The sequence below is a fragment of the Martes martes genome (genome assembly GCF_963455335.1).
Source record: "Martes martes genome assembly, chromosome: 11".
NCBI classification, from domain to species: domain Eukaryota; kingdom Metazoa; phylum Chordata; class Mammalia; order Carnivora; family Mustelidae; genus Martes; species Martes martes.
This window is the reverse complement of record NC_137899.1, coordinates 2,926,022-3,380,053: the sequence shown is the minus strand read 5'-3', so window position 1 is coordinate 3,380,053 and position 454,032 is coordinate 2,926,022. Positions and strand designations below refer to the sequence as shown.

Sequence of the window (454,032 nt, the reverse complement as noted above, 5' to 3'; positions counted from 1 at the left end):
AGAGAGAGAGAAAAGAAATAGAGGGAGGAAGAGAAGAAGGGAGAGAGGGAGGAAGGGAAGGTGAGAGGAATGGATGAAAACCTAGAACAGACATCTCACCAAAAAGGATATATGGATAGGAAAAGAAGAGCCACATGTACCCAATGTTCATAGCAGCAATGGCCACAATTTCCAAACTATGGAAAGAGCCAAGAGGCTCTTTAATGGACGAATGGATAAAGAAGATGTGGTCCATATATTCAGTGGAGTATTATGCCTCCATCAGAAAGGATGAATACCCAACATTTTTAATCAACATGAAGGGGACTGGAGGATATTATGCTGAATGAAAAAAGTCAAGCAGAGAGAGTCAATTATCAGATGGTTTCACTTACTTGTGGAGCATAAGGAATAACACGGAGGACATGGGGAGATGGAGAGGAGAAGTGAATGGGGGGAAATTGGAGGGGGTGATGAACCATGAGAGACTGTGGACTCTGAGAAGCAAACTGAGGGTTTTGGAAGGGAACGGGTGGGGATTTGGGTGAGCCTGGTGGTGGGTCTTAGGGAGGACATATATTGCATGGAGCACTGGGTGTGGTGCATGAACAATGAATCTTGGAACACTGAAAAAATATAAAAGAAATAAGTTAAATGTAAGGTCTGCTCACCATCATCAGCTATTAGAGAAACGCAAACTGAAACCACCATGAGATACTTCTATCAGAATGGCTAAGATTAAAACATTCTGATGGTTTCAAGTATCATCAAGGATATGGAGTAACTGCCTCTTTCATAAAATGCTGGTGGAAATGTAAAATTGCACAACCGCCCTGCAGTACACTTTGGCAGTTTCATCAAAGTCAAGCTCACACTTAAACCGTAAAAATCTTGACCCATAGCCAACTCCAAGGTATTTGCCTTGAAGAACACTTATGTTTACATAAAAACCTGTATGTGAATATGTACTGTAGTTTTATTCGTAGTAGCTCAAACTGGAAACAACCCAAATATCCTCCAATAGGTGAAGCGTATTATTCATGCTGAACATAATACAATCAAATAAATTGTGAAACAAAATTCAGCTAAATAAATTTGAAGATCTAATTGGCTTTATCAAGCAATTCACCAATCAGGCAGATTGTCATCTAGCAAGCAGAGAGATTCTCCAAGGAGTCACACAAAGTGGAAAGCTTTTATAGAAAAACAAATGGGACTTACCTGTTATTAGCAAAGGAAAAATGGAAGTTCGCTGGAGCCAAGTGAGAGTTGAGGGTGATGATATGTTCTCGTTGGCTGAGCTGCACCATTTCCATTGGCTGGGCTTGTTTGGGGGGCCAGAGGAGAAGCTTCCTCCTGCCAGGGTGGGAGAGTAGTGATGCCTCCCTTTTGGAGAAGCAAGGTACCTCTCTTCCTCTTTGGGATACTTGAGGAGGAGTGGTAGGGTGTGACAGCATCTCCTGCTGGGCTCCTGACTCCAGTTTTAGTTGGGGTACCCTTTATCAATGTTCACGTTTCCCCCTTTTGATTAAGAGCTTTCTCTGAAACATCATTGATCAGGAGTGAGGTTTTCTGAATTCGAGATCCTCTGTCCCTCGGCTCCAAGAAGGACCTTTCCTGGGGGTCATGTCCCATGTCAGAGGGAAAGTGTATGAACCAGAAACCACTGGAGGTCACGGATGAGTAACAAGGCAAGGTAAAAGGCAGGACACTCAAGCATTTCTTACCCAGAGTCAGCACTTTTGTCAAAGTCTTAAGGAGGAGATCATCTCGAAGGGCTGAGTTAGCATCACCTTATGAAGCAGGTCCTCTCTAGGGACGATTGCATTTATCCATTTAAGTCAGGGGACTAGTCAGATTTTTAATGCATGTGAAGAGACTCCCCTAGCCTGACACAGAGTTACCCTGCATGCCTTGCAAAGACAGGTGCTGCTGGAGAAGTTTCTTAGGGGGCAAGGACAAATCTGATCTAGATAGCCACGGGAGTGTGGGGGAGATGAGAGGGCATTGTCCTCCCAAGCAAATGTCAAAGTGAGGGGAAGAAAGAAGGGAGGGTCTCACATTCAGCTGAAGTGTGAATGCACTAGACAAATCCTACAAAGTAACAGAGTCCACTAAGATCACAGTGTCCTGTAATCTTAGGTGGAAGCGGTCTATCTCTATGTCAGCTACTTCTCTTCCACATTGGTTGGATCTGGAGGCCTCTAAAACCTGCCCAGGACCAGGTGTCAAGTGGGGCCTTCTTTACCTGTGCCATGTGCACCCAAGTCTCAATATCTTTCAGTTTTGCAATGATGTCAGTGTCAGGAGCACTTGGAAGGTCCCTTTCAATGGGGTTCAAAATTGTCATCCTCTGATGACATTCCCAAGACACCCAGCCACCAGGTAGGTTCCAGACTCTAAATAACAGGATCCTTTGAACTGGGATCTGGGGAAGCTTCTTTAACCTGCTGATGACAGGCTTGAGCATAATACATTAAGGACTTAAAGTAGGTGGTTATATCGGCATGAGACAAGGGATCAGCAAAAGGTTGTATACCAAGAGACATTGGTCTTCTGGGGAATTTCTCCTGTGAAGGGAGCTTGTTTCCCAAAGGGAGTACTGCAAACAGTCAGCAAAACCAAAGGCAATAATTTAAGCCAAGAAAGTCCAGTCACTTTGGCAAGCTCAGAAATCATAAGTTTAAGGATCTCATTAGTTCTCGTGACCTTGCCTGAAGATTGAGGGTGACGGGGACAGGGATAATGCCAGGAAGTTTGCAAAGCTTCCATTAATCTTGTATGATTGCCCAGTGACCTGGGGGCCCCAAACACTGGATATTGTGGAGGGTAGCCCCCAAACAGAGAACAAGGTCTCCCATGATTTCTTTGCCACCTGGAGGTCATCTTCCTTGTGACAGGAGAAGGCTTCAACTCTTCCAGAAAACACATCTACAATAGGAAGATCTCGATAACCTATGATAAATGGTAATTAAAGGGAGCTCATCTGCAGGTCCTCAAAGTGTCCAGAAAAAGGAGGTCTGAGGGCTCTGAGGACAAATACAGTTTTCCCAGAATTAAGGACCTGACAAGTCAGACATTGCTAGTAGACTGTTTTTGCAATTTTGTAAAAGCCTCCTCACCAATGCCTATTCATCATTGGAGACATCTTAGTTGCACTATGGTGGGGAATGTAAAAACCAAAAAGTCGGGTTTGCCAGAGAGCCGGAAAGAAATAAGCGACCATCTTGGGTTTCCTAGAGTTCAATTATTCACTTAATTTACAGCCATTGTACACCACCCCCCCCCCGCCCCCGCAATTGCTCTGATTCAGCAGTGGACTGTTGCCATGTTGCAAGGACATCAGGATGGCAAAAGTCTGGCCTTGAGGGGCCGGAACCGAATGGCCTTCCTCCTCCACAGCTGCCACAGCTTTATAGATTCCCTCACTGCTGCCTTTGCGTGAAGGTCAGCTGGGGTGGTTCCCCGACGCTCAAGTTGTCTTTTTAGTGTGAGCCTCCGTTTTGATGAATGAGACTTCAGAAGGTAAGGGAATAGCAGTTAGAAGATTGTTTACTTTAGTACATTTTTGATTGGGGTCAGAGAGGATGCAAGAAAACCCCTTGTTTCCATAACCCCCAAATCATGGATGATCCCAAAGGCATGCTGGCTGTCAGATGAATGTTAATGGTTTGCCCTGATAACTGGCATGTCCTAGAAGGGCCTGAAGCTCCTCTTTTTGGGCTGTTAGCTTGCGGGAAATTTCCCTTCTGAAGTAGTTGATATTGGTTATAGCAACAGCATTACCAGCTTGGAAATTCCCCTCTGCGTTTTTACAGTATGACCCATCGACAAACAGAATTAGATCACGGTTAGTCAAAGAGGCATCTCCTAAATTGGGATACAGTTTCATGAAATGGGGCATTATTACCTCACAGTTGTGGGGCTCACCTTCCTCAGGTGGGGGTAGTAACATAGCAGGGTTGAAAACATTGCAACATTTAAGATGCAGATTTGGGGTGGGGGGAAGCAGAAGGATCTCATAGGAGGTTAGTCTGCTTTCAGAGAAATGTTGATTCAGTGTTAAGGCTTCAGGCACAGAGTAAAGTTTGTGAAGAAATATCATTTCCTAGGGTTGAATCTGCTGAGGCTTCTATCAACTCTGCAGCTGTGGCCATGGCCTTAAGGTGGTTGGGGTAGACAGGAGCAACAGAACCAGGCTGTTTGCAGGAGCAGGCAATCGGCCAATGTCCACTGCCGTGTTCCTGACTGAGTGAGCACTCCTGTTATCTCTTTCATGCACAAACAAGGTGAAAGGTTTTGAATAGTTAGATGGACCTGAAGCAGGTGGCTCTTGTAGTGCTTGTTTTACTCTTGTTTATTCATGTTTGTCTTCCCAAGAAAAGGGCTTGGTAACTGAAATTTCACTAAGTTCATAGAGGAAAATTAGGAACCCATAGTCTACCATATCCAGCCAGGTCTAGGAATCCATGAGCCTGTTGCTTAGCTGTGGGCCCAAGGAATTCTTGGATTAGCCTAATTGTTTTTAGAGATAAATGGATTCTTTCAGTGCTTAGACTGTGACTCGGCTACTGAACAATGTCTGGAAATAACTACAATTTTTCCTTCATGTCCTTCTTCAGCAAACTGTTGCAGCAAATAAACAGAATATTTTATGGATGCCTCTAGGGTAACTGAGTAGGGCAAGTGGTCATCTACACACTAGAGAGGGTTGATTTCCCAGGGAACGTGAGGTGTTTGTTCTTGGTGGAGTACTTGGGAAAAACAAGAAATGAACCCTCAAGGCATGACAATCTGGGATACTGTTGATTGTTCCAAGTCAAGCAAACAGAGATTGGCTGTTTGGGTCCATGGGGATGCTGGAGACAGCTGAACATAGGTCCCCAACAGTGACTGTGGGTTGGGAGGAACATGTGACAGAACCGTGTCCGGGTTTGGAACAACCAGAAAATGGAGAACAGCTGTCTTGTTGGTGGCTCTCAATCCTGGACAAATTGCCACCCAGCCCTGCAAGATGGCCTGTTCCAGGGGCTGTTATGGGCAGTGGTTAGCCCATGGGAGATGCAGCCTTCCACTATGGGCATGCATATTTGAAGTGACAAAGGGTGACAGTTACTTATGTCCACTTGAATTTTTGTGGGCTCTGCACTTCTCCAAATGTCAGTATTAGAGATAGCCCACAGATTTTCGGGCACTTTGATGAAATTAGGGGACATTTGTTCAACTTCTTTCTATTGTATGTCTAGAACAAATAATAAGGAACACGAAAGATCAGGTTCAGGAAATTCTATGGTGAGGTCTCCCTGTGGAAGGAAACAGATTAACTCTTTTCATTTAGAAAGGAACGCTCTGCCAAACAGATCGACTAGGGCTACATCACACAGCAAAAAGGGATGGTTCTCAGTAAAGAATCCCAGAGTTATTATACTGGTTGAGACAAAAATTTTCTGTGGACTTCATCTGATGCACCTAGTTTGGAAACCTTCACTCTGAGGGCTGTATTGTTCTATGAGGGTGTAGTTCCAAGCAGAAAACGTGGCTCCGAAATTAACTAGAGTGTGGCAAGGTTTTCCATCAATATTAATTTCAGTTTCTACTTTGCTGTTTAGGGGAATTATTGGTAAGAATTTGGCAGCAAACCCCTTGGAGCCCCTGTCACGGGAGGGACCCACATGGGGCCTGGGAGGGAGTTGCAAGGACGCTCGAAAAGAATCCGCATAGGACCTTTGAGGGCAACCTTTTTCCAGTGTCCCCGTTGAGTAGAGCTGTGACGTTGATCTTTGCACCAGCATTTCTTTGAAGACGGACCCCTCGGGGTGTGCGGCGTGGAAGGCCTGGATGTTATTTTGGATCTCTGGCCGGGAGCTGTGGGAGCTATAAAGCTATCAGCCTGGCAGACTTGTGTTTGCAGTCTTGCTCCATGATCCTTTCAAAATGCTCAGCTGTGGTCACAGATTCAATCGGGCTGTGGCCTCCCATTCTATTTTCTGCCTTTTGTCCCATCCACTAATCTCAGGAGCTAATCCATTTACAAAGAGGGCAGCTGGAGCAGGCCGGGTGACCTTATTTATTGTGTGGAACCTGAACACTGTGAAAAGAGAGCTTCCAAATGGGCTCTGAAGTCTGCCACAGGTTCATCTTTCTTTTGTTGGTATGTTCGAAGAGTAGACCAATCAGTATGAGGAAGCCTCGAGGAATGGCTTGTAAAAGGTCAGTTGCATTTATTAAGCCCTTCCAGGTCAAGGATCTTGAGGATTATTTTGGGGTTTTTGCCATTTTGTTTTCTGCACAGGTTTCCCCCACGTTCTACCAACTCGTGTCCAAGCTGATAAAGATCTGGCAGCCCAGGGTCAGAGGCCCTGATGACGACCCTGAATTCTTCGAAAACACTTCTGGGGCTCCTTCCTCGGTTTAGGAAATTCTCTATAGCTATTTTTAGACCAAAGGGCAGAGGACACCTGAGGGGCTCTTGTCCCTCCTATTGTCTTTTGTTTTGGGTACATTTTGTGCCCTTAATTTTTCATTAGCTTTTGTTAACAAGTCTTTTAATGAAGCTATTTTGGAATCTCTAAGATTTCTGTAAGCTTCTGCATGCCAATTAGAGTAGGCATCCTGTTCCGTCTGTCCAATTTAGGATCCCTTGCTCTCTAGCATAATTCTTAAGTGAGCCAACTTGTCTAATTGGAATGTTCCCCATAATGGTCATTGCAATTCTGGGTTATTTTTAGGAAAATCTTGCAATCTTGTTAAATATTGACAGCTTCAGGGAGTAGAGGTGTTAAACGTAAAATAAGCAGATGTGCCAGGGGGAGGTGCACTCAACTTCCTGGATGTAAAGGACCCCATTTCTTCTAGGAGGGCTTTGGGTTTCCTGGAGCCACCCTAATAATCTGGAGGATGGGGTAAGGACTGAACCCGCAGTGCCCAAGGAATAGAGACTGTGGACAAATTCCAAACACACTGTCAGCTAAACTGCCCCTAAACTGTTAGTAGTTCTGAGGGTAGAGCCTAGCGTCAGAGCTATGAGTTGGGATTCTGTACCCCAGGAAACATGAGCCAAAAGGCGAGGGGCTCAGCTCCATTGCCTCTGAGCAGAATCCTCCACCAACTCGAGCTGCAGCAACTACTTGGTAAAGGAAAACCAACTAGACCAGGAGCTCACACTCAAAACAGAGCAGAGTCCAATCCAGAAGAACTCAGCAGTGGACCTCAGTAACCGTGAGACAGTCAGCTCCAAGCCTTGGCAGAAACCAAACATGCATTTTTCCTCATTCCCACATGCAGGCAGAAGTTTGCTTTGATCCCACTACTGCCACCAATCTGTTAAAAGCCAAAATTCAGCTGAAAATTCAAAATTCCAATTTGGATTTAGTTGGATCTAATTGGCTTTATCAAATGGTTCTTGATTCAGGCAGTATCTCATCCAGCAAGTGGAAAGATACTTTGAGGAGTTACATAAAATAGAAGATCTTTATATACAGGAGGGTGGGGTGAGGAAGTCAATAGCAAAGGAAACGAGAGATCCTTGGAGGAAAGTTAAGAGTTCATGAGTCAGGGTCTTCTCCACTGGCTGAGCTGGGGTACTTCCCATTGGCTGGGCTTGTGGCCAGGCAACAAGGGGGTCTTCCATCCTCCTGCCCAGGTGGGAGATGCAAGGGGCCTCTCTTCCTGTATGGGACAATCCAAAAGGTGAGGCTCTTCCCACAGGCCTTCCTGACTCCAATTTTAGTTGGAGTGTCCTTTATAATTTTTACAAAAGAAAATGAGAAAATGATGAACAGTTTATATACATGCAAAACCGGACAGATCTGAAGGACACTGTAGGTATACAATTCTCAAAAGGACAAAATTATAGTCACGACAAACTGGCTAGTGGTCCCCAGGATTGGGAGGTAAGTAGAAGATGGCCGAGCTGTTTTAACACTCCCACTAATATTTATGGTGGGTGACGTAGGGGATATTTTTAGGGGTGATGGACCTGTTCTGTACCTGGACTGTGTTAGTAGTTAACATATATCAATACACATGGTTAAATTCATAGAACTATATGCCAAATTGGAGGAAAATAGTGGAACTTAAAAGTTGGAGAAATGATCTACAGTTTAGTTAATACTGTTGTAATGTCAAAGTCCTGGTTTTAATTTTTGTACTGTAGTAAAATATTAATATTAGGAGAAGCTGATTTCCCACATACTGTACTATGTTGGACATGTTTTTCTTTGAGTCTAAAAGCACTTCAAAATATAAGGAAAAACTTTTAAATTGCAGTAGCTGTTTGATGTTTAGGAAAAATCTTGATATAACAATTGAAGAAGTGAGAAATGCCTTGTAGCAATAAAAACATTCAAATAAGATTTGGAAAAAATATTTCTGTTTAGTTATTATCACCTGGCATCTATGGAAATAACTGTAATCAAAACAAACCATCACCTGTGAATTTATCTCTGTGTAACCAGTTCTGGGGTAGCGACAGTATTCAGTGTAAACTGATTATTTTTTCAAGCATTTTGTAATGAAAATCTTCAAACATACAAAGAAAATTGAGACAGTCAGACAGTGAACACTCAGACACCCAGGACCTAGATTCTATAATTAGTAATTGCATGGTTTTTCTTTAATATGATAGCTATCACAATTCACCCCCTTACCCAATTTCTAACTCATTTTAAATGTATTTCAGTGTAACTCACTCATTAGTACACTTTGCAACTGAAATATTCAACATGCATATCATTAACTAGACTTCTAATAAAATAAAACTAGTGTTTTTTATTAGTTATGGAATGTCTTTGAGGTAAACTTAGAAACAGTGGCATGCAAACACTGAAGTGTATTGTCAGTGAATTTTGACAAAACGTACTTACCATGGAGGTCCGGTCTAGATCAGGGTGAAGACTATCACCCTCTCCCCAGAGAGCGGCTATGAACATTTTGGACAATTCTGTGTGGACAGATGTTTTCATTTCTTTTTTAAAAAAAGATTTTATTTATATTTATTGGTCAGAGAGAGAGAGAGAGAGAGAGAGCGAGCACACACAAGCAGGGGGGCAGCAGCAGAGGGTGAAGCAGGTTCCTCAGTGAGCAGGGAGAACAACGTGAGACTCAATCCCGGGACCCCAAGATCATGACCTGAGCTGAAGGCAGACTTTTCACCAATGGAGCCACTCAGGCATCCCCAGTGATTTTATTTTTATAAACACTTAAAGGTAGAATTTCTGGGCCATAATGTAGGTATAAATTTAGAAGAATCTGCCAGGACTTTGAAGTAGTTTCACCACATTTGCGCCTTTACCAACATTTATGAGATTTCTAGTGATTCCTTGTTCATCCACGCACGGAGAGCTAAGGGAAACAGCTAAAATAAAAAGTACGGTATTTTCACCTTTTTATTTTATTTTATTATTCTATTTTGTTTTATTTTATTTTTTCGGTAAGAACACATGAGATTTACCCCTTTACATGTCCATGTACAGTATATTACTGTCATCGGTACCTACAACGTTGCACAGCAGATCTCCGAGTTTTTGCCTTAAATCACTGAAACTTTATGCCTCTTGATTAGTAACTCCCCGTTCCTCCTCTCCCCAGCCTCGACAATCATTGTTCCACTCTCTGATTCTACGAATGTCACCGTTTTCAATTCCTCACATTTGTTCTTCTAGGACTAGCTTGTTTCGCTCCCACTAATGTCGTCCCCGTTCATTCACATTGTCACGTTTCAGGACGTCCTTCTCTCCCTGATAGTCCTCCATGGCATGCGAGATACACATTTTCTTTCTCCATTCATCATTTTCTTCTTCCACTCCTCTGTAGGTCAATATTTTGATTGTTTCCGCATCTTGGTTCTTCTGCAGAACGCTGCACGAACATGCAGGTGTTCACCTCCTCAAGACCCTGATTTCAGTTCTTTTGGAGAAATACCCAGAAGCGGGATTCCTGGACCTCAAGATAGTTCTATGTTTAATTTTTTGAGGAACCTCCATACTTTCTTCCACAGTGTCTGCACCATTGTGTATTTCTAGCAGTGTTCAAGGGCTCCCTTTCTCCTCCTCACCCCCACTCACTTTCGAATTTTTTTTAAAGATTTTATTTATTTATTTGACAGATAGAGATCTCAAGTAGGTGGAGAGGCGGACAGAGAGAGAGAGAGAGGAGGAAGCAGGCTTCCCGCTGAGCAGAGAGCCCAATGTGGGGCTCGATCCCAGGACTCTGGGACCATGACCTGAGCCGAAGACAGAGGCTTTAACCCACTGAGCCACCCAGGTGCCCCTACTTTTGGATTTTGGATACTAGTCCTCCTGGCAGATATGAGATGATACCTCATGGTGGCTTTTGATTTGCATTTCCTTAATGATGAGTGACACTGAACATTTTTTTTCATAAATACATTGGCTGTTGGGTGTTTTCTTTGGAGAAACATTAGTTGTTCAAGGAGATAGATAATGAAATCTTATTGAGTTTAAATTTGTATTTTGCTGATAATTCATAATGGTGGGCATTTTGTATGCTTATTGGTTATTTGTACCTCTTACTTTCTGTTGTGTCAGTTCAAATATATTGCCCATTTTTATTACAGTTATTTGCTGCTCTAAGATTGAGATTTAGGACTTTGCATTTTCACATTATATATGATCAATGGTTATCTTTTCTCTTTTTAAACAGAATGAGGTGCTGTTTCTTTGAAACACTATAAGACTATCAAAAAACTGGACAACCTATCTTGTCAAGACTCTCTAGAAATCAAGCCTTTTTGGGATGTTGACAGTCTTAAAAAATAGATTGTCTGAAATTCATATTTTTTCTTTGTAGAAACTGAAGATAACAAAAACTACGACACACACACACACACACAATAACAAAGATGCAGCTCAGGAAGAAATAAAACGAACACCATGGAGCTTTCTTTTCAAACAAAATGAAAGACAGGAAACCATTTCATATGGTGTAGTGAGGAAGCAGGAATGTCACCTGGAATAAGCATTTCCAGGTTAGCAAACAGGTATGCATTGTTCCATGCTATTCACTGGGATCACCCCCATTTTATAAAAGTGCCCCTACCACTAACCTTGAGCACATATCCTTGGTTTTCCCAATAGGTATTCTCTTTGTTGGCAACAACACTGAGAATTTTCTTTAAAGAATGATCTTTGTCTCTACTTACCAGGAAAGTCTCCTGCTGGGAACCCAGGGGACTCATGAGCCTGGCTTGACCATGAATAACACTTGTCTCCCTGACCACACTGACTTGTTCTGCCGTGATTTCATCACACAACTTAGCAAATGTGCCAGTGACACACTCTATGGGTGTTTGTTGTAGTCACTGAAGCAGAAGCTCACACATTCCACTAAGATCGTAGCTATGACAGTGCAATCCTAGAGCTGATGGGGCCGCATGGAGGGAAAGCCTGATCTTAAAATGAAGCCAGCACAACAGAGAGAAGAAATACACAGTGAACACATTTCTAAGTACCTTGACCCATGTGTGCCTGAAGTCATTACCTGTGGAATTTTCAGTATTGTGATCCCGTAAATTCTGTTTTGTTTAACCTAGTTTGAGTTGGTTTTCTCTCACTTTCTGCCAACAGTACTGCCTATTCCAAACCTGTGACACCAAGACCGCTTGTTTTAGTCACAAACTTCGGTGACCCCATTCTTTCTCTTTACAGATAAAGATTTGCCTCTTGGTTTGGTCCATTGGGAGTTTGATCACAGGTAAAGGTTTGCTTGTGTTCATGATAATCTCTTTCTCCATTCATAATTTCATTTAATCTTCTCAACAGCCTTTTGAGTTATATTTGCATGTTGCAAGTGACCTAACTGAAGCTTATATATTTTCCACTGTATATAAAGTCAAAATATATGAAGCTTATATAATTTTCCACTAGAGTTACCAATTCCTCAATCCCAAAGTGGCTCTCTTTTACTTTGCTTTATACTTGTCACGGTAAAAACACACACTGGTCATAGCAAAAGCCCACAATACATTCCTCATCCTTGAACTTGATTTGTCTGCCAAGGATGTTCCCCCAGAAGCACATGAAGACACAAGAATGTGTGTGTAAGTAGCCCCAGGAAACAGATATAAAGGAACGGGGACAGGAGACAATAAAACAAAGGAAGCCCATAACCAATGCTAGCTTGGGCTGTGAGCAGCTGAAGTTCAGTGTTGTGGGGAACTCTGGGGAACACTCACTACCCAACATCCCTGAGAGTCAATGTAGCCCATGGTGGATATGTTACATCTCAAGTCCAAATTCACTCAATATCCACACTACAACTGTGGGCAGAGTTCTTTGGACAGCACAGACCCACAGGTCCTCAACAGAGAACTCATCGGCAGAGAGGATGGGGACTCATCTCCTGTTTCCAGGGTTGTATGGCTGCTCAGCGGTGTGGTATGAGGATCCACCAGTGCTCTGCAACCTTGTAGCTCCAGTCTAGCGGGTAGGTAGTCACCTACCTGTGGTCCAACCACATGGACACCATAATTCAGACCTCCTGCCTACTAAGGTGTCCCATGGCCTCTGCACAGACACTCACCTGCCTGTGCCCCAGGTGTTTCCTGCATTCTCGGTAACTGCAGATCAACTCTGCCCCCAGGAAACCAGTGAAGGCTGCCATCTGGCAGGGGCACTGGTAACTTGTCCAGTGATCTTGGCATCCCAGCTTGAGGTGGGGTCTTCTGTGGAGTTTGTCCACTTTGGGTGCTCTCCTTCCACCCTACAGTGAATTCCAACATTTCCTTATATCTTCCAGTTACCTTTTAATAACTAAACGTCAACTGTTTGAATCACAGTGTGCTTTCAGTCTCCTGATTGGACCTGGACTGACATGGGGGGGAGCAGACAGCTGGCTGAGGGGTGCTCCCAGGCTGGTGTGGGGTTCCCAGCCAGCATTCAAGGTGACTGTTTAGGCATTTTCCCTCAGGAGTCATTGCATAGAGTGGTGACTGTCATGGGTATATAGCAGGGACAGTGACAGCGGTCTGCTCCTTCCAGCTCTAAGTCTGGGTTCTCTCCATGAACAAAGGAGGTTTGGGTGTGGTTGTTTAAGGTCAGGGGTTGAGGTTGGGAGGACGAGGAAGGCAAGGCATCAGGAAAACCCCACTAACAAGTTTATTCATCACTACTTAGCTCTTCTGCCCTTGGGGCCAAATGAGGAGCATGTACACCAGGACAGCATTCCCAAGTGAGACGATGAAGTGCATCTTCTAGAACCCAGGGCTTGTTGTTCTTGAGCGCCTCTGAGGTGGAGTTGAACTGGGGAAAGCAAGCCCAGGGGGGAGGTCTGGGTTTGAACTGTGGCCCCGACACTTGTGAGCTTTGCATGGTAAACCACCTTTGCAGACATCCCTGCTCAATAATACAGAAGAGGGCATCCCAGAGCCACGATTCAGGGCCTATTAAGAGGGGATCAGCAGAGCCCAGAAAAGGGGCCTGATGAGGACAAATTGCTCTCTGCCTCCATGGTGACCCTAACTCCATAGAAGGGACTGGACGTGGACTGGAGACTGCTTGAGATCACGTACACTTGTCTGGAGCCCAGCCTACATGCACGGACAGTTCCAGTATACAGAAGGCTATCTGAGGTCTTGACTTCAGTCCCATATGAAACTGTTTTTTGTTTTTTGTTTTTGCCTGTTTTATAAATATGGACATTAGCAAACTCCTCCAGTCTGGCCATGTTATTCATAGAGTAGGTTCTGAATTGGGCAGATTATTCCAGACACTCAACATCTACATCTTAATGAGAGAATGGAAAAGCAAAGAAAACAGCCTCCTTTTCACAAAATGCTCTATTAAAGAGGGCTATTTCTATTCAGAGGCTCCATACACTAATATTAGAATGCATCGTGCACTGTTTCAAAGCTGTGTTGGTTTTCATTCAGCAAACGCTGACCACAGATGTGTTTTGTGCCACGCACTGTGTGAGGCCCTGGGATGTACAAGGGAATAAGACTCTTTGTCTGGACTGAAAATCATTTCATCTAGCCAAAGAGGTGCACAGTATGTACTGAGATCTTTCCAAATACCTAGAGAGAATGCAGAGTGTATGGGGAAAGCAGACTTCTGAACTCCATTCCTAGAGCAGAAATCGGCAGAAAAAGAAAATTTCAGGTAAGCATTTTAAAAATACAAATTTCTGTGTGAGAATTTTCTTACAATTGAACTTTTGCAATCAGAGTTGATTAGGCCATTTTGTTTACCATTGACTGAGTAAAGATCTAATTATCAAAAATGAATAAATAAAATTTAAAGAAATTAAAAATACAAATTTCTTCAACTCAACACAAAAACACAAATAACTCAGTTTAAAAAAATGGGCAGAGGGCCTGAAGAGACATTTTTCCAAAAAAGACATACAGATGGCCAACAGATACAGGAAAAGATGCTCAACTTTGCTCTTCATCAGGGACATGCAAATCCAAACCACAATGAGATACCATCTCATACCTATCAGAATGGCCAGAATCAAGAAGAAAAGAAACAACAGGTGTTTGTGAGGATGGGAAGAAAGAAGAGCCTCCTAGCCTGTGGGTAGGAATGCAAACTGGTGCAGCCACTCTGGAAAATAGTATAGAGGTTCCTCAAAAAATTAAAAAAAGAATTACTGTACTATCCAGTAATTCCACGACTGAGTATTTACCCAAGGAAAACAAAAACACTAATTTGAAAAGATATACGTCCCCCATGTTTATCGCAGCATTATTTACAATAGCCAAGATACAGAAGTAACTCAAGTGCCCATTAATGGATGAATGGATAAAGAAGATGTGGTACACACACACACACACACACACACACACACAGGAATATTACTCAGCCATGAGAAAGAAAGTGATCTTACTATTTATGACATTATGGATGGACCTACAGAATAGTATGCTAAATGAAATAAGTCAGATAGACAAAGACAAATACCATGTGATTTCAGCTACATGTGGAACCTGAAAAGCAAACAAATGGACAAACAAATGAGTAGAAACAGACCCATAAGTACAGAGAAGAAATTGGTGGGTGCCAGAGGGAAGGGGATGGAGGAATGAGCAAAACGGGTGAAGGGGGTAGTAGATACGGGCTTCCAGTTATGGAATTCATTAGTCAAGGTGATGAAAGGTCCAGCACAGGGAAAGTAGTCAGTGGTATTGTAAGAGCATTGGGTGGTGATGGATGGGAGCTATGATTGTGATGAGAACAGCATAATGTAGAGTTGTCAAATCCCTGTGCCATACTCCTGAAACTATCAGAACACTCTGTGTCAATTCTACCTCAATTTAAAAAAAAATACGATGTTCCACTACTATGCATCATGATGGTTAATTTCATGTGTCATCTTGGAGCCCATGGTTGGATGAGAAGAACATTGGAATGGGTGAATTTTGAACAAGCCTATCACCCTCCATCATGTGGGTGGGCCTCACCAATCTGTTGAAAGTCTGGCTTGAACAAAAAGACTGAGCTCTCTTGGGGCATTTGGGTGGCTCGGTGGGTTAAAGCCTCTGCCTCCGGCTCAGGTCATGATCCCAGGGTCCTGGGATTGAGCCCCGAGTCACGCTCTCTGCTCAGCCGGGAGCCTGCTTCCCCCCTCTCTTTGCCTGCCTCTCTGCCTACTTGCGATCTCTCTCTCTCTCTGTCAAATAAATAAATAAAATCTTAAAAAAAAAAAAAAAAGACTGCACTCTCTCAAGAAAGAGGGAATTCTGCCCACAGATGGCTCACACATTTTATCTGCACCATCAGCTGTCCTGGGTCTTGAGGCTGCTAGCCAAACTGTGCTCTTGGACCCACCAGCCTAATCATATTCATAATCACATGAGCCAATTCCTTATAATAGAGCTCTTTATGCTACATATGTGTATACACACACTGTCTCTCTCTATATATATTAGTTGTGTCTCCAGAGAACCCTAATGTGCAAATGTCCGTGTGTGTCTAACTGCCATTCACACGGTGGGGACCATCTAGAGTACCTAGAGTACACGGTGGCCACCTAGAGTACAGGCAGGTGATCTGTGACCTCAAGAGCGGAAGCTGATGCACAGAGGCTTTAAACTCACCCAAGCTTCCGGAAATCCAAATCGCTGGTGCCCTCAGCTCTCTGTCAAAGCCTGTTATTCAGCCAGATGTAACGGGAGCTTTTATTGCCTTTGGTCATTTTCCCGGAAATAGGAATCGTCCATTTAGTTGCAAGTGGGCAATTCCACTACTAATCAACTCGTAAATTGTGTGTTTCTGGTACAAATTGGGTGTATGACACATGTGGAAAAGCATCTTCAAAACAAGTTGAGAAAAAAGACCCGTTTTCACAATAATGCACGCAGTATGCTTCCTTTGGACGAAGCCCAAAGCCTGCTCCAACCAAACAATCTATTACTTAGAGATGCATTATGTTGCTGGTGGAAGAAAGAGAACAAAGGAAAGCAGGGGCATAATGAAGATAAGATGTGTAATCGTGACCGTGGTTCTCTCTCCGCGGGGGAGGTGGACTGATGTGAGCAGAGAAAGCAGACAGGAGCTCCAGCAGCACGGTAACCTCTTGTTTGTGTCTGTGGCTCACTTCAGTACAGTTCCCTCAAGTGTGTGTGCGCGCATGTGTGTATCTGTGTGTGTACTTGCGTGTGCATGCATACACATAATCTCCAGCCAAGTTTTGTGCATGCAAATGAAAAGAAAAAAGAATGCGGTCATCTTCCCTTATCCGCGGTTCCTCTTTCCGTGGTCTTATTTACCTGGGGTTAGCCACAGTCTGGGAACAGATGGTCCTCCTTCTGACCTACTGTCCGAAGGCGACTAGTAGCTCAACCCTATGGCACAATGCTTCCATCACACACACCCTGCATCACGTGGCCATATTATCACCACATGTCATCTCAAGAAGAAGAGTGGGTACAGTACCTTAAGATGTATTGAGACAGAGTCCACATTCACATAACCTCTTTATAGTACATTGTTAGAATTGTTCTGTTTTACTATTAGTTATTGTTGTCAATCTCTTATTGTGCCTAATTCATAAATTAAGGTTTATCGTAGGTATCTACATATAGGAAAAATCATAGTTCATATAGGGTTTGGTACCGTTTGTGGCTTCAGGCATCCCTGGGGTGTCTCAGCATATCCCCTGCAGATAAGGGGCGACCGTTGTACAGGATATGTAATGTACTTAGTGCTTCCTGGTCTAAAACAATTCTGATACAGAACAAGTCTAATGCAGAAATCCAGAAGGAAAAAAAGTAACAAATAGGTACTCCTATCTCACAGTGCATTCATACAGTGGCTGGCTGCATGCATTACTGTCATGTTTAATTTGTTAAAGGCAATTTCCAGCCTCTGTATGAAAATATAAATTACCCAAATTTAGTCCTTTGCCAACATATCATGAATAAATGGTGAGCAATGGGTAGAAAGCTGGGGGATAAAAAGGCACATTTTAAAATGCAGTTTATTCTAATGCAATACATCTTTACCAGGATGCTCTTTAATAGGAAATTTCAAATGATTAAATTTGGGATGCTCTTTTACGATCAGAAACATCGCAGCATTTGGTAAGGAAAAGATACAGCAGCCTTAGCATTGCTGCCGTCCTGCTGGACCATGTTTTTATTGACCACAAATTGTAGGGGATGTGTGCCAAAAAGCCTGGTCTGGGATTGGGGTGCTCAGGTCCTGCCTAGCAACACACCATCTCTGGATTTGGCCTAGGATACTTCCTCCATTTCCTTTACTCATGATTTTCCCCATCAGTATATAAAGGTAATAACAAATGTTTTATTATAGGAAGTTTTAAAAGTATTAGGTGTGAACATGTTTTTCAAAAATATGATGAAAGGGGAGCCTGGGTGGCTCAGTTGGTTAAGCAGCTGCCTTCAGCTCAGGACATGATCTCAGGGTCCTAGGATTGAGCCCCACGTCAGGCTCCCTGCTCAGCAAGGAGCATGCTTCTCTCTTTCCCTCTGCCTGCTTGTGCTCTCTCTCTTTCTCAGATAAATAAATAAAATCTTTTTTAAAAAATTTAAAAAACAAAAAATATGATGAAAAGAAAAAACCATGCAAATTTTAATCATAATTTAATAATGTATAATAATAATTTATAATTTAATAATAATTTAATAATTTAACCATACTTGTTATGATTGTTATGATTGTTCTAAGGCCCAATAGTTAGTGTTGGGAAGACAGATAAGGGCTGTAGTAGAAAATACCAGAGTAGATGTACTATTCTGGTTTCTATAGTAAAACAGAATGAGTAATTCATTCACATGAGTGAATTACCATGAGGAACTGGATTGGCTTATGGGGTTGCAGAGGCTGAGAAGTCTCACCTCCGCAGTCAGCAAACTAGAGACCCGACAAAGGCAATGGTAGAGTTCCAGTCCAAGTTGGAGGAAAAGGCAAGATACCCCAGATCAAACCTGGTCAGCTAGAGACTCCAACTTTTAGTCTAGTCAAGCCCTCAACTGATTAGATGAGGCCCACCACATTGGAGCAGGCGTTTGCTTTACTCAGTCTACGGATTTAAATGTTAACCTCATGGAGAAACATCCCTATAGATACATCCAGAATCACCCTGTGCCCTAGTCAAGTTGACATGTAAAGTTAACCATCACAGTACGTTAGTGCTCTGTATGCCTCACATACAGACTCACACACATGTCTTGAAGGCGATATATCTACAGAGGCAGGTCTGTCTTCCTTGACCTGTAGTAGATGCCCTATTTGTCCTCCCTCCTCAGCTCTGTCACTCTCTGCTTTTTTGCATATGGATAATGCTCAATCTTTCTAACAACCAAACTCCCAGTCAAGGCTCTGCTATGTGTTGGCCACAGAAACTCACGCAAGGCCCTGAGTCCTATTTTCTCCTGTGAAGGATGTGTCTGTGCAAAAAGGTCATTTTGAGAGCCTGGGTGGGAGGGGCTTATAAAATAAGAAGTATTTTTAAAACTATAACATAAAGCAAAAGAAATAATAATACATCATACAATAAAAATAACTAAAACCCTAGCATGTAAAAAACTGAAAGCTCTAATCCCAGCGGGTTATTTTATGGATATCGACAAACTGATTCTAAAGTTTGTAAGTGGGCAAAAGACCCAGGATGGCCAGCACAATATTGAAGAAGCAAAGCAAAGTGGGAGGACTGACACTGACTTCAAGACTTACTGTAAAGTGACAATAATGAAGACAGTGTGATATTGGGGAAAGAGTAGAGAAATAGATCAGTGGCACCGAAGGGACAGCTCAGAAATAGATGCCCCCCACCCCAGGGATACAGTTAACTGGTCTTTGAAAAAGAGGCAAAGGCAACCCCATGGAGCCAAGATGTTCTCTTCAGTAAATGGTGCAGGAACTACTGGGCGCCCAGGTGCAAACAGACGAATCTGGACATGGATCTTACAGCCTTCACAAAAAGTACTTCGAAATGGATCACAGCCCCACATGTAAAACACAAAACTCAAAAATTCCTGGGAGATAACATCACAGAAATCTGGAGAGCCTTGGGTAGAGCAATAGCTCTTTATCTACAACATCAAAGGTACAATCCACAAAAGAAAGTTAATAAGCCGGGCTTTATTAAAATTAAAAAAAAATTTCTGCCCTGGGAAAGACAATATCAAGAAAATTAGAAGGTAGTCCACAGACTAGGAGAAAATATTTGTGAAAGATATAGGTTATAAAGGAAAGTTATCCACTATACACGAAGAATTCTTATAACCGAACAACAAGAAAATGAACAGGAGGGTTTAAAAAATGGGCAAGAGACCATAACAGAAACCTCATGAAAGGAGGTATACATATGGCAAATACAGAGGTGGAAAGGTGTTTGACATCAATTGTCATGAAGGAGATGCAAATTAAAACCACAATGAGATAACACAACACCGCTGCTAGAACGGCTGAAGTCCAGAGCACTGATGACACCCAGGGCTGGTGAGGACACGGAGTCACCGGAATGCTTACTCCTTGCTGGAGGGAATGCAAAATGGCACAGCTGCTTTGGAAGACAGGTTAGTGGTTGCTTCCAAAACTGAAAATACTCTTACCACAGTATCCATTAATCAAACTCCTTGGTATTGGCCCAAAGTGTTGAAAGCTTCTGTATACAAGAATGAACACTTTATGTAAGCTTTAGTCATAATTGCCAAAACTTGGAAGCAACTAGAATGTTCTCCAATAGAACTCAGGTGGCTGAGTAAATAAACTGGTGCATCCAAACATTGGAATATCATTTAGTGTTAAAAAGAAAGAAAAAATGATCAATCCTTGAAGAGATGTGAAGGAAACTTGAGTACATATTCCTAAGTAAAAGAAGTCAGTTTAGAAATGCTATGTGCTGTATGATTTCAACTCTCTGACATTTTGGAAGACAGAAAACTATGGAGACAGTAGAAAGATCAGTGGTTGCCAGGGGTAGGGTGGGGAGAAGTAGATAGGCAGAGTGCAGAGGATCTTTAGGGCAGTGAAAGGACTGCAGTGTTGCCATGTTGGATGCATGTCATTACAGATTTGCCCAAACTCATAGAATGTACAACACAAAGAATGAACTCTAGGACAAACTATGGACTATGGGTGATCATGGTGTATCAGTGTAGGTTCAACAATCATAAAAAATGTACCACTCTCATGAGGGATGTTCACAGGGGAGGCTTGTGCATGTGTGTGGGCAAGGAGTACATGGGAAATCACTGTACCTTTTCCTCAATTTTGCTGTGACCCTTAAACTCCCCTAACAATAGGTATTAGGATGGCTTAGTCAGTTAAGTATCCAACTCCAGATTTCAACTCAGGTCATAATCTCAGGGTTGTGAGATCAAGCCTCTAGTTGGGTTTTGCACTGCGTGTGGAGCCTGCTTAAGGTTCTCTCTCTCCCTCTCCTTCTCCCTCTCTAAAAAGTAAAATAAAATGTTTTAAAAAACAAAAAATGTAAAAGTTCCATAAAAAATAACATACAAATAAAGCTTAATTCATGTTTGAAACTTTTAAAATTGATTGGCCTCCTCATGATGGGTGATCTTAACAAGTAAACATAATGAGTTTACCACAATGAGCAAAATATAGCTCATACAACACAACTAACATATTTGTCATCAAGCCAATCAATCCATTCAATGGAGTAAATTACCATTTTGCTTCGTGTCACTAATTTTCATGTTGTAGTTCTGAATTAACCCATAATCCCAAAAATACAGAGGAAAGCTTGCCTTAGAATTTCATTAGACATGGAAGAATGTATTTCTGCCTCTTAAGGAAAAGTTCCAATCCTGGACAAATTATTTAAACATTTACAATAGGTATGGTGAGGATCACAGCAAATTAGTATGCACCATGACCACTATGCCACCCCCATGCCTCACACTGAGCATACTGAGAATGCTGGGGGATAACCTTGTGACCTAAATTCTCAAACCATTTCTCTCTTCTTTCAAATTGGAAGTTTTTCTGATTAAAGATGACCTGTCAGAACTAGTGGTCTCTCCTTGTTTTCTCTGGGCACTTACCCTTCTCAGGGTACCTTAAGTCACCTTAAAGACAACTGTGGCTCCAAAGTCTGAGTGTGAATCCCTTGCTCGAGGCCTGTCAAAGTCCCTGAGGAGACATGGGTGGAAAGATTGAGGACAGAAAGATGGAGGATAGACTAATAATGGATGGAAGGATGAATGGATGGATGGAGAGCAGGATGAGAGGATGGAAGATAGAAGGATAGAGGATGAAGGATGGAATGATGATAAGATGGATGGATGGAGAGCAGATTAAGGGGATTCAAGGATAGAGAGATGGAAAGATGGAGGGTAGAGTGATGATAAGACAGATGGGTGGATGGATAAGTAGGAGGATGAGAAGATGGAAAGATGGAGGACAGAAGGACAAAGGATGGAAGGAAGGAAAGATAGAGGGTCGAATAATGAAAAGATGGTTGGATGGATGGATGGATGGATGGGTGGATGGGTGGATCTGTGGAGGGTATAAGGATGGCTGGAAGATAAAGCTATGGTTCATGAAGCTGTGGTTTTAGGGAGTCATGGTAGCTGCCATAGGCATGGTGTTGACCATTAGTAAGGGCCAACTACATACTAGATAATTGAGCTAAGCACCTTATATTCATTATCTTAAGAAATCTTCACAGGACTGCTACAAAAGAGTTTCAGTTATTTTCCCTAAACCTGAAGAAGCATAGCCCTTTGGTTATTAAGTAGGGGATCTGGAACTTGTGTCCTTATCTGTCTAGCCACAAAGTCTGTGGTCTTGACTTCACCCCTGTGCAGCCACATAGGTTGGATGGAGCCTGTTGGCTACAAGGCACTAATGATTTCTGCCTAAGGGCATACAGCTGGGCTCTCATCTCTGATCAGCCTACTATTACTGCTTCTCAAAGTGAGATTTCGTTTTCTCCCCCTACTTGCACTGCAGAATCTTTCCTCAAACAATGTTCTCACTTAATCTCTTGCTGAGGCTACTTTCCTTGGCTCTGGTTTATAAGTAGTTCACACTTATTATGAGCCAGACTCTGAGATTTGCAAGCATTAGACTCATTCCATCCTTAAACCACCCTGATTAGGTCGGTGTGATTACCACCTCCAGTTATTGGGTGAAAAAACTGAGGCTCATATGAGGCTTCTGTTCAAAGTATATGGAACTGGCAAAGGGCATATCCAGGATTTGATCCCAGGTTTTGCCTTTCCCTAGAGCTTATGCCGTTAACCCCTGTGCTTAAGAAACAGAGCAAGGCACTAGCTGAGGAGTAAATAAATGACAAAAGGGACCTCCCCACACCGCTGCCAAGGACTTTCCCGTTTGTCCCCAGCACTGTCCCATGGAGAAAAATCCATCCCATTTTTACTGTATAGGGAAGTGTCAAAATTACGAACACAAGCCGTGAAAATCATTCAGTACATTGTCTTTCTCCCCAGAGCAGCCTCACGGAGCCATCTTTGTCTCTGGTTGGAGAGCCATTTAGACGTTACCACAAGAGAAGAACATGTGGCCGAGAGAGAATAGGACATAAATGTTCAAGAAAGGTCGTAAATTCAAGACTGACATAGAAACACCAGGAGAAGAAAGGGTCAGTTTCCTCCATGGGCTCTAATGTTCCAGTGGATACTTTCTGGAAAATAGAGCCTCAGCGTGCCTGAGCGGCTCGGCCGGTTGGCTAATTTTGTGAAGATAATGGTCCAAACATATGCGTGTTCTGCCCGTATTCTCTACACAGAGTGCATGTTGAATAAAGGTTACAAAAATTTCCGAATCTTACATTTTCTTTTCTCACTGTTCCTGTGGTGTTTCTGTTGGAGAGCTGCAACGACATTGGATGATAAAGCACCAGAGGTAAAGAATAAAGCAAATAGACTTTTAATTTGCATTTTTGGAAGATCACGCAAAACACACCCAGAGTCTCTGCATCCCAAAGTCATCACTGATGGTCTGAATGTGCCAATAATTTATCACCTGCACGGCTCCACTGCAAAATCTATAAGAGAAATGGAAAATGTATTTTTCTGCTCTAGTAGCAAGAAAATCAATCTGGGGCTGCTTGACAGTTTCTGATCTTATGATTTAGGTGTCCTTAATCAGAGAAGTCTCATGAAGGGAGAGCAGAGTGCATTGGAATAATAAAGAAGAAACCCAGAGACATAGAAAAGTTACTCCTAGCGAAGAACTGCCCACCATCCTCTCTTGCAGCTCCGGCAGAGGAGGAAGAGCAGCTCCTTTATTCCCAGAGAGCCCTGGGGACCAGTCGTCACTCGGGCAGTTAGTGAATCCACTAACCACACAGAGTTTCCGTGTCCTCATCTATAAACTCTTGATATTGAACCTGACCTCGTAGGGCTCTCTGATGATGGCACAAAACCTCATGGATGGTTCAGCAGTAGAACTCATGTGCGTTTGTGAACACATCACAGCTAGTACACAGCAACAATAGTTGGTGTGTTCCTTCCGCACATCAGGACTTTTTCAGAAATGATCCCTTCCAAAGCAAACTTTTCTTTGACTTAAGAACTCATTTACGCTAACCTGGAAACTCTGGAGTCAGTCACCTGCTTTGGGGATATTTGCTTTCTTTGTCCTTTATCCTCCAGCCACTTCTCCCAACTTTCCCTAAGGGGCACAGAGTACTCAAACCATACCCATGGGAGGCAGTGGGAAATTTTGTGTCTCTAACTCTTATCATGGCCCATGAAAGTCCTTTACGGTGGGCATAGAAACCAGTCATGGTGTCGCAGACAAAACGGGGACTCAGCATCAGAAACCCTGGCTACCCCAAACACACAATTCACCCATTCACCCCATTTCTGACCTTGACAGTGTAGTACATAATTCATTGAGCTATTTTTAAAATAAGAACGAGATAACACAGTTGAGCATGCTTTCCCAACTGCATACTGTTTGTAAATAGTAAGAAATGAAATTTCCGAATCAAATTCAACAGTAAAATCACAATGCTCATTCTCGAGCAAGGGAGAGCAAGAAGGTCTCTCACTACCCTCACCCCTTGCAACATGTGGGAAAGGTCCTTACTTAAAGAAGGCATTTGCATAAACTCTCCACCCTGAGGGATGTCCATCCATTTTTGGAACTGCAATATTACTCGGGTCTTTGCCAAGAGAAATGCAAAACAAACAAGCATAGAGAAGTAGTTGTTCTATTTTATAAAAAGAAACCAAGAAATGCAAACCAGGTTCTCTTTGCCTTCAGGAACTGGGCAGAAAGCTGAAATTCATGAAAAAAGAAACTGCATGTTTCAAGGAGTGAGTTCTGGGGCAGATGCCAGAAACCCAAGCCCATCCAGAGCCACCCCCCTTTTTAAGATTTTATTTATTTATTTAACAGAAAGAGGGAAAGAGAGAGCATAAGCAGGGGGAGTGGCAGGCAGAGGGAGAAGCAGGCTTCCTGCCAAGTGGGGAGCGTGATGCGGAACTCCATCCCAGGACCGTGAGATCATAACCTAAACTGAAGGTAGATGCTTAACCCACTGAGCCACCCAGGCGCCCCTCACAGGTCCCTTAGGATGTGGGTCCAAGGGGACCAAAGCTGCCAGTCTCTGCAAGAAAAGCTAGAAACTTTGATTAATAATATTTCATGGCTGGCTCGAACTTAAACACACAAACAATATATTAAAATGTCAGTGCAGGCTTTTAAAAAATAAGATATGAGAGCGAAACCAATGCATCTGAGGGCTGTAATGAAGATCGAGCACTCGGGACTCCCGACTTGGAGCTCCACCATCCCATGGACAAGAGGACGGCAATCAGCACAGGGAAGAACGGTCAGCTAATGACATCGCCTCTGTGGGTCTAAATGTATCTACACTGAAGTTAATCACTTGGTTAATAGCTATTTCACGGTGCCATTGGTTCTCTCCAATGGGTCATTTTGTTCCAATTTTTTTAAGTATGAGTCACTCAGCTTCTTCAGTGTAAGGAGAGGGAGGCTTACCACCATCCCTTGGAATTGAGAATGGGGGTCCCTGTTTGAACAACGAAGGAGGAAGCACAAATTAATGCCTGCATCGTGTGAATCATCACGTCCCATCCACAGAGTTTAAAAGGAGCACAGTGGGAAGCGTGTTGTTTGCCACCTTCTGAACCAGGTGCTACAAGGAACATAGCTGACATTACCACAGATCTTCCCTTTCCCCTCAAAGACAGGCTAGCTGTACTTCCTACATTGTGCAGGTATCATAAGTACTGTGGTTTGGACTTGTGCTCTCCCACATGATAAAAACTGGCTACTTCCCTTGTGGTAGATATTTGGTTACTGAATACTTAATGAGCACAGTCCAAATTGAGATGCCCTGTAGTGTGAAATGGACACTGTATTTCAATGTCTCAGTATGAAGAAAGAATGCAAATTAGCTTATTAACACATTTTATATCGATTACATAATAAAATGAAAATACCTTGTGTATATTGAGTTAAAGAAAATATTAGAGTTAAATTGACCACTTACTTTTCCCCCTTTTTTAAAATTATTATGTTCAATTAGCCAACATACAGCATCTGTTCCTTTTTTTTTAAACAAGGCTACTAGACAATTTAAGATGGCGACATGGTCTCCTTACATTTATATCGGACATTTATATCGAAATGCAAAGAGATTGTGATATTGGCAATTACAGTAGCAAGTCACAATGGTAATTGTTAACTCTCCCTGAAGTTGAGTACCCACTAAGGAAACCATCAAAAAGTTTCATTCTCCATTTGGAGAGGCAGGGTCCTGAGCAGACAGATGACGATCGAGGTTCCACGTGACAATCTACGTGGGTGTGTGTACAGCAGGATGTTATAGATCAACCAAGCTCAGTAAAAGTAACACAATCAACCTACCCAATTACATTTTACTGAATTTGTTAGGACACATTTGACTGTTGTTAACAACGGCAACAACAAATCTTCATTCAATCTGGCTTACGCGATGAGGACATCCATGCTGTCTCTTGCCGTAAGAAGTCTAGAAGGGGTATGTCTGCATCCCAGTGTAGTCCTAAGGGTTCCTTGGCTCTCTGCTGTCCAGGCTGGGAGTTCACTGGCTGCTGCACCTTGGACAGCCACACCCGACCATGAAAGCGAGCCTCCAGCTCCTACCCCTGGGCCAAGTCTTGTTCCATGCCCATTCGTAAACCACTTAGGCTCCCGATGGAGTCAGAATGCCCACACTAGCCATTTCACACATAGTGGATTTAGGGAATCGAACATCATCGCCAGCATCGGAAAACTGAGAAAGTGGACCATGTAGGTGTGGTAAATGATCACTCTTTTCTACCACGACCCGGGAGCACCAAGACGGGGAGAGAGGTCGGACGGACACAAAACACTGACCCTGAGGAGGACGGATATCAGGGGAGCTTCCTGGATTTTGTCTGAGACCATGAAACTACAACTTGTGGATGATATGAAATACAAACCTCCTACACAACATCACCCCGGGGCCGCTCACTCTGGGCGGTTACCAAGGAGGTGTGTGCGTGTATGTGTGTGTGTGTGTGTGTGTGTTCACATGTATCTGGTTATGCGCATAACACACATGCTGAAAACCAGTCGTTTGTCTTAATCAGCCTTCCCTCAGGGTCCTAGAGTAAAACATACCGCTTCCTTTATATACATATATATGTATATGTATATATATAACACACATATTATGTATATATGTCATATATATATATATGAGATTTTATATTTAAAATATATTTGTATACATACCTGTATATGGACCTAATTTTGCCTTTTCTCATTTCTGGTCACTTCTGTTATTTTCATTCTGCTTAACACGCAGCTATGAAGATTTGACATTCAGCACTGACTTTTTATTCTTATGTAGGTGGTGAAGGTATACACTAGGGGTTCTATTTTTTATAACCCACAGTTAATCTTTTCTACCCAGAAATTTCTGAATTTTCAGATTAAAATGTGATAAATAAAAATTTCAACTAGGATTTTTAAAAAATAATGAAGATAGATTTTTAAAAACCAAAATGTTGTTAAACATTTTTTAAATGATAATACTTTCTATAACATCAACTACAAAAATTTTTTAGTTCATCAAAAGCCATGCATAATTAACCTCTGTCACCCAGACTGTCGGAAACAGAATCCCATCATGTTTGTTGAGAGGCCAGAATTAACCAGATGTGCCCTTCCATAAGTGGGATTTACATCAGGCATTCCCAGAGGGTGTAAATTCCCGACAGAAACGTCAGAGTTTTCTAATCAGACCTGATCTTGTCTCAATACACACACACTATTTTTTTTTAACTGGGATCCAATAAAGCCTCCAATCAGCACTAAATATGGTTAGAAAAAGGCCAACAGAATAGCGTTTAAGTGATAAACATGGAAAATCTGAAACCAGCTTGTTGAATGCAAAATAACCACCCAGATTATCTAAGTTCTCATTCATAATAGCAACTCTAACCTAAAATCCTTCAGAATAAATCTTGAGAAAGGTACATGAACTGCAATAGAACACTATAAAAATTTACAGGGGGACATAAATGATGGTTCGAATCACTGGAGAGAAAAAAAAAAAACTTATTCCTGAATGAAGGCAACAAAGCAACATTCCCAAGCCAATTTATAGATTTTAATGAAATACCAGAAAAAAAAAATCCAAAGGAAAAGCTTAGGTAATAGCGAACTGATTTTAAAATCTACCTGGAAGAGTAAATAATGACGTCATCGAAGATGTTCACATGAAGGACACCTGAAGCGGCTAATCCAGCTACATCCTTAGCCATAGGTGCACAGAGGTAACCTAGGTCAGGTCATCGTTAAACTAGTAATGAAACGTCGACTGTTCTGCACATTCGTATATTTAGCTGTGAACACGATTAACATGCGCAGCCAAGACATATCAGCAAATGAATCCAGTGGAGAACTTGTGAGAAATCAATAAATGTTAGGCTGAGATTAATTACAGCTCCTGGCTTAGACTCCGAGGGAAGCCGTCTTGCAGGGGATCCGATTAGCTTTGACTTCCCGTGGCTCTCCTATAATCAGCTATAATCATAGTGAAGTCTCAAACAGATTTATTTTAAGTATTTCCATCAAGACAATATTTAGACTATGTAGTCATTGCATGTAACTCCTGTCTCTATTACATGTTGAAACGTTGACAACTTTACACCATCTGGCCTGTCTTCCGTGCTTTCCCACGGTGGCAGTTGCTGGGTGGGCCCTCCTTGCACATCTGGTGGGTCCTGCTGAGGATGTGTCCGGGTTACACGTTACGTGAACTCTGCACACCCCTCCCTTCCTGTCTCCAGCGCCTCCCTAGCTCATCCATGACGGATGCCTGCCTTTCCAGGGTCACAGCATTTTCACCCCACTCTCATTGTGACAGTAGTAATGACCACGTCCGTGCCCAAACTCAAAGAATGTAGACTTGTTCATTCTTTGGTCATTTACTAATAGTAATTTAAAAAATCATATAAAACACAGACAATTCAGGGCGCCTGGGGGGCTCAGTCATTAAGCGTCTGCCTTCGGCTCAGGTCATGATCCCAGGGTCCTGGGATTGAGCCCCACGTGGGGCTCCCTGCTCAGCGGGAAGCCTGCTCCTCCTTCCCCCACTCCCCCTGCTTGTGTTCCCTCTCTCGCTGTGTCTCTGTCAAATAAATAAATAAAATCTTAAAAAAAAAAAAACAGACAATTCCATTAATTCTTCTAGTATCTGCGTTGATTTAAAATGCTGAAGAGTACGTGTTTTAGATGGTCTAAGTTAATTTAAAAATTGGATAAATAATTGCCTAAGAAGACACCCTATAATTAATAACCAAGAGTTTCTTCCTCTGAACAAAACGTATTAATTAACAGGTGTGATGGGGATGTGGTCCTGGGGCGCAAGGTATGTTCACGTGATCACCGATTACATCACTCTCCTGTGTTCTTCACGTATCAGCTGATTGAAGGGAAACTGTCTCTCAGCCTGTTCAACTGACAGACGGAGAGAAAGAAAGAATAATTCAAAGTCTGCTACTTGCTTCATATCCAGATAGTTGAACGAAGAAATGGAGTTCAAAAATTGACAACTGATTCTTTGTACATCAAATATTAAATATGCTTCAACAGATTCATACAGAAAGTCTGCATGCTGTAAAGTCAACCAAAAAGTTTATGATGCAGATTTCCTAAACATAAAATAAAATGCAAACACAGAATGAAAAAATACTACATCACTTGAATATTAAAGAGTTCTAGTCAATAAAAATCAAACTTCCTTTAAAAAAAAAAAATGAAAATATTTAATTAAATATTACAGTTATTTTCAACGTCCTGTGAAGTGATCATAGAAATTAATAAAACATTCCAAGAAGTAAGCGAAATTGATTTTAAAAATTGATTTAAGAAAAATTGATAGAAGACCAAAGAGTGAGATACAAATAATTCTTACAAATTTTATCTCCTAAGTATCATGCAAAAGCCTCTAATCCTCTCCATCTTCATTATTACTGCTAAATTCCAAGACATTTTCGCTTGTGAGCTCCAGGAAGGCAGGACGTCTGTCCATTATAATCATGGCGGTATCACAGATCTCTAGAAGAATGCTAGGCACGTAGCCATTTTTTTTTTTTGGTCTATTATTTGTTGAGTAAACAAATGAGTGAATTTTTAAAAATCCTCAGTGTCCTCACTGAATCCAGTTTCTTTCTCATATGACCCATTTTCATGATGTTGACCAAAATATCATTCTTTTTAAAATTTATTTACATATAATGTATTATTTGCTTGGTACAGGTCTGTGAATCACCAGGTTTACACAATTCACAGCACTCACTACAGCACATACCCTCCCCAGTGTCCATAACCCAGTCACCCCATCCCTTTCCCCTCTACCCCCCAGCAACTCTCAGTTTGTTTCCTGAGATTAAGAGTCTCTTATGGTTTGTCTCCCTCCAGATTCCATCTTGTTTCATTTTTTTTCTTCCCCCCATGAACCCCTGGCCCTTCCTCTCAAATTCTTCACATCACTGAGATCATATCATAATTGTCTTTCTCTGACTGACTTATTTCGCTCAGCATAATACCCTCTAATTCCATCCACGTCGTTGCAAATGGTAAAATTTCATTTCTTTTGTTGGCTGCATAGTATTCCATGGTGTATATGAACCACGTCTTCTTTATCCATTCATCTGTGGATGGACATCTAGGTTCTTTCCATAGTTTAGCTATTGTGGACATTGCTGCTGTAAGCATTCGGGTGCACGTGCCCCTTCGGATCACTACATTTGTCATTCTTAAAAAACAAGCAGGAGCTTGTTAGAAATGTATCATCAGCAACCCACAGTAGACCCATGGTACCAGTTTCTTGTTTCCAAAAGACCCCAAGTGCTCTCCATGCAAGGTAGAGTTTGCGTGCCCTGCTCTGGGTGACCAAGTTGTGGCTCAAGGATGGGAATAAATGCATTCTTGCTGAAATAGTGAATAGTGAACTGCAGAGTTAATTTTAAAACTTACATATAATTTACATGATTGGGAAGGGAAAAGTGGTTATCAGAATATAAAAACTTAATATAGATACAGACTTCCAGTTATAAAACAGCAAGTCACAGAGATGACAAGTACAGCCCAGGGAATACAGTCAGTGATGTAGTAATAATGTTTTGTGGTGACAGATGGTGACACGCTATGGTGGTGAGCCTCGAGTAATGTATAGAATTGTCCAATCTCTGTGTTGTACACCTGAAACTAACATAACATTGTATGTCAACTACAGTAAGAAGTGTTTTAAAAAATAACAGTAACCATCTTATTCAAAAATTTATTAGTAAAGGAGGCACCTGGATGGCTTAGTCAAGTGTCAGATCCTTGATTTTGCCTCAGGTCATGATCTCAGTGTCATGAGTTCAGGCCCTGTGTTGGAAGAAAGAAAGGAAGAAAGAAAGGAAGGAAGGAAGGAAGGAAGGAAGGGAGGAAGAAAGAAAGAAGATTGTAGAAATGTAGTAGTAAAATTTTAACAAATTAAGCAATATCTTCAGAGATAAAAAGATAGGAGGAGGAAGAAATGAAATACAATGAAATGTTGGCCTTACTTTGGGAAGTATTGTGTTACGTGACATATCTTCATTCTCACCACCGCGTAAGATGTGAAGCATCAAGTATGTTGAGAAACCGTCAGAGGGTGGATACTGGGATTTTCAAGCCAGCGGGGAGAACCGTGAAAACTTGAGCCAGACGGTATGAAACAGGAAACCCAAACAGCGAGGACGCACACAAGACAATGCGGGCGGAAACGAGCATCACCCTGCTTTGTGCTGTTTATAGGAGACAAACCTTATAAAGCAAGTGACGCAAAATGGTTACAAATTAAAAGGTGGTGGAATCCATTAAAATAAAAAGCAAAACTGAGAACAAAAAAACGTTCACGATCAGGGAAGAAAAGCAGAACAATACTCTTGTTGTACAATCCTGCAAGCTGATTTCTTCATTGTTCAAAACATTTTATTTATTTGTTTGTTTGTTTGAGAGAGAGAGAGAGAGAGAAGAAGGGGAAGAGCAGAGGGGGGACAAGCAGTCTCCACGCCGAGCACGGAGCCCGACACGGGGCTCGATCTCATGACCCTGAGATCACAACCTGAGCCAAAACCAAGAGCTGGACACTTAAATGACTGAGCCGCCCAGGTGCCCCTTACCTCCTCATTCTTACCGCCATGCTCTCCATTCCAGTCACAGCTCGCTGCCCGACTCCCCACCCCTGCACCCCTACAGGGCTGACTGTGTCTCCCACCTCCCCTCAGGCTACCTGGTGATTGTACACCTTTCTCCCGCCAACCCACTTTTCCAGCTTGTCTGTGACCCCCTCTTCAGATCTGCCATGCTCATGGACCCCGGGCTCACTCTCTGCTGAAGCCCTGGCTGTTCACCTCCCAGAGGAAACAAGCATCCCGAAGCAAAACCACACAACCGTCTACTCCCAGCCCCTCCATCTATGCCGTCTTCCTTCTCTCTGTTCAAAGCTAACTGTTCCCGATTTCCTCTCAGGCTCAAACGTACACATGCTCTCTCCACCTGCCTGTCCAGGGCATCTCCAGAAACTGTCCCCTCTACTTCCAGAATCATCCGTTTTCCAACGCTACTGGATCACTAATGACTTCCACACATTTATCTCCAGCTCGGGGTCCTCTCTGACCTCCAAAACCATGCAGCCAATGTCAAAGTCAACGTCCCACATAGGTATGTAACAGGCACCTCAGACTCCCCAGGCCCGGACTCAAGAACCTTGGCTCAGCTCATGGCCACTCCATCCACCTGGATGTCCAAGCCAGTACCTTCGTGGCCATAATGTTCTTCCCTATTTATTTATACCAAAAATATCCAGTATCAACCAATATTGTTACTTTTTAGTCCCTCCACTACTAGCATCCTGTCCCAGGCCAGTACTGCATGCTTCCTGGAATAACACACTTGTCTCAGGCTCATGTCCCTCATGCTTCCCTTGCTCACTGCCTCTGGCCCCAGCCCACACTCTGTCAGTAACATTGCAGCAGAACTCTCATTAAAGGAGATGTCACGTTATATTGAAATTCCCGGTAAAAATGCCAGCAGCTACCTGTTTCTGCCCAAGCCAGATTATTTGGTTTTATTGAGATGAATTGGACGTATAACCTTATATTGATTTCAGGTGCATGACATTCTGAGTTCATATATGTAGGTATGGTGAAATGTTCACCACACGCAGTCCAGTTACCAGCCATCACCTTGCATAATTTTTGTCTTCTGGTGAGAATTTTAAGATCTACTCTCAGCAACTTATTTTTAAAAAGCTGATTTATCTATCCAATTCTCCCAGGACCTCGGTGACCTCCCTTCCCTGCTTCTCCACCCTCTGCTCTGCTCCGGTCCCAGTGTTCCAATATGGGATGTGCCCGGCAGGCTCCCCACCCGGGCTCTCACGTTTGCCTTTCACCCAGATCTGCTCATAGCTCGTCCTCCGAATAGATAATAACTTGTATCTCCCCAGTGAGACCATACTGGCCATCTCGTTAAATGCTGCGCCCTGCTCCTGGGGGGTCTCTGTTCTCTGTCCCTGATTCGGTTGCTCTTTCTTGTTCCATCCTCTGCCTCGCCTTCAAATCAGGTATGTTGCTCATTTCTCTACTTATTAGTTACATTTCCGCCATGTAAGAACGTAAGCCCCATACAGACAGAGACTTTTGTCTCTTTTGCTCACTTCTGAAGCCACAGTATTTTCAGACAAAAGTAGAGATCTTGCCGCCAGCACACTCCCAAGACAGCCCAGCATGTCCAGACATACGCTGATCCCATGTTCCATTTCCAGGACTCTGGTGGGAAATCTGTACTTTCTGCCTTCCTGGCACATAGTTGGGTCCTATCCTTGGGTTCCGGTCCATGAGATGGGGGCCCAAGTGGTGGATATGGCCTCCTGGTCACAGCACCTGACAGATGACAACCCGTGTTCTCTTCTCCCCTATGGACACCAGCGTTCATGTCACGCGATGAGGACGGCAGGGTTGCCTAGATCCCTGGGACATTACGCAGGGAAGCCAGCCCAGGTGGGCACCATGACTGCATCAGACATGACACAAGTGACAAAGAAATTCATGATGTGATGCCCCTGATATTTACATGAGACTTACAAGGAAAGCTCCATTTAGTACAGCCTGGTGAGTGTCGCCCTCCGGGTAATCATAATCTAAAGAATATGCATAGGCAGAAGGAAAGCGATCACAGATGAATTATCTCAAAGGCTAAACTTGATAAGCAGCAAAGAAAGTAATAAATATATGGGAAAATCAGAAAAAAAAGGTATAAAATAGGGAAAAAATAATGCTGGGGAATGAAATAAATATTTACACGTTCCTAAGATATAATCAAGAGAATAACCTGTAACTGAGGTGCTTTGATTGTCTAGGAAGAGCATAGAGGTATTACCTCAAGCTATTACTGAGTATGAATATTTAATTTCTAAGGTGACCACCTAAAGAATAGTGATGAAATGTACTACTTCTGTTTCTAGAGGGGAAATGAAATGATTAAAAATAATCAATCTATAAGAAGTCAAAATACAGTTGAAGAAGAGAAAGCAAAACGATCAATTCACAAGTACAAACCAGTAAGTATCAATTATAAATGGTCAAAAGCTAGATCGATAATTTGAATAAAAATAATTGGACTAGATGCTCCAGTTAAAAGATGAAGACCCTCAGGCTAGAGTTACAATAAAACACAACAATATATGGTTTTCAGAAGATCTACCTAAAACAAGAGGACATCAAATACAATAAAATGAAACAAAAGAAGTTGAAGATACTTCTAATTATTCATCTTCCCTGGTGAAAGAAAGAGATGATTTTTGAAAAGATGATACAGCATCTCTCTCAAGCCAATCCACTTGCTATCAATCTCAACACACCCAAATAAAGGTGAAAATAACGTGAGAGGGGAAAATATGGCAGGCTGCCCAACCATATAAATTTTAATGCCAACAAAGTATGACTAGTATAAAAGTGACCACATTCTGCTGGTAACATCCAATTTGCTAGAAAAATATAACGATCATTTTTAAAACACCCTTCTAAGGATGTGATATGACAAGTGGACAGAAACGGAAGATTTTGAGGATTGGAACAAACTTGACCAAGCATCATTAAAAAAAAGATAAATTCAATAATCACAAAATGCACATTTTTTCAAACACACATAAAATACGTGATGTGGACAGAAAATGACACATTTTTCTAGTTAAAGTTTACAGAATTACATAGTATGGACTATATCGCCTCACAATGCAACTGGAAATTCATAAGAGAGAAATAACTTGAAATTCTTATATCTATTTAAAAGATTAAAACAACACTTCTAGACGGCACATAGTCAAAGAAGATATCATGATGGAAACTGTAAATTGTTGTGAATTAAAAGGTCATGAAAATAATACATTTCAAGACTCAGTTTGTACCTAAAACTCCAATTAGAAGGCAATTAATGGTTGTATGTGACTTTATTGGAAAAAAATTAAAGGAAAAAGGGAAAAAAATCTATAAATCTTTACGATAAGCATCCCTCATGAGAATGTAGGAAAACAAACACATTAAAAAAACAACAAACCACAGCTAAATAAGCAAGGAAGTTATGATTATAAATAAGAGTAGACATTAAGGAATGAGAAAACAAGCATAAAAAGATGATAAATAAAGCCAAAATCTGGTTCTTTGGAGAGAATATTAACACACTTTTAGCTGAGTGAACAGGAAAATGAAACAGAAAACAAAAATAGCCGATATAAAGAATGGAAAACAGAACATCACTCTTTGTCCTGCAGATATTAAGCAAATATTAAAAGGGTATTATGAATAATCTTGTACCAATCACCTGTAATGGAAGAAATGAAAACTAATTGATTCAAAGGGAAATGAGTAACTTGGAAATCTTCTATCAAAGAAATCGAATCAGTAATGAAACGTCCTCCCATGAAGATATTGCAGTGATGGTGTTGTTGGCAAATAGCACCAAATATTCAGGAAAGAAATAGCCCAACCTATACCAACTCTTAGCAAAGACTTTTTTTTTTTTAAGTAGATATTGTACAACAAAAATGAACTTACAAGTCATCACATTCAGAAAGATGCATATATTCCAAACAAGATACTAGCAAACTAAGTTCAGGGAGGGAAAAAAACAAACATAAATGGCCAAATTGTATTTATTCTGGAAACACAAGCTTTGGTCAACATTAGAAAATTATTTAACCTAATTGAAAAATACATAATTACCATTTTAAGACACAGAAAGCAGTTGATAATTTTGATTTCCATTCTTTTTTTAATTAATTTTTTAAGTTTTTTATAAACATATAATGTCTTTTTATCTCCAGGGTTGATTTCCATTCTTAAGATTTATTTACTTATTTGAGAGAGACAGAGAGAGAGAGCCGGGAGAGGGGCGGAGAGAGAGGGAGAGAGGATCTCAGTCAGACACTGCCCTGAGCAGGGAGCCCGACACAGGGTTCAAACCCACCACGCCGAGATCATGACCTGAGCAGAAACGAAGACTCAGATGCTCCTTTGAGCCACCCATGCACCCACCATAATAAAAATCCTTAGCCAACTAGAAATTGGGAAAGTGCCTTGTAATGTTTAAAAAAGGAAAAAAAAAAAAAAAAAGGAAAGGAAAGGAAAGAAAAAAAAGCTGGGTTTTGTGACTAGCCAGACGGCAGCACACAGACTGGTGAGGAACTTGCCTGGGCAGCTTAGGAGGGGGAGCGGGTCTCAGAAGCTCCTTTTGGGGGGGGGGGGCGTGTGTAGGGACAGGGCAGGTGACTGGGGATTGAAAAGGAGCCCTGGCAGAAGCCAGAAACTGCCGTTCGTTCCCTTGCGCACCATCGGTTTAAAAGAATTTCCAGTCTGCAAATATCAGTAGGTCTGTCGTGTCCAGCACGCTTGGGTCCCTCTCAGCTTATGGCTTTTGAGCCGTGGCACCTGGGAGGAGAGCACCAGTAAAACAGCTTTCCAGTTCGGCATCCCTGGGGCGGGTTTTGATGTCTCTGATGGGTCTTTGCTTTGATGCCTCCATACTTCATGGTGAAACTTTTGCTCCCGTGGTCTGTGACAAGACCAGGAAACCCTCTGTCATCAGTCCCAATTGCCCTATGCTCGAGTTGCTAGCGAGGAGGCCACCAAAGCCCTAGAAAGGGCAAAAGGCTTGAAAAGGAAACACGTTATTTGCAGATAGGGGATTGTAGGCTCCGAAGAGTGTATATAGGTGCCCATTTTTCAATAAATACGGTACAGACCTGTAACCGTACTTTCTCTTCCTTAAGGTTCTCTTAGTAATATGCTTTCTCCAGCTGACTTTATTGCATGAGTACAGTATATAATTAGTATGACACCCACTATTAGATCATGGGTGAGGTTTCTGGTCAATAGCAGGCTGTTTGTTAGTAGTTAAGTTTTGCGGGAAGTCAGAAGTCATGTGTGGATTTTTGACTGCGCAGGAGATCAGCGCCTGCTCAAGGGCCAACTGTATACACACATTAATACTACACCATGGTGCACAGGTGTTTCTACACACCCACGGACATACTTTGAAAAATTAAATGGCAGGAGCACCAGGAAAGATGACGTACACAAGAATAACTCTAACGAGTCCTCTAATAAAAATCATAGAAAAAACTGGAGAGCCATATTTAAAAAGACATAAGTAATTAGACAGAAACGCCACACTCATGAATTGGAGAACTGATATATAAAAATGTCAGGTTTCTCCAAGCTGGTCTGTGGATTCAGCGCCTCGCCGGTCACAGCGAGAACTCGCATGAATGAGCGGGTGGCAGGTGGGGCCAGGACACATATCAGGGACGCAGAAGTGACAGGTCCCTCCCCGGGAGCCCACGCTGGGAGCCACATGGGAAAACCAGTGACTTGCATGTCTCAGCACCCTGGTCTGGAGACTGGGGGAGAATAACAGTAGGGAACGTTCTGGGGATTAAACACATTAACATACGGGAAACACTTAGTGATAGGAAGTAGAATGAAATACGAAAGGCGATCCAAGTGGACATTGCAGGAAGCAAACAGAATCAGATTAAAAGCAACTTCTCCCCAAAGAAGCTAAAGCTGCAGAGAGGGTTCAAAATGCTTGAGTCAATCAACGCCAATCAGAGTCTTCAAGATGGGCTGGAAGGGGAGAAGCTTGTTCTTTGCAAAACGTGAATCTCAGAAGCGTGCCGTTTGATCGCCCCTTGTGTTAGGGATCTGAGTCCTAGCCTTGACTCTTTTTAGAGCAAGAAAGTATGTTCTGTACTCACAGGACCTGCACAGTCTCTGGCACATAGAAGATGCTCCATTAAGGTCATTTGAAAGAATAAGTAACAAGGCTGAGCTGACCCACCCTGGAGAGAGGAGGCAGTCTTTCTGAGGAAGCTGTCAGAGCCAGGCTTTTCCTGAGCCACCTGCTGGTCCTGGACAGAAGAGGGTCGCGCGTGAGCCAGGCAAGGAAGCCCCGCTGGGGAAGCAGAAGCCAGTAGAGACGGAGCTGTCCACAGAGGCGGGACTGTGACACTGGGACTTGGCGGAGCTCAAACACTGGTTCCCCCAGAATATCTGCCGAGTTCTGGGGGCGCTGGAGGTGGGGGTTGTGAGCAGAAACTGCTAAGTTAGAGGGTGAAATCTGTACTCCCATCCTTGTGCTGAGGAACCGTGAAGGAGATGCCCTTCATGTAGATGAGACATCTACCACTTTTCTCTAAAGAAATTCAAATAAAAACATACAGAAGTATATATGCATTTGTCTATCACGGAATTATTCTGGTATAGAAAACTTGGATATTATGTAAATGCCAAATAATGGTTACATTATGATGTATATAAAAAACTTTGCTGCTATTACAGAAAAATATGGAATATGTGAAATGTTTCAAATGAAAAGAAATGTTAAAGAGCATTCAGTGAAACTAATGATTCCATTTTCAGAAAATAAAACCAATCTTCATTTAGAATAAAAGGTAAGCTCAACTTTCAGTCCTGGAAAAACAGGAAATGAAAAGCCTCAAGATGTTTACATCCCTTACATCAAGATATTCAAAAGTAAAAATGCATAAATCAGAGAACAGAAAGATTAACATAATAAATCTAAGAGCTGGTACTTTTCTTAAAGGTATATTAACAAGTGAGCTTTTAAACACAGAATATAATCAAGGAGAAAGAGAGAGAACCCAGCTTTGGAAGCATGAGCCTGGAGGAGATTTGTAAAAGGGAATCAGACATCACCCTGTACAAGGACGTCATCCCTGTACAAGGACATCACCTTGTACAGTGCTCTGGAAATGAATTTGACAAACATTACGTCCACAGTGCAGTCAAACATTTCCAGAACTGACACCAGGAGAAGGGAAACTCTGGGAGGACAAAAACGGAGCTATGTGTACTTAAAACTTTTTATTACGTTCAGTTAGCCAGCCCGTCAGTGATCAGTACATCCTAAGTTTTTATTGCAGAGTTCAACGATCCATTAGTTGCATATGACACCCAGTATTGAAATGTTTAAAATTTTTAAGGAGCAGTTTTCAAGAGTTGTCTACCCATGTTGATTTTATAGGGGATTTTGTTATATTTTCTAAAAATGATCAACTTCCTTGCTATATAAAAAGTTTGAGACTAAAGAAAAAGGAATAATAAATGCTATTATCCTAAGAGCAATATTGAACAAAATGTTCAGGAAAAAGAGAAAAAACATTATAGGTCAATCTCACTTATGAGAATAAGTGCTAAGGTAGAAAGAAACGCACTCCCCGCCAGGATAACCCCTCATCCTTCCCAGGGCCTGTGACGGGTTCACCTTCCCGGAGCAGAGGTACTTGTGGGTGTGGTTCAGCTGGGGAATCTTGAGCTACAGAGATCATTCTGGGTCATCCAGGTGGCCCGTCATCAGGGTCCTTAGGAGGGAAGTGGGGGCCAGGACAGATGTGACGGGGTGATGGGGGACCCAGCCAGTCCTCCTGCATCTCAGGGTGTGTCCCAACTCCAGATGAGAAGCTGGGTGTCCTGCCCTTTAGGTGCAGGTTGCCAGCGGCTCCAGGAAATGGAAAATCGTAGTCATTCTGTCCTCTGTGGATGTGCAAAGTGGCTCCAGGAGTTTCCAGTGGCCCAAAACAGGTCCCGGATGTGGGCTATTCGGAAGCTGAAGGACGGTGAACAGAGCCTACAAGGGAGAGCCCAGGGGATCTGGACAGAGCATGGGTAGGTCCTCAAAGTGCCTGGGACATACGGTATGCATGATCATTTGGGGCATAACTCTGGAATGCGTTAAGAAATCTATTAATATAATCCCATAAATCAATAGGCAAAGAGAAAGAAGCACCATGATCATTTTGCTGATGCTGTAAAGGCAGGCGTTCCTTCCTGTTGAAATGTCTTAATGAAGCGTATCTCTTTCCAAACTCACAGTCAAGTTGAATGCTTCTCCTCTGCCCCCCAGTCCTGCCCGCTCATCGCCCCGCCTGCGTGGGCACACACCCTTGCAGCCGCATCTTTCCAAGAGAAGGGTGGGGTAGGGGCACCAAAGGAAATTTAAAATAATAACAGAACTTTCTTTGCTGTTCAGAATTTTTTTTAGACACCAAAATAAATGATAGAAATTATTTTAGGCAAATCTGCACTAACCAAATTGATTTATACTCCACTGATAGGCACTGCACATTACTTTTAGAACCAAAATGATTATCCGCACCCTATGAAGATAATGACTATGGGGCACTGGAAAGAACGTAGTCTATAAAGTCAGAAGACTTGGACCCAAAGCTTCTCAGCTGCCTCACGGTCGTGTGGCATCAAAGACTTTCTTTAATTCCCACTGGGTCTTTGTTTCTTCTTTGGCAAAGTTGTTGTGTACATTCATTTGTTGAACAAATGTATTATTGGGAGCCTGCCATAAAACTACCTGGTCTTTAAATAGGTGAGAATGTCCATGGACACATGAACTGTACATGAACTTGACCTCTTGCGGGTCTAACACCGTCACTGTCGTGAGACACGTTGCTCCTGACTGCCTAGTTGTTACTTTCTGTAGCGTGTCACCGACTTGATGTCCCCTTCCCAGGGTTGAACCTCTTCTAATTCCAGGTAATAAAAGCAGTATTCTGCAGCTGTGTGCAGAAAGCACCATGGTGATGGCCACTCGGGCAGCTGGGGTTCACCATGGGCACATGTGCGTGTGTGTGGGAGCGTGTGTGTCTGAGCTGAGGCTGGTACCGTTTGGAGAAGGAGCTCTCAGGAGAGATCTCTAGAACTTTGCCACACCATTAAACACAAAGAAGAAAACTCGAAAAGCACGATTTCTGTCCCTTCGCGTGGATTGTAATTTATGTTAGCAATATTTCTTTCAAAGCAGAATTGAGGAAGGACATTTCATTTTTTTGGAAACACTGGAGATAAATATCTCCAAAGGGAACTGCCCAACCCCAAGTCTTACCGTCTTAGGAGAGTCTCTATCTTCTGTTCCATGAGCACTGTTTGGGATTTGAGGGATGTCTTCCTGTGTGCCGGCGGAAGAGGGCTGACACTGGGGGGCTGGTCCTGGGGCTCGTTTTCTGTTCTCTGCTGGTCTGCAATGCTGCCAAACTTTGAAAAAACTAGAGTCTCTAATTGATTTAAAAGCAGCTACTCTAGGTCGGATATGCAATGGGAAAAACATATTTTCTTGCTGTATCTTAAAATTGTTTAACTACACAGGCCACTTGAAAAAGGGAAGATCAACACAGGCTTTTGACTGCCTGGGAAGTTACCCAAGCTCACTGTGTCTCATTCCCTGCCTCTGTAAAATGAAGATAAAGCAAGGACCTCAGGTGGACGCTGTAAGCATTAAATTAAACTAACTGGTACCCGCAAGTGCTTGGAACGATGCCAGGTCCGTAGCAAATTCCATAGATGTGTGTGGGGTTAAAAAGTGATCAGTATCCAACATAATAATAATAATAATAATACATTCTAGAACCATTAATTAGTAATTAATAATAAATTCATTAAAAAGTAATAAATATCATATTTTTTCAAGTTTTCTATTATGGAAAGCACAGGGTTTACTAGACGGAGGGGAGCACTGTCTCTGTTATCTTTCAACTCAGGGCGAGTGCCAGCGTATCCTCTCGGTGGGTCACTGCACCACGCAGCTGGGAGTGGTCTCGAATTGTGCAAGTGACAGTCAGTGCAGAACACAGCTTTGCGCTCAGAGGAGGGAGACGTCGGAACATTTCACAGACACGGATTCTCCGGGTTTCAGCAGCATTATGGGAGAAAGAAAGTGTCAGATCGAGAAGCTGAGAATTGGTTTTTGAGTCAGATCAGAGAGGAGGTGACTGAGAGGAGAATTAGAGAAATAACGTGGGACTCCTGTTTCTCGGGCGGCGGGGAGGGGGCAAGAACTGGAAAGGCTTCAAAGCCATATTCAAGTCTCTGCTCCATCCAGAGAACAGGGAGGGCCGTTTGTGTGACGATCTGCTCCATGGAGTTGTTGGTTCTGTGTCCTTTGGGTTTTTGTTTTATTCCCAGCTGACGATCCTCCATTCACTTGAAATTCCCTCTTTTTATTTTTTTTTAATTTTTATTTATTATTTTAGTTTCTTTCCAGTGTTCCAGAATTCATTGTTTATGCACCACACCCAGTGCTCCATGCAATACGTGCCCTCCTTAATATCCACCACCAGCATCACCCATACCCCTGCCCTCCTTTCCTAAACACTCAGTTTGTTTCTCAGAGTCCATAGTCTCTCATGGTTTATCTCCCCCTCTGATTTCCCCCAACTCCCTTCTCCTCTCCATCTCCCCATGTCCTCCGTGTTATTCCTTATGCTCCGCAAGTAAGTGAAACTATATGATAATTGACTCTCTGCTTGACTTATTTCACTCAGCTTAATCTCCTCCAGTCCCATCCGTGTTGATACAAAAGTTGGGTATTCATCCTTTCTTTTTTTTAAAAGATTTTATTTATTTATTTGACAGACAGAGATCACAAGTAGGCAGAGAGGCAGGCAGAGAGAGGAGGAAGCAGGCTCCCTGCTGAGCAGAGAGCCCGATGCGGGGCTTGATCCCAGGACCCTGGGATCACGACGTGAACTGAAGGCAGAGGCTTTAACCCACTGAGCCACCCAGGCGCCCCATATTCATCCTTTCTGATGGAGGCATCATACTCCATTGTATATATGGACCACATCTTCTTTATCCATTCGTCTGTTGAAGGGCATCTTGGTTTTTTCCACAGTTTGGAGACCATGGTCATTGCTGCTATGAGCACTGGGGTACAGATGGCCCTTCTTTTCACTGCATCTGTATCTTTGAGGTCAATACCCAGTAGTGCAATTGCAGGGTCCTAGTAATTTCTTAAGAAATTCCCTCTTTTTAAAGTAAAAACTATGGACTCTGAATTCTAAGTCACCAAACAGCATTTCTGTGACACTTTTAGGGACAGACGATGTTGGGACTTCAGACTTTGGGGTTCACTCACTGAGGAAGCTGTTGACCCAAGGAGATCAAAGAAAATGCTCACATTCACCCAGACATGATGGCAGAGTCATGGCCAGACACACAACCTTTCACAATATCTATTAAACCACATGACCTCCTCCACATAGGGACCCCTACCTGCCTTCCCCAGGCTTGCTTATGGATTTGGGGATGAATACATCCACCATCAATTCCGTAAAGACACCCTCTAGTCAATCTCATTTTGTTGACCTCACTCACTAATCCTGGGAAACTCTCCCAGGGTGGCATACCCCCAGGACATATTTCTTAGAGTCTGGCAATTTTATTCATCAGCCAGGAACTTAGAATAAATTTAGACCATGTGTTCACCATGTACCGGGTCTGCGCTCATCAACTCTAAGACCTAGGGGCCAGAAGCTGCCACAGGAAATAGGCAGCATGACCAGCTGATAGGACAGGGAAGACATTCAGGGGCGGCGTCTCTGCAGGATTGCTTACAGAGACAGAAGACAGGTAAATACCATACAAAGGATACCTGTGGTCAGCAGAATTCTGAAATTCTCTAGGGGTGCCCCCATGGTTCTGTGGGTTAAGTAAGCACCTGACTCTTGATTCCAGCTCAGGTCATGACTTCAGAGCCATGGGATCGAGCCCCAAGTCGAGCTCCCGGCTCAGCTCAGCGTGGAGTCGGCTTGAGATTCCCTTTTTTCCTGTCCCTCTGCCCCTCCCTACACTCCAGCACTCTCTCTCCCTCTCTCTCTTCCTCTCAAAAAAAAAAAAAAAAAATTCTTTTAATTTAAAAGAAGAAATATTTCTGAAAGTTGGCTTGGTTAGTTAACTGAAAACTTGACATAATGAGAGAGTATGTTCAATAAAGTAGAGACATCAGACATTCTGTGGGACTATCTATAGGAAGGCTCCCAATGGTCTGTGGATACCAGAATGTCAGGGTGTACGAAGCGTGAACATTGCCTATGTTCTCGGAGGGCCCGGGACATGCCCTTTCCGGAGGCATTGTGAGACCCACAGCTGAGGCTATGTTGCACCCTTCTGCCCCCTGCAATGGATGTACTGAGTAGGAGTGACAGTAGGAGAGAATTAACTGCTTCTTTTAACTTCTGCATCAGGGTGTTTTGACCTCTAAGGCCTTACTGACCTTGGAGGGACCACCCCTCCCGGAGTTAGCGAGTTCCCAGAGATAAACACTCCAGACCACGATACACCTGTCCTAATCACCCCAGAGCCAGGTACCAGACAACTAAAGACAGCCCTATGCCCCAGAGCTCACTGAATTTGTTTAAACCACCAACAGTAAGCCCGTTTACCCTGCTTCTCCTGTCCCTCCTGGCGGAAACCACAGTAAAGGCCCTTGTCCACCGTCCACCACTCGTTCTGCCTCCTGCCAGCCCCCAGCCTTTCCCGGTGCTCCCAACCATGGCATGCAAGCCTCCTCCTCTTAGGAACCGTGAGTCATAAACTGTGTTCATAACAGGGATTGCCTCCTGATCTGCTGGCCTTCCTGTAACTCAGAGACAATTTTCAGGCGTTACAGGAAAACAGAGAGGCTATCGGGATATCAAGGCTTTGACTTAAAGCTAACAGTAAAATATCAGCCTGGCAAGGCCAGGTGGCAGTATTTAGCCGCTTAGACAAGGTGGGCAGGGTTTCCGGAATAAGCAACAGGAATGAAGAAGCAGTAGACGTGGTTTGGATCACAGGGCTCTGTGCTGGTCGTCCTCTGCTCACTGGCGTCCTGATACTGAAATGCGTGGGCATCCAGTTTTACTGGACGTCTACAACTAAGTAAACAAGAAGAGCTCCGTATTTGGTAAGCAAGGAGCATCCTATCACCACAATGGAGAAAGTGTCCTTCCCAAGTCCGAGACCTCAGTCAGTTGACAAACCCGGGCTCCTTGATGCAGGTGGAGAAGAGCTGTCCCTGCGGAATGCCATAAATACAACGTATGTGTCCTTCTGTGCTTTCCTCAAGGTGACGTACAACCAGGGGCCAGGGTGACAGTGCTGGGGGCGGTGGGTGAAGAGCCATGCCGGGACTTGGGGAGGGTTTTGAGACTGTGGCTAAATGCTGATTGTGGGGTCCAGATATACCCCCATCCGTCCTTGGTGAGAATGAGGGCACGGGGGAGGGGGGTGGTCAGAAGATAGCAGACTTCTGACCCAGGACTCTCTCACAAAGGCCCAGTGCCAATGAACGTGCACACACACATACACACATGCACACACACAAATACACACACACACACAAACACATATACAGACACCTGCATATGTACATACACAGACACACACTCGCACATGCTGGTTTATTATAAGGACCTGACTTGGGCAACTGTGACATTATGAGACTGGCTATGAGGGCAAAATCCACAGGCTGAGCCATCAGATAGAGAGGATCACAAGCCCATGGCATTCCAAGGCCACAGGTGAAACTTGTCCCCAGGTAGGAGTCCTCCTTTCTCCCCAGAGAGGGTCAAATTCTATTTTTAAGGCCTTCTGAGTAGTTAAGCCAAGTCCCACTGGTATAATCTCTACCATTTGCAAACAACTGATTAGGGAGCTTCTGGGGGGCTCAAAGGGTTAAGCATCTGCCATTGGTTCAGGTCACGATCCCAGGGTATTGAGATGGACCCCCACATTGGGCTCCTTGCTCAGCGGGGAGCCTGCTTTTCCCTTTCTCTCTGCCCCTCCCTCACCTCATCTCGCATGTGTGCGCATGCTCTCTCTCTGTCTTTCTCTCTCAAATAAATAAATAAAATTTTTTAAAAAATTAACTGAGTAGGAGTTCCATCACAACTGACAAATCCTTTCACACCAGCACCTGGGTCAGTATTCGGTTGAATGCGTTGGGTGACCCAGGGCATGAACCTCAAAACAGCTACTGCTTCCCTCCATCTTCCACCTCTAAGAGGAGCACATCTCCTGTCCCCTCCCTGAGACACACCAGAAAGGCAGTTCTGGGGAACGTAGTCGAACCTGGGGAGCTGGTCACCACCCGCCATCACTGTCCAATGCTTGTGAACACAGCACTCACACACACAAAACTCCTGAAACCCCAGCTGCTCACCGACTAACATGATAGGGCTTTCCTGTGCACCACTGACGTGTGTGAACCCCTCCCCAGAAAGAGTGTAGGGTCATTGAGGGATGTCCACACTTCTCCTAGGGTGGCCTGCAGCTCACACCCTGACAAGCAAGTCAACGATGAGGAACACACGTGGTGTTGGCTGACAGAGGGCAAGAGGAGGAGGAAAACACGAACACCAAATACCAAAGTGTATCACATTCTCCTAAAATTTGTATGTCAAAATCCTGATCCCCAAGGTGACAGTATTAACAGCTGGGACCTTTAGGCAATAATTAGGTCATGACGGTGGGGCCCCCCACACAGGGATTAGTGCCCTTGTAAGAGAGGTGAGAGAGATTGGCCGCTTTCTCATTGGGGCTCCCCAACATGTAAGGACATGGCATGGTTGGCCATCTGTGAGCCACGAAGCCGGTACCACCAGACACTGGATCTCTAGGAGCTCTGACCTGGGAATTCCCATTGTCCACAACATCAGTGGTATTCTGTCGGAGTGGCCCAACCGGACTAAGACCATAGAAAAGCACATAACATGAATATACATAATAATACTTATATTATAGTAAATGTAATACTCACATTATATATAAACAGACATATTCACATTGAGATGAGGAAGAAATCTCGGTGGTCTTTTCTAGCAGATGTAGAGAAAAAGCATTCACTGGACTGGTAGCCGTAGGCCAGGTACCAGAGGCTCACTAACCGCTAGCACCACCCACCCCAACGGGAAGAGGAGCTGCCACTGGCCTCACCACCCGACCAAGTCCATCCCCGAGATCCGCCTGTCTTCAGCATGTGCCAAGTCAGCTGCCAGTGGGTGCGGCAGGAACCACCATCCCTGTCTTTTTAAATACCTTAGTGGTGGCCCTATTATCTGCAGTCCTTCTAGGAGCACAGTAGTGGTTATGGTTTCCTGGCTTTGTAGGCAGGGGCAAGAGGAAACCACTAGATGTACAAACACATAACCCAGAAAATGAGTGACATCGTTGCAGATGGTGAGGGGTGTTATGGAAACTGTAATAGTTCAGCAGAAACGATAACTCTGGGTAACGAAGCCCCTAACTATTTCTTAATTAAGCTTAATGTCTTAAAATGTTGTTTTCCAGAGTGGCTGGGTGGCTCGGTGGGTTAAGCATCCGACTCCTGATTTCCGCTCAGGTCATGATCTTGGGGCTGGGGGATTGAGCCCCGTGTCGGGCTCCACACTCAGTGGGGGGTCTGCTTGAGATTCTTTCCCCCTCCCTCCCCCTCTCACTCTGCTCCTCCCCTCCACCCCTGCTCATGCTCTCTCTCTCTCAAATAAATAAAGAAATAAAACCTTTAAAAAAATCAGGTGCTATTGTCAATCATTCCAAATAAATCGAATATAGATTTCAAAGCTACTGGGCATCTCCATGTCTTTGACCTTGAGGCCGGTTTAAACAGTCGTGCAGAGTCATTATGTCATTATCAGAGCTAATGAAAGAATAACTCCCTCATGCTCAGTCCACATTGAGATGTCCCGGTTCCGCACAGACTCCGAGGCAGAACGCAGACATCAGCATCTTCTCAATGTCGGCGGGGATCTCCGCGCACAGCCAAGGCTGAGAGGCGTGGCTCCCTCCTTACCTTTCCTGAATGAAGTTTGGGTCCAAAGATTCGACGAGATTGGATTAAACGTTTGTGGCAAGAGTAATTTTTAGGGGATGCCATGGCTTTCCTGACCTGCCGTCAGCGGGCATGCGCTATTCCGGAGGCCTCGCTGCTGGGAACTTTTGTATCTGCAGTGAAAGCTCCATTTTCTCTTGCCAAGTGAGTTATCCGGGGGTGACGGTGTGCTTTGTGCACTCTGAGAATTCTATTCACAAGCAACCTCCATGATTTAGCCACTCCCACAAATTTCTGACTTCACTATTTCTAGGGTGTTGGAAAATGGTGATTTTTTTCCCCTGATTCTATCATTCTTTCTGCATTTCTGAGTTAGAATTATTTTTTGAAGCAAAGCTTGAGCTTCCTTCATCAAAAGTTTTTAAATGATCAACATTACTATTTACAATAATATAACTAATAAAATCGTAAAGTTCTTTGCAAATTTTTTAACCCATAGATTACAATCAACTAAGAAATGCATCATCACATTACCATATTTGAATGATTAATTATAATAATTTCATTTTTGTGGTTGTATTAATATATGGGCTCATTTGTTTCTGTTGGTCTTCAGCCTCAGGGTGTGATTTTTAATTAAATTTTGTTTTTTGAACATGCAAAATATTTGTTTAATTCAGAAGTCCAAATTAAATTCAAAGATATACTCGGTGAGCCTTGCTTTCTTGCCTACATCTCCCATCCAAATCCTCCCTCCCTACACAGCATATTTTTGTATCAGTTTTTAGTTTCTTCTTTGCACATACCTCTTTTTCTTTCTGCAAATGCAAGCAAGTAGTGGATCCCAGAGATCACTCCTTAACACAGAGGTTTCCTCATTCATTTGCTTTACAGCTCACTGAAATTCAATGCATTGGCAAGTGTTCTCTGGAAGGCATTTGCAAAGTAAATATTTTTTTTCTCCCACCGAAGGACGTCTGGCTGCTATTGACCAGCGATGTCTAGCAGGGGCAGCAGGATGGATCTTGTCTAAGTCTGAGATGTTTGCCTCCTGCCTGGTTATGTGCTGGTTTCTGATGAATAGAGCACTACTGCTCCGAAGTTTCTCCCAGATTCCCTGTACGATCAAAAGACAAGGAAAAATATTAGCAGAAGCGCTAATATGCGTGCGATATTCTGAGACGAGAGTGAAAAGGGCTCCACGGTGCCTGTGGATGAAAGGCTGGTGTGAAACCGATCTCTGGGAAGAACACGGTCAGCACAGATGCCCAATCAGAGGATGAGAAAACATCGTTTATCAATGCCTTCATCTACTAATTCATCCGACGTTATTTGGAAAGTGCCAACTATGGGACAGTGTGCTCAGCACAGGGAACACACGGTGAGCTAGACAGACTTAATGCCCCCCTTCTCGGATATTACAACTGAGCGAAGGAAAAGTTGTGAAAGAGAAAAGCCATTGCAAACAGAAGGAGAACCTTGTACATGAGGAAGGTTGGGTGAAAGTGGGACATTTCATCCAATTAGGGATTCAGCACGTGGCGTTTCATGGACACTTGCTGGATGAGCAGGTCGCCCCAGGAGATGTAGGTCAGCTTGAGTATTTGGGCAGCTGGAGGGCTTGTGCAAAGGGCTTGGTCACACGTGAGAAATTACAGAAATCCAGTTGTGCGAGAGCCCCAGGGGAGCTCATCCTTCTCTCCAAAAGTGTTCTTTCTTCCCTGGTTTTTTGTTTGTTTTTTGGTTGTTTTTGTTGTTGTTGTTGTTGTCGTTTTATCCCCCTCCTAGGATCCCGGTCCCCAGCTGGAAAACAGCACCGTCTTCCCCCGTTCCTTGTCCAGACGCTCATCTACTACTTCCTCTCTGATCACTCTCCTCCCCTCCACCTCTCCGACGCTACATAATTCAGAGGTCAGTAGCCCCTCATCAAAACAACAGTTTCTGCATCTTCAAGTAAATATAATATACCTCTGTGCACTCAGTTCCATTCCTGGGATCATCCGTTGAATTCCAACAATATGATCCCAGTCGCACTGCCTTACAAAGTGGTCCCTTTGGCGCAGAGAGATAGCCCTTCACTATGTTTTCTCCTCTTGTCCTTTTTCCTGGCATCTAAACACAACCCCAGTGTGATAGACTGTGCTATTCTCCCCATGGGGCACAACTCTGGGCACTCCTCCTCGTGCCATATGACTTTGCGGTTTCTCCCCCTGAAGGACAGAAGCATGAGGGGGTGGTCACATTGTTCCAGGGCACACAAGATTTGGCCCTTGCTCAGGTCCAGGAGCGGACCTCTGAGCTCTTGGAACATCCTGCTGGGAACTCTCAGCATCTTGCTTTGACCTACTGTGAAGCCGATTTGGTCCCTACACCTTTGTCGGGTTGACCTCGCAAGACCGCCTTCCTGGGCCATCACCCCTACTCCTGGGAAAGACAGCGTGGTGCTCTGAAGAGTGGGGTTGCCCAAGCTCGAAGCATCCCCAGGCTTCGCTCCAGGGGATGGACCAACAGTCTGATGTACGTCCGCTCTGTAGAACTTCAGCCCTCTCTCCTATAGTTTGTACCTTGCTGGGAAGCAAGAAATATCTTAACCTTAGTGGAGGCAGATCAACAGGGGCAACTAGAAACAATAAAACAAAATACTGGTCATAAACATGCACTGTCTTTCCGTTTCACTAAAAACCTCTGCTCTGATCTTTTCCCTGGCTTTGCTGCTCCCTCACTGTGTAACACGGTGTGTTCTTGAATAGCATCCAAAGCCTCTCTGGTCCCAAGTACCTCATTTATAAAAACGACAAGTAATGATGAGTTAATTAAACATTGTTGTGAGTTCCAGAAGTGAACACATAATATGTACTTAGAATAATGCCTGGAACATTCTTGGAATATTGTAAGTACCCAATAAAACTAATTATAGTAATTATTATTATGTTTATATAATTACCCTTTTTTAAAAAGATTTGTTTTATTTATTTATTTATTTATTTGACCGAGAGAGGGAGGGAGAGAGAGAGGAGGAGAGAGAATGAGTGGGGGGAGGGCTAGAGGGAGAAGGGGAAGCAGACTCCCCGCTGAGCAGGGAACCTGATGTGGGGCTGGATCCCAGGACCCCAGGATCATGACCTGAGCCGAAGGCAGATGCTTAACAGACTGAGCCACTGAGGCACCCATCATATAATCACTCATCTTTCTAGGATAAGAGCCAAGTTCCTTAGGCTTCCATATATAACATCTCTCTTTTCCACAGTGCTCCTGCACTCCAGTCACAGGGCTTGGAAGACTTTAAAGAACACATTTCCAGGTATTAAAACTTCACCTGAGGCCCTAACTGATAATAAAGGATACTACTTGTTCACAAATTTTAAAGCGATTCAAAATGATCAAACTAGACCTGCACTCCACTCAGGAACAAAACGTGAGAGACAAGAGCTCCAAGCTGACTTCTAGTTAAGAGACTGTTTCTTGGTTTCTCTCTCTCTCTCTCTTTTTCCCTTTTTTCATTTGTTTTATTTCTTAACTTCCACATATGAGTGAAATCATATGGCATTTGTCTTTCTCTGACTGACTTCTTTCACTTAGTATAACACTCTCTAGCTCCATCCGTGGTGTTGCAAATAGCAAGGGTTCATTATGTTTTATGGCTGACATTAGCCAGCCATTAATATTCTATTGTGTATATAAGCCATATCTTCTTTACCCATTCACCTATCAGTGGACACTTGGGCTGCTTCCACGTCTTTGTTATTATAAATAATGTTGCAATAAACATCGGGGGGCATGACTCCTTTGAATTGCTGTTTTTGTGTTCTATGGGTAAATACCCAGTAGTGCAATTACTGGTTTGTAGGGTAGTTCTATTTTTAACTTTTTGAGGAAACTCCTTGTTGTTTTCCACAGTGGCTGCACCAGTTTGCATTCCCACCCACAGTGTCAAAATATCTGGGTGAACCCCAAAGAAAATTTGGACAAACCTGAAGAAATCTACACCAAGACACATTATACTTAATATGAAAACTAAAGACAAAGACAAAAGTTGCACGTAGCCAGAGAGAGCTGACGTATTACCTATCAGAGAACACCAGCCTGTATGACGGTAGATCGCCCAACTGAAGCCACAGAAACTGAAGGAAAGAGATGTGACATTTTTTCATATACGTGTTTTATTTTAATCCCAGGATAGTCAACACACGATTGATTAGTTTACTTTCAGGTGCACAATAACTACATCAACACTTCCCTACATCACCCAGAGCTCAACATTTTCCAGTGACACAAAAAGAACTGGAAACCATGAATGCTGTATCCAGTGGAACTATCCTTTTCAGATGAAAGAAAACAAAAAACAACAAACAAACAAACAAACAAACAAAAAAACTTGCCACCCACTGACCTATCCTGAGAGACTGGGCTAAAGGAATTTCTTTAAACAGAAAGAGAATAATTAAAAAAAAAAAAAAAAGATCTTGGAGATCTGGAAAGAAGAATGAACCAAAAGAGCAAAAACTTGGGTACTTGCAATATATTATCCTTCTTTTGAGTTTTGTAGAATAGACTGGATGATTGAAACAAAAATCACAAGATTGACTGATGCTCCCAATGAGGACTTTCACAAGGGAAGGAGTGAAAGGGACCTGTCTAGCAGTGACGCTTCCACCGTTCAGAGCAGTACAAGACTGATACCAGCAGACTGTGGTACGTCCCATGTGGAATATGTAATATTTAGAACAAGTCTAAGAAGACTATAAAAGAGACACACTCCAAAGCACTATAAATAAATCAGGATGAATAAAAAAATAATGCTCAAGGAAATTCACAGGAAGGCAGGAAAAGGGAAACAAAGATCAGAGACAAAGGGAACCAACAGACGTCAAATAATAAAATGGCTGATTTAGGTTTCACTATAGCAAGCATCAATTTAAAGGTAGATGATCCAAATACATCAGTTTAGACGGCGATTTTCAGACTGCATACACAAACTGAAACTATTGGCTATCTATAAGAGATTCCCTTCCAATTCAAGACAGAGATAGAAAGTGCAAGAATGGGAAAAGATACTCCGTACTAACATAATCCAAACAGTTGTCTTAATTGTATTTGAACTTTTTAACATTTTTAGACATTTTTAGACATTTAACATTTAGACAGACATCTAACATTTTTAACATTTTTAGAAAATATTTTATTTCTTCTAAAATACATATTTTATTTATTTATTTGACAGATAGCACAGGCAGGTGGAGGGGCAGAGGGAGAGAGAGATGCAGACTCCCCGCTGAGCAGAGAGCCCAATGCGGGACTCGATCCCAGGACCCTGGGATCATGACCTGAGCTGAAAGCAGACGTTTAACCGACTGAGCCATCCAGGCGCCCCTGAATGTTTCGACATTGGTTTCCCTCTGTGGTGTGTATAATTTGAATGTGTTCTAAAGGTTGTCTAGCACAGACTAGTGTCTGCAGTTATGGACTTGAAAATGCCAGCCCTTTGCCTTTCCTGGAGCTATTTAGAGGTGGAGAAAATTATACACTACGAACTCAACCAACTTTGTTAAGTTTAAAGGTGCTGGAAATTACGTGGAGGGCAGTCCCAGAAAACACGGAAGCTTTCTCAGGCTTCCAGGGGCGAGTTTACAAGTTTCAGTGCTGTGTGCTGCAGAAAGACATGCATGGAGATGATCAGACTTTAAAGAAGAATCCTGAGGTTTGATGGCTTCAGAAAGAAAAAATAACAATGTGAAAGAAACACGCTTTCCTCACTGATTGCATTATTTTTGATTGGGGGAAAAATGCTGACAAAATAAAGGCAGAATAGAGAAATCTCTGACCATAACTGCAGGTGTAAAAGGATGGTCGGGGCCCCTGGGTGACCTGGTTGGGTAAGCATCTGGCTTTTGATTTCAGCTCAGGTCACGATCTCAAAGCTATGACATCGAGTCCTGCCTCCGGTTCCCTGCTGGGCATGGAGCCTGCTTCAGATTCTCTTCCTCCCTGCCCCTCTCTCCTTCCCCCCACCAAGATAAATAAATAAGTCTTTAAAATAAATAAATAAAAAGCATTCTCAGGGGTGCTGGGTGGCTCAGCCAGGTAAGCGTCCAACTCTTGATTTGGGTTCCGGTTTTGATGTCAGGGTTGTGAGATCGAGCCTCTTCTCAGAGTCTGTACTGGGTGTGGAGCCTGGTTGGGATTCTCTCTATCCCTCTGCTCCTCCTCCCACTCTCTCTATAACTAACTAAAAAAATAAATACATAAATAAAAAGCATTCTTAGTAAGTGAAAAGATGAGCAAATAATAGAAAGAATATAAAAGTTTGGAACAGATTAGTAAGTTGATATAATTAATATACCTAAAACTTGTACAGAAACCATGTGCACATTGACTAAAATTTACCAAATGTCGAGTCATAAGGAAAGTCCCAGAAAATTCAGAGGTTTCAGTCTGATCACAGGGAAATTAAAATATGGTTTAAGCCAATTAACATTTTAATGATATTAATGATAAATGAGGTAAAATTATTAATAAAATATCTAAAGAAATCCCAGAAGCTTGGAATTTAACCAATATGCTACTAAATGTCCCAAGGGTCAAAGAAGAAATGGTAACAAAAGAATCTGTCTTAAACTTAATGAAAATTGAGGCTAGGGCATCAAAAATTGCAGACTGGATCTTGATCCGATGAATATATTTAAAAGAAGAAAAATGAAAATCTGAGATCTGAGGTTCCACACATGCAATGCCTGTGAAGGACGGAGCTCTGGAAACAGTGATATTTCGACTCCGTGCAGCGTGGATAGTCTTTGTCCATGACAGCGCTGGGCCAGCAGGATGTCCCTCTGGAAAAAGTCTGACCTTTGGCATTGACCTCACCAGACACACACCAGGCACTTCACACCACTTGCACACGCACCAGTCTGTTCTAGGTACACCACGGACTAAACGAGAGCATTAAGCCAATGAACTTCTAGAGAGTAATGCAGCATAGCCCCATGGCCTCGAAGGAAAGGAGGATTTCTTATACAGCTCACGAAACATAGCAGGCAGCTGATCCCCTGGACTTTGGTGGTGCCTCTTTCATCAGAAGATACTGCCGGTAGAGCAAACACGCAACCACACAGCAGAAGAAGGTGTGGAAATGCGTGTATCTCACAGAGGACTCAGATCCAAAATACACAACATAGTCCTACAAGCCAATAAGGAAAAGAGAGAGAGGCGAATAAAAATGGGGAGGGGGACAAAACCATTGAACAGAGATTTCCGGAAGTCTGTCTTAACCATATTACGCTGGGTGAGGTATCAGGGAACCAGACACATGTCAGGAGACAGAAACTTCGTTCAGCTCACAGTCCTGGGGGGGAATTCAGCATGCCACGCCACACAGAGATAGTCACGGGGCGCCGGGTTGGTCCAGGGAAAGTGTGGTTTCTATAGGAATGACAGGGCTGGGCAAGGTAAACACGTTTAGGATTAGCTAATTTGGATAATTTCAGCAGCCTCGGGGCAGAGGGGCTGCGTCTGGTGGGCCGGTGCGTGGCCCTGGGGCGAACAGGCCATGTGCATCGTGGTTTAGAGTTTGCCAGAAGAGGAGGTGCTGGGGTGTCCAGAAAGGGGACTGACCTGCGTCGAGCTGGGGACTCACAACTGGGTCTGAACAGAACTTTTTAAAATCTACGTCGAAGTGTCAGTACACAGTTATACAAGTTATCGGTGTCATTATCCATCAGGACAGGATTCCGACCACAATGTGTGTGACAGCGTCACTCAGCCGCTCTGAGGGCATCTGTAAAACCTGGCAGGATCCGGTGTGGGGAAAAATGTGAAAGACCAAAATTCCCAGGCACGGCTGGTGGGGGATAAGCTAGCACCATCTCCGTGCAGAACCGTGTAACTGTAGACTGGGCGTCAAGTGTGCGGATGGACCGTGGCCCCACAGGGCCACCCGAGGTACACGCGGCCATCCAGTGACCACGGTCATTAGCAAACACTGCAGGAATACCACTGAGAACACTGAAGCCACGCAGACGACCCCGGTGCCCATCAGCGGTTGAAGGGATAAGTGTACCCCAGTCCCTTTGCACAGTGGAAGGCCACGAGGTAAAGACAAGATAAAACTGCCCGTCAACATGGCGCATGAGAAATTTCACAGACGCAGTGCTGAGGGAGAAAGACAAAAGCAAGAAAAGAGAATCCAGACGTAAAGAAGCGTTTATCCCCTAATTCAGTTTATAGTAAATCCCAAAACAGAAAAAATCCAATTTGTAGTGATCGGTATCAAAACAGCAATGACCTTTTTAAAAACGTGTGTGCTTTAGATTACAGTGTGATGGGTAATCCAGAATGTGCCGGAGAAAGCGATCTTGTCATGACAACCCGTGGAACTGTGCCCATGCACATCATCTGGGCGCTGACGGTAGTCTGTACTTGGAGCCGGCTCCCAGTTACATGGGTGTTTCCAACTGTGCAATGGATTAAGGAGGTGTATAATTGAGATTTGCTAACTTGATCACATGTATGTTTAATGAACATTAAAAAGAGAAAGTAAGACAGTTCACTCTTGGTTCATCTGGTACAAGGAGCTGCCATAAGTCTTCCGAACGTATCAGAGGAAGAGTTATCTTGACAAAATCCAGGTTTAGCAGGAACTGCGGGATATCACTGAGGGGGAGAAGGATTAATCCACACTAAAAATGACAATTCTCCTTAACGAATACCATTTTGCAGACATTCTTTTATGTGCTTCTTGAGATAATCCTATAAGATACTTTATAACTACTCCCATAACACGTGTGGGGGACCGTAGTCTTAAATAAATAGCCTCTCCAGGCATACACAGCTGGTCAGAAATAAATGTGAATGACACACGTGCTTTATTCCAAAACCTGGGGCATTACACAACAATGTCTTCCTTCTAACAATTGCCCCACACTGAGAGAAGTTCCATCCTGTTGGAGAAAAGCTTGGAGTTCAAAGTGTAGAGCACGCTACCGGCCAAGGCATAGAGTTGGGGCTCCCAGACAAAAGGCTGCACACCTGGTTACATTTGAATTTCAGATAAACAGTGTGCCCTCAAGCAATATTTGCAGCGTATTAAGCCTATCACTTAGACATACGTCTGCTAAAATCTTTTGGTTGTTTATCTGAAGTCCAGGGGTAATTGGGCATCCTGTATTTTTACTCGCTAAGTATGGGATACTTGGTATGAGATACTTTCCCCATTGGCCATATTGGCATTATGGACTGGATAATTCTATCCTATGCATCATAGGATATGCATTATAGGATATGCATAGAGCATCCCTATTCGCTACCCAGTAGATGCCACTTGCCTCCTTCCTCCACAGTTGTGATGGCACAAAATGCCCACAAACGTTGGCAATGGCCACTTAGTTGGGGGGTGAGAGGGGCGGATTCTCCTGAAGTGGAGAACCCACGGATTAGGAAAAACCAGGATGTGGTCCACAGCCCTGACGTCACTGGTTGAAGAGCCACACCCAGACTGGGTGCTGCAGAAGCGAAGGTGATACCCAAACTCGACGTGTGGCACAGAGTCTGTTATAAAAAACACTCACAAATTCATTCGACTGCCAAGCACCACTTCCTTTTGGAGCGTACCTTCACGCATTCCCAACGTCGGCTTTTCCTCCTTTCGTCTCCAGGCTTGGTAACCTTATTCATGCAGTGGGAGACCCTTACAACGAATCTGAGTGAACTGATGACTACAGAGTTCAGTATCAATATGGTGCTCCTGGTTCCCAACGCAGGAACAATAAGAAACAGTGGGTCTCTGGGAACTGTTGCCCTCACCGGAAGTCAACAAGGGCTTTTTAGAAGATTTTATTTATTTATTTGAGAAAAAGAGAGAGAGAGCATATGAGAAGGGGGGGAGGGGCAGAGGGAGCAGATTCCCCAATGAGCAGGGAGTCCAAGGGCTTCATCCCAGGACCCTGAGATGGTGACCTGAGCCGAAGTCTTAACTCACTGAGCCACCCAGGCCCCCCTCCATCAGCAAGTTTTTTGAGCATCTGCTACATATTCTCAGTGACTTCTTACACATTACTCACACCTCCTGCATCTTGGATCACTCCGTCTTTGGCCAGAGTTTACATTCTGTAGAGTGGCTTCTCCCTGAGGCACTTCTGGAAGAAGCAGCCCCATTCTGCCCGAGAACACCGAACACCACGTTCCTCCGTGCAGCTCTCACCCTCCACATTCCTGCCAAGGAGCTCCAGACATTCACGGACCCGATCTCTTCAGGTGACTGATGGAGGAATCAATGTTTTCAGGCAGATTAATTAAATATCAGGTTTTCTGAGGCTCCCAGAGCCCCATGGTCACCTGGAACTATTTCCCAACCTGTCTAAACAAGAGAGGATTAACTTCTTTCCTCGCTCACAGCAGGCTGGAAGAGCTACAGGCGCAGACACGACACGCTTGCGGTGATAAATTGTCTCTTTGCCCCCCATTTCTCCATCACCTCCCAAGAGGCCGGATGGATCGGAACTCCGTGCCTGTGGGACAGAAGCCCTGGGAGTCACTTAGAAATTGGCTTCCAGATCTGGGAAAACCACTAACGAATTCGTCTGCCAAATGCTGGTTTATAGCAGTAGGACCATGCACAAGGCAGCCTGGCCGAGGGTTCAATTTCAATGCTGCACCCAGAGATGCTGAGAGGGGGTCCCCGTCATCAGAGAGGCCATGTCCTGGATTGTTCTGTGTCCCCCGGATCCACTTGTATCGTAGGATTGGGCTGACAGGGAACCCCCACTGGTATAGCAGGTGGCTGGAGATCACCCTGTGTGTTTGGGCTCACCTGCATGAAAACTCAGCCTGCCCCCACCTGCCGTCACCAACACTGCAGTCCGGAGGCAGAACCTCAGACCTCAGCTGGTCCTAGCCACGTTCTCAGTGGTTTCCGATTCTCAGATGTGCTGCTGGATGCTTGGCGTCTGGATCACCTGGTGGGAGAGCCCCACACCCACCCCTGAAGACTTGCCCTACAGTGTCACCTCGGGTTGTCAGGACAGTACAGCGTAAAGAGGAAGGCTTGGAAGGGATTCCCACCTGAAACCCCCCCTCCCCTGATGTTTTCTAGGCACGTGACTTTGGGCAAGTCTTTCCCACTACAAACTCCCTTTTGTTCTTGTACAATCTGGCATGATAACTGTACCTCTTAGGGGTTAATAGGGATTGAACAAGGTAACCTAACTGCCTTTTTTTGACTCTTTCCCCTTTCTAGAGCTTGCTGTCCGCTCTGCACTGGACTCTCTTCTGTTGGGTCTCTGACTGCCTGTCCTAGCTCCGTGGGGGCTGAGGGCACTGCCCGTAGCCACAGCTCCTGGCTGAAGTCTGTCTTTACAACTAAAGACCCTCACACCCAGAGGGTCAAAACAAGAGTCCACTTGAGTCTAGGAGAGTCTCAGGGTCAGAAGCCCAGCTGCTGGAAAACTAGCCCACTGGCTGGGCTCCCTTGGCCGACTGAGTCCACGACTATGACCCCCTTTCTGACGTTTCATCTGGACAAGCAGGACAACCAGGGCTCAACCGGGAAACTTAGCTGGACATGGGGGTCCAGCCCTGTGAGTGGGTTTGTCCCCCCTCACTACAACTGACTTCTCCCAGGCTTCATTTCCAAGTCCTCATCCCTGAAATAGACCCTTGTTGCAACAAGAGCCACTTTGACTAACGTTCAAGGTGCAGGGAGCATGTGCATGGAAAGATCAGCCTCTGGGGGTCCTTTGCGGGGACCCTACCTTGGAAGACAAACTTTGGGGGAACTTTTGGAGCACAGAGTGGGACTTTGGCACAGGGACTCTCTGCCATGCATGGGACCCAAGCAGGTTTCCCATCAGCAGCTGGCATGCACGCACCAGCCGTATTTGAATGGTACTTGAATGACCCAGGATAGGAGAGACACCTGCATCCACGTTCGCCGCTTACCTACCCCCTCTGAAAACAAACGCTGGTGATTTATGCACTTGGAGGTATATAAATGCACCAGGAGGCTTCAAAGCAAAGGGGTCAACTTGGAATAGGAAATAAATGACAAATGCAGGGAACAATTTTTTTTTTTTTTTTTTGCAGGGAACAATTTTAAAGAAAACCACATGAATAACGGATTTTGAAAAATTCAATAAATAGCTCCTTTCCCCTTCTAATTTTAAGAGTTGGGTTATTCATTTCCCCAAGACTCTCATTCGCCTTAGCCAGCACGTGCTGCTCAAGCCTCCATTCTTGTCATAAGTGCTATTCAGCGAACATCTGTGGGGAGCAGCTCTCTCTCTCTGCTTCCAGGCAGAGCCGTGGCCCTCGCTGAAAGGGAGCCGCCTTGCGCTGCACGATCCTCTCCGGGATCAATCTGGCTGCCGCTTTCCGACGTGGAAATCCACACGCTTTTCTGTGCAAAGCAGATGCTTTTGCCATTGAAGACTCAATGGCCCTGCGAGGTTGAGGAGAAGGTCTCAGGATGAGCCCAAACAGGAAGCTTGGCTGCCGGTTTCCGATGCTGCTGGAATCTGGCCTTTGTTTCCATGGAAAAGAACAACACAGAGAGAGAACGGCACCCAGGATCCAACGCATCAGGCTCCAGCCCAAGCTGAGGGGGAAGAAAGTTCAAAACCTCCCAGCGGGGTTTTCTGTTGATGGCAGCGTGTGGTCCAGTTTGCCTGGCTGGCTGGGGTCGGACCACTGGCAAGGGTCTGTCCAGAGGGGAGAAGCCGTGGGACAGAAGCCTGCGGGGGAACTTAACGCAGCCGACCCGACTTCACCGCAGGAGTGGGCTGCCCACTCCCTGCGATGAAACGCCACAGCTCGCTGTCGTGCACAGATCCCACCTGCTGTTTCTTCTTCATAACCGTAACACTCCTCTTCAAAAGGTAGCAGAGTGTCAGAGTGTGTCCCGGGCGGAGCTGGGTGAAAGCTCAGACTTGGTTCCTGTCCACTTTGTGGTCAGTAGGGCAGTGAGCAAAATAAAATAAGGACATCCTTGTTGAAAGGATAGGGGGACGTACCCAATTTAAATCGGGTGCTCAGAGCTCAGAAATAATGTCCTTCGTGAATAGCGATGTTTTCATTGTGTTTTTTTTTTTTTAATTGGGGGATGGTCCCATTGATCTGCAACCCATACCCAGCAATAGGTTCATTGTGTTAGACCCTCTTAAATTGTTCCTCCACTCGTTTGTTCCCCCACTGGATCCTAAACTTTTAAAGCCAGAGATATTATCTGGGCTCATGATCTCGGGGTTGTGAGATCAAGCCCCATGTAGGGCTCTGCACTCAGCAGGGAGTTTCCTTCACACACTCCCCCTGCCGCTCCCCTGCTCCCTCTTTCTCTCTCTCTCCCTCAAATAAATAAATAAATATTTTTTTAAAAATGGTAATTAGAAACGTTTCCACCGCAGCTCCCAACAGTGCGCGTGCCCACCCCAACACCACCTGTTATCTTCCCTTCATAGTGCACAGTTTTATGACACACTCATATCTCTGAAGGATGTTCGGGTTTGTTTTACTCATCTGGAGGTTTACAGAGCTTCTTTCATTCACAGAGCTGCTTGCGCGTGCACAGGAGAGCGGGTACGTGGGATGAAGACTGAGCAGAGTCTGGGATCCCGCTGGTGTGCACCGCTGCCCGCTCCCCTGTCCGGTACCGACTAGACTCCTGTGAGGCATCATCTCTGTCTCCAAAGTGACCTTTACTCTCTATGGCTGCGTTTCCTTCAATTACCTCAACAAAACCAGAACCGGAAACTGGTTTAGGAATTAGAGGAAACTTCCATTATTCAACAGAAAGAAGCTCAGTAGTTTAAAGTGAGTTTTAGAAAGTGTTTAATAACTTTGCTCTGCAGAGCTGTGTTTCTTTATGCCCCCAATCCTGTGTATGTGTGGTTTATTTTCTTGTGGGTTTAGTAATCCTCCCAGATATTTATGTATTCCATTAGCTTTATTTTTTCTAACAATACACATTTAGCGTTATTGGCCGTTCTAGAGTGTTTTCTATTCATTACTTGTTGCTGATTATTGATTATCTTGGTTATTATTTCCCTCCCCCTATTTCCTTTGAGGTTAGTTGCTGCACTTTTGCTACAGTGGAATATAGCTGCTTAGTTTCCAGCCTCTTATTTGTTGGTGGTGGTGGTAGTGGTGGATGTTCCTCTGAATCTTCCTTTAGATCTTCCCTCTGCATCCCCTAAATTTCCGTACGTAATATTCTCATTATCTCTTAGCTCTGAGTGTGTAAGTGTTCAGGTGATTTCGTTTCGATGCAGTTATTTAGAACTTTTAGAACCGTATATATCTTATGATTTCTTTATTTTTATTTTTTACACTTTTTTTTAAAGATTTTATTTATTTATTTGAGAGAAAGCATGCACAAGCAGGGGGAGTGGCAGACAGAGGAAGAAGCAGGCTCCACGCTGAGCAGAAGCTCCATCCCAGGACCCCGAGATCATGACCTGAGCTGACATCAAGAGTCAGATGCCCAGGGCATCTGGGTGGCTCCATCAGTTAAGTGTTCAACTCTTGTTTTGGGCTCAGGTCATGATCTCAGGGTCCTGAGATCAAGCCCCACATGGTCTCTGTGTTCATTTGGGGGTCTGCTTGACATCCTCTCCTTTCCTTTGTTCCACCCCCTGGTGCATACTCTCTCTCTCTCTCTCTCTCTCTCTCTGTAAAAATACATGAAAGGAAATTTTGGAGGGGAATCAAACTATAATGATTTCAAGCTTTCTGAGTGTTTGGGGGGGGGGCAGGTAGAGCAAGGACAAGATGCCAGCAGAGAGATTGAAGCCAAAGGAGCAGCTTGTGGACTGGGACACACCAGTGACACCTGAAGCTGGGAATGAGTAACGTGGCCCCGGGAGGGAAGGAAAGCGACTTGAAGACAGACCCGGGAAAGCTCTGACCTTCATCTGAGCGACGCATGGTATAATGCGGGGAGGAAGAAGCCAGATTTTGAGCTTGGGGTTCCCATCCCGATTGTTACTTCCTAATCGGCCCTCATCCATCTTTTATGACACAAGTAAAACAAAATCACTCACAGAATCCCTCCCTCTTTGTTTCAAGAGTCAGCCGCAGAGCTGAGAAATTGCACCCCCGGACCAGCACAGAAAGACCCGGGGCAGGAGGCGGTGAATCCGCTGACGTGGAAGGCAGAATCTCACGCATTTGAGAAGGGGCGACAAGAACCATGTGTTCAAAAAAAGCTGGAACCTGCATCCCACCAGCAGACACACCTTCCGGAGGCAATGGCGGATAAGGAATGGGGGACAGATAGAGGGGATGGGACACGGACCCAGAGTGGAGGGTGCCCTGTGCCGAAGAAGGACGTGCGAAACAGTGAGGGGCAGAAACGACTCACCGGGGAGGTGACTGAACTCAGAAGTGGTTTGGATAAGTCCAAGGACAGGGAGGAAAGGACGGCTGGAGACTAGCCCACCGTGATTGAGGATATGGCGGACAATCTGGGAAGGCTACGCAGATGCAGATGATAGGAAATGGAATAAACAGACAGAATGCAGGGATTCGTGGCAAAATACATTTCTCAAGAAGAATCCAAGGTCTTTGAAGGCTTTTCTCATTCCAAATGAAAAGGGGAGTCAATCAAATGAACGTAAGAGATATCTGGCCTGAGAAAATGCATGGACGTTGGAATGGGCAACAGGGATGGGAGATGGGGAGCTGGGGGGAGGGTGAACCGCACACTCCTCCCTCCCCCATCCTTGAGGAATAATACAGATGGCACCTAACTCCCGCCTCAGAGTCAGGGGCTTTGGAACACCACAGCGAATGCCACTAACCGTGGCCCAGTGCACAGTCTCTCAGCCTCGCTGGAAATGGGGCTCAGCACCCCAGAGCTTCACTGGTGACAAAACACAGGTTCAAATCAATAATCCTAAGGTAAATATTTACCAAAGCCCTGACTGCTTATATGGAAAAAAAAAAATAGTTGTTTGCCTGAAACCAAATATTTTCCCCAGCTGAATGTAACCTCTTATTTATGCATAAACACAACAGAGGGATTACTAAATAAAAATGATTATTCAGAGGGGAAAAAAAGCCCTTATTCCTGATATCTTATCCTGATTAATAAACAGAGTTGAGGATAACACCACTTTGATGATGGGGTTCACAGTCTAGTTTGCCTTATCAGCTGGCTATTTTCATTAAAATATAATCAGCAGATTCATATACATCCCGCACAAATGGAAGAATTTTAGACAAGTACACACACCAACCAAAAATCAAGTAATTAATTAATTAATTTTAAAGGATGAAGGAACAAAGGTAAGAAATTAAGTTCATCCAAGGGAAAGATTGGTTGTGAAATGTATCCCGTGGGATCTTCTACCTGTGCTAAATCCGGAGCACAGACACAGGTCGGGGATTCTCAGGAGCCAGGGAGAGGAGAGGAGTCCCCCCAAGTGAAATTCCTAGTCTCATTGCCAAGATAAAGCAGGTGCACGGGTCTTGTGGTTCCGGAAGACCGTTCCGGAAGACCGTTCCGGAAGACCGTTACAACAAATACGGCCCCAGTACCCTCATGTAATGTATCCAGTCCTGTCCCTGCAGCGTCCCGGGCTCCTAGGCTGGTCTGCAAGAAGAACCGGTCGCTTCCCACACCACACATCAGGATCGCCGAGCCTCTCGAGCTGTGGTCAGTTATTATTAGCATCCGGGCTCAGGACTTCCTCACACTTCCACCTTTCTGTCGCCAACTCCCCGCTCAGCATCTCAGTGACCAGGGGTCTCAAGGACAAGCTATAAAAAGTCCTGGCAAGAAGAGATACTACACCTCCAAGGTGTACTTCATGACAACCGCTAGGAAAAGGCAAACTGGCCATTTACTAAAGTGAAGTCTTCCCTTCATCATGCCTGTGTGACAGGTTCTCTGGGCATCGGTATGGCTCGGTCACTATGCCTGGACCACAGCTAACACCTCTACGTGGATTCAGCAGGCGGTGCATGATGTAACAGGGATAAAATAAATCACTTAAGGAGGACAGCCTTAGGGATGGATTATCTCAGTGACCACAAGATGGAAGGTAAAGTTCCTTCTCCTGCTACCATCACACTTCAAAGAATTACATGGGAAGAATCATAGGGTATCCGTCTTTTAAAGAGACCAGAATTTCTTCTAAAAATTACCAAAGAAAAGTGGTGCCTGCACTTTTTTTTTCCCCCAGTCAGTAGAATGTCTGACTCTTGGTCTCAGGTCTTGATCTCAGGATTGTGAGTTCAAGTCCCGTGCTGGGTGTGGAGGGTACTTAAAAGGAATTAGCAATGAAAAATGACGACAATATTTTCAAACCCTATGATGAATCAACACATGCTTTTTAAAAAATTCTTCTTGTATAAACCCCAGTTCTTCTGGTTAATGTCTCCTCATTTGCTTTCTTTGCAAGAGTTCTGTTAGTATCTTACAAATCTTACGAACAAAACTATTAATAGTTACCTTAGAAAGATGCCAGTTATTGGGTGGGATAATGGAACACCACATTCCTTCTGTTTCAGGCTCTGAGTGAAGCATTTGTTATGTGATCAGACTTGGAGAAAGGATTCTAGAATTCTCTCTTTCATCCCTGTACAGGAGATACAGCCCAGCAAGAGACGGAGGGACTGATGTCTTCACAGCTGGGTTCGAAGCTTTGCTCTCTTGGTCACCGTACCAGTGGACTCGGACAAATTAGTGAGCCTTTCCGACTTCTTCTCAGCTATAATAATGAAGAAAAATGACCTTCTTCTAAAGACTGTTAACAGATTGACTGTGAGGAGGCAGACACAGCTCATGCTGTTGGCCTGGGGTGTCTTACCTGTCACCGCGAGGCTCCCCATCCTGCTGGCTACCTCCCTACTTGGCCTCCCTCCTCCTCTCCCTCACACCCTTTCAGGATCACCGTCAAAGGAGCTACTTTCACTCAAATACTTGTCTCAGAATTGCTCACCTTGCCTCTGCCTTGGGGAAAGCCTGAACCAAGACGACCTGTGGAGCCCCTGACCTGGCCAAAGTGGTCCCTAGAACACCTCCCTCTCTTGCATTGCCTCGTCTCCAAGCAGCATGTCCCATCAGTATGTGGTTGATCAGATTCTTACATTTCTTTAAGTAAGTTTGCAGACTCAAGCTATGCAAATTTGAATGACTTTTCTTCTTAGGATTTGCTGGAAAAAAAAAATTCTACAGCAATTTGATAAACAATAATCACCATTGCTACTTGTCCAAATATGAGAAGGTCTCAGTTGCCCAGGCAAGTTCAACGCAGTCCCCCAAAACCAACTTCTTAAATTTTTTTTATCTGGGGAGGGAATTTCTAATCTGTGACCCCGACACAGGAACCTGCTTTAAGTCATAGCTTCTCCCCATAACCGAAAAACACTGCTCTTGGCATTCAAAACCAGTCTGGGGAAAAGAAAAGACAATTTGGGCCAGACTGGTTCTGCCACCTGTCCCACTAGCTCATGGGACACTGGATATTCAAACTGTGATAATCGGCAGTTAAATTCTGTTCAGGAAATTATATGGCCCATGCACCACGTGTCAGACCCTCTGCTAGAGAGCAGATGAGGACAACACTGTTTTTCTGGTCATTCCCAACAAAGGTATAAAGAGACCATTAAAATGCAAGGTGTCTGTGCTGTGACCAAGTGGACACAGAGCCGTGGTCGTGACTGGTGCTTTTTGGCTGTCCTGATGCAGGCTTGCACCTGCCTGACACAGTGCACTGGCCGGGACCGAGGAGGGACCCAACGCACCAGCTGTGGAATGATGGGATGCCATTTTTGCACACGCTTGGAAACTAGGAAATATTTTGAGTCTAACTGAAGACGGGTGTTCTGCGGATCACGATCAATCCAGGCTGGTTAAAGACCAACCAGTACTGTGCTAAATGCAACCATTTTTACCACTCGTCATCCCTGAGTATAAATTTTCTTTAAAAAGCTCAAAGTTAGGTGCTTTGGAGAGCTTTTTGGTCCAGGGCAATTTATAGAGATGTTGGACCAATCCATATCCTTTTTTTTTTTTTTTTTTTAATGAGCTAATGTATTGGGGTGGCATCCGGGCAAGTGATTCAAGTGTCCTTGTTATAACGTGAGTGCAGGGATGGTTCGTGGCCCACGACACAATGTGCTCACAGCACGACACCTCCCCTATTAAATTGTAATTGGGAACCTTTCAGAATTCGAAGTCAGGCGGGTATCTTTGTGGGTCTGTGTGACACCTTGAATGAGGGAGGACGCAGAGATAGGAATCGGCGGCGGCGTTTTCTTCCACACATGCACCTGCTCTTGTGATCTCCGGGGCGGCCCAAAGAACAGAGGAGTCGAAGCAGTCATTGTTTCTGGGGACAGATGTGGACATTCATCAGATGCTATTATGTTTCTAGAATGTGAAATCATGCATGATGTTTTCTTCAATAAAATCTGGTCATCTGTTCCTTTTTAATGTTTTGGAGGTTGTTCTGGGTTTTTCTCCTTGATCTACAAGCGTATGAACACACGATGCTTGAAGTTCTTTTTTTTTTTTTAATTAGTGAAAAGAAATACAAACAAGCAAAAAGCAAAATAACCAAACAGACCAAGAACTCTACAATACATATGCATGTAGCTGACTTCTGCTACCATGTAATGTCTTTTTACCTAAGAAATTTTTTGCCATGTTCCTATCTTGTTGGATTTCTGAATGATCAACAGTACCATCTCATTCGATTTTTGTCATCTATCCAGTCTCCTCAAACAAATGTATTATCAGGGGACATTAGTTCTCCTTCAACGTCATCCAGCTCTGTGCTTGCTGGTCTTCTGAAAGGCGGTAGGATGGGGGGGGGAGCTTTAGATCAGAGAACTTAATTAATTAGCTGACGACCCCAAGCGAGGTAGGTTACTGTCCAAAGCATCAGCACGTCCCCGCCTCTGCCTCCTTCTGTCCTCCTCGCCTGAAATACACCACCCAGTGCTCCTCTTACTGAAGGAACTTAAGGAAAATCACACAACACAACCAGGCTGTGTGATTTATCATCTTCTCATAAGGTCCAGAGAACCGAGAACTCCATAAACTATGAACAACATAATTTCGTTCTAGACCAGGCTTCCTTGGGAACGCAGTGATAGGCATGACGAAGTTTGTGGTCCGAGGGCACTCAAATCAAATTCCTTCCCAGGGACCAGCATGAGTCCCAGAAATTTGCTAGCCTCTCTGAAGTTCAGTATTGCTGTCATGATTTACTGCTTCTGCCTATTGTTTCAATGAATCATTAAAGGGGGAAAAAAGCACAAAATTTAAAAATGAATATTTAACACAAAATGGATGCTGAAATGTCTGCCTAAAAGTAAAGCAAAATAGCACAGAAGTTAAGGGAATGAAATTAGGAAACCCATTGCCATGTTCACATCGATGCTGTGAGCTCCCAGCTTCATGACCTTGAAACGCTTCCTCTCTGATCCTCTGTTTTCTCATGGGTAAGAGGGGCTCATTCTTCCCTGTCCAGCAGGTGTGTTATAACCTGGAAAGAATAATATGTGAACAGCACAACACAGCACACACGATGCTCATAGAAGTATTCATAAAATGCTTATGATTATGATAAAACATCGGTTTGCAGTATTTCGGAATCATTCTTGCTTCCAGAGAAAAGCTTCTCTTTTCTAATGCAGACATCCACATCTCGACTTCTGCACAGTAAGTTTTATATAGGTATTGATTTATTTTTGTCATGCCCTAGAGGAAGGAGCCGCATCCCATGGGGTTTAGGACCCTCCCCCTGCCTGCCACGCTGCCCTGCACCTGCTGTGGGGACGCTCGTGCCCTCGTTACTGGTTATATCATGTCAGACCTGCTGAGAACGCACCTGCAGGGTCTCCCCGCCTCATCGTGTAACTGAGTCCAGCCACCTTCTGGACCACTCAGGCCTGGGAGCAGAAAGAAGGTGTGCGAGGGCCCCCAAGCCAGTGAGCGTGAGTTTAGAATTCAGCAAGAGGCTACAATGTCCGCATATTCGGAGGTTTTGTCCCAACCCTGTCCCCAGCCAAATGCCCGGAGAAAAAGAAAACGATTGATCTTTATGAACAGATGGGATTCTTTAAATCGGAAAGTATGCATCCCAGCCTGACGACAGGCCCTGGTAGAGACGCCGCGGACACCACATCAAACAACCAGGCAGAACTCTGCTGATCAAAACCCAGCACAAACAAACAAAGCCCACGGTGTGCTTTCCTGCCGCCTTCACATACAAGGGGGACAAGACTGATAGAAAAATAACTTTCAGTGATCCTATTATGCAGGAGTCATCCGTTTTCTGCTGAAACTATGCAACAACAACAACAACAAAACACTTTTTTTTTATTGTGTTATGTTAGTCACCTTACGGTACATCCTTAGTTTATGATGTCATGTTCCATGATTCATTGTTTACGCACCACACCCAGTGCTCCATGCAATCCGTGCCCTCCATAATACCCACCACCTGATTCAACCATCCCCCCACCCCCCTCCCCTCCAAAACCCTCAGTATGTTTCTCAGAGTCCACAGTCTCTCATGGTTCATCTCCCCCTCCAATATTCCTTGTGCTCCACAAGTAAATGAAACCATCTGATAATTGACTCTCTCTGCTTGACTTATTTCACTCAGCATAATCTCTTCTAGTCCTGTCCATGTTGCTACAAAAGTTGGGTATTCACCCTTTCTGATGGAGGCATAATACTCCGTAGTGTATATAGACCACATCTTCCTTATCCATTCATCCGTTGAAGGGCATCTTGGTTCTTTCCACAGTTTGGCGACCGTGGCCATTGCCGCTATGAACATTGGGGTACAGATGGCCCTTCTTTTCACTACATCTGTATCTTTGGGGTAAATACCCAGCAGTGCAATTGCAGGGTCATAGGGAAGATCTATTTTTAATTTCTTGAGGAATCTCCACACTGTTTTCCAGAGTGGCTGCACCAGCTTGCATTCCCACCAACAGTGTAAGAGGGTTCCCCTTTCTCTGCATCCTTGCCAACACCTGTTGTTTCCCGACTTGTTAATCTTTGCTGTTCTAACTGGTATAAAGTGGTATCTCAGTGTGGAAAAAAAAAACCCTTCCTTAAACAGCCTGTTAATTATAGTAGAGGAAAATGTATTAAATGTCTGTGACAATTATTTCTTACTCATGAAGAGCTGATGTTCACGGGCAAAAGGGTCCCAGGCAAGCTGATACTTGGCAGTGCTCTTGCCAGATTCAGACCCCTCCAAGACCAGCGTGCCCCGCGCCCAGGCCTTCCCAGAGATGGGCATGAGACTGCTTGAATCCCAGTCCCGCCAGAAAGTCTGGCCCCCTCTGACTCCTTGAGACAACTTTTCTCCCTGAACATGTATCTTCTCTGACACATTTCCCACTCCAGTAAGTGGAGAGAGCTGATTTACGGTTACTGATCAGGAACTAAACGGTATTCAGGTTTCAACAAGGCCTTTTGACTTTTGTCTTTAAAAAAAAAAAAAAAAAAATCCCAGGAAAAGGACTAAGCCCCTGGAATGCATTTCAGTAAGAATGGTAGCGCCTTATTAATGTTGTGCATTTTTCTAACACTATTGATTATATTAGACTTTTTGCAGACACAATTTTTGTCAGGGAGGACATTATTATCTTTCAGGGAAATTTTCCTACCCAAAAGCAATGTGGAAAGTTCTATATGATGAAATTTGAATTAGCTCTTGCATTCATATGCAATGTAATTCTTAGAGCAAGTAATTATCCCTGAGATTATGAGACCCGAATGAATGCACATATACACAGAATTACTGGCTATCTGAAGACACCAATGTAAATTTTCTCTTTTGTGTGTGACAATCCCTTTGGCAAGAAAGCGAATACATCTCAAAATTATTCAAAGCAAAGGAATCTCAAAATGGTAACTCTATTAAAACTTCCACCTTAGAAATTATGTGCGGTGCATTTGCAAATCAGGATAATTAAACCTTAGATGGGTCATGTACCTGAAATTAGATGCTCTACCTGCCAGACTTCAGTAAAATTAAAAGAGGGTTAATTACTGAATCCGTAGGATGTAGATATAGAAACAGCTGTGTATAGAGACATGGACATATATTCTTTAAAAAGTATGATGACCCTTCAAGATTCATACAGGTTGCTCATCTTCTAGAGGACGTTCGTAGGGAGAGCTCACGTGAAGACAATCAGGCCTTGAAACACAAGCACTTCCAAATATGTGCACCCCGTTTGCAAATGTGTCAGCCCCTAAGATGAGCTACACAGCCAAGTTCAGAATAGAAGACTTGGACACAGTAAAATCGGAACAAATCGGGCTCATTCGTTCCTTCAGTCAAGTGGCCATGGTCAGAGCTCCAGGATGCCGCTGGATGAGGAGCTCAGGACACACACATCCCAGAGCATTCACACAGTCTTTCACACAACAGATGATTAGTACCTGTTTGTTACCTTGCAGTCGTTTGAATAAATGTCCCCTCTCGAATTTATGTTCACCTGGGACCTCAGATGTACTTGCCTTCACACTTCACAGTTGTAATTAGTTAAGATGAAGAGACACTGGATTAGCGGGCCCTAAATCAAATGGCTGATGTCCCTATAGGAATGGGAGAGGACACAAAGGTGCAGACACATGGGGGAAACGCCGTGCAACCATGAAGGCAGAGGCTGGACTGATTGTAGCTACACACCAAGGAACACTGAAGTTTTCCAGAACCCACCAGAAGCTAGAAGAGACGAGGAAGAATCCTGCCCTAGAGCCTTCAGAGAGATCACGGCATTGCTTAAACCTTCACTTTGGACATCAGTAAGGGACAGAATATCTGTTATTTTAAGCCATCTAGTTTGGGGCAACATGTTATGACAAACCTAGGAAACAAATGCACATGCATAATTTTGAAGTGTGGTCACGGGGGGTGGTTATCAAGGAAGCGTCATTTCAACAATGATTCGTGGCAGGCAAGAATGGTGGCCATGCAGATGTCTGTGAAAAGAGCTTTCAGGGAGAGAAGGCAACGAAGCAAAGTGCCCGAGGTAAGATTATGCCTAGAATAGTAGCATAGTGCAGGAAGCCTGTGTGAGCAGGTGAGCACAGAGCAGGGAAGCAGTGAGCAGGTGAGCAGGTTGGCATGGGGCACCCTAGGCAAGGAGATGCCAAGGACAGCAGATATGGCCAATTTTACCCCTTTTTATTTGTGCACTTTGCTTTCTTCTTCATGTAGTTTTAAGGTACTAATTTAGGAAGAAAATCTTGAGGAAAGGGAGGAAAGGGACCATATTAGTGTCAAAACAATCTTGACTTGAGCCACAGCTCCGCTATTTCCATGGTAACACACTGAGTATCATTTTCTTTTCCATTACAACCTCGGTAAAATGGCCACAACGACACCTCCCAGACAGTGTTGTGGGGAAGAACAGACCAGGGAAGGCATGGGAAAGGGCGGCCGTAGAGCAAGGGCATGACAAAAGAGAACTTCCATCGTGACCGTTCATGATGATCAGTGGTGTTTCCCTATGTAGACTCCTGCAGGTGGGATTTGTGTGTGATTCACCTTCACGCTTGCTTCCCTTCTGTCCTCAGCTCTTCATCGGGCACATGTCATCACAGTACAAACGTCAGTGAATTATTGAAGGAAGGAGTGATAGAGCCAGTGAATGAATGAGTGAATGAACAAATCTGTCAATGTGTCTCCTAGTGTACAGTCTGTTTAGGATGTCCTTTCTCTATGCTCTCCTAGGAGCTTCTACTCACCTCTCCGACTAGTTGTCTCTCTTCTGCACCAGAATGTGAACACCTTGAGATGTTCTTTATACTTCATTGTTAATAGTCCCACTAATTGAATTTAATCTAGTAGACAAGACAAGAAGCCTGAGCTCTGCTAGACTTACTTCAAAGCCTCATGAACTCTCCCTTCCTCAGTTCATGAGATGCTATAATACTGCTCGACAATTTCTTAAAATTGGTTAAGGTTTAAAAAGAAAAAGGAGTTGGTTTAGCACAGTACAAACTGGGAACTTCCTAAAAGCAGTCAGGTACATAATTGAAAGCTAATTGAATGTTCTAATCCATATGCATGAAAAACAATTTGCATTGCTTCATTATTTAAAAGCAGTATAAAGAGGCGGTGGTGGGAATCTACTTGAGGAGTGTTCTTCCAAGAACCTTCTTGCAAAAGGATGCTTAACTCTTTCGATCTTGGAAATATATTTTGGGAATACCTACACACTGTGTTTTGATATTGATTTCAGATTCATAAAAATTGTACTGGAGCTAGTTATATCAACATTCTGTTTCATAACAGAATTCTGATCTTAAGACTGTTTCCCCTAGACAAAGAAAAAGACTACTCAGTGCTCAAATTAAGTCTCATTTGAAGTCTCTGTGACTGCATGATTAGCATCTCCAGAACAAGTGTTAGTTCAGAAGTACGAACGGAATTCAATGGAAGGAAATAGACAGAACTGGAGAACATCACTACTCCCCCCTACCGCAATATCAGAGTCATCCATCCAGAGCAAACCCTGGCTTGGACACTTGGACATAAGTGGTTCTACTCAATTAAGAGGTAATTCCAGTATTAGTTACTTACTTCAGATAGTTTTGTTTACTCTGAGATATCCCACTGGAACTACAAAATGGGGTTTACTGTACCTCTTGGTTTGGAAAGTTCTTACTATCTGGTTTTCACTGTCCTCAGTCAGAATGGTATTTACAGAAAGACTTTTGTTTCTGATAAGTTGGAATAACCAGGAACCAGATTTGCCTTCCCACTTTAAACAACTAAAGAAATTTGGGGGGGGGGGGCGGAGAAGGAGAACATATGAACTGATGGTTTCCAACATTAGAAATCCTGAGAGAGGCAAAGCATGTGGTTAGAGTCCCTGTATCCTGCCTGAAGGAGATTCTGGGTCATGGCTACTGGAGGAGGGATGCCGGTGGAGCCCAATGACAACCTGCCACCAGGACAGGGAGTGGGAGCTCCAAGAGAACAAGATTTAGGAATTGCAGGGAGGGTTCCACAGAGAGGAGAGTGGAATGGTGCATGATCCCCATAGTCTGCAGGGAGACCCCTCGAGCAGCAGTAGAGCACTGGCCCATGTGTATACACATGTGAGAAAAATACCCAGAGCCTGGGAGAGAACCACCTGGAAGGAACAGGGGAAGCATCATCAGAGCTCGCACAAGGCTGGGATGGTTTGTGTTTCTGCTGAACAAAGCAGAAAACAATCATAATACACAGAGAATTGGGAAGGGTAAATCTATGGGACAATTTTGCTTCAATAGTGGGGAAAATACGTCCCACACTAAATGGTGTTCTGGTTCAGTTTAATAAAGCTTAAAAACACATCTCAAAAATATTACCGCACTGTTGCAAAGTAATTTAACTGAGAGAAAAGAAAGAATTGCCCAAAGCAAAAGGAGATACAAAACCCAAAACAGTAAAATCATAACATCCTCAGGGACCTAATTAAAAATTTCCAGACAGGGGAGGCCTGGGTGGCTCAGTTGGTTAAGCATCCAATTCTTGAATTTGGTTCAGGTCATGATCTCAGGGTCATGAGATCGAGCCCTACGTTGGGCTCTGCGCTCCGTCCAGAATCTGCCTGAGATACTCTCTCTCCCTCTGCCTCTGCTGCCCTCCCCCGACTCATGAACTCTCTCTCTCCCTTAAATAAATAAATAAATAAATAAATAAATAAATAAATCAAATCTTAAAAAAATAAAAATGAAAAGAAAAGAAAAATCCTGACAGGAAAAGAAGCACAAGGAGGAAAACCAACCAGCTCCGATCAGAGCATGGTGCCAATGACAGAATCATAGTGTAAGGGACCTTCGTATGCTTGTTACCACTGTATTTGATGTATTCAAGGAAGGAGAGCCCAGTGTGAGTGCAAGACACAGAAGATTAAAAAGAAAAAAAAAAGCCCCAAATTGCATTTCTAGAGTTGAAAACTACATCTAAGATGAAAAATATCTGGAGGGGAGTGACAGCAGATGTGACACAGAGAGAAACGGATTGGTGAACGTGAAGACGCAGCAAGGCAAATATCCAGAGCCAAGCCCATGCAGACTGAAAGCAGCCGAGCACCCATGAGCAGACATGGGCTCTCTGCAGAGCTTAGGTCTTTCCAGTAACATGACTGACGTCAGGGGCATCAAGATGCAAATAACTTAATCTTTCTGGTAGGAAATACACATATGTGCATAATTAACATGCTGATCAGCAAATACAGAGAGGACAGCATTTCTAGGAAGAGAGGAAAGGTTGAAAAATGGCATCCATGACATCCATGTGGGACATAATAATGTAGGAATAATCATAGTGCTTTGGACTGAATGTTTGTGTCAGAGTAAAGTATTGTGAAAGTAAAGTAAGTGGGTGTGTCACAATTCATGCATTGAAGCCCTAATCCCCAGTGTGACTGTATTTGGAGACAGGGCCATCACAGAAGTAATTAAAGTTACATGAGGCCAGAGAGTAGGGTCCTGGTCTGAAGAGATTCATGCCCTTATGAGAAGAGACACATCAAGCTCCATTCTCTCCCTCTCCCAGAGAATACCCATGAAGGAAGGGCCATGTGAGCACATAGCAAGATGGCGGCCCCTAGAAGGCAGGAGAAGAGGCCACAGGATCTCCAGCACCTGGACCTCAGACGTCCTGCTTCCAGAACTGTGAGGAATAACTGTGTCTTATGTGTTTCGTAACACACCTACATCTTCCTGCTCACGTCTGAGTTAATCTTTTCCAGTCTGAAGACAAGTTCAAGCTCCTTTTCACCCTTCCCGAAATTAAAACACCAGCACCTTCTAGGCAGACTGTCTGCCCTCAAAGCTCTCTCCCCTGGCAACCATCCCACCCACAGAGAACACTGAAGACCCTTGGAACCTTTAATCCACCCATCCACATGCAGGCCACCTTCCCCGTTTAGACACAGTATCCACCTTTCCTCGGAACTTTGGGAAGCCAAAAATGATGAAAATCGTCTTTGTTCTACAGTACCACAATCATTGATTTTATTCTACAGTAAGATCATTGCATTGCCAATCTTCTGAGTTATGGATATTCAATAAAGGTTACTTCCTTCTCTTTGAACACATGAAAATTTGAGAATATTCAGGAATTTATACAGAGGTCTACATTGATTTAATTTTAAAAATTTTTATCTTATGATAATTGCAAAATTCCATAAAAATTCCAAAAACAGTACAAATAATATTTTCCTGAGCGACTTCAGAATAACCCCTAAATATGTTCGTATATAACCCCAAGATAGCCATCACAGTCGGAGACTTACATTAATACATCAACACCACCTGAACTCCAGATCCCCCTCACATTCCACCAATTGTCCCAAAATAGAATGAACAAAGAATCCAGAGAAGAACCACACATGGCTTCAAGTAGTCACAGTTCCTCAGACTTGCCTGGTCTTTTATACTGCTGACCCTTTTGAAAGATAAAGGACAGTTATTTTGTGGAATGTCATTCCATTTGTGTTTTCCTGACATTTCCTAAGGATTAGATGCAGGTTCTTCTCATTTCACCTTACCAGGTGACGTGCGGTGTCAGTTTGTCCCTTCACTGATGACAGACATTCGCTTTGATAGCTTGACTAAGATGGTGTCAGTCAATCCTGTCCACTAGAAAGTTACTACTGTCCATTTTGTAATTGGTGCTTATTTTACTGGGAAGTACTCGGAAGCTACCAGGATCTCTCCTTCCTCATTTAACTTTTAATTTAATCATTCTTTTTTTTTTAAGATTTTGTTATTTGACAGAGAGAGCTCAGGTGGGAGGGGCAGGAGGGGTGGGAGAGAGAGAACCACAAGCAGACTCCACGCTCAGTGTGGAACCCTATATGCGGCTCAATCCCAGAACCCTGAGATCATGACCTGACCTGAAACCAAGGGTCAGATGCTTAACCAGCTGTGCCACTCAGGCGCCACTAATTTAGTCATTCTTTTGTTAGATTTCTGTCAGTATAGACTCATGTTATGTTCAGTGGATCATAATCCTCTGTCATTATGATGATGATTGCATTGCCTAATTGTCACATATTTGGCCAGAAAGAGGCCCTTGGACTGCTTATCATGTTTCTTTGTGCTTTTGCTCCTTTTTGGTGGGGGGGGGGGCGATAAAAAACATTTGTCAGGCTCATCTTGTAATTTCTGTTTCTACTCCAGGATCAGCTGTTTCTTCAACGAGCTCCAGTCACTTCCAGAGATGTTAAATGACATCTGAACACAACACCTGTGTGTCACTGACCCACAGGCTTCTTTGCTGAGCCACACTAGGGAATATAGATGCATATGTATGTATTTATATGTAGGTATTTAATCTATATTTATTTTATATATATTATACATATTTCAAAAATTACTTCATACAGATATCTCCAATTCCAACCTAATACACTAAGGTTCATTCCAATTTTTTCCCTTTCCAAATACCCAACCCTCCTTGAGAAGACCGGTTGTCCATATCCTCATGTGATTATCTACTTGATCCATCCCCCTGTATGTAACTGACTTCTTGCCATCATCACATAACCCTCTTTCCCCTCAAATGTATTGCTTGGCCTAATTGATGGTGCTTTCTTCCCCTCCCTCATCTGACCCCTCTAGGTCTCTGACGTCCTAGCCAGGCCTCTGCTTCCCATCTATCACTGTGCAGAATTCAATATTGCTCATATCCGCCTTCTGACCTTAGGTCTGAATTGTTAGGAAGAGAGGGAAGAGAGGGGAAGAGGAAGGGCTTTAATGAGGTTTCTTGTTCTCTTGAGTAGGTAAGGAGCTAAATGCCAAGTGTGCACCTGTTACTGTTGTTTTACTTCCTGCAAGGGATCAGCCACTGCACAGCAACATAAAACTGGCAATATCACAGACTGGAGGAAGGACAAAGTTTCATGGCTAGCTCAGGTCAACATGTACTTCTGAATGGGTCTCCTTATCTCAGCTAGAGATAAGCATCTGCTCAGAGAGCTCACTATCATTTGTCACACTGAGGCCATGCACCTTGGTCTACACACACAGAGGGATTGTTTGGGGGTTGGCAGTGTACACTTTGAATTGTCTTTTAATGTATTTATGATGGGAGAGTTTGCTTCTGTGCATCTTAGAAACCAGAAAATCTAGAATTCAACGTTCTCCTAATCCTTGATAGCACTTGTTCATGCAACCGAAAAAGGTCAGAATCTCACTGGCTAGTGGCTTCTCCAGCACAGCCTCTGATGAGACCAATATATCTTTCTGGGAAAATATCTGAATTTACCAAACTATTGAAAAATGCAGAGATGCTAGCAAATACTCCTGGTGCATTTAATCTTCTCTTTGTTGGAGGACCTAGTGAGTTTCCAGTACCCAGGAAAACGCTGGGTCACCACCCCCTGCTCATCTCTCTAGCATGAATACAGTTAGCAATGGTGACCTTGACATGTTTCCTCCACTACTTCTGAAATTATCCTAACCCCACCTTCTTGAAGTCTTGAAGACTCTCATCTAAACCACCAATGATATGTTTGTAATTGATAAATATTTTTATATCCTACTATAAACATAATCTTAGAAATAAAGGATTCCAGTAACTTTTTAGAAGAAAATCTATTGTTGGTGGTGGTGGTCGTGGTGGTGACATAAATATTGCCTTTGACTGTAACTCAAGCTGCCAGGCAAGTTGAAATTTCAGTCATTGCTTTTCACTTTTATAAGTCTATTTCTTCTTTAACACTGGCTTGAATGGACTTTCTCAGATTCCTCATCTGAAAGGGGAGCTAGTCTGTGGGAAGACTAAGGAAGTCTCCTCTTCCTTAGGTACTGTACTCTCCTAAGTCAGGCATCATCACGGGGTGTTATCACCCACATAGTCTCTCTCTGCTTCCCCAGTAGACTATAAGCATCTTGGGATCTGTGACTTAGTCATCCTGGTTCTGAGCATGAACCTGGCATGGGGCAAGCACCCAAACAATACCTGTTGAAAATAGAAGAAGCTTAGGTGAGTATCAGCCCAGTCACCTGCATCAGGCCGCAGCACTGCCCTCGGTGGTGTGTCGGCTTCGCTGGACTTACGTCTTCTGCTCAAGTTCCACCAGTGGGTCAGATCCAAGTGCTAGTGATATTCATGAGCTTTGACTGCATCACATTTTCATGTTAGTGGCCAGGAGAGGTGTGCCAGAAGTAACAGCCTCAACAAAATCACAATGTCCTCATGCAGCTACTAGCTGCTCTATGCCTCTCACAGCACTGTGGGTAGAACGTGGTTCTGGACTTATGCCAACCACCTTGGCATCGCGAAGAACCTCCCCCAGCTTCGGTGTGCCTTGGAACACATGCACGATCTGATCCTGCATGGGGCAAACACAGGCTTCCTTTTGCAGACACTGTTTTAAACGTAATGATGCTGTTTAAACTTCCTACACCAGCCCTTGCTCAAAACAGTCCCCTCTGAGGTGATGGAGCTGCTGATAAAGCCTCGGGCTTTGAATATCAGCAGCCCCCTCTGTCCTCCAGGCAGCCTGCCTCTCTATCTACTTAATCTCCTTTCGTGCCCCCCCTCATGGCACCCGCCACTTATCCCTTAAAACAGTCATGTGCCTACTCCTTAAATGGATACAACCTTATATGTCAATTGTATTTCATAAAACTGAAAGAAAAAATAGTCTCTTACTTACATGCAAAATATGTCTTTTTAATAAGTTACTGCTTTGAGTAAAATCAGGAAAAAAAGATTATCCCAAGATTCTTCTTAATGTCAGAATAATTTCTACTGGTTTCATATAGTAAACTGTATTTAAAAAAAAAAGAAAGTCATTTTTCTTTTCTGGACAATAGAGTCCCTGAGGGTAGGGGCTCTATCTGTGTTTCTCCCTATTCTGCTTCAAATCTCTTTCCTGTGTATCTATCTCACGGCAGGGTGAAACCAGATTTTATATCATATACCCCATTGCCTAACACAGTAGGATTCAAGAAATACTGAATTCTTCAAATGATCCTCAACACAGGCCAGGGAGATGGTGATATGAACACCATTCAGTTTCCATTTCCTGGAAAGAGAATCAGAGGCTCCGTGGACTTGGCTTTGTCAGAGTCTTGCATCCAATTTGGAGACTCCCCGGAGGTGTAAGTGAGTGGAGGCTGGCGCTCCCTGCACGTTCCGTATACACAGCCACAAGGAGGTGTTTGCCGAGGAAGACGCCTACACCGTCGCAGTTGTGTCACTGGACGTGTGGCTGAAGTACAAGCATCCATCGGTGTCAGCATCGAGGAATCACTTTTTATCATCTGGGCACTGTCTTCAAGCACATTACAATATGTAATCGCCTTCCAGAGACTCCTAGACCATAGACAGAGACCCTCTCTCCTTATTGAGGGCATGCTGTTCAGAAAAAGTTAAATACCTCATCTGAGGCAGGTCAAAGCACAGGTTAACACTTGACGAATGGTCCAAGCCAAGGCTCAGCTGATGCCGCAGCCCGTTATTAACCTCAGCGCTCTGCTGCTTCACCTGCTCCGAGGAAATCACAGAGCACGGCCAGCGGAGCACTTCCCAAGTCGTTGCAAGGACTTTCTGGCTCTTTTGCTCTTTAGACATTTTGGCTTTTGACATTGACTCTTGGAAAGAGGTAGAGCACAAGCCAAAACGCAAATGATATTGGGCTAGTGCCGCACCCCACATGAAGCCCTTCTGGGCTCCCACTGCTGGCGGAAAGCAAACAGATCACCCGGGCCTGGGGCCAAGGTCTTCAGTCTTCCCAACTCCTTCCCTGCAGACAAGCTGTCTTGGCTCAGCACGTCTCCACCCAGCCCACTCCTGGCACACGGTGCACTTCCTTCTCTCCTTGCCGTCCGACACACTTCACCCTGAATAGAGTGCCTTTTTCTGCTGTTACAGAATTTATGCAGACTAACAAATTAGAGATCACCTTTTTCAAATGTATCGAGAGGATGCATATTTGGATATTCCTCCAAAATTTCTGCCAAATTAATCCCTCTGTAAACTCAGACACTAAACATGGGCTGTGGGAGGAGGGAGTGTAGCAAACGGAGGTGGTAGGGCATTTCAGTTGTGCTTCTGTCTGGTTCCAAACTCTCGTCCCAGGGTAGGAAGTTCTCCTGGTCAGCTCTTCTCTCACAGCATGGATGCAGTTGGCAGAAGAAATTATGTGGGTGAGGGTCACCCGGGTGGCTCAGTCCATTAAGCATTCAACTCTTGATTTTGACTCAGGTCATGATCTCAGGGTGATGAGATCGAACCCCACGTCAAGCTCCATGCTGGGCATGGAGCCTGCCTGGAATTCTCTCTTTCTGTCTCCCTCTGCCCCTCCCCATCCCCTCAAATAAATAAATAAATCTTTAAAAAGAAAAGAAATTATATGGATGACCACTGTGCCCCACCATTGTGTAGGCACCTAATCATTCCTGGTGTAATCACTTCCTCTGCTGATCCAGGCTGTTAATATTTGGTAAACCAGTTTCATCTGCATTCTCCCACCATTCATTCTCCACCACCCGATTCCATCTTGGTCATTGCCCTGGAGGCTGGTCCTTGCAAACTGCACCATCTAAACACACTTGACAGCTGGCTTCTGGTTGGATTCAGCTAATGGGAAACCCTACAGAAAGCAGACAATGGGATGAGAGAGAGGTCATGGTACTTCCTTGCTTCTGTCTGCCGTAGCACCACAACTCTGAAAGCGTCTGTGCCCCACTGCCTCCCTGACCACGACTGTCCCCGTTTCTTAGACTCTGGGGATCCTGACTCACCAGTCTCACCTCTACTAAGTGTCCTTATTGAAGACCTATTTGAGCCCTATGGGATGAGTTCTCTTTTCTTTATTTGTTTGTTTGTTCACTGAGAGAGAGCATGAGTGGGGTGAGGGGCAGAGGGAGAGAATCCCAAGCAGGCTCCCTGCTGAGCGGGGAACCCTTGAGATCACAACCTAAACTGAAGTCAAGTGTTGGACACTCAACGGACTGACCTACCCAGTGCCCCATGGGATATGTTCTCTTTTCTGTAAGGAACCAAATGATACATCCAGAAACAGAAGATTATTGTAATCTGATTGTACAAACCAGAACAAAATATTCTCCAATCCACTGTATACTTCGTGGTGACTATTTCCACCATCTGAACCAAAATCATGTCCATGTAGCCTATGCTTATATTTTTCCAGAGACAAAGAAAAATCTCTAGTACATTTTTTGGTGACAGCCCCATTTCTGACTCATCTTTCAGGATTCAAATTAGCACATGGTGCTTTCACGGCTTCCAGATAGAGCTAGACCAATCTTCCATCCTTCCCTCGGGATTCCCGACATGTTAACCGGCTGCAATTACTTTTCTAATTGTTTCCAGGACTTGGAAATAGAAGGAATAGGAGGGGAAGCTGTGGGACCTGAATCTCTCCCCTTGCACAGTCCCAGATACCATTTGGCAACACTTCAATGTCAACTCATACTGTCCCCAACTTGCTTGGCCACACACCTCACACCCTCATTTCATTGGATTTGACTGCCTTTGGCTGCCTATTTCCAGCCATCTCGGTGCTGCTTCCAGTAATCGATACTTCTGCAACAAGCAGGCCAATCCCAAGCAAGTAGGCCTGGAGAGCTCCCAGCTGATGGAAACGTGCACACGTGTATCCTGATTTGGCACATTATCGAGGCCATTTACCTAAATCCTGCTCTTCCACAATCACTTGCAAACCCTCAAAGCAAGAGATTTTGTTTTACTTGTGTGTATGTCTTGGGTATCTGGCACTGTGTAGACACTCAATTAGCAAGTGTTAAATATTTATCAAAAAATCATGCAATGAAAAGTTAGTTGCAGGACCAAATCCTTCAAGAAAGAAAACACTTCTAAATAGCGTAAAAATTATCAGCTTTATGGCCGAATCCTTTTTAATTCCATCCATTATGTTCAAATACAAGCACCGAATTCTGCAGTCCCCAGTTTTCTGATCGGTCTCTTCCACTCTTCTTTCTTATGGCACAGACGATCCTTTCAGCAACCACTGGGAATTCTTGGACAAAATGGAATAACTACTATATACTTACAGTTTAAATAAAGAGCACTTAAAGCCTTCTCTGAGGCAGCTTCTGGAAAGTTCAAAACTAATGAGAAAAGCAGACAAAGAAACTCTCCCAGATGAGTTGAGGTCGCTAAACGATAGATGTTGAATGGTGCCGTGTTCTAATGTGATAATGAACGAGGAATTCTCTAAAAGTCATCGAGGACACTTGGACAAACAAGCAGCAGGACATACTCTTTAAGGAGTGCTGGACAGTAGTGAGACTCCAAAGAACTATCAGATTTCTTTGATTTATTTACTGGCAACCTTCCTATGAAACAAGGTATAATGAGAAGGAATATGGAAGGGGTGAGTGTCTGTGGCCCAGAGATCACAAAATCATTCCTCGTCTGCTGCTTCCAAAGATACATGAAAATAATAAGGAGAAGAGACTCCTGAACTTTGAAGAAGTCGCCTGGAGGATATTTCAAAGTGATCCGGGAGAAACAGAATACAGACCTGCTGTCCTGACCAGGTGACTGGAGAAACCACAAGATGGGTTTGTTAAGGAAGAAACAAGGGGTGGGATGGTGTCAGGCACGTGTTTCTCTGCATAGCACTGAGCTTTCCAAGCGGTAACTCACCGTGGAGTTTAGGGAACAGAGAAGCAGTTACGAAGAGAAAAAGCAGAGCAGAAACAGAGGCACCCTTTTTAGAAAAGTACAATTTGCTAATTCAGCAGTCAGCAGTGCCTGTGCATGTTTTGTTTCTAAACCGAACTTCACGGCCTCTCTCATGATGCCCCTGAGCAAACGACTTCTGGACGTCCCATGGTCGCTGGGGCAGCCCGACATCTTCCCATTCCATCACCAAGGCAGGTGGTCCTTCCTCCACAAGCATTTCCCTGACCTGGAAACAACACATCCTACCTCCTGGCTCTCAGAGGATACCAACTCTACTTCTTTGGTTTAAGGAAACCCTACACACCATACACACACACACACACACACACACACACACACACCCTTGAATTTAGAAGACCAGGTAGCCCACCAGGCACAAGAGCAAAGCTAATGACCCTGAGCCAGCAATCACACATGGGGCCCAGAGGGTGGCAAATCTTTAAGGCAAGGTGACACTGGGAAGGGAGCCCATGGTCTTGAGTCTAGGGTCTGGGGGCAAGCCAATGAACAGCTCTGAGAGTGGGACATGCAGAGGAGAGGTCTGAAACCATCAGTTCCATTGTGCTTCGCAGTCCCGAGTGCTGTATGACCTGCCCGAGGGAAGGGCTGTCATCAGAAAGGACACCAGAACCCAAAAGAGTCCCCACAGGGACTTCCTAGGTTCATTCGCTGAAAGGCCTGGGGGGCATTCTGGAGAATTCCCAGTGTGGGGGTGGGGCATAGATTCTCATGATGGTCTGAATGTTCGTGCCCTCTCCCAAATTCATACGTTGGAATCCTGGTGCTCAACGCGATGATGGTATTAGGACATGGGATCCCTGGGAGAACCCACATGAATAAGATGAAAACCCTTAGAAAAGAGACCTCAGAGAGCCTCTTTCTCTCTTCCACCCTGTGGGAACACAATGAAAAGTCTTTGACCCAGAGAAAGGCCCTCACCCAGCCATGCCGGCACCTGATCTGGGACTTCCAGCCTCCAGAACTGTGAGAAATAAACGTGTGTTGTTTAGAAGCCCCCAGTCCCGGGTATTTTGTAAAAATAGCCCGAAGGGACTGAGACAGTCCATCACGGCTCCTATAGCATCAGTTGCTGGAGCTGCTCTGGCCTGACCGCTGCCAAGCCCTCGTCATCGGACGCTGCATCTCCTTCTGGGCGAGGCGTGTTTCAGACACGGAGAGTAAATGGCTGAGACCAGACCCTCTGAGCCAGTAGTAAGTGTTCTGAAAACCACGGGTTTTATCCATGCTAGCTCTCGACTGCAAAGTGGGAGGACGGAGGCAGGATTCGGCTACCCCTGGGAGCTGAAATACAGACGCTTACCCAAGACAAGAGCTGCGAGGAGCAGGCATGGCCAATCCCACTGGGAAGGACCAAGGCGACAAAGGTCAGAGGCAGAATATCCTGTGGAAGAAATCCACAGCAAGAACCAAGAACCCCCAGCCCGAGGGCTTGGAGGGGGAGGGGGAGGGCATGGCTTGGATGGTGGGGGCCTTGCTGCTCCTTCCGGCTCCTCCCAGTGCACCTGCCACCAACATGCTCCCTTCCTTCACTTTGGGGTTCTTACTGTTGCCTGGTCCCCCTACCTCTCTCCTCCCTCAGTTGTCCACAGGGGCTCCTTTCCCTTCGTTCTTTTGGCAGACTTTGGCTCCTCTGGGTTTGTGTGTGTCCCCTCCCCTCCCCCTGCTTGTTCCTCGTCAGTGTTCACCAGTCGGTGGCTTGGCTCCCATGACTCCCACTCTGCCGAGGACCCGTGGGCAGAAGCAATTGTCTTCCAGGCCTGTTTCAAAGCTGCTTCTGGAATCCCTCCCAGCCAGCCCCTGCTGGCCACGCTCTCCCAGCATTAGCACCCGGGCTCGGGCAGCGGCCAAGCCACTCTGGGCTCATCCCGATTTCCAGACAAACCCCGATGGACTCCAGAGCTGTCTCTCCTACGTGCCGCTTCTATCCTCCATTCGTGACCCTCCTCCATAAATCCCATGTCCAGCGGTGACTCCACAACACCGGGGTGTCCCAGAATGTCCCAGAGACATTGTACAAAATGCACTTGTTCAGGAACCATGAAGGGAACCTCCCAAGAGAGGGTCCCACGTGATTCACTGTTGGAGTCAAGCTCAGACTCCGAAGTCTGGTCCTTCAAGATTCTACTCACCAGCCCTCCCAGCCCCAAACCTCCCCACGCCTGTGCCTGCCTGCGCTCCAACAACACTGGCACATGTCTGCTGTTCTCAGATCTTACTGGGCAGGTGCACACCTCCACCTTCTCTCTCTCTTCCTGCGCCCTCACTGGCCAAACTGGTCCATCTGGCAAACACCAATCTCCCGGAGGAGAGGAAAAAGGATTTTCTTCTGTGATGCATTCCCTGACTTCCTGCTCAAGAGCCACGTGCTCCTTCACGAGGGGCTTTCCTCGAGGGATTAACTTCTCTATGACACTTTATACTTTACCGTTCAGATACTTTTTATTATGAAGCCACAGTGAGGTTAATTTAAGCAACTAACCCCCTACTGTTGGATACCGAGATCATTTTTAACGATCTGCTCCATACATCTGATGATACATGTGTTTGCAACTAAATTTTATCATGAGTTATTAATTTTTGATTAAGTAATTTAATTTGCTCCTTGACGTACATTGGTCGTGTGCAAGAATAAGTGATGTTTCCGACTTTTTAAGCCAACCTCTTTGGACAGCCTTAACAATTTATGATTTCTCCCCAGAAGCACAGAAAAGTGTAGCCTCCTGCTTCTCGACCGCAGAGATGCCTGGAGTGTGGCCTCTTTGCAAGCGTGACACAAACACTTGGTGATAATGAGCTGTCAACCCACTTACTTAGGACAACTCGCATTTTAGCTTCAGCAGTGCCCTGTTTCCACTAGAACCTGCCATGTACAAACTGGCTGTGGTTACAGAGAGGAAAGGACCAGAAGCACCACCACGTCAACAACACACGATGATTCCAGGCTCGTGTGCGTTCCCCTCCCCTCCAGGGCGAGGCCCCAGGCCGTCTGTTGGGTTCGAAGGAAGGTGCCCAGAAACCAGTGACTGGCTTGATTCGTGCAGGCGCTGGTGGGTCCCCTCAGGCCGGTTGTCCTCTGCATAAAGTTGAGATTGTGACTCAGCGAAGTGTCCCATACCACATGCTTCCTCCTTCTCTCACATCTGCCATCCATGGGAGCCCTTCCTCCAGGAAGCCCTCCATCTCCACCATGGTGACTGCTCTATTTGGTGTCCCTTAGCCTGAAGGCTTGGCTCTAACTCTATACGGGCATCCTCCCTACCCTAACCAGCACCCCTGACACACCCAAAGCCCAGTAGACCTTTCCTCCTAGGGAGCCCGACTTCTGGAAGGCACACCCACCGGCTGCCCTCGTTCCTGGGTCAGGACTAAGGGGCGTCATGGGTCCAGGTTCTCGGAGGGACAGCCTTCCACGGGAGGGCCTGAAGCAGGCTTATTCTCATAGGGGAAAGCCCTGCCCTGCACACCTGTGAGGCACAAGGATGGGAATTTCTGAGGAGTTGTAAGATCCACGAACATTTTCAGCAAGCTCCCGTTTTTGAGAAAACAAATCGCTTTGGACCTTCTCTTTCCTCCTCACCGGTGGTTGATATCCCCTTTGTCTTCTAACTCAGCACAGGGGGAGAGAATTAAGGATTACTTTATGCTGTCACTTGCATCTGATTAGAACTCACTCTGTTCTCTTTGATTCTTTCTGGCTCTATTCACCTGTATATTTGCTTTTCCTGAGCAGAACATGGCTTCGAGAATGTACGGCTCCGGATAAAAACATAATGAAACACTAACATTCCTGGTTCCTGACTTGAATCATCAATGACGTCACCTCCTCAAAATGCCTTGGCCGCAGAGGTGGCGATCGCTAGGGAAGAGGTCCCTACCCTTAACTCAAGAAACAGTGCTGGACGGCTAGGCCCGTTCATCCTGGGAGGGTAGAAATCTCATGGATGCGGAGTCATCGGCGGAGTCCGCTAGGTCACCAGCTGCCGAAGCCATCATGGTGTGGGAGCAACGTGACCCGCTCAGGCTGGGCATCATTGCTGGGGCCTTCCTGGGCTGCCATTGACCTGCCGTTGGAGATCTGGTCCACACAGCAGAGCCTGCACTGTGCCCGCTGACTCGGATCCTAACGCAGGCGGGCGATGAGAGAACCCGCTCTGTTGCCTCCGTCCCTTAAGCCCACCACGCCCCACACGGCAGGAAACCCCATCCGCCGGCCTTGGAGAGACCTCTCACAACCTCCTCTTGATGTCTGTCTCCACTGCCAACACTGTGGTCCTCCCTGTCTCACCTGGCTGCACGCCCTCACCTTCCTACCCGGACACCTCCAGCCAACAGAATACGGTGTGCATGCCCTATGCTCTGGGACCTGGGAATGTGTCCCCTCACATGGACTTTGTGGATGGGATAGGTTGACGACCTTGAGATGGCGAGGTCGTCCTGGCTTATCCAGGCGGACTCAAGACAATCACGTGGGTCTGTACGAGGGAAAGAGGTAAGCCCCCCACGAGGAGAGCAGGTGTGCGGGAGTGATGGGCTGGGAAAGTGGAGGAAGGGGCCCTGAGCCGGGGATGCTGGTCATGTCCAGAAGATGGAGGGGATAAGGAAACAGGTTCTCCCCTGGAGCCTCCCCGGGGAGCAGACACGGTGAACAGGGTATGGCAAAAAAGTTGATTAATCAGATATCGAGACTGAAGACCTTGGGGCCGTTCTTTGGGGATCTCCTGCGGTTACCCGCACTGACCAATCTAAGACTTACAAGGAGTTCGCTCACGAGGTAAGTTTCAGCTGCGGGTTATGCAGCTGTTGTCCGCGGTCCCCTGGCAGCAGGAAGGAGAGGCGGAGAGGCACTGATGCTCTCTTTGTGGGCTGGGGGTTCTTCCCTAACTGGAAGCCTGTGCCTCCCACTCCCCTTCAGCCATTTTTTAAAAAAGATGTATTTATTTATTTTGAGAGACAGAGAGAGCATGGCGGGGGGAGGGGCAGAGGGAGAAGGAGAGACAATCTCAAGCAGACTCCCCGCTGAGTGCAGAGCCCTACGTGGGGCTTGATCCCACAGCCCTCAGATCATGACCTCAGCCAAAATCAAGGGTCGGATGGTCACCGACTGGGCCACTCAGGGCCCCTCCCCCTCAACGATTTTGTGCATCCCTCTCCCCTCTCCCCCCTCCCCCCAGCACCCATCAGATTGTTCTCTGTGTTTATGGGTCTGTTTCTGCTTTTTGTTCATGTGATTGTCGTGTTTGTTAGATCCCACATGTGAGTGAGGTCGTGTGGTGTTTGTCTCCGTCAGACTGACTTCACTTAACATAACACCGTCAAGGTCCACAGGAAATTTCTGTTCTTTTAAACCATTTCATTTGTAGTGATTTTATCACAGAAGCCCTAAGACCGAGACATATGGCCCTGACCAGCTCTAAAGCACTATTTTTTTTTTCCTGCTTCAGGGTGAGGCTTACAATGTCAGTCCTTAGGGAAACTTTCACTGACCATGATTATTAAATTATTTATTTTATTTTATATCATCATGATACATGTACTCCTTAACCGCCATCACCAGTGTCCCCCAACGCCCTCCCTACATCCCCTCTGGTGACCCTCAGTGTGTTCTTCACAGTTCAGACTCTATTGTTTGGTTTGTCTCTCTCTCCCCATGTTTTCTTCCCCTTATATTTATTTGTTTTTTTTCTTAAATTCCACATACGAGTGAAATCATACGGTATTTGTCTTTCTCTGACTGATTTCACTCAGCATCATACCCTCTAGCTCCATCCACGTCATTGGAAATGGCAAGATTTCATTCTTTTCGTGGTTGAATAATATCCCAGTGAGTGTGTATCTCACCTCTTTATCCATTCATCAGTCAGTGGACACTGGGGCTGCTTCCGTATCTTGGCTAAAGTAAACAATGTTATAACATAGGGCTGCATGCATCCCTTTGAATTAGTGTTTCTGTATTCTTTGGGTGAATACCCAAGAGTAGAATTACCAGGTCATATGGTAGTTCTATTTTTAACTTTTTGGTGAACCTCCATACTGTTTCTAAGAGGGGCTGCCCCCGTTGGCATTCCCACCAACACTGTAAGAAATTTCCCCTTCCTCCGCATCCTTGCCAAAACTTGTTTCTTGTGTTGTTGATTTTAGTCATCTGACGGGTGTGAGGTGGCATCTCATTGTGTTTTGATTTGCATTTCCCTGATGATGAGTGATGTGGAGCATCTTTTCATGTGTCTGTTGGCCATTTCGGTGTCTTCTTCAGAGAAATGTCTTCCACCCATTTTTTTTATTTTTTTAAAGATTTTATTTATTTATTGGATAGACAGAGATCACAAGTAGGCAGAGAGGCAGACAGAGAGAGAGGAAGAAGCAAGCTCCCTGCTGAGCAGAGAGCCCGAAGCGGGGCTCGATCCCAGGACACTGAGATCATGACCTGAGCCGAAGGCAGAGGCTCTAACCCACTGAGACACCCAGGCACCCCCTGCCCATTTTTTAAATTGAATTGTTTGGTATGGGGTGTTGACTTCTACAAATTCTTTTTTTTTTTTTTTACAAATTCTTTATAGATTTGGGATACCAACTTTTTTTTTTAAGATTTTATTTATTTATTTGACAGACAGAGATCACAAGTAGGCAAAGAGGCAGACAGAGAGAGAGGGGGAAGCAGGCTCCCTGCTGAGCAGAGAGCCTGGTGTGGAGCTTGATCTCAGGACCCTGAGATCATGGGATCATGACCTGAGCTGAAGGCAGAGGCTTTAACCCACTGAGCCACCCAGGCGCTCCTGGGATACTAACTTTTTATCAGATACATCATTTGCAAAGCTCTTTGCCCATTCTATAGGTTGCCTTTCAGTTTCGTTGATCGTTTCCTTCACGATGCAGAAGTTTGTTTTTTTTTTTTCTTTTAAGATTTATTTATTTTAGAGAGAGAGAGTGGGGAGAGGGGGAGAGGGAGAAAGAGAGAGAGAATCCTCAAGCAGACTCCATACAGAGTGAAGAGCCTGACTTGGGGCTCGATCTCACATCCCTGGGATCGTGACCTGAGCCAAAATCAAGAGCCAGATTCTTAACCAACTGAGCCCCCCAGGCTCCCCCGTGCGGAAGCTTGTCCCAATAGTTTGTGTTTGCTATTGTTTCCCTCGCCGCAGGAGACATATCTAGAATGAAGTTTCTACAGCCAATTATGGTTTGGGGTCTCATATTTATGTCCTTAATCCATTTCGAGTTTATTTTTGTGTGTAGTGAAAGAAAGTGGTTCAGTTTCATTCTTTCGCATGTCTGTCCAAAGACCCCCTTTTTCTACTATGTCTTTCCACTTCTGAGCGAGGTGTTCTAGTGGTATATTTCTGTACATTGGTTTGGATGGCTACTACCAGTAAAGGCCTTCTGCCCTCATTAAAGGCCTTTCCAATGCCCAAGGACAACAGGCAAGCTGCCCAGAGGCAGCCTCTGGCCTCCACTGGGAAGCAGAGGGATGCTCACACCACACTGAGAAGCACTCATTATTTCGGGTCATGGTGCTTCAATGTTCGCCCGCAGCCTAAAATGAGAACCACAGGGGGAATTGCTAATCGTGTTTCTATGTTGAAGACTGGAAGGAAGATAAGGGTGAGCTGGAAAATGGGACGGGAGACCTGCAAGCATCTGCAGGGCTCTAGAAGGATGGAGAAAAAATAAAATTGAGACCTAAGAAGAAAGATCCAGAAACAAAACTTGTCTTAGAAAGGCCCACCAGGTGCCCAGCACCGGTGTCTCTGTTCTTCCACGGTCCTAAGTTCCATGCTCTCGGAGTTTCTCCTGACATCCAGGCCCCGGTTCCCTCCACCCCAGAACGGACGCCAGCACCAGCCAGGTGATTCCAGGGTGAGAGGTGTCAGGTGGAGGGGCTCTTGTACACCACGGGGTCCCCTGAGGCCGCCAGAGCCCCGTCATTGCTCTCATCATCACCATGTGGGCCTCCGGCCATGCAGACAAGGACTGCCCTGCCCCAGCTCCCACCCTCCGAGCCTGCAGGACACCTCTCCCAGGAGGCACCCTGCCTGGTCCCAGGTCCAACCACATCTTGTGTGTCTGTGTGATAATCATCCTTAAAACGTCGGTACTGCGTGTCCGTTTTCCACAAGCACGAGACATATTATTATCATGGCTAATGGTGGCATTTTCTGTTTGTATCTGACGGACAATGCACTCCCTTTCCCAGAGATGTCAAATTCCTATTAAGATCTTTGTTACCAGACACCTGGGTGGCTCAGTCAGTTAAGTGTCTGCCTCTTGATATCGGCTCAAGTCATGATCTCAGGGTGGTCCTGGGATCGAGCCCTGAGTTGGGCTCTGTACTGGGCAAGGGTCTGCTTAAGGATCTCTCTCTGTCCTCCCTCCCTCCCCTGCTTGCTCTCTCTCTCTCTCTCTCTCTAATTCCTTTTTTAAAAAGAAGAAGAAGAAGAAAAGGGGGCAGTTGTTACCAGCTTGCTTGAAGGTGATTCAATTTAGTTAGTGTGCGGTTAATGTGTCTCAGTGATCCCATTTATGAGCTGCACACCTGGGACCTAGAACCTGGCCATTCTCTTTTCCCTGTGGACATTATGGTTACATGAGGAAGAGGGAAGGTAATTCTACATTTTTCACTTTGAATAACTTGAAGGAGGACGTCTCCAGGTCTCCTGCCTCTAAGAAGCCAGTGAGTGAGTGAGGGTTTCCCGGGACAACGCAGGGTGTTGGGGTGGCCTTGCTCACTCTAGAAGACCAAGACACTCCAGACAGGGACTCTGGTGTCCTGGACGGTTGCCGGTTCATGCACAGGTATTTACAACCAGCAGGGGCGCTTCCCGGCGGTCAGGGCAGCAGACACAGCCGAGCACCCGCGGAGCCTAACCTGAGGCTAAGGCATCGAGGGCTCGGAAAGATCGCGCAGTCATGGCTGGATTTCCCGCGGTGCCCACTAACAGGGAACATGCGGTTCTAAGGGTAATGTGGGTCCTGCCTGCATCCTCCTCCTTCTCTGTCTGTTCACTCAAATGTGTGCAAGAGCATTCATTCTGGATCCAATACCAGGCTCCAGCACTAGGACTACCACGACACGTCTGAGTCGGAAATGATTCTTTTAAAGATGCCTGGAAGCATGGGGGCCGTGCCGGGTCCCCACCTGCAGAGCGGCTGCCCAGACCCCAGCTCACCCCCTCCTCTCCTGTTGCACCTGCTTCCTCTTGTGCAGGCTGGGTGCCATCAGACCTCTGTGCCTTTCTTGGCAGCACGGGGGCCCCTGCTCAGGACATGGCTGTTGGCCACAAGCATCTTCCACGTCAGCTCTACTCTGCGTGTCCTTCTCTGCCAGCTTCGTGTCCCCACCAGACGTGGCCCTGGAGGTCTACAGCAGCCTGGTTATCGTGAGGGCAAATCAATGGCCATTACTCATTCATGGAATCCTCAGCCCCCCAACCATCCAGGGATCACGGATCTGGGGCCAGGCATACGGGAATCCAATGGAAAAAAGAAACACACCCATGCACACATACACACGTCACGTCACTGGCCTGGTGGCAACCACAATTGAGTGGGGGAGATAAGCTCGGTCAGATAATTGCTCACAGGTGACACTGTCTCTATGGTGCTTGTTGGGAAGGAGATGATGTACACAGTTGCAATGACAGTGATTGTGGAAGGAGGGACCTGGGCAGGGAGCAAAGAAGCATCCAGAAAAGACAGGGCTCAGGCTGACCCCCGGAGGGGACAAGTTAGCACAGTGGACTGACTGCTGTGTACACTCCTGCGGCAGCTGGGGATTCAGTCCAACTGTGCAAAGAAGGCTAAGGCGGTGCGAGTGACTGCGGGAGAAGTGTGTGCAGGGCAGCAAGTCGGGGCGTCCACGCCTCACTACCGATCCTCAGCAGTGAGTTTCCACCCTACCAGCCTCCGTAAATGCAGAAAGCAGGTGGCTGGCAGGCAGGGCTTGATGGGGCGTGTGGTTGGGGGGAAGTACCATAGCATGACTGCAGTCCAGTGGGATGTCCCGTAACCTTTCTCAGGATGGTGAACGACCAGGTGGGGAAGATGTCAGTCCACCCCTAAGTGGAAGCCCTTGCTGCTCTCGGCCAGGTGTTCTGGTGGCGTGAATGAGCCGTGTCCCAAGCGCAGTAGGTTGGGGGCAGAGGGAAAGCGGGCAGCGCGGGTCTGCAGGGCAGCAAAGGCAGCAGAAACTCTGGCCCATAGTCCAAGAAGAGGGGGAGTTGGGGGACGGGAGCCACTGACAGGCTATTTCCTAAAATGAGACAGACATTCAAGGGCCTCTTGAATGTTGAAGAAGACGACCCAGGGCCAAGAGAGATAAGGAAAAAAAGGACTCAGTAGGGGAAAGTCCCGAGAGAGGAACTGTGTATTTACACAGAGCAACACAGGTCCGCTTGTAACACTTCACGTATAGGATCAGATACATTTTATCAGATTGTGGAAATTCACTTGCAATGTTAATTTTAACAGATATTAGTATCCTAATATAGTTTATTTATTTCATGAAATATTTCGTCTGTATTTCAAACAATTCACATTCTTACCTTTGAACACAGTGGGTTGCATTAAGTTTCTCTTTTTTTAAAAGAGATTTCTATTTATTTATTGGACAGAGAGAGAGAGAGAGAGAGCACAAGCATGGTGGCAGGCAGAGGGAGATGCTGGTTCCCCACCGAGCAGGGAGCCCAACTCTGGGCTTGACCCCAGGACCCTGGGATCATGACCCGAGCCGAAGGCAGATGCCTAATGGACTGAGCCACCCAGGGACCCAACTTTGTCATTTTGAACCACTGTTGCAATCCTTAGATAAATCATACTGATTACAAGCCATATTCTACCCACTGCTGAGGTCCACTTACCAATGTTTCTGTATCAGTGTTTGAAGTTGCTCTATACTTGCTTTACCTTTATTCTTCGAGAACTTTTTGTGCCAAGGTTATACTGGTTTCAGAAAGTGAGATTGACAGCAATTCTTTCCTTATTTCCTAAAATAGTTGTATAACATAGAGTTTATCTCCTTTGGTATGACTCATAAAGCCATCTGGGTCTCCTGTCTTAGGGTAAATTAAAGGCAGGGTGATTACCCATGGCTACTAATTCATGTTCTCGTGTGGCTAGTGTTTTCTTGACATACCTTGATCATTAATGGTTTTCAAAAAATCTCATCTATTTCATCTGTCTTGAAATAATCTGCATAAAGTTTGCCATATTATTCTCTTATACCCCATTTCTATTGGTAGATCTGCTCCGTTCTCTTTGTTAATGGTGTATATTCATGCACTTCCTGTGGAGGTTTGCTGATTTCACTAGGCTGTTTAGAGATTTCATCCTAATCATAAAGTGAAGAAAATAGAAACTCAAGGTTTCAGTGGAAAAGATGCCACCTGAGCTGGAAATCAAGCGAGGTCTCCTGATGCCCACCAGTAGACTTCCCCTGGATGGCTGTCTTGCCCTCGTCTGAGATCCTAATTCAATTAAATTCATGCTGGGGCAAAAGAAGTCTTCTCATGACTACATTTGGGCAGAACACACCCCACTGTGCAAGTGAGGGACAAGCATGGTACCCAAGGACCCATCACCACCAGGACGTCTCATGAAGGTTGATCTGAAGTCTCCTTCCCAGTTTCTCAGGGACAAAACCACAAACCAGGTAACATACCATGACACTTGGGTAATAGGTGAAATTCACAAGACAAACCACAAGAATGAGATGTAAATGCCATACCCAACACAGTGTTCACAACATTCCCTTCTGTTTAAAAGGAAGATATGCTCCCAACTTTCCTAGATGTATCTTCTAAGCGATGAATCTTGCTCAGTTTGAGATGTAAATTTCACTCAGTGAACCCCATTTTTCTTAAAACACTCACATGTAAGGACAAATGTGATGGACTCACTGATAAGGTGGTGAAATGTTTCTTTTGCAATGACAAGGAAAAGCCAGTAAGTAAGAAAAAAAGCTTCTGACTTCTTTCAGCAATTTGAAACCCTTTCCAGCAGGGGGAAAAGTTTATCTATTAAAACTCTTACAGGAATTCCCACTGTGAGTAAGTGACAGGGCTATTTATTAAGTCCAAATGGAAAATACCCATAAGCTTCTTTCTCCCCCTTAGCTACTGCATTCTACTTGACAATACCTTTATAAATACAGATGGCATCTGACCCCTCGATCTTAACATGCTATTTTAACTCTGAAAACAGAAATCTTCAGAGCATGGACTGACCAAAGATAGTCCTCATTTGCCATTAGTTGGTTTACTCAACATGCCCCCAAATTGACTTTATTCCATTCTTATGCAAATGGCAAACCACTCGGTCTGTGTTCCTACAGTAGAGATTGCTGTCTATCGAGCCCATTTTGTTCTTACATAGAATCGGAACACTCTTTCCACATTAGGGACTCAACTAAAACTGTATGACAATGTCCTATACACCTGAGTATGTGGAGTAGACTGCCACATTTATTTATTTATTTATTTATTTATTTATTTGACAGACAGAGATCACAAGTAGGCAGAGAGGCAGGCAGAGAGAGAGGGGGAAGCAGGCTCCCCACTGAGCAGAGAGCCTGATGCGGGACTCGATCCCAGGACCCTGAGATCATGACCTGAGCCGAAGGCAGCGGCTTAACCCACTGAGCCACCCAGGCGCCCCCAGGAGACCTCTAAATGGTGTGCTTTCTTCCCCTCTTAATACAGTTTGTTTTCTGCTTTGAATATTGTGAGAGCTGGCGCTCCAGCAGCCACTTTGGCATATAAGGGGAATTCTAAAGATGGCAGAGCTGGGTTTTTGATGTCTGTGGAGCCACTGTATCAGCTTCTACCAGAATAGCAGGTAAATATCCATTGCCCATCGAGAACTATTGATTTGCTCTGATATACCCTTCGTTCACGCTTCCCCCCTGTGACGGTCCACCCAGGTGGTACCTATTCTATGAAGCTGGTTCCTGCACCCTGAGTTAAGAGGAACCACTGCATGGCCCCTGAGCAGGCAGGGCTTGTTGCCTGCAGATCCCACCTTGCCTTCCCCTCCTACCTGTACGCTTCTCAAGGACACAGACTGGGGTCCTTCCCACCCTCATGTTTACCCTACCAACTGCCTACTTATGTACACAGAATGGGCTCAAAAGTATGGATGAAAAGGATGAACATGTGTGTGCGTGTGTGCGTGTGAGGGCATTACTCGAGGATGCAAAACTGGGTGGTAAGGCCACCAGCGTACCACACCAAAATCATCACAGACCTGAACTACTCCAACACATCACAACAAAGTCAAAGACGATAACATGCCCAAACCAGTCTGAACATTTTAAATGTCTATATTGCACATTTTGGGGGGGGGGGTGGAAATTTGTGATTAAGCTCAAACATTCACGTCACACTCATGGACACCAAACAGTGACGGAGGGTGTGGAGGGGGTATATTCCGTGAAAGGGTGGGGAGAGGTCGTATTGGGCTGTTTCTCGGTTCAACATTCAACATTCACTAAACCAAGCCAACTATAACCTTAAGTCCCCCACTGTTTACTGTTCTAAAAATACACTTCTTGTTTGCTTTCTCCAGTCCTGCTTTTGCGTGAGGGCTTTCATACATCCTCTGTTTAAATATCCAGGTAAAGATAAACCCTATAATAAGGCTGCGTTCCTGGGACGGGAATAATCATGATGATCTCGGCCTTATGAAGGACTTGACTCGGAGTTCTTTCAAAAGAAAGCCGTTTGTTTAAAAGTTTCCGTTGTGTGGCCATAAGCCCAAAGGTCTTAAGACAAATGTTTAACTCCACAGGCATAAAACATCTGCATGACTTAAAAATGCAATGACATTTTCAACACTAACATAAGATTTGACCTTTCCTGTCCAGTCTTCTGGGGTATGGCGCTTTCACATACTGAGTTTCTTTTTTCTTCCCATTTATTCTTCAAAGGCTTACCTGGAAGCACAACCTCGAAGACTACAGTGGCTCAAAGGGTGGGAAAGAATCCCTACGAGCAGAACATCACAGTCGGAAGCTCAATCAAATTATAACCTTTTCAAGCTTTAAAAGATCTTGAATAGGTATATTGCTTCCCTAGCTCAGTTAAACGGGATCCCTAACGATGTCAGAAAATACACAAGTTTATTCCAAGAATCCGGTTCAATCAAAGCACGTCTCATTTATTCACCACAGTGAAAACACGTTCCTGGGTCACAGATTTTTATGGATGGATTCGACAACAATCATCACGAAGGAGTACATCTTCCATTTTGACAGTGAGACTGTTAGACCTGGGGGCAGGGTGGGGGGGATCCTAAACCTTAAACTGTAAGAAATCCTAAACTGTAAGAAATCCTAAACCCTAAACTTTAAGAAAGCATAATTCATGGGATTCACGTGGATCAAAATCATTCAGCAAAAGTCTCTGTGACTGGCTGATTCCTGACAAGTTAAAAAGGTCTCCAGTATCGAATGATATCAGGAAAGACAGATTTCGGTGAAATCCTGTGTTAGTAAAGTAGTGTGCTGGCACAGCAGCTCCCTTTGGCCACAAGCTACTATCACTCAAAAATTTAACTGGATAAGGTCAAATTTTAAAATGAAATTAACACAGCCCTCCATGGCGATTTGAGAAAAACGTTATTCAGAGAAGGTTGAGAAGTACCGCGTGGTTCAGAAATGCCGGCTAGAAACTGTTTTCAGTGGTGGTCAAAAGGACTTGACACATTTCGCTCTCAGGTGCAGAATGTGAAGTGTCTACGGCCAATGTCAAGTGCCACATCATGGTACTTTATCTCTAAAAATGCTAGCAAAGTCGTTCTGAGAATGGCAGAATCGTTAGAAAATTTTAAAGCATTTTAAAGTTAATGTTTATTTACTACATATGGTACTAATTCTGCGGGTACAATTTGAAGTAACTGGATAGTTTACATCACTGTTCTTTTTTTTTTTTTAATTATGATGTTCGTCGTCATACATCATTGGTTTTGAAACTGGAATGTGCCTCAGAATACCAGAAGGCATTAAGGAAACTGAGAAATGAAGAAAAAATAAAACACATCCACATTCTTTTTCTTTCCATCCCCGCCTATATTTAAAATCTATGAAAATCTGGCATAACTTTTATACACAATATAGAGTACCCAGTTCAACTGACTTAATTTTGCTAAAGTGTTTGCTAAAAAGCTCCGAATTCCAATTTTTTAAAGAAACATCTTTTGTGTGAAAGAAGTGGCAATTTTTATATGTCTTCCCATATAATATCCAGTATTACAAAAAAGTGTGTTTAAACCCTTGATCTCTTATCTAGTGATGAAAGAGGACAGAAACAGAAAACAGTGTGTGGTACTATTTCCTAAATAAACCAGTTAGGAAAGTTACTAGCCTTGGCTGCCTCAGTTTCCTTAAAAGTACAGTGGAATGTTTGGGAATGGCCTGCCTCTGACAGCTCCAAATGTCTCAGGTTGGACTCTGGGTTCACTGGCACCCGTGTCACGCAGGATCTGTCCCCCCCACCCCAGTTGTCAGAGGGATTAGCCACGTGGGAGGAACTTCCCAAAAGTCTACAGAAACAATCTTCCAGTTGGCGGGTTATGAGTTAACCAATAGCTTCAAAGAGGAAAGGAAGAGAGAAGGGGTCCGACCACATGGAGCCTGACTCCCAGCTCCTCCAAGGTGAGTGGGTCCTTGAGGATTAATTGGAATAAAAGACAAGGTATCATTCCTCTTAGAAACGTCCCCTTAGGTCCTTAGACAGGCAGGTGAGGGGGCTGGTAAGAGCCAGTGGGGGCAGCCGTGGTAGACGGTGAGGATTTCGGTAGCTCAGTAGCAAAATTAATAAATACCTGAAAGAAATGATGAAAATCGTTGTGAACCTGTGAGGACACCAGACCTTCTCTTCTCAACTATTATACAAAGGGACATCTCCTCCAAGTGCTGCCCGACTTTTCCAAAAAAAACCCCACAAAGCTTTCATTCATACCACCCGCTTGGAAACCTCCATAAACAAGAAAATCCTTTGAGGACGCAGCTCGATGTGGGGATGATCCCTAAGCCACCTGGAAATTGGGATGCCTTGAGCATATGGCTTAAGAATGAAGGTGGCATTTAATTCTATCTTCTGGCACTCAGTTCACTTTGCTTCCCAAAGTCAGCAATGGCTCAGCTATGGTGCGGTCCCCTTAGACATTCTGGAGGGCGGTGAGCCAAACAAAGAAGGGGAGGTTAATGGGGCATGGCTTGCCCAGTGAATGCCCAGTGTAAGTGTGGACAAATGGGAGCCCTACCAACTACGTACCTTGAGCGGACAGCAGACAGGAAACAGACCTCCTCACTGTCACTGTCTGATTCAGTAAAGCCAGTGATTAATTTAAGGAAAAGACAACCTCGAGAAGTCATCTGGCTCATTTTAAAATTGGCTGGGGGAGGCCTCAAGCCCACACCGAAATGCAGACGGCTGAAGCATTCCCAGTACCATACCTGTTCCAAAGTGGTTGGGTTGATGGAGTAGTGTTTGATATGCAGCAAGGTCTTGTTGTTCTCTAGAACGCGGAACAGGTCTGCTAAGCATTCCCATTGTTTCGGAACATGGTATTCCAACAAATTCAGGCGCTGCCCCTAAAAGCCAAAAACAAATTGTAAATCGTATCACATGATGAGCAATCAGTAAGATGGACCACACTGCACCTAAGGGATAAATAAATTATCATTTCTTCAAACCACACGTCTCCATGGCAGCGGGAGGGTGGGTCGGGTCTGAGCATCTCCGGGGCACACGTGGAGATGACAGCACAGATGGTACGTGGTCCTCCTCGTGCCTGCGTGGCTCTGTCACCCCTCGTGTACCCCCCACCCCGCCACAGCGTGGGGAAGCCCTCCCTGGGGCTAAGAAGGTGCCTCGCCCTACTGAGAAAGAAGGAGGGATTTATGGTGGAGGCGTGGCGGCACCTGACCTTCACCGGGGCTTTGAGCAGAGCTCCCTGCTGTCCTCACCGTGAGCTAGTGAGCAGCTCTTGGTAAGAGAGGAAATCTTCCGACCCTCTTTTTCACATGTGCAAGGGGACCCTGGAAGTCTGGAAGAGACCCTGAGCATGAATGCCTGGTCTCGTACAGCATGCTTCTTACCAGGGGAATTTTACTCCGTGGTTCTCGTTGGAATACACAGGTGATAGCCACTTTATAGGTGAGACCCTACGTATGATCCACTAGAATCGCACAGTTACCCAAGATCCTGCGGATAGGCGGTGCTTCTAAAACGTTAACGTGTGTAGGTGTTGCCTGGTCCCCTTCTTAAAGGCAGGTTTGGGTTCAGGAGGTTGGGGCCTGAGATCCTGTAGGTCAAAGCAGCTCCCCGGGGATGGAGACGCTGCTAGCCCAGGCATCACACTTTGCATCTAGTAGAGGATTAGGGACCCACGTGCAGGGCACTCCTTGTAAAATAATGCTGAAATCAGCAAGTCTAGGAGCGCAACCGCCAGCACGTGGAAGGCATTACCTTCTGCAATCTTCCTTCCTGAACAAAACAAGCCACGCAAGGGGGTCGTGCCCGCGGGCGGTGGGGGTACGTAACCACGGTCCACTCGGGGACACCCGACAGGGCGGTCAGACAGGCATGGCGTCCCTCACAGCGGCCAAGCGATATCCACTGGCCATGCTATTGTGTGCGGGGACCTGTGGCCTATGCTTTGCAGACAGGCCCACACAGCAGGCACTATCTCCTAACCGCGCGGAATTAAAACAGGGAAAATGACAAACGCACGCATCCAATTTCTCAGGTTGAAAACAAAGGTGGAATGCAGAATTTCAGTGCTACCTTAAACTGGATCCCTGGAAAATGGAGCTTCAAGCAGTCCGAAATCACGTTGTGCCGATGTGTTTCCTGACCGAGCCAAATCTTCACCAAATACCCATCACCAAACCTGGAAGTTAGATGAAATTAGAACACGGTCACAGCTGTTCGGACCTAAGAGGGGAAATTCTGAGTCCATGTCCCGTAGGGATACGGTAAAGGAAAGTAAGTCCTCCAAATCGATAGGAGAGTCTGGACTTTCAAAAATGCAATACTCAGACGTCAGAACTCAGTTACGCAGTTTTCTGTAACCCACCGACACAGACACGGATTTATCTTTAAACACAAAACCAGCAGATCCTGGCTTCGATCTCTGTCAGTAGAAGACGGAAACTGAATGCAAACCGAAAGCGACGCACTGAGTTCACGAAGCTGGACCTGGGCCGGGACCCACCCTGAGAAGCACGGCGGCACCCAGGTCCCTGATGGTTACGTGTGGCAGCGGAAAGGGGACGGGGGTGCATAAGTAATGAGCATCACATAAAGCAGTTCTCCCACCTGTACCCAGACGCAGCAGGTGCAGGGACAACGGGGGAAGCTGGTCTGAGGGGTGCGGCCCCCCCACTGTGGAGCTGTGGACAAACGACCACATGTGAGGTGACAGCCACACCTCAGAGCGATCTCAGGGTCACCTGCAAGAATTTAAGGGGCTTCCAAAAACTGTTATTCTACCGCCTATCCCCGGTGCCTATCTTGGTGCCGAGCACATAATAACATCTCAATAAAGACCTGTGAGAATAAAAACAAAGACACAAACACATCACGATGATAGAAGTTTGTGTCAGTTTTGCTCATTAACACATCTACCCCAAGTACCTGGAACTAACAACTATGAGTCAAATGATCCAGTGAATGAAAAGAACGGATCCCGTTCCCAGACCTCTACAAGCACCTTCATTTACTTCAACATTTCACACATGGACTGGGGAATCCACCTGGTACAGGAGGAGGCCCAAGATAACGTGACTTTGCTCGCTGACTCGAAGCACCCCGAGATCCTAGTCCGGGTTCTGACTTTCTGTTCCTGCCCCGTTTTCAAATTTCCTCCAGATGTGAGTGTGGCCTCAACCTCTCCCGTCATTCAGGGCTGATGATCTCAAATCCATTCGTGGCCGAGAGGTTGTTGATGAGGTTGATAAAATATGGATGGAAACAGGCAGAGAAGCCTCCTGGGGCTTCTCCTGAGCTACGTGGAGGAATTTCTGAGGGCGTTGTGTGCCTTGGCCACTCCTCTGCTCAACAGCAGGGCTTCCGCGCTGTGCTTCCCACCAACCTGGCCCATCCAGCCCCACCTTCACCACGGCCTCCCACGTCGGGGTGTGCTTCCATGTCTCGGGAGGTAGGGAAGGGAGGCCCCTGAGGTCTGGATGGCTGCAGGCACGTGGCTCTGCAGAGCCGTGGGTTCCGTCTGCCCGTGAAGCTATATTCTGGGGGCACAGGAGAGCACGGAACGTGTTTCTGGTCTGATGGTCACTACGTCTGACAGCATGTGTGCTGCCGACGCTGGGCCTGGCTGGCCGGCCAGGTTGGAATGCATCCCCTCCCTCCACGTACCAGATGTGGGACTCGGGAGTCACTACTGTCTGATAAGGGTGCTAGGCGACGGAATGATTTCCTTGGAACATCCCCGGGGCCACGTCTGGCACTAAGCAAGGCGGTAAACAGATACCCAGTCCAATTTGTTTTCTGCGCAGGCTTCGATCCCAATGGAAGAACCCTTTGCTTTGGCGTGAAGCAGCTCACATTTCTTCAGGAAACACAGATGAAAGCAGGTGAGCCAACGAGAATGGGGATCAGAAGCACACACGACATAACGCACGAAGGTGGGAGGGGCAGCGTGCTCGGACGACCTCACTTTCTGCGCATGGGAGGGTCCCCACGCACCATTGCACAGGGTGCAGCCCCGTGGGCATACTTCACTTATGCATTTTAAAAAAAAATTCATGCTAAATTCCAATCACTATCTAATAAAGTCTCACTATGAGCATATACATACTCATTTTAAAAAAAAAATTCTTTCAAAATGAAGTTTCATTGGCCCTAAGCGACTTCAGGTTTTGCGCTAGACAACTTGAATTATGAAGCTCTTTAAGGAAAGGAGAACACCCACAGGAAAATGTTCCTGGGAGAGGCTGGCATGTGTGTCGGGATGTCTCTGGAGTCGTCAACGAGACCCCTGGACAGAGAGTTACAAGGGCAGGTCATCTTCAGTTACTGGGAGAACCTCTGCAGGTCAGTGAATTCGTTCGTGACGCAGGAACTAATTCACGGCCGCCTTCCTTTCTCCTTTCTGCCTGTCACCTGCACGCTCCAGCCGTCATCTAAGTTCCGTCAGGGATTTCTTTGATTCGTGCTCTTTCCAGTCTAAAGCTTTCAAAGCAGCCAAAGGCCCTTCGTCTATACGTGCGGTCATCGGTCTGACGCGGCTCACCATCGTGTCCCCGCCACGCGCACAGCCGGCGATCACGGAAAGAGAAATGAATGGCGTCATCTGCCCGCGAAAGTGCCCGTAACATTCATTCGGCCGCCGTCCGGGATAGAGTTTGGTCCACATACACTGAACGTCATCCATGTAACTAGTGTTAAAGCAAGGACAAGCAGTGTGCCAGGGGGGAACACACATGCACGTGCGTTTTAAGAGCCAGACATCAGCGTGCGGGGAGCGAGGGAAGAGGGTGGGAGGCAGACGGCTGGCTGTGTGAGCACCCGACCGAGCCAGAAACGTCCGCGTCACCTCGTCAGGGTCCGAGAGGTGATCCTGTCCACAGAAGTCGTGAGCATGGGGCACACGGGTTCCGTCGTGAAGCACTGAGCCCCGATGCCCTGTTCTGTCCCCAAGGACCTCGAGGCTGCTATATCGGTCCCTCTTTTACAAAAGTGAAATGAGATAGCCTGGAGGTTGGGTGACATGCTCAAGTGACACAGCGGCCAGGGAACAGAGGACGGCACAGCCCAACCCCGGTCAGCAGAGTGCCAACACGGCACAGGGCAGGGTCCTGTGTCACGGTCCACGCACCTGCCTTCTTCCAACCTCCACCTTCTCACCAGGAGCGCTGTGTCCACGGAACATGACAGATGGCACTGCCTCTTCATACAAGGTGGAACTGGGAGACCCAAAGAGTCTGGAGACTGGTCACCGTCACGCCGCTCATTCGGGCAGAGGTGCAACACAGCAGGGTGCCTTCCTCCAAAACCATGTCCCTTCATCACGGCTGCCTTTCTTCCTTCAGCCCCAGTCAAGTTTGGTCCAGAAAACATTCTCATCCCTGCCTGCGCCGATCAGAATGGCTGCAAGGAGGGCGGGTGGAAGTGATCTCAGCAGCTGGTGCCTGAGCTGCTTCTGGGGGACAAGTGGTCCTGGCTAAGACCCTCCATGGCCTTCTGAGTTTACAACCAGGATCTCAGTGGTCGGAGACACAGCCTCACAGTAAAGAGAAGCTTGGCCCGCGCTGACACACCTCCGTCCATAACGCTCCCCTCTACGGCCAGAGTGTCACTTTCCAAACTGACTCTGCCGGGCGAAGACCCCACTGAGCTCCTAGGGGATCTGGATGCCCTTCCCTTGTGCACGCAGGGGTACAGAGCAGCCCTCTCGCCCACTGGATGTCACAGCAGAGCCCCCATTTGATGAATCACCGGTGCATTAAGTCCCTTGTTAGAATCTGATGTCCTAACAACAGGATTGCTCTCTTCTCCCAATAGCAAAAATATACTATACATTTCTATCGCTTTTTCCTTTCTTCTTGGAATAATGAAGGGGACCATGGGAGGCGTGCGGCAACAGCCACTTTGGCAAGAGGAGGAGACAAGTGGCCTCATCTCCGGCACGATAGCATTTTACCAGACAAACAAGAACCACGCAACGTTTTGTTTTCGGGGGGTGGGGGGGTAGTGTGCAGTGAGGTCACAGCTGTAAGACTGGCTCTCTCATTCGGTCTCCCGTGTGTTTTCATGATCTCTGAACACCTTCCTTCATTTCAGAAAGACGCCAGAATCTAGGTAGATAAACCATACCTTTTGTCAAGCTGACAATGGGATGAGAGATTGTCTACCTTTCTCCATCCTGACAAATAGGCATTTCTTCCTTATTTCCCTTTTCAGTTCTAAAGAGAAATTTGGACTGTACATGGAGCCATTATCCACCAAGCTGAAATCCCCACACCATGGTTTCCATGTTGAGTAATGGAAGAAGAGGTCTGCTTGAGGCAGAAGGATCTGGAAAATGTCTTCATTGTTGAAATGAGTTATTTGTGTGATTCTGATCAACAGAGTTACAGAAGTCCTCCAACAGGTAATAAAAGCAAGCGTCTCTAAGACAGCCACCAACATTATTTCAGTGAGCAGGGTGGGTCAGTTTCCAATTAGTATTTTCTTTCTGTGGTTCCAAAAGCCACATAAGCAATTGGCAAACAAACAGAGAACGGACAGAAAGGGGCTCCTGTGGTCTTATCGCTCTGCAGGGCTCTAAGCACGGCCCCATTAAATCTCCATAAGAGAACAAAGATCCTAAAATGAAAATCCTATTGGGGCGTCTGGGGGGCTCAGTCGTTAAGTGTCTGCCTTCGGCTCAGCTCATGGTCCCAGGGTCCTGGGATCAAGTCCTGAATCGGGCTCCTTACTCAGCGGGGAGCCTGCTTCTCCCTCTCCCTCTGCTGTTCCCTTTCCTTGTGCTTTCTCTCTCTCAAACAAATCGATAAAATCCTCAAAAAAAAAAAAAAAGAAAGAAAGAAAATCTTACGAAGTGGCACATTGTCCTAAAGGAAATAAAATCCAATGCTGATTATCAAAGAGAATGGAATTTCTGTGGGTCGGGTGTCCGTCCATCTGGGATGACATAAATACTGGAAGGGTAAGGGAAGTTTCTAGCAGCTAAACCGATGTCCTGCCACAACCGATGTCGTACTGTGGCCACCACTGGAGCTCTCGCTGCTCTAAGAGGCCACCCAGCTGGTGTCACAGCCACAGGCACCTGGAAAGGCAGTGGGGAAAGATGTAGCCATGTTCCTCCCGGTTTGACTCCTTGAGCTCAGCACTGGAATTAAGCAAATGCTCCAGGGAAACAACCGGGACGGTGAGTTCCTGGTTTGATGAGCGCTGCCTGGAGGGGGGCCCCGAGGCCGTGCCAGGTGAGACGGGGGGGGGGGGGGGGGGGAGGAGGACCACACCACCATTAGCACGGGGAGCCTTCACAGCCAGACCCCTGCCCCAGTGGCCCCCCGCACAGAGAGCACGGCTGAGGAGGGGATGTTTCCACTGCAGACACACCAGCAAACACACTTCTCTGTGGGGCTGTGATTGGGGGTGACAGCCCTCTGGGAATGCTTTTCTGCATTCGGTTGCAGAGGATTCCCAAATAATCCCTATGGACTCCAGCGGGACCCCATATAGCACAGCCTCTAAAACAATAACAGAAGGATCAGAAAGATGAATGTTTTTCTTAGCAGAGAGGAACGGCTCTCAGGAGCAGCCTCCCTCTCCTTGTTGAGAAGACATCTCAGGAGGACAGATTCTGGGCAAAAGTCTCTGGTGCCAAAATGTGGCTGGGACTTCCGTGCTGGACCCCAGGGTGGGCCCGTGTCAGCAGCCTGGAGAGGCGGGAGAGCCAGCGGTCGACGGCGCGGGGTGGACCAGGTGGATGGAAAGTTCTGTGACGACCTCCCTCCCAGCTTCACAAAACACTATTTTCCTAGTATTTCTCTGGATCCCTTGAATGATGGATCAAAACCCAGATGGTCTATAACAAAGCACATGCCAGCGGGGGCCGGCTTCTCACGACACAGTGTGAGGATGTCGGTCCGTAAGACGACTCCCAGGTTCTCTGTGAACAACCTGTTGCAGGGACTTCCTAGATGGACCCTCATCCAAACACTGTACTTGCCCTCAGGGAGTGTCACTTAGTCACTCAAATTTGCTTTTATAAGCAAGTACATTAGACTATAAACAGGTACACGAGCGGGAGGGAAGCAGGGGCATTAGGAAACCAGATGTTCACGAAAGCCTCAGAACAATTAGCGTGAACACCCCATTTTAAGGTCACAGCCATTTTGGGTGTCGGTGTAAGACCAGCAGGAAGTGGATGTAAGTAGCTCCACAAACCTGTTCCCTAGCAAAAACGATAATAACTATCAAAGGCAACCATTTAAAATCTCTGGAAATGGTCATTAGGGCATACAGGAAGTCAAAGAAGATACATTCAAAAAGTCTAGGGGACGCCTGGGTGGCTCCGTCAGTCAAACATCTGACTCTTGGTTTCAGCTCAGGTCATGATCTCAGGTCATGAGACCAAGCCCCACATCAGACTCACACTCAGCACAGAAACTGCTTGAGATTATCTCTCTCTCTCTCTCCCTCTGCCCCTCCCCCTGATCACCCTCTTTCTCTAAAATAAATAAATAGGATCCAAAAAAAAAAAAAAAAGGCCTTATTTGATTGGATTCGACTGTGGACCAATTTGTGTCCTAAGACATAGTTGAAACCAACAGAAGAGCCGGTCCGCAACCAGTGATGCTAACAGCTGAGTGTGGACATGTGGGCAAGAGGTGAGGCGGACAGTTCTGCCCAAGGCACCGTCACCCACACCCCAGGCGACCGTGGGCACACGCCAGGCTGCCCGCTGAGGAGCAGAGTGGAAAGTTCACCTTGTAGCGGGGGCGGAAACAGGTTCACTAAAACTATCCAAGCAGTCACTAAGCACAGAAACAAGCAGAAAACCACAGCAAGTCCCAGGGGCGGGAGGCCCGAGTCCGGCATCGCAGCAGTACATCCTCAAAACGCCCGGTTTCCAATAAAAAATGATGACACATATACGGAAACAGGAAAGAATGACCCATATGCCAGGAAAAAAGTAAAACAGGAACTGCTTGTGAAAGCAGCCAGATGTTGGATTAACAAAGACGACAAAGTAGCGATGATAAATGTATCCAAAGAACCCAAAGAAACCATGATTAAAGAAGCCAAAAGAAGGTATGATGCTAGTGTCCCGTGGACCCGAGACCAGCAGCAAAGAGACAGAAATGATGAAAAAGGCCCACATGGAAATTCTGGATTAAGTAATAGAACTGAAATAAAAATTTACTCAAGAAGCTCAAGAGTTTGACTCTGCAAAGGAAAGAATTAGTAAGCTTGAAGAAAGATTGATGGAGATGATGTGACCCAACAAGAGACAAGAAAAATGAGCAGAGCCTCACAGAAGCCATAAATAAGATTAACAGTTGACTTCTCATCAGAAATACTGGGAACCAGAATCCATTTAAATATTACCATTTAGTAACATTTAAGCACCTAAATTGCTAACACACACACACACACACCCCCCGCAACATTGCCAACTGAGAATCTTATGTCCAGAAATGTTATTTTTCAAAATGAAGGCAAAAATGAAAATATTTTGCAATAAAAACAGAGAGAACTTAACTGGAAGGCTCACCGTCCAAGAAATACTAAACACTCATTTCAGCCTGAAAGTAGGTGACCTCCAGACAGTAATTCAAACCCACATGAGAAAACAGACGGTACAAGTAAAGGTAACAATCCAGTTACAATGGACTGTACAAATGCACATCCTTTCTCCTTTCTGCTCTTAGGTGAGTGTAGAAGCAATCATAGTAATGACACACAGCTGTATTATCGGGCCTATGACCTACAGAAATGTAATAAACCTGCCAGTAATAGCCCAAAGGAGGTGAGAGAAAGCAAAGCTGTGTCCGAGGAAGAAAAGGGCTCCAGATGGCAACTTTGATCCACAGGAAAAAAGAACGAGAACCAGAAATGTTACATAAGGAAGTTTACAAGACAAAGGCTGTAAGTATATACTTGCTCTCCTTTAAAAGACATAAAAATTATATGCAGTCATAATTACAGCAAGCTATTCTTCAGTTGGTAACACTGATAAATGCAACATCTCTCACATAATAACACCGAGAGGCAGGCAAGTGATCTGGAACATTTCCACATCTCGCTGGAACTAGGTTATCTTAAACATGAAGCTCACTGTGACGAGTCAGGATGTATCTGGTGAGCCCCGGAGCATCCACTAAGGATATAACAAAAAATATAGACAGCTGTACTGGAAAAATCGTTAAGAAATTAAGATGCTGTTAGAAAATACCAGGAAATACTCACTTCATGCAAAAAAAAAAGCAGTAAAGGAGAAACAACTAAAGGAAAGCAACATAAGACTTACAGAAAACAAAGGTGAAAGTGCACACCTACCTAATAACAATAATCCAATTCTATCTACAATCCATAATCAATAATGATATTAAATGTGAATGGATTAAATGATCCAAATAAAAAGCAGAGATCGTGAGACCAGAAAAGACCCCAAAATATGCCACAAGTGACATATGGGAGATACACTTGGAATTCATAGATATAGATAGACTGAAAGTAAAAGGACAGAAAAAGATGAATCATACGAACGAGTAAATAAATCTCCCAAATCCTGGCCCAACTCTGGCAACCACCAGTTTATTTTCTGTATCCACAGAAAATAAAATAAGAAAATTAGGAAAGGAATTTTCTTTCCTTAATTCCTCCCTTTCTTCCTTTAGGATTCCACATGTTAGTGATATCATACAGTTTTTATCTTTCTCTGTGAGACATAATTCTTAAAAAAAAAAAAAAAAAGATTTTATTTATTTATTTAGAAAGAGCAAAAGCAAGAGAAATCACAGAGGGAGAGGGAGAAGCAGATTCACCACTAAGTGGAGAGCCCACCAAGTCCTTGACCCCAGGACCCTAAGATCATGACCTAAGCCAAGGGCAGATGCTGAACCAACTGAGCCAACCGGGCACCACTCCTGTCTGACTTATTTCACTTGGCATAATGCTCTTGTGGTCCATCTCTGTTGTCACAAATGAAGGATTTTGTTCTTTTATATGGCTGAGTAACATTCCAGAGTGTGTGTGTGTGTGTGTGTGTGTGCGTGCACGCGTGCATGTGTGTGTGCACACAAACCACATCTTCTTCATCATCCACAGTGGACTGGGCTGTTTCCATGTCTCGGCTGCTGTAAACAGTGCTGCAGTGAACACGGGTGCAGGTATGTTCAAGTCAGTGATTTTATTTCCTTTGGGGAGATACCCAGCAGTGAGATTGATGGGCCATAACTTTTTGAGGAACCTCCATACTGTTTTCCAGAGGGGTCGCACCAACTTGCATTCCCACCAATGGTGCACGAGGGTCCCCTTTCTCCTCCTCACCAACACCTGCTGTTTCCTGTGCTGTTGATTTCAGCCTTTCTGACAGGTGTGAGGTGGTATCTCGTTGTGCTTTTGATTTGCATTTCCCTGATGATGGTGATGTGGAGCATCTTCTCGTGTGTCTGTCGGCCACCCGGATGCCTCCTTTGGAGAAATATTCCAAAATATGGTTCCGACCTAACAGGAGCCCATCCCTTGGCAAGGCTGATTTCTCAAGTCCAGGCTGCATTTGTGATCAGAATTTGTGATCCCGTTGTTTATGGCGGAGCGTGAGAATGGCACGTTTTTGCTTTCTGGGTTGCACATTAATTGTCAGCAGACCAGCAGGCATTGGTGCTGAGTGTAGCCATCCAGCGGAGAAGGTGACAGGGAGTACTACCAGGGCCGTGGCAGCAATTAGGCCCGAATCACACACCTGGAAGTTCCTGCTAGTGGAGAGACGCTGAGTACAGACAGAGCCCAGTCTCTAAGGCAGCAAACCAAGCACGGGTGATGCAGAGTGTTTTTAGAAAAAGCAGGCTTCACCCTGTCTGGAGTTAAGTGGGAACTGAATGAAAGTCTTCACCAAAAGTGTTGATTATTATTGTTAGTACTGAATGTTCGTTCAGTTAGACAGAACCCAAGGGCTGTCATAGTCAGATTCCTTTTTCAAGTCCAGCTGCGCCCACCTGAAGGGACAGCCTGCCATGTGCAGAAACTTTACCTTCATTCACTCGTTCCCTTATTCTTTGTTCAACAAACACCTTGAGCGTGTGTCACAGACCAGGCACTGTCCCAAATATCAGGCACCCAGAAATAAACAAACAGAAAGGCCTCCTCCCAAGAGAGCTTCCGTTCCACTGGGAAGAGGCCGAAAACAATCCGGTAAACAAATTAACCTTGCAATATGTGCCAAGGTGTATCCATCTGTTCAGATTCGTGTATGAGTGACAGAAAACCCTGAGGAGGAGGGACATTAGCAGGCTGAAAGTCTGACGTCAGATAGCTCAGAAAGGGTAAGTCACTCGTCTGGCTCCTTCTGTCCCTACTCCTCTGCTCACCGGCCTCCATTGTGGAGGCTGCCTCATGGTCCAAGATGGCTGCTTCGTCTCTAACCATCACATCTGCATTCAAGAAGGAAGGGAGGAAGGGGCACAGAAAGCGATGTCCCTCCCTATGAATCCACACCCTTGAAGCTGCAGACCCCTCTCCTGTTGTATCTCTTCGGCCCCTCTGCAGCAGGTCCTCACAGCTGGGAAATGCATGGCCAAGTGCCCAGCTAATATCTGGGGTGACTTACACTTCTACAAATGGGCATGGTCTCTCTCTCGGTGCACTTGGTCAGGGTCAGTGACCCACACACAGAAAGGTCAATGCAGCCCACTATGGAAACTGTCCTAAGCCTGGGGAACAAGATCTTGGGGGCACAGTTCAATGAAGTCATCTAACACTACCGGGTTTCTCTGGAGCACCAGGGTCTTGACATCCAGTGGGGAAGAGACCAGGCCATTGTTGTCTGTCCTAAGACTGGCACTCACCCCATGCGCACCGACGAGCAGAATCACAGTGTGAACCTGAACCTGAACCCGTGAAACAATGTCTCAAACACTTCTACTTCCCACCTTCTCTGCCTGAGTGGTCTTATCAGATCGTATTAGAAAGGGAAAGCGGACTGTCCCCTTTGGTGAAGTGACCACTCTGGATGACATTGGTCATGACCCGAATTTCCAAGACCAGAGGCATCCAGCTGAGATGTCCAGCACGAGAATGTCAGGTGGCCCAGAAGCCCTTCCTGGGGAACCACATCAGAGCAACGTGGATTGCATTCTTTCGACGTGATGCTATGAAAGCAAATGGAATGACAAATGCCATGCATCAGTGTGGGGACACATGCCGAGGGGGTAAAAGCCACCGAGCGCCTTTCTCTGAAAAGAGTCCTTTATGGTAAAGATAGTTAATTCAGTGGTGGGCAGAAGCAGCTGAATTCGATGATGCCTGAACACAAAGCAAAATGCAGGATAGAATTCAGTGGCCTATCATCCCACAGCTGCACACCACAGCAGAAATCATCACACGGGGGTGTGTGCAAACTTCCCTCCCTGTTTGTGACACTGACATAAGCATATCCAATTATCTGTTTCATTTTTAAATTTTTAAACCAGTTTATTATTGGGTCATGTCATCTTAATCTAAGCTTTGATCGTCGTAGCAATGTTTTCTAGAAGCATTAAGTCAAAGCTGCCACGCTGAGCATACAGTGTCATGGAAGGTGACGTGTTAATTTTCAGCCAATCAGATGGCAGTAGCTTCAGACCTCCACCGTCACTACGCCTTCTTGCATTTCTCACAGAAAAACCTACAAACAAAATTTCCGGAGTACCCTCTACATCCTGAGCAAAACAGCTATATACCTTATTGGTGGCAGCCTCCTTCAACATTGATTCCCTTATTACTTTTGATTCCTGAAGTTTTCAACTGGGACGACTCAAGAAAATAAAAGTTCTCAGGGTGACTGAGTGGTTCAGTTGGTTAAGCCTCTGCCTTTAGCTCAGGTCATGATCTCAGGGTCCTGGGATCAAGCCCCGTATTGGGCTCCCTGCTCAGTGGGGAGCCTGCTTCTCCCTCTGCCCCTCACCCGACTCATGCTCTCTCTCTCGCTCACTCTCCCTCTCAAATAAAGTCTCAAAAAATAAAAAGAAAAGTTCCCAAAATCTTGAGGATTTTCTTTATTTCTAAAGCTTTGGTTTTGTTTTGTTTTGAATATGTCAATAGCCTCATCCACCTTCCCCAATAAGAAATCGGCCGGGCAAACTTTCAACCTCAAGGCTTCAGAAGCATGATTGATTTCCCCACACTAGGGAGGACTTCTTTTACACTCAGACCTAACTTTCTGCTTTAGTCGGTCCCAGGGTAGGGGAACGCAAACAGGCGCAACAGGCAGGTGTGGCCAGTTCCCTCCAGGTGGGTCGTGAACGTGCCCACAGCCCGCTGGATCTCAGGATGTGCTCCAGCTACGCCCTGGAGAGAATCTGGGAACGCATCCCCGTTCCTGGGGACGAAGTGTCAGTGCCCCAGAGCATGGTACTAGCCATTCCTGGCCATCAGGGGGCCTCCCCTGCGCTCCAGCTCCTCTTTGTACACACACACACACACACACACACACACACGTATCCATCCATCCACGCGTGTGCACACACACAGTAATGGCTCCCATAAGAGCATACACTTTTCAACCTAATGAGCTATGCCCATCTGAGGAAAGAATCCAATTAGGAGCAGGAGAGACTGTAGACAGCCCCCCCAACATCTTATCCCTTGTCTTATCCCTCAGCAGAAACCCACGTTTATTTAAGTGGCAAAATGCCCAGCTAAATTCTGCATTTCTTGGGCTTCCTAGTAACAGGGCAGCTGACAAAACGTAAGCACAAGTGGGCGGGTAGGGCTTACAGACAGCTTGCCTTTCCCTGCCCCCTCTCGTTTGTTGCCTCGAACAAGGATGTGATGGGCAGAGCTTCAGCAGCCATTCTGGGACCAAGAAGACTGTAAAGACTTAAGCCACTGAACCAGTGCCAAGACCAGGTACTTCTGGACTTTTACTACATGTAAAAAGTGAACACGCTTCAGTCAATGGATATACTTATGTCAGCGTGTCTGAGGTTCTGTTACTAAGAGATGGACATAGCTCATAACTGAAACAGAAGATCAAAGATAGGAGAGAAGAGAAAATCCCCTAGACGACGGTCTGAAAAGGAAAGGAGATCGTGGGATGGTCACACAGGAAAAAGACAAACAGTTGATAAAGAGGCAAATATCCTTCTCAGAAATAGAAACAAAGGCAGAGAAGGGTGAATGGCGGTTAGTGAGCCCACCCTGAGGGGCGGACGGACAAGCAGCTTCTATCATCTCAGGATATCAGAGAGCACGTTTTAAATGAATGGGCATCAGAGCCTTGGCCAGAATGGGGGCATGGGAACACCGCCCAGAGTTGGGTCACAGGAGAGACCGGGGTCCCAGCTCCACCACAGTCCCTCTCTGTGGTTACCGAGTTGGGGTTGTCCTGAGAACGTACGCCACGGAACAAAGCAGAATCAGAAGCCCAAGTTCCGATCCCAGCTCCTCCGCCCACCAGCCAGGAACACGCTCCACGTTTCTCTGACTCATGTTCTATACTTGCAGAGGGAAGTAATACTGAGAGCCAGCTCACAGGGGTGTGAGGAAGAGCCAACTAGTTAGTGCACAGAGCACCGAGAACGGGCGCAGACTAAGCCCCACACCTGCCATGCCTCCTGACATCACCCCCGGATGCCATACGAGCTGTGCCCAGAGCTCTGGCCGGTACGGAAGGGATCACATGTACTGAATGGCCACCAGACAGAAGGGGAGAACTGGGACACGTAGGAGAGGGGGATGGCCCGGACACCAGAGAGCAGAGACAAGAAAACAAAGGTGGTCCCCGAGAAGGGGCCAGACCTCACGGAGAGCTGATCCAGAACTGCAACTCATGCATGCAAGTGTCATAAACTATGACTGTCCGTGGCCAGGGAGCAAAGGGAAGAGGCTAAAAGGGGAGAAGGGCATGTGGCCCGGTTTCCTGAGCCTGAAAGGAGGCTGTCCGGGGCACTGGGACAAGGCGGAGGGGAAAGCCAGAGGTCTCGTCCAGGCTCCGAGGCCACGGAGGACAAACTGGTGTGGGGGGGGGATGTTAACTGGGGAGGGGAGGCCCCCCGGGAAGAGTGAAGACGTCCAGGGTGGGTGGGTGGGTGTGGTGAAGGCGTTGGGGAAGGTGAGAGGCTGAGGCAGCATCTGAGCGGTCTTGGAGGACCTCATGGCCAGCAAGAGGCATGCGACTGACACGGGGCAGGGACACAACTTCTCAAGCCTGAGAGGCCAGAGGTCACAGCGGTGGGAGGGAGGCGGGGAGGCACAGGGACGAGGTCAGCGTGTGTGATGGGGAGAAGGCCACTTTCCCCAGAGAGGCCTCGGTCCTGACCTCCTGTTCTCTGGATCCCGCCTGTCCTTCAGGCCAAGCAGCTCCCAATGTCAGATAAATCTTCCCACCTGGCTTCGAGGTGAGCCACCTCGAGGTGGCCGGCTCTGGAGAAGCTACTGGGAGCAGGAAAACCCAGGCCAGAGTCAGGAGAACCCCATAGGTTGTCCAACTAGAAGTCTGTGATTGGCTTCTTCATGGAAATACCAGAGGGTGACCATGGTCGCTAACCTTGGACTTGGTTCTTATGAGCAAACAGCGTTTTAGCAGTATGTTGGAATTGCACAATTAGATACAGTGTGTACTGCTGCAGAAATAATGCACAAGATGCTCTAAGAAGTTCTAACAAGGTCCAGAACTTGGGAAGAAAACAGGACACCAAGTCAGTAAAGGAGTGAATTAGAGCCTGGCAATGTCCGTCCTCCCAGGGAGTGAAAGCCTAGACATCTCAGGACTGCGGCTGTCCTCTGCGGGGTGGCTCTCCTGCATTTCCCCGGACAAGGCCTCCAGCACCGGCTCTCGGTGCTCTCAGAGGGCATCTCTGAAAGAGTGCGGAGGCCCCAACGATGCTGGACCGGTGGGAGACTGTGGTGGTGCTGTGCCAGGGCGCAGGGTCCAGCTGGAATGAGGCAGGTTTGGGGAAAGGGAGCCGTGCACAGACCGACCCCCGGGCAGGGAGAACACACTTAGATGCCGCAGAAGGGAAGCTGCTCCTGGCTGGGAACGGGAGTGCAGAGGGAGGGAAATACTGGGAAGCCAGGGGAGGGGAGCGTGGAAGTAGGAAGGCTCCAGGTGGGGGGTGGGGCAGCGGGGGGAGGACGGTCAGGGCCAGGGGCGCTCCAGGAAGGAGTGCATGTGGGAGGCTGGGGCAAGCGTCTCCCAGCCCAGAGAGCCCCTCCCCTGCCCTCCACTTGGCTCTGGGAGTCCCATGAGGCAGATGCCTCCATGCCAAAGCCAGGCCCTGCGCACCCACCCCTGCATCTCCACATGGAAACCCTCATCCGAGCTCAGGGCAGTCTCTTCCACATGTGGGTCCGGAGGCGTCGCCTCAGCGTGCCTCCCTCACCCCTGCTCCATCCGCACTGTCTCCTCACTCCTTTCACATGAGCTCAGGCCCGGATCCCAGGATGGCCTTGACCCCTCCCGTCCGTGTGGGGGCCAGCTTTGCGGCTGCTCTGAGACTCGCGCATTAACACTGACTTAGGGGGCTGAGCTGTGACTTTCAAGCTTCCCCAGGGCAACTGCCGCAGAAGCTCCTCCTACCTCCCACCTCCCACACCCCCCCCCCCCCCAAAGCACCAGCCTCTCTGCGGATCACACGTGGCCTGAGCTAGGCCCTCCTCTACATGCTGCACATTCGCCTGGCCTCGCGGTGACCCGTCCCCAGCCGGGGACGCTGGACAGACAGGCTGTGTGATGCCTACAGGGGCAGTAGACCAGGCCCCCCTGCCGGTGCCCAGTGGCCCCTCGCACACAGCCCTGGGGCTCAGCACAACATGGGCACAGACCGAAATTCTAGGGTCACCACCGCTCCCGGTCACAGCACATGGAGATGCCACCAGACACCGGGACAGAACCGGGTGCTGTGTGGGGGACAGCAGGGCTGGGAGCCAACCTGGGCGTGTCACATCTGCTTAAAGCCCGCCCAAGAGTGTGCCCGTGGGCTATGCGCAGAGAGGAGTGGGGAAGGAGCCCACGCTCTCCATGTGGCCCCTCAGCCACAGGGACCTCCGCAGGCACAGAGGCTGGGGGCTCCTGGGTCTGCGGCAGGATTAACCCTTCACCTTCCATCTCATATTACAAAAACAGGTGTCATCAGTTTATTCGCTGCAGGAAAATGCCAGCTTCACAAATTATGTTTTGCAATGAGTTAGGGCAAATCCCCCACCAGCCAGTTCCTGCTTGGTCACTGTCTGGCTCACACATTAACAGTCCACCCTCAGCCGCAGGACGCATTATCGGAACTGAAACCAGGAGGAGGTGAGACACAGACCACACCCGCTGGAGGAGGTCGGTTCCCCCTGTGTTTCCCGGGGCTGCCGCCTCCAGCCAGCTTGCAAAAAGCTGGAGAGAGGAAGGTAGCTAAGCTAAGACATAAATCAGCTAACAATCAGGCATGGGCTATAAAACTTTATGTAAGCATTCATAAAGGTTAGGGAGTGTGAAATATTATTTTTCTTTTGATGACACTTATTAAAGGTGAGCGGAGTACATATTGAGAACAGTTTCCAGCAGGTTGATCTGATAAGTGACCGACCCCACATGGCAAGCAGGAGCGGGATCGGCTGTCCAGGCAGCACCCGGCTCCGAGCCACTGGAAAGTGGATATTCGCTCCCAGGGACAGGACAACAAGCATCCCATGATATTTGCTCTGTGAAATAAACATATTTCAACTTAATATATAGATCTGTTTAACGAACCTCTGCCTGCAAATTCCAACTTCAAAAACACTGGATAAATGAATAGGAAAAATTCATCAACATATATTAATAAATTATTCTGTATCAGAAACAAGAGTTAAACAGCAAGTTAAAAGGAAACCAGAAACTGTGAAAATAGTTTAGGTGACCCTGAAGTTTCAAAGACCTTAATACTGGTACAGAAACATGCTTGTAGAGATTGACAGCAAAATCATGACGATCCTAAAAAGTCAACAGAAAAGACATGAAAAGACAATCAGCAGGGAAGAAATCTAAGGGATGAGGACACACAGGACAAATCTTCATTCCTTACTAGTCCAAATGAAAATCAACCACAACAGCCCCGTGTTCCCTCCTGACTCAGAGCAGACCTGTTCGACGGCGCCGCAGCGGCAGATAACACAGGCCCCCGATCTACCCTGGACGAGGGCCACGGGGCTGGACAACGGTGTGGAAGGTATTCTGTATCAGCAAGGACGTTTTTCTCCTCTCTCCATCTTGACTGTCACAAAGAGAGTGCCTGTCCTCCCGGAGGAAGCCGTGAACATGGCGGGGAATGGCTGTGTCCGTGGGCGTCCCCGCCCACCCTCACCTTCTCAGCCCAAGTCTCCCTTCCCGGGCGGCAAGGGGGCTGGACCGTGCCGGCTCCAGAGCATCATCGGCGACAGGTGCCTCACGCTGCTGACTTAGGGCAAACAGTTCAACGGGAAGAGAAATATACATGCAACACATGCACAGCATACGTGTATATATACAAGACACAATGTACATGCAACATACCTGTCTTTAATGTGCTGGGGGGAGCCAAGGCATCTGAAGCTGCCTTTGACCATTATGGCAAGTCTCGTGCAAAGAGCCTCGCACTCCTCCATGCTGCAGGGAAAGACAAGAAGCCCATGAGTGAGCCCTGTCCTAGAGACGCCAGGCTGGGACCACACAGTCAAACCAACATGTAGATAAAGACACTACTGTTGTTGGGGCGCCTGGGTGGCTCAGTGGGTTAAGCCTCTGCCTTCGGCTCAGGTCATGATCTCAGGGTCCTGGGACGGAGCCCCACATCGGGCTCTCTGCTCAGTGGGGAGTCTGTTTCTCCCTCTGCCCCTCCCCCGGCCCCTCCCTCTGTTCATGCTCTGTGTCTCGCGTTCTCTCTCACATAAACAAAATCTTAAAAAAAACCAAAACACTACTGTTGTAAATTCAACAATCTTCTCTATGCAAGCCTTACAGAATCCCTCAAAGCACTTTTTAAGTGGATGTTTTATTTAGACAGCCCATGACACACTTGTCCAAAGACTTAGCAGCATTTCAATATCCGAGGAGCAACCGCGATGAGGACAGAACCTTCTAGCGACAGTACAAAAACATAAACGAGATATGAGTGACCTTCATGGAAGATGTGGACGTTTTATGAGAAATAAAAGTAAGATCTACTACGAACCTAAATGAAATTCTAAATTGATAAAAAGACATGTCAAGAAAAGGAAAACAGAATATACTTCAGAAAAAGGAAATTATTATAATATGAAAATTGCTGTTAAAATTATTTTATGAAATATGTGCATACAAATATAAAATGTAATAAGTGAATTTTATATAAAATACAAATTTGAATTCTATTTTATTATCATACATAATATAAAATGTAACAAATGACATTTTAATTTGCAACTATAATTTAGTTTGTAATATTGTATATTATCATCTCCATATAAAATATGTAATAAGGCTTGTAACTTGTAAAAGTATTATTATAATTATATAGAAAATAATAAGTTATAACAAGGATATAGTATAATGCCAGTCAGTTACAAAGCCTATCTTCAAAGTTATTTAGTGAGAGGCAGAAAAACTGTCAGTAGGAAGAGAAGTAAGCCCCAGAAACTATTAACATTTGCTTTAAGGCTCAAATATTTTTTTTTGAAGATTTTTATTTATTTAGTTGAGAGAGAGAGAATATGAGCAGGGGGGAGGCAGAGGAAGAGAGGGAAAAGCAGACTCCCTGCTGAGTAGTGATAAAGTTCAAATAATTTAAATAAAGCAATATGCTAAAGAATTAGAAGGCAGGTCCTGGAACCAGTTAAGACAGTGCAGAAGGAGACCTTCACACCTTAAACATCGGAGGATGGAACACTGCATCTAAGCATAACAACAACAGAAGTAACTGAAAGAAATGTTTGGCAGTTGACAATGCAAAACTACAAACTTCTAATAAATGTGTCAACACAGCAAACATTAAAAATAATGATAACGAATGCAATACATAAGGGTTGATACATTCAGTATAAAGAATTGATACATGTTAGGGTAAACACAGAAAAGTGAAAATGCAATCCAGGGAAAAGGGCAAACCTATAGACTTTTCAAGGAACCGCTCACTGGTAATACACATACCCACAAATCAGAAACTCAACTACCAGATACGGGATCTTAAAATCATTTTCCAGCTGGAAGGCATTTGCCATGTGTACTTTTGTACGTTAAATGGGAAAACACATTTTCCCCCATCTCCAGGGCAAATAAAAACAATGATTTCTCAGATCAAAAAAAAAAAAAAGGCTAAAAACATCTTCTCTCTGATTCTAAGAAGGAACCCCCCTATACTACTGGTGGGAGTGAAAAACTGGTATAAGTTTCCAAAACCTGAATTTGGCAATAATCTCTTTTCTAGGAATTCACCTTAGGAAACTCAGAAAATATGAAGGCAACCAAGTTATTTCCCATCGAAAAAATCCAGAAATCACTTACACAATGGGATAATACAGCACTCATACGAATGCGAGTGCATCCATGTGTTAATCAGCCATGAAAATGAAGTTTTCTACACTCAGTTAATTGCACAGGGAAAAAGTAATGATACAGCAATGATAAAATGACAATGCATTTTAAGAATATTGTACCTGTATGTGGGGCGGAGGGGAAACTGGGAAGGAAAAACACAATAAGGTATGATTGGGATGACTCTTTAAAAGGTTAATGGTGGAATGTCTCATTGTACCATCCAAGCCACCTATGGGAAACATGTATTGTTTTTTACTGTCAGGAACTAGACATTAAGCAGTCTGCTCATTAGGTCGTGGCACGTTCAGATCAAGGCTATACTGGGTCAGCCTTCCGTGCAGCTAGAGGCGGACATCAACGTGAAGTGTGATTTCTGGTTTGTGTCAAAGATAAGACAAGCCACTTGTCCTGGATATTGGTTCTTTCCACTTTCCATGAGGGGAACTAGAAAGCTGATTTCAACCATGAAGATAAGGACAAATTTACAGGTGACCAAGTGGCATGGTGGCAAGACCCTGAGTCCTTGGATGACCTTGGACTCCAGCACAACCCACCGACATGAATTGTTAATGGGGAAAAGGAACACAGGTCTACTCTGAGCCACCGTGACTTGGGGTCTTTGTTATAGCTTAACACAAAGTCTGCAGAATGTATGTTATCCACATTCTACATGCGCTTTATCTTTCTATGCAAACATGTCTTTCTCTGTTTCTTTAATCCCAATTTAAAACAATCTAATTCCATTTTTTTTTTAGATTTTATTTATTTGACAGACAGAAATCACAAGTAGGCAGAGAGAGAGAGAGAAGAGGAAGCAGGCTCCCCACTGAGCAGAGAACCCGATGTGGGGCTCGATCCCAGGACCCTGAGATCATGACCTGAGCCGAAGGTTGAGGCTTTAACCCACTGCGACACCCAGGCGCCCCTCTAATTCCATTTTTATGAGCGTGTAGTAGGTGTTGTAATTAAATGGGCAGAATAGGAAGCCATTTCTGTATTAGTTCAGATGAGTGGAGATCCACGTAACAACAGACGTCGGAGCAATGACTTGGTAGTTTCAAGGGAACTGTCATTAGCGGTCAGACAGATAAGGTCCAAACGACAGGTGGGAAATCACAGCATCTCAGCTTAGGGGGAACAGACTGTGGGATTTTGGTGATTTTCAGCATCAATCAGCATATACAATGCTAGGGGTTCACATCAATGAAAGCAATCTCTGACCATTTACTCAGAAAATGAACACTGTGTTTCCTCTGGGTGGCTAAGCTGACTGGAACAGAACTCTGGTCCGGGTGGGGGTGGGGGTGGGGCGGGCACAAAGATTTAAGGGTTTATAATGGAATGTATAAGTCAGGGTTTGATGGGCAAGTGAAAACCACTCCTGGTCATTCTTGGATGGACTCTTTTTTTTTTTTTTTTTAAGATTTTATTTATTTGAGAGAGAAAGAGAGAGAGCAGGGGAAAGGGCAGAGGGAGAGGGACTAGCAGACTCCAGGCTGAGCACGGAGCCTGATGCCAGGCTCAATCCTACCACCATGAGCTCATGACCAGAGTCAGATGCTTGACCAACCTAGCCACCCAGGTGCCGTGGAGGGACTCATTTTAATTCCTCTTCCCACCTCATGTTTCTACCATGGTCCTCCAGGTAAGGAATAAAAAAAAGAAACAGAGACAAGAACTCTAAGAAGAAACTGTGTGGTTTGGAAACTTTTCAGCTGAAGACAGCTGTTTTAGAATCACAGAATCGATCACCAGCTGCCCTACTCTTCATTAATCGTGAGTCATTTAGACCTTCGTATGGCATGAAAATGGACAGATTTATAGAAATGAAGATACAGCGTTAACGTGAAGCCATATGAACAGGAGGTCATAAAACAGGAATTACAGTGACGTGTGGTCTTTCTGAGAACTGTCGGCAATAATTACCTGCTCTACGGAATTTAAGAGGCATTTTTAACGTGACACCAGTTTATCCAATCCTAGAACCTACCTGTGAACGTGAGGACTTACCAAATGCCGACGTAATGAGCAGAGCTTCTGGACTTGGCATGGCCAAAAGATCATTTTCAGCCAAAAGGTATATATCATATGAGGTAGAGGTTGTACCCAATTTACTTTGGATGTAAAATTCTATTTTCCGAAGAGAAACAGAACCAAGACAAAAAAGCCAGAGGAGGACTTTTGGCTGTGGCCAAGTAAAAAAACTGGCAAGTCTTTTCCCCTCAGAAACAGCTATAAAGCTGGACCAAATGAACCCAAACACCCATTTCAGAATTCTGGAAACTGACGGAAGGCATGCAACAATCTGAGAAACACAGGTGACAAACAGATGAATTGAGGGTAAGAAGACGGGTAATCCGGGATTAGCTTCACAAACATGCACCTGCTAGCAGGCAGGGCAGACCTTGAGGATTAGCAGAGTATTGGCTCTCAGTGTGGACCACTGGGAAATGCTTGTACCCAGTGACATGGTCAGCGTAAGTGAGTTCTGTGGAGTCCGGCAAACAGGAAGGGCCAATAGCTCTGGCTTCTGGCCCAAGGTGGGCTCCACTAGGCTAATATTGTATGCATATAGCTCACTGAGGCTGCATGTACACGCAGGAGAGGTCAGAGTGGGGCCACGACAATTGCACGCTGCACATGAATCCAGGGGCCACTGACGTGCACAGCCCAGAGACCAGCAGAACCCAGGAGAAAGCAAAACTGGGCTATCGACAAGAGGCCTGGGCTTGGAATATTCTCCTCTGTGCACACACAGATCCGTTGGCAGAGGTCAGAATCTTTGCTGCCTTGAGGTGGTCGAGGGTTGCCTCTGCCCGTGTACCATCAGGGTGTCTCCAAGGAAGCCAGGCTTTAAAAATCAAGCTCAAAATTTAAAACACAAACTGAAGGCAGGCATCGGGAGTTACTCGCTACATGGGGAGAGAGATCTCATGGACGCATCCCTGGCAAAGAAACACTAACATGTAGACACAGAAAAGGAACAAACCAGAAACAAAACAAAATGAAACAAAAACAAAAAAACCCGAAAAAAAAACTGGCAGTAACAGCAACTGTGGGGCATGGGGAGAAATCAACCCAGAGATACTACAGTTTATTAAATATTGTGAAACATCCAGCTTTTGACAAAAAATTAAAATCTGCAGAAGAAACCAGAAATTGTTACTCATCCTTAGGGGAAAACAGTCAGCAGAAACTGTTCCTAAGTGTCCTTAAAGCTACGGTTAGTAGAAAAGAATCTTCAGTGAAGCTATTCTATATATGTTCAAAGCACTAAAGGAAACAATGTTTCAAGATTTTTTTTTAAAATGACAATAATGATCAATAAATAGAGGTTCTGAGGTAGATTGGAATTTTTTTTTTTTTTTAAAGGATCAATGGGACACCTGGGTGGCTCAGCCAGTTGGGCGTCCGACTGTTGGTTTCAGCTCAGGTCATGGTCTCCAAGTGAGATCGAGCCCTGCACTGGAGTCCGTGCTCAGTGGGCGGTCTGCTTGAGAGTTCTCTCCCTCTCTGTCTGCCCCTCCCACCCGTGCTCGCTCTCTCTCCAAAAATAAACGAACATAAAAAAAGGACCAAATGGAATTTTTTTAGTTGAAGAGTATGATAAATGGAATGAAAGTTTCATCACGGGGCCAAGAGCAAAGTTTGAGTAGCAGAAGAAAACATCAGTGAACTTGGAGAGAGATCAATGAAGACTATTCAATCTGAAAGAGAAAAAAAATGCCAAAAAGAAACGGACAGAAACCCAGAGATCCATGAGACACCATCATATATACACAGAAAGTACCAATGCATCAAAAGGAAACCAAAGAAAGAGCCAGAAAAAAACACTGGAGTAAGTAATGGCCAAAATGTCCCCACATTTACTGAAAAACATTAACCCACACGTTCAAGAAGCACAATGAACCCCAGGTAGGATAATCAGAGGCCCACCTCTAGACCCACTGAAGTTTAACTGTGAAACATGAAAGTCCAAGGGGAATCCTGTGAGCTGAAGAGCAGAAATGACCCATGATGTTCTGGGCAACATGAGAATTAGCACTGGCTGGCTTCCTGTAAGAAACAACGCAGCTGAGAAGACCGAGATGACACACTCATCTGGACAATGTGAATTAAAATCACACTTTGCCAGGATGGCTGCGATCAGAAAGACAGAGTGTTGACAAGAGCCTGTGGAAACTAGGAACTTCATCTTTGGTCCTGGGAACATGAAATGATGCTGCGTCAGAAAGCAAAAGCCCTACTCTGGCTTAAAGGGTTAAACACAAGCTTACCGCACGATCTAGCAATTCGGCTCCTAAAAACCATCCGAGACAAATAAAAAGATACGCACACACAAAGACAGTCGTATGACCGTTCACAGCACCTCATACGGGAATCAGTCCCAAGGGCCATGGACTAGGGAAGAATGCACGAAACACGGTCTCAGGGAGCACCGTTCCGCACCAAAAACCAGGCCATGGCTGACACACACCACCACACAGATGAGCCTCAAGGACACAGCAAGGGAGAGAAGTCAGATACAAAAGACCACACTTCTGGGGCCCCTGGGTGGCTCAGTCGGTTGGGAGACTGACTGACTTCGGCTCAGGTCATGATCTCAGGATCCTTTGCTCAGCAGGGAATCAGCCTCTGTCCCTCTGCCCCTCCCCCAGCCCATGTGCTCGTGCTCTCTCTCAAATACAATAAATAAATCTTTTTTTTTTTAAGATTTTATTTATTTATTTGACAGACAGAGATCACAAGTAGGCAGAGAGGCAGGCAGAGAGAGAGGGGGAAGCAGGCTCCCCGCTGAGCAGAGAGCCCGATGCGGGGCTCAATCCCAGGACCCTGGGATCATGACCTGAGCTGAAGGCAGAGGCTTAACCCACTGAGCTTCCCAGGAGCCCTTAAAATAAATAAATCCTTTAAAAAAAAAAAAGATGTTGGCCAGAAAGGCACTGACACCTAGGCTCAGACTCTAGCTCTCGGCCACCTGCCGCCTATGTGGCCTCGGTTCTGTTGCCTGACCCATATCCACTTCAGGGTCCTAACCTGTGTGGGGGCCTCACGGCTACGTCCCCACGGCAGCAGGGCCGTCTGAACGCAGGAGCACAGGGGCTGCGTTGGCCTGACCCCAGCCGCTCCACGGCTCTTGCCAGCGCCCCCGCCTGGCCCCCAGCCTGGCCGCGAGGGCTGGGGCTCACCTGTGGGAGGTCAGCACCACCGCGCAGCCTCCCCGGGCCTCCTGCAGTATCGTATTCCACAGGTGCCGCTTGGAGCAGGGATCCATCCCGGAGCTGGGCTCGTCCTGAAGGAGAGAGCACACGACGGTGGGTGTTGGGGGTGCACATTGGGACACACGGGCTGCGTGAGGCTGGGCCCAGTGGGGGGCGGGGAGGACCCCACGCTGGTTCTACGGGCAGCATGGCTTCACAACAGCTGGTGGTCCGAGAGGACGGCCCACCTTGCTGCACCGTCCACCTCCACAGAATTCCAAAGAAAGACAGGCAAGAGGAAGCCGCCTCATGGAGCACCACCAGGTAGCGTGGGCTCTCTTGGAACCCGGAGCTTTCCCCTTCAGTAGTCACTGGAGCACTTACTGAACCACTTTTGAGAGAAACGGTTGTGGAGCGCGTGATGCATTTCTGGGCTTTTTGCGGTCAGGGAGGACTAAACACATTTTTCCTAAGAGCTTAGGGTCATCAACATCTCCAAAAGAAAAACAGATGGAAAGTGGACCCAAAAAGCGGCACCGCGCAGGAAAACAAGCACCTGCACTTTTCTGCAAACCGGATGATACAGGTGTGTAGTTAGGGGAGTAAGCAAATAGTGGTGGTGGTCACGCAATGCTCGGCAGGGAAGCTGATGGGGAGCTCTGCACTTTCCTGACCCCACGCCGTGTCAGATGCGGGAGCTATTTGTCTTTCCTCGGGGGAGAATGTGAAAGGTCGTGCACGGCGTGTCTTGAACAAAATGCTCCGAACAAGTCCCCTTCACCATGGTCACTAAAGCCCATAGGGCGCCACGTGCCATGGGCATCATTCCATGGCCTGCTTTCAGCATCCCCAATACACAGGAGTGTATCCCGGCCACTCGCAGACGACGAGGACGAGGAAACACCTGTTCTATATGCCAGGTGGTGTGCGTGCACGGAGATGCTTCTAGAAGCAGAACCTGGACCCTGGCAGCTGACTCGAATCTGACCTCTAAGCCCGAGTCTAGGCCCACCAACGGAGCCGAGAGTAAGGCTGCCAAGAAGCAGGTGGGGGAGGCGCTCCTGGTCGGTGTCTCTGTCCTGATTCAGGACATGTGCTGGGTGAGACTGAGCCTGGGGAAAGTTCTACGGAAGGTGACAGATACCATGCCCCAGGAGCCCTTCGATGTCGGCCTCCTCTTGTACGGAAAACCTAGTTTACAACCTGCACAACGGGACAAGTGTTTGTATTCACTCCTGGATGTCAGAAGATGGCATGCTGCAGCCGTCCTTGACTTGGGGCCGTGCAAAGAAATGCACTTAGAGTGAATAAGGAAAATCAGCTGCGATTCCAGAAGACGCCCCACTAAATAATGAGAGGCCCCCCTTCCAACACAGGCCTCTTGAGTCCCCTCTAAAACCGTTTCCATTGAATGAACGAGAACAGAAAGAAGAAAAGGATTTGTTTCCCACACGTTTTGCAGCCCCTCTGGCTTCATACACGTGGGAAGCCGTGGGACGCCCTCCAAGGACTCGTATCCTGTCTATGGCACCCAAATCGTGCCTGTCGTGTATTGTTTGCAGGATAGGACTTTGAGCTCCTTTGGAAATGCAAGACAATTCGCTCTGTTTCTTGATGCCCCACCACCAGTTCATGCATTCATCGGGCCGAACCGGATTCACTCCAGTTCCCAGGTAGACTACGGACAGTCTCGTCTCAAAGCCACTGGTTCACACTCCCCTTCCTGCCGAATGAGCCGCTCTCCCTGCCATATCCGTCCTGCACCTGACACCCACTGACAGGACTCCCCACGGACTCATGTCCCAGCCGCCGTGACAATCACTTACCTGTACATAGAAAAGACTCAAAAACGACATGCTAGATGTCAAGCGCACACTGGTTTTTGGATCGTCCTCGGGTTCTGGTGTTATTCTACGATACTGCTGTTAATGGTAAATTTTCACTGCATCCTCAATGAAATAGATAACAGGGACTCTCCGTTTGGGAAACGTTGTCTTAGGGCAAAATGTTTATTTGTTCGGAGAACCCACACTGCAGATGTGAATCTCCTTCCCGGAGGGGCATCCTGTTGGAGACGCCCGGAGACCACGGATCTGTCCGCTACTCACCAGCAGCAGCAGGTCAGGTCCGCCCAGCAGGGCCAAGGCTGTAGAGAGCTTCCGCTTGGTTCCCCCGCTGTAGGTGGCCACCAGCTTGTCCACGTGGGCCTCCAAGTGCAGACGCCTCACAAGGTCCCTGGCCACCTACAAGACGGGCGCCGACCGTGAATGCATCCCCATGCAGCGAGGCCCCCAGAGCCCCGCATGCCCTCCTCCCTCTTGTTGCCCCCGCCCACCCCGCACGCACGGCTCCCTTCCCTCCCCCAGACTGGCAGAGGATGAGCCGGTGGGGACTCGGACCGCTCAGCGCTGGAGCTCCGAAACCTCGTCCAGCCAGGGCCCAGACGCACAGCCACATGGGGGCCGAGACCGAGGAAGAAGTAAGGGAATCAGCCAGGGAGGGGGAGGGCAGGACGGGTCTTCAAGGAGCAGAGAACGGAGAAGAGAGTTTTTAATTCCCCCCAGGCCAAAAATGCCCCCTTTCTACCCAGGAGCCGCTGCCGGAGATGGGCACTCAGGGAGATGGGGAGCAAAGACGGAGCGTTTCTCACCGGCGACTGCCGGGACCCGCTGCACGAAGCCGGAGGACGGTGACTGTGCATCACCCCACAGGACAGGGTTTCTACCTTGAGCACACACAGCATGTCCGGCCGCTCTCCTCCTCTCCTGGCTCCGCCTGCCCTCCTTCATACACCCCGGGACCCCACTCCTGTCCTCGTCCCTGTCCCCTCTCCCCTCCCCAGCGGGCAGCATGTGTCCACACGGCCCTTCCGCGCCAACGCCCACCACAATTCCTGCCACCCCGCATCCTGTCTGCTTTCCGTGCCAGCGCGGTGTAGCTTCCTCTGGGGCTGACACTGAGAGACAGACACAACTTAAAACTTTGACAAAAGCGTTCTACGTGACTCTCATGACCACAGAGGCATTGCTGTGGTTCTGTTTTGTGGGTTGGTTTAGACATCATCATCATCATATGATCAAACTGGCTGCGATCGTGTCTTAATTCAGATTTAGGAGAGGTGGGGAAGGCTCTGTGTCCTGAGTAATGAAGAAAATCTAAGATAAACAGAAGGAAATTTAAAAGTAAAACAAATGAATAAAATATATATTTAAATAAGATACAGGGACTCATGTTCATGATTTTTTGGATAAATGCATACCAGTTGGGATAATCCTAATAATAATAGCAATGATGACATACCAAGAACGTCCGAAAATACCAGCATGATATCTATGCCTCCCAAGAAAAACCCCTGACAGAAAGCACTCAAAGCGTTTTTTGCACCTCCTCAAAATAACACAGAAGAATTAAGCATCTTGAGGACAGGCCTAGATATCAGAGAGTGTAAGTCAAGCGGACGCAGAGAACTTTGGCATAAACTCACCAAACTATGACTGCTGGTGTTTAGAGGTCATGTTTTCCCAGTTCCACAAAAGGTCAATGTTAGGTGCCCGGAGGGGTTCAGTTGTTTAAGGGTCTGCCTTAAACTCAGGTCATGATCTCGGGGTCCTGGCATGGAGCCCACACTGGGCTCCTGGCTCAGTGGGGAGCCCGCTTCTCCCTCTGCTTTTCTCCCTGCTTGTGCTCTCTCTCTCAGATAAATAGATAAAATCTTTAATTAAAAAAAAAAAAAAGTGTGGCAGCCTACCCATCCTGGGTTGGATGGCCATAGGGAAGGGTCCAGAACACATAGAAACAAATGCATTGGTTTAATCCCATGCTTCCTAAAAGTCGCTATTTTCAGAAAATCAGAGAAAACAGCCTGATAAACTCTTTCTGCTGCATTTCTGCACTTGGGACTCCTGTCAAGATTACAGCAAACGTGCGGCCCTAGCAATGGTCGGCAAAACACCATGCCAACCCCCCACTGTGTTCTGCTTAAGGAACCTCTCTCTGCTATTGGGTGTTTTTCTCCCATAAAGTTCCCAGATTTCTACACTCAAGGCAAGAGTTTAGGATTCACTCCTCCTTCCATTCCCCCTGCGTAATCATGACCCACACTTAGTAGGACTTTTGTAAGACTGGGGCTGCCCAGGTGAGTAAAGGCAGAGGCCAGACTGGAGGAGAGAACTGGGGTGAGCAGAAGAGAAGCCAGGAAAAGATTCCGGCTCCAAGTCCTGGCAGAACGCAGGTGCGGGGCTCAGCTGGGACAGCTCCAGCCCTGAGGAAGATGTGGAATGGGACCCCGGGCCCAGGGGCCACAAGACAACTCCACATAGCTTCTATTCCCTTAGCCACCAAAGGGGCACAGAAAGGAAGACCAAGCCCCTCGGGACACAAGAAATTCAACAGTACTCAAGGAGCAGCTCACATCCAGATTGTGTCTTCATCAAGAACAGCTACTCGGATCTCCAAAGAAACCCCACCACCTTCTGACCATGGGGCTCAGGTAGCTTTCCCAGCCCCCCCGTGTCTCAGCTTCCCCACTGGCAAAATAGGGAATGAGCATCTTATCAACCTCCTGCGGTATTTAGAATATTTAGAATATTGAGAGTAGTGTCTAGCCCAGAGCAAATACTGAAATGTTGGCCAAGAGGATTTTTTCCTGTTAGCTGGTCTTAATCCCTTCTGGGCAGCCAGTGATAAGCACATCCGGACAGACACACCTGCTCTCTATCTCCGTGTATCCCTAAAAGGGATGAGCATCTGCTGGCCGTCAAGGGACCTACCCCACCTGGGGACACACGTGTGGCCATTCAGAAGGCTCCCAGCGCGGAGCAGTTCTATCCGCAGAATAGTTGCAGCTCCGTGCAAGAAGTGAAGCCGGCTCCGAATCTGGCACCAGGAAAACCATCCTCCTCCATGGAGGAGCTCCGAGAAATGAGCCGGTAAGCGCGACGAGAATCAGGAGGCGATCGCCCCCGATGATGGAGTGCATAAGCCCTACTCTATTAAGCAGAACTTCTCCACGCGTGCATTTCCCCCGGGGGCCGGCAAAGGGGCCAGCGGAGGGTGGACGCCAAGCATCTGCCTCTTTCATCAAAAACGAGCCGGGGGAGCTGACAGAAATAAACACCTTTTGAAGACAGAGCTCCTGATTAGTCCTGGGTTTCAACGGCTGCTTCACCACGATGAGCAGACCTCGAGGGGTGGACAGTTGTCTTGGCTTGATGAAGACGGGAGGTCGGGGAAGGGAGTGGGGCCCTCCAAGGACGAGGAGGGTTTCTGTTTTACTTGCGCTTAAGTTACAGACCATCAATAAGAAACGAAGGCTGAAGAAGCATTACACAACAGCACATGGAATGAATTTTCATGGGCCAGTGAAAGTGAGGCTGTTAGTTTTGTCTCCCGTGAATTCTGGGACGCTCCCTTTCCCGCAGAATCTCATTGAAAATGCACCACAGAAGCCACTTTTTTCTGTTCCTTGTTCAGAATCCAGAAACGCAAAGAGCATTCCAGAATCTCTACAAGGGGCAGAAAGGGTAAAGCCGTGCCCCCGGCACCTGCCCTTCCAGTGGCTAGCCCTTGGCACGTCCTCTGAACTGTCGGTCAAGGCTGTCAGCTCTGCTTGGCTGACCCCCGCTCACAGCAGGCAGAATGGCAGCTGCCTCTGGTTTTTTCATGACTGTGCTCACCCCCGCTCCGCACAGAGACAGAAGAGGGGGGCAGTCTGCGGTTTCTGCCACTTCTCCATCCTCCGGAGGCCACGCGGGGAAGGAGCCGGGCGGGCAGGCGTCAGTCCACTCACCGGGAAGTCCTTCCAACAACCCACCCCATTCCACAGACAGCCTGAGCCCTTCTCTGAGAGCCACAGGGAGGGTCTATGATGTTCGCTCCTAAATAAAAGTCACAGCCTGGTAAACGGGCTTGGAGAGGAGACAAAGTTGCAAACGATGTTAGCTTTAACCCCAAGCAACTTCCCCTCTCACATCTATTTTAAAGACAGGATTAAATGCCACAATAACACCGTTACTGTGTTTCCTTCCGTGTAATCAGATTGGAAACATCTTTCAGGTACATTATGTGGTTTATGGTGGTTCCTTCCCAAGGGGTCAGAGAGCTCTGTTGGGACCGGAGGAGTTGACCAAGGGTTCCTTAGCGGGACCCTCTTCTGGAGGAGTCCAGGGAGTCTTACGTGAGGGATGCTCGGCTTGGGAATCCCACGGAGGCAGCAGTAATACTGAAGGTGTTCCCAGCCTGTGAGGAGCTCGTCCAGGGCGTCCTGCTGCGGACAGTAGCCAATGCGAATGCCGGCGGCACCTGCTGAAGCCAGATCCACGACCTCTCTGCAAAGAGAAACAGCAGTACAGCCCAGAAAATCCGGCTCCCCAGACAAACACCCATTTCTTCGACCCGGTTCATCCATGCGAAGTTCACCATTGCTTTTTATGTTAAAGATAAACATACGCAGGGGCATCTTTTTATTTTATTTTATTTATTTATTTGACAGAGAGAAAGATCACAAGTAGGCAGAGAGAGGCAGAGAAGCAGGCTCCCTGTCCAGCAGAGAGCCCGATGTGGGCCTCTATCCCAGGACCCTGGGATCATGACCTGAGCCAAAGGCAGAGGCTTTAAGCTACTGAGCCATCCAGGTGCCCCACGCAGGGGCATCTTGGTTAAGCATCTGACCCTTGAATAACACAGGGAGTTGGGGGCGCTGACCGCCAGGCTGGAAAAAATCCATGTATAACTTGTGACTCCCCCCAAAACCGAACTACTGACAACCTATATTGGCAGGAAACGTTACCGATAACAAACACATATTTTGTATGTTATAGGTAGTATATACTGTATCCTTAAAATAAAGTGAACTGGGGCACCTGGGGGGCTCAGCCAGTGAAGCGTCTGCCTTCAGCTCAGGTCATGGTCCCAGGGTCCTGGGATCGAGTCCCGCGTCAGGCTCCCTGCTCAGCGGGGAGTCTGCTTCTCCCTCTGTCCCTTCCCCCGCTCACGCTCACTTTCTCTCTCAAATAAATAAATGAAATCTTAAAAAAATAAATAAATAAAATAAACTAGAGAAAAGAAAGGGCTGCTAAGAAAATCATAAGGAAGAGAAAATACATTCACAGTCCTGGATTTACCAAAAAGCAAGCATCTCCATCTACGGTAACCGCAACCATCAGACCCTTGTTGTTCAAGGATCGCCTGTACAAATGTCAGGCTTTGTTTTGAACCACTGCCTCTGGAAAAATTTTACTCCATTAGTTTTTTGTTTTGTTTTCATTTTTCTATTCCATCTTTTATTTTCCATGGTGCTAAAATATATATCATATAAAATTTATCATTTTAGCAATCATAAGGTATAGAAGTCAGCAGTACAAAGGACATTCAGGATGTTGGGCCCCCATCACCACCATCCAGGTCCGTGACACTTCTGACCCCACAAAAGGAAACCCCACACCCAGAAATCGGTCACCGTCCCCCCCCAACCTCTGGCAACCACTCATCGGCTTTTGTGTCTGTGGACTGGTCTATTCTGGGCAGTTTGCAGAAACTGAACAATATAGGGCCTGACTGCTGCAAGCGGCTTCTGTCACTCGGCATGTCCCTTCCCTCTTACGGGAGACATGCACACAGCGGCTATTTTTTTAAAAGCACCACTGCCGTTTTATAAAACAGAAGTCCGCGGGTTACGGCGGTCCCCAGTTCCGATAACTCCGCCCCGCACCTGGAAGTCTACCGCCTTTTTTCATTCCGTGACCATGAGGCATAAGAGGAAAGCAGCACATAAAGAAGGAAGAGGGGCAAAATGAGACTAAAAAAATAAATAAATAAGGAAGAGGGGGAGAAACAAGATTAAAAAAAGGAAGCGAGGGTAATCATCTTGGTAATGAATAGAGTTCCGGCTGTTAGTGCAGCCTCAGTCTACAGGAAAGTTGAACAGAAAGTGCGCGAAGTTCCCACACCCTGCCTCACCTCTCACCCAGAATCTACCCCTCCACCTCCCCACCCCCAGCCCCACCCCCAGCATCATGACCCTCCCGCTTTGCTCTGGTGCTTTTGTTTCAATGCAAGCATGAACCCAGTGTGAGACACTGTTGCTCACTGAGGTCCTCACTTGACATTCGAGCTCACTTTGGGTGTTGTGCGTTTCTGTCTGCTTTGTCCCGTTCGCTGCACCCCGTATCAACGGTACCACAGAGAACTTTCCATTGCCTTAGAGATCCTCCGTGCTCTACCCGTGTGCACCCCTCCCTCCCCGTCCCCGACAACCACGGGTCTCTGTACTGTCCACCTATCTTCGCCTTTTCCAGAATGTCACAGAGCTGGAATCATGCAGCGCACAGCCTGTTCGGAGAGTCTTCTTCCGTCAGTGAAACGCATTTAAGGTCCCTCCTTGTCCTCTCATAGCTTGATAGCCGTTCCTCACTGGTGAGTAATATTCCATTCTTCAGATGCACCCCGGTGTATTTATTCATTCATCTACAGAAGGGATCTCTGTTGCTTCTAAATTTTGACAATTTCACTGCTGTAATTTCATAATAACGCTCCTGTAAGCATTAGTCTACCGGGAGGGTGGGGCGGTTGTGCATGGAAGTTCTCAGATCATCTGTATGAATACCCAGGAGCGGCACGGCTGTGTGATATTGTAAGGTCACGGTTAGTTTTGTAAGAAAGTCACAAACGGTCCTCAGGAATGGCCGTACCACGTGCATTTCCAGCGAACAAGAGCTCATGTTGCTCCCCATCCTCACCAGCGTTTGGGACTGTCAGCATTTGGGATTTTAGTCATTCCAGTGGGTGTATATATACTCACTGTATGCGTGTGCAGTTCCCTAACAATGTACGATGTTCGCCGTCCTCTCCCGGATGATCTGTATATCTGCTTTGGTGAAGTATCGCTTCAGTCATTCTGGCCATATTCTAACTGGGTTATTTATTTTCTTCCTGTTGGGTTCTTCGTATCTTTTGGAGACAAGCTTTTTATCAGATACACGTTCTGAAAATATTTTCTCCCAATCCGGGGCTCATGTGTTCTGTCGCCTCAAAGTGCCCTTCACAGAGCAGACTTTCTGTTTATTTTAAGAGTCCAACTTATTCTTCGATCCGTATGCTAATTAGAAGTGTGTCATTTAATCCCTGAAAATGTGGGGACTTTCCAGCTGTCTTTCTGTTATTGCTGGCTTAATGCTATTGTCCTCTGAAAGCATATTTTATACGACGTCTACTTTAAAAATGTTAAGGTGTGATTTACCGCCCTGAATGCCGTCTATCCTGATGCATCTTCCATGTGAGCCTGAAAAGAAAGGGCATGCTGCCGCTCTTGAGCAAAATATTCTAGAAACGTCAATCAGGTCCATTTGATTAATGGGCTGCTTGGTTCAACTCTACCTTAAACCATTTTCTGCCTGTGGGATCTGTCAGTTACCGAAAGGGGGATGCCGATGTCTCCCGGCACAGTGTGAGAGGCACCCTTTTCTCCCTCGGCTCCATCACCTGTCCTCCCAGATTCTGACACGGGTTTATACACATTAGGGGCCATTACATCCTGCAGAGAACTGGCTCCTTTGTCTGTAATATCCCCCGTTACTCCTGACCTTTTTTTTTTTTTTTTTTTTTTTTGCCCTAAAGTCTGCTCTATCTCAAATTCATGTGGCTCCTCGAACTTTCTTTTAATTAATGTCAGCACGGTGGGTCTTTCTTTTCCTCATTACAGTTGATCTAGGGTCTCTACAGTGCAGGTGGGAGTCCTGGGGTGCCCGGGGGTTTCGGTCGGTTGAGCATCTGACTCCCAACCGCAACTCAGGGCTTGACCCCGGGGTTGTGGATTCAGGCCTCGTGGTGGGACCCAAACTGGGTGTGGAGACTAGCCAAAAATAAAAATAAAAATAATTAAGTGGGACTCTCACAAAACTCAGAGTTGGGTCTTATTTCTTTGCCCACTCTGGTAGTTTGTCTTTCAGTTGGCACGGTTCCACCAATTACACTTAGAACAATTCATTTAACATGATTTGTTATACACTTGAATTACAGCAGCCATATTTGGATTTTTTAAAGACTTTATTTATTTATTTATTTATTTATTCTTATTTACAGTGGGAGAGTAGGGGGCGGGACAAAGGAATGGAGAGAATCCCAGGCATACTTTGCGTTGAGTGTGGACCCCGACATGGGGCTCACTGTCACGACCCCGAGATCAAGACCTGAGCTGAGACCAAGAGTCGGACGCTTAACCAACTGAGCCACCCGGGTGCCCCATCTGCTATGTTTGTAACAACTTTCTATTTGGTCCCCTTGTTTCTCTTCCCTTTCTTTTTCCGCCTTGTCTGGTTTTAGTCGAGCGTTCTACACATTTTCATTTTCTTTCCTCTCTTAGAATATCCATTATACTTCTTTTTTTACAAATTTTTGCTGGTTGTTCTAGAGTTCACAATATACATTGACAACCAATCCAAATCCACTTTCAAATAAAAATAAAGTGGAAATATCGTGATAACAGAGTGTTCTCAATTCCTCCTTCCCTTCCCACATGTAGACCACCCTTCCTGTCACTGAACCATAAGCTACAAGAACTGAATATAATGTTGCTGTTATGATTTTAAACAAACGATTACTTGTATGATTGATTAGAAATGATAAATGTAAAAGGCCTTCAATTATTCTTTCTCTAATGTTCATCCATCCTTCATGCAAATCTGACTTTGCGACCTCTATTACCTTCCTTTTTTCAACATTTCTTGCAAGACAGGTCTGCCGGTGACACATGCCTTCTGTTTTCCTTTCTCCTTCACCTTTGAAAGATAATTTCATTGGATTCGGAATTCTAGTGTGTGGTTATTTTTATCTGAAAGCTTTAATATTCCATCTCCTGTCTTCCTTCTTTCATGGTTGCTGAGAAGTCCAATGTCGTATTTATCTGTGTCTCTGTGGGTAAGGTTATCTGTCCCCCATGGGAGCTTCCTTCAAGAATCAGTCTTTGACTTATTACAGCTTGAATATCATATGACTAAGTGTAGGGTTTTTGTACTCCTCTTATTTGGTGTTTTGTAAACATCCTCATCTGTACTTTGTGATCCATCATACCTTTTAGGGGGAAAAAATGCCATCATTATTCAAATATTTCTTCTGTTCCTTTCTCTTGTACTCCTGCTGGTATCACCATTATGTATGCGTGTCAGGTGTTGTAACTATCACAATTCCCTGATATTCTGTTCCATTTTTTCTTTTTCTCTTAATCCATTTGCAAGTTCACTGATTCTTTCCTCCACTGGTCGAGTCAACGGATGAGCCCATCAGAGGCATTCTTCCTTCTCTCATTCTTTTCATTCTCGTTCTTCTCTCTGACAGTGTTTCTTTTGATTTCTAGCATTTTTCTTCTTCTTCTTTTCTTTAGGATTTTATTTATTTATTCGACAGAGAGAGAACACAGCAGAGGGAGTGGAGAGGGAGAAGCAGGCTTCCCATCAAGCAGGGAGCCCAGTGTGGGGTTCAATCCCAGGATGCTGGGATCATGACCTGAGCTGAAGGCAGAAGCTTAACGACTGAGCCACCCAGGCGCCCCGAGCGTGTTTCTTCTTAAACAGTGTCCATCTTTCTGCTAACATTACCCATTTGTTCTTGCACATTGTCTACTTTTCCCATTACAGTCCTTAGCACATCAATCAGAGTTATTTTAAATTCCCAATCTGATACTGCACCATCTGCCATATCAGGGTCTAGTTTTAACGCTCACTTTGTCTCTACAGAATAGGTTTTTTTGTCTTTCAGCATTCCTTGTAATCTTTTGGTGGAAAATTGGACATTATTTATCAGATAAAAAGAAATTTAGGTACAGGGTGCCTGGGTGGCTCAGTCAGTTAAGCCTCTGACTCTTGATGTCAACTCAGGTCATGATCTCAGTGTCCTGGGATGAAGCTCCACATTGGGCTCCCCATTCAGCAGGGCGTCTGCTTCTCTCCCTCTCTGTCTGCTCCTCCCCTCACTTGCATGCACGCTCTCTCTCTCTCTCTCTCTCTCTCTGAAATAAATAGATTAGTCTTTAAAAAATTGATAGATGTGTCTTTCTTGTGAAGGTACATTTATCCAGCTTGGAGTTAATTTGTAATTATCATTTTCTGTAGATGAGGTATCAGAGGGTAAATCTCAGATGTCCTGTTTTTATCTCCCCTGTTGCCTTTGAGCTTCCTGCAGACTTCATTATAAACAGGGTCTGCACATCCCTTCTTTGAGCTGTGATTCCCTGTTACCACACAGAAGCCTTACTGAGGAGGTGGGGAGGGGTGTGTGGAAGAGAAGTGTCTATAAGCCTATCATTACAAATCACTATTTTATTTTAATGTCTTAAGGAATCTCCACACGGTTCTCCAGAGTGGCTGCACCAACTTGCATTCCCACCAACAGTGTAAGAGGGTTCCCCTTTCTCCACATCCTCTCCAACACATGTTGTTTCCTGTCTTGTTAATTTTGGCCATTCTGACTGGTGTAAGGTGGTATCTCAACGTGGCTTTGAGATGAATAGTCAACTTTTGTATCAACATGGAAGGGACTGGAGGAGATGATGCTGAGTGAAATAAGTCAAACAGAGAGAGTCAATTATCATATGGTTTCACTTACTTGTGGAGCATAAGGAATAACACGGAGGACATGGGGAGATGGAGAGGAGAAGGGAGTTGGGGGAAATCGGAGGGGGAGACAACCCATGAGAGACTGTGGACTCTGAGAAACAAACTGAGGGTTTTGGACGGGAGGAGGGTGGGAGGACGGGTGAGTCTGGTGGTGGGTATTAAGGAGGGCACAGATTTCATAGAGCACTGGGTGTGGTGCATACACAATGAATCTTGGAACACTGAAAAAAATTAATTTAATTTAAAAAAAAAAGAAATCAGTATTTTAGTGAACCTGAGCTGGGCATTTCCTTCCCCTACATCGAGGGCTCATGGAGACTGGTGTGGAGTGTTCCCCTTCCCCCAGGCTGGTTAGGCACTGCTAAAACCCCCACTGGTTATGGTCTAGTAAAAATATTCCCTATTAGGAAGAACAGAGGTTTTGGGGCATATTTCAAAATCATTACTCTTCTCCTCCCCCACAGAGGCACCAAGAGATTTTTCTACAACACAGTGGCAACCTCATGAGGCTCTGGGAAATAAAACTCACAAAAGTGCACAGGCCCGAGACCAGGCCCAATGGGTGTCTTCATCTCTCAAGGGAGCCCACACTGAACTTGAAGCAACTCATCAGTTAGAGCTTAAGGGTTCCTACTGATGCCGGTGCCCCTGGTGAGTAGGGACGCTATAAATCTACTGGTCAGCCTCTTCGAGTGGGCAGGTTGAAGAGTGCTCCATGACCTCAATGATCTGACGAATCTAAGAAGAGTTGCTTATTTTTGGTTTATTCAGTTATTTTCCTGTTGCAAAGATGTGAAGGAGGATTTCCAAACCCTTGACCTGCTGGACCACAGTCCAGCATCAGTAACTCTTCCACTAGGGTTGCATTGCATTGTTCCTAGGCTGTCCACCTCTGATATACACAAAGAACCACATTTTAAATATCTCTCTCTCTTCTCTATGTAATCTACTACTTGCTTACTCATCAATTCAATGAACTTTTATTTTATTTGGTTTTTTTTTTTTTAAGATTTCATTTATTTATCAGAGAAAGAGAGAGGAGAACATGAGCAGAGGGGACCGGCAGAGGGAAAGGGAGAAGCAGGTTTCCCGCTGAGCAGGGAGCCCAACATGGGGCTCGATCCCAGGACCCCGGGACCATGACCTGAGCTAAAAGCAGATGCTTTCCTAACTGAGCCACTCAGGTGCCCTTTCAATTAACCTTTAATCTACATTCTGAAAAGGTACATCTATGACACTGTTAATTTAATATTTGGTGCTTTTAAGGCTGTTCTAGTAAATGACAAAGACACGAGAACACAGCTGCTATGACCTACTGTGTACTATTTTAAAGATTTATTTATTTATTTATTTATTTATTTTTAGAGAGAGTGAGCACAAGCAGAAGGGGCAGAGAGAGAGGGAGAGAGAATCTCAGGCAGACTCCGCACTGAGCAGAGACCCCAACACGAGGCCCGATTTCACCATCCTGAGATCACAAGCTGAGCCAGACCAAGAGCTGGACACTTACCCACCTGAGCCACTCAGGTGCCCCACTGTGTACTTGTATTCCTATATACTGCCCATATCATGTCCATATTCTTTTCTCTTTAAAGTTTAATGGGGGCTTCTGTCATGAAACATTTTCCCCTTCATGTTATAGAGCTTTCCTTTTTCAAATCCTAAGTATATTATGTCTTAGTAGTTTCTTAAAATTTCACAAGTCAATATATTATTTTCACAGTTCTTACTCCTTCTTCTCTGTTCCAATCAGTTTTTGTACAATAACAGTCATGTTGTACCTGTTTAGTTGTTCACTCATTCTTGTATAAGGCAAGAATTCGTTATGAAAAAAAAGACACAAAAAGTAATAAGTATTAGTAGGATATGGAAAAACTGAAACCTTTGCACACTTTTGTTTAGAATATTAAATAGTGCAGGTGCTATGAAAAACAGTGTGGCATTTCTACAAGAAAAGTAAAAAACAAAAAAACACTGACCCTATGATTCAGTGATTCTACTTCTGGGTATATAGTCAAAAGAACTGAAAGCAGTAATACAAATAAATACATTCATACATCAATTCATGCATCAGTGCTCACAGAAGGATTATTCACAACAGTTAAAAGGTGAATAGCCCAGTGTCCACTGATGAATGAATTGATAAACAAAACGTGGCGCTATATATGTACACATATACATATATACATATATATACATATATATGTAAATTGTCCTTGAGAAGTAAAGAAATGCTGACACATACAGCAAAGGAAGCAAAAGCAAAACCAAACTACTGGGACCACACCAGAATAAAAAGCTTTTCAACAGCAAAGGAAATAATGAACAAAACAAAAAGCAACCTAGTGAACAGGAAAAGATACTTGGCAAATGACATATCCAGTAAAGGGTTAGGATCCAAAATGTATAAAGAACTTTTATAACTCCATACCAAAAAACCCAAATAATCCAATTAAGAATTGGCAGAGGACCTGAGTAGGCTTTTTATTTCAAATAAGACCCTCAGATGGCCAGCAGACCCATGAATGGATGCTCAGCGTCACTCATCATCAGGGAAATGCAAAATAAAAGCACCACGAGAGTCCACCTCACATCTGTCAGAACGGCTAAAATCAACAACACAAGACATAACAGGTGTGGACAAGGATGCAGAGAAAGGGGAAGCCTCTCGCCCTGTGGGTGGGGACGCCAGCTGGTGCAGCCGCTCTGGAAAACAGCATGGAGGTTCCCCAAGAAGTTAAAAATAGAGCTACCCTATGACCCAGCAATCGCACTACTGGGTATTTACCCAAAGGATATAGAAATACTGATTTGAAGGGGCTCCTGTGCCCCTATGTTTATAGCAGCAATGTCCACAATAGCCAAACTATGGACGGAGCCCAAATGTCCATGGACTGATGAATGGGTGAAGAAGATGTGGGGGGTATGCCCAGCCGCGGAGAAGAATGAAAGCTCGCAACTTACAATGATACGGATGGAGCTAGAGTGTATTGTGGTAAGTAAAGTAAGTCAGAGAAAGACAAAAACCAGTTGATTTCACTCTTATATGGAATTTAAGAAACAGAACAGATGAACATTGAGAGAAAAAAGAGAGAGAGAAAAACCAGGAAATAGACTCTTAACAACAGAGATCAAACTGAGGGTTGCTGGAGGGGAGGGCAGTGGGGGGATGGTCGTTCAGGAGGTCATGTGTTGCGATGAGCACTGGACGTTGTTTGCAAACGATGAATCCCTAACTTCCACTCCTGAGATGAGTATGATGCTATATGTTTAGTAAGTGGAATAAATAAAATATTGAAGCTGGAGCACTGGGTGTGGTGAAAAAACAATGAATACTGTTACGCTGAAAAGAAATAAAAAATTTAAAAAAAAATTGAAGATACAAAAAATAATAATAAATTTTTAAAAATTAAAAACCATCAAAAATATAAAAATGCAGCATGTACAAATGGTGGATTTTTGGGTGAATCATATATCTAATAATGTACTTGTTCTGGAATATATAAGTAATGCCTACAACTCATGAACAAAATTGCAAGTAACCCAAGTTTTTAAATGGGCAAAGTATCTGAATATAGATTCCTCCAAAGATGCACAAATAGTGAATAAGCATAGAAAAAAATATGATTGGCACCACTAGTCATTAGGGAAATGCAAATTAAACCCACAGTGAAGTACCGCTCACACCTGCTAGGTGTGAAAGGACGGAATACACGACTGGGAGGATGTGGAAACATTCTAACCTTAGTGCACTACCGTTAGGGATATAAAATAGCACAGATGCTTTTAAAAAACAGCTTGTGTTCTCAGCTCCTCTGCTGAGTTATCTGCTGTATGTGACCCAGGATGACTCCCAGCTAGCCACTCAAAAGATCTGAAAACATACAGCCACAAAAAAACTCACACATTCCATGTTTGTGACAGCATGACCCAGAGTAGTGAAAAAGCAGAAATGACCTAATGTTCCTCCGTTGAGGAACGGATGGAGAAAATTTGAGACATTTATTCAACTGAACGTTGTTCAGTCGGTCATGGAAACAAAGTACTAACACGTGCTACGACACAGATAAACTTTGAAAACAATACGCCAAGCAAAAGAAGAGAAACACAAATCGGGTTGTACAAGTCCATTTTTTTAAAAGATTTTATTTATTGATTTAACAGACAGAGATCACAAGCAGGCAGAGAGGCAGACAGAGAGGAGGAAGCAGGCTCCCTGCCGAGCAGAGAGCCCGATGCAGGGCTCGATCCCAGGACCCTGAGATCACGACCTGAGCCGAAGGCAGAGGCTTTAACCCACTGAGCCACCCAAGCACCCCAAGTACGAGTCCATTTTTATGAAATGTCCAAAATAGGCATGATCTGAGAGACACAAAGGAAAGTAACTGTTGGCAAAGGCTCGGGGATGGGGAAGTAGAGAATGATTGCTCGTGGGACAAGGTCTCCTCTCAAAGTGATGAAAATTTTAGGGAATTACACCCTGGAGACAGTTGCACAGTTTTGTGACTACACTGAAAACCATCGGATTGTTGCATTTAGTGTGAATATTACGGCGCATGAATTCTACCTCTAACAGAACAGTTTGTCAGCATATGTCATCGTCTATAAAAGCTAAAAGGCACATGCCGTCTAGAAGCTATTTCATTCCTTAATATGGACACAACATAAATGTCTTCATGGGTTCACCAACGAATATTCTAGAACATCCATAGCACATATCTGCCACTACTAACCCGAATAAACAAACTATTAGAGCATAAACAGTGCAGCTTTATTTCACACACATGTTGCTGTCACAGAGAAGACACTCACCACGGAGTAGACACTGTATGGCTCGTTTTTCTGTAAGATTTTATTTATTTTTTTGCGAGAGAGAGAGAGTCCACGAGTGCAGGGGGGGGGGGGCGGCGTGCAGAGGGAGAAGCAGACTCGATATGAGCAGGGAGCTCAATGAGGGGTTCAATCCCAGGATCCCAAGATCATGACCTGAGCTATAGTCAGAGGCTTAACTGACTGAGCCCCCCGGGCATCCCCCTAGGATTCCATTTAAATCCAGTTTACAAACAGGCTAATCTATGATGATGGACGTCAGCACAGTGCTTATCTGCCGTGTGGACGCTTCTCGACTGAGACCATCCCTGATGGGGGCTTCTGGGTCCCAGCATGGTCTCTTCCTGGGGAAGCTCATGTGCATGGGCTATCACAAAAAAAATTCATCCAGCCTCGTACTTATGATTTTTAGCTATTCTACATCTCCATGTAAAGTTCATATTTTAAAAATGGTTCATCTGCACATGTTAACTTATAAAACTCCTTGCACCAGTTTCAGCATGGAAATATGTTTATCTGGGTTCTGCTGGAATGACTTTTCCTGGTCTCCTAATAGCCCTGTCCCAATCAACTAACTAGCTCTATGAAAATGTAAATGTATGCAATTTAGATTTACTTATTTATTTTTAAGGATTTTATTTATTTGAGAGAGAGAGAGAGAAAGAGGGAGAGAGCACATGAGTAGGGCAGGGGGAGCAGCAGAGGGAGAAACAGACTCTCTGCTGAACAGGGAGCCCGATACAGGGCTTGATCCCAGGACCCTGGGTTCATGTCCTAAACCAAAGACGGATGCTTAACAGACTGAGTCACCCAGGTGCCCCGAAACTTCTGCGTAAACAGTACAAGCCATTTAAAGATGTGGGAGATCTATTTAAATGTTTCTTCTCACACTCCGTGGCTCCAAGGCCCCTCCTGCCTCCACAATGCTCACACCCATGTTTATTCCTCCCCGGTTGGGGTCTCTGAGATTCAGAACAGGTTAATAATGGCAGATGGGGAGGCGGGAATTAACAACAGAAAGAGTACGATTATCCTTCTGTCTTCAGAACTACTCAACACCCAGGACTTTAATGGCTGCCTATATTCGAGTGACATAGGAGTGACATTTTTATTTTATTTTATTTATTTATTTGACAGAGACAGACACAGCGAGGGAACACAAGCAGGGGGAGTGGAAGAGAGAGAAGCAGGCTCCCCGCCAAGCAGGAGCCTGATGCGGGGCTCGATCTCAGGACCCTGGGATCATGACCTGAACCACTCAGGTGCCCCCGGGAGTGACATTTTTAAATTAAGGACAAGATTTCACACTGGAGTGCAATGAAGAGCCCTTTCCACTACTGCCAGAGCAGAACATCTTCTGTTGGCCCTGCGAGTAAAAACGTCTGCATTTGCTCTGAGTTAATGGACACTGCCCCGCTCAAATCTTACACATAAGAGATCTGGCATTTATTATGAATGGCATCCACTGCTATGGGTGGTTTGGCAGAAGGTCTGCAGAAAGGAGCCCAGGGTTCCTGAACCAAAGTGGGGCTAGGTCTTTAAATAGCATTAAAGACACATTTAGTCAAAGCATCCTATGGCCTCTCTAGGTCTGTTTTGTTAGCCCAAACACCTGCTGCTCTGTGAGTAGCTAAAATACTTTATCAACATGTAGGAGAAAATAATTGTCTAGAGAGATCGATCGCTACCTCAGAGTTTAGGTGAACAGGACCCATTTCAGTGGTGCTTTGTTATAATCCAGATGGATTTCCACAGGCACAGCCCTGTGGAAATCTGCATAGAAAAGGTCATACGACAATGACGTTCTGGGTTGAGGCCAGAGTCTAACGTCTAAGCCAGAGTTCATCCCACCTGACCTAGAAGGTGAGCCCGTGGTTAAAACCTCAGCCTATCTGGGAGTGATGCTAACGAACAATTTTGTACATGAAGCCCACTGTCAGTCACATTTATGTTATTAGAAAACACTCTCCTCTATCTCGTGGTTTGCACACCTCTGCGTGTTAGTTACCCGCACCTGATAAAGGAGGTCATAACATTCTGTATGCTTTATGTTTCAGCACCTCTTGGAAAGGCAAGATATTTTTCAAGCGAGGATCTGACATAAAAATGAACTCCAAGTGGCTTTTATCATGAGGTGAACTGACTAGCTTTTCCCTCCGCTTTCTTTATTCAGTGATGTAACCCAGCAAGGAATTCTGAAAATTAAATAAAATATTTTGAGCCTTCTGAGAGGCCTCTGCCAAGCCAGTGTTTCAATATTCAGGAAGACTTTGCCTGGGTTCTGCCTCGCACTTCACGCATTTAATTCCCTTTATATTATCAGCGGTCTGTAAGCCGCCAGAGTGAGTTACAAAAACAGCCAACAAAGAACAACCTTCCTTCCGAGTCAGATTTTTAAACCTGTCTGCCTTCAAACTGCTTGATGCTTTACGGCCACTGTCCACACATCATCTCAGGGTCTACCCGCTAGTGTACCCCGGAGCCTTCGCCAGGTGAGTTCAGGGTTGTTTTCACAACTGGTTCCTGAGTGACTGGACTGTCCGTGCGCTGTTCATTGGCTCTTGGACCGGAGCCATGTGTTGGGAGAAGCTTCTGAGCCCATGAACAAAGCCCGGAACCGGATCTGCACCCTCCATGATGGCTGCCTGTCATTTCCGAAAGAATATCATGTTGCCATATTGTTTTCTTTCCTAAACATGGGTCAGTAAGATGTTTTTACCTCATTTTCTAAAGGCTAGAATAAGTCCATTCCCTGGGTTTAAACCTACACACACACATACCCCCCACAGATTTTACCATCTGTACTCATAAATGACGTGGGAAATTCAAGTACAGATACCAACCATATTTAAAAGTATCATTCATGTGAGAAACCAAGTCTTTCCAACCAGCATAAGAAACAGATACTGACGTCTACGCAGGTTAGGGTTGTTCAGCCGTAGGTACGCCAGTTCAATGACCACTCTCTCAACCGGTCTTAGCATCATCCTGTCAAAACCCCAACTGAGTGAGTCCGGCCACCAGCCCCAGCGGGGGGAGCCCGGCTGCCAGCCCCACCACATCCGGCATTTTCCTTTTACTTCCACCCACAGATGTTAAAGAGAAGGAGGAAGGGAGCGAGTGCTGGGACTGAGAGGACAGTCACCACTGACTCGGCACTCTGTGACCGAGGCCAGGGTTTCACCTGCGTGACCTTCCGCGCTTCACCCGTAAGAGGAAGGGGTTGAGCGTTTATTGAGGAACTACTAGGTACCTCTTCAGAGAGCTCATGATCCAACAAACTTACGGATGAAAACTGAAACACAGTGTAACAGGATATGTTAACGGTAATATGGTCAAGTGTTGCTTGGGATGGAGTGAGAATAATTCTATCTTCCCAATGGGTGGCTGTAGACTTGTTTGTGCTTGACTCCGATGGACAGCTGGAGCTCCCCAGGTGAAAGAGGCACATGGGGAATATAGAAATAGGGTCAAAGAAGGAACACAGAGAACATGATGGGCATCAGAGATCTTATGCGATGCTGAGGAAAGCTTGGTTCCCATGCAGGGAGGGCACCCACAGGAGAACATTGTATGTGGGGGACTTATATGCAGAGCTAATGAGCTTAGACAATATACAAACTGATTTTTTTTTTTATTTGACAGGCAGAGATCACAAGTAGGCAGAGAGGCAGGCAGAGAGAGAGAGAGGAGGAAGCAGGCTCCCCGCTGAGCAGAGAGCCCAAAGCAGGGCTCAACCCCAGGACCTTGAGATCATGACCTGAGCCGAAGGCAGAGGCTTAACCCACTGAGCCACCCAGACACTCCTACAAACTGATTTTAACACTAAAATCTCATGTTAAAACTTTCACACAGCTCGATAGATAACCTCTAAGTTTCAGATTGCTTCTGACAATCTTTGGACAAACGAAGTCAAATATATCAAGTTGGTGTTCCTACCAACCCTGACCCCCAACAGCCTATTTTATTCACTAAAGAAAATAGGGTCCCATGTTAGAATAACCTTAGGGAAAAAGGATTGTAAATTGACGAAGACCTCAACCTAGCTTTCGTGTTTAAATGTCTACGAAAGGAAGAAATTGCCCCCAATATTTGTCTTCAGTGAGCATTATCCTTTAATGAACAAAATGCTGAGGGACATTCTCTGCTAGGGGGTTTTCAGAGTTTTTCTAATATCACTTTGTAATGAAACAAACAGATAACCCAAGATGATTTAATTCTAGTTGTAGGTCAGTATAGAAACACAGAAAGACGTGTGTTAGCGTAGGATACAGCCCCGGTGCCCCCACACGACGTGTGAGAGGTCAGCAGTTCTCCACATACTGAAGAATTTTCCATTAACAAAGGAAATGACGGGGGGGGGCGGGGGCCTGGGTGACTCAGTCAATTAAGCGTCCGACTCTTGGTTTCAGCTCAGGTCATGATCCCGGGGTCATAGTTTCAAACCCTGCATGGGGCTCTGTGTTGAGCTGAGAATGGGGCGTGCTTAGGATTCTCTCTCTCTTCTCCCTCTGCCCTTCCCTCCCTCCTCACACTCCCTCTCAAAAACGGATGAATGAATGAATGAAAGAAAGAAAGAAAGAAATTCTCAGCCCTAGTGGCGCAACAGCTCTGTTGGTCATGGGTCAGAATGGCACCCCAAATAGCATAGACCCCGTCTAAGGTAACATGTTAGCAGACATGTGGTAAACATGGACAGGTAATGTGCACAGAACCAAGCTTCTACACCCTGAACTCAGGGTATCCCCCTCCCCTGGGAAGGCTGAGGCAGAAGGCACCATGTACCTCCTGGAGACCATCAGTGAACGGAGACGATCTGGTCTGCCCCACTGACATCAGTGTTGATGGCTGGTCTGTGCCCTCCGCCAAGTCTAGGATGTCTAGGCTCTCTACACAACAGACACCACTGTCTCTTACAGAATAAGAAGGTTGGATCCAAGAGACACTTTGCTCCAAGAAAGGAAAATTCGAGGGAGAATATAATTGTGTCAGGGACACCTGGGTGGCTCAGTCAGTTAGGTGTCTGACTCTGTTTCAGCTCAGGTCATGATCTCAGAGTCATGAGATCAAGCCCTGCATTGGGCTCCAAGCTGGGTGTGGAGCCTGATTAAGATTCTCTCTCTTCCTCTGCCCCTCCTCCCTGCTCTCTCTCTCTCTCTCTCAAAAAAAAATAAATAAATAAATCTTTTTTAAAAAATAATGAGATAAGAGTTTTTAAAAAAAGGAATATAATTGTATGATAGAGAAACACCTCAGTACGTGCAGATGTAGAAATCCAGTGAACTAGAAGGAGGGCATCAGTATGGAAGGTGCGGAACACAAATGACAAACACCCCTGATATGATGTGAAAACTGGAAAGCTGGATGAAACAAGTGAAAAGTTAATACAATTGTAGCAACAATGTGTCTTTATGTGTGTATGTGTGTATGTCTGTGTGCAGGACAGGTAAGTCAGAGATGATGGATACAGGATAGATACATGAGAGACATGATAGACACACACATGCATAATACATACAGACATGATAGATGGGTACCTATAAATTATTGATAGATACATATGTAATGCATACGCACATGATAGATGATAGATATGGATAGATGATAGAACTTTTTTTTTTCAAAACTGGAACTATAAGAATAAAAATCACTTCATGTAAGATTATAGATATTTTCCCTTCATTGTTTTTCTAAGCTGACATCAGTATGGTAAACCATCATTTAATTTAAAATGGGAGAGAAATGAATTTTCAAATAATTCCTAGTTGGTGAGGTTATGGTTTAAATTACTCTGATCTGGGACTTAAGTTAGTCTAAAGAAAAATCAGGTTTTTATAAGCAATAATGAGTCCTATGCCTTTTTGGTAATATTGGTTTTATGGTGGTTTAAACGAAGCACAGTAATGTGTGTACAAGTTCCTAAGTGTGATACCCAGAACACCTGGCGATGTGATGGTATGTGAGTGCCTAACAGTTATTGTTCCCATGAATTCTCTGATAGTGATCACTCAAGACGGAAGGAAGCCAACAGGCGAGGGCAGAGAAGAAAGGTCTGTCCCAATTGCGTGCATTAAAATGTAACGGACTCCAAAAATGTTGGTCTGACGTGTGACAAGAACGCCTGTCTTTTTAAAAATTTTATTTATTTGAGAGAGAGAGAAAGAGTGAGCACAAGCAGGGGGAGGGGCAAAGGGAGAGGGAGAAGCAGACTCCCCGCTGAGCATGACGCCCAATGCAGGACTCGATCCCAGAACCCTGAGATGCTGACCTGAGCCGAAGTCAGACAATCAACCAACTGAACCACCCACCCAGGTGCCCCGAGAATGCCTGTGTCTTAAAAGAGTTTTTCTAGTATTTATTATTTAATTGCCTGACAATTTAACACACGATCATAATACAAGATTTGGAGAGGAAAGGAGGGAACAAGGAACAAATAAAAATTATCCATAATCCCTACTCAGGTACAGCTACTGACCACCTGCCAAGGCTTTCTTCCAGCTCCTTCCTGCTCGCTGCCATTCTGGGTTTTTTTTGTTTATATTCTTGCGGCTGAGAAGGTGGTCTTTGGTTTAATTCAGCACAAGTTCAAGGGAACTTCCTGCAACCATGGAAATGTTCTATATCTGACTGAAACAGGCGCTGTTAAACTCATATACTCCCCTGCTCGTGCCACTGACTTGGACTTATAAGTGAATGTATTTAAGTGGAAGCTTAGGGGCACCCGGGGGGCTCCGTCAGTTCAGCGTCTGACTCTTGATTTCAGCTCAGGTCAGAATCTCAGGGTCCTGGGATCGAGCCCCGTGTCGGGTTCCAGGCTCAGCACGGAGTCTGCTTGGAATTCCCTCTCCTTCTGCCCCTCCCCCTCAGATAAATTTTTTAAAAAATTATGACGCTTCAAAGCCACACGTGGTTAGTGGCTGCTGTTTTGAACACACACAAGCCTAACTTTACTTCTTTATGGTCTTTTTCTGTCTTCTTCCCTTAAGATCTTATCTGTATGTTTGGATTCTGCAGTTTTCCTACAAAATGTCCAGGTATGAGTATCTTCTTAATAGTTCTGCTTGAGAAGCATTGTGGTTTTCTATGAGAAATATTACATAATGGCCTCAGGGAAATTTAGTAACATCATTACCAAGTTAGAAGCATCTTGAAATACGTGAAGTTGTGAAGTTTCTGAAAAGGAAGTTAAAAGTTCCCTACAGTGGCCAGGAAAATGATTTACACAGATGAATCGAGGAGCTATACTTCAAGATCTCTGACCATTCCTTATGGGCAGCCTGTTTGCTTTCTAAAGTGCAAATTAAAGTGTTGGTGTTTCACCAAAAAGATGACATATAGTTATATATATGTATTATATATGTATTATATGTATATGTATATATGTATTATAATATATAACAACACACATACACATATATACACACATACATATATGGCCAATACAAATTCAGATAAACACTATAATGTGAGTGTATATACGTCTGCGAAAGCTAAAATTTTGCTACATAAAAGCTCTTTTTGAAAGAAATACTTTATACATACACGTATATACACACACATATATATGTATATATCATATGTGTGTGTATTATATATACACATACATGTTACTGGGATCAGAGTGAAAGTCTTACCAATTACAGGAAGTAAGAATCAGGATCAAGAACAGGCAGGGGCACCCAGGTGGGCTCATTCAGGTGAGCATCCGACTCTTGGTTTCAGCTCACCCCAGGGTCCTGGGGAGTCGGCTCGTCTCCCTCTCCCTCTGCCCCTCCCCCTACTCGTGCTCTCTAAGATAAATAGAAACATCTTTTAAAAAAACAGATCAAGAGCCGGTAAGAGAGGTGAACTGAAAGGAAGCAAGCAAACAGGGTCTGGAGTTTGCTCGGTTTCCTGTCACCCTGTAGATCTCTGCCTGTGGGTAATCATCAGTCAGCAGGACGAGCACAAAGCTGCCACAGCCTGATAGACACAAGGCTGCTAGCAACTCGACATTGATGAACTCATGTGACACAGAGTGCGGAGGGCGGGCCCGTCCCAGAGCTAACAAAACCACACCCGAGCCTCACGGAGACGGTCCGTCCCTCACAGTCAGGACTGAGGAGTGACTGCCCCATTGCGAGGCTGCACAACTTATCCCTCTGGAAACTTCCAGAGTCTGATCTGCTTCCAGGAAGGGCCAGGCCGGTATCGGTTGGCTCTGAGGCAGTGCCTTAGTCCTCTGGCTACTCTGGTGACAATCGCTGGTCTGAATTCCAACAGTAAGCGATCTGGCAACTTCTAAGTTGGAAACTTGGACTCAAGTCCTCTGCCCCTTTCTAGAAGTCCCGACTTCTGCGCCTGGGGTTAGTTCAATCAGGATGAGGTCTTCCTCCCCAGGTTGTCACAACTATCAGACGAGATCACAAACACCAAGCCCCTCATGTAGTGTGATGCTTGGTGAACACTAGAGTCACAGTACTTTGTAATTACTGGGACTAGCATTTATTCTGTCTACAGAGGCCATAAACAATCCACCTACACATCCAATGGTGTCACAAACGAGGCAATATGGAGGGCTGGGGACTGTGACAAACTAGGAAGCCTACGTTCTGACCAAGTGCGGTCCAGTTCCAACATGCATACGCTGATCGTTGGCCTGTGGTCTTTCCATCTGTGACCACTGGCCTTGGACCAGGAGCTCAAGATAATTTAAACCAAATTATACTGGTCAGTTATGAAATTCTAGACCTATTCTCAAATTGGAGGACACGCATTCATAGACATTAATAAATTAAACAAGAAAAGAAAACAGCTCTGTTCCTGATAATAGAACCTCAGAAAAGACACAAAGGGGACCTCAAAATAATGAAAGACGGTATCAATGTATTCCAATTAGCTGCCAGTAAGTTATGAGCTTCATGGGCAGGAAGATATATAGTGGCTTTCTATGTAGTTAAGGATTCCATTGTGTTCTAATTACCCATTTAATTCCTTGAATACCAATGTGCAATTAACATTACAAATAATCAAGGTTAAAAATATAATTAATGCAAGTGTGATTTAGTTATAATTAAACTAATTACGCAGATATGTAGCATAATAAGGGACTTGCAGGCCATTAAGGAGATGTAAATGTATTCTTTCTTTCAAGAACAGCTATTTGAATTTCATTTTCCAATTAGTGTACAAATGATGGGATGGGATTATGAACAGGAGTCAGGCCTTCTAGGGATGAGGAAAATAGACCACATATTTTTTTTGTTGGCTTTGGAAATTCAGATTCTTTTGTCCATCTGTACTGGTAGAGAAGTTACGGAAACACATGCATGCACACACGCACGCTACGGAAGAAACAAAAACACACCTTCTTCCTTCTACAAGTGCAGGAAAATCAACAGCACAGTAACCTGAGACAGCTTCCTTTCCATACATGCAATTCCCTTTCAGAGTCTTCAACAGGATCACACGTAACTCAAATACTCCCCAGCCCATCAGTTCTGCTGCCTGCTGTTGAACCGGATAGTTCAAAATATTGACGTTTTATCAACTAATGCAGACCGATCAAAGCATAATTGTATCTTTGCCCACAGACGCAACAATTACAACAGTAAAGAGCCAAAACAGACAGGGATGTCTGGGCGGCTCGGTTGAGCGTCTGACTCTTGGTTTCAGCTCAGGTCACAATCTCAGGGTTGTAAGATTGAGCCCCACATCGGGCTCTGCACTCAGAGGGGAGTCTGCTTGAGGCTTTCTCTCTCCTTCTGCACCTCCCCCACTTTCCCTCCCTCTCAAAAAAAAAAAAAATCAGGTTAGGTGTTACCCTAGGATCTGAAGGGTTTAAAGGGCATCATCGGTCTTGTTCTTTCTGAGCTACGTACAGATTATAAAAGTGTATCTGCTTTGTAAAAATTCAATGAGATCTTCTTTTCTATTTATAACTTATTTATATTTATTTTTACATACTATAAGTAACTTCTATTTATAACATTTCTATTTATAACTTCTTTTTTATTTATAAATTACTGTGTGTGTGTGTATAAAAAATGAAAAGGTTCTTGAAATGAAATTTTTAAAAATATTAAACCAAGAAACACAAGGTTTTGACTATCAGAAATGCTCTTCCATGAAACTTTCTGAAAGATTAACTCAGAATTATATATGTCATTTAAAAGACAGTGACAGTAATAATACTACTTTTTAATTTTTCAGGATCAAGGTAGAGCTGTACAAAGAAGTATGTTTGTACACTTAATGATTTGATAATTTATTTAGGGGAAGAAGACTTTAAAAATCACTCAAATCAAGAAGTTAGAATCAGTTAGAAATTAAAAGTACTTAAAAAATTTATTTTTTGGCAAGTCTAAAATTATTGTATATATTTATTTTTTATTGTGCCCCCCAATTTTTATTTATTTATTTATTTATTCATTTGAGAGAGAGAGAGAGAGTGGAGGGGAAGGGAAAAGGAGAAAGGGTCCCAAGCAGACCCCCCACTGAGCAGGGAGCCCGATGCAGGACTCGATCCCAGGACCCTGAGATCATGACCTGAGCCCAAGGCAGCTGCTTAACTGACTGAACCACCCAGGTGCACTGAAGTAGTTAAAATTTTTAAATTAAGTAAATAGGTCTTTCAGAAAGTATAGTCAAAATTACAACAAAGATTAAAAATCAGAATAATTTAACAGAAGGGTTAGAAAATGAAAGTTTTCAACAATAAACTACTTTTGTTTAAGTAAACGAAAGGAGATGTATATCCATGACAAAATTCAGTTTACTACAGAAAGGTAGGAAGAGCTCAGTAATCAAAAATCTTTCCTTAATGACACAAATATGTCAAAAGAAAAAGAATTACAGGGACGTCTGGGTGGCTCAGTTGGTTAAGCAGCTGCCTTTGGCTCGGGTCATGATCCCGGCATCCTGGGATCAAGTCCCACATCGGGCTCCTTGCACAGCAGGGAGCCTGCTTCTCCCTCTGCCTCCGTCTGCCAGTGTTCTCTCTCTCTCTCTCTCTCTGACAAATAAATAAATAAAATCTTAAAAAAAAAAAAAAAGAAAAAGAATTACAACAGGTTTATCTGTATGAATGTTAAAATGATAAACTTAATGTTTACCTTGAAGAACTTTAAATAAAATTGCAGAATAATACTAACAAGACACATAATATGCACGTGGGTTTCAAACCACCACATTTAACAAAACAGAACTACTACTACTTGAGTGAACGATAGATATACTACCAGTTCATAGTATTTTGAGAGTTCTTGGATAGTGCAAGGTTTGCGGAAGAGAAGACACAGAATAAAAATCTCAGTGCTTCCCAAATTAATCTATAAATGTAACATAAAATCAATTAAAATCTCAGTGGAAATTGTGGGCACAATGCTTTACATGTCTTTCTGTACACGCAAAAAAATGATGACTAGATTTTATTTGCTTCGTTCATGTTATGTAATTAGTGTCTAGAAAAGAAAAACACACTCGAACACCTCCGGGCATCAGAAACAAGGAGAAAGGGAGACCAGGATCTCAAGCCACTGCCTGCTGGGTTTTGGCTCCGAGTTACATAAAGCATCTGGAAGTCTGGTCCCTACACTCATAATGGGGACGTAACAGCGACTGAACACACCTCTGTATGATGATGAGGGACCAGAAACAGGTTCAGCGTGGTAGCTGAGTCTACAGCACAGCCCCACCCCTCCTGAAAGAGGCTGAGAGAAGCGGGCTGGGAACTTGGGGTACAAGAAGGCTGCTCATCCTCCAGGCCGCTCAGCAGGTCATCTCCCGGGCAAAGCTGTGCCGTGACTGGAAATGGGATAGTTTCCCTATGGCTGCAAGCAGCGACCCTAAAGTCTTCAACACAAGACCTGGTTCTGCATGGGAGAGTCAGAGAATCACAAGAAGGAACCAGCCAGCCGACAGAAGGTGTCACACAGGAAAAGAGAGAGCAAACGCCAAACACACAAACACACAAACACACTCCCTTGTGACGTCAGCTAGCCGAGTCCCAAGAAGAAAAAATTAAAACAAACAAACGAGATTAAATGCTTCCTGATGGAGACAAATTAATCTGGATGAATACATCTAAAAAAGATATGCAAGGAATATGTAAAAAAAAAAAGTCCAAAATGTAAGTAAGTGATATTTTTTAGGGACACCTGGGTGTCTCAGTCGGTGAAGTGTCTGCCTTCGGCTCAGGTCATGATCTCAGGATCCTGGGATCGAGCCCCGCATCAGGCTCCCTGCTCAGTAGGAAGCCTGCTTCTCTCTCCTCCTCTGCCCCGCCCCACTCATGGCCCGGCCAAATAAATTCAAATAAAGAAATACATAAAATCTTTTAAAAATAAATAAATGCTATTTTTTAAATGACCTAAATAAATGTCCATATATACCACAGTCATGGAAAAGGCAAACAGAATTTCATCAAGACCTCAATTTCCTCAAATTACAGTATAAAAACGTGATGCAATCCCAAGCAGGATGTAAATATTGTGACCTTTTTATAGAGAGCGGTAAAAGGATCCTAAAAGTAATACATCATAAAGGTCCAGTTCAAACACTCCTGAAAATCAAGAACCCGCAGGAAACGCGAAGCAAGAGAAACCAGGGCCGAGAGCCCAGCCTGTCCGAGGACTTGCTATTACAGAAGCGCCTTTTGATGGACACAAGGACACCTTGGTGAGGAAGTGGCATTAAGCAAACTAGAACTCAGAACAGAAAAAATATCAAGGGGCGCCTGGGCGTTTCCATCAGCAGAGCTTCAGACTCTTGATTTCGGCTCAGGTCCGATGTCAGGGTTGTGAGATCGAACCCCGCGTGGGGCTCGGTGCTGAGCTGAGCATGGGGTCTGGTTGGGATTCTCTCTCCCCCTCTGCTCCTCCCCGCCCCCCCCACTCTCTCTAAAAATAACAAAATAAATAAACACATTTTTAAAAAAACATCAAATTCTATTTCTACCACACAGTGGCTCTAACTATACACTCCCTATTAATTAAAGACAATGTTAAGGTTTTTGACCTCAGAAAGAGAAGAATTTCTTAAGATTCAAAAAATAAGAAATAAAAGGAAAAAAAAAACATTATATTGGCTTCGTCAAAACTGCAAACATCTACACATACAAACTTATAAAACAAAGTTAAAATTCAAGGTACCAAAGAAAGATAATTCTTAAAACACATAAAACATGCAAAAGATTAGTTGCCAGTTGGTGCAGCCACTCTGGAAAACAGTCAGGATGTTCCTTAAAAAGTTACAAACAGAGCTACCCTACCACCTAGCAATTGCACTACGAGGTGTTTACCCAAAGGATACAGAAAGGATCTGAAGGGACACACGCAGCCTAATGTTTACAGCAGCAATGTCCACAACAGCCAAACTATGTCCATCAAGGGATGATGCATGGATAAAGATGGGGCGTGTGTATATGCACACAGTGTGTATGTGTGATGCACACACACACACACACACACACACTGAAATGCGGCTCAGCCATCAACAAGAATGAAAACTTGCCGCTTGCAATGACAACGATGGAATTAGAAGGTAATATGTGAAGTGAAATAAGTCAGTGAAAGTCAAATATCATTTCACTCATATGGGGAAGTGAAGAGACAAAACACGTGGACATAGGGGAAGGGGAGGAAAACTAAAGTAAGATGAAAACAGAGGGAGGCAACCCATAAGAGACTCTTAAGCCCAGAGAACAAACTGAGGGTTGCCGGAGGGAGGGGGTAGCTGGGGGCGGGCGTTAAGGAGGCACCTGTTGGGATGAGCACTGGGTGTTGCATGTAAGTGATGAGTCCCTAAATTCTACTCCTGAAACCAATATTATACTGCATGTTAACTGACTTGGATGTAAATAAAATTTTAAAAATAAAAATTTAAAAAATAATAAAAATGAAAATTAAAAAAAGATTGCTTTCTGGTTGAATGTATGAAAAACTCTTACATTAATGCGTAACAAAAAGACAGACAACCTTATAGAGAAAAGGGCAAAGGGCATGAGAGGCAATTGGCAGGAAGGAAGCTTACCAAACAAATAACTGGGAAAAACACTCAAGTTCGTGAATAATCAAGGAAGCGCAAATTAATTTAACAATGAGATTTCATGCCCACCCGATTTGTAAAAAATAAAAACAATAACTATTATTGAACGGGATTGGGAGATGCTTATGGAATAATGTGAAGGAAGTATACCAAATAAATGATCTTTATATGCTCGTCTGATTTTAAAATGTGAATCTCTCCACATAAATACATTTAACCACCCATACTTCACATAGAGATAATAGATAAAATCAGATATAGGGGCACCTGGGTGGCTCAGTCAGTTAAGCATCAGCCTTCGGCTCATGTCATGATCCTGGGGTTCCGGGATCGAGTCCCGCATCAGGCTCCCTGCTCAGTGGGGAGTCTGCTTCTCTCTCCACTGCTCCCCCTGCTTGCACTCTCTCTCTCTCAAATAAATAAAATCTTTCCAAAAATAGATACATACACACAGAGATGAATGCATGTCTAAATTACACTAGCAGGAGACATGTAACTGTTAACACTGCGCTTTAGGAGTCCAAGAAAACCTCCCAGTGCCAGGCACATCACAGAAGGACAGGAAGTATTTGTCGATGCAAAGAATTAGCCAATTCATGGGTGATGTTCATATTTTTGAACAACTTTTTTTCAATTATTCTATTTGAACCCATATATACAAATCTCAGGTGCACGACTTCCAAGCATGCTTAGGAGAGACCCTGCGACCCCAGCAGACAGGCTGTGAAATCAACCAGGGTACTCAGACGGGAGCTGCTTATAGAAGGACCATCCGAGGACGTGGTTTTCCTTATATAAGTTGAGCAACAGACGTCTGAAATCTATTATCGTCATTGTCAATTAGCAATCAATTTGCTGCAGTAGAAAAAAAAGATATATGCCACGGGCCTTGTAATTGGAATGAAAAGGAGAAAGTGTGTGGAGACGGGGCCATGGAAACGTTTGTATTGGGACGCATGTGACGGCACGCGGAGGGCTGGTCCGGAAAGAGCCCTAAGCTTGCAAGTGGAGATTTTAGTTAGTGCGATCAGGGCAAGTCGGCTCCTCGGGCAAATTCAGAGCAAGAAGCAAGCAGCCCATCCTGCCTCCAGAGAGGTTTTAGAACCAGGAGTCTCCTTATTAGGAGAGACGAGAACCCCTAACGGTCCAGACCAGGCAGAGATAGAGAAGTGGGCCTTTTATCCGACTGGATGATCACACCTCTGATGGCGCCCACACCCCTGGGGACAATCCCCAAGTCGCAGTGCAGTTCAGAAGGAATCAGAGGACGCTTGGAGGTAAAACTCTGTCTGGAGCCCCCACGGGACCCAGTGGCCTCGGGCAGCCTGTGGCACGCACAACACCCAGCGTCTCGCACGGTCTTTGCAGCAAGGGGAATACACGCCCACCCTGCTCCCCCAGATGCCACCATCTGGATTTTCATATGGATACTCACTCTGACCCAAAGCTGTCAACCACCTGAAAGAGGGGTCTGGGTGGCGAACGAGAGAATCGATGTAGCCCCCTGGGGCCACTGTCCCATAGGTGGGGGTGTTTGAAGCTGGATCTGTCGGTGAAGCAAGGAGGGCCACCCCCTGGCCATTTCCCGCTCACCCACATCAGCAGCCAGACACCTCAAGCCCATGGGGGACCACCAAAGAGGTCAGCCCTGCCTGCTTTCTGCGGGCATGTCCTTGACCCTGTGGCCAGATGTAGGCAGCTTATCTCATTGACCCTGGAAGTTCCTCCCTATCTGAGGAGAGGCTCCTGGCAGCTAACTGGGGCGTAAATCTTGAGGGAAGTGTGTCTCGGACTCTGGGCACAGGACTGAGGGGACGTGGGCTGTCCCCAGGCAGCAAGAATGACCGCATCTGGATTTACCCTGTGGGAGTCCTGGCGACGGCACGTCCTGAGGTCGGAGGGGTGTCCCCGTTCAGCATCTTGAATGTGGTGCTCTTCCCGGCCCCGTTGGGCCCCAGGAGCCCAAAGCACTACGTGGAGAGAAGATGCAGGTGAGGAACTGCTAAGTCAGAGCAGACAGCCTGGACGTCCGGACCACCTGGAGCCGACATTTCCGGCTTCTGCTACTCGTAGACCTTTAAATGCACGTGACCGTACAAAGCACTCTGCAGAGGACCGTGGTGTCCGAGCAGGGTGACCGTATGACAATCGCCGACAAAGAGTGAATCCGTGTAGGGAACACTCCAGAGGGTGACGGGAGAATGCCCACCCCCGGGATAGTGCTGAGATTAACCGTCTGCTGCGGGGCCGTTCCAACAAGGTCCCGACTGTGTCCCTTTGCGGAGGACGAGTCTTTGAAACTCACTTCATTGTACTCATCATCCCCTTGATGCTGCTGCATAGATTAAAGAACATTCGGTGGGGAGGGGTTAGGGGGCTCAGTCAGTAACGCATCTGAATCTTGGTTTCAGCTCAGATCCTGATGTCAGGTTGTGAGATCGAGCCCTGAATCGGGCTCCACGCTCAGTGCGGGGTCTGCTTACGATCCTCTCTCTCTGCCTTGCCTCCCTCTGCACTCGCTCTCTCCCTCCAATAAATAAGCAAATAAAATCTTCAAAACATAAATAAAGTACATTAAAATATCCTCCCTGCTCTCCCTCCCCTTCTCCCCACCCCCAGGTGAGACTCTAGGCTGCTCCTGACATGAGTTAAGTAGAGAACTATCAGTTCTAAACTCTGACATCAGCATCAAGACGGCATTGGGCGGGGGTGGGGGTGGGGGGTGGGATTGGTTCAATGTTGTCTTATATCCCATGGGACAAATGGCTTTCTTGCCATCTTTTCCAGACCTGGGCTTTATCTCTCAGTACATCCATAGCTACAGGTTCTGTGGCAGAGCCTGAGTCTGTGTGCTTCTTAAAATCTCCTTAGAGGCCTTCTGTTTTCCGGTGGCATCAGCTTTCTGTCTACTGACCTCAGGTGACTTCCCTGCCCCTTGAATCTCAGGAAAGTGCCTATTCTGGCTCTCCTGGTGCTGGCCTTCCCTAGTTACCACAGAGCCCTATTGGGGACCTCTGGATGACAGGTGCTTGCTACATTTCCCACCTGCTTTCATAGCCATGCTTCCCCCATCTTGACTGGATCCCTCCCACCATCTCAAGCACAGACCCAGCTGCCGTTTCCGGACAGACGGCTCCAAGACAGTACCGCCCACGTGATTTGGGGCAGCACGCGTGCGGGTACCTAACATGCTACGTGATCTTCCTAACATGCTACGTGGCCTTCCGTTTCAGATCCCTGGAGCATCTCCTTTATGAAGCATTCCAAGGTTTTCTCTTACTCCTCAGCGTAAAAGTACCCCAACAGTTAGCAGCAAAACTAAAAAATGATTTTTGAAGTGGAAGTAAAACAAATAGTTCCGTATGATGCCGAAGGTTGCAGAGTTAGTCTTTGGACTGAGTGGCCAATAGTAGCTACCAAAACACCTCCCTTAGCGTACTGTCCTCGTCAGCCACAAACCACAGGACAGACAGCACATGAGGATACTCCTGGATCAACTTGGATTGGTCCCCAGGCTTCTCTTGCCCTCGGAATTCTCTTCTCTGAAACACCTGCTCTCTGCCACAGAGCAGCATGCCTGCCCATGCCGTAAGCAGGCAACCTGCCTCGAGGTTCGCAAGAGCTGGGCACAACAGGAATGCAAGGTACATCTTATTTTTCACAGTTAATTAATGGTAATCACCTTCAGAGTTGATTTCTCTTGAGGCAATTAAGCACAAATCAGGAACAGGCTTGCATGGCTTCCATCAGTTCTGATTAAACATTTCTATAAGAATTGATGCCATATCCACACACACACACAAATTCTAAACTCTGGCTTTGGTGTGAGTGCTCTTTTCCTCCCCAGGGAGCATTTTACTAGATGGGCTTAACTGGCCAGTTAAAAAGTGTGGAGGTCCAAGTAAGAGTTAGAAGAGGTTCCCTAAATTAATTGGATTGATAAAATATTTACCCCAATAAAATGTCATCCCATAGCCCAAGCAATGACTAAACTCTTCAAACGCATGAAATATTTAAAACGATGAAACGATAAACCCCCATCCATCAGTCAGAGAAGTTTTCCCCAGGGGAAGAGTCAGTAGACTCTCTACTCAGATTCTGTGTCTAGTGATTTTTGCAGGAATGTCAGAAATCTGGAAGCTCGTGGCTCTAATCACAGATACCGTGAGCCCACCACAAGCAGGTGCACAGTTAGAGATACACGGGTTCGTAACAGCGAGGGTCACAAACAGAAGGTCCTTACCTCTCCTCTCCGTATGCCCAGACTAATATCTCGCACAGCGGTGGTCCTCTTGAAGAAGGTTCCGTAGCTTTTACTAAGGTTGTATAACACGAGAAGGTCTTCGCTGGTTCTTCCTTTCAACACTCTTATTTGCTCTTTTTCCACGTCTGTGTCCTTGGAAGATGTGACTGTGCCTTGAATGGCAGACTGACCCCTGGAAAGATGAAGTTAGATTTAATTCACAACTGCAACCTGGAAAGGGAAGAGTCAAGAGAGACAGAAAGTTCAGAGACTCGTCGAAACAGATATGGTCTTGAGCCGCACTGTCAGCTCTGGTCCACACACCCTACTTCCGCCACTGTGATTAATAATGAGCAAGAGTCCGGGGTGCCTGGGTGGCTCGGCTGGTGAAGCAGATGACTCTTGGTTTCAGCTCAGGTCATGATCTTGTGGTCGTGATTTCGAGCCCTGTGTCAGGCTCTCTGCGTTCAGGGCAGGGTCTGCTTCAGATTTTCTCTCTCCCTCTCCCTTGGATTTGTACTCTCTCTTGCAAATAAATAAATAAAATCTTTAAGAAAAGATAACAAGCAAGGGACCACGTTCATCCCGTAATGGGAAGGAAAAGACAGTGAAGTGGACAGATGCTCAACTAGAGGTGCTTTTCAGTTTTATGAATAATAAAACCTGCCAGACTTCTGTGCAAGGTAGAAAAAGAATTAACAAGGTAGAAAAAGATGAACTGTAACAAACTGTAACAAATGTTATGGTTACATAGAACACATTGGATTGTGTAAGAGCATTGCACAGCAAGTACTTTGCACAACACCGTGCATGAGAGATTTAATAAGTGTTGTCAGGTGAATACAAATTTAATTTTCGATTCAAATTGATTTGCTCTAAATCTGAGCAGCTCCCTTTTCAATTTCCTTGTGATTTTCAACCTAGCACATTTTGACCTTAGAGTAATTTCAATTTCCCCCGTAACATACCAACATTTTAATCATTAAATGGGTACAGACCACCGAGTTGAGGCTGTACCAAAATCAACTTCCTGGTTTTGCCCAGGTGATACTGTCGTGTAATATACGACCAAATTATCATGGTATCATTGGGAGACGCTGAGGGAAGGCTGCACAGGGACTCTGTATGAATTCTGCAATTTCTTATGAGTCTTAAACTATTTTGAGATAGAAAGGCATTTAAAATAAAATATCCACTGTCAGCTCCCAGCATCCTAGGTCCCTTCCCTGCATTGTTTTTTTCTGTGCCTAAAATCATCATTGAACAAATACAGAATCTATTGAACACACAACCTAGGAGATGAGAGAATACAGCTAGCTACTTGGAAGTATGTATTACATGACACCATTCACACAACATTCAAAAGCATGAGAAACACATCACTGGAGGTAAAAACAAGATCTGTGGGAAATTACAGAAGTCAGTACTCCAAGATCATTATATCAGCACAGGGATGCTCTGTAATATTTATATTCTGTAGCGGAAACAAGGATTATATGGTGGATTGGAATTGTATAACCTAGGCTAAATGTGGACTTAATGTATTTTATAGAAAGATTGATGGTTTGATTTATATGGGGGGAGGGGCAGCAGGAGAGGGAGAGAGAGTCTCAAGCAGATGTCACACTGAGCACAGAGCCCAACACGGGGCTTGGTCCCACGACTCTGAGATCACAACCTGAGCTGAAACCGAGAGTTGGCTGCTTAACGGACTGAGTCACCCAGGCGCCCCTGAACTTAATGTATTTTAGTGAATAAAACATAATGGTCTTTAATGTGTTAAAAAAAAAAAAAAACAAGGGACGCCTGGGTGGCTCAGTGGGTTAAAGCCTCTGCCTTCGGCTCAGATCATGATCTCAGGGTCCTGGGATGGAGCCCTACATCGGGCTCTCTGCTCAGCAGGGAGCCTGCTTCCTCCTCTCTCTCTGCCTGCCTCTCTGCCTACTTGTGATCCATGTCAAATAAATAAAATCTTAAAAAACAAAACAAAACAAGAACAGTGGTTATGACCAGAGTGGTTAATGGAACAGGTCACGAAGGCAGTGACAGCGCTTGCTCTCCCTTCAGTTTGTGGAACGTCACCCAAATTCACACTCTTCAGCGTGGTGGTTGCTTCCCCCTTTTCTGGCTGCAGGTGTGTCCCTGGACCCTTCCTCTGGCCTGGCCTTCCGCTGTCCTTTTCTGACTCAGAGAGAAGAGAGTCCTTCTTCCTCCCTCTCTCCGAGACTCATGCCCAGGTCCCCCCATCAGCAGTTCTGACCCTGTCCTCACTGGGAGCACCTGGGAAGCTTTATGGGTCCCCCCTCAGGCTCATCCCCAGAGTTTCTGATCTCAGGGTTCCAGGTGGGGAGGAGGCAGGAAAGTGTATTTGTTTACAGTGGGTGCTGGACAGTGGCCCAAGGTCACTTCTCGTTGGCCACCTCACAGCCCAACACACAGGGCTCCGAAATGCACCACCGCACCCCTACCAGCTGACTAGCACAAAACCAGTGTCTCCATGACAGAAGAAGGAGACGCCCAGGCACCAGAGAGTCCAAATGCCCAAAGGCAGCAGAGAAATGCTCCCCGGGCCACCTGCCTGCTCGCACCCGGCAGCACCTTGGGCGCACAAGGCCAGGTCAGCTCCAGACTGGAGAGAAGAGTGGAAAACGGTCCCAAATGCCCCCGGGCTGCCTGGTGTTCAGCCAGGGCTCAGGTTCTCATGGAGACGTGGGTTCTCAGCAGACAACCAAAGGCCAGCAGCGGACCCAGTTCAGGACCTCAGCAAGCCCGGCAGACAGCCAGGAGGAGGTGGCTGCACCTGCTCGTGGACACTGCTGGCCTGGGTTGTGGGGGGTGGCGGGGGGAATGGGGGCAACAGGCACTAACTCTGACAGGTGCTGGGGACGGCGTCTTCCCATCCACGCATGATTCAACACCAGTGCACGGTGCTCCGCACGAGACAGAGCGGACGGTCAGGCACAGCAGAGTGACACATAAACACTACAAAGCCACACTGGAGTAGAGAGAGAAAGGCTGCAACAGGAAGGCTGGGAAGGCATGGGAGGCCCTGGGAGGTGGGGGGGCAGCACGAGGTGGGTGCTGGAGGGCGGGAGTTCAGTCCTGCCAGAGGCCCCGACTGAGCAGACCACCAGAAGCAAATGTCACCCATGGAGGTCGAGGGGGAGGTCATGGAGAGCCTCACAGGGTATCACATGCCCGACTCAAGGAGGGCCTAGCTAAGAACCTTGGGGTTTCTTGTTTAGGCAATGATTAGTGACCTGGTCAGACGTGGACTTTATTTTTTTTTTCTTTAAGATTTTATGTTTATTTGAGAGAGAGAGAGAGAGATCACAAACAGGGAGAGCAACCGAGGGAGGAGAAGCAGGCTCCCTACTGAGCAGGGAGCCCAACGTGGGACTCGATCCCAGGACCCTGGGACCACGACCTGAGCCGAAGGCAGACGGTTCACCTACGGAGCCCCCCAGAGGCCCTCAGATGAGGACTTAAAAAACAAATTAATTTAGCGAGATGGTCGCTGTATAGTCCCTGGTAAGGAGGAGGCAGGCAGCGAGCGTCCCAATCAGATCACACCTCCACCTCCACATAAGCCTCCTCACTGACAAAGACCAGTAAATATTGATGACCCCCTGTGGAGAGCAAAGCCATTATTGTAAAATACCATGGACTGCAGGCTCCGCCAAGTAAGAAAGGGGGTCTGCTCTTTTAAAAAGAAGTCCTCTGATGCTCCCGGCGAGAACGGGGCACCCTGAAATCTACCCACGGGGATTCTACGGTCTAGGTTTTAAAACAGATTAAACCCGTGAGGGGCCATCATGGAACCAATTATGTTTGAAAGGCACTCAGAATTCTCTTCCACATTCAGTCAGACACTGGAAATCTAAAGACTCCGGAAGGATCGGGGCCAATTCAAGAGAGCTTTGGGATGGATAGTGAAGGCAGCTCACAGCTCTAGCAGATTGAAAGGAATTCTGCAGGAAGCGTGTCGCGAAATGAGGGACGGGAACGATTCTATAAAGACATCGCCATGAAATAGTCACAATGTGTCCACAGTCCTTAACAAGTTCTCCAATGACACGGTCCTAATTAGTAATTTCTCCATGAAGGGTCCGTCTCAGAGATGAATTTAGAGACACATGCAGCTCTTGGAAAGACCAAGACAACGGATGGGGGCCTGGTGCGTCACAGGAAGACACACACACCGGCAAAACACATTTCCTCCCTGTGTGTCTGCCCTGTGTTACCTGACAATGCTCGAGACACCTGCGCAAAGTCGCCTTAAATCCCACTTAGAATAACAGAGATGTGTGTGTGTGTGTGTGTGTGTGTGTGTAGATGGGCCACATTATGGATCTACAAATATATACACATTGACATAAACATAAATAAAATATATATATGTTATATGCAATTACGTACTTATATGTGGGATATATATAAGTGTTAGTATTAACTAATAATACATATATGTATGTAGATATAGATATAGATATAGATATAGATAAAGATATATCCCTGTGCTACTTGAAGTTCATTGTCACCTAACAGAGAGAACACAGCATTAATGACAACAGGCAGGATCTGGCAAAGGGCAAGTGGTTATCAGTGCCGACCTTCCGTCCATTCCTGATGTTACAGGTTTAAGTCATTTAGCCATAAAAATAAATTTTTAAAATTTTAGCGTGGCTCTGTTGGTTCAGCATAGGCCTTCAGCTCAGGTCATGATCCCGGAGTCTTGGGATCCAAAGCCGCATCGGGCTCCCTGCTTAGCGGGGAGGCTGCTTCTCTCTCTGCCCCTCCCTCTGCTCGTGCTCTCTCTCTGTCTCAAATAAATAACTAAAATCTTCAAAAAAAAAAATTAAAATAATTAATTAATTAATTAACTTTGTTATGGTATCAACTAAACTTGCCCTAGATGCTACCATCAAAGTAAGAGGGAATTTAATCACAGGGGAAAATTAATCATTAGAACCATTATGTCACAGGTTGGCACGTCATCTTTTTTGATATTCTCCTTCCCAGCGTGGGTGACTCATGTCCATGAAAAAAAGAAAAAAAAAAGAAAGGAAAGAGAAGAAAAAGCAATATAAAATCAGAATCTTCAAGCATCAGCGTGGCGTGTCACACGGATCCGACCCGTTTGTCGTCTTGTGCTCTCTGGGACGGAGCTTTCCCTCCCTCCTTGTAGAGCAGCCGGGGCCCTCCCAGGCTGAGCCCTGCAGGACATACCGTGGCAGCCGCAGGAGGTCCCAGTGTAGCACAGTCCTCACGAGCAGGAGCAGCGTGCCCTGCGAGGCCAACTGCACGAAGATCCAGCCCAGGAAGTTCATCTCAAAGGGGCTCACGTAAGCATCGATGCCGAAGTTGTGGGTCAGGTCATATTTGATCTGGTTGTAACAGAGTTCTATGAGTCCCTGCCCCAGGCAAAACTGAGGGAAAATGGTGAAGACCCACTTGAGGACGTCGTAGATGTTCTGTAAATTCTGTACAGTGAGAGAGAGGGGAAATAAATCAACCGGAAATCTGTCTCCCTTTGCTGGTCCTGGATCCAGGTCCCCCCGGTCACAGCCACTCAGTGACAGGCCCAGACAGCCAGCAAACCTAGGAGGGTCGGTGTCAAGGCTCAGGTCTGATGGCTTCGCCTTCTGGGTGGCGGACGTGCTCGGGAACCCTCACCTGCTTCCTCCTTCTGAGTGCCGCTAGTGGCCGGGCACGCCTACCCCGAGCCTGTCCCACAGCTGTGCTGTGCTTCGGAAACACATAACTAGCGCGCTTCCCAGGCTCACACGTGGAGGGGAATTCTGTCTCACGACGTATCACACCTACAGCCTCGCCCGCACCCGATTCAGCTGAGACCTCGGTAAAGACCTTCAAGTTGAAGCTAGGATAAGTCGAGACTTTGGGGTGTGTTGGGATGGACTACATGTATTCTCCTGCAGAAGGACATGTGTTGGGTGCGGGGGAGGGGCGAGATGGGCAGTGAAATGTTATGGACTGGATGTTTGTGGCTCCCAAATTCACAGGTGCAGCCCTAACCCCCACTGTGATGGCATTCGGAGGTGGGACCTTAGGGAGCCGATTGGGGTCAGGCAAACAGAGCCCCCATCATGGGATCAGTGCCCTCCTGGGAAGAGTTAGAGACCCGAGAGCTTGCCCTCTCTGCTGCATGAGGACACCGCGAGAAGGAGATCGTCTCCAAGCCAGGAAGCAGGTCCTGCCCAGGAGCTGATTCTACGGGCACCTCGAGATCCCAGATGCCCAGCCTCAGGGACGGTGAGGCACGGCATCAGCTCGTCAGGCCCCCCAGCCTGTGGCAGGTGTTACAACAGCCCAGGCAAGACATACAGGTAACATTCCGAGCCACGGGCCAAGGAGCATTCGAACAAGCAGACAGTACTGAGAGCTGCTGCCGAGAGCGGGGAAATACCGTGGAAGATACCTAGTATGAAACTAGCGTATAGTAAATGTTGAATGTACGTAGCTGTCTCTATGAAACATGTTACAATCGAGTGTTAGGACAAGGACAAGGATGAATAAGGGAGCAGACGGAAAGAGAGAGCATATAGTATAAAACTGCACAGAAAATAAACATATACATGACAGCCTGCATACGTTTGGGCAATATCATTTTTAAATTAAATGTATATAAAAATTCAACATCTCCCATAGAATTTACTTTTTTTTTTTTTAACCATCTGGTGTTTTAAGAATGTTCACTTTATTTTACAAGGAGATGAGAATTGTTCCCGTGTTAATCATCATCTGTCAGAACTTTCTGGAAAGTATCGTGTGTTTGCACCTTGATGGAGCGTCACTGCCTTTCACTCCCTCAATAAACGCGCGGAGTATTGAGAGGTGATCCCAGTGACCACGCAAGAAACAGCCTCAAGCAGCTGATGAATGTGTTCAGGTCACTTAGTGGTAGGACCAGAATGCAGCCCCGATCTTTCTGGCCCAAGGAATAAAATCCCTCTACCCAGGAACACAGCCTGTGGAGAAAATTCGTGGCAAAGGGGTCCTCTGAGCTGACTTTTAGATAGGGTGTAGCTAAGCGTGGAGCCACAGCTGCTTGGCAAGGGTATAGAAATAATCATCAAGAATTAGGCTCAGGGCGCCCGGGGGCTCAGTCAGTTAAGTGTCTGCCTTCGGCTCAGGTCATGATCCCAGGGTCCTGGGATCGAGCCCCACATCGGGCTCCCTGCACGGCGGGGAGCCTGCTTGTCCCTCTTCCTCTACCTTTCCCCCTGCTGGTGCTCTCTCTCACTCACTCTCTCTCTGTCAAATAAATACATAAAATCTTTAAAAAAATAACTAGGCTGGCTGTTTTACAGTCATTTTCTCTTTATGTTCAAACTCACAAATTCATCTGAAGAGTAATATTTTATAAGGGAGCAAAGGCATCATGAGGAATGCATTAGAAAACACGACATGGGATGGGCCATATCACAAATACTAAGGAAAAATTTACTAAATCATCGATTACATATTTCATCCTAGACCGCGTCCAGTTTTCCCTTATGATGCAAAGGGACAGCTTGACTTATGTAAATGCAATCTTAAATAACGTAATTTGGGAGCGACAAAGATTCAACAAAGGGGTATGAATTGTTCCATTATGGCCGATTGTCTCTGGCGTCCAGACAAGGAAAAAACACGGATGCTTCCTCTGATTCTTCCCTTAGCTCTTCTCCTGACTGTCCACCATCTTTAAGGATTGCAACCAGTCTTAGAGGGGCTTACTAATCCCAGTGTTTACAAAACTGTGTCCATCCCTGAGTCAAATAATGTGCCACGTGACAACAGCTTCTCTCCCTGGTTACAATGTAGCAACAGGAGAGCAGGACAGCTGCTGACTCAGGAGGTGGGACCTAAGGGACAGACATAATCATGACAAAGACTTTAAATCTGCCTCAAGGGGATCACAGCTGTCCCTACCGCAACGAGAACAGAGCCGTCCACGACACCTGAACACAAAAGTAACGTATGACAGGACATAACTGCACAAATTCAGGGAATAACCATCCATAAACATCCAATCTAGGATAACTGCGAACTGATGAAGTATGCAAAAAAAGAAATTACTGGAACTATGAGCAACTGCCCTCTGGACATCCCTCCACTCTCCCCACCCACTGCCCCCGCCAACCGGGAGATCCTCACCGGTGGGAAACGAAGGTGTTCGAGATGGTGGGTTAGAACCCAAAATGCATTTTCTATAGACATTAGCTTAAAAAATTCTGATGTGGTAAAAATTAAATTGCCCTGATTAACAACACAGTTGGGACACACAATGGTTAATCCTGGTCTCCTGGCTCACACAGCTGATCTGAGAACCTAGTCACCCTCGACTGATTCCATAAGAATATATTTATCGCTCCGCAGCTTACACGTGAAGATCTGAAATTACCCATTGCGATGCTGGGTTTCTTCAGCAAACGACACCAAAATGAAGGGCAAGGGAAAAGAGAGACCTTAGCAAATGATGAAATGTCTCTTTTTATGTGTGAACAACTGAGCCTGACCCATTTTGTAACCGGACGCTGACCTCAGTGCTGGACGGTCACGGACACAGAGCCTCCGGGCTGGTCTCCTCTCTGGGTCCAGGTGATCCCTCCTCCTTTTGCTTTTGTCCTGTGATCCTGTCCTCTCGAGCTTCGCCTTTCCCACCAGAGGGAGTGTCCGTCAGCCCTGAGCCTGCCTCCCTTCTCAGCTTAGGTCGTGGGGACACTCTGGGTGGCCCACGTCCTCTCGGGGATCCACGGGGCTGGGAGGGAACACGTGCGCTGTCTCGGCTGCCTCCGTGTCCTCCTCAAGCTAACGCCCCACAACTGTATCGCCGTTTCCTACTTATCATCCAGACATGTTCATACAAACTCGTGACAACACTAGCTCCGCAAAAATCACAACAGATTGCTTCCTTCCCTGAATGCATAATGAATGTTTCCATACTTAGCGTCTCCATGCCAATGCGGGGCACGACCTCCCCAAAAACTGTATGAGCCACGCTGGAGAGTGGACGGTCTGCGCAAGCCCAGGGCAGAGCAAGAGAGCCTGCCCCGTGAGGCAGGCATCCGTCCATCCCCGACTCACCTGTGACGGGCCAGGACCACAGCCTCCGGAACTCGCAGGGCTGGCCCTTTCTCAGGCTGCCTTCTCCCCCCATGAGTCAATCCAACACTGGGATGACGGAGGGCCTGCGGTCCAGGCGGACAGCAGGGAGTCAGAAGGGACAGTGGTCTGAGCTGAGAGCAGAGAGCAGAGAGCAGGGATGAAAAGGACAGAAACAAGAGGACAGAGGGCAACGCAAAACTCCAACGCCTGTCCCCAGAGGTAGCGCAGGGGAGGCTGAGGAGGGGTGAAAACAGACAAGACCCAGGTGGGCTTCAGGGGGAGGAAAGAGGTGGGAGGAGCATGGCAGGGGCACAGCTGTATCCAGCTTGACCGAGATGCCTGCTGGGGGTCGCCCCCCAAAAGTGATTCACCAGTGTGAACACCCGTTGGAGACAGGGTTTCTGGAGAGGGGCTCCCTCACCCTCTCCCTGGGGGAGACGGAGCCCCTTCTCAGGGCAGCCCTCTGCTGCGACACTCCGAACGTAGCAGAACTAGGTATGCTCCAGGGGTCGGAGAGCGTGCTCGGCCCCAGCAGCCAACCCCACCCCGCAGTACGGGATCCCAGACAGAGGGATCGGACCACTACTCCTGCAACACCGGGACGCCCATCCATCCTTCCGACCGCGGATCAGGAACCCATCAACAAACGGGGAGATCCGAGCTCGGCTCTCATAACGGCGCTGGTGTTTGTGTGCCTCAGGGGCAGCTTCTCTATCTGGGGGCTAGAGATGGTGGACAGTGGCTCATTTCGCTTCACCTCCAGCCGGAGGAGCAGCAGAAGGGGCACGAGGCCGCATTCCCCGCTGCCCTGAGAGGCGTGGCGGGAGCCCACTGACCTGAGCCTTGGAGACGATGGCCAGCAGCCGGGGCATGGTGGTCATCAGCATGGTGCAGAGCCCGAAGATGAAGTTCAGGGACACGTAGGAGATGAACGCCACGTCCGAACTGGGGAAGATCCGGGATATCAGATACATCCACGGGAGAGTTGCGTACCTACAGAGTAAAGGGAAGAGTCACGTTTGTCTTCCTGTCACGTGTCTTGGGACAAGGACGGAAGCACAGATGAGTCTCATTGTCCTGGTCCTCTTCCCTCCCACAGGGAACAGAATCCCACTTTTACAACAAATCCCCCGGTGTTTCCTGAACACAGAGCGCACTGGGGAGCTCCAGGGAGCCCTGGGGACCATGGCAGCAGCCCCGGGGAGGGTCAACCACTGGGCCACAAGGGCACCTGCCCCAGGAGCTCCGTGAGCTGGAGCAAGTCGTGGACGTCCCCGCCGCCCCTCCCCCAAGGGACAAGCCTGGCTCTGGCTTCTTTGCTCCGATTCTGGTCAGTCAAGCACAAAGAGTTCGTAGGTGTGGAAGGGAGAATCAAAAGCTGTCAAGAAGGGAAAGCCGCAGAGCTCTGCACAAAAGGAAGGCATGAAGGGCTCCCGGGTGGCTCAGCCGGTCAAGCGTCCGACTCTTGACTCGGGCTCCGGTCATGACCTCGGGGTCATGGGATGGAGCCCTGGGCCAGGCTCTGCTCTCAGCGTGGGGTCGGCTTGAGATTCTTTCTGTCCTTCAGCCCTTCCTCCATGCGCGCTCTCTCTCTCTCTCTCTCTCAAATAAATAAATTTAAAAAAAAAAGAAAAAAGAAGGCTTGAAGGTAAAATTGGAAAGCTTCCTTCTCAGCGTCCTCTCCATGTGGGCCCTGTGCTGTGGGCCTCCACGATGAGCCCTCCTCCTCCTCCCTCTCCGGCAGCCCCGGAGGCAGGTGTGCGGTCCCAAGCTACAGATGCGGAAGGGATCACAAGGTCAGGAGACCCAGAGGGAGGCTCTGCCGCTGACAGCAGGCAAGGCTGACCCCGGGATTCATTTTCGTGTGACTGCAAAGCTGGGGAACAAGGGGCCTGACCTTCAAGGCAGCCCATACCCGTGTCCGATGGCACTGGGTTCTAAGAAACACACCCACACATCTCTCTTCCTCCATACCCTGGAGCTGAGCTGCATCCCTGGCTCACCTCCCACGGCGTCTGTCCCAGAAGCACGCGCCCCATTCAAGGACGCGGGTCCGGGAGTCATGGCTCCAAACATCGGTGCACAAGTCACTCCCTGTAAACCGCAGCCTTTGTCCCACGTCCCCATGTGCAGCCTGGAGGCAGACCTACCACCGCTTTCCTAGCGTGACTTGGCAGGTGCACCTGAAATCCCTCAGCCCCTCCTGAAAGCCCGGGTTTCCTTCTGGGTTCGCTGGTTCTGCAACATACGGGACTCCAACTGGTGGGAGACGGGCCTGGCCCTCGAGGTGGGCTGTTACCTTCCTGTAGTTCCTTCTTCTATCTGAACCCCTGGCATCAGAGTGAGTCCTTGGGTTGAACGATTCATCCTCAGAATTCAGAAAGTACCGTACATAGAACTATCACACATAAAATCGTACTCTGTTTTGGAAACTCGTCTCAACAAAAATCTGCCTGGTAACGTGGGCACGATGGAAATTATTTTAGAGCATACAAGGTGGAGGGGAGAGCTTGGAAGCAATTATTCATAAATACTTACTGTACCGAATAATCAAATTGTCATTAAATAATTAAATTTTTACCCAAGAGGTAGGTCATGATCCTTGGTGCTTTGAAGGGTCCAGCCCCGCACCAGAAGAAAAGCCCTGCAGAGAGACATCGGACCCCACGTGCCCTTACTGTCCCTTCTGGGGCAGAAGTCAAGTGTGGTCCTCCCTCATGCACCTGCCGGGACAACCGGCTGAGGCAACAGCATCCCAAGTGGTGCTTAGGACAGAAATGTAAACGCCAGCAACCTGTGAGCCAGATCTTGGGGCAGCTACCCCTGCCATGAAATGCCCTCTCAGAGTGACCCCAAAATCTCTTAACACCACCGATCCAAACTCTATCTTCTGTGACCCGTCGCTTTTCTTTCCATAGGACAGCTCTTGGGGTCGCCGAAGGTAAGCACCGCGGTCCCCTGAGGTCTCCAGCACAAAAGACCAGGTGTCCCTTGCTTCCGTACAGGACACCGTGTCCAGCCAAGTCTCTCGTTTAAACCTTGCGATGGGGGGCTCGGGCGTTTGGGTAGGGACACCCGACCAGGCGTGTGATGCGGCGAGGAGGCCACCAAGCACAGCGGGATGTTCACTCACAGTCAGGAGGGCAGTCCGGGAACGGGGCAGCTCCCTGTCCCCCGTCAGAACGAGAGGGACCCACCAACGAAGATTCGTCGAGCCCTGCCGCACGCTGTTCACGGTCGGTGTTTTGTTACTCAGTAGGGAGAGCTTCCACGCCAGGTCCTGTCACGGAGACGCTGGACCAGTGGATCAGAGCGTTACGTCTTTAAGCAAAGGAGACATCAGCAACAGGGCCGCAGACTGACCACGCCTGCCACCGGCCACACCTGCCGCATCAGGGGACGGACTTCGAGCATGGTTTTCCACTGGCTCTGCAGCCATCATTTTTTTTTTCCTATATATTCATTAGTCACCTTTCAAATACTTGGATCAAATCAACATATTGACAGCTCCACGATCCCTATCTTTTTTTTTCTTTTTTTTAAGTAACAAGTTAAATGGAGCAGGGGCGGGGTGGGGGGCACTTGGGTGGCTTCATCCAGTCAGCATCTGACTCTTGGTTTCAGCTCAGGTCCTGATTTCAGGGTCCTGGGATCGAGTTCCTCATCGGGCTCCACACTCAGCAGGGAATCTGCTTCTTTCTTTGCCCGTCCCCCGGCTCATGCTCTCTCTCTCTCTCTCTCTCTCTCTCTCTCAAATACATAAAATCTTTAAAAAAGAAAAAAAAATGTGCTCCTAGGGCATAATTTATTTTTTAGTGATATCTACAGTGGTTTCTAACACTCTCTACTTTCATTAAAATGCAATGTAATATTTACTTACTTACTGGCTAGTGGCATGCTGTTCACAGTCCTTCCAGAATCTGGGTGGTTTTCCTCCTTTTGAAAGCTGGCCCCTCCCCAAGTGAGTGAATTTTCTAGGACCTGGATCAGGACCCTGCAGCCTCGTGCTCACAAGCCTTAAGCACCAAATAATCACCAAATAATCACCAAATACATTCCTATGGCTTCAATGATTATAGAAGCTAGCTTCTCTTTCTTTCTGACATTCCTTTCCTCTTTTCGATGCTAATTCTCCTCACTCTCCAGCTACAATATCAAGTGTTCTTGGCTAGAGAGAGCAGGAATATTAAGACGAAAAAAAAAAGACAATTGTCACCGGGGCATTTTTTCCCTATCATCTCTTTCAGACTCTATGCCTTTGTCCAAACCCTAATTTCTTTGGATTCCAAATCCCGTTTGATTGCAAGTCCCTTTTCATGCCTGTAACACCTTCAGGTTGCAGGGCAGTCTGGGGGCTGGGGTTGCCTTCCCGAGACTGTCCTCGGGGCCCCTGTGCCTCCCTCCTTGGGGACGGAGGGGTCAGCAGACGTACCTGCCTCCCTGGGCGCGGGGGACAGCAATGCCCATGCAGTGTCAGGTGCGAGGCAGGGCCCAGCGAGGGGAGAACCACCGTGTAAACCACCGTGTAAACGGGAGCAACGCGTGGCCCCTGGGGTGTGGCTCTGTGATTCCAGCCAGCCACCCCGGGGCCCTTCCTCACTGGGACACTGTGGCACCATCAGCTGTTTTCAAACCCCTCGGTCCATCTGACTGAAGGATTCTTGCCTGGAGATACAACCTCAGGCTGACCCAGGCTGGCCGTCAAGGGATCTGTGAATCTCCCGATTTCTTCGGAAAATGCCGTGGCCGCACACGTGGCCAGAAGTCTGGGCTTCATCCAGACTCCCAAAGGTGCTCATGAGCCAAACAACCTCCAGGACCACGCACGGAAACCAGACCGTTTCCTGAGAACCAGGAACCCACGCACACGGCCCTTTATAACCAGGAACCTAAATTTCCAACACGGCACCATAGACCGGTGCAAACCCAAGCATTTGTAGCTTCAGATATAAAATCCTCTGCACAGCAACATAGCTCTCATAGCAACAGTGTGGCCGAGAGTAATTAAGTGGGACCTGTCACCACTCACTGTCTGTGAGGTTTGTATGAACGACTGAACTGAACAGAACTGAAACTCCACACGGAACACGGTGGGGTCTGGAGGGGGTCATGACTCTTCCCAAGGCTGCAGAGTTTGTGAGTGGCCGTATCACGGTTCTCACAAAGATCTGTCTGTCTGTCCTGTCTGTCTGTCTCTCCCCCCCCACCATCCATCCATCCAGCCATCTAATAATAACACATGCTCCTTCGTATTAAATCCTGTTCCCTAGTTAAATGTTTGGGGTCATTGACATCACCAGGAGCTGCGTAAAAATCATTTTACTTGTCACCTTTGGCCTCAATAAAGCAGAATGCGGGGTTCTCAAAAATTATCCACCTCGCATTATAATAAATAAGTACGTTCATTATCTTCTCTCCTCATGGCAAGTCTCTCTCACACGCTCAGCCTAGATACAGACATATTTTTGATACCAAGTGTATACAATTTGGGGACCACTGGCAATGAGCCTGCTCAGTGTGTTTGAAAAGGAGAAGTGTGCACAGCGACTTCTCTGCCTTTGCTGTTTTTTTCCCCGGAGAAAAGCGACAGCAGCAACCATGCGGCAGCCTTCTGGACCACCACGGTCACAGGAGAGCAGAGACACGCCAGACGCAGGACTCTCTTCTGAAAGGCAATTTTGGAGCTAACCGGATTGTATGTTTGAGCTCCAGATGAAGCCAGCGCGAGGACAGCCGAGAACCCGCTTGTCCCCACCCGCGCCCGGGGTGGAGCGGGGGGAGGGGAGGATTCCTCGAGGCACCAGCCCGCACCACCTCCGTCCCCACCCCGCCACCCGCCCTCCTCCACGGGGCGCTCTCCACCTGCTCCGGCTGGTCCGCTCTTGCAGAAGCAACATAATTGCTTGCAGAGAGAGAAAATCATGCAGCCGGCAGCAGGTTCAAAGCCATCCCCGGGGGGGTTCTCTTCCCGAAAACAAACCGTAATTCTGCAGCCGTGTTTCTCATCACATACCCGAAAAGCACCAGCAGGAGGGCCGTGGCTGCCAAGTTCTCGCGGAAAGTAAACGCTGTTAACTGGAAGGCGACGATGATGGTGACACACAGGCTCACAGAAACCAAGTAGAAGACCTGGGGGACAAGGAACAGGGGATGGCGTCCCACGTCCACTTTGGCTAGTTTGCAGATGACACGCGGGCAGCAGTGGAGACCCAGCTCTGGCTGGACTGTGTCCCCTCTCCCCCACGCATCCGCTGAACCCCCAGACCTCAGAACGGGACTGGGTCAGAAGACGTACCCCTGAAGGGGTCAGGGAGGGTAAACGAGGTCCCCAGAGCAGCCCCGATCCAACAGGACCAGTGTCCTTGTGAGAGGAGGACAGCAGGACACAGACACACATGAGGACACGGGGAAGACACACCAGCTACACGCCCAGGACAGAGCCCTCGGGAGGAAGTGGTTCTGCCATGCCTGGATCTGGGACGTCCAGCCCCCGGCACTGGGAGGGACAGAGGTCAGCGGTTCAAGCTGCCCGTCTGTCATGTGTCGTGAGGGCCGCACTGGGAAACCGCTCTGACCACCATTCCCCACCTTCGCATCTTCCAGGAGATGTGGCCTCTGGGCACACCTATACTCAAGGACAGGCGCCTCACCTGCCTTCCGGCCCTCCCTGGGTGCCCTCCCCAGGGCTCCCACACCCCCGCCACTCTCCTCCTGGGGCCTCTCTCGGAGCCCCTCCTCATGTGGACTCCATGGGAGCCCTTTCCTGGTTTAAGTCCTGCTTCCTCTTGTGAAAATACAAGCTGCAGGGGCAGAGAACGTCTCTGCCTCGCTCCCTGTTTTTGTCCCTGCACCGCGGACACACCTGGCCCCGAGTAGACCCTCACACATGTCCCTTAAATGAGCGGTCATCCAGAAATGATTGGACGAAGATGAAAACACAGTCAACCGGGAGAGAGAGAATCCTCCCACCCTTACAACCCCAGGCAGGAATCTCGGGACGAAAGGATCGTCAAGTCTGGACTGCAGAAAAGAGGGAGACTGGCCGGGGCCTGGGAGACTTTGGGTTCCCCCGCCTGGGGGTCCTGGAAACCGGCCTCCACCTCTCACTATCTTGAAGCCCCCTCTTTCCCTCCCCAGGGCAAGCTGGGGTCCCTGCACGCCATCACCAACGTATAGAGGAGGACAGACGATCGCTTTCCTACAACGTGGACAACTCGAAGCATCCACGGAAGTAGCCGTTGGCCTTGATCCCTGTTGGATGTCTGCAAGTGCAGGGAATAGAGGCCACTGCTATGGTCCTCCGAGGACGGAAGACAATGACCCTCAGGGCATCCCCTGGAGAGCGGCTCCCCTGCAGAACAGGCCAGGCTGCAGTCCCCCTGGAGCGGGCCGGCAGGTCAGCTCGGAGGGCCTTCCCCCTCTCCCGTCCCACCCCCTTGAACAGAGTGTAGTTAGTGTGATTACTGTGTCACCCTCCCGACGAGAAACTCTGCAGGTCTGGGCAGGTCCCTGAGCTCCCAGAGCTCCAGGGCATGGCTGGTCCTTCCTTTGTCTTACAAAGCCACCCTTAATGATGGATGGAGACTCAGCCAGACCAGCTCTTGGCAGTGAAGTGATACCTTCTGCTGTGGACAGCGGGAGGCGGCCGCTTCCTACACTCACACGCACGCATGCACACACGCACGCTCACACACACAGATCGGCGGCACGCAGGCCCCCGGGACGTCGTCCCCCAGTCCTACCATGTCATACAGGAAGTTGGTGAGCCAGTACGTCCTATAGCCCAGGCCACTGAGGTGCTGCAGCCTCTTGGCTCCGATCACCCTGTCCCTCACCACGGAGCTCCCGATGGACGCAGACAGGATGGAGAAGCCCAGCACGATGCAGAGCGCCACGCCACACTGGCGGATGCTCTCCAGGCTGTGGGCAAGACAGAACAGCGTGTCAGGTGGCACAGGGACACGGGTCCTCTTTCCCTCGGGAACAACCAGTGACAAGGAGAAGAGCCAAGGAAACCCCTCGTGGGGAGCTGATGATGGGCAGCACATGCTGACATGCTCATGGAGTCTGTCCTAAATGCCATCAGCGACTTTTCAGGCATGGATTAGCTCTGCCGGCTTCTAGAAACTTCTCCAAGGTTTACTCTTGACCGCTGAGCCCGACTCCCCAGTTAAAATGAAAGACATCTTCAGCGTGAGGTCCGTAGTGAGCTGCGGCCTCCACCCGCATCCGGACCCCCACCCCTGTGGGGACCCCCGTGACATGGGACCCCCGCCCACATCCGGCCCCACCCGCGTCGGAACACCTGTCGGGACTTGGAAGGGGCATTAGCTGCAGATCCGCAGGTGGCTGGCCCATCTCTGAATTTCCTCTCTCCAAATATCGGAATGATTTCCTACCGGAGGGAGGTGCGCCCGTAATTGTAATGACATACACTGTGCACCTTCCTGGTCACATCTTCATCAGAACACTCCCCCGTCACCCCTCCTTAGCAGTGCCCAGCACGCACACAGCGTCTCAGCTGGCCCATGGGGAGAAGGGGCTCGTCACCAACCGTCCACTGGCTGGCACCCTCTTTTCGTCAGCGAGCCCACGGCCAGAGTTGTGGCCGGTGTCAGAGACCACTAAAGGGGAAAGCTGAGAATGAGTGCAGGGAGGGGAGGTGACACCACCTCGTGCTTCCTGCCTCCCTAACACCTCGGAGAGAGGACGCCTGTCGAGCAGATCTGCATCTCCAGCTCAGTTTGGTAGGTCCTGGGGGGGGTCAAGTTATACACAGATTTTCTACTGTGCAGAGGGTCAGCGCCCCAACCCAGTTGTTCAAGGGTGCACTGCACTAATTCTGCCTACTATCGATGTCTGACCAGAGCTTTGTCACCGGGGCAACAGGGAAGGGAGGCGGGAAAAGGAGGAGACAGGGAGAAGCGCCCTAGCTTCTGTAGGCTGTCCGTGGGGTGAGTGACTCTTGATCCCAGGGTTGTGAGTTCAAGCCCCACATGGAGTACAGAGATTACTTTTAAAAATTCTCTAGGGACACCTGGGTGGCTTAGTTGGTTAGGCAACTGCCTTCAGCTCAGGTCATGACCTTGGAGTCCCAGGACTGAGTCCTGTGTCGTGCTACCTGCTCAGCAGGGAGTCTGATCCTCCCCCCTCTCCCTTCTCATGCTCTCTTTCTCTCTCATTCTCTCTCTCAAACAAACAAACAAAAAAAATTAAATCAAAATTTTCTAGAGGCACCTGGGTAGCTCAGTAAGTTAAGCATCTGTCTTCAGCTCAGGTCAGGACCTTGGGGTCCTGGAATCAAGCCCCACATCAGGTTCTAAGCTCAGCATGGAGTCAGCTTGAGATGCTCTCTCCCTCTGCCCCCCCCCATTCATGCTTGTGCGCGCTCTCTCTCTCTCTCTCTCAAATAAAAGCATCTGGAAGACATGAGGTCCCTGAGCTCCAGGGAGATCATGCCCTTAGAACAATGTTTACTTAGAAACACAGTGGAGCATATGACGGGCTCCGTCAAGGTACATTCTGCAATCATCCTGGTCTTCACACTTGGCAAAGAAACGCCCAAACCAGCATCACTCGGGGCAAAGGCGGGAGGTGATCCCAATCCCCTCTAAACAACCCAAAGACTCTGTCCCCTCATCAGGGCCGCCCTCACCCAGCGGTCCTTCAACTCACATCTTGTCCTCGTTCAGCAAGGCCCCTCCGTACGGCTGGCTGTACAGCGTTATTCCTGCGGAAGACAAAAGGGGGGCGTGAGCCCGCGAACCCTCTCCCAGCGCGGCAGGTGGACACGCCGTGCCCGCACGGCAGCTCTGGGCTGCTCTGTCCAGGTCCGCAGGCACCGAGAGGGACACATGCCACGGTTCTTCTCCACCGGCTTGTGCGGGCACCTGGCAGGTGCTGTGACGGGAACAGCTGGCACGTCTCGCACGTGCCTGGAGTGGCAGGTGCTGCTCTGACCCTTTATGATCTGATTCTCAGAAGCATCCCTGGGCATAAGTCCGTCATTAGCCATGTTTTGTAGGGAGACACAGACTCAGCAAGACGACACAACGGTATGCGAGGGGATCATTGGATGGAACGCGGGGCAAAACACAAAAACCCCTCTTGCCAGAGCCAAGTCTAGGCCGATAGGGGAGTGAACCGTCTCAATGGTCCAGCCTGGTATGCGGAGCTGCCTGTCTGCATTCGCTCTGCTCGCCTCTCGGGCGCTTGCGCCTTCGCGCAGGACATCAGCCAGTACGGAGAAATCGCCGCCAACTTATCGATTATAACGGTTTTGTCGCAAAGGCAGTGCATGACCTCACACGGCATGCCGTCCCCCCCACCCCACCCCAGCCAAGGCTAGTCCACACTGCGCCGGACTCCATAACCCCGGGCAAACGATGGCTTGTTTCAGGTTATCGTCAGACATCAGACCGGCCGGTGCCGCCTTCTCGGATGGGCTATTGCAGAGCTAAGTGTGTGGCCGCGTGGGAGGACATCCTAGCCCCACGTCATGGGCCGCTCTTGTGTTCTCCTTCCGCTTACACTCACTTGGAGCAGCCTGCCGCCTGCGGTTTGCATTCTCTTACAAAGGCATATTAAATCTTTACAGAAGTGCCGCGGGGTGTGAGTCAACATAAATAAAGGAAGAGACATGGACCCGGAACAGAGCGGAGTCCTCCAAACCCCCACCGTCCTGCCCCCGAGAGCCTTGTCTCCCAGCCTTGTACCACCTGCTCCCCTCTCCCGCTCTGCCAGTCTCTCCCCTTCCATCGTGGGCTCCGCCACTCACGGATGCAAGTTCCCTCCCAGCGGAAAGGACAGTAGAAGCCATTGGTTCAGCAACTCCACTGTCCAGTTTTCCAGAAAAATTTGTTTGGCTTTAAATTAATATTGTCCTGATGTTCTGCTGCAGGCTCCCACCGTGTGTGCGGAAGGCCAGCCGCGTGCTTCCCTAGACCCTGGGCGTGATTTACACATTTGTCCTGAACCGAGAGGCACGGTCTTGACCCCCTGCTTGTCTGGACCGGTAACCCCCGCCTATTTTTCTTCCATCCATCTTTCTTCCCTGGAGCTTGCCCTCCACCTCCCTCCCTCCGGCACACGCCAGCTCCCACTCTTCCTGGGCAGCCTCGGGCAGGAAGCTCTGTCGGGGGCTTGTGCAAAAGCTCGCAGACTTTCGACGGTGCTTGCAGAACTGCGGGATCCCGCGTGAATGCGGCAAGTGTCCCACTGGGATCTGGAAACAGCCGAAGTGTAAATTCCGTGCTGTGCGTGGCTCCTGGCTGATCACGGCAATGAGAGCTTCCCAGAGGAGAAAACATCCAGAGACGTGGGGAGCTGACAAGGGCTCCGGAATTGGATTCTTTTGGGAAAGTGGATGCATCTTGGAATTGTTTAACCTGTGTGTGTGTGTGTGTGTGTGTGTGCACACGTGCGCGCGCACACACACATACACACACAGGGGGCAAGAGGCAGTGGGCAGATGCCTTCTGACAGCTGAAGGAGGGCGAAGGAGCACAGGACACAGACTCGGTCTGTCTGGGAAGGTAAAGTTGGTCCAAGGAGCCAAGTTCAAGAAACAAAGGAAATCACCTGACTTGAGCGCAGAGCGTCAGGCCTGCTAAGTTCTGGGGCTCCATGGGAAGGGGATGTGGGAGTCTGGGTCTCCCCCAGACCAGGCGGCTGGCAGCCCCACTAACAGTAAGCACAGGGCTTTCTGGCCACGTGAGGCATGCTGGTGCACCATCGAACCAGGCAGCGTCACGGGACCCCTCAAACTACACCCACCTGGCCAGAATTGGGGATGGCCTGGGCTCCTGGGAGTGTCTCTAGCTTGGAAGTGAGGGTACGGCCCCATGGATCTGCAACTCCTCCAGACAGCACCAGGACTGAGCTGGGGTCACGCACCTGGGGTGAAACAGAATTCCCTCCGGAGCTGGATTTTCCTCCTCATCTAGGAGTCCTGAGCTCTCTGTACCCTGAAGTTTCAAGACCTCCCTGGGTCTCCTCAGGCCTCCCTGACGGTCCCGGGTGTTTCTTATGCACCTGACAGGAGCGTCAAATGCCAAAGAGAACCTGTGCTCAGCCTGCTCCTACACTCCCCGCCCCCGGCTTGGCAGGACCATTCACGTCCCCGTCATCCTCCCAGTCACCAGACTCAAACTTACATCAGCCTCCCTCCCCTTCAGCCCCCTCCCCACACATCCAAGGAGAGGTCAGGCTCTGCCACTTCCCACCACCTCCATGCCGTAGCGCCAGACCCCGTCCCGCATACCACACCCCTGCCCCGGACAAGGGGGACATGCCCTGCCTCTCAGCTCGCCTCTCCCCAGTATCCCCAAACCCCTCCAGTCCTTCCAGAGAACTCCTGCAGAGAAACAGAAAGAAAACACAGAGCCCATATTTTTCACCCGGACGTAAGACGCCTGTAGGATGACGTCCAAACTCTCGTGTTATCCGATGGCCCCACTGTTGCCCCTGGAAAACCAGGATCGGTACCGTGTCTCTCATCACCATCTGGGGGCATGTCCTGCCTCTTCCTATACAGACGTTCCTGATGTAACATGGTTCCACTTAGTACTTTTTGAGTTCACAGTGGTACAAAGGGATACATGTGCAGTAGGGACTGTACTTGGAATTCTGAATGGCGTCTCTTCCTGGGCTAGTTACAGGCAGCACGTCCTCTCCCGGGATGCTGGGGAGCAGCTCGCTACCCGGCAGGTGCACGGTCCCAAGGTTGACAGCCGATGTCCCGACCGCCCTCCTGCACCCACACGGCTTTCTGCTTCTCACCCTCAGTACAGCATCCAGTCACCTACAGCAGACGGTCGGCGCTTTATTATACAATCAGCTTTGTAGCCAAGGCTTTTACCCAGTGTAGGTTCATGAAGTGTTCTGAGCACGTGTATCGCAGGCCGGGCTAAGCTCCGGTGTTTGGGAGGCTGCTGTGTTCAGAGCATTTTTTTTTTTAATTTCTTTTCGGCGTAACAGAATTCATTGTTTTTGCACCACACCCAGTGCTCCATGCAATCCGTGCCCTCCCTAATACCCACCACCTGGCTCCCCCAACCTCCCACCCCCCGCCCCTTCAAAACCCTCAGGTTGTTTTTCAGAGTCCATAGTCTCTCATGGTTCACCTCCCCTTCCAATTTCCCTCAACTCCCTTCTCCTCTCCATCTCCCTATGTCCTCCATGTTATTTCCTATGCTCCACAAATAAGTGAAACCATATGATACTTGACTCTCTCTGCTTGACTCATTTCACTCAGCATAATCTCTTCCTGTCCGTGTTGATACAAAAGTTGGGTATTCATCCTTTCTGAAGGAGGCATAATACTCCATAGTGTATATGGACCACATCTTCCTTATCCATTTGTCCGTTGAAGGGCATCTCAGTTCTTTCCACAGTTTGGTGACCGTGGCCATTGCTGCTATAAACATTGGGGTACAGATGGCCCTTCTTTTCACTACATCTTTATTTTTGGGATAAATACCCAGTAGTGCAATTTCAGGGTCATAGGGAATCTTTATTTTTCATTTCTTGAGGAATCTCCACACTGTTCTCCAAAGTGGCTGCAACAACTTGCATTCCCACCAACAGTGTAAGAGGGTTCCCCTTTCTCCACATCCTCTCCAACACACGTTGTTTCCTGTCTTGCTAATTTTGGCCATTCTAACTGGTGTAAGGTGGTATCTCAATGTGGTTTTGATTTGAATCTCCCTGATGGCTAGTGATGATGAACGTTTTTTCATGTGTCTGTTGGCCATTTGTATGTCTTCATTGGAGAAGTGTCTGTTCATATCTTCTGCCCATTTTTTGATACGATTATCTGTTTTGTGTGTGTTGAGTTTGAGAAGTTCTTTATAGATCCTGGATATCAACCTTTTGTCTGTGCTGTCATTTGCAAATATCTTCTCCCATTCCGTGGGTTGCTGCTTTGTTTTGTTGACTGTTTCTTTTGCTGTGCAGAAGCTTTTGATCTCGATGAAGACCCAAAAGTTCATTTTCGCTTTTGTTTCCTTTGCCTTTGGAGACATATCTTGAAAGAAGTTGCTGTGGGTGATATCGAAGAGGTTACTGCCTATGCTCTCCTCGAGGATTCTGATGGATTCCTATCTCACATTGAGGTCTTTTATCCATTTCGAGTTTATCTTTGTGTACGGTGTAAGAGAATGGTCGAGTTTCATTCTTCTACACATAGCTGTCCAATTTTCCCAGCACCATTTATTGAAGAGACTTTTTTCCACTGTATATTTTTTCCTGCTTTGTCAAAGACTATTTGACCATAGAGTTGAGGGTCCGTATCTGGGCTCTCTACTCTGTTCCACTGGTCTATGTGTCTGTTTTTGTGCCAGTACCACGCTGTCTTGGTGATCACAGCCTTGTAGTAAAGCTTGAAATCAGGTAACGTGATGCCGCCAGTTTTATTTTTGTTTTTCAACACTCAATCTATACTTTTAATGTCATTCCGATCAAAATTCCACCAGTATTTTTCAAAGAGCTGGAGCAAATAATCCTAAAATTTGTATGGAATCAGAGCATTTTTGATTTACGATATTTCCAACTTAAGATGGGTTTATCAGAACAAAACCCCGCCGTACCTCAAGGAAGATCTGTGCTTCTTCGTCCGGCCCCCTCCCTCCTCACGGCTGCTCGGTGATGATGTCCGTTTCCGAACACCTTCCCGTGGAAGCACAGGGAGCCATAAAGGGAAGGGAAAGGCGGTTCTCGGGTCCTGAGCCCTTACACACTCGTGAGCAGAGACCAGGTGCCAGCATCCCAGCGTCGATGAGGAGCCACCTGTGGTCACGTGTTGTCCGTGGTGCAGGATGTCAGGCGCGTGTGAGAATTCCTACAGAGCAGCTCCGTCTCATCCGTGCGAGCTCCCCCGTCTGCAGAAGCCAGATCTTGAGAGCAGGCACCGAGAAAGCCTCCCACGTCCGGCAGCCTGTAGCTGGGGTTCCAGACTCCCGGCTGCAGATGCCACCCCCCTTTGCCCACCAGCGTGCCACATGCCTCTCTTCCGCACACACATCTGATTTTCCAGGGAACGTATCTGTATGGTGGGAGGGAGACGGGGGTGGCCGGTCCAGTGGCCCTGCCTGGATCCTTCTGCAGCAAAAAGCAGCAAGCGCTTCTGCCGATGTCCAATTACAGAATGTGCAATGACTGTGATCGCTTTATGTGGATCAGGCGAGGCCCCTGCAGATGGGCGTAGACAGGCAGCCTCCGTAAGCATCTTTTCTTACTTCCTTACTTTCAACTGCAGGGTCCTTGCTGGATGATTAAGACAGTACTCTGGTATTGGCTTCTGTCTCCTCATTCCTCCATGATGAATTTACACCCTTCATTTGGCTCTAGGTCCTGGACTTGCGCTGGCCTCCCCTGGCTGCACTCTAGCAGGTGGGACTGCATCTGGCCCTCCGCCCCGGGGAAGTGAGCCACAGCTCCTGTGGTCCCCCATGCGTCACACCCCTGTTCTGGACATTTCCGGGATACATTTTTCTCACTCGGACACCGGATGATGACTTCCATGATACAGAAGCCGGTACAATGTTGTGTGACTATCTTTGTAAGTCAGCCAGTAGCATTGGGGAACTGGGGCAAACGGACCCCCGTGAAGAGTTCCAGCTTGGACACACCCGTGTCTTCCAGAAGCCGCAACGGGAGGGCAGAATGGTGACAAATGTCCTGAGCAGGTGACACGGGAATGACACGGGCAGGACCCACGCTTGCAGGATCCCAGGGCTGTGAGTGTCTTCAAGTCACCTGCCAGCACACAGGGCAGCGAGAACTCTCCCTCCACGTGTGACACGGTGGTGGCAAAGACACGCGAGCTCAGGCATGAGCATCTCCCTAGGGCAGCAGGGAGAGGAGATGATGCATGGCACGGAACCGGCTGCCGGAGAGAAGCAGCCACGCCAGCCATCCCGCCCTGTCTTTTTTTGGCTCCCGGGTCTGCCCACACCGGGTGTGAGAAGGACAAAGCTGGTGAAACCCACCAAGTACCGCGGCTGGCCCTCCCCTCCCGGGGCCTCTATGCCTCCATATCTCGGGGGGACACAGCTCTCCATCCAGGGCTGACTTTCAAGACTCCTCTGATTTACATATTCTACACACGGTAAATATTTAAATACAGTCTTTGGAAGAAGCCTGCATGCTCCATGGCTGTCTCCTGGGCTGGTAGGGGGTCCCAATGGCCCTGGAAGGCAGCCCTCCAGCTCAGGGCTCAAGGCTGCAGAAGAGTCCTGGGTCCCTGCTTAAAAGGCCACCATTCACCAGATCTTGACGGCTATGGTGAAAGTGAGGAATGCTCTTTGGAAAATAAGATACGGAGAAAGTCAGGGCTTTACAGCGCAGTGCTTAAGAAGGAAGCCATCGGATAAGCAGGAAAACCCTTCCACCTGCTTTCAGAGACGCGAGTCCTGCTGGGCATTTACCACCGGATTTGGTCAGCCAGCCTCGCATCAGCGTCAGACCTGTATCAACATCCTGATCATGCTCTGCTCTGAGCGATAGAAATCTGGGCTCCAGACGACAATGACGACATCTCCTCGGGGTTTTGTAGGGATCTGACGTGTCCTTTCAACAGGCTCCCCCCGTGAGGCCCCTGCAGATGGGCGTAGACAGGCAGCCTCCTCCCCTCGGCCCTCCCAAGCACCCGTTCCCCAGTGGGACTCAGTCCACTCACGGGAGGACACAGAGGAGGCAGCACCAAGAAGGGAGTGGGTGGGGAGGGAGCCCCGGGGAAGGACCCGGCGCCGATGACAACGCGCGGCGCCCAGCGCTGGGCTGGTGGGCAGCCCCTTGACCTCGAAGCAGGCAGACAAGAGGGCTGGCAGGTGCTCACCAGGAACCCTGGGGCGGGCAGCCGCTAGGTTTACCAAAGCTGCCCGAGCTGCTCGTTTCCACACTGCAATCTGCTATCCCTACGTTCCCTAGGAGCAGCTCTGCAGGAATGAACGTACGCACGTCAACACCAAAATGACATCTCCCTACACAGGTGCTGAGATTTTGCATTTTGCAAGAAAGGGTGGGGGGACTGAGAGTCAGTGCCGTGCGGGCCTGTTTTCTCAACAGTGAGAGAGAGACAGGAGAAAGCACAGAGGAGGCGACCCTCTTCCTTCCCGCGAGTCCCGAGTTTCCCTAGACCCCCGGAAGAGAGGCGGCAGGGAGAGCACGGGTGTCCACACGCCACCACACACCCTTCGCATTCCTGCCGGCTGCTCCTTAAAACAGTAACTTCAGAAATCATAGCTCCTGGCACAGATCCACAGAGACAGAGGGGGGACACGACCCGTCTCACACGACCCATCTCACACGACCCGTCTCACAGATCGGCATCCTGCCACGTGCCTGTCCTGGGACAGCCCTCAAGTTAGAGACGGGGCTGCTGTAAGGGGTGGTGGGGCGGGGAACACGGGGAGGGAAACCGAGGCACAGGGTTCTGTCGACTTATCTAAGGCTGAACACGGCAGAGTGAGACCACAACCCTGATTTTCTGGATCCCAGCTTATCCTTTTTTTGTCTAACTAGAAAAATCGTGTATAGCCTTTGACATCCTCCTTGTGAAAACCACATTCTTGCAACGCACAATCTCTGTAACTGGGCTGTTAGTCCCTTTGCATTGTGTGTGCTCAGAACTGTATTTAGGTGACAATGCCATTGTGAGGACATCTGGGGCTGATGATGTTATTAACAAGGGGCCCAGGTCCCTCCTGGGAGCTACTGCAGTTTCAGTCCTCGAGGAAAGGAAGGGGCTCTGGGGCGGCAGTGTCACAGGTCTTCAGAAATGATGTTTCAACATGCAAATTCTGAATACACTTGAATGATCTGTCTTTGTTTGATTACTCTCCTCATTTATATTCTGGCTTTTCTAAGGATTGGCCCACAGCAATGTATAAACGTGTCACATTAGCTCCTCATTTACTATTCTCATCATGGTTTCCAGACTCTGTATATCTGTCATTTGTAAAAATGCACATCTGTGCTTTTGTCTGATCCCCATTATGATAGAAGATACTTAACTTGTCTCCGATCCAACAGTCATTTTTGGGTCCGTTCCTCTTACAAAATGTACATCTCTACAAGTATCAAGGCCCAGATGTGTGTAGGCATCTCCACCAAATGAACAGACCTGCCTTAGCATCAGTATACGCACCAACCGTTGTTTTCTTTTCATTACTTCACTGTGAGTTATTGGTGCGATCTGAAGGACGAAAATGTTCTTTTGGCCCAACAGAGTATTAAGAGAAATCTATGAACTTTCCAAGAGGTATGTCAATGGCTTTCTTTCTGTCTTCCTCTCTTCTTTTTTAATTTTTTACATTTTTGAAGATTAATTTATTCATTTGGAGAGAGAAAGAGCACGTGCACACTCAGGCAGGCAGGACAGGCAGAGGGAGAAAGAGAGAAGATCTCCAGGAGACTCTGGGCTGAGCGTGGAGCCCTGTGTGGGGCTCGATCCCACGACCCTGAGACCACGACCTAAGCTGAAAGCAAGAGTCTGATGCTCAACGGACAGCTCCACCCAGACGCCCCTCTGTCTCCCTCCTCCTATTCTCTCCTGGACGAAAGATTGTTTTCCCCTCAATGTTAAGGTTATTAGTCTTATTGAATAATAGACGTCAATTGTAAAAAGCTTTGAAAGAAAGAGTAAAATTAAAATAAGTCCTAATCTAATTCAAAACCAACCAGAGGTAATCATTGTTTGCACTTTGATATCAATTACTTCAAAATGTTCAAGGTCTTCTCGACACACACATGTCATTACTGAATTATGCTTCACATTCTTTATTTTCTATCGCATCAATCATTCTTCAACCCATGTTTCCATCACACACGTGCAAACGTTCGCATTCATATGCTTCCCTAGGACCAATGTTCATCAAGTTTTTTCATTCATTCTGTGGATCCAATATTTTGTGATCTTATTTTTGATTAACCTCTCAAGTGACATCCTTGGGCATTCTTTCTTATTAGGATATGTCTATGGTGGGTTTCTGAGACACATCCAACGTAAGTCATCTCTACGGCTTGTTTAATTGATGGCAACATCTTCAAAGGGGACCAAATTTGGGGTGTATTTTTTTTCTTTCCATATTCTGTCGGCAGTGTTCCCTGATCCACCAGCTTGTGAGGTTGTCATTAAAAACTCAGACGCCAGATGTTGGTTCCTCCAAGCTGGAGGAGACCCAACCGTGCCAGGTCCTCTCCCTCACGAGGACCTGGATAGCATACAACAGCCGGCCCACGGAAGCTGACAGGTGGAGACAAGGCAGCCGCTGCCTGGGGACCTCGTGATGTGAGGAAGTGTGTGGCGGAGGGCAGTGGAGTCCTTCGTGCCTCTCACATACCCCAGACGAGGCACCGCAGAAGCCTGCAGGATGGGAACTGCCGAGAGCAGCGGACCCTGGGAGTCACCCCTGTATTCCTCACAAGACCGCCAAGGAAACTAGACGAAGGGATATGCCGGACACGTTGCAAGTAAACCAAAATGGACTCCTGAAAAGCTGTTCAAGTCACTGACAGGAGAGCACACAGGAGTCACTCACAGGAGACCAAGAAAAGAACCAGAGGAAACAAAACAGGTAATGAAGTACCAGACTTGAGATCATCGGTGCATGAAGCCCGTTGACCGCAAATACACCAGTCAAAAGGCAAAGACTATACAGTGTACGCACCAACCCCAGAGCCTTAAAATACAGGAATCGAGAACTGATACAGCTGAGAGGAGAAACGGATACACCCACAATTATATCGGGGCATTTCAATCCTTCATGAGACGATGGAACCGTCGGACAGAAAACCAGTGAAGACGGAGACGAAGTGAACCTTACAACCAAAGGACAGAGTCTGACTGACATATACGGAGTGGTGCTACCAACGGCAGCCAAAGACACATTTTTTTAAAGATTTTATTTATTTATTTGACAGACAGTGAGAGAGGGAACACAAGCCAGGGCAGAGGGAGAGGGAGAAGCAGGCTTCCTGCTGAGTAGGGAGCCTGACATGGGACTCGATCCCAGAACCCTGGGATCACGAGCTGAGCGGAAGGCAGACGTTGAACCACTGAGCCACCCAGGTGCCCCCGAAGACATGTTTTTAATCACCCATGGAAACTGCACCCACACAGACCACACACGGACCACAAAACCAGCACCCATCAAATGTAAGATGGTGAAGATACACAGAATGCGAGCTCTGACCAAAGACAACAGGCAAATCTCAAAACCTAGAATTTGCACAACATGCTTCGAAATCATGCCTGCATCAAACGGGGCATCTCAAGGCCAATTTTCCAGAGTCAGAAGCTGGTCTTATTTGTATTACTTTTAAAGTCATCTGTTCTTGCTACTTACAGCTTTGTAAAAAATACTTATACTTTTTTCTTTATCCTTGAACTTTTGAGAATTCAGCCGGATTGCTCATCGATGATGGTTATTTCCGTAACTCCCAGGCTCCCCGTTCAGGAACGCTGCCCGACCCCCGGCTAACTCTCACGCTGGCCCAGATTTGTTTCTTTCTTGCTGCTACTTTCCTTCTGACATCATTGCTTTGTTTCCTTAGTCACCGTTTGTCCGTTTTCCTGCTCCACCTAATTCCTCCGGCTCTTCTCCTGTTGTCAGTTTTTATATCATCTTTTCCTCTGGGTTCTTAGGGGTATTTTGTGCTTATCCTTTAAATCAAAAATTCTGAGTAGGGGAGAGAGCGCTGCAATCAATGACAGTGATTCTCTGCATCCAGCGAAAATGTGTATTACCATCTGCGCCTTAGCCAGCTCCTTTCTTATTGAAATGTATCTGACACTGAACATTGTGTACATTGAAAGTGCACGACGTGCAGATTCACTACATTTTTATACTGTGATGTGATCGCCATGTAGCAGGTCCCGCCAGCTTCCGCTCACCCCACTCTGAACCTCAGCCTGGCCTTCCCTACTGCTCTGCCTTCTGTTTCCCAGTGTTCACCCATTTCCCTGTACTTGCGTGGGTGTGAGCTCACATGTTTCCCGGGACAGGACTCCGAGGTGTGGGGCAGCTCCGGGACCATGCTGGGTGTGATGGCCGGTGCGTCCCTTGGTAGCTGTTCCTCTGAGATCCCTCTCAGTGCTCAGACCCTCACTCCCAGAGTGTCCCCTAGGCTTCACCCCAGTGCTCCCAAGTCTCTCCAGACCCCTAAAGCAGAGGCTGAAGTCACTGATGACAGCTGGTTCCTGGTCCCCACTAGCTGTTCCTTTAGAAGCTCTACTCAACGGATCTGATGGGTCCCCCGTTCTGTCATTTGAACTGGGGATTTATGCCTGGAGAGTTTATCTGATTTCATCATGCAGGAAAGACCACGATCTGTCACTCCTTGCTCCCGGGCACATCACCATCCCCGCAAGCAACCTGCACTGACCCATCCCCTTCCTTGCTGGGGCCCGGTGAGCTGCAGAGGATCCTGAAGGAAAGGTACCCATGAGGAGGAAAGCAGGGTGGGAGGGAAGAGAAGAGGATTTTCTGGCTCTAGAGGCAAAGCTGCCCTGCCCCCAGCAAGTGTCCTGGGTTCCCGCTGGTACCTTTACTCAGTAAGAGTAGCGTGGTGAGGACAGCAGGTGGTCCTACACCTGAAGCAGGGGAGAAATCGAGGGTGAGGCCCTTTACCCTGATTCCCCCGTACCCTTTGTCTCCCTGCCTCCGGTTTGAAAATGTCCATCAGCCGTGAAGGTCCCCAGTTTGGCTCAGTGTTTCTCAAGCCCGGGTGTACAGGAGAATCTCTCACGCCATTTAAAACCTCCTGCCAATCAAATCAGAATCTCTCTGGGTCTGCGGCAAAAATCAGTAGCGTTCCCAAGGCTAAGGGGACACCTGCGTGCCGAGAGCCGGACCAGCACAGGTCTAGCCCACGTGTCATGGCTGGGCTCCGTCCTCTCACGCGGCAGCACGTCACGGATGGCATCCCCAGGTCTGGGTGGGATTGGCAGGGGGGCTGGAAGAGGTAAACCCCAGCGTTTCCAGGGCCGCTCCCTCCACCACGGCCCCGAGTGAAATGAAATCGAAGCAAATCTTCCTTTGCTCCTGCATCCTGACTCTCCTCGTGGAAGTTCCCTTCGCATCTACATGGGCCGGGGAATACTGCTTCTCTCCTATGTTGACTCAGCCCCTTAGTCCCGGTACAGCAAAGTTTCTCAGACAGGCATTCCCTCAGATTGTTCTGTAATGTCTCAATTTAGTAAAATCCTGGCAGCTTAAAAAGCCACAGTAATGAAAGCATTTCGTACCTATTTTAGTCCACATTGACCTTTGTTCTAAAACATAGCTGTAGAGGAACAGACGGATGGCGTATGCTATAGTACGCAGCATAATGACAGGGCAGCCGCCCCTTTACTTAAGTAACATGCATTTCCAGAACACCTCGTATGGATAAGTAAGGACTTCGGAGAACGCAAGCGTCCATACAAGGGACACCTTCCAGATGTGATCGTGTTCTTATTTCCGAAGGCAGATGTAAACACATAGTAATAACACCAAGCACTAGGGTGCCCAGGTGGCTTAGTTAGTTAAGCATCCAACTCTTGATTTTGGCTCAGGTCATGATCTCAGGGTTGGGGATCGAGCCCCACATTGGGCTCTGCACACAGCGGGAGTCTGCTTGAGAATCTTTTTCTCCCTCTCCCTCTGCCCCTTTCCCCCTACCTCTTTCCCAAATAAATAAACATATCTTAAGAAAAAAAATGTCCATTCAGGTCTCCTGCCCATTTTTTTATTCAGGTTATTGTTTTGATACTGAGTTACAGGAGTTCCTTATATATTTTGGATATTAACTTTATATATATTTAGTTTGCAAATATTTTCTCCCATTACAGAGGTTATCTTTTCATTGGTTTGATTGTTTCTGTGAATTGAGCTAGACACAGAAGAACAAAAACTACAGGATCCCACTTGTCCGGGAAATCTAAGAGAGCTACAGTCACAGAAGCAGAGAGGGATGGTGGGTACCAAGGGTCACTGGGGAGGAAAAAATGGGGAGAGGCTGGTCAAAGGGTACGAAGTTTCAGTTATACAAGTAATGAGTGTTAAAGGTCTAATTTCTAGCATATAGCCTAAAGTTGTAGGTACTGAATTTGTAAGTACTGAATTGTGTTCTTAAAAATTTGCTAAAAGGGTAAATCTTAGATTGCTTTTTTATCACAAAAATAAAGACAAGGTAGGTAGGTAGGTAGAGAGACAGTGAGATTCAGATAGGGTAGGAGGAAACGTCTGGAGCAAAGGGTGTGTTTATGGAAATGACTGTGGTGGTGGCTTCGCAGGTGTATACTTAGCTCTAAACTCATCAGGTTGTGCACGTTAAATATCTGCCACTTTTTTAAAAAAGATTTATTAATCATTTATTTGACAGAGAGAGAGACACAGAGAGAGAAGGAGCACAAGCAGGGGGAGTGGGAGAGGGAGAAGCAGGTTCCCCGCCAAGCAGGGAGCCCCATGCAGGGCTCAATCCCAGGACCTTGGGACCACAACCCGAGCCAAAGGCAGATGCTTAACGACTGAGCCACCCAGGCTCCTGTATCTGCCGCTTTTTGTATGTCCATCACTCATAGATCCATAAAGTGGCTTAAGAAAAAGAATGAATGGGGCCTCTGGGTGGCTCAGTTGGTTGGGCATCTGCCTTTGGCTCAGGTCATGATCTCAGGGTCCTGGGATGGAGTCCCATGTCGGGCTCCCTGCTCAGCGCAGAGCCTGCTTCTCCCTCTCTGTCTGACCCTCCCCACCAAATACTCATGTTCTCTCTGTTGCTCTCTCTATCTAAAATAAATGAATAAAATATTTTTAAAAAGAATGCACAAGGTTGAGCAGAAAAAGGTACAGAAGGATGGGAGAGACCATGTTGACAGAGGCAGGCGGGTACCCAGGATGACAGGTGTACGGGGCTGGCGCACAGAGGGGGCCGACGCACGGCAGGAACTGAGGTCAGAGTGACAGGGAACATCTGAGGCGGGGACCCAGGGGAAGTGCTGGGGAGACCCCCAGGGCTGGGCCGGGCAGGTGGAGAGAAGATGAGGAGCTGCCAGGCCACACCTGGGAGGACCCATAGGTCATGGGGGAGGGTTTGTTTTTTATTATTCGTGATGATTAGTATGATGAAGCCAGAGGGATGTGTGATCTGAGGGACATGTTCCATGGGTGACTGTGGACACTTCTGGAGACCTAAGACGTGGGCTGGGGGCCAGGGGAACACAGGGGTGCCCCCGAGACCTCAGTCCTGACGCCCGGGCGAGAGCAGGCGGTGCCTTGGGCCAGGGAATTGTTGGTGCGTGTTGGTGAAAAGACACACATTCAGCATTTCATGTGCAGAAGGGACAAGATTTGCCACTAACCATGGGACATGCATGGAAAGGCCGTTAAGATTTGGGGTTGGGCCTCTCCATCGACTCCATCTCCCCTGGAATCCTGAGCAGTATTACGTGGCCCTCCGCACAAGTACCCCAACTGCCGATGGGAAATGCGGGAAGGAATAAAGCCTCAGACGTGCCCTCCGCGCCGTGGTCCTCTCCTCCACAGAAGAGCTCCCACAATCGCACCTGCGTCCCCCAGGCCACGGGGAGCACTTGCAGACCGCCCTTCCCGGCACCCAAGTGTGTCCCGGCCATCTGCACAGTCATGGAGCAGGACACCTGTGCAGGAGGAAGGAGTCTACCTGGAGAATTCACTGTGCAAACCACATCTGCTCCTGGTAAGCCAGCGCCGGACTCCCGGGACTGAGAAGATGACTCCATTTGAATGGATTATACCACACACCTGCGTTACGTTGAGCTCTGTGCTTACGAGGGGCCCCGAGAAGCTGCCAACGCGCTGGGACACAGCAAGGGGGCCCACCTTGGGGTCTGGAGACTCCTTTCGGGGGGCTGGGTCGGGGTCCAGGAAGTTCCTGCATCTCTAAGGCAGGGACGTCCATGTCTTGAAGATGCTGTCACAGGCCCGCTGTGATGATACAGTGATCATACAGCTGGTGTCACCAGAGTGCCCCTCGGAGCCCAGTTTGGGGAGCTGTTAGGGCCCAATGGGGAGCAGGGCACAGGCTCTGCTCTCGGGGCTCATCCAAGCTGTAAGTCGGCAGCTTTCGTTTCAATGTAACAATGATGCAGGGAGTTCTAGCTCTGCCCATTCCCACCTGCTCAGGCCAGCATCCAGGGACATCCAGGACACTCCTGTTCTGAGCCCTGCCCGCAGAGTTTCTAATCAACCCCTGGCTACTAATGCACAAATCTTCTCCTGGGCGCTCTGATTGGTATGTCCCCTCTTTGCGGCCCAAACCTTCCTTTCCCACAACCACAACCTCAACAAGGCACATGAGAATTGAAATTCTGACAGAAACAAATAAAATATCACTAATGTTTCCAATAACAGAGGTGAATGTATTTTTCAGGTCAGCGTGACTTTTCAACCAACAAGGATTCCACTCCTTACAAGAGACGTTCCAGGAATGCACGTCATCTCACCCAGGAAGCCAGCCCCACGGGACACCAGTAGACAGACACCCACCTTGGGTCACCATTGTTCCTGTGACCCCAGCCAGTGACCCAGGACACAAGGGCTCGACCAAACACAGGACTCAAGACTGTGGCTCACAGCTGGAACCCAATTTAACACTTACGTGTTTAACTCAAGCTCTTACGAGTTAAGGTTCCTTTTAGTAGTGACACCATTCTGTTCCTTGGGCATGGAAATTTTAGTTGCGATCACGGTTTTTCTCTCCTGGGACACAGGTTTCTGCCCCTGCCTGATTCCTCCTCTCATCTCAGATCTGTCTAGACAACACACGCCGTCAAGGCGGGAGCCCCTTAGGACCTCACGGCAGCATCGGATCTCCACCGTGCCCAAAATCTCTACTCCTTGATGGTTCCACCCAAGCACACACTTTGTTACTGATGTCACGCAATTACACTTTGTAAGTCCCATTCCCACTAACTCAGATCTATAGTATTTGATGCTTTTACCTTTATACCTTGTACAAGAGCAAAACGTGAAGTTGCAAACCAAATGTTCCCTTTACTCTCTCCTCCTCCCCAAACTTCCAATCACTCCTTGTTTTGCACGCGTGCATGTGCACACACACAGTCTCTGTTCTCACTCATTTTCAACAAGCTTCCACAGAACAGAGACACCTACATCCCTACACCTCTACCGCACCAGCTCTCCAGAGGCGACCAGCCTAAGCCCTGCCTTCTCCCACCTCCTAACGACCCACGCAGGATGGCTCCCTGACGGGCTTGACCGCCATCTTTATCAAGGGGAAGGCTGGAGGGTTTCAGTCCCTCTCCTTTTCTGAATCCTACGGCACATTTTCATCCAACGTGTGACTCAAACCAGGCATCTCTGCACCGTACACACCATTTTAACCCCTTCTCCGAACACGTGTTTCTCCTGACTCAGTTCTCTCATAATCCTGTCTGGACCGACCAGGACCGTCCTTTCTTCTTAAGACCTCAGATTTCTGGTCTATATCCTTTAAACTCTTTCTCTACCTTTCCTTACTTGTGAAGTTCTTTAAATTCTCTCCTTTCCCCACTACTAACGCCTCCACCTTTTCTCTCATCTGCGTGCATGTTCTAATTTCACTTTTCCCTCCAGAGTCATGCTAGTCTTGCATGTGAGCAACCAACTTGCAACAGGTCACTTGATTGCAACCCGCCCTCTGCCCTTTAGCACACGGCTTCCAGATTATTTAGTCCAATACATCACTTTGATCACGACATTCTCTTTCTCCAATATAGGTAAACACTGTCTACAAGGAAAGGGCAGAGTCCTCACTCTGTTAGACAAGGTCAAGCAGAATTTGGCCTCAACCAACCACAGTTGTCTCTCAACACTCACCTTTACGACAAGGTCAAACTAGACTCTGCCACTGAACTTGATGCTATGACTCTCCCGCATTGCCGATACCTACAGTAGCTTTCAATCAAACCTTTGCCCATCCTTCAAGATCCGTGGTTCTCGACACCTGTACAGGAATCGGTTCTGCGCATGCCCTTCAGAAGTGACCTCTCACTTCCTGCAGCAGGAGAAGGAAGGCTCTGCTGTCAACCAGACCTAGAGCCACAGCACAGCCTCACGGCCTACCCTGCTCAGAGCCATCGCCGGTAGGGGATTTCTCTTAACCTTGGTTTTCTAATCAGTGAAGCCGGTTAATACTGGCCGCCTTACAAAACCACTGTGAGCAATCAAATGACACCACGGGTGTTAAATCTCGACTAGAGACCCCCGTACACTCCAGGCACTTACTAATATGGCTCTGCTGTCCATCATCTGAGGGAACTCCGTGTTTTTCCTATTTTTCTTAGGCATGCATATTTTCACTTTTGTATATTACCTACTATTGCTCCAACATAATTAAAGTGTCACAAAATAATTTAATCTTGTGTTATTAAAAACTTGGTGAATAAAGGGGGTGCCTGAGGGGCTCAGTGGGTTAAAGCCTCTGCCTTCGGCTCAGGTCATGATCCCGGGGTCCTGGGATCGAGCCCCGCATCGGGCTCTCTGCTCAGCGGGGAGCCTGCTTCTCCTCTCTTTCTGCCTGCCTCTCTGCCTACTTGTGATCTCTGTCTGTCAAATAAATAAATAAAATCTTAGAAAAAAAAAACTTGGTGGATAAAGGAAAACAAATATGGAAGTAAAAGATAGGGCTGGGGTAAAGCAAGAACATTGCAGCAATCACTCCACATTTACGCCCATGAAGACTGACGCTTCAACAAGTACATCTTGTGAATAAATTATGATAGGTGTGGCCTGCTGGTGCTTACACACTTGATGTCTTTATGACCTTTTTTTTTGGGGGGGGAGGGAATCTCAAAGAATTTGATAAATTACAATTTATCCCACTATGGAAAGTAATAACATCCCCTTAAATCAATAGTTTCACTCTGGATTCCAGAAATGAACTTGTGTCAATTTTTCAAAATAAGTCTTCTTCAAATAAATATCAAATAATGTCATTATTTCAAAATAGGAAAACACAGGCCGTGAGTCCCCAATCGGCTTAGATGAGTGATGAGTTGAGGGCCCAGCACAGAACAGAGGGTGATGTTTGCCTTCCCTACAACATGGGTGATCTCTACGATCTACAAGATCACTCCATATAAAAATGTCCTAAAAAAGAAACTATTCTTGGTTCTGTAAGATATTCAAGTCACGAGGGGGGCTCTCCGTCATCTCTTACTCCTCACTGTGCAGACTTGGTCGTAAGTATGAGAAGTTAAGAACAGTTAATGATCCCAAACAGAGGCCAATAGGGCCTACCACTTTGCATGTATTTATATGGGAACAGGCTGCCCTAGGAAAACCTTCCCACCACGCTTCACATTCATAGGCTTGATCTTTTCTACCTCCTCCACGTTTAAAGACATTGTCTTTTGAGAGCGGCGAATGATCATGCATGAAAAACGACATTACCGTATTGTCTCCAGTCCCGGTCGGGCGGTAAGTGTCTCCACAGTATCAGGTTGTTCAGATGATTCAAGTAGGAAGGTAGGGAATGGAAGCCCTTCTGATTGTACCACACCTACGAGAGAGGTGACATGATGGCTCTTGTGAAATTAGTTCCTCAGTCTTCGTCAGTAATTCCTGGACACAAAGGACACGTGTCCGTTAGGTTCAACAGCACCTGAATGTCGGACCCAGCACCGTGTCCCCGCACGCTGGCAGAGAGCAGTGAAATTCTCTGTCTGCTAATTTTATATTTATCTCAAGCATATAATTTCCAGCTAAAAATAGATGAATTTTCCCCAGAACAAATGTGAATGTTGCTCTATAATTATATTCTCACAGCAAAAAAGGAACCTAAACCCATCATTTTTTTTTCTTTCCCGGTTGGTAAGCTAATAAAATTTGACCTGCAAATTAAAAGCGGAGAAAATGATCAGAAAAAAATGATTACTTTCAAATTAATAACTGGATGCGGAACATTATCTCTCAAAATAAATGGAACTGAGCATTTGCCGAGTGTGGAGAATAAAGTAGCGTGTCCATTGGACAGGCAGAAGACGGAAGAGAGAGCAGGAGACAGTGTTACTAGAGCCGAGATAATAAGGAGCAGGAAAAAGGACTAATTGAACCATCAGTATCTGTGTTTCGAGATATCAATATTTTAATGAACTTTTCTTTTTTTTTTTTTTTTTGAAGTACACTCAGTGTGGAAAGCTGGGGAGCTGTCTTGGAGAGATCTGAGGACGTCACCGGCCACTTCTGGTCTTGACTCCATTGGCTGGACAGCTCGCTTCTCCAGCGCTGTCTTTTCCGACCCAAAACTATTCTCTTCAGAAGCAGATCTGATCCCCATAAAGTCAGAACCTGCTCAGAAGAACCTATCCAGGCCCTCACCGTTTGCAAAGTTAGGACCACACCTCAAGTCCCTGGCTCGCAACTGCGTTTCTTTTCCACTTCATGCCACTAGGACCCGTTGTCTTCCCACCAGGATCCTGGGGGCAGCTGTGTGTTCATGGGAATGGCTAAGGAACACACTATCTCTCCCGTACTTTCAAAAAAACAACTCCCCTACCAGACAAGGTTCCCCGAGTCTTTCTCCCGTAGCTCACTTCCTTAAGCAATTCAGAAAACAGACTCCTCTCTCTTTCATGCCAACTACTCACCCTCCTCTTGAAATAGTTTAAGGTCAGAGAGGCATTTTTGTGAATCTCTTTTTTTTTTTTTTTTAACTCCAGAGAGGAAGGCATCCCATTTGGGCAGGACTAACCATGGGACCTAGGACATCGTGCGGTCTTCTAGGGTGAATCTGAGAAGATCTAAGATTGTGTGACAATTTTTTTAATTTTTTTTTTTAATGTATGTGTTTTTTAAGTAAGCTCTACGCCTAATGTGGGCTTGAACTCCTGACCCCAGATCAAGCATTGCCTGTTCCACTGACTGAACCAGCCAGACGCCCCCAAACTTTAAAGACACAAATGTGTGTTTGCAATTTTACAGATGTGCGTAATTCATACACTTCGTTCTGAAAAGCATGGGAAGGCACAGCTTCTGTGATGGGGGCTGGCACTGCACTGGGGGCTCATGTCACAGACCAGGGGCACCTGGTGCGTCCAACAAGGATTCCTCCCACGCAGACCCATCCCGCCACCCCCGGGCTCTCACACACAGGGGCTGCCATATTTCTGGAAACAACAGAAAGCTGGGATCCTGCTGAAGTCAAGGGACAGGTGAATATAGTAGGAAAAACCCTGCCGGTGGACACCGGAACTCCCGGGATGGATGCCTGGGACCTGGTTCATTGTGTTTCATTTGTTTGTTTTAATCTAATTTATTTAAAAGCAGGGTGGGGTTTTTTTGGACTGAAGAATGACACGGAACATGGGTATGGAGACTGAAGTGTCATTGCTGTCGTCGGTGGCAGTGTGGCCCAGAGCCCACTCACACCCCATCCCACTCTCCGGAGGCTCAGAAACACCTGTGTCTGATTGCATTTACGACCCCACTTCCTCCACACCCTCTGTGCAGCCCTATGCCTCCCCCCTCTGAACATGGGCTCAATCGCATGGCTCGGTCACGTCGTGGCTCTCTCTGGCCAACAGAATGTGGCGCAGGATGGGTTTGAAAACGGCTCCCCTGTGCCTGCAGCCCCTCTCTGCTTCTGCTGAATGGAGTCCCCCACATCACGCTGGGGAGGCCACAGCCAGCCCCCCGCACGTGGTCATGAGTGACCAGGTCCATGCCGCCGAGCCTCCAGCAGGAGGATCCCCGGACTCCGGACCTGATAAAGACATACTGTGGCAGCCACGGGGATCCAAGGCAGCATCTTACACAACGCTGTCGTGGCAACGGGTGGCTGATACACACACGGGTACCGTACTCACAGGAACCTCAGTACTGTCACTAACACGGAAAATAGACAGCATTGGTTTTAAGATCAGCATGTGGGTGACAAAGAGACATTTAGAGAAATCTGGAAATTATGGGAGAAAAACTTTAGAAGTGCAAGGGGGGAATGGCAAGAAAATTGGTATCGATAACAGCAGAGATGCAGTTCAAAACATCTGGTAAAGCGTCACCTGTGGTGACTTCAAAGATGGAAATTGTGCCCAATGCACTCCTTGGCCAGGGTGTGCAGGTCTGGAGACAAGCCAGGAGATGGCCCCAGAATGGAGACCAAGTCAGGGGCGTGGCAGCCAGGAGCTCCGTGAGAACGCTGCAAGGGTGGTGCTGAGTGACCCTCTCAGGGGACAGAAGGTCATCTGGGATGCCCCATTGAACCCTGACAGTCCCAAAACACCAGGGCGTCCATTGAGCAGGAGCAGCGCGTCTCAGCAAGAGCCCTGTGCAGCCGCGGACCTCATGTGGATAAACAGCCCACAGGACCTCCCAGGGAGCGAGGTCAGGAGGGTCCTGCCAGCAGAGGACACCAAGGGGAAAGGGCTCTGAGCCCAGCTCTCTACCGGCAGGAAGCAGCCTGTTGCCCAAAAGGCATATTTCCAAATGTCCCCTCATAGGTGGCCATCGAAGATGACAAAGAAGCAAGGGACAGAGAGCAACCAGTGGCCGTGGAGAAGGAAGAACGAGACCACACCCAGGGGACAAGACCGGCGCCAGGTGAAGGGGCCTCGGCCCGGGGAGGGATGCCGGAAACGCTTGCTGAGCACAGGCCCCTCGGACCAGGGAGCTCAAGGAACCCTCCTTGTTGATGCTGGTGACGGCCTGGGGTTGTTTGCCGAACAGAATCTCCTTACCAAGGAACGAGTAATTCACAGAGGGGGACCATTTTTTACCTTCCTTTCAGTTCTGGTAACTGGCCCTTCCTTGGGATGAATTTTAAATTCTTTAGGTAAGTAATCATACTTTAGGGTGATCTGAAAATTAACGTCTCAGACGTAGCAGAGTCCAAAGGAAGAGCTTTTTTTTCCTTCCTCCCTCCCTGTCCCCCTCCCTCCCTCCCTTCCTTCCTTCCTTCCTTTCTTTTCTTCTCTGAAGAATGATTTTCTAAAACACCACGAGGCTGTGTTCTGCAAATAAGATGTGGGATTTCCTTCCCCACCAGCCTGGAAGTCAGGACGCAGTACAATCTGGTCGCCCACGGAGGCCGTCACTCTGCTCTCAAGAACACATTATGACACCTCAAAACAGACCTTTCCTCTCAGGAATCATGAGTAACCGTGTTTCAGAAAAGCAACTAAGTAGCTGCAAAGGGGTAAAAAATCCCTCCATGGACGTTCAAACGTCTCAAATCCCTCTGAGCATCAAAGACGATGTCAAACCCTGGGCAGGGAAGGGCGGCCTTCTTATCTGAAGTGCCTACATTCTAGAAGGTGTTTGGATTAAACAAGCTGAACACTCCAGATGTGTACAAATAACTCACCAAGGCCCCAGGACAGCCATTCTACAACATAATACTTTCATTCGCCTGGTCTATTTCTATGCAAATTTCCCATTTTCTCTACAAAGAGGCTATGGAAATCAGACAGCCTCTTACAAAGGAACCCTAAAGGCCAAAGCCAAGGCCAGCGGTAATTCCTGAAAAGCAAATGCAATGATTTAGTATGACGCCAGTCACCAAGAGCTCCCGGGGACCTGCAGAAACCGACTCCCTTCACAGCCACAGCGGCTCCCTGATTCTCTAGCTCCTTACAAAGGGGCTCGTTCCCCAGACACCCCGATACAATGCACATGCTGGCCTGTGCCTGGCAAATGACATTAGAAACCGCAGAAGTGGAGCATCTGGGGGGCTCCGTCAGTAAAGCGTCTGCCTTTGGCTCAGGTCATAATCTCAGAGTCCTGGGATCAAGGCCCCACATGGGACGCCCTGCTCTGCCCGGAGTCTGCTTCCCCCTCTCCCTCTGCCTGCCACTTGCCCCTGCTTGTGCATGCGATCTCTCTCGCTCTCTCTCTGACAAACAAATGAAAAAATTCTTAAAAAAAAAAAAAAAAAAAGAGGGGCGCCTGGGTGGCTCAGTAGGTTAAGCCTCTGCCTTCGGCTCAGGTCATGATATCAGGGTCCTGGTGATGAGGGAGCAGGAGGCTGGCTGAGGACAAAGCAAAAGCTGGCACCTTGCACCCCCTCTCCATCCGCTCCCCTCGGTGATGTGTGTGACATTCCTCAGGCACCCCTGACTGCCAAAACGAGAAACAAATAGTTAACTTGCTGAGATCACAATCCCGCAAGACAGGAGTCTCCCTTGGTTTACAAATGTCCTAGAGATCTACGAACAAAGAAGTTACATTATCAATAGCACAATTTCCAGAGGCACATAACTCAGTTCCTCAAGCCTTAATGTCACCCTCCCCTCCATGAACAAAACTGAAGGAGGCTGGGGTAGAAGGAAATGTAAGTGAAGTGAAGTTTCTTCTGTACCTAAATCTCACTAACAAAGACGCTTGATAGCAGGATTGTGACATTCCACCAGGAATCTCCCAACCATCTTGATGTTAATGGCTCGCCAAAAGACAGCATTGATCAAGCCTCGGGTATCCCTGCACCTTGGAGGCCTCCTTTAGCATATGAAAACTCCGTTCAAACCTCCCTTTCCCTCACCTTCCCCCAACCGCAGGGTACATAACCTGCCGTCCCTCACAACCCGGGGCCGCAGCTCTTCCTGCCCACGGGTCCTGTCCCCGTGCTTTAATAAACCACCTTTTTGCACCAGAGACGTCTTAAGAATTCTTTCTTAGCCGTCGGCTCCGAACCTCACTCCACCGAACCTGACCTAGGTTCTAGAACTTCATCACTGGGATCGAGCCCCGCATCGGACTCTCTGCTCAGCAGGGGGCCTGCTTCCCCCTCCTCTCTCTCTGCCTACTTGTGATCTCTGTCAGATAAATAAATAAAATCTTTAAAAAAAAAAAAGAAAGAAAGAAAAGAAAAGAGAAAAAAGAGCAGGTTCTGGGAAGCCCAGACTGCTGGTCCCACATGTCTGCACACCTACTCGCTTTGAAGCCTGTTTTGGACTGGTATAGATTAAAAAGGTAAAATATTCTCGGAAGAAATGAACAGATTCCTTCCACCAATTTGGCACATTTTAGTACTAGCTGTATCGGACGTTCGAGAAGCCAGCGAAGGTATTTTGGATGATTTTTCTCCCAAGCTATGAATCCTGATACTTTGCTCATGAGTTCTCAATCTTCTCCTGGGTGCGGCCCGCAGAGGAAGAGACATGTGAAGAGTCCTCAGCTAAAGGAGGGATTTGTGACCAGGGGTACGTGGCGACGGACATTCTTTGTCCGTTATTACCTAGTGAAATACGATGGTTAAAACTACCATCGAGGATTATACTGTGAAGCATGAATGTGAAAATGTTGCTCAGGGATTACACCTTGAAATACTTGTGAAGACGCTTGGTTCCACCGAGGGGAGCCCCGGCAGCCACTCACCCTTACCGTGGTCCACAAAAGTCCCACCACAACGCAGGACCCCCCCCCCCCACCACCACCACCACACTCTACTGTTTCTAGGTTTCTCTCCCAATAGGCACCAACACCAGACTAGTTCACCCATCCCCGGGAATGAAAGCTTTGAATCTCTGGTCTTTCCCCATCTGAAGACAGTGTCCCGTCCTCGGAGAAGTTTCTGCTGTGAGTCACCACCTCTGAGTTACCGCTGGTGGACCAAGGCGTGTTTCCTCGGATCCACTCTCGTTCCCACACAACCAACGAGCCCTCCCACGTATTCTCGGGAAACATTTCTAACTCACTGGGATCGTCCCAGCAGGGCTTGAGAAACCCGGACCCCTACTAGCAATTCTGAGTAGAAACCTCTTCTCTGTGCTGGCTCTCAGTCCACACAGCCTTCTGGAAGAAGGGGAGCTCCAGGACATGTGCAGAAGAGCTCCTGAGCTAGCGATATGTTGGGTTATTCCGACAAAGGGGTGTTTTTAAAGACAGATGATCTTTTTATTTGCATGAGCTCCATTAGGTGAATTCCGGTCTTGACAAAAGGTAGTAAGCTACTCTATAAGAAAGCAACTCCTTTTCTCTTTTGTACATCTGTTTTTATTTCATAGTAACAAATGCTGGGGTCTGATTCGGTTCCTCTCATGCCCGTGAATATATCTGCATGCCGAGTTTCCCCAGATGCTCTCTAACACAGGAAGGAAAAAGAGGGAAACTCTTACCTTTGCCAGAGTGTCCGGTTGCGATGTATTGGGATTTGCATCTTGACCTTGATCAGGGATCCGCACCCCGAAAGACCAGCCTCCAAGCCTGATAATAGGAACAGGTGTTAGTGCTTATTTTCTATTTTGTTTACCTTTTTAAAAGATTTTGTTTATTTAACAGAGAGAGAGAGAAAAGGGTGAGCACACACAAGGGGAGGGGGGAGAGGCAGGCAGAGGGAGAGGGAGAAGCAGGCTCCCCACTGAGCAGGGAGGCAAATCTTAATATCAGAACCCTGGGATCATGACCTGAGCAGAAGGCAGATGCTTAACTGAGCCCCTGAGGTGCCCCAGGAGTCAGTGCTCTAACCAGCACTGACGTCCAAGCACAGGGCACTCTGTCACCACTAAGTAGTTATGATGGCCTGAGAACGGCAGCCCCCTAATCAACCACCTTTGGTGATATGACAGCACAGGGACTCGGGGCACAGATGGGCTTGGTGGGGCTCCTGGATGAGATGTCCATGACGGACCTTGTGTATTCAGCAAGTGCCCCTAAGGCTTGCTGTACTGGAAAGTCTCCTACCGGGACTGATACTTGGTTAGGAAATGCCTGTCATGTCCAGGACGGGGTGATCACCAGCATGTTAACTATTTTAATTAAAAGTCACTCCTCCTGCAGATTGGCTACTCTGATTTACATAGTCTACATGATTTACATGATGTACATAATCCATCACTCTTTCAAGCTGCCCCGTTTTGCACGGTTTTGCTTCCCTTCTCTGGCTTCTGTCCTGTCCAACGCCAACATCACCCCATCCAGGAAGTGTGCAGAGGACTTCAGCCGGGGCCGACTTCCTCCTCTTGGGGCTCTCACAACACCCAACATCCCCAAGCATTGATTCACCTGTCAGCCCGGGTTTCCACGGTCTGTCTGCTGGTTTACTGCTCACGCAGCTCTGTGAGTTTCCCTGCGTGGGGGCAACACCCTTTCCCTCGGTATCCCACAGGCTGTGCTCTGCGGTATCTGGAACCTGCAGAGCTTCCAAAACTGTGGGGCATCAAAAATGAAGGCTCCTATTTAACTCTGGATAGAGTAAAACGGAAGAACAGCCTTCCACGGACAGTGCCGCTGCCCTGAGCAGAACTGAGGCAAAGGAACAAGGATACATTCCCACTGGGCTCAGTGCATTTATTCATTCATTCATTCATTCATTCATTCATTCCAGGATGAATTCATTTGAGAGACAATGAATGAGCACCTTCTAGGTGCCAGATATTATGCTGAGCCCTAGACATACAAGCCCCCGCCGTTGCCTGGGACATGTATAAAAATATAAGAGGTGACCTTGGGGGCGTCTGGGTGGCTCAGTCAGTTGAGCTTCTGACTCTTGATTTCGGCTCAGGTCGTGATCTCAGGGTCACTGGATTGAGCCCTGAGTCAGGCTCAGTGTGCAGCTTGGGCTCTCTCTCCCTCTCTCTATCTCTCTCAAATAAATAAAGCTTAAAAAAAAAAACAATAAAAATTTTTAAAAAATTAAAAGATCTAAGAGGTGGGCAGCAGGAGTGGCGGTGGCAGCACACTGGGAGGTGTCGGGGAGGGAGCGCTGCTGGGGCAGCAAGGGTAAAGAGGACGCAGGAAGAGTCACGGGGTGTCCCAGGCCCTGCAGAAGGGCCCAGGGAGGCTTCTGTATTGAAGAAACAGGATGCACTTGAGGTCCCAGGAAATCCGCCGGCGTGGCAAACGTGGCCTCAGTCGAAAGCGATGAGCAGCGCCCATCCCCACGCTCCTCGTCCAGATCCCCACCCCCACCAGGCTCAAGGAGATTCATCATCAAACAAGAGCCTTCCCAGGAACTGCCTAGGAGAGCAGTCGGCCCCACGTCCACGTGTCAGACGCTGCATGGAGAGGGAGATCTCAAGGGAGGCCATTTCATGGTGCTGGGATGTCAGCTGCCCTTAACCTCCAAATAGGTAAACCACCTCTCGGCTCCCGTGAGGGAATCTCCATTGACAGGACTCCCCCCACCCCCACCGACCACCTGGGAGAGCGAAAGCCAGCAGTGGGCAACCTTGTTAAGGTCAACAGCATTTCTTTGGAATTTTTATGAGCATCAACATTAAACATTTGACTCTTTTGAGTTTTTAAGAATGTTGGCATTTGAGGGGGCGCCTGGGTGGCTGAGTTGGTGAAGCCTCTGCCTTCGGCTCACATCATGACCCCAGGGTCCTGGGATCAAGTCCCACATCCGGTTCTCTGCTCAGCCAGGAACCTGCTTCTCCCTCTCCCTCTCCTGTTCCCCCTGCTTGTGCTCTCTCTCTCTCTCCCTCTCTCTCAAATAGATAAAATCTTTAAAGAAGGAAAAGAAGAAAGAAAGGAAGGAAGAAGAAAAGAAAAGAGAAAAGAAAAGAAGAAAAGAGAAAAGAAAAGAAAAGAAAAGGAAAAGAATGCTGGCACTTGAAACAATGGGCTTTCCACAGTGACTTGAAGAACAGAAAAGACCCAGGGGCAATCTGGACCCACCTGGGTCTCTCCTTCGGCACCAGCAAGTACTCCTCCAGGTGGAAGGCTGACAGGTCCAGCAGAGTGTGCCCCTGGCGGTTGGTCAGGTAGGGAGCCCCGACGCTCAAGTTTGGACACTTCTGTAGTTGTTTCCGAAGAGGGAAAATAGAAACTTTGTTATAACCCACACACAGCCTCTCTGAAATCACTTTCAACATGACTTTCGCCAGCTTCCTTTTCTCATAACTTCTCTGTGGGCTTCTCCGTGCTCTGGTTTGCTAAGCTCCTTGAGAGTCACCTGCGTTTGAGAATTATACCAGAATCCCACCATGACCTTCGCCTGCAGTTTTGACCGGAAACTTCACATCCTTCTCCGCATGCAAGTTTGGGTGGATTTGCAAGAACTCAAAAGTGAACAATACCCCCACGGGGGTGATCTGGCATCTGATGAAATTGAGGCACTGAGTTGAGTGTCGCTAAACAGAATTCAAGGGACCGTGTCTCTCACAGAAGTCCCATAAGTAGAAGCCAAAGGGCTCCGGTCCAGCACTCACTGGGAGGGCTGACACCTGCCCAGAGCCACGGACTCATCGCTGCTCAGAGAGGCTCGCCCCACCACCGTCAGGATCCAGACTCTGTTTCCCAGAACGGTCTAGAAAAGACAACCCACTCAGGCAGCTACACCACCAGGAGCTCCCTTCAGCTTCTAAAGCTTTCCCATCCGCACGCTGGAAATGAACCCAGCCTCCCTGAGCTCCTGGGCTTTCGAGGGACCAGACACCCGTAAAAGGACGGCAAAGTAAGGGTCATAGATAAATTCAAGATAAGGCTTCCAGGTTTGTGATCAAACGGACAGGGAAAGACAGGGAAAGGAATGAGAGTCATTAGCAGTTTCTGCCGATGTCAGTGACCTCCGCCACAGGGGAACGCAACACCCTATCTGGTTTCCCTACCTCCGGCTTCCTTTCTAATCCATCTGGATTAGATGAACACATCTCTCTAGAGCAGCCGGGTTCACTCAGGTGCCTGCCTTGAAGAAAAATTCAAATTCCAATCAAGAAGTCAGGTGCAGTAGAGCATGTCCTCAGTTTCTGTTTCTAACCTTATCTGTTTGGTTCCACCCCAACATGCCCCCTGTAGTAAGCTGAATACTGGCCTGCGAAGGTGTCAGGTCTGAAACTCTGGAGCGTACTTGTAAGGGCTTCGATGGCAAACTTTGCAGACGTTATTCAAGTAAGCATGGAAAGGGGAGACTGTCCTGGATTGTCAGGGTAAGTCCTAAAGCAGGCACATGCACCCTTGGAAGAGGAGGCAGAGAGGGAGAGGCAGAGAGAGAGGAGGAGGACAAGGAACAGGAAGGAAAGAGCCAGCAGAAGCTGGGAGGGATAGGAACAGACTCTGTCACCGCCTCCAGGCAGAGCGCCCTGATTTCATCCCCGTATACTGGTTTTCAGACTTTTGACGCCAGAAAGTGACAGGATGGACTTGTTGCTTGAGGGCACCCTATCTATGACAAGTCATTATAGCAGAGACAGGAAACAAGTGCCCCCTCCACTCAGTCTGTGGGAAGCCACGCTCATTCCTGACGGCAGGCTTTGAGTCATATCTTGGGGTTCTCCAGGGACAGTGAAGCCTGAAACAACCCCTTGTTCTCCGGTGCCTGCCCGATTCCAGTGCCCTTGAAGTGGCACGTCTGCAAAGTCACATTGTCCCCCTCAGAAGCAGGGCTGCCCCTGGAACACTGCTGTGGGTTCGGAGAGACTCACACAATCAATGAATACCCCAGGGAATGGGCGTATTCGTGCACACCGGGACCTCTGGATAACACGCGTGAATTTAAGGGGAGAGAAATACTTTGCCTTCCAGTAACTGGGCTCAGCAGAAACTCTGGGGAGTGGAGACCCAGCACTGGGTCCTGGCAGTCCCCCCACACACCGTGCGCGGCCCCTCTGGGCCAGCCTGCAGGGCGGCACCATTCTGAGCTGCGTCCCGTCTCCTAGACCAGAGTCCTCTGCCTCCCAGCGTGAGGAGCAGCATTTCTCAAAGCGCGTCCCAAAGAACGCAGGTGTCACAGACAGGAAGGAGTCGTTGGTCGAGTAACCTGCAGGGAATCCTTTGTTCTAACCCACCATCGGCGCCAGCACGAGCTGGCATCAGGACAGGCTGCAGCAAGGGGACCCATTCGATCCGCCTTTATCTGCGTGTCCGAGGCTTGTCTGGCTGTACCACAGGAACCTTTCTTCCCTCCGTGCATGATACTGAAGTGTTCTGGCTCATGTAAGTTGGCGTGAATTTAGGAACATCTCCGTCATTCGTTCCTTTGCCACAACAGAGCTAAGGTAGCTCATAGGAAAAGGTGCTGATTGAACAGAATGATTAAATCAAGGCCAGGAATAAGGGCACAGAATGAAAAATTAGTGGTTTCGTAACAGAAGGGAATAAAGAAGAGAGGGAGGAATCCACCGTGGCGTCCAAAAAACCGGGAGCGAGAGATAGCTGGGCTGTCCCTGCAAAGGAGAACACAAGACGGCTGAGTGGCCGGACAGCCGGGCCCGGGGACATGGGCGGAGTCTCGGCAAACTCTCAGGTCAGCCACCAACCACGCCTCCGCCACGGGGCTGTGCCACTGCTCTCACTCACGTGCCCACGCTCTATGTCAGAGAAGAAAACAGGCCAGGTCCATCCAGGAAAAACCTCCTCAAGTCACTAAACTAGTAAAAGAAATATATCCCATGTTCCACTAAACAGAAAACCCCTGGAAACATGGGCTTCACGGGGCCATGTTTTCCTAACAGACCCTTGGTCCATTTCAACTGAGACTTTTGCTTTTCCTTTCTGGAAATTAGGATTGCACGTTAGCTTGGTGACTGTGGCTAACAGGCTGATGCTTTCTTATTAATTACGTTTTGAGATTTGCTTTCAGATGAGTTCCAGTCAGCTTTCCAAATAAGTTTCAATTCCCACCCTGGTGCAGAGTGGAGAGCTAAGAGCCCCGCTTCAGCAGCGGAGTCCGTACCCCCATCCGTTTCTGTAGGACGGCCGTAATCCGACGAGACAGGTGGGACCTTAGCTTCTAACATGTAGCCCTCCACACTCCAACAAGTATAAGACAGGACGCTGGAGGTCATCCTGCCTGAAAACTGGGGGAAATCGCCAAAAGGCAATTCTAGCTTCTGTCTCATGAATTGAAGAAGATTAATTTGCTTACTAAATGCTGTCAGAGATGTCAATGGTCATGAACAGCAGGAAATGAGTAGCAGGGTCACTGTAGAGCCCACAGAACATGCCAGGTCACTGGGGAGCCCACAGAACGTCGTATCATGTAAATGTCCACTGTGTATTGTAACTTTTCCCAGAACCAGCTAATCAGGTCAAGCAGAGAGTCACAGAAGCTCCCTGAGTTAACAGTAATGAAGACGTCGTAGACGTCGTAGACGGCGTAAGCTCGTTTTTGTGACTTGAGGGTTGAAACCTACAAAGGATCAAACACACCGTAGAAACCTACCAGGCAGCCGCAGGAGTCGGGTGTTCGGGCCTGAGACAGGGGATCCACGCGCCAGCATGAAGAATTCCTCCTAGCAAACAAAGGAGAGACTCAGGATGATCTTTCCGATTACAGAGCTCGTTGATTTCCATAAAAGAGTTGCATCAGCCCAGAGCGGCTCAGGAGATAGTCATCTCCTGCTGCAGAAGGCAGAGCTCTTACATTTGTTTTCACAGCTTGAGCTGCTAATCTGATGACAACGTTTCATTACGGTGACAGTGTTTCCATTCTATTAAATGATGCTCACTTGGTTGGCTGTACGCAAAGTGCTGCCAAGGCTCCCGGGGACGTGCGCCGGGGCCAGGGGCTCACCTGCCTCTGCAGACACCTGCTCTCAGGCACTCCGCTCTGCGCACCACGCCAGCAAGCGATAAGCACAGGAGCTTCTAATTCAGCTTCGTGGCGCGACACAACGATTTAATCCGCATTTAAAGAAAAACAAGGATTAATTTTCCAGTATGAAGAAAGGCTGCTGGACAGAAACGGTGAGGAAAGGACCTGGTGGAGTGGCTCCAAACCTTTCATCCCGAAGTTCCCCAGGCGCTCTCACCCTTGGGGTCTCCGTTCTCTTTTTTCCTGATGCTCATAAATCAAAAGTTACTTTAGTAATAATCATCCCTATCTCCTCAAAACTTGGTCAAGAAGGGAGAAGACGAACATTTCCTGAACAACAGACACCCTGCCGGGGATTTTTGCCAAAACGTCCCGCTGGCCCCACTTTTCAGAAGGGGAAATGGAGGCTCTGAGAGAGAGCTCGTCCAAGGTCACACTGAGTAGGACGGGTCTTTGGTGCCCTGCGCTCCTGGCTCTGGGCTGTGCTGCTCCCACGTGCTCCCACCAAGGTGCAAAGCATCCAGCCGACGACAAGAAGACCTCGCTGTGTCCACGGAAGCAAGTCAGCAAGAACCTGGCTTCTTCCGGTCTGGGGTGCGGCATTCAGGAATGCTGGGTTTCGGGTCTCCTGAATGCAGGGGAGGCTAGGATTCCTGTCTGGTGTGCATTTTGAATCTCGGAAGGAGGGAGCTGCCGTAAGGGCCTGATCTCGGGAGGAAAGGGCCCTGAGACACAAACTTGCCTAAAGGAACAACAGGCCTTCCCATGGGGGCAGCAAGGGCACCCCAGCCCGTCTGAAGGCTGAACTGGCTTCAAGCCGACACCGCCTTGCTCGTGGACCTAAGCCCCTTGGTCTTTAGCGGACCTCACTCACCCGCCTTGAAATCTGCAGACCACTGGCCTTGAGAGTGAAGGACCAGAATTTCCCAGAAGACCAGCCCTGACTGCATTTGAGAACACCTGCCAATGCCAGCAAGTCCGCTCAGGGCCTGTGGACAGGGGACTCAGCACCACGCACTCACTTCTCTGGCACGGAGCCCCTCCCCCCTGCTTTTCCAGCACCCTCCCCTCTAAAATTCTCGCACTTGGCCTGGAAGATGGCCTTTGGGACCACAGCCCGCTTATTTTCCCAGATGGCCAGCTTCCTGAATGAAGCAGACTTTCCTCACTCACCATCCTTTGTCCCTCAAGTATCAGGTTTCCAGGGGCGAACCATCGAACCTGAGTTCAGAACAGATACCCGGTCCAGTAACAGGACCACCGTGGCACCTGAGCTGAGCGCTGCTCTTTCTAGAGAACCGGGAGCCCCGGATGCAGAAAGCAGAGCCAGGGTTAGGAACCTGCCCACGACACACGGCAAAGACATGGTAGAGCTGAGACGTGGGCTCAGGCAGTCGGTCCCTGAACCTGGGCTCTCTGCCCCTTCCCCACCAGGGCAGATCTGCGCACTCCTCGGGATCTCAGGGCTTCACCTCGACATCCTGAGTCTCCTCCGAAGGAATGTGTCACTGGCTGTTCCTAGCTGCGGACCCAACCTCAGGAGCCCTGGGAGTCAGAGGACAACGAGATGCTTCCTCATACTGCTGCAGACCGTCGAATCATGGAAATGACCTTCTACCTCTCCCCACCTGGCTTTCACAGTTCAGTGGAAATAAAAAATCTGCTTCCTTCCACTCTTGTTCTCTGTAAAGCATCAACAAGCATGGGTGGGCAAAGGGACCATTTTGTCTCAGAGACGGAGGGGAAAGTGTCACCGGAGCATAAACCTCATGAAATGAAATTAAATACTGAAAGCTACTGGTTGGCTTTCAAAAATTGGCAACTTTAAGCACATTTTAAAATTTAAATAATGCATCGTGTTTTATGATAGGAAAACTTGTATTTTAGGTCAAGCTTATACCACAATTAACTTTTTGGAGCTCTTTATTACCTTCCATACAAAAAGAGGTAAAAGTCAGGCATTCATCACCATACCCTTACGTAGGAGACTCAGAGGAACTCAACAGAAAAACAACCCAGAAGCAGAATCCCACTTAGCATCTTAAAATGATTCCTCTAATTTAACAATCAAATGATTGGTCAAGTCTGCCAGGAAAGGAAAATATAGATACCCCTAAAGTCAAGACCAGCTTCCGCTCACAGAAGGAAAGTCACTTGTCTTAAGGAGAACCTTTTGCTTCCATCTGGGATCTTAGCAAATCAAGCCTATTTTTGTTACATGGGCAGAAATTATTAATGTAAGTATTCATAGTGAGGGGCCCAGGGCAGTCTGCCCCGAAATGTGCAACTATGATATATTGATTATTTTGGATTAAATTTACAGAGGAGGGGCGCCTGGGTGGCTCAGTGGGTTAAAGCCTCTGCCTTCGGCTCAGGTCATGATCTCGGGGTCCTGGGATCGAGCCCCGTGGACTTTCTGCTCAGCAAGGAGCCTGCTTCCCCCCTGTCTCTCTCTCTCTCTCTCTCTCTGCCTGCCTCTCTGCCTACTTGTGATCTCTGTCAAATAAATAAATAAAATCTTAAAAAAAAAAAATTTACAGAGGAAAGAGCTGGTGGAGGCCAGGCACTCAGACCCTTTGTCCTGGAAGTAGGAGAAAAGTCTCCCTGAGGACGGTACCCTCTCTTCTTTTCTGGAGAATCCTATATAAGCGAACCTTGTTTCTTCTTTACCAATTGCCTACCCCAAGCCCAAACCTCTTTGTTTTGTAGATTCTTTACAAATGTATTGTCTCTTAGTCTAAAAGGTGTCCCAGCCTAGCCTGCTTTAGTCACTTCTTTGAGCTCCGATACATACTAATCAGATTTGTTTTTCTCCTGTTCATTTGTCTTACAGCGATTTAATTATTAGACCCGCTAAAGAACCTAGAAGGGAAGAAAGGAAAAGCCTTCAGCCCCTAAAATAACATTCTTGAGTGAGGCAGCCCCCACCGCCACCCCCGGCCTTTTGTCCTGGTGACCAAGACAAAGAGGCGGGAAAGGTTACAAAATTGGAACGGTTAAGAATAGACCCTGTGCATTTCCCGAGAGAAAGGAGAAAACCAACACACAGATTCAGGAAGGAAAAGAAAGGCTGAAGAGAAAAACCAAGGAGCGTGAGCTAGCTGCAGGGGGGTGGGGAAGGCAGCTGAAGGAGGGGGTTCTGAGCCCGGGAGGGGTGAGAATGGCGAGCCATCCTGAGTGCCAGGAAAGGAAATGCAATTCTAAATATGTTCTGCTGTTCTTAGCACTGAATCTACTTTTTCCCTCTCTGGAGAAATTCGATAAAGACAGTCCTTTGGGGGCGCCTGGGTGGCTCAGTCCTTAAGCATCCACCTTCGACTCAGGTCATGACCTCAGGGTCCTGGGGTCGAACCCTGCATCAGGCTCCCAGATCAGGAGGGAGCCTGCTTCTCCCTATCCCTCTGCAGCACCCCCGCTTGTGTGTGATCTCTCTCTCGCTCTCAAATAAACAAATAAAATCTTAAAATCCGACAGGTGGGGCCAGCCTCGCTCTCCGCAGGCCCTGGGCTGCTGGTCAGTGTCTCCAACCCCGTTTTACATCCCACCCGGTGCAGCAAAAGGGCGGAAACAAAGGTATCGCCATGGAAGCTCCTGCTTAGTAAATGGAATTACTTTGTTTTTCAACACCAGACTACAGTGAGGCGACGTAATTAATTTCCCATTAATGCATCCATACCGAGCCCCTAATAGTTATTCCCTCCTGATTGACGACTTGACTAATGCACCGATGTGTCCTTGCCCATTAGAAAAACCTACTGCCAATATTGCATTCTTGTCTAGATTTTTATATTTATGACTTCAAAGCGTACACTTTGGTACTTAACACATCCTTGTGGTTTTATCACGTTCCCCACGTGCTCTTCCCGGAACTGTACATTCCTGGAGCAGGGCCAGGTCGGACATCAACCCCGGTTCCTCCCACAGCACTGCTCTTATAGTAGATGCTCAATAAGTAACAGTCAAGCAAACTGAGAGAAGAAATTCTTTACGAAGAAAGGCAGGCTTTCACGAGTTTCATTAAAAAGTTGTCTCGATGTTATCACTTTCAAATCTTAGAAGGAAAAAAATCTTCAAGGTAATTCACCTCCAACAGGTGAACCATTTTAAGTTCCTTTGGTTAAAAATAAAAAAAATACAGTCTTTCCATAGGTACAAGTTTTCTCTAAAAGTTAATACACATTTCATATTTACTTGCTACTTCATGCTTTTTATCTTTGGGTTTTATTAGACAAGTTGAATGCTATTAATTATTAATTTTTTTTAGCTATAATATAAAGCTTGTGTTTGTGTTTACCAAGGAAAGATGAGGCAACTATGTAGCCTAACCGACTCCTTAGGATAATGTATGTCACTTAACGTTGCAAGGGGAGCTGGGTGGGGGAGTTGAGTGGCTCAGTTGGTTAATGCACCCACTCTTTTTTTTTTTTTTTTTTTTAAGATTTTACTTATTTGAGAGAGAGATGAGAGAGAGCATGAGAGGGGTAAGGGCAGCGGGAGAATCAGACTCCCTGATCGGGGAGCCTGATTCAGGACTCCATCCTGGGACTCCAAGATCATGACTTGAGCTGAAGGCAGTCGTTCAACCAACTGAGCCACCAAGGCGCCTCACACACTCTTGATTTCAGCTCAGGTCATGATCCCAGGGTAACGGGATGGAGCCCCATGGCGGGTTCTGTGCTCACCATGGAGTCTACTTGTCCCTCTCCCTCTGCACCTCCTCCCCCATCTCTAAAATAAATAATTAAAATCTTTTAAAAAGAAAATAAAATGAACCTGCAAGGGGAAAGACCAGTCAGGCAGGGAGATGGTTCTCGGGGTCTGCAGGGTTGTGGGTGGAGGACACACTCTCACGAAGGCAGCCGATACTTACAGGTCTGGGTTCAAATCAGCACAGAGTGGATCCTGATCTCCAAACTTCCGCAGAAGCATGTGGGTGAGCTCCCGGCCCTCGCTCCCGCTCCCGCTGCTGCTTTTTCCGAAGACAAAAGAAATAAGGTGGCGGTGTTAGTACTTGCTGGCAGAGATCGCAGGACAGCACGCCCTAGCTGAGCTGATCCGGGCACATGATTCTTAGACCTGTGATAGCAGACAACGCTTACCGTTGAGTTAGTATAGTAAAGCGAAACCATTGTTACGTATTAATTGTTGTTACATATTAATGCTCACACTGGATTCTTGTCCTCCGCTTCTCACTTCTACAACATTGTCATCTTTGGTATCTTGGCATGGCTTTTTAAAACGAATTTTAAAGGCTGCAGAAGATTTCATCACATTAGTATATTAAAATCTATTTTAAAAATTCTCTTAATGTGGGAACTCTGGTTTGTTTGAATAGTCTATTGGCCACTCTGCCGTAGAAGTTTGTATTTTTATGCTTTTTTTTTCCTATATGTGAGCTATATGGAACAACCATTTTCTTGGTAAATCCTGTGCGTGCTTTAAGTAGACATTGAATTATCATATTTATTTTACTGGCACAAGCATCAGAAGTCAGGTGATAGCTGCCGAGGAACAGCCAAGGCTTAATTTTCTTGCTGAAGACACCACCGGCGGTAAGACACACTATTCCTCTAACCCGGGGAGGTGTGGAAACAAACTATATTACATTCCATACATGGAGTGAAAGAGACACCTTGACTTGAGAAAATGGAGAGGAAAAGATCATTTAAATCTGTCTAAGTTGTACTCATTGGGAGTGGCCTCTTTGAAGTAATTAAAACTCTGAATTACTACTGCATTTCCAAAAGAAAGGAGGTTTATTACTTCCAGAACTTATTTATTCAAAATGCTTCTGAATAGACATGGTGGGGAACGCTTCCCCCCGAGATGAAGAAAAATGATGTACTATTATCATGAGCGGTTACTTATGTAGAGGGTGGCCTCCAATCTCTTTGGAAAGCAGCAGGTACGTTAACAAATGGACACAAAGGTTCATTTTAAACAACTTAAATCAGAAGCTTCCCGTAATAAGACCCTCGGTGTAATGTCCAAGCGCGGCGTCTCCTGATTTGCTTGTGGGCAGCGAGATGCTGATTCCCGAACACGGTTCTGAGTCGCCCCGGCAACCAAATACGGGGGTCGAGGCGCTCAGTCTTACTGAACCTTCACGACCCAGAAGCACCAGTAAAAGCCCGAAACGAAAAGGAACCTCAGTATAACCCTAACCCTAACCCAGATGGGATTTGACGGAGATTTCAAGTTTTCCTAACCCCCTCAGTGCGCCTCCAACACCCCAAACTGAAGTTTCCTCAGCTTCACATTTACCAGCCGCCGCCCCCGTGACCCTCCTCCTCACCTATGCGCCTTGAGAAGGGAGCTAAGGCCCCCAGCACTCCTCGGACCTTGCCATCTCTGCGCAAAAGGTGTCCAGCACTGTCTCCCCGAAGGCTGCACCCCGCCCCACTCCTCCCCTCCCGGGCCCAACCTCACCTGACCTGCCCCTCCCCATCCCACCCCATCCCACCCCATCCCAAGGGCCAGACCACCTCAGCCCAGCCCAACCTCACCTGGCCCCCCCTCGCTCCTCCCAGCCAATCTCAACTCCACCTGACCCCATCTGGCCCCGCCCCAGCCCCGCCCACCCCGCCGGGCCCCGCCCATCCAGGCTCGCCCCGCCTGGCCCCGCCCAGTCCCACTAAACCACCTTGATTGGGCAGCTCCGCCTGGGCCCTGCAGCCTCCCCAAAAGTGCATCCCCTCTCCCTGCCCTTGCTTCTAAGTCATCTGCGGCATTTGAGCTCTGAGTTCCTTCTCCTGTGAGCCCTCCTCTGCCTCCTCTCTCTTCTCTCCTGTTATTGTCCAGTGGCCTGGAGACCTTCACCACTGGCTTTTGACATCACCAGTGGTTTTAAAAACCACTAGTTTTTAACTGATGATCCCCTCTCATCACGGGAGAAAATGACCCAGGGGAGAAAGGACACCAGGCTTAGCCTGCAGTTGGAACACAGTAGCTTCTCAAAAATAATTCATGAAACAAACTGTGATCTTACGACTGGGCTAATCCTTCATCACTATCCAAATATTTTACCTCCTTAAATATGGTTTTCCTTGACCTCTTAACTTTCAGAGAGGAACAGTTTTAATAGAAAAGAAAGACCAACTCGTTACAACAAATTAGTTTTGTGTTTCTGCTGAGGACAACTTTTTTCAGTTCCATAACTGTGCATGAGCTTAGGATAGGAACATGGCTATAGCATCCAGCACAGAGTAATTACTTATAAGAAAATGCCATCTTCCCCACTGCATAAAACACAACAAAGGTTTTAAAGTATTCAGGTGGTTTACAGTTGGCCTAATAGGATTCCGTACAGCTGTGGACAGAAAGCACAGTGATGAAACACGCTGAAATTTACACCAAAGTAATGTCTCCTAAGTCGGCATTGTGACCTCTGCATAAACAGCCTCCCAGTTTCTGAAAAATGAGAAAACACGTTTACAAGGAAAGGGACATATTTTCCACTGAAATGTTACCCATAAAAAGAAAACATTATTTGTGGCATCTGTAGAAATATTCTGGATTGCTTTCTTTTGACCCATAATAATCCAAGAACAAATATGAAAGTTTAAAATCCCTTTTCTCTGAAAAACATACTGATCTACAAAGTGGCTTGCTTGGAGCTTACTTACTAGACTTACTAAGTGCAAGTTTAAAAGTTATGGTTTGCTTTCTACTAGATTTTTGCTTAGGTCTAAAGATCACTGCTTTAAAAAAAAAAAAAAAAAGACTGGCTTTAAGTTGTTCCTTGTTGTCTGAAGATTCAAATGCTTGTTCCTAAAACTATTGCTTTGTGCTTGTCTTCAAATCCTCAGCTGTATTTTAAAGAGCTGTTAGAATCAAGTGAAATCTGTCATTACCAGACTCTAGAAAGTGAAAATCAGTGCCTAATCCTGATTCTGGAAGCAGTACCTAACGGGATACTGTTTCTCTCTCCGTGTTACTCACAAATTTTACCAAGCATCAGAGTGACCCAGGGAGCTTGCTGGCACAGAACAGATGCATATTTCTAAACACCACCCCAAAGGGGCTTCCTGTTGTTAATGGAGCCCCCTGGACTGAAATCTGCAGATCCCTTGAGAAAAAGATTAAAAAACAAAAACAAGAAAAAGATCCAACACTCTAAAAACAAAGAAGAAATCCTAAAAGCTTACAGACAGAAAATATTACCTAAGAAGGAAAGAGAACCAGGCAAACAGGCAGCTGCAGGGGTGGTGGGGACTGCGGGGGGGGGGGGGGTTGGGGGGGGTGAGGGGAGTTGGGGGGTGGCATGGGGGGTTTCAGAGTTATCTCCTGATAACTCTGGAAAGGACAACAGCATCCAGAAACTCTGATTGCAAACCAAGGTAGACTGTGGCTCCCCAAAATACACCTCTTTGGCATAAACATTTTCTTAAGCTGGCTATTTTTAAGAGATACATAAAAGGACGGAAGAGGATACTTATATGCAAGATTGTAACCACTATGGAAAAAGTTTGGCATTATCTCCTAAAGTAGGATATTTACATGCTCTGCAAGTGATCAGCAATTACGTTTCTCGGACCAGCCATGAGAGGTTCTTAAATGGGTATAACTATTCTTAAACATTTTTTAGAATATTCTAGAATGTTCATGCAGCACCGTTCACAATGGCAAAAACAAACAAGCCAAAAACAAACAAACAAACAAACAAAAAAACCTGGAAAGAGCTCCTCATGTCCATCATTAAGAGAGAAGATTAATAAGTTGTGGTATGTTCATACCATGGAATACTGTCCAATATTCAAAACAAATGATATGCAGAAACATGCAACAATATGGAAGTGCATAGTGATGCACTATGAAGTGAAAAAGGTCATTCTCAGATGCATGGGATTCTTTTGTACACTTCACAACAGATACAGAATTGGAGTGTGTTTAGACAGAGGCAGAGGGATGGGATAATGGGGTTCGGAACATAGGTACAGTCCTAGCCTCCGCAGGCTTCAAAGAGATGCTCATTACATGATTGACTTGAAGTAAGCAAACAGAGGAAATCTGGCTCTGTGTGGCCAGTTCAACATACTAAAAGCTCTGAGGAGTTTATAGAAAAGAAACCTATTTAACCTTGTTTTGCAGCTCAATCAGTCCCAACAGGAAGAGGGAATCTCTTTAGTGACATTCAGAATGGATACCTAAAGGAACAGCTCTCCGTGAAACAACCATTTAAGAAACGCCATTGTAGGGGCGCCTGTTTGGCTCAGTGGTTTAAAGCCTCTGCCTTCGGCTCAGGTCATGATCTCAGGGTTCTGGGATCGAGCCCCGCATCGGGCTCTCTGCTCTGTGGGGAGCCTGCTTCCTCCTCTCTCTGCCTGCCTCTCTGCCTACTTGTGATCTCTCTCTGTCAAATAAATAAATAAAAATCTTAAAAAAAAAAAAAAAAGAAACGCCATAGTAAACGAAACCAGATTAGATCACCGTCCACATTTCACAGCCTCTTAACGCTGCTGCTCATTGTACTTGCAGGATAAGGCCTCTGCTTGGCATGCCTTCCGCACCTGCCAGGAAAAAGACTTTTGCTGGATTACCTCGTTACTCTTCATGTGACTCATACCTCTTCCTCTATCTGGAGAAACTTCTTCTCCTACCTGCCTGGGGGGCACCAAGCTATCATTGAGGAGACTCCATTCAGGTGCGATAGCCTTTCGAAGGCTTTCCTGGACACCCCCAGACAGAGCACCCCACCCTGTCCACTTTGGCACAACCCCACACTGTGTATCTATGCCTATCATTTTTCCAGAAACACAGTTTATAATTAAACAACTCAGGATAGTTGCAGCTCCTTCCCACTTGGGGAGTGTGGCAGAGATGGGAACGTTTAGCCAGAACGCCTTAGTGGACGCTGTCCTTTTGGTCTGTTCCTTTAAAACAGTTCGGAGAAGAAGATGCGAGCAGGAACATAAAATATCTAGGCAGAAGGGAAAGGAGCCCACTTGCAAAGGGAACACTTGGGGCCTGCCCACATTCTCAAAACAGAGCAGAATTCTCTTTGTGAGTTAAACTCAGGCTCCATGGATCATAAGGACACACAGAGGAAGAGTATAATTAACCAAAGGACCCAGAAATGAACTGGACAGTTTGTCATCGATTTCACCTTCTCTGCCTGTATTTGTCCAAACCTAATTCCAAATTACACATCGTTGTAAAAGCAACTAATCCTGGGAAACACCAAGGCTCTGGCGAATTAAGCTTGTTTTTTTTTTAGTAAGGATAAGTAGTTGACACAGGCAGAGCTTATCGTGCCCTCCACACCATGCGCCCCCTGGGTCATATGCGCCATGCCCGGTCCCCAGATGTGTGAGCATCACCTTCCAGAAGGAGAGCTGTACCTGGTCGTCCAGGTTGGTGATGCTCCCAGCATGGGGCAGAGCTCAGGGGACAAAAGCTTCCCTCATTCTGGGGAGCCGGGGAACCAGTTCAGGTCCCTCCGTCTGGCCCCCAGAGGTAAAACTAACCCCCTAGAAACCCACTATGCAAATTCATCTCCTATAAAACTCCAAATTTATGGGCAGCAAACCTGGACCTTCTCCAGCCTGTGGATGCGTAGGGGCTCATTCCCACCCCAAGACAAAAGTCAGACGTGTCTCTGCAGAGACGGGGGGGCGCGCAGCTGCTGGCTGTCATCCCAGAGCCAACCTGGAGGGTTCTGTGAAACCCAGTAGTCCCTCTTATCCGCGGCTCTGGTTGTGGGTCACCCACAGGTGTAAGTGGCTTTCCTCCAGGCAGACCTTCAAGTCACTCATCCCAACCTCATCACGTCGGCACTAGCACTAGGTGGGTACGGGGGAGAGCCCGCATTCACATCGCTGTAGAGAGTCTGCTGTTCCGAGTGCTCTGTTATCGCTGTTGTCGGGCTCTGCCTGCACCTGATTTAGGGGTTAAGCTATATCGTAGGTCTGTAGGCATGAGTAGGAAAAAACTCAGTATCTCCAGTCCATGGGCTTACCCTCTTGAACCCAGGGCTCCAAAATCAGGAAACCTCACATATATTTGAGATCCTTAAAAGTATCAAAGCTACTGGGACACCTAGGGGGTGCTCAGTCAGGTTAAGTGTCTGCCTTTGGCTCAGGGCATAATCTCAGAGTCCTGGGATCGAGCCCTGCGTCAGGCTCCCTGCCCAGCAGAGAGTCTGCTTCTCCTTCTCCCTCTGCTGCTCCCCCTGCTGTGCTCTCTCTCTCAAATAAATAAAGAAAACATTTTTTAAAAAAGGATCAAAGCTACTGTTACTCATAATCCTGACATAATCTGGAAGTAAAAGAGGGGGAAAAAACAAGGTTCTTACCTGAAAAAGTAAGCTTCGGCCCTGTCGTAATGGCCTGGTGTCAGCTTGAGGGGAGGGTAGTTGATGGCCAGAGGCCTCACCATGAACAAGGCCATGGCCAAGGCCACGAAGAGGACTGGCAGCAGCAGGTCGGAGAGGGCGCCTTTCCAGGCCCGGCGTGTGTGGCGGAGCCGCTTAACCAGGAGGGCGGTGGCCTGAGCCAGAGGCCGTGGGCTGCCCCACGCCGGCGGGGTCCCTGCTGGGGCGTCACCTGCAGAGACAGGGACATGCAGCCAGCCTGAGGCCAGGGGACTCCCCTCACGCACGCGTAGACACACGCACGCACACACACACCGCCTGGGTTCTGGGGATCCCTCCAGGGGCTTGCAGACGGCTCTGGCAGCTCGTGGTGCAGGAGCACCCCCGTTCCGACTCCCCACACTGAGGGGGACACTGGAGATTTATACACACGGGACGCCTCGCGAGCTGGCAGGGCAAGGACGGAGTTCTCCTGTTGGTGAAAACGCAGCGTGCTCCTGAGTGTGGACTCAACCCAAGAGCAATGGGACCTCATGTCCCCAGGAGCACGCCAGAGGGTGGGGAGGGGTGTCAAGGGGGCAGCCCCCTCCGCTGCCTCCCTTCTCCTCTACACCTCTTGTTCTCACAGCCCAGTCCTGGCCCAGGAAGCACCAGCCCCCAGCCCCGGAACCTATTCCCTTTCCCCGGTGGGGGCATCCCTGGTGGAGAACAGGCCAGCGTGGCCTCCAGGAGCGCATGTCCAGCTCCAAGTGAGCCCCCCAACCCCCCAGGCTTCGGCCACCGGGCCCGCCTCTCCCTCCAGCCGCGCTCAGGAGGGGAGGCTGGACAGCAGGGCCTGAGCGCACACTGGGGCTGTCCTGCTCCCCTTGCCGGGTCCCCCTCGGAGGGGCCATCTGGGGGCCACAGAGAAGAGGCTGCAGCAGACCTGTCCCAGGGCGGGCCAAGCAGTTGGTACCAAAAACTCTCACATCCAGTGTGAAGATGACAAAAACGGGAGGAAAACGAGCGGCAGACCAAGGTCTGCAGCCCCAATCCCTGTCCAAAGGAGGGACGCAGCCATGCCCCTGCTCCTCCTAGCAATCCTTTCCGGAGTCTTCCAGAAAACCCAACAGGAAATATTTGAATGGGAAAGGTGGCCTTCTAAGTGGCCAGGTGTGCTAACTTGATGGCCCTGCTTACAGATACCCAACGGAAAGGCAGTTACTAAAGCACAGCACATACGGTTAAATTCCCCCAGAGCAATCACTTTGGAAGATAAATTATTTATAACAGCAGTGAGCACAGAGCCAGAGAGGAGCAGCTGGGGACAAAAACACGTCTCTGGACTAAGTCCTTCCTTTGTCACATATGTATGGAGTGAGTCAATGTCCTGCGGCAGGTTCTGGGCTATTCCGGCTTTGTCCTCAAAAAAGACATCCTCTAGGAGCTGAGAGAAAAATGTAAAGACATGACCCAACCCAAGGTAATCAAGTGCTGCGGTCAGCCTGGGCAGAGCCGAAAGTGCTGGTACCAAGGAAGCCTGGGGAAGGTGAGAAAGAGTCACGAGGCACGTACAGGCAGACCCGCTGAGACCTGTACAGGAAGTCAGGTCACTGTCCCTCCTGAGCAGAGTAATGCCCAGGCCCTTCCTACTCCATCCTCCCTGTGAGTCTCTTTTTTTTTTTTCTTAAGATTTTATGTATTTATTTATTTGATAAAGAGACAGAGAGACGGACGAGATGGAGCATGAGCGGAGAGAGGGAGAAGACTCCCCGCTGAGCAGGGAGCCCGATGTGGGACTCGATCCCAGGACCCTGGGATCGTGACCTGAGCCAAAAGCAGACGCTTTCACCGACTGAGCCACCAGGCGTCCCTTACCTTCACAGAGAACCCTTCACTTCTGACACTTCTGGTCACCAAATGTGGGGCCTTTCCCCACACATGAACCAATTCTCCATGACACCCCCTGGGTGTCCCACGACCCAGTTCACTTCGGACACCATCTCCCTGGAGAGTGTGGGACCCCACTGGGAAAGGTTCAGTCATACAGAACAGCCCCTTCCCAATGCGGGACACCAACCACAGGCCCAGCTTGTCACCTGTGCCTTCTGAGTGACGGAGCATCCATCAGAGTCTCCCATGACCTGTGCCTTGGGTCTAACGAATGGGCCAGAGTGGTTCACAGCCTCAGGGGAACAGGTACTTCTGATTGCCAGCTTACGAAGGGCTGGGATAGAAGACACAGATGAACAGCCGGATGGAGGCAATGTGTAGTGTGAGGTATATGGGAAGTGATGCAGGGTTTCCAGCACTCCAGTACCTTCCCAGCACGTCCCAGCAGCTCTCTGGAAGCCATCATTGGGATTTTATGGAGGTTTCATCACACAGATATGATCCACCCTGAACTCCATGTCCAGCCCCTCTCCCCTCCCTGGAGGAGAGAGATGGGGCTGAAAATCCCAGGCTTCTAATCATGGCTTGGTCTTTCTGGTGAGCAACCCCACCCAGGCACCCACCCAGCATCTCCTCACTGGAACAGGTGATGCTTCTAGTACTTCTATCCACCCCGTCAATCAAAAGCCACACTCTGCGAAGTCGCCTATAAGACGCCTCTTGTGACAGCCCATCTAGTTGCCCACACTCACCCGCCCACCAGTCCTTGTATCCGCTCAAACATGTCTACATTGGGAGGCGCCTACAGACACCTGTTTATACCAGGGAAGGCTTCGTCTATGCAGCCAGGTGCTTAGAAAACAGAAGCAGACACAACTTTCTGGGTTTTGGAGTCTACCTCGTAAATTTGCCTGCCCATGGAGGAGCGCACTCAGAGAATGGTCATTTATATGCCCACAGGCTTGGGTCAGAGAGAACCATTCATGACAGTCACTGAGAGACAGCGAAGGCTCCATCTTCCAGTCTACATCGACCCAGATCAGAATCCAGACTCAGCCACCAACCAACGTGTTGTGCAACTTCTGGAAAATTCCCCACCCCTCCAAATGTCAGTTCCCTCAGGCGGAAGACAGAGACTTATATTCGCCCTCTAGGTAATGAGGACTCTTATCACCACCCTGGTGAAACGATCAGAACAGGTATGATGTGGACCTCCAGCCATCGTAAATGCTCATCAGACAGGCTCAATAAGTCTGTGGGGAAAGACGTTTCTCGTTATTAAGAAAAATAAATTCTCCCCACCTTCCCGTATGTTCACTGAACATAAATGAGAAAAATGAAGGACTGAAATAGTTTATGGTCATGAAGGAACCACCAATCAAATATTTATGGCAAAACTCATAAAAGTATTCACATGAATAATTTAACAGACAAAATTAAAATGCCGGACCAAATTGTTATGAATTGTCTTATTTGACTTATGAGTGTAATTCTATTTAAAGAATCTAGTGACATCTATAATTAGGCATTCCAATTTACCCCAACCATCAAATTAGTTAGGAGAAATGTCCAAAGATTTTTTTTTTTTTGGTCTCGTGGCTTCAATTGTTTAAACATGAATACCTTGTGGGGAATACCTTAAATTCTCAAGGACTCAGCGTACAGCCCAGAATCTGATCTTCACGTTGCTGGATTCCTCCAAATGTTCTCAAAGCATTTTAAACAAAGTATCACAAATGTAATGCCTTTGAGTCAATTTTTAAAAAATGAATATTCCAAATAAAAAGTGGGCAAATAGCATGCATGAATATGTAATTCATTAGAAGATCTACGGGAAACAAGATGGGATCGGGAGGGAGACAAACCATAAGAGACTCTTAATCTCACAAAACAAACTGAGGGTTGTAGGGGGAGGGGGGTAGAGGGGGGGTGGGGTTATGGACATTGGGGAGGGTATGTGCTATGGTGAGTGCTGGCGATTCACAGACCTGTACCCCTGGGGCTAATAATACATTATATGTTAATAAAAATAATTTTTAAAAAAATTTATGGGAGAGCCAGTATATATTAGAAAATAAAGCAACAATGAAGTTTTCAGACCTGCAATACAGTAAAGATTAAAAATAACAGGAATGCCTAAAATTCTTGCCTTTTTATTTTTTTTATTTTTATTTTTTTTAAAGATTTTATTTATTTATTTGACAGAGGGAGATCACAAATAGGCAGAGAAGCAGGGAGAGAGAGAGAGAGAGAGAGGAAGAAGCGGGCTCCCCGCTGAGCAGAGAACCCGATGTGGGGCTCGATCCCAGGACCCTTGGATCACGACCTGAGCCGGAAGCAGAGGCTTTAACCCACTGAGCCACCCAGGCACCCCAATTATTGCCTTTTTAAAGAAATGGGCTTTTTTATTCCATGCTGATGAAACAGATGAGTTTGGACTTTCTGTGGAAAACAAATATGAACCATCTTTGATCAATGACTCCCAATCCAACAGTTGTATTATTAAAAAAAATGAATGGGGTGCCTCGGTGGCTCAGTTGGTCAAGCATCCTAGTCTTGGTTTCAGCTCAGGTTGTGATCTCAAGGTCCTGGGATCAGCCCTGTGTTGGGTTCCACGCTAAGTGTGGAGTACACTTGAGATTCTCTCCCTCTCCCTCTGCCCCACAGCTCCACTCCCCTGCATACACACATGTTTTCTCTCTCTAAGATAATAAACACATCTTTAAAAAAATAAAAAAATATATAAAAAATGGAAATTCATCAAATGTATCAAATAAGGTGGTTTTTTACATCTACAGAATATAGTAGCAAGATGTTGGAAACAAATGTCTAGGGACTGATTAAGCAGCTTACAACACAGCTCTACCATCTACTTATAATACAGATGAGGTCTCACTGATGGGAAGGATGTTTATTATACAGAGTCAGTGAATAAAGCAATTAAGATAGGCTTATATCATCTTTTGAAAAGAAAAATGTCTATACACAAATATGGCTCAATAAAATGGGGGGGAGGTGCTGGCGGATGGAGAAGTATGACCCAAAATATTAACAGCATGTATTAGCCAAAAAAAGAGGTAGGGTTAAAGCATTAAATATATAATCGTAGGAAAATATTCATAATATGCCAAATGAAAAACTGTTACAAGATAACACATAGAATTAATAGAACTTACTAAATATACTAATATTAAGCTGTAAAAGTTAGTATTTTGGTAAATGTACTTACAGTGAAAAGTTCTTTAAAAAAAAAAGATTTACTTATTTATTTGAAAGAGAGAGAGCACATGCATCTGTGCAGTGGGGAGAGGTGCAGAGGGAGAGGGAGAGAATCTCAAGCAGGTTTCACACGCAGCACAGAGCCCCATGAGGGACTCAATCCCACACCCTGAGATCATGACCTGAGCAGAAACCAAGAGTCAAACACAACAGACTGAGCCATCCAGGCGACCCATAGTGGAAAGTTCTTTTATGGAAAGCTTTCGGTACTCTATATACTATTTGATAAAGTGTGTGTGTGTGTGTGTGTGTGTGTGTGTGTGTGTTTTAATTCAGAAAGTTAAAGTAGTACATGCATCTCAACCTTCTTAAAATTTTATAATTTGTATTTCTTTGTGTGCTGAAAACATGGCTACTTTAATTTTCTTCACCATTTTCTGGGTTTTTTTCAACAATAAATATTTATACATTTTGTAGTCAATAATTGTTTTTGCCAAGACTGTATACATATTCAAGAAATGAAGCACAGCTTTATGAAATAGAAACTCTCATTTTCTGGGGCTCCTGGGTGGCTTAGTCCATTAAGCATTGGCCTTTAGCTCAGGTCATGATCTCAGGGTCCTGGGATCCAGCCCCACATCAGGCTCCCTGCTCAGCGGGGAGCCTGCTTCTCCCTCTCCCTCTGCCCTCCCCCTGTCCTGTTCTCTCTCTGTCTCAAATAAATAAATAAAATCTTTTTTAAAAAGGTATCATTTTCTGTTTACTGAGTTACAGAATTTTAGAGATAAAATAGTTCTTAAGAATCATGTAATTGAAAATATAGTAACAATATAATTGAAACCTTTCACTTATTTATAAATACACCCAGCTCGGGAGAGTTTCTGAACTAAGTTAAATTTGGAGACTAAAACACAGTGAGTATTTACTCTGCATAAATTCTATCCTGGGTCCTTAGGTTATCTCTTCAAATAGCGTTCTCGAAGGCTCTTAAACTCGTAAAAGAGTCAAACATGTCACAAAACATGTCCATTCAACCTGAACAACACAGGGTAACATATACAACGGTGGGTGGGAGGCTTCTCCAAGGAGTCAGCCATGCCAGGAGTTCCCAAAGTAGACAATATTGGCTGGCAGAAAGGGAGGATAGCCAGTGGGGGTGGAGGGTAGGGGCAGGGGGTGTTCCAAGGACAGAAAAAAATCTTAACACACGTAGATTCTGAGACAGAAATATGGTAAGCTCGTTGAGGACAGGGTATTACAGATATTTTCCACGGCACCGCAGTCATGATCTGGGATTTTCAAGTCATTAGCACACAGAAAAAGGCTGGAATCATTTCATCTCTTCTCACCAACCCAGCGAGATAGAATCAGGTGAGCTGTCTGGAAAGCATAATGGCACGGTTCCTTGGGAATGGGTTTTAATTATAGGCACGAGACACATTGTGAGTTCAGTTCCAGACCCCCACGATACAATGAATATCGAAATAAAGTGAGTCAAATAATTTTTTGCTGTTTTCCAGTGCATATAAAGATATATTTACACTATTAAGTGTGCAGTACTATTAGGTCTAAAAAAATACACTTCCCTTAATTTAGAAGTACTTTATTGTGGAAAAAATGCTAACCAGCCTCTGAGCTTTCAGGCCATCATGATACTTTTGTTGGTGGAGGATTATGCCTTGATGTTGGTGGGTGCTGGCTGATCGGGGTGGTGGTAGCTGAAGGGGAGGGCGGCCGTGGCATTTCTTAAAATAAGACAACAGGGAACATTGCTCCGTTGATGGACTCTTCCTCTCTCGAATGCCTTCTTGGTAGCTCGAGATGCTGTTGGATGACATTTTACCTACAGGAGAACTTCCTTCCAAATTGAAGTCTGTTATCTCAGCCCCCACCACTGTTTTATCAACTAGGTGCATGGGAGATCCTAAATCTTTTGCTGTCATCTCAACAGTGTTCACAGTGTCTTCACCAGGAGCGATTCCATCTCAAGAAACACTTTCTTTGCTCACCCCTAAGAAGGAAGTCCTCATCCATTCAAGTTTGCGTGTGAGAGGCAGCGAAACAGTCCCACCTTCCAGCTCTACCCCTGATTCTCCGTCTCTTGCTGTTTCTACCACACCTGCTGTGACTTTCCCCCCTGACGTCCTGAGCCCCTCAAAGTCACCTGAGTGGGCTGGAGTGAACCTTCTGCCAAACTCCTGCTCATGTGGATATTTTGACGTCTTCCCATGAGCCCCAAGTGTTCCTCGTGGCATCTAGAATGGTGAAGGCTTCCCAGAAGGCTTTCAAATGTTTTGCACAGACCCGTCAGAGGATGCACCCTCTGCGACAACGACAGCTTTGTGAAATGTATTCCTTGAACAATACAACATGAACATCAAAATCACTCCCTATTTCGTGGGCTGCAGAACGGATGTGGCATTATCAGGCATGCATATGGCATTCATCTTGCTGAATGTCTCCATCAGAGCCCTCAGGCCACCAGGAGCACTGTCTGTGACCAGTCAGTCATGTTTGGAAAGGAATATTTTCTTTCCGAGCATCAGGTCTCAACAGTGGGCTTAAAGGAGCCAGCGGACCATGTGGTAAACAGATGTACCATCATCCAGGCTTTGTGTTTTATTTCTAGAGCACGGGGAGAGTAGATTCAGCATAATTCTTAAGGGCCCCACGATTTTCCGAATGGTCAATGAGCATCAGCTTCAACTTCAAGTCACCATCCGTATGAGCCCCCCCTCCCCGAGTCAGCCAGACACTGACTTCTCCTCTCCAGCTATGAAAATCCAAGCTGGCACCTGCTCCCGGCAGAAGGCTGTCGCATCTGCACCGAGAGTCTGTTACTGGACGTAGTCCCCTTCCCGACTCAGCCAGATCTGCTGACTTGCTGCCGCTTCTCCGTCAGCCCCCGCCGCCCCCCCGTGAGATGTTTCCTTCCTTAAACCGCATGAACCCGCCTCTGCTAACCTCAGATTTTCGTCGGCAGCTCCCCCCGCCCCCCGCTCTCAGCCTTCCTAGAACTGAAGAGTCAGGGCCTTGCTCTGGTGGGGCTTTGGCTTAAGGGAATGCTATGGTCACTTCCATCTTCTGCCCAGACCTTCAAAACTCCCTCCTCGTCAGCAACAAGGCTGCTGTGCTTTCTTACCATTCGTGAGTTTGCTGGAGCAGCCTTTGAATTTCCTTCAAGAACTTCTTCGTGTTCACCATGTGGCTCATTGGTGCAAGAGGGTTAGCCTTTGGACAACGCTGGCGTTCCACACGCCTTCGTCGCTAAGCTTAATCATTTCTCGCTTCTGACTTACAGTGAGAGATGTGTGACTCTTTCAGTCCCTTAAACACTTGGAGGCCCTTGCAGGGATTTTAAGGGAACTGATTTCCATCTTGTTGTGTCTTGGGGAATTGGGAGGCCCAAGGAGTGGGAGAGAGACGGGGGACCGGCTGTCCAGGGGAGCATTTGCCAGTTAAGTTCATTGTTGTATTATAAGGGCACGGTGTGTGGTGCCCCAAGACAACCATAAGAGTCACATCCAAGATCACTGATCACAGATCAACCTAAAAAAGTCATAATAACAAAACTTTTGACATATTGAAATACTCCGAGAATTACCAAAATGTGACGCAGAGACCCAAAATGAGCCAGTGTTCTTGGAAAAACAGTGCCCACAGATGTGCATGACCAAGCCTTCCATTTTTTAAAAAAATAAAAAGGCAGAGTTTGCAGACCCTGACAAAGGGAAATGTGCCTGTGAATGAGTAGAGCCCTTTGGGGGGTCTTAACCCAGAGAACGTCTTTGGGGGAGACCACCACCAAGCGCCAGCACCCGGGGGTCCCTGCCCTGCCTCCCACGAAGACCTCTCACCCTGCAGATGGGCTGAGGTCTCTGAGTTTCTCATCTATAAAACAAAGGTTTTGCCGAGGTCATCCTCAGCCCACGTCCTGGTGAAAACACGTGTTGTGTGACATTTATGCGTATCATGACGGATTTGGGATTTTTTCTTTTCAAGGCACCAAAAGCAGGTCGTTCTGAAGCCCCTCCATGGCCCCACAATGGGTTTTCAAACCTGAAAAGAAAAAGTCCCTCCGAAGTTCTACTGGTCTGCGGGTAACAGAAGGAGGGCGACTTTCTCCTGCGCTCACTGGGCATTCCGACCCCAGCCCTGTTCTCCGGCTCCGATCCCAGCAAGGGGGTTTTATGACGTGCACACAGAACCCCAATAATAAACCTGCAACCCGAAGCCGGGACCGAGGCCGGCAGTTTTGATCTATTTTAGACAAGGAGATGACAGATTTGTGAGGACTTGGCAGAGCCAAGCAAACAAGCGTTTGGGGGCTTTAAGGAGTTCTGGGCGGAATCAAAGCTGAGGTGTTAGATTAGGAGTTTCTACGGCTTCCCAGTGTCCGGTGATGAGGACGTCCCCCCGCCTCCCCTTTCACAGGGGACGTTCATTTCCTGCTCTCCAGGGCGGGCGGACAAGAGGATCTGAGTGTCCCTGTGGCACAGGCTGTCCGCTAAGTAACACTTATTTAAAACATTCAATATGGTGGGGCGCCAGGGTGGCTCTGTCGGTGAAGCGTCTGCCTTCGGCTCAGGTCATGATCCCGGGGTCCTCGGTTCAAGCCCCACATGGGGCTCCCTGCTCAGCAGAAAGCCTGCTTCTCCCTCTCCCTCTGCTCCTCCCCCTGGTCGTGCTCTCTTTCTCACTCACTCTCTCTCTCTCTCTCAAATACATATAATTTTTAAAAAATTCAATACGCCGAAATGGCCCAATTCGGGAGGCCTGCCCTTGACCCCTACAACAGAGGTGCCAATAAAGGTTCCCCAGAGCTACTCCCGCCTCGACTGGCCCAGTGTCTCCACCAGGACACTGAAGGCGAGGACCACACGTGAAATGAGGAGAGCGTTCTTTGTCGAATATTCCACGAGAAAGTGAGATTTCAATTCCGGGAGCGAGGCTGGGCAGCCTCCCCCACCAGCCTCCGGGGCTTTCTCGGCAGCTCTGATCGGCAAGCCTCACCGCCTGCCTCTCCCCGGCGTCCCGGACTCCAACTCCTCGCAGCCCCTGACGGAAGCCAAGCCGCTGATTCCTGGCACCTGCCACCGGCCCTCACGCTGCCGGGTATGTCTCAATCCCGGCTTTATTCTGGCAGACGGTTTACCGCGAAGCACCCTGCCGTGAGCTCTCCGCTGATTTCAGTGAACATGGAAAACCAGCCTTCCTCGGCAGGTGTAATTGGCAGCAGGCACGTTCCCTCCCCACCTTGCTGGCAGGGAGGGCATTTTTTGAAGTTTGAGGAAAGGTGGACAAAGCAGAAAAGACAGCACTCCGGTTTGAACCCCGCAGCTCAGCCCACAAGACCCAGGCAGAATCTGGAACAGTGCTTTGAACAGGCACAGAATTACAGGCTCCCGCGTGGGAGAGGCTGTTCAAACTGGACGGTCTGGAAAAGCAAACGAGAGGCTGCGGACCCGTCAGATTAATCACTGCCAAATTGCTTTCCCTCACCACAAGAAGTAGCAATTAGGAATGGAACACACAGGATTACATTGTGGGAGGAAAAGGAGAAACTTTTAGGTAAAGCGATACCGAAGAACCAAGGCTGAGAAATTCACCCCGACCTTGAACTTCACCTAGGGAGTAAGGCTTCAGGACTGAGGGGAGAGGGAGGGAGAGAGGGAAAGAGGGAGGTGAGGAGGGGTGGGAGAGAAGGGAGAAGGGGAGGGAGGGGGCAGAGGGGAGGAAGGAAGAGAGAGAGAGAGGGAGGGAAAGGAGGGAGGGGAGGAGGGAAGGGAGAAAGGAGACAGACGAGAAAGTCACGGCAAAGCCTTACAAAGAGAAAACAACCGTTTCCCAGATTCACTCTGTATTGGAAGGATCTGTGACTGTTCACCTGAACTTTGAGCCTGACAAGACTCTAACCAGATGTTTCTCATGGTGGTGGCCACAGCCCACCTGAATCAAAGGACACCGGCGTGCTTGTTAAAACCTGTAGATGTCTAGGTCTCAGAACTAAAATTTATGGAAGTTGGGCCTCAGGTTCTTTCATTTCAATAAGCACCCATGTTTTCTTTTTCTTTTCCTTTTTTTTTTTTTTTTTTTTTGGATGAGTACCATCCTAACAGGTACAAGGTTTGGATCGGTTCCCTGATAATGAGCGATGCTGAGCATCTTCCATGCACCTGTTGTCCGCCTGTATGTTTTCTTTGGAAAAATGTCTGTTCAAGTGCTTCACCCATTTTTTAATTGGGCTACTTGTCTTTTTGTCATTCAGTGATAGGAGTTCCCGATACGCTTCGCACATTAACCCCATATTGGATATGTGGTTTGCAAATACTTTTTCCCAGTCAGTGGATTTCCTTTTCATTCTACCAAATCCTTTGCTGTGCAGAAGATTTTGTCGGGGATGAGGAGAAACTGGAACCCGTGTGCACTGTGGGTGGGAATGCAAACACGTGCGGTTACTGCGGACAATAGCACGGAAGGTCCTCAACGAGTCGAAAACAGAACTACAGGAGGGCACCCGGGTGGCTCCGTCCATTGAGCTCTTGACTTCTGCCCAGGTGATGATCTCTGGGTCCTGGGATCAAGTCCCATGTCAGGCTCTGTGCCTGCTTCTCCCTCTCCCTCTCTGCTCCTCCCTCCATTCTCCCCCCACCAACACGGAGGCATGTGTGCTCTCTCTCTGTCTCTCTCTCTCCAAAATAAATAAATGTTAAAAAAATTTTTAAAAAAACCATATGATCCATAAGTCTCACTTCTGCGGATACCCGTGAAAACAGGATCTGAAAGAAACCCCATTCAATGCTGTCATTCCAAATGTGCTGTACGTTATACACAACAGCAAAGCCCATCAACAGATGAATGGATGAAGACAATGTGGTGTGTGTGTGTGTGTGTGTGTGTGTGCGCACATGCACACGTGCAAATAGAGTGAAGCCTTAAATAGGATGGAAGCTGACACCTGCTGCCGCCGAGATGAGCCTGGAGGACATTATTCCAAGTGATACAAGCCACTTGCAGCAGCACAAATACTGCTTGATGCCACTTATTTGAAGAATCTGAAACAGTCAAACGCTTACACACAGAGCAGAGCAGTCACCAGGGGCTGGCGCAGGGGATACGGGAGTTGTCGCTCCCCGGATGAACCAGCTCCGGAGCCCTGCTACACTGCACACCGGGGTTCTCTTCTGCTGCTTTGTTTTTCCAAAGGGAGAGCTGCAGACATTTACATTTCGGTCGGGAGGTTAGAAGTCCAAGTTCAAGGTGCCTGCCTGCAGGGTTGGCCTCCTTGGAGGTTTCCCCCTTGGCCGGCAGATGGTCCCCACTCGCCCTGCTATCTCTGTGGCCCAATCGCCCCTTCTTATAAGGACACCAGTCAGACTGGGTTAGGACCTACCCATATTACCTCATTTTAACTCGATTACCCTTCCAAGATCCTGCATCTCCAAATACAGTCGCATGCTGAGGTATTGGGGGCTCCATGTACAAATCTGGGGGACACAGTTCTGTCCACAACACCAGCACATCGCTGGGAATCAGGAGAAAGGAACAGACCCAGAATTTGTGATTCTAAGAATTTTCCTTTAGTTATCACACAAAGCAGTGGGTGTCAAGAGGTAGTGCCTGGACCCACAGTATCGCATGGGAGCCCACGAGAAATGCAAGTTCTCAGGCCCCACCCAAGAGCCACAGAAACAGAGAGTCAGTCTGGGCACTAATAACAAATTCTGTAGGTCAGCATTTTGCTGTGAGATCACTACATCTTTTGGGAAGTCAAGGAGTTAATCCGGTCACCCATGCCCCTTTCAAACACTGTGAGAAACACTAGGTGGGGGGCTTGGAAAAGCCTTTTCAGGAAAAGGGACAGACTCAAAGAGATGGAAGGAGCAGGTGCTCTGGCTGGGAGGGAGTTTCTTTCGTGTTGGACCTACCAGGGTCTGGGCAAATCAGGCAAGTTCTCTACAGCTCGGTGTCCACACCCAAATAACAGCTGCAGGAAAACCTGTTTCCAAACTGAGCAGGAGGGTTGAGTGAGAAAATGCACAGAGAGTGCCAGTCATAGCGTCCAACGTGCTGCAGGCAGCTAACAGATGACCCCATGCTCTGAGGAGTGAGTTCTGCAGCCCGCGTGCATGCCCAAGGACGACCATGCCATTCCAGGCATCGGTCTTCATAACTCACTTCTATGGCACTACTAGGGCCCTCGCGTTTAACAAATATATATTTTCTATTTTATTTGGCCTTCATCAATCTCTCAGAGGAGCCAGAGGTGAGTTATCTGAGAGCTAGCCCCATAGAAGACTGTTTCTGAAGACAGAGGGTGAGCGTGGAGGACAGGGGTACCCACAGGCATGGGCAGCCTGGAGCAGGAATCATAGCAAAAGAGTAATTTCTGAGGGCACCAACAGGAGGAGAAAGGTTTTGTATGTGATTATTCTAGAAACTTCCTCTCTCTAGTGTGGATCGTGTCGTGTCGCCGTCGCCAAAAAGTGACGAAAGTACTGTACCCAGAAGACATTAATGAACGCTCTCTCCAAAACCCTGATCGAGCATTTTGATGAAGTCCTATCTGCAAAATAATGTGAATTTCACTTAAGTAGATGTCTCCTGTTGCGTTTCATGGAAAGATTTGCAGAATACAATAAAATCGGCAAATCAGGCAATGTCATACCAAATTTGCTTTAATGCATCCTGGTCTAGTGTCTTTTTTAGTAATGAAACACTTAAATAGATTTTTTTAATGATGTATTTTCCAGTTCCATAATTTGTAATTTGAATGACAAATAAGATCTCATTTTTAGATCATATTTTACAATGGTAATAGAAAACACTATAATGTTCCTTCCTCCGGCGTTCTTCTTAAAATTTAAAATACCACTCTTTTTCACCTAATGTTAGCTTTTTTGACACATGTTTTATTTCTAACATATTTGCATGGATTTTCATAATGTTCCCCAAATTCAGAACATGAAATTATCATTTTTTTCGAACCAGGTGCATAACCATAATGAAGAGGATGTATGTAGGCAATACATTTCCAATGTAAATTACCTTGAGTTCTCAATGATGACAAAATGTTTATGAGAACATAATCATATTTTCCTGAAATTTGTTCTTACATAAGAAAGTCACTAACTAATGTACCTTAAAATAAACGAATGCTTAGAAGTGAAACCCTTTAGGTAAAATGCTAATAATAAAAAGAGAAAATAATGTGTATGCCCAGTCGAAGTAAAATTTGTTAACACAAGGAGAGAGAGACAAATTACAACATGTACAGTAGAATGTGACTACAAAGAAATGACACAAGCAGGAACATAAATGGATCTGAGAGATAAAATACAAAGAAAAACAGACTCCCATGGATTCATGGTGATGCCATTCACATGACACCCAATGGAATGCACGATTATCAGAAGGTGAGAGCATCATGTTTGGGGGATGGGGTCTGACTAGGAAAGGGCAAGAGGAGCCTGGCCACGTGCTGGGAATGCTCCACCTTAACCTGGTGGTGATGACACAGGTGTGTACCGTGGAAAAATTCATCAAATAGTGCTATCAAGAAATACACCATTTGTGATAAGATGTAAGCACTAGAAGCTAGCAAAACAAATTTAAGACACTGTTCTTCAAAAATATAAAATTTATGAGCAAAAGTAAGCAACAATCATGTCATAAAGTGAGAAATTTCAATGGCTAATAAGCACGTAAGGGAATTCAGTGTAGCATATTGTAATAATGATTTTGGTAGGGAAACGCCTAAAATGGTCCCCCAATAATGCCTACTTCACAGAAGGTTCTAATCCCCTCCCTTTGAGTGTGGATAAGACCTTGAAGGTGTGGCTCTCACTCCTATGATTACAGTGTACGGAAGAAGGTGAAGTTTTGGCAGATCTAGTCACTCTCTAATCCACTGGCTTTAGGTTAGTCAAAACAGAGATTCCCTCTCTAACCTTAAGAAGAAGCATGTTCTGTTCTGAGGGGACCATGTGACTAAGATTCCAGGATGACTTTTACAAAGTTGAGAGCAAATCCAACAGCCAGCCAGCAAACACGTGCAGACCTCAGTCCTAAAACCACCAGGAACTAAATTCTGCCAAAGAGCTGAATGAGCCCGGAGAGAGCCCTGATAAGGGTTGGTGGTATTGTGATACTGTGATTTATAATATGAAGTGTGTATTTGGTCTTTGTCCATCTTGTTTCTTGCAGAACTCCTAGGACCTTTGGATTTTCCTAAGAGATTAGAGAAACAGGGGGTCTGTTGTTATGTTAATGAGCTTAATGAAGTGACTTCTGGAATTCACCAAACTAAGGGCCAGGGAACCACAACCTAATCACAGTGTTGGAACTTTCATTCCCTTTCCCTTGACCTCCAGGGACTGGAGAGGGACTGGATCAATCACCAATGGTCCGTGATTTCATCAGTCATGCCTGTGTAACGAAGCCTCCATAAACCCCCAAAGGATGGGGTTCAGAGGGCTTCCAGGTTGGTGAACACTTGGCAATTCAGGGAGAATGGCTCCCAGAGAGGCCTGGAAACTCTGGGACGCTTCCCACATACGCCATCTTCTCCATCTGATAAATTCTGACATGAGCTATACTGTGGCTGAACCTTAAAGCCATTATGTTGGTTGAAATAAGCCAACCACAAGAGAGAAAGTATTGTCCAACTCCTCTAGTATGAGGTATCTAGAGCAGTGGAATTCATACAGACCAGAAGTAGAATCGTGGCTGCCCACAGTTAGGAGGGGAAGAGGGAGCTAGTCATTACTGTGTACAGTTTCAGTTGGAGGAGGGGAAAGAGCTCTGGAGATAGATAGTGGTCATGGGTGCAAAATAGTGTGCACGTACCTGATGCCACAGAACCGTACACCTGAACATGCTGAAATCCATATTAGGTATGCCGTACACCAGTAAATACATGAGTAAATAAATAAATAAATATGAACAATTCACTAATTTATTTACCCATCACTTGGTATTCTCCTCTGCTAATAAACTCTCTACATAAGAAATAGAATAAAAATTATGACTGTGTCTCAGAGACCTATCCAACCAAAGCAGAAGGCTTCTAGAAAGCTTCATGGTGTGGTCACCTCTGCCCCCCACCATCTCTGCAGAACCACAAACAGAGAAGAAATGATCTCAAAATGGTCTGGATTTGAGCTAATGGAAGAATACTATCAGAATCCAAGGAAGTTCCATGAAGCTCTTGAGAAACTGGTTCATCAGATATAGTGTGAGATGGACTAAAAGGGTCAAGAAGAATAAAACAAGGAAAATGACGACAAAAGATGAAACAAGCTTTCCATCAGGAAGAGAGTAAAAGTAATATTTGTGCAACTGAGGAGCCCAAAAACACATGAGACAAAATCTGACAGAAGTAACGGGCAGAACAGGCAATCCAGCAATGAGTCAGAAGCAACATCTCGCAACTTCCATTAATGGATAAAATAAGCAACCAGAATGTCAACAAAGACAGAGCTCTTCTCCTTGAATAGCTGTGTAGACAAGGTGGGCACAGGGTCATCAACAGGTCACACCACCCATCACAACAGACACACGTTCCTCCCAAGAGTGCAAGGAGCTCTCTCTCGATAAACCATATTCTAGCCCATAACGCAAGCCTTAATAAATTAAAAAAAAGGTTTAAAATCGTATGACATTTTTTTCTGCTGGTCCAGTAGAATGATATTAGACTTTAATGAAAAAAAGTAATCTGGGAAACTCACAAATATGTAGAAATTTAAAAACATAATCTGGGGGGTGCTTGACTGGCTCAGTTGGAAGAGCTGGAGACTCCTGATCTCAGGGTCATGAGTTTGAGCCCCACGTTGGGTGTGGACATGACTTAAGCAAATAGCTATTTTTTTAAAATGTTAAAAAATAAAAACATAATCTTAAAAAAACCAATGAACCAAAGAAGAAACCAAAGGGAAAGTTAGTAAATACTTGTAGGTAAATGAAAGTGAAGATATGAGATCCCAAAACTATGGGACCTCTGGAGGCGGTGTGCAGAGGGGAACTTACAGATGTAAATGCTGGTATAAAAGGAGAAAGATCTCCAATCAGGAGAAAAAGAGTAAACCAAATCTAAAGGGAGCCAAAGGAATGAAATAATAAAAATCATGGCTGAAATTAGGGACCTAGAAACTAGAAAACCAATAGAGTATCACTGAAAATAGAAGCTGATTGCCTGAGAAGATTAACAACACTCACCACAGGTCAGCCAGATGAACCAAGAAAAAGAGAGAAGGTGTACATTTTTACACTCAGAAATGAAAGAGGATTATTTTTACTGACCCCAGCTGAATAAAAAGGATCATCAATGGTAGCAATAATGCTATTAATAATAATAATGTTATTTAATAATATTTATTATAACAATATGTTATATTATTAATAATTATTAATACTAGCAATAATGCTACAGACAGGTGTAGGCCAATAAATCAGGCGCCTCACATGACGTGGATGCTTTCCTAGAAAGACACAAAACATAGAAACCGATTCAGAAACAAATACATAACCTGAATAGATGTATAACAAGTAAAGAAACTAAAATATTAATTTTTTAAAGATTTATTTATCCATGAGAGGGAAAGAGAAAAAGTGTGGGGGTTGGGGAGGAACAGAGGGAGAGGCGTGGAGAGACTCCCAAGCAGACCCCTCGCTGAGCACAGAACCCATGGCGGGGCTTGATTTCACAACCCTGAGATCATGACCTGAGCCCAAACCAAGAGTCAGCCACTTAACCAACTCTGCCACCCAGGCACCCCAAAACATTAACTTCTAAATAAACTACCCACAAGGAAAATTCAGGCCCAGATGTCTTCACTGGTGAATTCTACCAAACATTTAAAGAATGAATTCTTCACAAACACTTGCAAAAAGTATAAGAGAAGGAAATACTTCTCAATTCATTTTTGGGGTGAGTTATACCATAATAGCAATGCCAGGCAAAGACATCAACAGAAAAGCAAAACCAACAGAATTATAGACCAATACTTGTTACAAATATAGACTCAAAAACCTCAACAAAATACTAACGAATGAAATCCATCAATCTATTAAAAGAATTATGTACCATGAAACCAAATGGAACTGGTCTGAATAAGCGAATGGAATGCTGCTTTAACATCTAAAAATCAATTCTTCCAATATATCACGTTAATAAAGAAGGCCGAAAAACCACACAATCATCTCAACAGATGCAGAAAAAAGGCATTTGGCAATTCTCACCACCCTCGCATGATAAAACCTCTCATCAAACCGAAATAAATATCCACAAGTTCATAAAAGGCATCTATGAAAAACCCACAGTTCACATCACACTTATTACAATTTCATCATAAAAGACTCTGGCAACTCCAGAAATCAAATTAGCCCAATCTTAAAAATGGATAAAAGATACAAAGAGACATTTCTCCCAAGAAGATGTGCAAACACCAGCTTACGAAAGGAGAGTCGACATCCTTAGCCATGAGGAGAGCGCAAGTCCAACCACAGTGAGCTAGCATCCCGCCCCACGGAGCTGTCTGCGGTCCAGAGCACAGGTGATCACAAGAGCTGGTGTGCGAGGACAGACACAGGAGGAGTGTCCTGCTAGAGGCATGTCAAGTGTGTGGCCCCTGGAGAGAACAGTGCGGCAGCCCATCCATCACACGGGTAAACATACGATCCAGCAACAACGCTCCTTGGCACCTACCCACCCAAAAATATATGCACAAAAGGCTTGCATGCAAGGGTGTCTGGATGGCTCAGTGGGTTAAGTGACCGTCTCTTGATTTCGGCTCAGGTCATGATCTCAGTCCTGGGACTGAGTCCCGCATCAGGCTCCCTGCTTACTGGGGAGCGTGCTTCTCCCTCTCCCTCTGCCTCTCTGCCCCTCTGCCCCTCCACCCCTCTGCTTGTGTGTGCACGCTCTCTCTCTCTGTCAAATAAACAGATAAATACCTTTTTAAAAAAGTTTAAAAACACAATGAGAAACCGGCAAACCAGTTATAATGCTTAAAATACTATTGTTTTGGGGCTTTTTGTTTTGTTTTGTTTTGTTTTGTTTTTTGAACCTGGGAGTACCAAGCTCTAGGAGACACGGGGCAAATGGAACTGTCACATGTTGCTGGGGAGAGTGTGACACAGCACACCTCTGACACAAAACCCCTAATGTATGTAATTTTTGTTGCTTCTCCCTGGCCCTGGGTGGCTGGTGGACTGGAGTCCCCCAAGGAGAACATGTGTTGCGTGGCCCGCCCGCCTCCAGAGGCCAGCTCAGCGCTCTGGGGCGTGTTACGCTGGATTAGCACTGGATTCGTTGGAACCGCTGCCACACACCCAGAAGCCAAACCCGGAGTCAGTCCGGTCTTCGGTGTCCATGAACGCGCTTGCCAGGAGACCTGGCCCTCAGCACCTCGGTCCGCACGGAGCTCCAGCATGGACAGAAGCTCCAGGAAGGCGAGGCTCACACCGGGAGTTTTCTCCATGTAAACCCACTCCCGGCAACGTGCCTGCACATCCTAGGCACCCCGAGAATGCAGGCTGGATTGGTTGGATTGGGGCGACGAAGGGAGGAAAGACGCACGCTTTTCAGGACTGATTTTGCATGCTAAGAAATTGCTAATGTAACACATTGGGTTCTGAAGAAGAGAGAAAGCCGCACGCTAAACCCACCACTGTTTCACACAAGGTAGAACGAAACCTCAGCTTTCTGCCCCTGAACTGTACCCTGTCTCTCCAGTCACCCTCTCCAGGCCTTTCTATCAGACCTTCACATGAGGGCTTTCGAGAGAAGGATGCTGACATTCTCCCCGCTGCAGAAATACAAACAATCCCATGTACTTACAGTAGCCAGGAGCACGCTCTGGAGGCTTCTGGTCCTGCAGCTCCAACTCGGCCCCCGGCTGCTTCTTGGAACCTTGCAAAAGCATCAGGAACACCTTTTGGAACATTAAAAAGAGAGCTTCATATTATTCATACTCATTTCCACAACACGTTGCATTTCCTGGCTTCGGTCACCCGACGAGGTGGTGATGACAATATACCCCACACTCACGCACACATCGTTCGCTTTTCATTGTGCTGGCCTGGCGCCAAGGCCACCCAGGTTATGGCAAACTGGTCGTAAGGCTGCTCACAGGGCACAGAGGAAGGAAAGCTGACCGTGGACCTCCGGGCACTCACGGGCAGAGGCCGGTCCAACCCAAAGGCAGGAGAAGGCGGAGCACAGCAGGTTCCGAGAATGTGTGCCCAGCACACCGTGAGTCTGGGGCTGGCTGCACCAGCATCCTAGACACTGGGTGGCCCAGCTTATTCAGCATGTGGGATGCCGTGCGTGAGAACCCCCACCAGACGCGTCTTTTCCATGGTGTGCCATGTCGCCCAGAGCGGTCCGTTTGCGTAACGGCTCGAGGTCCCTGTCCAGTGGGTGCTGGAAACCCCAATCCAGCTTCAGTGTGTTCAGAGCCGAGGACGGGGCCCCCCATCAGCGAGGGCAGTGAGATGCCATCTGAGCCAGGATGCCTATCCAAGCCCCAGAGCCACACCTGGAGGTTCAACAGGGTCCTTGGAGGCGTGAGAGGGCGTCCCTAACGTGACCTTGACAGGTGCGAGCGAGAGGCGGGCATTTCCTGCATGAAAACCCTGCAGCGACCACCGCCGTGGGCAAGGCTGGGGCGCGGGCTTGAGCGCGAGGCTCCTCGTGGCAGGTGGGACCGGCTCTGCACCTGTGGGCTGGGGACCCAGCGCCCAGAGCGTCACCTGCACGGTCTCCGGAGCAGGGGTGGCAACGACCAGTGGCTGAGGTTCAGCGGATGACAGCCGGCACCCACCCTGCCCTGTGGTGTCTGTAAACAGCACCCCCTCTGACTGTGCCACACGCTTATTTGAGGAAATAAGTACAAGGCGCTGACTGTCCCTGGGGGCCCGAAGGAGCCTCCAGCCCGCAGGGAAGACAGGGAGAGGGCAGCGGAGAGGAGAAGCAAGCGAGTAGGGCTGCAGGGAGAGACGCGTACCCCGTTCGGGACAGAATCCTGCTGACAGAGATCCCGAGGCCTGCCCGGGTCAAGGGCCAGGACGTTTCATGAGATCTGGTGTGCTCACTTGTATTCGTAAGATAACCCCTGGCGGATTCCCAGTAAGACCCCAAGGAGAAGAGGCAAGCCTCAAGGCCACGACGGGAACCACCACCACCAATAAAAATAATACTGATTAATAATTAATCGCAGCACGGCGCCAGGGTGTCCCCTGGGGAAAGCGATTCTGCCTCTCGGACTTAGTTTCCCCTTAGGATAAATGCTAATAATAAGACACAGGACAGAACTGTGGCAAGCAGGGAGTGCATTTTAGACAGAGCGGAAAGAACGTGCTCGCCCAAGGGAAGCTCCCGACGCCCGGTCCTGGGAGGAGACAAGCGGGAGGAGGAGGAGGAAGTGCGAAGCGGCAAGCCCAGGATGTGTTACCTCAATTAATTCGCAGCCCAACCAGTGACACCAGGACTGTTACCCCCACTTGCGAGGAGGGCCCTGAAGCCTCGCGTGAGAAGCGTTCAGCCAGGCCATTTATAAAGATTCTTATTTCGGGGTGACAGCATGGCTCAGTTGATGGCGCGTCCGACTTGATTTCGGCTCAGGTCACCACGTCAAGGTCGTGGGATCGAGCCCTGTGTCAGCCTTAGGGCTGAGCATTGAGTCTGCTTGAGTTTCTCCCTCTCCGTCTGCCCCTCCCCCTGCTCACCCCTGCTCTCTCTCCCAACAAATAAAAAAATCTTTTAAAAAATGGGCCGCGGACGCAAGTGGACGTCTCTCAGGAGAAGACGCGCAGACGGCCAACAGACACGTGAAAACACGGTCACCTTCTCTCGGCGTCAGGAAAATGCAAACCAAACCCACGACGGGAAACCAGCTGACCCCTGTCAGGACGGCTCTCATCCAAATGACAAGAAATAACAGGTGTCGGCGAGGATGTGGGGAAGAGGGAGCCCTCGTGCGCTCCGGGTGGGAACGCGGACCAGGGCAGACACTCGGGAAAACAGTGCGGAGGGGCCTCAAGGAATGAAAAACAGAATGACCCTGTGACCCGGCATCTGGGTGTTGATCCGACGGAAGTGAAAACACCACATCGAAGAGACAGCCGCTCCCCGTGTTTCAGCAGCCAAGACGCGAGTGAGCCGGAGGGCTGGGGTCCGTCCATGGATGAGCGGATACAGAAGAGGTGATATATGCGTGTGTACACACATGCACACATGCGTGCACACACACACACACACATACATGCATACACACACACACACACACACACACACACACACACTGGAATATTATGCAACCATAAAAAGGAAGGGACGTCTGTCGTTTGCAACAACGTGGATAAACCGTGCGGAGCGTTGTGCTGAATGAGGTAAGTCAGACAGAGAAAGAAAAATACCCGATGATCTCACCTACAGGTGGAATATTAAAAAGAAGAAAAGAAAGAAAGAAACAGAGATCAGACCCGCTGGTTGCTGGGGGAGCACAGAGGCCGACGTGGGTCTAGTGGGTCAAAAGACACAAACGCGCAGTTATGAGTCAGTCCCGGGGAGCTGGTGCACGGTGTGGAGACTCTGGTTGGCAGCACTGGGCTTTGCAGCTGAACGCTGCCGAGAGAGTCGGCTACGGAAGCTCTTTCCGGAAGAGCAAGAACCATGCGAGGTGAGGACGTGGGCGGGACCACGCGAGGTGAGGATGTGGCGGGACTGCGAACAGCCATCCGGACAACACAGGCACACACCAAATCATTACGTCGCACGCCCTAACCGCATACCACAGTGCATGTCAATAAAATGGGGGGGAAGAAACGAAATCTCAAGGACACTGGCCGGTGTGGAAATGACTTATAATGCAGCAGGAGCACAACTGCAGGGCCCAGCCTGTGGCATTTTCACTCTTTGTTCTCAAGGAGCGGCACGTGCAAAGGTTCCAGAATCTTCGTCTGGGGCTGATGCTTTCCCAGTCGAGGAGCGGTGTGGGGTGTGAGTCCTGACGGCAGCCCGAGGTCAGCTCCACGCGGAGTATGCCGTCAATCCCTCAGGCCGCGGGGCGAGGCCCAACCCCTCGTCACATCATCTCAGCCCCTAGACTCAAACTGCACTTAAAGTGTCAGTTTGATGGACTTTGTCCCGGAGATGCACAGCGCTGGCGGCATCCATGAGGCTGGCCGACTCTGCGGGACAGGGACGGCATCATCCCACGATGCGGGCACAGAAAAAATTCCCAAACTTCAGCCACAGCCTGACCTCAGCTGTGTGTTTTATCAGTTCCCCAGAAGAAAGTCTTTTAAGATGGTAAAACCCGTGGAGAGAGCTCCAGTGCTAAGGACTGTGAGGGTCACTGGCCAGTCCGGGCAGATCTGTCCCCCGACGCGGCTCGCGGAGCACGCAGCGGGATTTTGCCAATTTGGAGGATCTCGTATCCGTTCCCAATGGCTGTTGTAACAAATGACTGCAAACACCGGGTCTTCAAGCAGTGCCGATTTATCATCGATGGCTCTGGAAGTCGGAAGTCTATGGCGGACGTCCTGGGCTGGTTCCTTCCGTGCACCCCGAGAGGGAATGCACCTCTTGCCTTTTGCAGGTCCTGGTGGCGCCTACAGGCTCTGGTGCCCATGCTCTGGGCCCTGCATTCCATGCTCAAAGCTCATCACCCCAATCCCGGCCTCCGCGAAGACATCACCTCCCACCCGACACCTTCCTATGTCCTTCGGACAGGCACGTTTCTGATGACACCGCCCCACCCAGGATGACCTTGGCCTTCCCAGCACGAGATCTGTGCGGCTGATGAGCTCTGGTCTGGATTTTAAGGACACAGACCTCTTGGGGCCATCATCCGTCCCAGCACCAGACCCCACTCTGGTGCAACTCTGAAACAGGGACCCACGGCCCCTGGGTGGGGGAGAGACCAGGTTCCAAAGGCGGGTCTTTGAGCAGTGGTGTTCGAGCGGCTTCTGGAGATCGACCACGTGCAGGTGGATGGAGCAAACGAGGAGAGACCCTGAGAAATGGAAGGCACGTGTGTCCCAGTCAGAGAGAGAGGGACACATACGAAAAGGGGACGCTGGATGAACCCAGTGTGCCTGGCTGGGCCTTGGAGGGGCCGCATGGAGGGGAGCTCCTGGTTTTCAACGTGTGGAGACAAAAGAGCCGCGCACAGGGACTCCCCAGCTGCAGCCAGGACGGGAGCAGGGAGCAGTGGCGCCCCACGGTCAGGCCTGCACCTGACAGCCGGGCCCCTTGCAGGTGCGGGAATGCACCCCGTGTGCCCGGAGCACCCCCTCCCGGCAGAGAGCAAGAAGACACGCAGATGTCGTGGGGACACGTTAAAGATGCAAAACCAGCTTGGCCACATCCAGTAGGATTCCAGCGTCCAAGTGATTAGGATTGCGGCGGATCGCGGCTCAGTGCATAGGTTAAGAAGCCACGACTCCGTACGGATCCAGACAAATAAATGGGGTGAAGAGAACGTGCTCCGTTTCTGTGTAATGCCGACCAAGAAATGCAGAAGGAGTCACAGAAGGAGAGGACCCACCAGCTGGCAAATGTCAGGGTCCTAATGCACTCAGGTCGGGGACAGGGCAGGGGACCCGAACCAGCACCATGAGGAATGGGAACTGAATGAGTCTCCAGGCGCGTCCTCAAGAGACAATGAGAAATGAAGAGAAAAGGGAAATTAGCTGCACAGTGGAAACGCCGCGCAGGTGCCGTGGACCTGGCTGAGCCACGTTCTCACCGCTCCGCAGAGCAGACCGCCTCGCGCATCTCGGGCAGTCAGAAGCAAGAAGCCACCATGCCCCTCCTGTCACAGGGCAGCCCCCAAATGCAGAACCTGGTCTGTGAGGAGGACAAACCCACGTGGGGGTTCACGGTGCAGAAGGGCTGTTCTGGAATCTGCAGAGACACGGAGGTCACCAACCTCCCATAAACAGGCGTTCTTGCGAGTGACAGAGAGTAAGGAGACACCTGATGTGCCTTAGTCGTGACCCCAGACCGGATGCTTCTGCTCCCTGGGACACGAGAGGCACAATCGAAACCAGAAAGCGAAGACTCTACAGAAATCCTTGGTTCCTAGAAATTGCCGTCCCCCTCTGTGGGATGCGGGCATCTGAGCTCATGCACCCAAGGGACTGACATCCAGAACTTTCTTGACGGAGGCACAAAGGGAACCCACTACACAGGATGTACCAGGCTGGATGGGAAGAAACGGCCCATCTCACACAGGCAGGCTCTGCTTTCTAGATTACTGAACACGTCACAATTATTAAAAATGTACGGCAATGTTTATAATTGGGGAGGCTCTGGATAATTGGGGTGGGCAGGAGACACATGGGAAATCTTTGTACCTTCTCCTCCGTATTGCAGTGAACCTAAAACTGCTCTAAAATGTAGTCTATATATATATATATGTATATATACATATATATATACCACTAAAAATCTAAAATTCACTCCATTTACATGACATGGAAAGATTTTGCCCTGGCTTCAGAGCCGGCTCTGCATGTACTTCTGGTGCACAGCCGGCGGGCGGGCGGGGGTCTCCAGATCTCCCTGGCCCCCCAACCACACCAAGGAAGGTTGGCTCCATGCACTGGGACACACATGGTGACCACACCATCAGGTTTTTACGTCTCAGCCTCCCTGGCTTGGGAGCCCCTCTAGGGGCCCTGAATCACAAGGACATTTACTGGGGTTTAAAAAGAAACCTGCACTCTAGCTGCAGAGGCGGGGGTGTCCCCGGCAGGCCCTGTGCACCTGCTGCCGTGTCGTCAGGGAACACACAGGGGGACAAAGGGGGAGCACAGGCCACGTGCCCACAGCTATGCTCACTGCGGATCGATCACAGACAAGACAAGAAAGTCAATCACGGCCGGTGTAAAAAGACAAAATTGGCTGAGATAGATACTTTATAGACTCCATCAAACAAAAGAAAATTTTTCAATGGCTTAATCATGTTTCCAATTTAAGACACCTTTGTCAAAGAAGTCTGAAGCCTCTAATATTATATTTTGCTAAGTCTGTATTTCACATCTTTGTTTATGGTTGCTCTTAAGATGGAGAGCGTCTTTCTGAGCGTCTGTGCGTGCACGAGAGAAGAGCAAGCCGTGCGAGCGCGGACCAACCAGCGCCTGTTCAGTATCTCTCACGCACAGAGCATGTACGGAACGTAGCAGCCGGGAATGACTGCAAGAAACGGAGAAGCACGACGGAAATCTCCCAAGGGATTAGCAGGAGGCTCTTCGCTTCTTATTGGGCTTGTTTTGGGGTGATTAGCACCAAGGACAAGGGATGGGGGAATCTGGAGAAAGAAAAAGAAAAAGCAGGTTGCCGAGAAGCAAGTTGAAGGGAGGGATTATTCCCTGAAGAAGGGGTAAGGACGGAATCTCTCCGTATTTTGTAGGTGCTGATGGTCCCGTGACCCCACACCTCTGCTAAAATCTACTGAGTGGATTTCATGGTACCACAATTACATCAATAAAGGATTTTTTTTTAAAGGGGGCAAAGATGAGGATGATTAAGAAATTTACCAAAGGGGCATTAATGGGTATAAGTAAGAATATTTTGGAGGAGAAAGGCAAACACAGATAAGAAATAGGGATATTTAAGGAATTAGCATCCAAAGAATTTCCAGGGGGCACCTGACCGGTTCACTAGGTAGAGCCTGTGACTCCTGTCAAGGTTGTGAGTTCAAGCCCCACGCTGGATGCAGAGATGACTTCAAAATAAAATCTTTTTTAAAAAAGAATTTTCAGGACGCCTCAGTGGCTCAGTCGGTGAAGCGTCTGCCTTCAGCTCAGGGCATGATCCCAGGGTCCTGGGATAGAACCCCACATCGGGCTCCCGGCTCAGCAAAGAGTCTGCTTTCCCTCAGCCCCTCCCCGCCCCTGTCATGATACCACGTGCACGTGCTCACTTTCTCTCTCTCTTTCTGGCAAAAATAAATAGATAAAATCTAAACGACAACAACAAAAGAATTTTCAGAACTTACGCCATGACGACGCATTGCCACAACATTAAAAATCTAGAAGGACTAAAATACAGAAATGCTTAATTTCTGATTATACCAACGCACGTGTATTCTGGATTAAAATAGCAGTACTCGAGTGATACTGAGAAGTCCTCACGTTTGCATGATTCCTTGCTGTTTGTGATCTGCCTCAGAATTATCGTGTTATCAGATCCCAACAGACACAGTGTGGGAAAGTTAGGAGGAATTTCTATGTCCTCGATGAGAAAGAGTGGCACTGTAGCCCAAGGGACCGTCCGGCTTCACCCTGACTGTAGTGGCCAGATCTCAGCCCACCCACACCTGGCCAGCTCCCCCAGCCCCGGCGGCCCCCCTGCACTCAGCCCCTGCAGGAGGACCTCGATGCTGGAACCCGGTCACAGCGGAAGGCAGGTGGCCGCTGGAGGAGTAGTTATGGGGAAAATCGACACTACTTAAGATCAGTATCTGAGCTGGGCAGCTCCTATTAAACAGAGGCAAATGCAGAGACATTTCGAATCAGACTGAAGATCGTGACCCTGCTCGCCCAGCACATCACTGTAAAAGGATCCTCTCTCCAGGGAGGAGGGGGTCCCCACACAAAGCCAGCTCCCAGACCCAGAGCTGCCCACGGCACGGAGGACCCAGGGAGCCCCCATCTGGAAGGGTGCAGGAGCACCAGTCAGCACCACCCAGCCCCGGGGACCCTTCTGGGCAGCTCCCGGACATTTCGTGGCATCCCTTCAGGCTGCCCCAGGAGCCCGCCCCATCAGCCTCACCTGTGGCTCCTGGTGGCTCCCAGGGACACACTCGGCCGATGGTTTGGAGTTGGGAGTCCAACCCGGGGGCTTTGCACCTGGGCACCGGGACCCCTGGATTCATCCAGAGCCCCTGAAGCCTGCCCCTCGGGGTAGGCATCACCACCCTGGGAATAGCAACCACAGAGCCCTAGTTTCCGCTTCCACTAAACCCTGTCAGAAATTAAGCATTCCTGACGTTGAAGGCGTGGGTGACCTCCAGTGTCCTGCATCAGCCAGGCTGGCCGCGGTCGACCCTGACAGAGGTCACCTCACTGGCCCTCAGGCTCAGCAGCCTTCTGTGGCCCCTGCGAGTCAATGTCCCATTGCTTTGTCCGGCTTCTACTAAAATAACACGCATAAAGGAGATGAGTGGCTTAAAAAAGATTCTGACAGATAAAAGGAGCGATACAAGCATACAACAATGAGGAGAAGGCAGAGCTGACACCTTTCCTGGCCCAGAAGTTTCTTTGACTTAATCCAAGGCAGTGGCTGGAAATCCAACCAGACCGGATCTGATCGTTTGGCAGAAAGGAAGGAGGGAGTGTGGGTGAGAGGGGGGAGGGGTGGGGAAGAGAGAGAGGAAGGGGTGGGGGGAGGAAGGGAGGGATGAGAGGAGGAAGGAGAGAGAGAGGGAGGCGAGAGGGGAGGGAGGGGTGAGAAGAAGGGAGGGCTAAGATGGGGGAGGGAGGGGTGAAGGGGGAGTGGTAAGAGGAAGGAGGAAGGAGGGGGGGAAAGGGAGAGAGGGAGGGGTAAGGGGAAGGAGGGAAGGAGGAAGAGGGAGGCGTGAGGGGAGAGAAGCAGGGAAGAGAGGGAAGGAGAGATGGGGGGGAGATGGAGGGGTGAGGGGAGGAGGGAGGCAGGGAGGGGAGAGGGAGGGAGGGAAAGAATATGTAGGCATCTTGCATGCACTGTAATCACTAATGCGCCTCTCCATAACCCTACGCTTGCCCTGAATTACCGATTGCGTAATGGTTAACAAAGGATTTAAACGCTGAGCATCCACACGGAACGCGAAGACCCCCTCGCCGTGCCGGACTGTGCTTCAATTCATGCCTAATTCACACACCAGTTAAGCCCAGCCACAAAATTTCGCTCTACCTGAGGACACTACCGCAGGGACTCCTCCGCTCGCCTGCTTCGTGGGCAGCAGACCACACGTCGCGTCCACGGGGCGCACGCTCGCACTTCCTGCCACGCGTGTGTGTTGGGGAGCAGGCAAGTGTAAAATGCCGAAGGTGAATGCTCGTTATTATATCGATAAGTGTGTTTGGTCCAAATTGCCCCCTATTCCCTCAGGCAGCCCGACCCTCTTCTCGGGGTAGCGAACCACATGGGCCATGGGCGCGCTCAGCCGGTGCGAGCACGTGCAGAAACGGGGGCGCCTGCGGACACGGACAGAGGCCGCCCCTCAGCAAGTCTGGGCTTCACCGGCAACAGCCTTGCCTCACAGTGCAAAGGAAATTATTTTCTATAAATCTCCCCTTTCTCATGCATGGCTTCCTTTCCTATTTTACTAAGAAAATAAAAGCAATTAGAAAAGGCCAAAAAAAATTATTTCTTTTTCCTTTTCAAATAACCCAAACTGGCAACATAGCTCTCAAAGTCGGCGTCTCTCTGTCTGCAGGGAAATGGTGATTCCCAAGTCCCCGCTCATCGCGGTTGCCAGCTGGCTTGTACAGTAGCTGGCTTGTCATCCAGGGTCCAAAAGATGGTGACACCCGGGGTGTGGCATCGCCCCGTCTGAGCCCCCGATTACTGGGCTGCCTTATGGTGCTTTGCACTCACGTCCGTCGGGCACACCAGACGCGCCCTGCCTCACCCCATCGGGGGACAGGGCCTTGGGAAACTCGCCTGCCTCCTGCTGTTCCCCGGAGGCCCTGGCGTCTGCCCCAAGTCCCCACAGAAGATGCGACTTTGCTTCACTATCACTCCAAAGCCATGACAACGATTTCACACCCCGTGTTTCCTTGGGCAGGAGGAATCTTTACCGTTCTGGCGGGCTCACTGCAAACATTAGGATGTATTATGTGTTATTGTCAGTGCACGGAATAAGCAAGTAAAACATTCTAATTACTTCATTTCAAAGATCAAAAACCCAAAGCTCTCGTGAGTTGAGTGATTTATCCAAGGCCCTAGGCACTGGAAGGGAGACGGATTTGAATTAGCACCGGCTGGGGCAGTGCTCACGTCTTTTCCACTACAATGTTCTCTCCGAAGCTGGACATATCTTTAGAAGTGTCCTGCTCACGGTTCATTCAGAAAGTATTTATTAGGCAAACACTGGTGTGGGGCATCGCGCTGGGCGCCATGGGGTGCAGGAGAGCCAAATAGACACACAGCACCTCCTGCAAAGTCATGGGCGCGTTCGGGGACCCTACCTCGTTGCCGCTGATGAGCTGTGGATTTAGGGTAAAGAAGCCAGCCTCTCTGAGCCTCACCCTTAATATGGGAAAAATAACAAGGGACAGTGTTCGCATTTAAATAGTTTGGAATATAGCAGATCTTGTTATGTTTTACAACCTTTCATGACCATTTTATTCCAGACCAAAGCTATGGGCAGCATCTACTTGGAACGATGCTGATTCGCATGCACACGGCTGTTTCTCCTCTCACGAGGCTAACCCAGGGATGCGCCTCCAGCCCCCGAATTCATCCAAATACAGCCCAAAGATCAGACTCGGACACTCTGAAAGTCGTGATACTTTAATTCTCATGTAAGGTTTCTAATACTCTTTCAGATTCTGTGCCAACTACGAATTACAAAGCTCACCGCCCCTGGAACTAGTCCGGACCCATAAAGAGACGGGGTCCAAGATCCCTTCCAGATCGTTAAATCTTAGTCTGTGTCACTGGATCTTTATGTTTCGTTTAGAGAGAAAGAGAGAGAGGGAGAGGGAGAGAGTGTGTTCGGGTGATGGGGACAGAGAGAGAGAGAGAGAAAGTCCTAAGCAGGCTCCACACTCCACCTGGAGGCCAACGCGGGGCTCGATCCCACGACCCTGAGATCACGACCTGAGCTGAAATCAAGAATCGGACCTTTAACCGACTGAGCCACCCAGGTGCCCCAGCGTCACTGGATTTTTATTCTAAATCTGTAGCACTTTCTATAATAACAATTTAAACTTAGAACTCGACTCAAGCTCGGCCGACCCCGAGGCCCCCAAACAAGGTTTGCCTTTGGTTCAGTTACACCCGTGGCCACTCCTCCAGGAGGGAATGCCCGGCCCTGCCTCCCACTGGCCTCACGCTGCTGAGAAACCACACCGAGACGGGATGTCACCCGGCTCAGACCCAAGAGACAGGGCGGGGCGGGGGTGGGATGTGCGGTGTGGGGCTCGAGGAGAGCCTGGAAGTAGTAAAAACGGCCGCGTCCTCCCTCACGCGCCTCCCCGCGGCCTCGCCCGCACCGGGGCGCCGAGCAGTTCTCGAAGGCGCGCTCGAGCCTACCTCCTCCAGCGTGGTGTCCGAGATGCCGAAGCCCGTCGCGCGCAGACTGTGCAGGTTCTGCTCCAGGGCCTGGAAGAGCCCTTTGAAGCCGGCTCGGTCCGCGTCCCGGGGAAGGCCGTAGACCAGCTCCCCGCCGCTGCTGTCTTTGAGGAAAGCTTGCGGGACGTAGGTCTGTATCAGAGACGTGGCTCGGGCGATGTCCTTCGGGTCATCGGCCTCCAGAACAGAAGGCTGTCCCAAAAAGGAAGGAGGAGCCTTAGTCCCAAAGCACCAAGTTTCGGTCATCCGATTTCACACGCGAAATTCCAGTGCGAAGCAGCGAAAGGGAGAGAGACGTATCACTTGAGCCAACAGCACGTCAAGGATACGTTGAATGTTTCCGACGGAGCCTCCCGCGCCCGTCTTGCTGTTGGTTCCCAGGCGCGACGGGCAGGCCCGGGGAGGGCTGCACTCACACACACTCGCCGCTCCTGGGGAGAATCCCTTCTGGACTACAGGACACGGGGCTGGGTGTTCTTAAAGGGGGGACAAGGGTCCCCCACCCACAGAGGGAAGGAACCACTGTGGGACAGTGAGATACTCACCCCAAGTCAGAGAGGAAGCTTGACTCAGGGCCCACACCCCCTGGACCCCAAGCCCAGAGCCACCCCTGCCCACCCCGTGCTGACGGGACCTCTGACATGCGCCTTTTACCCCACTCATCCCGGGCTGCTTTCGCGGAAAGCTTTAGCCTCCTAGATGGGCCCTCGCTGTCAGAAAAACACTTCTGGAGCACCTGGCCCATGATGCTGCCTGGCCAGACCCGGGATGGGCTGTTACCTGTCAGGGACTTCTGACCCCAGTCTGGTTCCTCTCGGTCACGATGCACTGTGGTCACAGGGGCTCACGGCCCCACTCAGCCCAGGAATATTCATTGCACATCCCAGCTGCTGTGCCCAGAGGCTCTGGCTCAATTACCGACTCTCTTTCTAGCCCACCCCTCACCAGTGACTCTGTCCGGGGCCACCAGTGACTCTGCGCGCAGCTCAGCCTCCCCCGTCCCTACCCACCGGGAGCCCCGCGGCCGCCCTCCCCCAGCCCTGCCTCGCCAGCCGCCGAGCCCACCGCAGACACCACCGTCACCACATCCTGCCTCCTTCCTGCTCCAGTTCCCCGTTCCTGCACCTGTCCCGGGCCTCCTTTTGGATTCCGGGAGCGTCGAGGACCAGACTGGATGCAGAATCAGCACTTGCCGCTTTGCTCCAGCTTCCTACCTGTTTGGTGAGGGTCAGGCTGAGCCCCTGGCCATAGGCCTCGGTCAGGCAGAAGGGGGGCGCACAGCAGCGCAGCCGGCCCTGCTCCAAGAAGGCCACGCGGTCACTGAGCGCCTCTGCCTCGTCCAGGTGGTGGGTCGTGAAGATGACCGTCCGACCTGCATCCCGACACAGCGGGGTCAGAGCTGGCACCGTGATCACCTTGGCGGGGGGGGGGCGCGGGGGGGGAGCGGGGCCCAGAGACAATTCAAAGACCACCGCTGATTTTTACGACCAAAAAAATAGAGACGCAGACCGGAGGGGATGCTTCTTCCTCTGCGGGGGCCCTGGGGGTTTTGATGCTGTTTTTACAAATCCTCCATCCCCTGGTGAGTCACAGGGGCCAGAAACATGCACAGAGGGTGACACAGAGGGGCCCATGTCTGGCCGCCCCCGCTGCGCTCACAGGCACACCCCTGCAAGGCCGTGGAGGAAAATTTTTTTAAAAGGCTGGGAGGGCGTCTCTGTCTCTCCTCTGATACTCAGGCCCCACCACGGGTCTTCAGAGGATAATCCCGCAGCCACTTATGGGGAACGCTATATTTATTCCACCGAAGTGGCCACTATATTTGATTAAGGCGGGCCAAGTGGCCAGTCTGCGCTGAATTCCTCCAGGGTCTGGGATGATGTGACCACGCACACTCACCCACCACACGTGACAGGAGAGGAGCGGCCACCCTGACTGCAGACAGTGGGCTTGGGACATGGGCAGGGGGCCGCCTGCGGGCAGGTGGGGACGTGAGCCAGGGGACACCCCAGGAACAGACTTTACGGAGCCCAGGGGCCACCTTTTGCAGAAACAATTGTTGTTTTTGATCTTTTACTTTATATTTATTTATTTGATAGAAAGAAAGTGAGCACAAGCAGGGGAGTGGCAGGCAGAGAGAGAGGGGGAGGCAGGCTCCCAGCTGAGCAGGGAGCCCGATGCGGGGCTGGATCCCAGGACCCTGAGATCATGACCTGAGCCGAAGGCAGATGCTTAATGGACTGAGCCACCCAGGTGCCCCTCTTGTCTATTTTAGCAGCAGTAACAATAAAGTGTCATTGACCGAACCCCCAGCTGTCCATACTGAGCCCCACCCTTCTGTACACAGTACATCTCCTCCTCCCAAAATCCCACAAGCGAGAACCCTGATGTCCGAGGAATAGGATCATTTCTCCAGGGTCAGGCAGGCGTGGACAACGGGAGCGTGAGCAGAATCGCTAGTTGTGCGCTAGTTTGTTCCGGCATCTTTCCCTTCCTGACCTCTTCCAAGCGAGCCCCGTCCCACTCAAGCGCTCAGCGCCATGCATCGCAGGAGGGAGGGAACGGCGGATCAGATCCCAGGTACCCTGAGCCCCGGGTGCACCGCGTTGCCCACACGGGGCCGTCCCGCCCAGCAGGGAGAGATTCTGTCCAGCCCGCAGATCCGCATCCCAAACACCGGCAGGTCTGGGGCTCTGTCCAGGACCAGCCACACATCCTGACTCTTGAGAATTGATTTCCTTGTGGTCCCACCTATGTCATCTGCTCACGTCTCACTGACTGGCCCTCCGAACGCCAAAAGCACGACTCACCGACCAAGGACAGGGAGAAAACAAGGAAGTGTAACACCAGAATCTGAAGACAGCGGTCTGTGTCTGAGAATCGCATCGCGTCGGGTTTGCTGTCGGAAGACACTGTTATTCTCAAGACTCAGTGTTCTGACCACCGAGCCTGGAAGAGTGATCTCTGGTTTTGAAAACCAACGAGAGCAGCAGGCTGGGTACGGAATGCGCGGGGGGGACCGCGGGCTCAGAAACAACGGAAGCACGTGCTGGTCTGCTTCCCGCCTGTCTTCTTTACCAGCCCCACCCGGGAGGGCCCAGAAACTATTCAGTGCAGGTTGAATTAGCTTCATCTCTGTTTCCTCTATCCCGCCAGTGGGGCTCAGGGTCCCATACACAGAAGGCTCGGGGCTCCCCATTCTGTGACTTCTCTCCCCTATGGGCACCTAAGCAAGTGGAGAAGGGAGGGCTCTGCGATCTCACAGCAATGAGTAAGGACCAGGATGTCCGACGCTGCGGTCAGCATCCTGTGATCTTGGGGTGATGACCTTCCTAGTTTAGGTAGAGCCTCATAGGGGTCAGGTCACGGCACGGAGCACCCCTGCTCCCTGGGCCTCACCTGGGTCCGGCTGGCTGCTGGCCCTGAGCCTTTGTCCTGGCTTCCCTGGTAGACCCCACGCCCTGCTCCGTGCCCACGCCCAGGGCCCACAAATGTGTGGGACACCAACTCTGGGTGCCTGCCTGGGCTCTGGCGCCCTGCTTGGCCTCAGGGACCATGGCAAGGTTGCATGAGGTCCCATGAGCCCATGCCATGGACACAGCCTTGCTTTGCTGGTGTAACGGCTCCCCCCTCTCAGGCCAACGCCCAGAAAGGAACAGAAGGTCACAGCGGCTGGCTCGGATTTCCTGCTCCCTGCTGTCTTCCGGGCCTGCACCCCCCATGTTCCTGGGACAGAAGGGAACACGATGGCTTTTTCATGTTTCCTCAGTGTCGTCCTCCTCCCTGATCCCAGCCTTATGACAATGCATAAGGGACAGACAAGGCATCTCTTCTTCCTCAGGACAAAGATGATGGCCTGAGTCCTCTGGGCACGGCCCTCTGAATGCTAAGAAACACGGGGTGTCTTTCTGGCTCTTTGTCTTTGTATGTCTCACGTGGCAAGTCCTCATCTCCCCAGGGACACAGAGGCTCCAGATGGGGTCAGAAGATTCCACACGCAAAGGTAAGAGAGAAAAAGCAGAACAGTTTCTCAAGAGTTGGTGGTGACCAGTCCATTTCCCTCCTGCACCCAAGTCCGGTTTCCTTCCCCCTGCCGCTTCCTTCCAAATTTGGGTGTTTCTACGTGAAATACCTACGCCAAGCCTTCTTAGCTGTCAAGATCAGAGAAAGAGCCACAGGTGGGGTCAGTAACTGCCCGCCCAAAGCCTCAACTGGACAAATGGGACACGGGAAGGCCTAGCCCAGCACCCCCGGCCACCCAGGGCTCAGCGAGCTTCTGCTGGAGCCTTGCGCCATCCACACACCCACCCCTCCGTGCCGTGCTTCCCTCACCAAAGGAGAGGAGGCTCGTTCCACACGCCAGCTAGAACACCTGCTCTAACAACCTGGGATTCCAGAACGGCACCCAGTTCGGATGAATACGATTTCTACCGAAATCATATCTACCAAGCATTGGTCACAGTCGGTTTAGGAGATGAGACACAAAGTGGGCAAATCCTCGCAGACCAGAGACGTTATGGAACAGATGCACCTCGGGGCCCCAGTGGCTCTGTGTGTTAAGCTCCGACTCTTGGTTTCAGCTCAGGTCATGACTTTGGGGTCGTGGGATCGAGCCCTGAGTTGGGGTCCACACTCAGCATGGAGTCTGCTTGAAATTCTCTCTCTCCCTCTCCCTCTGCCCCTCCGCCAGCTTGAGAACATGCCCCCCCTCTTTCTGAGATAAATAAATACAAGTCTTTTTAAAAATAAAATAATAGGGGCCCCTGGGTGGCTCAGATGGTTAAGCCTCTGCCTTCGGCTCAGGTCATGATCTCAGGGTCCTGGGCTCGAACCCCACATCGGGCTCCCAGCTCCGCGGGGAGCTTGCTTCTCCCTCTACCCCTGCCTCTCCCCTTGCTGTGTTCTCTCTGTCTCTCTCTCAAACGAATAAACAAAATCTTTAAATAAATAAATAATAAAAATTAACAGATTGATCTATACCCTCTTTGTGACAATTCCTTCTTCCGTATAAGGTAATGTGTCCTTACGGGGCTTAACCTGGCTCCTTCCAGTGGAAGGACACCCCGTTCCTACCTTCACGGTACTTGAGGAGAATGTCCCAGATGCCACGGCGTGAGCAAGGGTCCACCCCGCTGGTCGGCTCGTCCAGAACCACGGTCCTGGATGTGCCAATGAAGGCAATGCCGATGGACAGCTTCCTCTTCATGCCTCCGGACAGGACGCGGGTCTGTTTGTGCTGATGCTGCGTTAACTCCACGTCCTGGAGAGTTCTGGAAGAAAAACAAAGCCCCCATTCTTCCCCCGAACACCGGAAAGCCTTGCGGCAGACTTCAGTCCACCGAAAAGGACCACTAACGGCCAAGCTCGGGTAGGCCATGGATACCCAGAGGAGCCTAGAAGCCACTCCCGCTCGTGAGCCTGCCACGGTGGCACGCACCTTCTTGAGGCTCAGGTGGAGTCTTGCCAACGGGCCCCGACTGAGGCCTGGACAGCAGCACCCACCAAGGGCTGTTTCTGGAAAATGCTCGTCTCCTCCTGGTGGAGAATATTCTCAAGGGCCCTGCATTTCCTCAGGATGCTGGGAGAAAGTGGGCTGGTTGGGGGCGAGTGGGGTCAGAGGGCGCGAGGCAGAGGCCCAGCTCCAGCACCCACCAAGGGACAGTCTGCAGAACCCCGGTGCGTCCAGCCCACATGCCCTATGCTGGCAGCCACCCGCCTTCCTGACGGAGAACTTCCTGGGAGATGCCGCCAGCAACGCACGGTTCCTCAGCTGCCGTTCTTGTGAAAGTCGGCCGCCGGCTCCTTCCCGGGGAGCGTCTGAGCAAGAGCCACTGGTCTCAGACACCCCGTGCAAGGAGGGCCTCCCCAGCCAGGCCTCGCCTCCTGTGGGCCACTCTTTGCTCCCAAATAAGCACCCCACTGTCCACTGTCAACTCCACAGACCCTCATCCCTGTCTTGGCCCTCTGACATCACCCCCGCCAGCAGCGGCCTCCCCAAGCCTTGCCCAGAGCACTCAGACCGAAGTCGATTCCCGCCCCCACCGAGCTGCGGGCGTCCTGCTCACTCCCGGATCGCCAACAGCCAGTCAGACATGAGGCTGGATGGGAGACGAATCAAGGCTTCCACAGAGTTGAGCGTCAAGAACCATCTGGTTCCAGAAAGTTCCAGAATCCTAGGCAAAGATTTGGGCGAAATCCCAAGGACTTCCTTGCCGGATCCCTAAATAAATGTGTCCTGTCCATTTCATTATTCACACACTTTCCGTCCTGGCCCAGGACGAGCTCATGGGACTTCCCAGGGCCTGACCCTCCTTGTGTCTGGTGCAAGTGTGACTCAGCATTTTCCATCGGGTGAATCTCAACCAAAATTTATACCAGTCACTTAGGCGCCTGCTTTTCAGGTGTTCCCATTGGAGACAACACCCAGGTTGGGAGGAGGGGACAAGTGGTTCATTTTCAGTAGACAACCTCTAGTCTAGGCCCTCTGTTCCCACGGCGACATGGTCACCCCCCCCAACCTTGGTGACCCCACTATAGCAGAGTTCCTGACTCCTAAAACCACCTCATCCACACCAACCAGAGATCAGTCGGCTGAGAAAACAAACAGAAACATCGAGCCAGTAAGAGATCAGATGACCTCAAGCATGTACATCCTAAGAACATCTTTATGGTAAGACTCAAACCCCTCCAATCTCTGTCAAGGCCTGAACCCCATCACACACACTCACAGCCAGCAGCACCCTGGACCTTGTCGTTTCGTGACCCCCCCCCCAAGGTCGATGCCAGCTCATCCTGGCCCCCAGCATCACTCAACCCCACCACACTCAGCTGCCCACTGTCCTCCACTCACCCCAGGCCCTCCCTCCCTTCCTCTGCGAGCGTGATATCCCCACGTTCTGCTCACCTCCTCCCATCGCCCCTGAGCGGGCTCTGCGCCCCTCGGCCCTCCCCTCTCCCCAGCACACAGGACAGCTCCCGGGCAGGTCACCCTCCTCTCCGCTTGCTCTGTATTTGAAACACCCGTCCTCTCCCCACATCACATTTCCATCTTGACACTGTCCCCCCTCTGCTCCCTCTCTCTCCACTGCCTCTTTAATGGACTCCAAGAACATCTTCCTCCCCATCATGTTCCTAAAACTGCTTCTATTTCCGGCTGCTCACCAACGACCTCCATGTCCTAAACCCACAAGCAGTTCCTCAGTCTTCATGGCCCTTGACCCCGAACAGCATCTGACGTGCTTGACCGTCCCTCCTCCCTCATGGACCTGTCTTCTCCTTCCCCACGGTCTCTCCTTCTCACCCCTGGCTGGTCCCACGCATCCCTCCATTGTCTTCACGTCCAAGTGCCCAGCGCTCAAGCCTCTGCCCTCCCTTGTCTACCCGCTCTCGGGACCTCAATGACCTACCACCAATGACCTACCACTGTCATGCTGGAGTCCCCCAGCACACCCCACAATGAAACCACATAACGTCATCTCCTCAACTAAAGTCCTCATAACATTCCCCTTTGGACTTCTCTTATCCCCTCTAGGCCAAATTAAGGGCAAAACAGTAGCGACCTGCCCTCCTGACAGACGATCTCTCTAAAGAGTCTTCTGGGGATGCCACCTCCCTTGGAACACAGGCTAACAGCCCTACGACATCGAGGGCCGGTCCCGGACCCAGTTCGGACTGTGCTGGCTCCCAATCCCTCGCTTTCAGCTTCCGCTCCCTCTAACTGAGAAGTGCTGTCCTAAAACATGACCTCACTCTGATTGCTTTTGTGCAAATTGGCTTCTTTGCTAAGTAACACACAGCAACTGGTAACTATTAGGGTCACCTACATCCAAAAAAAAAAAAAAAAAAAAAAAGATGAAGCCCAGACAGCGTTGTTAGGAACCTGACTTAAGCGCAGTCACAGAGTTTGCTGGGACCCAGCGTGGCCGCGGGAAGACGGCTGGACCCCCGCATCCCTGCAGCAGCACTGCACAGCTGTGAGCTGACGGGGACGAGTGCCAGGACGGCGGCCGTGTAGAGGGAGGGACTGGGCAGCGAGTCATTTCACCTGCCCGGCTCGGTTTCCAGTAATACCACCAAAGTCATAAGCCACCATGTGGGTTCTCATGGGCCCTGTTCACAGCGGTCTCTGCCCCCAGTCTCTCCCAGCGCTGTGCACGCCGCTCTGGGGTCACAGGATAAGCCTACCAGAGCCGAGGCTGGTCGTCCCCCCGCCCCCGCCCATGCGCACCTGCTTGTGTGAGGAAGTTCGACCCCTCCTCAGGACCGCTTGGGCTCCTGGCAGCCTGTTCTCAGCCCACCCCCCATTCTGTCATCTCCCGAGCCCCAGACACAAACCTTCCACGTGCAGACCGAGCCACACATTCCCACCTGTGCCCCCCACCTCCCCCCAGAGGACAGACCAAGTCCCATTCAGAGTCTTGCCTGAGAACCTTCTCTGAAACCCAGTGCTGGCGGCGGTGTCCTGACTCCACAGGTAAGAGCGATTTGCCAGTTCAGGGGGAGCCCGGCTGGCTCAGTCGGTTAGGCGACCGACTCTTGGTTTCAGCTCGAGTCGTGATCTCAGGGTTATGGGATCAAGCCCCGTGTCGGGCTCCCTGCTCAGCATGAAACCTGCTTGGGATTCTGTCTCTTTCTGCCACTATTCCCATCCTACCCTGCCTGTGCTCCCTCTCTCTCTAAAAAAAAAACCATTTGCTAGGGTTTTCTTCTCATAAATAAAGACACCAAAGATGTTTTTAAAGCCTCTCTTTCTTCCTACACCCACCACCACCTTACAGGGCAGAGGGCAGGAGGACGAAGACCCGGCAGGTCCTGACCTGTCGACTTGCTGACTCAGCTCCTTCCAGGTCCACTGTGGAGCCTTTACGGAGGCAAAGAGCAGCAGGTGCTCGCGGACGGTGAGGTTGTCGAACAGGACCCCCTGCTGCGGACACACGCCCAGCTCCTTTCTGATGGAGGACAAGTCTGTCTGCAGGTTCCTGCCGTTGATGATGATGGTTCCAGAGGTGGGAGCGTAGAGTCCCGTCAGCATGGATCTGCCAGAGAAAAGAAATCAGCAGAGGACGGAGGCAGCGGCTGCTTCCAAGGCCAGCAACCCGGGCCTCCCCAGGGCGACCTCCCCCCGGCCTGCTGTCCACCCCGCGGGACGTTGGCTGGCTTCATCTTGGAAACGTGGGCTTATGACAACGTTTACACTCCCCTCAATATGCTGATCAGAGACAGTTCCAGTGCGTGGGAGTTTAAAATTATAAATCCAGCTCCGTTTTACAGATAAGGAAACCAGCTCAAGAAAGGCGTGTTTGGGGCGTTTGGGGGACTCGGTCGTTAAGCGTCTGCCTTCAGCTCAGATCACGATCCCAGGGTCCCGGGATCCAGTCCTGCATCTGGCTCCCTGCTCAGCGGGGAGTCAGCTTCTCCCTCAACTGGCCCTCTTTGGAAGCTCGCTGGTCCGAACCGACCTAAGGAAGCTGGGGAACCCCGTCATCTCAGAGCACTTACTATTTAGGTTTGAGACTGTTTTCACGTTTCTAAGAAATTATACATACACCCACCACAGCATGTAGCAAATCCCTAAGTACTCCCGCAAGAGACGGGGAAACATGTGTCCGCAGACGGTCACAGCCGCTGGAGATGCGCTCACCCACCACCCACACCAGGAGTAAGGACAAGCACCCTGTGGCCTCTACAGAGCCCAGGGCCGGGCGGTCAGCCGTGGACGCATCACCACCACCAGGAAGCCCCCAGGCATCAGTGCGATGAAATAAGCCAGACTGGATTCCATTTACATGACATTCTAGAAAAGGCAGCCTCCTTTACAGCGACAAACCTCCGATCTGTGGTCACTTGGGGGTCAGGGTTGAGGGGGCACAGGAAAGCACCAAGAGGGGGAAACATGCTCTGTTTCACCACCATGATGGTCACTGGTGCGTGAGTCAAACCAGGGTTGGAGCTCAGCATACTGCCCAGAGCGACTCAGACACGTCCCAGACGGGCCCCCTAAGGAACGCATGCGGGGACCTCGAAACTTGAAGAAACTCCAAATTTAAGTCTAATTGTTCTGCTGAACGCTTTAAGAAATGTGAGCTCGCCAGAGCACGGTGTGGGAGGCCAGCTTTCAGAGTCGTTCCGTTGTGCCACGGAATGCTTACTCCCACCCGAAAACACCACAAAACATACTCAGTGGCCTCTCCACCTCCGTTCAGCATCCACGCCAAAAGGAAAACTTTCCTTTTTTTTTTTCCCCTTTTTGATTTCCCTCCTAGTTGAGATTTCTGAAGCTTTCTGCATGTTATTTTGCTACTTTTCTCAAGAAGTTCAAAGGAGGGTAAGTCAATCAGAGAAAGACAATGATCATATGATCTCACCCCTATGTGGAATTTGAGAAACAAAACTGATGAACACAGGGGAAGGGGAAGACAGATAACATATGCGGACCTCCGAGAGGGAGGCAAACTATAAGAGAATCTTAACTGTAGGGAACATGCTAAGGGCTGCTGGAGGGGAGGTGGGGGAGGGGTGGAGAAATCGAGTGGCGGGCACGAAGGAGGCCACGATGGAATGAGCACGGGGTGTTAAATGCAACTGATCAATCACTGACCTCTACCTCTGAAACCAATAATGCACTCTATGTTAATTGATTGAATTTAAATAAAATATAATAAATCTTTTTTTTTTTTTTTTTTTTTTAAAGAAGCTCAAAGTAGTGGTGCCTGGGTGGCTCAGTGAGTTGAGCCTCTGACTCTTGATTTTGGCTCGGGTCATGGTCTCAGGGTCCTGGGATCCAGCCCTGCATCGGGCTCCCTGCTCAGCGGGGAGCCTGCTTCTCCCTCTCCCTCTGCTCCCCTTACTTACACTCTCAATCTCTCTCAAATAAATAACTAAAATCTTAAAAAAAAAAAAAAAAGGAGTTTGAAGCATATGGTCCTTTTCATTGTCTAGCTAAGCATGCTTTAGTCCTACTGAAAAAGAACAGAGAAACGGGTTTATTCGCAGGACAAGTTCGACAATGGCCGTGGTCTAACCTAAATGACCTCGGACTGCTTTGTGAGCCCTCCACTTTTAAGCTCTTTATTCCTGTGGGATCCTGTGATTGGATTCTTTAAACAAATCTGGAGCCAATGAACCCCGAACCAAAAGTCAAGCCTTCACAAAAAAAAAACAAAAAACAAAACAAACAAAAAAAACAAACCAAAAAAAAAAAAAAAAACACAACCACACAAAGAGCAGAACATGAAAGAAAAATTACTCAGGCGATTTAAACATTTGCAGACATCGTGCCAAATTTCATCTTCCCGGATACGCGAGCAAAATTCAACGTAGCGTAGGACGGTGAGAAGTGTCCTTGGGCTCCCAAAGACTGAAGTAAAACCATGGCGCATTACTTGCTGGGAATAAAAGAATTAGGGATAAGACCCCAGCCCCCCCCCCGCCCCCACCATGTAACGGTCCACCCAGAGCACAGAGCGGCTCGGGAGAGGGGCCCGGTCCTCTGTCTCAAAACAGAAATGAAGGAAAACAAATCTGATCTCAGCTGAATGGAGACTGTTCTTTTTTTTTTTTTTAATTTTACATTTGCATTTTTTTTTAAAGATTTTGTTTATTTCTTTGACAGACAGAGATCACAAGTAGGCAGAGAGGCAGGCAGAGAGAGAGGAGAAAGCAGGCTCTCCATGGAGCAGAGAGCCGACGCGGGGCTCGAACCCAGGACCCTGAGATCATGACCTGAGCGGAAGGCAGAGGCTTTAACCCACGGAGCCCCCGCAGGCGCCCCGAACTGAGACTGTTATTAAAAGTCCGTGTGCGACGAGGATGAAAAGGGACTCACATGACGGTGGTTTTCCCGGCGCCGTTGGTCCCCAGCAGGGCAGTGATCTGGTCTCTGTGGAAGGTGAGGGTCAGGTCCCGGACGGCTGCCTTGTGCGGCTCGTACTCCTTGGTCACGGACACCAGGGCGACGCCCAGGGGGCCTCCCCCAGGCTTTCCCTCCCCGTTCTGCAGTGCGGACCCTGAGAAGAGAAGAGACAGACTCTTCCTGGCGGACCCCACGAACCCCCAGGGTAATGCTCACGCGTGCCAGTCCAGGGGCCTGCCTTGGACTTGAGCTGTAGCTCTGGGAAACACACACAGCAACTCAAAACCCTTCCTTACCAAAAGCAAAAATTAGATTAACAGCAAAACTTAAATGAAATGGCTGGTGGCAGGGGCGCCTGGGGGACTCAGTCGGTTAAGCCTCTGCCTTTGGCTCAGGTCATGATCTCAGGGTCCTGGGATCGAGTTCCGCATCGGGCTCCCTGCTCAGCGGGGAGCCTGCTTCTCCCTCTGCCTCTGCCTGCCACTCCCCCTGCTTGAGCTCGCTCTGTCTCTCAAATAAATAAATAAAAATCTTAAAAAAAAAAAAACATCGCAATGTTGATTGTGGTATTGACTATCATGATAGGAGCTTGTGTATCTACAGACTGTCCCCGAAGTCTTGCTTTCATGGACCAGCAGGTGTAAGTGACACACAGAGGGACAGAGGGATGGGGGTCCTGCCCTGTCTCCCTGGCCACACTCTCCTCGCTTATAAGGGGCAGCGATGGTCTTGCTCTCATGACAATGTTGGAGACACTAGCATTGGCCATGTCTACAGCCCGCAGCCCTGGGCAACTGCCCCCCTTTGCTTGAGTTCCTCACACACATTCATGCTGGACCCAGCACACAGAGAGGCTGCAAACAGCAGGTGGGGGGTAACACCCCAGGGCTGTGGCCCCCAGGCTCAGCATCATCAGGGAATTCTCTCCGGCCACTTGGCCCCCAGCTATGCTTCTGAGCCCAAGACCGGCCCCAGCCAGGCGACAGCCACGGAAGGTGTACACAGTTACAGAGCCTCCACCCAGATGAAAAGCAGAAGCAAAACCTGCCAGAACGGAAGACATCTATCTAATACCGCTACCCCTCACAGACCTTTATTATCAAAGTGCTCGTTGATGAAGGACAGGTCAGAACCAGGCGCCTGTGGTGTTTTTGCCACTAAACCCCACAAATTCTTCCAATATGACGCGGTAAAGGGAAAATACCACGGTTTCCTTAAGCCGAAATTTCCTAAAAAATAAGACACAGTTAAAATCGGTAGACTTCTTGTTTTCTACTTGGAAGATTCTGTACGAGAATGTCTTCGCTAATTAATACGCAATGTTATTCCATGTTAAACTGTTGAAGGCACATCCCACATATGACCCAGGGACAATCCAGGGGATGGGGTGTTAGCCGTGTGGGGAGTCCCCACGCTCTGTCTTCAGCCTGACCCATGCCCGCCTCCCCCAAGTGTTCGGTGAACAGGCAGGAAATTATTAAGAATAAAAGTAGCATTGAACGATTGCTGAATGTTCCCCAGAGGAAAGCTCGCCCAGCCCCACTGCCCCATTACGGAGCTGTCACTCTCTTGTCCCGTCTTTGATGTTTGCATGGTTCCTAGACACAGATTAACAGCATGAAGGAATTAATCCATTAAAATACTGACAAAGAAGAACACATAATGCAACATTTCCATATGAAACATCGACATTCTTCAAACGTACTCTCCAAATTCATTCCGGCCCACTTAATAGTCACTTTGCCCTCATTATATGTTGAAATGAAAGTGGATTTAATTATTAACACCTCTCAATTTTCTTTAACACATCCATTCTAGCCTAAATTCGATGCGTGTTCCAAATTCTCCAAGTGATCGAAGAGATAAAGGCCTATGTGAAGACTGTTTTGACACTTGGACCCTCCCGCCAAGGGGAGGTGGGTGACCTCATCCTGTCTAAGCCAAAGATTCAGAGACGTGATCCCAAAGCAGAACAGGCAAGTGAAGGAGGGTGCGGGGCTGGTATCTGGTCCAGTGGTCACTTCTGGTATGAGTTGAGCTGAGTCCCCCAAAATTCATGTTGCAATCCTAACCCCAAGGGGCTCAGAATGGGGCAGTATTTGGAGAAAGGCTTTCAAGAGATAATTAAGGTTCAGTGAAGTTGCTGGGTCAGCCCTCATCCGATCTGGTGCCCTTATGGGAAGAGATTAGGACACAAACAGGGAGTGTGGACAGATCAACAGGACACGGGGAGAAGGAGGGAGACCTCGGAGGAACCAGCATGTACATGCCTGGATCTTGGACCTCCTCCAGACTCCAGGACAGGAGAGACTGGACTTCTCTTGGTTAAGCCATGCAGCCCGAGTCATCACACCCGCCCCAGAATCATGCAACAAGCAGGCAGAATGTTCTCCAAGACTCTAGCAAACAACTAACTACCCGTACCCAGTAAGAGGCAAGCAGCCCACGGATAACTATATCCTCCACATGCTCTCCCTTCCGACCCTGCCCAGGAGCCCCCCTGTGTTCATTCACATGGGCCTGCGACCACGCAGTGTGGGGGTCTATGACCACCTCTCCCTCCCAGGGGGAAGGACACAGGCTGCAGCAGCCCCGCGGTACAAGCCTCTCTGAACACAGCAGTGACAATACTCCGACGCCCTCGATCCAAACAAGACGGGAGACGTGCATGGGAATGGAAGGCGGAGCCCCTGCCCGGGGCGTGCATGCTGAGTTTGCAGAAGTAAGAGAAGAGACGCCGACGGAGGGAGCAGGACACTCTTCCACCAGAGCTGGTGGCCATTCCGGCCCCCGCATCAAGCCGCCGTCTTCTGCTGAGGGACCCTGTTCCCTGACCTTCGGTCACTGTCCTTGACAGCGTCCTTGTGAGTGGGCGCCACCTGCTGGATGGGCAAGTGGGCGACAGATCCACCTGCCCTCGGTGGGGGCCCATCAGAGTCTGCACGAGCAGGGGCAAAGGGGGCACCTAGACACATGGACGGGAGTTCAACGACCCCCGAACCATCCCCAGGAGGCCCACGGAGACCTGACCTGGGGTCATGGCTGCAGGGACGGGAAGGACGGGAGACACGGGAGGGGCCTTTTGAAATTAGAAACAAATTGAATATTAACGGCCAGTTTGCTAATGAAGCCATCCCAGCTCTAATCTGTTTGCACTTTTAAAATCCTGCTAATTAATCTATTAATGTAAATGGACGGGGGTGGGGGGCGGCAGGCTGCCAAATCCGCTAGCAGGGAGGTCACTCATCTCCGACGCTGTCCTCGGCTCTTTGCTGTTGCTTGTAAATCCAAACGTGTTTTATGTGCACTCCATGAGCACAGGCTTCCCGCTCACATTACCATATGTAGTTGGGCACATTAATATATGCAAAGGCCCTGCGCTTCTCCGGAGCTCTTCTCCGCCCGGGGAAGCTGCCTGCTGGCTTGCACGGGGCAGGAAACTCATTAGCATGGCCCCCCAAAACCTGACAGTGATAAAAGCAGAAGTCAATGAAACTAGACAGATCGAGCGAAATCAAATTTAATTGGAAGCACATAAAGAAGAGTTTATGAAACGAAAAGACTTGGAAGGACCAGATGTCTGCCGGGGAGCTCTGCGCAGGCGCGGGGATCTGCACCTGACCTTGAACCTGGCGGGCCAGGAGGCCAGGCCTCCGGCTCAGACGCCAGGGTGAGAGAGGCAGGGGTCTGGACCCACCCCATTACTCTACGGACAAGACAGACAGAAGGATGCGGAGAGCAACAGCGAAACTGTTGCTTCCCAGCCCCGGCTGGGGAGGCCTTGCTGCCCACCACAGACTCGCAAGCTACTCTCAGCTTGCTGAGACCTTGCAGAGGGGTTCTGGAGATGTGGGAGGGAGGGGGGACTTTTGGCTGGCACAGCGAATGGGTGTTTTCAATTGTAGGTTTTATTATTATTCAGGCATGGGGAGGCTGAGAGATCAGGAAACCAGCCTTTGAAAGGATGGTTTGCTATTCAGGTCCCAGGAGGAGAGGGCACCGGTGGGAGGGGGGGGGGAGGGGGGGCACGCAGGGAAGCACCAGGTCCGTCAGGAGGCTCAGGGAGAGGGCAGTGAAGGCTAGACCCTTTACTGTACTTTCTGGGGAAGGAGCACCTGAAGCAGAGTCAGCAGGCTCTGGGGCACAGTGGCTGTCCCAGTTACTGGGTCCCTGGCCCTGGGGCCATGAGGGTAGGGGACAGGAGAGCCTATAGAGGGGGTGGCAGGCTGTAGCTCTGGACTGCTGGCTTTGCAGATGAAAAGGGAGCTCACAAGCAAATCCTTTACTGTCTCTAGGAATGGCTAGCCCTTGGGGGACAGTCCCTCCAGAGTCCCTGAGGCTCCAAGTTGTCAGAGTCTCAGATACACAAAAGATGAAAAGGCAGGTTAATAAATGGGGAGGTAGCACAGGTGGCCTTTAGGGTGCTGGCATCTGGGGTGGTGGGTGTCCTTCAAAGGCCAGAACAATCCAGCCCAACAAAAAATTGCCCTTGACCTGCCTTTCGTGAGGCTCCTCCCACATAGCCATGCAAGTGTAAAGCCCCTTCTAGGGGTACCTGGGGGGCTCAGTGGGTTAAGCACCTGCCTTCGGCTTAGGTCATGATCCCGGGTTCCTGGGGTCAAGTCCACACTGGGCTCCCTGCTCAGCGGGGAGTCTGCTTCTCCCTCTGCTTCTGCCCAACGCTCATGCTCTCTCTCTCTCTCTCTTTCTCTCTCTCTCTCTCAAATAAATAAATAAATAAAATCTTTAAAAGAAAAAAAAATTAAAGAGAAGCGCCTTCTAGCAAGTCGAGCCTAGGACCTCTGAAACCAAAGCTCGTGGCTAGTTTTAATACATGCTGAATTTTCCAGAAAAGCAACCACCTTGCAAACCACTGAAAAATTATAGTCTGGTACAGAAGCATCAGAATTTCAGAAAATCACATCATTGGTGCAATGCCAACTGGACGTTTTTGAAAACTCAAGGCCACACGTCCATAGCAGCTCATGTGGCTCATTACATGCAAATTCAGGACAAAACATCTGAGATGGCTTTTAACAAACTTAGAACCAGGTGTTATCAAAATTATCAGAGTTTTGTGACATGCACTATATTTTATTAATAAAGGGTTTTTTTTTAAGCTATGTCATGTTCACATCATTCTGCGTATTTTTTAAGTTGTATAGCAAAATAATAAAACATCCACTTTGTAAAAATCACACATTGAAATGATTACTAGGGACTAAGACTCCCATTGTGTTCAATCTTACTCTGATGCTATCGCCAAGTATCTACCCCATGGCTCTCTGAAATCTGAATCATGTTACTGTTCCCTGGCCCAATCCACCCTCGGTCCTGCCGTCTGCCCAAGGATATGATCGCCAGAGCCTTCAAAACACTAGGGACGAAATGTAGGCACTGGGTGAATTATGAGACAGGAGATGTATCCTTGGTTATGCTTCATCATTACCTGCCCCATGTTTTTTTTGGTTTTTTTTTTTTCATTTTTTAAGATTTTGTTTATTAGAGAGGGAGTGTATGAGTGTGTGATTGGCGGGGAGGGGCAGAGAGAGAGGGACAAGGAGATTCCGTGCTGAGCGTGGAGCCTGACATGGGGCTCCATCCCGTGACCCCGAGATCACGACGAGCGCCAAAATCAAAAGTCAGATGCTTAACAGACTGAGTAACACAGGTGCCCCTGACCCATGTTTTATCATGAAAAGTTATCTGACCCCACACTTTCAAATAAGACCCAGACTATTTACAAAAACGTCATTCTTTTATCCAGTTCCCTTGGCTCTCTTTCATCCCACATTATTCCTACTCTAATTAAAATTATTCCCACACGTCTTATCGTATAGAAATAATTCTGGTTGCTCTGAATGACCTCAACATTAGTTTTTATAAGAGTTTTTATACCATTTATCTCTGTCATATATATTCCTTGCTTCCAGAACCAAATGGGGTCGGGTCTTTTTCCTTCCCTTAAATCCAAACTTACTCCACAGAAGTAAGAAAAAGCATCTGGGTACTTCCCTCCTTCTTATAATAACGTTATGCCTGGGCATTGTTACAAATTACTTTCTTTTTATTTCTTTTATGTTACAGTGAAGACAGTACATTAACTTCTTGAATCAGGGAGGTAAGCAGGCCTTATTATCTGTGAATTCTATTTCAGGAGGGTAAAGGAGCATTACAAAATATTTGTCTTAAAAAGAACGCATTGGGTCAGCGAGCTCCTCAAAATCGCAATCCCGCTTATGAATCTGAAAGCCCATCTGCATTTTCTGGCAATTTCATTTTTTGTTATTATTGTCAGACTGGGTGGGAGTTAAAAATAAATAGTGTAATTTGTACAGTATATACATTATTGAAATGTAATGTAAACAGTGTCACTTAAGGATATGTAAGCTGTATACAGGACAATTTAATGTCATGATTAAAAAAAGGAAGACAAATCTGTTGTCATCTTTGGCCAACTCCATGTCTTTTTATTTTTAGACATGTTTTCAGGGCACCTGGGTGGCTCAGTCACTTAAGCCTCTGACTTCAGCTCAGGTCATGATCTCAGGGTCCTGGGATTGAGTCCCACATCGGGCTCTCTGCTCACCAGCGAATCTGCTTCTCCCTCTCCCTCTGCCCCTCCCACCCAGTCATGCTCTCTTGCTCTCTCTCTCCAATAAATAAAATCATTTTTTAAAAAAATGATTTTAAAAAAGAACGTATAAAGCTCAACACCCAATAAAACAAATAATCCAATTAAAATGTGGGCAGAAGACATGAACAGACATTTCTCCAAAGAAGACATCAGATAGCCAACAGACACATGAAAAGTTGTTCAACATCACTCATTGTCAAGGAAATGCAAATCAAAACCACAATGAGGTACCACCTCACACCTGTCAGAATGGCTAAAATCAACAACACAAGAAACAACAGGTGCTGGTGAGGATGTGGAGAAAGGGGAACCCTTGTGCACTGTTGGTGGGAATGCAAACTGGTGTAGCCATTGCGGACAACAGTATAAAGGTTCCTTAAAAAATTAAAAATAGAAATACCAAATGATTCAGTAATCCCACTACTTGGTATTTACCCAAAGAACATAAAACCACCAGTTTGAAAAGGTATACACACCCCTATGCTTATTGGAGCATTATTTACAGAAGTCAAATCATGGAAAGAGCCCAAGTGTCCACTGACTGATGAATGGGTAAAGAAGATGCGGTTTATACATACACTGGAATATTACTCAGCCATCAAAAAGGATGAATTCTGCCATTTGCGATGACGTGGATGGAACTAGAAGGTATTAGGCTAAGCGAAGTAAGTCAGTCAGAGAAAGACAACTACCCTATGGTTTCATCCTATATGGAATATAAGAAACAAAAAAAGCCAACAACAAAAAGAGGAGACAAACCCCAAACAAACAAACAGACTCAACTCTAGAGAACACACTGATGGTCACCAGAGGGGAGGTGGGTGGGAGAGTGGGGGGACAGGTGATGGGGATGAAGGAGCGCACCTGTCGTGATGAGCACGGGGTGATGTAGGGATGTGCTAAATCAGTATGTTATATACCTGAAACCAATATTATGTTATATATTAACTATACTGGAATTATGATTTTTTTAATTTAACTAAATATTATTCTATTTTATCCCTTATTTCATAGATGGTTTTGTCCACTGCCATGATCTCCCACATCCCACACCCACATATGTTCCTGTAAATCAGAATTCCGTGGATGTGTAACTAGTTCACAAGGGTCCGTATTACAAATGCAAAACTGATTCATAATCAATCCATCTCTTAGATCGAAATGGAGGTTTGCCAGAGTTTTGCTTTCAAAGATAATGTGCAAGGAGTCTATGTGCAAACGTACTTTGCATTCACCTGGATATTTCTTTAAAATTAGGAGTCAAAGAGAATAAATATTATTTTAATTTTTTGTTATTTATTTTTTAATGTGCTTTTTACCATTTTTTAAAGATTTTATTTTCAAGTCCTCTCTAGACCCCACATGGGGCTCGAACTCACAATCCGAGATCTGGAATTAGACCCTACACTGACTGAGCCAGCCAGGCGCCCTGAGAACTAACATTTTAAGACTTTTTAAACATAGGACAAATTTGACACACTCTACTGCTTTTCAACTGACATTATCACCAATTATTTAATTTTCCCATAAACTAAATGCTACACAGAAAAATCGGGCCATATTCCTCCACAGGTCATTACAGTTTCCATCAGTCAGAGAAGGAAACGTTGTCTTCTATGTTTGTGCGATTCTAAAAAAACATAAAACTATTTTATGTTTATCAGTTACCAACTTCTCCTTTTATGATGGTTTATTCAAGTGATCTCCTCGCAGATGTATTTAGGTACGTCTTCTTAAAATTTGAATCGAGAATTTTAACCTCTTCTTTCATGGATTCATTAAGTAGTTCTTATAAGCTTGTGAAGTGTCCTTTCATTTTATTTATTTGGATATTTTAAAATTCTTAGAATGGGAACTCGATTTTTGTTATTCATGTCTCTGTCATTATGGTTAGAAAGGCCTTCGTTCTCTTTAAAATCATGATTTTTCTTAAAAGATACTTTTCCTGTTTCCTTGGGGGGGGGTTTTTTGTTTGTTTGTTTGTTTGTTTTAATACTTTATTTATTTATTTGACCAACAGAGATCACAAGTAGGCAGAGAGGCAGGCAGAGAGAGAGAGGAGGAAGCAGACTCCCTGCTGAGCGGAGAGCCCGATGCGGGGCTCAATCCCAGGACCCTGGGATCATGACCTGAGCCGAAAGCAGAGGCTTTAACCCACAGAGCCACCCAGATTCCCTTCCTTGTTATTTTTAATAATATTTATTTCCATTGGATTTATGAATGAATCTAATTTCTATCCTTTCTCATTGATTAAGAGTGCAACCTTTAGCACAAATGAAATTATTACAGTGGGTGTGTTCCTGAACTTTCTAGTCTGTTCCACCACTCTGCTATTGTCACGTGAGCCCTTGGCTGTTTTAATCCTTGACTGTTTACAGGGAGGTTCCGTGGGGTCATCAGTCACCAGTGCCCTTCATCAGTTTCAACAGTTTGGGACCACTGTCATTAATTTGCATTTCTAACTGTCCTTTGGAAACATTTCATGAACTAAAACCAAATTCCCTTTTAGTACTTTTTATTTAAATGATTAATGTGGGTTTCATTATATTACCTTAACACAATGCTTCATACGAGATGGTATGAATTATACGAGTTTGTATATTAACTTGGAAAAATCAACACACTTAAAATGGTAAATATCCACATCAAGGAACATGGCATCTCTTTGTATTTATTCAAATCTATTTTACGTTCACCAGTTTTTTAAGAGGCAGCGCTGGGGGAGGGAAGGGGGAGTGAGAGAGAGAGAATCTTAAGCGGATTCTACTCCCAGTGAGGACCCCATACAGGGCTCGATCTCACGACCCTGAGATCACGACTAGAGCCGAAATCAAGAGTCGGATGTTTAACCGACTGAACCACCCAGGCGCCCCATCGCCAATTTTTTAAAATGTCTTATTTGATATATACTCTCTTTTACATTAGATTCACGCCGAGATGTCTTACTGCTCTTGAGAATGATATCCTGCCAGACACACAGCAAAGCTAGCGGTTTTCATGTCTGTGTGTTTGCGATCAGTCGTCCCATCAGTTCTGCCTTCCTTCAGCTGATTCTTGCCTATGACCTACCAACAATGGCGGCCTGTCTTCTCGGTGTGACATCTCTTGTTGTGTTTTGCTCCCTTCCCCGGTGGCTGCGGCTTTCACCTCAACATCTAATTCCCGCCAGTGCCAAGCACCTGCAGGGGACGCTGAGCACGGCACGGGGCACCCCAGCTGAGACATGATCCCCTGTCCTCCCTCTCTGGTCCCCAATCTCCTCCCACCTCAACTTCCCTAGCCCCAACGCCACAGCCAAGAGAGAGCCTCCCCGCCTCCCAGCGTCGCCATCGCCATCATCACACCCAAAGCCCTTCTTGCAGAACCTGCACGGCCACCCTCCTTCATGGGATCTCTGCCTCCGTTCCCCCACCCCCACCCTGCTGTCTCCATCCTGGAGCCAACCACACCTGCAGAAGTGAGCAGGAATGGGGGTTCGCTTGCTGGAAATGCCTTACTTTAATATGGACAACGTTCCCACCAGGATCCTCGTGGCCCCCGTCCTGAAGGAGGAGGGGAGAACTCAGATCTTTCTGGATTCCTCCCCAAATTTCCTACGGGTATCTGCACCGCCAAGGGTGACCTGCCTTTGCTGGTGTTCACGCTTCTCTGTGGGCTCCAACACATGACCATTTTTTTTTTTCAGCGTAACAGAATTCATTGTTTTTTCACCACACCCAGTGCTCCATGCAATCCGTGCCCTCCCTAATACCCACCACCTGGCTCCCCCAACCTCCCACCCCCCGCCCCTTCAAAACCCTCAGGTTGTTTTTCAGAGTCCATAGTCTCTCATGGTTCACCTCCCCTTCCAATTTCCCTCAACTCCCTTCTCCTCTCCATCTCCCCTTGTCCTCCATATTATTTGTTATGCTCCACAAATAAGTGAAACCATATGATACTTGAACACATCGCCATTTTATATGTAGCTGTAGGTCCCTGCTCATGAATGTTGTGTTCAATGTGGCGAGCCCTGACTCTGCCAAGCTCGGATTTCCTCTCCTTGGTTAATGACTGTTGCGTTTCTACTCTGTTTCAGTCAGTCCGTGGGTCCCCTCAACGGGGAGAGCATCGGTCTATGAGACCTGCCGTCTGCCTGTCTCCTTCCAGCCACCTGTCTGCGTCTCTCCCAATGCTGGGGACTCCCTGCCACCCTCCCGTCCCAGCCTTGACTTGCCTCATGACCCCCTTCCTCAAACATTTTAACATCAACATCACACGTGCACTTTCTAACTTCCCTCCCTCGTGCCGGCTAGCCACCTTTTAACACCCACTGCTTCTCCTTCCGTTTTACTTCACCTCGGTATTCCTCAGTTAACTTTTTTTTAACTTCTTATTTCCTAGAATCCAGTTTTTCTTTAATTTTATCCCAAGCCCCCAGACCATGCAATGTAAAATTTGAAAGTAAACCCCATTGCAGGTTTATGCACTTGCTCTCATTCTTGGAGACCCTGTGTTCCTGCTTTTCTGTAAAGTAATCCTGTCAGTGGCACCGTTCATTTGGATTTTTACTCATCCTTCGATGATGCATGGGCGCTCCAAGTCTGAAATACGTTTTTGGAAACGGAATGGACGGGTTGTCTTTGTAGCCCACGTGTGTATGATTAGAATCTCTCTCTGTGTGTCTCTGTGTGTCTCTGTCTCTGTCTCTCATCGTTCTTAACTTTAAAAGATTAGATGTCACTTCAAATATCCAGGTGCTTTGGAAATTACAGAGACAAAATCACAAGTCATTTCAGCAAGGGCATAGGCTGTCATCAAAGTACCACTGCTAAAAACATAAAATAAAAAGGCTTTAAAAGCTGTTTCTGCTCTTTTCGTCCTGAGCCAGGCGTGTGGTCTGGGTACCTCCTTCCCCACGAACACGGCAGGGAAAACCATTACTGCTGGTGGCCTGGCTTCCCACGGCCTCCAGGATGCACCTGCCGTTCCACAGAAGAAATCTCACACTTGACACCACTGACACTCTGGGTTTGGAGGCGACACCTGACCCCAGCCCCCAGCACAGCCCCTCATCCTCAGCCTGGTTTCCCACCAGGTTCTGCCCACCCTGCCCTGGCAGAGAGCAGGGTCCCTCCGCTCCTGCTCCACACCGTCTCTGACTCCTGCCCAACCTGGTCCCCGTGGGGCCAAGGACACACGTGCCCCCAGACTCTCCCACCCTCACTCCCCACATCCCCGATCCAGAGAACCCCGATCCTGGGTCTTTCCTGTCCATTGACAGAAGCCCACCCAGGCAGCCGCTTGGTGGCCCGGGGTGAGAGGGGGCGCTCCGTCAGCCTCCGGGCACTTGTGTCCTATCCTCACGTGGCCTCTACTGTTTCCTTCAGGACCTGGGCAGCCCGCCTGTTCCTCGAGCCTTCACAGCTCCCTCTCAAACACATCCTACGAAGCCCCCTCTGAGCTCTCATTTAAATTTAGATAATTATCATTCTAATATCCGTGCATATTAGATTTAAATTCCATTAGATCAGATGATTAGATGTAAACTCATGAATTAAACCCTTTTTTTAGCTTGTTTAGGGCATCTCTGATCACACAGAATTCTTACCGGGAATCAAGTTGTTCAAGTACCAGCCACATAAGAAGTAAAGGCCTGAATCGAAGGCCATCATCCAGCAAACCCAGCCAAATGTCATGCCCGACGGTTCCGGAGGCTGGTACATGTTACTCCACTGGACCCCTGGAAGGAAGGGAAAGGCAGACTCAGAGCCTCACAGCGTCTCTCGGGGCAGGTCTGGGTGAGTAAGTCCGTGCGTTCTGGAAGCTCCGAGCAAAGCCGAACGCAGCCGAGACAAAGGCAGGTCCTCCCTCGGATCACAGCTCCTCAGAGCTGGGAGGCTGCCCAATCTCCTGTGATTTCAAGGAAACCAGGTGGACTGGCTTTCGCCCCTTTCGAGGATCAACATTTTGTTGTTGTTGTCTTATTTTAGTGTTGTTTTACTTCTACCTCGTTTGTTGTCTCACCAAAACGCATCTATCGGGGCCACTGGGCTGTGGGGGGTAATCACACCCCCTGAGGCAACCCCAGCACCGAGTTCCAGACGGTCCGCTTTGGAATCAAGACCTTGTCCTCCGGCCCTTCTAACAGGACACCTGGAAACGCCTAGAAGCCTGAATCACCGGTCTCTTCTGACGAAGGCTTCTCCCCTTCCTTACCTGCTTCTTGTCCTTCTAGGAAGGTGACGAAAAACACTCCTTGTCCAAAGGCCGTGGTGGAGAGCAGGCACTGCCCATGGGGAACAGAGAGAGAAACAGCACGTTAGCGCTGCCCTGAGACCCCAGAAAACCCACGGCGCCACACGCAAACACAGAAGCCGCACCCGCACCCCTGCCCCCCAGCGACGGCAAAGGATCACTCCAGGCAGTGATTTCGACATTGGACCCTGGGAGACTGAGCCAAAGTCAGCCCAGTCTGGTAGGCTGGTAACAAGCTAGTTTTTAATGGGGAAGGGAATTCTCTCTCTTCCCTGAGGTGCCTAAAGTGCCAGAGACCCGAGCACCGCGTACAGAAACACGGAACGGGAAACAGTGGAGAACAGAACGCAGCGATTTCTTGTTTTTCATTATTAAGTGGATGGCCTGGAGCGTGCCGCAGGCAGACCTACAGAACGTCCCCGCGATTCTGTGCTAGAGAGAGAGCGCCCTGGAGGAAAGCGCTACTTTGTCTCCACTGGGCAGGTCCTACGTCCACGGAAGAGCCTGCTGAACACGTATTTCACACTTAAAAACATCATGCACCAGAGTTAGGGTTTTTTTTTTCCTTTTTTTCCCCTTTTTTTGTTTTTTGTTTTGTTGTGGTTTTTTTTGGCAAGGAAACGTTTGAACATGGGGGAAGGAACTCAAACATTGTACGCTGGAACTTTAAACAGATGCATTGAAGTAAAGGCGCACCAGGGTATTTGAAATTCGGACCATGTAAGGAGTACATATAAGGAGTAGGGGGGAGCAGCGTTGTGTAAAGGGTCCCAGTCATTTCCACGATTCTGGAAACAGCTAACAAACACTAACCCAAAATTATTGGTTCAGCTAATTAGAACCGGTGAACACCTATCAATGGATAAATTCTGATTAAAGGTGGCATTTCGGGACACCTGTGTGGCTGTCAGTGAAGCGTCTGCCTTCGGCTCAGGTCATGATCCCGGGGTCCTGGGATCGAGTCCCACATCGGGCTCCCTGCTCAGCAAGAAGTCTGCTTCTCCCTCTGCCTGCTGCCCCTCCCTACTTGTGCTCTCATGCTCCCTCTCCGTCTCTCGCTAACTCGCTCTAGGGTAAGTAAGTAAATAAATAAATAAATAAAATCTTAAATAAATAAACACATAAAGGTGGCATTTCTTCATCGGGCTGTGTGTCCATGGCCAGTAGGAACAGTGGAGGTTCACGGATGCTGGAAAAAAATAACGGGGCTGTCACAGAGGTATTCTCCCCGAGTTTTCAAGGGAGCAGAGAAAGTGACGCTGTCCCTACAAGCAAGGGCCCAAGAGCTGTCATTGTGCTGTGTGGGACAGGCGACCTCCCATGGCCTTCAAGGGTCCTGTAGGAGCCCTGAGAGCCTAGCCTTCCCGGGCGCCTCCCAAATTCTCCCTCAGTGGCTCCAGTCATGCCTCCCATCAGACTGCAGTTGGGGAACCTGGTGTGACCTGTGGGGGTAGGAGAGGTCTGGGGCTGGCTCTCTGCCGCAGACCGTCCTCACGGCCATGCATGCGTCCCTTTGCCATGGACGGAGCTCCCTGCGCCTACCAAGCACTTCTCACCCAAGAAGGAATGGGTGTGTCTCTTCTGTGTACTTTGTGTCGCACACCCAACAGAATCACCCTACTCACTCGGGCGGGCGCACTCCAAATGGTGAATGATTCTGACGTCGCTAACAGAGGATCATTCCCCTCAGTGTGATGTCATTCCTGACGTTTCAAGAAACACACTTATTTTTTGCTGCTAAAATAGCTTCGGAAATCTATGTCTTTCCATCCGTGAAACAGACAGACACAGAGGTCCTACGCTGCCTTTGGGGCGTGGCCGATTTCCAAAACGCCCCCAGAGGAGAGACCCTGCTATGCAGGAAGTGCCAATTCCTCACGGGCTGCCTTCCAGGAAAAATGCTGCAATGCCTGTGCACGGAGGTGGCCAGCGCACGGAGGTGGCCAGCGCACGCAGACGGCCAGTGCACGAGGTGGCCAGTGCATGGAGGCGGCCAGAGCACTGAGGCGGCCAGAGCACGAGGCGGCCAGAGCACTGAGGCGGCCAGAGCACTGAGGCGGCCAGAGCATGAGGCAGCCAGTGCACGGAGGCGGCCAGAGCACAGAGGCGGCCAGTGCACGAGGTGGCCAGTGCACGAGGCGGCCAGTGCACGGAGGCGGCCAGTGCATGGAGGCAGCACAGTCGGCCTCCGGGGGCCGAATAAGGAGGAGGAGGTAATGGGGAGCCCACCCAGATCTAGAAATGACAGACCGGTGGAGTGAGGTCATGACTGATTTGTCAGGTAGATGCAGCAATTAAAAAAAGAAGAAGAAACTTACCAGAAACGTCTGCAGGACAACACTGAGTTGGTTATGGAGAACCAACAGCACTATGTAGGGCAGAAAGCTGATCATATACACCAGGCTGGTACAGAGGGCAGCTGTGTTCGCTCGGCTGAAAAACACACTGAGGAAGTAACTCAGCATGACGACCGACACCCCGAAATCCAGGAGAAAGAGGAAAATGATACAGGCGTTGCTGTGCGCGAAGATGCCGCTTGCTTTGAGAATGACGGCCAGGGCGACGCTGCTTAAGGCCAACACGGCCATGTTCTCCAGAAACCAGGCCAGGAAGAAGACGGTGGGATGCACGCCCATCATTCTCATGTACTGTCAAAAGAAGGAAACACAGGGTTATCACCGGGATCCTTGAGAAAGAACAGATCTTGTCACGGGAGGCAGGTGGCACTAGAAATTTCCACGCTGGGGCCAGCCTGGCCATCAGCCCCGTGCAGAACCCAGAACCCAGCACCCCTTGTAGGGAACGCTCCCTGGGGAGGTCACGGCCCCCGGCCCCCAGCCCCCAGGCTCAAGCGATGGCCATCATGCCTTGTGCTCCCTTATCCACTCGGACTTCGCCAGCTTTCTTTTTCCTTTTTTGTTTTTTCGGGTTTTTTTGTTTTGTTTTGTTTTTGGTTGTTTTCTGTCTTTTTTTTTCCCCCTCTTCATTTCAGTGGTGTTGGTTTGGTTTAAGGAAGACAAACAGAACCATGAAAAGAGGGAGGGATACTGGACCCTAAGCTGTTCGGGGGGGGGGGGTCTCTTGCATGACTGTTAGAATGCATTTTGCAAAAACAACTCAGCCTGAAGTAATAATGAGATGAATGCCTCCATGAAGCTTCTCATTTTCCATCTGTAACTTCGGGGTATCTTGGAGGGTGGTGGAGCTGGTCCCTGGTAAAAGGAGACCAACTCAACGGGACTGACCCCCCAGTCTCCAGTCCCCATGCCCAGGGTCCTTGCTGGGTGGATGAGGAGGAAACACAGAAATGCAGGAAAATTCCGTTCTGAGTAGGTGAACAACGTGGGAAACAGCAGTGCCGGTCCCGGTCAGACCGAATGCGAACCGAGCCCTGGACCCCGCTGTTTCTTCACCTTAATAACGGAGGCGAGGGGGTGCATGCACCCATCCCCCACAAAGGCCAGCCTCCATCGGGTACTTTCAGGAATGTTCCTCCCTAACCACAGATGTGACAGTTTCAAGTTTTAACAGTAGTAAAGCGAGAACATCAAGGCTGCCTCGAAGGGACATAACCCTAAATCAAGGTGGGGAGTCCACCCTTACGTCTTTCCGGGTTGTTTAAAACTTGCTGAATGGGCAACACTGGCTCCTTTCTTTGAACCCGACCTGCCTGTCCTTGGGCTTCCTTCCATCCCCGCAGAAAACACCTGTTAGCCTGGCAGGGCTCCGATGTGAAATGATCCTCCGGGGGCCCCCTCCCGGCCATGCACAGGGGTCCCAGCACAGGGGAGGGCAGGCGAAACAGAGCCTGGGGGTCAATCATGGGACAGGATTCGGCTCCAAAGCCCCCGTCGCCCCTGCTGGTCCCCCGGGCAGGCACTCGGCCGATTACCTCTTCTATCTGGATCTCTCGCTCGTAAACCAGCTTTCGGACCATGCTGCTCACAGACACCATCCACGTCAGCATCATTATCAGAGGGAAGAAGAAGCCGACGTTGTTCAAGAATCTGCAAGGAAGTAATCCCGTCAGCACTCGAGGGCGAAGGAAGCGGCTCCAGGGTCGGGCTCCTGCGTACACATTTTCACGACGTCCTTACACGCGACCAAGCCCTTCCAAGGAGCAACATCTTGTCTGGCCATTTCAACAGGATGGCTGGCTGGCGTCCTGATTTAGAAGGCGTGCGAAACTCACGAAGGAGACACGCTGGTTGGAGGTCCCTTGCGTGGCCACTGTCCCCCAGCCCCAATCACTGCCCTCTGACACCTTCCTAGGCAGAGCCCATGGGAAGGACACAGGTCACTCATTCATGACTACAACTTCCCCTACTTAGTTGGGACGCTGTGTGTCTTCAATCGAAAATCTCAGTTGACTATAGATTATGGCCTTACAAGATATGCGAAAAGTGGCCGTTGAAATTCTCCCTGTGGCCAGCCACCTGGGTGGCTCAGTTGGTGTCTGAGTCTTGGTTTCAGCTGAGGTCATGATCTCAGAGTTGTGAGATCGAGTTCTGAGTCAGACTCCATCAAAGAGTCTGCTTGTCCCTCTCCCTCTGCCCCTCCCCCCTCCCCTGCTTACATGCTCGCTCGCTCTCTCTCTCTCTTTCATAAATAAATAAAATCTTTTTAAGAAAGAAAGAAAAGAAGTCTCCATGTCTCTTCCTCAACCACTCACTTCCCACTCCTGCTATCCAGCTTCTCTAACACACACTGGACATGGCCGTTACCTAGAACGCCCACGACAGCCCCTCCTCAAACCCAACGGGACATTCTCCATCGTTATCCTTCACTTCTTGGCTGTGTTTGGTACCAGTGACGGGTCCCTCCTCCTTTCCTCCTTTTGCTTCTAGTACCACTCCTGGCTTTCTCCACAGTCTCCTCGGTCTCCTTCACCGTGACTTCTCAGCCCAGCCCTGGGCTCTGCCCCTCACCCCATCCACCCTGAGTTCTAGACCCACATATCCATTATTCGCTTCATCACGGAGGCCGCCCAGAGGGGCAAGCCACGTGACTGGGCTTGCGGTCCATGAATGAACCGAAGAGAGAAAGATCCTGTCCTGAAGCATCCTATGTTCTGGCGGGTGGGGGGGGCACCTGTATGAGGAAGTACAGCTTCCGTGGGTGGGGTTGCTATCTCAGACAGGGTAGCTGGGCAAGGTGTTTGTGGGAGACGTGTCAGAGCAGAGAGCGGATGAAGTAAGGAAAAGAGTCCCCCAGAATGTCAGGGATCTGAAGGAAGTTGGCTCTAGGCAGAGAGGCAGCAAGGGAAGGCTGGAGGTGGGAGCACGGGGGCACAGCTCCGGGGTGGCCAGGACCGCGTGGCTTAGGAGATGGGGTGGCGCGTCAGCTGGGGCCAGATCTTGCAAGGATTTTCTACACCCGCGTGACAGCGGATTTCGTCAAAGAACCAGGGAATTCCGCAAAAGGGTTTTAGAAGGGAGAGAGGGAAACGGGAAGGGGACCCATTAGGTGTGAGGTTTTTAAAAAGGCTGAATGCAGTGTAGACGGAGAAGTGAAGGTGGCAAAGCCCATGAAGAGGGAGTGGGAAAGCCACAGCACATGTGCAGCCGTGGAGACAAGACGAGGGGGCGGGCAAAGATGCGGACCCGGAGGCAGAACCAGCTCTCTGGTCCCTGTTGCAACAGCCTGCAAGGCCGCCCCTGCCCAGGCCTCCCCTTCAGAGTGCTGGCCCCAGTGTGGACCATCGGTCCTTCCCACCGGACGGTAAGGCCTCACCCTACATCTCTGCTCGGCAAAGGCCGTCCACGTAGTGAATGCGAACTACTTGTTAGGGAAACTGTGACTAAGCAAAAAAAGAAGGGGGAGGCGGATTGACATCTTTGTTTTTATTCATTTTTCTGCCTGAGAGGATTACAATGACCATCAATTTGGTGAATCGCATTTTAAAGCTAAACATGAGCTAACTCCAACGCGATCCAGAAACGCTAGAAAGTTAGCTCACGCGCTGCTCAGCTTGGCGGTTTTTCTGAGGCTTTTTAGTCCTTGTTTTTTATTGTGTCCGGTGCAAGTAGAAGGCTAGGAAGAGGAAGCACCATATCCTATATACACCTGCATATCCCACAAGTGACATCTCTTCTCCCAGATTAACCCAATTTACAGGAAAAAAAAAAAAGATGCTTGGATCACTTGTAAAGCTAAAAAACAACGAATACAGAGCTTATTTGGGGGATGGGAGGGGTTTGAAAAGAGTTTGTCTATGTGTTCATGAACTTTATCTTTTCTACTTAAAAGTACTGGACCTGGGCACCTGGGGAGCTCCGTCAGTTAAGCATCATCCTTCAGCTCCCTTCGGCTCAGGTCATGATCTCAGGGTCCTGGGATCGAGCCCCGTATCGGGCTCTCTGTTCAGCAGGGAGCCTGCTTCCTCCTCTCTCTCTGCCTGCCTCTCTGCCTACTTGTGATCTCTCTGTCAGATAAATAAATAAAAATCTTAAAAAAAAAAAAAAATTCCATCTGAGTTACTGCCTGGCCATCACATTGGGTCAGAATTCCATGCGTGCCTGGGGCTATGATGTACGTGTCCTATGGAACCCCCATCCACCCACCCACATCTTTGTAATGACAGAGTCGTGGCAGGCTTGCAAGTGAGTAAACCCAGCTCTGGAGCCCTTGCAGTCACGACCACAGATCTCAGGGAACATCCAGTCACTCTGTACGTACCTGGCTGAGTCAGGTTACTTGGGAGAAGTGACACGGAATGAGAAGTTGGAATACGTGGCTTGTGGGTCTCACCCTTTCCTACTCGACTCCTGAACACCAGTCCCACATCAACAAGAGAAGGAAAAATGTCCATTCCAGTTTTGACAAATGCCTGAACGTACTTGAAACGGCTGCTAAAAACAGTCAAGGTCAAGAAGGCGGCACACAAGAACGTGGATGAGAGACGTCAGTAGCAAAGTCCCTCCCCCGCAGGTGTAGAAGGCACCATCAAAACCGCACCTCTGAAAGTCTAGGGGCACGACCTGAGGGTACAAGATACAGGACAGGATGTGTTAAGTGGGTGCCAAGCCGCGTGTTAAGGTGGGTGGTGTCAGAAACCACTCTTGCACCCAGACCCTTTCACCAGGGAAAGAGAAGAGGAAGGTTACGTGAGGAGCACATGTATCTAGCGGAAGTGCTCAGTCCTTGTGGCCATTAAGGTCACCTGGTCCTCACTCCCAACGGGACCCCCTGGCAAACGACTGGGCAGGAAAACCCAATTCATTCAGAACGAATAACAACAAGAGCAAAATCCAGCACATCTGTCCAAGGAATAAAGGTGGTTGAGTCCCACCATCACCAACCAATGAAAAACACGTGCCCAAAAAGATGGTCACACGAGGCAGATGAAAATAGTGAATGTATCATTTGCCATCGATGGAAAAATAGTTAATAAGGCAATTCCGCATATTAAAAAACACCCTATAGCAGAATTGTTACAATTGGGTGATGAGGTGGCAAGACAATAAGAAGATAGGAAATGGGACCTGGGAGAACCTAGAAAGAAACAGAAGGGAAAGAGGAGCCATCAAACGAGATACAGTTAGAAGATGCGCAGGTCAAATTGATACCGCACAAAACGTGGTACGGGACATAAAAAATTGACATAAGAAACACAACTGAAAGAAACAGAAATAAAGAAAAAGGTATTTTTTTTTTAATTAGGGAAATGTTATGGATAAAAAATACGGGGAAAAGAAATCCATGCAATTAGAGTCCTTGAAGAAGAAAATCCAGTGCTGGAAGATAATAAATTGGTAATGCTGGAACCCATCAAAAGTTTCCAGGCAAGAAAACTGAAATCTACACATTGAAAGGTCTTATCTTGTGCCATGGACAATTATTCTAGAATGGTCTACGATGAAATGTATCCAACTAAATTTATTGAATTTTCAAGTCACTAGCAACTTGGCAAAATTACCAGGTCAGATAAAAGCAGGAAAATATCAGAATGGCCTCAGATTGTTCCATAATCACATTCAAGGCCAACGATAATGGAGTTATTTCTACAAAATACTTGAGGAAAATCTAAGTCAAGGATCTCATATCTAGCCAAGCTGCCTTTCAAATATAAATGCTGCAAAGATTTCTAAGTACGTAAGAACCCAGGTTACATTATCTCATATGATCATCTTAAGGAAATTACTAGAAGACAAATTTTAGCCCACCCAAGGATGACCGGTAAATTACAGGGTAAGGATAATGATAAGCAATGAACATGTGTTCTGGTAAAAGTAAGACTAAAACAAAAAATGGAAATTCAGATGACAAGACAGACTGGAAAGGTTATGTTCCCTGAAATGTAGAAGTGATATGACAAACAAAAATTGGAAGGTTAGCGGAAATGAATCAGAGAGAAAGAATAAATTGATGAATGTCAAAATCAGAGGCTATTTGTTCAGGATTCACAAATGTAGAATATAAGCATAGGCATCTTTCATGGTACAAGAGAAAACAATGACATAATATCAACCAAAATGACATGGTGGAGAAGAAAATTTAATGACAGAAGAAGAGGAATTTTTATTTTGCATGGTAAAAAAAAAATATATATATATACACACACACACACACATATATAGTTAATATTATATATATATAATAAATATATTATATATATTATTTTATATTTATATATATTATATATATGGTTAGTGTTATTTTATTATTATTATTATTATTTATATGAAGTTCCAGTTATAAGATAACCACCAGCACAATAAAGCATTATTAAATATAAGTTAATTTTTTTAAGATTTTATTTATTTGAGAGAGAGAGAATGAGTGGAGGGAGAGGCAGAGGGAGAGGAAGCAGCAGGTTCTCCACCCAGCAGGGAGCCTGACTCATGCGGCTCTGAGCCAAAGGCAGAGGCTTAACTGACTGAGCCACCCAGGTGCCCCTAAATATGAATTTAAAAGCAAAATCATAAGTATAGGAAAATACTTAGCTAAGAACGTATATACATGAAACTTTATTTCATGCTTTATAGACCTAACCTTGCCTAAATAAGAAGGTATATGAGACATACAAGACACACACCTGAAACAAAACATTGTGGAAAAGTCTAAGGGCAAAGACACATCGAACAAATGGGAACACAGAGATGTAGGGGGACAGAGAGAACAGGAGGGAGAAAAGAAGGGAAAAAAGCAGGTATCATCAAGTTACTTTCATACAAGGTAGACTTATGTGTAAAAGGAGGACTCAGAAGACAATTATTCACATCTGTGCACAACATTCAAATGCCACCAGCACAGGAAAAGGAGAGAGACAACCAAGTAGGAGGGGGACCATGATTTATCTGCCTTAGTCTAAGACAAATGCAAGGTTGAACTTTAAGGAAAGAGAATTCCTAAATAACAAAATGAATATAGATCTGATTCTGTATTCCCAAGATAGGAAATTAGAAATTCTTTCCAAGTGCCCATAAATCATTCACAAGAGTAGATTATATATTAGTTGACAGAGAGAAATGCTATTAATTCAAAATTTGGATGTGATAAAGATGTTTCCTGGAGGCAATGTAAAAATTAGCACGCAGCTACAGGAACCGGGAGTTAGTGTACAATTCAGTTTTCAGCTTTGGTCAATCTGATTGAAAAAAAAAATGCTAATATGGAGCAGTTTCTTTCTTTTTTTTTTTTTTTTAAGGTTTTATTTATTTGTCTGACAGAGAGAGACACAGCAAGAGAGGGAACACAAGCAGTGGAGTGAGAAAGGGAGAAGCAGTCTCCTCACCGACCAGGGAGCCCGATACCAGGCTCGATCCCAGGACCCTGGGATCATGATCTGAGCCAAAGGCAGAGGCTTAATGACTGAGCCACCCAGGCGCCCCTGTGCAATTTCAATTTATTCTTTTTTCTTATTATAAGTGCACTGAGTAACTTTGGAAATTCCTGAGAATTTCCACTTGGAAATTAAAAGAAGCTTCACTCAAACAGCTCCTGGGAAAAGGAGACCGTCGACACCCGTATCGCAAGAATGCAGACAGAATTCACAAATAAAGTCCAAAAATAGTTCCATGGAAATGGAAAAATAGAACCAGAATATACTTAGGGCACTTGTTACAGGTCTGAATTTTAAAATTCCAGCCCCTGATGGGCTCAGTGGGTGGAGCATGTGACTCTTGATCATGGCGTTGTGAGTTCAAGCCCCATGTTGGGCATAGCATGTACTTAAAATCAATCAATCCATCCATCCATCTGGGCGTGGGGGAAGCATGTCATAGGAGGGATAACCACAAAAGGAGGGAGAAAAGGGGAAGACAGAACCCATTGCCTGGCTTCTCCTTTCCAACACCTTAGCGGCAGGGGGAGGTTGGCAGGAAAGCTCCCAGCCTCCACCGACCTCCACATTGGGTGACGGTCTGACGAGGCCCTTTGACGCTTTCCTTCAGGACCTCCACAAAGGAGGGGACACTGCTATTGGCCTTCCTAGGGTCCTCCTGTCCCCCAACCTACAAGCCTCCTGCAGACAAGAGAACATTTTTTCTCATGGCCACGAATGACAGGCAACTACCATGGCCGACACATGGCAAGTGCTGGACACACTGTTTTCCAAAGAAGGATGAGCACAGACACTTTGACTCCTAGCAAGACTGATGATGTCAGGCATATAAAAAGCACATTACCACAACACATGAAGGAACAGTCCCAAAACAAAAAACAAAATACGACCGATGTGTAAGAAGACAGTATGAGGTGGGATTTTTTTCCATTAGAGTCTCGACTCTTGATAGATAATCATTTGCTTGTAACACTAACAATAAAAAAAGGAACATATTAAAATCAGGGAAGTCAGAACAGGATGTCCATACGCTCCCTACTGTCCAGACAGCATAAATCAAACAAGTATATTCCAGATTCTTCCGTGTTTTCATCCCTGTTCTGGATCCCAAGCAAAAGCACTACCAATAAAAGTCTGTAAACATGGGACGCCTGGGTGGCTCAGTCCTTTAAGGCCTGCCTTCGGCTCAGGTCATGATCCGCAGGTCCTGGAATCGAGTCCCAAATTGGACTCCGCTCATCGGGGAGGCCGCTTCTCCCTCCACCTGCCGCTCCCCCTGCGGGTGCTCTCTCTTGCTCACTGTCTGACAAATAAATAAATAAATCTTTTAAAAAAATAAGAAAGGTCTGCCAACAGGAAATCAAATGCTCTCATTTATGTAAGCCTCTTTAAAAGGACACTCTGATCTTCATAAACATTCATCGTCACCAGCTCTTTTCCTGAAGGTGGCAAATGCTCGATTTACATTCCAATGACCCCTCGCTAGGAGTGTGCTCTCTGTGGCCAGCCTCTATTAGCACCATCCAGTGACTTCAAAGACAGGCAAGTGATGGAGGCCTTGCATGGGAGTCACACAGTGGGGAAGGACCACAGAGAAATCGGCTTTGGTTTTCCCCCATCAGCCCAGTCTCTGCACACTGCTCCCCTGCCTTCCTTCAGAGCCCACGGACTGCATCACAGAGGAATGCGGGACCCCAAACCCAGCCAGGCAGCTGCTGGGTAGAAGGACCACCACCTTCTTACCCTCCCGTCCCCTCTCTATTCCCTCTGGGAGAGCCAGGCCAGCAGGCTGAGATCCCATGCCCACCCACCCACGGCCCCCTGCCTTCCCCAGGAGTTTTGACCCCTGTGACTGGTGCCTGGGAGGGGCTGGGGGCCGGGAAGGGGGGCTTCTGAGGTGCCCCTTTATGCGGTGCCCTCCCACCCAGCCTGCTCCAGAGGGACGTACACGGGGTGTCTGTGAGGGACAGGGGATTGGATGTCCATTCTTCGTTTTCTTGTTCGCTTTCAAGTTCGCTAACTCCTGGGAACGCCAGGGGGAAGGGAAGAGGCCCCCATGCCCGCACACCTCTCTGAACACGGCACCACGGAAGACAGTGACCCCAACCTTAGATCTGACCACGGAACCCAGAACATCCCAGCAGTGAGCGCCGCCCAGGAGTGCGTGGGCTCTCACAGGCTGGCCTCGTCCGCTTCCAGATCTGGTTTTCACGAGCACCTCAGTGCAGAGCCCCACAGGCCAGTGAGGAGGAGCGGCGGGCAATGGCATCCCCTTTACCGAGAGGACCCCGACCAGCATCAGTGACGGATCCCTGGCCCCAGCTCGGTGACCAGCAAGAACCGGACCTGGACTCCACGGGCAACTTTACTTCCTTTTTAAAAAAATTAATGTATTTATTTATTTATGTATTTGACAGACAGAGATCACAAGCAGGCAGAGAGGCAGCCAGAGAGAGGAAGGGAAGCAGGCTCCCTGCTGAACACAGAGCCCGAGGCGGGGTTTGATCCCAGGACTGTGGGATCATGACCTGAGCAGAAGGCAAAAGTTTTAACCCACTAAGCCACCCAGGTGTCCCCCCCCTTTTTTTTTCAAGATTTTATTTATTCATTTGAGAGAGCACAAACAGGGGCAGAGGCAGAGGGGGAAGCAGGCTTCCCGCTGAGCTGGGAGCCCGATGCAGGACTCCATCCCAGGACCCTGGGCTCATGACCTGAGCCGAAGGCAGATGCCTGAGACTGAGCCCCCCAGGCACCCCCAAATGCAACTTTTGATGCCAGCACCTCAGGATTCCACATCTGAGATTTGGAGGGGGATCTCAAATGCTTGAAGGCCATCCAGCATCGGAAGGCAGGACCGGCTGCCAGGACCCAGCATGCCGAAGAAACAGACTTTGGAAACTGTTAGCGCGGACTATGGGTACAAAACTCCCTCTTCATCAAGCTCCCCCATTAAAAAGGTCTGAGCCCCAAACCCAGCTTGAAGGTCAGGGGCTCCCCGACCACCAAGCAATTCTCACGTGCTAGCTGGTGTCCTACAATGCAACTCAATCCCATCGCACGCCACCTGAGGTAGCCCCACGTCGCGCAGTTAGGGGCTCACCACACAAGATCACACACACAGTCTCCTGATGCCCTTCCCAAACCCAGATTGTCACCAGAGACTCTGATGACCTGCGGTGAGAAAGAGAGCCACAGACCCCGGCTGGAGCCACTTGCCTCCCAGGACAGCAAACCAAGACTTCACTGTAATTTCAATTTCCCCAGGAGTGGGATCTTAAGTCCATCCATCTAGAATGTTCTAATCTGCGTTGATGAGGTACTCTGTCACAGAGACCTCTTCTCCCAGAGGAAGGTGAGGTGATCCACCTAATAACCCCCAGCCCTTCCCCGAAGGGAAGGCAACGTCAATGCTTTCTTGTCTTTGCTCATAACTGCTTTCCCCCACCTTCCCTCCTAGAAAAACCTTCCATTTGGTGCTGTCGGAGTCCCCGCTCCTTGCCTGAGGGAATGCCAACAGAGCAAGTATCGCTTCACAGAGCCCACTAGCCCTTCCAATACACTCGGCTGAATTTTTTGTAGGAGAGTTAACTCAGGAACGGATGGACGAGCTGCCTGGGATGGGGTCTGGGGAGGCCGGGCTGGGCTCCGCCAATCCAGGGCCCACATCTCCACCTGCTCCCCAACCCGAAACTCTCCAGCCCCGTCCCTTGGAGATCTTATGGAAGCTTCACGAGACGGGCAGGCTGGACTAAGTCATCGGTCATCGGTGATGGATTCAACCTGCCTAGGAGACAATTCGCATCACTGTCCCCAGGCACAAAACAGACCCAGCCTTCGGGACACCTACACCCTCCCACGGGACCCAGAGCTCTGCAGAAAATGGAAGAAAATATAAGTCAGAGGCTCACAGACGACAGAGTGAAAGGGCAGCTGAGTGACCAAGGGGGTACATGCGCTCCCACACAAAATGTTTGTAAGCACTAAGTGGCGATTACTAGTTCCCTGGGGGCGTGAAGGGCATTCAGAAGGCAGGAGACCCGTGTGATCCTTGGTTTCTCTTACCAGGCTCTCGATGGCTGAAAGAGATGTGTGGGAAAATGTGACCCCGTGTTTAGAGGAGCATGACTGTGGCTCCCGGAGACAGGCAAGCCTGGGGGAAATGGGACCCACCGTGACCTGGGGTTTGAACAAAACAGCTCTGTGGCCAGCAGAGAGATGGGTCCGTGGGAGCTTTGAGGGGCATGAGAAAGGATATAAAACTGCATTTCTGGGGGCGCCTGGGAGGCTCTGTCGGTTGAGCGTCTGCCTTCGGCTCAGGTCATGATCCCGGGGTCCAGGGATGGAGCCCCATGTCCGGCTCCTTGCTCAGCGGGGAGCCTGCTTCTCCCTCTCCCCCTGCCGTCTCCTGCTTGTGCTGTCTTGCCCTTCCTCACTCTCTCTCTCAGATAAATGAATAAATTAAATCTTTTTAAAAAATAACTACATTTCTTCTTCTTCCCACCCTCTGGTGTCACCAGCCAATTCTGCACATGCTGGGCCCCCTGAGACGTGGGGACACGCTGGGTGTGGGAGCACAGACGGAACTTCTGGGGCTTGGGACTCCCAAGGTCATCAGGAAGGTCAGTTTCTGCTGAAACATCAGCTATTCACCAAATACAGGAGAGAGGGGTTTCATACACTTCCTTGAAGTTCATCTCAAGGAAAAGAAACAAGAAAAATGTGTAGCATGAGGGGCCTCAGCTGGTCTGCGGGGGGAGCAGGCTGATTGCTTTGGAAAGCAGGAACTGGACGTTTCCAGCTCGCATCCCCAACAGCCTTCCCGCTGGGCTTCTCTCAGGACAAATCAAAGTCCAGACAAGGGGTCGCTGCTGTCACTCAGCACGCAGGCTTGCTCCTTCTCCTCCTCCTCCCAGGACCCTCTCCAGCCCCTGCAAACCCCAGGCGCCTAATAGACCCCAAGGAGCCAGTAGACTCGCGCTTTAGCGCGTTTTGTGTACAAAACAATTCTCGAGCATTGTTAGGGTTTTCATTTTGCTGAAAACCTTTTTAGGAAGTTGTCTTACTCTTTGGAGCCATGAATTAACATTTGACACTCTTTGTATTCATGAAGTCTCCTGGAGCTCCCATCATAAATTGTCCTGTGATAACCACCTGGGAATCTCGGGGCTGAAAGGAACCTTAAATTGTACCGGCGTCCTGCTCCCACCCAAGCCTGCCATCCCAGAGGAGCGTTTCCCAGTGTCAGCCCCTCAAAACATCAGCTCCAGGGGCTGGTGGCAGATTATAAAGGAAAGAGACAGATGGAGGCAGGAAGGGGGGGGGGGATGGAAGGAGGGAGGCGTGGAGAAGAGGGGGTAGGATCGAGGAGGGAGGGAAGGGAGATGGAAGGGGGAGGGACGGAGGAGAGAGGGAGGGAGGACAGAGGGAGGAGGGGTGAAGGGAAGAAGGAGGAGATATGCATTATTAGCTCTTCCCTCCTGCTCAACTATTCCCAACACATCAGATCCTATACTAAAAACAAATAACATAAAACAATTTAAAAAGAGATAAAACCCTCTCTTCTGCTGCCCGATTCCCACCCGCTTTTCCCCTCTCCCCCCACATACAGTGGGCTCCTGGGAGGTCCACACTCAAGTCTCCAGGTGTGCTGTCCCTACCTCTAGCTGCTCCTGACCCCCCCTCCCCACGCTAGCTACCATCCCCTCCATGGAGGCAGCTCCTCGGGTGGGCCCCAGGGACCCACCTGCCCCACGTGGGGCCTCACCCATTGGCCCCAGACCACTCCCAATGCCCATTCCAGCCTGGGACAGAAGTCCAACTCGATGTCTCTCCATCACACCCTCCTCAAATCTGTCACCTCCCTTCTGAAAGCAACCAGAATCCGTCCCCGTGTTAGACCAGGCCACAGTCACGTGGGGAAACACGTCAGCCTGCTAATGATGAAGGCCCGTGCCAGCCTTCATGTCAGGAGTCAGATGGCATCGCTCCAGCTCAAAACCCTCCAGCAGCCATAGACATCCCTCAGCCCACCGGCAGCCGGGCTCTCTATGGGTAGCTTTAGAGTTCCACGCCGACCCTCGCGCCCTTGTGCACTCTGCTGCAGGCCGCCCTTGCCCCAGGGCCCTTGCACTGGCTGCTCCTCTGGTCTAGAGTACATTTCCCTGTGTTTCTGTGAAAGAGGCAACATGGGAGGGGTAGGGAAGGCCCTGGGTGGCTCAGTCAGTTGAGCATCCGACTCTTGAATCCAGCTCAGGTCATGATCTCAGTGTTGTGGGGTCAGGCTCCAGCCTTAGCCAGAGCTGCTTGGGATTCTCTCTGTCCTTCTTCCTCTGCCTCTCCACTCCCTCTCTCTCAAATAAATAAATATATTTTTTAAAAAAGAGAGAGAGAGAGAGCAGGCCTGTAAGAGTCACTTGTGCTGAGCCCAGGTCAGCGAACCAAGAGGTCATACTTAGCCTAAGTTCCAGCCCACTAGGAATGTACATAAGCTTTAACCGGTCAACCCGGGATTATCTGGTCAACAGGAGAGCGAGCCCCTTGGGCTCCCCTTGGGAGGGCAGCCTTGCCTGAAACAATGCGTTCTTTGCTAATAATTTCTTTAAAACATTCTCGTTTTGCCTTTAAAAGCCTTCCCCTTTCTACAGCTCCAGGCGCGCTTTCGTATTTGCTGAAAGGGACGATGCCTAACGCCTGATTCATGAAGCCCTGAACAAAGTCCATTTGATCTTTAAATTTACTCAGTTGAATCTTTCTTGTTTAACAGATTGAACGTCTCCTTCCCGGCAAGGCTGACCTTAACCACATTAATAATTCTCCGGGCACTCCTGGCCACCCTCATCCCCACCGGCCGGCGCTTACCTCCTCCCCGATTTCAACTCAAGCTGCTTCTTGTATGCGTGGACCGCGTCCCTGAGCTTGGGCCCAAGAGCAGGGATTCAGCCTGTCCCTTCACTGACTCACCCAGGTCTCGAGACCCATAAATGGTATAGAAATAGAGTTGAACAAATAAGTCAATTAACGACCACATAATTCATCAGGCGCCAAACATCACAACAGCCTATGTGTCAGGGTGTTGTGGGGATGAATGACCCGTTTCCAGGTACTTGGAGAAATCGACTTTTTATGATGCTATCTTCTCAGCTGGATCTTGAGAAGACGGCACTCGGTAAGCCTCTGTCTAGCTGGTGATTATATGCGGACCATGTAATCTGCAAGTAGTAGGGAGCTACTGAAAATTTCACATGAGTGTGCTCTGTGGTCGAAGCCGGGCTTCAGGACCGTCCCTCAGGTGGCCGAGCGTCAGGATCTTATAGGACCTCCACGGAGCCTCAGGCTCCTGCTGGAACACGCAGCCCTCAAGAAACACACACCTTTAGAAACTATAAATGAAAGCAGGATATAAGGCCATGAGGGCCTCCAAGGCTCGACTCTGTCAGAAAAGGACAGTACATCTTCACCTCCTTCAAAGGAGTAGAGTAAGACTTCTGAGAAATAGCGCCGTGGGAGCCCAGGGAGGGGATGAGTAAAAATGAGTCCGTGACCCAGGATTGTAGCAGAATACACAGATCAGGCAGCTCAAGACAGAAATGTTTCCACCCACTGGTCCTGCTGTGTATATGTACTATATGTCATATATTCGTATATATATTAGGATACATTATACACAGATACATATACATTACAGATACATATACAGATGTGTGTGTGTGTGTGTATATATATGTATACATATATGTGTATATATATATTACTCAGCCATAAAAAAGGATGAGATCTTGCCATTTGCAACAACCTGGATGGACCTCAAGAGTATTCTGCTAAGTGAAACAAGTCAGACAGAAAACAACAAATACTACGTGATTGTGCTTATATGTGGAATCTAAAAACACAAGAACAACAACAAATAAATAAATAAATAAATAAAAGAAACAAACAACACTAACAAGAAAAAAAAAAGAAAAACCAGAAAGAGATTTGTAACTACAGAGAAAAACTGGCGGGAGAGGGGAGGGGGATGGGCGAAACAGGTGATGGGGTTGGAGACTGACACACTCCCCGGTGTAAACTAAGTAAGTCAGGGAGATGCGACGCACAGCCTGGTCCATAGCACGGTCCAGTAGACGGTGACAGACGGCGACACAGAACGTGGGGAGCCCTGAATGACACACAGAGCTGCGGAATCACCACGCACGTCAGCCACGCTTCAAGAACAGAGAGCATCAAGGAAGCCCGTGACACCGGAATCCCGCCAGGGCACTCAGCTCACTCCAGCCCGAGGCCCGACTGGGCCTCAGTTCCAAGAGCTTACCTACCATCAAGGGGTGAAGAGGCACATGTTCACATCCCTCTCCTCCCCCAAAGTCCGTTCGCCGAGCACCACGGTCAGCACGAAAGGAAAGCGGACCACATGGGCCACCTTAGACTCGCCATGAGGCAATTTGCAGGATTGGGTGCTGTTCTGTTCTGTCCAACATACCCCTGGGGAGCCACCCTGCGTGGGGGCGGGTGAGGCAACCCCAGCCTCCTCCTGTGCGACAGACCCAAGGGAACCTCCTCTCCTCCCCGCACACCCAGGTCCCCTCTTCCACGGTGAAGATCACTAGCTAGACAGAGGCTTCCCGAGTGCCGTCTTCCCAAGATCCAACTGAGAAGATAGCATCATAAAAAGTCGATTTCTCCAAGTACCTGGAAACAGGTCATTCATCCCCACAACACCCTGGCACATAGGCTGCTGTGATGTTTGGCACCTGACGCTTTGCCAGAAAAAGGCTTTTTCTCAAACTCTGCTCGCGATGCTGCTGCCGCCAAGAAAAATAATGTAGGAGCAGAGAAGCAGTGGCTGAAAACGTTCAAAGCCAAAACTATCGTCGCTTTGAAAGGAAAGAAATGCTTTCATTTTACGAAGCAGGAGGTGAAGGGGCTTCGCAGCGATCTGCACAGTGAGGCGGCCCCTGGGTTAAAATGACACCCTGGTCTCTGTCTTTCTGACCCTCTGGTCTGTCCACCACGCTCTGGTCCCCCAAGAGAGTCACTGTCAGGCGGACACGGCCTGTGCTCAGGCACCGTGGGCAGACTCCCCCTGTGGCACCTCCTTTGGCTTCGTGAAAATGCACTAGTGAGTTACAGTGTGGAGAGCACGTGCCCAGACGAGGAGGGCATAAGACATCAAGACGTCCATCCTGCCACCGTGACCCCAGTCCCCCAGCTTCGGCGTGGCAGGTGTCCCACTAAAGGACTGCCTGCTCTCCTAACAAACAGATCCCAGGTGGTCCCCCTGATGACCTCCCTTCCGGCCCTTTCCTCCTGGGCTCCCCAGCCTAGCCTGGGCCTGGGACAAGAGGCTAGAGGAAGAGCATTGCTCAGGGCTGAGTCCCCTGCCTCAGCCATGTGGCTGTCAGGCCGGTGACCACCCAATCGCACCCAGGGGTCCACATCCCAGTCGACATGCCCTCCACTCTACTTTGTGAGCCCTGCCTGGCCTGCCCCCCACCTTCAAGTGCTGTGGTCCAGCTGCTCTAGCCTGTAACTGACCACCCTTTCTCTCCTTCAGGGATGGTACCAGCCAGGTCACCAATGAACTCCTATGTGTTTGCAGACTGCCCCACGCATCCCCAAGGCACAGTCCCCGGCCTCTGGGGATCCCCCTCTTCCCCACAAGTAGGCCAAATTTTTCTGGATTGGCACAGGAGAGGAAGTGACCTCCTTCCGTTTCCCTAGCTCAGATAGGGGACATCTGGAGTCCGACATGCGAAACCCCTGTGACTACTGTCCAGACTCACTCTGAAGGGTCTTTAGAACTACGGATGCCTGGTGTCAAATTCAAAGTCCCGCAGGATCCCGTCATCTCAACAATCACTCTTGTGTCTGGATGGCCCAGGCATCGTAAGTCAATTGTAAGGAATTAGAAGGGGAATGGACTTTCTTTAAATGCTCTTTGGAGCGACTACAGAGAAGCTCCAAGACTTCCTCTAGACAGGGGTCCAAACGCAAAGCACATCCCTCCATAAAATGGGGGCGCGGGTGGGGTGGCTGTGTGGTGTCTACTCACAGGTCCCTGGTGTGGCATGGGTACGGCATGGCCTGTGTCTGCGCAGCCGGTTCCACGTCCTCCCGCCCGGTCTGCACCAGGATGATGGCTCTCTCGATCATGTCTTGCAAAGGGACAAAGATGTAGTTGTACTTGAACCCATCAGCTGGGAGGCTCTGAGGATGAAACTTCCAGGAAGGGTTTTTCACCAAGTCTGTCCTCATGCTGTATAAGATGCTGGTCCGGATAGTGTAGGTGATGTGGGGTGCCAGCCGCAGGGACGGGGCCCCCACATTCCTATCCGCCAGGGAAGTGTTGAATATGACACCTGCCAGCAGAAAAGGGAAGACAGGGGTCATCACACCCTAAGGGCAGGAGTCGAGGGAAGGTGGATGAGCCATGAGACTCAGCCCAACCCCCTCTTGGGGAACCAACCACGCCCTGGAGAGGCATCGCTGAGTCTCGCTGTTAGGCAAGGCAGGCAATGCTATATAAACACCTGCTGTGTGTCCCGGTTATTTGCAACAAAATAACCTACCAATGTAACAAAATGATTTCTTTTGCATCTTTCCAGGACTTGAAAAATGACAGCAGGCTGCTCAGATAATCCGACTTTCCTTTTCTGGGATACAAATGCATGCGTGAGAATGAGGCATGGAAGGTGCAGTCTTGGGTTGTAGAAGGAAGAGATTAGGGATGGAAGGAACAGCACAGGGACTGTGGTCAACAGTATGGTGACAGGTGGTCGTGCGTTGCCTGTGGTGAGCAAGGTGGGATGTAGAGTTGTCACGTTGTACTGATGTCATGTGTGTCAGCTAGATTTCGATTTCCAAAGAGGAACCAATGTCTTTGGGGTTATCGATCATTCATTTTTTTGTTAGTTTAAATTCTATTAGCCAACATATAGTACATCATTGGTTTTGGATATAATATTCAATGATTCATTTGCTGCATATAAAGATGATTCAAAATGTGAACATAGGGACTCGATTCCGGCACATGAATTCTCTGAATTTCGTACACAGTGCCTATTGGGGGTGGGACGGGACCCTCCCGAGGTTCACATGTGCAAGTCCTAACCCCCAGCAGGTCAGAAGGTGAGCTCCCTTGGAGACAGTGTCCTCACAGAGATAGTCAAGTGAGAAGGAGTTCCTTAGGGCGGGCTGTCGCCCAGTAGGACTGGAGTCCTCCATCAGGGGAAATGTGGACACAGACATGCACAGAGTCAATATGGTAAGAGACCCAGGAGAAGGCAGCCATCGACACGCTGAGGCGAGGCTAGAGCATGCTCCCCTCATGGTCTCAGAAAGAGCCCACCCTGCTGACACCCGGATCTCAGACTTCTGGCCAGACCCAAGAGAATATAGATTTCTGTTGTCGAAGCCACGCGGTCTGTGGTCCTGTCATGGCAGCCCTCAGCAAACTCATACAAACCCAGATTTTAAAAAATAACGCGATGTTCATTCAGGATTCGAGAACACATCGTGTATCCTGAACCAACGGGCATGAATGAATGAAGTCGAACAGGCTGTTGTCTCCCCCTTCCCCGCACGCTCAGGACATCAAGATACTATGACAAAAGTCAAAGTGATGTGAGCCTAACTTTAACCAGAAAAAGATATCATTTTATCGTGTGAGATTTAACGGTAAAATGACACCATAAACTAGTAAAAACAGGTGCCGGGAATGGCGTGGAGCCAAGGATCTGAGACACAGACACAGACACAGACAACTCATCGACTCAAGGTGAGTCTTTCTGCCTGGTCTTTTCCTTTCTGAGTCACTGGTACACACGTTAGGGGGAAACACGCAAAATGGCAAGCCCCCGGGAGCCGGTGCCAGCAGGAGTGCTTTTCACATGGAATACTTACTAGCCAAGAAGCCGTTCTGTCGCATAAGCTCTCGGGCTTTCACCTCCAGGCTGGCAACAGACTCCAGTGCCTGAAAACGGTCCAGCACCACGCAGGAGGAAAGGTTCACCAAGATGCGGCCGAGGACACGGATGCGCCCGGCACCTCCGTGGGCAAACATCTTGTTCAGCTTCCCTCCTGAGGACAGTAAGCGGGACAGGACGTTACAAGTTCTCTCAGCCCCGGGGAGGAAAAATATCCCTTCTTGAGTCATACTCTGTTCCTATGCAAGATGTGCTACGTAGTGGATGGCTATCAAGTCTGCCTTTAGGTTTTGGTTTGGGTTTTATTTGGGTTTTGTTTTTTTGTTTTTTTGTTTTTTGTTTTTTGTTTTTTATTTTAAACAGGCTCCAAGCCCAAGGCGGGGCTCATATTCGTGACCTTGAGAGCAAGAGTCTCGGGCTCCACTGACTGAGCCCCGGCCAGGTGCCCCAACTATGCTCTCTGAGCGCAGTCCTCCGACGCCGTTCCTTACACGGGAATGAAAAGTCGTAGAAGCTCAGTGGGTGAGCCTATGGCCCAGGGATGCCGGGCGGTGGGCGCCACACAGAAGAAGCCAATCGGAGGCAAGCCCACGAGCAGCATGGAACGCCTCATACACAGAACCCGGCAAAAAAAAGCACCTGGCACTGAGGAATTCCAGAAAACATGCCTTCACCATCACATCGGGCATTTTGTGAAAGTCACTCGCTTTGTCCTATTAACTTTGCGGAGACAGTGACCCGGGATCAATGGGCATTGCCACCACGGAAATCCGATCCTGGTGCACTCTGCCCAGGTTTGTGCCTTTGAAATGGAAATAGACCCGGAGAGTAAAGCGGGCCCATTCGTCAGCACGGAACGTGGAGGAGGATGCGGTACGTGGCTCTTGCTTCAGGGAAGAGCTGGACCCCAGGTCAGAGAGATGTGGGAAAGCCAAACGATGCAGAAGAACATGAGAACCCTGCCCAGGGAGGGAAACAATTACAGAGGTGTTCAGCGTGATGATAGGGAGAAGATAGGGATGATCGTGGATGATAGGGAGACGCCACCAGACCCACCAGGGTTGGCGATGTCACACCATCACCATGGACTGGGGCAGTGTGTCTGCAGTCCACTGGGACAGGCCACCCCATCCCCCTTGGTCTCCTTCCTTAGGAGACTCCCAGAGACTAAGTTGCTCCAGACTTCCTAAGGAAGAAGGGGTAAATGCACATGGAAACACACCGACATGTTTTTACACACCTACGACGTACACAAACACAGTGGATCATAGAACCACGTAGACATAGGGCAGCAAAGGGGCAGCTCTTGAACACCGTAGTGGCCCTTCCCTCAGCCACCGGACCCACTTCCATAAGGACCATCCCTGAGCAGATTTTCGGGATCCCAGGCTGAGACACCTGGCCTGCTCCCACAGGGCCGGCCATTCTCTGCTGAATGGGAGCCCACAGGGGTTTGGTTGAAAGAGAACCTCTCAGTTTGGACCACATCTGCTGTGCAGACAGAGACACAGCAGGCCTACTATTGGGAAAAGCGTTCGGGGCCTCACCATCAAGGGTCAGATGGGGTACACACCGCCCGCTCCCTGGGAGGCAGCTGTGTCTGCTCAGCCCTGACACCCTACATTCCTTCCTTAGGGAACAGGGATGATGATAATCTGCTCGGTGATATCTTGCTAAAGATTACATGAAATAATGCCGTAAGCCTTCGGGCGCTCACCGTGTCCAGAGCATGCCAAGCACTCGATCAGTGCGTCCTAATACCACGGTTATGAATATATTAGGGAAGATCGATCCCCGCCAGAGGCACAGACAGAATGTGCATCCTTGATCCAATCAGATATCAGCTTATCAGACACTGGCTCAGAAGACAGCAAGGGATCGGAGCAATGCCCAGCCCGGTGGGCAGACTTCCAGATCGCCAACCCCCACCTCCACGCCAACCGAGACAAAGCGCTCAGCCCCGATTTGTCTGCTGCAGAAACACAGATGCCGGGCCCTGCACAGCTGCCTCGCTTCGGCCGAAGCAGGGGCAGAGCTGAGGCCAGAAACTGTGCATTTTTCCTCATCCCGTCACCCTGGTGACTCCAACACGCACAGCTCAGCCGAGCAGAGCCATGCAGTGCTTCTTGGGCGTTAGCACCCACGGACGCCCAGCGCAGGAGACCGGAGGGCAGGTGAGGGAAGGATGCAGGGAGAAGACAGGACCCCAGGAGAGCCCTTACAAGAAGAAAATTTTGTGAAATAAGTGATTTCCACTACCCCCCCCCCAAGGAAAGTGTTATAATCTAGCCTCTTCCTTTAATTTCCGTAAAAAATTACATCTCATTGTCCTGCAAATGCTGAAGCAGAGGTGATGCTTTGGGGCGAGGCACCACATTGACTCCGTGACTCTACGGGCCCTGGGACGCCGTGTAAGAAGCATCCACGCACCACATTCTGGAGACGTCATTTACGCTGTGAAATGTTGCTGTAAGGGTAGGTGCCCATGCATGTGAGCAGCTGTGCCGGGCACTCTGTGGGGGGTTCTACTGTTCCCGAGCACGGTGGGGGGGGGGGCGGAACTCAGAGGTTTCCGTGTGCAGTGACACACCTCGGAGCCATCAAAAGCCACAGCATGAGACACACGGGCGGGGTGGGTGCAGCTTGGGGCCCAGGAAGAGTGACACCATCCCCACATGGTAACTGCTACAGGGAGCCCAGGAATGGTCGCAGGGAAGTCAGCAGCCCACGGCTCTGCCCTTGGAGCGGCTCTATGTGATTCCATGTTTTGCACTGGAAAGTGATTTTTTTTTTAAAGATTTTATTTGTTTACTTGAGAGATAGAAGAAGAGAGAGGGCGCGCACATGAGCAGGGGAGGGGGGCTGAGGGAGAAGGACAAGCATATTTGGGAGTTGGACACGGGGCTCGAACCCACGACCCTAAGATCATGACCTGAGCCAAAATCAAGAGTCAGACGCTTAACGGACTGAGCCACCCAGGCGCCCCCCTTGTGTCGGAAAGTGATTTTGATCTGCAAAGTTCCATCATCCTCATCTTCCGTGGGAGGAAAACCATCTCGCCTGTGGAGTTGTTCTAAAGTAAGGTTTGTTCAGCGCCCGTGTAAGAAGTGCTCACGCTGAGAGTAAGGACTGCTGGAGAAGAGAGCCAGGCCCAGTGGTCTCCATTTAATCCTTCAGGATGACGCCAGACAGAACTAGAAAGCGGGAGACCAAAGCGTGCGTTGTGAGGGGCTCCTGGTATGCCTACTGCTCGCTCTCTTGTGTTGGAGGGACACCCGCAGAGCAGGGAATTTTACAGGACGGTGCAAGGCAAGGGCGTGTTTACACTGCGGACGGCGCATCTCAGAACACGTGCTCTGTGAGCTCACCCGCTGGGGTCTAACTCAGAGCCACGGCTGAGGGCGGCTCCCGGGCCTTCCCCACCAGAGAGCGTTTGGGACACCGGGAGTATAACCCAGAGTGGCCGGTCCTGCTCTGGCCCAGGCAGGGGAGAGGAGACCCGCCCGGCCCCTCCTGCCATGGACGCGGTCTTCTGACCCCACATGACCAGGGCTGGGCAGCCCGTCAGCGCTCAAGCTGACAAGGCAGACAGAGGCAGCAGGCCCGTTCTCAGAACGACGACAATGGCCTCGTCCCGTCAGGAACCTTGGGGTGCGTGTGGGTTGCCTCAAGTTAAGACAAACAAGGGGTGCCTGGGGGGCTCAGACGGTTATGTGTCTGCCTTCGGTTCAGGGTGTGATCCCGGGGTCCTGGGGTCAAGCCCTGTATCGGACTCCCTCTGCCCCTCTCCCCTGTTCCTGCTCTCTCTCTCAAATAAATAAATTTTTGAAACAAATCTAAAAAGACAAAGGGCCTTAGAGCTTTAGGGCTGCTTGTCTCACTGTGCCCCAGCCAAGAATCTGTTCGAAGTCCTGCCCGTGGCTGAACACAGCCTCCAGCCTCTGTCTCCAGGGACCCTAATCAGAGCACACTCACAGCCCTGCAGGCAGCTGAGCAGAGGGCATAGCCCATGGCTTCTCCCGTCCGCAGAGCAGGGGGCTCAGCGCACACTCTGCCCCATGCGGGTCCCCACACCATGAGCTGTGCAGGCTCTGGTCCTGTCCTGATGGCCTGATTCACAGCCCCATCTCCTAAGGAATAAAATATGCTGTCCCGACCACCCAGGAAGCCGGGCCAGAGACTCAGACAATGAGGAGCCCTTTCGAAAGCTTCAGGTGGGCAGGGAACTGAGCCGGCAAATTTCTGCACCCGACCCCAGAGATGAAACGTTGTTTCACCTGAAAACAGAACATAATAGCAGGCTCCACCCGCCCACGGACATCACCAGCAGACTCACCCAGTGGCCCCAAACTAAGCCAACAGAAGAAAATACAAATATCTAACACGTTAGCAATAAAAGACAAAACACAGCCTCAAATGTATAAACCCTACATGGAGAGAACATAAGGACAAACAGACAAGTCCACAGTCCGAATGGGAAGTTTCAGCACACACCTGTGAATAACGGATAGTATGATTCTACGAAAAACCAGTAAGGGGGCACTTGGGGGGCTCAGTCAGTTAAGCACCAGCTCAGGTCATGATCTCAGGGTCCTGGCATCCAGCCCTGTGTCATGCTCCTTGCTTGGCGGAGAGCCTGCTTCCCCCCCTGCCTGCTGCCCCCTCTGCTTGTGCTCTCTCCAGCATGTCCCTAACAAACAAATAAATAAAATCTTAAAAAGTAAACAAATAAACGGAAAATCACAGATATTTAGAAAATAAGCTCTAAACTTTCAAACAACCCAAGGATCAGAAACAGCACACTACAGTGAACGCTAATGAAAACGGAACATATCAAAACATGTGAGAGGCAATGAGGCAATGTCTAGAGGGAAGTGTGTGATCACAAGTGTGTATACACACACACACACGGAAAGAAAAAGAAGGTGGAAATCACAGATCTAAATCTCTCTCTCAGGAAGTTACCAAAAGAAAAAAAAAAAAGGTGACAAACCAAGGAATGTGAAAGGACAGAACCAGAAACAAAACACAAAAACATGCAAAAAAATCAGAAGTCAATGAAATAGAAAATAAACACAATCATCACTAAAGCCAAACATTTGTTTTATTTAAAAAAAACTAACAACATTGATTACCCTCTGACAAGACTGATCAAAAAAATAAAAGTATAAAGAGGGAGAGAGAGAGGAACACAAATCAAAATGTATCTGTGAAATTGGGAATATTCCCACATACCCTTCAGATGTAACAGTGAATTTATACAGTAAAATTGCTCAGGAAATGCTTCTCCCATGCACCCTCTTGTAGACTGACATTTTAAGATATCAACCAGCGAAACACGATCATAAAACAAGAGTGCGGAGGCTGAAGAGCCCAGAAGACTCGGTCTCCCACCTGGGAGAACAGAGCAGGCAATTCCTGGGAGCACTCAGGGGCACCTGCCAGCCCCAGTAGAAGGAAGGCAAGCCAGCAGGTGTCTGTCCACACAGACCGAGGGAACCCGCCTCCCCCCCCAGGAAGGGTGGCACACTGGCATGGAGGGCAGGGGACTTGGGGAGTCAAAGAACAGAAAGACTAGGAAGAGGGAAACATTGTGAGAAAGGAAACATCATTATAACCTGAAGCCTAATTCTGCACTGAACTGTATTCATCTGGTCGTGATGTGGCTATAAGGAAAACGATCGTATCACCGCAGGGAAGCAATGGGGCCCGGAGGAAGAAGCAAGGCTGCATCTCTCACAGCGGGGGTGAAATGGATTAACAGCTATGTAAAGATAGAATGATACATAATGTATCAGGCCACGATACAAAGATACAATCCACAGAAACAGCTAAACAAGTTTAAAGTAGGTTGTGCTAGGGGCTGGACGTGGAAGGGGGCTGGACAAGAGACTCAGGAACACGAAGTCTTGAAAGACATGAAGAATCTTTGCAACAGAATCCATTTTTGTTTTTTTAAGATGTTATTTATTTAATTTTTAGAGAAAAAGAGAGAAACAGCACCACCAGGAGGGGCAGAGGGAGAGAGAGAAAATCCCAAGCAGACCCCCCACTGAGCAAGGAACCCGATGCAGGGCTCCATCCAAAACCCCTGAGATCATGACCTGAGCCAAAACCAAGAGTCAGACGCTTAACCAACTGTACCCTGCAGGAACCCCCAGCATCCATTTATGAACTGTTAGCAGAATACTTTAAACAGTGTGATCATTTTTGTGAAAATACACATATCCGCGCTCGCATGAGCCGGGCAAATCTGTCTGAAAAATTAACCCCAGGCTGCCTCTGATGATGAGGTTATGCATAGATTTTTTTTTTTTTTTGCTTCTTTGTATTCCTAATAAATTGCTTTTGTAACAAGCCAACAGTTACCTTAAAAATGTTAAGGAATGAAATCAAGAGCCTGACCGGACAAACGTTCTCAGAAATTGCTACAAATTACTTTCAAATGCTCCTTTTTTGGCCCCAGGCTCCAGATGCTAGTTCTAATGCAGAGAAATAGATGCCCTCATTAACAATTTTATTTTTTTGTTGTTTTATTTATTCTTTTATGCAATCTCCACACCCAACGTAGGACTCAAACTCGTGACTCCAAGATCAAGACTGGCATGCTCTTCCAATGGATCCAGCCAGTGATTTTAAAAGGATGCATGGAGTAAGGTGATCAAATTCTTTACTTACAGAGTTACAGAAAGGAGCTTTGTAAAACATATAGAAGTAGTTTTAATTACTTGAAAAACGACTTAAGGCAGTGACATTTATTTTTAAGTATCATTAACTTGGAGCACCTGGCTGGCTCAGTCAGTTAGGGGACCCGCTCAGGTCTTGATCTCAGTGTCGTGAGTTCGAGCCCCACATTGGGTTCTGCACTGGGCATGTAGCCTGCTTAAGAAATAAAATAAAAGGGAAATAATTTAAATTCATTAACTTTTCTATGGGAGTAAAGCCACCACATCTGTTTTTTTCAGAAGAGGGAAGCATGGTGTCTCCCGCAATGCCCGGCCCTCTGCCCCACACCACAGGCAGCCACCAGCCCCTTCCCGGGCACAGTCAGCACTAGAAGCCAGAGACGCCCTCCCTTCCCTCAGGGGACCGCCCAGCAGAGCAGGGCTCCTGAGATCCTGCCCGGGATGCTCCTGACAAAACCCAATTTTGCCACCGCATCACCGTTCCTAACATGGCCATCTGTGCCCTGTGCCGTAGCGGGCAGGGGCTCCAGGTCCTGGCACAGGACCCAGCTCTCCTGTGTGCTTAGTCAATGGTTGTTCAATGGTTGTTCAATTCTAAATGAATTCACGCATTAACTAGGGAGACGCAATACAACCACTGGTGGGCTGATAGAACTTTTTGACCTGAGCTCCAAATTTTCAAGTCAGTGTACCTGCTTCCAATCAACTATTAACTCAGGAACACTCATTTGTTTCAAAAACTCATTAATTGTTTTAAGTCTCATTAATTCTTGCATTCACATCAGAAGCCTTCCTTTTTGACCACGTTCCTTGCTACTCAAGCCCTGACTCCATAAATCAGAAAACTTCAGGTACGAGGAACCTTGGAGGAAGAGCAACCTGTCAGTGTCACCCAGAACCTTGGAGGCAGAAGGATGAGGGCGCCAGTGGTGGGCCATTGGGTAAGTGGACCGTGCCACGCCCACCCACGTAGTGGACACGCCCGCTTATTTGCATGGGCACGCCCACATACACAGACACACCCACTCGCCTAAAAGGACACACCCATGGAGACGCCCACCTGCTTATACTCACACACCCCACCTACTTACCATAAGTCTGGAGCTTTTCGGTCAGTTTATCAACATCAATGTGCAGTTGGCTCTCTATAAAGTTTCTTATAAACTTGTTCCTCAGGGCCTCCTGAGGAAAATAACACAGTGTAAACAAAAATAATCTCGTTTCCTCTTACTAAATAATTCTTAATAGATTTATTCGAAGTTTCATTATACAAGAAAAAGACACGTAAAGTGACACTTGGTCAAAGAGGTTCCAAAAATCATGGTAAATGACAGGATAACCGTTGGTTAGGACCCCACCGTGAAAAACAAGAGTACTGATCCTGACAATTCAGACTGTCATCGAAATTATGCACGGACGCTAAAAACAAAGAATGAAGTAAGAGTTGACTTTGCAGGAGAATTTTCTAACAAAAGGAGAGGGTGATGCTTTATAGAAGCTCATTTACAGGGCGCCTACGTAGCTGGCTCAGTCAGTAGAGCATGCGACTGGTGCTCTGCTGGTCATGAATTCAAGCCCCACGTTGGCCATGGAGCCTACTTTAAATGAAATAAAATAATCTTTAAGGCTCTCTCTGTCTCTCCCTCCTGCTCACACACCCACGGGCATGCACGCGCGCTCTCTCTAAAAACACACAAATATTGAACTAAATAGACAGCTTTTTTAAAAGCTCCTTTCCAGTGTGTTTTCCACACGCCGGTTGTAGAGACAGGGTCCCTCACGCGAAACCACTGTGAAAGGCTTTCCGTATTTCCTGAACCCTTTTTGGCCATCAAATGTCATCTTCGGAAGAAACTCACAGATCATGATCCATGTGATCCCTCGTTCATACTGATGGCTCCAAATCTTCTTCATGGATGTTTTCCCTAAGGAGGGCTCCCCAAGGTGCTTGGAATGAAAGCCCGCCTCCCGATCAATGCCCCCGGCAACGGCCGGCAGCCCACTGAGACCGAGGGGGACACTCTGAGGCCGGGAGGCCAGAGCCAGGACTCAGCAAGGAGGGGGCTGGCAGAACGGGGACTGATTCTGGAACTTGTCCGTCCCCTAGAGAAAACTGACACATGACCCTGACTCCATGTGAGTGCACAGCCTCGAAACTTAGGACTTCCAGTAAGGAATTCTCAGTGTCCACCCTCTAAATTCAGGTCTGTGATTCTTCAGGCTCTGCCTCCTGGATGTGAGGGTTCTATCGACCCTTGCGTACAGATGACAGGATTTCCTTATGAAACACTGGGGCGTACTTTTATTTTACTGGAGTCCTGTGTATCTTTTGTTGGGCATTCGCTACAGGCCAGACCGGGGTGGGTACTTCCTGTGTGTTGATCATCTGTGCTCAGCCACATCTCTGAGAGGGGGTGGCTTGCTTTTCACTGAGCAGAAAGGCCGTCCGGGTCTGGTCTGGTGGCAAGAGCCAGGCGTGGAATACAGGCGTCAGACGCTACACCCGCAAGGGCTCTTCACACTTCCCGATCGTGACCACCACTCTGGGAGATGGGGCGCCACTCACAACACTTTGTCCTCAAAGACAAGAACCTCAGGCAATGGAAGAAGGAGTTGTGTTTCTAACACGGCTGCTTGGCACACGGTGCTGGCTCATGGGAGGACCTCTCCCCAGAGCCACGTGGACCCCGGGGTTGGGGGTGGTGGGGAATCAGGTGCTCACATGACTTGGGAAACTCTCCGTTTGTTGTTCATGATGTTCCGTATAATTACTTCAGGCAGCACAGACTCGCTCAAAGCCTAAGCTATCTATGATCTGACCCGTTAGAGAAAAAGCCTGCTGATCCCAGTATTAACAAATTAATCCGTGAGCAAACAAGTTCAAGAAGAAGATGACAGTAGCCCTCGCACTCACACAGCGGGGGCCGCTGAGAACCAGCATCGCAGACCGTCAAACACCAGGATGGGACTGACAGCTGTCTCTGGGCTCTGAAACCACCTTGGTTTGCCCGGGACCAGCAGCCCCCTGCCAGACCCACTGCCGGGAGCCGCGGGACCCCTGGCATGGGACTCCCCAGGGGAAACTGACCGCAGCTCTGGGACAGTTCACTCCATTAGAATCAAAGCCAGCCGGGCCGGCTCCTGGGCTATGAATCGCTTGGACTGCTTGTCTGGTGCATAAGAAACAGACCAAACAGAATAAAAAGGAGAGCGTGATTTCTCCTGCCATCAGATTTAGGGGACTTTCGGTTACACAAACGTCCCCAGGTTATTATGGGGCCTACCTCCTGTGAAGTTCTGAGGTTCACAGCTGTCGGGCAGGAGTTGGCCATCTTAAACCACAGCCCCCAGCATATGTTAGGTTGTAGATACAGAATGTCAGGGAGTGATGACTGGCCCTTTAAGTAGACCCACAATTGGAAAAGTATGCAAACACTCAGAATTTATTTGACAGAGAGTGAGCATAAGCAGGGGTAGGGGCAGAGGGAGAGGGAGAAGTAGACTTCCCACTGACCAGGGAGCCCGAAGCGGGACTCGATCCCGGGACCCTGAGCCATGACCTGAGCCACAGGCAGACGCTTCACTGACGGAGCCACCCAGGCACCCCTCCATTTATGGAATTTAAAGAACAGGCAAATACTATTAAATTATTCATCGTGCTCATAATAATGACATCTGGCACAAATCAAGCCCTTGACAATTCACAAAGCTGACTTAACACATTCAACTCTAGGTCAATATTATTAGTCAGCAGACAACCGCACCTGAGGGGCTCTGTGGGCTCCTCTAAGGGGCCACTCCGAGTTCAAGGTGCGCCCTCACAGGTGCTCCCACTGCCCCCGCCCCTGGTGTGAAGGCGGCTGTCACTTACCTGCAGCTGGTCGAGCATCTGGTCACTTCCTCCATTCTGAAACATGCTGGACATTTTCAGCAGCGTTCCTGTTAACGTCTTTAGCTTGTCCACGAAACGGAACGTATGATTTGCCTGCAAAACAACACACGTGGGCGTGTCTCCCACTCTATGGTGCTGCCTTAGGAAGATTCTTAGGGGTTGTGTGGGGACAAGAGGGGGAGAAGCCTTAGAGACATGACTGGCTACGCCAGGAGGACCAGGAGGACGCCGATGCCTCCCCAGGCCAGGTGACTGGCTCCAGCGTCCTCATCTCCGAGGTGAGCCCTGAGACCACTCTCACCGACTCTCCCTGCAAATGCCATCCACCTATCCAGCACGGTGGCCCCAGAACTGAGCTCATTGTGGGAACAGCAGATATACAGTATACACCAGTATACAGTATATACCAGTATACACCAGCTACATAAAATCATGTTTGTCCACATTTCCTCCTCAAAAATATACTCTCCGGGGGCACCCAGGGGGCTTAGTTGGATTAGCGGCTGGCCTCGGCTCAGGTCATGATCCTGGGGTCTTGGGATCGAGTCCCGAATCAGGCTCCCCGCTCAGCAGACAGTCTGTGTCTCCCTCTCCCTGTGCTCCTCCCCTTGCTCGTGCTCTCTCTCGAGCTCACTCTCTCTCTCAAATAAATAAATTAAAAATATATATGTTCTTGGGTAATACCATGCATTTGTTCTATGATACCCAAGACTTGCTGAAGATAGAGGACAGCCTCCTGTATTTGTTCCTTTATTGCCGCTGGCAGGACAAATGAGCACCAGACTTCTGTGAAACAATCTGGTATCATAAACATATTCCTAGTCAGTGACCCCCACACCCAAAAATCCCACGCCTTTTTTCTAAAGATAAAACAACTCTATCCTCAGAAATGATTTAAGTGAAATAGAAAACGATATCCAGAAAAGTGGCTATGGCAACATTACTCTATTTTTAATCCTGAAATGGTCTACATGCCAAGAAGACGAGGCTGAGTAAAGAGAGTCTGGGAGGTCAACCACACGTCCCTGGGGTCCCCGGGAGACCCTCCTCATGGCCCAGGTCACACCAGCACTGGAGCCAAAAACAGCTGCCCCAGAAGAGAGAAGATGCTCCTTGAAGTCATGTTTGCTGCCCAAGGACAGGGCAGGGTCCTCCTGGGCCATGGCTGCAGCGCCCTTGAACAGCACCCCCCAACCCCAGCAAGGCCTGGAGCCTCTCCTCCCTCAGTTTGGCTACCAGATGCATGAAGCGGTGTGGAAGGGCTTCTGTCAAATCCACACTTCTCCCTCTGCCTTCGCGTGAACCTGGCCCGTTCGCACTCACACCCTTGCCATCGTTTGCCTGCACGGGCTAAGCACGATCCGCTATGTCTAAGGCTTGTGTCATGACCCCTGTGGTCAAGAGACGAGGCCAACGCATGAACAGGAGAGAGAAAGCTCTTCATCCGAGCTGATTACATGAACGAGAGGAGAAAACGTAGACCATCTCGGCCTTGTATTTTCATGACGAGTCCAGGAGGGAGTAATTAGAAGCCGCGATCTGGGCTGAAGACGGACCTCTAGGCCGCTGACCCCAGAGGCAGCCAACGGCAGTTGGGAGGCATCCTGGAAACGGCAACAGGACCAAGCTCCGTGCAGAACCAACCTAGGACGCCGTCCCAGCCCCCAGAGGACAGCCACGAGCCACAGGGAAAACGAGACAATCCAGGACAGACGTGCGAGAGCCAAATCTAGGAGGACTCCAGGCCCAGGGGAGGAAAGGGGCCAGAGCAGAGTCAGGAACCACAGAGGGGAGAAAACTCCCTGTCGCTCACAAGAACCCCTGAGTCCGCGTGTTTCGGAGCCTTTCTTGGAACAGGCGAAACCATTAAAGCAGACGAGTGTCCCACAGATCTCAGGAAATCTGGAATTCCAGCTGAAAATGGAATATACACCCAAGAGTTCACAAGAAGCTTCTCTCTTTTCTTAAGATTTTATTTATGCTTTTGAGAGAGAGAGAGAGAGCGTGAGCAGGGATGAAGGGTGGAGGGAGAGGCAGGCTCCTCCGTGAGCAGGAAGCCCAACTCGGGGCTCCATCCCAGGACGCTGGGGTCACGACCCGAGGCGAAGGCAGACACCTAACCCACTGAGTCACCCAGGCGCCCCAACACAAGAAGCTTCTTAAGATGGAAAAAAAAAAAATTAACGTCGCTTCAGATAGTTTCTCTGCAAAATTAAAGGTCCGTGGATAGAGAACCACAAACTCTGGCTCTAAGAGGAAACAGGAAAAACCCAGAATTCCTGCGAGCGGGTCATCTTCAGATGTCCAAGCAGAAAGAACCCAGAATACCTGTGGATGCACCTAAAGTAAGTTCCTGGAACCCAACCCGAGGAAGAGTTAACTCAGTGTAAGAAAACGATACATCTCGTAGGGCATCTCCCCAACGGGGCCCCATCCCTGCCACCCCCTCCCCTCCAGCAACCCTCACTTTGTTTCCTGGGATTAAGAGTCTCTTATGGTTTACCTCCCTCTCTGGTTTTGCCTTGTTTCATTTTTCTCTCCCATCTCCTATGATTCTCTGTCTTGTCTCTCAAATTCCTCATATCAGGGAGATCGCATTGTAATTGTCTTTCTCTGATTGACGTATTTCACTCAGCATAATACCCTCTAGTTCCATCCACGTTGTTGCAAATGGCAAGATTTCATCTTTTGATGGCTGCATAGTATTCCAGTGTGTGTGTGTGTGTGTGTGTGTGTGTGTGTGTGTGTGTGTGTACATCTTCTTTATCCATTCATCTGTTGATGGACATCTAGGTTCTTTCCATAGTTTGGCTATTGTGAACACTGTTGCTATACACATTCGGGTGCAGGTGCCCCTTTGGGTCCCTACATTTGTATCTTTAGGGTAAATAACCAGTAGTGCAATTGCTGGGTCATAGGGTAGCTCTATTTTCAACTTTTTAGGAACTGCCATGCTGTTTTTCAGAGTGACTGCACCAGCTTGCATTTCCACCAACCGTGTAGGAGGGAAAATAAATAAAATCTTTAAAAAAAAAAAAAAGAATGTGATACATCTCTGATACCATCAAGATGGTGCTGAGCCATGAAACCATTCAAATAGAGAACTGATTTTAACGTTTATTTATTTTAAGTCGTCTCCACACCCAACGTGGGGCTCAAATTCATGACCCAGAGACTGAGTCACATGCTCTTCCAATGGAGTCGCCAGCAGCCCAAGAATTGATTGTTAAATAGTAGCTAACAAAGTCCTAAGTTTAATCCAGACGCCCATGATAATTCTTGAAAAGAACTGTGAAAATTATAAGGTTATAATGGGAAGGTTATACTTGAAATTAGAAGCCCCAATGGCTGATGATTATGATGCCAGTTAATGGGATGATAATCTTTAGAACAGTAAGCTCCATCAGCGACGGAGGGGGCGAAGGGCGGGCACGGAGATGGGCAGGGAGGCGGGAGCTCCCACCCCAGTGAGCCAGAAGGGCTCTCGGCGTTCACTGTAAGAGGGAAGCTCAGCATTGAAACACAGAAGGGAGGGGCCCTGGCACAAAGTGGGCAACTCTCGATCTTGGGATTGTGGGTTCGAGCCCACGTTGGGTATAGAGAAGACTTAAAAATAAAATCTTTTTTTTAAAGATTTATTTATTTATTTGACAGAGAGAGAGTGTGTGCGTGCAGAAGCAGGGGCGGCAGCAAAGGGAGAGGGAGAAAGCAGACTCCCCTCTGAGCAAGAAGCCCAGTGTGGGACTCGACCCCAGGACTCCGGGGTCATGACCCAAGCTGAAGGCAGACGCTTCATCGACTGGGTCACACAGGTGTCCCTAAAAATAAAAACTATTTTTAAAAAAGAGGGGGAGAAAGGTAACCACAAGAACAAAAGTACATTTTAAAACTGTAACAGAGAATTAAACAATAACTCTAAACTTGCCACTCACAACAATAACTTTGAATAGGTCCAAACATCCAATTCAAAGGGTTTCAGACCCAGTTTGTTAAGTTAGTCAATAAGTATCTGTATTTACGGCATGTCTGTAAGCCACGTCCAGGTATAGGTGCTAAAAATATAGCTATGCACAAAATACACAAAACTGTGTTCTTTTTATTTTGAAGATTCATTTATTTATCTGAGAGAGAGAGAGAGAGCATGTGCGTATAGAGGGGGAGGGGCAGAGGGAGAGAGAGAATCTCACGCAGACTCTGCACTAAGCACAGAGCCTGACTCGGGGCTCGATCTCACGACCTGAGATCAAGCAAGACCTGAGCCAAAACCCAGGGTCAGACGCTCAACTGACTGAGCCCTCCAGGAGCCCCAAAAAACTCTTTTCTCATTTAAGATTATGATCTATTGCACGGACAACACTATGAAAGGCCAACTGGATTGTTACACTGCACTGAAAACAAAATATTTAAATATCAAGCAAAACCGAAAAAGCTAGAAATGGTAACAGCCGCCACGATAAAACTCGTGAATAAACAGAACAAAGCTTGTTTTATTATGAAAAAAAAATGGAAATTTATGGGCTCAGGAGCATATCACCAAAATACATGAAGTCAAAAGGACTAGAAATAAGGGAGGAATTTGACAAGACTGAACAGTGGGTGACGTTAAGCCTTCGTAAGAGCAGGAGGAGAGTCCTTGAAAAATCAAGTCGAGCAAATGGAGCCCTGTTTTGGGTGGAAACCTTGGCTCTGCTGCTTATCGGTTGCATGCTCTTACCCAAATTATTTAAACGGTCAGCTTCAAGCTTTGAGAAAAGTGGGGTCGTGGATGTGGTGATATTAAAATAAATGGACCTTCCGGTGTCTCGCGGCCAGGCCTGGCCCATAGCAGATGCCCAGTACACACGTCCCACACAGTCGGACTCCACACATGTACACAGACGTTGGGTGGCCTAACTGAGGGGAAGATCTAAAAATCTTAAACCTACAAATAGAGAACACACACACAGCCAAATGCAGACGTATGTTTACATATGTAATGTGTTTTGTGTTTGTATAAACTTCTCTATATTATTGCAATTTAAATTAGTTCAAATATCTTAATTTATTGTCTGTGTGCATATATACCCTCACTTTTCAAATACCCAAGAAAACTGTACTGAAAGCGATATGCAGTAAATTCTCAAACTATAGGAATCATTTAGGTGCATATTATGAAATTAGAACTTTTTAGCCAAGGCTGGTGTGGACACTGTTTAAAAGAAACAGGTTTAAAAAGTTTAGATATCACAAATAACTCCTGACTTATAGACATTATTTAGGACACGTTCATCTAAGAAATTGTGCAAATGTTAGCTATAACAGCATACCGGATGAAACCAAAATTCAGATGCAAATACATTTGTTATTAATTAAAAAGTGAAACTTAGTCAACATATCACAGTAACACAACAAATCTGAGGGAAGCAGCAGGAGACTGATAGAAATAAATTGTGAGAAGAAATGACTTCGGGGCACCTGGCAGGCTCAGTCTGACGAGCACTTGATCTTGGGGTCGTGAATCCAAGCCCAATGGTGGTGCAGAGATTACGTAAATAAATAACTTAAGAAGAAGGTGGAGGAGGAGGGGGGGGGAGGGAGAGGGGGAAGGAGAGGGGGAGGGGGAAGGAGAGGGGGAGGGGGAGGAGAAGGGGAAGGAGGAGGAGGAGGAAAGAGAGAAAAAGAAGATGAACCACCCCACAAAGAACCAAAAAACCACACCTTGATTAAGAAGGGCAATTAACCAATGGCGATATTGAGACAAACCCGAGGCTGGAATGATCTGGCAAAGTATTTGAAAGCAGCCGTCAGTGCTTCAACAAGTTACTACAAACTGTCTTGAAACAAACTGCACAGCAGAAAGTCTCAACAAGGAAATGAGTCAGACCATGGTGCGTTCCCCTGGCAGGATGAGGCACAGGGGAGCCTCCCAGCCAGCACATGCCCCCCAGTGCCCGGACGAGAGCAGATGATGTCCCCAGGACCCTCCTTCCTGCTGCCCAGTAGATGTCGAAGAGCCCGTCCCTCCCAGGGGGCTGCATCTCCGCGATGACTTCCCCTGGCGGCCAGGCCTTGGTGCAGTCTGCAGAGTGCCCGGCAGAGGGCTTCCCTGCACCCACAGTGCAGATCCTGGCACCCCCAGTGGGTCCCTGGAGACCTCTGCCTCCAGCTGGCCACAGCTGCATTCCTCCCAGTGGGGTCTGGACCCTGTTCCTCGTGGGGAGGCCACTTCTAGGGTGGTCCCTGCCTTCCCTCAATGCCTCTACCAGCCCCAGGCTCTGGACTGCTGATGCTGCATTGTTCAGAGCTCCCTTCATACCCCTAACCAACCCCCCAGTACTCTAAGGTCTTGCTACGGTCCTCACTTTTCCTACAAATCCCTTCTTGCTCTTCCTTCTGATTGGACCCTGACTGACACACTGCAAACTAACCAGATGAACACCGTCTCAGAAAACAGCAAAAACACACACGCCATGAAAAAAAACACTAAGGAGAAAAGATAACGCAATTTTTTATGTCAAGATCACTTCAAACACCGAAAACTAGCTTTAACAACAGCCTCATATTTAACAAAAGAAAAACTAGAGGCTTGCAGAGCTGACAGAGGCGAGAAGCTACAGGAGCGGACCCCAGCACTCCAGGGGAGGTCGAGGCAGGACGCCAAGGCTCTGACACCGCGTCTGAGGTGGAGATCCCCATGAGGACCACAGAGCGGCCACGGTCAGCAGGTGGGCTGGCTCCCTGTCTCAGACTCCCAGAGCCCTGCCACGGAGAGTGCTCACACCCTGGGACACCTGCAACGCTAGGTCTGGCTCTCCATCCCAGAGCAGCTGGCGCCCATGCCGACCACGTCAGCCACACCATTCACGCCAGCCACGCCAGCAGTCGCAGGCTGCCCTTGGGCTCCAGAAACTCACTCAGGCTCAAATAAGTGGGACCCACAGGATAGACATGCCTCGTGTCTGCTTCAGCAACTTCGGAGCAAACTACCGTCACAATCAAAAAGACGTTCTTGTTCCTCTGACAGAGGTCTCTAGGGACCCCGGGGACATGGACGAGCACTAGCTCTGACATTTAGGGAAAGCATTTTAATTACAAAAACACTTTGAACCATATCTTCTCCTCCTCTGACAGGCCCTGAGAAGGGGGATCTGCAAACTTCAGTGCAGACTTCCTACCAGGCAACGTCTGGCTATCACACTGTGCTGGGCTCTGCAGGTGACGCAGACAAGTCAGGTGGGACCCTGCCCTGGGGAGCGAGTTCATGGGCCACAGGGTCAGGGGAGAGCTCCTGTGAGAGCCCAGGGCCAGGTGACACAGATGAGTGGCCCTGTGGCTGGTCTCTGGGGATCTCCGGCTTGTTTCACAGAATCGAGCCCCATGTTCACACAGTTATCAGCAAACCAGCCCCCCTTGGGTTCCTATCCTCCATGCGATTCCAGAACCCGCTACAGAACCCGAAGGACAGAGCTTGCAAGTGTCCTCGATGGTCCCACACATTTCCATGTTCAAGTGGCAAAAGAAAGGGGCAATGTTCTGCACGGGATCGTGCCCTCCCAGAGCCGTAACCCCCAGGACCTCAGCATTTGTGACTGTGTTTGGAGATCAGGTCTTGAGATGGGTGATGAAGTTAACATGATATCACAGGCTGGGCCTTTATGAGCGGGGTCCTTATAGGAAGAGGACATCAGGATGCAGACACAGCGGACGACCATCTGCGCGCCCCGGAGAACCGACCCTGCCCACACTGTGACCGTGGACTCCCAGCCTCCAGGACTGGGACAGAATCGGTCTCTGTTGTTTAACAGAGTCTGCGTATGGGCCATCGAGGACAGGCAGCATATCGCAGACTTGAAAGTGACAGAGGTGTCGATTTCCAGCTGCACCTCTTACCAGCTATGCCTCAAGTCTGCTCCAAGCCCTTGTGTTCCTGTCTGTATAATGGGGATAATTAGTACCTCCCTCCAGTGTTGTTTGAGGGGAAATGAGATGGTCTGTGGCAGGGGCCTGGCCAAGTGTGGATAAGGAACAGTGAGGACCGCAGCAGGGCACGCTCCCTGACCACGCTCACCCCTGCTAACTCAGGCAAGACGACGGCGGACGGGCGCCCGAGCACAAGTGCCATCATGAGGGACAGGGCACCCGGGGGTGCAGGGAGGGCAGAGTTTACTCTGTCTCTGGCATATTTGAATACACACACTTCTCCTCTCAACTCCTGTTCCCGGGCCCTCGGCCCAGGCCGTCCAGCTACAGCAGGGCTGAGGCCATGCTGGCACCAAGGCCCCCTTGCCCCTTGCAGGAGCAGGTACACGGCAGGTCACCAACCTCGGCTCAGGACACAGACATCAGTAAAGTCTGGCTTCCTTCCCCTGATGCTAGAAGAGACAAATTCAGGTCTGCCCCCCGCCTGACCTCTCTGCTCGGGCCACCACGGTTCTGAGACACACAGGTGAAGGCCAAGTGCTCTCTGCTTTTGGCTTCCCCTCGGCCCACAGCCCCTCCTGCTCAGCCCCATCACCAGGTGCCGGACAGGCCGCCCCTCCTCTGTCCCTCTCTCTCCTTGGGCTCCCACCCTCTCTAGATAAACTTTTCTGCCTCAGCACCCATGACATTCTGCACCAGACGATCCTCCCCCAGGACAGTGGGGGCTGTCCTGTGCATTTCGGGGAGCCTAACATCATCCCGGCCTCCACCCACTGGGTGCCCATAGCTCCCCTCCCCCACCTCCACCCTGGTTGGGACACCAGAGATGTCTCTAGACGTTGCTCCCGGTCCTCTGGGGAGAACATCACCAGGCCCCATCCCAGCTGAGAACCCCCGGGGCCTCCACCACGTCTGTCTCCTTCCTCAGGGGACGTCCGCCCTCCCCAGGTCCCCGGCGAACAATGGCGGAGCGTCCTTCAGAGATCGTATTCGTAGAGAAGACTCAGGCCTACATTAGTTGCCCCCTTTCTAAATATTGTTTCTGATCCTTATTCTTTCTCCAGCCCTCCAGACCGCACGCACTGCGAGAAAGCCCCCCTTAGCTCGATAGACAAAAGGGAAATGAGCACAAGCAGTCAGACAACGTTCTGGGGAGGGACGCTTTGCTGCTGATGCCGTTCCCAGGATGCTTCTGATTCTTGGAAACCCACCCTAGTTCCTTTATCTGTGCTTTCTACTTTTCTAAACTCTCCTAAAGCTCACGTGGTGTCTTCACACCGTTCTTTAATTTGGCATCTCCCCGGGGCCAAGACCAAACACAAGGCTGACACACAAAGTTAAAGGAGGATACTGATGGACTGGCACCGCTTGGATAATAACACGGAAAGACCGTGGATTCCCGCCTAAATGCCATTTAGTAGGAGCTGAGTACTCCCTAGAAATTGTAGCCGTTGTTTTGTTGGGGTCAGGGAAGCGCTCGGTGCGGGGGAGCAACCCCCGGGGAGCCCAGGTAGGCAAGGGCATGGGAAGGGCCCCGGGGACTGATCTCCCACGGGAAATCCTCGATCTCCCTCATGCCTCCCTTTTGCTGGTGGAGAAAGAGTTGTCTATAGGATAAGCCCAAGGTCACACAGAAGGTCGGGACAGGGAGGGCGATCCCCAGCCTTGCCCGAGGGCACACCTGTTCTTACCACTACCGTGCTTCTTGGTGACGCCCTCCATGTCAGAAGTTGAACCCCCCGAACTTACACTTTTTCCTACACATGTGGCTACTGTAGGCAGTTCTGCGTAATAGAACAAAACGCAGAGGACTAAGTAATTTGCAACGTGGAGCCCTGTACCCTACAGATGATGTAGCTTCCCTTTACCCAAGTGGCAAAGTTTCCAGGGTCTCCCACCCATGTGGGACTTTACACCAAGGGTCTCGTGACTGGATCCAGCTTTCATGAAACCAAGCCGCCGAGGCCGACCGCCAAAGTGAAGTTAGCCTTATCAGTACAAAACCAGGATATCGCCGAGCCAGGTCACGAGCCGCGTGGGATGCGTGAAAAAGATACCAGCTCCTGCGAGTGCCTATGAAGTCTGAAACAGGGTAATCCAGAATCAGGGAAATCTCTGGTTTCTCGAGAATCTTCATCGTCTTCGGGCTGCACGGGGCTCGACCCCTCCCCGCACCCGTGTCCTGGCCAACCCGCGGCCCCCGCCGGCTGATGGAGGCCCGCACGCCCTGCCTCTCCGGCGAGAAGCTGCCCACCTCTCACGCTGAGTGAATCCCTCCTCTTACACCTAAACCACCCCTTCCCTTGTCTTCTCTTCCCCACAGCAGCGTGGGCTCTCCAGGGTCAGAGGGGGTCATGCTAACCATTGTATCACAGAACACAGTACGAGATGCAACACTATCATATATATGTTATTCATAACACTAATGGATAACATATAATCAATTAAGAAACTCAGGGCTTATTTATTCTTTTTTTTTTTCCAAGAGAAAAATTCCTTCACGTTTCTTTTCTTTTTCTTTTTTTTTTTTTTTTTTGATGTTTTACTTGCTTAAGTAATCTCAACGCCTGATGTGGGGCCTGAACTCAGGACCCCGAGATCAAGGGTCACGTGCTCTTCCAACTGAGCCAGCCAGGCACCCCCTTGTTTTTGAAAATTAAAATTTACAGGGACGCCTGAGTGGCTCTGTCGGTGAAGCCTCTGCCTGCAGCTCCGGTCATGATCTCAGGGTCCTGGGATCGAGTCCCGCATCGGGCTCCCTGCACAGTGAGGTGTCTGCTTCTCCCTCTCCCTCAGCCCCTCCCCTTGCTTGTGTCCTCTCTGTCAAATAAATAAATAAAATCCTTTAAAAATAACAAAATAAAAATTGAAATTTACAAGAGAGCTGTGATATAGAGTCGTTTCCTATGAAGTTCTTCGGAGACCACTGAAAGCTTAACCAGGAAGGGAGTCTGTTTGCCGCAGGCCTGTTGGAGGCCTGCTGGAGAAACTAACTCCTGGTGCTTATCTAGATTAATACCGTTTCGCTGTGAGAGTGAGGATTTCCGTAAACACCCCTGTCAAGTGATATTTTCAAGACCAAAACAGAAGTTATTGGCGACATTCGGAGAGCAGGGGGTACCTGCAGCCCCAGAGCTCTCACGGGGGGACAGAGCCACGGGTCGCCCTCCACTGTGACCCCACAGGACGGCCCCGGGGTGTGCAAAAGCCAGACAGACCAAGATGAACACCACGGCTCCCGTGACCACACACCAGCGCCGACTCCTGCACTTTCAAGTTAGTGCCCCTTGGAGCTTGAACATGGATCATCGGGGGAACTCGGGGTTTCCTCTTCCAGGTGGGAAAGTTGGATCAGATCACCCACATGTCTGTCCTCTGTGAAGTCCCTGAAAGGAGGCTGCAGACTTCCTTACAAGCCACCACGAGGCACAAAAACAAAACACAAACCACAGCACATCTTTGGAAAAGAAAGCACCGATAAGAAGAATCCCACGCCCGAGAGCGCACGGGTGTGGGGCGCTACATAAGGTCCAGAGGGAAAACCAAGCAGAACCCCGTGATGTCTGCTCCCAGGGAATCTGGTTGTGCCCCTACCCGAGCTTCTCCTCCGCAGAGTGAGAATGACAGAGCCTCACAATCAAACTGGCCCAGGCCACGACCACAAATACATCGGGTCCGACTCGTCCTTAACTGTCCTTAACAGATGCCCCACGCCAAACCGACTAGCTTCTGTCCCCCATGTTCTCCTCCCACCCCAGGGAACAGCCTGCCTTTCTGTCTAGTTGTCCTCCGAATAATACGTCCTGCCCCAGCGTGTCCTCTAGGACAGTGACCTGGGGGACAACGGGAGCTGGAAGAGGCCAAGGTGAACCATACTCCCCACACGAAACGTTATGCAGTCCAATCTGTAGAACGTTACGCTATCTTTAAAGATCTCTTCTTTCTACTGTGCCTGTGTGCTCAATAAGATCTCACTCATTTGGACTCCACTATTTTTGTTTTATTTATTTTGGGGGGGGGGAGAAAGAATCAAGCAGACTCCCTGCTGGACATAGAGCCTGATGCGGGGCTCAATATCATGACCCTGAGATCATGACCTGAGTCGAAACCAAGAGTCAGATGCTCAACCCACTGCACCACCCAGGTGCCCCCAGACTCACCTTTTGAATGACCTCATTAATCTCTGGAGTGTTTGGTGTGTACAGTATTTTTCCATGTAATATCGGTTTTAGGAAGGACCACACCAAAGCGCCATTTGGAGACTGCAGAATTTCTTGATAGAGGTCCAAGCAAAATGGTGCTGTCACAATTACAAGAAAAAAAAATTACTCACGATACAGGATGCCCCTGCTAATAGTGACACTCGTCTACATATCCATGATGGCTCACTTTCCAACGGGTGATGTGGATATGTTTTTCATGCCACGGTTGAATTTGGGCAGTAAATTCGAGAATAAGTTTCTTGTTGCTGTCCTTAGCACCTCTCAGCTCATGAGAAATTTCAAGATAACATGTTCATTTCAGTAATTGCAAAGAAAGGGAAGCGTGACCTTCACATATGCAAACTAAGCCATCACGAAGAGCACTAACTGTGACAAAGACACCTGCCAATAGTAATAGAGAGAAATGCATCTGATCTCTAAGGTAGAAAATCATCAACACTTACAGGATTGGGAGCAGAATTAGATTCTTCCTATGAAATTAGCTTTATATATTGCTACTGAATTTTCTTCCCTGCGTCTACACAGCAGTGTTTACCTTCCTGCTTTTAATATATTAAATCACCTTGTTTTCACCCAAACACTAGTCCCCTCAAGGTAGGGGATCAACATTGCTGGATGATAATTGGTTTCAATCCAAGGTTGACTCGACTGACCTAACTGAATAGGTACCCAGTGAGGGTAGAGCCTCCACCACCATGAGGATTAGTAGGAACCAAACACTGTATGGTTTGTCTTTGTTTTTTGTTTTTTAAGCAGCCCCATGCCCAGTGTGGAGCCCAACACAGGGCTTACATTCACGACTCCGAGATCAAGACGAGAGCTGAGATCAAGAGTCAGACACTCAACTGACTGAGCCACCCAGAGCTCCAAAATATCGTAAGGTTTTAAGGTAGTGATGAATACTTCAGCTTGTTCTTTCCCCCTGCAGCAGACATCTAAGGTGGAGATATCTTAGTTTTAACAGCATGATTCTTGACACCCAAGATACGAATAGTGCAGTTGTGATTATCTCCACTATTAATTTCATCTTTTCAAATTCTCCATTTGAAAAGAAAAAAACAGTTCTTTTTATTCAACAAGTACAATAAAACTGATAGAAAGAATCCCCTGAGATATAATTAAGAGTGTGACAACATAATAAGTTTTTAAACCATACTTTTAGAGATTGCTCTCACTGATATGTTTTAAAGTTACACTTTATAAGCATAATTTAAACAGTAATCATTTTCATTTCAGAAAAGACACAACCATATATAGGTACAGAGCAAGAAATCTGAAACAGGAATCCTGACCTCTGTCACTTGAGAGCTGTGTGAACTTGTTTAAGTCACTTAACCTTCTCTGAGCTTCCAGTATGTCGTGCGGAAAAGGAGGGTACTAATATTGTCTATGCTCAGAGTGACAATCACTAGAAATACAACGTGTGAAAGGACCAAGAAGGACTGGTCCTCCATGGTAGCCAAATGACTAGATGGATGAATGGTTGAGTGGGTGGATGGATGGAGGATGGATGGAGGATGGAAGGATGGACGCATGGGTCGATGGATGGACAGAAGGACGGATGGAAGGATGGATGGATGGATCAATGAATGGGTGGGTGGGGATGGATGGACAGATGGATCGATGGTTGGGTACATAGATAGATGGACAGATGAACGGATGAATCATTGGATGGGTGGAGAGAGGGTTGGATGGGTGGATGGATAGACGGATCCATGGATGGATCAGTTGATGGGTGGGTGGAGGAATGGATGGATGATTGGATGATCAGATTGGATGAGGAAATAAAAAATCCTCAAGGAACTCAAATGCAAGAAAAAAATGGGAATTAGAGAAGTAGACAACAAAAATTATCAAATATTAATAACATTAATGTATTTATACTGCCAAATTAAGTTATATTTGGCAGCTATCCAAATTACCCATTAGCTGATGAGCACACTGACACACTGTGTCTGACGTGGCTGCGAGGTCGTTGCTACATGGCTCTATCCTACATCTCCAGCTCTGCAAACTGCCATGCTCCTTCCTTCCCTAGTCCAACCAACACTCTATCCATCCCGGGCATGCTATACATAAACACAGATTTAAATACCTATTTTTTACATTAAATAAATATATATCAGTATATAATACATAATTTGTAACTGATAATATATATTTGGGGAGCAGGTGGTAGGCAGAATGCTAATTCACCCCTCAGATGGACTTCACACCTTGACTTGCAGACGGAACTTGTGAATGACAGACGCCACCCCCCTCAGTAGGTCACACAGGCACCATAAAGGAATTCTGAAGATGTTAATAAGGTCCCCAATCAGTTGACTTGGAATTCATCAAAAAGATTATCCCGGCTGAGCAATCAGCAAAGGCGGTCCTAAGGGGGAAAGACATAGCCATCCAAGCTTCCCTCAAAAAAAATTGAAAAATCCAGAATACACCAGCTGTCTCTACACCTTAAAGAACTGGAGAATGAACAACAAATCAAACCAACTCCACATGTAAGAATGGAAATAATCAAGATTAGAGCAGAGATCAATGAGGTAGAAACCAGAGATACAGTAGAACGTATCAATGAAACTAGAAGCTGGTTTTTTGAAAGAATCAATAAGATCGATAAGCCATTGGCCACACTAATCCAAAAGAAAAGAGAGCAAGCCCAAATTAATAAAATTATGAATGAAAAGGGAGAGATCACAACTAACACCAAGGAAGTAGAAACAATCATCAGAAGTTATTATCAACAGTTATATGCCAATAAGTTAAACAACCTAGATGAAATGGATGCATTCCTGGAAAACTATAAACTCCCAAAATTGAACCAGGAAGAAATTGACAACCTGAATAGACCGATATCTAGTAACGAGATTGAAGCAGTGATCAAAAACCTCTCAAAAAACAAGAGCCCAGGACCCGATGGATTCCCTGGGGAATTCTACCAAACTTTCAAAGAAGAAATAACACCTATTCTCCTGAAGCTGTTTCAAAAAATTGAAGCAGAAGGAAAACTTCCAGACTCTTTTTATGAAGCCAGCATTACCCTGATCCCCAAACCAGGCAAAGACCCTACCAAAAAGGAGAATTTCAGACCGATATCACTGATGAATATGGATGCCAAGATTCTCAACAAGATCCTAGCAAACAGGATCCAACAGCACATTAAAAAGATTATCCACCATGACCAGGTGGGATTCATCCCTGGGTTTCAAGGATGGATCAACATTCACAAACCAATCAATGTGATAGAACAAATCAATAAGAGAAGAGAGAAGAACCACATGATCCCCTCAATAGAGGCAGAAAAAGCATTTGACAAAATCCAGCATCCATTCCTGATTAAAACGCTTCAAAGTATAGGGATAGAGGGAACATTCCTGAACTTCATCAAATCTATCTATGAAAGACCCACAGCAAATATCATCCTCAATGGGAAAAAGCTCGCAGCCTTCCCAATGAGATCAGGAACACGACAAGGATGCCCACTCTCACCGCTCTTGTTCAACATTGTATTAGAAGTCCTAGCAACAGCATTCAGGCAAACCTTTTAAAAAGACTGGAACCCTGAAGCCCAGACCCCTGGCTAACCTGGACCAGTGAGGAGTCCACGCACGGAGACCAGCACCACCATTTTGGCCCCTGCAAACCCCCTATGCCCTACAACAAGGAGAAATGTATATGGTCTCCTCCAAATCTGTCTTCTATGAGGCTCAGTGGCAAAGGACCTCCCGGCCATTCTTGGTGGACACGTTCTAATTAGGAAGGCAGACGGAACATGCTGGCAAGGGTTTGGGGTTTGGACAGGTCAGCGTTTCCCACCCCCCAACAAGTTATGCCTCTTTGGCCACGTGATTTCATCTCTGATCATGGTGGTCCCATCCATGATGTGGAAAAAATACCGGTATAACTTCCCCGGCAACGCCAGAGACGATGGGCCCGTGCACATGGGTGCTGGGGGCTTCCAAAGCCACCTGCTGGGGCAGCGTATGGTGGCCTTAGGGAAAGCGAGGGGTAGAGCTAAGAGGACGGAGACAATTCTTTGCCAGTGTGCGCCCACCTTCACACAGAATGTTCTGTACAGACCAGGGCTAACGGCCAAGACACAAACAAATCTCAACGCATGCAATAAATTACTGTCGTCTTACTTGAATCTTCAGGAATGTTGAATTTTTCTTTGTCCCCTCCCAGGAGCTCGTTAATTCTGGGCAAGTTAATGAATGAGTTAGAGCCACTGAAGAATGATGCTTGATCCTTGCAAACCTTCTTCATGACGAACTGGAAAGAACCAAAGGCTGAACTTCTGGACTGACCGCGCTGCGGAGCCTGAGAACACGAGGAAAAGAGCAGCATTTCTTTTTTTAAAGATTTTATTTATTTACTTGACAGACAGAGATCACAAGTAGGCAGAGAGGCAGACAGAGAGAGAGGGGGAAGCAGGCTCCCTGCGAGCAGAGAGCCCGATGCGGGGCTCGATCTCAGGACCCTGGGATCATGACCTGAGCTGAAGGCAGAGGCTTTAACCCGCTGAGCCCCCCAGGCGCCCCAAGAGCAGCATTTCAACACATGGCGGAGACTTCTGGAAGGGAACCCATTCTCCACCTCAACACCCAAGATGTTCCACAAGTCCAAGCACGCAGTCTCTGCTTCGAACGTCTCTGACCTTGAAACACTTAGTAGATCAGGCGGTGATTTTCCTGGCCTGTAAACCTGTCATGGAAACAAATGCACACGCACACACGCGCGTGCACCAGCAAATCCTCGTCTGTCTGGTGATAAGTGATCGATCCATAAGCTATCACTTGCTCCAACTAATTAATGGTCTTCAAGTGCGTCCCTACTGCCAGGTTACCCAGATACTTGACAGCTGTCTACATCACATATCAGCTTGCAGGCAGAGCGCCATCCTGCCCGAGGCCGCCGAGCCCCTTGCTGTCCGCCCCCACCCTGACCTGGGCCTCTGCGTGTCCCCAAGCATCTGCTCTCGCCACGCAGCCCCTCCTGGTAGACAGTGTCCGGGCAAAAGCTAGCATCACGCCGCTGACCACATTCGAGTCTATATTTGTGTGTGCAGCAAATTATCTGTACTTTGTAAGCCAATTGTTTATATGTAAATAAATGTCTGAAGGTTTGTGAGAGCAGTTCCCTCTCAGAATTAAGTTAAACAGGCCCTTGGAATCTTGTTTGTGCTGATACTCAGTTTAGTGATTTCTGACTTCACAGACAATCTGTGAGCTATCCCCACGTACCGCGTGAGTGCGTGCAGGTCAAAGAAGTCCCTGTCCCCCAGTTCTTAGGGAGACGTCTGGTCTTACTGCCGTCCTGTTGCCACCAGACCAGGGAAGGTAGTCCTTTTCCTATATTTTGTTCCCACACGCAGACTTTAGACATTAGATGAAAGAGAAATACAGACAAAAGCAGCAAACACCAAGACACAGCAACCCTGAATTTTTCCCTAGGGGCCAAGAGCAAACACATACCTGTTGTAAGTCGGGCATGTCCAGCAAGGTGGTGATCTTATACGCGTGGAGAAATTTGGGGAGGTATTCCAGAACGTGGCCGGCTTTGGCAAGCAGGTGGTTGAGCCTGGAGACTACATTCAACAGGGAGCTGAGTGCGCCGTGGGCTTCCGAGGGCATCAGAGTCTCAAAGGAAAAAACACAGCATGAGAAATCACCACCAGACTTTCGACTCTCATGAGCATTGCTTGAGTCGTGAAAACATGGTTATTTGATTTTCTTCTCTCTTGAGACAACTTCATGCCATACAAAAGTCCCCTGTATCAGAGCACTCCTTGCTCAGCATTTTGGCACACAGAGCACCCACACTGTTCAAACGTACACCAGGGATAGATACACTCTGTCGTTAAAAATTCAAATCATTTTCAAAATATTTCTCTTTATGTTGGGGGTGCCTAAAGTGGACACTTAAGAGGTCAAAACAGAACACTCTTGCATGGGAAACAATTCCCATTGGCCCCTCTCATCCCTCTGGGCCACGCTAATGCTCATTTTGTGGACAAAGGGACAGGGGCTGGGAGATCCCAGGACGTCCAGGAGTCTCACAGTCAGAAGGACGGGGCCGGGCATTTAACTTGGGACTTTAGAAACAGCAGTGCCCTTGAAACCTACATGTGCTGTGACCCTGACCTGCTAAGTACTTTACTTATCGTTCATGTCTTGTCTGTTCTGGGCGGTAGATTCCTCGTGGGCGGGGATGCATGCCTGTCCCATCCCTTAGCTACAGCAGCAGGGCGGCAGGTGGTATGATGGCTGAGTCTGCTGGATACATGGACAAATGAGCAGACACTGCACAAGAAGGGAGGAGTCTCCTCTCTCTGCGCTCATCTGCACACTGAATCTTCAGGCTTTTGGACTCAGGCTGAGGCCCTGACTGTCACAACTTCTTATTCCTGCTTGTTAGCGTCCTGTACCTGCCACTTAGCCGAGGGCTCTGTGGCTGACCTGCAGGGCTCTCTCTTCCCGGCTGGGCTCTGCAAATAAGGATGCCACTGCACGTTCAGTCAACATGCAGGCAGTGGACACAGGTGCGGGCTCTGTCTCTGTCACTGCTTGCCTTTCTCATGGAGCCCACACCCCAGGAGGGGTGCCCAGCGCACCATACATATGGTGGGGATGACTGGGAAGGGACCACAGTGCTGACAGACAGAGGAACCCACAGATCCGCACAGCAAGCCGTGTTCTGCAAGGGGCTCGAGGATTCACCATCAGGGCGACAGGAAGTGGGTGGATCTGGGACCCCAGTGTCGATGCCACTCGCCCTGCAGTTTTGGGGCCGCTGCACCATCTCCAGGAGTATGCTGTCCAGCGGCTTTCCTACAGCCGTGCTCCTAGAAGGCTCCCGACGCATCGTAGCGGGTGTGATAAGTGGTGGTGTCCTTCTGCTTCCATCTGGGAGACTGACCCCAACCCACACGTCATCTTCATGCCCCTCCACAGAGGACTTACTTGGAAGCACCGGGGGCGGGGTGGGGGGGTCTGTGTGCATAACAGAATGGCACTAAAACCCTGGCTCGCCGTTGGGCCACGTCCGTGTCCCAGAGGACGCGTGGGGAATTGGGAGGGGGTACTGGATCTGAAAGTTAGCACTTGTGCTCAGAATGGGTGTGCGTGTGTGTAACCCAATACTTAACCATGGGAGGGAGACCACAGAGGAAAGAGGGTCGGGATGGCAAACCTCCCCTTTTCCCGACCCCAAAGCTCTTCCCCCAGGTTGGAGGCACCCAGAGCGCCCTTGCCGGACTGGCAACACCTGTGGCATCTCTGATTAGCCCAGACGTCGACAAATCCACCCCAGGGAGAAATGGGGAACAAGACTCGTCCCTAAGGGCAAGAGCTAGGTCTCTGAGAGCATAACTAAGACCCGAACAGTGGAGGATAGGTGAGGAACTTATAGAAGAGGTAGAGCCCAGAGGGCGGTCAATGGGGGAGTAATCGGGGGTGTCCTCAGGTCAGCTGTGCTCAGTGTCTACACGGGCAGTCAGTGGGGGGTAATCAGGGGTGTCCCCGGGTCAGCCATACTCACCGTCCACACAGGCGGTCAGTGGGGGCTAATCAGGGATGTCCCAGGGCAGCCGTGCTCACTGTCTACGGTCAACTCTCTCTAGCACACATTGTCATCTTTGGATTTGTCAGATCCTTCTCACCCTCATCCCACTGCGTGCAGGAGTGTGTGGGGCAGGTAATGAGCTGGTTCCCAAAGTGACCAGAGCCTGGCCCGTGTTCCCTCCCACCGGCACACCTTCTCCTGGACAGGTCCTGGCAGAGGCAGGCATGTAACCCTCACAAGACAGAGGCTGTGGGTCTCAGGACACAATGGTGCAGAGAAGCCACAGCCAAGGAGGAGTGGGAGCAGCTCCCGACTCCGAGGGGGAGGGGGCATGGCCCGAGGAACCCAGCTTCCCCAGAGGTACCCCAGGAAGAGTTCTTAAGGAGGAGGGGAACCCAGCCCTGAAGTTAGGAGGGCTTTTCCTAGTGGGTTCTCCTGTGCTGACCACACTGGCAGCCAGCAATGCCGTGCCAAGTGTCCCCACAGGCCTGACCCCAGGGACCCCCTGGAAAGTCTCCTGAGCACCCCCAGATTCCAAACCCCACCCCAGAGTCAACACACATGAGACGGGGAAGTTGGCTAAGGCACCGACCTGCCCCTCCCCCCGCCCCTCTGCAGACGGCACACGGCCGCAGTCAGGCTGCCCCCCACGGTCACCCCCTTACTTTGTAAATGACATTGCGCAGATTCAGGTTCTGACTCATGGACACAATCAGAGCATACACGTGGGGCCCGGGCAGGCCGCACAGTTCCTCCGCTGCGGCCCAGGACCCGCGGGCCTCGGGAAGCTCCAGCAGCACCCGGAGAGCGTCTGCATCGCACCTCCCGGACAGGGCCACCGTGAGGGCCCCCGAGAGCACCTGCGTGGAAGTGGGAGGGTCAGAGGCGAGCCCAGCCGGCACCTGCGGCCCCCAGCACAGCGCTTCCTCAGTGAGGGACCCCCACTCTGAAAGCACGTTTCCCGACGGGCTGAGGATTTACCCATAAAAACACATGGAATCCAAGCTTCTGTGCGGTTCCTAACATTCCTAGTAGAAACGTTTCTAAAAATGTGCACATAATTCTCCAATTTTGAAGGGATCTGCCCTTTCTGAGGACGCGAGAGCAGGACCACAGGACCCTCCACCCTCGACCCTGCGGGCCCCACACACAGCCTCTGACTCTTCCCCCCGACATGAGGTCTCAACCCTCACTTTTCAGCTGTCAGTGTGCAACTCTTCTCTTCCACAACCGAAATGAAGACCAGTTCTCCACGCTTGTTACCGTTTTTGGAAAGAAAAAGCGCACCCACTCAGAGGAGAGATTGGGACATCCAGTATGACCGTTATGTGCCACAGGGAGGGGATCTGAGGCACGTCTCCATTTGGGGATGGCTTTCAGCGAACGACCTTCAAAATGGACAAGGCATAAAGCGAAATTTCACAACTGCACCTCCAATGTCTGTCTACACTGTGATGCGTATCACTGGTGTGAACCATCCAGACCAAGCAAGACCCTTTGTGAACCGAAGCTACTGTTTTTATTAGGAGCCTCCCGAGCACACAGGACTCACCAGATGCCTTCCTATAATGCCAAAGAGGGTGCAGGAAAGCCATTAAGAAATAGAAGACGGTATTAAAAAAAAAAAAAAAAAAAAAGAAATAGAAGACGGTATTAATCAGGTCTATCGGTCAAAGCCAATAAGGTGCGCATTTATGAATATTTTAAGGAACCGTCTGGAGTGATTGTGCAGGTGCAAGACCAAAATCCTCAGGGTGGGCCAGCAGGCTGGAGACCCAGGGAGGAGCTGCAGTTGGGAGTCTGAAGGCAGAACTCCCTCCCTGCCTGGGGACCTAAAGTCTTTTCACTTACAGCCTTCAACTGATTGGACGAGGCCCACCGGCATCATGGTCTTTATGCAACCATCTACTGATATAAATGTTAATCTCCTCCAAAATTACCTTCATGGCAACAGTGAGACTGGCGTTTGACCAAACACCTGGGTACCACATCTAACCAACCTGACATACAAAACCAACCATCACAAATGGCTAGGACACTCTTATGCTAATGTACCTTTTGAATCTTTGTGTGAGATGTATTTAGTGTTTTCACACCTAATTAACCAAGAAACCCTTTTCCATATGGGACGTGTAGGGTGCAGACACAACTTGGGAAAGATTTTCTTAATGCCACTGTTTTCAAATGTGTTCTCCTGGGAGTAGAGGGCAGTTGCCTTGGATCGGGGCAGGGTACACAGCTGGGGCGGTGGGGGGATGAGTGTGACGGGTGGAGTACAAACATCCAACATTTGCTTTGACTGGGGCAGCCTGTCTTTGGTCGGTTCCATGGAGCGGGCTTCTATATGAAATTTTCCTTGAAAATGGGATCCACCCAAGCCCACAACTCCAGAGGCTTGTCCCTGCCTTCGAGTGAGCATCAACCAGAACGGGCCAATGACAACTCGTCTGCATTTGCTCTGCAGCCTGGTCTTAGCTGCCATTTAGAGCATCACCCGGTGGCCCCTAGGGAGTCATGGTCAATACCTCTCCTAGAATTTGTCCCAGGGCAAAAACATGTCTTAAAAACTTGTGTACACCTATTTAAACCAAAAGAAAGGGTCCCGCCCCATCATATGGAAACTGGGGGCACACTGCGTGAGCAAGTCATATCTGAGCATATCTGTCTCCACTGCTCTGTCGTCTTCCAAACCTTATTCTTCACCCTCCCTGAATTTCACTACGTCCATTTTTCCAGCATGGAAGCCACCTGAAGCAGGTGGAAACAGGTGGGGAGGAAAGAAACAGAAATAACACTCCATTTTGTCAGGTTGGACACGCCACGTGTGAGTCCTCGTCCGAGGGAACCATGCGTCTGTGACCTGTGGCTTTGCTTAGGCTGATACGGCCACCAATCAGAAACAGGGAGGCCAAGGTGCTGACACTTGGCTCACACATCTGTGTTTGGGGTCCAGGAGGGCAGCTCCCTGCGCTGAGAGCCTGGCGTGCCTCGGGGACGGCCCCTGCTCTGCGCAGCTGACAGTCTGCAACGCAGAGGTGTAAGGAAGCATGGAAATGGATGGCCACTCTCCGCCTAATTATGACCAGGCGGGAAACATGGCCAGTGATGCAGAAGGACTGGGAACAGGGAAAGCAAGTCGGCCGTGTCTCAGGGGTGCCGAGAGAGTCAGCCAGATGAGAGCAGAGGGGAAGCACTCCATCCAAACCAGCAGAGAGGAGCGGTGGGGCTCTCCGCCCCCCGTGTCCCACTGGGCTCTCAGATCTGCTCCCACGATGACAAGCTCCAAGCACAGACAAGCACCAGCATCAGGGGCAGGAGGGAACTATGAGGACCTGTCGGGAAGGACGGCAGACCAGATGGAAGGGCTCCAGAGGAAGGCTGAGGGCACTTGGGTGCTGACCATGGCTCTCCCTGTGTCTACAAGGCCCCCTCTGCCCTGCACCGAGCTGCAGGCTGGCCCCTGGGGCAGCAGTAACAGCCCTCTTTGTCCACTGAGGCAGATCCCAGCTTCGCAGCAGTTTAGGATGGGGGTGTGGGGGGCGCACAGCTCCCACCTGGCTCTCTGTCTCCACTTCCAGAACATTTTCTCCTCTCCAGGCTCCAGACAGGAGAATGGAGCTACTATCTACAGTTTTTAGGAAGTCATGGAGGGGGCATCTGGGTGGCTCAGTCGTTAAGCATCTGCCTTCGGCTCAGGTCATGATCCCAGAGTCCCGAGATGGAGCCCCGCATTGGGCTCTCTGTTCAGCAGTGAGTCTACTTCTCCCTCTCCTGCTCCCCCTGCTTGTGCTCCCCCTCTCTCTCTGTGTGCATTTCTCTCTGTCAAATAAATAAATAAATCTTGAAAAAAAAAGAAAGAAAGAAAGAAAGAAAGTCATGGAGAAAATGAAATCTACCTTAGTTTTCTTTCTTTTATTTTTGAGAGAGAGAGAGCGGGGGTATGGGACACCACAGAGCCTGACGCGGGGCTTGACCTCACCACCCTGAGACCATGACTTGAGCCGAAATCAAGAGTCGGATGCTTACCCGACTGAGCCACCCAGGTGTCCCAACCAACCTTAGCTTTATTTCTTAAAGTGGATCCTTGGAATTGGCAGCACACAGCAGGGTAGGCACCTGGATCAATCCTGACTGTGGGTCATCCACGAGCTCTTGGAAAGAGTGGCAATGGCCACAAGCCACGTTGGGAGAGCCACTGTCAACAAGCCATGTTGATACCAAAGTCTCTCCTTCAGACAGCGCACTAGGACGTCCAAAGGCTAGGACGTTGCCAGGACCCCAGGTTATATGCAGTGGCTGATTTAAGAGACAAACTTACAAGCAGGTGTTCCTGCACCTGCCCAGACCACGGCCAACCCTCTGCACTCCTGACTTGAGCGAACACACACACGGTGTGCTCCCCTCCTTGGGGACGAGCAAGGCTCAGAGAGAGAGGCATGACACTTTGCCAAGTAGAGACAGGATGAAAGATTCGCGGAAGTGAGGAATAATTGACTGCAACTAGCAAGAGATACTTGGGCAGAGATCAGCGCAAATCCTCTAAAACAGGTTCAAAGCTACTTGCGCCGGTGCGAGCAGGGAGAGGTGCACCCCCTTGGGAGCAGCGAGGGACGGTTCTGCTTTCAGAGGTAGCAGAGAGGCAGAGAGGTCTAGATTAACAGGACCACACATCCAGGCTGAAGCCCAGAGATGGGGTCCCTTGTGGGAAATGGGGGAAACTTAGCTTCCAGGGTCACATGCCCCACAGAGCTGGCCGTGTCTTCCAGAGGACGCCTGGCCAGAATCCTCCATGTGGGCCAGAGACCGTCAACGCCACTCACACACTGATTACTGTCTTCTCTCTGGGGTGGAGCTGGGGCCTGCAGCGGGTGGTTGCTGGAAAAAGCCAGTTTTGCCTGCTGTCTACCCCAGAGGGAGCCACACCAAGAACAAGGTTTTGCAGCTTTTCAGGAGACAAAGTCCATGTGCTGCGACAAATGGGATGTGAGCCGTTGGGTAAATTCCCATCTGGAATCTCTCTGCTCCCAAACCGCACCGGCCAGCTGCTCACGACGCCCACAGAACCAGCCTCCAACGAGAGGTGCGCCCCTCTCTGCCCCAGCGAAATTAGAGAAAGTCTCAGAACACCTTCCCGATGAGGGCTCTCTGGGGCCCCTCCCCACTCCTCCGCAAGAACCCCCAGAGGAGCGACAAACCCGCGCAGGACCATGGACAGCGCCCGCCTTCCCAGACCAGCCGAGCACTCCAGAGGAGACAGACTCCCAGTCTTCCTGGGTCCTGACTCGGACCCTGCTGCAATTTTAAAGAATCAAAATGTGGCCAAATACAAAGAAGGAAGTGGCCGTCGATCCAAGGCCCATGACAGGGCATCGCAGCATGAAATACCTGCTCTCCTCACAGGGCAGGTGGAGGGGTCGCCCAGGAGGCAGGCGGGCGAGGCGGACGCCACATGCCCAGGTCTGTGATTCTGGTTTCATGGTGAAGAACGCAGCACCGCCGGGGAGGGAACTTCCCGGGGCGCCCGGAGCCAGAACCGAGGCCTGGGATCAGTGGCGGCGCCTCCAGCCTCCCGGCCTCCCTGCCTCCAGCCCTGTGCCCTGAGTGTCCAAGCCTGGGCCTCTCCCACGTGGCTCTTCACAGCCCATGGCTTCTGGTCATGGCTGCCTGAGCCCCTGCGTGACCCATCTCCACCGCTGACGCGTCACCCACCCAGGGGGTCTTCCCCATACAGCACGTTTATGTCTTTGTGTGCCACTGCCACAGAAGGTTCTGGAACATTTGCTCCCTTAGCACTTGAGGAAGGACCCCTCGTGGAAAGGGAGCTTTTCCATGAATGAACGAACAAATGCGGGTTCTGGCAGTCTGCCCATGGGACAGGTTCGCAAACTGACGGAAAGTAGGATAGACAAGCCCAGAGAGGAAGCCGTCGAGCTTACCACCAAAAACATGGTGCTGCTGTCAGCCTGGCGGTCCAGAAAAGACCAGACCCCACAGCGCAGTCCCCTCCCCGAACACGAATTCCTTCCCTAGGACCTTGTAGACACGGGTGGGTCCGTGGAAACCTTTCGCAAGCAAAGCAAATAGCTTCATTATCTCATTGAAGGGCAGAAATGCAGGCTTGCAAGAGCCACGCAACCTCCCAATTACCCACCGGCCCAGCTCTTTAAGGGACCACAATGGTTTACACGGTCAATGAGGCAAAGCGAGACACGCGAATGCGAGCAGCCAGGGCCAGCGCGCCCGGCCCCTCCCAGGATAGAGCGCCAGTGACACCTGCTGGCCGCCTGCTGCCTCGGGCGGCCGCCATCCCCAGAGCGGAGCCCACCCTCTGTGGAGCCCTCCTCTGTATTTAGGAGTAAGTTCCTCTCTTTTCTGGGGTCTCCTCTTGTTTGTTCGTTTGCCAAGGAGGGGATGGGTGGAGAGACGGCCGAACCGCATGACGGGGAATAAGATCACAGTACAAATGTCCAGTTACAAGAGGAATAACTCGGGAATGAAAAGTACAGCCTAGAGGATACAATGACACCGTGACGGACGTGTCGGGGCGAGTGTCTCGTAATGCTTGTGACTGGTGAACTGCCGTGCTGGACACGCAGAACTAACTTCATGTTACAGGTCAGTTGCACTGCAATTAAAAACTATTTAATCGCTGAGCCTAAGCCCAAGTCCTATAAGCTTGGCAAGGGACCCCAAGAGGGACTCCCCGCCCCCACTAGAAGTTCCAGTAACTGAAGATTTCAAACCGAATCTAATCACTGCTAACGTACAAGGACGTGTTCTCTGCACCCACCTTATCTCCAACCCCCACACCCCCAATCTGTATGTAGTGCTCAGTAACCACCGGCAGGATTTTTCCTTGAAGACAGACAAGACACTGTGACTCAGCATAAATAACTTGGTGATACTGTAATTTGAAGTCGGGGCTCCTGGCTTCTTACTGATGTCTTTCTTAATGCAGTTAATGCTGAACACTATGTGCACCTCTGGGATCCTGTGGTTTGGTCCCAGACTGCTCCAATATGGCAAGTATCACGATAATGAGAGTCAAATGAATTTTTTGGTTTCCCGGTGCACGTAAAACATAGGTTTGCTCTGTGCTGTAGTCTACTACGTGTGCAATAGCATGGTGTCTTTAAAAAGTACATTTCTGGGTTAAAAAAAAATGCTTTATTGCCCAAAACTGCTAATTGCCGTCTGAATCCCAACCACGGCTCCCAGGTCTTGGTAACAAACACGATAATGGTGAAAAAGGTTGAAACATCACAAGAATGACCAAAATGCGACAGAAACGTGATGGGAGCAGACGCTGCTGAAACTCTGGCACAGATAGACTTGCTCGATGCAGGGGTGCCACAAACCTAAAATCTGTGAGGGTCTGCACGCGCACTAAAGTGAGGTGTGCCCGTAACGGATCTACCTGCCAGAGCTTGCACGGGGCCCCAGTTAACCAAAATCAACACGAAATTAAGTGTCTACTGGGGCCCCGCAGATTTTCAATAAAAAACATCCACTTGGGAGCCATCTTCACGGTTACTGCTTCCGGAAGGTTCTCAGTGGAGAGAGTAGATGCCAACTAGAAGTGCTTGGGAGGCTATCTCCCCAACAGCCAAGGATCCTGTGATACCAGCTGTGGGGGGCATGGATTCACTCTCCCCATCTCTGTGCACAAACCGCACCCCCCACCAGCCAGCACATGCACCTCCCCTCCCCCTCTCAGTGCGCTGACCCTGTGTCCTGGCCATCGTGGACGGGACACGGCTCATCGCCCACCTGCTTGTGTGATAAGCCACCTCCTCTGCACACAGACGGCACACGGGTATTCTTGACAAGCACGGCTGACATTTAGAGCTTTCTATGTGTTTCTGTTTTTGCATATTTTTGAGAATTCTGCAACCCCTACCTAAACAAGCAAGACCCCCCGGCGGGTGTCGTGCATCAAGGCTAGAAATAATGGGAATAAATATCATCACCAATTTTACCCTTTCTAACCCCAACAAGACAATGTTATGAAATTAAAGATCCCAAGTTTCTGATGCAAGAGAGACACCTTCTCACTCCTGGCTTGCCCTCCCATGTCCTTCCTGCCTGCGGCTAGCCCCTCGGCATAGGATGGGAGAGCAGGGGACAAGAGACCACAGCGCCAGGCTGGCCCCGGGACAGCAGGGGGCGGGGGGACAGAGGCGCATCAGCTCCGCACCTGTGAACGGGAGATGCTGGCTTCTAGAAGGCTGTGGATAGTCTCGTTGGAGATGTGGATGGAAGATTGAAGCTCATGGGTTAGCTTGGAGATGTTCTGCACCAAATCTTTGACTTTTACATCTGAAAAATCATCAAAAGGAAATCCCGTAATCATAAACGTCTGGCTAATATTGACTGTGAAAACACAAATCCATACTAGACCCTGGCAAGGATCGTCCGGTCCATAGCACATGCTGGAGGACACCATGTCCCCTACCCTAGAGTAGCTGAGGTCATTCACACCAAAATAAAACAGACCCAGGGTGTGTGGTCTTTCCTGTTCTCCTGACCACTCTAAGATTCGTGTATTTTAGGATTTACTCTACAAAGACCTTTTTCATAGGGAGGTGACCAGCTCCTGGAAAGACTCATTCTATGTGTTTCCTTATCCCACTTTTTTTTTTTTACCAAGAGGAGGATCACATAAGGGGCTTCCAGAACTCTCCACATGTGGCATGTTGGTGCTATGAATTGTACAGATAGAGCAGGTGGAAAGCAGAGACATACGGACACCACATGGCTTGTCCGGGGAGGCAGGGACAGGACGACACAAAAGCTGCTCTTCTACCCCGGTTCTGGTTTTGGGACGTAGGATTCCAGAACTTTCCTTCTTAACTCCAAATACATGAGCGCAGCCAAGTTCTGAATACTTTGTCACATACAGTGCAACCTTCCCTTTGTACGTTCTACTTCAGTAACGTATTTGTGGGAGAAAGCACGCTTCCTTCGTAACTGAGCCGAGCTGGAGGAAATGCATCTTACCCTGCGTCACTGTGAAATTGTCAAGAAAGGTCAGCACGGGATGCCCGGACAACCAGGTCTTCTCGAGGCTTTGGGCCAACCTAAAATGGCAGAAAATCAAAGCAAACGTAGGCAAGATAAACACCAGAAACAAGGTTGGAGTGAACAATCCAGCCTCCGTTCCCGGGAGATGAGCCGGATAACATCATATTTCCAGAAAGTTCTTCAGATAATCAGACACACCACATCTCCTGACGCCCTCCACACAGGGATGCCCGTGACTGTCACGACCCCAGCACGGTTTCCTTGGGGCCCCGGCCAGGCCAGATGACTTGGGAGGACGAAGAAGCATAAGTCGCTTCTCATAAATGTGGAGAGAACGGGAGAGACTAGATCAGGGAACGCGTGAGAAGGTGGGATATTACGGAGTCGACGACCCTTCTTCCTGGGCCTAAGTCTTTTTGCAGGACACAGAATGTGGGACCTCCTCTTCCGCTGGTTTGCACATGGAGGACACGGGACACAATTAGCCCAGTAAGAAGGGAATTTGAAGAATCGTTGCCCGCTCTTACAAAACATACTGAACACCGTATTACAGCGTCAGATCTTGGACCTCACATCTCGCTCACCAGTAAAGCGAGCCTGCCATGAACGCCGCCCGTATATTTCACCACTGAAATCTCCCAGCCGTGGAAAACTCTGCTGCTGTCTAGACACTGGATGTGGCACCCATCATGGTCCAAGACGGACAAAATGAGATTTAGAAACTCAAGACATCTTCCTTATGAAGGAAAACACGGGGGCGGGCGGGGGGCCCCAGGACCTACGTACGTGCGCACATGCTGCCGAGCCAAGTCCAGCAGCGGCCGGCATTCACAGTCCCGGTCGGTGGCGTGCTCCAGGCTGCTCTTGAGGCTTTCCAAGGAGCTAGAAAGATTCCTGCTGAGACCTTCACAATTGAGCTGAGGGGGTGAGGACCACAGCTTCTGCATTTCCTAGAAAACAGCAGAGATCCAGTTAGAAGCACGCACACTTGTTCATGGAGGCTCGTGCCTGGTTTCTGGGTAAACGTGTGCCCCCCAGCCCACCCCGAGGACTCCGTACGATGCAAGCATTCTGCTCGCCTCCTCTGCCTGGGCAAACACAGTGTTGGAGACTGAGGACGTCCCAGCAGGTCTAATTGCACCTGCCCCTCGCAGAGCAGCAGAAGGAGCCCTTGGCTGGGCGCCGGGAGATCCCGCCTCTTAGTCCTGGCTCGGCCCCGCACGGTCCAGGCGGCGTGGCGTGCTCTCCAAGGCCTGCCGGAGAAGGAGCACTGTCCAGCTGGCGCCGGAGTTCATTCATTCCTGGTTTGAAAACTGAACCTTTACAGAATTCCCAGCCACAGAGCCCGCTCCTGAGAAGAAATCGTATGTGGCTGCCCATAGATACAATGGGAAAAACCTGGGTCTCCCCTGACCTGAAGGTCCCTGCCCCCCTCGGTGAGGAGCACGGTGAGACTCCCGGTCTAGGCCCAATTCTAAGGGTCCTTGGCTACCTTAGCAGCCTCTTTTCTTTTTGAAGATTTTACTTATCTATTTGAGAAAGAGAGAGCACAAGCAGGGGGGAGGGGCAGAGAGAGGGGGAGAAGCAGGGTCCCCACTGAGAAGGGAGCCCGGTGTGGGGCTCCCTCCCGGGACTCTGAGATCATGACCTGAGCTGAAGGCAGCCGCTTAACCCGCTGAGGCGCCCCTGTCTTAGCATCTTCTTTGAAGCACGATCCAGCCTTATGAAATACTGATCATTTCTCTCTCTCTCTCTCACACACACACACACGAGTAACACCTATATAAAATACCTATAAAATGCAAAACATTCATCGTATGTAAAATCGCGTGATGAACACAGTCACGTAAAACGGAAAAGAACTGAAAAGCAGCCCACGTGCCGGCGTGCACACAGACACGCGCCCCAGTGGCTTCCCTGGACCCAGAAACTCTGCTGCACAGAACTGAGCCACCTCGCCAGAACTTGGTCACGTCACCGTGTTTTGTTGACACCCCCCACTCTTCCTGACGGTGGAAGTGCGGCCCCAGCTTCTGCCAATGAAGGCGAGAAAGGGATCGAATGCAAGTCGACCCTCACGTAGTATTTCTGCTCAACACAACGCGTAAAAATTTCCCTCAAAACCACCATCGGTTTCTCTTGCACATGAAACCATGAATCGTGTTGCTGGTCAGAGAGACCTAAGTCATCGATTTCCCAAGGAAAGTGAACCGTGGAAGATACGGAACGGTACCCGAGCCCTGGAGTCGCCGGACACAGCCGAGCAGAACCCACCTGGGGACCCAGGAGTTACCAGGGTAACAGGGGAGCGCTCACTGGGAGCAGCGACACGGGACTGGGGCACCCAGACTCGCGCCACCAGCAGCACCTCGGAACCGCGTCACGGGGACCCCCACCCAGCCAGCAGACCACCACACACCCGATACCCACTCACTAACCTGCTCAGGATTATGGGTCCCTTTCCAAGTTCACATTTTCCCAATCAATGGGGGGGGAGGGGGTGAAGCTTGAACAGAAATCCTACAGAGCTGTCCATCCAATCAGCCATTCATTCATCACCCGCCTCCCGGAGGCTTGCATCCCGGGGAGGACGCCCGCCAACAGACAGCCATTGGACAAGGCAGGGGGACGTCCGGTCCCGTCTCAGTATTCCCCCTCCTCTGTGGAGGCCCCTCTGCCCAGCACACAGGTGCACGGATTCCCCGGGTCAGAACGAGGGGTACAACTCCCTTCTGAGAACAGAGGGTGAATGAAGCCCACCGCCCCGGGGCTCTGCCCCACACTGCCTTCCTTCCTAGAATAGAGCCTGTAGTCCAGAATTCAGTAATTTTATGCCAGTTTTGTGCAATTCTACTCATTTATCATATTCCCACTATGGATTTATTTTTAATTTTAGCAACACAGTAATTTTGAAATATAGAGGGTTGTGGAGAAGGACAGTGGACATCCCGTCCCAGCAGCAAGGACACTGGAAGGTGAGTTCCGTCTTCCTTTGTCACAGACGCACTGGGCTCCGTGCAAGGACTGTCGGGTGCAAAGGCCGAGGTTGACCTCCACAAGGCTGGACTTTGGGGACAGGATCAGGCCACCAAGTGCACAAGTGAGGGTCTGACCACCGGAGGTCTACAGGAACCGGTCAGGGAGGTGCACCCAGCATGCTTTGCAGAAGCAATGCAGTCCAGAGGTGGGTCCAAAGGGCTAGATTTGGGGAGAGGGTCAGAAACCCAGCCTGGGTTCCAGCCACATTCTCCACATCTCGACTCACTGGGCACGCGCATCATAACTTAATGTAATTTCTTTTCTGATCTCTGTTTAGCTCCTTGCCGCTGTTTTCCACCACCGAGCACCACGCTCCCTTCCGGTGCGACGCCTCGTTGGCACCGATGCAACCCTGTCAGAATGTTCTGTCCGACGCCGGAAAACTAAAAATAGCTGTGCCTTTGGCTCACCCCTGCGGGGCACCGAGCACTTCACACCCCGGAGCCTGGGAGCATTTCTGTTTCTAAAAGCCTCGCACTCTTGAAAACCTTGAGCCGTCCTAGAGGCTTCGCACCCTGAGATAAGCCCCGTCCTATTTTTGTCATCAAAGACATGAACTCCTGCTCGCTCTCCAGACGGACCTAACTGTTGGCAGCCCGAGCTGTTGGCAGCCACTCGTAATTGGAAGCATGAAGGCAGCCTTCGAGGCAGCTTTGAAAGCGGGCGTGCTCGCCTTCCTTTATGACTGCGAACACCACTCGGCACTCAAGAGACGTCTGTCGGGGTTTTTTTATGGGTCTACATTTAATACAGGACAGAGATCCGTGCAACCTGGAGATAAGATTTGGATGGTCTCATAAATCAGTGTCCTTCTGGAAAAGTGCTGGATCACGACTCTTCCCAAGTCCGATGCAGGGACCACCCCCCCACACACTCTCTCCCCGCACCATATCCGGGGGCATAGCCTGACCACCTCCCACCTCCCTCCGAGGCTCCCTTCTCCCGGCCTGCTGTGATCATGCAGCCTCCCCCGACATGTGTTCAGGTGGCGTTGCTGGAACACAAAAGCCATTAACGATATCCGGGTCAGGCCCTTGTAGAAAGGAAGGCACTCGGTCTATCGCCAGACTCACGTCGTGGTCGTCCGCCCTTCCCCAGAAGGTCAGGTCTGCTGGCGGGCCCCGTGGCCTTGGCTCCCAGGGGAAGGGAGCCGGCCGTGGGCGAAAGGCACGACCGCGGGCCCAGCTCCAGCTCAAGGCCCCACGTGGCTGCTCACTGGGCTCCCATCCAAGTCCATAAAAGGAAGCCTCGAGGCTGGTCCCCATACAGCAAAGGGCTCTCGGTGCTCACCCGTGTGTGCTGTGAGTCAAAACCCATGGTGGGCTGGTCAGTGTTTAGTAACTAGCTCTCCGGGGAGAAAGATCTTATTTGTAGAATTTGCCAGTTTCCATGGTATAAATGGTGTCACCGTGGCCTCACTCGAGCCACCAAGGCGACATCCCTGAACACAGAATTGGTTAGAGACACGCAGCGGCGTGTAAGGTGCTCCCACCGTACAGGAGCAGGAGATGGGAGCCATCTCAAGGACACAGTCAGCAGTAAAACCCCCACAGGACACCTGGGCAGCTCAGTCGGCTGGGCATCTGCCTTCGGCGCAGGTCATGGTCTCAGGGTCCTGGGCTCGAGCCCGCATCAGGCTCCCTGCTCCGCGGGGGACCGGCTTCTCCCTCTCCCCCTCCTGCTTCCCCTGCTGGTGCTCACTCTCTCTCAAATAAATAAAATCTTTTTTTTAAAACCGCACTAAAATAACTAGATATTGATGAGCCTTCATTTTGCACACAACTTACTCTCACAGATGTTCGTATCATTGGCTTATCCACGATGTTGAGGCTAAGAACCTGCTTGCTGGAGTCCTGAACATGGAACATGCCCGTCTCACGCGGCAGAAGCCGGGGGAGGATGGCCGAGGGCTAACCTCCGGTGTGGCCAACACAGCTGTGTGGTGAAAGGGACACAGCCAGCACGCTGGGCGTGAGCAGACTGTCTCGAGTGGCCAGACATAAGGAAGACGGTGGCAGAAGACAAACCTGGTAGTGGTCATGCATCAGGGCGGCCCCCTGGAGAGCAGGTATGATCAGCCGCCGTGTCCCACCCTGCTTGCAGCTCAGAGCAGCACAAAGCATGTCCTTGGTCAAGGAAGGGTTTTCTGCCGGAGGAAGCACACGGACACGTCATCGGTAAACGGTCCTCTCCCCAGTGAGGGGTTCCCCCCAAGTCATTTCTGAAAGACCCAAAAGGATGAGACATTCATAACATTTCTTAAGTCATCAAAATCCACTTTCAGAATATGAAGGGGAAGCTGTGGTTTTGAGTTCCTGGCATTTGGTGTTTTTCTGGGAGTAACTGAATGTACAGAAATTAACACCCTCCACCTCCCCACGCCGGCCCGTCCTTCCGTAGCCCTTTGGGAAGGGACCTCGTTCACCAGGTCTGCCCAGGACGGCCCTGGTTTCCCCGACAGCCTGGGAGTAGCTGTGAACAGTGCCCTCTTTGATTCCCCAAAGTGCCCCAGCTTGAGGGGTGCATTACTCACATGATCAATTTGAGGCCCTCCCCACGACTGTCCCCTACCTCACGCCTCCCAGCCCACCTCTCCACCTGCTCCTAACGCTTCCCACAGCTCTCGATTCCCTGCCCCAGCCCCCAATTCATCTTCACCTCTGAGTCACAGGGCTCCTCCTAATGGGACATGGTTGGTTCTAATGACAAAGGAAATCCCCAACCTTTCCCATTGTTGAAATGGGAAGCCGTACGTCAACATTCACCAAGGTCCGAGCGACTTCACGAAGGACTTCACCAGACCTCAGAGAGGGGGCGTTATTTCTGCCCCGGCACACATGGTACACCTGCTTCCTTAGCAAATGACCAAAAAGAAACATTTCAGACTAAAGATATGAATAAAAATCTCCCAGGTACCGATACCTCCAAAGCTCACAACCTTGAACATACTAAAAGCTGAAGGTTGAGTTTGTAATTTTCCGGAATATCCTTCCTCATGATGCTTTGGAACTGATGTAATAAGAAACATACAACCCTGGGTTAGGAGTGAGTTGGACAGTAGGTGATCAGGGCCAGGGTCCACAACAAGTAAATAGGGAATCAGGACAGCTGAGGTCAAACAGCACTAACGTCCGTTCCGCAGTGTACACAGGACCACACTGACATTCTGCTTTGCAGCCTTTGCAGAAATGAATTCTGCAAAATGTCTTAAAATAAGACAACCACAAAAACATTGTCAGTATCACGGGCGAGGGGCGGTTAAGACCTAGACCGCAGGTGTCAGCAGAAAAAGACCATCAGCACGTGGGCATGAACCTAACAGCGAGACACATACATGACCAAAGCCAGGGTTGGCACGACTCAGCACACCTGATTGCTTAAGAAAGTTCCCCAAAAGAGCTCATAAAAGTCCCTAAACTTAGAAACTCCAGGGGCAACCCTCTCGGAGCCCCCCTCCCTCTCCGGGAGCTCTATGCTCTTGCTCAGTAAACTGCTCTGCTGTCCATCTCTCTCACTCTGGTCTACCTCTTCCTTCTTTGAAGCAGAGCGACCAAGAGCCACGGGCACTGAGACAACACAAATCCTATAACACCTACACCACAAGTTTCTTCCTGGGAGCACTCTCTTCCTTGGGAAGACTGCGTATCTGGGCAGCTGCCCTCACTTGGGTTTGAGTAAAACTCTCTTCCTTTTTGCACAATTTCTAAACAATTTGTTCATTTTCTGTCGAAAATAGGAATCTGCCCAAAGGGTGAGGTGGCATCCACAGTCTTGTGCAGCCGCCAGTCACATCCCATCCCTGCTCATTCCCCGGACTCCTCCCCACTTCCCAAAGCCACCTGCACCTCCTGCCCTACCCAGAGCTCCTCTCCTGACACTGTCTTTCAGAGCTCTGCCTCAGGACACCTGCCTCCTGCCAGCACTGAGCCTGCCCCGCCACACCCCCAGCAGGTAAATGCATGCTGCCCCCAACCATCCAGGGCCTCTGCTGGAGTCTTGTCCCAGGTCACCGCCTGCTCCCAGCACACACCTCTGCACCTAGCAGACGCCTGGTAAACATTGCCGCCTTGCTCTATACAAAAGGAAATGTATTGCCAGGAGTAGCAAAAACTTTAAAATAATTTTTTTCAGTTTGGCAAAAAACCCAGTTCTGCTTCTTAACATTATTACATTGTTTCTCCAAAGTAATTTTTTAAAAACTGTCTTGAACTCCTGAAGACACTTGAACAACACAGTTTTGAACCACATGAGTCTACCACATGCATGGATTTTTTACAGAACAGCCTACAAATGCATTTTCTCCTCCTGGCAATTTTCTTAGTAGCACTTCCTTCTCTCTAGCTTACTTTAGTGTAAGAATACAGTGTATGGTGGGGGGGTGGTGTCTGGCTGGTTCAGTCAGTGGATCTGGGACTCTTGATCTCGGGGTCGAGTTCAAGCCCCACGTTGGATGTAGAGATTATGTAAATAAACTTTAAAAAGAACAGAGTGTATAATACATAGAATATACAAAACACATGTTAACTGACTGTCTGTATTATGGGTACGGTCAACAGCAGGCTGTTAGTAGTTAAGTTTTGGCACATCAGAAGTTATAGGAGAATTTCCGACTGTACAAGGGGGCGGCAGCCCCAAAGTCTGCATTGCGCGGGGGTCAACCGCACTCAGAATGCCGACCACATAGGATACACCCTAAGTCATGAAGTTAGTTTTCAGAAGCAACCCCCTGAAAGCCTCATTGGTTTAGTTTCTCATTAATGTGACTATTGCTCTGAATTTGAAAACAGATCTCTTTACAGTAAAAAATGCAAAATGTGTCTCTTAAGCAATCTCCTAGGAAAACACAAACAAAAGGGGCAACGTGCTATGTAATGCACCAGCATCTGTCTTTGGGGACAAAAGGAGCCTCTGCTTTGGAGAAGACAGGACAACGTGTTCGGGAGCTATGTCACCCAGACCTAACGGGGCCCGACGCTCCAGGAAGGGACTCCCTGACCGCATGGATTTAGGCAACGACCGGGTCCACCCTCCACTTTCCTGGTAAACCGAGGAAGTGGGAGAGGTGGGGACCGGGGCCTGGCGTTGCCGGAAGGTTGGTCAGGGAGGATGTGTGGGTCTGTCAGATCTGCCCCTGCTTCTAGCACACCCTTGAAGGGACCACCCTCGAGGCCAGGAACCCGCCCGCCCGCTGGAGCCTCTCCCTCCACACTCCCATCCACTCCTGCTGCTCCTCAAGCTGCTTCTGCAGACCCAGCTCCAAGCCCTGGCTCTTCCCACCCACCAGCAGGGGCACCTCCAGGCTCTGGGACACATTGGAGCCCCCCTCTGGCTCAGAAGCCCCCCCCCAGGCCCCCACTTCCTCCCCCAGTCCCACAGGTTGCTCCACCAGACTCCCTGACTTCTTCACTCCCAGGTCCCGGGCAGCCCACCGCCACTGTCTGGGCCTCAGTGTACCCACTGGGGACACCAGAAGGTTGAAGAAGACAAGTCCTCTGGTTCAGGGAGCCCACCAGGCCACACCCCTGCCCTCGTGCAGACATCCTCACACATTTCAGGTATTAGATCCGGAGGACAAAAACGACAGCTGACGATGACACCGAATTTGACTCGGATCCTAAAAATACTCCATTTCCAATAGTAACCGTCACCGGTCTGAGTGCTACTCCTTTTGTGTCACCGGACAAGAGCCAGTGCCCCTCTGGCTCCCCCACCCCCAAATCCTCGCCGGCCGGTGCTCACACCTTCCCCGCCTGTCAGGGCCCCTCCTATTCCAGAAATGTGTGACGGATTAATGAGGAAACTGGATGACGGTCTGAAGGAGACCCAGGCATGCCCGAGTTTTCTTGAAATGAAACAGACAAATCCAAAATTAATTCTGTCGCCAACGAAACCTAATGTCAAGTCTGCAACCTTCCTTTAGGGGCTGCACTGCAGAATGGTGGAATAAACATAAACCCAGCAGATAGTGAACATTTAATTCATTTAAAAGTCATCACATCAGACTTCAGCCATTACGTTTTGACTGAGAAATGTCAGAATCATTCTGTGTCTGAAGGCGGCTGGGTTCAATGTCAGATGAGCATTGGGGACGCAGGAAAAAAGTGTGATTTGCAATTGATCAGAGCATGTTTGTGCGGCTGAAAACATGTGTGGCCTGTCCTAGGGTGTGCTCAGATATTCGACGCTTGGGAAGTCAACAGAATTTTGCCATCGTTCACAGCATCTCGAATCAGAAGTAGAGATTTTCTTTTTTAAAAAAAGAGAAAGATCTACATGCCAGCTGGGGTTTCATTTACATCGACAGATGTGTCCCCACCTCTGTCGCACACACGCACGCACACATATACACATGTGTGTGCATGCACTCACGCACACATATACACACGCATGTGCATGCACACACATCCCCTTTCCCTGTTTCTCAGCCTAAACGATCCCTGTGCTGGTCCCTAAATTACTACTTCTCATTCTCAGCTTGCACTGTGCAGGGTGGCCGAGTGCAGGGGGAGGGGACACCCACAGTGCTCGAGGCCCCGGGAGACGACCTGGGTTCCCGTCTGCTTTTATGTACCTCCTCCTACCTGTGCTTTGAATCAAGCGTGGCTCCCACTCCGGAGGGCTCAGCAGGAACTTGCCGGGCAGGACCGGGGCTCAGCCCGTTTGATCCTGAAGCCCCCGCCCCACACGGGCTGATTCCCCTTCCTGTGGGCACGGAGCTGGGTTCTGCCTCACCAGGGATGCCTTAGAGTGATTACCTGGGCAGCCACCTGGGAGAGGGGGAGGGGCAGCCCTACAGAAGGGGAGGCTCAGATCCTCTGCTCCTGGACTCTGGTCCTGTCACCGCATCCACTGTCCCCGCACCGACTGTCTCTGCACCCTCAGGCCTAACAGCACCAACTCTAGGAGAGGGAGGCATGGAAGTTAGGGCATTACAGTTGCATTTGACAGAAGTCTGCTCAGCATCCCTGCCGGCGGAGAAAGAGGGACGTCGTCCTTCTAGAAGAGCTGCCCTCCACTCTGAGTCACAGAGTCCAGCTGGAGTTCAGGTTGGGGAGACAAGGACGCACATGCCAGGAGGGAAGACACAGACCAAAGCCCAGCTCAGGGGCTAAGAAGGCCGCACGGGCCTCTAAGAGAAAGTCAGGGGTAATCGTCCCATCCCTGGGACAGCCGGTCCCTGAAAGCCTGCATGGGGCAACGTGCGGCCCTTGTCACATGCACAGCCCACCTGCAAAGATGCTGAACACACGGAGAACCAGCACCGTCACTTTCTGCAGGATCACGATGGCTTCTGGGGGCTTCTGAAGCTGCTGGAAAATCTGACACATTTCCACGCTAAGGGAAAAAACAGACAATGGCATGAAAGGGTGAAAATCGGCAAGCCGTGTGCATCACTGCTGTATACAGAAAGTCGTCACTATCCCTCCTCCATGACAGACCCCAGACACACAGGTGGCCATCCAGACCTCTCAGAAACACTGGGTCTCCCGCTCTGGAAGCATCGATTCCGGGGCTAGGAAGCCGGCTATCTGCCCTTTCCTTGCCTCGACCTGTTCTCAAATTTACAGCAGTGGATGAATTAGTATGTAAGTTTCTTATCTTTCAGCAAAACAGGTGTAGCGTGCATGCGTGTGTGTGTGTGTTTGCATGTGTGTTCGTCTTCATGGGGTCCAACGGTGGTGTTGGGATAACGGTGTCCAGACCACTGTTTTACTAAGCAGTAATGCTGAAAAGTCCTAAAGGCTGGTTTTTCCTTTTGTAATGCAAGTGCCCAGTGCGAACTTTAGTGGCAAATGCTTGCCTTTCGAAGGTATCTCAAAACCACGCATTACCCGCCACACCCCACAGAGGCGCCTCTGTTTGAAAGATGCAGGTTGACTTTGATAACTGCCCGTTCCCACCCATCACTGTTCCTCTTCCTGCACTTGAAGTGCCTTCTCTAGGCTTCAAACTCACCAATAGAGAGAAAGAGCCTAGAAACCCTTAGGTTCCCACCCTCGGCCCCAAGGAAGGCAGAACCCCCAGCCGGCACGGCACTCTTTTCCATCTGTGGCCTCACTTTGTGGCCCCAGCTACACCATGTAGTTTCCAGAACTCGTCAGTCACAGCCCGTTACTTTTGCAGAGGGTCACAGAGGTGGCTGCTGAGGGCTGGCCCACCACGGCGGCGGTTCTGGACGGGCTCAGACCCCACACACAGCAGGGGCTCGTGCTCAGCTCTGCCATCACGCTGCTGGCCAAAAGGGCTGGGGAATTTTTTTCTTGAACCCTGAATGGCTCTTGTGTAACACTTAAATGAGCCGACACTGCTTCCAAAACTCAAAACCATCCTCAACGTCTGACAGAACCGAGTATATAAGTAACAGGACCTGTGAAGCACCTGCCTAGGAGTTTATCCAAGTGTGCGTGTCTGTTCTTTTTTTTTCTTTTTTCTCTTTTTTTTTTTTTGGACACTGGGTCACATCAACCGATGAAGGGTATAACTGCCCAAGGAAATTCCCCAAAATTCCTTGAAAAGGAACATCCTTGCTGAGGCTTGGAGATCAACAAGCCTCTCGGCTTCTGGAAACTCAGTGTTGAGTCACGAGTGCACGCCGAGGGGACCGACATGGCGACATCACAAGCCTGAGTCCATGCCTCCCTCGGAATTCTCCAGAACACTGTGACCACCAGAGCAGGGTTTGTTTGCGTGTTTAAATGCAAGGCAATGTTCCTACAGCGTGCTGTTTTAAATTTACTTTCCCCAAGGAATGAAACCTTCTGGAAAAAATTAAAAGTTTAAAATCCATCCTGCTTTTTGGAGCTGACTCCGAACGGCCAAAGAGCCACTTGCTTCAACACACCTAATGGGACGGGGGACCGCCACCTGTCCTGGCAAACGTGGATATTCTCCAGACGGGGTATTGTTTGTCCATGGTTGGGAATCCCACCAGTCCTTAGAGAATACAGTTATCACGTGTTAACGTGGAAGGTTCAGCATGGGGGTGGTGTGTGTGTATTTATCAGGACGGGAATGAGTTTACTGATTCTGTGCACTTTTGCCTGGGGTGCGGACCGCTTTGAGGTGATTAAAAACTGAGGTTTTGGGGCACCCGGGTGGCTCAGTTGGTTGAGCATCTGATTCTCGGTTTCAGCTCAGGTCAGGATCTCGGGGTCTCGAGATCGAGCCCTGCATCAGGCTCCATGACCAGTGTGGAGTCTGCTTAAGATTCTCTCTCCCCCCCCAAACCCTTCCCTCCTGTGCACTCTCTTTCAAATAAATGAACAAATCTTTAAAAAAAAGAAAAAGGTGGGGTTTCTTTACAGTTATACCAGCTAATTGCAGATTCAAGAGGATCTGACATTGTTCGATGCTTTTGAAGGTAAAGCAAAATAACACAAAATCCTCTCAGGAAGCCAGATTCAAGGGCAGGGGGTTGCTCTAAAATAGAGAACAAAATGGAGAGGTTTTATTTTTAGGTATAACAAAAATGCAGTGGAATTGGAGGATATTTTGGGGGCAGGAAATAGTTATTCCTGAATTTTAGTGCCACAGGAAGACAAACATTTATCATTGTCATTTCTGGGCCAAATCAAACATGATGGTGTGTAGAGCCGTGTAATGGTCACCATCTGGTAGTGCATACTTTGGCAAAATGTGGGATTTTAATTATTACATTTTAGTTGTGCCTAAAAGATCATGGACCTGGAAGCAAAAGGAACATGATTTCATTTTCTGTACAGACACCAAAGGCCACCATGTCCCTCGTGATGTAGGTGTGTTGTATTGGGTTAGACATCGAACTGCTCCAAATCTGGGCTTCCGGCCCCCAATATGAGGAATGTGGTGTTTGAAAGACTAGAGCATGCTCACGGATCACCTGGGCATCTTGGTAGACCGTGGGCCCTCGGTAGGCAGGTGGGAGGTGGGCCGAGCACCTGCTCTCAGGTAAGCTGCCGGCCCCACGAGCTCCCACCACAGGGAGAAGGGCTCCATCAGACTTCAAACCCATGAGCAATCTGATGGCCCACTGGGGACATTCTGTGTCTTCCCCATGGAAGAAGCCGATGATAAGAAGAGTGAAAACAGAGAGAAGGAAAGCAAGTAGCCGCGAAGCGGAGGACGCGTGGAACGCAGCCTTGTGAGCTTAGTGACCGGGTGTCGGCCACACAGCCAGTCCACAGCCCATTAGTTCCTACCCTTGGTGGACGGTACAAATGCCCTCCCTGGAGAACCGGAAACATCCAATGAAAACTGGTGTTGGTGGAGTGTACGTGTTGCCAAGACTGCCTCCAGCTCACTCGGAAACTCAGAGCAGAGTGTACCGTCCCACCCGGTGGGGAGAGGGATCAGAGGCAGTGCAGAGGCAAAGCCAGAACCTCTGGAAGGCAGCAAATGTCAAAGGAGTGACAGTTCTTCAAGCCAGAGGACCCTTGTCTCGCTAACCGAGGAAATCCTGCCAAGTTATTAAAAAACGGCTGGATTGAGGCGCTGCCCCATTGCAGCAGAAAACAGTTCAAACTCTCTGGCAGATGAGTGAGGGTTCAGTGGCACCTCCAGTCTCCCCGTGGGATGAAGAGAAAGGTAGGAGCAGGCAGGGACCGCAGGCCATCCAAAGGTACTGTCACACACAAGAAGGAAGGATTGGGACAGAGCGGTGTCTCGGAGACTCTGCACCCCCAGGACACAGATCCTCCAACCTGAAGCAGTAGAAACTTCCAGAACACGATGAGTGACAGGACCAGAGCAGGGCTCCCCTCACCTGTCTCTCAGAGATGGGGGCAGAGCTTGGAGGTGGATCAACCACAGGATTGGACTGAATCTAAAGAGGGAGAAAGCCGGGGCGCCTGGCTGGCTGTCGGTAGAGTGCATGACTCTTGATCACGGGGTTGTAAGTTTGAGCCCCATACCGGGTGCAGAGATAACGTAAAATCTTTAAAGAGAAAAGAAACTAAGAGCTGCCCGTCCCTTCCGAGTGGTGGTTACAGCTGAAAGCACAGTTCTCTGCATGGACTGCATAGTCTTACACTCTTATCTGTCTACCAAACAGAGGGATCTTTGGCAGCCAGAGGATAGAAACAGAAAAACTGTGTATGTACCTAGCTCGGGACAAGCAAAGAGAACAAGAAGTTTTTACTTTTGAAAAAGGAATAATATACTGTCAAACACCACTGGATAAATCCAAAACATATCAGAATGCCAAATCACAAGTCAAGTCACGGAGACACCAGACTCGAGTCACTGGATGTTGGAACTGACTCCGGAGTCCAATCAAGATGAAGTCCAGAACCATAGCTTACCTGGTTCCAGGCCACTCCTACAGAGTCCTGTTTGGCAGTTACTGCAAGGGGGCAAAAAGGAAGTGAATCGGGGGTTTCATTACCTTTGATCCATCAACGGGACCTCTTGCCAGTACTCGATCAATGCGATGAACCCCTTCAGGAATTGCTCGAAACTTGATGACAGTTGGAGGATGGAAGGAAAACCAGCCGTCACCTTTTTGGTCCTCTCTCCTTTTTCCAATGTGATCTTCTTTCCAGTGGCTACATGAACAAGACTCTCAAAAATGGGCTGGAACAAAGTTCTCGTGGCATTTATCCACTGAGAGTTATCTAGGGGAAGTTCCTTCCTCAAGAGAGCCATTCTCTTTAACACAATCTGGACCGCTTCTTCAAGCTGTCGACGAGTTACATTCTGAATCAGAGACATATTGGAAAGCAAAGGTCCACTCGGGTCATCTCTTCCACCGGAGACTTCCCCAGCTGTTTCTATGGCTTTCAAAAGGTTAGCTGGATGCTGAGCAAATGCCAGCCACGGATTAGAGACACGCCAGTCATCCTTCTGTAAGTCACTCCAAAGAGCTTCCAAGGTGAGATCAATCACGCTTCTCAAGTAAGTCCCGATCCCCATGATGTCTTGTGATAGCATTTCATCCAAAAACAGGATCACTTCCTGGGTTCTTTCCCATGTTGTATCTTGAGGGTAACTATCAGTGGGAAGTGGATTAGGACGTAAGAAGTCTATCTGGTTGATGATATTATTTATAGGAACTAAGCAATCCAAAACTTCTTCCCATATGCTGACTGAATCCATCGCGAATATCTGAGTCCCATTATTAAAAGCTACCACAAGATGCTCCATGTCTCCCAAATTGCCTTTCATAGAAGTTAAAAATTCAGCGATTTCTTTCAAAATATCAGAAAAGTCCTTGGACTGGTTCATATATGAGAACGTGCTCGCAGACACATTAACATCAGAATCTTGCAAAATATTAGGTTTGACCCCAATCATCCCAAAAGCCAAGTCAAGAAATGGTGTCAACAAGTTGCTTATATTTTCTGATGTGAAATGGTCTATGTTCTTCAAAGTACCTATTTCTCTTACAACATTTCGAACACTTTGTCGCAAAACAGTATAGAGACTGTCGAAGAATTTCATAGCATCAGTGGTATTGGGGATGGAATGAGTTTCAAATATGGTGGCCATCTTCCGGGCAACTCTCGTGGCTAGCCCCAGAAGCTCCACAGCGGAGGTCACCGAGGTGGCAAGGTCTCTCATCTCAACGATGTCCCTCACCAGCATGGTCAGGGTATCAGACATCTCCAAGAGAGGCTCTGGGGCATCACTTTCTCCACCAGCTCTTGAGATAACACCAAGCAATCTCTTGGTAATGTCTAATGTTGCCCTGTTTCTTAGAGGGAATGAATTATTTATGAAGGAAAGCAAACTAGTAAGATTGGAAAGTATAACTTTCCTGAGTGTAGGATACAAGTCACGGAAACCCTCGGGAGGAGAATGTACAAGCATGTCCAAGAGACGCGCTGCCTCTGTAGAACTTTCTCTCACAAGCTGTAGAGCTGACCTAAGATTGTGACTGAGACGGAGGAGATCCTCAGAGCTGTTCGTGTGGAAAAGCAACTGACTCACGGCCGCAAGAAACTCCGAATTATTTTCAGTCTTATTTTTCTCTGGGGTTTCCCTTAGAAGAGCATTAAATAAATCTCTCATGAACTTCAGTCCTCGAGGATGATCAAAATGAAATTGCCCATTGTCTAAAATAAATGAACTTTTGACTAGATGATTTAGAGTCTCCTTTAAACTTGAGAAAATGCTCATCAGTCTGTCTTCTTTTGAGGCGGTAAGAAATTGATCCGGTGTCAGAATTTCTAGGATTTTATCCCTTGGGACAAAACTGCAAATAAACATTTTTGAATTTCATGTTTATCAGTGGAAGGATCAGAACCTAGAGGCCCATGTTTGTGTCACAGTAGCACCATGGGGGAATCACACTGACTACAAGATGACACGCTAACACACATTCCAGATGAAAATATGTTGGCGCCAAATAATGAGAAGGGTGGAGGAATTTCACAGATAACCCCATTGCGATCCCTCCAACCTAGCTGCTGCAAAAGCCACAGACTTCCGGTTTTAGAAAAGCCAGGAAGGTGAAGTCAATAAAAATTGTTTCTCACTGCAAGAGGTAACACCCTTCTGAAAGTTCGAAGTCCCAGCAACTCGCTCAGACAGGTGATGGCTCTGTACTGTGTCAGCGAAGCAAGGCTGAGTGACAGCCCACCCCCTAACTAAGTAACTAACTAATGTTAGTCTCGGTGGATTCCCTCAGGACAGTGGAGGATGAAGGGAAGTCAATAGCCAGTGTGCAGCATAAACACTAACCCAGGTGCTACTGGGAAGCGATCGTGCAGGTGTGATTAACGCCCCTGATGAGTACACTCGAACATAGGAAGACGGGGGTTTGTCCTGGGTGGGCCAGACTTCATCAGCTGAAGGGCCTTCAGAGCGGGCTTCGAACTTCCCTGACCTCGCAACCCCAAACAGCAACTGCTCTTCTCTCCAATCACCCTGCCCCCCACAACCGTCTCCTGTGGAAGCACGCCCTCCGGACAGCCTGCGCTACTGCCTTGGCACCTGCTTAGACAGTGCTCACAAGCGGATGAACCAGTTCTTTGAATTAAATCCTTGTTCTGGTTCTACTTCAGGGGCCGGGCCCTGACTGATACAGACATGCCAGGGTGAACTGGAGTATCCCTCCTGCCTTTCACCAGCAAGCTTCCAATAGAAGGAAGAAAAAATAAATATGAGAGAAACATAATGTGACCATCAGTTATAAAATTTTAGATTAACTGGAATAAAAATATTTAAACGCCTCACTGGTGATGAGACAGTTACTACATCACTTCAAATAATGACTAAGTGTATGCATATGCATATATAAAAACTAATGCTGGGAGTGCCTGGGCGGCTCAGGCAGTGAAGCGTCTGCCTTTGGCTCAGCTCTTGATTCCGGGGTCCTGGGATCGAGTCCTGTGTCTGGGTCCTTGCTCAGCAGGGAGTCTGCTTCTCCCCTTGCCTGCCATTCCCCCAGCTTGTGCTTGCTCTCTCCCTCTGTCTCCCTTCCTCTCTCTCTCTCTCTGTCAAATAAGTAAATAAATAATCTCAAAAAAAAAACTAACTAATGTTTAAGTTCCATATAAAATAGAATTTCATAACTATTTTCATAACCCAAGAATGTAAGAGAGCATAAGTGATTAATCGCCAGGGGCTAGGTTTCTGTACGTGTTTACTACTTAGATGACAATCATCAAAATTATTTCACCATGGTATTTTAATGAAATGTCCATTAAGACAAAATTCCCTTCAAAGATCATCCAAGGGTGACGAGTACAGCAGTGCTGTTACTGGTGTTTATATGCTCCAGGAAATAAAAAGCAATTGTAACATATAACAACCTCACTTACTATACAAAAAAAAAAAGAAAGAAAGAAAGAAAGAAAGAAAGAAAGAAAGAAAGAAAGAAAGAAAGAAAGAAAAAGAAAAAAAAGAGAAAAGTCTCAGGGCACCTGGCTGGCACAGTCTGTTAAGCGTCCCACTCTTGGTTTTGGCTCAGGTCATGATCTCGGGGTCGTGGGATCGAGCCCATCAGGCTCTGCGCTCTGAACAGAGTCTGTTGGAGTCTCTCCCCCTCTCCGTCTGCCCCTTCTCCCCCACCCCAAGCATTTTCTCTCTCTCCCTCTCTCAAAGAAATAAATAAATCTTAAGAAAAAAAAGTAGACTTACCTCAACTCTGCAACGACATCTTTGTGGAAGGCCTTTAGCAGAAGAGATATTCTGTTCTCAGAATTTTCCTCTAGCAAAAACGAGAAGAATGTTTTCAAAACCTGTTCCATGAAATCCACTACACTTCTCGGAGGAAGGGTTATTCTCTCACCATTTTCTGACTGTGTCCGGTTCAAGGTGAGCTTAATGAAATTCATTATGTGAAGGTCACTATCACTTGAATTTGAGGCTGCCTCTGGAGACCTCCCAGTTAAATTACTGATTGAATTAATTAGGAAACTTTCAAAAAGGAATTGAACAAGTGAGAAATTAGTTAGCTGTTCTTGGCTTAGCAGTTGCGTAAGATGGGCAACATCAGAATTACCTTCCCTAGAAATGGTTTTAAGAAGCCCCCAAAAGGTAGCAATATCCTTGGTCAACAAAGCTAGATCATCAGTTGAACTCTCATTGGCCATAAGAAGGAATAATGTTTGAATCATTCCAGAATCATCTTCCTTTGCCCATTTACGAAGCCAGTTTTTCACGACCAACAGAAAATCTTCAACGACTTCTGATATCCTCAATGACGATGAGCCCAGGCTTTCGAAAAAATGGGCAAGTTGCAAAGTTACATTTTGAAGAGTCTCTGAATTAAGCATCTGAATTTCTTTGATAATTTCAGAAAGCCGGGGTTTGATAGGAAAGTTGTGGCTTAGATTGGCCATGGTTTCTTCAAGCTCAATCCCTAGATCCTCAAAGTAAGAAGAGTTGAAAGTTTTTTCTCTTTTTTTAGTAAAACTTGATGATGCTTCTAAACTACTGCCTGTCAGGTTCGCATCTAGAACTGTCTCAAATGGAGGGTCTAGAGAATAGGTGCTCTTTTCTAGGTGCTGATCCCCAGAAGGCAACTTCATGATCTTTTCAAAATTTAAGGAAATCTTATTTCGAACAGATGCCTCTGTCCCTTCACTAATGTTAAGGATCTTGTTTAAACTAGCTAGTGTATCAAGAATGTGTTCGTCTAATGGAATTTTTGTAAAGTTAACATTTTTTAATTTTGCTATGATTTGCGAAACAATTTGCCTTATGGGGCCACTGGGACAAAGTTCAGAGATGCTGCCATTGCTTTGATTTTCAAAAGACGGGACAAATGGTAACACTTTATGCCAAAACTCCTGCATGGTTTTCACAAGCGAAATTTTAACATGGAACACTTCAGAAAGTTCCAGGAGAATGGAATTCCAGTCCACTAGTTCACGAATGACACAGACCATCTTCCTCGTAATCTCCTTCTGTGAACCTTCGTCCAAACATTGTAAACCTTCACCTGGGGGAGAGACGTGGAGGTAGTCGAGCAGGCTGGCCACTTTGGTATAAAAGGAAGATGACAGGAGCTCATGGGATTTACAGCCTTCTAACTTCGGATTCTGCTGAAACCCAGAAGTTGTGTGATTCCAGCACCAAACCACAGGAAGGCAAGCGAAAGCCTCGGAAAGAATTCCTGGTTTCTCCGCTATTAATTCAATTGTGTCCAAAAGCGTTTTTATCACGTTAGCAAAGTCTTCCTTGGTGACATTGGAAATGCTTATGCCATGAAGGAGCGTGAAGTTATAGACATCCTTGAGGAGTTCTGTGATGTTTTTGTCAACTCCCCGCTGCAGGAGACTTACAGCATGAGGAAGCATGTAGTACACATCTACCACGACATTCACATCGTCCTTAGGGAACAAGCGTGAGAACTTTAGCAGATGATTGACATTCCAAGAATGTGAGCTATCTACAAATTTCTCCACCAAGCCTACAAGCAGGTTGGCCCCCAGATGGTGGGTGCCTAAGCTACTGATATTCTTAAAGAAATCCGTTAGGCTTTCGCTCATTTGCTCAAGTTGGTCGACCAGCAGGTCTATGTCTGTCTTCTTGAGAGTGTGCAGGAGAGACGCTACCTTCTTGAAAACTTGAATATCACCCAGGTCTTGGGGAATATTGTGAAGAACTGAGGGCACCAGGGAGTTGAACACATCCCGAATCAGTTGGATGGCAAGACCTACAGCGGTCATGATTTTGTGTGGCATTATTGGTGGTGGATTTTGGAGATCATGAGATAGGTTGAAGAGAAGGTAGCTGGCTAGATGATAAAATGAACGGCCTAGCCTGTTGACATCCTTTTCTTTTGAACTGGTAGCAAATAGGTTTAGATACTTTTCAGATGTAGAAGAGGAGTCATTTTCTAGGAGGTGAGTGGAAATACCTTTCATAAGTTTCTGAATTTCCTTCCCCAGAGCTACAAAATGCAGCCAAAGATTTGTAAACTGGCTAGGTATGTCATCTGACAACTCTAGGGGTCTTAGAATTAATTCGGTAAGACGCGTCCAGTTGGATTGAGATACAAAGTCAAAGTCTCTCGTCAGGTTGTTGATAATCATCCTTACTTGGTTTGTGGAATCATTTAAAAGGGTTAGCAAGATCTCAAATTTGGGTACCTTTTCCCTTTCAAAGACTTCGGTGAGTATGGCATTCAGAAAGTCGGTTACATTTTTCAATACAATATTCACACAATTTGTATCTGACTTATTCAGCATGCAGTGAGGTCCCTTCATACTGAGAATCCAAGTAGCAAGTTTCAGTGTAGAATTAATTTTGTCTCCCACGTCTCTGAAACTCCTCCGGCTACCCTGAGGATAGTCGTGTGCAACACTGGAGTTGTACATCACGTACAGATGGTTCGTGATGTCTATCCATGTAACACATCCCTTCAGTTTGCTAATCGTGTCCTCAGAGGAAAATGTGGAATTTAACATGGCCAGAATACGTAATGTCTTCTGTGACGTATTTACGTATAAACCATCTTCCAAAATAAACTCAGTAACATTTTGGAAAATCCCGGCACAGGACAATAAATTTTGGTCATGTGACACATTCTGAAGCAATAACATTGTTTCTCTTAGCTCAGTGATGACACTGTCAAGCCTCACTCCATAATTTGTAATGTTATTTGTAAGAAAGTGATTTATCAGTTGTACGTTTCTGTCGATGTATGCTGAGGTGTCGCTCAATTCCATGAAAACGTCAAGCAGAGAATAGAAAAACTCTCTGCTTGCATTTGTGTTTAATGGAAATGTGTTTAGCTGATGCAGGGCAGTTTCCATGGTAAAAAGGGATTTCCTTACCTGCTCGGGGCTAAGTGACTTTACCCCAACTAATGCATCACCTAATACTACCCAGAGGTCTCTGAGAGTCAAAAAATCAACCCAATCATGAAAGCCATCAGCCTGAGTTACATTTTTAAGCAAATCCAATATGAGTCTGGCAGGGCGATGGGTGGGAAACATTCCCTGGCAGCTTTCAGAAATTCTCACATCACTTTCCAATTCATCCAGAAGCTGAGTGAGACCAACATGGAGAGGAGTGAAAACATTCATGTCAAGCTGGAAGAGATGAGATACGTGTCCCCAGGTTTCAGTCCACATCTGAAGCCATGAGACCGTACAGTGAACAGCCATGAACTCATTGAATGTCCTGCCGTCCGCCGAGAGGTTGGAAAGAATTTGTGTCCATGGAAGAATAAATGAAGACCCTCTATCTTTTGAGTAATTCACAGAAGAGATGTTCTTATTATCCAAGGCAAAGCATTCATTGCCCAATGGGGCTTTGACGGATTCATTGAAGAGTTGGCTCATGTACTGAAAGAAGGAAATACGGAAATCTTTGTCTACGAGGAGCAGCTGTTTGAGGCCTGTCAAAGTAGCAGGGATCACTTCCAGTTCTGGGCCCTCAGTAGACATCAGGGATTGGGCCTGGAGCTCCAAGTAGTTAAAAATTGAAAGTAACTGCTGACAATGAGATCCCTCAGAAAGTCCCTCAAGAACTCCTGTTGTCTCATACAAAAATTCAAATGCTTTACCGACATTTTGAAAATCAAATTGCTTTATGATATCCAAGATGCGCTCTGAGGTTTGTGCAAGGAAAGATAGCAAAGCCTCTGTACTTGGAATGCTCAAGAGTTTATAAATATATTCAAAACATGAAGCATAAACCTTCAGAAGCAAAGCTGAATCGTTGTCCTGGAAGATGTCTAGATATATCTTGGTCAAGACCGTGTCCACGGCTCGCCTTTCAGGCTCAGAAAGGGCTGAGAAAAGTTCAGACGCATTCCTTATAGCGTAGACTGTGTCTAGCGCTTCAAAGACTTGTCCTTCCTTCAGAAATCCGAGCTCATAGAGACTGCTGATCACAGTTTCACTCAAATGTACAAAGTCCATTTCCATAGCTGGCGATCGTGGCCAGTCTGACTGGAACAAATGGGAAAAGTTAAGGCTCTTGGTAAGGAACCTCTCATCTTCTGGGACAGAAAAGTTAAGAAGTGTAGACACAGTTTCCAGCCTGACTCTTTCTTCTTTTGAAATGCCATACATCCACAACTCCAGGAGCTTGGGATCAATTTCAAAAAGTACTAATTCCATGAACCTCAAAATATTATCCGATTCGTTCTTTATCCAGAGACTTTCAAGAGTTTCTATTTTGTCAATCACCGCTTTGCCAAATTCCAAAAGTTTCTGAGTAGCAATAGCAGATGTGTCACTCTCTAAACTTCTTGAATGATTAACCCACAAGTGGCTTGTGCTCAGAAGAGTCTCACTGAGAGATGGGAGGTCATGGAATTTGGGCACGCTGGGCGAGTCGAAAGGATCAGGCAATAATTTCTCCAAAAATCTCACAAAAGATAAGATAAAGTTTATTTCCTCATCCTCGAGGGAATGCAACTTCTTTTCCATCATGAGAAGTTCTTTTGTGGAATTCAAGACTCTACAATATTAATGGAATTGTCTTAGTATCCAAATAAATAGATAAATAAATTCAAGACAAAGTCAACGTATCAAATTTCCAAAGTAATACACGTATTTAGAGGAAAACATGAATGGACTATTTGCTACACAGTATATTTCACAACTGGAATTGAATCGTTGTGAGTATTCCGAAGTGTTTTAGAAAGTCGCAATGCAGATGCCTATACGTAGCTCAAAATCTGCCTCCTGCACCAAAAACAATGCATTTTAAATTATTTTACTCTATGATTTCATATGAAGCATCGTGAAAGGTAAGTTTGCTACATGTACCAGAAGAATCTGAGGATCCGGTTCCTCGTCGCGTCTCAGGATGTCTTGGCTAGAGCAGGGCAGGGGAGGGTCAGAGGGAGAGGGAGAAGCACACCCCCCGCTGAGCAGAGAGCCCAATGTGGGACTCCATCCCGGGACCCTGAGATCATGACCTGAGTGGAAGGCAGATGCTTAACTGACTGAGCCTCCCAGGTGCCCAGAAACTCATAATTTTAGAGAGTGTACTCTCTCCAGGTGCCTCCTTGTAAAATGCACACAGTTCTCAAAGGAGCACCTCAGGGGTTCCGCCAAGTCCACACCCGTAACAGAGGTCCACACGTGGAGAAGTCTACTAACTTCCACTAACTGAGGAGTCACCAGTCCACTCTTAATATCCGTGGGGCCCCATGTGTTTCAGAGTTTAGAAAGACAACACGGCGGGGTGGGGGAGCACCTGGGTGGCTCAGTCAGTTGTGAGTCTGACTCTTGATTTTGGCCGTGGTCATGATCTCAGGGTCGTGAGACCAAGCCCCACATGGGGCTCCACACTCAGCCTGGAGTCTGCCGGAGAATCTCTCTCTCTCCTTCTCCCTCTGCCCCTCTCCCGCTCATGCTCTCTCTTGCTCTAAGTAAAAAGAAGTAAAATATTTTAAAAAATGTAAAAAGACGACATGGTTCACGTATAAGGCATGTATTAATGCCCCCTCCACCCGTGAGACTGGGGTAGACCCCCAACTCATGAACACTCCCGGCAGTGAGACCTGAGATGGGCACATCATGTTGGGGTCTCTGTGGAAGGAGCTGTGAGGCCCCCATAAGAAAAGCCTACCTGTCCAGACTTTGAAAGAAACATTGAAAAATTGTGGATAAGGGATGTTGACCGGTATTGGCTACTAATACCTTCAAGGCTGAATTCCTCCCTAAACCTCTTTCACTCTATAATCCTGTTGGCTAAGGCACCATCTGACACAGGACAGACACAGAAGAGATGAAATGATGAATGTTGCTTTCTCCCGTCTAATAGCTGGGATCTGGGAGCAGAAGGTACAGCCTTCATTTAGTTTACTTTCTTTCTTTTAAGATTTTATTTATTTAAGCGAGAGAGAGAGACAGAATGCACACGCTCAAGGGAGGGGCACACCACCATTTAATTTACTCTTATTTGCAAGGTAGTGGCGACTTTGAACCAGGGAACACTGAGAACATTCTCCAGGGAACTTCTCCAGCAAGAACAAGAAAGCTGCGCTATTAGGAATTCTATATGGATCTTGCTCAAGTCTAGCCTTGCATAGAAATACATGCACAGCTGGGGTGCCTGGGTGGCTCAGAGGGCTGAGCCTCTGCCTTCAGCTCAGGTCATGATCTCAAGGTCCTGGGATCGAGTCCCATGTCGGGCTCCCGGCTGTGGGGAGCCTGCTTCTCCCTCTGCTCCTCCTCCCACTCGTTTTCTCAATCTCCTCTCTCTCTCTCAAGTAAATAAATAAAATTTAAAAAAAAAAAAAAGAGCAGTGTGACCAAGGGCTGCAGTAGAAGCAACTAGAACCACTGGTAGGGGTACAGCTCTGTGTCGTTACATCACTTTGCAGTGTATAAGGCACTTCCCTAACTACAGTTGTAGTTCACTCCTACAGAAGCCTGTTGGGAAATACACCAGTATCTCCAGGTCATGGAAAAAGAAATACTTCATATATATATATATATATATATATATATTTTTTAACATATAGAAATGTTTAATATATAGAAATTTAATATATATACAATTTTTAACATATAGAAAATTTTCTATAATATATAGAAATACATTTTTAATATATAGAAAAAAGCTTTTTTTGACTGGGATTCACACAGCTATTATATGGCTGGAACAGGACATGGCCCAGAGTTTTTCTTTTGCCGAATAGCTTTGGAACTTTGTTGTGCACCAGAACCACATGCAGAATTTCTTAAATCTACAGAAACCGGGGTCCTCCACGCAGCCAAGGTTTAGCCTGTCTGGGGCAGGCTCCGGGAATTTGTATTCTTCACAAACTTCACAGATAAGTCTGATCCGTTCCCAAATTTAAAAGCCAAGTCCTAACACAAAGCTTCTGTCAACACACCCCACAAGCAATAAATAAATTGTCCTTCAAACCACATATAGGGGCACCTGCCTGGCCCAGTCGGTTACCCGTCTAACTCCTGGTTTCTGCTCAGGTCATGATCTCAGGGTCGTGGGACTGAGCCCCGTGTCAGGCTCCACGTTCACTGCAAAGTCTGCTTAGGGTTCCCTGTCCCTCTCCCCCTGCCCCCCAACTCTCTGAAATAAATAAATAAATAAATAAATATTAAACTACACGCGATATCCAGGGCTCCTGGCTGGCGCAGTCAGCAGAGCATATGACTCTGGATCTCAGGGTTGTGAGTTCAACCCCCACACTGGGTGTAGAGCTTGCCTTCAAAGATAATAATAAATGGGTAAAATGAACAGCTCATCCATTAAAAAATTAAAGAAGAAGCTGTATACCATCTCCGTAATTACACATGAGAATTTCTGTCTGAATGCATGAGCAGCAAAAAATCCGGCAGATTTAGTTCCAAAGATCACTTCTCTCCCAAGAGTCCCCAGAGCTCCCAGAACCTTCAGTCACAACACGTCTAAAGTATGCAACCGGATGAGACTATTATCCAACCATTCCATTTTTGGAGCATCTATTATAAATCATGCTTTTGAAGGAAAATCTTACAACTATCATTTGTGTTTCTTTTCAAAACCCATGGGAACAGGCGTCATAAATGTTATGGGGCAAATATTATCGAATGCCTAATATGAAATACTACATCAACCGTCACATCAGGAGTTCATATTTTAAAGCAAGTGTTTCCTGAGGCGCCTGGGTGGCTCAGTTGGTTAAGCATCCCACTCTTGATTTCGGCTCGGGTCATGATCTCAGGGTTGTGAGATCGAGCCCCACACGGGGTTTCACGCAGGACATGGAGTCTGCTTGAGATTCTCTCTCCCTCTCCCTTTTGCCCACTCCCCGCTCACCCTCTCTCTAAGACTCTCTTAAAAAATAATAATAATTACATAAATAAATAAAGCAGGCATCTCCTCTAAATAGGTTTTGTTTGTCTTCAGATAATAGTTAAATCAAAACCTGGAAATTGAATTTTGAAAACTTACCTGGAGATGGAAGTAGCTGGAGACTTGAGTAAATTACCCAAAAATGTGAAATAATTATCGGTGATGGCTTCCCAATCCATGTTTTCTTCATAACAAGGAGATTCCTCAGAGAAACCTAAACAGAAAGGCATGTCATGTATTGATTTCAAGTTGGACACAACAGTCAAATCTACCAAAGTGAAGACTGCTTTAGTGGTTTTCTTAATCTGGTTGAAAATAAAACAAAGAAGGATTAGAAATCCTTGTGATTTGGCTTCCGCGTCTGGCCAAGGTCAACTACCGCTGGCCATCAAGCAGTGTAGACAGTGATCCACAGAAAACAGAAGGTAAATAAGGTGAGACCCATGATTATCCCATCTGTTGCCTTAAAGAGAGTATCCCAGGACTGACCCAGGAGGTGGAACCAAGTGGAGCTGGTAGGCACCTTGAGTAGACGGGATGAAGGCTGGAGTCCAAAAGACTGCACAGACACACAGAACAGACTCCAAGGAGAGAGCTGAGCAGATGGGGTACCTGCTGTATGCCTCCTTCAAGTATTCAGCTGAGGGTAAATCAGTGCATGCTGGTGAAGAAACCCCCTGAGACCAGGGAAAGATCCACCCCAAAAGATTCAAGAAAAGTGTCCAGGGGCCAGTCATGTGGGCTGGGAACAAATTCTGTTTCCATCAGCCAGACTGCAACAATCCACAATTCTCATTATACGGTGAGTACAAGATGCAAAATGGGCTTGCCTCAGTCCTGGGGAATATTTGCAACCACACTGAATACCATTCCAGTCCTGCCTAGCGAACCTTAAAAGCAAGATGCTAAAGGATCAAACTCTTTTCAAGAACATGAAAAACAGGGCACGTGGGTGGCTCAGTTGGTTAAATGTCAGCCTTTGGCTCAGGTCATGATCTCAGAGTCCTGGGATCGAGCCCCGTGTCGAGGTCCCCACTCAGCAGAGAGTCTGCTTCTCCTGCTGCTGCCCTCAACTTCTTCTCTCTCTCACTCAAATAAATAAGTAAATAAAATCTTAAAAATAAAAGAAGAACATAGGAAAACAAAACAACCACCACGAAACAACGCTAAAATCATAATGTCTGGCATCTAATAAAAAATTACTAGGCATGCAAAGAAGCAAGAAAATGTGACCCATAGTTAGGATAAAAACATAAGAAATCTAAACTAACCCAGAATAGGATGGCACTGGCACAAAAACAGACACAGAGATCAATGCAACAGAACAGAGACCTCAGAAAATAAACCTACACTTTTATGGTGAATTAATCTACAATGAAGGAGGCAAGAATGCACAATGGGTAAAAGACAGTCTGAACAAATGGTGTTGGGAGAACTGGACCACTTTCTTACACCATCCACAGAAATGAACTCAAAATACAACAAAGATCTGACATGAAACCTGAACCCATAAAACTCCTCACAGAAAAAATAGGCAGTGAACTCTTAGACATCAGTCTTCGTAATATTTTTTTGGACCTGTCTCCTCAGGGAAGGGCAACAAAATCAAAAATAAACTATCAGGACTCCATCAAACTAAAATGTTTTTCACACAGCGAAGGAAACGCCGTTAACAAAACTAAAAGGCAACCTGCTGACCGGGAGAAGATATTTGCAAATCATACTTCCAATAAGGAACAAATATCCAAAATATGTAAAGAACTTATTCAACTCAACAACAATAATCTGATTTTAAAAAATATGTCCCCCAATGTTCATAGCAGCAATGACCACAGTTGCCAAACTGGAAAGAACCGAGACACCCTCCAACGGACAAATAGATAAGGAAGATGGTCCATATATACAATGCAGTATGATGCCTCCATCATTTTGTATCAACATGGACGGGACCGGAAGAGATTATGCTGAGTGAAATAAGTCAAGCAGAGAGAGTCGATTATCATATGGTTTCACTTACTTGTGGAGCATAAGGAATAACACGGAGGATATTGGGAGATGGAGAGGAGAAGTGAGTTGGGGGAAATCGGAGGGGGAGACGAACCATGAGAGACTACGGACTCTGAAAAACAAACTGAGGGTTTTGGAGGGCAGGGAGGTGGGGGTTGGGTGAGCCTGGTGGTGGGTATTAAGGGGGGCACGTATTGCATGGGGCACTGGGTGTGGTGCATAAACAATGAATCTTGGAACACTGAAAAAAAAATTAAATTAAATTAAGATGTTAAAAAAATTTTTTTAAATAAAGTGAATTTAATTTCTCTTAAAAAAAAAAATGGGCAGACGACCTGGGTAGGTACATTTCCAAAGAACACACACAGATGGTCAATGAAAACAAAACATAAACATTTTGAGGGCACCTGGGTGGCTCAGTGGGTTAAAGCCTCTGCTTTCGGCTCAGGTCCCGGCCCCAGCCCATATCGGACTCTCTGCTCAGCAGGGAGCCTGCTTCCCGCCCTCTCTCTGCCTGCCTCTCTGCCTACTTGTGATCTCTGTCTGTCAAATAAATAAAATCTTTAAAAAAAATAAATAAACATTTTGGGAAATGTTCTTGGGTTGTTTCTTTGATCATTCCAAACCCTGTGTCATCTCTACTTTTGAGAACTCCCAGTCACGGTCAGTGGGACCTTCTACACAGCTCTCTACCTTCACAATCTTGTAGAATATTCTCTCTTCTAATTTCTCGTCTATTTCACTTGAAAACTCTTCTATGTACTTACACGTTTTTTAATTTCTTTTTTTAAATTTCCTCTTCCTTAGGATTTTTATTTTATTTTATTTTATATTTATTTTATTGTATTATGTGATGTTAGTCACCATACAGTACATTATTAATTTTTGATGCAGCGCTCCATGATTCATTGTTTGCATGTAACACCCAGTTCTCCATGCGATCCGTGCCCTCAGTAATACCCATCACCAGGCTCACCCATCCCCCTGCCCCCGCCCCTCTTGCACACATAAGAGGGGCACCGGGCACTCCACCGTTCAGAACAGGAAGTTTACGTCAGTCCCCAGCATCACCGGTGACATCCGGACCATTGGTCGTGTCTGGCGCCCCAAGGTCAGAGCCCCCCCACTTCTCCAGACCTGTGAGCCTTGTCTTCTGCTGACACAGAGGAGCAGCAGAGGGCTGGCTCGGGCGACAAAGGGAGGCTGTCTCAGCATTTCTCCTTGTCCACGGTCTCACCCAATGGTGAGTCCCATCCCTCGAAGTCACTTTCAGATGCTTGGCCTTTCAGTGCAGGAGACTTGTGGGCTTCCTGAAAAGAACGGCGGCACCCCTCTTTTTGTCCTACCCCACTGCGGGCTGGCGAGTAGGCTGACGTTCCTCTGCTGCACCCGACACCACCGTCCACACGCTTTCCCGCGTCTCAGGGTTGATCGCTCCCATCCGCTGCTGTTCCCTTCTTGGTGGGTTATGTTCCCGCTTTCTTTTTTTTAAATATTTATTTACTTCAGAGACAGAGAGGATGAGCAGGAGGGGCAGAGCGGGAGGGAGAGAAAATCTCAAGCAGACTCGGCACTGAGCACGGAACTCAATTCAAGGCTCGATCTCACAACCTTGAGATCACGACCAGAGCTGAAACCAAGAGTCAGATGCTCAACCGACTGTGCCACCCAGGCCCCCCTTTGTTTCCTTCTTTTATTTAAGAAAGTTACTCGATGTGGCTTGGTTTGCTGGTAGCATTAACCTTTTAAAAAGTCTGATGTGAATTGCACTCCCCTGTGCTAACTATGAAGCTTGTTGCCTCTTTCTTTCTCCCTAGATGCCAAAAAGCATAAATTACTTCCCTTAAATTGGGATTTCTTTCCTTTAAAAAACCTCAGCTTTATTGAAATATAGCTGTCTTAAAACAAATCACAGCTGTTTGCACGGATAATTTTTAGGGTTTGACATGTGTACATATTACTGAAATATCGTTACAATTAAGACCGCGAACATATCCGTCACTCCCCAGTGTCCTCACACTCCCTCGTCATCCCTCCACCTGTCAGGTCCAGCCCCCGCTCCTGTTCCCAGGCAACCCCAGACCTGCCTTCCACCACCATCGACTAGTTTTCATTTTCTAGAAATTCGTGTAAATGGAATTATAGTGCGTGCTGTTTGTTGTCTGACATCTTTTACTGAGCATGATTAATTAGAATCGGTTAGTTTGAGCTTCATTCATGAGTTAGCAAGCTCATCCCTTTTTACCTTGGAGTAATATCTGTGCTGGGAGTGCCACAGCTAGTCCTTCTGGTCCCACACGTCACACTTGGCTGGCTCCCTGGTTGCAGATGTTGCAAATATACAGCAGCTATGACCGCTTGTGCACAAGTCTCTGATGGAAATATGCTTTCTTTTCTTTAGAAGCAAAACAGCTGTATTACACGGTGTTTGCACATGTAACTTTTTGAGAGGCTGACGCTGTTTGTCCAAGTCGTCATACCGTTTTACATTCCCACCGACACCTTATGGTGGCCCCAGTCTTTCCACATCCTTGCCAACACTTGGCATGTCCTCTTAAACATACGAGTCATTCTCAGGACGCTTGGGTGGCTCAGTCAGCTAAGAGTCGGACTGTTGGTTTCAGCTCAGGTCATGATCTCTGGGTTGTGGGATCCATGCTTGGGCAAGGAGCCTGCTTAAAGTTCTCTCCGTCTACCTCGTGCTTGTGCATGCACTCTCTCTCTCTCTAAAATTTTTTTTAAATAATAAAGGCTGATTCTGACCTCCTAAGTCACATCCATTAGTTCATGTGCTTCTGCCTTGTGGAAACATGCATTAAACTTTACCCTAAAGTACTAGCACAAGGGAAAATGGCCTTGGCACACCAGGGAATGCACGCCTGAATGTCTGTTCTTCACTTCGTACACAGGTAACACCCCACACACCATACACATGCTACTAAGCAGCAACTTGCTTAATCCTCATCGGATCGTGCCTATTTCTGGACAATGAAGCTGATGTTCCCAGTCACACGTCCAGTCAGGGGCAATCTACTCAGGCTGATTCCAATGTCCGAGCCCTTTACCATCTCACCATTCATCCCCCAAGAGCTTTTCGGGGGCCTAACTGCCAAGTCAGAGCTGGAAGCCTGCTGTCACTCACGGGTTAGGGGCACACACACCAGCCTTGACCATAAACCGGGAGCAGGCATTTCTGCATATGGCTGGCCAGAACGCTTTACACAACCTTCCCACTATGAACACCTAGAGGAGATATTTAATATATCTTAAATATTTTTAAAATCTTTGAAGGCATCGGACAGCTTGCAAAGCCAAGAGTATTCATGGGACCAGGATCCAGAAGAAGGAAGGCAGGTGAGATGAAGCCCAACATTTGAAGCCACTTCTCCGGTGAAGGCACTTGCTACTTTGAAAATAAAAAGCAAGAGCTGAGAAAATGAACAGAGCTTTCAACAGTCTCTGCAGAACAGGAAATAAATTGGAATTCAGGACTAACCAAGGGGAAAATGTTTTTGATCAACACCACAGCCTCAGGTTGGGACCCCAAAGGGTTACATTCTAGCAGTAAGAGCAGATGACGAATACATAAGATCTCACCAACACTGACACCACGCTTTTAAAACAAAAGGAGCCGACTCTTGGTTGAATTCGGGTGATATGCCCCTCCCTCTGCCTATCAAAAACAAACAAACAAGCAAACAAGCAAACAAAAGGCCTATTTGAAGGGTGGAAAACATCCAGTGGATCAAACTGTCTCTATAATTTTTATTATAGAATGTCTGGAATAGAGTCAAAAACAAGTACATATAAAGCATAAGTGAAATAAAGTAGAAAATCATACAATAGAAACAGACACTCAAGAGATCAAATTATTGGAGTTATCAGGCACAGACTTTAATAAAAACAGTAAACTGAAACCCTAGAAATTATTATAATAACTAAAATTGGAAGGCAATGAATAAGCTTAATAGTACATTAAATGTGTTCTTAAGAAAGAAGTAACGAACTGTAAAATAAGTCAGAGATAACTATCCAGGCTATACCGTAATTGGAAAAAGGAAGAAAAAAAAAAAACAAAGGAAAAAAAGAGAGAGAGAGAGGGGCCACTTTTGCCACTTCTATTCAGGATAGTACTAGAGGTCCTAGATATAGCAATAAGAGAAGAAAAAGAAATTGAAAATAAGAAAGGAAAAAGAAAATTATTCTTGTTTGCAGATGACATTATCTTACACATAGAAAACTAAATATTCCACCAAAAAAACTTTTAGAACTAATAAACAAATTCAGCAAAGTTGTAGGATTCATAATCAACACACAGAAATCAGTTGCATTCTTCATTATTAACAATAAATAATATGAAAAGGAAATTAAGGGGTGCCTGACTCATTCAGTAGAGTGTGTGACTCTTCATCTCCGGATTTTGAGCTGGAGCCCCATGTTAGGTTTAGGGATTACTTAAAAATTAAATTTTTTTTAAAAAGAAAGAAAGGGAAAGGAAATTAAGGAAATAGTTCCATTTATAATAAAAAATAATAAAATACTTAGGAGTAAACTTATCCTTGGTGTCATCCTAGTTGAACCTCCAGACTACAGCTAATACTAACATTAATATTGACATCAGGGATGCCTGGGAGGCTCAGTCAGTTAAATGTCTGCCTTCAGTTCGGGTCATAATCCCAGGGTCCTGGATCAAGCCCTACATCAGGTTGTCTGCTCAGTGGGGAGCCTGCTTCTCCTTCTCCCTCTACCCCTCCGCATCAACTTGTGCATGTGTTCTCTCTCTTTCTCTTAAATAAATAAATAAAATCTTTAAAAATGTGAGGACCTCCATCGTGTGTGTGTGGATGTGTGTGTGTATGATTTTACATATTTATTTGAGAGAGACACAGAGAGAGCACAAGTGAGGGAGAGGGCAAACAGACTCCCCACTGAGCAGGGAGCCCGACATGGGGCTTGATCCCAAGACCCTGAGATCATGACCTGAGCTGAAAGCAGACGCTTAATCGACTGAGCCACCCAGGTGTCCCTCAATGACATATTTTTTTAAGGCAAAGACAGTGCTAGAGAAAAAGGAAGTTTCATTTCCTAAGGATAAAAGAGCTCATCCAATAAAAATATACATCAGTTCTGAACTGTTTGTATCTAATAATGTAACTTAAATGACATATAGCAAAGCTGGTAAAGCTAAAAGGAAAATGGACAAATCTACCACTTCACTGGGAAATTTCAACTCATCTATGTCAGGAGCTGATTAAAGAGGTAAATAAGATTTTATTTTTGTGTGTGTGCTTTCACATTTTATTTATTTATTTATTGTGTTATGTTAGTCACCATAAAATACATCATTAGTTTCTGATGCAGTGTTCCCAGATTCATTGTTTATGTACAACACCCAGTGTGCCAGTAAAAATCTTAAAAAAAAAAAAAAGGAAGATTGGATAAAAGTATTATATTTGCCCTGGGACTATGTAAGAGAATATCCTTATTTCTACAAAATACACTGTTCAGTGAAGAATTAAGCTCGGTTAAGGAGAGTTCTGGGCTTTGTCCTCAGCTCTTGGGAAGTGATCTCTAAGTCCTTGGGATTTCCTGTGTCATAAGTGTGTCTTTCGCACGTGGAGGCTTTGGGCGTCACCAAATTGCTTACCAGTGTGATTTATGGCGGGGCCTTTGGGCCACCTGCTATCAGCCTGATTTCCAGAGGGGCTGGAAACTAAGGTCAGACACAAAGGTGTCCAACCACATCTATATCGCCAAACCACAGCAAAATCTCTGGACACCAAGGCTCGTGTGAGCCTCCCTGGTTGGCAATACTCCATGTGTAAATGACCTGTCACCACTGGGAAGAGCTCCTGCTGTCTACAGCTCCTCTGGGAGAGACAACTAGAAATTGGTGCTGGAAATCCCCTGGATTCTGCCCCAGGTGCCTCTCCCCTTGGCTAATAGGATAACTTGTATCTTTTCATTTAATAAAGTATAACCATGAAAAAAAAATAATTAATTTAAAAAATAAAGAGGCAGATGAGAAATAGGTAAGATGTAGATGATTACCAAACTTGACCTATTTAATATATATAATTACAACACCCGACAAGGAAGGAATTGACATGGGTTTGAAGAACACACATTTACCAAAATGGACCATGTGCGCCACAAACACATCTCAACAAATTCCAAAGACTGACCATTGAGAATGTTCTCTCATTAAAATAGGTGAGAAATTCAGAGTTTTCTTTAAAAATCACTTTAAATGTCCCCAAATGTCAGTGAAAATTAAACAATATCCTGAAATCATAATAAATATCAGGAAATTTTGAACAGAATATTAACGAAGACTGTGACCTATCAAACTGTGTGCCCTATAATAGAGTTCTGCATAGAAGAAAGATTACAGTTTTAAAAGTATCTATTAGAAAAGAAGAAAATTGGGACACCTGGGTGGCTCAGTCATTAAGCATCTGCCTTCAGCTCAGGTCATGATCCCAGGATCCTGGGATTGAGTCCCATGTTGGCTTCCCTGCTCGGGGGTGTCTGCTTCTCCCTCTGCCCACTCCCTCTGCTTGTGCTCTCTCTCTCTCTCTCTCTCTCTCTATCAAATAAATAAATAAAATACTTTAAAAAAAAAAAAAGAAAAGAAAATCTGAAAATCAAGAAGCTAGGCAAAGAACATCAAACTGAATTTAGTAGAAGGAAGGGAGGAAATAATACAGATAAAAAAGGAAATTCATGAAACAGGAAACAAATTAGAAAGAACAGAATAGAACAGAACAGAAAATCAAGAAAACTCCATTCTCGGACAACCATTCTCGGACAAGCTCTATATCCATAACGGAGCAAGCCTTGAGGCAGTGTGATGTGCCCAGTGAGGATCGTCCAGACGGAAGGGAAGTTCACAGGCTCCGGAGAGACCTCCTACAACAGTGTCTCAGCTTTGACACTTGGAGCTCGGTGGTCTAGATCAGAATTTAATCTCCACGCGCCTCAGTATTCCCACCTGAAAATGGAGTCAAAATGGAACCCAGCTCAAGGGTGGACAAGGGGATTGGATGAAAAAATTCATACAAAACACAACAAATGTTGTGATGGTCAATGTAATTGAGAATTCTGAACTCAGGCTTCGCACGGATGCCAAATGCCACTCTTCTCGCCTATGTTTCTGGAAACGGTCAAGAGCTGGCCAAGCTCTAGCCCTGGAAGAACACGCAACCAAGGAGGCACGGCCGTCAGCCCAGCACTGCTGCCAAGGGCAGAGCTCAATGTGGCCTGCCTGCAGCCGAGGCAGAGACCCAACAGGCAGCTCATGGGTTTGACACTGACCGCCACTGGCAGCCTCGAAAAGCAGCGGTTGGAGTATGGAGAGTCCTGGAAAAGTTAAAAATGGAACTACACTACCACCCAGCAATTGCACTATGAGGTATTTGCCCGAAGGGTACAAAAATACAGATTCCAAGGGACCCACGCACGCTGGGGTTTACAGCAGCATTGTCAACCAGAGCCAAACCATGGAAACAGCCCAAGTGTCCATGGACAGATGAATGGATAAAGAAGACGTGGTTCATATACACAAGGAAATACCACTCCACCGTCAAAAAGAATGAGAGCCTGCCGTTTGCAACAACACGGATGGAGCTAGAGAACATTATGCTCATCGAAACACGTCAGCCAGAGGAAGACAAATACCATATGCTTTCAGTCATACGTGGAATTTAAGAAACAAAACTACTGAGCAAAAGGGAAAAAGAGAGAGAAACGAAGAAACAGGCTCTTCCTTGCAGGGAACATGCTGCTGGTCACGGCGGGGTGGGGTTGGGGGGGTTGCTGGGGGAGATGGGGAAGCAGGTGGTGGGAGGAAGGAGCGCACCTGCCGTGGCGAGCACCGGGTGACGCAGGGAAGTCCTGGGTCTCTGTATCGTACACCCGAGACTAATATTACACCGTATGCTAACTATCTGGAACTTAAATAAAAACTAATAAACAAAAATGAAAACCCCAGCAGTTTGAGGAAGGAAGGAAGGGAGCGAGATTCGGTGGCCGTGGCCACAGAGCAGGAACGCCGAGTCGAAGCAGAGGCGCTCCGAGGGCAAGCTGGTAACCCATGGGGCTGGAGCGCACACGGCACAGCCAGAGCGATCGCTGTCTCCAAGGAGAGCCGGACCCAGACCACCAGCTCTCCGCCGGGACGAGTCAGAAACACAGGTCCCCCCCTGCCAGCGTCCTCTCAGAAAGAGGCCTTTGGGACGAGGGAATGACTGCCTGGGGGCCAGGCTGTTGCGAATGTGTACAATTCGTATTTGAGGGGATTTTTGGTTTTGAAGATGGCACGGGAAGAGGGGAGCGGGCTCGACATGGGGGTGCTGCCCCCCGAGGGCAGGGTGAGTCTAACAGCACAGGAGTGACAAGGCCCCACAGGCAGCAGCTCCGGACTTCTCGGGGTCGTCATGCCTGGTCCACACCTGTCCGTGTTTATCAACCAAACCAGGACAGGCTGAGAGGCAAAGAGGTCACTGGTAGAAACGGCTGCGACAACCAGTCAAGCCAGGGCCCCTGGTCAGTCTTGCCGTAACGCACTTGGGCATCCCAGCGGCAAATCCTCGGCGAGCCTCTCCTCCGACACCCCTTCGTAAATAGGGCGTCTCTCAGCAGCAACGCGCGGAAGGGGGAGCAGCGCCCAGGTTCCCCCAGCGAAGACGGCTGACCTACCAGACAGACCGTTCTGGGCGCTTCCTTGCACGTTCGCAGAACGGACCAGTTCACAGGTCTTCCTGACAAGTGCTGTGAAGCCCTTCCAGTCGGGTGTTCGCTCCAGGAACGACTGGACTGTTCCCAGTGCGCGAAAGAGCCTGCAATCAGAGAACCCAGAGGAAGTCCGCCTTTGGCCGCGGTTTTCCAGAACGTGACAAATTCACCTACAGGCCAACGGTCACAGGCCCCTGGCAGTCACCCAGTCACCTCCGTCAGAAACAAGAACCTTCGCGATAGTCTTCCTACTGGTATTTGATTGCTTACGAATCCCCCCACCCGATTTGAAGAAAGAGGGAAAGTGATGTGTGGGAATATGTGAAACGTAAGACACAGCAAGTCAAGAGAACAGAAAGAGGAAAACAGGACACAATATAAAATCAACTTTGCAGCTGAGAATGTTGCGGAAGATTAAGTCAGTGGTAAACCTTTAAAGGGCTTGTTTAATACCTTATATTTTTACTTATTTTTTTATTTTTTTAAAGATTTTATTTGTTTATTGGACAGACAGAGATCACGAGTAGGCAGAGAGGCAGGCGGAGAGAGAGGAGGGAAGCAGGCTCCCCACTGAGCAGAGAGCCCGATGCGGGGCTCGATCCCAGGACCCTGGGATCATGACCTGAGTCGAAGGCAAAGGCTTAACCCACTGAGCCACCCAGGCGCCCCTTTACTTATTTTTTAAAGATTTTATTTATCTACTTGAGATTATTTATCTACCCCTAATATTTTTGCATTTCTAATGCTTTCCAACAGTACCAAATAGGTCAGTCTTTCTTTAAAGATTAAAAAAAAAAAAAATATGCCTCCCCCCAGAAATAGAATATACCAGAAACAGGATATACTAGAAATAGCATATACTATGTGGATCCATCGTTTCGGTAGCTGGTTCCCAACTGTTCCCCCGTTGCGCATCGCACACAGACTCACACTGCTGCTGCAAGCTGGTCCTTACAGTCACCGGCAAGGTCGCGGTCCCCGGGTGGGGCGGCCGCTGCCAGCCGCCGGGAGAGCCGCCTGCAGGAAAGGCTCACGTCCTCCAGCTGTGCTTCCACTTCCGGCCAGCCCAGAAGTCCTTCGGGTCCTGAATCTGGTCCGTCTGTCTGCCCCACGATGACTTCTTGCAAAAGGCGGTCCTTGACAGGAGAAGAGCACGTTGTCTGCGAGGACAGGGTGGCCCCGGGGGCAGCCTGTGTCCCGTCTCCCACACCAAGGGCTCTCTTGAACTGTGACTCCGAGACCGTGCCCTGTGGACCTGCTTTTGTAACCTGGGGGACCGTCCTGGACTCGCCTCTTTACCCCCAAATCGAGGCTGGTCCAGCCTGCAGCCGAAGGGACACAGGTGTGAAGCCCACCTGTGCTGGCTCGTCCCCCAGTCGCCCCACGGAACCCGGCCTCCTCGGAGTCACGCTCCTGTGATTCTGCTCCACGATTAATAGCCCAAAGCCTCCAACCAAAACACACACACACACACACACACACACACACACCAGAAGCACAGGTGCCCCTTCCAGCCCAACCCTACCAGGCAGCGTGAGAAAATAAGAAATGAAACACGTCATACAGAGGAAAAAAACGAACAGCAGAAAGGGGAATGGTACTAGCCCTTGTAATGCTCGGCGAGAAAAATAGGGGTCGAAAGGGACATCATGAATTTTACAAACAAACGGCTCCCCGCTCTCGAGCTCTCAGCGAGGGGCAGGGACACGGAGAAGCAGGGCTGGCCGCGGCTCTGTGCTTCAAGCTGGCCGAGGCCGGTAGGCTTCCAGCCTCTCGACGTCTGTGGCCAGGGATGGAGCGGACGGGGAGCCCGGAAACCAGGGGAGCGGGGAGGCACGGTCTGAGAGTTCGGGGTGCTCTCGGGGAAAACCGCTGTCAAGGAGATTTGGGCCGGACGGGTGACGGGTAGCCTCTGAGTGGGGCCGGAGGAGGGACGGAGCAGGGGGGGCCGGATTTCCATAGGGGTCTAACCTGCAAAGTCAGCCCATTGGCGTCAGCGGACGAGATCAGAAGGCGGCTACTTACCGCGTCCTCCACTGACCGCAGTAGCTCGTTGAAAACGCTGCTCTTGGTGGCGTCATGGGGACACGCCAGCGCCCGGAGGCGCTCCCAGGCACCAGGGTTCCCACGACACCGGAGCGTCTCCTTCCCAGACAAGCTGGCATTTAGGCACCCGTCCGTGGCCTCCTTTACCAAGACCTGAAAGACAAAGGGGAGCGGGAGGGGTGACTTATAGAGGCTTGTGCTCGCCCCCCAAGGGCTGGAGAGCCATCCAGACACCAGCAGCCATCCGAATTCCAAAATAAGACAAAGCTCTTCGAAAAGTTGTCCTCTTTGCTGGCACATTTTGCCAGCACAGCTCACAGCAGGGGCAAAACAGAAGAGGGCACGAGCTGCTTGAGTGTTTTCTCAAACCCGTTGATTTGGAACCCTGTGCTGTGGTTTACCTGCCTCCACCGAAGGAACGCGTCCCTTTCTGGGTGCAATTGCTCGGGTCCGCCCGGTGTGGAGCTGTTAGCCGGTCTCTCGGGGCACGAGAGCACTGCTGTAAGGTCGACAAAAGGACACATGACTATTTCCCCTAAAGCACACTACTCCCCGCCCGGCTTCTCCGCGAGGCCTCGACGAGCACAGGGAATTCAGAAAGCCTGCAGCTCGGCAAACGGCACCTGTTACCAGACATTTTATGATCTCCCTGAGACAGAAAAACAGAAAATTCGTTGTGCTGTCGTTTCACGCGTCCTCAAGACGCGCGAGGATGGCATCGCGGGGAGAGGAGCGCTTCACTCCAAAGCGACACCCGTCCTCATTTCTTCTCTCTCCACCACGGAGAGGGGAGAAGCCCCCACCCCGCCCCCCAGCCACCCTGCAGAGCATAAAACGCCCCGTGACAACTGTGTCCGAGCCCAACGAAGGCATCGGGCACTTTCAAGTCTGCTTTCCAATCAGTCTCACGTGGGCTCCTAGCGAGCCGGCGACGAGTGAGACCCAGCCAGTTTACCTTGGACGAAACGCAAATTCTGGGCTACGGCGTTCCTGAGCGCCCCGAGGAGCAGAAGCGGTCTCTTCAGGGCCGGCCACGGGGGCAGGTCGCGAAGGACATTCTCCAGCTTCCGCAGATGCAGTAATCTGAGAACACAGGAAACTATTTTAGGACGTGTCAGAACGCCGCAATCGGCTTGGCGGGCGCGGGACCCACCGAAGGTGAATTAGCAGCGGCTGTGAGAGTCTCCCAGGGCCAAGAAGGACTCCCGGCCGGGCAGCTGGACACCTGCCGCCCCTGGGTGGAGAGTGGAGGGAAACAGAGGCCCCTGGTGCGGACACAGGCGCTCCCCAGCTGACAGCTGCAGAGACCACGCTCCCCGGAAAGGCAGGCAGTCACAGGGGCTGGGGGAGTGGGGGGCGCTTGTCCGGCTGTCCCAGACAGTCGAAGCTCCCTCCCACCCCAGAGGCTCTCTGTTGCCCCCAGAGGGTGCCTGACCCAGGAAGAGGGAGGGAGCAACCCAGACGAGCAGCTGGAAAGACAGGGACTCTGCAGCGAGAGAAGCTGAAATTGGAACAGGATGTTAGAGCGAAGAACCAGGTGCGGGTCACACTGTGGGAGCAAGTGCCCCAGCGGGAGAAGGCAGACCCTCGGGCATCCCTGCAAGCACAGGGATCTCCTGCCCTGGAAGAGAAAGTGAGCTGGAAGGAGAGACCCAGAAGACGCTGCCAGGGGCACCCATGCAAGGTGCCCGAGGCTGGGGCCCAGCGACAGGTGGCACCTGGCCCTCGTCCGGCCCTACCTGGCCCCGTGCCCACGCCAGCCTGCCTTTCCTGCATCTCATCACCCCGGTGTGGGAGGTCCAGGCAGGAACAGGCGGCACCACAATCACCCCCTGCCTCTAATGACGTGTGTCCTCAGTCCCAAAGGAAGGCTTGGTGGGTCTTCTGGTTGGAAGTTGGGACTTGGAAGAGAGAAGGTGTGAGCAATCGGCGAGAACAGGGTAGAAGTAATGAGCTGTGGTGTCCTGGCCGGCAGCTTCCCACCAAGGGCAGTGTGGATGATACGAGGATCTGGGGGCGCCGCGGGCACAAGGGCTAACTTCAGAACGGGCAGGCGGCATCTAAAATCATGATGACAGTGAGCGCTAAAATCATGATGACAGTGGGACACACTGAGGGATGCCGGGAGGGGATGCGAGCCCAGCGGCCAAAGCAGGCGTCAGCACAGAGGACGGTGCTGGGACCCGAGCCATGGCTGCCCCCACACCGGATACAGGAAACAAGCCGCTATAAAAACATGGGATTCGCAAGACAAGACTGGATCGGGAAGGTCTGTGCGAGGGGACGTCGGAAGAGGAAACTCAGTGAGCCTGTGAATGGCGGGATGGAGGGCTGGGGGGGGGGGAGTTGAGGAGAGAGAGGCGGATGCCGTGGGAGGCATGAGACGTGGGAGTCGTGAGGGACTGGGTAGCACTTGCGAGCTGCCACTAAGTGTGGGGTGTCCTCAACCCCGGGGTCTCCCTGCTGGCCACAAAGGGGGAGTGGGTCCTTCCTTCCTTCGAGGGGAAGACACAAGGCCACTGGGGTGGGGGGTCCTGCATGGAGCCAGCAGCAGACCAAGGGCTTCCCAACCAGCAAAGGACTCAGGGGCCACCAAGGAAACCAAGAAATGCCATCAGCATGGGGAGGTGGGAACCCAGGGAACAGAAGTGCACGGGCTACGGACATGCTTGTTACCCGGACGGCCAAGCGGAGGCATCTGTATCCCCGGACAGAGGTAGGTGTGGGGAGAAAGGGAGGCTTCAGGGCCCCACGGCTGGCCCAATGCACACAATAGCTGCGGGAAGACCCCCAGCTTCCCATCCTGAGTGTGGGCAGAAAGAGAAGCCCGGGCCAGCCACGCCTGGTCCTGCAAGGGGGTCTCACACATCCCCGATCCCTGGAGGAGCTGAGAGCCAGAGTGCCCCGGGGCTCTCTGTCGCCCGGGCAGAAGTGACAGGGGCATGGGAGGTTTGTAAGGTCAGGAAGGTGACCTACTCTATTGTTAGCACCCGGGCAATCTTTAAGATAAAACAGGAAACTAGACCTTCAAAAGCAAGATCCTCCTTCCTCACCAGGTTCCAGAAAACTCGAGGGAGTTGGAAATGTGTCCAGTTATGCAGATATGTGTGTGTACGTCATGTGTGCCCTAAGAACACGCGCCGACCCCATGTGATTCTGAGGATGCAATCCTCCCTCGTGCTGTGTAAGCAGCGAGCATTCCGAGGCCCGTGGCTTGAAATGGCCCTTCGGAGACAAAACTGAGACATCCTCTGTTTGCTACCAAGGAGAGCCTACACCTGAGGCATGTAACGGGGCCAAGTTCCTGCCAAGGGCAGGACCCGCTGAAGAAGACGGCCCAGTACTGCGACAGAACCGACCCGACCCGTCGGGAATCCGTTCGGCTTCTCTCAAAAAGGAAGAGCGTCTACTTTTCCCCATTTCTGAAGTGTTTCCAGACCTTCTGCCAACATTTCAACGGTGCAAAACTTCAAAGCAACTGTGAAAACAGTTCCTTCCATGAAAGTGCCTCCACAATGCTTTGTTCGTTTTCGATCTGAAGTCCGGAAGGCTGACCCCCTTCTTGGATATGCTCCCCCACGGGTTGTTGCCCTCCTCTGAACAGACATAGGGGGACGCCTGGGGTGTGTGTGGGGGGAGGGGGGTGGTGTTCCAGTGGGTTAAGTGTCTGCCTTTGGCTCAGGTCATGATCTCAGGGTCCTGGGTTCGAGTCCTGCATCAGGCTCCCTGCTCGGCGGGGATCCTGCTTCTCCCTCTCCCTCTGCCGCTCCCCCTGCTTGTGCTCTTGCTCTCATTCTTTCTCTCTCTCTCTCTCTCTCTCTGACAAATAAGTGGGTAAAATCTAAAAAAAATACAAATTAAAAGAAATAGAGACATTAGGTTGGGGCAAACGATTCAGGACAGTCCCCACGACACCAGCCTGGAGTCATCTCCCAGCTACTGAGTACGAAGCCACTGTCTAGCCGTGGTCCTATGAATTCTCCTCTCGCCGTCTCATTACGCGTCCTTAACATTCAGGCTCACGAGCCTAACCAGTAATCAAACAGGAAAGCACGCCTTACGTCTTGGGAGAAGGGCGGCTGCCGGGGGGGCCATCTGCCACCAAGCCGTCCCTCAGGAGGAGAAGCAGAGCCTGTAGAACCTTCACCACCTGCTGTGGCTCCCGCCCCTCCACAGTCGGACCTTGGAGAGCCTCCAGGCTGCGGGCGGCCCCGGCGAGCACCTGCTGGAGAACGCCAGGGAACACCTACACATGTAGAAATGGAAACAGTGTTATTAACCGTAACCAGCAGACAGGAGAGCATGTGCATGGGATACAGTAACGGAGTCTTCTAGAGGTCGGATGGCCCGTGTTTATGATTTGCCAGACTGAAAGGTCTGTCACGAGCCGTAGGATTTAATTTCTACTCAGAAACTAAGGATTAGAAATGGCATCGATGCTGCACACGGAGTTTCCATCGGGCTTCCCTTTGCCCCAGTGCCACTTGCAAAAGAGAAGGCGGGGGCACCCGGGGGGCTTGGTCAGTGGAACATCCGACTCTCGGTTTTGGCTCAGGTCGTGATCTCGGGGTTGTAAGATCGAGCCCCGTGTCGGGCCCCATGCTCACGTCCACGAAAACGGGCCACAGCACCTTTCTCAGTTTCCCTTAAATTGGTTACGGTTCGAGTACGATGCTTCTCGTCAAAGCCAGAGTGAAAGGACAGGCTGAGCGGCGCCCCCCACCTCAAGAGCTCCAGGGGGCTGGACCCCTGCTTCCGAATGCCCGAGGTGCTCATCCAAGGAGCCCCGTGGAAACCCCACATGCCAAAAACACACTATGGTTCTTGTCACGGCCACGTGTGCGTCTCAGTGGAAGACAGGCTTTCTGGGGACATTTGCAGTGAGGCCCCAGCGAGTGGAGGCCGACAGACGCACGCAGGAGAAAGGCGCTTAGTGGGCAGGACCTGGGGCTCCCGGGGCTTGTCCCTGGAAAGGACAGCAACGAAACAGGGAACAGAGTGTGGGGAAAGGGAACAGGTTCTCAGCTTTGTAGCTGCACAGAACCCTCGTCCACTACCACGGAGCACATTTGCACCCTGTGTTACCTGCATTCCCAAAAATAAATCAAATGCTATAAAAATCAATAAAATCAGAGTCTGAGAGACGGGGAGCAAAGAGACGGGTGCAGACACGCTGAGCGGGTCCCTGCGGACGGCACCTGCTTGGACGCTTGCAGCCAGCTGACCGCGTGCACCAGGTAGTCTGTGGCCTCAGACCAGTGCAGGGGACAGTCTGCGGGGTGACCCTCTGGGACAGCTTCGTCCTCGGAAGTCTGGGACAAGATGGAACATACCATCCGCTCCAAAGCTGCCTCTGCGGGAATCTGCCAACGAAAGGGAACATCGTTCAAGTCTGCTTTTTTCCAGAAGGTTCCCTTCTGAGAAGAATACCACAACCTTGGCAAAGGAAGAGCTCGGGGCTTTGTCTGATGGGAGAAGGAACGGGCTGGCCGAAAGCAGACAGCGGGCCAGCCCCGTTCACCTGGCACCGGGCACCCCCAAAGCGGCTTTGCCAGAAACATTTTCTCTTCCAGTGACCAAAGGTGGATGAAGCCAGGACAAGTCAAACTGGACTTGTGGGTCGGAAACGGTTTGACATTTTGGACCCAAATCTCCCTTATTTCTGTGCATGAACTTCTACACACAGTTCTTCTCCTGCAGCTCCGTAAAACCACTTCCGTGTGCGTGGGAACGAGCCATGTTCCCGTTACGTGGATTTACAGTAACTGCGCACCACGTTCCAGAACCTCTACGGATGGCGACAGCCAAAAGGCATTAACGCCCCACAGCCTCCTTGGAAGCTTTCTTCAGACGCGGAGAACTGACGCTCGCTGGTGACTATCACAAAGCCATGGTATCCTGTGAGGCTAACATGGCCCTGTCCCTTCCTACAGGACTCGCAGGGTCTCTGAGACATGGACACGGCTCGGTCAGGTTCCCTGCAATGGCCTCGTGACAGATCACGGGAGAGGGAAGACATGGGGGTCCCAGGGGGACAAGAGCCGTGATGTATCTGTCTTCTCAGTGGTCAGTGGAGAAAGGAAGCAGGAGAGATTCCTCTCTTCCGGGGGCAGCACGTGCAAAGGCCCAGAGTGGCAGCGCCCACAGTCAGATGGGACCAGGGGAGGCCCTGGGAGGCTCTGCGAATGCTGGATGGCGAGGGGCCTCACGCGGGTGGGGGGCAGGGTGATGGTGTCCCAACGTGCTCACCTCCGAATCCCCAGAGCCTATGAGTAGGTTTTACCTCGGCAGGTAGAATTACGGTTGCTGACCAGCAGACGCTGAGGGGGGAGACCACCCTGGATTATGAACTGAACCCACTGAAATCACAGGGCTCCTTACACGTGGGAGTGGAAGGCAAACGCCTTAGAGAAAACACCCCATCACCACTGCCCTGAGGGGAGAGGGACCCGGAGTCGCGGCATGCAGCGGCTTCTAGAAGCTAAGAAGGGAAGGAGAGCACACTCCCTGGAGCCTACAGAAGGGACACAGACACCCTGATGTGCAGCAGAGGGAGAGGGAGAATCAAGCTCCCCGCTGAGCAGAGAGCCCGATGTGGGACTTGATCCAGGACCCTGGGATCATAACCTGAGCCGAAGGCAGATGCTTAACCCACTGAGCCACCCAGGCGTCCCTGGAATTCTAATCTTGAAATACTTAGCATTCTAAACTAAAGGTTCTGTGTAACGTGATGCAAACTATATTCTAAAATAATGAGAAGGCAGGGTCCTGAGTCTAGAGAAAGCAGAGTAGCATCAGCCCCCTGGCTTTTCCCCATGCCCACGACAGATGCCACGGGACCCAATTCCAAGTCCCACGGGAGGTCAGCTGTTAATGAAATGGTGCCAGATGCAGGAGGAGCCCAGGGACCCACCCATCTTGGCCAAGCCTGAGACCCACCGGCAGAAGGAATTTTCCAGACACACAGCCATTAGCAGCAGCATCTGGCAGAGGCCAGTGGCTGACCCCCAGACTCACGGCACCAATCGGTCACCCCGGAGTGAAGAGCATCCATCCACAGGCACACAGCGGCTGTGAAAATGTGAAAAGTGCCATCCGGGAGGTACCAGGTGGTGGACCTCGGAGAAGTGAGCCAAACCCATGCCCTGAGCACAGAACAAGACCCAAGCCAAAGAGTGTGGGTCTTGTCCAAACGTCCAGCCCTTCGACCCCAACCAGCAAGGCCCTCACCCTGGAGGGATCCGTGCAGCCAACAGAGACAGGTGCATGCTTTCCGGACCCTGCCCCATGCAAAGCAGGAGTGCCAGCAAACACACAGGACTGACAAAGGGAAGGCGCAGATAGAGAGAGAGACTTCTAGAACCTCAGGGGTAGCAGCGGTCAGCTGGGTCTCCAGGGGTCAGCTCTTCCAACCCCTTTATTTTATACAGTTTGAAAAGGGAGGCGCCTATCTGGTGAGTCCCCCAGCTCCTGCCCCTCGCTCCCGTCCCGACCCCTTGTAGGGGCCAAGAGAGAGAATGACTATGACTAATTATTCTGTTACTTCCAAACCACCTCTGGGGTTGGGATACAATGACCAGGTAAGAGGAAGGGAGACTTCTAGAAGGGCCAGACCGATCCAAGCGGCTGCAATGCTCGCAGAGGACTCCCTGTCCTACCGCGTCTCCCAACCCACCGCCCACCCACCCCGGGAGCACCCTTAGAGGAACACTCTCGAGGGGAAACCCCACAGTGTGAGAGGCCTCAAGCAAGCGTACCTCCTGAAATTCCGCGGAGTAATTCAGGATTTGTTCTGCGTGAAGGTCATCGAAGCCAAATCGGGATTTGAGGTCAGCCTGGACCTTCTGTGGATCCCACACCAGCTCCCGCAGGGACAGGTTGTATCTGGACCCTGCAAGGCAACCAGTGAGTGACCCCCGTCAATTAAGGCAACAACAGTGTGACGCACGATTCAGAGAGCAGTGCCTCGTTCACTCCACCAGGAAAATCAAGTGGAGACCAAACGCTCTCCAGGCAGTCAGGCCGGAGAAGCAAACAGAAGCGACCACGGGATGCCTCGCGGCTTGGTAGGATGGCCCACGGCCCTCGTATTCATGACCGCAGAGTTTCCAGAAGGAATATGACAACATATTTCAAGAGCTTTATGAAATTCCAATCACACTTCTAAGAAATCCTTCTCGAGAAGTCTAACCAGATGCATGAAGACGAAGTAACGTACAACACAATGCTACGGCACTGGTCTTAACACAGAGTCAATACTAAAACCTGCGAAGCGTCTAGCATGGGGAGAAAGGATAAATGGCAGTAAATTCACAGCAGAAAATACTGCCCTCTTTAAAACCACATTTCTGGGGCGCCTGGGGCGCTCGGTCAGTTGAGCATCTGGCTCTTGATTTCAGCTCAGGTCATGATCTCAGGGCCATGGGATCGAGCCCTGAGTCACCTCTGTGCTCTGCGAAGAGTTTGCTGGTCCCGCTCCCTCTGCTCCTCCCCCTGCTCTACCTCTCTCTCAAACAAATAAATAAAATAAAATACTTTTTAAAAAATAAAAATAAAACCGCATTTCTGAAAACTATTTAAGGTCACAGATCAAAGTTCCCTTAGAAGAATTAATCAAGGTATAAAACTCATTAAGGACCCAAAGAACCCAGCAACGCTCCCTGGAAATGGCATGTGCAGAATATAATTCCAAACCCAGCCCCCCCACCGAGGTTTGACATAATGACATAATTTCTGTGACCGTGGCCTGGCGACTGCAAACCTAAAAGCTTATAAATTCCAAGGCGAGCCTTCCTCTGAAATCCCAGCAGTGAGACAGTGTTCAGATCGTGAAACACGAGCCTCTCCCAGCCGTCCACACGTGCAAAGGACCACAAAACCACTCTCACTCACGTGACCTCTTGGTACCCTTATTTTTTTCTAAGTTTTTATTTATTTATTTGAGAGAGAGAGACAGAGAAAACACAAGCAGAGGGAGCAGCAGCCAGAGGGAGAAGGAGAAGCAGGCTCCTCACCGAGCAGGAAGCCCACCATGGGGCTCGATCCCAGGACCCCGGGACCATGACCTGAGCCAAAGGCAGGCGCTTCATCGACTGCCTTCTCTCAGTACCTTTAACTTAATACTGTGGCTCTCCAGGAAAGACATAGTTCTGCCACTTACAAAAGGCCCAGCCAGAGGGAACTTTAGGAAGGCGTCCAAGGTGGGGCCGATCCCAGAAATCTGAGACCCCTTGCTCTTAGTCTAGCTGTCTATGCATAAAGGGGACAAGGTCTGGTTCTATGGTTTTATTTTAATTTTAAGATTTATTTATTTATATATTTATTGGGGGGAGGGGCAGAGGGAGAGAGAGAATCCTAAGCAGACCTCGCACTGAATGCAGAACCCAACGTAGGGCTCAATCGCAAGACCCCAAGATCAGCACCTAAGCCAAAACCAAGAGTCAGAAACTCAACAGACTGAGCCACCCCAGAGCTCCTGGTTCTGAGATTTTTAAACTGGCATTTATTGTGTGTCAAAGAGGCAGTCTCCAGGCCATGCACTTCCCTCGCCAGGTTTTGCTGAGTTCCCTACAACGCACCAGGCAGGTGTAATAATTACCCTCTTCTAGGGGAGAAGGAAGCAGACAGTGAGTCATATGATGTCACGCCGCTGCCTTTAGTCATGACTCAAACCCAGATGGGAGCCCTGACCCTGCGTGGTAACCGTTAAACTCTGCTGCTCTCAGAACGTATCAGGATTATGCACAGAATTCTAGAAAGGAGGGGAAACAGTGACCCCAGTCACTGAGGGGTATCAAACTGTAAAATCATTCTAGGGGCACCTGTGTGGTCCATTCGTTAAGCGTCTGCCTTCAACTCAGGTCACGATCCCAGAGTCCCAGGATCGAGCCCCGCATCGGGCTCCCTGCTCAGCGGGGAGCCTGCCTCTCCTTCTTCCTCTGTCTCCTGCTCCCCCTGCTTGTGTTCCCTCTCTCGCTGTCTCTCTCTGTATCAAATAAATAAATAAAATCTTTTTTAAAAAATCAAGCAATGAATCTTGGAACACAGAAAAAATAAAATTAAATTAAATAATAATCATCATCATCATTTTAGAACGATGAGAAACAATAGGGCTTGACACTCGCTGCTGGACGGCAGAGCTCAGATCACAGGAATGCACAGGTTCGGTGAAGCACGTGCCTGGACCCTTGACCCCAAGTCACTGACAGGGCGCATCCTTCCCCTTCCCATACCGTGATCTGCTCATTAGGCAAAGGGACTTTTCTTGGAGACAAGAGAAACGAAGACAATTTTTAGTCATCTCAAGGTGCTTTGTCATAGTGTTCCTCCGCTCTGACTCCCTGGCAACTGAAAAAATAACTTCTTCTAATGACATTCTTAGCTGTACTGAACGTTCCAGTTGTAAGGTGAATGGGTTGCTGTAATTTGGATCATGTACGAATACTTGAGCTTCCTGATGAGTCGGTTACCACGGACGTCACCGGGGAGGTTCCGTTCTGAGGGTAAGGACTGCTGGTTCCCACTGGAATCACCCAGAGGAGAAGCCAATTTGACATTAATGACGAGCCTTTCCTCTTGCGGAGTCCAGAGGACAGGGACTCTCCTGCCCAGGAGGGCCTCCTCCCTATGCTAAGTCACCAGGAACAAGAAGAACCTGAGTGTGACGGGGGAAGGAGGGTGTCACATCAGATTGTCCCAAGGAACCAGAAAAGTCTGGGAGGGGCATAAATCTGTGCATAACCACCTCATGACATAGGTCAGGAGACAGACTTCAAGAGTTAGCAGCAGGCAGAGAACATGACCCTGGGCTCCTGGCCCCACGTCGGCCTGCCTGCCCCCCAGTCTAGCCCTCACTTCTGTGCCATGACCGTCTGTCCACAATGCTGGTCCAAAAGCTGCCCCAGCATTCTTCTGTGATCTGGCTCAGGATCGCTCTCTGGATGACCCCTTGCCATCGCCCGCTGCCCCAAACACAGCGGGCATAATATGTATGCGGTTCTTGCCAAAGCCAGGAGCTTCATGCACAGTTCTTCCCGGCAGTGCACCCTCGCATCTTTGATGAACTAGAACTCATCTTTCAGAACCTCTCCTCAACGCTTTTCCTAAAAGGCCAGATCCCTACTCTGCGGGCTTTGTTTTTTCTTTATTGAAGCATCTCTCTCCTGTACTAAGCAGGACTTCCCTGAGAGCAAGAACAATGTATTATTCCATTTCTTGTTCCCTCTCATAGGACAATGTTTGGTTCATAGGAAGTACTCGGTACGGGTTTATTGAAGGAGTGGATGGATGGATGGATGAATGGATGGGTTGGTAGATGGGTGGGTAGGTGGATGGATGGGTGAATGAATGGATGTTGAGATGGATGGATGGATGGATGGATGGATGGACGAACAGATGGGTGAGTGGGTAGTGGGTGGATGATTACGTGGATGAATGATGGATAGATGAGTGTAGGAATTCTAACTCCACTGTCCGCTCCCTTGAATTTCCCTTACAGAAAGAGATAGAAATAGAGAAAAAAGAAAGAGAGAATTAAAACACTCAGGTCCAGTTGGCAATTAAAGAAATAATACCCTGAACGGAGAGTAGAAGAGTGCCTATGGGGGGCCTGAAAGGTGGGAAAGTGGGAAATACTGGTCAAAGGGTACAAACTTAGTTATACGGCAGATCTGGAGTTCTAATGTACAACACAGTGACTGCAGTTACTAATACTGTATTATATGCTTGAAGTTTGCTGAGAGGTCTTCACTGCTCTCACCAAAGGGGAGGTAACTAACTGTGGGAGGAGAGAGACAGGCTCATTAACTCCAGTGTGATAACAACAGCACAATCTATGCATGTCTCAAACCATCACATTGTAGGCTTTAAGCCAATGCCATTTTAAAGGTCCCTGGCTGGCTCAGTGGAAGAATGTGGGACTCTTGATCTCGGGGTTGTGAGTTCAAACCCCAGGTTGGGTGTAGAGATTACTTAAATAAATAAAACTCTAAAAAACATGTAAACAGGGTTTGTCTATTTGGGCTTTCCAAGTCTACATCCATCTGCCTTCCAAATTTTCAAATATTTTTTTTTTTTCCAAATAGGAGGAGAGGAGAGAGGAAAGATTCAAATCACAGAACCAATGACAGGTCTAATCCTCAAGGACATCAAATAAAAGAATTTTAAAATCAGTCATTTTTTAATTAAAAATAACCCATTTATGAGCAGTGGCCACCGAGTTTCAATAACAGTAGAAAGTCAGATTCGGGTTTGAATTCCAAATTTTCAGTCTACTTCCTCCTTTTAGTAACAGGAACCAGGGTTTCCTTTTGGCATTTGACATTTTGGTTAAATCATTTTCGAACAGCTTTGGAGCTCTGCGGTGGTTGTTGACGAACGTGACCGGGGGAACACGTGAAATCCCACACGAGCTCTCGAGTACACGTACCAGGGGCGGCCATCCCGTGCTCCTGCAGAAATGTCAGCGTCGAAATGGTCACGTTCAGCACGATTTCAGAAACCGTGGAGAAAGTGTGGTTGAGGCGGAGCCAGTCTAAATCTTCCAAAGTTGCCAAGGCACTGGAACCGAAAGAAAAGCAAAGTAATGTGAGCGGGCTTTGCAAACCGAGGGCAGTGGACCCAGACTTACTTGTGACCTGGCAGCCAGGTCCCAGCCCTGTGCAGGATGTGGACAGACCACGGACTTACCAGCTCTCAACGTGGCTTCCAATGTGGCCCTGACTCCCTGGACTAGGGACCGATGCTTCCGACAGCAGGCAAGGCTAGCCGGGGTGCAAGGTGTCATTACCTCTAAAAAGCACGTGGTCAGACACTGCTTCGAGCTCAGGTCATCAGTCTGAACTCTGGAGTCCCCTCCTACAATAGCAAGCACCCTAACCCCCTACTGTCTGAACCCATGCATCTGAGGATGTCAGGGGCACCATCAGGGCTGGCCAACCGGTTTCACAGAACGAGGGGCTCCGGGGAGACCCTGTATATATTGCGTTCATGTTATTCTTAAATACCTAAACGTTGTATTTTGTAAGTAATTGTATTAAGTCTAATTATAAATAATAAGCCTGTAAACTAGAAAATCCATTCACAGGAAGTAGGAATATGTCTAAATCTTAGCAGCAAGAGACCAGCATCATATAAGCTACGCATCAGACAGGCTACTTCCCTACAGCTTCCCTTCAGGAACGTCTCGCACGGTGTCCCTGTGTGATGAAGGGCATCCCATGATGACAAGACAGACCATTAATAAATGATCAGTCTGCCCGATACCACATCCTTTCTTCTCTATAAGGTTTTACTTATTTATTTGACAGAGAAAGAGTGAGCACATGATCGGGGGGAGCAGCAGAGGGAGAGGGAGAAGCAGGCTCCCTGCCGAGCCGAGACCCCGAAGCGGGGCTTGATCCCAGGACCCTGGGATCATGACCTGAGCCGAAGGCAGACGCTTTAACCCACTGAGCCACCCAAGCGCCCTGCAAATAAATCTAATTCTAAATCTAATGCCATTTTTTTTTTCTTTTTTAAGGAATGGTAGTTGTTTTTTGTGTGTGTTTTTAATGGAAGTAGAGTCGACCGCATGCGGATTTTCCTGACCTTCATCACTGAAGCGGAATACAGAAATAAGATTAACGCTGGAGCTGACATAGTCCAACAAGCGTCAGCGATATGCTCTGATCTCAAACTCCGTCTCTCTCCGGAGAGCCCAGTCACCGCCCGCGCTAACATATTCAGGGCCCAGAGAGCAAGGGCACCTGAGAAAACGCACCCACTATATTCAAGCATATGACTTATCAATCAACCCACAGACTGTCAGAACATGCCCCACTGTCTGCCATTGACCGATAGGCCTTCATAAGAATGTGGAAAGTCGTGTTCAAATTTAGAATTTTCTGAACTCGGGGCACCTGGGGGGCTCAGCCTGTGGAGCCTCTGCCTTTGGCTCAGGTCATGATCCCAGGGTCCTGAGATCCAGCCCCACACTGGGCTCTCTGCTCATGGGAAAGCTGTTTCTCCCTCTGCCCCGTCCCTCCCCCGACTCATGCTCGCTCGCTCTCTCTCTCTCTCTCACTCTTGCTCTCTCTCAAGTAAATAAGAAAAATCTCAAACATCAAATAGCAACCATTAAAAATGATCATTTGAAGGGGCGCCTGGCTGGCCCAGTCGAGGGGGCAGGGGACTCTTGCCCACAGCATTGTAAGTTCAAGCCTCGCGTTGGACAGAGGTTACTTAAAATGAAAATCTTAAAAAAAAAATCACCATAATAAAAATGATCGCTTGAAGACAACGGGAACGTATGAAAAGTTAATGACGTAATGTTCAATTGCCAAAATCTGGACGATATGACTGCCCTTGTATAAAATAGTCGCACGGAAGGACCAGGAACGGACACGGAGAGGCAAGACTCCCAGCCATCTCAGGGTGCCGTGATTCCCGATCGCTTTCTCCAACGGAACAAGAGATCAGCCAGACACACAGACATCCCCATGAAAAGGCGAGGAGAAGAAAGCCCCCACACCTATCGTCGTAGATCTCTCTTTTGCACTTACTTCAAAGCCGCCTGGAGGAGGTGTGCCCCGCCACGGAGACGGTCTTCCGCGCGAGTGTGGTTTGCATACAATCTTGGCAGAAGAAATAGAAACTTCCAGATGTGGGGCTGCTGGTGGAGCTTTTCCAGTTCCGAGATCACTTCCTCAGTCTTATTGAGATCCATCTGTTAGGAAAAAGCACCCAGAGTTCCCCCTTCCATGTCGTTCACGACACTGAAGAAGCAGTGGGGCTGGGTGGGCTTCCAGAACCTGGCGTGCCACCGCATTGAACAGATGAGATTTGAAGATCATCCCTTTGGGTTGGGATTTTAAATATTGGGAAGCTGTGGACTTCACAGACACAGAGAGGTACGGGTCTGTTTTTGTAACAAGCTACGTCATCGTCTACGATCTTGAGACTTGGAAATAAATGATAAGTTGTTCAGATAGAAACAGAAATGGAGCCCCTGCTCTTATTTGAGGGTTTTCTGTTACCGCAGCAGAACTCAGCCCTAATGGAAGCGCAGCGTGAATAATTAAATCCCGGACTCCCTCCGCACGAGATCCCCATCCCACCCTCCCCCACCACTGTGTGTCATGGCCCAACCGTACAGCCTTGGTCTGGAGGAAGGAAAATGAAAAATCACAACTAAAAGAACATCCCAGCAATACAGCCAGGGAATAAGAAACTACAGACCAGATTTCTTTCTCTGGGATTTAAAAAAAAAAAAAAAAAATGAGGGGCACGGGGCTGGCTCAGTTGGGAGACCAGGAACTCCTGATCTCAGGGGTCATGAGTTCAAGCCCCAGATGGGTATAGAGATTAGAAATAAATAAATAAACAGGCAAAAAAACTAACTTCAACTTTTACAAAAAATGAGACTGGGGGTTCCTGGGGGGCTCAGTCGTTAAGCCTCTGCCTTCAGCTCAGGTCATGATCCCAGGGTCTTGGGATTGAGTCCTACATTGGGCTCCCTGCTCAGTGGGGAACCCGCTTCTCCCTCTGCCCCCTGTTCGTGCTCACTCAAACAAATAAATTTTTTTTTAATAAAATAAATTTAAAAAGTGAGACTGGAGGTTAAGAATTTAACGTGTGTGTTTTAGTGGGTAGATGTGGGAAGGGCTTCCTCCCTGGGCAAAAGTATGTGGGGGAGGGGGGACTGACTGCATCTCACTGAAGCTGTAAACCAGCTGCTTTAAACGCAACCTGTAAGCGGGGCAGGGAAGGTCGGGTGCCAGGCAGGACTGAGATGGGGTATGTGGGGAAAAGGGGAAGAAAATGCATCTTCCTACAACATGGCCGGTTTGATCAGAAGGCACTGATCTGGGGGCGCCTGGGTGGCTCCGTGGGTTAAGCCTCTGCCTTCAGCTCAGGTCATGATCTCAGGGTCCTGGGATCGAGCCCCGCATCGGGCTCTCTGCTCAGCATGGAACCTGCTTCCCCCTTTCTCTGCCTGCCTCTCTGCCTACTTGTGATCTCTCTGTCAAATAAATAAAATCTTTAAAAAAAAAAAAAAAAGAAGGCACTGATCTGCACTGGCATTTAGTACAGAGACTCTGGAACATTCCAGATGCCTGAGCTTTTCACACCACACACTAGCTATGGCAAAGCGAACACCGAGCAGGGGCCTCCAGAACGTTCCTGAGCCAGCATGCTCCCCCAGGGGAGTCACACCCCAAACTCCAGTGGCACCTCTGGGAGGACAGGCCCAGGTCTGGGCTCTGGGGCCCCATGCCCGGGGTTCCAACCCTCAGCAGGCCCAGCCCAGAGTCTCGCTTGAGAAAATTAAATTCGCCTTACAACCCATGCCTTGAGGGACTCTGGCTGTCTCAAATACAGTCCTGCTGAAAACACATCATTGGAAAGAAGAGTTTGGGGATGCCTGGCCGGTTCAGCCGATGGAACACGCAACTCTGGATCTTACAGTCGTGAGTTCAAGCCCCACGTTGGGCGTGGAGAGGATGTAAAAGAGAAGCATTTGAAAAATAAAATAAAAACAAGTGCTTTGAACGTGACCACCAGGTCTCTGGAGACTAAGCTTCAAATGTTTGTTACGATACTTACGGTTAAGAAACTGGAGCTTGGAGAAGAATCTACAATAAAAGAGATTTCAGGAGTTAGTTCGGAGAGCAGTCAAGCATTGGCCAGCCCTGTTCCAGTTCTAAAACCAAGGCGGCGATCACGAATCCCGGCCCCAACCTCGAGGACACCCACACCGGGGAGCAAGTTTGAAGGACGCGGTCACCGCGGATTCGCAAAGCAAGAGAGAATCGATTGGGTGCCCAGGAAATGACTCAACGGGTCAAGCAAACCTCAGTCATGGGCCAACAAAGTATTGATTATTCTATTGATTTCTGATGCCACAGCCATTGTGAGTACTCAGGACAAGTACTCGGGCAGGACAAGAAAGAAAAAGAAAAAACCTCGAAGAGGCCAAGAAGAACAAAGTTACGGTTTCTTTCAGATTCTCTGTGGAGTCACAGTGGGACACGGTAAGAGAGGCCCAGACTGGTCTCTGCCCTCGAATTTCTGGGGTGACTCAGGGACAAGAGCATCCTTTGTTATACCGGGTCTCGGTCCCCGTCCCTGACAGAAGAGCCTGTAAGACTTTGGGAATTTCTGGAATGATAAGAGTGTCTTTCTGTGCTAATGAGATGCCCGGGGGCTGCCCACCCCCCCGCCGGATAGGGCCAGGAGGGGGGTCGATCCCCCCAGAAAGACCATGATTCAAGGACTGGGACTTTTTCGGCCCCACTCCCTTGACCTCCAGGGTGGGGAGAGGGCTGGAGACTGAGCTAATCACCGATGACCACTGAGTTCATCAGGTACACCAACCTAATGGAACCACCAGAAAAACCCCAAAAGATGGGGTTCGGAATGCTTCCGGTTAGTAAACATATCGACATGCTGGGAGGTGGCACACCCCAGTTCAACAGGGACAGAAGACCCTTCCGGGCCTCTTCCTATATACTTGATTTGGGGGTCCCTCTGAACCCTTTATAATATAAAAAAATATATAAATATAAAATATTAAAAAATTATAAAATATAAAAAAACAGTAAAGGGGTGCCTGGATGGCTCAGCCGGTAAAGCCTCTGCCTTAGGCTCAAGTCATGATCCCAGGGTCCTGGGATCGAGTCCTGTATCAGGCTCCCTGCTCAGTGGGGAGTCTGCTTGTACCCCCCCACCTCCCACTCATGCTCTCTCCCTCTCTCTCTCTGACAAATAAATAAAATCTTTAAAAAAAAAAAAAGCAGTAAACCAGCTAGAGTTCTATGTGCCGTTCTAGCAAATGAATCAAACCCCAGGAGGGGGTCGTGGGGACCTCCAGCTTGTAGTCAAATTGAACAAAACTGGGTGCCTGGGACCCACGATTTGGAATTGGGGGTCTGAAGTGGGGCGGTCGGGGGACGGAGCCCCTACCCATGGGGTCTGAGTCATGCCGGGTGGTTGTGTCAGAACTGAATTAAATGACAGGACGCCCCTGGAGTTCCCCTGGAGTGACAGGCCCACACGCCCGTGGTGGGAAGTGTCAGCTGTGAAGGCACAGGTTTTCTCTGGCGGGTGCGTCCACCATGAAAAGTGGCTCCAACAGCAAGGAACTGGAAATAAAGTGGAGGTAGAAATTCTTGTCAAAAAAAAAACTAGTTCTTGGGGCGCTTAGGTGGCTCAGTCGGTAGAGCATCAGACCCTTGATCTCGCCTCAGGTCTTGATCTCAGGGGGTGGTGAGTTCAAGCCCTGCACTGGGTTCCACGCTGGGCGTGGAGCCTACTTTAAAAAAAAAAAAAAAACAACAAAAAACAGTTCTCTGTTTCTAGAATACAGAAAACCTCATTTGAACACCACATTTTATAGAAGCAGAATGATCTCGTGATGGTGCCTAATAGAAGAACCCCATCACTTGGCCTCTGAAGGGGCTCTGGTCTCCTGCTGACGCATTTGGGTCCGTTGTGAAACCCGCCTGGCCTTGCCTGGCCCTGGATGAGGGCTGCTTTCTCTCTCAGAAATAGCACACGGTGTCACCTCGCTGTCCGCTCTCCAGTCACGCTCTTGATCCCTCCCCTCGTATCCGTGAGAAGATAACAATTCTATGAAGAGGAGCCCTGGAGGCGGGTACTGAGGGTGTCCAGACATCACCAGTGAAAACCCGGGGTGGCCAGTCAATTCGAATTTCAGGTAAACAACGGATACTTTTTCACTCCAAGTACATAATCTTGGAGACAGGCTTATCCTAAAAACCTGTTTACTGTTTCCCTGAAACTCAAATTTAGCTCCGCTAAAATTTAAAAGCAGAGGGTGGGATAGTATTTAAGGGAGCGCGGTCGGGTAGGCGGGCTGGGGCTCCAGCTCGTTGCTCAAGCTGACAGCCACCGCAGGCTTAGGGGCAGGAGAGGGGGGCCTTTCATGGCCCACGCCTCCCTGCTGGTGATCCAGGCTCTAGCAGCTCCGCATCTGATTCTCCGTCTCTGTCACTGATTCATAAGTAAGAGTCAGGGCCTCCTAGGATGTGGGCACGCTCCATAAGGCACATCCTAGGTTGTGGGCATGCTTCATAAGGCACAGACCTATCTGGCCCCATAGCCCAAAAGGTCTGTCAAGCAAGATCCCTCCAGGACCTGAAAGCATCACTGTGTTGAAAGACCCATCCAGCTCAGCCCGAGGAGGGGACGAAGCGGGAGAACGTGCGCGCAGGCGCGTGTGCAGGGGACCTGCGTGGGACGGCAAGGACGGCTTGGAAGCCCCCCAAAGGTTGCACCTGCTCAGGGCGCCTTCCCGGGCAGGAAGTGGCAGCCACAGGGTCTCTCAACAAGCCCCGGGTGTTGGGCCTCCCGCACGGACAGCGGACCTCCTTCCCACAACCCCACAACCTGATGCCGTGAGGCAAACTCAGGCAAAAACAGGACGTGAAGGACGTTCCGGGTGCTCGGCCTCCGTGAGCGCGTGTCGGGTAGAGACTGACTTGCCTGGCGCCTTGGACCTTCCTGCCCACAGCTCCTGTAGGATTTTTGCCTTGTCCAGGATTTCACAAATTTCCTCGGCAAGGTCCTGTATCTCTTCGAGGAAGGCCAGGTCGCTGACCTTCTCGCGACGGCCATCCGCAGCCCAGAACCTAGACGAACTTTAAAAAAGTGGAATGAATATCACGAGATCGCTTCACACACGGTCCCGTTTCTTGGGCGCTTCTCAGGTTCTCGAGACCCAGCGCCAACGCGCTCTCGACCAACCTGGCACGTGTTTACGCCTCCACCACCCACCCTGCAGAGCCCTCTCTCCGCGACCTTCGTCCCAAAGGGAAATGATCATGTTACAGAAATCTCCACCAGCAGGAGATGAGACAGCTGTCCCCAGTCTATCATCCGTAATGCTCAACCCTGTGTCTTTGTATTAGCGGTTCCCCATGCTGGTTTACTTGGCAATTGCCACACAGCACGTCCTGGGACAGGCAGCACCGGGGACGACAGGGTCTCCTTTCAATTCCATAAGAGCCCTTTGGCTGTGGGGTGTAGGCAGGGTTCAGGAGGAGGGGGTGGAAGGGGACAACCAGGCTTTGGAGAAAGAGAGGTGGAGACTCACATCCCCCTGGAAGGGGACTGAGAGGATCTTGAAAGAACTCCCTGGGGAGTGTGATGCCACATCCCATTTTATTCTCTGTATCTCTGAGGCTTTGACCCCTGGGCCTTGCTGACTGCTGCCAACTCCCTCCCAGGGCAACCCAATTCCTAAAGACAGCAAAGGGCTCGCCAGGGGGTGATTTCCATGTTGGCACACCTGCACACCTGATAGGACAAATCTCAGGTGTGAAGATGAGGTCTTTGGGGAGAAGGAATAATGCAAGACATCTAGGGTAGCGGTGGGAAGGGGGTCTCCACCCAGGACAGCAAGACACCTGTGCAGGGACATGGGGTGTCTCTGAGGCCCCACGGACACCAGGACAGAGGCCAGAGAGCCCTTTCCCCAGGGGGCGGTGTTGGGGGAGGGGGTAATGGTCTGCCGTGAGGAGGAAGTCTGCAGGGAGCTGGATATTTAAGCCTCTGTCCCATTTTCGATTAGGATGTTCCCTGTCTTCTCTCCTGAGGTTTTAAACACAGTATCCCTTCCCTCTGTCACATTTGGGAGAAATAAGCCCTTGGGTTTTTTTAGTTGCCTCTGAGTTTATTTTCGCTTTGAGTAATCTCACCGCTAGCAGACAACAGACGTAAAATACATAAGGAATACCATCCATCAGAGCAGTGACCTCCGTGGAAAATGCCAGGACGCATCTCAGAACAGTCACATGCATAAGCACACGTGCTTCTGAAGGAGTGTCTCCTTGGCGTCAACAGCGGGGCCCTGGAAGGCGAGTCCCGCGGGGATGGTCAGAGTGGAGGCTCCCAGAAGTTCCAGACATGTGTGCATGGACTAATCTCGTGCTGGGGAAATGCACACCATGAAATTCTTCTTGCAAAATAAGGCCAAATTGCTATCCTATCCTCTTCTTAACCTTACATACCTCACCTATGGCAGGAAGGAGGGTTTTTCTCAACTAGTAAATAAGAGAGAATTCTTCTCGCCGCCTTTGGAAGCTGCACTGGCCATCTGGTCTACAGAGAGTCTCCAATTCAGTGGGAACTTATTTTTAATCAATAAGACCCAGCAGATTTAAGATAAGAAATCATTTCACAAACTGCTAGGAGTGTGTTGTGACCAGGTGTCCAATCACAGGCAGCACGTCCAAGACAAAGAAAAATTAAAACTGAGGGACATTGGCCGGGAGGAGTCAAGATGGCAGAGAAGTAGCAGCTGAGACGACATCGGGTAGCGGGAGATTAGCTAGACGGCTTATCTAACCATTGCGAACGCCTACAAATCCAATGGGAAATCGAAGAGAAGAAGAGCAACAATTCTAGAAACTGAAAATCGATCACTTTCTGAAAGGTAGGACCTGCGGAGAAGTGAATCCAAAGCGACGGGAAGATAGACCCCGGGGGGAGGGGCCGGCACCCGGCAAGCGGCGGAGCGACGGAGCACAAAATCGGGACTTTTAAAAGTCGGCTCCACTGGGAGACATCGCTCCAGAGGCTAAACTGGGGGGAAACCCAGGCGGGGTCACCATAACCCCAGGTCCCGCGGGGTCACAGAAGGACTGGGGGTGTCTGAGTGCCGCAGAGCTCGCAGGTTTTAGAGCGGGGAAGCCGGCTACAGCGACAAAGCCGAGGACTGAGCCCTAAGCCCGGGGTTACCTTGTGCCGGTCGCAGGCTGGGTGGGCTCGGAGCGCGGCCGGAGGCCACGGAGACGGAAGCGACCCGGCGCTTTTCTCCAGCTCCAGCAATTGACTGCTTTCCTCAAGACGCGACCGCAGGCCAGGGAGGCGGGGCGGTTGGGCGCTTTTCTCTAAGGGCGCACTGAGGAGCGGAACCCCAAGCTCCCGGCTCCTCCGGGCCGGAGACTGGGCGGCCGCCATCTTCATTCCCGTCCTCCGGACTCTACGGAAAGCGCTCAGGGAACAAAAGCTCCCGAAAGCGAACCCGAGCGGATTACTTAGCCCGGCCCCTGGCAAGGGCAGTGCAATTCCGCCTGCGACAAAGACACTTGAGAATCACTACAACAGGCCCCTCCCCCAGAAGATCAACAAGAAACCCATCCAAAACCAACTTCAGTCACCAAGAACAGCAGAATTCCACAGGAGGAGAAAGCAAATCTTATCTGGACAAATGACAAGGCAAAAAAACTCACCTCAAAAAAAAGAACAAGAGGCCATACCGAAGGCTGGAGACCTAATCAATACGGACATAGGTAACATGACAGATCTAGAGTTCAGAATGACGATTCTCAAGGTTCTAGCCGGGCTCGAAAAAGGCATAGAAGATATTAGAGAAACCCTCTCCGGAGAGATAAAAGCCCTTTCTGGAGACATAAAAGAACTAAAATCTAACCAAGTTGAAATCAAAAAAGCTATTAATGAGGTGCAATCAAAAATGGAGCTCTCACTGCTAGGATAAATGAGGCAGAAGAAAGAATTAGTGACATAGAAGACCAAATGACAGAGAATAAAGAAGCTGAGCAAAAGAGAGACAAACAAATACTGGACCACGAGGAGAGAATTCGAGAGATAAGCGACACCATAAGATGACACAACATTAGAATAATTGGGATTCCAGAAGAAGAGAGAGGGGAGCAGAAGGTATATTGGAGACAATTATTGGAGAGAATTTCCCTAATATGGCAAAGGGAACAAACATCAAAATCCAGGAGATGCTAAGAACGCCCCTCAAAATGAATAAAAATAGGTCCACACCTCGTCACCTGATAGTAAAATTTACAAGTCTTAGTGACAAAGAAAAAATCCTGAAAGCAGCCCGGGAAAAGAAGTCTGTAACATACAAGGGTAAAAACATTAGACTGGCAGCAGACCTATCCACAGAGACCTGGCAGGCCAGAAAGAACTGGCATGATACATTCAGAGCCCTAAATGAGAAAAACATGCAGCCAAGAATACTATATCTCTTATATCTCTCATATAGTTATAATTCTATATAATAGATATAATTCTATATAATAGATATAATTCATATCTCTCAATAGTTCCCCTGAATGTTAATGGGCTAAATGCCCCAATCAAAAGACACAGGGTATCAGAATGGATAAAAAAACAAAACCCATCAATATGCTGCCTACAAGAAACTCATTTTAGACCCGAAGACACCTCCAGATTTAAAGTGAGGGGGTGGAAAATGATGTACCATGCTAATGGACAGCAGAAGAAAGCTGGGGTGGCAATCCTTCTCTCAGATCAATTAGATTTTAAGCCAAAGACTATAATAAGAGATGAGGAAGGACACTATATCATACTCAAAAGGTCTGTCCAACAAGAAGACCTAACAATCTTAAATATCTATGCCCCTAACATGGGAGCAGCCAACTATATAAACCAATTAATAACAAAATCAAAGAAATACATTGACAGTAATACAATAATAGCAGGGGATGTTAACACTCCCCTCACTGAAATGGACAGATCATCTAAGCAAAAGATCAACAAGGAAATAAAGGCCTTAAATGACACACTGGACCAGATGGACATCACAGATATCTTCAGAACATTCCATCCCAAAGCAACAGAATATACATTCTTCTCTAGTGCACATGGAACATTCTCCAGAATAGACCACATCCTGGGTCATAAATCAGGTCTCAATCGGTACCAAAAGATTGAGATCATTCCCTGCATATTTCAGACCACAATGCTCTGAAGCTAGAACTCAATCACAAGAGGAAATTTGGAAAGAACGCAAATACATGGAGACTAAACAGCATCCTTCTAAAGAATGAATGGGTCAACCAGGAAGTTAAAGAAAAATTGAAAAAATTCATGGAAACAAATGATAATGAAAACACAACGGTTCAAAATCTGTGGGACAGAACAAAGGCAGTCCTGAGAAGAAAATATATAGCGGTGCAAACCTTTCTCAAGAAACAAGAAAGGTCTCAAATACACAACCTAACCCTACACCTAAAGGAGCTGGAGAGAGAACAACAAAGAAAGCCTAAACCCAGCAGGAGAAGAGAAATCATAAAGATCAGAGCAGAAATCAATGAAATAGAAACCAAAAAAAAACAATAGAACAAATCAATGAAACTAGGAGCTGGTTCTTTGAAAGAATTAATAAGATTGACAAACCCCTGGCCAGACTTATCAAAAAGAAAAGAGAAAGGACCCAAATAAATAAAATCATGAATGAAAGAGGAGAGATCACAACCAACACCAAAGAAATACAAACAATTTTAAGAACATACTAGGAGCAACTCTATGCCAACAAATTCAACAATCTGGAAGAAATGGATACATTTCTAGAGACATATAAACTACCACAACTGAATGAGGAAGAAATAGAAAACCTGAACAGACCCATAACCAGTAAGGAGATTGAAGCAGTCATCAAAAATCTCCAAACAAACAAAAGTCCAGGACCAGATGGTTTCCCAGGGGAATTCTACCAAGCATTTAAAGAAGAATTAATTCCTATTCTCCTGAAACTGTTCCAAAAAATAGAAATGGAAGGAAAACTTCCAAACTCATTTTATGAGGCCAGCATCACCTTGATCCCAAAACCAGACAAGGATCCCATCAAAAAAGAGAATTACAGACCAATATCCTTGATGAACACAGATGTGAAAATTCTCACCAAAATACTGGCCAATAGGATCCAACAGTACATTAAAAGGATTATTCACCACAACCAAGTGGGATTTATTCCAGGGCTGCAAGGTTGGTTCAACATCCACAAATCCATCAATGTGATACAATACGTTAATAAAAGAAAGAATAAGAACCATATGATACTCTCAATAGATGCTGAAAAAGCATTTGACAAAGTGCAGCATCCCTTCCTGATTAAAACTCTTCAAAGTGTAGGGATAGAGGGCACATACCTCAATATTATCAAAGCCATCTATAAAAAACCCACCGCAAATATCATTCTCAATGGAGAAAAACTGAAAGCTTTTCCGCTAAGGTCAGGAACATGGCAGGGATGTCCGTTATCACCACTGCTGTTCAACACTGTACTAGAAGTCCTAGCCTCAACAATCAGACAACAAAAAGAAATTAAAGACATCCAAATCAGCAAAGAAGAAGTCAAACTATCACTCTTTGCATATGATATGATACTATATGTGGAAAACCCAAAAGGCTCCACTCCAAAACTGCTAGAACTTGTACAGGAATTCAGTAAAGTGTCAGGATATAAAGTCAATGCACAGAAATCAGTCGCATTTCTTTACACTAACAACAAGACAAAAGAAAGAGAAATTGAGGAGTCAGTCCCATTTACAATTGCACCCAAAACCATAAGATACCTAGGAATAAATCTAACCAAAGAGGCAAAGAATCTATACTCAGAAAACTATAAAGTACTCATGAAAGAAATTGAGGAAGACACAAAGAAATGGAAAAATGTCCCATGCTCATGGGTTGGAAGAACAAATATTGTGAAAATGTCTTTTCTACCTAAAGTGATCTACACATTTAATGCAACCCCTATCAAAATCCTATCCATTTTTTTTTTCAAAGAAATAGAACAAATAATCCTAAAATTTATATGGAACCAGAAAGACCTCGAATAGTGAAAGGAATATTGAAAAAGAAAGCCAATGTCAGTGGCATCACAATTCCAGACTTCAAGCTCTATTACAAAGCTGTCATCATCAAGACGGTATGGTACTGGCACAAAAACAGACATATAGATCAATGGAACAGAATAGAGAGCCCAGAAATAGACCCTCAACTCTATGGTCAACTAATCTTTGACAAAGCAGGAAGGAATGTCCAATGGAAAAAAGACAGCCTCTTCAACAAATGGTGCTGGGAAAATTGGACAGCCACATGCAGAAAAATGAAATTGGACTATTTCCTTACACCACACACGAAAATAGACTCAAAATGGATGAAGGACCTCAATGTGAGAAAGGAATCCATCAAAATCCTTGAGGAGAACGCAGGCAGCAACCTCTTTGACCTCAACCGCAGCAACTTCTTCCTAGGAACATCGCCAAAGGCAACAGAAGCAAGGGCAAAAATGAACTATTGGGATTTCATCAAGATTAAAAGCTTTTGCACAGCAAAGGAAACAGTTAACAAAACCAAAAGACAACTGACAGAATGGGAGAAGATATTTGTAAACGACATATCAGATAAAGGGCTAGTATCCAAAATCTATAAAGAGCTTATCAAACTCAACACCCAAAGAACAAATAATCCAATCAAGAAATGGGCAGAGGACATGAACAGACATTTCTGCAAAGAAGACATCCAGATGGCCAACAGACACATGAAAAAATGCTCCACATCACTCGGCATCAGGGAAATACAAATCAAAACCACAATGAGATACCACCTCACGCCAGTCAGAATGGCTAAAATTAACAAGTCAGGGAATGACAGATGCTGGCGAGGATGCGGAGAGAGGGGAACCCTCCTACACTGGGGTGAGAATGCAAGCTGGCGTAACCACTCTGGAAAACAGTGTGGAGGTTCCTCAAAAAACTGAAAATAGAGCTACCCTATGACCCAGCGATTGCACTACTGGGTATATATCCTAAGGATACAAACGTGGTGCTCCGAAGGGGCACGTGCACCCGAATGTTTATAGCAGCAATGTCCACAATAGCCAAACTATGGAAAGAACCTGGATGTCCATCAACAGATGAATGGATAAAGAAGAAGTGGTATATATACACAATGGAGTACTATGCAGCCATCAAAAGACACAAAATCTTGCCATTTGCGACGACATGGATGGAACTAGAGGGTATCATGCTTAGCGAAATAAGTCAATCGGAGAAAGACAACTATCATATGATCTCTTTGATATGAGGAAGTGGAGATGCAATGCGGGGGGGTTGAGGGGAGGTAGGAAAAGAAAAAATGAAAAGACGGGATTGGGAGGGAGACAAACCATAAAAGACTCAATCTCAAAAAACAGACTGAGGGTTGCTGGGGGAAGGGGGGACGGGAGAGGGTGGTGGGGATATGGACATTGGGGAGGGTATGTGCTATGATGAGTGCTGTGAAATGTGTAAACAATTCACAGACCTGTACCCCTGGGGATGAAAATACATTATATGTTTATTAAAATAAATAAATTAATTAAAAAAAAACTGGGGGACATTTTTCCTGACTAGGAAGTGGCAGAGCTCGTTAGATAATGACTGGGCTTGCATGACCCCAGCCATGGTCATGTAACCTTAAGAGGTCAGAACAGATCCAACCAACACTGACCAGTGGATAAAACCAATTCAAGGTCTTTTGGGTCAGAGCCCACTTAGACACAAAGAAATGAGGCCCAGAGAGTCAAAGTGAGTTTGCTGGAAGCGAGCACAGTGACACAGCTGAGCCAGGACCAGACCCACTCAGCCACGCACTCGCTGTCAGCTGTCACCTGTCACTGACACCCCACAGGAACCTCACCTGTTAAAGGGCATCCTTCTCCTCCAATGGGTCAGAATTCCAAAATCCCAAGAAAGTACTTATCATTTCTGAATAAAGGATTAAAAGGAAGCTCTCCTGGGAGCCCAGAGAATTAGCACATTATAGAAAATGCTGTAATTCGAGGCAAATTTCCCTGTGATTAACTGGTTGTGTGTGGTTTCTTTTCTTTTCTTTCCTTTTTTTAAAGATTTTTAAAAAGACTTTATTTATTTATTGGAGAAAGCAAGGGAGCACAACCAGGGGGAGGGGCAGAGGGAGAGGGAGAAGCAGGCTCCCCTCTGAGCAGAGAGCCCGATGCGGGACTCGATCCCAGGACCCTGAGATCATGACCTGAGCCGAGGGCAGAGGCTTAACCCACTGAGCCACCCAGGCGCCCCTGAGATTTTTTTTTTTGAGTCATCTCTGCACCCAACATGGGGCTCAAACGCACAACCCCAAGGTCAAGAGTCGCACGCTCCACCGACTGAGCCGGCCAGGCATCCCGTACTTTCTTTTTCTAACTGTTATTTCAAAACTACCTCGATTGTCTGGAAGACCAGATTAGGAACTATTACTAACATGAGAAGTGTTTATAGCAGAAAAAAATACAAAGAAAATCCCAGATTAAATATTGAGGTGTGCTCGTGGTGCCCCGGGGAAATCCCAGAACTGTGATAGGATTGGGGTGGACAGCAATTTCCAAGTTCCTGAGTCCAGGTGTGCCTTTGGTCTGTTACCAAGGAATACCTTGCAAGGTATGGAACGCTGTAGGGGGCGGTGGCCTCAGGACACGTAGAAAGGCCACTTGCAAAAGAATCAGGAAGAAAAGGAAAGGCCACTCGCCAGGTGACGGAACTTCCTTCTCTGCCCTCAGACCACTAATGAAACCAACTTCCCAGAGGGCCAGGAGGCAAGGGTCAGCTCTAGCAACACTCAAACATTCCCAGAAAACAGACTGAGGATCTCAGTAGCAGGAAAATCGCTCAGGCCCACCCCTCAGGTTCCCAACGGAAGGTTCCCGTGGGGTCAGAGTGTTTCTCAAATGTTGTGTGTCTCTTGAAAAACCATGGGAATTACATAGTAGGGTCCACGTCCAGTGTGGAACGTGGGGCTCGAACTCACAACCCTGAGATGAAGACCTGAGCTGAGGTCAAGAGTGGGATGCTCGACTGACTGAGCCACACAGGAGCCCCAAAAAATCCTCTTTGAAACAGGACCCTAATATTACGTAGCTAACAGGGTTGGTGGAGGGTCAACAGAGGGAAGGTGTGTAAGACCTCAGCCCAGAATCCAAGCTCCAGCTGTCTATAAACAAGAATGACGGGCAAAGCGAACACCCCTGACCCCGGGACAGGACTCATTTTTAGCCTAAGAGCTGCAGGGACAAGCAAGATGAAGCAATGAATGTTCCTGTCACCATCTGAGCTATTTTTCCCTATTAGTTCAGACAAGACCAGTTCCTACAGAATTAGAATGATTTCTTAAGACATCAGAGCCAGGGGCGCCTGGGTGGCTCAGTGGGTTAAGCCTCTGCCTTCGGCTCAGGTCATGAACTCAGAGTCTTGGGATCGAGTCCCATGTCAGGCTCCTCGCTCAGCAGGGAACCAGCTTCTCCCTCTGCCCTCCCCCTGGCTCGTGATCTCTCTCTCTCTCTCTCTGTCTCTCAAATAAATGAAATCTTTGGGGAAAAAAAAAAAAGAATAAACAGTTGGTACACCCAACAAGACAACAGACCTTAAGAGCATTATGATCTGCAGAAAACGATAAACCAATCTCCTAAAGTTATAATCTATATAATTCAACTTATGTAACCTTGTATAAATGTATCTAAATTCTGTATAATGATACATAATATAATTTATATGTAATTATATCTCTAAGGAGAAGAGTATGGAGGCACAGAACACGCTAGAACTTGCTGGGGACAAGATGAGGACAGGGGGTGAGCAAGGCTATACACAGGAAGAACATGGGAATTTTCTGTGCATTAATCAAACCAATACAAGATATTGATTGTGATGGTGGTTACATGAACCTATACGAGAGATCAAATTGTATAGCAATACACACACTCACACACACACACACACACACACAAATGAGTGGATGTAAAACTGATGAAAACAGAATAAGACCTATAGTCTACTTAACAGTATGGTACCCATGTCAACTTCCTGGTTTTTATATCATACTAGAGTTACAGAGGATGTCATTATTTGAGGAAACTGAACTCAATGAACTGTTTTACAACTGTTTAGATCTATAATCATTTCAAGATGGAAGTTAAAAAATAAAGTCAAAAAATAAGTGTCAAACTCAGGCAACAAAATTTATAACTTATACAACAAAAGGTTTAACTCCTTAATATGTAAAGAGTCTCTGGAAATCAAGAAAAAAAATCATGAATCAAGAGAAAAAATGGACAAAGGACATGAATAAATAGTTCTTGGAAAATAAGTATAAACTGTACATGGAGATACAGAAATAGGTTCGACATTCCCATAATAAGAAAAAAACAAATAAAAGGGCACTGATGTATCATTTCTCATCAGTTTTCTGACAGAAATGTAGAAGTTCAACCAGATCTTTCCCAGTCTCACCACAGGAAAAAAAAAACTATCCTCACATCTTGGAAGACAGAATGTAGAATATTACAATCTCCATAAAGGAGCCTTTGGAAAACACCATCAAAATTAAAAATGTATTCATCCCTTGACTTACAATTCTGCTTCTAGAAATCACTCCTACAGATACACATATGCAAGTATGAAATGGCCAAAGCCATTAGGAAAATACAGCAAAACGCTGGGGTTAGTAAGTCAATAGTGTAGAAAGTGAAATAAAAAACACTCTATTTAAATAAAACAAGCAACAAAGAGGAAAACCAGAGTACAGTAGAGACAGTAAAAGCAGAAAGCAAATGCCGATACATAAATCCAATATATCAAGTATAAACCAGGCATACATTAAACAGCAAAGACTGTCAGACTGGATAATAAAGCAAGAATTAACTATACACTGTCTAAACTGTAAATCTGTAAAGACACAGACAGCCAAAAAGTTAAGAGATGGGAAAAGATCTATCATGAGACACTAAGCCAAAGAAAACTACAACGTCTACATAAATATCCAACAAAGCCGTCTTCAAAACACGGGCTATAACCAGGGGGAAAGAGATTACATATCCTTCTATGATACATTGTGTAGTACGCATGTTGTTTGTTGCATACATAGTAAACCACATTCTGTGCATCATAGATGTCATTGTACAGCATCCCTCGGTCACGTGAAATGAGTCCTTGAGGAAAATCTAACAATCTGAATGTGGTCCGCTAACAGCAGAGCTTCGAAGGAAACAGAGCAAGAACCAACAGCACTGAAAAGAAAAGGAAAAATCTGCAATTGTGATTAGAGACTTCGGTTCCTTTCTTGTTAATTTATAGAACAAGTGGACAGAAAATCAGTAAAGATTTGAAGACTTGCACAACATCCCACCCACCAGCGGAAGGCAAATTGTTTCTTCGGGTTCATATTAAATATTCATCAAAGGAGAGCATAGGCTAGGACGGTTAAAAAAAAAAAAAAAACTCACAAAGTTAAGAAGACCGAAATCACATAGTATTCTCTGACCACAGTGGAATTATATATAAATTTGTAATAAAAAGACTTAAGGAAAATCTTCAAATGTTTAGAAAGCAAGCATCTGATCTACAAATAACCCACGAGTGGCGTTCAGTTAATATTTTGAACTCACTGCCAATGAAAAGACATCATGTCAGAATTCATGACAGCTTAACGCGGTGCCCAGAAAGGAATACGGAGCTTTTAATCTTTACACTCAGGTTTACCAGTTTATTAAAGGATATAACGAAGGATACGAGCCAACAGTCAGAGGGAACAGCTGCCCCAGAGGAGGTCTGGGGAGGGGGTGCGGGGCTCCCCTCCCTCCCCAAGAAGCACGGTCCCCAAGCTCCCTGTGGTCACCCACACGGAAGCTCTCCGAACCCCGTCCTTTTGAGTTTTCATGAGGGCCGCCTTACGTGCGCAGGATTGATTAAATCATGGGCCATTGGCTGATTGAACCTTCAACCCCTCACCCCTCCTGGGAAGGGAGGGGCAGGAGTGGGGAGTGGAGCCTGAAAGATCCATCCCTCTAATCACCAGGTTGGCTCCCCCAGCAACCAGTACCCACCCCCATCTCACCCCCACCTGGGAAGAAACCCAAAAGTCACCATGATTAGCAAAACAAAGACAAATCCTGAACATTTAGGAAATCCCCCCAGACTGGGGACCATCAGTCAGATGACCGCATACCTGTTTCTTAGAAATCACGGTATGACCGCATCATTCACCATTAGAGAAATGCCAAAACTACACTCAGATAACGAGACTCGACCCTGAGAATGGCCGAAAGTAACAGCAAGAAGTGGGGCGTCTGGACCCCTCGTACACGGATGTGAGGAGCGGAACATCGCACACGCGCTCTGGGAACCAGTGCAGGAGTGTGTTCTGCTGCTAAACGCCCACGAAACCCCCATCCCAGCAACCGCACTCCCCACAGAGACATCTTCACATTTATAGCGGCTTCTTCATAAACGGTCGCGGGGGGGAGATGAGCGGCATGCCCGTCCTTGAGCAAGGAGTGGATCAACACGATGGGGCGTCTACACCGTGCAGCGTGGAGAGAGCAAGATGGAGTCCCTTGCACTGAACCACGGCGCCAGCAGCCACGAGACACGGCCCCGACCCGGCCCAGCCGACGACCCCCCAGAGCGGAGGACCAGCAGAGCCCGAGGGGCTGAGCCAGTGCTGGTGCTGGGCGGGCTCTTGGCTAAGCTCCGGGAAGGGGCCTGGACATAACCCCAGGACCCCGTGAACTTGCCTTTCCTGCGCAGCTCCTTAGGGAGGAAACTGTAAAGAAGGAAAGGACAGGGGCATCCTGATGTTCCCGTCTCCTAACACTGACAGTCCCGCTTCATTTCCGAGGTCACGAATGGAGAGGGGACCCAAAACGTCTGGAACAAGATCAACCCCAGGGGCCTCCGGTCTGGTGGAACAGGTCCAGGGGGACAGAGTCTGGAAGGAAACACTCCTAACAACCATGCCACAGAGAGGCCACGAAGAAAACTACTCCAGGGTCAAGGTTTCCTGGGCAAGGGGACCTGTGACCACAGAGGGGTGCAGCTTGACAGTGTGAGGGCTAGAGGAGGGACAGCGTAAAGGGGGAGGGGATAGAAACGTGTGATCGCAGAAGGACAGACGGGGACATGAGCATGGACAGAATCTTCCGGGACTCCCTCTCGAGCACCCGTACTCCTGGACGTCCCCCACGTCCTCCATCCTTTGAAGGGACAAGGACGGAACTCCTAGCTGTCTTGGAAGGAGATCGAGGCTTCGGCTGGTTGTAAAGGACCCTGGAATGGACAGAAGTGGAAAGGCAGAAACGGGGCCGACACGCAGGGCAGGGTGCAAAGCCTGCTCAGGAAACCCAGAAGCCGGGAGGAGCGGCAGGAGTCAGACCGCAGGGCAGGAGGGACGGGAGGGGATCCTCAAGGGCTCGGGGCGGACCTGAGAAGGAAGAAACAGGACAAAGCCGACAGGAGGGCAGTGAGGCCCGCGGGAGAGCAGGGCGCCCCACGCCAGAAAGAAGACAGTCCTGGGGTGCGTCGTGTCTGCCACGGAGTCATCCATGTAGAAAGGGGGCAACGGGCACGTGGGCATGAGATGTGCTTTTGTGCTGTGGCTTTGCCTTAAAAGCACAGGAATGATCCCTGACACCGAGTGAGAACGTCCACTTAATCTGCTTCCCGGGATGACTCACGCGGGAGCCCTGAGACCCTCCTGTCAGGGCCAAGGCCGAGCTCCCCACAAAGCCACGAATAAGGAAGGGGATTTTCATGCGCACGTCCTCCAGCAGGTGAAACAGTGGACTTGTGCCCAGGATGAACTTCCCCGGGGGCATGACAAAGGGTGTGAAAATCCACACACTAAACTCACCGTGATAACTTTTAAAGAGACTTGAAACGGACACTTGGGCTCTCCGACCCGTGGAAGCCGCGCCGGCTCCCGCAGGGCGATCAGAGGGGGGTCCTGGAGCGGCTTTGAAGGTCACGGCAGTTCACGGCTGAACCACGAGGGGGACAAGCCTGCAGCGCGGCCAGGTGGCAGGTCCCAGCCGGGAGCTGCACGAGGCGGTGTTCTCGCTCGCCCGTGTCCGTCCCCAACACTGTCTGCGAGTGTCATTTCCTGCCTCACCTTGCACCTGTCAGACCCCTGCCTCGGGCACCTGTAGACGCCGAGAGGCATTTCATTCCTGCTCCCCGCTGCCCCCGCCAGGCACAGCCGGCCCCCCGGATGGGGCGCGAAACCCCGTCAGAGGGTTTGGGAGAGTCCCTGCGTTTCAGCGAAGTAAAGGAGGGGGGTGGGGAGGCGGGGAGCACGGCGGGGGGAGGAGGGTAGCTCTTTCGTGCGGAGGACCCACAGCCTCTCACGGTTACAGCCGAGGAGTAAGAGCTCGCTGTCACTATCGGGCCACACACGGTGCCAGGGGTCTCTCGGACTTTGTCCTCCAAACTCACGGCGCTGGAGGCAGGGGAAGCAAGACCCGAGGTTCAGAGAAGCCGAGGGACGCGCACAGGTGCCCAGAAGTAAGCAGGAACGGGGCCATCGTTTGGGGGCAAAGCCCACGTTTCGCACTTCGACAGCACCTCAGTGTCCGTTCTGAGGGAGGGCCCGGGGGCAGAGAGGCCGGCAAGCTCGAGGCCTCCTAAACCTCCCAGCAAGAGGGCTTTACACGTGTATACTCCTACCCTCGCTGCACAAGAAGGCCCCCGACGACTCCGGGGTTAAGACTTCAGACGCTCCTGAACGATTTTCTCTCTGTCATACTTTTAGATCACCTGTTGCAAAAAATATGTCTAAGCACCCCGGATAAACATCGTACCAGACGTGTCCAAAATGCCCTGGAAACTTCCCCTTTTTCTGCTTGTAACTGCACGTGGAGAGATGAAGATCGGATAGGTCTTAGAGCAGCCAACGCCGCCGGGAAGCACAGACGAGAACCAAACCCGGATTTCATGCCTGGCACAGTCAAACCATCAGCCCCTTCCCTTGTCTCTACCTCTGCGGAAAGAAGCTTCTAGAGCATTCAGGATCCTCAAAGCCAAACCCCCCTTTTCCTGACTCTTCTCCCAGGACACACATAGGCTCTTTGAGTGGTCTTTGATGCCAACAGACCCCACTCAGGCTGCCACAGGGTGCCCTGGCTCGACGAAGTGCCGCCTGTCCCAGGTAGGTCAACAAGAAGGCGGTGAACCCCACTGAGTTCACCTGACCGCAGCCACACAGGATCCCGGTCTGAAAGAGCACAGCAGGAAAACCCCAGTGGGAGCCCCTCACTGACACTGGTTTGGTGGCATCCGGCCGCAAAATGCATTGTGGGCCAAGGGAGTCATTCCGAAGCCAGACGTCTCAGCTACAGAAAACAAACTTACCCTCGAGTGACATTTGTGAATCGGCAGTCATTTTGCGGTCCCAGCGACCGCCGTGAAAAGCCCTCCCAAAACCAGTCGTTAGCCGCAGACATTCTCACGGGAGTCCGCACTTACCACCCCTGATCACCTTGTAACCGTGAATCCTGTCGTGTGCGTGCTCTCCGACCTCCCCCGAACCATGAGGCTTTCCTCGAAGCATCACACCCGCTCCCATGAGTTCCAAAGGGGGCGCTTGTGTTTCTCTTACCGCAAACGGCGCTCCATCGGCCCCCCATAGCTCGTGTTCCTGCAGGCTGAGCCTGTGTTGCAGAGAAGGGCCTGGACAAAGGGGAAGACGCCTCGGCCGGGCAGGTCCCGGGCTTGCAAAAAACCTGAGAGTCGAGGAAAGGAAGAAACGAGTCCATACAACTGGGACCAGACATCAACGCGCATTCGTCAGAAGGGTAGTGTCTTAGACGGTGTTATTCTGTTATTAACCTCGTAATTAATTTAAAGGATTGGGGATGCCTGGGTGGCTCCCTCGGTGAAGCGTCTGCCTTCGGCTCAGGTCATGATCCTGGGGTCCTGACATCGAGTCCTGCATCGGGCTCCCTGCTCAGCGGGGAGCCTGCTTCTCCCTCCCCCTCTGTCCTTCCCCTGCCCCACTCCTGCTCTCTCTTGCTCTCTCTCAAAGACATTAAAACTTTAAGAAAATAAAAAATAAAAAAATAAAGGTCAGAGGGCTCAAAGAAGAGAGTGGGAGGGAGACAGGAAAGGAAGGAGGCCTTCCTACACAGCAGCCCTCCCCCGGGGTCTGCGCTCACGCTGCAAGGCCGTGTGGCTCGCCCTGGCCTTCGAACACCGAGATTCATCGGGTCACTGTATTCCCTGCTCCTGCCCCCTCCCCAGCCCCGCTCCAGATACTGTGCTCCCTAGACACGCATGGGAGGGAGGTTGTTAAAGATCATATCTACTTGTTAAAGATCATATAACGCAAAGAACTTTAAGAAAACTGGACAGGATGCAAGGGTTTTCAGGACAAATGTTGCCACAACACGGCACCTGGCTCGATCACGTGTGGGCCATCTGTGTCCCCCCACCCTGCCCGCCCTCCAGGTCCCCGATGGTTGGACGGCCATGGTGGGGGTGCTGAGGAGTGCGGGCAACTTGGAAGTTACTGATCTAACAGGAGCAGCTCGTAGAACCGTGGGGGAAGGCTTTCCCCGTGAATCTAGTTTGGTCCAGGAAAGAATCATACTCTCCAAGACAGGGATGCCCACGATGCCCAGGGTTCACTCAACATGATGCTTGACATGCAGAGGACAGTCACTAAACATTGGATGTGTGAATCAATGCAAGAATGAACAAGCAAACGAACGAATGAATGAATGAATGAAAGAAAATGAATGAGCAGGCTTTTAAGCTAGACGGGCAAATGGAGATCTTAGCTAACACAAGGCTCACTGCGGTAAGAAGGAGACCAGACAGAGATGTGGGGTCTTAGCCCCAGCTAGTAGGAAGAAGGATGTTTCCTGAGTGTAATTTCTGGGTCCTCCCTGCCTCAGGGACATGTGTCAGGAACGGTGGTCCCCACAGTGGGTGCTCAGCGGGTCAGCAATAGACGACTCTAGTCCTGGACGTACTTTGTCTCCAAGACTAGCAACCTGGCACGGGGACTGTGGAAATGGTGAGGGAGGGGTTAGGGATGTGTTGGTCCCCTCTTGTGTGTCAAGCCCTGTGCTGGGACACTCACGACTGGCTTTCTCACTGAGTCCTTGGGACAGTTCCGGAAGCCGGTAAAATTCGCTTCTTGTCACAGAGAAGAGACTCCCCGAAGCGAGCTCGCTTGCCCATGTCCGCACAGCCCAGGCGCGCAAGGTGAGGTTTCCAGGCGTGGTCCTGCCGTGACTGTGGCTCCCGGGCCCCTTCGAGGCTCGGACAAAGCCTTGTCCTCCCTGCCATCGCTCACCGGCACCCACGTCTGAGACGCATCTTCAGGGGTCCCCTGGCCAGTTTCTGGCTGGGGCAGTGCTCCTGATGACCGCGGCTGGACCGGCTGTCAGCGAGTAGTCAGGTAAGGAACATCACAGGCTGCTCTTCCCGTGGGCCACCGGGACTGACTAGCGGACGTTGTACTGTCCTTTCGATGCTGTTATTGACAACTAAAACACTCAAAAACGTTTTTTGCACTGTTGCCTCGGGCCTGTCCCTCAGGCCTTCATGCTCTAGAGTCTCGGGCTCCCGCGTGCCCTTAGGGGTTGACCATCCTCGGCAGCAAACAAAGCCTTTGAAGGATGTGACCTGTCTGTGTACTCCTCTAGCCCCGTCCTGCTTCTCGGGCGTTGGGACTCCTTTAAGTCCCACTTCTCCCCAGGCTGCTTGCTCTGCCCGTCTCTTTCCTCTCCTGCACGCCTTAGTCCAGCAAAGTCTCACGGGCCAGTTCCCCGGTAGCCTTTCCCCACATGGCTTGGCCACCCGCCCTCTGGGCTCACGTGACACTTTTGCCACTGTACTGTACTCGTCTGGCCCAACAGCAAGTTCCGGAGGGACAGGGAGAACGGCTTGTCCACTACGCTATCCTCAGCAAGGCCTTGGACACGGCCGGCCTGCAACGCATGTTTGCCCAATGAGTAAATGAATTATTTTGGATAGTGACATGCTATTTTAGATAAAACCCGTTCCTTTTTTTTTTTTTTTAAAGATTTTATTTCTGTAACAGAGAGAGGGAACACAAGCAGGCAGAACAGCCGGCAGAAGCAGCGTCCAGCTGAGCAGGGAGCCCGACATGGGGCCCGATCCCAGGACCCCGGGATCATGACCTGAGCCGAAGGCGGACGCTTAACTGGCTGAGCCAGTGCATGTAACATTTTCAGAATTAACCACAATATCCATATTTCCAGTGGCATAAATCCAGTAAAAAGAAAACAGGCCCTCGTTTCTCAAGCAGCAATGCTGTTGAGATTTCAAACCAGAAAAACAAAAGGGTCTTTCTTTTTTTTTTTTTTTAAAGATTTTATTTATTTATTTAACAGACAGAGATCACAAGTAGGCAGAGAGGCAGGCAGAGAGACAGGAGGAAGCAGGCTCCCCGCTGAGCAGAGAGCCCGATGCGGGGCTCGATCCCAGGACCCCGGGATCATGACCTGAGCTGAAGGCAGAGGCTTAACCCACTGAGCCACCCAGGTGCCCCAAAAGGGTCTTTCTGATAAAGATCCTGGATCAGAGGAAGTTAGTCAGTAATGGGTTATCAGTGTGTCACCACCATCATTTTCACCACCATCATCACCATCAATACCTTCATCACCATCAACACCATCATCACCATCACCATCATCATCACCATCAACACCATCATCACCACCATCATCATCACCATCACACATCATCCACCACCATTATCACCATCATCATCACCTGCATCACCATCACCATCATCACCAGTATCACCATCATCTCCATCACCTCCATCATCTTCATCATCACTATCATCACCACCTCCATATAATCACCATTGCCATCAGTATCATGCTCGCAAACTGTGAAATGTATCTCCCACTTTTTAAAAAAATTTTATTTGTTTAAGAGGGAGAGAGAGCACGAGCAGGAGGAGGGACATAGGGAGAAGCAGATTCCCCACCAAGCAGGGAGCCCAATGTAGGGCTCAAACCCAGGACTCCAAGATCACAACCTGAGCTGAAGACAGACACAAACTGACTGAGCCACGCAGGCACCCCTGTATCTCTCACTTTTAAGTCTTCTTCTACTCTTTGCATGTTCATGATAGCATATAAACCTATGCCCCAAAAGGCAGTTTAGTTAGGGGAATAAATCTCTCTGCTAGATGAAGCAGACGTGTGTGAATTTCATTCTTAAAAGAAAAAATATGTAAAATGATACTAAACTGGCATGACCCAGAAATACAGCTATGATGACATTACAATAAATATTCACTCATTCCACTCGGAATTCAGAGTCTATAAAGAACAGAGAAAGAGAGCCGCACTTCTTTTCTCCAGAGCTCCGTAGTTCAAAAAGCACAGGAAACTTACAAGTGAAACTTACAGTTGTCTCTGGGTCTGGGAGGTTCTTGAAAGCGTAGCACGGTCAGAATCATGAACAGGATGCATGGCCAAAAGAATTCAGCAAGAGAAAGGACCTGTGGAAGATGTTAAAAAAAAAAAAAAATCAGAGCTTGAGTAAATTGCAAATTATGGCAGTATCCCCCTCTCCTGCAGGATGGCATGCTGGCCAGGTCAGGCCTCCTTTAAAAGGAGGCCATCGTCATCCCAACGGTGCATCTCTGAGAACAGTCATTTGAGACAGGAGCCCGCAGTAGAGGCCCAGTTCATTCATCACCACATCCAGACCATGACAGTCACCTCCTTATAGTTCTCCCAAAAGGCACGTCTTCCACGTCTTTCTTCTTTCTCTACATTCCTATTTATGACAAGACCTCATGGCATTAAAGAAATTAAATAAGTAACTTCATTCATACTACTCACATTCCAACAAGTTAACTTTTTTCTTTCTTTTTTTTTTCTTTTTCTTTTTTTTTAAAGTGGGCTCCACGCTGGGCCCAGCATGGGGCTTGAGCTCACAGCCTTGAGATCAAGACCTGAACTGAGATCAAGAATCAGACACACAACTGACTGAGCCACTGAAGTACCCAACATTTTTCTAATTTCTTGAACATTCCTGACTTTTCCATCCAAATAGACATTTTCCCAGAGATGGTGGTGGCACACACACTGTCTTTTATGAGTATTTTCCTTTGATTTTTTGTAAGATTCTTATTCATTTATTTATATGAAGGAGAGAGAGAGAGCACAAGCAGAGGGAGGAGCAGAAGGAGAGGGAGAAGCAGACTCCACCCTGCGCAGGGAGCCCAGCACGGGACTCGATCTCATGATCCCGAGATCATGACCTGAGCTGAAATCAAGAGTCAGACACCAACCTACTGCACCACCCAGGTGCCCCTTCTGAGTGTTTTCTAGTGTTGCCACACAAGGTTCATAACTAACATCTTACTGGTTGCATAACCTTCTTACCAAATGGGTATACTGTAAGTCACATTCTCTCACCAGTGAATATTTTTTATCAGTAATTTTTCTTTTGAATCATTTTCTTGAGATTGGAACAATTTCCTAAAATTCAGATTATTGGAGTCAAATCTTTTCACATAGATAACAAAAGAGCTATAGATAAGGGGCCACCTGGGTGGCTCGGTGGGTTAAAGCCTCTGCCTTTGGCTCAGGTCATGATCCCAGGGTCCTGGGATCGAGTTCTGTGTTGGGCTCCCTGCTCAGAAAAAAGCCTGCTTCTCCCTCTCCCACCGCCTGCCACTCCCCCTGCTTGTACTCTCCCTCTGTCCAATAAATAAATAAAATCTTTTTTTAAAAAGGAGCTACAGATAAGGATTGCAATAATTTGCATAGCCTTGAATCTTCAAAGAAAAAAAAAAAACCCACACAAGGACTGGCCATTGATACATGGAATTTATTTAAGACAAAAACACCCAAGGTATAACCCAGGGAAAAACTAATTAAGAGAAAAATCCTCGGGGTGCCTGGGTGGCTCAGTTGCTTAAGCAACTGCCTTCGGCTCAGGTCATGATCCTGGAGTCCTGGGATCGAGTCCCGCATTGGACTCCCTGCTCAGCTGGAAGCCTGCTTCTCTTACTGACCTCTCTCCTCTCATTCTCTCTCTCTCTTTCAAATAAATAAATAAAATCTTTTTTAAAAAGAGAGAGAAGATCCTCAATTATCACCAGATCATTCTTACTGTCATCATTCTTCCCTTGATTTTATGCTGGATCATGTTCTCCTGCAGACTTCCACTCCTATCCTTCCACAAACACAAAAGTGTATAACCAGACACAAAACAGGCGAGGCATCCAATAATGCCTGAACAAAAACTTAATATCTGCAGGTTAGGAGGTTAAGGACGCTCAGTCGAACAGTAAAGAGGGTCATTTCAAACGTGAAGCTATAATGCTTTGAACCAAAATGAACTTCTCGTCTCTTCTGTTCCTTTGCTCTCTGAACAGTCTGTCCCAATTCCTCCCTGCAAGGAAACAGCATCTAAATGCATCCAGGTTGGGCGTATGAGGCCAGAAGCCATAAAGACAAAACACGGGTGGAAAAGGTTTCAATCCCTACTGGGATTAAAGAAAAAAAGAGGGACCCACTGGGTGGCTCAGTTGGTTAAGCCTCTGCCTTCAACTCAGGTCATGATCCCAGGGTCCTGGAATCGAGTCCCGCATCGGTCTCACTGCTCGGCACAGAGTCTGCTTCTCCCTCTGCCTCTGCCCCTCCCCCCTACTTGTGCTCCCTCTCTCTCACTCACTCTTTCAAATAAATAAATAAAATCTTTAAAATAAAAAATAAATAAATGAAAAAGAAGAAAAGAAATCACCATCTTTGAAACAGTTCCTGAAGTAATACTCCTCATGCCAGAAAGTGTGTCATTATGCAAAGTTTCTGACCAATTACTGATTTCAGTATCATAGTCCTGAGAACAGGGAAATCGTCTGCAGGAGGCCACCCTCTGACTCAAGGGATGGTAATTACACCAGAAAGAGAGGTCAAGAGCAGTCAGAAGACCCCAGATCGTTTAGGTCTACTTGTTCATACTCTGTTAACAAATAATCCTTTCCTGAAGTCTGGGAGTAGAACTGTGGGGGAGGATTTCCTGATTAATTCTGGCTGAATATAGGTATGCAAAGCAGAAAACGTGCCCCAAATTCAACAATGACTGGACAGCATTAAGAAGGATAAATATGTAATGAATTTTCGGGGGGGTTAAAAATTTTCAAATGACATATGACAGCCATTTTTTTAGACAGAGAGGTACAAAGAAAACAGAAAATGGTTTGGACCCAACATTCGTATAACGACTTCTGATGTTATACATAATTACATATATGTTTGGTTAGGAAATTCAAAAAGTACAGAAAGAATACAACCATTCTCCCAAAGGATAAATTCTCAGTTTCCTGAATTCGTTTTTAAAAACCTGTATCAGCAGAGCACCTGGGGGGTACAGTCAGCTAACCATCCAACTCTTGGTTTTGGCTCAGGCGGTGATCGTGGGGTGCTGAGATCGAGCCCCACGTCGGGCTCCACACTCAGTGCAGAGTCTGCTTGGGATTCTCGCTCCTTCTCCCTCTGCCCCTCCCTCTCACATGCTCTCACTCTCAAATAAATAGATACATCTTAAAAAATACATAAGCATAGGTAATGTTTTTGGAAACAATTTTTCATATCAGCCCTTATAGATCTACTTTGTTGTTTTTATTTTATTAATTTTTAAAGATTTTATTTATTTATTTGTCAGAGAGAGAGAGAGAGAGTGTGTGCACAGATGGGGGGAGTGGCAGGCAAAGGGAGAAGCAGGCTCCCCACTGAGCAGGGAGCCTGACTCAGGGCTCAATCCCAGGATCTCAGCATCACGACCCAAGTTAAGGCACTTAACCGACTGAGCCACCCTGGCACCCCCACCTCATTGTTTTTAAAAAGTGCCCAATAATCTACTGTAGATTTTAACTTATTCAACCTATCACCTAATTATGGAAACTTACAAGGTCTTCTGTTTAGGGACATCATTATCATGAGTTTTCTGCACACGTTTGGCTGACTTTTGTAACTATATTTATGGAGTACCACTACCAAGTGAGATCACCGAGTCGAACTGTGTATATATGTTTAATTTGCATAGCCACAACCACCGTGCCCTCAGTAAAAGCTAAACCAGCCACCTTTCCTCCAATCCCACACTCAGTAGCACCCGAGATTAACAGGCTTTTAAATATCTGTCCATGTTTTATCAAACTTGAAATGCAAAAAGAATTTTTCTTTAAGTATTTAGGTTAAGCATTTCATAGATTAGTATATAATAATTCCTTGTCTGTTAATTCCCATTCTTCCCTATATCCATGTTTCTATTATATTCATATATATACATATACAATGAAAGTTTACAGTCAGACACAAAACAGGCAAGACAGTCAGTAACACACAAACAGGACTCCATACAGGTCAAGAACTTGAAGATACTCGGTCTAACACTAAAGAAGAAGTCATACTGTTTAAGAGCCCACTCAATGCATTTTTTTCTTTCTGCATTTTTTCTTAAGATTTTATTTATAGGGCGCCTGGGTGGCTCAGTGGGTTAAGCCTCTGCCTTCGGCTCAGGTCATGATCCCAGGGTGCTGGGATCGAGCCCCGCATCGGGCTCCCTGCTCTGCAGGGAGCCTGCTTCCTCCTCTCTCTCTCTCTCTGCCTGCCTCTCTGCCTACTTGTGATCTCTGTCTGTCAAATACATAAATAAAATCTTAAAAAAAAAGACTTTATTTATGTATTTGACAGAGAGAGATCACAAGCAGGGGGAGCAACAGAGGGAGAGGAAGAAGCAGGCTTCCCACTGAGCAGGGAGCCCAATTTGGGGTTCGATCCCAGCACCCTGGGATCATGGCCTGAGCCAAAGGTAGATGCTTAACTGACTGAGCCACCCAGGCGCCCCCAGCCTTTTTTTTTTTTTTTAAACTCATTTGTGCATCATTGTTTCTTCTTCTTTTTTTCTTTTTTTCCTATTTTCTTTTTGAATTGAAGAATTCCTTAATTGGTCCTTTGTTGGCTTAAAGTATTGCAAATATTTTCTCCAGTGTCTTGTTTGCCTTCTTATTACCAAAATCTCTGACGCAATCCATGTATCAATCTTTTCATTTCTAGCACCTGGATTTTCTTCCTCCTACATGTAAAGACCACCATCATTTAAGGGGCCTTGTCACAGACGAATTAAAATAGGCAGTAAGCAGCCATGACGCTATTTCCCTGTCCCACCCTCGAGTCAAAGGGGGATCTCCAGTTTCAAATGGAAATAACACTGTCAAAAATTAAAACTCCACATCATCTACTCGAGAAGTTTCTGGGAGATCTTGAAATAAAACAGAACCCCGGTTAAACTTCAAAAACACCGTATCTCGGGTCTCTATTTACAAGCCCATCCCCGGCTGCTCGGAAAAGCCCAGGTGGGAAAAACCTCCCATTGTTCGGAATTTGAAATAACTCCGCTCAGAAGCAAAGTCTCTGAACAGCGGGTTCTGCTGTGTCACTGCCCATTGTGAGCGCGTGAATCGCCGCCTTTCATGAGACCGTTTGTCTGGAAGCTAGCAGAGGCGGCCTGCTCTCTCTCCTCACAGTTTTGTATTACGCTCTTCTTCTCGTGTGTCCTCATCATCCTGGAGTCTTGTCTGACATTTCTTTTTCTTTTTTTTTAAGATTTTATTTATTTACTTGACAGACAGAGATCACAAGCAGGCAGAGAGAGAGAGAGAGAGAGAGAGAGAGAGAGAGGAGGAAGCCGGCTCCCCGCTGAGCAGGGAGCCCGACGTGGGGCTCGATCCCAGGACCCTGAGATCATGACCTGAGCCGAAGGCAGAGGCTTTAACCCACGGAGCCCCCCAGGTGCCGCTTGTCTGACATTTCTCATCCCATCCCTGCTAAATGGGAACGCTTCCCACCGTGGCCCACGCCTCAGGCCCACCAGGAGTGGTTTCCCTGCACCAGGAAGGGCCGAGAACAGACCACACTCGTGTTGTCCAAGGCTCTCAAGAACAATCAGATGGGGAGCCCGTCTGTGCTCGTAAAACAGCAGCCCCCCAGTCACGCAACCGCACGTTAGAGTCCTGGGCCGGAAGCTCCCACCAGGAGATGGAAGAACTGCCCGGTTCTGCGCCCCGACTCCCACATCCTACAGTGGCCCTCACCACGACTCCCAGGGATGGCCCTCCTTGGTTCCTAAAAGCACAGCTGAAGGCCAGTGGCATTTGCCGAGTCCTTAGCACTCCATACACAGACACGCATGCCTAAAATACGGACACGTCCTTACCGACGTTCTCTCCTCCCAGTCAAAATGAGGGGAGAAAAAGAAAAGACGGTAGAGGAGAAAGACCGATGACACGTCTTTCCATAATACAAAACCTACAAAAATGCCGAGGAACAAGTCTCCGGAGCAGATCAAGCAAACCCACCCCAGGTCAGTCCTGACTCAGCCCCGCACCCCCAAGGCTGTAATGTTGCAACCTGCAATCCCGGGACCCCTGCCCCAACACCCGCATCTGTGGGGCGAGCACTCTCAAGGCGTCGCCTCTCTCCCTCTGGCAGGTGTCAGGGAACTGTGGCTGGGAAGGAGAAATGCAAAAGAGAAATGAGCTGGAGAACCTTCCGCGGCTTCACAGAATCAGGTGGAAAGAATCCAGAGCCGGAGAACAGTTTCCCCAACTGGATGCAATGAACGTGGCATGAAACACTGGACAAAATCCCAAACCAGAGCACAGAGTCCATCTGGTGCGACAGTGTCTGTATCTCCTCTCAGTGGCAGCTGAGCCTCCCGCCCATCTCCACTCTCAGCCCAACCAACCCTCCGGCACCGAAAATCGGCCCATATAGGGTGTCTTCAGAGACTGCGCTAGAGTTTGAAGGAGAAATCAAACCGGCCTCAGGTTTACAGAAAAGAAGTCAAGAACAGATATGACACCTGGCTGAGCTCTCCAAGAATGAAACAGGTTAAAAGGAGGAACGAAACAGCTGTCTAAATATTCCAGAGGGAAAGAAACAAATAAGCAAACCAAAGTCATAAAGCATGACTGGGAAGTAAACAACGCAAAGAAAATGAAGAATTTCTTTACAACCATTTCATAAAGAAAAACAATTTAATAAGAACAAACATTCAGAAAACAAGAGCTAAAAAAAAAAAAACAAAGACGGTAAATGAAAAGAGAGGTTGCAGATCTAACGAACACATAACAATGACTGAATCATTGCTGCGCAATTCTAAATGATTCAGAAACCACACAAAGAGAAGAGACGCCGGTTAAATTTTGATTTCTGCATTAGAGAAACAGTTTGAGATAACAACAGTGATTTTCTTTAAAGCATTTTTAAAAGTAGGACTGTCAACACAGAAGAGCATCCCTGAATTAGAGAATTCAGCAAATATGACCAAAAATACTCCCAGAGATAGAACACAGGAGAACTTTTTGGAAATAGAGAAGAGTTTATCTGAAGACGGGAAGACTATACTGTATTTCAGGGGGGAAATTGAAGCTACAGCTGAACCATGGCTCTTGAACTCCAAAGACAAAGGAAGGATACCACAGGTATCCCGAGGGGGAGAAAAAAAGCAATTCATTAACAAGTAAGGAAAAAACCTGTCCAGCCTCAAATACATCCCAATAGCATTCAGTGGTAGATGCCAATGCATCAAGATAGGCAAAGTTCAAAGAGAAAGTGTGATAAAAATATGATAACCAACCAAAATGGCCCTTAAGTGTGAACCAGCATACATATATTCTCTATCATAAAAAAAAAACCAACACCGATCATTCACTATTCATGAACCCCAAGGGGGAAAATCCTGGCAATGACACCCAACCAAAATAAAAGTGGGACAAATATTAAAATCCAGTGATGTCACTTCTGTTTCCAAAAGTACACTAACTGGAAACATCAGGACTCCTGCCACGAGAACATGGTTTTTGTTGCATTGTTGGTCTTCCAGAAGGTGATCTCCAGAGAACGGGGACAAGAAGAGGCACAAAAAAAAAAAAAAAATAAAACAAAAAGAAGATTGAAGTCCTAACTTGAATCTTTAAGTGTAAGATTTAGTTACAGAGGAGAGTCCCCTCAAGGGGAATGGAGGGGAGGCCAGCAAGGCAACATTCAAATAACAGGTGGCTGAGAATTTTCCAGAACATACAAAAGACACAAATCCATTGATAAAGGAAACATAACTCTTGCCAGGAGACACAAACCCACTATAAAACTTCACCACACCTAAGTCCGAGGAAAGATTTCAATAGCAATTCAAGAAATAAAGCCTCACTACCTCAGAGGAATGGTGGGACTTGCCAAGAACTCATCAATAGCAAGAAACGAGAAGAAATGAAATATCTGTAGATTGCTTGGAGAAATTCAATCAATCTATAATTACGTACCCAGAGAAATGACCTCTCAAGAGTGACGGCGAAAGAAAATTTTCAGTGAATTAGAAACCGAGTTACCCAACCAGAGACCAACGCTAAAGAGATTTGCAAATAATAGGCTTAGATTTCAATACATGCTTGGATTAAGCTCCCTGTTTGAAAGACAAGGATTTTCAGGTTTCGTTTTTTAAAACTATCTGTTATTTGGAACAAATAAAATTAGAATATAAGGACACAGACCGGTTGAACCACAAAGATGAAAAAGAGGGGTGTTTGCCTGGCTCATTCAGTGGAGCATGTGACTCTTCACTGACTCTTGTCACAGGGTCGTGAGTTCAAGCCCTGTGTTGGGGGTGGAGCCCACTTAAAAAATTAAATAAATAAATAAATAAATAAATAAATAAAACTATTTCTTTAAAAAAAAACGAGAGATGAAAAAGACATACAAGGTAAATATTAAAATTGGCTGGTGAAATCAGACAGGAGGCTTTAAGACAAGGTTCTTAGGTACAGAAAAAATCACTATATAATAATGGAAGTTTTAGAATAGGAAGATGAAATAATTGTAAGCATTTATAAGCCTATTAAGTATCCTCAAGAAATACGAAAAAAAAAAGTGATAGAAATACAGAAAGAGAATTACAGGGGCACCTGGCTGGCTCATGTCAGTGGACTGTCCAACTCTTGATTTCAGCTCAGGTCATGATCTCAGAGTCGTGGGATCGAGCCCTGTGTCGGGCTCCATGCCGATCGGGGAGTCTGCTTATCTTTCTCCCTCTCCCCCTCCCCCGTTTGTGTGCACATTGTCTCTCTCTGTTTAAAATAAATAAAATCTTGAAATAAAAATAAAAATAGGGGCACCTGGTTGGCTCAGTCCATTAAGAGTCTGCCTTCGGCTCAGGTCATGATCCCAGGGTCCTGAGATCGAGTCCCACATTGGACTCCCTGCTCAGTGGGGAACCTGCTTCTCCCTCTCCCTCTGACTCTCTCTTACTCTAGTTCTCTTGTGCACACTCTCTCCCTCTCTCAAATAAATAAATAAAATCTAAATAAATAAATAAATGATTTTTAAAAACATGCAGGCTAATCGTTTTTGAGAAGGTAGTTACATACATGAGTCAAGAGGTGTGCTCAGCTGGGTGTTGTACATAAACGATGAATCAGGAACACCGAATCAAAAGCTAATGATGTACAGTACGGTGACTGACATAACACAATTTTAAAAAAAAGAGACATGTGTTCAACAATATTTCCCTTATTTGTGAATGAAAAAAAAATGGAAATCATGCAAAAAAATAAACAGGACAATGAATCATTAAATTGCTGTGCACTGGAGGAATAAAAGTCAGTGTATTTTTTTAAAGATTTTATTTATTTATTTATTTGCGAGAGAGAGAACACTACAGGGAGTGGGGGTGGGGCGGAGGGAGAAGCAGGCTCCCTGCTGAGCAGGGAGACTGATGCGGGACAGGATCCCAGGAACCTGGGATCATCACCTGAGCCGAAGGCAGATGCTTCACTGACTGAGCCACCTAGGCACCCTTAAAGTGAGTGTACTTTTTCATTCATTCATTCATTCATTCATTCGTTTGTTCATTCATTCATCAGGAAGTGTGCTCATCCCGTGCATGGGACTCTTCTGGGGACACACGCATCAGGATGACCACGCCCTGTCCTCTTATCCTATCCAGAGCCCTGCACCGTCTACAAGCTTGTGCTCTTCCATTATTTTAGCTTTCCAACAGCCAGTGAGGTAGGTAATTTTTTGCCAGTTTTCCACATCGGAGACCGAAATCATCAGTATTTTGCCCGATATCCTTGACCTAGTTTGCAGTAGATGGTGGACTGAACCGCAGGCGTCAGCATGAAATAAATGCTCCTCCGTCCTACGGGAACGGAACATCTCACAGGTGCGGCTCCATGAAGCCCATCCTTAAATCCTCCCGGTTGCTCGGGCAGCAAGGGGTTTCGGTTAGGACCGAAAACCACAAAAAAAAATAAAACACTTCCAGTACAAAAATTAAAATTACCAGTGAATCGAGGAGGAAAGAGGGCTTTCCAGAGGGAGAAGGTGGTCACGAGACCCACGGGCCGGGCGAGGAGGAGGCGTCACAACAAGTTTAGAGTTTCACGGAAGCTGGAGCAAAGCATGTAATTAGTCTCCTCCCTGATCTGTGGAGACAAAGGGCTTTGCAGAGAGCGTGAAATTCTATTGTGTCTCTTTGGGGTGCACGGAGGGCCTCCGGATGCCAGCCTCTCAGGAGAGGAGACTTTCCCAGAGGTATTAGGAGGTCCCAGCTATGAAACAGTGCCACCGAGCAGATCCGAACAAAGCCCGAGTCCGAACCGAACAGCGACCATCAGCCCTTGGCCTCAGTCCCCTTGGCGGGGACTCCCAGGACCTCTCTGTCAACATCCAAAATCTCCTCCCTATGAGAGTCCCTGCAAGTCTTGGAGCCGCTGAGTCAGCCGGGATGGAACAGGACGCACCAGCTGTCACTTCCCTTGTTTGGGGTTTTGTTTGTTTGTTTGTTTGTTTTGTTTTGTTTTGTTTACGGTTATGGCTTTTTAAGCTTCATACTGAAAAACACTTGCTTTTCCTTCCACACTCATGCATTAAACATCCATACGGCGCCTACCACGGCTGTCCAAAAACAGACCTGACCACATTTTAAATATATGACAAAATAACCTGAGGCAGAGAAGAGCCATTGCATGGGGGGTGGGGGGCGTCAAGCCCCCTGAATTCGGATATAAATTTTATAAACATAAACTAAAGCTTTGCAGAATACCCCAAGTGTACCTTAAGGAGGTAGAAGTCCAAAACAGAAAACTCAAATCTAGTGAAACCAGTAGCGAGGGGACTGTGGATCCGACCTGTGGTGAATAAAACATACTTCTTGCAGGGGCGCCTGGGGGGCTCCGTCGTTAAGGGGCTGCCTTGGGCTCAGGTCATGATCCCAGAGTCCTGGGATCGAGTTCTGGGTCTGGCTCCCTGCTTAGTGAGGAGCCTGCTTCTCCCTCCTCCTCCACCCCTCCCCACTAGTTCTCTCTTTCTCAAATAAATAAGTAAAATCTGTTAAAATTTTTAAAAAGTACTTCCTGGGGTGCCTGGGTGGCTCAGTGGGTTAAAGCCTCTGCCTTCGGCTCAGGTCATGATCCCAGGGTCCTGGGATCGAGCCCCGCATTGGGCTCTCTGCTCAGCGGGGAGCCTGCTTCCTCCCTTCTCTCTCTCTGCCTGCCTCTCTGCCTACTTGTGATCTCTGTCTGTCAAATAAATAAATAAAATATTTTTTAAAAAAAGGACTTCCTGCAGTTTTGAAACTATAAAAGACGTATTTGAAAAAAAAAGGAAATGTGATGTGGCAAGATACACAAACTGAATCTGAGCGATGGAAATACAGAAACAAACCAACAAGAAGGGCAGCGAGGTCTCCATGACCTCCACCCAATTATGAAATTGGAAAAGAATTGGATGGGCAATTTATTATTTTCTTTAATATTTTATTTTTAAGTCATCTCTACACCCAAGGCGGGGCTTGAACTCACCACCCCAAGATCAAGAGCCACACGCTCCACCGACTGAGCCGGCCGGGCACCCCTGTGGGCAATTTACTTAAGGGAAAATACAGATAAATATGTTCCTTTTTACAGTAACCTTTCAGAAGAGAAGATTGGATAAGAAAACCTTCATATGCCCCTGGACGTGGGTGAAGTGGGCCGGCAGAGACCACAGGTTCCCACGCAGTAGGGCCACCGCGGGCCGGCAGGACACAGCACCAGACACGCCAGCCAGCACCACATGACCTGCACATCCATTCTGAGAGGAAGCCGGTCGGCGGGTAGCACGACCCACAGCGATGGAAGGTAGTGCAAGGGCTTGTTGGCTCAGACGTATCACTGTGTGGAATTTATTCTAACATCATTGTGTTTGGGGCCAAGGAAAGGCCCCGTGCTCAAAGGCCTCCTGAGGGCACACACAACACTGTCTGACTTTCCATGTGGGTCCCTCCTAGCAACCTCGTGTCCCACACACAGCCGGGATCCCTAAGTCTGGGACAGAGGACACGATGGGTGGCAGGGACACACCTCCCTGCCTCTTTCCCCTTGTCCCTAAGGACTGTTTTCCAAACGGAAGCTCTTGGGTGCACAGGTTAGACTCTGCCAGAAAGTCCAGCTTCGAACCCGCAGGATGACAGGTGCCTGTGAGCGCCACCTGGGACAAGCCTTGGCTACCTGGTCCAGGCCGCCAGTGACCAGGGTGGGGCTGGGTGCAGTGGTGTCCCTCCCTCGGGTGAGTGTTGGCTGATTCAGCCAAGGGGAAGATTGGCAGGGGAGGGGGGGTGGTGCCGCTGAGTGGCAAATGCAGAGCTGACCTCGGAGCCCCAGGGTGACAAAAAGAACATGCTCCCCAGTTTGCACGGTCCCCAGGACACTACCTGGGCCTCCAGTACAGTCTCTCAAAACAAGCTGAGGTGCCCTTGGCCCTGGTCTCTGGAGGGATTGTTGTCAGGAAGTTGGTTTGGCTTGTATTTGTGAACCTTTCTTGTAACTGAAAACCTGGGCTTATCTGAGGTCAAAGAGAATAAACCAGGGAAACTCCAGGTTTCCCAACCAAGACCCGCATTCCTGAGTAAGGAGGAAACCCCTGCGTGGAAAGGAGGAGGACCCTGGTTTTGGAGTTTCGGTTGTTTGCTTGTAGTTGCTTTTGTTTTGTTTTTGTTTTTCATGGAAGTCACACAGATCCACCATTCTGAATAGAGTCTAGGGGCCCCTGGCTGGCTCGGCCCCTTAAGTGTCTGCCTTCTGCTGGGGTTGTGATCCCGGGGTCCTGTGATCGAGCCCCACATTGGGCTCCCTGGTCAGCAAGGAGCCTGCTTCTCTCTGTCCCTCCACAGCTCCCCCTGCGGCTCCCCCTGCTTGTGCTCGCTCTCTCTCTCCCTCTCTCAAATAAATCAATAAAATCTAAAAAAAAAAAAAAAAAAAAAATCTTCCAGACCTAGCTTTTGAGGATCTCACCACTTTCCTTCCCCTATGTAGGTCATGTTTTCAGCAGAAAAGCAATAGAAACAGGGTTTTTTTTTTTTTTTTCCTTTCCACCCTGACAAACGACCACATTGGGAAGAGAGAAATCGCATGCCTTTTTCCTGAAACCCAGTTTGTTTTCTACACGTTTGAAAGGCTGGATTTTCTCGGGCGCCTGCGTGCCTCAGTCGGTTAAGCGTCCCAGTGTTGATTTCCACTCAGGTCATGATCTCAGGGTCGTGAGATCTGCACTCAAGAAGTTTGTCATTTTCCCTCGGTTCCTTCCCCTGCTCGCTCGCTCACTCTCTCTCTCTGTCAAATACATAAATAAAATCTTTAAAAAAAAAAAAAAAGAAGAAAGAAAGAAAGACTGGATATCTTTGGGTTCTTAAACGTGGGCCTTGATGCAAAGCAGAACACTTTTGAACTGTCTCCCCTCCCCTAATATCAATGTATCCTATTTTTTTTATCTTTACATAATCTCTACACCCAACAGGCTTGGATTCAGAACCCAAGATCAAGAGTCATGTGTCCCACCAACCGAGCCAGCTGAGCGCGCTTATTCTGCTATTTTTTTTTTTTTAAATCTATGACTGTGGCATGTTATCAGGAGCCAGCCTTCAGTCTTTTTTCCAACCTGCCTAGCAAGGAGGTCAGCTCTTACCCTTTGGGCCTCCGGTTCCAACAAACACTCTTACAGGCCTTTATAGCGAAGCTGGCAACAAGTAACCGGTACATTATAATTACACAAAAACCAGCCAGCATCCATCTCTAAGACCCGAACAGTCTGCAAAAGAAGTAAGAGCTACTTGACTCCAAGGACTCTACGGCTATGACTTCCTCCAAAGTCAGAAAAATACAGAATCACGGCCAGCATGCTGTTTGCAAAGGGAAATTATGTTGGGACACTAGGTTATGTTGGTAGCACTTGTGGAGGTGGACAAAAACTCAATGATCTCAGAAAAAGAAGACACACACACACATACGCACACAACAGGTCGGAGGTCTCCAGGCACTGAAGCTCGGCTGGAGAATTGGTTCTTCATGTGTAGACCCAGAACAGTGGTTTCCCGAGTGGCCGGTGGTTTCAAGGACCAGCCCTAAGGGACTTGACCCCGGCCGGATGGGCTTACTAGGAGCTCTCCCAGGGGAGCAGGGAAGAGGGAGTTGGAGCCTGGCTTTGTGCTGAGTGGGGAGCCCGCCGGTGTGCAGCTAACCCGGCCTCGGGGCTTCCCGGGGGCCGGGCCAGAAACAGCAGCTGGGGTGAAGACCCCATCACCCTTGTCTGTGTCTAAGAGTGAGTGTGTTTTCTGCCAGACACGTGGTCCTTGAAAGCAAGAATACAGGGCTTCGTGGGCATGGAGGGCTCCGGGGTAGGGGCGGGTCTATCCGCAGCTGGTAGCCCCTCCTGTTTGACTAGGTGGTGCGCGGAGTTCCGCGATGTCCGTCATCTCCCTTCGGCCCCCAGTTGAGGGTGGGCCACGAGTGTTTTAGGACAATGCTGTCCTTGCATCAAAGTATACTCCGGTCCCCCCTCCACTAGCCCAAGCCTTCAGCAAAATTTCACCAAACCAAGCTTCGAGGTTTTCATTAAAGTAGAGGAGGAACCAGAAACGCAGAGCAGAGAGTATGACTTTGAGACATACAGGACACTCCGAGAACCGTCCCCACTCCGCGACTGAGGGGCAGACTGGGGGAGTGGTGCCATCCACTTGCACAAGTGAAGGGTCAAACCCCCTCTTAATAAAACACAGGAAACCCCCCAAAAGTTACAGAACAAGGATACATCCCATTCTTTCTACTTGCTGTTGTGATTAAATTATTAAAATGAGAAGCAATGCATCCAACTCATTTACATTAGTATGAGATGCAAAAGTACACCTATAAATTCATGTGGCAAGGCTCCCAGCCAGTGGCCGTCTGCCAGTGTTGGCCAGGTTGCTTGGAAACGGCCCAGGTGGGCGCTTCTGAGGGCCCCTCTCTGGACGTGTCCAGCCCAGTGCCTTCGCCTCTGACCGGGAAACCAGCTGCAGGAAATTCATTCAAGGGAAATATCCTAGCAGAAGAGGTGTCCGTCGTGCAGAATGAAGATGTCAGGCCCAACAGCAGTAACCAGGAGGAACCTTACTGCCCAGCATAAGGAAACGCTTGAATAAATTATGTGTATTCTGGGCGCCTGAGTGGCTCAGTTGGATAAGCGTCTGCCTTCAGCTCAGGTCATGATCCCAGGTCCTGGGATCGAGTCCCGCATCGGGCTCCCTGCTCAGCACGGAGTCTGCTTCTCCCTCTCCCTCTGCCGCTCCCCCTGCTTGTGCACTCTCTCTCTTTCTCTCTCTCTGTCAAATAAATAAATTTTTTTTACAAAATTAGGTGCATCCAACTGATGGTCTATTTTGCAACAAACCCAATAAATATGAAGACCAAACAGAAACTTTGGAACTGTCGGGCTTCCGTGCTAAGTGAAAGCAAAAAGCAAAAGGCTATGATTTTCATTATGTAAAAATATCATGCTACATATGCCTAATGACAAGAAAAGACCAAAGTAGTAGCAGGTGCATTCGGATAATGACATTTTTAGAGGGTTTTCGGAGTGTTTCTCATTGCTACGGTGTCCTTTGTGCAATAGATAAAAATCAGGAGAGAAAAAATAAGTGATATTAAAATAATTATAAAAACAGTCTTCTATTCCAGGGCATTTTTTTCGCTGGAAGGGTAGGAGGTCAGCAATCTCTGAAGAGAAGTGTGAAGACAGAGAGGAGGGCTAGGATTCCTGCACTCCACGCGATTCTACTTTTCCCGGTCTCAAGTGTCCATAATAAGGCGTTTTCTGAAAGAACTATAATAGGGACGCCTGGGTGGCTTCATCAGGTAAGTGTCTGCCTTGGGCCCAGGTCCTGATACCGGGGTCCTGAGATCGAGTCCGCATCGGGCTCCCTGTTCAGTGTGGAGCCGGCTTCTCCCTGGCCTCCCCACTCTTGCTCTCTGGCTATCTCTGTCCCTCTCTCTCTCAAATAAATAAAATCTCTTAAAAAAATCAAAAATAAAAGACTACAATAATAAAATATAACAAAACGAAGATGAAATGTAAAAGTGTCAAAAAAAAAAAAAGAAATGTAAAAGTGCCTCTATAAATTCAAGCGTGTAAAAAAAAATTTCAAGTTTTTACAAAAAATGTAAAAGTCGCCCAAGGTTGCAACCTGCATTTCCCTGATCACGATTCCTTCCAGCGTGTTTGTCCCGCAAACAGGGCCCGCTCCTTATTCACTACGGGAACATCGTTTCCAGACCCTGTGGCATCTACTCCCCGGGACGGTGCTCGTCTCGGCAACGCCGTGCTGAACAACTTTGTGCAAGTGTCATTTCCCATTTGCGCGGGGACATCTGTGGGATCTACCCTCAGAAGGAGCTCATCAAACAGGCAATTTTCCCCACTGCGTTCCTGGGGCCCGAGCTCCGGGCAGGGCACACCTTCGTCTGGTTCACCAAGCAACGAACACCCAGCAGAGACGCCGGAAGTCCCACACTGCTTCCCTCTTCCCTCTTCCAGCCAGTATCTACTGAACACCTGCTGTGTGCCAGGCACCGTCTGGGCACTAGGACTACACCGGCGAACACATCGGAATGAAACACCCGCTCCCGGGGATCTGAGCTACGAGGCGGTCTCCATAGCAGGGTAACAAGTGAGCCGGCGCTATGTCGTAAGGGGAAAAATACGACAGAGAAAAACACGGCAAAGAAGGACAGGATGGACGCATGGTTGGATAATCAATGCGCTGAGCGTTTCTATCCGATGCGTGCCCTCATCTCGGCAGCATCAACCCAGGACTGTGTTTAACCCTCAAAGCACCTGAGGCTGCAAAGTAGGTGGTCCCTCTGCACCCGCCGCTGCCCCCTCGGGCTGATACACAAAAAGCAGAAATTGTGGTACCTGGCCAGTTAATTTCACCCAGGACGTTCTATAGGAGAAACGAGGGGCTCAGCCCTCAAAACCTATGTCTGTAGAACAGGCTCATCAACTGAAAAACGCCTATGCAGACCCCAAGCCACGAACAATAAAGGACAGAAGCCTCACTTGTTGGTTCCTGATCGTCACACTTTTGTGCAACTTCCCCACCCAAGTCGTGCGAACGCGGAAGATCCCCGCATGAGAAAGAAAACACCTTTCCTGACATTTGCCTTATTTGGGGGCAAGAACATTCTGGATAATGAGAAGTCGGCAGAATGAAACCCAGGGTCGGTTACTGAACATCTTCCAACAGCAGAGTGGGTCAGCGGGGCAACCCCATAGGCTGTGTGGACCTTAGAATTTGAGAAGGCTGCGGACGCGGCTGCAGATCTGTCCCTGCTGGGACGACGTGGGTACCTGTTCATTTCAATCTGGCGGAGTGAGAAGTAAAGGAGAGGTCGCCGGCCGGATAGGCTGGCGATTTCTGCATCTTAAAATGTGAACTTGCGGGTGTTTATGTGACATTTAGCACAAGGCTGGTCTGAGCCGTTCCCATCCACTCAGGAGCGCCTCCGTGTCCTTCGGATACAGCTCCAAAAAGCTGAGAATTAACAGCGAGGGGATGGCTCGTGCCAGCTCTGGGGACAGCCACCGCAGCCTCCTGCCCTGGGGTTGCAGCGTGGGGACCTGTAACCTACTATTTAGGAATTGTACCTTTCACTGGAGGGATCTGCAGAGGCTCAGAAACACAAGCTGTGGTTCAAAATCCACCTTTTTTTTTTTTTTAAGAGTTTTTCTCAACTAGCCCCTTTCTGACAAGGCAGCAGCCTGGTTGTAACGGTTTGGCTACTAAAGCCCTGGGGGTAGGTTCTGAGTCTCAGTAACCCAGCCTCCCCCCAGATCCCCGCAGGGTGGGGCAGACAGGCCAGACCAGACCCCATCTCCTCCCATCCCGCCCCCAGCCCTATTGCTCACCTCCCCCGACCCCGGGCAGGCGAGCTGCACTCACCGGCTGCCTGAGTCTACAAAGCCAGTTCTTCCAGAGCAGGGCTACGAACTGGCGCCTCGCCGGCCCCATGCCCGCCCTCCTGCGCTCGGTCAGGAAGCCGGAGAAGCGCGGGCTTATATCTGCAGATCCGGGCGAAGGCCGGGCGCGCGTTAGTCCGTCCCAACAAAAGTGAGTGATGCAAGACAGATTACTGGTGGCTGAGCGCGGCGGGTATCAAATGTCCCTCTTGTTCGGTTGAGAAATCTTGCCTTTTCACTGGCTGCCCGCTGTTGGGAGGGTTGGGTTGCTGGCGGGAGCCGCAGGGGCCGTGTCCCTCGCGCGCGTTTCCAAGAGCGCACACCGCTGGGGCCGAGCGGCGGGAAGCCCCCGCGCCCCAGTCACGCGGACCCCTCGGCCCTGATGTGAATTGCCTGGAATTCCTCCTCTCCTGCCGCGACATGTCAGCTGTCACAGGAATCGTGGACCAGAGCCTTTTCCATTTCGGAGGTCCCCGGCAGGGAATCAGTCAGAGGGAAAAGAGATGGACGCCGGGCGGGTGTCCCCGGGGACAGAGCAGGGTGGCTCAGGTCAAGGACAGCCCGGCGCGCGCACACTCGCACCCCTGTCCCCCCAGGGTCCGTGCTTCCAGGAGGAGGCTCAGCGAGCAGGGTCCCGTCAGCCTTTGCTGGGGGCCTGCGAGCAAACCTCGGGTGCCTGGCTAAGACAGGAGCGGTCAGCCACTCTCCCGTCTGCCCTCGATCCCGGTGGAGGGGGCTCTCTGGCACCTTCTCCCAGCCGGCAGGACTCAGCAGGCCTGCGGGTCCCTCCGCCCGGGTGAGTCCTGCCCACGCCACCCCCTCAGCCAGCCTGAGGGACTGAGCTGGGAAGGGCTCGCTCCATCCTCCCCCAGGCCGAGGCTCCCGGGTTCCTGTCGCCCCCAGCTGTGGTCAGAGGGATGTCAGGCAACCAGAACTCTGTGGTCTCCCACGCCATAAAGCAATTTCCACGAGCCGAAAACGCTCCCTCAGTGGCTTTGGCAACAGGAAACAGGGGCACAGGCTTCAGCAAAGGGATTGACTCAACGATCCCATCACCTTATTTTTTTAAAAGAACACAGTTTAAAAATTGCGTTCTGTTATCGGTTCCGTATTTCGCAGCACCAGAGGGAGGGCCGGACTGGCCGCGTGGGGCCCAGAGCAGGAAGCCAGCGAAACACAGCACCCTTGGCCCTCACCCCTCCAGCCCCGTCCTGTTCCCAAGGATCCATACGCAGGCTCCCTCTGCAGACAACACACTTTACAGCACCAGGATGGTCACTACCTTTTAAAAACTCCAGTACAAGGAAAAGCCCCCAGCTATGGTTTTTTGTTTTTGTTTTGTTTCTGTTTGCAACAGCCTTTTTTTTTTTTTTTTTTTTTTTTTTTCAAATTGCACAGACCTGCATGACTCCGTGCCCTGCTCTGGTGGGAGAATATGCCATGAGCGCAGTGTTTCCAGCACCGGTGTTCCCACGAGGATGGGTTGCGACACATAACAGTTTCCCAAGACTCCTGAAGTATGTTTCATTTTATTTCATTTCATTTCATTTTAGAGGGAGAGAGCGCGTGCGTGCGTGGAATGGGGTGTGGGGGGGAAAGAGTGAGAATCCCAAGCAGACTCTGTGCTGAGAGACGCGCCGGACATGGGGCTCGATCCCAGGACCCTGAGATCACACCTGAGCTGAAACTAAGAATCAGACACTTACCCGACTGAGCCCCCAGCTGCCCCTAAAAAAGTACACTTGAGCATCTCTACTCTAGATATGTACCCCAAATCGTTGAAAGCAGGGACTCAAACGAGAGCACGTGCACAACACTCTTCACAACAGCCAAATGGTGGAAACAACCCGCACTGGGTGCTCCACATGGATGGAAACATCCAGAATAGATAAATCCATGCACAGAAAGCAGACGGGCAGATGCCAGGGCCTGTGGAGGGAGGGACCCGAGGAAGAACTGTAAGTAGGTGTGGGTCCCTTCAAAGATAATTACTTTTAGTCATCTCTACCCCCAACGGTGGGGCTGGAACTCATGACCCCAAGATCAGGGGTCGCGCGCCAGCCAGGCGCCCTGCGGGTTTGCCTGCGGAGTGAAGAAAATGTTTTGGGAGTGAGGGAGAGAGGAGGGTTGCACAACAATGGGAATGTCCTGATTGTCCATTTCCAAGGGCAGATTCTGTGTTATGTGACTTTCTCCTCGATACATGATTTTTTTTAAGTGCATTTCACCAACCCTCTCTTCCCAGCCACTAGCCAGGCTCACCCAAACACAGGGTGTTTGGGTCATTTACTACAGTCCAGTAAACCCTTAGTCATCAGACCCTTCAGATGTATATCAGGGGCCATATGCTTGGTGGGGGAGGATTGTTAACATGTTTCGCAGAGATAAAGGAAGTTTCCACAGGGATTTTTACAGGATCCTGGAGATTGGGCTGAGGTCAAGCAAAGGCTGCCTTTGCCTCTAGCAGAGTATTAACATCGAGGCAGCTGAGCTCCTGGAGGAAGGTCACTCTGCCCGTCCCGAGAATTTGTCAATGGGCTATAAGTTACAAGGAAGTTTTTTTTTCTTTTGCCTTTGTTCTCCGTGTTGTGGACACCTGCACCCGCCCTTCTGCAGTGCTGCCCCGCTCTGAGCTCCGAGCAGGTGTCAGGTCTCACCCCCGAAGCCCGAGGCTATGAACTAGCACAGCTCTGCCTGTCACCCACCTCCGTCCCCTCCTGTCCCTTCCCCTTCCCTAGGACCCCAAGAAGCCCCAAAGAAGTGGCAAGGTGTCCGTAGCAACAGAACAACAAAAGAGGGTTGCTTGGGGGATGAGAGGGAGACAGAGTGGGCTGTAGCGGGGGAGCGAGACAGTCAGGCTTCTGGGGCCCCGTGAGGCAGGGACAGAGCAGAGCACCGCTGAGAGGTGGGCACCCCACGGGACCTCCACAGTGGGGCGCTTGGCGTTTCTCTGTTCCAGTCCAGGTTCCCCAAAGCAGGTGCACCTCCCCGCTCTCCAGCCGGGGCCCTGGGGGACAGTGGGACAAAAAGATGGAAGGAGCCTGGATCCTGGGACCCCCACGTGTGATGAAACCCCCTGAGCAAGGACCATTCCGTGGACGCTCTGTGATCGGGACCCAGATGTCCCTGAGCCGAGCCATGGAGGTGGGACTTTTGCGAGTTAAAGTGGTCGGTGTGCGGCATTCTCTCTGGAAGCGTGCTCCCCTCCTCCCCTTCCTGCCTCCCCGTCCCCTGCTGGGGCCACAGGTCCCTTCGATGACCCCGTCCACGGCACTCTAACAGCCTGGATCACGGTGGGTTCCTGCTGCCGCCAGGCCAGAAAGGGAGGAATGGTGACATCCTTACGGAAAGAGAGAAGGGGGAGAAGCCACGCCTGGTAAGGGAGGAGGTGTAAGGACGTCACCTGCTTGACCCCAAGAGCTGGCCTTGACTGCCCACCTGCTCGGACTCACTAACCTCTGTCTTACATCTGCCCCCATGCTCTTCTTTCCGGCTTTCCTTCTAACTCAGGCAACGGAAACCCCAAACCTGATGAGAACCCCCCCTCACCCCCACCCTGGACCATCCCGACCCTTTAAGCTAAACCTGACTCGCACCTGCGCACATGGACCCTGAGTCCCCTCTGGAACGACCTACAGTCACCTTCACCTCATTGTGATACTAAAATCCCCACCCAGGGAGGAGCGCAAGCCCCGTTTACCAAGGTACAACGTGTGACAGGCATGTTCCCTTCCCGACCGTGCATGGCTGTCGCCCGCCTCTACCTAGGATGACAAGGCGTCATCCTAACCCTAAACAAAAGGAACCCATCCACCCTCGCTTGGCGAGTCAGGGCTTTGGAAGCCATTCCCTGGGGTCTCCTTATCTGCTGCAAGTAAATGTTCTTTGTGCGACTAATTAGTTATAACAAACAAAACTTCTTCCGTTATATAACTCTTCTGTTATAACACACAAAAACTGCTCCAACAGGAACTAGGAAATGGAAACTTTCCCATGAAACCTACATAATGGGGCGCCCGGGTGGCTCAGTCAGTTAAGTGTCTGATTTCAGCTCAGGTCATGATCCCAGGGTCCTGCGATCGAGCCCCGTATCGGGCTCCCTGCTCAGGGAGGAGTCTGCTTCTCCCTCTCCCTCTGCCCGTTCCCCCGCTTGTGACCTCTCACTCTCTGTCAGTCTCTCTCTCTCAAATTAGAAAGAAAGGAAGGGAGGAAGGAAGGAACCCACATCATAAGGAGAGTGGAGGAAGAAAAAGAGGGAGTCGTGGACTGAATTGTGCCCCGAAAATTCCCATGTTGAAGCCCTAACCCCCACCCCCTGCCCTGTGACAGAATTGGTTTAAATACGGTCCTCAGAGGGCCCCTGATCCGTAGGACTGATGTCCTCAGGAGAGGCAGGGACACCAGAGGAGGGTCTCTTTCCATGCGTGCCCGGAGGAAAGTGAGTGTGGACCCAGCGAGAAGGCAGCCGTGTACAGGCCGGGAAGAACCCGCCCTGCCCACACCTTGGTCTCGGACTCCCAGCCTCCCTCACTGTGACTAGAAGGAGTGTGTTGCTAAGCTGCCCGGCCCATGCCAGGGAGGGTTTACAAAGGCAGGGGCGGTTGGGGCCTGAGGGCTGAATTCACCCGTGGACCTGCCGGTGAGGCTGGCCCAGCCCTTCACAGCCCGTGTTTGCCCCTTACCCCGATCGGGGAGATTCTTTGACTCTGGAACACACACAGGAAGCCACAGAATTGCCAGAAAGGTCTCAGTGTAACAGCATCCTGACAGGGAAACTGCCCGGTCCCCTCTCAGACGTCCTGTGTAGAATGATGTGCGCAGGACACGGGGCCACTGCAGACCCCAACGCCGTGGCTACCGGCCCTTTGTTATGACGGGTCTCCTACTGGTTTCTGGAAATGATGCTTGGCCTTCTGGGTGGCTAGACTTGCCCCACTGCCTGCTCTTTCCCACCCTCATTCCACCTGCACCCCACCCCCGGGCTCCTGCGCACTGAGGTCTGCTTTCCTGGAGAGGTGGATTGGGAACCCGGTGCGCATACAGCCCGGAAGGGAGCTGAATCCAAAACAGCAGGGCAAGAAGAACAACGCAGTCAGAGGGTTGAAAACCAGCCCCACCCCTTGCCCAGGCCAGCGCCGCTTGAATGAACCCTTTCCAGCGTGGTTTCCTGGGGGGGGGGGGGGGGGCAGCGGTCTGCCCCCAAAGAGCCAACCACGGCCTCAAATAAACATGCCCGAACTTGAATGTGGAGATTATCAGACACACACTCCCCTGGTCCCTTTGGAAAGGTTATGGTAATGCAGGTTGAGAGTTAGAATGTAAATTATTCCGGATTTTCAGGCAAAATTGCCTCTTTGTCTCCATTAAAAAGTTTTATTAAAATTACAGACAGTCGGAGATTAAAAGTTCCATCGTTTAAAGAACTTCAGTCACCCAATTGTTTCTTAAAAAAAAAAAAAAAAGAAAAAGAAAACGAAACAACTTGCCAGTAATTCACTTTTCTCTGGTCCTAAAATGCTATCTTGCTAATTTCAATTATTTCTCATGAATCTGAAGTAGTTTCTCTTCTTGTTGAGATAGAAAACCATCATTCCAACTTGTCTCTGAAGGATGCTGGTTCAAAAGAAGAAGTTCATAGGAGAACATGGTTTTCGCCTTCTAGTGTAATCTGGTGCCCACTGAGCTAAGAAAATTAACCAGAACTCCGAAATCGACTAGCAATATTGAGAAGAAAGTTGCACAGACCTGCCGCCGGACTCTCAGGGCAGTGAGTAGAACTCTCCTCGGTGCCCTCGCCGGGGACACCGACCTCCATCAGCCCCTGGCACCTGCCCATGGCCTGCAGCTGCATTTCTCCGGGTGAAACCGGGCAAGCTAAGTTCTGTTTACACCGAGGCCAGAGAGTCTAATTCTAACTCGGGAGCAAAATCCAAACCCCAGGGCAGCCGCGGACTCAGGACGGCCGTCCTCGCCGTGTCCGGGGGAGGGCGGTAAGGGGCTGGCGACGGGCGTCACTTCCCAGGGCGCGCGCGGAGGCTCCGCGCCGGCCGGGGAGGTGGGGCCGCCGGAGGGCGGCTCACGCGCACCCCCCCCCCCCGCCCCGGCTCTGCTCGGACTCCCGGTGCCCCCCGCGCCTCCCGGTCCCGCCGCCCGCGAAGGGGTCGTGCCCGGGAGCGCGCACGCGTACATGAGCGCGCACACGCGCGCACTGGCCGAGCGAGCGTCGCTGCCGCCACCACGAAGGCCTCAGCTACAGCGCAGGACCCGGTTTGCGAGGTCCAGACCCTTGCAAAGGTTTCCCACACCCTCTCAGCTCCGCCTGCCTCGGGGCCAGACCCGACCCCCGCAGTCGGCTGGGTCCTCACACTCCAACCACAGTGCCCCGCAAGCCCGCGCTCTTCCGGATCTGAGGCCGCGCGGAGCCGGGCCCTGCCTGGCGGCCCCGCGCTCCCTCTCCTCGCCCCGCGCCGCCCCGGCCGTCCTTCCCAGCCCGTCCCGCTCGTCTCGCCGGCCCTGGACGTCCGGGCGCCCGGCGCCGGCTCCCTGCGCTCCGCCTGTGCGGGTGCACCTGCTCCCTGGGCGATCCCGGCCCCGCCTCGGGCCTCGGTACCCGTCCTCCCGGCCCGGCCCGCAGCGCGCTCTTCCCCCACCGCGTTCCCGACGAGAAGCCTTCCTGGCATCCCGGTGAGGACCACCCCGCTCCCCCCACCGCGTTCCCGATGAGGACTGCCCGCAGGCCGCGGCGCCCCTGCGCCTCCATCACACTCTGCCGTGGTGCCTGCATCCCCACGGGGCCTCTGGTGCCCACCCCACGACCCCTGTTGCCCCCTGGGGGCTGTGTCCTCGCGTTCCGGCCGCGGCCCCTCCGTCCCCCGTTGCCGCGCTCCTTCCAGGAGCGCAGGGACCCCGCCTCCGCTCTCAGCACGGTGGGCCTCGCGGGGTGACTCGGCGGGTTCGCTGCCCCAGGGCCCCGCGGTGGTCTCGGCCACCCTCCCCGGTTCTCTGGAAACCTTCCGCCTCCAGGCAGCACTTAGGGTTCCGGCTCTACTTAGGGTGGATCAAAACCTGTCCGAAAACCTCGGGACAGACTGGAAACACCAGCTCTTGGAGAACTCTGAAAAGTGAGTAAGAACGGACGGATGGGTGCCAACAACCGCCGTATGGTGGTGTTTCTTTTTTGCTGGGGGGCGGGGTGCTTCCTTCCATGTCGCCTGACTAAGAGTTTAGGGAAGCCCAAATCCTGGAAGTGTGGACAAACACAGGCGGGCAGAACTCCAAAAAGGGGGCCTCTAGCCAGAGAACGTGCAAAGAGATGTTCGGCTCCCTCTCCGCACCCCACTTTGGGGTCCCCGAAGGTTAGTGGGGGTGGCAACACCCCCAGGGCTCGGTTGTCTGCTGCAGAAAGTGTGCACTTGCTCGGGACACACCACAGCCCAGCTTCCTGGTGGGGCCGGGCGGGAGGGCTGGGGGGAGCACCAGGAACCGGTGAGCTGGGAACTGCTCTGTGGGCAACCTCCCGGAGCAGACGGGGCCAGAGAAGGAGATCCTTTGGCTCTGTGTGAGAAATCCGGGGGTCCCCCTGGGCTGTGCATGCAAGGAATGAACAGAACCCTCATGGCAGAGACTTTAAGAACTAACCCACGAAGCAGACACTACCCAGGACCCCGATTGGTCCCTGGGGGGCGCAGGTGTAAGGCAGACCAGAATAGCCCAGCAAAGGCTCTGGAAGTTGAATTAACATTGGATGCAGAGGCCACAGAACATGGGTCGGGACCTACAGAGTGAAGCTAGCTCGGCTGACAGTCTGCTGAACCAAAGCAGGGGCGCCTGGGGGCTCAGCCGGTGAAGCGTCTGCTGCAGCTCAGGTCACGATCTCAGGGTCCTGGGATCGAGCCCCGCATCGGGCTCCCTGCTCAGCGGGGAGCCTGCTTCTCCTTCTCCCTCTGCCTTTCCCCCCTGCTCATGCTCTCTCTGTATGTGTCTCAAATGAATAAATAAAATTCTAAAAATGAGAGAAAGAAAGAAAGAGAAAATGGTAAAAAAAAAAAAAAAATGTCATGGAAGCATCTATCTTTTAAACTTCATGGCGCTGTATGCCAAACAAAAGACACCAGAGCAGCCACCAGCTGGCAGGGCTGCGGTCTGATTGCTTGGGTGGCCCCAATCCTGCCCTCTGGGCTGGAAGAGAGGAACTGTCCTCTGTCTTCAAAAGCAAAGGGCTGTCTGTGCAGCGCAGGGACTGGGACAGGACCGGGAAGGGGTCTCCTGTGACCCCGGGCTCACAGAGGAGATATTTAGGGAGGGCCGTTCTGTGGCATCTACAGGGAGGGACAAGGGTCCCTTCCTGAGCAGGGAACCGGCTGGACCTTCCTTGGTTAGGGACGCCTTGAGTGAGTGTCCCAGTGGTCGTGGGGCTGTTAGATGTAGACTGTGGGTCTCACACACAGACTTTTTTAATTCAGGAAGTCCGAGGCCTGAGGATTTGCATTTTTTTTTATTTTTAAATTGTTCATTTATGCAGTAGTGTCTGCTTCTTTTTTTTTTTATTAAATTTTTTATTTATTTTCAGCGTAACAGTATTCATTGTTTTTTCACCACACCCAGTGTTCCATGCCCTCCTTAATACCCACCACCTGGTTCCCCCAACCTCCCACCCCTCCTCCCCTTCAAAACCCTCAGGTTGTTTTTCAGAGTCCACAGTCTCTCATGGTTCACCTCCCCTTCCAATTTCCCTCAACTGCCTTCTCCTCTCCATCTACCCCTGTCCTCTATATTATTTGTTATGCTCCACGAATAAGTGAAACCATATGATACTTGACTCTCTCTGTTTGACTTATTTCACTCAGCATCATCTCTTCCAGTCCTGTCCATGTTGCTACAAAAGTTGGGTATTCCTCCTTTCTGATGGAGGCATTTGCATTTTTAACACATTTTTTTAAATTAAATTTTTTATTTATTTTCAGCGTAACAGTATTCATTGTTTTTGCACCACACCCAGTGCTCCATGCAATCCGTGCCCTCCCTAATACCCACCACCTGGTTCCCCCACCCTCCCACCCCCGCCCCTTCAAAACCCTCAGGTTGTTTTTCAGAGTCCATAGTCTCTCATGGTTCACCTCCCCTTCCAATTTCCCTCAACTCCCTTCTCCTCTCCATCTACCCTTGTCCTCTATATTATTTGTTATGCTCCACCAATAAGTGAAACCATATGATACTTGACTTTCTCTGTTTGACTTATTTCACTCAGCATAATCTCTTCCAGTACTGTCCATGTTGCTACAAAAGTTGGGTATTCGTCCTTTCTGATGGAGGCATCATACTCCATAGTGTATATGGACCACATCTTCCTTATCCATTCATCCGTTGAAGGGCATCTTGGTTCTTCCCACAGTTTGGCGACCGTGGCCATTGCTGCTATAAACATTGGGGTACAGATGGCCCTTCTTTTCACTACATCTGTATCTTTGGGGTAAATACCCAGCAGTGCAATTGCAGGGTCATAGGGAAGCTCTATTTTTAATTTCCTGAGGAATCTCCACACTGTTTTCCAAAGTGGCTGCACCAGTTTGCATTCCCACCAACAGTGTAAGAGGGTTCCCCTTTCCCCACATCCTCTCCAACACACGTTGTTTCCTGACTTGCTAATTTTGGCCATTCTAACTGGTGTAAGGTGGTATCTCAATGTGGTTTTGATTTGAATCTCCCTGATGGCTAGTGATGATGAACATTTTTTCATGTGTCTGGTAGCCATTTGTATGTCTTCATTGGAGAAGTGTCTGTTCATATCTTCTGCCCATTTTTTAATATGATTATCTGTTTTGTGTGTGTTGAGTTTGAGGAGTTCTTTATAGATCCTGGATATCAACCTTTTATCTGTACTGTCATTTGCAAATATCTTCTCCCATTCCGTGGGTTGCCTCTTTGTTTTGATGACTGTTTCTTTTGCTATGCAGAAGCTTTTGATCTTGATGAAGTCCCAAAAGTTCATCTTTGCCTTTGTTTCCTTTGCCTTTGGAGACATATCTTGAAAGAAGTTGCTGTGGCTGATATCAGAGAGATTACTGCCTATGTTCTCCTCGAGGATTCTGATGGATTCCTGTCTCACGTTGAGGTCTTTTATCCATTTCGAGTTTATCTTTGTGTACGGTGTAAGAGAATGGTCAAGTTTCATTCTTCTACATATAGCTGTCCAGTTTTCCCAGCACCATTTATTGAAGAGACTGTCTTTTTTCCACTGGATATTTGACACATTTTTAAGTGTGACTTCCATTGGTAGTTGAGGACCTCCCGTGGAGAGCCGATGCTGTTTCCTAATCCGCTCTGAGCTCACCCACCAGGCAGCCAGTGCTGCTGGAAGGGAACTTACCCAAGTCCTCTGGGGACTGGACTCCAGGTGACTCAGCCCTTCCCCCAGGACAACACCCTCCCTGGGTGCAGAACAACAAAACAGGTCTCAGACAGATGGTGGTCACTGAGCACGCCGTCCGGGTGGGGTGATCTCGGGAGTAGCAGTAACTGAATTCACTTTGCGTCCTACAGCTGAACCCCGGGAATTACGTGCTGCTCCTTGGGATAGCCCACGAGCTCTGCTGAACACTGATTATGAAGGGGTGTTGGGCCCCCTCGAGGGGGGACCTAAACAATGACAGTGCGATGTGGCCGTCCCCGACGGAGGAGCAGGCAGCCGGCTAGCACCCCGCAGGAGGGAGGCACTCCCCCCCCATGGAAGCCAGGGGAAGCCTCCCCTCCAGTCAGCTCCAGACTGCCCAGGTGCCCCTGTCATCCCAGTGTGTCCCGCCGCTCAGAGAGGGGGGCCACGTGTGGCTCAGTACCCAAGAGGTCAGGGGAACCCCAGCTCTGGGTACTGAGCCCGCTCTCCAGAGAGGGCAAGACAGTAACGTGACCTGGACATAGCCCAGCTCACCCCAGTCGCTCCGCGTGAGCCCCTGGGACTCAGGACCCCCACACCCCGGGCCACTCCCATGGCCAAGGATGGAAGCACACAGCGAGGGACAGGCAGGGACTGGCTCAGCAGTCACAGAGGGTCGGTGGAGTCAACCCCACGAGCTGTCCTGGGGAACAGCAGATTAACTCCCTAAGCTGAGTCTCCAGGGTGGTTTTCTGATGTATTTTAGAGGTTTTATTATTTTTTTAAGATTTTATTTGTTTTTTAGAGAGAGACCGGGGAGGGTCAGAGAGAGAGGGGGAGAGAGACTTTTCAAGCAGACTGCGTGCTGGACGGCGAGCTAAAGGGTTTTTAACACCCTTCAGATGGGCGACTCACTTCAGAGGCATTTTACACGCACCACTTACTCATTCGTAACTTTTAAATGTACGTCAGAGAGGTACGTTATGGTCCAAAAGGAAAATGAAGGGAGGTAGGAAGGGAGGAGGGAGGAAAGGGCGGACAGAGGGACAAAGCGGTCGTTAGGTAGCGAAGCAGCAGGACAGGGAAGGCAGGTGTCTTCTCGCTCTCAGGCATCCGTGCGCTCTCCCACCTGCACCAGGGAGCGTCCCTGGGCCCCTCTCAGGGGGTGGGTCACACCCGGCCCCTGACCTGGGCTAGGATGGTGCGCCCGCGGCGTGAGCCTAGGCTCCTTTCCCTGCGGATAAGGGTAGCCTCTCTGCAGGGAGGACTGGGAGCTACAAGTCTGCGGCAGCGCCACACGCCTACCCCGCCACCCCTGGGGCCATGGGAGCCACAGCCGTCCACTAAGAACAAGAGAGAGGGCAGCAAGCAGGCCTGAAGACATAATGTGGGGCCCGCGCCCTCAGAACCGTGGTCATCCACCCCTGGGGGCATGTGCCTCTGGGGCTCAGGATGATGATGACGCTTTTGTCACTCAGCCGGAGGGGAAAGCACGCAGCCCAGCAGTCCCGGGGTTACACGGTGGCCGGCCCTTTGGTGTAAAAGCTTCCAGACCCAAAGCTGGTGGCACCGTGAGAAGGCGTGACAGCCCCTGGGGGAGAATCTGGAGACTTCCAAGTCAAGAGGGTCTGAGAGAGAAACGAGAAGCTGACCATGTCGTCCTCTCGGGGTGACGAGGGCTGGCGAGCCTCGGTGCCCCGCGCACTTGCCGGTCTGGCCGTCTGTCCACGCCGCCCCACGGAGCTCTTCAGAATAGAGGGATTCCATGCCAGTGACATCAACTGGTCATGTGAATAGAATTCCCAATAGATTTCTATCCGTGTAGAAGCCTGAGTAGATTTGGAAAGAGTCTTGTTTTTTTCCGGCAGGAAGTCTGTGGTGACGGACGGGCAACAAGGCTGAGTTCTGTCCTTCACAGTACGTGGCACGTGCCTGAAACTGACCGGACCGTGTTTGCAGCTCTGCGGCTTCAAAGCGAAGGTACAATAGGGGCTCCTGGGTGGCTCGGTTGGCTGGGTGTCTGGCTCTTGGTTTTGGCTCAGGTCCCGATCTCGGAGTTGTGGGATCGAGCCCTGCATCAGGCTACTTGCTCCTCTAGGAGTCTGCTTGAGATTCTCTCTCTCCCCCTCTTGTCCCCCCTCCCCCGCTCGCACATTCACTCTCTCTTTCTCTAACATAAATAAATAAATCTTTTTTAAAAAATTTAAAAATGAAGCAACGTTACAGTAGGGGCTCCTGGCCAGCCTAGTTGGTGGAGGATGGGACTCTTGATCTTGGGGTCATGAGTTCGAGCCCCACGTTGGGTGTAGAGATTACTTAAAAAAAAAAAAAAAAAAAGGAATGCTACATCAAAAACTAACGCTGTATCATATGGTGACTAATATAACACAATAAAAATTTTTTAAAAAGAAACATAAAAATAATAATAATAATAAAAAAGAAATTAGGCAAAGGTACCCCCCAAAAAATCCCTGAAGTTGCATCCTTTGCCTCTGTTAAACTTATGATAAAAGTTGACATAAGTTTGGAGCACCTGGGTGGCTCAGTGGGTTAAGCCTCTGCCTTCAGCTCAGGTCACGATCTCAGGGTCCTGGGATCGAGCCTCACATCGGGCTCTCTGCTCAGCAGAAGCCTGCTTCCCCCCCTCTCTCTCTGCTGCCTCTCTGCCTACTTGTGATCTCTCTCTCTCTGTGTGTGTCAAATAAATAAAATCTTTAAAAAAAAAAGTTGACATAAGCTTAAAATTTCACCAGAGGTATGCAGATTTCAAAATTATTCTCAGAAGTACATGGTCAAAAATTCACAGGCCGCTGCCTTAAGGAGATTTCCGCCCTAGCAACATTATAAGCCGATGTGGTTCTCCAGCCCACTTACCTGGTCTGTATCCCAGGTCCGCTCTGCACAGAGCCCCCAAAACCTGAGTGACAGCACTGGTTCCGCTGTTCACCCCCTTTGGGGACTGAACGTTTGTGTCCCTCCCAAATCTGTATGTTGAAACCCACCCACCATGGGATGGTTTAGGAGGTGGGGTCCCTGGGAGGCAATCGGGGGTAGATGAGGTCATGAGGGTGGGGCCCGTGATGGGGTTAGTGCCCTTGTGCCATGGGCAGACCAGAGCCCCCGTCCCCCCTGCCAGGACACGGGGAAGGCAGCGGGCTCTAAGCCAGGAAGAGGGTCCTCACCGGCACCAGATCCGCAGGCGTCCTGATCATGAACGTCCAGCCTCCAGAACTTCCAGAAGTAAATCCCTGTTGTTTAGGGGAACCAGCCACGTGACTAGAAGTCTGGACACTCAGCTCCCCGACCCTGACCTCCGGGAAGGGCCGGGGAGCTGCAGACACTTCGATCGTATGGCCAGTGGTCTATTCCGTCACATCTAGCTGATGAAAACTGGAGTTAAAAAAACTCAGAACAGCCAGGCTTGAGTGAGTACCATCCCCACGGTGAACACACGAACACGCCCGGAGGGAGGCTCACGCCGGCCCCATGTGCAGAAGCTCCTCCACCTGGGACCCATCCGGCCCGGCCCCGTGCACCTGCCTTTCTGGCTGTTCACTTGTATCCTTTATAACAAAACGGTATCCAGAGGTGTAGTCTTTCCCCGAGTTGTTCGAGTTATTCCAACAAATCAGCAATCCTGAAGGGAGTTGTAGGAAGCCCCACATGTGAAGTGTGGGCATCCTGGGACTGCCCCCCCCCCTTGGCTGGCATCCTAAGTAAAGGCCACGTTGTCAAGTCAAGACCTCGTCCTTGAACTCGTGGGCTCTGACGTGACTCCAGGTAGTTCGTGTTGGAATCGAGGCAAATCATAGGACACCCCTCGGTCCCCCCCCCACACACACACACTCCTGCTGGTGACAGAGTTTCTAGAGAGCAGGGACTGCCTCTGGGCCAGGCACTCAGAATCCCAGAATAGATATGGAAGCGCGGTTACTATGTAAAATTCAGAAAGTCACATATCAAGGTAAAACAAGTTGTTGTTGGTTTTTTTAAGGGTTTATTTACTTATTTATTTATGGGAGAGAGAGCACAAGCAGGGGGAGCAGCAGGCACAGGGAGAAGTAGGCCCCCCGCCAGGCAGGGAGCCCCGATGTGGGGCTCGATCCCAGGACCCCGAGATCATGACCTGAGCCGAAGGCAGACACTTCAATGACTGAGCCATCCAGGCACCCTGAAAAACAAGTTTCTAACAAAAAACCTATGACAACCTGCCAACAGCGGTGGCCCGAATTACACGAGGCTGCGTGGTCTTGATTTATCCCTGTCTCGGGAACGTCGTAGGGTTTGCTGCCCCAGACCTCGCTGTGTCTGCCGTGTACCCACCATGTGACCTTTCCAAAACGCAAACACTGCTCCACTCCAAAGCATGTCATCCCAGGATACTTTCCCATCAAGAAGGTAAGGTGCTGACTCTCTTGCATACGTGGAGTGGACACATGTCAAGGACCTGAATCCAATAATTTAGGAGGGAACGGGCAAAGGGTCACATCGGTTCCAAAGAGCTTTTAGGAGGTCAGGTTTCCCGGTTAGCATCCTAGCGGGCCCACCTTCCGTGTCAGCTCTCCCCCTGGACTGAAACCTTTTGCAGCTCTACCAGAAACAGTCCCCCAGTGACCCCTGGGCTTCACCACGTCTGGGACACCTACCTCAGAATAACCCTGAGTCAACCCAGCCCCTTCCCTTGACAGTCCCTGTGTCGTCTGTATCCTCAGGGACATGGACAGGTCACAACACCCACTTTTGGACTTCCTTTCCATGATCTGCATGATGTCTCATAGCAGTACCTAACTTGGAGGGGGGTTAGATAGAAGACTGGGGCCCAGTGCAGCGGCCTCCCAGTCTCCCAGTTGTTCTCACGGTGCTTCTGGAGAGCTAGGGGTCCTCCTGACTCCTCACCTGTCCGGTACCCACCACGTGCTCTGTGTTTGGGCAAGCTGTGCCCCGTCTGGTCCTCACCTGCAAATCTCAACAGATCACCCCGGGTGAGTCGGGTCCCTGCCCTCCCCTGCTCTCCCACTGCCCCCGCCCTCACCTCCCACCCGCCTGAGCCCTCCGTCCCTCCTCCCAGCCACTCTCCTGCTCCAGCTCCCCGCCGGCCCTCCTGTAGGGATGCGCCCCGCAGGCTCTACCGGGTCTAGGGAGCTGATGGTGACACTGTCGAGAATTTTACCAGCCCGCCGTTCACCATGTTCTGAAAAGCTGAACTAACTCACCACGACGTATAATTATGTGAAAAACAAAAGTGAAAACTACTTGAAACTCATCGTCACCTTGCAATCCTCTTGCTACATTTTACTGCTTTTATTTTACATAAAAGTAAATGGACCTTTATATGCCCTGAATCTTTATGATGCAAATGTGCCGACCTGGGCGTCTCATCCCAAATCCACTGTGTTCAGAGACCGATGCTGAAGGCTCACCGACCCATGTGGTGGGGGTATTTGCACCGTGAAAACACTGGAATTGGGACGTGATTTGTTGTACCGTTGATTATCTAGAGGTAAGAAAATGACGGGGCAGGAGCGCCTGGGTGGCTCAGTCCGTAAAGAGTCCATCTTGATTCTGGCTCAGGTCATGATCTCAGGGTCGTGGGATCGAGCCCCTCATCGGGCTCCGCACTCAGCACATCTGCTTGAGATTCTCTCTCTCTCTCCCTCTATCCCTCTTCCGCATTCGCTCGTGCGAGCTCTCTCTCTCTCAAATAAATAAATCTTAAAAAAAAAAATGGCAGGGAAGTGCTAACAATACAGATTAACCATCCAAGCCTCTCATGTCCGCAGCTATCGCCTGGTGAATAACAGAAAACAGAAAATGCTCCTCGAGTCTTCGAGGTTGATCAGGTGTTCCGCAGTGACATGGCTCACGCAGGGATGAAGCAGGGGAGCCCCAACCATGAGCACTGGAGATGACGGAGGTTTTGACTTAATCCGTGGAAGTTGGGATTTGTAATCGTCCGCCAGCAGGATGCCCGTTAGAGTCAACTATAGTAAATGCGTTAAGGAGTTTGCAGATGGGACCCGCGCTCCATTCTGTTGAGCCAGGGCCACATCCGAAACTCCGCGGTGGCTAAGACCACCGGACAGCGTTCTGTGAGAACCAGAAACTGACAGCAGAGATCGTTGTGTATTTTGTTACTATTTCTAAGTTGTATACGACACGTTCTTGTTGATGTAGGGAAGATGTTAGGGTATGAAGCCGACGGCTGAGAAAGAACGCTTGCGATGTCTTTGGTGCGAAAGGTGGTTTTATTCAAGCACGGGGACAGGACCCCTGGGCAGAATATACTTTCAAGGGGGGAGGGGGTTAGAGAGAGCTTGAGTCACTGAGGAATTCTGGAAGCAAGGTTTCCAGGACCTTGAGGGATCTAATTATTGGTGGAAAGAGGTCATTACTACCGTGTAATAAAACCCAAGCCGTGAGACCCTTCAGATGTATATCAGTGGGCCACATGCTCGGGGATGATTCCTAACACGTATCTGGGGGCGTTTAGAAATAATGGAAGTTTCCAAAGGAATTTTGATACATTAAATTAGACTTACAGGGGAGTCAGGCCAGGATTGGTTTTTGCCCTTAGCTTAGTATTAACATTGAGGCAGCTGAGTCCCCAGAGGAATGTTGTATTTCAAGGACTTGCCAGTGGGCTGTAGGTAGTCAGGACATAAAATAATTTCTCTTCCGCCTTTGTTTCCCACATCAAGTATAATGCATGATAAACACAGACTTTTTTTAAAATATTTTATTTATTTGTCAGAGACAGAGACAGAACACAAGCCGGGGGAGCCGCCTGCAGAAGGAGAGCGAGAATCAGCTTCCCGCTGAGCGGGGAGCCCTGCGTGGGAAATGCACACGGCCCCTCCCATCAAAGCTGGGGGGCTTCGCTGGTCCCTGGCCCCACTACAGCCTGGGG

General features: G+C 48.4%; 1 protein-coding gene across 1 annotated transcript; it reads right to left on the bottom strand.

The window, feature by feature from the left end:
• Window positions 1-99,487: 99,487 nt before the first annotated feature.
• Window positions 99,488-436,808, bottom strand: ABCA13 (ATP binding cassette subfamily A member 13; the record flags this gene model as incomplete). Its single annotated transcript, XM_080818179.1, has 62 exons — window positions 99,488-99,583; window positions 100,218-100,355; window positions 101,551-101,656; window positions 118,958-119,050; window positions 126,145-126,248; window positions 128,265-128,399; window positions 132,332-132,482; window positions 159,477-159,586; window positions 161,860-162,052; window positions 167,089-167,342; window positions 171,807-171,963; window positions 176,984-177,099; window positions 178,713-178,890; window positions 180,646-180,700; window positions 199,386-199,494; window positions 206,045-206,132; window positions 208,548-208,666; window positions 212,032-212,101; window positions 217,274-217,366; window positions 223,697-223,946; window positions 243,645-243,738; window positions 255,060-255,290; window positions 256,313-256,470; window positions 260,172-260,368; window positions 263,915-264,133; window positions 266,923-267,103; window positions 268,041-268,178; window positions 279,174-279,305; window positions 279,782-279,851; window positions 282,139-282,468; window positions 283,713-283,827; window positions 299,653-299,959; window positions 301,503-301,679; window positions 309,303-309,393; window positions 312,083-312,196; window positions 324,163-324,302; window positions 328,368-328,527; window positions 329,700-329,864; window positions 332,454-332,648; window positions 339,986-340,107; window positions 340,789-340,868; window positions 341,599-341,762; window positions 345,879-345,997; window positions 351,080-351,186; window positions 355,214-357,022; window positions 358,912-363,693; window positions 367,147-367,261; window positions 377,755-377,894; window positions 378,721-378,950; window positions 379,816-379,989; window positions 380,238-380,335; window positions 380,792-380,919; window positions 383,898-384,082; window positions 385,035-385,199; window positions 387,594-387,727; window positions 392,264-392,394; window positions 394,377-394,540; window positions 398,987-399,066; window positions 399,322-399,476; window positions 415,045-415,168; window positions 418,839-418,932; window positions 436,740-436,808. The coding sequence occupies 62 exons, from the start codon at window positions 436,806-436,808 to the stop codon at window positions 99,488-99,490; spliced, it is 15,198 nt and encodes a 5,065-aa protein (XP_080674305.1).
• Window positions 436,809-454,032: the final 17,224 nt, after the last annotated feature.